Source organism: Hippocampus zosterae, chromosome 8 (genome assembly GCF_025434085.1).
Source record: "Hippocampus zosterae strain Florida chromosome 8, ASM2543408v3, whole genome shotgun sequence".
Lineage (NCBI taxonomy): Eukaryota > Metazoa > Chordata > Actinopteri > Syngnathiformes > Syngnathidae > Hippocampus > Hippocampus zosterae.
The window spans coordinates 9772741-10349456 of NC_067458.1; the positions used below are offsets into that span (position 1 = coordinate 9772741).

The window sequence follows — 576716 nt, forward strand, 5'->3', positions numbered from 1 at the left end:
TTTTTCTTTGATCTACTCTATGGTACGGGATTTAATGACCAAAAGCAAATTGGATATACATACAGTGCAGTGCATACACTTTCGAATACTAAAACCCTGTTGGATGATTTCCTTTGCGGAGGTATCAATAGACTCTAGTGCTCATCTCAGGAGAAGGAGTGTCTTCTCCTTCGTTTTTTTCAGAAGAAATTTGGCGTTAAATGCTGAAGAGCTGATGTTGAGTTGGATGCCAGTAGAAATGACTGTACTGTTAAACACATACCCTGGCACACCCTTTCCATCTGCTTAGGTATTAACCCGAATGAAAGTGCATTTCACTCCAGAGGCCTTCTTACTCTTTGGCTTTAGTGGTCGACTTCCCTTTTCATTTATTAGCCTGCTGTTGGGCCGTGACCTCTGTTGTGAGGTAGGTCCTGTCCTTCCCTCACACAAGTTCTTTCACCTTTTACCTAGAAACCAGCAAGCCAAGGGATGTGAGAAGACATGCTGATTTCCAATTAGGAGTTGCATGATTCACCTCAACCCTGATGAGGATGAGGATTACTGGATGTAAATGAAAATACTTTTTTCTTTTTTGCAGATACGATAGTTTTAAACACATTCCCTTTCAATATCTATATCAACCTGAACAGACTGATGCCAATAGACCCCCCCCCTCCCCCCCCCCACACACACAATTCAAATGAAGCCATGGATGGACTATATTGCATCTTCCAAGTCCGTTTGATCCTGTTTGTTGATGGTTGCTGTTTTACATTTGGCCTTATCTAAAAGTCCCGGGGATATCAATCAAACAATCTCTAAAAAAAAATTCAACTGCAGCTGACTTTACTCATCGTTATCTCAAGAGGTTAGTAAAAGTACAAAGCAACGTTGACTGAAAAACATAGAGACCACAAAAATCTACCGAAGTCCAGCCATGAAGTCATTGTGATATGTTGCTTCTGACCGCTGCTCAAAATGAATGCTTTTGAATGGTGGGAGGAAACCATAGTATCTGGGGGGAGAAAAAAGCCACAAAGAACATGCAAACTCTGCACAGAAAGCTGGATTCAAGATTTAAACCTTAGGCTGAACCTTAGAGCCGTAAGGCACACTTGTCAACCACTGTGCTGTCTTTAAATGACCCCACATACCGAGTCAATGGTTCACTTTTCAAGGCTTGAACAGTATGGAAAAAAAGACACTCCCGATTTGTTGGTTTTCACAATGAGCAAAAGTACTACATGAGCAAAATTTAAAACTTTACATCTTCATGAAAATCCGAGTTATTCGCAAAAGCTATTAGCTGATGAGTTTCATAAAATGCTGCTTTTGAGCAGTGTGTTGTTGTTTTTTTGGGGGTGTGGGGGAGGGAATGGTTCTTCCCTTTGTTGAAGTCCTTGAAACCGATATAAAGGTGTTTATGACTTCTTCCTGATTTGCCCACTGGACTCTTTCAAAGGAAAGCAAAAACATGTTTTGCTGCCAACGTACATGGACTTTGATGCACACTTGGAGGTGACAGTCTGGTATTGTGCTAACTTCATTCCGTTTACACATCGGCGGTGTCGCTCAGATGGGGGGGTGGTTTTATTGTTCTGATAAAGATCAGCTTGTGTTTTAGCCTGCTACTAGCAAGGTCGGACTGTGCAGTTTGCACAACGTGCCATGCATCGAGAAAGACATTACATTCTGCGTTTTGTGTGGTGGATCTGGGCTTTCAGTGGGAGTTTAGTGTTCTAATCTACCACTTAATAACGTCACAACATGTCCCTGCCCCCGCCCCCAAAAATTTAACTATGGTTACATTTACACTGCAGCGCATGTTAGTAAACTGTTCCAGAAGACACCATTGCAGATTCACAGCCAGTTGTCACTATTGTTTCCCTTCCAAGCACTCTCAATGTGTGGCATTCAAGAGCATTTCACGTTATTTAAGGATATTACCAAAACAAACACACAAAAAAATCCGGATTGAAAACAAGCCACTCTGCAAAGCAGTGTTGGTTGAAATAGCCTCATAAAGCTCAGTTTCCGTTGATAAGTATGCCTTGAAAGTGAAATTTCAGTCACATCGTCCTTCATCGTAAATCACGCTTTGGCCGCACACAATCAATCAGAAGGGGGGTAGCTGACCCAATGATAGAGAAAAACGGTCTCATCATGGGGCCTGCAGGATGGTGTTGGGCATGGGATTCTACAATCTGATTGGCTAAAAGAAGAACAAGTTATTTCAGTGGTGTGTGTATGGTCAGCGCCTTTAGCCGAGGTACTGAAGGTGTTGGACCAACTAATACGTGCATGGCAACACATTGAAGTGGAAATCTGATTGGACCCCCCCCCCCCGCCCACCCCCCCCCATATAAAAAAAAAATCCACAGGGCACTGGATGCCGCGCGACCAAAACATACACAATGCAATGAAGAGAAAAGACTGTTGGAAATAAATGTTGTCCACTGAATTAAAGTTATAAATGCAGGTCTGTGTTTCTGACAGTCTTCGTGCCTGCAGAAGAGGGCCTTTTAGGCCCTGACGGCACGCTACTCTGAGTAAATAAAACGAAAATAACTCTCGGCCAATGACCCTAAAATAGTGATGGATTTTGGCTACTCCTCAGTGTTTGTGTGTTGCGGTCAATCAGGGTCACTTCGAGTTTGAACATCTGGGCGAGAGGTCAACCTGACTGTGAGGAGGAAGAAGATAAAAACTTCCTCCATCTGTACGGCCCATTTAAAAAATGCTGCAAGCCGCTACAGGGAGACCAAAAGCTTGTTGGAAACTCTAAGCTTTATTGTTATCTGTGGGAAAGAGTGTCACAGGGCGTACAATTATCATTTTTAGATACACATCGAGAGGAGCCAGATGGGGTGGCTTGGGCATCTGATCCGAATGCCTCCTGAACGCCTCCCTGGTGAGGTGTTCCGGGCATGTCCCACCGTGAGGAGACCCCGAGGACGACCCAGGACACGCTGGAGAGACTATGTCACCCAGCTGGCCTGGGAACGCCTCGGGATCCCCCGGGGAGAGATGGAAGAAGTAGCTAGGGAGAGGGAAGTCTGGGCTTCCCTGCTAAAGCTGCTGCCCCCGCAACCCGGCCCCGGATAAGCGGTAGAAGATGGATGGATGGATGGATGGATGGATACAGTATGTGATGTGGTGTTCGGAAAAACCCGTGTTTTTTACCACCACCAAAACAGTACCAACAGAAAAATGCTCAACTTTTTGTGGTTTCCTGTGAATCACAATTTTTTTCTTCTTGCTATCAAGTGACAACATTTAGATATGCAACATAAATAGAAACAAGCTAAGAGATTTGGATAGCCGAACTGTAATCGGGTGGCCTCTTTCAAATGTTGATAACTTTACAATGTTATGTGTATTTGTCAATGTGACTACAGCAAAAAGGATCAGATCAGATACAGTATTCACTGTCATTGACAGTCTGATATCATGGAAATACACCGACTCGTAATACTGTAGCTATACAGTACTGTAGTAACACACCTGTATCTGCTTCAAGAAACACATTAAAAGATGTTACAAATCTCAACTAAAGCGGAAATATGAAAATTTGTACGACTATGCTTTACTACCTTAGCAGTGTCTCCATCATTAAAAATTTCCAATCATTTCCAAGGGAAGCTGACGAAGGAATGTTTAGGATACCCATAATATAAAACAATAAGCATCAATGAGTGTAATAGTGTAATATGTGTACCATTTATGTGTTAGATTCTAAATGTATACCATTGGGGGGAGGGGTTAAACTATTTCAGGCATTCATTTTCCTGTCATTTTTGGGGAGGGTATTCGTAACTGATTAATTTCTAGTATGTCCTCTTGTTTCTGCTAGGTCACAGTGACCTTGCCAAACTCTTCCTTAGCAGGTCACAGGAAAGCCAAGATTTCCTTTTGGATAAGTTTGCAGCCAAACTCAAGCACGCTCAGCGTTTGAGTCACTGCATGGAGACAAAACGCACTGATTTCGGATGACGGTGCTGTAGTGACTCCAAATTCGTTGGTTTTATCTGATCATTTTATATACTTGCAGCACATTTCAGTCTCATTGAATTCCATTATTATTATTATTATTAAGTGCCAAAACTATATCTCGAACGTATGGACCTTTAACTTTTCCTAGTCTATTTATAAGAAGGAATGTATATCATGTGTGTCACATCATGTGTTTGTCAAACAATTACAAATGAAAACAAGTTAAAAATACGGAATGGATTACGTTAAGCTAAACTGCTAAACAAAGTCAACTCAAAAAACATGCTCATATTTTTACATGAACGATGTCGGTTACCAGAACAACAGAGAGAAACCAGATGCTTCTCCGTCATTACACTTTCGTGTAATATCCACGTCACTAATTGCAACGAATTATCTTCAATTTGTTGTACCGCTTTTTTGTTAACGCTAATAAATCAATTGTGATTTTAACGTTTTTTTTAGTCTGTCGCAGAAATACAATTGGTAAATACAAATATTGTATTGTATGTCTAAAAAAATAGATGAAGTTAATGGGCACCGATTTTTGTAGTCAGGCTCAAAACTGTAAACACAACGCAGCAGCACCCCCTGCTGCATGGGTGACAGCAATACAGTATGCAGAGGAAAACGTTTAGTCTTGAAAAGGCACTTGTTGGGGATGCAAAGTATTTTCAATGACATTTTAGAAACGTTTGCTGATATAACAGCGTTTTTCCATCACTTGATTGGTTGCTCAGAGTGAAAGTTACAGTAGACTAACAAAACACATCTGCAATCAGCAAAATAATAATACATATATGTAATCAGCAGCTATTAAAGAGGATAATGTATTTATAATTTTTGTTTTGATAAAAAGTGTGATGTTATTTAGCTAAATAATTCAGATTTGCCTCAGATGATCAGTATACAGTATATGGCACACTTACATAAGATAAGATAAGATAAGATAAGATAAGATATCCTTTATTCGTCCCACAATGGGGAAATTTACAGCCTCCAGCAGCAAGAATGTATGTAGAAAGAAGAAAGGAGAAAGAGAAAAAAAAACAAAAAACATATTTCAATTAAATACAATATGAACACAAATGGATAAAAATTATTATTATTATTATGATTATGATGCTGATACATGCTATTATAATGACTTTTTTTTGCAGTAGGATATTGATGAGTTCCACAATTTCAACGTGTGATAGTGGAGGCATACATTCCCTATTTTGGTTCATGTTGCTCTTTGTCATTGCTTCTAAACATGAACAAGCTACATCAATCATCTTGTAAGCGGTTATGATAATTAGCCATCCATTTTCAACACCGCTAATTCTGAACAGGGTTGTCAGTTGCTGGAGCCTATCTCAGATGACTTCGGGCGGAAGGCCGACTACACCCGAAACTGGTCGCCAGTCAGTCGCAGTGCACATGTAGAGACAAACAACCATACACACCCACATCCACTCCGTCACTGAGTGGTAACGGACACAACGCTGCCCGCACACAAGTCAGCCGAGTGGACACCATTAGCAAGCATTAAAGTAACGGTGTACGTTGAATCATGTTTGGAAGTATATTTAATGCCGTCTTCAGAGCAGTTAGTCGAGCATATAACTAGGCTTGGAAGATGTCTCAACACAGGGGTGTAACAAGAATTTTTTTCAGCAGAGTGTCCAGGATGACTCAACACCCCACTGAGGATTTGCCATCAGCACGTGCACGTACGGTACATGTGCACACTGTAACATGTGTTGGTGTGAGCCGAGCAGGAAACCAGCCCTGGACATGTGCCGCTGGACAGCCAAAGGAGCAAAGACTTCTCGAATTTCCACAAACACCTCTTTATTCTCAACAAAATAAGTGTCTCCGAATGACAATTTCAAGCATCGGCCATCAACCTTTTTGAAACGCAATACTGCTACAGTTAACTGAGACTGAGACATTTGATAAATTGGGTGTAAATTATGTTATTATCCTAATAGCAAAAGCCTTGTCTACAAACGCTATGGTTTGGTCATATGTTACAATATCAACTTTAATTTGAATTATATTATTTCATATGATTACTGGTGTTGTTGTTTTAGATTATATCGTCATTAACAAATTTACACAAGTGATTGATTTACACTCTAAATTTTAAGAGACTTTTTTGAAAAACAATCTTTATTGAACAAGTCAGGATACAATTCTCAGTGAACAGAAATCAAATTCAGAGATTTTAATAAATGTAAAATGCATATTTTTGCAAACGACACACCAAGGAAGAGTTGAGCTGTTTCAAACCATCCATCCATCCATTTTCCGAACCGCTTAACCCTCACTGGGATCGCGGGGGGTGCTGGAGCCTATCCCAGTCGTCTCCGGGCAGAAGGCGGGGGACACCCTGAACCGGTTGCCAGCCAATCGCAGGACACGCAGAGACGAACAACCATGCGTGCTCACACCCAGGGAAAATTTAGTGTGTTCCATCAGCCTGCCATGCATGTTTTTGGAACGTGGGAGGAAACCGGAGTACCCGGAGAAAACCCACCCAGGCCCGGGGAGAACATGCAAGCTCCACACAGGGAGGCCAGAGCTGGAATTGAACCAGGTACCTATGGACTGTGAAGTCGACGTGCTGCTGTTTCAAACCCTGAAGCTCATAAATGTGAACCAGACTACTGACCAGTTGTCAATGTCACGTGTGTATCGCCAAATCAACTTTTTTTTGTGTGTATCATCAATAAAAAACATTTTATAGCAATAGAGAAAGTGACAGCAAAACAAGCAAGGTGAACATTGACTAAAAAAATAACGCAATGGCAACTGTTCACAATGTTTTAAAGTTGTGCGAATTAAGAAGGAAAGTTTTTTTTATGTGAAACCGGTCAATTGTCAACCTTATTATTATTATTATTTTGCTTCTAGCGTTCTGAATGTTTTATTTTGAAACTCCAAATCGGAAATGTGCCCCCTCTCTCTTCAATCGACACACTGTTGAACTTTTTAAAGGGAATGGGAGTTCTCCCCCCCGCCCCCCGACCCTCACCCCCAACCCTCCCTCCCGAAACGTTCCTTGCTTTCCGCGAGAGGCATGACCAGTCCCAGTGTGACGGCCCGGCCCAGGAGAAAAGTCAGGAGGTAAGCAAGAGTCCCGGGCATGATTAGCACACATTGATACACCATATTCGATTGGCTACCTGCTCTACGCGCTCGAATTACAAGTTCCACTTACGTGTTATGGTGAGTCGTGATTCCAGACTTGCAACTACTGGTAAAAAGTGTTTCTTGATTTCAACTATGTACGCTTATGTTTGGTGTTAATGTTTCACACTCGTGCTTGCAAAGTTATTCCGCTGCGTGACACCCACTGAACCTCGTGTTGTTTACTTGTTTGTTTGTTTGGTTTCAATATCATCTTGTCCCCGGTGAGGAACGTTGTTTTGTTTATCATCCTCGGCCAACCTCAACCCAACGTCAGCGCAATTATGTATTGAAATCATAAAACTTCAAATATCCCTTTTCTTTTTCTCACGAAAGTACTGTAAAGTACTGCTTGGAAACAAATTCTTTGGTTTTCTGGAAATTAAATTATCAGATGGTTTCACTCAGCAAAAATGTGACCCCGCCACCCCAAGCGCCTCACCTACTTCTATTGACTTAAGTGTTGGTTGCTGTCTTATGTGATGCGGAAATGCTGTTAATATGTCAAATAGTATGCAGTTTGTTACATGTTCAGCAATGGTATCATAAACATTCAATTTGGGTTACTCTGCAAACGCAAGCAGGTCTCACAACGCACGTCAACAGCTTTGATGATCTGGTGGCACTTTCCTGATTGCGGAATTCTGTAAATGAGAAGCAAATGTAAAAATATGTTTACCACCTAAACGGTAACATCCTGTTGCTGCAGACCTTTGCAAAGTACATTCAATCTCCATGTTTTTGTGGACTTCAATACCTGTACTGTATTGCAACTGGCACACTATTCATTATTTCTGGTTTTTGACTGTTTACACAGTAAGATGGGGAAAGGGTGTGACGCAAAAGAAACCACCATTGAGAGCATCTGTTTTGGTGACCTCGGGATTGTGTGTTGGTTTCATCAGGTCATCAGTGCAAACAGTGCAGGATTTTTACACCCTATTGCGGCACTTAGAAATAGAGAATTGGTGTGTTGTTTACAGTGCGATGCGTTCAGGTACCCTGAGTGACATTGGCACTGACAGACTTGAAATGACATTCAGATTAAAATGGACCAGTGGATTGGTGGTTCTGGTAAAAGGTCCTGAAGTTGTCATTGTTTGGATGTCGGTCCTCGCTGTAGTGTTTGAACACACTTTTCTTGATGTAATTATTGGTGTCTCTATAGTGACGAGTGGGGGTTTATACTGTATGTACAGGTACCATACAGTTTAACCTCTAAGGGCAAACACAATCTGTTCCTGGATGCTGGCCTGGTGGTTTGTTGGCATGTTCGAAGTTCAAATTTCAGCATCAGTCTTTCTGTGTGCAGTTTGCATGTTCTCCCTGTGCTTCCCTTCAGGATCTCACTTTCTTCCATTCCAAAATGTGCGTTGGGCTTAATTGAAGACTCTGAATCAGGGTTCACTAATGTGGTGCTAGCGGGCAGCCTTCGAGGACCACATGAGTAACCTTTGGGTCTGTTCTAAAAATAGCTGTTCACTGAGAGGACATTGTAATTTCCTAGGAATGTTGTACAAGTAACCAATTGAAAAAAGAAACACTTGCAGGGATTTATAGAAATAGGTCTCATTAAAAAAAAAACATGTATCCATACTTTCTATATGGTTGTGGCCCTCATTAAAGTGAGATACATTTGAGCTAACCTGCAACCATGATAAGGGCAAGTACCATCGAAAATGGAATGGACAATAAGAATCAAATTACCGGTATTTGTTCCGGAGTCCAACTCTTTCACCGTTATCAACCCTTTAATAATCGTATCAACAATCTTCGCTGTCATGCAAGTTAGTTGACAGATTTTATTGCTGTATAAGAACATTTAAATGCAATTAGAATCCGTTTTGGAACTCGGCTTTTTATTGTACTGAGGAGCGAGGACAATTAGACCATTAGAAGACCCACAAAAGTAAAGAAAAAAGCTAAAGAGATTTGTGGAGCTGTGTAATCCTTTACCTGCACTTTGTGCACCTTTCAAGGCGTATTTTTTTTTTTCAGTCAAAGCTTATTGGATATCGACTGTAATTGTACATCTTCATGGTCATTTGGCATTGGAGGTTCCACTATATGAAAGTGGGGGAAGCTTGTAAAGAGTGCTAAACATTGATTCTTCATCTACGTCTTGATTCGTGAAAAATTTGACTTTTAAGGCTTTCTAGATTTAGAAAAAGTTTTACTCTTCTCTGCACAAGCGTTACCATCAGCACATCTATTCCTAACTGTATTCCCCTGTAGCCAGAATCAACCCACCCTCCCCCCATCATTTATTTTACAACAGTACACAATGAAACACTTAACAGTGGTTTTCCCAAAAAGAAATTTTGTAAATGTAGAAGTTAAAGTTCCCACTAAACCTATCAACCAATATTTAATGATGTAATATAATCAAACATGAATCAAAATATGTGACCCCAGTGTTGGCCAAATCAAGTTTATGCGAGTTCCCCAGTGTGGGACAAATAAAGGATATCTTATCTTATCTTATCTTGACACATGCAGAAGTGTGCTGGAGTTGTCCTTTAAGTAGAGCAGCATGTGTGATGTTCCGAACAACATTGGGCCGTTTCCTCTGGCGTCTTTATGCAACCGTACCTTGAGCTTTAACTTACTGCTGCGGCGCCTCAAATAGACACGCTGTAAAGTTTTGTCAGACGTGTCGGGAGGCCAGAGGAAGTCCCTGGTTCTGCACAGACAAACAGCGCTCCATAAGCACGCTCCTCTTGTGTCTACAGGCGAGGAGGAAAAGTACATTGAATTAAATGCTCTTCAATTTAGCTCTGTGGTCATGCAGTGTCGTGATGCTTGAGCAAATGCATGCCGCTGATGTGCATTTTTAGCCCTATTATGAGTTAACGTTATCAGCCGCTTAGTGCAACTGCTGTCACGTGAGGTATGGAAGGCCAGACTCAACAACATTCGGTTACCACATTGATTGCCGGGAATAGCTGAAGACCTCCTGGAAGCCTGAACGACTACAGTATGCGCAGTGCAGTATTTGTCTTTGTTTGCCTGCATTTCTGAGTTAGCAGGTTATCCCATTGTTTAAAGGAGACATTTTGCATTCAAAACAGTTCCTAAGTGTCCAACTAAAATGAGATTTCAGTCAAAATACACTATGAATGAAGAATAACAAGACCCTGAGCTCCCACTTGTTGATATGCAATGTATGCAGTAAGATAAGCCATCGCGACGAAATGAGGTTTTCTACTTCTTCGCCAGAGTGTGAAGAAAAAGGGGGGAAAAAAACAATTGAATTTCAACTCACGCAGGCAGCACTTTGTCACCAAGCTACCGAAATACACTTCAATAAGTTTAATGCCGGGCGGCCCGTGGTGCAGTGATTAGTGCGTCGACGTCACAGTGCACACAGAGGTACCGGGTTCAATTCCAGCTGTGGCCTCCCTGTGTGGAGCTTGCATTTTCTCCCTGGGACTGGGTGGGTTTTCTCCGGGTACTCCGGTTTCCTCCCACGTTCCAAAAACATGCATGGCAGGCTGATCGAATGCACTAACTAAATTGTCCCTAGGTGTGAGTGTGGGCGTGGATGGTTGTTCGTCTCTGTGTGCCCTGCAATTGGCTGGCAACCGGTTCAGGGTGTCCCCCGCCTACAGCCCGATGACGGCTGGGTTAGGCTCAAGCACCCCCTGTGACTCTTTTGAGGATAAAGCAGAACAGAAAATGGATGGATGGATGGATGGATTTAAATGCCATAGATCTGTGCATGTGGCACATGCAGTGAACACATTGTCAAATGCATACATACCCCCTGCCCCAAATGTTTCTGATTTGGCATATGTGTTGGCTATCGGAAACAAATGCTAATAACGCCGTTGGCTCATGTCAATCTGTGCTAACATTGCAACTCTGCTTCCCTTTTGGCCTTGACATGATAGTGTTATATAGTCTATCCACCATACTTTTTTCGCCGAGCGTAGCTGCCTAGTCATGAGCAAAGAGTGTGGCGGATATTCAAGCTCGAACAAAACATCTGATGTGAAACCACCTTTGGCTTTTATACATAACCCAGAGAAGTTAGAATATGTCACAAGTGTATGTCCTTTTCCATCCAGTGGCAGGGTGGGACAAGTGAGCATCGAGCCTGTAACTTCATTCCCCTGTCCTGCCATTCCTGGCATTCGCTGTTCATGCAGACATCACGGCTCTGGTACTACCGGTACGTCACAACGTTGGCAGGCTCTTTGATGTATCGATTAATCACTTCATTTTCTTCAAACAATGGCTCCAGGAAGAGCTCGGCTCATGCATGCAGTCCGGGACAAACGGAGGCGCGGCATAAATATTCAACAGTGGAACTGGAGTGGTTGTCTAAGAATGGAGATTCTGCCCTAAGAGTGCTCAGGCTCGTGTCAATAAATGTCCAAGAAGTTCTACAAAAAACCCAAAACATTTCATTTCATCCTTCGTGTTCTTTGTTATCCAGTTAATGATGTTGATCCCGAAATTAAGTAGCCAAGTCCCAAAGGACCATTTCATCCATTCTGAGGCCAGTTCCCTTCAAATTGAGTTGTAATTTAGTGGTCTTAGAACAGTTTTGCAGTTTTACCACAGGCTCGGAATAAACGCAATGAATCTTTTGATTTTTCATTGGCATTCCATTTCTGTTACGATTTGAGCAAATGATATCGGTTTGGAGCTTTGTGGAATTCCAATTGTGTTAGCGGTAATGTGTTACACATTGGTGCTTGGTGAAAGCGATGGCTGGGCTTAACATTGATTTTCTTATTACCCCGAGTAAATTCTTGTTTGACCATTTGGACAGCTTCGCCTTGAGGAACAAATGGCAGCATCAAAGTGTGTGCTCATGCTTTTTTTGAAGCTGTTAAAATAGGGCTGCTCGTAATGTATTCCATGGTGAAATAGTGAACTTTAGAAAGCATCTTAAGCGCTTTATTATAATACCAAGAGGAAAAGGTCAAACGTCTGCTTGGCCAGATCATACTTTATATTTAGAGCGTTGTCGACAAGGCATGAGAAAAGATATTAGGTGACGATAATGATACAAAATGTAATTTACAATGTGTTCAACCTCATCTTCAGTATTTTACTCAAACCTTGAGTTTCCTTTCATTTCACATGTCATGCTCGGCTTCAAAATGCTGTCACAAATCCGGGCCATTTATTGTCAAGGAGATTTGACAACGTGAACGCAAAACGTTCACTTTTTAACAAATTCTTCTCAAGTTGCAAAAAATGAGATTTACAAACATGTATCAGAGCTAGCTGCATTTTGCGGTACAATTTAACCGTAGGTGACTCAAATAATCGAAATGACATTTATTATTTTTGCCTTACCAGACAAAATATCCACCAAAAAAACTTGAAGCTGGGGACTCTGTGGCAAAGGTCGTTTGCACAGGATAGTAAGAGTAAGCCAAGCTGTTGTTGTTGTTGAGAACCTGGGTTGTACTTTGAGGTACAACACACGACAGAATAATAATTTAACTGTCTGGCAGTTAAGTATGTTGGAGTGTATTAAAATAAACAGTGGTGCTGGGAATACAGGCGCATGTTTGGCTGATACACAAGGCTGACCGATGTGTGTGTAATATTCTTTGGACACATTTCAGGTGAGGAATTGAGCCACTGGAGTTATTATTTTAGCTTCATGCTAATTTTAGCTACATGATGTCGTCTGATATCTGAATGCGACAGTTGTACACATTTGATACTGTACGTCGGTTTGTTTCATGTGTCCCATTGTCTGTCTGCGTCTGTGTCCACTACATGTTAAAAGTACTAAATAGAAATTATGATCCAAATGTTGGGATTGGAAATGAGGTATTAATCTACTGCTTAGTGTCTTGACGGAGAAGACACACACACTAACCATATGGTGACACAAACGCACTTTCACGTGGTTACTGGTTGCAATGGTTGAGTCTGAATGGATTTTTGTGCAGTGAATCGTTTTCAGTTAACCAAAGCGTTGTCCTCAGATGACCAAAAAGGTCCAAATTCAAAGATACCGCTTTCTTGGTAGAGGAGCAAAAGCCATTTTAGAAACACAGTGATCTCACAAAACACACTTTTGTTCTTCAAATCAAATGAATAATGTTTGCATTTACAGAGACAATCATACTCTTAAAGCACTGACATATACACTGAATTTTAAGATGACTTTCTCCGTAATTGAAATCCTATTTGGCTAAGCACTGATTGCTTCTTGTCTCAATCACATATTGCCGAATAATGTTTTTTTTCCCCCACAGCGTAAATCTAGCATAAAGCGCATGAGTGGAGATTTTTTTCTTATGCTAGACTTTGCATCAGGAGAATTGGGCATTAGCAGGGCGTTTGTGCCGCGGTGTGCTGTTGTGGGATGGAACAAGCCGACTCCCAGCCAGTCGAAACGCGATGCCCTCATTCCCATGAAACTGGCGGCGAGTGCAAATGAAGCGGGCCTTAAATTTTTTGTTGTTAGCTGGCGTTGGCTCCAGCTTTCCGCAACCCTGAAGAGGACAAGCGGTCTGGAAAATAGAATGTAATTGCCTGAATGTTACTTAAACATCTGGACAGGATTTTTTTTTGCAAGGTGAACGAACACCAACATTGGGCATTTGCTTTTTCACAGCATTGTTCTCTGTTTCGCTTTTTATGGGTAGTTCGTGACGTAATTTCTCACACAAGTGAAGACAAGAGGACTGGAAACAAAAACATGCTTCCCGCGAAGGAGGAATTGCCAAATCGGATGTGATAGAGTTCCTCAAGGGAAATGTACTGCATATCGTTCACTCGGGATAGAATGTGGGGATGAAAAAAAACATTGAAACATATTCTGAAACATAACATTAGCATATTGGCTTTGGGTGATATCAGAGCAGTTTTCAACCTTGAAACTCTTCTATTCATTGGCTCCTAATGGAAATGTTGTCGCTTGTGGAAAAGCTTGCTTGCCTTATGAAGTCATTTCAGAAGGCCGGACTAGGTGTGAAGAGTGCTGTGCCAAAGAACCGAAAGCCAACTCAAGCATTCTCATTATATATTATTTGATTCGTTTTTTTTTAATCGTTTAATGTGATTGTGTCGGGGGGGGGGGGGGGGGTTGATTCTAGCAACTTCATTTAACATGAGTAAGAAAATATCAAAGATTAAAATAAGAACAGAATAGCACAGTCTGATGAGAATGTGTTACCTTCCTAAAAGGCTTTGCAATGAAACTAACACTCACATTTCAATTGTGACTTATTTTTAATTAACACAGTGTGGTCAGACTGGATTGATGTGACAAAGGAAAAGACAACATGGTGGTCAAACACAACGAGGGAATCCGAGAAGGTAACAGTTGCCTTTGCTTTCGTCTAGCTGCTTTTGTTTGAAGTCCGCCCCCAAACCTTGACGTTTGCAGCAAACCGTTGAGGGTCAACACTCTCGAGAGAAATCTCTCCCAGATTGTCGTCTGTTCAGATGAATGAAACGGGATATAAAGTTCAACTTGTTAAAAAGCCAAACAGGAATATAAGGGGTGATCATGTTATCTGATGTTAATGACGGAGAACACCAATTAGACGTTGACCGAATTCGTCCCTTCTGGGGATCAGAACCTTTTTGTTATGTTCCCTCAGCTGAGAGCATCTCCACAGTGACTGAGGTGTGTCCTCGGGATGTCTATCCAATGTACCTTATCATTATTCCAGCCCTTCCATCAAAGGCGCGCTAAAGTGCTATAATTGTCGCAAGAGAAAGAAATAGCATATTTCTGTTTAATTCTAAGCAGAAAATGCCGCCGCCACCTGGTCCGTTTCTGTGGGTGTAAGATGCAAACATCTGGAGGCGGAAGTCGTTAACCGTTGCGAAGAAGTCTTTAAACGCAGCTTTGTTGAGCACATGCCTGAGTCAACACAAGATGTTTGACTTTTGATGTGTGCTTGCGAGAAAACACCAAAAGCTGAGGTGAGGAGTGAAAACGAGAGAAAACAACCACCACCAGTATTTGTATTTCCATTTCAGTTGTTACGAAGATGACATTTGAGAACAAGCCCGTGAGCGTGTGAAGTTGGAAGAACCAGGTATGCTTGTTCCAAAATGCAGTGCAACATCACCGATGTTGTATTTGGGCAAAATCCGATTTTGTGAGGCCTGCTTTACCTCAGAGGGGCTCGGTGACTTGCAGCAGAGGGACTTCTTTAGCCGTCTGACGGATTGTTGCTTCTGAGACTGAAACTATGAGCTCTTTGTACCCTTTTTGGATGAAAAAGGATGCCAGGAATGCCATTGTTCTCAAAATGACAGACACAATCTTGCTATTCTGAGGAATTGTTTTTGTCTCGTCAGCGTTGGTTCCTGTGGTAATGTTTTTTTTTAATTTTTTTTTTTTTTGGGGATGTTCCCACAAAAGCCACATTGCTGCTTTGCCCACACACTGAGCTGCCACTGGAACCTTTTTCTTCATTCACACTAACACAAATAGTTACTTGAAATACATATTCTCATTTTTAGCACATTGGTAAACATTTTGGCAGAATCAAACAGCTTGTTAGGGTTGGGGAGGCTATGTATTACTTTTCTTGCCTGTCCGGAAATATTTGACTTTTTGTGCAAGAATCGGGGACAGAACGGGAACAACAACAACAAAAGATGCTGCAGTGATATCTTCTCATCCCTCAAATGAAGAATGCTTTAGCTGAAAGCTGCGAGTTTAGCCACTGTAAGCCCCGTCATTTCATCGGGTCTGAGTCAGTCTTGGGCCCTGAGAAGGATCATTTGTACTTCATTATTTTTTCCCCAGAGAGGGGTCTTTCATGTTAATTATTGATTGTCTCATAATTTGTATGCAATTTATGGCGTTCCAATTTTAAAAAAAATTTTGGACTCAATTTGAACTTCTGTGCTTGTTTCCAGTCATCCCCGTATAAGACAGAGAGAGAGAAATTCCAAGAGTAATTGACATATCATAGATCTACTGTGAACGGATGCCACAACCTGGTGGCAAAGCACCATTTTTGTCCAATACGTGAATGGACAAAATGACTATGTGTGCATGTAACTTGCTATCCACAGGTTAGCTGAGCTTTGCATTATAAACACCCGTAAGATAATAGAACTTGTGTCTAAGTGCTAAGCTGGTTCTCAAACACTCTCACCAAACACGAGTCAACTTTATTCGATTGACCGTGCGACATTTCTGAATCTGGACATAGTTAAGAGAGAATGAACAGGCCTTCCGCTGTGAAGGAAAACAACGAGGCCTCACAACACATGGGTGAGAGTGTCGCCACCAAAGAGGCATAAAGCTTCATTGTCAAAGCACAATGTGCTCGATTGTGCCTGCTGGACAATCTGGAAGGAAGAGGAAGGGCCTGCATGCCGTGTTTCAAGTCAACCTGACTCTGCTAGATGGACACATGAGCAAATGTGATGCCAGGGTGTGATGTATGCAGAAAGGACGGGAGGCAGGAAGGAGCTACTTGACTTCTCAAAATGTGTACCGTAAATAGACTGAGGTGACATTTTTTTACAGTGGAGTCGACATTCTGTACGTGATGATGAGCCACCAAAGCTTGGAGCTGACCTCTGTTTCATGATGGTGTGTCTGTGTGTTGTGGTCATGCTGACTATCTTTGTTTGGCGCGCACTCATTTGCTTGACTTTTCTGCAGTGGTTTCCTGCTGCCTGCAGGAAGCAGCTTTTCAGGATGGCCTGATGGGCTTCCTGCCCACTCCTCCACCTCCATCTCCTCCCCCAAACGCTCCAGCACTTCCACCCTGATTCTGATGGAGAAACAATGGCAGGTCTCCAGCAGTGACATAGAAAGGTGGGCGGGGGTATATGAGTGGGATTTATAAGGGGAAAAAGTGGGCTTCCTTTCAGGAAGCTGCACATTTCTGTCAAAGCAGCGTGAGGCCCCTCTACTCTTGCGCATTTACATGTATGGAGACAGAAATCAAATCTCCTTCGACTTAATTTCAGATTCTATGAGGGATTACAGTTGAGATAACATGGATTTAGGTTCAAATCGGATGTGAGTAATAAAAAAAAAATTTGAATCACTTTCATGGTGAATATCACTAGCCAACGTTGTTGCTGGCTAGATCTTAACTCTGTGGTTAGGAATGGTTTATTTTGGATTGAATGTGATTTGTGTGCAGATTAGTGTATGAGCGGTTTCCAATGTAAAACGTCCAAGAGGTAAAAGCGGTTGCCTGTCTAGAAGGAGAACATCAGCTTTAAGTCCCTTCGCCCCTTGCCAGGGTTGTTCTTTTGCCCTGACGTCTCTTTTTCGGGAAAAGGGGGCGGCGTTGGGAAATGAAGTCATTCTTACAAAACATGATCCTGAGACCCAAAGCAGTACATTTCCGCTTCTTCGCCGTTTGCCTGATTCCATCTCTGTCAGGACATGAGACTTTGCTGCTGATCACATGTTCCCACACCACCAAAGAGGGGAAAAATATTTGACTGCATCAACTGTGGAAGAGAACTTTCTGTTGCTATTGAGTACATTTGCTTGCTAAAAAGCTGTTTTTTTCCTAATCAGCTCTCCGTATTTCCTGGTACCAATGCAAGTTTGTAGTGTAAAGTGTGAAGACATTGGAGAAGGTTACTAAGCAAGCCATAATGGCAAGATCAACAAAATTGGACCTTGATTTAGGAGTGCCCATTAAGTAGATTGTGCACAAGAAGTAACTCGCAAAGGGAGTTTTGGTAGCGCATAGCATTAATTCAATCACTGCCAACCATCCCATTTTTATGCAAATGATATAGGTACCTGTCCAAGGTAGTGAATGAGTTCAAAAAATAAAAAAAGTATATTCCTACCTAGAATACGTTCCAAAATTTGGAAATTTGTCACTTAATTGAACTACAGGGGAGCCTGTCATACGCCAATCTATTTGTCTATCTATACCAAATATACCAAAATATAGTATACAGTACTTAGAATTCTCTCTCTATATTTTTTAAATAACTAAATAATAAATCTGCCATGCGATTGGCTGGCACCCAGTTCAGGGTCTCCCCCGCCTACTGCCCAAAGGCAGCTGGGATAGGCTCCAGCACACTCTGCAACCCTTGTGAGGGTGAAGCAGATCAGAAAATGGATGGATGGAAATGAATAAATCATTCCTCAACGTATGTTGGACTTTTATCATTTTTGATATATATTCTTATTTTAAGCAGCTTGCCTGCTTAAAAAGTGTGGGCACCAATGATCTTTATACACTTTGTGAGCTTCAATGTGACAAATATTGATATAAGACTCAAGGTCATATATTCCTGGTGTAATTTTTAACTTGAAAGAGAACCAATCTCAATAATAATAGGGATTACATTTCACAAGATTTCTCAGAATGCTCGTCAATACATTCCAATTCAAAAGCAGTTATTTGTGTGCGATTGGCTTTGGCCCAAAGTCAGCTAAATTGAGCGTTCATGTTGACATATTGCATGCTGTTTGCAAGAGATGTAAAGACCACCAATTTTACATGAGGGTTTTACGCTTCAAATCGCACTGATGCTTTTCACAGTGGGAAATATGAATGAGTGCCACAAGGGTAAATTTGATGTGATTGAATTTTAAGTGCTCGTGGAAGACAAATACATACAGTATATTACTGAATTCACAAAAATAAATCACTCTTTTGGTGAAGCAAGCAATAACATAATAGCCATATTATGTTGGATTTAGCTCATCCTGAGTGCCCATTCTGCATCAAAATAGGATTTAAAACTTGGGCGGACCTGAATAGCTGCTCTGAATGACGCCAGTAGCAACCAGTTTTCACTGTGCAAAAATAACCCAGATGGAAGCAAATATAGAGATGAAAGGAGTTTTATTTCAGCCACTGGCTTCAAGTAGATCAGTCAGGAGCTCAAAGATTGCATTTCTGAACAGACATGTTGCAATCATTTTTGTTTTTAGCATTTTAAAAAATGTTCGCAAGAGCGAAAAATGTCTTTCAGTCCCCTTTGCTTCATATTTTGCCCATGCCTCCTTGTCATGGTTGTATGCACAGTGTGCCGGTAGCCCCTGCCTTTTAGAAACTGTATTTAAAGATGGGCAGTCTGGTTTCTTCTGGTCGGTTTCGTAACAATTAATTTCTCCTGAGTGGGTTGTTGGCCCTCTGCAGGATAGTCGGATGATGGGGCTGCCATCTCAGCGGCGTACCGACACACCGTTGGGACTCCATGGAACACCTAACTCGTGCCATCTTCTCATTTGATCCAGCGACAGCCGGCTGGAAAAGCCCACGTGGCAGACCCCACACCAGATGGCTTGATGTCATCAGAGAGGATCTCAAACACCAGGGCCTTACCCTGGAGGATGCAGCGGACCTGGCCCATGACGGTGGTCATTGGCGGACCCTGGTGAAGCTGATCGGCTCTACGCACTGCGACGACCCAGCCGAATGAGACTGGGCCTCCGCGTGGCAAGAGCATTATTATTATTATTAATTAAAGATGCAAAATAAGCCACGACAATTCATCCCTACTTGCATATTCTCCTCCCAGAGTGCACAAAATTAGCTGTGGCAATATAGCGCATTTAGTAGATCAGCTTCCGCAGCAGTTGAGCCATCAAGTTTGTGACCATTTTTGCAGATGCAACCTTTTTAATAAATCAAGCCCTGCCATTTGTTGTCAGCAGCGCCTCTGCTGGTTGTAGCCCAGTACTGCACCCTCATACTTTTGCCTCAATTGCTTCAAGGAACCATTACAACAATAAATTTTTCCACAGTCAACATAATTCCGCAACAACAAAATAACCGACTAATCAGTCATTATGTCCATCCCCAATACATAACACAATAGGTACGGTAATCTCCGTAGATGAGCTAACTGAAAGTAGTGGTTCAAAAGACTGTGTTTTATTTTGTCTTATTTTTTTAATGCACATTTTTGTGTGTACTGCCTGTGTATTTAAAGATTTTTAGGGGTTTTCACTGGCTTAATTTGACCATCCAAAAAAAAAAGTACAATTGTGTGGGTTTCAGCTGCTCACAGCTCGGGGTGTCGAGGGAAAGAATGCAGCTTCAACATGTACTCTGTAATTTGCTGCCTCTCATCAAATCAGACAGGAGTGTATGTGTGTGTGCCTGTTTGTGAAGAGTAACAACAGTCATGTGAGATGATGAGGGTGAACAGTGTGCAGCGGTGAGAAAAGACATTTCTTAAGTGCAATGACTACCACTTAAAGAAGTTGATAATGTCAACCTGAATCGACAGGAAATGTTTCAAACTGAATTAAAAAAAACATTTCTTTGACATTGTTTAATAGCAGCAGTTTATTTACAGTCTATTCCTGCTCTGACTGACTCACACTTTACCAAATTGTGTCACCAATAAACACCTGAATCTGACCCCGCTAGAATGGTTACTGGCAGACAAATCAGTGGAAGTTGTCAAACATGATTGAAAAAAGCCAATTCATTCATTTTCCGATCCGCTTGATCCTCACAAGTAGGGTGCTAGAGCTGATCCCAGCTGTCTTCAGGCAGTAGGCGGGCGAAACCCTGAACTGGTTGCCAGCCAATCCAGGGCACACAGAGACAAACAACCATCCGCACTCACACTCACAGCGAGGGACAATTTGGAGTGTTCAATCAGCCTGCCATGCATGTTTTTGGAATGTGGGAGGAAACCGGAGTACCCGGAGAAAACCCACGCAGGCCCGGGGAGAACATGCAAAGTCCACACAGGGAGGCCGGAGCTGGAATCGAACCCGGTACCTCTGCACTGTGAGGTCGACGCCTAACCACTGGACCACCGGGCCACCCTTAAAAAAAGCTCTGGATGTGAAATGATTGGTACACTATGTGGGGAAAACAAGTAAAAAAAGCAAAAGCACGAGTTAAAAAAGAAAAAAGTAGCACAGTGAGTTGCTTCTGTCTGCTTTGGACCAAACCTTGCCTGAGGTCTTACCCTTGAAAACCATCTGTGTGTCTGCGTATGGGTCTTGTTCATTGTGCTCTGCACTGAGACAAGAAACAGACCACCACACTGAGTAGGAACAGTCAGTAGCTGATAAGACGATACTGTCCAGATACTGCCAGAATTTACGTGTTTTATTCTTTTCCCCGTCCCCTGGGGACTATTTATAAATCAATCCACCGTCAATCATTGCCCATTGAGACGTTTTGAGTGTGTTTAATGTTGTGGGCCTTGTGGTTTTTACTTTGGCAATAAACTGTCTGAGTTGACAAGTGTGTATGCTTGTTATCAGAAGTCAGTCAGATACAAGGACAGCTGGCGTGTTTCAACAGCAGGTTGTAGGAATGTGCCAAAGAGGCACACACTAGGAAGCACATCTGTGTTTGTTTGAAGCTAAATGAATGACTGCATGCACTTGAGGTTCTGTGTGGGAGATGTTTCTGAATGAGTAACTCCAAATGTAGTCATCATGGGGAATTTTGTCATTCAAATCTGTTGTTCTACTTCCTTGTCAAAGTGCTTGCGAGTGCACAACAATACCGTAGTTTGTTGTAACGCATGTGTCTTTGTCTTTGAAGCATATCGCAAACAACTACAGTTCAGCTGGTCACAGTACATTTTGGAACACCAGTCCTAAAATTGGGCTTGTGTTTCTGCCATTGGATGACAATTAGGGCGGTAGGCCAAAGCCAAGATTCTATCGTATCTCAATTTCTGACTCGGCTGGATTAAAAAAAAACTATATAGTGTCAGAAATTGAATTCAATATCACATAATATGGATTGATATATTAATATATGTATATGAATTCTTTGGAAGCATTTAAATCAAATGGTCTGAGTTGTGATTTCCATTTTCAGTGTCAACCAGGTCACCAAAAATGTTCCAGTAAAACTTACCTGAATGAGCTTGGAAGCAATTTCAGAGTTATTTATACTCACAAGCCATGTGTCGTCACGTCCCCTGTTTTGCTCCCCTCACTTGATGGAACAGAACTAGCATGACATGTCGTTCGAGGAAACCTGCTGAAAAAATGTATTTTCAGTCTAGGGTTACGTTTGTTTTTTTTTAACATAACATAATAATAATACTGTAGTAATGAAGATTGGTAGCACTGTGATCTCATCTGGTTGTATCTGGACTGGAAGGGGTGTGTTGTGTTTTCAGTTTTGATGCTGTGTCATTACAGACCTAGTGACAATAAAAGTGTCAATTGCAACACTGCAACTTACAACAAAGACGGATGCGACACAGTGCAGTGCTTTGAATGAAATGCAATTATTTTGTTATTCTTATTTCATCATTTCAGTTGAATGGAAGTATCAGACCATGGAATGAACAGAGATCAGCAGTATCTCTAGTTGCACCCCACGGGCCACCAAAAAAGTGGTAGTCCATGGTTTTCTATAGAGGTGATGGAGTCTGAATGTAAATTGAAATGTGCCACAATATATCACTAACCAACCCAAATGCTCTAGTTAAATACTATTCATTCATTCATTCATTCATCTTCCGAACCGCTTGATCCTCACTAGGGTCGCGGGGGGTGCTGGAGCCTATCCCAGCTGTCTCCGGGCAGTAGGCGGGGGACACCCTGAATCGGTTGCCAGCCAATCACAGGGCACACAGAGACGAACAACCACCCACGCTCACACTCACACCTAGGGACAATTTAGAGTGTTCAATCAGCCTGCCACGCATGTTTTTGGAATGTGGGAGGAAACCGGAGCACCCGGAGAAAACCCACGCAGGCCCGGGGAGAACATGCAAAGTCCACACAGGGAGGCCGGAGCTGGAATCGAACCCGGTACCTCTGCACTGTGAAGCCGACGTGCTAACCACTGGACTACCGGGCCGCCCTAGTTAAATACTAATACTATGTATTTGGATAAAAAACACTTATTGTCCATAAATATAAAATAGTCAAATTAAAAACTATGTATGGTGTTAATTTAGTGTGCCTTCTTGCCCTTCTTGTGAAATTCTTATGCTGATGTGCAAATTTGTTAATTGCACGGCGCTTAACCTCCAAGTGAGACACCCTTGTTTTATTTTGGAGCCCTTTCCGATATTTGACAATGGGAATATAAAACGATGAACTTCTACAGAGCTGAACAGAATTTCTTGGTGACAACTCGGCATGAGTGTGGCCATTGGTAATATAGTGGTTCACATAGCAGAATTCTATTCAGCTGTTGTGGGATAAAGGTCCCTCTTAATGGGCCAGCGAGTCCCCCTCGAAGAGTTTGTCTGTCAAGGTCTGTGGAGGACTGGGCATGATATTACTCTCATTTACGCCATCTATTTTCATGTTGTTTTTTTAACTCGCTTAGGCTAGGGTGACACTAGACACAGTGAAATGAGCCTTTTGGCAGTATTATGCTATCATTGACTCAGAGTTGGCCTTTCCCTCTTTTGTAGGGCTGAGTTCAGCAGTGCTGAGGGAACCAGCCTGGGCTTCAGCTGCATGAATTTTGCATTTAGCCTGAGCGAGGTAAGTCATAAAGCATCAACCATAAATCTGCATTTGACATTCAACAGCCATGCTCAGCAGCGTATATTCCAAGTCTCAAACTCAAGGCCCGGGGGCCAGATGCGGCCTGCCACGTCATTTTATGTGGCCCGCGAAATCAAATCATGTGTGTCAAACTGCATGGTCCTTGCTAAAATCGTTATCTAAATGTCAAATTGTCATGTGTACTAAATAACGTTGAGAATCTGTCATAATTTTTTTTACCCTGTTTACACCCACTCGAACAATAATTCAACAAACTGTTATAGTTGACTTGAAATCCAAAGTAGTAATGCATTAATTTGTTGTCTACTCGTAATGATACCATGAGAGGATTAAACATTTTTGTGGTTTCATATCGACCCTCTGACAGAAGACATAACACTAAAGTGGCCTGCAACAAAAATGAACAACAAAAATTGGACTTTGCTGAGCAGTTTGTTCTTATTTTACTGTACACCTTACCTGTATATTAAAATATGGATACATCAGGTAACGATTGATCGTCATAAAGACGTGTTGTACTTACTGTAAAATTTACAGTAAGTACCGGTAGGAAGAGAGCGTTGCTTCCCTTGGGGGCAACAATTTTTCTTTATCAGTCACAATAAGTAGGGGAGTGCTTTGGACATGACATCAGTTTTATTTCCTGTCACCGATGACAAATGTAAATATGTGATTGCATACTTTCCTAGCCAGGTGTCGTTTGAGGCTGTGCGTGCTGAAAGGCCCTCTACTTGAAAGATGACTCAGTCAGTGCAAGTTAACCCAAAGCTGCCTGGTAAGTTAATCAGGACAAAAATCTCTTCCAGGATGCAAACACGACCTGTTTAAGTTTAGAACAAATTATCCACCTGGAAATGGAAATAACCTATTCTCGGGTTAATTAATACATCACGTAACATGACAACATTCTCAACCGCCATGCAATTGTGAACAGATGTTAATTGCTGTTAGTCATAAGCTTGAAAATGTGGTTGTGTATGATAGTATAGAGAATTAATAACACAAGTGAAAGAAGCAATTTTCATTACAACTATTAATTTGGTGGCTATTAATGATACGATTTGATAAGAAGATGAAGCATACTTCCTGCAGATGGATAGCTGGAGAAACAAGTCGGCTCTCTGAGAACTTGAGAAGGGCATAACTACAATTCGAAATTGTACTAATTCACAGATCAGAATTAGTGAGACGACTTCTGTAGGAGTAGTAATAATTGGCTTAGTTTTGTTTTGGATCAGATTATGGTGTACCAATTTATTTATTTATTTATTTTGGGTGTGAGAGTTTCAGCGTCTGCCATTTAGTTCAGCCATGTGTCCAATTTTCCTTCCAGATTTGGCCTCTCCCTTTCTCTACTCCAGTCAAGAGCAAGTTGACCAGCCGTCATCTTACTCCGTACAAACGCCATATGGTTTCCAGCTTGATTTGGATTTCCTGAAATATGTGGAAGAGATAGAGAGTGGCCATAATCTTCGTAGGGCAGCTGTCACATCTCGTCGGTCCGGACGGGGGCTCAAAACCTCTCAGAGATATGTTGGGGGGCGTGCCAGCGGCTGGACTTCCACAGAGTCCCTTTCCTCTCCAGCTAGTGAGGATGGCAGGGTGCCCCCCTTGCCGCCGCCAAGAAACCGCCTTGGCTCCGCCCCTTGCGAAGTGCTTTCTCTCTCCCCTGTGACTCTCCTCAGTGTTCCCCCACTGACTGCCGGTGCCAAAGTTCCACCCCCTCCACCACAACGCAACGCAAGAGTTGAGCGAACTCTTCTTGAAACAAGCCGGCGGCTACAGCAGGAGCAAAGCCATCATGACGGTGGCCGATTCCAGCTCGCAGATCCTCCCAAGCACCTGTCCGCCTCTGCGTCAACTCAGCCTCTGCAGAGCAGCTGGACTAAACCTAGTCCTCAAACCTCTGGACTCAACACTCCTGCCGCTGGCACGGCAGTGCCCCCCAGCCAACTGCAGACAGTTAGAGAGCAGATGGCTACGGCCTTGAAACAACTGAAGGAGATGGAGGAACGAGTAAAGGGTGTTCCGGCTCTGGAAAAAGAGGTGGCTGAGCTTCGTGTCGAGAAAGACATGCTGTTGTTAGCACTTCAGGAGAAGAAAGCAACAAAGAAGCCACAGTTGGTCGACTGCTCTTCGCAGACCACACAGTCCTCCAAATCCAGCCCAAATATCCAGAGTCGATTAAGTAGCCCAGCCTCACCTGGTCACAAAGGTCACAAATCTGAGGAATTGAAAAAGCTTGCTGAGAAGTTTGAGGGGAAAGATGGTTGTGCAGCACAACTTTCATCCAAAGTTGTACCAAAGGCTCCTGGGAAGCCATCTGTTGACAAGAAATCCGTGGCTGTCGGAGATGATCAGCCCATAGACTCAATTGTTTTCTATTACAGCCACAGTGTGAAAGACGCCACTGTGGGAACTGAGCTCCATGTTCGTGAAAAGGGCACAGGAACTGAAAACCCTGTGCTTCGTCAGCAAGGAACACAGGTCAGAGCAGAGACGGCGGAGGTTGGGGTTTGGGTTATGGAGTCACTACTTGGGCTGACGTCTGAGGCGCAACGTGAGCTGGACACCTTACAGGACACCATTAAATTCCAGCAGGAGTCCATTACGAGTCTAGAGAGCCAGCTGAGCTCGGCAGACAAAGATCTGAGAACTCTCCGAGCGCAGATTGAAGAGATGGCGCTGAAAATCACGTTTGAGAAGGGAGTTCTTGCTAAACCCGTTGCTAAGGATGCCCAGATCGAGACCACACCCTCTACCCTAAAGGATGCTGGCGTTTTGTGCTGCCCAGCTGTGACGGATGTCTGTGTAGGTAACAGCTTTGCACCGGAGCTGACCGAGCAAAGTGCCCAAACTGATACTTTAACGACAGCAGAAGAACCAGTATTTGTTGTCATGGCCACCATTGGTTGCCAGTACGAAAACATGCTTGATGACAAGAGTGAAGACCAGAAAGTTACTGTGTTAAAGAAGAGACAGCTGACCATAAATGATTATAAGATCTTTCCAGAAGAGGCAGTGAGTGTGTCTGAGGAGCGAGAGCAAGGCCACGGGAACACGACGACACCCGACAATCTCAAATCAGGTACAGTACATTTGCATTGTTGTCATTATATTCTCTTTTAAGTCTCCAGTTCACTTTCGCTGGTCCAAATCAATTTGAAATGTGTTCTGTTTCCCAAATAGTTCTGTTTATTTTCAAATGGTAAAAAAAATGTAATGAAACTAAAATGCGTCACAACAAACCACGCGCGATTGTAATAATAATAATAATAATGCATTTTATTTAAAAGCGCCTTTCATGCCACCCAAGGACACTGATTTGTGATTGCGCCCTTCTCTTCTTGCTCACAAAACTGTAAACTGGAAGTTTGGGTGTATTGACTAGTAATTCAAATAGCCCGACTAAAAACCGCATGCAGTGAAGTCACGCTTTGTTGACAACTGGAATTTGTTTTATACATGCGCTATAATACTCCAGTAAATAACCAAGAGCACTTGAAGGGGACTCCCGGAGCAAATGATCCTCCTTCACGCAGTGAAAAGTCATCCTGCTACCAGGCGATATACGACTACACATGCTAAACCAAGTATACCAAAAAACATCCACAATTTCACTTTTCACATTTCAAATCTATTGTCAAACTAAACTACACCTCAACCCCAACCTGAACTCTGACCCTGATCAAATGAACCACCTACATTTTGAGTAAAGTGTACCAAAGTGTGTGAAATCACCCGTCATTGCAAATTCAAACCGGCCTGAGATCGCTATTCCTTGAAAGAACGCACTCGTCTTAAAGCGTTGAATTGTTATAACTCTTATGATATCTGATGCTTTTATATTTCATCCGTAATAGAAACAGGCATGCTGAAATCAATCATGAAGAGGAAAGATGGCGCAGTTGAAAATCGCACGACAGGCAAGAAGAACTTGCAGTTTGTTGGCATTTTAAATGGAGGGTGGGTGCTCCAGTTCATGAATTGTTTAAAATCTGTTTACAATATCTGATCCTATTGCATAACCAATGAAAATATTTGCAGCATTGCTTAAAATTCAGAAAAAGCCAGGCCAAGCGCAAATTTGAGAGGTTTCATTGTATTTATGTTAATTAGGTATGAATCGACATCCAGTGAAGAAGAGGAAGATGACGAGGAGGAAGGGGAGGAGGAGGAAGAGGGAAGCTCCTCTGAAGGAAGTGGAGAGGCTGACTGCTTGGATAGCACGGAGGAGGATGAAGTGGATCTGCAGGAAGAAACGTCGGAGGAGGAAAGAAACGTCAACCTGGATGAGAGCGACACTGATGAGGAAATTCTGAGAGCATCAAAGGGCTCATCTGATGGCGTCAAAGAGAAGTGTGTACTTCACTGTCGTCTCCATTTCGATTCATGCATCGCTCACAACAAATTTGTGAAAACAACAGCATGCTGTGTGTTTTCACGAGGTATTTAACTACTGTTTTGTTTGGAACAGGTTTGAACTGAGCTCCAAAATGCGTGAAGCTTGCCTAATTCTCAAGAATCACCTCAACGATGACATCCAAACACTGAAGAGTAAGGAAGTGGTGCGTCCCTGCATGCTTCTTTGAACCATTTCAGTTTCTTTCGAACGAAGGTTGATGGCGGCAGCGTGAGCGTTTTGGAGACAGTTTGCAGTGTTAGCAATTTAGACTTATTTTCTTGCATTCAGAAATGGGAAATGAACTGAGCCTGATGCCAACAATGACGAACTCTCTCAACAGTCTGTGGATTGTTTGATCATTCTGAACCATTCATTCACCCACACACACATACGCAAACAAACAATAATTCCAAGCGATCAAATAGCATTCCAATGGAAGTTGTGTTCCCAAATGTACTTGCAGCTCGCCAGCACTCACTTGGTCCAGCTCGAGTGGTTCCGTGTTTCCAGCGCAAAAATGGCTCAGCCTTCGCGGGTGTCCGACTACCTGATGGCCTTCTCCGAGGTGTCCGCGCTGCTGCTTGAGCATGTGGTCAACATGACCGATGGCAACGGCAACACCGCTCTGCACTACAGTGTCTCACACTCCAACTTTGGGGTCGTGGACCTGCTGCTGGACACAGGTCAGTGCTCACAGCTCTCCTTAGCGACCGTCCTGTTCTTCTTCAGGCTAAAGCTCCTTGATATTCCAAGCAAATATTGTACAGTGTGCTCGACGCTCACCAGACACTTTGTTAGGTGCTCAAGCAGTCTAATTAAATGCAATACAAGAGCAGTATCAAAAATTCTGCTTGAAAAGATAATTGGAATATCACTCAGATCATATGGAGCAGTGCTTTATATATGTATACACAATACAGTAATGTAGTGGTCCCGTGTTCACTGGAACACAGGCAATTTTAACATGAACACTGTGTTTATACATAGGAAAGCAAAACGACTATACTGAAACAATGATTCAATGTAAGCCGATTGCACAAGCAAAATAAAAATTGCGACTACAGTTGTAAAATATTAAATGAATCTATACTGTACTCAAAAGGTGGTTCCGGATGAATTGTACTGAGCCGTACTGTTTTCAAACGCATTTTAAGCATCTGTACAAATATGAACCGTTTCACCATTTAATTTGCAGACCAGTAGAGGGAGAACACGTCATCTACAATTTTGACCTTTATTGAGCCTAGGCACTCATTTTACACACAAAAAATCTTCCGGCACACTACCAAACAAAAATGTTCTAAAATAACAGTCATCATGTCTTGAAGAGTTTACTCCAAAAATGAACTTACTCAGGATGAAATATGAGATCCCATTATTTCAATACATGTATGTTTTGTGACATTTTCTTTGGTGGCGGAAATTACTGCTTTAGTTCAGTAAAGGCCAGTAAACACAGATCTTGACTTCCGGCAAGTCCTGCACCGCAGCTCCATCTCGTGCAAGGGTGGGCAAACTTTTGAACTCAAGAGCCACACTTCATCTTTAAAAGGTCATTTGTTGATTAGGTATTTTAAAGAAAATGTTAAACTATGTAGTTGAACAATAAATGTAATTTAAAAAATCACATTTAGTGGGTGAGGTGGAAGAAACTGTTAACTAAGTGTAACAAATGTTACACGAATGTCATTACTTGATGGGTCATGCAAAAGAACAAAGTAGGGAATATGTGTGGCACACCGGCCGGACTTGGCCCACCCTTTGTCTTGTGGATCTGGTCCACTGCACCACTTGGCCCCAATGCAAGCAAGAAGCAACATTTTCCCTCTTTGAAGCATTGCAGTTGCTCATCGCTGAAAATGGCTACTAGAATAATAAACATATATTACTGTTCAGTTAATAGCCGTCTGACAGCGTCAACACCGAGTGTTTCATTTGTACTGGCCGGGTTTTTACATTGAATCTGATGACCGGAGATAAGCTTGTTTGCCTTTGTTTTCTCAAAGGCTTCAATGAGACATCTGCTTATTACAGGCATGTGCTGCGTGGACAAGCAGAACAAGGCGGGCTACACGGCCATCATGTTGGCTGCTTTGTCCACGGTCAAGGAGGACGATGACATGTCTGTTGTTAAGAAGCTCTTCAGCAAGGGCAACGTCAACGCCAAAGCCAGCCAGGCATGTCACCAGCGACTTTAACTATCACACTTGATCTTTGACTTGTACCACACAACACCAACATGGTTCCGGGAGATGATGTGGGACCGAAATGTGACACCATGAATAGCGTTATTAGCGCTCATCAAGAGCCACGTACAAAGTAGTCTAGTTCAAGTTTCCAAGAATCGCTACTTATTATGGGAAGTCGTAAGCGACGTGATAAAAGTCAATACAAGACGCTGCAAAGGTCACACTAACGGTGAAGGAGTTGCATCATATTTTGTCGGTATGATTGAACATTATGAAATGGATTTTGAATAGTTCTGTTAGTACCATAAAAACGCAGCACTGCCGCATTCGGTATAATGTGAATGTGAATATAAACTTCCGGTCAGCATGTAAAATGCATTGCGATAACATGAGAAACTTCTTAATACAGTCAAACCTCTTTTTTTGTCCATAATCCGTTCCAGAAGGCTGTTCGAAAACCAAATTGTTCGAAAACCGAAACCACGCTCTTTAAAAAAAAAAGTTTATTGAACACGTCTGCTCACAATGGAAATCGACATGAGGAAGCATCACTTGTGTAAGGAAGGCGAGAGGAGTCAAGTGGTGCATTCAAGTGCGCTCAGTTTGTTCAACAACCGAAATTTGTTCGTCATCCGAGGCATAAAAAAAAGTCAATTTTTGGTCGAAAGCCAAATTGGTCGAGAACCGAGACGTTCGAAAACCAAGGTTTGACTGTACTTCAAACTGAGTTGACGCTGAACGTTGGACATGGGGCATTGATGACTTTGAAACGTATAAGCATTTGATACTGTTTCTACCTCAAAGTGCTCGCACCAAACTATTGTTTTCTGTATGAATATAGCTCTTAGACAACCCCAGGTTAGCACACATTTAACGGCAGAGATTATTTTTCAGTCAGATGACATTCCCGTGGCCTTTACCATATGGACAATATAACCTTTCCAAGGAAAATGCTAACCAGTGGGAATCAAACGGTCCATTGGTTCCACTGTAGATTCAAAGTGGTCAAGCTAATGCGTAGCCTCGTGTCACACATGAAGTGTTTATGGTCTTCTCTGTTCAGATGATTTCATCAGGTTGTGAACTGCATGCAACAGACACACGCACAGACATAATAGGAAGTCATGAGACTGGCTTCACAGTCTGGACTTGAAATGCGATGATCACTGATGCTTGTTGTTGCTCTGATGAGCACAAAGCATCGCATGCAGTGAAACTTTATGCTGACGGGCTATTTATACGTTGCTTGTAATTAGCCACACAAAGTTTTCCATTTGAGAGCAATTGCCATTTAGGAGTGGAATCGACCACTTCAGATGACTTTTTATAACACTGCGTGCTCTTTATGACATTTATAACACTTATCTCCATGCTAAATCATTAATTGGAGACCGAAGAAGCACGAAGACGAGAAGAGAGGCGTGCTTGTTTTTGGAAGGTCAGTTTTTGGGTTTGGTTATCCGGTCCTAGCAGAACAAATTGCCTCTTGGTGAATCACTGAATATAAACAGAAATTAAACATCGCTGCGAGCCTGACTAATATGATCTATTTTAGTTTGGGTTTTCATTTCATCCATTCCCGTCATTTGACACAGTAGTAATCGAGAACTATATAAACAAAGATGCGTTGTTTTATGTGATGGGGTTCGAGACCGAGCTTGACTTGACTGCTATGCGCAGGTCAATTGTCAACCCAGTGACAGCCGCTGTACGTTATTTTGGAAAGTCCCTGTACGAGCGTCAAATACTGGAAGTTTCTTATTATCCTCTACCTGTGCAGGCAGGTCAGACGGCGCTGATGCTAGCTGTGAGTCATGGCCGTCAGGAGATGGTGGAGGCGCTTCTGGAGTGTGGCGGTGATGTCAACGTGCAGGACGACGAGGGTTCCACGGCGCTGATGTGTGCCAGCGAACACGGCCGAGCTGAGATTGTCAAACTCCTTCTGGAGCAGCCTGGTTGTGACATCTCCATCGTTGATAATGTGAGAATGTGTTCTTCAGTCACACACAACCAAAGCCACATAACTGGACTTCACTCAATGATTGCGCTATCATGGAAAACTATTTCAGTACTGTTGTTCAATTCTTGGGGGGGATTGAAACACATTTATATAGATTGACTGTAGGCGGTGATAAATATTTCTTGATCTTATTTTATTTTTCTATAACTGATTATTGCCACTTAGAGCAAACTAAAACTCAAAATTCACAATCTCAAGAAATTAGAATGGAAGAAAATCAGGCCTGATAGAAGGTCCGTCAATTCATCACTGACAGACTCCTGCTTCGCCGGTGGACTGATGACTGATGGAAACTTTGAAACACTGATGGACTAAGCGCCCGATGGAAACGTTTTTTTCGTCGGTCAACCAAAAAGTCATTTAAAGTCATTATGGCCAGCACGTCAGTACCCACGGAAGGTCCGTCAGTCCGTTAGTGACAGACTCCCATTTCGTTGACAACTGATTGTCTTGTCTCGCATGTGTTTGATTTTCGTCAGTCAGAATTTCAGATTAATTGATACAAGTTAAATTGAGCCAAGGTAAGAAAATTGTTTCAATGTGCCACCTTCAGACAGTCAATTTTCAGTGTTAATGTGCTTTGATTTCATCCCAAAATGATTTTCTTGCTCTTTAAAAAAAAAAAAAGTTACATTATATATACAGTACATATTTAAAAAATGGGAGCATATGGAGAAACACTAATGAAATGTTTGGCTTCTACATCTGAAACTGTCCTAGAAAATGCTGAGAGCTACTTGGTTTGCACTTTTTTTTAAATACGGACTTGTGTTATTGTTCCATATTTAATAAATTTTCTTATATATTTCCTTATTGCAGTGCAGTATACATAAATCATTTACAACAAAGACAAACATATTGTGTTTGTGACAAATGCCTGCTTGTTCTGAGCATGCCGTCTGCCTGATCTGAGCTCAAGTCGCGTGACCGTGTTTACATCTGTGATTCAGCTTCATCTGTTCTCAGGAAACATCTTGTCGGCGTTTGTTTGCTTGCCTCGAGCTTTTTTTTGTTTTGTTTTTGGTTTAGACTTTTCTTTCCATCCTGGCAAGATAGAACAAGAATCTGATCATTATTGTCTGTCTTAGCCCAAACCCTAATTGTGCTGTTGGCGAGGTACACGGACAGAAAATGCCCCCCACCCTCTCCACTTCAAACGAATGCACATGGTGTCATTGGTGTGCATTCGTTGGCGATTGACGACAATTTAAGATATACCAACCTTTGCAACCAACCAATCAAGCCATAACCACTTTTATTTTATTTATTTTATTTGTTGTAAATCGTATGAGTCAGGATGCTTGGGGGGAAAAATGTCCGGACAAGCCGACGCTTCCGAACTGACGTTGAGCCAGAATGAGTTGGCCGCTGCTGGATTGTGCACAGCTGGACTGAATGTGTGTGTGTGTGTGTGGGGGGGGGGGGGGGGGGGGACTCCAAGCCCACACACCACAAATCAGGATTGAAAAGCAATTCTACCGTTTTGAGTAGCTGGGTATCAGTCAAGGCTGTGGTCGTATAGTGTTCCATACCTCACGTTGTGGCCAAAGCAATCCCAGTTCGGATCCTGGTCACTGCAAATCCAAAGACCATATTTGACTTCTGGTGGTCCATCCAGTGGTTAGCGCGTCGACCTCAGAGTGTAGAAGTCGTGGGTTCGATCATGTCTGGCCTTCCTGTGTGGAGTTTGCATGTTCTCCCCGTTCTTGCGCTGGTTTTCTCGGGGTACTCCAGCTTCATCCCACATTCCAAAAACATGCATGGCAGGCTGATTGAACATTCTAAATTGTCCCTAGGTGTGAGTGTGAATGCGGATGGTTTGTCTCTGTGTGCCCTGCGATTGGCTGACAACCTATTCAGGGTGTCCCCCGCCTACTGCCCGAAGATGTCTGGTCTAGGCTCCAGCACCCCCTGCGACCGTTGTGAGGATAAAGCGGATCGGAAAATGGATGGATGGATGGATGGATGGGTATCAGTCAAATTTATGTTATCTGTTGAAATGTTATATCAGGGATAGGGAACTCGATTCCTCAAGAGCCATGTCCTCCCTGTTTCCGATTTCTCTCCACTTCAACCCACCTGATTCAAACGATCAGCTCACCAGCTAGCTCTGTAGAAGCCTGAAACATTCATCATCAATTGAACCAACAAAAAATGGTTCCAGCGAGTGCGCAGTTTAGCGGTCATTGTTCATTGTCTCTATCCTACTCAGGATAGCAACACGGCTGGAGTCTATTCCAGCATTTGCTAATCTTTTCTTTTTGTTCTCCTCCCATTGGACTGCAGGATGGCAGCAACGCTCTCTCTATCGCCGTGGAAGCGTCTCACAATGACACTGCTGTACTGCTCTACGCCCATATGAACTATGCAAAAACTCAGTCTTCTGTGGTAAGCGCTTCTCCTCGTTTCTACGGTTTGTCCACATACAAACAAAGCTGTAACGGCAAGAAACACCAGGCTACCGTGAGATTTCAGGTTTTAGCACTAATGAACATTATTAATAACTACTTTTCAGGGTCTCATTACGACACACGTAAACTCTTGTGCAGGGGTTTGCTGCCCCCTAACGGAATAGTGCCGCTCTTACATAGCCTTTTCTTTTCAGTGGTACAGTACCACTGATGCTCAACAGTAGTGATTCCCATCCAGGTTGCCTTGCCATGAGAGGTCATCATGGGTTCCATGGCAAAGTTTCTAATTACACGCAATTTGTTCAAAAACGAATGGCATGAATTAAAAATATATCTGTGCTCACCTATCTATCTATGCCAGTGACATGAAAGTGACAGGAAGAACAATCAAAAGCTCTTCCAATCAGATGCCAGAAGCAACTGGCATGCCTTCCTGTCCGTAATTCAATTTCATCCCAGTAAATTGAGATGAGATCATCATTTCAGTATTCATACCTTTTGGGACATTTTTGGGGGATGTTGTAATGTAAGATCTTTGTAATGGAAAGAATTCTGCAGGGCTGTGAAATTTCCACGGCTTAGCGGAATTCTGCGGATTCTGTTTTGAAAAATATGTTTTTCACAAAACCTCTATCTTTACATTAAAAATTATTGGGGGTAAGGGTCTAGTTGGCCTTAAGAGCGACCATGCCTCCCGCACCTTGAAAAAATAAAAAATAAAAATCAATACCACAGTAGCAGGCCTGCTAGGCCCGAAGGCCAGTCCAGCCCAAGTTGAACACAAACTTGCAGGAATTTAACAGACACACAGGATCTTCAATCCCTCCTAGTCTGTTTTTTTTTGGGGGGGGGGGGTTGTTTTTATGGCAGCCATGCTTGTAAAGCTGTAAATAATTTTTATTTTCAGGATGATAAATGATGATTGTCTAATTGTTCAGTAATTTTTTTACATACAGTAACTTGTTGTATGAGCTGAGTGGCAAAATTCCCAAAAGGTGTTTGATACATGATTGGACCAATACATTTCCTCAGTCAGTATTTATCTGTTAGAGGAATCTATGAGCAAAATTGTATCATGTTGAAAGTTTCATATAATTTGGGCACGTCTAAACGTTTGGGTGCGTATCCAGCACCCCCAAATGCCTGTGCACAAAGGCGCCGGCCACCTGGCCGGAGGGCTGTTGAAGTCCACAATTAGCACGTCAATGCAGGTGGGCGATCAGAGGAGAGAGGGCTAGACTCGGTCACAAAAGACGATTTGAGAACACCCGTCGCGCCCTGGCGACTTTTGTCGTCCGCAAAGTCTGCAACATGCTGATTCAATGTAGACCAGACAATGTAGGTGCCAACGTACCGTTGGTTCAAAGCTTAAACCCAGGTAGCCAATCATTACCGAGGGGCCGGACCGGGGGTGCGGTATGCAAATATCAGGGGCAGTGTTTTTCGTGTATTTTGCATATGTTACAATAAAGGCTCAAACTGGCGGAGGGGCGGGCTCTGAGTGTGATCGCGGAGCAACTAAACCGCCGTTCGCTCTCAGAGATCCGCTTCCGTCGATATTGAAGATGATTTTCCCTGTGTGCCGAGTCATTTCTTTAACTTTGTCCAAGAAAAACTCTGATGTTATCATAAGATATTTAATGTGTCTTCATCACACTTTTTCATCATCCATTGTACATTATTTGTAGTCAATGAATAATTGTTTTTCAACCAATTTCTGTTTGTGACATGGGATTATTTCCCATGGCTCACAGTATACAAAAATGCAAACACAAATTGTGTATCGATTTTCATTAGATTGTTTAACTTTGTCATGTTGAATTGCTGTGATGATATTTATTTGTACGCAGCAGCTCTATAAATACTCAAGTAACAAATAAAGTACAGCACAGGACAGAATGACATGCTCAGTACATTTGTGAGTAAACTGAAACAAGATCATTGTTTCAGTGTATAGTGCAACACTTTTTTTGGTGCCAATTTTGTGAGGAGAAATGCCCTCAGTTTTTTATTTTTTTATTTTTTGTCCGTCATGTAAAATCCATGCCTTGGCACAATCAAGTTTTGGAAATCCTGTTTTGCATTTTGGGTTTCAGGGAAGCCCAAAGTCTCCGAGGAGCCCGACCAGCTGCCACAAGTCCTGGCCCGCAGAGTGACCCGGCAACAGTGGAAAAGCAACGCAAACTGGATCCGGGCTGTGAATGGCTCCACTGGAAGTCTCAATGTATTTATGTATTGTAATACGCCCTCTGTTTAAAGTATTGTTCATATGAGAATATTCATTTTCCATAAAGATGAATGAAAGTTATATCGTCCTTGACTAATGAGCTTTTTGCATGTCAGTTACAGGAGATGGGTTTTATTTGCACTCCACTAACATTTTCTACTCGATAGGCAACACGCACCGCAGCATAACGCTGCCGATTTCAAGTTGAAGACTGTACTGAAAAACTCAACTAACCGCAGTTTCTTGAGACAATTAACACCAATGCTGCAAGATTAGCTGCCGCCAAGCAGACATGCCAAAGAACACATCACAGTACATCATAGATGTGTGATACCTGATGAATGTACTGTATAGCTTCGTGATATATGTTCATCTCTAGCATGGGCCCAAAAAAGTTTCGACCATCTTGTTTTCTTCAATTGCTCGGTCATTTAATGCCTGGCAGCACGTAAGATGTATCATGTGACCAACACACAGATGAGAAAACAGGAAGTGTTTGTGTCAGTACAATGCCACAGCAATTGACGTACATTTCCGATTGTGTTTCATTTGCTCCGTGACCTCCACTGTCTTTCTCGGTTCAGTCCAGCGATACTGTTTTGCCCCGAGCTCGCCGAAACGTCTCTTTCTGTAAATCCAGGTCAGAGGTGTCCCGCTTTTTAGGACTTCAACATGCATAAAGCAGAAGCAGAAATATATATTTTTAAAAGTTAGCTTTTTTAAAAAAATGTACAATAGTTTTAAGTGTAAACATTTGTCTCAGCCTTTTACATAACTAACTCTATCCAGCTGGATCGTCTTGCTTTGACTTAAGTTTTAAATCAAGCTTGAGGCATTTGCTTACATTTTCCAGCAGAGTTGAGCTCAGTCTTTTTTTTTTTTTTTTTTAACTGCACATTAAAATTTTTATGAGAAAAAAGTCAACTATGGCTACACTTAACTCACCTAACTTCTGTGCAGATGGGAATGTGAGTGTAGTCTGTCTATATACTGGAATGTATGTGCGATGTGATTGACTGTCGACCAGTCGAGGGTGTCGTCTGCCTATTGCCAGAAATCATCTGGGATGGGCTCCAGCTCCCTGTGATGCTGGACAGGAAAACCGCTGTCGAAAAATGGGTTTCGTTGTCGTTTCAACGTCACGTAGTAGCGATGCGACAATTTTGCAAATGTCTCATCTAGGATCCAAATGATTATGGAAGTTCGATGAACTTCATTACTTGTGCTGGTTTCGAGTCAAATGCACGTTGTGTGACTCAAGACGACGAGTGAGTGTTGCCTTTCAGCCTCTCCCTCCTTCCCTAATCTGTGGACATTCTCAGCTTCACTTTCTGCACTAACTTTCTCCACATTTTAGGATTAAAAAAAACCAACATATCAACATACAGTATATGAACCTTGTGCATCTCTTTTGGAAATAAAGTTACCTAAAAGTTTCTGCAAATTGTTTCCCCCCCCCCCCCCCCCCTTCAAGTCAATATAATGTGTAGTACCCATTATCGGATCTATAATACTGAATGATCAAACGTTATACAGATTTATTTTGCAAAACACTACATCTACGGTAGTTACATTTGTTATCATGAGGACTTAAATGAATGAATCATCCATTCATCTTACAGCCTGTGTATTTCTGCCGACTCACACTTTAATTGCCGGAATGATACTACTGTTGTTTGAGCATCAAGGAGAAAATTTAAATATTTTCAATCAGTTGGCTTCATGTTTGCTTTAAAGCGGTTCCAAGTCAAAACGGGACAAGAATGTTCTTGGCTATATTTACTGATGAACCAATGCAATATATACCGGTAGTCACCATACCATATGCCTTGTCCACCCACATATAGTTGGGCCATAAGATCTGTCACTAATAGTTTGTTCTCATGTACGAGAGTGTAAAATCTTCAGTTCTCTCAGGATGATGTCGTTTGCAGCAGCGCGCCACGGCAAACCGCCTGTGTCAACACCGTTGTATTTCTATAGCTCTGAAATTGAAATTATTACTCTGTACCAGCATTCGTACTATATACACACTGATCAGTCAGAACATTAGGCAAAGTTGTGGTTGGTCTGTGTATATCATATAGTATTTGACAAGCTACAATTTACTCAAGTCATGGCTTTCCACTCAAAATGCAATATGATCCTTGCAAAATGAATTCTATTGAGAATTACGGATCAGAGGCGGCATTTGAATTCAATGGTATACACTAAATCAGGGATGTGCGACGCGACTGTGGCAGGGAGTTGTGACTTTTCCACAAAGGACCACACACTTCCTTATCAGATGTATAACAGAAATGTTTAAGATGGACACAATATCCATCCATTTTCGAATCCGTTTATGCTCACCAGGTCGCGGGCGTGCTGCATCCTATCCCAGCCGTCTTCAGGCAGTTGGCGGGCTCCAGCATGAACTGGTTGCCGGTCAATCACAGGGCACACATAGACGAACAACCATCCGCGCTCACATTCATAACTAGGGGCAATTTGGAGTGTTCCATTAACCTGTCAGGCGTGTTTTTTCAGGCACGGGGAGAACATGCAAACGCCACACAGGAATCCTGCACCTCTGCACTGTGAGGCAGACGTGCAAATAACTCCTGGCATTATTTCGGCTCATTGCGTACATCCCATCCGGCGTTATTGGTTTTAGCAAGCTTGCAATGTTTGATTTAATGAGACACAAACTGATGCACCGAAAGGTAGAAGGAATATGAATTTGGAATAATACATCACTTAGTAACGTCTTTACATATATGAACTAAAACAACCAGTTCATCCTGTAAATTGATCCAAAATATGATCATAATATAGAATCAACAAAATAAAAACTGAGGCCACCTTAAAAAAAACATAAATAAAAAAATTACAATTATCCATCCAAAGTATCGGGAAGATAAGCATATTGTGACATTAACAAGGAGATGTTGGAAAACTTTTAAGTCAGGATTGATGAAATCTACAGCAGGAGACTGGATTACTGAGGTATTTGAAATACGACATCCAAAGTGTTGTTTTCCATGCAGTTGAGGAATGTCGAACCAAACAGATTGCTTCAGCCATCCAAGAGGCGCCGGAGCCTGTTGGAGTGGCAGTGGCTGTGTGGGTAGAAGAACGCTTTTCGGTCTGCTTCCATTCAAATGGTGAAGGGATGGATTGACTTTCTAGAACGTGAAGGTAAATTTAACAATGTTCATTCATTTCAGTCGCACGTGTCTGCTGACGAGAGGTGGACAAAAGAACAACAATGCCCGTATGGTTACAAATATCATGTTGGGAGCATTTGCAGATGATCCGAAGATAGAAAGGATTTCCTCAGCCTCACCAAAAACGCATATTTCCCCCCTTGCCCCTTGTTTTGGTGCCGTCAACAGTTCATTAGAGATCACGATTTATAAAGCAGGATATACAGATGCTAATGTCCACTTTGTCCTCATGATGTTGATTTGCCCTCTCTCCCTCGAGGATTTTTTTGGTTTGTTTGTTTAAAATTTATTGGAATGCGAACATGTTTAATTCAGTGTAAACGAACACCGCTATGCTTTTTTTTCTCATCCTTGCTCATTATTACTTCATATGTTTGCTATCTAATTATCTGCTTACTTCTAAGCACTCAGACAAATAATTTGTGTTATTTTCAGATTCAGGCACAATACTAAATGCATGCTTATGCAGGTACATTGGCCATAGCCTATTGTGCAGAGGCGATTGCTCTCAGACTGCAAGGGAAGCTCAGCTTCTCCTGAAATGTCAAAAAGTAAGTGATCAAACAGATAGACAATTGTATGGATATATCATTGACTAAATATGCGCTACAACGCGCTCAACTTTTGTTCCGAATTGTCATGTTTGGGTTTGTGACCAACAGGTGGCACTGTAGGGCTCGCCCTGCAGCTGCACACCACTTGGTCGTTATGTCGTGATGTAATTGTTTAAAAGGACCTCCGGCACAACCACTCAGTGTCGGGTCATTGTTTGCTTGCAACTGTCATGTTTCTTTTCTGTCATGGTTCTGTTCCTGTTAGTTTTTTGCCACAGTCATGGTTTTGTTTTGCTAGTTAGGATTAGTTTTGGTTGTTAGCACATTGTTTTGGATTCAGTTTTCTCTGTTTTATTCAATATAATTCGTCAAGTTCACCCTGCTCCTCCCTCCTGCCTGCTTTTTGGGGTCCACCACCATCGTGCAACGTGACACGAATCAGCTTCTTATTACTGGTTACGACGCGACTCTCTTCTTATTCATTCCCACAGTTTCATTTTGCTTTAAACTGTGTGGACGCTGAGCGTCGACCGAGCGGACGCTGGGCCCAATGCATTGAAACGAGACAAGTCATTGGAGCAGAAGCTCAAGCAGAAGCTTTTCTTCATGATGATTGGATGATCTCGCTGAGGCTGAATCTCATTTTGATTGACAGCGAAATGAGCGAATGATCTTATGGTGCCTTCACCATAAGCTCATTTTCATTTTTTTGAAAAGGAATGGCGAGTAGGATTCACGTATAAATCAACGGACACATTTTATGATGTAGGCTGAAATTGAGCTTCCCCTCCTTGACAGACCAGCATCCACCCCTGAAAAATAAAAGAAAATATATACTGCATATATACTGTATGTGTGTATATATATATAATATATATATATATATATATATATATGTATATATATATACATATATATATATATATATATGTGTATATATATATATATATATATATATATATATATATATATATATATATATTTTAATATATTTATTTTGCAGGACACAATACTGTTGTGTCCTGCAATATTTTATTTTTTTCTAAGCATCATGAAGTGCGCTTTTACTTCGACGCTAAACAGTATACATAGTATATATAGTATAACAGTATATCGGCACAGTATAGCATTGGAACCAAGTGAGTTGCTTGTACAGTATTTATCTTCTGCAGATTTGACTACAAACCGGGAGAGCTTCATAGACAACTAAACAATCATTTAAACATAGTCACTGCAGCCTACTGCAGATATACTGTACGCAGCTTTCTCCAAAATAAGCTGCTTCGATCAACAATCGAAAATGAACAGCAGCGGCGGCAGCAGCAACATCCTCCTTTGGACGAGATGTGCTGGCTGGGACATCACCGCGAGGAAAAGAACTGCGGGAGCTGCGTCTCCTGTTTTGTCTACAATGACCTAACATTTTTTTTTTAACCACTTCCTTCCACACCACTTCTTTCATTATGTTGATCTGTGAAGTGGAACGTAATGCTGGCGGAGTAGAGAGGTCAGGGGCTCCCCACTGCCTAGATACATACAGTCTAATATTAGAACATTTCCTTGATTTGTTAGCAGCATCTCTGCTGATTCCTAAGCACATGGCAACAAGCCGGCCAATAGAATTTCAGGAGCCCGCTAAGCACCTCGCTCTGTATAGCAACAGTGGCATCCTTTATTTATTTATTTAGTTCTGAGCGGCTTCTTTTTCTTTTTTTTTCCCCCCTCTCCCACCGACTCATTCTCAGGCTTCTGACCCCCACTGAGCTGGCACACTCTGGGAAAAAGAGTTCCAGTGAGAAGAGAGCAGCACTTCTGCGTTTACCTTTGCCTTTCTTCGACTTCTAAAATGCTGACATTGTTTATTGTTAGAGTTCTCTAAAAAACGTTTTTTTTGGGGGATCAGACTTCCTGATATAATCTGAAATCTGCACTTTTATCTGGCAACCCCTCAAAAAGTTTAGTCTTCTTTATTTTCAGGCATTTCAAAGAATAAACCAAAATGGGCAAAGTACTGCAAACGGTTTCGGCATCATGAGGAGAGTAAGTGTCTCGCTGGAGAAAAAAGACATACCCAGGAGGAATGACATCGCGGGAAGAAGTTGTATTCAGACGGGATATACAAACATCGGGAGGAGGAGGAGGAGGAGGAGGAGGAGGAGGAGGAGGAGAGGATTTCCAAAGATGGAGGATGCAGGAGAAGAGGCGGTACGGGATAGGAGGAGCGGAAGGACATAAGATGGCGTGAGGACCGAAGCCAGTGGTTGGTTTGATCTGAGCCACGTGTGCGTCCAGCCACGTCTCTTCGCCGCTTCACGGATGTCGACGAAACGTTTGCTTCCTCTGATGGCCGGGCTCTTCGGTTCTGGACCAGGTAAGTGCGTACCCGCATACTGCTGGCATTCCCAACGACAGCTCCATTTCTAAGGCAATTGGGGTACCCACCCCAAAAAGTTGCCTGCGCAAAACTTCGATGTACGTTTCGGCTACATAGCATACATCCGAGGCAAAGTGGAGTGTGAAGGCTTCGTGCAAATATGGCGAATGTCAACCGTCCCATTCGCAGAACCGATTCGATCCTTCGTTTTTATGCAGTGAATATTAGCCACTCGGCTACCGGAGTTCTGAAAAACATGTCAAAGAAATATTTGCTCCACATTTTAACCTCACTTTGATATTATTGCAATTTTCATTGATCTCTTTTTTTAATGGATTTCCTAATTGATCGATTATGGAGCAAACGAGATTGCTTCGATGAGGTCATCATCATCAAAATCCATCCTAAATAGATCTCAAATCTTTGACTTGACAGCTGCTTTCAGAAAGTGGAATACCTGCGTATTCGTCGATCATAAAAACAAGATCATCGAGAAGTTACTTTGGGATACTCAAGTCTCAGATTACTCTCTTGAGACCAAGAAACTACATTTTAAAAACTGCGTCATATGCGCATTTCACTTGAAATATTTCTCGGCGGATTTTTTAGCCGACCGATGTACAATCTTCGTCGGTCTAGAGTTTTAGATTTAACCATGAGCTTCTTCAAAGGAACCAGAAAATATCCCCAGTAATGTTGTATATTTGACATAAATCGCAACAATAAATTAAGTCCTGAAAATCAGTCGCTGTGTTGACATGAATACAGAATCTGGACATCTTAATCAGTGACCTTGATAAAGGTTTTTAATGCTGGTTTGTTTTTTCCCGTTTCGTTTTTTCGTTTGGAAATTAAATCGTGTTTTTTTTCCTCCCCCCCATTTAATCCTATTTTGACAGTATGAGCATGATTGAGATCAATTTTTCGTGACTATGAAAACAATCCGCAAATACAATATATATAGTTTAGTGTGTGTGTGTGTGTGTGTGTGTGCGTGTGTGTGTGTGCGTGTGTGTAAGCAATGAGAAAACCCAACACCCCGTCTGTTTGACACCCATTGGCGCATCATAAATTGCTGACTAATTCCAGATGTTCGGGAAAGGATTTTGTGGCATTTCCCAGAATTTTATTGTTGCTCTATGGAGTGGGGCATGACTAGAGAGAGAGGGGGGGAGAAAAAAAAGCTAATATTTTAAACGTCCTGCTTTGTGAAGGCTCTAATGGTGATTGACGGGATGGCAAACCTTTTATTATTGTTGCATCACTTAGTGCAAGACCAGATGTCTGCGACAAACAAATGAAAGCTCCTGAAGGAAAATAAATCACCATTCCCGGTATACACGCAACAAAATGTTGATGGGCATTGAATACATAAACAACTGGTTTTATCACAATAAAACAAGTGTGTGTCCCCTCCCCAATGTTTGCAGGGAAAGACATTTCCAAAGATTTGACTTAGAAGATTAGACTCAAGGATAGCTTCTTTTTTTTTCAACCTAAGGACCGAAAACGGCAACTCTTTGAATGTAATTGAGACAGACGTGATTCAATAGTTAGCCCGATAGATTGATCGTTATTCATCCCATGTGGGAAATTCAATACCTGTTGTTTAAAAATAGAGGTTATGCAATGCTGACGGTGTACTTTCCCTCCTTTTCAGGCTGCTCACTTTCAGCAGGTTCGCAGCTCAGCAACTGATGTCAGGAACTAAATGAGCCAAATCATTGCATCAAGCAAAGTACAACAACATCGGCTGACAATGTCACTCTGCTTAAGGATGCGCTTCAATGAGGGATTCGGGCAGGGGAATGAGCACTTCCTCCTGAAAAAATGGCATCCATGAAATCTGCACCGTCTCCCTCGCTATCACTGGCCATGAGTGTGTCGGGAAGCTGATAGCATGTGATCGACAGCACCGAGGGACCCAGCATCCTGCTGCTATACCACCTCAATTAAACCTAGCCGTCCGTCTTTGCCGGGGAAAATGGCAGATGCCGGTTTGCGGATCCGGACGGCGGCCGAGTTCCAGCCTGCGGATTTTCTGACATCATCGATCGCATCACTCAATCTGGAGGACGACAAGACCAACCAAACAGCAGATGAGGCCGGACCCAATTCTGCAAGTCCTGCCATAACGTCATCGCCATCCAGCCAATCACAACAAGAGACTGGGATATGTTCGGCTTCGTGCTCTTATCCGTCACCAGCGGCTCAAGGTAAAAATGAAGATGCCGTGTCCTGACATGATATGCTTATAAATTGCGGTGCGGCAAAGCAATCATTTCCATTTCAAGAATACATCCGGCAGATGATGTATTAATTCTAACTGTATAAAATGGCTGGCATGTGCATTACAGCTCATAGGAAGGAATGACAACGCAGAGTTAAAAAAAATAATGAGTTGAAAAAAATGGTTGAACATAATTCATTTTCGGACGCTGGTCATCCTCCGATTCGCAAACTATGTTCTGCTTAGGATAAAGAAATACTGTTCGACCCCTCTGAAGACACTTTGCTAAATAAATCTGCTCCTTGATAGGGATGAAGCAATAAGAATCGTAAAAGATCCTTTGCTGCTTGCGAAAATGAGGTCCCTTGAGACCCGCTGAGGTCTTGCGTGATATGCCGATTTCATGCATGATGAACAATTTCAGCTGAGGTTTTTGTGCAAATTTAGAGAAGTATTTTAGCCCTACAATACCCGAGATAACAGTCTCTGCTTTGGCCAAGTATTTTGTGAAAACGCGGTATCAAGCATGTTAAGACAATACACGGGGAAACATCCAATGACTTCTTAAAAAATATTAATCAATTAATTAATTAATTAAAAATTGCTGGAGAAACAATAAAATCAGTCAAATCACAGTTAGGATCATTCACCATTTGGAAACTAATTCTCTTGACAAAATTTGACGCAACCAGAATTTAGGTTTGATGTGATGTTGTTTTGTGCTTTTTGGTTTTGATTCACTCCACGGCTCTTAATACTGCCACATGAGTGATTACGTAAGAGCTCAATTGTTACTTGTGTATAGATGGGAAATGCGAGGTTTTCTTTTTAAAACGTACGAGTTCGTTCTCTTCTGGTTGAATTACAGATGATGATAGACAGATGGTTCATCGGATCACCTGTCAAGTATTTCGTGTTTTTCATGGACAAGTTCACAGATGGTGTGTGAAATAAACCATCTGGCTAAAAAGTGTTTGTGCGTGTGAAATAAATCAGATCAGCGAGTGAGCACAAATATCATTTACAAATACAGAGGGAATCTAAGATATAGAACTCAAAGTGTACACCCAAACAGATTTGTGAAAAAAAAGTTGAAATTCCTTTTTGGGTAAATAACTGTAATTCCCTTAAATGTGGACCCTTCATTTCAAATTTGATTTTTCAAATGTTAGCCACAAAAATGAGGAGACATATTTTGGGTTGTTTTATTTTCAAAATGGAAACGTTATCGGGTGTCTTAAAGATATGTCCGTGGCAAGTAATGCCACGCTGTAATTGAATCGTTATACTGGTGGATCTGTCTTACGCAGAGCACCAGCCTTCGACTCGCCAGTTAAAAAGAAAGAAAGAAATAATGACAATAAAAACACCGGCAGGCAACTCCTTGGGCCAGTGGTTAGCGTATCGACCTCACAGTGCAGAGGGAACGGGTTATATTCCAGCTGTGGCCTCCCTGTGTGGAGTTTGCATGTTCTCCCTGGGCCTGGGTGGGGTTTCTCCAGGTACTCTGGTTTCCTCCCACATTCCAAAAACATGCATAGCAGGCAGATTGAACACTCCAAATTGTTCTTCGGTGTGAGTTTGAGTGCGGATGGTTGTTCGTCTCTGTGTGCCCTGCGATTGGCTGGCAACCGGTTCGGGGTGTCTCCCGCCTACTGCCCGAAGACAGCTGGGATAGGCTCCTTTCCCCAAAATTTTGGACTCTCCCATGCATCTAAATGAGACAAGTAAAATACGAGCATCACTTCTCATGTAATGTATTGTATCAAGTTGTGCAGTTATACACCGCAAAAAAAAAAAAACAGCTCTTGCATTGGATCTCATGAAAGTGCGCAGGTGGATGGATACACTGCTCTGTTTTTACTTTGAAAGTGCATACACTGAATTGCTGACACAAACAATGTGGACTTGATACAAAAACACACAGAAAAACTGTCTGGGGAACGGGAAATCGTCACTTATTGACTGGGCCCACTTGTATTTGCACTTCAATGTTATGTCAGAGGAGGTGCAACGAATATGTTGACACGAAAATAAAACATAAACGTCAAAATTGCTGTCTCGGATCAAGGCATCAAGTAGTCAAGGAGATTTTTAACAGCTGGCCTGATTTGATTTTAAATGCTCAATTGGGGTTCTTCAGAAATATCCATTATTATATATCCATATTTTCTGATCTGCTTATCCTCACAAGGATCGCGGGGGGTGCTGGAGCCTATCCCAGCTTTCTTCGGGCAGTCGGACACCCTGAACCGGTTGCCAGCCAATCGCAGGGCACAGACAGATGAACAGCCATCCATGCTCACATTCACATTTAGGGACAGTTTAGAGCAGAGGTGGGCAAACTCCGGCCCGGGGGCCAAATCCGGCCCATTGGTCTTTTTAATCTGGCCCGCGGAAGGTTGGTACACAATTAAGGTTCGATGTCAACGACAAGCAAATCCCGTTCGATACGACGGAATAATGTACTCTTAAAGTCTGTAAAATGTGCCCAAAAATGCATAATACTGCTTTTTAAATAAAGAAATCCAATAATGTCAATTTGTTGAGGAATGGGAGCTGTCAATTTGCTCTTGGCCCTCCTTGGTTACCGGTTCTTTTATCTCTCTATAAGGTGGAAGAAGACCCAACACCACATTGTCTTTTCTTCAGTTTATCACAACGCAACACAAATCGATTAGGGCTCCTGTGAGTCTCAGATTTCATCAGGAATCCCCGAACCACTACAGTCATTCGTGTATATATACAGTATATAGACATAATATGTAAATGAGGGACGGGCAGTCCTTCCCCTTATGGAAAAATCAGAGACAAAGAAGGTCAAGCAAAGTTCGATTTTGACATGATGACAAAGTACGGACCATATCTGCTGGCCACAAACCTCGTGATTAGGGTCCCTCTTCGAGGGCACATGACACCCTTCAGGGACTAATCACGAGGTGGTGGAGGCAAGAAAACCCTCGGGGGGCTGTTAATTCACCAAGGAGAAATAGGATCTAAACTTCACACCACATTTTTTGTTTTAAGTACTTCAGCAGATGTTCAGGACAGAGACTAGTATCAATAGTTCTCATAGCAAGGTGACATTCCTCAACAATGTTCTACTACTACTTCTAGCAGAATAATTCCTTAACACAAATTTAGTACACCCTTTTGATCCGGCCCTCCATAATATTTTCTGGTTCTCATGTGGCCCTATGCAAAAAATAATTGCCCACCCCTGATTTAGAGTGTTCAATCAGCCTGCCGTGCATGTTTTTAGAATGTGGGAGCAAACCGGAGTACCCGCAGAAAATCCACGCAGGCACGAGGAGAACATGCAAACTCCACACAGGGAGGCCGGAGCTGCAATTGAACCCCGTAACTCTGCATTATGAGGTCGACACACTAACCACTGGACCACCGGGCCGCCCTTCAGAAATAAATAAATAAATAAACAAATAAATATTTTATTAATTTAGGGCAAGGATTATTGTGTTCGGGCGTTTCTAATAATAACAGGTCACACATGTTCTTGGTGCGACATACTGCCCTGGCTATATACAGTGATTTAACGAATGTCTTTGCCTGCCATCATCAAGTGTCAAAGGTGTAAACTTTCATCAACTGCTAATGTCGTGCGGTGGACTCGGCACACATATAAAGGTCAGCCACGCCATGCCATGTAGCGGGGGATTAAATCGTTTCTTAAAGGGATGTTATACATATATATGAAGACACACCACTCAAAAGACCCAGACACAATAAACACAGAGCAGCGGCTCTCGGTCTCTCAGTGTAACATGAAATCTCTATGCGGACAGCTGTTGTTTGCGAGGCGAGGCGAGGCGAGGCTGAGCTCTCAGCAACATGGATTCTGGCCCACTGTGCCTAAGCATTGAGGAGTGTCAGTGCTGGTATTCTAGGAAGTCAGACAGTGTCACCTGTCAGTAGGCGAGTCTGGGCAGATTCTCAGCCGTGGTGTACGACTAAGCAACATAACTGTATCCCTTCCCGGAGTCCTGGTCAGAAGTACAGCAGTGTGTGAACAACAGACATTGTGCGGATTGTCATTTCTTGACTGCTCTGGTGGTTGAGCAGCATGACTAACACTAGACCGTTCTGCATCTGATGTCGCAGTGTTCTCGGAGCCAAGGATGAACGGGAATGACAGCGAGGCTCAGTCTCCGACGGCTTTTCTGCAGGACCTTCCCACCACGGTGGATGCTAATAACGATGCTTTTCAAGACTTGGGAGACGTCCCCAAGGAAGACGGTACTGTACTTGCTTCAACTTGTTTAGTCAAAGGGAATCTCAGTATGCATTTTGTACATCTCCAAATAGAAGTTTTCTTCATTTTAGAGAGTTTACGGCCATTAACATGATTCTCCTTCATTCGCGTGTCTCCAAATTTGTAACGTTAAAGATATCTAATCTTCTTTCGATCAACCAAATGCTTGGATACACAAGCATGCATTAACTCATTCACTCCCAAAGACGTTTTCAAACGTCTTTTCAGACTTGGTCCAGAATTGGCTGGTACTGAATGAGTTAATATCATGGGGAAATGGATTGAACAAAAATATTACATTGTGAAGCGTTGACTGTTTTATGGACAGGGATCCAACCCAATAACATCAACCCCAAAGCAATGGCCGCGTGCGATTCCTGCTCTGAGCAAAAGCAGCTGGCTGATGCAGAGTGGTACTGGGGCAACATCTCAAGGTGCGCAACAGGCTTCATCTCTCATGATGGACAATGGGAACTTGAACCGGTCAGATAGTCACTCTAAGTGAGACTTTTAAATACATGTCTCTAGACAACTATTGTTAGTTCATATTCTATGGTGCACGTAGCCCCCAGAAATGAGAATTTGTTGATGAAAATATGTTTGTGAAATAAAAGTCCATGTTAAATGTTGTTGACCAGAGATGAAGTGAATGGAATGATGAGAAACACACCCGATGGCACATTCTTGGTCCGTGACGCTTCCAGCAAGCTCAAGGGAGAATATACACTAACATTGAGGTAAAAAATCGGAGTCCTTTGTGTTGCACATTTCATTAATCATGCTTGGTGATGTCACGTTGCAAGGTGGTGGTGGACCCCAAAAAGCAGGCAGGAGAGAGGAGCAGGATGTATTTGAAGAATTGTATTTAAAACAAAGAAAACTAAATCCAAAACACACAAAGTCCAAAGTATCAAACAAAGACCATGACTAAAGCTAAAACATAATAATGAACTAAACATGACAGAAACCAAGAGCAAACAGCAACACACATGACAGTAGCAAGAAGCAACAATGACCCGACACTGAGTGTTTGGGCTGAGAGTCCTTAATTACCTACGACCAACAGGTGTGCAGTTGTAGTCCTTAATCATAAACAGTCTCAAAGGGCTTCACGTGCCCACAGTTGACAAATATTATTGGCATCCTCTGACCTTAACCCCCTGGAGGGCAAGGACCCCCCCCCAAAAAAAAACAAAAACAAACCCCTATGGGAAAAAATGAAAAACCTCGAGCAGGTGCCGCAGATGGGAGAATCCCCATTCCAGGATGACCAGGCTCTGCAATAGATGCTGAGCGGTGTGGTAATTTGAACCCCCCCACCCACCACCACCTCCATACATTTCATGTGCCTCCTTTAGCCTGGACTCTGGTGAAGGGTCTACCTTTGCTGTTATTCTCTCTCATACGGCTTCATGCAAGGATGGATGCTTTTTTGTGGTGGGGGACGGGGGAGACTGGTGAAATAACTGAACTCAACGCAACTATATTTATAGAGCACTTTAAAAACAAACATCACTGTATACAAAGTGCTGTACAAGGAGCAAATATATATATATATATATATATATATATATATGTATATTGCGCGTCGTCCCGCACGCGGTCTGTCCTTCCGTCTGTCCCTTTTCAAAACGTACCTACTTCACCGCGCCGCTGCGCGCCGCCACTGCGCCGCTCAGGCAGTGGCTCACTACGAACGCGCGGGCATCTTGGCGAAAAAATGTTGTCTACCCACAAGCATTGCAATGAAATTGTTAGTTATTTAGTAGAGCTAAACATCTCTTTATTTTCGCGATAAGCAATGAAGATGAACAAAAAGTTGAACCAAGCAACAACACTTTTGTGGGCCGAAGGCCCACCTTACCAGCCTTCCTAGCTGATGAGCCGCCCGGAGGGCGGCGAACCAGCTAGTCATATATAAAACAATAAAAACAGTTATTAATCACGAAGATGGAATAAGGACGGAAGTGCTTTAAAATGACGAGGACGGACGGGGACAGAGGAGGATAATTATATGAAAAAGGACGGAGGGACGATGACGGAAGGGTACCGAGGTCACAGACAGAGGACGGACCGGCAAATAGGGTAAAATTCCCATCTCTGTACTGTAGACCATGGACAGTATTTTGGGGAAAATTACAACTTTATTTGACAAACAACAAACTGACAACAATCCTTTGTATTCCCCAGCCGCAATCAGTTAGGTAGCACTTTCCATTACTACTACCGATACTGTAAGTGGGACTTTGTTTTAGAATTTCACAAAGGTAATGAAGATGAGGGGGTCAATGAAATTAGTAGTAATGCGCTGTGTTGTCAAAGCTTTTCTATCTTTTTTAAAAAATGACATGCACTTGAATCTTACAGGAAAAATGGCTCCAACAGACTGATAAAGATCTTTCATCACGGAGGGAGGTATGGCTTCTCCGAGCCGTTGACCTTCCCTTCTGTAGTGGACCTTATACAGTATTACCAGAACAAGTCACTGGCCCAGTACAATTCCAAACTGGACACGCGCCTGTTGTTTCCCATCTCTAAATATCTGCAGGTGAGTCCGTTGGTTTGTATTCTGTATCATAGAACATGTTTTATGATGTGATTTTCTTCAATTATTAATATTTTTTATTATACTGATGCCAGGCAGTATAAATAATGTCGAGCAGCAACAAATGCAAGTAAATTGCGAGACTTAAGTACAAATTTAAACTTTGATCAAGGATTTAAAATATATTTAGGAATTGGCAGAGTTTCTAACCTCAACCAATACCAGTAGCATTTTTACTCTCTTTTGTGCAGCAGGCTGTGATGGAGCTCGACATGGATGCAGTTGGAGAACGGCTCAAGGTATTTCAGGACCAATACGAAGAGAAGAGCAAAGAGTACGACCGTCTCTATAAGGAGCTGAACCAAATATCACAGGTACTGTTGGATCTACTGTATCTATCTATCTATCTATCTATCTATCTATCTATCTATCTATCTATCTATCTATCTATCTATCTATCTATCTATCTATCTATCTATCTATCTATCTATCTATCTATCTATCTATCTATCTATCTATCTATCTATCTATCTATCTATCTATCTATCTATCTATCCTGTATATACACACACATATGCAAACTAGACGCACAAAGTTAACACAAGTCAAAGCAAAAGACAATCAAATTTCCTGTTGAATAGTCAAGCGTCAAGCGCATTGTTTGTTGAATGGTCAGTCTGTTTTTCTCTCTCCAATGTAGGAACTACAGACGAAAAAGATGGCCATTGAGGCATTCAGCGAAATCATTCGCATTTTCGAGGAGGAGTGCGAAACGCAGGATCGGTACAGCAAGGAATACATCGACATGTTCCTCAAATTAGACAACAACACGGAGGCTGACAAGTATGGAGCCTGTTGAAGTTATTCAAAGCTACTTCCTCCAATATATACAGCACATCCCGTGTGTGTGTGTGTGTGTGTGTGTGTGTGTGTGTGTGTGTGTGTGTTTGTGTGTGTATTATGTTCAACAAAGCTTAAGAGTTGGTAGACAACCATTTTAAAAGAGAGCTCTTCATATACCATACAATGCCCTTCCGCTAATTGCACAGGAGTATTTGCAAAGGCTGGCTCTTAAACATGCTGACACATGACCAATAATGAAAAACAAAAGAATGTTAGATTGCATTGTGACGATCGATGATTAATGTGATGGTACACATTACATTGCCTTGTAATATTTATTATGCGGGGAATTCTTAATAAACAGACAATATGTAATACTCAGCAGAGTGGACAAGTAATTTCATCTAATCTTTATTGAGGTTGCTTTTGTCTTGCCCGCTTCCAGGATGCAGAGCAACCCTGATGAGCTGCAGTCGAGAGTGGAGGAAATATATAACAGCAAAATGAAGATGGAGGAGGAATTAAGGAGGAAAGTGCTGGCCCACACGGAGGTCGACAGGAAAATTAACCACATGAAGCCAGACCTTATGCACCTCCGGAGGATAAGAGATCAATATTTGTTGTAGGTTTCACTTTCTTTGTTTCAGAGCTGTTGTTTTTGCTTCATTAAAATCTTTGCATGCCAATGTGACCAGTCATATATTTTTTAAAGGACTGCCCGTAATTGCTAGAACATTAAACCTTCGCCGAGAAACTGTAGACTGCCTTCAAGCAAGCTACTATTTGTATTTTCTATTTAATCGACGATCGCGACAGTCATTTTGCTTTCCGTTACAGCTGGCTCTCTCAGCAAGGAACCAGGCAGAGCCAGATTGATGACTGGCTTGGTGTACGGAATGAAGAAGAGTGAGTGTTATCATTTATCCAGAACGGATGCCTGAAAAAAAAGGCATAAAACACTTGCAAATTGCCAAAGTGAAAATGTTGTAAAATTACCATCAGGATAGCAAGAGTGACATCAACCCGGTTAAATAACACTAAGCGAGACCGTGAATGAATGCAAGGCTGAAAGATGAATGTCACACAGCATAACGAGTGATATGCCTTCATAACAATGGAAGATTTGATACTTGAATCAAGATCACTATTTTCACACCATCCACTGTTATTGTTTCATGAAATAAAAAGCACATATATGGTGTATCAATCAGTTGTCCCCCAAAAAACTTGCACGTTGCACATTCACTGGGAAACATTGAGAGCAAGGTGAGCAGAACAGTGCTGAATTTGAAAATGACGAGGCGGACCACAGGTTGGCGTCTGTCAGCGTGCCCGCTAGACATTAAATCACATTGATTTGTTTAAAAAAAAAAAACAAGAGAATCAGCGTTGTATGCTTTACAATGTTTCATCCAACAAAAGTGACCCTTCTACATTTTGTCAGCCCGTACACGCTAGCCGATGACACGCACCATGAGGAGAGGACTTGGTATGTTGGAAGTATGACTCGGAGAAAGGCGGAGGAGCTTTTGGAAGGTAAACGAGATGGGACCTTCCTCATCAGAGATAGCCAAAGTCAAAAAGGATCCTTTGCCTGCTCTGTTGTGTGAGTACCTTCCCATTTCCCTACTTTGGCTTAGCATGACTTAGAAAGAGCAGAATTTCAGAAAGTGACTGGTGTCCTCCTGCACAGTGCGGACGGGCATGTGAAGCACTGTGTGATCAACAGGACATCCACAGGCTACGGCTTTGCTGAGCCCTACAACCTGTACTCCTCACTCAGAGAGCTGGTCCTCCACTATCAGCACACATCCCTGATCCAACACAACCAGCAGCTGAATGTAACCCTGGCCTGGCCTGCTCTCAGCCAGCAGCCCAGCTGAGAAACCACCAGCATGTCACACTGATAGCACTTTCTCAATGCTTCACTGTTTGAGCGTGTGTGCGTGCGCGCACGCACACACACACACACAAACACACACACACACGCACACGCACACACACACCCACACGCACACACACACACACACACACATGCACACGCACTCAAAAAGAACTAAGAAAAAAATGAGGGACACCTTTAACCAGCTCAAATTGAAAAAAAGTTAGTGTTTTTAGAATTTCAATGATATTTTTTTAATAGTGTGTATCCAGTGATCCTATAAATTTATGTCATGTCAAAATATTAAAAAATAACAATAATATGTTCTGTTATTGTGGGCGGAAACGATGGACAAAGAAAGAATCGAACACATTCAGGCCTAGATCAGCAGTGGGCAAAAACGGGCCACGTTAGATTTTTAAAAGGGACAGACGGGTCGGGTCATTCTTAGATGAGGTGCAAGAAGAAACAATTAAAATAAAAAAGTGGAAATGTGCATGAAAAACATGTAAAAGTGTTTATTTTAACATGTTTCAATTGGTTTAGTTAGAAATGTTGAATAAATTTGTGTTGGGGGGGTTAAAATTCAAATGTGATTTTTTTTAAATTTCATTACTTACAATGACTCAATTACAACAGTATTTCATTAAATAAATCAATACAACACAAAGACATACCGGTACATTGTAATTCAACCTATTTCAGGCTAAATAAATAAAAAATACTGGAACACATATTACAGGACTCTTGTTAAACACATGCATACATGCATATGTGTGTTTGATATGTTGAGTTTCCCTGTGTTGCAGTTGCATACTGGATCGTGATTTATTATTTTTTTAAAGATTAGATCATTTAATTGACCCCCTTCAAAAATGCGACATTTTCATACACCTTCAAAGATTCTACCTTTGGTTATGCCTGCGTGTGGTAAAAATTGATTTTCTTATACTATGATTGCATTATTAGATTTAGTGTATTAGATGAGAAGTCAGATATGAGCATCATTTTTTAAAAAGCACACCAAAAAAAAAAAAACCCACTGAAAAACCACTTTAAGGCTATGTCTGGTCCCTGTTGTATGTTTAGTCGCACAAGACGATGATGTCAAAGTATGCTCATTGTAGCAACACTACGAGACGTGAAGAGACAACAAATAGGCATTTTAAGCATTGACATGAAGAGATGAGATGAGATGTGACCTCCAAGCAGAAGAATAAAATACAAATAACAAAAGCAGAGCAAATGCAATTCGAAATAAAGCGATTGAAGCCTTTGACCAATTCCAACGCATCTGCATCGATCGATCCAGGTTAAAAAGATTTGAACTGGAGCAAGTAATCCGGGAAATTCCGGATTAAAAGTGCCTTTGGGTGGTTTTGTAATGATATTTCCATTTGCACAGAAAAAGCACAACTAAAGGTCCAGTAGGGTATTGGGAGGTTCGCTTTAAGCTCAGCCATGACTTCCGCTTTGAGGAAGCTTTTGGAATTTTCTGTTCCATTGACGAGCAGAATTGAAATGCAATTACATTCATCGGTGCAGGTTTGCCGTGCCAGGATGAGTTGTTTGAAGTATTTGTGAGGTACAATCAAAACAGCGGTCCGCGATAAGGATTCTTCGTCGCTTTAAATGTGTTTACATTTCATATCTGTCCGGGACCCGTAAGCCCTGGACAGGTTTGCTCAGCTTGATTGTGCTCTCAGAGTGGAGGCGGATTGGTGCTCCTCAAATAACACTTAATCGCTCAAAATTATTTTTCTAGTAAGAAACTAACACCGTCAAGTATTACGTATGAGCTAAATGGAAAAGGCTGTTTTAGGAAGATTGTACGTTACAGTATAATTCATGGTCTTTTGTCTGACACCCACATGTCATGTTCTCAAGTTGGAAGCTGTTTTCCGGTTGTTGTTTTGCTTGTTTTTCAACTCAGAACGTGTTTGATCTCAGTCACTGAGTGTTTAGGTTTAGGCTTAGCGATGTTCACGCCCGGTCCGGTCCGCTGTCCACTTGACACCCTGCAAGCGGCGCCACTGCACAGATGGCCGACCGAGTGACGTGTGCGGTAAAATGTGAAGTTTGTTCTGTTGACAGCAACGCTACCAGACAAACAGCACTTGTGCAAAAGAACTTACCTGTGGTTGTCTATCGCAGGGGTTCTCCAACTTTTGGGGTCCAGCGAACCAGGGGAGCAATTTTTCCAAGCACACCCCGAGAATCCTTATGGCCAGCATAACTACCATGTGTACCTGTAGATGCCATAAGACAGGGGTCACCAAACTTTTTCAAACTGAGAGCTACTTCTTGACTCTTGTGAAATTCTGAAGTTACCTTTATCAACCCTTTCAGGGACAACGATCTCTACAGTTCATCGGTGTTATCAGGTTCCAGGTTATCATTATTGGTGAATGAAAGGCTTAATTTACCGTTTTTTTAAACATTATTGCCATTTATCTACGTGATGACACTGATCATGTTGATAATTACCAAAAATTATTTATAAAGGCAGAGGAAAAATATATCAAGATGCAACGCTTTATTTTTTATTTTTTACTGTATACTGTATGATAAACCCGTTCAAGCGAAATAATCCCTTCAACAACATTCCTAGGAAATGATAAGAACCAGGCCATGGGCTACTCATGGGGTCCTTGGGGAATACCTGGTGCCTGTGAGCACGATGTTAGTGACCTCTATCATAAGAATAATGCTCCAAGAAATATGCCTTTTCTTCTTCAAAAAATAAAAAAAATGTTTATGTGATATGACCCAGTGGTATCTGAGCTTTTAATTGGGGACGAGTAATTCTATTATGTTTGTTTAATTGGCTTCTGTATGTCGTACACATTTTTGAAAATGATTCCACAATCAGAACTAATTTACAGCACACCAAGCCCCAACATGAGTCCCCTGACACCCCCCCACCCCTGATCCCAGTTTGAGAACACCTGGTCTACGTAATGTTGTGTGATACATATTCACACAAGTAAGTTGCGTGCTTGTATTTTCGTTGTACACATTCATCATAGAACCCAAGTTTTCGATAGACCACAGTGCGTGCTTGATTCAAGAAAATATCTGAAATTTGTCTGCACGGTACAGGACTTGCACAGCAGCTCTAAAATGGGGGCGATCTGAAGCAGAATTTGCACTAACGCATCTCAATGGATGCCTATGGCCGTGTTCATGCGATCGAGTCGTGTTATTGTCTGTAACGAAGCAAGACGATTTGCGATGGTGCTTAATGTGTGGACTGACAGAGGACTGACAGAGGACTCGGAGTGTTTGTGTGGCATCTTAACCATGTTCACGACAGTATTTTATTTTACGTAGACAACTTTGTATTTTTGAAGTCACTTTCTGTCGCTGTCATGATTGGTACCTTCAATTTTTCATGACAGTGTGAAAAAAAATAGCTGAGTGGAATGCACTTAAAATGATCACTGATCACACGAGCCCAGTGAAAGTTCACCGTACACGTCGTGCGCGTGACAAAACTTCATTTGAAAAGGGTAGCCATTGAAATGTTCTTTGAAATACCTCAGATTTTCTTGCAGGTTAAAAAAGATACTCAGGCCTCTAAATTGGGTTTCGACTGATTTGACATAATGGTGCAATATAATAAAAAGTGTGGTGCGGATGATTAAAATGAAATTTTTTTTCTAGAAAATGTCACATCAACGGTCATATTGACAAGGTTCCGTGAACTTTAAGGAATTCATTACAAGTCAAAGGATGGTTAAGATTGTTCGAGGGTGAACAGGAGGCTGGTGGATGTTATCGTTGGGGGCTGAAGAATGTGAGAATGTGGTTTGGAAAAATGTGAAACGCCAGGATGAGCCCTCCCATCTCGGGTAATGACCTGTAGGACACGTAGCGGTGTGATAAATGGAAGGGTTACAAAAAGAAATTTTATTTTTTGTGTTGTCAATTTGTCAAACAGAAAGCAGAGTTATCCAAATAACAACAAAAATCCATGACAAGGCAAATCACAAGACTTATTTGGCAAGAACGACACCCTATGTCTTTATTTGATGTTTGGAAAGATTTTGTTTCAGTTTGAACTGTGCTGCTGTGCATATGATCAAATACCTCTTCTTGTTTCTGTAGGACAGGCGACAAAGTGCGTCCTGTTTCCGTGACCTTGGCTTGTTGCTGTTGTGACCGTAGGAATTTGTCCTCCGCTTTGATCCAAATCAAATCATTTAGCTGCACTTACTAGTCTATTGCTGTGAAGAAATCTATGTTCATGGAAATGTTTGTTTACTATTTCAATTATGCAATAACACTGTGCGTTGTATCGCGGTAGCTTGTCTTTCTTTTTAGAAGTCAGTCATCTGAAGAATTGTGCTGGTTTCAAATGTTTTAGTTGCTGTAAAACTCCTGTCCTTCCTTACCTTCTTACAGAGTACCCTTTGTCCGTGTATGCACTTTAACTACCAAATAAAGTCAAGATTACAAAGACTTTGGCCTATGTTCATCTCATATGTGTTGGCCCATTAGGGGCAAAAATCCACCACTGACATTTGGGTGAAATAACTAAATTGTTTCAGATGCAGGTAATGCTGATGCTTTTCAAACAATTGTGCTTTCAAATGACATTCATGCTGAAGTTTCGATTTGAAGGTGATTACGTGCTATTGTTTTTGTGTGCAGTCGTAGATAACAGCACTTCAATCTGCTATTAAAATATTTTGACCAAAGTGTGCAATATACCAGAAGAAGCAATTTCACATATGTACAATGTTGTACGTCTGTGAGTGTTTGGGACACACAAGCAGCTGCTCTGGCCATTTTTGTTCTCTGGAGTTGCAACCAAAATTTTATGAACTCTTGCATCGAACGTCACAATAAGCAGCAAGTAGTGAAAAAACAAAGAGAACAAGTGCTTACTGTACTACCAGCTTATTTTTTTTACCACTCCTAATAGAAGTTTATGATAAAAGTAGACATAGAACATAGAAAATTATAGTTTTTCATTTAATCCATAGGCAAATTAAGGTGATAAATAAAACTTTTGAATTGTTCAAAAACAAAGATCTTACTCACCTGTGCTGTTTATTTCTTATTTCAAACGGTGGCCGAATTTTTACTTTATGTACCTGGATTTCACACCTCAAATATTTGGTGATAATGCATCAATTTGAAATTGGCAAAGACAATTTATTCTTCAGTATTTGTACATAGCATTAGCCACAAAGTCAGTCTATTCTCTGAGCAAAATCATGTCGTAATAATAATTGTTCAAAATCAAACCCATGAGTTCTGGCTAAACGACGAGTGAGTCTATCGCTCAGGGGGAGAAAAAGCAGCAACTTCACAGATGGCCGATCGTCGATGTACGGTTGAGCACTACGTATACTGTTACTGTAGCAAATGTGCCGAGGCGGATTCAAAATTTTCCGCACGTTCACCGTCGTAGTGAAACACACATTTCAAATTTATTCTTAGAGAATTGAACAAAAACTGTAGCAAAGGCTGTACATAAACATAAATTATGCGAATTCATACAATAGTAGTATTTGTCGCAGCTTTATTTGTGTCTCTAGTCAAGGTCTGCAGGTAATCTCGACATTATACAACTATTATACAATTGGTCACCGTGATTAAGCATTTAGTGTACGAGGGACATTGAACTCATCATCAGTCTTTTACACGTGGCTGTAGTCAGTGGAGTCATGAGCACTGAGTAGATACAGTAGTTAGTTTGGGTCTGCTCTCAGTTTGGAGCACACATTCGATACACCATGAAGCTCCCGGCTCTTGTTGCAGCTCTTTTGGTCGTCTTCCTCTGTTACGTTTGGAGCGCAGCCTCATCTCATCCTCAACCCTCTTGTCGATATCCTCCATCGCAGTGGTGTCGCTCCCTGGAGATTGCTGTTGAATGCAAGGTGAGTGCACAAAGTTCAGCATTGAGATAGAACACAGACATGGCTTTCCCCCCCATATACAGTATGACATAAAAACGTAATTTTAAATTTGGACAAAATCAGTGTTGTGTCCAAGGACCGGTAACCCGAGGCCAAGGCCAAGGACTTGACTCCGAGGCCAAGGCCAAGGACTTGACTCCGAGGCCAAGGCCAAGGACTTGACTCCGAGGCCAAGGCCAAGGACTTGCCTCCAAGGCCAGGGACCAGGGACTGATTTTGAAGCTGAGGCCTAGCCGAGGACATGTATAAAAACAATGCTATCATACCACTTGGCAGGTCTTCATGATTTGCAACACATCTCCATCATAACCCCTTGCACTCCCTAACGCTTGAATGAAGTGTTTTTATTCAAAGAGTAGAACAGTCAGGGTACGTGTTATTTATACTGAGAAAAACAAAAAAGCATATACCGTATTTTCACGACTATTCGACGCACCGTACGGTTGGGCGCCGTCTCATTAATGGGTGACATTTCTGTATTTTACACATACACAGGACGCACCGTACTAATGGCCGCAGTTTTACAGTGGTAAAACATACGCTTAAACATACGGCATGCATGCATGCTAACACGTTAGCTTGAAGCACACACTGAAGCTCGAAGCTAAAACACGTTTTTAGAAAGGCAACGAAAGCAGAACTGAGTTCGGGTGTATTTATTTTATTTACAAGGTACTCCGTTTTTTGCTCAATCATCACTCAGAAAGCCATCAAAGTCGTCATCTTCTGTGTCCGAATTAAACAATTGTGCAAGTATCGGTAATCCATCCAAACCGCCGGGTTCCCTCTCGCTGTCAGAGTCACTCTCGTCGTCATGTGGCTCCACAGAAATGATGCCGGCTTTGCCAAAAGCTCGAACAACTGTACTAGCAGATACGTTCGTCCAAGCAGCTACAATCCATTCACAGATTGTGGCGTAACTAGTCCGGCGCTGCCCCCCACTGTTCGTGAAGCTGTGTTCGCCATCGATCATCCATTTTTCCCATGCCGCTCGCAACTTCACTTTGAATGCCCGGTTGATGCTGATGTCCTGCGGTTGGAGTTCTTTAGTCAAGCCTTCGGGAATGACGGCAAGCTCGGAGTTCATTTGCTTGACTTTGTTTTTCACTGCTGGTGTGAGATGGGCACGCATGTGTGACGGGGGTCACAACTATGATGGTCTCGAGCTCCACGTCGCTGCCGCTTCAAGAATACCAGACACTAAGATGTGGCTTTTCCCTTTTTTTAATTGTCTGCAACACAGTATGGCAAGATAGGTGAAGTCACGGGGCTTTTCAGTCTAGAAAATAACTGCGCAACAAAAAAAACCCACCTGTTAACTCATTGGATAAAAACTTTCATTCGACAAAACTTAAATGAAATGACGACACAAAAAGCAATATGGACTCGGAACAAATCCGGGAACTAATTAAATACACAGCGCCGTAGAAAAAGGGAAAACAAAGTGAAATATTGCAATTAAACTAGAAATGAATCCGGACCGTCAATGAAACCTGACTTACCCTGTGACTTCCCTGGTAGCTCTGCCTGAACTACGGCGGGAAGTTGGTGCCATACCGTGCGCTGTTGCGTCACTTCCGTCATAATGTAATAAACGCAATATATCACTCCGTTACACATGGAGTCGCAAATCAAGAGTGACGGAAAAAAAGACCACGTATAGTAAGGTGTTTTTAGCCGAAAAAAACGAACATGTATAGCACGGCGTTTTTGGCCGAAAAAAAAAACGACCATGTATGGTAAAGCGTTTTGAGCCAAAAAAAAAAGGACCACGTATAGTAAGGTGTTTTTAGCCGAAAAAAATGACCATGTATACTAAGCCGTTTTTAGCCGATAAAAACGACCATGTATAGTAAGGCGTTTTTAGATGAAAAAGAAAGACCATGTATCGTAAGGCGTTTTTAGCCCCCCAAAAAACGACCATGTACAGTAAGGCATTTTTGGCCGAAAAAAAACCCGACCCGGTATAGTAAGGCATTTTTAGCCCCCCAAAAATGACCATGTATAGGAAGGAATTTTTTGAGTCAAAAACGACCATGTATAGTAAGCCATTGTAGGCCGAAAAAAATGAACATGTATATTAAGACAGTTTTAGACCAAAAAAAACGACCATGTACAGTCAGGCATTTTTAGCCCCAAAAAAACAACCATGTATAGTAAGGCGTTTTTGGCCGAAAAAAACCCGACCATGTATAGTAAGGCATTTTTAGCCCCCTAAAAACGACCATGTATAGAAAGGTATTTTTAACCCCAAAAAACGACCATGTGTAGTAAGGCGTTTTTGGCCTAAAAAAAACGACCATGTATAGTAAGGCGTTCTTAGCTGAAAATAACGACCATGTATAGTAAGACGTTTTTGCCCGAAAAAAACGACCATGTATACGAAGCCGTTTTTAGCCTAAAAAAACAACCATGTATAGTAAGGCGTTTTTAGACGAAAAAAAAGACTATGTACAGTAAGGCATTTTTAGCCCCCCAAAAATGACCATGTAAAGAAAGGAATTTTTTGCGTCAAAAATGACCATGTATAGTAAGCCATTATAGGCCGAAAAAAATGACCATGTATAGTAAGGCGATTTTGGCCGAAAAAAAAGACCATTAATAGTAAGCCGTTTTAACAAAAAAAAAAAAAAACGACAATGTATACTGCGGCGTTTTAAATCGGCTTCCTATAAATGGTCGTTTTTGACGCTAAAAATTCCTTACTCTACATGGTCGTTTTTTTTCGGCTAAAAACGCCTTACTATATATACATGGTCGTTTTTTTTGGCTAAAAATGCCTTATATACATGGTCGTTTTTTTTTTTTTAGGGCAAAAACGCCTTACTACACATGGTCGTTTTTTGGGGTTAAAAATACCTTTCTATACATGGTCATTTTTTTCGGCTAAAAACGCCTTACTATACATGGTCGTTTTTTTGGCTAAAAATGCCTTATATACATGGTGGTTTTTTGGGGTTAAAAATACCTTTCTATACATGGTCGTTTTTTGGGGGCTAAAAATGCCTGACTATACATGGTCGTTTTTTGGGGGCTAAAAATGCCTTACTATAAATGGTCGTTGTTTTTTTCGGCTAAGAACGCCGTGCTATACATGGTCGTTTTTTTTCGGCTAAAAACGGCTTACTATACATGGTCGTTTTTTTTCGGCCAAAAACGCCTTACTATATATGGTCGTTTTTGACGCAAAAAAATCCTTCCTATACATGGTCTTTTTTTTCGTCTAAAAACGCCTTACTATACATGGTCGTTTTTTTGGGCTAAAAACGGCTTCGTATACATGGTCGTTTTTTTCTGCCAAAAACGCCGTGGTATGCATGGTCGTTTTTTTTCCGGCTAAAAATGGCTTACTATACATGGTCGTTATTTTTAGGCCATAAACGCCTTACTATACATGGTCGTTTTTTTTTTGTGCCAAAAACGCCTTAATATATATATATATACGTGGTCGTTTTTTTCGGCTAAAAACACCTTACTATTCATGGTCGTTTTTTTGAGCTCAAAACACGTTACAACACATGGTCTTTTTTTTGTCTAAAAACGCCTTAATATACATGGTTGTTATTTGGGGTTAAAGCGCCTTACTATACATGGTCTTTTTTCGGCTAAAAACGCCTTACTATACATGGTCGTTTTTTTCGGGTTAAAACGCCTTACTATACATGGTCGTTATTTGGGGTTAAAGCGCCTTACTATACATGGTCATTTTTTTCGGGTTAAAACGCCTTACTATACATGGTCGTTTTTTTTCGGCCAAAAACGCCTTACTATATATGGTCGTTTTTGACGCAAAAAAATCCTTCCTATACATGGTCTTTTTTTTCGTCTAAAAACGCCTTACTATACATGGTCGTTTTTTTGGGCTAAAAACGGCTTCGTATACATGGTCGTTTTTTTCTGCCAAAAACGCCGTGCTATGCATGGTCGGTTTTTTTCCGGCTAAAAATGGCTTACTATACATGGTCGTTATTTTTAGGCCATAAACGCCTTACTATACATGGTCGTTTTTTTTTGTGCCAAAAACGCCTTAATATATATATATATACGTGGTCGTTTTTTTCGGCTAAAAACACCTTACTATTCATGGTCGTTTTTTTGAGCTCAAAACACCTTACAACACATGGTCTTTTTTTTGTCTAAAAACGCCTTACTATACATGGTTGTTATTTGGGGTTAAAGCGCCTTACTATACATGGTCATTTTTTTCGGGTTAAAACGCCTTACTATACATGGTCGTTTTTTTCGGCTAAAAACGCCTTACTATACATGGTCGTTATTTGGGGTTAAAGCGCCTTACTATACATGGTCATTTTTTTCGGGTTAAAACGCCTTACTACAGTATATACATGGTCGTTTTTTTTCGGCTAAAAACGCCTTACTATACATGTTAATTTTTTCCGGCTAAAAAAGCCTTACTGTACATGATCATTTTTTTCGGGTTAAAACGCCTTACTATACATGGGCGGGTTTTGTTCGGCCAAAAATGCCTGACTATACATGGTCGTTTTTTACGCTAAACATTCCTTACTATACATGGTCTTTTTTGGGGGGCTAAAAATGCCTTACTATTCATGGTCGTTTTTTTCAGCTCAAAAGACCTTACAACACATGGTCTTTTTTTGTCTAAAAACGCCTTACTATACATGGTTGTTATTTGGGGTTAAAGCGCCTTGCTATACATGGTCGTTTTTTTCGGCTAAAAACGCCTTACTATACATGGTCGTTATTTGGAGTTAAAGCGCCTTACTATACATGGTCATTTTTTTCGGGTTAAAACGCCTAACTATATACATGGTCGTTTTTTTCGGCTAAAACGCCTTACTATACATGGTCGTTTTTTTCGGTTAAAAACGCCATACATGTTTTTTTTCGTTGAAAAACGCCTTACTATACATGGTCGTTTTTTGGGGTTCAAACGCCTTACTATCACATGGTCGTTTTTTTCGGCTAAAAACGCCGTAGTATACATGGTCGTTTTTTAGGGGGCTAAAAACGCCTTACTATACATGGTCTTTTTTTCGGCTAAAAACGCCTTACTATATACATGGTCGTTATTTGTGGTTAAAACGCCTTAGTATCCATGGTGTTTTTTTTTTCGTCAAAAAACGCCTTAATAAACATGGTGGGGCGGCCCGGTAGTCCTGTGGTTAGCACGTCGGATTCACAGTGCAGAGGTACCGGGTTCGATTCCAGCTCCGGCCTCCCTGTGTGGAGTTTGCATGTTCTCCCCGGGCCTGCGTGGGTTTTCTCCGGGTGCTCCGGTTTCCTCCCACATTCCAAAAACATGCATGGCAGGCTGATTGGATGTTCTAAATTGTCCCTAGGTGTGAGTGTGAGCGTGGGTGGTTGTTTGTCTCTGTGTGCCCTGCGATTGGCTGGCAACCGATTCAGGGTGTCCCCTGCCTACTGCCCGGAGACAGCTGGGATAGGCTCCAGCACCCCCCGCGACCCTTGTGAGGATCAAGCGGTTCGGAAGATGAATGAATGAATGAATGAATAAACATGGTGTTTTTTTCGGCTAAAAACGCCTTTCTATACATGGTAATTTTTTTCGGGTTAAAACGCCTTACTATACATGGTCGTTATTTGGGGTTAAAGCGCCTTACTATACATGGTCATTTTTTTCAGGTTAAAACGACTTACTATACATGGTCGGTTTTTTCGGCTAAAAACGCCTTACTATCCATGGTCGTTTTTTTTACGGCTAAAAACGCCTTACTAAACATGGTCGTATTTTTTCGGCTAAAAAGCCTTACTATACAAGGTTGTTTTTTTCGGCTAAAAACGCCATACATGTTTTTTTTCGTTGAAAAACGCCTTACTATACATGGTCGTTTTTTGGGGTTCAAACGCCTTACTATCATATGGTCGTTTTTTTTCCGGCTAAAAAAGCCTTACTGTACATGGTCGTTTTTTTGGGCTAAAAATGCCCTACTAAACATGGTCGTTTTTTGGGGGCTAAAAACGCCTTACTACAAATGGTCATGTTTTTTGGAAAAAATGGGTGACTATACATTAAGGGTGTGGAAAATAATCGATATTAATCGATATTCGATGCGCACGTGCGCGATCCGAGTGCATCGGCTCATTCACTGGGTACGACGCGATTGACGGGTGAAATCGCGATTCATCACGATGCATTGATGGGTATCGGTAAAATCCGATTCAAGCGCCGTTTTATTCATGTTTAACGTCACATATCTGCCCTTTCCTAGGCGCAATGAATGCACCATCATTGCTTTGCGTTTTGTGTTGAATACGGACGGTAGCCGTGCGTCACATACAGTCCAGTACACAACTAGCGAAACATTATGGAAGTTAGCGCACGCAGCAGCAAGGAAACTACTATATTTAATGCAGCCGCAACATTCAAATCTTATGTTTGGAAATACTACGGCTTCGAAAAGAAAGACGGAAAGCTTGATAAAACCTCAGTAATTTGCAAGGAATGTCGCACTAAGAAGCCATACAACGGCAGCACCACAAATATGCAGACCCACTTAAACCGATGGCACCAGATCACCGACAAGTTTCCCTCCCGCTTCCCCGCCCAGTTCCTCGTCGGACACCGGAGAAACTCTTGGTAAACCAGGTCAGGATCAGAAAAAAATTGCCTCTTATTTTGGGAGTCCCCTTGCAACTCACTGTGACCGCGCAATGGCTAAAACTAAGGCCGCTGCTTATTTCATATGCAAAGACCTCCAGCCTTAGCGTGGTGGACAACGAGGGTTTCAGACAGCTCGTGCACGTTTTGGAACCCAGGTATAAAATACCAGACAGGTCTGTGTTCACTTACAAACATATTCCCGATGTGTACAACAAAGTGAGAAGTGAGATTACTGTGTCGCTGAACAGTGCGCAAAGAGTTGCACTTACAGTGGATGGGTGGACATCTTGCGCTATAGATTCATATACATATACATATTATTATTATATTTCATATAAGACACTCAGTGAGAATAGTGTGTTTGTGTTTACACTATAGCAACAGCTGTGAGTCTCAGGTGCCAAATTGTTTACATTTTCTTTGCACAAAACCCAATTGTGAAAGGGCTTAAATAAGTTGTTTTACAAGTTCTACTCTTTATAAGGAATAAAGTGGCATCCTTTTTGTAATACCATACTGAATTCCATCTTTTTAAAAGCTTTTTTTCTTTGCTTATTTGCATCATGTTTAATTGCACAATATCGCAACAAATTGCATTGTATCGTATCGGATCGCATTGATTTGAACTTAATGTGTATCGAATCGTATCGCATCGTGACGACGGTGAAACGTATCGCATCGTATCGCCAGAAAATTCCATGTATCGTTTAAGTATCGCATCGCTGGCAGTGGATCGTGATGTGTATCGAATCGTCCTCAGTGCTGAGATTCACATCCCTACTATACATATACATGGTAGTTGTTTTCGGCTAAAAACGCCTTACTAAACATGGTCGTTTTTTGTTTTTTTTTCGGGTTAAAACGCCTTACTGTACATATACGTGGTCATTTTTTTTCGGCTAAAAGCGCCTTACGATACGTGGTCCTTTTTTTTCGGCTAAAAACGCCTTCCTATACATGGTCGTTTTTTGGGGGGTTTTTTTCGGCTAAGAATGCCATGCTATTCATGGTCGTTTTTTTTTTTTTTTTCGGCTAAGAATGCCATGCTATTCATGGTCGTTTTTTTCGGCTAAAAACGCCGTAGTATACATGGTCGTTATTTTGGGGGGCTAAAAACGCCTTACTATACATGGTCTTTTTTGGGGGGGCTAAAAACGCCTTACTATACATGGTCATTTTTTGGGGGGCTAAAAATGCCTTACTATACGTGGTCGTTTTTTTCTGCCAAAAATGCCTTAATATACATGGTCGTTATTTTTGGGCTAAATACGCCTTACTATACATAGTCTTTTTTTTGGGCGAAAAACGCCTTAATATACATGGTCGTTTTTTTTCGGCTAAAAGCGCCTCACTGTACGTGGTCGTTTTTTTAGGCTCAAAAAACCTTACTACACATGGTCATTTTTTTTGTCTAAAAACGCCTTAATATACATGGTCGTTATTTGGGGTTAAAACGCCTTACTATCCATGGTCGTTTTTTTTCGGCAAAAAACGCCTTTCTATACATGGTCATTTTTTTTCCCGGCTAAAAACGCCTTACTGAACATGGTCGTATTTTTTCGGCTAAAAAAGCCTTCTATACATGGTCGTTTTTTTTCGGGGTAAAACGCCTTAATATACATGGTCGTTTTTTTCCGGCTAAAAACGCTCTACTAAACATGGTCGTTTTTTTTGGCTCAAAACGCCTTACTATACATGGTCGTTTTTTTTTTGGGGTTAAAACGCCTTGCACATGGTCGTTTTTTTCGGCTAAAAACACCTTACTATACATATACATGGTCATTTTTTTATGGCTAAAAACGCCTTACTATAAATGTCTTTGAGCCGGCTAAAAACGCCTTAATATACGTGGTCGTTTTTTTTTCCGGCTAAAAACACCTTACTATACATGGTCATTTTTTTCGGCTAAAGACGCCCTACTATACATGGTAGTTTTTTTGGTGCTAAAAATGCCTTACTATACATGGTCGTTTTTTGGGGCTAAAAATGCCTGACTATACATGGTCGTTTTTTTTTTCCGGCTCAAAATGCCTTACTATACATGGTCGTTTTTTGGGGGGCTAAAAATGGCTTACTATACATGGTCGTTTTTTTTTTTCCGGCTCAAAACGCCTTACTATACATGGTCGTTTTTTGGGGGGCTAAAAATGGCTTACTATACATGGTCGTTTTTTTCCACTCAAAACACCTTACTACACATGGTCATGTTTTTCGTCTAAAAACACCTTACTATTCATGGTCGTTTTTTTCCTCTAAAAACGCCTTACTATACACGGTCGTTTTTTTTGGGCTAAAAACACCTTACTCTACATGGTGTTTTTTTTCGTCTAAAAACGACTCATCTTTCACTTCAAAGAGCTGAAATCCTCAAGCCTGCTCCTGAATTATTTAAATTTTTGCAAAATTTGTTTATGATTGTATGTATATGTTGTTGTTTGTATTATTATCATATGCAATTGAATAAGTAGACCCTTTCAGAATTTGAAATTTGGGACTCTCTCAATGCATAATGGGACTCATACTTTTCTCTTCAGCGAGTCCCTGCGACTCACTGCCTGTAAACTGTAAAATGATCACTGCAAAGATTACTTTGCTTGCTGTTTTTGCACTCAGTGATTGACTTCTATGCAAAGTCATTTCTCAACTTGTCTTCCGTGCCATGTCATGCCTGTTGAGTGTTGATTTACTTCACATTAAGAAACTACTACACTAAAACATTTATTCATAAATGTATATCATATGCTTTTTTGTTTTTCTCAGTATAAATAACGCGTACCCTGACTGTTCTACTCTTTGAATAAAAACACTTCATTCAAGCGTTAGGGAGTGCAAGGGGTTAAAATGGAGGGGTGTTGCAAATCATGAAGACCTGCCACGTGGTATAATATTATTGTTTTATACATGTCCTCGGCTAGGCCTCAGTTTCAAAATCAGTCCTTGGTCCCTGGCCTTGGAGGCAAGTCCTTGGTCCTTTGCCTCGGAAAATTTCTCAAGTCCTTGGCCTTGACCTTGCCTCGGAAAATTTTCCAAGTCCTTGGCCTTGGCCACGGAGTCAAGTCGTTGGCCTTGGCCTCGGGTTGCTGGTCCTTGGACGCAACACTGATTGAGATAGAACACAGACATCCCCCCCCCCCCCCCCCATATATGACATAAAAACGTCATTTTAAATGTGGACAAAATACATACATATGTCTGTTTTATTATTGAAACATTTAACATCATAGTATCTTAGTATATTTTCCACAATACTTTAACATTGTACATCTCTCAATGAGGATACTGTAAAACAAAGATCCAGCCTTCAACAACAAAGGATTTGAACAATATAACCCCCCCCCCCCCCCACTCAAAAAAACCAACAACATAGCGTGTACCTCCACCCTTCCCCAGTACAATGGTCTCCCTTGCATAAAAAAGATCATTCAAAGGCAGCGCAACACCTCTGAACAGATCACCAACATTAAGTACAATTCATTTTGTGCAAAAATCAATAAATAGATAAATTGCAAATAATTTTGAAAAAGTGGAATTATCGGTGCCAAGCCGCAACTATGCGTAGGTCCACTGGAGAAGAAGAAACATGTTTGTTATTTCCCACTCTTGGGTGCTAATGCCATCCCATCCATCCCTAGTCAATGCAGAAATCGTTTCATGAAAACGGTATACCTGATTTGAGTTTAAATCCAATTGAATTGAATGGAGCTCTTGTGATCAGTTGTAAAATGAGAATCATGCTTCAGTTATTTAAGCCTTACGGTGTTTCTGCATGTGACTGCATGGGCTGTTCTGGTCCAAATGTAGTAAACAGACAAATTAGAATTCAAACTGAATATTTGAACATTTTGTGAGACCCTTTTTGTCTGCGTGCCGCACAGTGGCTGAGCGGTTGGCAGTAATCCAGTGTCTTAACACGTTCCAAAAACATTTTACGTTAATTGAAAACTCCAAGTTGTCCATTTGCTACTTTGGTTTGGCTTGTTTAAACTTGCCCTGATCCGGTTATATTCATTCATGTGACCATAATGAGGACAAGCGCTATAGAAGATGGATGGATTGCACAGTTTGCATCATTTTTAATATAAAAAGGTGATTTTCTAAATTTCACTTAAATGTATGGGCTCCTTGTGTTTTTATTTTTATTTTTTTAATCAAGAAAGTCTTTTTAGACTTCACCTAACATAAATACATTTGAAACTCAAAATAGGCACTTTTTGTTTTAACTTGAAATATTTAACTGTCAATGTTGTAATGGCAAAACTCAATATAATGTACATCGTTTAAAAATGTATCACTATTAAGTTTGGGGACCTCCTGCAGTCACAAAATCTGGTGGGATCTTCTATTTAAGCTTGAATGCATGCTGCGGGTTTCCTAAAGCTAGATAACACTCTGTAGACAGTACAGTGTATGCAACAAACGTGAATCTTTTTGTTTTAAGATGACACAAACTAAAATATAGTGTCTGGATTTCAAGCTTGGAAATGCTTTAGTGAGTCTGATGGATTTGGAATCTTGTGTCCGACTGTATTTTATTAATGTTTAACTATATTGTATGCGCAATATGTTTGATGGAGTCACAGTGGCCAAGAAGTATTTATTTTTGTAGGTGGTTAATAGCAGCTTGCTTTGGTGGCGAAAGTTATTACCGTATTGGCCCGAATATAAGATGGTGTTTTTTTGCATTGAAATAAGACTGAAAAAGTGGGTGTCGTCTTATATTCGGGGTCTTGACATTATACCCATTCACGACGCTAGATGGCGCCAGATATCATTGAAGCGAATGCTGAACTTGACTCCCCAGGCCAAAGTGAACCCCTGTCACGAAGAATGAAAATAAAAATAGCGGCAGCACGAAGAAGAAAAATAAAAAATAGCAGTAAGAAAGAAAAGAGAAGAAAATAATAGAAGAGATAACAGAAAATGGTGAAACGTAGCAACGATCTGCAGATTTTTTTTTCTGTATAAAAATTAATTTGGTGTTCAAAAGGTCTTTTTTCAAACTTGAGTCTTGAAAAAGAGGGGGTCGTCTTATAATCAGGGCCGTCTTATATTCAGGCCAATACGGTACTCTTTAAAATGCTGACATCATCTTCGAGTATAAGAAAATGTTCTTTGTGTAGTAAGGTTGTGTGATATTTTAAGAGGAATTAGTCCTATTACATGACTGGTGAAAGTAACGCATGAGATTAGGTGCAAGTGGAAAATGTGAACATTTAGAAGTTATGCGTTACCAACAGCACTGCAAGTGGGGCCATCTCATGTTTGTCGTCTTCCCCTGCCCCAGGTGCAGAAGCAGTGTATGGAACTAAGCGCCGTACGTCCAAAGGAGGCGGCTGCTCCGGTGTCTGTCGCTCTTTACTACGAGTGTCTGTGTCCAGGCTGCAGATCGTTCATCACTCAGCAGTTTTTCCCCACCTGGTCCATGCTGCAGGACATCATGAATGTGACGCTGGTGCCGTATGGCAACGCCAAGGTGGGGCGATCTGTTTGCTTGCGCTTCCTCGTCTTGTATATGAGGAAATCACTTTATTTTCAAAATGGTATTTCCTTGCAGGAACTGGTGTCGGACAATACTACCTTCACTTGCCAGCATGGGGAGCCAGAATGCCATGGGAACATGATTGAGGTGAGGCATGGTTTTATCCAAGGGTGGACAAACTTCGGTGCTCAAGGGACACCTTTGATTTGTTTTTGTTTTTTAAATGGACAGAGCAGGCCGCTCGTTCCAACTATTAAAGAATGTAAATAATAGTTTTTTATTCAAATTTATTTTTCACTTAAATTTGTTATGATTGATGTAATTGCAGTATAACTAACCTGTTATTTAATAAAAGTGAAATGTATGTTCAATAATTTAGTAATTATTTTTTTTTTTTACACGATTGCACATCCGTGAACCAGTTTAGGGACAAACGATTGAATCAAATACTTGTTTTGCATTTGTAATGACTATAATTTTGATTGAATAAAAGCTTACTATGTCAGTTTAATTTTTAAATGTTTTTGACACATCAATTAACTAATACACAAAAGAAAGAAGTAACACTTAAAATGGTGAAATCAGACAATTCACTTGTTTGCATTTAAACGGAATTGAATTATAATGATCATTTAATACCATCAAGACTTTGTTAAATTTGATTTGTTACAAGGAATAAATCAAGATATTTCATGTTTAATCGGGTACCTCATTATTTTGTTTTGCACTTATAATTGTTACATGTGTAAAAACAACAAACAAACAAAAAAGTCTGATCAATTGCTCCTCCCCTCAGGCCTGCATCCTCCATTTGTGCGGCCCTGCAGCTTTTCACATTATCTACTGCATGGAATCTGCTGCCGACGTTCTCGGTGCAGCCCAGCCGGTGAGTGTTTTCTTTTAGGGAGGGATAAACAGGCCAGTCTAGCCGCCGCATTTATGGATGTTGATATGAAGTATAACCAGGTGGTGCCGATTGATTACAGTGCACTCCGCTTAATAGAACACCATTGGGCCGAAGCGCTTCTGTTATACTAAGCGGGGTTTCTATTAACCGGAGACACTTTATTAGGTACACCTTCAGACACGTCGACGACCAAGTTATGCACGCAGAAAAACCCCTGCTGACGAGTTAGAAGAGATATTTCGACTGTGGACGTCCATATCTTTAATCAAACAACAAAACAACAACTTTAATCAACTTCAGTCAAACATCTCAAATCACGAGAAAAATTTCGTTACTTTTGTCTGGAAACAGGAGTCCGTAATTTTGCGGTTGACTTCCCTCTCAATGCGCTGGATAAGAGGGAAGTCCTGGAAACCGCGGGCGTACCTTCTGAGAATCCGGCAATGCATCGTATCGTCTGAGTATGTCCTTCTTATAGCCCTCGTCTCTTGAATGAAGTTGAAGCCATTGTGACGTGCGTGTGTCTATGTGTGGAGTGACGCGTGCTACCTGTTACTGTATACGGCTAGAACTACCGCGTTTTCTCGCGATAGTGGTACAGTATCGCGATAGCTACACTTCGAAAACCACTAGTTTACAATGTTCATTGCTTACGGCCTGTTCTATTAAGCGGAGATCTGTTCTACTAAGCGGAGTATCTTTATAGGAAATTGCATTAGGCAAATCCGTTCCAGAGCCTTTTGCTCTATTAAGCGGATTACTCTATTAACCGGTGTTCTATTAAGCGGAGTGCACTGTATTGCCATTTCACTGAATATACGTTTCCAGTGTCCAGCCGACCATAAAATAAATTGAAACTCCTCACCGTACAAACACAGAAGCGCTCTTTCACATCTATCGCTTTGAGAATGAATGAAGAGCTCGCTGGGGATTTCGACTTGAGTGATCCGTGTCCTATTTCAAGCCTCCTTCTGTGTTTTGCTGTTTGTAGTGTCTTCAGATGCACGCCCCCGCCGTCTCTTGGGTCAGTATCGACACTTGTGTCAAGGGAGATCTGGGCCGTAGATTGATGCACGCCAACGCGGTCATGACGAGAGCGCTGAGCCCTCCACACAAGCACGTACCCTGGGTTACATTCAATGGGGTAAGGAATCGTCTGAGCAAGTCAAGGTCAAGCCAGGTGATCAGAATGGTTTACAATATTTTCACGTGGAAGTCCAACATGAGAAAACATTACAAAATTTTACACACACACACAAACACACACAAATGAGTCATTATATGCAGCTTGATTAAAACCCTGGAGAACCCATGGAGTCAAATTTGGCCCCTATAAATTCTGCTACTCAAATGCTACCCTTAAATCCCAAAGGGTCAAATTTGGCCCTAATCCTAAATTAGGATTAAAGCATTAAATATTGATTTTATACATATGTTTTGGTGTTCAGTGAGCATATAGCAGCCATTTAATGTAAAATTCATCATTTTGCAAAGAAGAAAAGGGTTCTTGGGTTCTCCGGGGTTAACAAGAAAATGACATTGTGGGTCCCAAAAAGATGAAATATGAGTAAGTTAGTGTTGATGAATAATAAGTCATTTGATTTGCATTCATCTGCTCATACAGTGAACTGATGTGCAAGACTAACCATTGTGAATCAATGTCACAAAAGACTCCAAATTAACTATTTGTCAGGAATTCACAGAGGAGTATGAAGATAAGGCCATGTCCTCACTCTTCCATTTGGTTTGCCAACTTTACGAGGTGAGAAATGATGCCTAATTTTTGTTGTTGTGTGACGATTACAGTCGTATTAAAAATTGCACGACATCGTCCTATTAAAAGCAGCAAGTCTCAGCACTGTAAACTCCATAGACAATGATACTTTGTACCTGTGACTGCAGAGATTCATTTGGACGTTGCTGCCATGTGCTGTATGATTTCAGGGAGTGAAGCCTCCAGCCTGCACCGGAGCCCCGGTCAGACTTGACCGAGCCTTCTGCTGAAAACATCCGAATTTCCTTGACATACTGATTGTAGTTATATTAACACGCTGTGTGAATCAGACGGTCATGAAAAAGACAGGGACATAAATTTCCGTGTATTTTATTGGCATTTCCCCTCACAAAAAAGCCGGAACTCCAGAAAAAATAAAAGAACTAATTTGGTTCAAATGAACACATTTTTCTTTGACAAAAATCTCAGAGTGGCAGATCAAGCTGTATACATGTATATTTGATCTTGAGGCTCAACATATGATTAAACATACAATTAAATGTTTGTTGTTGTTTTTTTACAGTACTTTTCCCTCAACAGACATGTATGAAGAATAAATAGCATTGGAGAAGTTTGCACGACACAGAGGCTGAGCAACATGACTAAACATGAGGGCGACATGAGCTCAACACAAGAAGTGAGCAACAACACTCATGAACACGGTTACCGGTAATACTTTCTGGCGCTAGTGTTTTATATGTGAAGAACCACAGTGCTGAGTTTAACTCGCCACCCAACCTTTCAGCGCTTTCTTTCTCTTTGAGTTGACCAGACTGCTATGTTTTGTTTCATGACGATTAAAGGTCATTTATTCTGGTGACCGGCATAGTCATTTCTATTTCTCGGTTTCAGCGCGTCAAAATCAGCACATTGGTCCTTTTTAAGATCCACGGTCGCCACCCTAAGTCACATGCTCAATAAAAAAAGGCCGCTCGATAACACAGACATGACGTACTTCGAGACTAGTGTTTTCTCTCATCGCCTGGCCCGGAAGGCAATAAAATGTGTGTAGTGCTGGTTAGCTTCCTGCTTTCTTTCCACCTCCTCTCTCTGTTGGCCACAAATGCTCAGCTACAGAATGGACGCACACTTAGCACACACACACAGACAGACACAAGAAGGCTTCAAACTACACATTCTCAAGTCTCAACTATCAGAAATGCGGAGCACTGCTTCTAAATTGCACAAAACGAATCATCCGTTTTAAATACACTTGAGTTATCATTGGTAAAAACTATCACTATAAAGTCAACGACTGATACAATCATCCATTTAAAATCTTGTGTGTAAAAAGGTAGCATTGTAGGCTCCAGGAGTCTTTTTTTTCTTTTTTACACTAATGGAACAGTTATTACAGTTAAGCACTTCCAAAATGGTATCAGTAATTTCTTGAAACAATTTTCAAAACGGTGCTCCTTTTTATTCACGGCAAAAGTGTCGGCCATCTGTGGACTGGGCAAGAGAATGAAGAACCCAAATGTACGGGAATTACAGGGACATTCATTTTTTTTAATGAACGTTGGTCCAGCCATTTTTTTATTTTTTTTTATATGAAATGAAAATAAAGTGATGGGTTCATTTTTTAAATTAATCCTGCTGTCAAATCTCTGTGTAGGATCAGCAGTCAACAGGTCCCTTAAACACAAATATGATTTGATTTAGTCATGGCTCATGCTGACCAAAACAATAGTAAAGAAATGAATAAACAATGTGAGGTGTGACTTGATGCTTCATTGACAACCAGGCACTGTGGTTCCGATTACCATGAGTTAAGATGTGAAGGCTGAAACATACGAAGCTCTAAGCATCGATGGCGGAAGTCAAGTCCATTTTGAGAGAATGAAAGACAAAGGTCAGTGTTGCCAAATGTTTTGGCAGTGACTCATGCGCAAACGCAAACTCTGCTGCAGTAGTTCATCATGTGCATTGTTTGGAATAAGCACTTTAAATTGTTTCCAAACTTGCAAACGTCGTCGTATGCCTGAGCATTCTGCACAGGTTCTTAAAAAGTACATTGTATTTATTCTGCGATAAATATCGAGAAAAATGTATGCACAAGGCAATTGACGTGTTCAAGCGAGTGGAAGTTGTGAATCGAAATGATTTAAGCGGTCAACATGGATTGAAATGTATTCCCAACATAATTAAATGCCTTGAGATTTTGGTCCTCTCATGCGATGGACTGACAAGAGACATTATGTTTTATGAATTCATTAAGTCTGAGGTCCCTGGACTTCCCTCACATTCACTTTTGCGAAACTTCCAAGTGGTAGCGCGTGGTTCATATTCAATGAGTTCTCCCAATGGGCAATCAAGGAAGTGCTGTCAAATACCCATCCCTATTTCAAACACGTGCCTGTGGATATCGCGAAATAAAACCCAAGTGCTCGAAAACATTACCTCCCAATGCTTGGTGGAGGTCATCAAAGCTTGATTTTGGTTCAGAAGTTTGGCATCGTTGGGATTTCCCTTATGTGCACCTGAAAACCGTTCATTTTAACCTAGACCTCACTCAAGAGATGTTTCATCTAGTTTGTGATTCAACAAAATGTTAAATTTCCTGCCCACCTCCAGGTAACCTGTACTGCATTTCTGATGTGCAAGCCTACAGTGGGTGAAGCCCTTAGTAACACATTCGAAGAGCTCGAGCAACAGAAATGGTAAAGTGCTACTGCGGGCTGGAGGCACACTGATAAAATCAAAACAAAATGCTTTTCAACTACGTAAAGACACGACCAGCGAACGGAGAATCAACTGTTGTAAGTCTCAACAGCTTTGAAAAAGGGCACCATATAAAGTCATCTCAGGGGAAGCTTAGACTACAGTTGGTGTTGTAAGTGCTCAATCTGAGGTGCTACAAACTGGTTTCCTATATAGGTACACATAATTTTGTGACCACATGTATACATTCCTACACACACACACACACACACATTTTTGATTGCTCTAAGGTGCCCAATTTAAAGGGTTTCAACTGGTTAGACAATTCCCAGTTGTGTGAATAAGAGGTAAATTCTAAGAGGGAATGACTTTGGGCTTAAGGTCATGAACAACATCGATGCTACATTCGATTTGTGTTTCTCTTCATACCCTGAGGATTCGGTCCATCAATTCGGTCGCAGCTCCTCGCCAGTTCAAATATTACATCACCTCAAAATCCCTCAACAAAAATTCAAAGTACAAATCATTTTAACAAGATTCTGAAATGTGTATGTTAAAATGGTGCAAAATAATCTCCATGACCCTGTCATACCACTGCAACTCTCACTTGCTCACGTCCAAGAGTTGCAGATATTTTAGAGGAAGACATTTCTTTTACCTTTTGTTCTAGGAGAGAGTCGCTCTTTTTCCCAGTCCAGGTGGCGTTCCCAAAGCAGGGTGAGAAACAATAAAGACTTAAGAGGCCCCAAAGAGTGGCCAAGATAAATATGAAACTAAAAAGAGGGGGATCATCCCTCTGTCTACAGAGAGGCTGTCTCCAGTGTAAAGGGACTGTGGTGATGTTACAGACTTTATTGGTAGGTAAGGGCCCGCCCTGCCTCCTCTCAGTACTGTCGGTCTTTTTAGCAGGGCAGGTTGTGCTGGTTGTTATGTGGCTTCATGCAGGCAGGGGGCACTGTCATCTTTCTCACCGTCGGGTCCCTCCTGGCTCGGCGAGGTCGTGGTCCTGTGAGGGTGGGGGCTCTGCAACGTCAGACTGGTGGGCCGTGACAAATGTGGCGAAGGAGGGTGGTACCTCCCGCGCGGATCCGGAGATGTCGAGGGCGATGACGAGTCCTGGTGCCGCTCCATCCCCAACTGAGGGTCATCCTCGAGTGGACTCTCTAGGTCAGACTGTAATTCCTCATCCTCCTCTTCTTCTTCCTCCTCCAGTGTCAGTTCAAACTGGAACTTGTCTCCGCCGACCCCCGTTGAAGGGTTAGGCCCTCCCAGACCACCGCCCGATCTGAGCTCAGCGTGGGACTCGTCAGGACTAGAAGGTGAGGGACTCCGTGGGATCATGCTCTGGTACCACTCTCTGTTGTCCTCCAGGGTGTCCAGGATATCCTGAGCATCGGGGTGCACCAAGTCCGCCCAGGTCTCCCACAGAGGGTGAACAATGTAGTCGATGAAGCCCACCTAGAGATAAGAAACGCGATGAATGTCAGTGTTGAGAACATGAAAACTGACACTCAAAAGAAAGAGATCAAATGCAAAAGCTGAATCAAACATTATCAGAGAGCCCTACTCACAAAAAGTGGGGGCTAATTGGCTTTTGTTTGAGATTTTCGGATGAAACCAAAACACGCAATAACAGGTGACCCGCATTTGAGCATAAAACTTTTTGTGTTTGATGTTTTTTATTGTGGTTGCTATTAAATAGATCTTTATTGCATCAGGCTTTGAAATATTTGGTTTGCTTAAATTTGCTACATGGGAAGAAGACCATACAGTGGTGCCGTGAGATATGACTTCAATTCAGTCAGTCCCCGCGCTCTTTGCGCAAAACCGTGGTATCTCAAATCATCTTTTCCCATTGAAGTGAATGGAAATGCCATTAAGCCATTCCAGCCTTCTCAAAAAAATGTGCTGTGTATTTTACTGAGAAAAATCAGCCACATTCAAAGATCTTTACTTTATCCTCGCAATATATACGTAATATTGGAAATAGTAAATCTGGTGATTGATTTTACAGGTTCAACAAAATTTAATAAATTGACTCTCTCAAAGTGGGTCACAATCCAGAGCCCGGGGCACACCATTATTTAGATTCTAAACTCTTTACAACAACCCAGATGCGAATTAGCATTAGCTTTAGGCTAAGCGGGTCTTCAAGCAGTTGTTGGTATAACGCTCTTTGCTTTGTGTTGAGGTAACAACACAAAACTTCAACTGGGTGTGTCAACAAACAGCTTGAAGCATTTTTTGGATGAATTGTTCTATATTTGCCAAACTCAAATGTATTGAAAAGTGTGTTGAGTTGACAGCTAGTGACTCAAGTCTGTGCTCGCAACTCGAAGCAAAAATGAAAAAATTGGACGGCTTGTCTTTTGAAAAACTTTTAAATTAATTTGTTCTACAGCTCTAATGTTGGAATAAATTGTGCAAGTGGTTATGTTGTACTGTATGTACCACAGATTTTATTTTAAAATCCATGATTAACATATCCAAACATCTTTCGAGGCGCGAGGGGGGTGGGATCTAGCACACTCCTGCAACATTTTAAGTGTTACGTCCCAGGCACATTTGGAAGACAAAAGTTTGTCAGCAAGTATTTAAAAAAAAAAATTATGTCAGCTAAGCTCCCTCCTGAGTTTCTTTCAGTTACCTGGCTCTTTTCAATGGATGCATTGTGTTTGTCACACATGGGACTGATCTCCATGCCCTTATCGCGTTCCCGGTCTCCCTGTGTGAAGAATTCCACCATGATGCGGTCTGTCCACTGACGGTAAAGCTCGAGGGGCTTGGTTGGGTTGCTCAGATCGGCACAATGAACCATGTTCTGAAGAACCTGATGTAGACAAGCGTTTCAGATAGAATGATTGGGACATGGCAAGTTTGTAATCCTCCTCTCGCCCCATTCTAAAACATTAGCACTAGCAAAGAAATTACTTGACATAAACATGGCTACAACAAAATGCCCTGTCAGTAACGGTCTTTCATATACTGTATATATGCATTTTAAGATACTGGTAATGTTACACTCCGGTTAGATTTTGCCACGGGTATGAAAAACAGCCCTGCTCCAGTAACAATTGCAAACTTTCTACACTTTGTGTGAACGGAAGGCACTTTAACCTGGATTCGGTCTGAATAGTTGTCAAGCAGCAGAACTCCCAAGCTGGTCACTTTCTTGGTCTCCACCATTGTTTTCATGTCCGCCAAGAAGTTCATATGTTTGGACATGTCTGTGGCTAGCACCTAATGATAACAACAGAGGTGACACATCACAAGAGTATCCATTGTAAATAGTGTACAGTAAACAAAGAAAAGGGAATTTGAATATATTTTTATTCATTGACTACCCAAAATAAGCAGAACAATGGTAGCGCATCTGTCTCTGGGTCAGAGATTCTGGATTAAGTTTTCATAGTCTTCCCATCGGCTAATGACTAACGTTAAAGCTTTTCGTAAAGTTATCTGAACTAGAATCCCATGTTGCATTACAGCCCAAAATTTACAAGTCGCATTAATCCACGATTCGGGATTTTTGTTTAGCTAAATCGTTTTAGGATAAAAGGGAAAAACTATGATTCGCCGACGTTCCGTTGTCTTTATTCGCGGCTGGGGTGCAGTGCATGTTCCACACACAATGCAGCCCGTAATGACCAGCTCGGTATTTATTCTTCGTTTTGCATTTGAAAAGTTACCGGTACATTTCTGAAGTGCAACAAGTGCTTAAAATGTGGGAATCGAGTGGAGAGGTTTGTATTTGCTTAATACAGTTGTGTACCAATTACGAAAAAAGAAGGAACACTGCAATCATGAAATAATAGCTCATTTGTCAGGAACCAAAGGGCCAAGGTTCAAGCCTTGCTGCGGACAAAAAGTGAATTAAAATGGCAGTTGGAGAGATGCTAGTCAGTTTCCTGACGACTGTGACTGTATTGAGCAAGCGAGGGTATTGTTTGTTTTCTTTTGGGATAAATTGCTGTATAACCAATTTGCGTATTGACATGATGAAAAATATATGGAGAACAAGACATTGTTCTAGATTGTTTTTTCAACATGTAAACAGCGCTGTACAAAGACATCTACCGATGATCCTTTTTTTCAGTTTTTCATTTTTATATGTCAGTTATGTGTTTACCACTGTATGTTCAATAAATCAAATCGAATCATGAGTTTCAGCACAGTTTGCTCACAGGTTAGGTGATGAACCGATAAAAGTCTCACCATGTCTATCACCATCTTGCGAAGGGAATCTCGTTGTTTCTTGCTGAGGTTCTGGAAGATGTCACAGTTGTCTTCTTGGAGTAGTTTGAAGCCCACAGCGAGGTGATGGTTCTCTAGCACTGAGGCATCGTTGTACATTAATGCTAACTCGGAACCTGTGAAGGAAAAAGTGCATGCTGCTTCAAATATGTGAAGGCAAACTCATTCAAGAAAGGGACAGACTCTCAACGAAAACATGAGGAAACAGCTCTCAGTATGATGCAGTGCGGCTCAAGAGAACTCAAAACGAATACGGCTCAGTGTCAGTCAAAGCTGAGTGGCGAGAAGGCACATGGCCGGTGTGAGACCTTGCAAATCCACTTGGTTAGAATCCCATCCACACTTGCAGCGAATAACCAAAACGAGCTATTTCTCACACAACTTTGTCAGAATGCTCAAAAGCCTTTTCATGACTCGTGAATATGCTTATCTCGTCAATGTTTCTGAATGTAAATACAGACACAAAGAGCAGACGACCTACTTGTGTTTATTAGGAATTGGTTTGTGACGCCCGGGTGGTCGACATCGTGAATGGCGCTGGCAAACAAAACAGCCATGATTTCTAAATCTGTGAATACAGCCTGGAAAGTAATGAACAAACGCATAGTATTGGAAATGGCTTATTAGTATTCGTCACATTAGATTCCAAATCATTAAACAGCTCACCTCGAGAGCCGGGGTAGACAGGAGCACGTGTGTGGACTGCACAACATCAGCTGCATGGATGTTGTTGTGATAAGCTACATCGGCACGGTAATGGTCCTCTAAGGTCATCATGAAGGTGATGAAGGTGCTAATAGGGATCCTGAATGTTTTTAGAAGATCTCGTTCCTGGCAGGATACAAAGAGAAACATCAGGTGGACTTTATTGGACAATTGGAAGATCTGCAACATTGATATTTACTGGATGTAGATGCAACTTCATGAAGAGCAAGAAAAGAAAAATAGACAGAGAAGTCCCCAACAAAAATGCACCAATCGTAAATACTGCCACAGAGCAGAGAGACTATGTTTGAAAGTTTATACCGGAGCTACTTTAACATCAATGCTAATTTCTTTTAACCTGTCTTTGGTGTCTCGTAAAATATGTTAGCATTGTAGTAGACTAGTGTTAGCTAAAATTACATTGTTAAACATATTGGTGTTTTATAGCTACAATGTCTAATTCTATTTTTGGTTCAACTGGAAGGGACAAAAGGTTTGAAGCTGGCACATTTTGCCACATTTGGGGAACCATTTGTGCAACAGCATTTTCTTATTTTTTTCTTCCCAAAAATGTTATATAAGGTCTACTACCATCTCTCAGCGCGAGAGCAGCCTCTAAAGCAGCGTTTCCCAACCTTATTGAGCCAGGGCACCTATTTTATATTTGGGAAAATCTCACGGCACGCCGCCAAATGCAAATGGCACATAAGTGGATACCAAATTAATCATAAACCTTCTGCTATCGAGTGGAAGAGCAAAGTAATTGTTCGGGGGGGCTCTGCAACGTCAAGAGCGGTGGGCCTTGATTGATGGACAAAGATATGATTTATAAAAAAAATTTGGCCCACTCCAGGGAAATTGGAATTGCTGAATTTTCCGCAGCATACCTGATGATCTCTCAGGGCACAATGTTTGGGACTCATTGCGCAAAGAAATATTTTGAGGCATGAATTTAAATATGTTTAAAGTGTTTGGGAAGAGTAAAACGAGAATTTCTTTATTTTTTTTATATTTTGCCTGTAAATCCCAGCTCTTGACTTATTGCATGCGAGTCTGAAAGTCATCCGCCTGTGATAAATGCTGGTTCGCTGTAATTTTTATTTCTTCGGTAGATTCAACTCCCCCTCCCCTTGGTCTGTAACTTTCTTTGTGGTGTATTTGGTTGTTCCTACCTGGAAGATGGAGAACATGATGACCGTCAAAGGGCGGTTTCCAGAGTGTTCCGCAATCTTGAATACATCCAGTCCCCAACGGTTAAGGTCCTCAATCTCCTAAGGAAGGGAAACATGACATGCATAAGGGACGTTTTCTTTCTCCGTGTGTCAGCGTGTGAGTTTCTGCATGTCGACGCACGCTGGCCAACAGGTTCTCCTGTGGGGTGTTGACTCCAAAACGAGGGATGCAGGTAGATGCAAGGCTGGGGCTCTGTGTGACCTTTTTCACGCCACTGATCTGTGACATGGGCCTCTTCTTCTTCTCTTTCTCCTTAGGCGGCGGGGACAGGATCTCCACATCATGTTGTTTTTCTGCAATGGGAAAAGCATTGAAATTTAGAACTGTAAACAAAACAAAAAATAGACATATTTGTATGGGTAATACTCAGCGTTTTGTGCTGCTTTTGGAAATATAAACTGGCCACGTGTTTTATTAAAAACAATTTTCAAGGAAACCTTTCGCTTTGTATTTTTCAGATTTGGTCTCAGGACAAGCTTGGAGTATTTTGCATGAGGATTATTCAAGATTTGATAGGTGGGAGGTAAAATGTCCTTGAATTCTGGAACGACCCTTATGTCATCACGCTTCTCTGGTTGAAGAGATGAATGTCTCCTTGAGCGGTTCCAGAAAAAAAAATAGGTCACATATTCAGTCACTGTGTGAAATGTTGCATTGAGTTTGCTGGCTCCCAATATTTATTTTTTGGGGGTAACTTGAGCTCATTTTGGAGAGCAAAATTAAATTCTCACTTCTGTTTTTTCCAAAACAAATCAAAGAAAGAAAAAAAATGTTAAACCAGGATAGAACTGTTCAATCATTTGTAGCCAGCATTGGCCCTGCATTCGTATCCATGTTGAAAGCCGGCGCACATGATACACGTCATCTAATGCACATATCAGTCACTTGGTCATCCAGCTGTGTGTTTTGTTTTCGAGATGTATGAGGTGAATTGATGAAATGTTTTAGCAAGAGGAAAATAAAAGTTGATTCAAACTTCTTCCCCGACTGCAGACCCTCAAATACTCTTTCTGACACCACACTTCAAATGTGGGTTTAAAAAGCAATGCATTTCGCCAATGGAATTTTGCTCATGACCAAAACCTACCAGCCATAAACCTCAAGAAAGAAAAGAAAAGCCTATTTATCTGCGTATGGTGTAAACACCAGCAGAAAGTGATCTTGGGTCAACTGGGGAATAAGTTAGCATTTTTATTTTAACTTAGGGATTTTAAATACTTTACGTCATATTTCCTGTCTCTCTTGATGCAATAACGAAAAAGAAATGGCCACCAATTGATGACGTGTTGCCACAGAGGCGCTGTCTCCATAAGCACGTGCTTATTCAGAGTGACTCATCATGCTATTTAAATTGTTGTTTTTTTTACATCCAGCAAAATATTCCACGTGCCAATTTGGAGTATTAAGATCGAACAACAAGCTTTCGACTACATCCCCGTAAACTGCATTTAACTGTACGAATAAGATGCTGAACAATCTACCAGGTGGGGACAATCAAATAACATCCAAATCTGAGCCCCAAAACGCACACGGCACCATAAGGATGCACAGCGAGCAGAGACCTGGCATCACACAGCCTAGGAGCTGTGTGGCCCCGCTTACCTCCCTCATAGTGCCTTCTTTTTCTCACACCAGAAACCATGGTGGTCATCTCCGAGCACAGCCAGGCTGGACGTCAAGGCACCCATATCAAAACAGCGTGTGAAGGACAGCTACCTCCTTATTCGGTTCAACTACCATCCTCCCGGCACGGCGGATGTAGACTGATTCTTTTATTGATGCAACATGCCCTCTAATAATATTGCACCCTGTTGCTACGACAACGACACACAATGTGTCCGGGAATGCTGTCTCTTCGCCACCTTTTTTAGGGGAGGAAAAATCCTCGTATTCGCTGTCTGCATAAGAAGTAACCTTCTCCTCCTGGCTCTCATCGAGAAACAATCTCTATATTGCACTTCGGATGTGTTCAATGTACTATTTCTCATACAATTTTGCATTTAAAATCTTGACATTTGCTTTGATGTGAGTCACTTTAATTGAATAGCGATACTATTTTCTCCCTTGTCACTGATGTCGACTATTGTAATGTAAAAGTGCCCGTTGTTCTTTGGCAAAACCATCAAGAACCTCTCAACATTTCGAGCTACTTGCCAGTATTGTGCAAAAGTCTTAGGCCACCATTAGATTTGTTGTTCACCAAAGCTAAATTGTTAATGAAAATGTGAACAATTTATAGAATATTCTAGAGCATTTGTGTTTGTCTATTTGTTTTTTAGGCTGGGTACGCACAAGGATTTTTCAAATCTTATTAAAAAAAAAATGTCTTTGGCAGACGAACCCCCCACCCACCAAACTTCCTCCCTCACACACACATAAACACAAACCAAATAAAACATGTAAAAGATGTGGTCCTATTGTGAGTGGGATGTTCCAATAATTTCAACAAAAAGCACCACGCACAAAAAAATTCTATTCCACCATCGATGTCCGCAGAAAGTGCCGAACAGCAAACCCAAGTAAAGTGCATGAAGAACTCATTTTGTGCATGTTTGAAAAAAATAATAAACACTTAAAGTCTTATTAATACTCAATATTATGCTATATTTGTCCTTCAAAATCCCCAAATCAATAAACCTAATAACTTACCAGAATCACACAGTGCAGTTAAGTTCATCCCCTCGACATTGCGAGTTCACAATCTACCACAGCAGCCGTTCTTCAAGCTATGATACATGTTGGTAACACTATCAAGCTTTGAATATATCTCTTCCATGGACACAAATTTAATAACTCCTCATGCACTCTAAACAAACGGTCCACCTTTCTTGTGCACAAAAAAACCCCCCAAAAAAACAATTATTTGTGAAATCGGTTTTGTACCGGCAATGTCAAGTGAAATCTATACAGTTGGTAGCATCTGAAAGCAAAGTAGGCAGACAGGTTTGCATTTAAATTTAGTGAACATATAAGCTGCCTCCATTTTAACCTGTTAGTGGTCATTTTGTTCTTTTTGCTTTGGGCGAAAACTCACCAAGGAAGGTATTGGCGATGAACTCCGACACCTGATTCCCTGAGCGACTGGTCTCTGACAGTTGAGTCAGCTCTCGGTTTAGCATCCTCTTAAACTGTGTGGACACAAAAAATGTGATTAGTGTAACAACTGTTTCGACTTCAACATGTACAATGAAATAATTAATCACTTGAGGGATTCTTCTACAGGAAACCATTATTTTTTTTGTGTCATGCAATGAGGCCAGAAACTTAACCTGAGAATACTACTTGCGTCCCGAGCGCAAGTTCAGTGAAAAGCACAATATAACTGTGTGCATGGGTGGTGTTTTCTTTCTTTTGGTCAGTTGCTAGACTTTGCGCTGGTAGAATTGGGTGGAATGGGGAGTTTGTGCCTTTGTGCACCAATGTGGGATGGAACATCATGTTTTAAAAACAAGTCGGTGGTTTTATTCCCAAAATACCCGTTCTGCATATTTTCATGAGTCATTGCAACATTAAGCACATTCAAACATTACCACTGTGCTTGAATGTAGGAAAATAAAAATGGATGACATTAATGACTCCATTAGAAGGTGATGACAATGTTGCTTGATAAAAATCATACTTCAATAAATGTTTCAAGCCGAAGATTTCCTAAACAATCCTGTAAAATATTATAAAATGTGTTTTTTTCCCTTGAATACATTAAATATGGGGCAGCACAGTGACTGACTGGTTAGCGGTTGTGGGTTCGACCCCGGCTGCGGCTTAACTGTGTGGAGTTTGGATGTTCTCCCCGGGCCGAGGTGGGTTTTCCCTGGGTACTCCGGTTTCCTCCCACAATCCAAAAACATGCATGGCTGGTTAATGGAGCACTTGAAATTGTCCCTCGGTGTGAGTGTGAGTGTGGATGGTTGTTCGTCTGGGTGTGCACTGCGATTTGGCTGGCAACCGGTTCAGGGTGTAACCCGCCTACCGCCCAAAGACAGCTGGGATAGGCTGCGGCATCTTGTGTTATTTGGGCTACAATGCCTCTGCCTTGTGCTTGCATGAGCAGCACACATAGCAACATAGCGGCAAAACAAATAGCACCGCCGCCCTGCGCCAAGGGTTTAGTCACACAAACACAAGATAGTGTGGCTAACTACACTCAAATGTTGCTCAGAGATTTTTATACTGTTTAGCCACAGTGGCTGAAAGGTTTCATGTCCCAGTGCCAACCCTCATAATTCACAAAACGGTAGATGCATTTAGGCAATATTGGCGTGGAGCTGCATCCATCTCAAGTAGGTAAATACCGTTATCAGTCATTCATTTATAGATTTTTTTCGTTAATTGCTTTGTATGCTTACTTGTATTATGTCAGATGAAAAGACTACGTGGGCCATCATTTGGCTCACAGACTTAATGCCAGTTATGTATGTCCATTCCACAACACACTACAAAGTCATACTGAACGGGGCGAATGTTGCACAAACTTCCAAACTTCAGAAATGTTCCCCTTCAGATTCCCCCAAAATATAAGTATTCAACATTTATGTTGTATCACGTGTGACAAGACTGAGGATACTGGGTGAGAGTACTGTAATGGTGCACCTGTCACATACACAAATATGCATAGTGATACAACGCTTTGTCTGTTTAGTTGAGTCACTCTGTCATTTCTGGGATTACTCTTGCTTTTATTTATTTCCACACAATGCAAAAATGGAAGATGCGAACAAATGCAACATTCCCAATATAATGCCTGCTCTCGCTAACAGGCATGTCCCGTTCATGTGTGCGTGCCTCACTTGTCACACAGCCTTCGCAAAGCCTGCACTACCCACCACTACAAATCCCAATCCAGATGTAAACAAGGCGGGCTCACCTGTCTGAGTCTCCCGCACAGACAATTCCAGAGAACCAACAAGGGCATGCCATTCCATGCATGTTGATCTTTCTCTGCTTAAAATCCAAGCCAGTGGGCAGACAAATTAATGATTTGCTCAGTCCCGGGCTCTAACCGCTTCCCGCGCTGCTTTACACTCCGCATAAATGGATGAATAAAAACAAAAGCAGTGCCACTGAAAATAAAAGTTTGCCCAGTCCTGAAGGTAATGCAGAGGTTGGGTGCGTTGTCAGGGAGAGGATGGGGGGGGGGGGGGGGGGGTGATGACTGTAAATGTGGTGTGCTAAAGGGGGTGAAGAGAAGCGAATGCCGTCGCCCATTCAAGTACTTTCACACACTGTCAATGAGAAACATAAAAAGCGGAGACTATAAGAATCCTTTGCCCCTCCCCCAGCCTACAGCGCTGTCTCCCTGCTGTCCAATCAGATCGGCCTCCTTCAGAGGATGGGCAGTGGAGAAGAAGCTGACTCGCTGACTCAGAAACGGAGGAGCAAAGAAGCGGCGCAGGGATGGACGTGGGTTAACTCTTTCAGTGAAATCACTGTTCATGAGCCCGAGTGTTTATACACACTCACAATGCCTTAAATAAAAATGCACTGACTTGTACAAAGCCCAAATTCAATGTTGGGACATTGTCTAAAAAAATCAATAAGAACAAAATACAATTATTTGCACATCTGTTAACGGATTCTGTTAAATACACTGCAAGGACAACATATGTAATGTTCAAAATCATAACAGTCGTTTTTTTGTGTGTGTGTAAATATACACACATTTTATATTTGATGCCTGCGGACACTGTCCAAAAAAGCTGGCACAAGGCATGTTTACCACTGAATTACATTACACTCTCCTTTTAACAAGACTCAATAAGCGATTGGGAACTGAGGACAGGAATTGCTCACGCTTTCTCGGTGTAATTCTTTCCTATTCTTGCTTGATGTACAATTTCATTTGGGCATTTATGCGTGCCATCAGTAAAATCATTCCAGCAGACACTGCTAATGACCAGAATTTGTTGTTGTAGGCAGGTGGGAGTTAGTATTTAAATTGAGTGATATTCGGCAATAAAATGGAATGAGAGATGGCACTGATGGGTTACGTCATGAGCTACCCGAATGCAAGCCACAGTTTGTGCCACAGGGTGCCCAAATTTGAACAAAATGGAGAGGTCACACTCATGAGTGCCTTGTGCATTAGCATACAGCTCATAAGACCTGAGATGAGCGGACGCATCTTAACGGTCCATATTCTCACCTTATTAGACGCCATCTCGCTGACCGAGTTTCTCGTCTGAAGCGTCTCAAGCTGGTCGAGACACCAGTCCAGCTCCTCCAGAGTCTCCACTGCCAACTTCTGATAAGGCTCCTCTGAAAGAACAATGAATGACATCCAATAATCTCAGGGCACTGCACCTGCTTCACTTCACAATTCATAGGAAGAGTTTCTATATTTGCTCAACATGTTTGTATGGAAATGCGGACAGTTATGATAATAAACCACATGTAAACACGTATTAGGCTTTTGTAGCACAGGTGCCGTCCGTGACTGACCTGTGTGACATGGTTTACACAGGGGTGGTTGGTTACTGCTTGGCGGCCACCTGCAACAAGCACCAATTGGGAAGGTGAGGGATAGAAAAACATCTAGAAGGCATCAAATCAGCCTATTGGCTTGCTCTTACTTGTTTCCCACACGATCTTGCAAATGTGTGAGAACGGCAAAATTACTTCTCACTGTTCGTAGACTGGCAAGTATCTGAGGAGACAAATATACGGAGTGAGGATGCAGCCTTGAGCGTAGAACACAAGGATTTAGATGATGCCTTGACTTCCTTTTGTTTTTGTTTTGCTTTGACTCCGGATGTCGTAAACTGTTGTGTTTGTAAATTCTTTTAGGTGTCGTGTCTTTGCTTGTCTGAAGAACATTGAGTTGCCTATTGGATGAAATATATTATTAATAAAGCTGCCTTGCCTTCCCTTGACAGTTTGATTCAGATCATGCTGTAAAATCGCTCGGCTCAATCATGTCCTTTGGGGTCTTACTATTATTGCCTTCATCTTCATCATCATCATCCATGCAATATCCCCAGTGTTTGAAAACTATAATTTTGCAAATATCGCATTTGTCTGTGAACACAGCACAATATAAGTGAGCAAAACATGGCAAATTGGATAAGATACCTGCTTAATATTACTTATTGTACATGTAATATTTAAATAGTTGATGCGTATTTGGGGGACATTTGAAAACGGCATTGCGACAGCTACAGTTGTTAGGGATGCGCTATATAAATAAAGAGATATTTATTTGTACAGCCAGATGAGATCATGAAATCATTCTGAAGTTAAAGAAAATATTTATTGGTGTCGAGGTCTGGACAAAGTTACATTTAGATTCATAAAGGATTAGTTGAGATGAAAACAGTCTATAAAATGCAAACTTTCCGTACTTATCATCTTATTTTAAAAACTCACCGTTTAAATGTGTTGCAATTAAATCCAACATATTGCTGAATGCACTACGCAAAAAGAATCTTCAATTGCCTTCTTCTTTTAGGCAATAATTAGCATCCTTTATGTAAGAATAACAATAAAACTCCAGCTACTTATCCAGCAAGTATGCAAAAAAGGATTGAAATCAAACTTTTGTGATGAAAAATACTCGGAAGTCTAAACAGCATTTTTGTGGAGCTGAATATCTACAGCGGGGATGATGTTTAAATGCTACCAACCTGTGCAAATGGGGTAACTATCATGTCTTCTCCATGCCTGCAAATACAAACATGCACTTTGTAAGACTTTAATTGGATGTTCCATTTGACTGTTGCTAAAAAGAAAAGCCCTTTTCTTTTTAGCAACAGTCATCATCATGAGACTTACAGTGTGTTCTTTTGCAACATTTGAAATTCTCAGTGGGGAAAAAAAATGCCCTCGTTTGTACATGTGTACGTGTGTGTGTGTGTGTGTGTGTAACATGATATTAATAATGCAGAAATAAAACATGCGCATGCGTAACGTGTGCTTCCTTTTCCCCGCTTTGTTTGTGACATATCGAAAAACCATGGTTTATATTTCTCCAGACAAATCAACGCTGTGGTCTATCAGACACCGTAAAAGGATGAGAGAAGAGAGAAATGAAAGATGCCGGAAGTACAACAGAGCACGAAAGCGACGCATTCAATACCCATATGTAATCAACTCTTCTCATGCGTAGCAAGTCGACTCCTGTAGCGTTCACACGTTCCATTTTATATCGGTGCTGACTTGCAAACTAGCATTTACTCTGGAGTAAATTTTTAAACCACCTCCTGAGCCGGGTTAAATTTGCTCCGGTTTAAGCTGTCTCCAGGGGCTACACCGGTATAACTTTGTACGTGTGAACGCTCTATGGGGGGGCAGCCCCGGTGCTACACCGGAGTAAAAGTTGCCATGGGAACACCCCTATAAGTCTTCATGGCTTACTTATAAGACAATGAGGAAATGAAAACCTTACATGCCGTAATTGTTCAGAGTTTATTGTATATTAAATTTTAATCTATTAACCTAACTTAGGTTGATGTGGACAATGAGTTAACAATTGATCAGTATTTTCAGAAATTAGATAAAAGAATGTGAAGAAAAAAAGCCAGTAAACAATATTGTAACCCTTGCATACATTTTCAGATGAAAAGTCTGCAGATGTGATGGCTTAGCGCACAAATAAACCATCGACACTCAAACTTAAAAGTTCATAACAACATTCTTCGGTGGATGCACTTTCCACTTTATAATGGTAAATGTAAGTTTAACTTCACACCTACAGGTATGTGACAAAACATCATACCGTCACCTTCTTAAAATGATGGCCTATTTTGATTACATTTCGGGATGCTGGCCAACTCTGTTGAAATCGGCGACAGCCTTAGTTTCACAGATTATTCAATTCTACCGCTGAAATGAAATGATTTACAAATACATTATGTATTTGGTTCAGTTTTTCCATGTTTTCTGGAGAAAAAAAAGGCTCAGGCCATTATTTTAGGAATAAGACAATATAACAAATGCATGCTGGGACTGTTTGGGCTGTCCAACACCTTTGCAGTGGTGATGCTTTTAGAGGGTCAGTGCTCAAGGGGCAACAGGGAGACGCAATGATTTAAATCATGGGAATTAGATCACAGCAATCTTTACACCTTTTGCCTCACCGAGGGAGCCAACTGACTTCACATTGCTTCAATCCCTCCTCCCTTTAAGACAAAGACGCAACATACAGGTATATATTGGTGGACAAGGTGCCACTTGTGCCACAGATGGGACCACAGACGGGGATATGAAAGAGTCACAAAACAGCGAGTACAGCACATTTCATTATATTCATTTACTGCAAGAAAAAAAAAGTAATGAAGTACTCACAAGTCGCTGGCCGCGGATGAGTTTCGTGACATGGTTTTAGGAGACAGGTCATAATCGGAGTCGGAGCGGTAGAGGAAAGACTCACGCCGTTGACTGTGAGGGACATTGGATTGTAGGACCAGACCAGAACCCGGGCTGGTCTGGGTGTCCAGAGGACTGCGACCCACCGAAAGGCCATTCTCCACATCAAAACTAAAAAAAAGACAGAGACAGAGACAGAGACAGAGACAGAGACAACATTCAATACACACATTTCCCCAGTGTGGGACAAATAAAGGTTATCTCATCTTATTTTGTTTTTTTCTACCAGATAACTAAAACCTCGCTCAAAAAGCATAATGATGCATTGCAACTGAAGCTGAGCTTGTTCAATGGGTGCAAATAAACACACGAGATACCAAAAAAAAGCAACAAAGCATTGTTATTACAAACTGCTCTTGAACTGACTTTTCTTAGATAAAAATGGTCAAAATGTTGTGGAGGCTCTGTCTACTGTACAATCAATCTATTATTTCCACAAGGTATGGCTAAGTATGAAACATTGATGACTAAAGCATAAACCACATTCTTGATCCTTGCCAAATTTGCAAGCATCGTTTTGACCTTGAGATATGTTGATTTTCAGAGGCGCATAATATGCACACCTCCTCCACGCGAGCTCATTATATCAACGTGACATCATGAGTGACGTGAGCATGTTACGTCAGTCGCGCGACTCACACCCTTCCTTAACCAGTCACCGCATTTAAAGACTACCTGTGTACACGATGTAACTCTCATTACACTGCTAGTATTAATATAACAATTCAGGATAACATTGCCTTGCACAAGGGCACACTGAAGAGCACCATCACTCGTCTTCGGGTTATCCATTTTTGATACACTGGAAGCAACGCAATGCACAATGAGAAATAACCTTGTTGGAAGGTAATGTGACTTTGAGTGAAAAATGATGTGCTCAGAACTTTGGGTATTTTTCCTCATCTTCAAATAATCGGCCACCCTACCCCACCCCGCCTCTCTTGCCTGGTGGTAACAATCGAAAATCGTGCACTCACAGAGCAAATGAAGGTTACCAGAGTCTATTTTTAGCACCACCTGTCGACAGCACTCCACTTATAACTGTGGCTGATAAATGGAAGAAGGCTATTATGAAACTGATGCTGAATGAACCTGCCCGAGAGAGAATTGAAGAGAAGGGGGGCGGGGGTGGGGGGCTGCATCTAGCACAGTGATGCAGTGCTCCATCTCGCACATGATTGGCGTGACAGAGCGCAGATGGGCAGAGCTACAGCAGCCCTTACCTCAACGATGATTCCCTCTACCTTACCCGATTTCCCTCCCCGCCCCGTGCCAGCTCAGTGAAAGTGGCTGTGACGAGGCTCCATCAGAGGACACCAGTGACGTCAGAAGCTCGAAATAGATCTGCCTGGGGAACTGAGGCAGCTGTGAGGGAACTTACGTATGCAGCCCCCTCCCAAACCCTTCATCAATTCATTTGAGAGGAATTCTTGCTCTACATTTGTACGAGTGGATGTGTGAATACATGTTTAGTGCAGACACCAAGATTTTCAACGCTTGTCATGTTGAACCCATATCGTTGAGTAAGCGTAGGTGAATGTTCGTTCGAGCCTGCTGGTGTGTTCAAACCGAAAATAATGGAGATACCTCCCCCTATTGATGAAAACGTTGTACTACACAACAACTTCATCTTGAGCAAAAACAACTGCTTACAGCATGTGTTTAAAATAAAAGCAAACATCAACAATCCAACCCCCACAACGGATTACTGGACTCTTCCTGTCAATAAAGGACTTAATTAATGCAAGCAGTGTGATCACTGATCAGCGTATTTGTTGGTGTACAAGATTAAACTTAGATGAACCTTTCCCGTCATTGCAAACTGTCATATCTTTAGTGTTTAATGTCACAGAGCTGTTGGTGATGTTGACAATGTCAGCATAACATCAAGTGAAACTTTCCACTCAACGGGCAGAGAAAGAGGGCAAGAGAGAGAAAAAGAGACAGGCTGGCGTCTTGTTCCTTCGGTTACACTGCACTCGTAACACGATGACCTTGGTGGTCTTCTACCTTCGGCATTGTTCTCCAGTTATGTGACGCAAATGACAACCCCCCTTTTTGCTCTTTAACTCAATTCTGCTCAACTTTTCTCACACGCCCACATCCTAACCTCAGCTTTTGTTCCCAGGATGTGCAGCTTACATTTATTGCCAGGTCTTGCCTCAGTTTACTTGGGAGCAAACAAGTCTCAAGGATTGCGCAACAAGGTTAAAGGGATATTACTGTTCACTTTTTCATAGCTCAAATTCTTTGAAACATTAGAGGCAATATATTTGTGTATTTTAGTGTATTCATCGGTCTGATATTAAGCAGTGCGTAAATATGGTGTGGCCATCATGCGTTTACCAGAAGTATACACTGTTGTCAACATGTTGCTATACATGTTGATCCATCCATCCATTATCCGAACCGCTTATCCTCACGAGGGTCCAGGGCGCGCTCGAACGTATTCCACCCGTCTTCAGGAAGTAGGCAGGGTACACCCTGAACTGTTTGCCACACAGTCACAGGGCACACAAAGACAAACAACCATCCACACACACAATCACACTTAAGTACAATTTAGAGTATCCAATCAACGTATTATGCAGTTCTTTGGAATGCGGGAGGAAAACGGACTACCTGGAGAAAACCCACGCAGGCACGGGGAGAACATGCAAACTCCACACAAGGCCACAGCCCAGATTCGAACCTTGCAACTCTGCATTGTGAGAAGTGCTAACCATTTGACCTCGGGACAACGTGTAACATATTGTTTAAGTTCCTCTGCCGAAAAATGTGTTTGAAAGCCTTTCTTCTTTTGAGTATTTTAAGTCTTTTCATTTTTTTTCTCAAGGTGAATTAGGAACCAGCAAATGTCTATCGGTTTTTAGTAGGAAAAAAGGAACCTATATAGTGATAACTGCATAATTTGTAGACTGTTTGACCATCATTTTATTTTACTACTTCCTTATTTTAAAGGGAAAACATGATCTTCTTATTTTTTATTATTATTCAAACTTAAATGTGGACAAAGACAGTAAGACTCTTTGGTTTTCAAATGAAGGTTTTTCTCTGTAGAAACCATATTGTGTACACAATACCGAGAAGCCTTCATAATATTATGGAATTAATACATATCATTACCACTTCCCAATAGAATGAAATTTATCTGTCATTAATTACCGTCAAGTAAACTGGCAATGAATACAGATTTTGGCATCTAATTTACTTTAGCAATAGTCCAAACTCCCAGTAGATTTTTGAGAACGAAAAGGCCAATCCAAGGGAGACCTTTAATCAGTCATGGAGTATGTGCAACTATGCTAAGAGTCAGAATGTCATGATGGAAAATGACAGTGTCAGTAAATGTGTGTGTAATGTGCTCATGGGAACAGGGGCTATGGGATTAAAGTAAGATATGCATGCAAGAGCGATACATAAAAGAACACGGCCAGATGTTATTTGATGGGGAATGACACAGGACTCGTGTCAAAGGTCAACCCACACACATATCTAAACACATGCTACCTCCTGTTTTCATTTTTTGTGGCGTGGGAATTAGCTGGGAGGCCTCACACATCACACCAGGAAGGAGGCAAGAGGTGAGGAGGAGAAAGGCAAAACAAATGAGGGAACTCCGCGGCGTGGAGTGTGTGCGTGAGCGTGAGAGCTGTCAACGGCCACGTATTGAACATTGACGAGCCACAGTAAGATTGCAGGTGTGAGCAAAAAGGAACTAATGAGGATATGTTTTGTTTGGCCGGAAAATCAATTGTAAATTTGATCTGAAGAAGCAGAAAAAAACCCACAGCCCCCTTTGTCCTGCCATTTGCAACTGGTCTCCCCTGTGACTGTGTCCTCATGATGACACACAGGGAGCAATTGTTGGGCCGGAGAGTAGACAAACATCCCGTGTATATAACGAATAATAATCCTGTAGTGTACAGATTCTAAGAGCCAAGTATCAAAACAATCAAGCCAACGACGCCCCCTGCTGCCCATCAACAGTTAAATCCCAGCAGACGACAAAACCTCACGTCACCCGATCGATAAAGTTAGAATGTTCCTTTCTTTTTTTTTGCCTGTCGGATATTGCATTCTGCCCGTGCTTGCGTGTTTTATTTTAAATCTTAAATCGGGTACGAGGAAGTGTGAATCTGACTGGGAATGTTTTTGTCTAAATGCGCTCAACGATTGGCTGTCAACAAGTCCTTCACGTACCCCACCTCTCGCCACAAGTCTGAGACAGCCTCGAGCTCGTTGGCAACCCACTGAGGACGTATGGTCCAGAAAATGGATGGCTGAGTTCATTAAAATCTCCCCAAAAAGTAAACCTACGGTTGTCTTTTATAAAACACGATGACAGTATAATCGGACGCCTGTTGCTCTCCTGACCGACTACAGCGGACCACTGTCCAGAACACGGCAAACGTTCAGCGTCCAACATCAACATCTGATCTCAGAGCAGTACAGGTCTAAATATAGCTGAGAGAAGGACAAGATCACGTTCAAGGCAGGTCATCGGTTCTGTTTACTATGTACAGTATGCACATATACTGTACACATGTTCATGGCTTTTGCTTGAGATCAACACAGAGAAGAATATCGCGCCGCTGTCCCAACACGTGTAGACAAACAGTAAATAGAATGTGGCCAGAAATCATAGAATCATTTCAACACTTCAATAGTTCTTTATCATGCTAGGAAAGGCTGCAAAATAAAAAAACAGGATTATGAATGAGTGTAAATATATCTAGGAGCATGCTGCATTTTTTTAATCTCGCTTATTCACTTTGAGCCTACCTCAGGTAACTTTGAAAGGTGGACTACAAATGGCATCACCGATCAACCGCACTATACTTGTACAATCATACTCAGCAAACTAAAAACAATGTAATTTTTTGATACATACAGTCGTGAAAACAACACATCATCACAAAGTCGGACCTCTGACTGCTGTACCAGCTTTTCTTTTTACACAGAGCTCACTACCTCTCAAGATGGAATATGGGCAGAGCAACTTGGCCTTTCCTTGCCATTGGTAATGCTCATTGAAAAAAAAACAGTGGAGTAAAAGCACATTAAATCTGCTTAGCTGTTTACAAGGTCTCCTGTAACATGGTTGCTTTTCGATCCAGGATTTCAAGTCTAAATAACGCAATATGTCGGAACCCTGAATGTTACGGCAGAGAAATATCAGTCTGACCATTTATTTATAATCACGATTGATATTTGTGAACTACCACAAAGGTACATTCACTCCTCCATGCAGAGAAGTATTGATCAAGGAGTCCTACAGCCAGTGATTAGCTTTGTCCGTCCAGTCGCGGAGAATTCAATACAGTGGCTGATCAGTAATTAACAACATTAGAAGCTGGAAAGGACAGTCACCCACTGGGCCAGCGCAGACCAGAAACTCACACAAAAAACACACATTTCCACACACACAGTCACTGAGGGCAGTGATTACCCACCCCGTGGTCAAGGCCCAGTTTTGGCTCTGCTATCGATCCAAAAATCGAACAACCTGACATCACACTGATACGCAAACTGGATAGGCTAGTTCAAGCCACACGCACGCACGCAAACACACACACACACACACGCACACACACACACACACACACACACACAGATTCTACCTGCGCTACTAACAGGCCATGCTGCAGTCTGCTCTAATCATGTTCATATAAGACTAATTGGTGCCTTTTGCTATACAGTGATTGAGTCCGACAGAGAGTCACGATTGCGCCACTTCTTCCTCTAATTAGCTAAAGGCAACTAAGGGGCAGCCAGTCCTCAAGCTCACAGTGGGACGACGGAGACGGCAAAAACAAATTGAGGCTGTTTTCTTTCAGGCTTTCTCTACGATCTGACATTTTTATTTTGTTTAGAAATCGACAACCCAGTCATGAAAAAGTACGCCGTATTTTTTGGCATCTATTGTGAACATGTTCGAACCAAACAATTCCATTTGCTGTTTATTATTCTTATTTTATTCCATAATTAGAACTGAAAGAGAAGTGAATCAATGAGGAAAGATTACTATTTGTCGTGATGCAACATGTATGTTGACTTTCACTATTTAAACTCACAGGCATATTTTCTTTCATTGCCGTGCCCTCGCCATGAGGTCAGTTTCAAGAGCAAATTGGTTCCAAGAGCACTGTTGCTTGGTCTGTCGCATTTCAGCTCACTGCATCTTTTTGCATCTCATTTTAATTATCATGGGTAGGGCCTGAAGGGGCATTCTGGGGCCAAAATTCAGCCTGGCAAATTTCGCCGATGCTAAGGCGCGGGTGAGCGACTGAGATGCACCAAAACACAATTGTCAGTCTGTCAGCCGGGAGATTGAGTCGATTGGCCATTTGGGAATCTTCCCTATGGCCACCACAACCCTTGACATTTTTGCAGTCAACACATAACAAGATCCTCAAGGTCTTTGTATGTTTCACAACTATTCCAATTCGATCATGCACTAAAATGACAATAAAGGCTATTGTATTTTATTCCATCTGAAACATTGTTACCCTATTTCTTCAACCATTTAGAACAGAGGCTCTTTTTTCCCATAACTGATGATCATTTTGATTTCCAGTCCCAGCCCTATTTTCGCTCTTCTGGTCGACAAAGAGCAACACACACTGACAGCTACTTCCTGACGCCAGTTGTGGCTTTATGGCTGTCACGCAGAGAACAATTAACCGCCTCGCCGGTCTTTAATTTCTACTGGCCCAATAATTAGCGTGCATATTTTTCACCAAATATGAAAACACAAAGGGTGATTGAATTTGGCTAATCTTTCTTGCATTTCATGGCACGCAACTGCAACTGCAACAACTGTGCTGTTGTCAGTAGAGCAGTGAACAACCAACGAGTTCGAACTCAGCAGGTTCGATCCAAATGAAATACCTTCCAAATGGCTGCACAAAAACAACGAATTGTCATTTATAATCATGTCCGACTCGCTGAAAATGTGGCTGCTCGAGAAGAGCGATTCTTCATATTACGGTACACCAAGCAGCTATAACGTTACAGGGTGAACGGTACAGTATACTGACAAGAATGCCCTTGCATGTGGGAAACGCACAGTTCAGCCATTAATTGAACGCGAGGTGAAGCGTTAAACAGTAACAGCATACGCACACAGGAGCTGCTGGCAGCCACAGCTCACGCCTTAACACTCACACGCAGACGTCACAAACACCCCAACAAGCCTAAAGGCACACGTACAGTATGTACACTAACACTGCAATCAGCACAATAGTTGGTATATTTTCCACGCTTGCAATTTGTTTTTTGTGTTCACGTATGTTTGCAATGTTTTTAAAAAGCTTATTTTAAGTTTAAAGCAAAGGTGGGAAGGGTAAAACAAACCAAAAAAAAATATCGTCTGTATATTACGGATATTGGATTTTCACCAACTGCCGGTGGGTCGGAACAAATCCCCTAAACAAGAGTTGACTGAATTGTTATATTAGCGTGCTTACGGAGATCTCATGAGTGAACTACTCGTCATGACAATACTCGTCACATTGAGGTGATGACACAGGCCGAGACCCAAAGGGCTGGCTAACCTGCTGGGGTGCTGCCAGAGTTCACAGCGCATTGATAGACAAGACAAGACATGCGATACCTGCGTGTGTTGCATGTGGGATTTCAACGCCTACTGAATAAAACCATCAATGTCCAGATTTAATATGCTGACCACATAGTCACATTACTCACTAGAGCAATTTTTGAGTCAGCCAGATATATATATATATATATATATATATATATATATACACACACACACACACACACACACACACACACATATATTCTTTTTTCTCATCAATAAATTATAATGCCTGTGAAAAAGACAGTATAAACACAATTGTTTTAAGACAGTAAAGATGCCCAAAAGAGGTTCATTTATTTTGGGTTTTGTTTAAAAGTGAAGAATGCATTTTTAAAAATTATGCGTGATGTAATATGTAGTGCCAATCACATTTGCACCGTGCCTTCATCTTGTTTGTTTAAAACAATTTGTACAATTAATAAATGTGATGGCCAAATTTAAGTCTGGAACATTGAGCAAACTTCAAACAACAAACAAACTGTACAACAAAACTCAACCGTATTACTGATTTTAAGCTTACATCTATTTCTGGAACTTCAACTGGTCCATATTGTCCTCTTTCTCGAGTTTCCAAAATGGCTATTGTGTGCCCGTCGAAATGCATCGTGTTCAAAGTTATGTCACTTTCTCACTCACTCGCAATTCTTTTTCCAGTTGATTTGGAAATATCACAGCTCAAGTTAAAAGAATGTTGGCCGTTGTCCCAAATAAATCTCTTATAGCTGACAACTGAGGAACAGCTGAGATGACCATCGGTAAAAGAGTCAAGTGGACCTGGCTAAAGGACACCTAATTTGCATACACCAATGAAATATTGGCATTGATGTGCATGAACTATAAAACTTCCATGCTAACAATGTAAAGTCAAAATGAGTCTTTTTTTTCATGTTAAAAGGGCACATGGTGGCCAGCGAGAATCAGAAAAGCCAATTATTGAGAAAATCCTTCCTTTACTCTATGTTCAAACTGTTATTGTGCACATGTGGTTTATTCATTCGGCCCATATATGCGGTTGACTGCAATCATTAGCCGTGTCTCTGTGAAAGCGTTTTACCAGCGGGACAGCCTAAACACACTTTGATCCTCCACTTTCCCCACACAGGATAAAATAACTAAAAAGATGTGTCTGAAAAGAAGTCGTACTTGCTTTGGTGAATTGGAAGGCAGACACATATTCTGTCGATTTCTTGGCAACAATAAAAACTCAGGATTGAAAAAAAGTTCTTGATAAAATAATACATATTGACATGAAAACCTTTTAAATTAACCTTTCCCGTGAACACGGTCTTGCATCACCAAAAAGCACACAGATCATTTAATCCAAGCAAATACACTGCAATATTCCCCTATTTTCAATATTCCATATCACAAAGTTGCTATTTTTATACATGTATGCATTTTTATGTTAAAAAGAGTAAGAAGAGGCAGTGATTAAAATGATGGGGTGTAATGAGATGTCATGAACAGGAATGATGTCGTGAGAATGATTATTTATAGATGGTGTTTTCAGTCTAATTCATTCCAATTTGCAATACTTTTTTCTTCTTCAAGATGCTAGTGACTAGCGTATTGAAAAAAAAAAACCTGATCACGAAAACTTCTTAAATTGACGTCAAAATTCTGTGAGAGAATTATTTCAGCCTGAAAGAGTGGGAACTGCTGTTTTATCTGTGTATTACTTTTTTTTTGTATTCACAAACATTTTATAACCGTCTGCCTCCTGTTGTAGCGATGGCAAGAATTTGCTATAAACTTCAAATAGTAGTAAGCTGTGGCATATTATAGTTGTAACACACAATCTATGAACTGGGAAATTTTAAGTTCGAGGACAATCCTATCAGACAAGAGCACTCCAACGATTGCCATTCACACATCATGCATTCATTCATATCATTAGAATTCAAGGGTGACTCTGATTTCCTGCCTCTGACTTTTCTACAGCCCACTGTTTGAAATGCTGCCAAGATACACTTTTTTTTTTTTTTTTTTGCTCTGATTTAAAACAGACTGTAGGAGCTGCTGGGTCAGAAAAATCTTCGCGAAAGCTCAAGCATGTTCATCCCACGCTTTCATTTCTTTTCCTAACTGTTAATATTCCGAAAACATGCATGCTAGTTTAATTAATGCTTCCACATTGCCCATTAGTGTGAATGTGACTGTGAATAGTTTTGTCTATATGCGCGCTAAAGCACGGTGTGCCAACACCTGGCCCAATGTCACCTGAGATAGGCTCCAGCTGACTTGTGACTCTACACAGGATGTATGAGAAATATCATACTGTAAAAATGAAAACGTTTGAATTTCCCGAGCAAACAGGAAAGAAACATAAGACTTATATAAAGGGGAAGTAAACCCAAAAGTTTTTTTTTGCAATATGTTGAATGTGCCTCCACTAGACTAAACATGCCATTCTGACTAATATTACGTCAGTGGAATATTCATTATGCAGCAAAATCCACCCTCTCTAAAAAAAAAAAATCCATCTCAGGGAGATTTGCTGTTGACTGAAAATGACATCATAGTTCCTCAGGTCTCAAGTAACTACCAATCACGGCTCAACTTGCGAACGTCTCATGACTAAACTCAGAAAACAGGTGATTGATCAATACCCGAGCAACTGTGATGTCTTTTTCAGTTAACAGAAAGTGGCAAATGGCTGCCCGCTGAGATAGGTAAAAACGGTGGATTTTCAAGCTTGACTAATATTCCACAAATGCAATATTCATCAGAATGCTGTGTTTGGAGTCGAGGGGGCACATATAATCTAATTTTGGGGTGACTTCCCCTTTAAGAGAATCAAATAAGTTTTACTGAAAGGGCAATCTAGAATGCCTGTATAGGTTAAGACCACCATCACATTTGACAAAGTCACTAGAATTTTCATTCAAAACATGCAATTTGTGTTTTTAAAAGGAGCACTGAATAACATTTCATTTCAACTTTTGATCCGCAAAAGCTACTCCACAATGTCTCTCTGAAAGAAAAAAAGGTCTACTGTAATTATTTATTGAGATGAAAACTAAGATTTCAAAGTAAAATCACTGAGTGAAGGACTTGATCCTGTAAGGTGTTATTTACCGTGCAGGTTTTCAATGTGTGGTAGTGACGGATTAATGGGGCAGGACAGCAGCAAAAGAAATGGCGTGGGGGTGTCCAAGTTTCACGAAGGAGCATTTTTTAAAAAAGGAGAATTTGATACAAAGCATTGTAGTTTGTGCACCGACTCCACATATTGCCTACCGTCTTCGTTTCTGCACAATATCGATGGGTCTATTGACAGCACACGGTGAACCGCCGATATTCCCATTGCGCATTTTCAAGTACCGGTCCTGGAATGAGGGGGCCAGGAACACACAGTTAGTTGGCAAACTCATATTCTCAGTTGGTGGTCGGGGTGTCCTTCCTTTCTTTCTTCTCGCTCTCCGCTAATCGTCCCCTTCCTCCTCTCCCGGACACTCCGCTACTCCTCGACTCTTGTGTGCGCTTTCCTTTCCCCTCACACCACACCGGGTTTCCTTTGACGCACGGACAGATGGAGGAGATCCCTCCTCTGTATGTTTCAGATGCATGCCTCCAGTCCAAAGCATGAAGAAAGCCAAGGTAGTGCTGGCTTTAAAGAGCCATTCGCTCAGCTCAGCGTTTCATGTGGTTCCGAAGAGCTGGACAAGAAGGCGAGAGCGAGAGCTAGGCGGCTTGTTTCAAATCCAAAGTGAGCGGAACTCTCTGAGGATACACTCCTCCCTCTCTCTGCCCCTCTATGGCTCGTTCTACTTGTCTCCTCCTTCCAGGCACATGGCCAGAGTGTGCCTTTAAAAAAAAACATATGAACTATGCGCATGTGTATGTACAGAACGTGTGTGTGTGTGTGTGTGCGTGTGTGTGTGTGTGTGTGTGTGTGTGTGTGTGTGTGTGTGTGTGTGTGTGTGTGTTGCAGTGAAAGAGGAGGATCTGTAGTTGGGCAATCGAGTATGGTTGTTGGAGCTGCACCGCGTGTCTCTGAGTGTTGCAGTAAGAAACAACAGTATTGCATATGCACTTATGCAGCCGAAGTTTTGCAACTTATAAAACACTTCAAATGACGACTACAATGAATACGTTGAAAATGCTTTGAGCAGCACGTGGCCAACTGGTTAGTGCGTCTGATTTGCAGCTCTCGGATTCATGTTTTTTATCTCAGCTCTGGCCGTCCTGTGTGCAGTTTGCATGCTCTGCCCGTGCTTGAGCGTGTTCTCTAATTGTACTGCGGCCTCTTCCCACATCCCCAACCCTTACTCGCCGCGTGCATGTTAGCTTCACTGAAGACGAAAGTATCCAGACTGTAGGTGTGAATGTGAGACTTTAAGATAAGAACACCTCTATTAGTCTCACAATGGAAACATTCTCAATTTACAGAAGCAAAGTTATGAAAGGAAGAAGTAGAAGAACAAAATATAGGAGCTGCTGTAAAGGCACCCACTCTCTTTATTTGCCCACATGTGTCCTGTGATTGGCCAGCCTGAAGTCAGCTGAGACGGAATTCAGCTGACTTGTAACCCTAATGCGGCCAAGCGCCTGAGAAAACTGATGGATAAATCGTGAATGACTCGAGTAGAAATCCCTGAATACGTCTGTACATTCGCAAAGTAGCTGGAATACACAACACCTACTGCAACTTTAACAGACTTTAGACCAGGGGTCTCAAACCGCGATCACCTCGAATTTGAGCTAAAAGCCTTTGCACTGGCAGCTGGAAGTCACGCCTCAGCATCCTTGACCATCCAATCACCAAGTAATACAGTTGGTTTTGTGATTGATGTGGTAAAAAAAGTCCGAAAACTACTTTTTTTTTACTTTAAAAATACCTACAGTGAGTGTGTTATTTAATTTTAGCATGTCTTTAAGACTACGAATGTTGAATGTTGCCATGCTCCCACCAAAATAACCTTCATCACGAAGCAGCAGTTCTGTGGAACTGCTGTGTCCTGTGTCTTATTGCTTCACTGTGAAGAAGGCGACTCACATTCATGTAATGTTATAGAAGTCATCCACCATTGTTTATTCTCCATGATGTTCAGGACTGTACTGCGTACTTACTAACACAATACAATAAATCTTAATTTATACAGCTGTAATGATCAGTTGTTGTCAGTTTGTTAAATGATATGAGTCAACCTCCTTGTGTGGGCCACGAGACACAGGATAGCCTGTGAGTTACTGCACAGGGATGAATGGACTTGCTGGACCTGATATGTCATCAACTCATGGACAAATATTTGTCTTTTGAGACATAGGGCAAGGGGCTGACGCAGAAGTGTTGGCAGGCACATCATACAGAAAAATAGGTCAAGAGGGGAGGGACCCGCAGAAACCTCAATCAACCGTTGAAATGTTACTGGAAACCCTTATAACGGAAGTTACTGATGTTCAATGAACTTTGGTGCAGAACAGCTGTGAAACATGTAAGTATAATCAAATGTAGTTATAAATGTTTATCGTTATGGGGTCAGATTGCTTATATGTGATCATGGTTGGTTGCTATTGGCAGATTTTTACTCCATTTTTGCATATTTGGGACATCCTCCCCCTTTTTTCTTTTAGTTTTGCAAGTTGAGGCAGAGTACAAGGTACTAAACTTGGAACAATTCTGAAATATAGGAATGTGACAAATCTTGCCTCTCTCGATATTCACTTTCAATATCCAACCAAAGTGACTAACTTCACCACACAAATGAAATAAACTAGCTGTCACCTCTGGATCACAAACTATCCCTGACCTCCTTGTTAGTACAACTTGAGAAAAAAAAAGAACAACACAAGGCATCCTCAAATAAAAGTTAATGAGGTCCAATACAGAAAGTGCATTACATTCAATCAGTAATACCAAATATTTGTTCCCAACTGACCGAACAAATAAAATACTCAGTGATTTCATTAGCACTCATCATTAGGGTCGCGGGTGACTTATTCTGTAGCCTATGCCATCTGACTTCAGCGGAGAGGCAGGGTACATCTGACCCTATACTGGTTGCCAGCCTATGGCCAGGCACAGAGTAGAGAAAAACAATGTCTCACATCACACCTTTTGACAATTTAGGGTTTTCACTGAAGCAAACATTCCTGTTTGTTGGAATGTGTGTGGAAACCGGAATACCTGAAGAAAACTAATGGAAACACAGGGAGCACATGCAAACTCCACACAGGAAAGCTGGAGTCAAGATTCAAACTCTGAAACTCTGTAGTGTGAGAGGGACATGCTCAACACTAGCTAGCCATGTTGCCTGCCAAAATAAAAATGCCCTGTATAATATTTACTGTAGTTCAAAAACAGATTACACAAGAAAGCCCCGAAACAGATGCCGGGATGGATGCGAGATGAGAATGAGGTGTTTGTGAGGCCACCATGTAACTGAATCCAGCTGCCAAATGGCTGCTGCAGCCCAGCTGGCTGATGGCTCCTGTGACAACATTAACTGTGCTAATGAGAATAAGCTGTGACGGGCAAGTATGATTTATGTGCAAGTGTATGCTTTGTGTAGGTGTCAGCGTCTACTTCATAAAATTCCACTGTTATCAGTGAAAAGGTGATTTTTCTTATTTCCTGTATTTTCACTAAAGTATAAACCTTTGTCTATTTAGAATTCAGGACACCAGACGCATTTCCCAACATAAATATCTTTGAAAAATTGTCTACTGAAACCAGATTTGGTCTTCAAAAGTCCAGTGACTTTGTTTAAAGAACAAAAGATCATGTACATATCTTACCACAGGGTACTCATAGTCTGAGTATGTAGTATTTTGCTTTACATAGTATTTTCTGTTTTGTGATAACAAAAAATGCATTAGTGTTCATAAAACAAGACTGAATAATTTATAATGAATAGCTGTGAATCGAGTAAAGTCACTTAACTTTATGGTACATATGTTGTTCTTTAACAGGTATAATGACAACTCATCGCTTCAAAACATTATAAACGCGCAGAAATGAGTAGCAGTCTGAATTTAAGTAATGTGCATTTATTTTATGGTATTATTATTTTTCTCTGTATACTATTTCTAATTTTTTCGAATAAGTGCATTTAAATATAATGCAACTACACTTACAGAGCAGTGTTGTACAAGGTAGCGTGAGGTGAAAGTCACCGTTAAGATATCAACGGATTTAGTTTGCCACCTTGTGGAGAAACAGAGTTATGGCATATGGCATTGCACTGTTACCGGTGCTGTGCTGGACTATACTTATACTTGGACATCCAGACCGGACATCATGATATCCAACACAAGAGCAGAATCAAAAATCCCATAATCCTACTCTTACAGACATAATTATCTTCTTTCATGGAGCTATCAACAATATTATTATTTATTATTATGGTTGTAATTGTACAGCGGTATGGAACTACACTAAATTATAATGATTGCTATGTCTAATACAGAAGTAGTGAACTCCGGTTCCTCCAGAGCCATATTCTGCCTGTTTTAGAGCTTTATCTTCTTCAACACGCTCGATTCAAATGATCAGCTCATTGGCAAGCTCCGTGGAAGCCTTAAACAATCATGATCAATCGAATCAGGTGTGTTGGAGTAGGGAGAAATCTAAAATAGGCAGGACATTGCTCTCTACCCTTGGTCTAATAAATCCATCCATCCATTTTCCGATCCGCTTATCCTCACAAGGGTCACGGGGGGTGCTGAAGCCTATGCCAGCCGTCTTCAGACAGTAAGCCGGGGACACCCTGAACCGGTTGCCTACCAATCGCAGACCACACATAGACGAACAACAATCCATACTCACACATAGGGACAATTTAGAATGTTCAATCAGCCTGCCATGCATGTTTTTGGAATGTGGGAGGAAGGAAACCGGAGTACCCGGAGAAAACCCGCGCAAGACCGGGGAGAACATGCAAACTCCATACATGGAGGCCAGAGCCTGAATCAAACCCGATTCCTCTTCACTGTGAGGTCGATGCGCTAACCACAAGACCACCGGGCCACCCCTGGTCTAATGTATGTGAAACTTTAATTAGATACAAGAGACAGCTATACTGTATATTACAGAGATACAGGACAGTTCCACATACGCTACAAACTAGAACCACAATTTAAAAAACTGAGATTTGTGACATTAATACTGTACAGATTTCACAGCGTCAGTCAAAATTCGTCATCACTATGTAAGAGGTAGAATATTTGATACAGCTCATGCAACACATATTATTCTGTGCAAGTGGTCATTATAGTGTGGCTGGCCAACGTATTTTAAGTATTTGCCATTGCCCAAGCAAGACAAGACACATTAAAAAGAAAATGAAAGCCAATGAAATCTAACGTGCATCATCTTAAAAAGTGTACACATACCGTAATAATACGAATAATTTATATTCATCTGCTCTCAACAGGCGCACTGATAATTTCACACATTTGGGGAAATGAGGCTCTTTGAGGGCATCACATTTGAGTATCAATTCCAATCCAACATATAACACGACTCAACGTCAACCTTCAGTGTGAATGTAGCCATGAACTGTTGGTGTCCGAGGCTTATCACATACTTCCCTTAAAACAAACAACTTTTAAGTCAACTGTTGTCTGCTATCCTTTGACTGCGTCAACCTCGACACTGTATGGAACATTCTAATAAGAATGAACTGACTTACCAGCAGATGTCGCTCTAAGCAAAGAAAATTGTGAGCGAAATTTATGACACTCCACCGACAGCTAAACAGAACTAGTTTAGATTACAGGAGGCGAGACACATTGCAGTCTAACTCGAACTTTCACCTGATGAGCGATACTCATTGGAACCTGTCCTCTATTTGACAGAGTCGTTAAACACACAAAAGAGAAATATTGGGCATTGTGCAGGAACCATATATGGCACAATTCATACGGATTTGGGAAGGGTGACAGAGACCGTGCGTGTGTAAAACAAGAAACACATGTCACATTCACGTGTAATGAGCAGCCAGGCCGGCGGGGCTGAGGAACTATTCCAAGCATGGAAGGTTTATTTTGGGGGTCTGTTGTATTATTGTTTCCCCCTTTACCGCTCCTACTCTGGGTAGCGCTGGCTACAGCTGCTGGGTCGGAGTATCTTAGAGTGCACTGGATGAAATATTGAAGACAGGATAGGGTTCACCTTCCCAAGATTATAAGCACGTTTAAATGATTTGTGCTTCATAACCTCATAAAAATGTTGGTTAGTTTTTCAAAAACCTGAAATGAGACTCATCAGTTAGGTGCTTGCAGGGTGTTCAAGTTAGCCATCCATCTTCGACGTACACCCTGGACAAGTCGCCAGTCAATCGTAGGGCACGCGGAGACAAACAACCATTCACTCTCACGCTTCAGGACAAATTTGAGTCTTCTGTGATCTTGGCATGCTCGTTCTTGGAATGTGAAACGGTACTCAGAGAAAAACCTCATGTGGGCGTGGGAAGAACCTACAAATTCCACAGAGAAAGACCAGATTCAAACCCAGGGCATCAGAACTGTGATGTAGATGTCCTAACCACCTCCATATTTACTCTGGGTTCAGTAAAAAGGAGTCTACAAAAAGTACACTTCCTCATTTTTATTACGACGATGCTTGTACAGTATTTCATGTAACACATACCGAAACATGGATGCGCACGTCAAATTGTCATGCTTTGACATGAAATGGCAATTAAAATGCCATTGTATACAACTTATCTAATGCTAGCGGCCCATTGCTTGTAGCATATGTTTATGCTCAAGTTTGCATGTGTGCAGCAGCTGACCCAGCGGTCGAGCAGAAAGCCCAATAATCCCACCTTGACTGGGAATAGAACCCGGCATGAACTCGCAAGACAGACTTCAACGCATGTAAACACAGAGGCTATGGAGACATAAACAATAGCGCATGTGCTTATGTTACAAGAGCTTACATGGACGTCAACCATTCATCGATATTCTCCATACCAGCGTCTAATAAAACGTATGTGACATACTGAATGGCCACCATTCCGGTTACAATCTTAAACACATGCACACACTCTCTTACAGGAAAATGCTTGGTCGACAAATCCAACAGTCTTGCAAAGTAAACTGTGCTTAGTATTCATTCATCTTTGTTAAAGATGTTTGCGTGCAAATATTTCTACCACTTAAGCAGTGTACGTAATTAGTTTGGCAGTAACAGAGTATATTTCATGGCACCACATTTGTCAAAAGACTGCAAAACAGGAACACTGACTGAAACATTCGCAAACATAAAAGAGTGATGACACAACTTCACACATCTCAGGAACTAGTGCGTCTCACACGCCATATTAAACGATACTTATATTTTGAACTTTATTTTCAAAACATAACTCACAATCTATTCAGAAGAGAGCATGATGAAAGCCCCTGAGGCAAATGTTTGCCACACCCATCAATTAGAATACTTCAGTTTGACGACACAGCACTTAAACCTTCCTTCTTTAGGAATGCGAGTTATGTTCACGTTAACTCCCATGTGGAAATTTCAACAACACTCTAAAAGCCATTGGGTCGAAAATATTAAGATGTGTCGTCCCCTTTTTGACCCATGTTGGGTTATTTTTAAAATGAAGAGTCAATCAGTGAATGTTGAATCAAATCTGACGCACTTTAAAAAAAGGTGAAGAAATGTGGATTTCCATGTACCGGTGTTTCATGTAGGACAAGACCTCATCCACTGGCCAATGAATGCACGACTGGCAGTTTTGCTAAAATAGCTATCAAACATTGTTGCCCTTGTGTTTTACTATCAATCGGTGAATCATCTCACGAAGCAAACACTCACTGAATAAGACAACAAAACTGAAAACCTACCCCAAGCACGAATGCCGTCGACCGTGTCCAAAACCTGCTTGCGCCCCTTTCCTTGCCAATCTAGAGTCTTTGTTCATCGCCCCACTCGACCCTGAAATCACACTCTAGGCTGCAATGACAGTAAACTGTACATCTGAAGCAAGCCTCTGATGAAAATTCTTGTACTCGTCTTGTTATTTTCATTGATGAACCAGCGGATGGGTGTGGACTGACTCCATGACTTTTTTCCCTCTTGTTCCCCAACCCAAACAGGTGAGAAAGAAAAACAAAAGTAATGCAAGCAGATGCAAGCTCTGATTAATCCTCAGGGCCTCGGGAGGCAAAAGGAAAAAAAATTCTGAAGAATGCTTAACAGATGATCCAGGGAGACAAGCCAAGACAAGCCGGGCTGGAGTGTGAATGCCAATCTGTCGTTCCGAAGGGAAGTCACAGAGTATTTAGGAGCAGTGAAGGATTTTTCCCACCTTCACTCATAGTGAGTGAGTTCGTATTTAGCAGCCATTGCCATATCTAGTATATTGTGGTCAACAATGAGGAAAAAAAAACCCACAGACGAAAAAAAAAAGCTATGTCATGCAATTGCTCTCTAAGTCTCTTGTGAAAGAAGCTTTCAATTGTTGCTCTTGAAGGGAACGTAATGTCCAGAAAGGTTCACCTCTTCGTCTAGCAATGTGCTTGGACAGTCCCCACAGCTTGCTGTTGCGGACTGCCCGTGGAGTCATCAGGGGGGCTGTCAATAAGTCTGTACATTTACAGGGTATCCAGTACCACGGCAAACACGACAGCCCTCAATGACTTGGCATCAAGTTACAGAGGATTATCTTTTAAGCCGCACTTTGCAATGATGAAAATGCTAAAACACTATGAGAGTATAAGAGGCTATGAGAGTGGAGAACATTTGAAGACGTAGAACGCGTCGGCATTTTGATCGGAACACAGCAACTTTCAGAGTGTTTCACCGAGGCACATGGAGACTTGACTCAACTGTACATCCGGAGGGTGTTTTTATGTCAGGTAAACAAGAAGCAGAGAGCTGGCACAGCCCAGTTCTTGTTGAGACATGCAATCAAAACATTGAAATACTACTGCAAGTATTGATCACTACTGTTGCGTGGGACAAAGTGAGAAACGTAAGCATAAACAACAAAAGCTGTTTGATCAAATTAATCAACAAAACATATTTACACCACATATTTTTTGTGTAACTGAATAGTATGGACCAGAAATTGATGTAGGGAAAAAGTCATTTTGAGATTACCAGTCGTCTTGTTGTAGAAATATTTTGCAATTTATAGACAGCACTCAGTTCTGCAAAATGTTGTGACATTAACATGAAACATTTAAGATCTTCATCATTCTTCCTAAAATTTTAGATCAACATCATCGCTTTGTGTTTATCAATATGCTAAGACGTAAAAGCTCAAAGTCAATGTACTTTTTTTTTTTACAATCCTGTAAGAGTTAGGATAAGTTTTGATCATCAAACTCAACATTCATTCATTCATTCATCTTCCTAACCGCTTGATCCACACTAGGGTCGCGGGGGGTGCTGGAGCCTATCCCAGCTGCCTCCGGGCAGTAGGCGGGGGACACCCTGAATCGGGTGCCAGCCAATCGCAGGGCACACAGAGACGAACAACCATTCGCACTCACACTCACACCTAGGGACAATTTAGAGTGTTCAATCAGCCTGCCATGCATATTTTTGGAATGTGGGAGGAAACCGGAGCACCCGGAGAAAACCCACGCAGGCCCGGGGAGAACATGCAAACTCCACACAGGGAGGCCGGAGCCGGAATTGAACCCGGTACCTCTGCACTGTGAAGCCGACGTGCTAACCACTGGACTACCGGGCCGCCCCCAAACTCAACATTTAAAACCAAATATCTGTATATTATGCATACCTATGTGTTTATTGATTCAAATTGATACCAAAATATGAGCGTGGGACCAGTTAGTGAGCCATCGCTACTTCGCGGGTCGGTTATCGCAGCATCACTCTATAGCGGGGTTTCATTTGTTACTTGATATTTATGGGGTTCTTGGTATTTTTCTTCATTCTAAGTCAGAACAATCAAAACATTTTTGGTTTTTTGGAGGGGAAATTTTTTTTACAAAAACCAAAACGGTGAATGATTAGGGCCGTGTTGGCAAATGCACTACTCTGAGATTGATCGATATCACGCTACTGCGAAGCTTGATGACGAGCTGATCATTTGAATCAGCTGTGTTGGAGGAGGGAAATGTAAAACGGGCTGGATGGGGGTTCTCAAGGACCGGACACAGCTCGGATGTTAACCGTTTTCGTCTGGACTGCCTGCCACACTGGTACACTGTGGTCCGCAGTTAGAGCTCACAGCGCGCAACGTCATACTGTTGCGGTGCATGGAATAACCGAACATCATCTTTGAACAATGCTCTGAGTTTCCAAACGGTCGGCTCGCATAGTAATTCCTCATGCGCCCTCGAGCTCATCATGGACAAAATCCCCCTCCCCTCATCATAGGTATGCTCAGAAATACGCTCTCAACGCGCCGCTTCAAAGAAACTCAGAAAGTTGCTTAATTGTGCCATTTTGGAAAGAAAAAAAACCAACCAAACAAAAAACAAATAGAAAAGAAAGGAAAAAAACCCTGGGGCCAGTGCAGGCAGTACAAGGCAGGTAAACAACTGTGCACATAAATTCAAGCGAATGGATAGCATTCTGCACCGCAGCAGCGGACAAGGACTAGGATGACGAAACCTCAGCGGCTTGTGAATTGTTGTTGTGCGAACCGAAAGTTAGTTGCAATATAAATTGTTTAGTATTGTCATATCGCAAAATTGACGTTAACATTACATCCCAACTCCAAAGACACACATCACATCTTATTTCACATTTCACGCAATTCAAGATAACTTAAGTAACACTCTAAGCAGACAGCATTATAACAACCTAAATGAAAATTGACAAATGGATTGTCAACTAGAATTCAGACGACAAAACCGGCCACGCCAGAACAAAATCAAAAAGGTTCTTGCAGTGAGGAATAAAAAGAAAAATAATTGCCAGCCTATTTTCCATTCGGTTATCGACAGTATTTGTTGACGATGGAAAACTACAAGATTACAGCTGCCAAATGCTTGCCGTACATTAAGACAGAACTATTCGACCTGAGGAAAAGAGGTTGTGGGAAAGAAAAAGGACCAACAGCTGTTACCGCGTTCTGTCAAGAATCAGTCACATCTTTTCAACTAATGATTGGCATGCAAGCAAGTCATAAAGTTGAGTATAAATCATCATATACTGTTGTATTCGTAGAAAAATTGGAACAGTGTCAGGTTTATTTTTTCCCCCCACCATCTTAGCAGATCAGTCTGTAAAAACGTCTGCAAAAACGTCAGCGTCAAGATGGTGTTTACACGACAGGGATTTTATGAAAAGACAGGAATCTTTCTTCAGCTCCAATCTGCACACAAAATGTGTTACGAACTACATATGTAAAAACAATCAGATTATCAAGAACAGCACATTAAGGTGAGAGCAAATGTATTTTTTTTGTTGTTTGACTGCACGACATTTGCCAGACACATCGTGCTAATTTAAGAAAATGTCTAGAATGGTTTTCTACGATACTTTCTGGAGGTGCAAGAAATCATTGACCAACTATTTTGATCAGACACAGGAGGTGTACGATTAGAAAACAAGTGACATGTTAAGATTTGTGACAAACTTCGTGAGCTATCTAGAAATCTAGCTTCTAGATACTGTAACATCTTTGATACCAAATGATGTGACCTTCCCTATCAACAAAACACCAAGGTCTGCTGAGATGCCACTTCCAAAAGCACAATGCAATAATCCTCCTACAACAGCTCCGATTCAAACAATAGGTCTTTTTTTGTGCAGAGCACAAAGCAAAGACAATCACTTGGACGGTGTAATTTGGATATTTGATACTGTAGGATATTTGGCAAGATTAAAAGAATAAAAATTGATCACATTTTTATTTTATGACAGTACCTGGGAGTATGTGCCAATGTAAAGCGTCTTTGCAAGGCAATGCTGCGGTTCACCAGGAGCTTGCGGAAAAGCAGTGGAGAGTGGCGCGGAGAGTCACAGGGTGACATCCTTGGTGATCCACAAGGCGAGGCAGATGCTGAATGCGGCTTCAGTTTGCTGGACTGGGTGCTGCTGAGTGACAAAGAGCACGTCTCTCCGGAACTACCCCGGAGGGCCTCACTCATCTTGTTGCCGGCGATTTCAATTGCTCACATTGAGCTCTCGTACAACTTTTCTCTTGTTAACATACGGATCAGCAAAATGCAACTCTGGTTGAACGAAGAATGACTCGCATCATGCTTGCACGCTGTGTTATGGGACACAGAGAAGGAAGGAAGGAGGAGAAGAGAGGAAACGAGTCCCTCCTCAAGCTGCTATCTCTGTTGACAAGGCACCGAGCCCTGCCTAAATGTGGACACGCCTCAATTTTAGAGACTCATACCACAGGTACCACTTTTGCAGAAGTAAACTAGCAGCCGCTAGTTCACATCTGTTTCCTTCTTTAACGCATCGGGGCATCGACGTTAACCAGTGACTACAACTTTGGCTGTGGACCAGTGGCGGATGCTGGTCTGTCAACGAGGGGAAGCTCAATTTCGGCCTCCATCATAAAATGTGTCTGTTTTTTTTTATACATGAATTCTACTCTCCGTTCCTTTTCAAGAAAATAATCTGTGACCCTGTCATACCAACAAGGCGCCTATTCCAGGGTCTTAACTGTGGTAATATAAGTCAGTCTGCTAACACAAGCAACTACAATAAAACACACCAGAAATTAAACATTAATCTGTCGCTCGTCGTTTTTCAACAAAGAGAGTGTCGCTAAGATTATGAGAAGAAGTCTCCAGTTCAACTCAGAACAGAATGAGAATTGAAAAATGCTCCCACGGGCGGCAAGACCAAAAGATCAGTGATTGGTTCATTTCGCTGTCAATCAAAAAGAGATTCAGCCTCAGACAGATCATCCAATTATCATGCAGAAAAGCTGAGCGTCCGGGCCAGCCCATAAACACCCACCGTCCGTAGACTCCCAGAGACGCTGAGCATCCGATGGGCGGGACAAAACCAGCATTTATCCAATGACTCGTCTCGTTTCAATGCATTAGGACATCCTACACTGAACTCTCTCGACATCCAGCGTCCGCGCGGTCGACGCTCAGCGTCCACACAGTTTAAAGCACAGTGAAGCTGTGGGAATGAATGAGAAGAGAGTCGCGTCGTAACTAGTTATAAAAAGCTGATTCGGAACAAAAGTTGAGCTCGTTGGAGCATATATTTAGTCAATGACATGTACACACAATCACTTATTTTTGGACATTTTAGGGGAAGCTGAGCTTCACTTGCAGTCTTAGAGCAATCGCCTCTGCTGTGGACAGATACCAGCCGGAGCTGTTTTGTGTCAACAGACAGCAGTCGAGATTTGACATTTTCAATGTGACGGTCAGTGGGCACCACTGTCTAAAAACAGAGTCAGCTGTAAATAAAAGATAACAAGAAGCCTGATATTGTCATCTCAACTTCTACTTCTGTCTCACGGGAAAAGTGCTTTCTGGGCTGGTTTTGGGGTGATGGAAAATTAGATCAACATTAGTTCATCTTTGACCCACATCAGTCAGTGCTGAATGTCAGCCAAGATGAACTGAAATGTTAATACTGTACTGCCTACATAGAACCATAAATAAAAGCCAACCTAACAACCACACGCAGAATGGACCACAAAGTGCGCTACTTAATGTGTGGGTTTTTTTTTAATTCATGCTGCCATAATAACACTGTAGCAGTTTAGAAATATAAGACACTTTGTAATTGAAACGACAAGATTGAGTATTGAATTTCAAGGTTGTTCACATCCCTTAAAATCCACGTTTTTGTTTGTACCATACACATTTCTTCCCTTAGGCAAGATCAAATTAAATTCAAGCAAGTCAAATGTTCCAAATGCCCTGTGCACATTTACTTTTATCAGAAAGTGGTCAGTGCATGAGTTTACAAACAGAATGACTAGTAGACAGACAAACACACACACACACACACACACACACACACACACACACATTCCTGCACTTGCTGCACAGTGAGGACCGAGTAAAAAGGCCTACAAAGCGAGGACCACCCTTTCTGCTTGAAAAAGAAATGAAAAAGACACATTTCTAGACACAGGAGGGCGCCCTTAGGCAATACATTCCTTTAGATTAAATAAAACACCAAAGGTTAAGAAAAAGTTTTTAACTAGATAAGTGAGGACCGGGCACTGGCCATGCGTTCTTAATGATTTTGAAGTAGATTAGGTGCCGTTCACCTTACTAAACATTTATTGATGTAAATTTATAATCAGATATATTATTTTTAAACAGTTTATCACCATTAACAGGGTACTGTCATTTATTTAGTTTTATTTAGTTCTGATATTTGTGTGTTCAATACGCCACATGTTTGCACTGTGGCTGAGAGAGGAAAGTATTTTAATCTGTGCTGTACATTACACAGAGAGCATATTTGACAATAAAAGCTGACTTGACTTTATGATTTATTTTTGACAAACAAAAGTACTCTTATTCAAAACTTACAAGAACACCTGAAAAACTTCAACCTTCAAAACGCACACTAACACATGAACCCACATATACCCTACCAAATAACTGTGCTTTCAAACTCTATTCCTTTTCTCCCCTCTCTCTCATCCCATTCCCTCTCTCCCTTCATCTATCTCCCCCCTATGTCTCTCCCTCTCTCTATCTTTCATCTTCAAGCTTTTTTCCCCAATTACATATCTTTTAATAATTTCATTGTGGAATATCTCTCCATGTGCGGTCTTCAAGGTCTGGCGATGCTTGACTACAACACTTAACGCAGTCATCTTTCCTTGGAACTTTCTTTAATGCTACAAATTTTGAAAGGTGTCGATCAATTGCTGCTCTTTCCTTTGGAGTCCGGGTCTCTTCCTTTTTTTAGTTTCCAATTCTGGAGGGAAAAAAAGAGGGTTATTAGTGGTTTAGTTGAATATAAACAGACATTCTTGAAGTTGTATTAAAATCTGAACGCTGCCTTGACTGATAACGGCACCAGAATAAAAACTATCAAAAATGCATTGATTCAAAACATGTTTTAGGCATCTAGTTTAAAGCAACTTTGTTGACTTAAAAACACCTCAGCAGCAATTTCCCTCAAGGCATGATTCATGAGTGTTATGCTCTTTACATTATTCAATATTTTTCAATATCCTTAAAATTAATGTGGGGTTTTTTGCCTAGTCTCCGCCTTTAATGTCTTGTTTATCTATGTGGGCCCCCCAATTGGGTGGCAACCACTAAAGGTAACCACTCTGACTACAGCCCAATGACGGCTAGGATAGGCTCCAGCATGCCCCAAACTTTTGTTTTCTATTTCTGAAGCCTTCTATTGTGAAGTACAGAAAAAACAGTCTTTGCAAGTACAGTGATCCCTCGTTTATCGGGGTTAATGGGGACCGAAACCACCCGCGATAAACGAAAATCCGCTAAGTAGCAAAACCCCCCCACCCTCCATATAGGTATATGAACATGTGTATGAGTATAAATATTTATAAGGCCAAATGTACTGGTATACATGCATGTTTGTAGTAATTAACAGTACTTAATGCTATATACTAATATATTTAAACATGTATAAGTTAGGTTAGTGTATAAATAACGAAATACAGTAAACACAGTCCTGTATATGTTGCTCTATGTGACTCGCTGTTGTTTTGATTATTTTCACTGCCTCTTGAGGACCTTTTGCAGCATTTTCACTTTTTTTTAATGAATATGTTTGAAAAAATCCATGACACACAGAGGCCGCGATAAATGGTAATCTAGCGGCACTGTTGACATTCATGTTTCGAAGCTACAATCAAAGCCTGAACCACTGTGCCGATTTCAGAGCAACATATGTGGTGAATATTATCTAATACGGTATGCATTACCAGTTTTCCTTGTTTGCAGTGAAATGCATTATTTTACAATCCATTCAAATGTCAGATACCAAATATGTAACTTCTGGTTGCTGATGGTGTATTGCAGGAGTGACCAACTCATTTTTGGCACGGGCCACATTGTAGTTATGGTTTCCCTTGGAGGGCCATTATGAATTTTGGGAGACCATATACATATTTAATCACCTCCACATTACATACACCACTCATAACATATTGATGGATAACCACTTTTAAAATCAGAAGTAAAAAATAATGATTGTTCTTGTGGACTTCATATGACATTTTGAGATTTTGGTTCAGACTTTAGCAAGCCTCATGGAATTCGACATGCTTTATTTGCTTTTGCAGGCCACATAAAATGATGTAGCAGGCCAAATCCGGCCCCTGGGCCTTGACTTTGACACCTGTGGTGTAGTGGTATACTCGCATGACTTGTGTGGGATCAGTTCCTGCTCAGTGATGGTGTGAATGTGAATATTTCTGGCTGCAAACATTTTGTTGTCGAGAGGTTCGACTGTATCTCTCTTTGGTCAGATTTTTTTTTTAATTGGATTCAATTACAATCAGTGTGTTACTGTAACCAAATTATATCATAACCCTGTAAGAGAAATTGCTGTACAATAGAAATTGAAGACAATTTTACAACTGAGTAGACCACTTCAACGACTCGTCTTTCCATCTGCAAGTCACAGTGACTTGTGCTGTTTGAGTTTCTTAAATTGTTATACGGATCTATCCAACAGAAATTCATCTTACCAACTTCACTATGTTCTTTTCGAACTGCTGTCTTCTTCTTCCCAAGAGATCTGTGTCCAGTCTTTTTGTCCTCTTCATCTAAGAAAGTTGGCATGTTAGTATAATGGTAATGAAACTTTGAGTTGTGTTGACGATGCACTGACTCACCGCTGTCTTCAACATCATCGTCGTCATGTGTAAGTGTTGCAATCCTCTTTCGTTTGGTGGCGCTCCCTGATGTTGATGGTTGTTCTTGGCCATGTGTGAAAGATGCGTCATAGACTGTAAATAATAATAATAATATACTTTGGGTGAATATGCTTTGATGATACACATTTGTAATTCCTGATATATTGGAATGTACAAAAAACAATCAGGACTTGGAGCGGGGGTGTCAAACATACGGCCGGCGGGCCGTTACCGTCCAACAAGCAGGTTTGATCAGGCCCGCAGGATCATTTAAAAGTGAAAAAAATGCAGAAAAGACATGGAACGAAAATTTTGAATAACATGCAATTCATGGAGTATCCGCTAGGGGACACACCGTTTTGATCAGAGTAGAAAGACACATTGTTTTGAGAAGAAGACAACAGCAGTCTAAGTCTGTCACTGAGACGGACGGACCCAAAACAGCAGATGCTATCAAGGACATTTGAATTCATTGTTCTTTACACATTTAATGGCACTCTCTTTAGTTTGTAAGGTATAGGCAGGGATTAAATTTATAATTTATATGCACAAGGCTTAAAAATTCCTTCACAAATCTCCTTTAATCTAAAAGTGCATCACTGTATTTTTCAACACCAATTACTTGTTTAGTGCCCTTGTACAATCAGTTGCGATGCATATATGTGAATGATAAAAGTCAATCGCACATTTGTCTAAGGAAATCTAAGGTGCTTCATGAAATGTTTTGTAAAAAGATATGTTCATTAAATTTCTACATTTCCGAATGTTCTTGTGCTTCTTTATAGCAGAGTATGGTATAATTTTAATGGCTCGGCCCACTTAACATCTACCGAGGCCAATGTGGCCTGAGTTTGACAGAGTGAAATGAGTTTGACACCCCTGACTTAGAGCAAGAAAAAAAATCTTACTAATGCCAGGTCTGTAACATGTCACTTGTGCTAATGTTAGAGACTCACCCAATCCATGTCTTCCCAACATTGTCTTTTTTTTCTTGACAGTCTTCTTAACTGTCTTATGGCACACCCCTCCATCTATAAAATAATGTTTTGATAGAATCAAAGTTCTTTCCACATGCATCTCAGAAATATGCCAATAATACAGCAAAAGAGGATTCAAGTCGGACAAAAAAACATTACCGCCATATTCACTGCCAGAAACATCACTCATGTCGTCATCAGCGTCATCAGCATAATTTCTTTCTTTAATTGACTGCATCTTCGGTGGCCTTTTGTAGGTGCCTTGTAGCAAGATGATGTACTCAAATGAAATTCCTTACATCTCAGAAACATAGCAATGGTGCAGTGACAGATGGTCCAAGTCAAACTGAAAGCATTACCTGTGTTTTCAGTGTCCAAGTTGGTACCGTTACCGCCTCCATCATCTTCATCATCAGATCTCGTTGCTACAGCTGAATGTGGCACTTCTCATTCTGTGAAAGATGACATTTACACCATGTAAATATGGATGGAAGACATTCACTCTTGCTCTGAGAATGAAAGGGTTTTCTCATTTATGCAAATGGTCTGGACACAGAGAAAATGAGAGCTGTCAAGGTCAAGGAATTACTAAACATCCATCCATTTTCCAATCCGCTTTATCTTCACAAGAGTCGCAGGGCATGCTGGAGCCTATCCCAGCTGTCTTTGGGAGGTCAGCGGGGGACACCCTGAACAAGTTGCCAGCCAATTGCAGGGCACACAGAGACAACCATCTCAAACTCACACCTGGGGACAATTTAGAGTGTTCAATCGGCCATGCATGTTATGGGAATGTGGGAGGAAACCGAAGTACTTGGAGTAAGCCCACGCAGGTATGTGGTGGGAAAAATAAGCAAACGCCACATAGGAAGACTGGGACCGGAATTGAACCCTGCACCTTTGCACTGTGAGGTCGACATGCTAACCAGCTTTAATCAGTTGTAGTTTAACGGTATTAGAACGGTATCGATCGCATGTTATCACTAACTACCTTTTTGATTAAAAGTTCTGTCTTTGATCATTGTTCGTTACTTTTAATCCACAAGACAGATGTGTGTCAGAACAGCACACGTGTGAGGATAGTGAGAGGGAGCTGCCTGTCAAGTTGCTGCAACATCCCCCCAAATAACTCGACATACATATGTGTGTGCTTTTGTCTGCTTATTGTTATCATTGAAAAAAAGGTTCTGGTTAAAGGTGCCAGAGGCAGAGGCAACTGGGATCAATTGGTGTCTAACTAAAAATTGTTGTAACTTAGAAGTAGGTCATTTGGTCAACATTAGGTCTAACGTTTGAATGTGATTAATTTGAAATGATTCAAGGTTTCTATATTAATTTCAAGCATGAACTCTAGAGCATATATTGGCATCCCTCTTCCTGCTATGACTACTAATGTTATTTTTATTACATACCATCTTGAGCTTCCTGTCGTCTCCCTGGATCTGGTCTTCTCTTTTTGCCACCTTTCAGACCTTTGGTTGAGGTGGCTGCATGTGCTCTTCCTTTTGAAATATTCACAGTCAGAAATCAGAAAACATAATTTTACACTAAAATATGAAGGTAAAAGAAAATATGCCGATAAAGACATGCACACTGTCGTGGAAACAAAGACAGAGGGAGAAAAGAATAAATGGAAGGGGATGACTTTAAAAATATATTAATTTACATACCAGTGATATAACAGAGTCCAGGGTTTGCAGACTCTTTCCCTTCAAGCGACTCTGTCCCACGTTCCATCGCAAACAGTAGTTTGGCAATCTTGGCCACTTGGAAAGTTTTATCGAGAAGGTCGAGAAGCTGACATAAGGTAGCAACATGCTTCCTTAATTTTGTTGACCTCAACAGTTCTGGGTTTTTGGCCTTGCTCTCTTGTGCGTATTTTCTGAGGCACGTGTCACATCCACGAAGATTGGTGGTAGTTCCTTTTTTGGCCATCATTTAACTTCTCTGTTCCTTTCGATTTCATACCTTTTTGTTTTGATTTACATTTTGCCTTGAGGGCCTTAGCTTCATGCAAATCAATGTGGTCCTTTTCTGATCCACTGCTGTTGGACGACCGGGACCCCCTCCCTTCACTGAATGCTGGTTTGTGGTCATCTCCACTTTGGGCGGATGACACAGACTCCTCTGATGATGATGATGGTGTTGACCTTGTGGAGAAGGCTCCGGAATGAGTCTCAGCACCAGGCCTCTCTTTGAGAAGAGGTGTATGTTGCCCTGATGGTTGGGCTTTACGCATTTGAGCCTACACATCAGGGCAGAAGAGGGAAAAACAGGGAAAATTGTTAATTTTGTAGACAACTGAGATGGTGAAAAAGAGTTTTATGCTAGATCTCGGCAATTCTGTACAAAGTTTATCTGTCTTTGCCAATGTTTTCAACACTTGTCTTCCAACTTGCATTCATGAAAATACGACAATGTTTTGTCGTCACACATTTTCACAGGATGGAAAGTAGACCAGATGGAACTAAAACCGCCATTAATAAAACAAAGTATGAGTTAATCAGCATGCATTTTCTAGTCTCATGGAAAAGAGACAAATAATATAATTTATTAAATTAAAAACTGGGCAAAAATCTATGGACATTTTAGTTGACAGGCAGAAAAAAAGAGTAAAATGAATATGATTATGTAAATTAACTCAAAATATGATAGTAATAAATAAAATGGTACAGAGTAGTATTTGAACCTGTGATGATAAAACTCATGTCGGATACACGCTTCGGATGCTCTGTGAAATTAAGCAACTGGCATTTAAAAACACAGTAAAGCAGCTCGCGTTGGCCTGCAATCCCCTCATTCATTCGGTATTTAATTTAAAAAATAAAATTTTCTCGAGAAAAAAATGGTTTCTGGCTAGACTAAACAGGTCTAGTTTAATATAATACAGCGAGCCTTAGCACTGGTTCATTTCTCTACTTATTTCAATTCGGTATGAGTACAGAAACTAACAATTTCTGTCTCATTTTTGCCGAAATATAAACCACATAAATTCAACGCGACGCGGCCTTGCCGTAACCGCCTGAGCGCAAGCCATGTGCGTTGATCCTAAATTGCTGTGTTCGTAGTTTGCCATTGTTTCTTCGTGTAGAAAAAAAAACTACATAAAGCAGCTTTAAATTAAAATCGGCCTAGAGTTTACAGTACGCCGCGAGTAACAAGTCCTTCGGTGCTCAGTACGCAGATTGTTACGACGACACTCGTATTCGCGGGTACCCGTCGCTCGACAAAGAAAGGATGATTACTTACCTGAGCATTCTCATTCTGACGGTGGTGCTCCCGGTTAGGGGCGAGTCTTCTCCGTGTTTTCTCCATGTCGTCAAAAAGCCAAATGGTGTTGGTTGTCCCGGTATAGAAATATAAATGGCTTGAGTGCGCCGAAAAGTATCGCGGGAAGACAACGCTCCTCCAGCCTTTGAAGCCAACCGCTTCTTAATTGATGCGAGGGGGAGAGCGGGGGGATGGGCAGAGCAGCAACTACTTAAACATGATTAACCCTTTCATGGTCTTCTCACTTTAACGTTTCATATAACATAATCAAAAATTCACACAAATTCCTAAACTACATAAAGTATTGTAACAACATTTTAAAACACTTTAGTTATTAATTTATCAATCAAAGAAATTAAAACAAATAAAACACCTACACTGTGTATGCAATGCTCTGCTTCGGTTATTACAGTTTGGGATATTGTCAAAGGTGTTCCATATTTATGTTTGTCCATTTTTCCTACTTCCAAGACTACAACTTCACTTCAACAAGGTGACCGGCTCCCTTCCGCATCCAGCATTTAACAGTGCTGCCATTGAAACCAATATACCACGAAACTGTCAGAAGGGCTCAAGTTGTAGTTTATCAATGTAGTCATCCAATAATACTGAAATAACAACCTATATTTCCAACCTGCCTTTCCAAAAAGATGTGAAATGTTTCTTAATTTAATACAGGCGTCTCACACTCGCGGGCTACAAGACGCTAATTTCAGGCCCCTCACCTTGATGTGAAACTTTGCGTCAACGAAGCGAGTCTCCACTTTGTTCCCCCCCCCCCCCACCCCCCACAGAAACCAAATATGTGTCACACCCTAATTACTGTCCATTGCATTCTTAGGTACTCATCAACGAGTGGGTACTTAGCCACTGACAAAGACGCAGCTGTCCTGCACAATCTCTAATGTAGACATCTTTTTTTTTTCAAACCAAAAGTTCATTTTTACAGTGTAGCCATGTGAAAAGCTGTTCTAAAAGGACACGCATGGATGAGCAACCATCCATACTGACACTCACACCTAGGGACAATTTAGAGTGTTCCATTATTCTTTCATGCATGTTTTTGGAATGTGGGAGGAAACCGGAGTACCTGGAGAAAAGCCACACAGGCCCGGGGAGAACATGCAAACCTCATACAGGGAGGCCGGAGCCAAGATTGAAGGTTATCAGAACCTCGCAAGGGGCCGGTTGCGATTTGTTGTTGTAGGAACTGATTGACTAAAGGGCCGTTCACACGGCACACATTTGCGCCGGCGCTGCACCGATATATTTTGTTGCGATATATTTTGCACCGCAGCAAATTATGTGGAGCGTTCACACGTAAAAAGCCGCTTCACACGGCAGTTTCTGCAGCGGAGCAAAACGACAGAAAACAAACGAGCTGTCGTGTTGGTTCTTTTTAAAACGTACTGTATATACACAACTCAAGCGACTACTAGACCGGCACGTCCTTCTCCTTCTCGGTTTCCATGCCTTCTGCTCGAGAGTGACCACCCAAGAAAACGTAAATGAACGATGACTTCAATGACACTCAGAAAAGCAAACACTAATGCGCCAAACTGAAAATCAAGAGAGGAAATCACAAAATAAATTCTATGGGGGGCGGGGGGTTGTGAACAAACAACTCCGAGACAGGGGGTTCGGTACCCCATACCCACGAAGCACCCCCCACAGAACTCCCCGAGGGACACGGTCAAACGCCTTCTCCAAGTCCACAAAACACATGTAGACTGGTTGGGCGAATTCCCACATACCCTCGAGAACCCTGCTAAGGGTGTAGAGCTGGTCCACTGTTCCACGGCCGGGACGAAAACCACACTGCTCCTCCTCAATCTGAGGCTCGACTTCCTGACGGACCCTCCTCTCCAGCACCCCTGAATAGACCTTACCAGGGAGGCTGAGGAGTGTGATCCCTCTGTAGTTGGAACACACCCTCCGGTCCCCCTTTTTAAAAAGAGGGACTACCACCCCGGTCTGCCAATCCAGAGGCACTCTCCCTGTTGACCACGCGATGTTGCAGAGGCGTGTCAACCAGGACAGCCCCACAACATCCAGAGCCTTGAGGAACTCCGGGCCTTGCCACTGAGGAGCTTTTTAACCACATCGGTGACTGCAACCCTCTCGTCCACCGGTGTGAACCCCAATTTACAGGCACTGAGCCGGGGGGCAATGAGCATGCCCACACCTGCTCTGCGCCTCTCACCGTGAGCAACTCCAGAGTGAAAGAGAGTCCAACCCCTCTCGAGAGAACTGGTACCAGAACCCAGGTTGTGTGTGGAGGCAAGTCCGACTATATCCAGTCGGAAATTCTCTGCCTCACATACCAGCTCGGGCTCCTTCCCTGCCAGAGAGGTGACATTCCATGTCCCAAGAGCTAGCTTCTGCAGCCGAGGATCGGACCGCCAGGGTCCCCGCCTTTGGCTGCCGCCCAGCTCACATTGCACCCGACCCCTTTGGCCCCTCTCATGGGTGGTGAGCCCATGGGAAGGGGGACCCACATTGCCTCTTCGGGCTGTGCCCCATGGGTGTAGGCCCGGCCACCAGGCGCCTGCCAACGAGCCCCACCTCCAGGCTTGGCTCCAGAGGGGGGCCCCGGTGACCCGCGTCCGGGCAAGGGAAACCTAGATCCATTTATTGTATTCATCATTGGGGTCTTTGAGCCGTGCTTTGTCTGGCCCCTCACCTAGAACCTGTTTGCCATGGGTGACCCTGCCAGGGGCATAAAGCCCCAGACAACTTAGCTTCTAGGATCATTGGGACACACAAACCCCTCCACCACGGTAAGGTGACGACTCATGGAGGGCCCCAGAAAATCCAATTCATTTTATTCTGCTTTGGACATTGAAACTGGAAAATATGACTTGCATTCAATAAGTAAAGAATTCCAATTCCAAGAAACCAAGAAACGATTAAATTCCATATTAGAGTTTGGAATTATGTTGCTTTAAAAACAATTGTAAATTTTTAAGTCAGTTTAAATATACTGTGTGTGCGGTTGTGTTTGTGAACATATATATAATTTTATTTGCTGTAATTATTTTAGGAGTATGTGACATTGGTGATCCTCGTTACTCAAATACTGTATGTAGATGTTGCTCAAAATTTATCATGCTCTCCTTCACATCAGACCTCAAAGTTCACAAAGGCTGTGGGAACTTTGATAATTGACTTAATCATTGGCCATGAAGGGGAGCGGCTGTTACCTGCTCCAAAACGAAGTTTTTGCAGCACCCCTCCCCCCAGACATGAGTTTGTTTACATTTCATTTAGCAGAGCTGCGCAGAAGCCAGCCACAACGCTTTGCAAGAAAAAAATGAGTTAGGTACTGTATTGCAGAAGTGTCCCCAGCATATCCAATTTATTTCATTCAGCTTTGGACATTGAAACTGGAAAATATGACTTGCATTCAATAAGTAAATAATTGTTTCATCTAAATTCCATATTAGAGTTTGGAATTATGTTGCTTTAAAAACAATTGTAAAATTGTAAGTCAGTTTAAAAAAACGGTGTGTGCGCGGAGTATGTGACATTGGTGATCCTCGTTACTCAAATACTGTATGTAGATGTTGCTCAAAATTTATCATGCTCGTCTTCACAGCAGACCTCAAAGTTCAAAAAGGCTGTGGCAATTTTGATAATTGACTTAGTCATTGGCCATGAAGAGGAGCGGCTGTTACCTGCTCCAAAACGAAGTTTTTGCAGCACCCCTCCCCCCAGACATGAGTTTGTTTACATTTCAATTAGCAGAGCTGCGCAGAAGCCAGCCACAACGCTTTGCAAGAAAAAATGAGTTAGGTACTGTATTGCAGAAGTGTTCCCAGCATATCCAATTTGTTTCATTCTGATTTGGACATTTCAACTGGATCATTATGATTTGCTGGAATCCAGTAAGTAACAACAGTAAGTATTCTTTAGTAGAAATCATGGTTGCGTTGCTCAATCAGTCTTGATAACAATTTCCTTATGTGGGACATGACTATGGTACACGTCCTTTATGAACATGCAAGTATGTTAACAAAATACATGTGTAAGAACACATGCAGTCAAATGCAAAAATATATGCCCCAACAAAACAAATAACACAAAAACGGCAGTATACAGTACAGGTATATGAACAAAATACATTATAACAAGAGTAGTCACAAAATGAGGGCTCTTTGCGACCTTTGAGACCTATAACAGCTGGTGGCTTTTCTTTCCAATCACTCACTATCTCGAACTTGACCTCCCCTCGATCACCACCCAAGACAGCGTTGCTCAGCTGTCCAGAACCTAGGCTGTGTGTGGAGGCAAGTCCGACTATATCCAGTAGGAACTTCTCTGCCTCACACACCAGTTCAGGCTCCTTCCCTGCCAGGGAGGTGACATTCCATGTCCCAAGAGCTAGCTTCTGCAGCCGAGGATCGGACCGCCAGGGTCCCCGCCTTTGGCTGCCGCCCAGCTCGCATTGCACCCGACCCCTTTGACCCCTCCCACGGGTGGTGAGACCATGAGAAGAGCTTTAAGCTAGCATTTTCAAATTCTGATTAGAGTCGGCATACTTGAAACATGCAATATTCCACAGTATTTAAGTTTGAGTCATTCGTGTGGACATGCAGCAAGGTCATGAGCAATATTTCTTCTAATTTTCCATTTGTAATAGCATTCACACAAACTGCCTGAGTATTACTTGGACCACGGTGAGCAAAATCAAACAAGCGTTACACCTGTCTAAAACCTGAGATCACAAGTTACATGAAGCAGATATGTTACAAAACAAGCAAAAATCAAACCACTGAATAGAGAGTTGTAACATATATACCAGCCCTCATTCGTTACTTTTATTTTAGCATGGGTCTTTTCAAGAATAATCAAGTCTCAATACAACCTGTAGCAATATGGTCCCACACTGCCTACTCATTAATCATGGAAAGCATGTCATTTAGTTAAACACAAACATTTCTAGTCTCCTGTCCACCGAAAAGTGTGAAAGAGGTTTAAACAAACAAAGAGGCTCATTTAAGGGGCTCGTAAACTATGTCCACATATGGTTTTCGTGAATTAAGCGGTCTCAAGGGGCGTTCACACGGCAAAATTTGGTCCGGTGCTACACCGGGGCTGCCCCAGTAGAGCGTTCACGCGTGCAAATTAGCTCCGGCGTAGCCCCGGAAAACAGCTTACACCGGACCAAATTTGATCCACCACAGGGAGGTGGTTTAAAAATTTGCTCCGGAGCAAAAGCTCGTTTGCGCAGCAGCACCGATGTAAATTTGCACGTGTGAACGCAACTGGGTTAAATTTGCTCCAGAGCAAATGCTTGTGAAGAGTTTACGTACGGCGAGAATGCGTTGCTTTCACGCTCTGTCGGACTGCATGTGTTTGTTTAATAACGACACAAGACTTAGCTGGTAACATCTGGACTGTCTCTGAGTTGTTTGTGTAGTTTGTTCCTTTGTTGTGTGCTCACAACCCCCCACCCCCATATAATTTATTTTGTGATTTCCTCTCTGATTTTCTGTTTGGCGCATTACGTGTTTGCTTTTCTGAGTGTCATTGAAGTCATCGTTAATTTGCGTTTTTCGGGGGCGGTCACTCTCGAGTAGAAGGCACGGAGACCGAGAAGGAGAAGGACGTTCCTGTCCAGTAGTCCTTGAGTTGTGTATATGTTTAAAAAAAACAACAACACGACAGGTCATTTGTTTTCTGTCGTTTTGCTCCGCTGCAGAAACTGCCGTGTGAATGCAAGTGGGGCTGAACGACGCTGTGCCGGTGCTGACATGCTCAGCGGCTTTGTTCGTGTGAACGCTCCACACATTTTGCTGCGGTGCAAAATATATCGCAACAAAATACATCGGTGCAGGGCCGGAGCAAATGTGTGCCGTGTGAACACCCCTTCAATGTTGCCTGCAGCTGCGCGTTGTGCGCGCCAGCATCACCGTGTGCGGCTGGGAGCACGAGAGCTATGCAAAATTGCTCACGAGCACAATTTAGAGGGAACATTGGTCATGCGGACATTTGGCGACTGATTCACAGCCTCTTCTAAGGAAAACCATGCCTGCAAGCTGAATTCTCGCAGTATTTGTGAATTCACACCAACTCCAGAATCCATCCAATAAAATAAAAATATGTGCCATCCTATTGTCAATCCCCATGATAAGTTATTTTATGATAAGATATTTGATTAATTCGGCTTGATGCACTCAGCAGGAGTTGGCCACCATGTGCAAACACGATGCCGTCTCTCAACGGCTTTTAATTCTCGCACACATTTTATTCATAAACTCCTGTATGTAAGTGTTCTGCCCACAGTAAAAGTTTCGGGCCATTTCATTAATAGAAATCGTGTTTAGAATATTCATTTAGTTATCGCGGTGCATTGTGGGTAGCAGACGCCGTGTTGGTAGCAGACTAATCGTTCCAGAAAGCCCGATTGTGGTCGTTGCAACTGGTCCTCCTGAGTTATATTCCTTTCGTTTCACCTTCGAAAGCAATGGCTGTAAGTCTGCTTGTGCTTAGAATTATTTAGAAATGTGTTTCGGAAATCGTTTTTCTTCAATTGTTGTCATTGAAACTCGCCAGCTCAGAGTACAGTACTGCTAACGACATAGCGATGATGCTAAATGAATGCTAACAACATAGCGACGATGCTAGGTCGGTGCTAGCGAGCTAATTAGCATGCGAAAGAATCGCGAAAACGCCTTGTTTATCGTTGTTTGTCACACTTCGAGCTGCATTTATGTCTTTGTTTAGTACCAGATGATTTGTGTTGTATTTATGTACACGAGGTTAGTGTTTAAATCTGTTCATTTCAGTTTCACTCTACATTTCATTGAGCTGATGTCACAGTTGTTCACTGTATGTGTACACATTGAAGAGATATGTCAGATCGTTTTAAAGTGCTATTTTCTTTGTCCAATTGTAATGGTCAGACAGTTTAAAATTATGCTAAATGCAACGTTTATTTGTGCCTCAACAAAAACAACTGATGAAAAGTGGCTTTAACGAGCCTCGAACCTCTCTTTTTTGATGTAATACATTTTTCTACTTGTTTAAGTACAGTACTTTTGGATCTAGACAATGTAAAATGTAATGTAGACAAGAAAAAAATTCTATGTCCCTTCATTGCGTTCTATTGAATACAATTAAAGTTTTGCAAAAATGATGGTGGATTTTGGGTAGGACTGAGGCTTTACTTAATTTGGGTACTGTTATTATTAATTGCATTTCCAATTTTAATCGGATACATTTAACCAAATCACATGGAAATAATAGGAGTCCAACACAAACTCAGAACAAACACATTCAATAAAATACATTCCTCACAAAAAAATTGAATTCACATAACTTGTAAAGGTCTTTGAAAAACAAACAAAAAAAGCTTTGATGGCCAGTCCCTCCCACACCCTCCAGCCCGCCCTGACAGCACTTGGTAGCTCCTTCAGCCAGAGACTGTTACACCCGCGCTGCAAGAAGGAGAGATACCGACGCTCGTTCCTACCGACTGCTGTCAGGCTGATGAATAAAAAATAACAATCATAATAATAATAATAATTAAATGATGTGAAGGAAAATTGTAAATAGTACTGCGATTTATCCATTTAAGATAAGATAAGATATCCTTTATTCGTCCCACAATGGGGAAATTTACAGCCTCCAGCAGCAAGAATGTATGTAGAAAGAAGAAAGGAAAAAGAGAAAAAAACCCCAAACATCTTTCAATTAAATACAATATGAACACAAATGGATAAAAATTATTATTTTGTGTTCATATTGCATTTAATTGAAAGATGTTTGCTGTTTTTTTCTCTTTCTTCTTTCTACATACATTCTTGCTGCTGGAGGCTGTAAATTTCCCCAGTGTGGGACGAATAAAGGATATCTTATCTTAAATAACTATTTCTCAAGGTGGCTCTTCAAAGAGCAGCAAGGGGATTTGTCATTTATAATTTTGGTCCAGTACCAAATTTCGACACTAGTTGAAGTAGAGAGCAAAAAGTGTGAAATTGTTGCAGTACCAAATTTTGACACGAGCTGCAGTAGAGAGCAAAAAGTGTGAAGTTGGTGCAGTACTGAATTTCGACAGAAGCTGCAGTAGAGAGCAAAAAGGGTGTGAATTCCCGGCGAAAAATTCTCAACATGGACCCATTCTGGGGACCTTTGGGGAAAAGCACAGGGTACCCGTTTTGGACACTTTGGAGTTGATTTAGAGGGTGTCAAAGTGAGGACCGGCCAAAATGTCCTCACTTCGTCAAAATGTCCTCACTCCGTTGGTTAAAAACTCACGCCGGTCCTCACAATGTAGTGAGTACAAGAACACACACGCACACACACACACACAAACACACACACACACACACAGACCAGGCTGATCTAGTGACATTGAAGCTACTCATTTTAGCAAGGGTCCATATCACACACAGTGTACCTGAAACTGACAAAAAAGGATTGTCGAAAAGGGAACAAATAATTACAAACAACAATCTGAGAGAGAAAACCCAAGCACTGAATCCCATTACTGTGACTAATGCAGGGATTGGAACTATATATTGGAGTGAATCACATTGTGGTCCTCCTCCCACCATTGCACCAGATAAACAAAAAAAAAAGAAGCTATCACAAAGAGGCACAAATTCATCATTGAACACATCAGAAAATGTGTGTCACAACACCTGAAAGGCCTTAGACTTTAAGTGCAAATCTGTCATACAAAAGCAAGCAAAGCAAAACAGTCAGCCAAGCGGTTCCTATCTCAGTTGCCAAAGCTTTTACCTCTAAGTTCTGCTTCAATGAAAAAAAAATTAACTGAGAAACACAAGGGACATGATCAGTGAATTCAGCCGTCTTATAAAATGACAGATTTTTGGGGGGCTTTGTAATTTGAATTTGAATTTGAAATGTGTCAGCGGGGTCCAACATTTGGCAATGCATCAGATTTCATTTTCTGTATGAACCCACCTGGAAATGCTTACTCTAAATTGAAATCAGTGAAGAGCAGGCCTGGTCAACCCGTGGCTCGCAAGCTGCATTGGGGCTCTTTGCTCCGTTTCACACGGCTCTTTTTGCACTTTTCACACGGAAATTAGCAGAGTGCAGTGTGCCGCCTTCATCCCCATTCATTGTGTATAGAGCGAAGGACGGGAAGCACGGAATGGAGCGTTGATGGACGATGCTGCGCGGCGCAGCTGCAGGACGTCTGACGTAACATCAGAAAGCATTTCCACCAGGAAACGCGCGAGCGGAGCGATTTACTATTTTGGAGAAAGTATTTGCAGGTAATGGCATGAGGACATTGGAAGAAGCCTTGATAAATACAGTGCCTCAACAAAGACGCATCTTGTCTTCTGTTCCTCCTCAAAATGAGCAAAGACTGGTCTTTCGTTTGCAACAATGATATGCACAGTAGTCAGTCTACTTTGCGTAACAGTGGGAAAACTTCTTAATTTACCTTTTTTCACTTTTTACTTATTGGTAGTGTTTCGTTAGCAGTTGGAAATACGGGCACGCTGTGGTGCGGACCTTTCGCCATGAGCAAGTGCAGTGTGATACGGGCAATGGAACAGATACGTCAAGCAAGGTATGTGCAGACGCTTTGGCGCAAATGATTTGGAGGCAAAACCGTTTAGGTAGTGTTGGCCGACCGAGTTCGCTCTCAAGATGGCAGGTAAATACATTCAATATTTTGTGTTAAACTGCAGTTAAAATAGTGGCATCCTCATTGGACGAAAAGTCAACCAAATACTTTGTAAATCAAAGACTACCATAGGGGGAAAATTATATTATTAATTCTTAGATAATTATTAATTATTCACTTAATATTCCCTCCAAGATGTGTGTAATTGCACATGAGTGCACATGAGTGCTGCATTCACCCTCTCGACACACATGTATTCAGCGCATAACACACAAAAAAAAATAATAAACCTGGGCTTTATTTGGAACAATCCAGAATTATTTGGATAGGGGTGGATCCCACAAGCATAGACAAGGATAAGATGATGATCCAAAAAAGGTTGATTCACAAACGCAAAACCGACAAAGTACCGGTACAAATAATGACGCTGGTCAACACACCAGGATAGAATGAGAGAAACCAAAAGCGCTTGCAAAAATAAAAACGGAAATAGCTTGTCTCAAAAGGACAAGAGAATCTAATCACGACAAATACAAACTGAGAATGACTGACCAAAAACCAATGACTATGAACCAGAAAACTGAGAGCAACAAACAATGAGGCAGAAAAACGGAGCAAGATCAGGAACTTCTAGAAAAGTGCACAAGAACAATGGCTTGAGCAAGGCGAATTGTCCGACAGTCAGTTGTCGGTTTGGAAGTCTTTAAATAGTCCGCTGATCATGATGGGTAACAGGTGCGCAGCTGGGACGACCTGAACATCGCCCCCACCTGCTGGAGACTAACAGAAACTGAATCATGACAGTATTAGCATTTTGCATTTTCATATTCACCTGATACGAACAAATTTGAAAAGTTCATTTGGCACATGTGGTTGATGGTACGTGAAGAAAAATGTGTCAATAAAAGACAGAAAATGTTTGGGAGCATTTCAGACTATAAAATGCACACCGTCTCTTGTAATCATTTTCAAACAGACCTTGTTCCCTGCCGAAGGTACCTCCAAGGTTAATTTTACCTCGTCTCTTGTCCCATACGTGGCCTCTTGATAGTGATAATAACGTTGATTCACCTTACTAACATAACATTACCCCTTCGGAGGGATTGGTGTCCGCTAATTATATGACTACCTTCGAGTTGTGGCTTTTTTACTACCATTGTGACAAGTGCAGTATACACTAACAGTTATGCTAGTAACATTTATTGCTCAGGATAAAAATAAAATAAATTAAATCACAGGTGAAATTGCTCAGGCAGGTTGACAACAGATCATTTGAAAACACAGCATTTGGGCTGTTCACTCATCATCTCACCAATCCTCTCATAGTCGACCAGGGAAAATTGTGACGCCGAGTGAGAATCTCTCTGCACATTTGAAGTATATTATCATAGCGTATGTCGTGCAATTCAAATGAGTTCTTGCAGCTCAGCGCTGCCTCGCATCATCAATGCACAAGCTGCAAATGAGCCCATTTGCGTGGCTCAGTACAGGGCAGGAACTAACCGAGAGCCCCTCTGCCCCGCTGTACTATTGCGAAATGTGAGTTATGTATTATATGTTGTATGACTATGGCATGTAACTGAATGTCTATCAGTTGCCATGCAAGTCTGCGTACTTCTCAGCGTTGTTCAAACGTAGAGAACATCACTTTCTGGCGGCCCGGTGGTCCAGTGATTAGCGCGTTGACCTCACAGTGCAGACGTACCGGGTCCAAATCCTGCTCCAGCCTCTCTGTGTGGAGTTTGCATGTTCTTCCTGGGCCTGCGTGGGTTTTCTCCCGAGTACTCCGGTTTCCTCCCACATTCCAAAAACATGCATGGCAGGCTGATTGAACACCTTAAGCATATTTCAATTTTGAGTTGTCAATAAAACTCACAATTTGTTTTAGGAGCACGGGAGCAAGCTGGAGTGCACGGAGAGAAGTTACACGGAGTTCAATTGCAGGCAATTCCAGGATAGCTCCATCTAGTGGATGCATAACACAACCACAGCCACTATTGTTGCTTCTATTCTATGTGCCTTATAATACGGTGCGCCCTATATAGGAAAATAGTTTTAAAATAGACCATTCATGGACGGTGCGCCTAAAACCCCAACGCACCTTATAATGCGGAAAATAAGTCACCATTTCAGAGTAAGGAAGCCATTATCAAACCCAAAATGTTGTTTTGCTGATGCCAGAGGATCAGCTCCAGTCCAAAAGTATCTAGCCAGGTGAGAAGCAAGCAATATTTTCCTTCAGTGTGTAAAATACTAACCTTGACGCAAACCACAGTGATCACCTTTTCCACTGCTTCGACTGATTTCATACTTTGAGTGTGTTTGACAATGACTGTCTGAGACAGACTGTCACCTCGCCTCAGTCATACCATCTTTCATGGCACTCACATCTAAATGTCAGTCTGGCTCTGCTGCATCAACTTAGCAACACAGAGCTTTTCAATCAACTACTTCTATACTTTAAAAATCACCGTGTGCGTATGTGTGTGCTCGGCAGCAAACTTTCCAAAAATGGGGGAGCTTTTTGTTAAAAGTGGTGCAAATATTTTCCCTTGAAAGATGTTCGGAATGCTATGTAATTATTCCTTCCCAAAGGAACTGTACTGCTGTTTGTCAAATGTCATCGGTAGTCCTACTCAGTGGGGGCCAAGTCTTAGGTGACACCCAGTGGTGTATTTTGGTATAATTGTATCTTTTGCTGATGAATAATCAAACCATGAATCAAAACCCCTATTTTACAGCTGCTGCTGAAATGTAATTAAATAGACTCTTTTTGTATGAAAAACAGACCGATATTCAAGACACAGGGGAATATTTCTGGTTTTGTTTTGGAAAACGCTCAGAAAACCGGTCATTACAGATCACACAGGACCAATTTTGTGATTCAGAATAACTGAATAATTTTAGTTGCGACAGCTCTCGCAACATCCGTAGATTTTCTATAACGAGAAACTTCTGTTATTCACCATTTATTTATTTACATTTTTTAAACAGTAAGCAATATGCTTTGTGCTGTGTGTTTCTCAGAACACTCTCTAAAATATCAGGGGAAAAAATCTTAAGAATGGTGAGGAGGGTCTTTGACATTCTTCAGTGTTGGCAGCATGATACTGGAGAGCTTCTATCAGTCTGTAGTGGCAAGTTCCATTTACAACGCCTGCTGAGAGAGCTGCATCCGTGCCAAGAATGCCAGTAGGACTATTTAAGCGAACACAAAACACTGCTAGTTAATCTGGAGACATTCCAGCTAGTGAGAGATGAGATCTCTGAACGAACCTTTGTGACACAGAAATAGTGGAGTTCTTTCTCCATAACTCACAAGGTTGAGCTCATGCATGTTTGTATTTGGACGGTTCTCTTTTTCTTTTTGCGTGTCAACAAAGCTAATGTTGTCAAATTCAAAGAAGCATAGCACGATGGCGTTCATCTTGTTTGCTAATTTGTTCAATTAGGTTTAAAGTTTCTTTTTCTTTTTTTTTCCGGACAATAGCCTTTTTTTGGTGACGAGAAAAACTCTTACCTACCTGACAGTTTCGACAGTCACTTTAGCTTTCGTCGGAGCTGTCACTGCTTCCTTGTGATGCAGCTGACCAGGTCGGGAAACCTGACTCGGTCAAGGTTGCGCTTCAACACGTCACAAGGAAGCAGGTTGGTGGATAAATGAGCCAGTGCTAATATAACACTAAAATATTAAGAAGTGTGCGTATTGTTGGTCCCCCAGGCTGGGCAATGAGTAATACTTAATAAGTGAATGAAAACAAACTTAAAGCCAAAAATATGCCACAGCGTCTGAAACACTGTCTACATTGAAACGGAGTCTTTTCATCATCCCAGGGGTGAAAAGTGTTGATAATTCATTCAACTAGTAGGTCACACTTCTGCTTCTTTGAATGACATTTGCAATTACGCTGGTTGTATGGTGAAAGATCACACAGCATTTAATGAGTCCGTTTTATTCCCACCTGCAATTTGTCAATTCCTTAAAAGTTGAAAACTGTGTAATTATCAGGTTTGATCTTTCTTGGTGCTATTTGGAATACACATAGTCACAAATATTTCAGGTGCTATGTGGGTACAAGTTTGCAATTGCTGATTTTTCTTTTTTGGATCTTTTGTTAGCCTTCAAGACCCTGCAAGGTGACTTCAGAGAATTATTTGTATATAAATGATCATGTTGGAAAATAACTGCTGAAAATGTACAAAGACTGAAGTGTATTGGAACTGTATTGTTTAGATAAATCATTCAACTCTGGTTCACCTTTTCGGTTTGGATTTTTTGGGGCATGACCAAAACACCGCCCAGTACTCGTCCCTCCCCAACTCTGTAAGAACTATCCGCCTTTGTTTGATGACTGAGCAAATGTGATTTAGTCTCTTAAAACGACTTTGCCCATTTTACCACGATAGTGTGCAGTAAGCAAGCTAGCTATGCCTTCACCCAGAAAAATGCATCTTCCCTTGATGGAACAAATGCCCAAGTGTTTTGTATTATGTGACTTTCAGGTTAATGTCACATGTAAAAATGCAAAGCATTGTGGGTATTTACTGCACCTAGTGGGAAGTATGCGCTTATGTGTTGTGTTTATTATTTTACTTTATGTTAACTGTTTTGTAAAGCGCTTTGTTACAGCTGCCGCTGTTGTGAAAGCGCTATATAAATCAGCATGTATTGTATTGTATTGTATTATATGTCTGTCATGTAGTATGACAAACTGTTTAATGGACTGAATAGTGTGTGCCTTCTGTGTTTTTAAAAACGGTTGCCGGTAACTTTGCCTGAAGTGTCTCAGTTTTATAGACCCTCAACCGGCAAACACCAAGCAAGTTGGTGATGTTTTGGATAGTCTGCCGCCAGTCAATAGCTTCCGTAAACCTGTCGGCCCACGAGCTACCTGATGGCGACAGCACCTGTTGTCGCAACATTGATAAGTCCGCAACGGCTCGGTGGGTTATATTCCAGCCAACGCAGGCTTTAAGCCAGGGCGGTCCTCAAGAGCTGCTGTCTTCCATCCTTCCCTGTTGCAACACACCTCATTCAAATGATGAGGATCGTTCATGTGCCTTTAGAGCTTGCTCATGAGCTGATCATTTGAATTAGATGTGTTTCAGCAGGGAGCGATGGAAAAGAGGCAGGACAGCGGCCCGCGAGGACCGGTCTTGTACATGCCTGATTTAAGTGCATATTTTTTTGTGGCTTTAACATCCACAGCGTATGAGAGCTGAGAGATTTTTAATAACAGTTATTTAACAATAGTAATTTTAAGTATATTTAAACAAATGTTGGAGACATTTATAAAAACTAAACATTCATTCATTTTTTAATCCGCTTATCCTCACAAGGGTTGCGAGGGATGCTGAAGCCTATCCCACCCGTTTTCGAGCAGTATTCGGGGACACCCTGAACCGGTTGCCAGCCAATCGCAGGGCACGCAGAGACAAACAACCATCCACACTCACACCTAGGGCCAATTTGGAATGTTCAATCAGCCTGCAATGCATGTTTTTAGAATGTGGGTGGAAACCGGAGTACCCGGAGAAAACCCACACAGGCCCGGGGAGAACATGCAAACTCAACGTTGTGAGGTCGACGCGCTAACCATTGGACCAACGGGCCCCCCTAAAAGCTAAACAAGTGAGCAAATTAATACGATGCCCTAAGGAAAATGTAACTATGGTGGTACACACAACCGACTTTCCTGCAAGCTGCAAAGACAAAAGCATTCTAAAACTTCTGGCTGGATAGATGTGCACAATATTTATATCAATTTAAGAGCCACGTTGAAGATAATACAATAGAACATAATCTTAATCCATGATGAAGAAATGATATGCAAGTCTAAAATGGAGACTACAAACCTTCTCCACCGTGCTTTGGTTTGTTTCTGGTTATTAATGTATCACATGTTGTAAATAATCATAGTAAAATAAAGCTTTACGATGGCAGGAAAGCACTGACAGTTATACTGTTCTACAAATTGCTCTCTGTGCCATAAACGGAAGATGTCATCTATTTTGCCCGAATGAGCCACAATGTGATGAGTCTCATTCCTGATGCCCAAAAAAATATACTGCTCAAAAAAATTACACTTAAACAGCACAATGTCGCACCAAGTTTTTTGTTAGCAGTTTATAATGCCAATATATTTTCTGTGGTTGTCTTGTCTTATTATGTTAACTGTCAACCTAAATTGTGTTTTTGGTGATCATTTCAGGGAAGAAGCTTCTTTTGGTCATCCACGGTCGATTTTCATTCACTGTGGCACCAGTTGTTAAGAAGGTTGAGTATTTCCACCACCAGAATAAAATCCTCTAATCTCTTTAAAACCCATTCGAGAATAAATGCTACAGACAACTTTAAAAATGTCAATTCACAAAGCATAGGTCAGCGTTGAAAGAATTTTTCCTTTCACCCGGGAGTAATAAATAGGTTTGATTTATGTGACCTGTTCTAACTGGATTGAAATGGTTCTCGCTCTATACATGCCTATCACCTAGAAGGGCTATCTTCTGCGTGTGTGATATATCCCCAGAAGTGCTCCATCGGCAGGCAAGTGCTGTGCGGCTGACGAATGGCTCCGAATCTTTATTTGCCATCGTGATTGATTTGTTCTCAGCAATTCATGTGGCGTCGTTGAAGAAACCCCATGTAGCACAGTTGAGTTTGCTGATATTTATTTGATGATTTTCCTTTCTTAAAGCTCACTGTGACCATGTGATCAAAAGGGGTCATCGGCAGTGAGAGATTTTTGTGATTCCTCAAAATTTTCCGGCTCTTTTTTAATTATTAAAAAAAAAAAATACAGAGTAACCCTTCAGTTCGATTTCAAGCTATGCTGTTGAGCAATGCCCGGTCTGGTACTTGAATGAATGAAGGACTGACTTATTTGGTCCATTCATATGTGATGCAGCATTTCTAGCCTGTAGTTGTCTATATGAAGTGGGTTAAAATCAAGACACAACACCCGACTGACCAACCAGTAGTTTTACGAAACCCCGAGCCTTTGTCCTCTGCTTTGTTCTTTCAAGATTTAAGAAACATTTGTAAAGAAGTTGGACTTTGAGATTACAGCCGATTGCAATAGATGTACTGAATCTGGACCAATTTCTAGTTAAATCTCTTGCATCGTAGACGTTACAAGGAATCCATCACAACTGAACAACAATTCTAAGATATTTTGAGAGGTTTGCCTTTGCTGGATCTTTAAACTTTTACATTGCTCACACTGGTATGATCAATATAATCAAGACCCACACTGCAACAGAGAATCTTTTTAATTTGCTACTGCGAGGAGAACGACAATGACAAAAGGGTTTTATGAGGGAGCAAATGGGCATCAGACCGCCATTAAACACCGCATCCAAAGTAAATTGAACAAACGGGTTGATCAAGCGAGCACACGGCGGTTTCCTAGAAACGACTAAATCCTTTCTGCTATGGGTGAATGATCTGGCATGGAAATGAGTAAACAATGTTAACTCTCCACTTTCAGGCAGAGTGACAAAGCTTCATGGGGTTTTTTTTCTTCGAAAAACATTCATAGTTAAAGGTCTTCTTTTCCTATATATTAAGTATGTTACATTTTACGTCGTATAGTCAATAATGTCATGGCACACTAATTGTCTTGAAACAGACTAAGGAAAATTGCTACAAATTAAGCATTCAAGTCATTGTATTGTTACTGTAAGATGAATGGGTGGTATTGTTAAGATAATATAAATTTCCGACCTAAACAGAAAGTACAAAAATATATTGCATACTGTACTTACAAATCGTCAAAAACAATTGAATGTATTTCATGCTATCGTGTTTTGTTGAGAATAAAAGACCATGGTTCCACAGAATAAAGTTGTTCAACAGAGCTTGTATCCAAATCGAGTCTTCCAGCAGACTTTGTACAAGTGGGTACATCCTGCGTTGGTCCCTTGACAATCACAGTTGAGACTCTAAGCATATTTGTATAAGGCAGCGTGCTTAAGAAACACTGTCTCTCAATATAATTTGTCTTTCTCATGAGGGAGATGTGATATTCTTCGGACTGCATTCTGAGATTTCAAGCTCCTAATTCCTGAAATGTTTGATAACAGATTATGTAAAATCTCTAGTAAAGTCATGTTTAATGTCAACCAAGGTCAGCAAAACAACAGGAACAGTTATAGAGATGAGCTACAGGTATATGGCGTGGAAAACATCCACAACTTTGTGCAAGCAGAAGCACATTTTTGATGAACATGCACGGTAAGCAGTGCAGTACATGACAGATGGACATCTTACTTTTTGGTTATTGGATAATTCTGGACATACCACCTCTCAGACATGTTCGAGTGACTCCTTTTTGTTTTTTTGTTTTTTGTTTTTTTACATTGAAAGAACCACACAAACCGAAATGGGGAGATAATGTTTTTGGCCTACGCGGTGAATATAGGCAGTGTTATAAACAGAATATGTGAACATCCGTATACTACCAGCTATATACATTTAGCTGTTGCGTTCAGGAAACTCGGAGCTGTGACTCGCAGCCCATACTGTATTTTTACCTTTTGTATCGTGAAACTTCTTTCACAACAAGAGGCAATAGATTCCTGTTGAGTCGTCTCGTAACTTGAAAATTTCATATGAAGAGGCTTTCGTAAGTAGAGGTACCACTGTATCTGTGTCAAATTCAGAATCTTGAATTCACTGGCAAGTTACACATTTACTAAATTTTTCGGAATGCAATTCCATATTTTATCATGGTGTCACGTCGCGTGCTCGCCAGCAGGTGGCGGGTTCTCCCGCCACCTGTTCGGCACACCTGCCCGTTATTTCGGGCTGATTACGTGCCTTTATTAGGCGACTCCGGCAGTCATCTCACTGCCGGAGAATTCCTTACCGTGCCATTGTTCGCTATTTGCTATTCTCGTCGTTCGACCATTTCTCGCTGCCCTATTGCCTTACGGCCCCAATCTTCGCGTACTTCATATTGTTATCTAATTGTTATCCCGGTAGTTCCTCGCCCTTTATCGTTTCGCGAGCGTTTTCGGTTATCTTCCATATTTTTTCCTGGTTCTTATTTGACCAGCGCTTTCTGTTACCGTTTTCCCTGTTCGGGCTCCTTTTGTTATTTATTAAAATCCCTTTGTTCTCACAAGATCTTTTCGTTGTCTGCTTCTCCGGGGATCCACCTCGTCTTTTTTTTCTGTTGTGCACGAGGCGATTTCTCATCGCCTCGGGCTCAACGTGACAGAATTCTCCGGCCACCATGGATCCCGCAGACGCCGAAAAGATCTTGTCCGCTCTTGCTCGACAAGAGCGGCAAATGAGTCAGCACAGCCAAGCCCTTACGGAACTCAGCGGCGCGGTCTCCATGCTGGCTCATCGGTTCGATGATCTCGAACCTCGCCTTATTCGGGTGGAGGAACGAAGACCACCTTCCGGGCTTCGTCCTACCATCCCGGAGGCTCCCTCCTCGTACCCTACTATGTCGAGGGAGCCCTCGCTTCCACATCCCCCTCGTTACGGGGGTGAGCACGGGCAGTGTGGACACTTCTTACACAACTGCTCGCTAGTTTTTGACCAACAGCCGTCCTCCTATGCCACTGACGCCGCCAAGGTGGCTTATATCATGAGTCTCTTGACAGGTCCGGCGGCATCGTGGGCAATCGCGACCAGCGACGCTAAGCCGAATCTCCGCACCTCCTATCCGGATTTCGTGGCAGCCTTCCGTCGGGTGTTCCACCATCCCGTGCGGGGCAGAGAGGCGGAGGGGCGGCTGCTCGCCCTGCAGCAGGGAAGGCGTTCGGTCGCTGACTACTCCATCGAGTTCCGGATCCTGGCCGCGCAGAGCGGTTACGACGATCGGGCCCTGTGTGGACTGTTTCGCCGTGGCCTGAACTCATTACTCAAGGACGAGCTGGCGACCCGCGACCACAGCACCGATTTGGAGGAGCTGATCGACCTCGCCCTCCTTATGGACAATCGCCTGAGGGAGCGAGGCCGGGAGCGTGGAGGTGATCGGTATCCGTCCCGCCGCACCACGTACCGTGAGGAACATCGTGGGTTCGGCGATCACTCCCGGGACGAGCCGATGCAGCTGGGCGGCAAGGACGGTGGTGCGGAGGAAGAAAGGCGCCGTCATCGCGACCGTGCTACAACAAGCGGCGCCCAACCATCCCCCCGCGCCGCAACCAGCCATCCGGGATCGTCCTTCCACGCTCCTCCCGAGTACTGTGAGTCACGGCCCCGCGCGTCGCCCCCCGAGTCTAGGCGAGTCGATAAGCGACCAGGACATCCTAATAGACTCGAGCTCGAGGCGGAGGTATTCGGCGAGTCCCGGTCAAGACGGGTTCGGGCCCTGGTGGATTCGGGAGCCGATGATTGTTTAATGGACACTAATCTCGCGTCCGAACTGGGGTGCTTTTTAGAGGAGTTGGTTGTGGCGAAGCGGGTGCGTGATCTGGATGGGCGCCTCCTGGCGGTGGTAACGCACCGAACGGAGCCGTTAAAGCTTTCATTATCCGGGAATCATATTGAGCATCGTCGTTTTTATGTTATGCGGTCCCGGAACGCCCCGATCATCCTCGGTTTACCCTGGCTCCAGACGCATAACCCGGTGATCTCATGGGCGCGCCCCGCTATCGATAGCTGGAGCCCTTATTGTTACCAGCACTGCCTGCGGTCAGCCGTCGGGAGGCACGAACGCGTCACGCCCCCCGAGGAGATCTGCCTTGACGGAGTGCCGGAGTGCTATCGGGACCTTGGGGAGGTCTTTAGCGAGGATCGCGCGCGCTCCTTGCCCCCACACCGCCCCTACGATTGCGCGATAGACCTGCAGGCGGGCGCTCCGTTGCCAACCTCGCGTCTGTATCAGGTATCCCATCCCGAGCGTGAGGCGTTAACGGAGTATATTAACAGCTCGCTCGCTGCAGGTCTCATCAGACCATCACGCTCACCGTTAGGGGCGGGTTTCTTCTTCGTAGGGAAGAAGGATAAGTCCCTACGACCCTGCGTAGACTATCGTGGACTAAATGAAATTACAATTAAAAATAGATACCCGCTACCCTTGTTGGACTCCGCCTTCGCCCCATTGCAATCAGCCACCATCTTCTCAAAATTAGACTTACGCAGCGCGTACCACTTGGTTCGCATCCGAGAGGGCGACGAGTGGAAAACCGCGTTTAAGACTCCCCTGGGCCATTTCGAATATCTCGTCATGCCTTTTGGTCTCACAAACGCACCTGCCGTCTTCCAGAACCTCATTAATGACGTGCTCCGGGACATGATCAACATCTTCTGTTTTGTTTATCTTGACGACATTTTAATTTTTTCTCGTTCTCTGCATGAGCACCAGCAACATGTTCGGCTGGTGCTACAACGTTTGCTCGAGAACCGGCTCTTCGTCAAGGCAGAAAAGTGTGAGTTCCATGTTCCCGTCATCTCCTTCCTGGGGTTCATTATAGAACAGGGCAAGCTACGGGCGGACCCCATTAAGACGCGTGCGGTCACTGAATGGCCGGTCCCGTCCAACCGTAAGGAGCTGCAGCGCTTCTTGGGGTTCGCCAACTTCTATAGGCGTTTCATCCGTGGTTACAGCCAGATGGCGCTTCCCCTAACCCGCCTTACCTCGGTCAAAATCCCTTTTAAGTGGGACCCTGCCGCGGATGCGGCGTTCGCGCGTCTTAAGGCGGCGTTCACTAGTCCCCCGGTTCTGCAACATCCTGACCCTGACCGCCCTTTCGTCGTAGAGGTGGACGCCTCGGATTCAGGGGTGGGTGCGGTGCTGTCCCAACGCTCCCCAGTCGACCAGAAGCTGCACCCCTGCGCCTTCTTCTCCCGTCGACTCAGTGCCGCCGAGTCGAACTACGACGTGGGCAACCGGGAACTGTTGGCTGTGGTCACCGCATTACAGGAGTGGCGGCACTGGCTCGAGGGGGCTAAGGAACCGTTTACCGTATACACGGACCATAAGAACCTCGCCTATCTCCGCTCCGCGAAGAGACTTAACGCCCGTCAGGCCCGGTGGGCCCTCTTCCTCACCAGGTTCGACTTCGTTCTCACCTACTCCCCCGGTTCCAAGAACACTAAGCCTGACGCCCTTTCCCGGCTCCACGAACCTGCGGGGAGGGACCGTTCCCCGGAGACCATCCTCCCGACCCAGTGCATAGTGGGGGCCGTCCAGTGGGAGATTGAGCAGCGGATCCTGTCCGCCCTGGTGGGGGTGCAGGTGCCGGCGGGGTGCCCAGCAGGGAAGCTGTTCGTGCCTCCTGCCCTCCGTTCGGAGGTCCTGCAGTGGGGACACGCGTCCAAGGTGGCGTGTCATCCCGGGGTGAACCGGACTGTGCAGCTCGTCGCCCAGCGTTTCTGGTGGCCGGAGCTCCGCCGCGACACGACGGAGTTCGTCAAGGCCTGCACCTCCTGCGCCTGCGGCAAGTCGTCGCATCAGCCCCCGGCGGGACTGCTCCAACCGCTGCCCATTCCTCCTCGCCCGTGGTCTCACATCGCGGTGGACTTCGTCACGGGCCTACCGCCTTCCCGGGGCCGGACGGTCGTGCTCACGATCGTGGACCGCTTCTCCAAGGCCGCTCACTTTGTGCCCTTGTCCAGGTTGCCGTCGGCGCTGGAGACCGCCAACCTCCTCATCCAGCACGTCTTCCGTCTCCACGGCATTCCGGCGGACATCGTATCGGATCGGGGGCCCCAGTTTGTGTCCCGCGTCTGGAAGCGGTTCTGCCGGTCCCTCGGAGCTACGGCCAGCCTGACCTCGGGATACCACCCTCAGTCCAATGGGCAGGCTGAGCGCGCCAACCAGGATCTGGGGGCGGCCCTCCGCTGTGTTTGTCTCCACCGTCCGGCATCCTGGGCCGACCACCTGCCCTGGGTGGAATACGCCCACAACACTCTCGTCTCCTCCGCTACAGGCAGGTCGCCGTTCATGACGGCCTACGGCTACCAGCCACCGCTGTTCCCGTCCCAGGAGGGGCTGGTGGAGGTCCCTTCCGTGCAGCGCCACCTTAAGCGGGCCCATCACGTGTGGAGGGAGGCCCGGGCTGCGTTGTCCCGCACGGCGTCCCGGAACCAGCGGATCGCTGATCGTCGTCGGCGCCCGGCGCCCTCATATGCGGTGGGAGAGAAGGTGTGGCTGGCTACGAGGGATCTTCGCCTGGCCGGCTCGTCTGCCAAACTGGGGCCCCGATTCGCTGGCCCGTTCGAGGTCGAGGCCGTCATCAGCCCCGTCGCGGTCAGGCTCCGGCTGCCGGCCTCCATGAAGGTCCACCCCGTGTTCCACGTCTCCCTGCTCAAGCCTGTGTCTTCCAGCGCCTTGGCGCCCCCTCCCGCTCCGCCGCCGCCCCCGCGGGTGGTCGACGGGGACCCGGTGTACACGGTTCGTGCCATCCTGGACTCTCGGCGCAGGGGCAAGGGCTTCCAGTACCTGGTCGACTGGGAGGGCTACGGGCCGGAGGAGCGGCAATGGGTGCCTCGCTCCTGGATCCTTGACCCGTCCCTTCTGCGCGACTTCCACACTGCTCATCCGTCCAAACCGGGTAGTCCGCCGGGAGGCGTCCGTTGAGGGGGGGGTACTGTCACGTCGCGTGCTCGCCAGCAGGTGGCGGGTTCTCCCGCCACCTGTTCGGCACACCTGCCCGTTATTTCGGGCTGATTACGTGCCTTTATTAGGCGACTCCGGCAGTCATCTCACTGCCGGAGAATTCCTTACCGTGCCATTGTTCGCTATTTGCTATTCTCGTCGTTCGACCATTTCTCGCTGCCCTATTGCCTTACGGCCCCAATCTTCGCGTACTTCATATTGTTATCTAATTGTTATCCCGGTAGTTCCTCGCCCTTTATCGTTTCGCGAGCGTTTTCGGTTATCTTCCATATTTTTTCCTGGTTCTTATTTGACCAGCGCTTTCTGTTACCGTTTTCCCTGTTCGGGCTCCTTTTGTTATTTATTAAAATCCCTTTGTTCTCACAAGATCTTTTCGTTGTCTGCTTCTCCGGGGATCCACCTCGTCTTTTTTTTCTGTTGTGCACGAGGCGATTTCTCATCGCCTCGGGCTCAACGTGACACATGGTTTGCCTGGTCCTGACAAGAATTGTACCTTTGGCCACAGTGGTGTGTGTGTGTGGGTGTGTGTGTGCTTGCGCGTATGTGGGTGTGTGTATTTTCCAGTGGTTAGCGCGTTGACCTCACAGTGCAGAGGTACCGGGTTCGATTCCAGCTCCGGCCTCCCTGTGTGGAGTTTGCATGTTCTCCCTGGGCCTGCGTGGGTTTTCTCTGGGTACTCCGGTTTTTCCTCCCATATTCCAAAAACATGCATGGCAGGCTCATTGGACACTCTAAATTGTCCCTACGTGTGAGTGTGAGCGCGGATGGTTGTTCGTCTCTGTGTGCCCTGCATTTAGCTGGCAACCGGTTCGGGGTGTCCCCCGCCTACTGCCTGAAGACAGCTGGGATAGGCTCCAGCACCTCCCGCGACCCTGGTGTGGATAAAGCGGAACAGAAAATGGATGGATGGATATGGAGAGAGAGAGAGACACACACACACACACACGCACACAGATATTCATACAGTGGGGCAAATAAGTATGCAAGTTCTCCTACTTGAAAAGATTAGAGAGGCCTGTAATTGTCAACATGGGTAAAGCTCAACCATGAGAGACAGAATGTGGGGAAAAAAACTCGGAAAATTAAAAATCAAACAATGTAATTTTCTGATTTTTTCCCCCCACATTCTGTCTCTCATGGTTGAGCTTTACCCACGTTGACAATGACAGGCCTCTCTAATCTTTTCAAGTAGGAGAAATTGCACAATTAGTGGTTGACTAAATACTTATTTGCCCCACTGTATATATCCTGCCTTTACACCCTGAGCTGATAATGCAATCCTGTTAAATTGTAGTACATGTTGTTCAGTATTCCTGAAAAAAAGATGGCAACCACCTTATTTTCTCGAGTTTGACAGCAGTGTTTTTTCCTCCCCAAAATGATTCCCGTTTTCATTCTGATGTGTGATCGTAGTTAGAACTTTGTTGGAAAGTTTTTCCTCCGTCTGTTGCTATCTCTAGCATGGCAGCGCCACCAGAGAAGTGAAAACATTTAATGCTACGATTTAATTACCCGTCGGGGGATTAACAAAACAGTTTCTCTGTGTGGGAAATGGGCCGCAGCATCACTTGTTGACAGCAAATGTCATTGAGAGCTCCGCTAAGGCGACTGTCATAGCCCATCAACTTTGCAGCAGCCAGTCACACAATTTTAATTGAAGTCTTTTGTCTCTTGTGTCAAGCTGAACAAAAGCTACTGCACAGAAATACTGTTTCGGGGTAATGCGATGTAGGATGTGTGATAATGTGAGATATTTATTTAAAATGTGCTGTTATTCAAGCCTCTCATTTGTGAGGAGAAAATGATTGCGTACAAAAGTTTCAAGCTCCTTTTTAAGGCATTTTCAGTTCAATGTCTTGTTTCACCAGTCGGACTCTCAGCAAGATCAATGCAAATAACAAAAATCTCTCCTTTAAAAGATGACAAAATGCATTTGCTCCGTGCTTTAAGTAGCATATTGAGCACAACCTCATTTCTTGTGTAAGGTTGTTGTCGCACTTCAAAACTGAAAGATACAAGGAAACCCAGAGCTAGAACAACAGATGTCATCCCCCTCGCTCGTCGCTCTTGTGTAGAAAGTAGTGAGGAATGAACCACAGTGGAAAAAAAACAAGCAAAGCAGCACTTCCATCACTGTGAATGATGAGGTGCAAAAGGCAGTTTGTTCCCTGGTAGCTAAGCCATCAATCACACAACTTCTGCATCTTCTCTGTGAGCACGAAATATAAAACAGGGGAAAGCAATTGTTCGAAACTTCTCATCAATTACACTGCAAATTGTAAGCATCGATGGCTTTGTGTGTCCCTCAACATATTTTTGACACCGATTAAAAAAAAATGTGTTCACTTTTTGATAGCACACCGTGTTTTTGAGTCCATGAGTTATTTTTTTTAAACACACATATGCACACACATTTATATAATTCTGAAAACCAAAACTGAAAAATCTCGAATCACGACAAAAATTGCATGCATTTTTATGTTCAATTGTGTTTAAATTCATTTTTTCCCATTTATAGCTTTTAGCTATATGTATAGTCATGGTTTCTAGTTCTACATTTGTTTCACTCCCTGTGCACAAAATAAATGTAAAATTCTGAAGAACTAAAGTTTCAGCTTACAGCATACATATAAATCTTATTTACTGAATGATTGTTGATATTTATTTTAATTCTTTCACTTTATTCACCTTTTTCCACGACTGCTAGTTGTGAATATGCAGTACAATAGGAGACTGTGAAATTGTTGTATTTTAATACAGTTTGCTTTAATTGACTTTCAAAAAACTTATTTTAAGTGAGTTTTGATATTTGATTGCAATCCCCCCCCCCAAAAAAAAATAGCAGGTAAAGTATACCTCAATTTCTTTCTTTCCATATTTTTGAATGAGTTTTGGCATCATCTACTCTAAGTACGACCAGTCATTTGGGATGACTTTGAATCATCTTATGCAGTGCGGCAAAATCTGACAAATATGTAAAATCTGGGTGGGTTGGTTGCATAGTACACCGTGACTAAATGGCGCGCAAAAAATATGGACCCCTAGACATTATGCTGCTTGGGGCCCCCAAAGGACTGGGAGAACCCTAGAATGCAAGCGTCAGAATGGGAGAAAGATAGTCTTCCTCAAACCAGGTCAAACTCAGTGTTTGAGCCCACTTGACATCTTCAGTCCATCACATATGGGTCTTAAGTGTGAGTGCTCTGATGCATAAGAGGCAAGCCTTGGCCCAGTATAATTGAACTTGCATGCGCATCATAGACTTATACAATACACACAATTATTGTAATAGGATAATTAGTTATTAAAAATAATCAACAACTAACCAAACAGAAATACATAAACGGAAAAAATACAAAACGTCAAAGTCCACTGCACACATGCGCATGACATGATACGCAAAAGCACAAGTACACACATGCATACACACTAATGCCCACTGGAGTGAGACATGAAGCCTTGGATATTAATGAATCCATGAATGAACACTGAGAGTAATAATCAATGTCTCCCACAAGTATTTGATGGCCATTGTGGTCAGTGATGCAGAATATTGTCAAGCAATGATGTCATTAATCAATCAAAGCATAGTGAACCTCTTGGCACCAGAAAAATTAGGAGCTTATATATTTAAACACAGCATTGAGACAGTAGGCCACCAACTGAGGATCTACTGTAGTCTGGTAAGCCTCTTGTAATTGATACAGACTAGGGATGGGTACCAAGCCTTGGGACCAAAGTGACCCAAAGGCGGAATTATTAAAAAGTACAGTATCAATAAGTTCCACACTCAACAGTTCTGTTAAAGGTATTGGAGAAATTACTCTTGAACAAGACGCACCAATGACGATTTACGGTGCCCGTGTATTCTACAAAAATGTCCACAGTGCCGTTTAACTCGGTTTTTTTTTGTTAATCTTATTTTATAGGTTTGGTACTTGTGGCGATTCATAACTACTGTGTCTTTGAACCATTGCTGCCATCTCGTCACCGGCGTGGGAGGACTTGGACAGCCAAGTTTCAAGGAGTGAGGTTTTACTAACGTACACTGACGCAGCTCAAGGTGGGGTCAGTTACATTGGGTTGCTATGCTAACCTTGCATTTGAGCATATGACTTGTTGCTCTTCACAATTTCTCTCTTACATTCTTTCTATAATGTCTAACCTACGTATATAATCGTGACTTATTAAATACTTTATTCAAATTTTCTTTTTCTGTCAATTATTTTTGTTCATTTATTTGACATGAATGCCATTGTAGTTGTAAGACAAGTCAATGTATAATTTTAAAAAACTGTTAATTGTAATATATTTGTTTTGGTGATTTTCTAAACGAAAGAAATCGCTGAAACTTCTTGTCTGATGAACTGAGCAAAATATGCTTATCGCATACTTCTGGATGATATTTGTTTTTTGGGGGATTTTTTGTTTTTTTTTACTGGGAAAGGAGAATTATAAAGATTACAAAAAAAGACAACTTCAACATAAATAAAAGTTAAAAATTATAAACAGAATGGAAACATCATAACGATCATATGCCAAAGCTGCAGGGAGCAGCAAAGATGATGAAGAGGCCCCCTACCAAATGAGTCAAAGTTTCTACAAAGTGCGTATTCATAGTCATGACATTTCAACCTGTCCCATGCTCCCCGTAAAAGACACAAAGACAAAGCTGGCAGTTATTGTTCGGCATGTGAGCTATGACGTCAGCAATTAAAACAGGCAAAGAAACTCTAGAGCATTGGCGGATATTACAATGAACATAAAAAACAACAACAATGCTGAAATCAGAAGACATCCTAAAAAAACAAGATTTGAAGCTACATGGATGAGAAACTGCAAACATTATCTCCATGACTTGACACATTCAATGAAACACCGGCTGCCATGTTATACTGCCTAAACGATAAAAATGTGTGGATATTCCAGTGAATTTAATGTAGACTTGTTAAACCCAAATAGTCTTTAAAAAAATTTGACTTTGTCCATCCATCCATCCATCCATCCATCCATCACCTGATCCGCTTATGTTCACAAGGGTCAAAGGCATACTGGCGCCTATCTTCAAGCAGGAGGCGGGGTACACCCTGAACTGGTTGCCAGACAATTGCAGGGCAAACATAGATTAACAGCCATTTGCGTTCACAATCACGTCTAGGGACAATTTCGAGTGCTCCATTAACCTGCTTTGCATGATTTTGGAAAGCAAGCGGAAACCAGACTACCCGTACAAAACCTATGAAACCCAGGGAGAACATGTAAACTATACACAGGAAGTCCAGAGCCAGAATCGACTGCTCGACTCAAACTTGACATGCTTGATTTGCTTTCGCGGGCCACAAAAAATTATGTGGCGGGCCAGAACTGGCCCATGGGCCTTGGCTTTTACACCTGTGTGCTACAGCCACACCTTTGCTGCATTGCATTTTTGCACACACTCAAACAGTGAATAAGCATTCTAAGTTACTGGGCTAACCTGGGACCTTGGTTGTCGGATTTCATGCTATATCATGTGGAAATGTGTGTTGGTACTACAATAAAATTTCCTTGAATGCTTGAAAGCTCAACTTTAAATATAACTTTAATGACCAACCAGAAAATAAATCAGTAACAAAACATAATTACAACGCACTAAAATAAGCTAGTTAGTCATGATAATGCCCTGCGTGATTTGAATGACCTACACGCTGAAACGACTGAACGTGATATGATTGTTGTCGCCAAATGGCTGGTTTGGCATTTTGAGAAACTGTGGAATCACTGTGATTTTCACACACAATGCCTTACACAGAATTGTCCAGGAAAGGGAAATCATCCACGGAGTGGCAGTTATTTGTACAAAAAGTGAGGTTAAAGAACAGTCAGATGGTGTGAGCTGATAGGAAGGCAATTGTGACTCTAAAATCTTCTCTTTACCAAAGAGCTTTAAGGAAAATCTCTAATGCACACAATCTTTTGTACATCCTGGTGGCAGCCAACTTGTGTTCATTAAAAAATAATAATCTGCTTTGCTTGTATCAAAAGGTGCTGGTTGGTATAATGCGGGGTAAGAGATTTTTTCCACACTTTTATTAGCAATCAACCATTGTATAGACAATGGATGAGCCGAATCCATCCATCTATCCATCCATCCATTTTCCGATCCGCTTATCCTCACAAGGGTCGCGCGGGGTGCTGGAGCCTATCCCAGCCTTCTTCGGGCAATAGACGGGGGACACCCTGAATCGGTTGCCAGCCAATCGCAGGGCATACGGAGACGAACAACCATCCACGCTTACACTCACAACGAGGGATGTTCAATCAACCTGCCATGCATGTTTTTGGAATATGTGGGAGGAAACCCAGGGAAAACACACGCTGGCACGGGGAGAACATGCAAACGCCACACAGGGTTGCCCGAGCTGGAATTGAACCCGGTACCTCTGCACTGTGAAGTCGACGCGCTAACCACTGGGCTACCAGACCGCCTGGATGAGCCGAATAATCACTATTATAGTCAGCATTGTTTGAAATTCTCTCACTCCTAAAATAATTCAGGATAATGGATTGCACTAATTGGCTTGAATCTGCAGTTAAGTGATTCCATCCAATATTTTGGGAAAATTAGACATGAACAGAAATTCTGCAATAACTGAAAAAAATACAGACATGCAGTTACATGGTGCAGCAAAGCAATGGCCACGTAGTTGACCCACCAACTTTGAAAGGACATTGTAGAATGTGTGGACGAGTACTGACATGAATGACACAGCCGATGACATTTACTGATATGGAGGAGCTGTTAACAGGGCTGACCATGAAAAAGCACATTCGAGGAGAGTACATTTTTGTGGTATCCATCACCACGGAAGGAGCGCCCACAATGATTGGCCGCCTAAAAGGATTTATTGGTAAGGTGCAAAGAGAACGATGCTTTTTTAATTTATTTTTTGGTCTTTGTCACGGACCGCTGCATAATACATCAACAAGCATTGTGTGTTGATGTTGATGTAGCTCCAAAAATGCTCAACATGAGAGAGATAATGGATGGGGCGACAAAAGATAGTCTGTTTTATTCAGGTCAGAGCTTTTCAAAGTCAGCTGTTCTGTGCACAGCTGGAAAAGGACACTGTACAGTGACGTGAGTTGAGGCAAATATTTCGTGAGCTCAGTGTGGAGATTTAAGGAATGTTTCCATATTGCTAAACATGAAGAACACAACCAACTAAACGGTCCAGGGTGTCCCGAAGAACCGCCTGTGACCCTTGTTGGGGTAAGGGAATCGGAAAATTGATGGATGGATGGAGATTATACACACACACACACACACACAGGCTATGCTTGGTGCTTGTGCCACAACAACAGCTCGCTAGAAAACAAACTTCGGCTGGTTATCTAATGCGGCTAAATATGGAGCGGAGTACCTCTATAAGAGCGAATAAGCTACACATCTGACATGGATGATGAGGAAGTACTCAAGTATTCGATTAAATAACTGATACCATAACTGATTCCAAAGAGTTTGTTCGTGACAGCCCTAATGTCATTGGTTAAATACAAATGTTATTCTTTTATATTAAATACATATGTTGTGTCTCAAAAGTACTAGTGGGGTACTTGGTAAAAATAATGGTTTATTCAACTATTGTTTAAGTTATTGTAATGTGGGGTTTGGTAACAACCAAATTTTGGTACATATTTTAGCAAGCACTAACATATTTGATTTTCTTTCTCGGGCCACATAGAATGATGTGGCGGGCCAGATCTGTCCCCCATGGCTCGAGTTTGACACCAGTGTCCTAGATAGATAGAAGAATGTTTGATTTTAAATTGGAACGATTCAATTTGGTTTGACTCAATGGGATTATCATTTTACATGGTACAGCTCAGTTTGAGGGTATGATGCAATGGCTTTCTTGTTGTCATTTTACATATATTTGAATGAAGAACTGTAAAGGTGGCATTTCCTTTTAAGAGACAATATTCAGATTTAGACAGACAGACATAGATAGATAGATAGATAGATAGATAGATAGATAGATAGATAGATAGATAGATAGATAGATAGATAGATAGATAGATAGATAGATAGATAGATAGATAGATAGATAGATAGATAGATAGATAGATAGATAGATAGATAGATAGATAGATAGATAGATAGATAGATAGATAGATAGATAGATAGATAGATAGATAGATAGATAGATAGATAGATAGATAGATAGATAGATAGATAGATAGATAGATAGATAGATAGATAGATAGATAGATAGATAGATAGATAGATAGATAGATAGATAGATAGAAATGTGCGGTCAGAGATGAACATACTGGAAAACCTCGAAAGATTTAAGGTTCAATAAAATTGTTGGCGCAAACAGGTCGCAATTTCAGGTTTCTATTGATTTCATTTTTTATTCTTCCTCATACGTACATTTTGGAGCCACTTAACTCTGTACGCTGGCACAATGTAATGACACTCAAACAGTACAACCGTATAAAAATGACATCCAAATCATAATGCTCAACGTGGATTCGCAATGTCAGAGAACATTTACTTTAACAGAAGTGTTCTGTGTATTATTATGGATGTAGTTTTCAGTAGTACAGAACTGCAATGAATCACACTGATAGGTGTTACGATTTATTGTGTAATTAAATATGGCAACCTCTCACTATTACACAGTCCATTTCCACACCACAGCAAAATACAACAGCTCCATTGTAAAGTTAATTAAAACCTCTCTGGCGGTGTAAATGAAAATCATACAGCTAATATCTCTTTGGTCGTACTAGTTTATCACTTTATGGGAAGTTCTTAATTTAGAGAGTAATTTGCAAGAGAAAGTGGTTACCGTTTAAGCGAGGAGGGCCAGGACAATCGAGGTTTCTTCAGCACAGGTCGGAGCTTCTCCAGGGTCCTGTTACGGCACAGGTAGCGCTCGGTGTCCGAGTTGAAGCGCTGTTTGATCCGTATGTTTGTCCTGGGCTGCCGCCACAAATGCTTGGGTGGTTTGGCAAGCCCCGCTCCCTCTCTGCTCAGCGTCGCGCACTCCATGTTGTATTGTATTTGGTTGCTGGTTTGCTCCGCTCCTTTGAAAAGCTAATTTCTTCAGTCAACAGGAGCGGTGGGTTGAGGGTAGACTAAATTTGAAGTGGACGTTAAAGGATGTGAGAGCGTAACATGGCGCGCTGCTGTCCACGCGCCACACTGATGAGGAGACGGGCTGTGCACCAGTCGGTTTTGTGTCTCCTCCTCTCCTCTGTGTCTCTCATGGCCTTTATGCCACTCTCCGCCCTCCTGAGTCCGAGCTGTTAGCCATCTGTCCGTCCACTGTGTCAATTTTAAAACTGGTTTCCTAAGCGTTTAATGCACACTTGGGAGGAAGTGCCACCGTATGCACTTATGGCAAGGATTTGCTTCATCTGTGATTGCTTTTACATGAGATAAACATACGGTAGTAGAAACCACGAAACAAAATGTTACAAAAAGAACAAATAGAAAAACAATCTGAATTTAACCCAGAAAGGGACTTACTCTGGGTGAAATTCTTGTAGAAAAAAATGTATATTCAGGTCTAATCTCTGGCACTACGACACAGGCGTGCCCTGTAAACTGTGATCTCTCTTTTTCAATATGATCATGATTTAAATGATGGTAGCTGCAAAATGAATTGTGACATCGAGAAAAAACAAAACAAAAAACCCAAAAACATTTTGTCTGGCAATTAACAGCAAAATGCATCCAAACTAATAAGGAGAAGCTTCATTATGCAGCCAGACAATGACCCAATACAGATTGCCAACAAAACAAAGGACTTCCTTGGGGGGTAAAAGTGGTAGGTCTTGGACTGGCCAAGTCAACCACCTGACCTTAACCGAAAAGAGCCTTCATTTTACCACCTGAAGGGAGATACTCCCAGAAACAAAGTGAACGACCTAAAAACCAATAAAGACCTAGAAAAGCATTTGAAATGAAAATTTAAACAGTCTGGTCAACGGGTCAAGTCAACGGGTTGCAGGCTTGATGCAGTTATTGCAAGAAAGGGTTATGCCACCAAATATTAAATGTTATTCACTTTAAGTAACTTGAAAATTGGGTGGCTTCAACCAATGTGCTCTCTCCTAACTCTCAATGTAAATACCGTCCTATGAAATCATAGCTGGACCTCTGAACTTCTTCAGTATTTGCCAAAAACAAAGGAATTGAACTTGCCCTTCCAATACTTAAGAAGGGGAATATATATAATTACAGTATATCATTATTTGACCTGATTCACTTACATTACGAAATGTCCCTGCATACCTATTTGTCATGTCCTTGTTTACGATGATACTAATGCAGCGTGTTATACCGCAGACAAATTCCTTGTGTGTTCTACATACTTGGCCAATAAAGATGATTCTGATTCTGATTCTGATCATATACCACTCTTTTTTTCTGTTCTGTCTCTCAGTGAAGGCGGACGTCTTTTGCTCTGGAGAGACTTGAACGTATTCATTTCAGAGATTGTGACGAGCCCCCGCCTCCATTCCTCCCCTCCCTCCCCCACCTTGTTTATTACATGTTAAATCTCAATAATTATTGTACTGTCTTTTTAAATGTATGCCACATGTGCTGAGGTTTTTCTCCTGTTCAAAAACAATGGTTGGACTCTTATGTGGGGTTTTTTTCTCCCTCCTCTTCCTGACTGTTTTCCTTTCACATCTAAGATATCGGGGCGCTTAACAGCGACCCGCCAGGCTGCCCCATGTTGGTTCTTGCCCTCTTGTTTATTTTCCTCTTGGCAGGTTGTAACTAGGAAGAAAGTTCCTTTTTGCATACTTGGCCAATAAATCGGATCCTCATTCGCAAAGCAAAGATGAGAAATGCAAGGTTTTTAATTAGCACAATGTGTCCCACCAGACAACTCGTGCATTCATTTGAGCAAAGAGATAAACGCGAAAAAAAAAGGGTTAGTTGGTGATGCACAAAACCAGCTTCAGTAATTTGGAATCCAATTTCAGTCAGAATCTGATGAAAGTCTCAGACGGACATGAACGAGTGGAATGCGCTCTCTCTGTGATTTCCCTAGCCAACTTCACATTATCTGCCTATTGCGGTCTGCTTTCGGTTCCTTAAAAAATTTGCATGCTTCAACCTCCCGTTGGACTCCACTACATCAGTTTCTTCTTCTGCCATGTCAAGCACTATGAGTGCCCCCCTCGCGCGCCGCTTTTAAAGGGCACAAGAGTCAATTTGATTGGGGGCGAAACACGTTGGTTGTGTTGGGAACCACGAGGGCGCAGGCCACCCTTTTTAAAAGTCATCGACTTATGCTAAATGAACAAGACCCAGTCTGACCTGCTTTCATGCAGATTTATGACTTGTGCCAGTCCCAAAAATATAGCCATTAGACTTCATCTTTGACACTCTCACCTAAATTGGACAACACAAAATTTTGCAACACCTTCTAGTCTGATTTCATACTCTTTGCATCGGAATTTGGTATAAATAACATGAGAGCATCTGGCACTGCATAAAATAGGGGATTACTCGTGAGCAGCAAGTAACGCCCAAGGACATGAGTAGCTCAAAAAAAATAACTCACCAGAGATGGTAGGACATTGTAATTTCCTCGTAAAGTTACGTAAACACCACTTCAAGAAGTAGAGTGATGCATGTAGAAAATCATCTATTATCCCTTCTTGCTGAATCATTGTTGATACAAAAGGTAATTTTAGAAAACAGAGATTTCTATCAAACTGGTAGGCCTTCTTTTTTTCCATCCGATTCATCTCGATTAGTAAAAGCTCTATTTTTTAAGTGTTTTGTGTGGAGAATTTGGACGACAGGGGTCCACAGACTTTGCGCATGTGGGCAATCATTAGCCAAACAAACAGTTAAATGTAAATGACAGAAATTAACTGACCGGTGTTCATCATGAGTGGTCAATGCTCGACAGTAGAGAGCCTCGAGGCGATGCAGCGGTAACCCATGTGCAGCATAAAAGTGGCGGGTGTCAGAATGGTGATCCTGACACGAGTGTCTCCTCCGCAGAGGCGGGAGCAGTAACGGGCCTGAGTAGCGACGCCTGACCACCTGATGGACCACAGGAAGCGACTCCCTACGACCCTGGAGAGCAATAACAAGGAAAGAGGAAATGAGTGTTGCTGTTTGCATGTAAAGACCATCACAAAGACGGGTTTCTTTTTTTGAAAAATGGTGTGTAGGAATTATTTCAAGAACAAAGATAGTGCATTAAAGCAGTCACATTCATAACTCAATTCATGCCTGTAGCTCTTAAGTATTCCAGTGCATTTGGTCTTGTGTGCATGTGGATCAGCCTCTTATCCCACCCTCCACGCATCCATATTTATTATTATGCTAAGTGGTATACACCTCTCTCAGGCCCCCTTTTGTGCATGTGTACATAACAATAGGGGTTCACGGATGATACCCATACAATCAACATCACTGCCCACTAATAAAATATAACAGTTCATTCAAACAGCAGTGAGATTAAATTGCTGTTTGTCTACCCTATAATTGGACACTTTGTCTCTTTAATGTGGCCTCCCAAACGAAACTATATTTTCAATGTGTAAACAGGGAGGCTGGCAGTGATGGCTGAAGGTCAATAAAACATCAGACCTGCTCACAGCTATGAAACATCGATGTAATTGTATTACTTTCCAAACAGCAAGGGAGAGTGCATACCGACAAAAATAAACACTTTTAACGGATGAGCATTTGCCTGAAGCTAATTTAGTCTTTTGTCAGCCTAAATCTAACTTAAAGAAAAGGACTCTGGCCATGTACCAATAATTCCCCCAATGTTGTAAGAAATAATACATGACAGGAGAGCTCATGAACTTTTTGTTCAACTACATAATTCATGCTTTTGGGGCTGGGCCATCAATAGGGTGTATAATGGTGTTTTCACACAATCATAGCGATATCAACAATATATGGATATTTTTTAACAAAGAAGTAAGAAAGACCACAACAAAAAGAAGCGATGGGTGCTTGTACCCATGACTGAATCAGAGCCATGACACAACCTCGAGTGTGACATGGCTTTGACACAACAGTTCTAAAAGCATCTTTTATGAGTTAACAGCAATTTGTCTTAAGTTATTCAGCTAAGCTAACAGCTGTGATGAACAGACCCTCCCACCCCCTTCCAGGCCACCTGACAGCACTGGGCAGCTCCTTCAGCCAGACATCGATCCACCCATGCTGCAAGAAGGAGAGGTACCGCCACTCGTTCCTGCCGACTGCTGTCAGGCTATTGAATAGATGGTCCTGAAACCCTGAACTCACCCCCATTCACCCATTTTTAATATGCTTATATTTTATATTTATTTATATACTTTTTCCCTTTCATAATTTTGCTGCTGTAAAATGGGAATTTTTCCATTGTGAGAAAAATAAAGGTTTTCTTGTCTTATCTTTACCAACACAAATACCGGTACTTCTGCAAATACTTCCATTAATAGTACAACCAGTGAAAAAAAAAGGTCTGTCAACAGTCACTTTGGAGGCATGTGCGATTCTGATGAGCAAGCTTAGCATCGGCTATCTTGCTCGCTGTTGGATTGGATTGGATTGGATACAACTTTATTGTCAAATGTGCTGTATGTGTAACAAACAGCACAGATGAAATTTCTTCCCTCTCAAGACAACATAAAACAAGAATTCACTAGCTAGCTCCCGGCGACTCAAGGATAACTTAACGGCGTATTCTCGTTAGATTTTTTTTCATCAGTGGTGGGCATCGGCAGTCTGGTGAGGAGAGGATGGATTATAAATGTTCATTATAATCTCCCACTCCGACCTAAAATAGCCTGTGCAGTCTAGGATGCAACACTGATAAGTGGTAAAAATTTATCGTGTGGGTTTTTCTTGAAACATCAGAGATGATAAGAATAGACTGGCATGCGAAATGCACTGTTGACATGCAAAATGACATGCTACCATAGTCTGTACGTATTGCAGAGGAGGCACGTTTTACGTTATCCGTGAACAAGTGCACATCTACCTCTTTTTGTGTTGATGGCTGAGGTGAATGACAGCTTGAAGAGAATAGCATTGTCTTCTTGACAAATGACAGGACCATTCTTCCAATCGTTTGTGTGAACGGTACACCAAGTACCCTATTTTAAATGTGTCACGGTGATATAGAGGCAGCCAAGCGAACAGACCAAAAAAAAAAAAAATAATCAATACCCTCTTTGGTGAGGCTGCACTGTTTAAAGCAGTGATACGACAAATAAATCTTTAGTTAATTGGAAGGAATCAGAAAACATATACACATGGCGAATATTTATTTCGTCCTTTTTGCTTGACTCTTTAACGCCTTAGAAAAGGAACAGCATTCTGCCAAGGCTGCCATTTTGGAAATACGAACTTCGAACGCAGGGAATAAAGCATGTCCTGATCCAAAGGGCCTCCCACATGTTTATTAGTTGAATGCCACGTCGTCTTCCACCCAAGCAACAGCAGGAAGAAAGCAGCTGGTGAGCTTATCACCTGGCTGCTGTCCCAGCATTCAAAGTGTGAATGAGATGGAAGCAGGAAGGCCAGTGTGTAATCAGATGGAACAGAAGATGCTCAGCGGGGCTCTGCGTCAGGAAAACCAGCAAGACGATTGCGCTCTTATTCGCCACACTTCTGTATTAATCAAGAACCTGCTGCCGCTGTGCCGATGCGGATGGATAACTCACTCGCTTTACCCAAGTGATTTGATGGATTACACGCAACAACTTCAAGCCCAGCTTCACTTTTTGCAATTGGATCATTAACCAAGCGGTGCAATCAATGAGGATGGTTGAAGAATGGCTGTTGACTAAAACGTTTGAATGTACTGTATATTAAACTACGTCTTCACATTAAAGCAGGCCTTCACAAACAGTGGAGGAGGGGCGTGTATGACTACGGGAACATGCTTTCAAAGTTACGTGTACACGTTAATGTAATTTTTAAAAAAATGGATTCTTTGATGAATAAATCGATAGAATAATCAATTCTGCCACCAGTGATAACACGGAGGAAACGTGATGAACCAGAAATGAATCTCATTGCGACTTAGGAATGGGTCTGGCTGCTTGGTACAAAATGAGCAATACAATTCATGAAATATCAGTGACATACAGTGTATATCATATTCCTTCTCAATGTGCATTTGACAAGCGTGGTTTTTGCTTTATTTTAACTTCAGTAATAAAGATTTCAAAATTAAGCTTTCATGATGGAATCAGATGCGTGCCATCAAATCAGGATTGTAGTCAACGTCAAAGGTCCCCCCGTACCAGCTTTTGAATAGACAGTGATGATAAAGTGCATATTGTTGCATATAAATAAGTTGCATAACATGTTTTGATCAATACAACTGTAGGCTAATAGTAAGAAATCAGGTGGCTGCACCTTCACTGGAATCACGCTCTTGTCTAATTCAAGCTGTTGTTTGCATGCGGCACACACTTAAATGAAGTGACTCGTGTCACTCGAGAGATCTTTGGAATCAGGCTCTCGACACCAGCCATTAATCAGCATAATTTGCTTTCACCAATTGCCTTTTATGTTTATGCGACCGCCTTTTGTACTCTTGTTTGAGAAACAAAAGAAGGTGCCACTTGCTGTTTCCTGAACACATTTGCCATTCATAATCTGCCCGTTGTCTTTTGCGAACCGGAATGACCAACTGCATACCGGTAACGACACCGAGCCTAGCACCCATGGTGGAGTATGGATTTAGACATCTCGGATGAAAATGAGAAGAAGTTAGTGATAGACATGAAACAGAGGCAACATTCTGTGTGTGCGTGTGTGCGTGTGCGTGTGTGTGTGTGTGTGTGTGTGTGTCAAGTGTGCAAACAGGAGGATTTGGAAGTGCCAACACCTTTCCTTCAAAGTCATCATGATCAACGAGGCATGGGAAGCACATTTATTCTACACACTTTGGCAGCATTGGAAAACATTAAGAATGTTTGTGTCATATTTGTCCTCCTAAAGAAACCATATTAAAACATAAATATATTTCCCTCCCCCATTTTTTTTCCATTTTCAAACATTTTTGAAAAAGCTCCAGGGAGCCACAAGGACGTCGCTAAAGTGTCGCATGCGGCTCCAGAGCCGCGGGTTGCCGACCCCTGCATGACACCATCAGCGAGGCCCTACTGTAACAATCGTGAAAATTTCCTTTTTCGTCGTTGTTCGTGAATATTTTTTAGCTTTTGGGGTTAAGTTTAAATGTATGTGTTTTGGTATTGCTGCACCGAACAGTCGCTTGAGAATTTTAGTTTTTTTTTTTTTTAGTTTATTGCACAATATTTGTCCTTTTTTTTTTTTAATCTTGCACTGACAAATACAGTCATACCTGTTCGAAATACAAAACTATCTATTAGCCCATGATTCGGGCCTCATACACTAAGCAGAAATAACAAAAAATCTGTCAGATTTGCGTAAATCACAACAAACACGTCTGCTCACAATGAACACTACATGAGGAAGCGTCACTTCCTCGTGTAAGGAAACCGAGAGGAGTCGAGTGCCATCTTTGGATTTGCACAGTTTGGTCGCAAATTGGTTTTCGGTCGTAATCTGAGGCGTAAAAATCTCTAATTTTCTGGTCGAAATCTGACTTGGATGATAACATAGTCGTTCGAAAACCGAGGTTCGAACACTGTACTCCAAATAAATACAAACCTGCTCTTAAAAAACACACACACACAACAAAAACAACAATTACAACCCTGGCATAAACATCCTTGTGTGAGTTGAGTGTGGAAAGCTCAACTTCAAAACCAATCTTGATACTTACTCAGACTACATCTCGGCTTCTTCTAAATCTAATGCTGGCTTGAAACAAACACACGCACGTGCGAGCACATAGACACACGGCCCATCCCAGCGTGTAGCAGCATCATATAATCAGAGATGAGAGCATTTCATCAGGGCATGCTGTTGTTCTAAAAACGCTTGAGGAGGAATCAAAGCTGCTACTATTCCCCTAATTGAGAAAGTGAATATTAATTGATCACGATGATGTGAAGAGCAAGCATAATGACCTTAATGCTGCGAATCTGATGTTTGCAAGCATTTATCTCAACAGGCAGCCGCAGCCAGAAGCTAAGCTTTAAAACTTTCACCCATACTGGATGCGTAATCACACCCAGAGGTGCTTGGGGTGTGATCAGTCTCACCCGCAGAATAGAGCCCGATTCCACTTTCGCTGCACTTCCTACTCTTCCTCTACCTTTTGCGATAGGTATTCGTGCACCGTGAAATTACCACGCAGCTATACAGAAACAGAATATTTTCTGGAACCACAATGATGGCGTTGATGTTAAAATTATGGGAAAAGTAGGACTGCAATGAAACGTTGAACAGAATAAATTATCTTGTAGTTGGGTCGCAAAATGGGAAATTAGGGAATGTAATGACTTCGATATATCAGGAAACCGTTGGGTTGCTTTAACGTTAACATTTATCTTTCTTATGTTCCTCTAACTTGTCCGATCAATGGCAAATCATTTTTGAGTTTGTGGAATTCAAACATTTAGAGTTTGCCCTGAAGGCAATGAACAAGTAATAGCATTTTTAATTTAAAAGCATACAATAAACTGTACTGTATTGAAAAGGAAAGGGCTGTTCGTTTAGTGGCTTATTGCATTCATAAAGACGAAATAATTGTTGTTATCCACCGTGTGTGTGTGTGTGTGTGTGTGTGTGTGTGTGTGTGTGTGTGTGTGTGTGTGTGTCTTGCTTACCTCAAGCCAAGACATTGATGCGTGTTGTTGCAGCAGAGCAGTAACTGAGACAAAGACAAAAGAAAAAATAACTTGACATCACCAACGAATCCAGTTTAGATCATTTCTCATTTATTTTCTGATTCATTTTCAGCCATTCATCCATCCATTTTCTTATCTGTTTTTTTTTCCCTCACGAGGGTCACAGCCGTGCTAGACACTATCCCAGCTGTTTTCGGGCACTAGCCGGGGTACACCCTCAACTGGTTGGCAGCCAATTGCATGGTACACATAGATGAACAACCATCCACACTCACAACTAGGGACAATTCAATGTTCCATTAATCTGCCATGCACGTTTTTGGAATGTGGGAGGAAATTGGAGAACATGGAGATTTTAACCAAGAACAATGTGCTTTACTGTTCCTTCAGTTAGTTTTTTTTTTTCAAAATACATTAACAAATCAACAAAATAAGAATTCAATTTCAAAGTTAAAAATATTTTAGTTAAACAACTTCAGCATACAGGTGTAGTAACCATTACAAACATTTAGGGCAGCTGTGACCAACACAGTGGCTGACCCTCAGGGCCAGCAAGGCCTTCTCTGCTGGCCTAAACATTCATACAATAACATAAATTTAATTAATGTTATTTTATTTTCATAAATATGTAAAGAAAATTATTGTCTGTATTCTTTACGTCATATTATTTCCACTTAGTCGAGTGGCTTTCAATGTTATTTTAAATAACATTGAAAGATAAATAACTTATTTATTATGGTAGAGTTTTTGACCAATCATATTTCAGCTAGCTTGTGTTGTCAGGTAAATTAAAAGTGCCCGGGGCCTTTAGATTAAACAGAGCAGGCCCCTGTGCGCTGAAAATGAACGGGCACAGTCAGGTTGCAATAACCAATTAGATCACGAGTCTGTGCACCGGGGCCAGCGAGAATGCCTTGCGTCGAGACACGCGCGTTCGGTGATTGGATTAGCGCCTGCTAGAGGGAGCTATCACTGCATTTTAACACAAAATGGCCGAAGAAGAAGACGTTGATCTGGTTGCAGAACTACTGTCCACACAATTTTCAAGACGGACCTTCCACGAAAAGCTGGTTATTGTGCGAAGAGGTCACCTAACTCCTGCACTAGGTAGCCTGTCCCAGCAAGGAAAAGGGTTTGTCCATCATTTTTTATGAACGGGCAATTATGAACGGTACCCGCCTCCGAGAAACGCTGCAAATTGTCCTGCTGGGAATGCCGATTGCTTGCAATGGACCGATTTGGTGTTTGGAGCCACACTGGATTTACCCATTTAAGATGTTTTACCAAGGCAGCAAGGAAACATCAGAGCACGGCTGGGCACTTACAACCTACGGTACATTTAAAAACGTTTGGGGACACTCGCGTAGATGTGCAGCTCAGTGAACAAGCTGGTGAGTAAATAAATTTTATTTTACATTTCTTCGTCATTTTATTTCATTAGTATTAAATTAATGGTAACGAAATAAAATGACAAAGATACAAAAATGTATCTAATAAATCTGCTCACCTGCAATTCATAATGGCGCATTGTAGTCACCTTCGTGCACGAAAGTTCGTTCAATCTCAGCTGCTCAACATTTTCAGTTATTTGCTGTTGTATCGCCGATTTTCAAAATGCAAATGCTGTTTACTTTATTTTCAAGGAATAGTTTGTTTTGTTATTGTTTGGTTGGTCTCTTATATGAAACTGCGACATTGCACAATTTATTGGACAGACTTGTTTAAGATCACACAGCGTAATTTGGGTGGCATTTTATATAGTATTTTTAAATCATCTTTTTATTTTTGAAAATATCTACAAAATTTAGTTTCCTGCTCTTAATTGTGAATGCATACTTGATGGGTTTAATTGCTCCTGAAATTAAGTGCTGCTTGACGAGCCTATACTGTATTGTGTTAATGTTGACCTAAGGTTGAAATGCACGGCCCGTCACTGGACCAACCTTACATTTAAACTAATTTAAATCGTGTCAGAGAGTAAGCTATGTCATGATGTAAGCATTAAAATTTTTGAGCAAAAATAGAAATAGCTACAGTAGATGCAGCCCTAGGCGAGAGTCTGTTATGATTAACCAACAAGGAAGATGTCCTTGTCCTTGCAAACTTCAGTCAACCATCTTTAAGTGAAAACAAGACGTCTTACGACAGTATCGTCACAATGACGCAAAGCAGAGGGCACTGGTGAAAACATAAGCTGATAAGAGTCTGAGCAACGTTCAAGAGTTTAGTCAACAAGCTATTAAATTTGCAAAGGGGGAAAACGTGACTCACACAAGGCAAAACACTTGCGATAGATACAGGTCATAGATGCAGTAGTTTTCCAGAGTAAGAGGAAGGAGGTTTTAGCAACAAATTACAGAAAGATTAAATGATGTGGTACATGGAAAGGCTGAAGACTTCCCCCAAAAAATCGAATTACGTTACAATATTGTGATTCAATATGCAATTCTTTTTTTCCAACATCCTCTTCCCATGCACTTTTTAACCAGCAAGCTCTAAACTTGTCACGTCGCGTGCTCGCCGGCAGGTGGCGGGTTTTTCCCTCCGCCTGTTCGGTACACCTGTTCTCAATCACAGACTGATTGCCCTCCTATATTAAGAGACTCCGGCAGTCCTCTCACTGCCGGAGAATTCCTTACCGTGCCATTGCTCTCTATCGCTAATCACGTCGCTTGACTATTTCTCGCTGCCCTATTGCCTTACGGCCACTACCTTCGTGTATTTCGCGTTTTGACCAAATTGTTATCGTTGCGGTTTTCCTATTTCAGTAGTTCCTCGCCCTTTATCGTTTTCGCGAGCGTTTTCGGTTGTCTTCATTATTTTCCTGGTCCTTATTTGACCAGCGTTTTCTGTTACCGTTTTTCCCTGTTCGGGCTCTTTTTGTTCATTATTAAAACCCTTTTGTTTCTCACGAGATCTTTTCGTTGTCTGCTTTTCCTGGGATCCACCTCGTTTTTTCTGTTGTGCACGAGGCGATTTCTCATCGCCTCGGGCTCAACGTGACAAAACTATTACTATGGACACCCTCACATTTGTTGGACAGAAAGTTTTTGGGGGCGGTGGTCAGAAACTGACGCACACACGACTCAGGGTGCAAGGAAGTCTGCAATTACCCACGTCACATGCACGACGGACTGCATCATCTGCAAAGGGGGAGCTTGCAGTTTACTGATGTAAACGGACTTGCAGCGATTTCTGCTCAATCAATTTCTGCTTCTGCCACCCTGATTTTAAATGAGGTGAGCCACTTGGGTTGGCCACGAGCTGGCTGCCACATCGGCTGCCGCAAAAGTGCCCCCTTACACCTATTTATACCCGTCTACAAAAATATCGCTAGAAAGAAATCTCCACCAATGCGCAGAGTTAGACTGTGCTTGGCGCTAGACTTGCGCTGGACACAAAAGTGGGACCCTTTGACTTGAAGTCTTCTAACAGGGCAAGTCAAGTCAAACAAAATGTCTTCACAATGATACCGTATGTTCTATGCAGCTCTACTAGTCCAAACACGGCATTCAGATTAATATTGCATTGATGGAATCAACCAGCAAAATACACCCGTTTGTATCCAACTCAGGGGGTGGCCATTTTGCCACTTCATGTTGACTGATGATGACATCACAGTTGCTCAGGGAACGACCAATCCCGGCTTACTGTTTGCTGAATTTGGTCATGTGACGTTCACAATGTGTAGCTAGTGTCTACAGGAGTCATGAGTATGATATTGGCCCGAATATAAGACGGTGTTTTTTTGCATTGAAATAAGACTGAAAAAGTGGGGGTCGCCTTATATCCGGGGTCTAGACATTATACCCATTCCCGACGCTAGTGGGAGCCAGATATCATTGAAGCGAATGCTGAACTTGACTCCCCGGGCCAAAGTGAACCCTTGTCACGAAGAAGAAAAATAAAAAATAGCGGTAAGAAAGAAAGAGAAGAAAATGATAGAAGAGATAACAGAAAATGGAGAAACATAGCGACAATCTGGAGAAAAGGGGGTCGAAGATCGGCCAGGTTAACCGGTAGCTGAATTATGATGCAATTTCAAAAACCAGAAGCCATTCATTTACGAATGTGATTGCACTTTAGTTTACATATTTAAATGTTCAGATATTATGATTTTAATGAGGCAAAATAACATGTTTTTTCTCTCAAATATATTGTTATAATCATTCGTTTCAGATGTACTGTAATTATTTTCTGTATAAAAATTAATTTGGTGTTCAAAAAGTATTTTTCAAACTTGAGTCTTGAAAAAGAGGGCGTCATCTTAGAATCAGGGCCTTCTTATATTCGGGCCAATACGGTAATTTCCTGAAGAAGGCAAACCCTTGTGTGGACACACAGTCGCTCATCAAATTACAAATCTAATGCTAGGTTCCGATTGAACACAAAAAAAAATGTGTCACTCTCCTGTCTTGCATACTTTTGTTTGTGAGGGTACTACACGTGGGGTTGCTTCAAGCGGAGGGTAGGGGCTCCTCTTTCACCTCCACCACCCAAAAAAAAACAATTAGCAACACTAATCTATCTAGTGACCAGTGATTGTGATATTATATTGGCTGCTAAATGCTATCTTGGTTGATAGTCCAACAGCTGTCCAACAAGTCAACCTTCACTCAACATTCACCAGATATGCCGACTTCCTTGCGCCACATTCTCCAAGCCTGCTTGTTTTTGGGAGTATATTTGGTTTGGATAACTTTCGATCCCACAGACTGCAATGTCAGTGTCCCACTTTTTTTTTTGCGCTTGTGCTGCTACTACTGTTGCGTGACAGAGTAAAACCGATTGACTGTGAGTGATGTGACATCATGAAAGTTCACATTTGCAAACTCCAGCAAAATGAGCAAAGATGCAAATTTTTGACTTTTAAACCACTAAGTGGGCAAACTCAATTGACTATAGATGGGAACACAGTGTTTGAAATGCTCAGCTCAGGTTTGTTGTAACCAGAGCATGAAAGCAGCTGTTTTTGGATTTGCGATTGACAGTTTTGCCAAACTAAGTTGAAACACGGCATCAAAACCAGTGGGCCCTGATACAACATCGATTGACCCATCTACGATTGCCAGTTTGTGTTGTCAGCGCATGGATCCAGCGTTTTTGGGTCAGTAAACACTGAAGTGCTAACAACAGCAGCGGAGGCGGTGTCCTTGGAAGCAGCGGATGGAGCAGAGCACAGGCCGGCAGCGCAGCGGGAGAGGCCCGTGAACATCGGCAGCTCATCAGCAGCTCGGCAGAAGCCTGATGAGTGATCGTAATCATTCGAATCAGGTATCTTGGAGATGGGAGACATCTAAAACATGCAGGATTGAGGCACTAGAGGACTGGAGTTGCCCATCATTGCTGTAAGCTCTTGACTGTATTTTTACGGGTGCATCAATGTTTGAAGACTCGAATGGTTTTAAATGCTATTTAAGTGTTTTTGAATTGTCGTTTGTGGTATATTAATGGTTTAAACCAGTGTTTCCCAACCAAGAGTACGCGCATTGGTACATGGAAACATTGAAATCATATATTGTCAAGATGATGTGTAAAAAGTCGTTTTATAAGGCCGTCAATAAAATGGTACACGGGTATGGTTGACAAATCAAATCCCTTTGAGAAGGTTTTAAGCTGGGCGGCCCAGTGGTCGAGTGGTTAGTGCGTCGACCTCACAATGCAGAGGTACTGGGTTCAATTTCAGCTTCGGCCTCCATGTGTGGAGTTTGCATGTTCTCCCGAGGCCTGCGTGGGTTTTCTCCAGGTACTCCGGTTTCCTCCCACATTCCAAAAACATGCATGGCATGCTCTAAATTGTCAGTGTGGATGGTTGTTCGTCTCTGTGTGCCCTGCATTTAGCTGGCAACCGGTTCGGGGTGTCCCCCGCCTACTGCCTGAAGACGGCTGGGATAGGCTCCAGCACCTCCCACGACCCTTGTGTGGATAAAGTGGAACAGAAAATGGATGGGTGGATGGATGTTTTTAAGCTGATACCAAGCAACTCTATATATGCAAGCTAAACAAAAAAAAGAAATTATAATCTTGAACCTCTATTCTGTGTGTTGTCTTGTCAGACCTCAAAACTGAAAGCACCGCAAATGCAACGTGTGAGACAAGTGACATTTTCCCACTGGCATGTCATGAGACTGATGGCATTCTAAACTAGCAATTACAGAGGTGGAAAAAAACTGTATGAGAAAGGATACTGACATTTATGACTGTCACCTGTCATGGTGATGACAGGTTGACAAAGTTGACCTTTCCTAAAAATGAGTAAGTAAGCAGGCTCATGTATTTTGTCCACTTACTAACCCAGATGTAGAAAAAAGAGTAGGTTTGGCTTGCCTGTAAATGTTTACAGATCAGAGAAGTAGTGAGAGTATTGCAGCAGCAGCATGCCACCTATTGGACACGCACTGAACACTTGTTATCCAAGCCACGGCAAGAATTGAGGAATCCCCAGTCTCAGAGGATGTGCATTCATTTGGTTGTTTAAATTTGTACAAGAAAAAAACATATCACAGACATGACAGAAAAAAAAATATTTCAAAAAAAACAATGTTTGTTTTTTTCAACATTTTTTTGAAAAAAAAAAAACATTTCAACACACCACTCGTATTGCACCACCTCTGGCTTTTCTAACAGCTTTCCAGTTTGTCATTGACCATTTTTTCCAACTTGAAACAAAGATCTTCAGCTGGATTGAGCGCAACACTATTTGCAAACCACAAATTGACCTTGTGTGTCTTTCTTCAAGGACTGTTTTCACAGTTTTGGCTCGATAGCCAGGTCCATTATCATCCTGAAAAATCATTTCCTCATCCCCAAACGTCCTTTCAATAAGAAAAGTGCCCCAAACGTCAAAGCAAACCTGCGCATTTCTCGAAGATATAATGACAGCCATGTGCCTTGTCGCCTTCATAAATCTCATTGGAGCGGCACCAAACAAATGTTCCTGAATCTTCACCTTGCCCAACACAGATTTGCCATTATCACTGAATATGACATTCACCATTTGTGATTCCATTTTTTTTTCTCAGAATTAGTCGCTCCATATTTTTTTTCACTCTGCCTAGTCTAAAAATGTAACTGTTACTATTTATTTTCGCTGAATTTCTTTAAAAAAGTTTCTTAAAAGGCAGAAAATTGCCATTTCAAATAACTTGATTACCATGTCTGTGATCTGCTTTTTCCCCATCAGTCCATCATCCATCCATTTTCTGATCCGCTTTATCCTCACAAGGGTCGCGGAGTGTGCTGGAGCCTATGCCAGCTGTCTTCGGGCAGTAGGATGGGGACACCCGAAACTGAATAGGCCCCATCACGCCCGTGACAATCGTGAGGATAAGTAGATTAGAAGGTCGATGGATGGATGTAAACAACAAATGAACATCCTCTTAGACTGGTGATTCCATAATTGTTGCCACGGGTTGTAGAAGTGTGTGTGTGTGTGTGTAGGGGGGAGCCCCTTCTAATGTCTTGCAAAGCCTTCAGGGTCTATCATAGCTTCACTGCAAGCTTATCTGAAACTGCTCAAGGTTTTTTTTTAAACTTCACTACAACATAACAGTTCATTGTACTCGTCTTATGCAACAAAAACTCTAATATTAGTGCATGTCCTAAAATAGTGTTTCACTTTTATCACAGGGGATATATTCTGTCGTTTACCCATCCCACACACTTTTAATAACACTTTAACCTATTAAAACACACTAGAGTTGTTAAAAGACAAGTTTTTAAAAATACATTGTAAATGTCTTTGAATGCAAAAAAAATTAAAATGTTGATGGATAGAAAAACTATATATATTGTAGCGTTTGTGATAGATACTGGCTGGTAACTGGCTATGTCATTAGCCGCTGTGTATGAAGTGACTCAACGACAATCGTGGCAAACGTCAGGTCGTGGGTGAATATGTGCTCCTGTTTGTTTTGCTACCTTTGTTCAACAAAGTGAGAGAAAGTGGACTGATGTCTGTTTCTTTCCTGGACCAGTGGTGGAAGGACTAAAATTCTAAATCATGGTGGGAGGCTCTATTAAATTAGCCAATAAAAGCACAGTTGTGTAGCTTAAGACATTTGTGCTTTAAAATCGGTAAACTGCACTTTATCTTCTTTTATTATTATGCCAAACTTTGGAAATTCTGTCTGTTGTGCATGCTTTCCTCATGGCTTGCATTTATTGCACTGCGCTCACAGTTTGTGTGAAAAAATAATCAAAGCAAAATCTGAAAATCATTAAAAATCTGATATGTACAATGAAGTTGCAAAAATTGAAACGCAATACTGAACATGTGGCCAGCTTTGTGAAATCACTTATGAAACTTAATATGTATTTGAACACGTGGAAGGGATTTTGTTCAATAAATCTCTTGTTTGTTTGTTTTTCAACATAAAGCATAGGACACATGTACATATTTTAAATAATGTCAAATGTTTCGAAACACCCTGTAGTATCTTAGCATTATATTGTTGCTACTTTTTACAAATCGACTTTTTCCAATTATTTGGACAGTACCCGCCGCGCACACATACACACACGCACACATTAACGCCGGCGCGCGCGCTCACACCCACACACACACACACGAAGTGCCCTTTCACCCTCCTCTATTGTCTTTCATCAGTCATTGTCAAATTATTTTGAGTGTGCATGTCGGTCTTGAGATACATCCATTAGACTTATACAGTTGTATAATACTCAAGTGTTATTTCATGATTGCCTCGGCAGTGAATACATTTAATAATGGCAACAGTTGTGTCCGTTCTATTGCCATGAATTGCTAAGTGAAAAAAATGTTATGCGAGGAGCTCGTGTTGGACTTTGGAGCGTTTATTGTAATGATGAACATTCGAGACGGTTGTTCCCTCTTACCCTAAAATACAGGAAAATAATAATCCACGTCAAACCTGTGTCTGTCTGTCTGGGGGCTTAGCAGCTGAAGAAAGGAAGCAATTAAATGGTGGAAGGAAGGAGATTTACAAAAAAATACAAAACACTGGGGGAGGAAACAGATAAATAGTTGGTTCCCCATTGCACACAATGTAACACAATTTAAAACAATGGTGACGTTACACTAATCAAACCGACATGCAACAAGTTAAGTAGTATGCTGTGCAGAATGTGTGAGAAATTTGCAGTCAACTCAATGTGAGTGTGCGTGCATGTGCGTGACTACTAAGTAACCTGCAAAGGATGTACTGTACTACATTATTAGAAACGGTTTAATACATATGTAGTTCGCTGGAACAACTTTTAAGTTTCAACTTTAAGCGACGAACTTGAACTCACCGGTTAGACTCACACTCGCGTCGACGCCGCCTTTTGTCCCGCACTGGAAGCCAAAACGCCTCCTCTGTCCTTCAAGCCACTCAACCGGGCACCACGGTAGGTCTTATCGCCTCTTCCATTTTTATTGCTGCGCCTTGGTGGGACAGTTCGACTTCAAACTCGTCAGACTGTTCAAACTGTGCTACACGGGCGCCGTCACAGTGACGTCCTCGACAGATCACATGATAAGACGTAAGTTCACGACACTGAGCACGAGGAGAGCTCGACAATGCGAGATAAAAATATTCAACTGGCTTTTCCCACCAATTTTTCAAAATGTGACTGTCTTGTAACGTCACCTGGAAAAATCAGGAAATTAATTGTCATTTCGTTGACTCTTGGTATGTTAGACTCCTTTTTTTCTGAGGCCACATTGTACAGTACATTTATTAAGGCAATTATGACTGTAAAGTCAACATCATCAGCATTTTTTCGGTCCTCTGATTGGTTGGCAAGAGTAAGTCAAGTTTGACAATCAAAGCAGGGGCGGAGCTAGATGGTGGCCAGGGGTGGCCACGGTCACCCGTCAGAACAGAGAGTCTCTGTTACCCACCCACAGCTACACGTGAAAATTTTGATATATGTTCTGCCATTTTCACATGAATACAGTACTCTCAGACCCCTTGATACTCTGCTACACGTTATTTAAATGAACTACATATTTAAAGAATTCCATTCCATTATCTCAATATGCAATTCACCTGAATACAAATTTTAATAGATTCTGTCTTAAGTAAAGACCGTTGCATTATTGCAGTAAATGTTGATCAAAATAATATGTAAAATAAAATAATTTTCAAAGTCACCGCGATCCAGTCAATAGAGGAAAGACGTAGGTTGCAGACCCCTAATTCTAATAAATTAAGCTCAGCAAAACCTTTCTTCTTACCTAGACTTGTCCCTGCTTGATTAAGAGTGTGGTGGGCATTGTTCTGGAAATGTATGGATTTTCTTTCATGAAACCCTGACTATGGATGGTAAGTGATAATGTAAGAATGATGCAGGCACAATTCTACCGCCATCCCTGACTTGTCCCTTCTCCACCACGCTTGTGCTTGTTCCGGGCCAGTGCCCAGGTTAGCACCAGTTAATTTTTTTTTCTAGCACCGGAATTGGCTCTAGCTCGAGTGCCTGAAACTGGTGCTTAAGCTGACCCCAATCATTTGTTGGGCCAGACTCTGCCACCAACTACGTCAGGGGGCTGGGTTATCATTAACATCACAGGTGTAGAGGAATGACTCTCTGGACACACAGAAGTTTTGCACAAATTGTTGAGCGACGAACTCTGTCACATTTGTGTCCCACCAGAAAAGCGATCTCAGGTGTGCCCAGACAGATGCGATCTCTGACTCACAGCCAGCCTATATCATCTACAATGATGAAGAAAGATTATAAGTGTTTGCTGATTGCATGTCCCTGACTGTTATACAGAATACTACATACATGCAAGTATAATCGATGCGATGCTCGGTTGCCTAGCAGATGTTTAGAGCGCATTATTATTATCATGATTATGATTATTATTTATACTCCAGGCGCTCTTGGGTAAACATCGACATAAGCAGTTAGGTTTGGACTCTTTACAATGGAAACTTTGGGTGTGGGCCTGGTTGTGATGTCATCAAAGGTGAAAGGGCAAAGACACTACGGAACAGTTCAGGGACACTTAAACTTGAGGGACGGCTCAAGTCAGAGAGACTGCGTGTAGGAATCGGTGTGCCTATATTGGGACAATACAGTATGACAATAGGCTTATGTTTTGTGTTTACGTAAAACAGATATCCTAAACAGTTCTTACATCCATCCATTATCCAATCGCTCCTCACATGCATGCTGTAGCCGATCCTAGCTGTCTCCAGGCAGCAGGTGGGTTACACCCTGAACCGGTTGCCAGCCAATCGCAGGGCACACATAGACAACCATTCGCGCTCACAATCACATCTCTGGACAATTTTGAGTGTTCCATTAACCTACCGCATGTTTTTGGAATGTGGAAGGAAACCGGAGTACCTGGAAAAAACCTACACAGGTACGGAAAACAACATGGAAACTCCACATAGGAAGGCCGGGGCCGGAATCAAACCCCAGACCTCTGCACTGTGAGGCGGACGTGCTTTCCAGTTGATGAACGGGCCTCTGTTCTTGGAATAAAAAAATAGAAATTCAAAGCATTATATGGTGCCAGGAAATTCAAAAATCTTTATCTCAACTTCCATCCAACAATTTTTTTTCTGTTGTGCATGTCCTCATTTGCACAATAAGGGAGTTGGAGTCAATCTCAGCTGACTTCAGACAAGAGGCAGAAAAAACCCTTCACTGCAAATAAACTAGTGAAAAGCTCATGGACGGTGTAAAAACAGATTGACGGTTTTGCATTCACACCATTCACATAAATCACTGTAGTCTAAAATGGAACACTGATATGTAGTAAAAAGGGGTGTCACCGGGCCTCAACTCTGACTGGTGTTGAAATTGACTAGTGATTATTGAAGTTGACTGGGTAGAGTCGAAACTGTTTTCTTCAGCATCATTTTTCTCCTCTCTTGCAAGGCAGAATCAAACTTCCCTAAGTTAGGCAAAATTCTCGCGAGTGTATTTGATGAAAAATGCTTTTGCCTCATAACTTGGTTTCCACTTGAGTTTTCTGGTTCATATTGTTTAAAACAGATAACATTAGCCAGTAATAAAGATTCCATGTCATCTTTATTGTGTTTTAGAGGTATAGATGTTTACGAAATTGCTTTGTGTCCATATTCCTGTTTTGTAAGTCTGTTTTGCTGCCATGTAATTTTGAAGATGGCCCAAAGCCTCTGCAAGACCATGAGATCTCTATCTGTCCATCAATGGATGGGTGGGTGGATGGATGGATGGATGGATAGATTTGCCTGACAAGTGGCTCATGTCTTTTCTGTCTAAAAAATCAATAAAGTTCAATAGCATAAAAAATATACAGTATATATTTGATAAGAAATGTCTTTAAGAGCACAAAATAATATAGGTCATATTGCAGCAACCCCACCGTGTGTGTACAGTTGCTGCATGCTGCTGAGTCATTTATACGAAACGTGACGTGTGACATCACTTGACCTTGTATCAGTACAAATGATGAAAAAGAAAAAAAAAGGTTTTCCCACATGTAAGTGAAGTATCAAGACAAATGCTGAACTGCGTTGACAGGAAAGAGATGATTAAATGACAACATATTCTTTGACAGATCCCTCTTGTCTTGTATTATCAGAAAGACATTTCACCATTCGTTCAACTAGCCATCACAAAGCTTTGTGATGATAGCAGTCCATTCTGCAGTGCATTCTTCAGATTGCAAGCATGAATCGCTCTATTCTTGCAAAGACATTGTGACAATACAGGGCCGGTAAATGACCGATCACCTGTTTGAAAAAGAGAAGCATAGGCTGAATTATTAATCACTGACGGTGCAGTGTTCTACGTGGAGCAGGGGCGTTGACGACACCGCAATCCTGAAGTCCTAGATGTCATTTCGAGTAGCGAGCAAATGGAGATCCTTCGTTCATTTTGTCCTGTGAAGATTAAAAAATAAATAAAATAAAATACTAGATGATCTTATATGATAATATGCTAACATGCATTTCATATTTCTTCCATTCACTTAATTTCATGTCATTTGAAAAAGCGGACAATCGTCCTTCCACTGATAGGGCTCTATTGAACTACGATAGTTGGAAATGAAAATTTAAACAGTAAAAAATATATAGAAGCACAACAAGACTTTTGATTTTGCAATAAAATACACACGTGCATGAATTACTGCTACCTTTTCCCCGCTGACTTTCTGCAAGAAATGTGATTCCAATCCCTTACTAGGCTTTCTTTTTTGTAGAAATAACAATGTGTCACAGACTAAATAATAAATATTAATCTGAAACTAATTCAATTATAGTTTCCCCTGTGACTCACGTCAGTATTTCAATGACAAAATCAGTCGTGTTGCAACAATACGATGAGCAAACAGGAAATGTAAATTATGACACTTCGACCAAACTTGACAGCTTGTTTGGTAATATATTTTGAAGCAATCGAAACACAAAAGGTCACCTCCAACTAACCGACCTTCGGATACCCTTTAGATTCCTCAGGTTTTTCTCAACGTCCCTTCTGCTCTCATTTATGAAGCCTGCCTCTTATCGACCAGTCATCACCCTCTCACTTTGCACAGTTAGTATTTGGACCCGTATGACCAGGTTACAGCATGTGGGAATACAATGTGGGCTATTTTACTAGGCACACGACATAATGTGATCTAGCGCAAGAGACGAACCAACCGTCCTGCCTTTGCAAAGGTAATAATGCTCACTTCAGGGCTTTCCATATTTATAAAGGGAGTTTAAGAGTGTACATTAATGTAATGTACGTACTGTGACATTTACATGATGATGTAAACATCTGAATGATAGTACTTAGAGTTTTGACGTAATGTTAAAAAAAAGGAGAAAAAAATAACAATACAAACAGCCCTGCTTTCCTGAGACTCTGACTTTTTCAAGCATAATCTTTCTTGTTGACGTAAAAGAGTAAACAGAAAACTGTGGAGGGGGAAAGGAGAACAAGTGACACCAGTGTGTTTTCAATGCCAGCTTTCATTCCCCGCCATGGTTGAGTGTTCAATTCCCACGTGGAGCTCGTCGCTCGACAACAGTCACCATTCATTCACATTTGGCTACAGACGAGACTTATCACCCGCTGCTCCATGGTGGCCTCTGCACGGGGAACACCATGACTGAGTGGCAACACAATGGATATACATGATCTGAGCTCAACCTGTTTTTACTCAAATTTAGTTTGATGGGAAAAAAACTCCCACAAATTATTCACCAAACATGTTCAGATACTTTAAATGTGTGTGTGTGTGTGTGTGTGTGTGTGTGTGTGTGTGTGTGTGCGCGCGCGCGCGTCGGTGTGAACACACACAGTATATTTCAAATCAATTCCATAGCTAAAAATACATAATTGTTCATGTATGTACAGGCAATGTGTTCAGTTCAATTGTTCTACATTTTCAGCAGTTGACTTTGTAGGAAGAGGTGACTGTGAACTAGTCGACAGTCCAGGGGTGCTCAATACGTCGATTGTGATCGACCGGTAGCCCGCAGATTTATTCAAACTATGGAAGAAAACTTTGATTGACAGTCACAAATAACATCAGAGGACCGTAAAGCATTTAGGGAACAAAACCCTTGATGTATTGCTTTTCAAACTCACCATGCGCACATCTTCAAGCCTCTCAAAGTCGGACCTCGGTGACTGGATACATTTCACTGCGGCCACGATGAGCACAAGGGCAAGGATGATGCAGAAGATGGTGATGATGGCTACGAGGCCAGGATTGGTCCTCAGGTCTTCCTTACCAAAATCTTGAGGGGGAACTGAGAGGGTAATAAAATCAGAATGTGCATGATTCAGGGCTGTTTAAATGTAGTGAATATTAATGGTTTTAAATACATCACAAATAAACAATTTTTTTATTGGGGTTTTTTTGTCTGTGTTGTAGAAAATTAATGGATGGATAGATGCTTTTAACTGAAATATATTGTTGTGTACATTGCTATGAATCGCACAATTCTGGGGGAAAGGTTGACCTGGGCTGCCTCATTAGTTTATCATTCATGTCTTGGCGTAGCAGAGTGACCTCGGCTGATTGCTGTTTGGTGAGGTGTGACGACAGTTGAATCTCTTAAGATTGTCGATGGAAGAGGTGTCGTCTTCTTGGAAGGCTGCCTGGTAACCGTGGTGTCATGGTCCTCCTGTATCCTGTTGGTTGTTTGCGGAGTCCGCGCTGTCTCTTGTGATGTTCCTGAAGGAGTGACCGTTTGCTGCTGCGTGCTGTGCCTGCTCCAACCTTCATTGTTTGTTTCTGTTAACACGGCGATCGTTGTCACGGGCGTCGGTTTCGTGTTTGAAGAGAAGCTGATGCCTGCAAAATGAACGTATACATACACACACACACACACAAATTATTTGGTGGTAACAGTCGGACACAATTCCACTTGTTGTAATTGCAAGGAAGAAAACAGCCACTCAAGTGTTCACTTTTGATTTTCAAATTTCTATGTTTCTTATCGGTCAGCTGATCATACTCATTCTTCATTTGCGTAGTTTATGAAAGGAGTACCTTGAGGAAGTGAAAGCAAATACGGAGTTAGAACCAAGGGGTTTATCACGCCTGAGGTACAGTATGTCCTGGATGTATATGATCGATCTTACATACTCATAACATCATGAATAAGAAATTACAATGATCCAATAATACATTTGAGCCTCGACAACTTGGAATAAAAAAATGGCCCGACTGAAAGGACACTGCAGTAAAACTAGTGCGCGGTGTGTAAAACCAATGTAAATATTATCTCTCTTACAATTCCTTGCAAATGCCCCTTTTTCAGAAAGTGACATGTTGCTGTTCAGATTCAATGGAGTGATCCTAGCCTCGTGTTTGAAACAGATCACATTATTGCTTGAAGCATCTGGAACCAGCCAAAACCAAATCGTCACCGTCATTTATATTTTAACTTTGATCAGCATGAAGCTGCAAATGCTGCTCCAAATAACCGTTTTTTTTTTTCAGTCTGTCCAATGACCACACACACTCACACACACACACGTGTAACCAGGAGAAATGTGACTTACTCTGACTGATGGTCACAGTCAACATGGAGATGAGCACAGTCAGATGCATCACTGCTGTATGTTGAAAAAGGAAAAAGCTGGCAACACGTACTTGCGCACACACATCCTTAAGAGCAGGATGCGATGTTAGTGCAGCGTGTTTGACCAATGCATAATCTCCTAAAAGCTTTCTGGGCAATGTTTGAACAGTAGCCTTGCAGGCACGCCGCTCTCCATTTCTGATGCTGCAGGACTTCTACACTGAAGCTGGCTCCCTTCTATATGAGCAAAGTGATTTGATGATTCTCCTGTCCTTGCAAGACTTCATTTGAAAAACACAGTCAGGAGAACCAATAGAAATGTGAATGACAAATCTTCTCTTTAAGAAGACAACCCTACTCAATTTTGACAAGCACTTGTCAGACAGAGATGAAGACATATAAAAGAATATTTATTATTGTTTTGAATGTTTGTAATTGACAGCGGTGGAAAAACTCTACCTCATCGTAAATTCATCATCAATCAACAAGGTTATTAATTATATTATGTTCACCACATGTGACAGGCATAAACAAGATAGAAACATGATGGTCCACAAGACAGATAAGAAGCACTTTTCTCAACAGTCGAGTGTAGTCTCGACCAGTGAATCCCAACCATGGTGCCAGGAGATCGTCGGTCTTCAGGTGTGCCGCAGGAAATCATCCAATTTCACTTTTTTCACATTTCATTTTCACAAATCGTATTGGCATGTGATGTATCTTGATTCATTTGTCAATGTCAGCAATGTAAAGTGACAGATAGAACAATGAAATGGCAGAAGGTCAAATGTACCTTTGCCATTTGTGCAGCAGAACAAAAGATTTGTGTTCAAGTTCGACGAAACGGGCCCGGTTTTCACAAAGCAAGTCAGTTTGTGAGTAACGAGAGGTGAGGTCATCATCATCATTTCGGTGTACGCAGTACGCGTGGCGCCTTTTTCTGTTGGTGTTGTGTTGTGAAATGTTTCTGCGATATTGTTGTATAATTACGCTTTCATCGTTAAATGTGGTGTGACAGTGTTGATTAAAAATCTACAGCATCTCATTTCATTGCGCAAGTGCACCCAGCAAACTTAAGTGCAAAATGGATTGCATTGAAATGAAAAAAAGTGACATAACTGTGACTTTCCTGTCTTTTACATTTAAAAAATAAAAAAGCTTGATACCGAGAAAGAGTGAAATATGTTTCCAATTGTTTTTATTTATTTTTTTGTATTTCTAGATAGTTTCATAGTACAGTTGTGCACGGTATGTACTGTAGCTTTTGGTTCCATTTTATAATACCCGAAACATTCAGAGCTAAAAATGTTTAGGCCAAAGTAATCGCCTTTGATTGAAGTTGCAGCATCAATTATAACATGTCAGGAATGCTGGTCCCTGGTGCCAGGTTTCATCAAAGTTAAATGTCACCTTAACTGTCTTTAGTTTTAGTTTGCACATACCTTCAAGAAGTCGGACTGCATGCTAATGATAGTTATGTAAGAGCAGCTGCTGACAAGATGCCGTGCTTTACATCTGATCAGCTTAGTCGACTAACTGCAACTGCTATTGGTGTCTCGTTGAAATCATCGGTTTGTTGCAGCCCGAGTTGCAAAATGGTTTTGCATAGCCTACACGGACTGGTTTAGTGCTAAACATACACGACATGCTTACCATTTGCCAGGGAATGCAGAAACTGAAACCTGAATTACAAATGTGTGTGTGTGGGGGTGAGGGGGGGTGACAACTTGCATCCTCCCAACTAAACCTCCTACCACCCCAGGTAAAACTGTGTAAAACCGCCAAGGAAAATACGTTTGATGACATTTTGGCTCTTTATTTTACACAGTACGGCATTTACAGTATAAATGTATAAAACACAGAGCCAAGAGTTTTCTTATGGCACAAAAGATTTTTCAGGGGCAAACTATTACATCGAGAAGTTTATGAGATAAAGTCGTCTTGTGACACTTTGACGCAAGAGTGCATCATGATATCTTGCAATAGTCATAAACTGGCAGTTTCAAAATCAAGCTTTCCCATTTTTAACTTACATCTCAAATGAAGCATCACTAATATCCAATATCTTAATCTGATAATGAACGGAATTTTCTTTCACGGTTGACTAGTCTCTACATTATCGTGATCAAATTATCTTTTTTAAAAATTCAGTGATTGCTATCGAGTTGAAAGAGAGGCCATACTGATGGAAAATTAAGCACTGTTTTCCGACAACAATTACTGCACGTGCATGCACAATTTTTTTTTTTAATGGCGACCATGCGACATTGAAAACAATACAGCGCAGCAAAATTACGGGTAACACAATTTTTTAAAGTGATTTTACATATTTTTTAATGTAAACCTGCTTCACAGTTCAGCATAGAAGAGTTGAGCCTGTCTCAACAGACGTAGGCCAAGAGGCGGTTGCACCATCGTTGTCAACCAAACAGTGACCAATCAAATTTGGGATTTCTTACTTTGGAGTACATGCAGGAGTGCTTCTTAGGTGTCTTCTATATTTTTAATTTTGGAATGTTGGCACAAACATGGGACACCATCTCACTGTGCAAATACTCTGACATCATGAATGCAGTCACTTTAAAATGAATATGAAAAAAGGTGTCCCAACAAAACGTTTGACATCCACCTGCAGCAGTTTTGACAACGGCCATGAGTAGCCGTCCAACTTCACCATCCACTTTTCTGCTCCAGAGGTTTGGATGGTGGCAAAGCTTTCTGCTGCACTTCTGCCAAACTGTTATCTGACAGCAGCTCCGAGGGTTGACTGTCATCCTGCACACATGAGCATACGCACAAAAAGTCAGTAAAAGTACATTTTTCACGCACAAATCAAAAGGAACATGAGGAACAACGGCCCTTTAACCTCCTGCAAAGCTGACTTACTCTGTGTTTTAGGTAGGAGAGGTAGGTGTCCCAGCCCAAGGTGATGGTGTTGACATACACAACACGGAATTTGGGTGAGAGGAAATAAAAGTTGATCATCTGAGCCGCGGGCCAAACGCACCAGTCGGCCTGTCAGCAGGAGGAGGAACACGTCAGCACGTAAACAAATCCAGTGGATTAGGCGGCGCAAACATTGCATTACAAGGCAGATTTTGGTACACACAAACCCGCAGAAACATCAAGGCTCAGTTCGCTTCATCAGCCACTTTTCGCTTATCAGTTTTCAAAGTTGGAAACTTTCCATGGGAATTTAGCAGACTAAATGAGGGATTTACAATATTGAAGGGAATCGTCCAATATATCCTTGAGCACAGTCCTGACTAAAACAACCAGGTTTAATGCAAATAACAGGCACCTTCGTTTACGAGTTGGTTGTTAATTCTTGCTTTCTGTTGCGAGACAAAACTTTAAATGCGCTGGTGCCGGAGTGAAATGGAGATTATAAAGGAGCAACGAAGTAACTACAAAGTCATCACATGTGGGCAAGGAGAGCTAACCATTTTGCCCGGATGGCTGCTGATGACATATCAAAACAGTTTGATTTCTGTTTGAATATGATACCGTTTCATTGAATTAATTCCCAGTTAATTTCCAAAAATCAGCAAATTACATTTGCAGTCTGTCAGCATAATGCCTGTGAGCCATGTCCCAGGCATACAGTCAGTAAATGTGGGCGAGGCCTTCCTTGACTGTATCTTTTTATGGACTATACAATATAGTGTGTTTGCATCTTATACAGGGTTGGTGTTCAGGGCATTCATGTCGCTCAAGGTCTATGTCGCAATCTACTGGTGAATTCCCGACAAGGTCAGCACATGCTGAAATATCACCCTCTACCAATCAGAGGAAAGGGCCGTTTTCAATTTAAGGGGAGCAGCAATCCGACAAAAGACAGGTTCTCTCACATAACAAATATGAATGCAAAAATGGCCCATTGAACATGCTAAGCGTTTTGGACCAACGAAAATCGCATGAAATACGTTTCACAAAACCAAATGTAACTTTGACAATGAGCAATAGATGAGGAGACGACAATTACCTTTGAGGTGACTCCCCTCATTTAAATTGGAGTTACACGACATGGTTCAAGGACTGACAATTGTGATTTTTTTCCCCCCCACCCAAGTGGACTCTACCCTGATTACTTTCACCATTTGGTACTGGGCAGCCAGGATAGAGATGTGTGACCAGCGAACGCTTTCATACATCTATTTCCTGTACTATAGTGTTCATTGACCCCCTCCTCATTCAAGTATTCTAAATGAAATATTCCACTGTATTTACCAGTGCTGCAGTCACGTCAATATAGTTAGCGTGCCAGCATTTTTTCAGGCCGGCTCAATCCGTCCGAGTCATCGGTGACAGACAATCAGCGTTGAGGACGTATTTGCCATACTTTGTCACACACGGGCTCACACAAGCAATCAGCAAAAAAAGAAAAAAACGCCTTTGGTCCCACAGACTACAATGACATTGTCTCATTGTTTTTATTTCACGACTCACCACGCTATGTGTGTCTTTATTTTTTCTTTATTTGGCTGCATGTCTGATTATATGGTACCTGTACGTGACACAGTACGTTCTTGACGCGGATAGGCTGTCCCCGACGAGGGACTGACCGGGCCCATGTGGGGCGGCCTGAAATAATGACAGCGTGCTGCCCGATGGGAGTGATGTGCCCCCCACTGGTAGTTACTTTATTTATATGTGGTGTTTGATAGCTTTGTTTTTACTTATCCAAATGAGGACAATGCTGACTGGTTGAGTAGTACAAAGCACTGTTGGAAACAAGAGAACATTTCAAAAAGTGGCGTCCACGTTACACTGGAATGCTTGTGTTTAAATTACAAGCACACACAAAACGAAACCCACTTGTCGCCTCTCCATTGATCCCTGGTGTTCCTGCATGCATGTATACTTACTTTATAAAATTCCCAGAATTTATCTCTAAACTCCTCCCATCCATGGGATAAAGAGCGTCCTTCCATGACCCCCATACCTGCAATAAACGCAGTTGTGAGTCAGTCGTGCGTCAACAAGGTGCTTCAAGACAAGCTTGAGATAAATTGCACACTTGTGGTGAGCTCAACTGTTATAAAGCATTGAATTACTGCCACCGAACAAAGCGTCAGTCTCATTTATCCCATACAACCTTTGATCTACTTCTGATATGAAAACACACCGTCTTTTGTCTTACCTCACCCACATCAAGGCCTCCACCTTTGACACTTTTACTCACCTGTCTTACAGCTGAGAATGTTGTTGAGAAATATAATGTTTGTTCCATGACATTCATTCTACATTTTAAAAGAACACACAATGACATGACCAAATTTGGACAAGGATCAGAACCTTGCCAGTCCCTTTGGCCTTCAACAGGCAACGCAGACCTCTCGTCTAAATCAATGTTTCACAACCTTTATTAAGCCAAGTCACATATTTCACATCAGAAAAAAATTCACGGCACGCCACTTGGCAAAATGATGGATAAAAACTGGATACACAGGTTGATTATGCACCTTCTGTCATCTAGTGGAAACGCATGTACTTGTTTTGTCTGTTACTATACGTTCTTGACATAGATCAATAGAAACGCTTAATCAAAAATAAATACGTCACCGTAATGTGCCATGACACATTGGTAGGGAATCTTTGCTCTAAATTATGAAAAATGGCTGTGTGGGGTGAGAAAAAAAATGACGACAACAAACGACAGTTCTCACCTAAAAAGTACCACATGCCAAGTGTTGGTGATGCTATCATCTGATCCACCAGAACCTTCTTGACCACTGTGCCTATAGCATACCCCACAAATCTTTTGTCCAACCATGTGTACCAATAGTGCAGCACAGGACCCATGGAGCAGCCCACTACAAACATACGACCTTTTGGGATACAAGAAAGGACAAGAAAATTCATGAAAAATACTGATGACGTTTGTACACACAGTATAATAGAATAGCTCCTGTATTACAGCTCCCCTATTAAGACTTTCAGAAGACGTATATTTTGAGGGTCTTTAGTTTGTAGAGATTATTCTTAATTGATTTGATGTCATCCATTATTACAATGGCTAACTTTTTTTTTCACGAACGCCAAAGATATTGTAATAATGGTTTCTTGATCAAGCTAATAAAACAAGCTTTGTTTACTGATAATATTGCTGGATTTTCACACGATTTGCATAGAGAAGGCTCTCCGCAGTAATGATTGCCGTCTTTCATGATAGTGCATTAAAAATAAAAGAATATTGTATGGACATACTTGACAAGACAGATACAATGTCAAGGAAGCAGCATAAAGAGAATACCAATGTCAAAATATGTGTATTTGTCGTGCTTTCGTGAACCAAACATTTGGAATATCTCAAAAACTAGAGCCAATGCACCGAAAAAAGCAATGCCATTTTCGGATTGGGCAGCACCAAAATGCCCTATACAATCAGTGAAACTTGGTGGCACCAAATTGTGCATTGACCAGTGTTATCAGAGTGAATAATATGAATGAATAAAGATTCAAATTTTACCAATTAAGTGAAAAAAATTTTAAATCTGTTTTACGGAATTGCCTTGTGTATGAAATGTGCTAAATAATAATAATAACAATAATAAATGTTATTGCTAATGCACTCTACATGTGGAGGCAAATCTCACAAGTGTATAGTACAGACAACAGGAACCAGAATAGCAATAATAAACGTCAGACGACACATAAAAGGAACAAACATCAACAGATCACATAAAGACTGTGTAATGACACCATCTAGTGAACCTTAAAATATAATTACAGTTAGTGACGCTATGAAATGCTGTTAGCCACGCTTAGCTTGGGCCGGGCTTTGCAGCTAGCAGATCATGCTGGAAACAGGCGCCCCATAGAACACAATATAATTAAATACATTCATTCATTCATCTTCCAAGCCGCTTGATCCTCACTAGGGTCGCGGGGGGTGCTGGAGCCTATCCCAGCTGTCTTCGGGCAGTAGGCGGGGGACACCCTGAATCGGTTGCCAGCCAATTGCAGGGCACACAGAAACGAACAACCATTCACACTCACACTCACACCTAGGGACAATTTAGAGTGTTCAATCAGCCTGCCACGCATGTTTTTGGAATGTGGGAGGAAACCGGAGCACCCGGAGAAAACCCACGCAGGCCCGGGGAGAACATGCAAACTCCACACAGGGAGGCCGGAGCTGGAATCGAACCCGGTACCTCTGCACTGTGAAGCCGACGTGCTAACCACTGGACTACAATGCATCTTTATTTGAATGGCGTTTTTGCAACAACAGCACCAGTCACTGCATCTTGCTGACTTCCTTTATTACAATGGGTGACTTTTTTCCGCGAGTGCCAAAGATATTTAATGATTTCTGGATAATTGTGGTTTTTGATTATTCTTAATTAGTGACCGAACGTGACTTCAAGATTACATTGTGTTGATGTTGGTGGTAAGTCTGTGATAGTAAGATAAGCTTAAACCAGGTCCGATAAACAAACCTCTCCAGCCCGAAAGTCCTAACTCAGAAAACAAGTGGTCTTTACCTGAGCCCTAAAAAACCTTTGTCATTTTCAGTCGACAGCAAGTGGCAACATGCCCGCCCACTAAGATGGACAAAAACAGGTGAATTTTGTTGCTTAATTCAATTCCACAAACGCAATATTAAACAGAACACTGTTTTGAGATTAAGGGGCCGCATAGAACATATTATTGTCAAGATTTTTTTTCTGACTTCTCCTTCAACAACTGGAGAACAATGTTAGTGTAAAACACATCTACATATAAATCACCTTGAGGACTGATTGATACGTCAATGTCGCTCCCATAACGAATGTGGGCAAGTGGAATGATTCTTAAAGCTGCATCATTCATTTGCTGCTTGAAGGTGTAACAACTATTTCACAGTCAGACAGTTAGAGACAGATCTCTTTGGATTAAGACTGAACAATGCCCTTTGTTTCACCCGAATTAACCACTGCCCTCTGATTGTTAGTTTTGGCTTTCCCCTTGTGCTTTCACCTGTCCTGTTCCAGTCTCGGATTCTCGTCGGGTCCTTGTGCTTTTCACGGCTCTGCTGTAGCAAATCACCCAGCGCTAGCATGCCTCCTCCGCTCAAAGTGTTGGTGAGCAGGAGGTAACGACCCTGGAATAGCTGACGCCATGAGAACCGTATACGGACCACAAACTCTTTTCCGGCCCGGGGAAGCATATCGTCTGGACCGTACAATGACCACTGTCATCTAAAAAGTTCTTTTTTGGACGGGTTTGATGGATGGACAGAAGTGCGAATGGGCTCCTAAAATGAACCGTTCCCAATAACAGGACGAAACTTGATGACGTACTGGCTGACTGGTTCGAAACAAATAGAGGAAAGGATTCAAGAGAATTCACGAACGTTAAAAGAAGAAAGTAAATGTGGTCTCGCCACCTGCTGGTGTGGAAGGACTACACAAGTGCTGTATCCTCAACAACTCTCTCTCTCTCTCTCTCTCTCTCTCTCTCTCTCTCTCTCTCTCTCTCTCTCTCTCTCTCTCTCTCTCTCTCTCTCTCACTCTCTCTCTCTCTCTCGATAGATACTCTACTCTAAAATGGTTCAATAAAGATGATTCTGATTCTGATTCTGATAGATAGATAGATAGATAGATAGATAGATAGATAGATAGATAGATAGATAGATAGATAGATAGATAGATAGATAGATAGATAGATAGATAGATAGATAGATAGATAGATAGATAGATAGATAGATAGATAGATAGATAGATAAGGGAATTCAGTGCCCTACGCCACATGACCTTAATGCTTTTGCAGTCATTTTGCGCATAAGGCTTGACATGACAGTTGTGGTTACTGACCTCCTCAGCAGTAATTCAGTCCCTCCAGTAGCTCTCATCAATAAAAAAATGTCAGGTTTGGGTGTGTATTTCCAGTGTGGCTCTTGATTGGCCACACGGGCTGTCCATCTCTGGTGCACGGTGGGCCAGAAGTGAGTAGAGGTAGAAAAAATGACACACACAAATATTGCCTTCAAAATAAAATCAAAGGGAAGCAAGAGGACAGGGGTGAAGCCAGTTAAATCTATTTGTTTTGACTCCTAAGGAATGATTTTGTAACCATACCATATAGATTATTACTGTTGTATAAGACATTGACAACGAAAGTACACGTTTATTTTGGAAGTGTAAACGGAATCTAGGCCTTTCCACTTTCTAACTTAATCCTGGTGTTGTCTCTGCGGGTGCAGGACGCGGTGGACAGCAGCAGGACAGGAATCTACAAGGTGGGGGTCAGCCTTGTTTGTAATAAATATATAGCGTATGATGCTTTATCATAGAATATTCCTATTCAAATGAATATACTAAAGTATGATTAATATGTTACGATCAATTCTTAAAATACCTCGCAAGCAATTGTTAATTGTGAGCTGTTAAAAGCATTTGAACAGCTGTTTGTGAAATGCGAAACCAATAATAAGATGAGCGCATTTATTTGTTACGCTTTGGATGGGTGTTGAAGGCAAGTGCCGAGAGTATTTGGGGTGATGCAGGGCGTCCTATCCTTCGAGCATATGCGTTTCACTGTCGGATGTTGCTAATCGAGATAATGGATCCTAATTGATCTGAAGGCACAAAGAAACTGTGACTTCATTCAACCACATCCTCGGTCTGACGTGAAAACATGCATTATTTCAATTACTGTTTCAATATTTAGTGGTGCAAAAAGATGGACATGCTGTATGTAAACCACGAGGGCCGTTATTATTATCTGTGACAGGTTTAAAGATTTGATGTTAAACCAGTAACATTAATGAATGTCTTGGTGGAAAAACCGACCGTCACATTTGGATGTACATGATTAATGTATCATGGACCAAACACTGGTAACTTATAATGTATTAGATTCATACAGTTCACTGGGTGTGTGTCATCAGGTTGCCAACCATCCATTTTCTAGAGGCCTGTCTTCATTAAGGTCCGGGTAATTGGAGCCTCTCCAGAGTGGTCGCCAGCCGATAACAGGGCGCATAGAATTGAAACATGCATCCTCACATTTGCAATTCTGGAGAATTTAGAGTCTTCAGTGAACCTAATATGCATGTGCATTTGTGATGCTGGAGGAAGCTGTAACACCTGTAGAAAACCTACACAAGCATGGGGAACTCCCCAAAGAAAGTCGAGATTTGAACTCCAAACCTCAGAACTTTGAGGCAGACATTAAAACTATGGGTCAAAATGCACTCATGAATAAACATTCATTATATATGTACTGTATATGTTTATATATCAGGTACACTATGTATATGTATAAATAATATTGTACATTCACATAATGGTCTATTCTGTTCACATAATGGTCTATTCTCTCTCTCTCTCACACACACACACACGCACACACACGCACACACACACACACACACACACATGCACACCGATTTGTTTACAGTTTACCATCATGTCTTGAAATTAAAAAGATGACAAAACAGCCATTTTAGCATTGTTTTTGGATTCCTGTTTTCATCCAGAACTGCACCACCCTTTTATGTGCTCCGCTTTTCTGTTTGCTGTGCAGAAAAGGGAAAAAAAGCTGAAGCGGTGCTATTTATATCTTCCTCCTCCTCTCATCTGTATCCACACGCCTAGAAAAAGAGGCATGTGATTGGAGGGAAAAGTGGGGGAAATGCCATCTCAAACAACCTGTGAGGCCAGCTGCTGCATTACAAGGAATAATGTGATCTTCTGAATTACATCACTGGTAGTCACATGATAAGCCATGTTTAAATTTTTATTAAGGTTGTTGCAAGGTTACAGTATTGATGCAGGATGTACTCTGCCTTTCACCCAAAGTCTTCAGGGATGGACTACTGCTCAGTATTGACCATAATGAGGACAAGTTTAATCGAAAATGGATGGATGGTTGTTTACATGAGTGTAAAGGAGCATCTTAAAAACACTTGAGCATTCACACCCTTGCTTCTGGGCTCAGGTTGCGCCCAGGAGGTCACTGTCATGGGTTTCAACTGCTTTCTCAAGCAGGCGAGGTGTGCATGGTGCCAGCAGAGATTGAACTTGCAGTCTGCGGAGAGATGGCCAACACTGATTAATTAAATGTGCCTGACTGGCTGGCAGCAGCAATTAGGTCCATCTCAATCCTGCTCATTGCTTGTGAATCCGCTGTAGTTGACAGATTTAAGTTATCGCCTTGGGACATCATCATCCAGGACCGACAGTCCGATTCATGACTGAATTACTTAAAATATGGCCACATGGGTAGGTAGCACAGAGCTTCAGTGCTCCGTGGGGTACTCTGGTAGCCTGACACATTCCCCAAAACATTCTTAGTAGATTAACTGAACTTTTTTTTATGTATCTTGTATATTTTTTTAGATGTGTTGCATAATTTATGAACTACCATGATGTTTGCAAGGGTTTACTCTGAACACCCTAAAAAATCTATACTAAATTTATAGCCATATAAATACATCTTTTATTATTTAAAGGATTGTACGCTGATTTTGTGGCTATTGTGGATACGTATTGTAGCGAGAGTGCTGCCATTTTGGTTCATTTAAAGCACTAAGGGTGGATTTAGTGCCCACTTCTGATGTAAGGCCATATGATAGATGTTTTCAAACTGGCTATTTACACGTACATTTTAAGTCACACATCTGATCTTGGTGGGTTTACATTGACAGAGCACATGGGGAAAAAAACAGCATTATGCAATTTATAAAATTGTACATATATAACCCCACATGAGTCAACCCTGGGAGGTGAAAACACAGACATTAACAAAAATACATAAACAATACAAATATCACACATTGCATACTGTTTAGTTGGCCTTTGATGACAGCCAATAATGTCACTTTAGGTATTGTTTGTAGCATTAATAAAGCTTTTCAGATGTCAACAGGTTATTTCCTCTTGGAAAGTGTGCCTCTGAAAGGCAGTGACCCTTTGTGATGCTACTGGACCAAAAGCAGTCAACCTAAAAGCAGCAGTGACACCCATAATACGAGCCAATGAAATATCCAGTGGAAAACAGGTCTAAGAGATTGTTTTGGTAGGCAATAATATGTATTGTATTGGAAATGGTTTATTGTTGGTTGGAAATGGTTTTAAACATAAAAGTAAAATTCTAAAATTACAAATCTGTATAGTCAAAGGTACAAAGACAGATGACTGGTCAAAATACTTGTTTACTGAGTAAACATTATGTGTCACAGTGACACGAGAAGATACATTTTGAATAAAACTGGCCTTGGCGAGAACAAACACTGAATGTTGGCAGTGATAAATTATGAGCTGATGTCCTGCCGTGTGGTCTATTTTTTTTTCTTACCTATCCCATGTGGCCCAGTTCAGATACCTCACAGCATGAACCTGCTCTATCTCAAGGAGATTGTAATCCCCTCCAACTGCATAAAACATGCCATCTATGTGAACCACTACCCTACTGCTGATGAACCTTGAAGGTCCATTACTCTTAAACTTCTATGTTCTGTTGAAGGTTTTTATTTGTTTTTGTATTTTCACTGTTGTTTAACTATATGTTGTGCTTGTGTGCACATGGGTTGTTTCAGATAAATGTCAACACGGAATGAGATATGGGTCCCCAGAAAGGTTCAGGGAAAAGGTGAACAAACAAAAAAAAACTTTTTTAAATGGATGGATACAGGCATAGAACTGGAGCTGGGTATGAAGGCCTGCAGTGTCAATGCACATTGACCAAAACAGAAGAGGCGTTCTCACTTACAGGCACAGACAAAAGCGTCATTCATACCTTTTGGGGTTATGCAACGTCATTATTTATCCAGCATCTCTGTATCCCTTCGTGTAAAATGATAGTAGGTTGCAGTTGTTTTGCTTTGTGCTTTAGGCTCTCAGCAGTCTCATGTTGCACTGCAGCAAGTCAAGATAATGGTCTAAACATAGAACGGCGCATTGGGATTCTGAGGGTGTCTGACTGGGCTGAAGTCAACATCTTTTCTAAGGTCTCCAACTTTGCTCAGTCCTTGTAGTCACGAACTCATATGATTGGGATTTTCTTGCGTCATAGTTGCCTTTTAAATCTTTTACTCATCGTCTTTGTGTTTGTTTTTACAATTAAAAAATAAATGCATTTGAGATTACAATTAAAAAAGAAATGCATTAGAGAAGGCAGTTAAAAATTAATGAGAATGCCATATCATTTTATACTCGTATCATCTCTCAGTAAATCTGAATTACTATGGCAAAAAATAATGAAAGGAGCACATTACCTCTGCACAACACTGACAATACAGATATACTGTATTTTAAAAGGCATTCTATTACTATTAAATATATATATATATATATATATATATATATATTAGAGCTGTCAGTTTAGCGCGTTTTTATTGGCATTAATTTAAATGAATTTTAACGGGATTAAAAATTTTCTCGCGAGATTAACGTGGTACACGTCACAAGCGGATGTTACGTTGCTCTGTAAATACACCAGAAACAAAACAACAAGCGTGCTGCAGAAGTCCACACCCATGTCTGTTTTGCGAGCCACGGCAGCGCGAGACACCGAAAACGGATACTTAAAGAGTTTATGAATGGAAAGTTTACTTTTAAAAGGTGACAAGACCAAAGTTATCTGTTCTTCTCTCTCTCTCTGTATCATACAGGTATAAGATGTATGCCACTGACACGATTGTTAGTTGTTTGGAACTATTTTGTGTGGAAGGTTACAGTGTTCTGCGTCCATGTAAAAAGAGCGGGTGGAGCTTCTCTGTGTTTGTCTGACAGTGGTAGCGACCTAGCGAAAATAAAACGTCTCCAGTGTTGTCATCGAACCAAGTGTAGTCATTCGAAATGAGGTCTACACAAAAACTGTAGAGAGACTTCCGCACAAGAAGGACCAACACAATCAACATAGCCTGACTGTGTTAGGGGGAGTGACCCCCTCCCTGCCCCCCCCCCCCACACACACACACACCGTTCAGATTAGAATGGTTTGCCCCAGCCGCACAGGGGAAATGCGTGCGCTTTTTTGTACAGCGGGCAGTTTGGAATACAGCGGCACATAAAGAACGCCGGTGTCCGGTGTCTCGTTATTCTTCAACAAACATACAGAAACAGACTGCTGTGTTCAAAGTAAACTTGAGAAAAACGAAGTATGCAACCATGGTTTAAATCTACTATAGGCTGAGTACTAGTTTTCCTTAGATGTGCACTTTATAATGTTATATTGCTCTGTTTTGATTTTATTTAAAAAGCTGTTAAAGCAGCTGTTGTGTGACAAAACATTGTTTTCACTGTTGATGGATAGTAATATTGTGTGAGAGATTATGTGTGAATAACTGCTCCAAGTGAAAAATGTTCATGTAAAATTGAAAATCGAAATTGTTATTTCAGTAAATATTTGCATTTGGCACATAGAAAACTGATTCATGATTCCATGTTGATGAGAGCATTAAAATGGGTGAAAAATAGGACAAAGAATGTAAAAGGAAATTCAGAAACGATAAAAAATGTGTGAGTAATCACGATTAATTTGCAGACAGTTGCATTTTTAATTAGATTAAATATTTTAATCGTTTGACAGTTCTAATATATATAAGATAAGATTAGATATCTGTATACATATTACATTTTCCAAAACCGCTTTATCCTCACGAGGGTCGCGGGGGGTGCCCGAGCCTATTTCAGCTGTCTTTGGGCAGTAGGCAGGGGACACCCTGAACCGGTCACCAGCCAATCGCAGGGCACAGAGAGACAAACAACCATCCACGCCCACACCTAGGGACAATTTCGATTGTTCCATTAACCAGCCATGCATGTTTTTGGAATGTGGAAGAAAACCAGAGTACCTGGAGAAAACCCACGCAGGCATGGGGAGAACATGCTAACTCCAATGTGTTCAGATTTAGTCCACATTTTCAAATGAATCTGTAACCAAAGTCTAACCGGTTAAGTGGTGTGCATTCAGTTCAATATTTTTTTAACTGAAACACTCTAGATGTGTGTAACATTTTCACGAGTTTCGCTGACACTTTTCTGCGTTGGGATCACAAAAAAACACGCTTGTCGAGTTTGTCCTTTCAATGAGCGAAAAGGATTCTGCTGGTTGTGAACTAAATTTTATGAACAGGTTCCACAACTTTCATACTGTTAGGCATTGAGTCTTTTGTGTATCAGTTACCTCATCCATGTAATTTCAGTTGTCACACAATTTGACTTTCCCCTCCTCCATTTTTGTCTGCAGATGGCATCAGCCACAGCGACCTACGGTCAGAAGGAATCCTCAGACCAGAACTTTGACTATATGTTTAAGATCCTCATCATTGGCAACAGTAGTGTGGGTAAAACCTCTTTCCTGTTCCGTTACGCCGATGACTCCTTCACACCCGCCTTTGTCAGTACGGTGGGCATCGACTTCAAGGTGAAGACCATCTATAGGAATGATAAGAGGATTAAACTACAAATCTGGGTAAGTCCTTTGTTGACTTCAATGCAATTCAGGAAACCTTATTTATTTTAACAGTACAAAAAATGACAATATTCACTCTTGTAATATAAATTCACTGCACACAGTGAAATATTTCATGATGTGTTTTGATATAATGAAAATCCATCTAAAGGTGAATCCAAGAAATATTTTTAAGGTAGAAATTGGACTGGAATTGGTTGACCGATGACCGATAACGCCAAAAGTGGATAAGGCTTCTCATCGTGTTTTCCTTTTACGTTGGTGCTCTCGAATATGGCGCCGGAAACTAAGCACTGCAGGTAAAATTACATCAGTGGTAAGGGTCTAAAGATGGGTGAACTTTAATGTTGTCTGCCCTTTTGGATAAATATCTCAGGGTTATCTGTATGCCCTCCTGTTTTTTTAGAGGTAAACATACTGTGTGTCTATTTTAGTTTGTAGGTCTGTGCGTGCATATGTTTGCCTCCGATGTCAGCCTTTTTTCAGGTCTTGCCTGTAGGAAGGAAGACAATCAGAAAAAGAGCGTAGGGTGACTGATGCTGTGCTCCCCCTCCCCCATTACTCGACATCTCTGAGAAAATAGCCTCAGTTATCCAAACACACACGCGCAAAATTCCCATCCCCCATTTATGCAACGCTCTCAAACAAGTCACGTAAAGATGAGGGTGTTTTGAGCTCTAATTAGATGGAGCGCACTTATTTAAATGCAATAAGGCATTTCCATGATGTATTAAATGGATATAAGAAGTCAGCATCACGCATCCCCCTCGCACCCACTAAAATAGAATCATTCATTAGTAGCAGTAAAAAAAAAAAAGTGATACACATCAGCACGAATCTAGTACAGTATGCCTTTATGACCCTGCATCCTTGAAAATTATCTCATTTGAATGTAATTATTTACACAATCCGTTGACTATATATAGGGCACTCACCGTGTGTCTGTTACATAACAACACTCAGCGCTACCTACACTGACATTTTAGTCACAGAAATATTAACCCTGTCCTCTCCAAGCAAGTACATTGAGTGGATGAGCAGACGAGTATTTAAAATACATCGGCACTGCACTTTTCTAAATAGACGAATATTCTTGCCATCGTATAACAAGGAAAAGAGCCATAAGAAAACTCATACTATTCCTGCAACTGTGTGGACCATTTGGATCCTGTTTTGCCATTGGACAGCCTGTACCAATGTACTGTACTTGCAACAGTTACAGATTGCAGCTGTATAAAGAGAGGGGGATAATTAATCTGTTGCTCGGTCAAAATATTAACGTCATCGTTGATCAACATGCTCGATATATAGAACAATAGAGTGTTCACCTTTATTGACTTGCTGTTGTCTTGCAAGATGTGTTGCGATCTCACCTGGGCCATGCATTTTCAACATTAAGAGTAGGGTTGGGTTTTTTTTTTTTGTTTTTGATTTTTAATCCCACATTTAGGGTGCACTCCACTCAAGATTTTTGACTCAATGGTATACGAGTTAAAAGCAGCATGATAAACAAATGCCCTTCTCTGAATTGGCGATTCAATATTTACTTGTACACCCATCATTTTTCTGTGTGTCTTATCCTAACTTGAGTCGCAGGGGTGATTCAATGTACCGGTAGTCATTTAGTGCCAATGAATAACTTCAGTTAGGAGTCAATACACTGTAGTCTCACTGGCAATGGACAATGTAGTTAATATAAAATTCATATTTTCCAAACTTAGATCTCCTGTTCGTATTTCCTAATAGGTCGTAAACCATGAAACTGTTATTTTCTTTCCTGCATGTTAACGTAAAAGTGAACAGATGTTTCATTCAAATTTCTCTGATTTCAAGGACACGGCGGGTCAGGAGCGTTACCGTACCATTACTACAGCTTACTACCGGGGTGCCATGGGCTTCATCCTCATGTATGACATCACCAATGAGGAATCCTTCAACGCCGTCCAGGACTGGTATGTGAGAAGGGAAATATTGGGATATTTCAACCTGGGTGAGAAGGGAAATATTGGGATATTTCAACCTGGTCCAGTTCAAAATGAATGTGTAAATAATATTATTCATTAATAAGGAGGAATATTAGCTAACAACTCATGAATGAATGTTCTATTTCGATCGTATTGTTGTTGTTAGCCGACTTATACTTGTTGTCTACTTTGTCAGTTCAACTTTCATGTATTCCCTTACATCTGTTATTGTGTAAATGCCAAAATGTGAGTTGAATTACTTAATTCCATTTATATAATATACTGCTATGCATATTTGTTTGTGTTCTCATGTGTTTTTGCAAGCGTTGATGCTTTATGATCTTTTCTGTTTTGAGTGCTTTGCCCAATCACACACTTTTTATTTTGAGGGAGGGTGTCAGTTACTTACAGATTTCAACTATGCGGGTTTTTGTCCGCATCCTGAGTAAATAGAGGAATATCAAATAAATAACACTTTAAAAACAAACATTGCAGGGTTGAAAACGATGGCCCATGATGCAGCAGTTATTTTAATATATTGAGTTCACAAAAATTGCACAAAACTGTAAAGCATAAGTCAAGTCAAGTCATGTCAACAGTATTTATAGAGCACTTTCAAACAGCCATCGCTGCATACAAAGTGCTGTACATGGAGCGATTTAACATGCATAATAAACAGTAAGACAAATCGGTAATAAAGGCGGTAGAAGGCAAGTAATATAATATATATATATATATATTTATATATATATATATATATTATATGTGTGTGTGTGTGTGTGTGTGTCCCAGTCTTGTGCTACAGTTTATTTTGGCGTGACGTGTGTGTTTGCTTTCAGGTCTACCCAGATTAAGACATACTCATGGGATAATGCCCAGGTGCTGCTGGTTGGAAATAAGTGCGATATGGACGATGAGCGCATGGTGAGTGGAGACAGAGGCCGGCAGCTGTCTGAACATCTCGGTGAGTACACACATATACGCTGTGCAAATTTGTGATTCACAATTTGCATTCAGCCTCTCTCTGTCGTCTATTACTCTTTTCACAGCCCGGAACCGTGTTTGTGGTAACGCTTGGCTGGATTTAACATAGGCAACTGGTCTCAAACATGTCCTAAATACGAATGAATAAAGTTTCTTAGATTTAAAGGAATTATTATTTTGAGTCTTAACCGACATTGCAAAATGTGTAATCGTGATCATTTGGATCCCTTCTCACGCACTGAATATTATATTTTATTCCATTTTATTCCTGTACATGTGCAGAATTGATTTAGCAACTTTAATATTAGCAAAATAAACTTGATGGTGCACTGGTCGAGGAAAATGAACCAGCGTTATCCCAGTGGAGTGGAGAATAGAAAAAAGAATAAAACTAGCACTTCATAAAAAAAATATTTTTAAAACAATGAAAATTTTCAAGTAGACTTCACACCAATATGATCGACTGGATCGAAAATGTTTGATTTTTTTTTAAATTTGTGTAATCTATCAATGACGTCACAGATCAGATCTGCGAAATAATACATTACAGCAAACACAACCTCGTTCACTCCGGGGTTGTTCTGTGCTCCCATTGTGTGTATGTGTGCCCGAAAGCCAATCTTTTTATTTATTTTTTTGCCATGTTGCATGTTGTGAAGCCCTTTGGCAAAGTTCCGTCTCCGTGGGCTCGACCATCCTATCACAAAATAATAGTGTTCTTGCATTTTTTTCCTTTTTTTGACTGGTTAAAAAGTCTGAAATCCATTTTAGTTAGATAAAAAGAAAACGAACAACACCATGTTTGTTATCTCTTTAATTTTTAACATCTCTTTAATTCAAAATAGCTTTCATCACTCAGCGTAAGGTTACTTCCTCATAGCCACCGACATTCAGCCAGTCACAGATGCAAACAGATGGCAGACCTGTTGTTTGAATAAACACGGAAAGAGCTCCATTGCTGACAGACACACTAGACTTTTGCTTAGCGAGGATCTGAGCTATAAAGAGATCATACCAAACTTGAGATGAGCTATTCTCATGAGGCGATGAAATATAAATGTAAATCAATACAATTTGTGTAGATAAAGCTGAATCGGCACAGCTACGCCAGAGCCAAACAGCTTTGAAAATGGAAAACGGGCCAGGTTGAAACTGGACAAACGGAGAACAAAATAATCTTTGCAGTCTTTGGACACCGGGACTTGTACCACACAGCCAGCTTCTAAGATAAACCAAAAATTAGCACGCGTAGCTGAGGTTTAAATATTGTTTCAATAAATATATTGCTCCATCTTCTGATCGAATCTGTGATCGCCTATGGGTTTTTTTCCCCCCAAACTTGCTGATCGAACCCAAAATTGATGATTGTGTAAAGTCTAGTTTCAATGTTTTTTATGATGCCACCGAATGTGTGTAAAACAAGAGCCAGAAGCTCTTCCCCCTTTCAATAAGCACTGCTGTCAGTGTCAGCTGAGGAGGATGGGGTAGAGGTGAAGTGGAGAGTGACACAAGTAACACTCTTCATCATCCAACCATCCATTTTGTAATCTGGGTACCCTCACATCGTGTGAGCGTGCTGATGCCTATGCCAGCTGTCTTCGGGCAGTAGGCAGGGGACACCCTGAACTGGTTGCCAGCCAGTCGCAGGGCACACAGAGACGAACAACCATTCGCACTCACACTCACACCTAGGGACAATTTAGACTGATCCATTAACCTGCTATGCATGTTTTTGGAATGTTGGAGGAAACTGGAGTACCCAGAGAAAACCCACATAGTCACGGGGTGAACATACAAACTCCACACGGAGCCGGAATCAAACCCGGCACCTCTGCACTGTGAGGCTGACATGCTAACCAGTCGGATTGTTATAGTTGATGGTGATGATTAAATTAATATTGAAGTCTCTGAGTGGCCCTTGCATCCATCCTTTTTTCTGCTTGCGGGCCTCCAAAGAAAACGTTTGGACACCGCGGCTTTCGACATCTGATGGAGTTAATGCTATCCCATTAAGTCTGACAAGTGCTGACCGTTCTCTGGTGAACTGAACTAAACCATATTATGTTTTGCGAAATTAACAGAAGTCATTTGAAACATCACACCTGTCCTACACAGATGAGCCCCATGAGCGTTCAGCATTTTTGTCCTCTTTCCCCGTTCCAGGTTTCGAATTCTTCGAGACCAGTGCCAAAGACAACATCAACGTAAAGCAGACCTTTGAGCGTCTGGTCGACATTATATGTGAAAAGATGTCAGAGAGCCTGGATGCTGGTGATCCTGCCATCACGGGGGCCAAGCAGGGCCCCCAGCTAACAGAGCAGCCTGCTCCACCACACCAGGACTGTGCATGCTAAAGATCCCCATCTGCTCCCTTTTTCCATTGTCCATCAATCACCCTTTTCACCCATTTTCCAGCTTCCTTCTTCTGAGGGAGGACCATTGGCTGGTGGTCCCAGGAAGCATCTTGTAAAAGTGTTTGAAATTCTCTCAGAAAATCAGCTCTTGAGGTGCTTTTGTTTTTGTCTCCCCCCCCCTAAAAAAAGAGTTGTAATTTTTTTATTATTTATTATTATTTTTAAATCACCCCACCATGTTTCAGAGTCTATTCAAACTGAGGTTCTTCATGATTTTTTGATTGTTTGTTTGTTTTCGTGTGTTTAAAAGGATTTGATGGCATACATCCACCGTCAGAGAGCTATTTAAATCCTTTTGATGTTTACAGTACCTTTCTGTTTGTTGATCTGGTGAACAGGAAGTCAACGGTGGAGTCTTGTTTTGCGTACTCGGTAGGAAGTACCGTTCCACCTGGGGTCCATTTCACAAAGCAGGTTCAGTGAAAACTCTGTTAACCCTGAAATAGAGGGAACGCTGAGTTTTTGGTTTCAAAAAGAGAGGTAACTCAAACTAAAGAAAGAGGAGTAACACCAGTCTGTTTCAAAGAGAGCGGTAACTTGAGCTCTCAGTCTGTTACCATAGTAACAGACTCTGAAACTAAACTGGTCTCGGGACCAAGTTTTTCCCAATGAACCCACTCTTTCAAAGCCACACACTCCATTTAATTTCCTCATTCAATCATTCAGCAGATTGATTGAATGAATGATTGAATACGATTTTGGCGTAGCCTAGCCCTGCCGTCTGCCTTCCAAAAAAAAAAAAAAAAGAGTCACCATATGTGAAGTCCACTAAGCACAGCAGGTTTGGGACAAAGAGGCCATGTCCTCTTGAAAAGGATCCTGTGGATGAAGGTGCAGCATTACCGCAAAGAGAATTAACAATTCATCAAGAGATGGTTATCAGACCGCGCATAGATGTTTTAGTATTTGCAGACAATTATATTTTTGAGCGGTACCGTTGCATGTCACAGTCTTAACATCATGCACAACCTAATCTGCCCGTACATCTACAACATGATCCTTGTCGTGTTTTCACATCCCAGCAGATTGTGTATTGCGCTGCGTATCTTCGCAAATGGAGGGTTTTTTGTTTGTTTGTTTGTTTTTATATAGTTGCCTTAAACAAGGCAACTATATGCAGGGTGGTCAGAAAAGTGTGTTATGCCAAGGTCAGTTTGAGCAATGTTTTTATTTTTAATCTTTAGCTGTTGCCAAATGCGGATCTACCCCGTAAGGTCGCACCTAAATAAATGAATGGGCCTCCATTCAAGCAGTTTTCCTGTTATATTATTGTGAGTGCGAAGGACGATGTTGAATTTTAGACATTGACCCGGGCAGCTATGTTCTCCCTCAACTTTAGCAGTTGCAGCAATGTTGCACGTTTATCTGAAAATGTGTTCAAACTCGCCATTTGAGCACATTATTTCCAGTTCTAGTAGGGTGAATAACGCAACCCTCCTCTTCGCCCTTGCTCTAGCTGAGTAGATCAACTCACGAGTTCAGGATTAGACTCGGGGTTTGTTGAACCTGCTTTGTGAAACGGACCGCTTAAATACAGCCGTGTTCATTTTCTTATACATTCATGTATGAATATGTGCGTCTCACATTGTGTCTACATGTTATTTGTTTTGGTTTTTACATTTCTCAAACGTTTTTGTATTATTGTGTATTGTATTATTTTACTGCATCAAGAACTGGGTGGAAGAAGATATAGAGAAAAGGGAGTTGACAAAATAGCATTTTATTTAATTTTATGTATTTCAGGTGTTTATATAAGACTATTGTATAAAATATATAAATATATCAAACGTATACACATGCACACACACATTCTGTATATATATATAGGTTTCAGGAAGTAAATTTTTAAAAGATATGCAGTTCTATGAAGATAGTATTATATGCATCAATCAGGTCTTAGTTGTGAAGTTTGTATGGATGGTTTGTGTGTAATTGATTCCTTACCTCGTGTCCTGGTCAGTTTGATTCATGTGGCAAAATCACAAATTTAACACTTGAAATTTTACTTTATTCAATATAAATGTGTCAAATTATATTTATCATCCAATCTGAATGCAGCTGCTAATAAAACAAATTGAAAAAAACTAATATTAGGAACTATTGTATTTAATGCACAATGTACCAAAGCTTCAAATGATCTCGGAAATATTATGGATGTAACATATTTAATATGACGGTGCTGAACAGACTTTAAATTGCCTCATATTTACACAGAATAGTATTTATCATAGGGTAAAGCAATTCACGCCGATCATCTTGACTGGCTTGATTATTTCATTCCCGTCATCTGGTTAGATGCTCACGTGGTTTATCAAATATTAAAATGAAAACATGCCCTACAGTTCAAAAAAGTCAGAACTTTATGAAACAAACTCAGCAGTTGTTGGTTAAAATATAATGTTATGGTGGTTTCGCTCCACACAAGTTTGGGTCATTTTATTTCATTTCATTAAAGATTTTTCAAGTTTACCCCTGCTCCCTCGTGAGAATAAACTCAAAGAATTGAGGACAAAGCATGAAACTTTTTATTAAATTTAAATAAGGCATTTTTCCATCCTTTCTATTTTGAGGCATGTATTTTATCAGTTGTCAACATGTCAGGTTATAATGTACCAGTCAGAGAGCGAGCGATGATTTTATTTAAGCTGATAATCAAGACAAACTAATTTTGTCCTTCTGGTGGTGACTGTTTCTTTTCCGAACTGTTAAAATGAATCCTCCTATCTCGTGTCTTCCTCACTTTATGAAACAGAAGTGTAAAAATGGTACCTTTGACTCTTTGATGTCGTGTTCTATTGACTCAGGCTTGCAAAAAAGAAAAAAAAGAGGAGAGGGGAAAATAAACAAATCTTGGTAACAACAAAAGAGCCATGTTGCTGTTTGCATTTATATCACCAGGCCTGCTTGAGGATGAATGTTTCAGTTACAGTTACAAGCAATACAGTAACTACAACAAAATGCTATCCAGCTCAGCAGCACTTGTTGACTTTAGATCCTTATGTGCATTTGGTCTTGTCTCATTGCCTATTCCACCCACCCCCTCCTCACCTTCAGTTTGGTCCAGTAAGATTAAAGAATATGCTGTTGTGTTTTTATCTGTGCTTTGTGGTAAAACAATAAAAGCATTACTAACTGAAAGTGCACTGTTGTTTTTCTTTACGCATGACACTGATTGGCCAACTATCGCGCTGTGTCATTCATCGACTCATTTAATACATGGAATTCACAACATATCTCAAAGGTATTAGACATGACAACCAAAAATCTAAGCTTTATTCAGAATTTAGCTTATTCCAGAATTGGAGGGCATTTCACATGCCGCCCATCCATGCATTTTCCGAACCGCTTTATCCTCTCACGGGTCGCGGGGAATGCTGGAGCCTATCCCAGCCGTCTTCAGGCAGTAGGCGGGGGACACCCTGAACCGGTTGCCAGCCAACCGCAGGGCACATAGCGACGAACATCCACACTCACAATCATACCTGGGGACAATTTGGAGTGTTCAATCAGCCTGCCATACATGTCTTTGGAACGTGGAAGGAAACCGGAGTACCCAGACAAAACCCACGCAGGCATGGAGAGAAGGAAGGGCAGAGCCGAGATCGACCTCACAACCTCTGCACTGTGAGGTCGACACGCTAACCGCTGGACTGAGCCGCCATGCCACCCATCAAATTTGAAATATTACACATACAAAATAAAAAAAAATATGCAGTTTCTGAATCAAATTACTTACCTGAGATCAAATCTTTTTTTTAACTAAGAAAAAAATGCTTGAAAAGAGTTTTTAAAATACCAAATAAGTCTGGAGTACTCCCCTTAAGTGCAATTTCGCTCTTATCCTACACACATGACCAAAGTGAATCTCAGATAAAACAGTTACAATGAAATTTAAATATGTTTCTTTTTTATACATACCGGTAATATTTTAAATAAGAATTATTATTCCTGGGAAGTTGTGTCCCACCACATGCATAAATCCCTGTTGCCATGACCTTTTTAGCAAGATAGTCGAAGAAGAAAGCAGTGAATCACATGATACGCTGGACTTGACACCAACAGTTTTCCCAAAAAAATGATAGAGCAAAGCTATGTCCTCTCTTCTATTTTTCACATGGGGATGTCTTCCACACAATTCTGAATTAAAAGCCAGCTGGGATAGGATTTCCTGATTTTCACCCACGACCTTTATAAGGACAAGCGCGATAGAAAATGGATGAATAGGTTTTATTATTAATGGTATAAAATTAAGCTTATGCCAGTCCTTGTGAAGCAAAAATTGTACTGTTGACGAGCTAGCCTGCAGATGAAGGCAGAGATGTGCCGTGAACAAAAAACGTTACTGTCATTTGAAGAGAAAATAAAATATGACACAATTGAAAACAAACAAGTAAAAATAGAGACTAAAAAACTACTAACTATATTGTGCACATTTCTAAAGATGTCTGCCGATACGGCTTTGTTAATTTTTTTCCATTTTCAATTTTTTTAATGAATACAGAATTTAGGAAAAACCCACAAAGAAGTGGAATATCATGACTCAAAATATGGTGAAGGATTACTTATATGAAAGACTATAAACATCCATTAAAATTTTAATTATTTCATTGAAAACCAATCTTGTGTTGAAGTAAAATGTTTACAAAATGAAAGCAAACAGATTTTAATAGAGGACAATTTATTTCACAAGATAAACAGAATTAACTGCAGGCTTGATATGAGATTCCGAATGCTGAAATAGAAAACTTGAACACTGGATGACACAGCTAATTAATTGCATAATGTGACACTCAGCTGCTGGTTACATTCGAGTTTGTCAACAACATGCAATTTTTTTTTTAAAAACATCAGTATGTGCACCTGGGAAATGTAATACCATCCAAGCAATACATGTTTCTCTGTAAAGCTTGCAGTGGTGACCAACTGCATTGCAACATTATGGGTGGGGGTTCAAATGGATAAAATAGATATATTAGCTAATATATTATGGTGCAAAAATGCTAATATATGAGTTCATATATTAGCATTTTTACACCACCCTACACAACGATAAAAGTCATACCTTTGATGTAACATTGTTTCTAAAAGTAACAAATAATAATCAAGAGGATCCTTAACTTGTCAGTCATAGGCTAACAGAATAGCAGTCAAAATGACAGTAAATATTTGTCTGAAAAACACTTAAATAAATATTAAACAATCAAATTAAAAATATTAAATTTGGCGGTAAGTGAGCGTACCTTGAAATCCCCAACGGTGATGGTACTAAGCACCCCTTGTAACTGTACAGGTGCACCTTATGCTGTAATCATAGAGTACATTTGACGCATAACACTGCATATATGAATAAATGTAAGGTCCTCAGAGCAAGTCTCCTAAGTGCCCACCACATTACTTAATTGGACGTCTGACCATGAATGTTTGATTAGCGCTTTAGTTTGGAAACCCAGATTTGTTAATAAAAGCTGCCTTGTGATACATGAAGTTGAGTGACATCACTGTACAACACACTGTCCACTGATGAGTGTACTGTATGTAGAGCATTGGTCATTCAGGGTCCTCCTTGTCAAGAGCAGTGATTCCCAATTACTGTGCCATGGAAACAGCAAATTATCCAATTTCACCTAATTGGGTCCAAAATTAGTGACGATCTGAACAATTAAAGGGGTTTCTGTTAAATAATAAAGCACAATTATCTGTTGCCATTCATACAACAGAGTGCAGCAAAAGTTTTAGGAAGGCTCCCTCTAGTGGCATACGACAGAAACATTGAATTCAATATTTAAATGATACAAGTCTTCATTTGTAATACATGACAGTACTTGGTGTTCCACATGTCGAACTCATATAATATATACTCAATGATTAGACTTTTGGGGAATACAACTTCTGCCTTATCTTTTTGCTTTTTAGGACTTTGGAGTACTAGCTTTGTATATTTTAGTATAGGTCATTATTGTGGAGCTTGGAGATCCACAAAAATTGAAAACCACTCGATGCAAGCATTTGCTGTTTTTTTACAACCTAACTCTTGTGATCAATTGTCATGATTTCAGTTTGTATGGTTTTAGTGATTTTTGTTGTTGTTGTTCCGTGAGATTTGTCTCATGTAAAATTTGCCTCTCGTTGTGAAAAGCTGGTCTAGTGCACCTGAACCTCGTGTGGTAACAGCTGACAGCCACTGTTGACGTGAGTGAGGACTTTTTCCTTGAGTTGGGCCACTTGCTCTCTGAGGACGTTGGCCGTAGACGTCAAGTCGGTGTTTTGGTTCTTCAGCGTCGTCACCTTGTCCTCCAGCCTGGAGATCCGCTCCAGTTTGCGCCTGCGACACTTGGAAGCGGCGATCCGGTTCCGCAGCCGCTTCCTGTCGGCCTTGATCCGTTCTTGCGAGTCCATGTCGACGGGAGACATCGGCGGGCTGTCCCCGAAGCTCTGCACGTCCGGCACCGTCTGAGGCTCCTCCTTGGGCGGGTGCGCTCGACTGGAGAGCTCCGGCTCCGCCGAAGGCGCTCCGGCGAAAAGGTGAGGCGGCGGTGGGGGTGGGAAAGGCACCGTGTCCGTGGAATAGTTGACGGTGGTCTCAGAGGGCCCGCTGCCGTAGCTGCTGAGGTTCGTGTACACGGGCAGATCCAGCTGCGTCGTAACCGCGGCGATGTTGATGTTGTGGACCAGATCCAAAGTGCCGTTCGCCGGTCCCTGGTTCTGTTTGTGCAGATCCTCCAACGCCTTGACGAATCCCTCGGCGAACTCTTGCTCGTCCGTCACGGGCTTTGGGAACAGGAAGTGGGAGCCACTCGACGTGGTTGTGACCATCCCGTTAGACTGGATGATCAGCCTCTCCAATTCCGGCGAGGACAGTTTGAGCAGTCCCAAATCCGAGGGGCCCAAAATGCCGTCAACGTCGCGAAGGTGGGGCTTAATCTCTGCGTCGCTCAGAGTCAAATTAATATCCTTCTTCATCATTCTTTTGGAATCTTTCCCTTTCTTTGACACACCTTTAGCACTGTGGCAAGGCCATAAACTGTCAGACTAGTTTCGGGGTGAAAAGTTACACTATGCCACTTCTGCTGTTGGCAGCTGGATGCGAGCGCCGAGCAATGCTGGCGAGCTGACGCCGCCTGGAGCTTTTCTATGCGCATAAATTGGCTTATGTCACAACAGCGCATGCGCAGTAGCAGTCAAACGCGTCTTCGATTTCAATGAGTTCGTCCATAGATAGGAGAGAAGGCAATCGTCTCACTCTGCTTTGATTTTTAGTGCATGAAAAACAATATGCACAATATTCAAGGGATTTCTTATGTAAAATGCAAATACTGTATTGTTATAGACCTGCAAGAAGGAGAGTTACCGACGCTCGTTCCTACCGACTGCTGTCAGGCTGCTGAATAAAAATAACAACAATAATGATAATAATAATAATAATTAAATGATGTGAAAGACAATTGTAAATAGCACAGCGATTTATCCATTTTGTGTTTATACTGCACTTAATTGAACGGTGTTTGTTGTTTTTTTTTCTTCTTTCTTCTTTCTACCTACATTCTTGCTGCTGGAGGCTGTAAATTTCCCCAGTGTGGGACAAATAAAGGATATCTTAGTATTAATGTGTTAAACTCAAGGGCCAGATTCGGCCTGCCACATCATGTTATGTGTCCCAAAAAACCGAATAAAGTGACGGCTTTATGTTACTTGCAAAATAGATATGTTGTTTTTATTTGGGTGGAAAATGATTAATTTTGTCTCAAGTTACTCACAAATTAACCTATTCACCGTGAAATCTGGACCTGTTTTATGAAACAAAACAAAAAAATATGACTGTACTCCATTGTGTGCGTGCATGGTTATTTGTATCTTCTGCCAAGTGATGGAAGAGTATTTAACTGTTCTGTCTGTCGCTATGAGTGGCTGGATGGATGGATGATAAATGAGTAAATAAAGACTCATTTTAGGGCAAATTAAGTGGGAATCACTGACATGCGTCACTTGTATTGCTTGTCTATTTATGACACAATGGAGTTCAGTTCACACATAGTGGTAAGTTGTAGTACAAGACAGTGACAAAATATAGGAAAATGTTCCCAAACATCCCACCTCTTGGGCGGTTTTATACATTAGGGTTTTATTAAAACCAAAAGAAACACACTTGAATTCCCAACAATGATGTTCAAAACTAAATTGTGGCTACAGAACTATACTTGCAAAGCATTTCATAGCATTACCATCCTGATAACTGTTTTTTTCTAGTTTACTTAGCAAAAAGTATGCTATTTTCCTGCTCGGGGGAAGTGGAGACATTTTTTCTTTCATAAGATGCCGCTGGCCATTAAAGAGTTACCAGACTTTTGTGCGTCACAGGTTGGCACCATCCACAACTGCAAAGCAATGCGCGGGAGGATCATGTGACGGAGCCTGTGACGTCAGGTTTCTATAGAAATGTGGCGGAAATTGAAGGTGCTCATTTTCGAGTGCTGTTGGGGAAGCTTGTTGCGGCTTAAGCATTGTAAAAACACACTTTTGAGTTTTCAGCCTACAATAGACATTTGCACCTTTCACATGTTAAGACACATTCACGGTCATAGGTTTGCTCACTTGTGTATCTGTCCAAATTTGCAATTTTAATATCACATCAGAAGGTTTGTTCAAACCCTTGCAACAATCCACTCAGCTCTTCGGAGAAATGGATAGGTCAAGGATGAATACAGAAATAAAGATAGGAGGTATGAAATATGGAGAGAAAAATGAAATGTAATTCTATAACTGTGCTGTACATCTTGGTATACTTTGCACCCATTGATAAAAATAGGCCTTCGATGACGTGCGCAGCCTGTCTGCATCAGCAACTGCAAGTCGCCTTCATTCTCATACTGCAAGAGGCCTTGAGGAAAAACAGAGAGCGAGTGTGTATGTGTGTGTGTGTGTGTGTGTGTGTGTGTGTGTGTTTAGCGCATCGGTGGTTACCAAGGCAACACAAGTAGTGTGACGCAGGTAAGAAGAAAGGAAGGTGATGATTGGCTGACAACGACTGATATTGAGATGAACCTTCCTAAATGATAAATCATAAACACACACGCACACACACCTACACACAAATATTTAAATATAGTTTTCTAGCATCTTCTGACCTCAGAAACGAATGTGAACTGTGAACACATCCTAAGTAACATTAAAAATATATTTTCTTAGATTCAAATGCCACTCAACTACACTATGCTTATATTTCTGATGGCACAAATTACAAACACAAAATTTAGTTTCGAACATATTATGTTGGCATACTTCTCAGTAAGGGCACCTGGGCCCCCTTTGTTGATAGGATGGTGATAACTGTGTGATATTTATTCATTCATTTTCCGAAACGCCTGATCCTCACAAGGGTCGCTGGAGCCTATCCCAGCTGTCTCCGGACAGTAGGCGGGGGACACCCTGAACCGGTTGCCAGCCAATCGCAGGGCACACAGAAACAAACAACCATTCGCGCCCACACTCACACCTAGGGACAATTTGGAGTGTTCAATCAGCCTGCCATGCAAGTTTTTGGAATGTGGGAGGAAACCGGAAGACCCGGAGGAAAACCACGCAAGCACAGGGAGAACATGCAAACTCCACACAGAAAGGCCAGAGCTGGAATTGAACCCGGCACCTATGCACTGCAAAGTCAACATGCTAACCACTCGACTACCGGGCCGCCCGTGTGATATTTAACCAATTGAAAAATGTACAACACATGTGTCGATGGGGCGCCATGTTTGGGGCACCCCAGAAAGTCCCTGTTCATAGTAGATATGTGATATAGAGTATGTAAAAGTATGATACATTTTCCTCTTCTTGTTAGGTAGAGTAATTGATGGGGTTATGGAAAATCGGATGCAAGACGAATGCAACTTGTCTTTGCGTTTGCTCTATATAGCTCAGGGGCGTGCAACTGGTGGCTCACGGCCGCATATCAGAATCAGAATTAGAATTGTCTTTATTGACCCACTATGTAGAACATACAAGGAATTGGTCTCCATTACTACAGACTACACTAGTATTATCAATGACAAACAACTACGATAAACAAGGACATGACAAATAAGTATCCCCTGATTAAAAATAAATAATTAAAGAATCAAATGTATTACTATAAACGTTTTTTTCTCTCCTGCAGTGGACCCCCACATAGATGTGGCTCCGCACCCGGTTATTCGCCTTGGAATTCTTAACAATACTTTCTAACTTTTTTGGTTTATTTTTTTTTCCAAGTGGAGCAAATCAGCATTTACCAGTGTTGTTCAACATTTTTTTGTTTGAAAAGAAAGATAAAAACATGACCAATGCATTTTCAGTGGTTGTCAATAATACATGGATTTTTTTTCCATTTGTCCCTCTCGCTGTCCACTCTATAATTTTAAGTTGGACTGTTACTATTACCGGTAATCACTAAATGACCTAGCATAAATGACCCTGGCTTCACCGGTTCTTATATTGCCCGAAACTACAAAGTGAATATGCCAATTTTTTTTTCGGGGGGGGGGGGGGTGGGAATTTGGAATGACATGCCAGACAAACATAGTACGTGTATAATATGTAATTATATCTGAAAACAATTTTTATTTAATTAATTTTCAGGAAAAAATGCACAAGATGAGTTCTTGGACTTAATGTTTGTTTGCTGTTCAGCAATTTTGTGCCATCTTTGAATTACATTTTTATGCATGAGAGCCCTTTGCACTGGAAAACAAAAATCACATTATGTGCGTGTTTTTTTTTTTTTTTAGGGAGTGAATCTGTACTCAAATAGTGCCTCAGTTTGCCCTCGAACTTAATTACTCAATTTAACCAAACCATTTACTGGTAAGTTTCTACTGCAAGGTCCCTAAAGCTATAAGTAAGTTTATTTTTTAAAGAATGGAAACACCCTCGGCATAAAACAAGAGACTGTGAACAAGGTCACATTTAAGTTCCAACATCTATAATCTTCGGTCACACATTCCAGCATCCTATACAGTTTTCCCAGAGTGCTACTAAAATCGCAAAGATGGGACCAAGCCCACATTAACATTCTTTTTCACTTGGTGTAGGCACAACAATTGTTCCAATATTTTCTACCATACAGTTGATGCATTTTATTCTGATAATCTTCTGGATCAAAATGAGTGAAAACCTATAAACAAAACCGCTTTTATTTGCATGTTCATACATTACACTTCTTTTCGAGTGACAAATAAAAGAAATAACAACCATTGAAGCAACTACATTTTTCCCCTCCCATCACAAATCTTCACCCAAGTGCTTGAACTGAAGTTTTTCATGGCCGAGGGCAGCTAGGCAACTGCTCCACCTGTTGTGAAACTCCGGTAACAGGATAACACAGCAAATCAATGAAAACGGTGGTAAACACAGAATGTGGTATTAGCAGAAAGGAGAAACTAAAGAGCAAAATTGAGAGGGGAAAAAGAGAATATGCATGCAAATGAAGTTGCGACTTTGTGCTGGAAAACTACACTCGAAAAGAGAAGCTGATAACAAAACTAGAAATAAAATGTTTAATCCAGTGCATCACATGACAGAAAACTGTTATGTGTACTGTATAAAGAAACTAAACACATTGTCACTACATTTTAACAATAAGCATTCTGCCAGTTGCGAGTGATATACTGAGTTAAGGATACAATAAAATAAAATGGAATTTAAAAAAAGTAAATCACATCTTTCTGGCAGTAGAAAAAAAAAGTAACTCCAGGCATCATGTTTCAGCTTGACCATTTGAGTGTTGGTTTTATATTGGCGTGGTGAGGAAGAGGCTTGTGTGCTTTGCTGATGATGCATCATGTCAGTGTTGGTTCTTCATCCCTTGTGGTTTGCCTGCTTTCTTATCCGTCTGCTGCTGACCTCGTCCAGGGCCGCTCATTCCTCTGCCTCGACCGCCAAACAAACCTGGCGGGAAAAAGGAGAGAGAAGGCTAGAATACTAAAACAAACTAGGAAGAAATTCATTTCATTTACAAAACAATATATGTTGGATATTAAGACTACACTTCCCATAATTAGTTCTTATGCAATGTTCAGCACCAGGTTTTAAACACAATTATGTGACGTGATACAACTAAGTTCATTCTTATCCACTCGTGCCACTCTGGTTGAAATTATTTTTGGGGGAGCGGTAAAACGGAAAAGGAGCTGAAGAATATGCTCAGCTCTCAAAAAGTAAAAACACATGGGTCGTCCTCCCGCTTCCACTGTATTTAGTTAACAGTAGAGATTGTGTTGTATCACGTTGCACTATATACGAATAATATAGTACCTTTTTTTATTTTTGTTTTCAAAGCACCCCTAAAAACTAGGGGTGTGGAAAATAATCGATATTAATCGATACATCGATGCGCACGTCCGCGATCCGAGTGCATCGGCTCATTCACCGGGTCCGATGCGATTGACGGGTGAAATCGCGATTCATCACGATGCATTGATGTGTATCGGTGAAATCGTGATTCATCACGATGCATTGATGGGTATTAGGGGTGTGGAACATAATCGGTAAAATCCGATTCTAGCAACCGTTTTGACGGGTGAAATCGCGATTCATCACAATGCATTTGGTGGGTATCGGTAAAATCCGATTCTAGCAACCGTTTTATTCATGTTAAACGTCACCTATTTGCCCTTTCCTAGGCGCAATGAATGCACCATCATTGTTTTGCGTTTTGTGTTGAATACGGATGGTACACAACTAGCGAAACATGGAAGTTAGCGCAAGCAGCAGCGAGGAATCTATTATATTTAATGCACCCGCAACATTCAAATCCTATGTTTGGAAATACTTCGGCTTCGAAAGGAAAGACGGAAAGCTTGATAAAACCTCCGTAATTTGCAAGGAATGTCGCACTAAGAAGCCATACAACGGCAGCACCACAAATATGCAGACCCACTTAAACCGATGGCACCAGATCACCGACAAGTTTCCCTCCCGCTCCCCCGCTTCCACGCCCAGTTCCTCGTCGGACACCGGAGAAACTCTTGGTAAACCAGGTCAGGATCAGAAAAAAATTGCCTCTTATTTTGGGAGTCCCCTTGGAACTCACTGTGACCGCGCAATGGCTATAACTAAGATCAGTGCTTATTTCATATGCAAAGACCTCCAGCCTTAGCGTGGTGGACAACGAGGGTTTCAGACAGCTCGTGCACGTTTTGGAACCCAGGTATAAAATACCAGACAGGTCTGTGTTCACTTACAAACATATTCCCGATGTGTACAACAAAGTGAGAAGTGAGATTACTGTGTCGCTGAACAGTGCGCAAAGAGTTGCACTTACAGTGGATGGGTGGACATCTTGCGCTAGAGATTCATATACATACATATATATATATATATATATATATATATATATAATATTTCATATAAGACACTCAGTGAGAATAGTCTGTGTTTACACTATAGCAACAGCTGTGAGTCTCAGGTGCCAAATTGTTTACATTTTCTTTGCACAAAACCCAATTGTGAAAGGGCTTAAATAAGTTGTTTTACAAGTTCTACTCTTTATAAGGAATAAAGTGGTATCCTTTTTGTAATACCATACTGAATTCCATCTTTTTAAAAGCTTTTTTTCTTTCCTTATTTGCATCATGTTAATTGCACAATATCGCAACAAATTGCATTGTATCGTATCGGATCGCATTGATTTGAACTTAATGTGTATCGAATCGTATCGCATCGTGACGACGGTGAATCGTATCGCCAGAAAATTCCATGTATCGTTTAAGTATCGCATCGCTGGCAGTGGATCGTGATGTGTATCGAATCGTCTTCAGTGCTGAGATTCACATCCCTACTAAAAACGTGTTAAAAGGGAATGGCTGACGAATCAAGAGCACAGGTCTTGAGATCGCACACTACAGAAACAACCAAGTGTATTCTAGCAGGTGAAAGAGCGGGATATGTAAAATTCACCTCGACCCACTCCTCCTCTTCCTTTGCCCTGCTGTTTGTTCTGCTGGGCACCTCCCCGCCCACGACCCTTCGACACCACCTCCTCTTTCACCATATCGATGATTTCATCCGGGATTCGCAGATACTTGATGGTGCTTCCTCGGATGTAGCACTCGGGCATGCGCCAGAACTTGTCACCATCCTGGGATAGGCAAGTCAAGTGTCATACACAGTGTACAGTGCTTTGAAAAAGGATTCATATCTCTCCAAGTTTTTCACACATTTTGACCTTACAATTACAAACTTGCCCCAAAATACAATGTTGTGCAATTAACTGCCTTCAGAAGTTTTTTCCCCCTAAATTTCCAATTATAAATCAGCAAAACGGGCATCCATCAGTATAGTATTGACAAAATGCCCATCTCTGTAAAAAAAAAGTGTTGACAGCAGACAGGGGTTAGTTGTACCCGAGAGGTGCAAATGACTTCTCTTAAGTTGATGTTCATCCAGTTATCACAGCTGACCAGGTGGCCGTTGTACGTCTCGCCATTTTTCAGCTCCACCAGCTGTTGAGACAATGAAACAAAAAACAATGACACACCACATGATGCTGCTCTTTGTTTTCCTCGTTAAAATAAAAACTAACTAAATGCTCAATTGAAGCTTTCACAGGAAAGCAAAAAACGGTTAGAATTGCTGTGTTGTTGCTTCATTGCTGTGCTAATGCACAATAGTAAACACGGATCAATTCAAGCTCACCATTGGATGGTTCTGGGCAGTCTTCAGCAGAGACAATGGAAGCTGTAAAACGAAAAAAAAACTGACAAACTTTCCGACGCATGCGTGCGTGCATATGATAAGCATTACTTTTGACTGTAACAATATTTGAATTGAGTAACAAACAGCTCCTCTGGTCCACTCGACATTCAGTTTGGTTAACGGCTCCCCAAATAAGGCGTTCAAACAAGAAGATGATCTGCAGCTCCACTGAAAACCTTCCAGTATTTACTAATCAGAAGCCCTTAAACAAATGTTTTATCCTATTTCATGACTTTACTGCTAACCAGCTAGCCACCGATCACTTCCTGTCGCCATGTTTCTGCTACATTTAGCTCCATACACACGAATTAAGATTTTTTTGCCGTGAAGATTGGATGACATTTTAAATAACAGACCAATGGAGTACGTACCATAATGATGAGTCTATGGTTAAGATATTTTATCCGATTTAAGAGTCCACAGCGTCAGACGTACGAGCACGTGATTTGTCTTCGCCTTCTTCTCTGAAAGTGTTTAAAGGCGGATTATGACTATAATATCTGCTACTGCACTCTACAGACTCAAATGAGTAGTACAAGTAGACTTCAGGATACGGGTGGGCGAAAGGTTGTGCTCCAGGAATGCCACGTTTGACTAAAAATGGACAGATGGGCCAGGACATTCGAAGAGCAGGTTCTAAATAAGTAGGTATTTTGTGTTTACATTTTATTGATTTATAACTAATTAAATGAAAATTAATTAAGTGCCAATTAATTTGACAATTATTAAATAAAACGTTCATGTCTTTTTCTGGATGTATTTTTTTAGTGTTTAAAATTTTTTGACATGTAATTCTAATTAATAATTTGAATTACATGTAAATATCTGAATGAATGAATAAAATCAATGAACTCCCTTACATTCTCTTTGTTGTATTTTTAGAAAAAAATTTGAAGCGTTTTTTGGTCGGCACTCATGGCATTTCAATGGAGAGAACCGATATGATGAAGTGTTTCACCCTGTTTTTTTGTACTATCGGATCACGGATGAAGTAATAAAAAAGAACAGTCACGACTGTAATTTGCTAAATTAGTATATTGTTTCTTGACACGTTTCAGCTGCCGTAGTTGTATTTACGTATCTGGTGACGTCATCACGCCTCCTTCAAGCCCTGGGTGTTTGGTGGTCTGAGGTCTGTGTTGTTGTCCTTTTGCTTGCACAGAGAGGGGGTCAACGGGGCAGGCTTTATGGTCTTGCTGCACAACACAGACCGAATAGAACACCGAAACGCTCGACGTCTAGCGACGGGAAATGGACAACAGTAAACGGACTGTGGTCGTTACAGGTGTGTCTTTATTTCATTATTTTGCTCCCCCTTTTTCGAGTCTCTCGGCAAACTAGTCTTATGGTGGAAGTAGTGGAAAAGTTGTTTGGTTGATGACAGCTGCTCGAACGGCTAATGGCGTCGGCCTGCTTGTGCTCCACTCGGCTGCCTTTGCAGACAAGAGAAGTACTCAATCGACACCGCGCAACTGCATGCTTTTGGATTTAGCGATTTGGTTTTGCATGTCGTGCTACAATGCTAAATAACAACACACATTTGCAGGAGACTGGTCGAATTATTTAATCTGGTCTGTTTTAATGGAGAAGCGACAACAAAGTTTATTATATATATATATATATATATATATAATATATACACACATACATACATACATACATACATACATACATACATACATACATACATACATGCATACACACACAGTTGTAATGATACAATTATTCCGCGCTACGTACAAATAGTGCTGTGGTGTCAATGTTTAAACCGAATAGCACGTCATCCAAATGTTCATTGTTATAGTCAATCAACTCAATTACAACTTGGAGGACTTAAAAAAAACAACCGCGGCTGGAACAAAATGCTCGAACATAAAGCACAATCTTGTTTTACTTCTACAACTTGTACTAGAACACCAACTGCTGCTACGATCGTGCTACTACTTTTTACTATAAATACGGTGACCAAGCTTTTAATACAGGTCAGAGAAACATGATTTCAGGCTCCACTGACTGATGACCAGTTTGAGGGCGTGTATGACGTCACTCGCTCCCTGCGAACCGAAAATGTCAACAAAAAAACTGCGTTTTCAAACAGCTGTTGACTTGTACGTTGACGAGTAACACAGGTACAAAAGGAAGGGTTTAATCCCCGTTTCATTTAACCCTAGCGAACTGTTGTAACAGGATGGAGACTCACAGGGGCCTATTTGAACTTACCCTTTAAAAAGAAAAATATGTACTGTATTTTATATTAAATACCCCTTTTGACATGACAGGTTAATGCTTTCTTGTACTATTTTTAACGCTGTTGTTTGTTTATTTTTTGTGGTGATGTTTAGCTGGGCAAAGTGAATGTCACATTGACATATTTATTAGGGGTGTAATTATACAGTCTATTGAATTAATGTGTCTGCCCTACGATCCAGCTAAATCGATTGCGCTGTAGTAGTTTAACTCGATGCTGTCACACATCGACACATCATTTTTAAATTATTGATCAATGTAATCAATATAATTACCATCATTTTATACTCAAAATTCCTAATACCCTTTTATTTTTTTAAATTAAGTTGATGTATAAAAAACAGAACAAGCTTGTTCTGGTGTCAGTGCCGCAATTGGTTTCTTTTTTTTTTTTACATTTTGGAATCATTAAGTCTTTGTTGGTTTTAAATCTGTTGTCTAATCTATTGTTTATTTGGAGTTACCTTCGGGTAGTATAGATTTATGAACAGAAAAGCAATTGTTCCTATATCAAAATATCATATTGAACATAGCCTTTATTGTATCAAATTGTATCATTCAAAAAAGTGATATATCTTTTTATGTCAAATCGTCAGACCATATATCGAAATGTATCAGATCAGTCAAAAAGTGTTACACCCTGAACAACTACACATTATTGTTGGTTTCGTTACTTTTTTAAAGCAAATCGCAAATTTTACCGTGGAATTACACAAGACTCTTTTCCCCAATTGAGCGTCAAGCACACGTGATAGGACATCATAATGTTCCATGTAAAAAGAAGTACTGCGGGCAGTGACTCGGACTCGCTTTCCAGACACAAAGGTGTCCCAGCTGATGATCGATGTATAGGATGCCTGGGAACGGCCTCCTAACAATAGCTTGCCGGCTGGCAACTAGCGACCCCTCACTCTGCTCCTATTGAGTAGCCTGTCAGACAGACTGATCCTCCCTCTACCCAACCCCCAGGCACCCGCTGACCCTTGGAGTAATGGGTGGGGGGGTGAAGGGGGTGCTTGTCTGTAGTTCCCAATATAAACAAGTCTGTGTGAGGGAATAGCTCTCGCCTGTCGTCATTGATTTTGCGGGTCAAATCAAATTAAAAATACATAGCTAAATGGTTACTTTTTTTCCATCCTCTGAGTGTAATTTTATATGGATATTACTCAATGCGGGCAGCACGTGTTGATGCCCTTATTTTTTTGGTCATTTGAAAGGAGCAAAGAAAGCTACAATACCAAATTTAACCTATACCTGCATTCAAGCTGAAGATGACTTTTGAAAATACAGTAGATCCTCCAAAGTTGTTTGAAATTCCAAATTAAAGTTCCCATGAGAAATAATGGAAGTATTCCATGGGTCAATTGTAAATTTTAATCAGATATGGCTTTATGTGTTTCCCAAACATATTTTTGACACGGATTGAAAAAAAGTGACTGCACATTTTTTCTAGCACATCAGGTTTTTGAGATATTTTCATTTTTTGTTAGTTTGCCCTATAAAAGCTTGCACAACTCATGTTGTCATTTATAGCTATCACATCTCAGAGAACAAAGTCCACCTGTTGCTGACCCAACCCCTTCACTCAAAAATAAATATATTATTACACTACAAATTATAGGATTATGATATAATTTATTGAATGAAGACCTGCTCGTGAAACTGAGTGCAGGCCCGAAATCAGTGCCCAAAAAAATAAAATAAATAAAAAACATATACACAATATATCTGGAAAAGTTAACTTGCATCTCTGATTCACAAATTTAGTATAAAAAAATTGTTGACCAGTGTTATTAAGTTCCGTGCTAAAACCGACATCATCATGAAACCTTGATGAGTAGTTAGAAGTTAACCGCAGTACAACACAACCTAACTGCAAATAATTTACTACGACTGAGCCGTAACATGCTTTCCTATGTCACATTCATTCATTCATCTTCCGAACCGCTTGATCCTCACTAGGGTCGCGGGGGTGCTGGAGCCTATCCCAGCTGACTTTGGGCAGTAGGCGGGGGACACCCTGAATCGGTTGCCAGCGAATCACAGAGCACACAGAGACGAACAACCATCCACGCTCACACTCACACCTAGGGACAATTTAGTGCAGGGGTGCTCAAACTTTTTGGATTGAAGATCTACTTTTCGATCAACTAACCTCCCGGGAGCTACCCTTACCGACACACGCGCGCGCACACGCACATGCACACGCACGCGCACATGGACGCCCTGATAAGAAGCAGCCTGAAACTGAGGCATGTAACGCACTTTTGTACCTCACACGCCAATCACGCGCCACCGTAAATTCAAGATTTACCCGCTTCATTTAATTTTTAATTTTTTTTTTTTTGCTGAAAATGAGACTGATAAGATGATTAGGGTGCAGTGTACATTAACACAAAAAATATATATTATTAACATGTACAAAGACACACAAATGGTTGTTTGTTATTTTTCTCCTCGACACTCCTCGGATCTACTTGGGACCTGTCTTAGATCTACCGGTAGATCAGGATCTACCTAATGAGCACCCCTGATTTAGAGTGTTCAATCAGCCTGCCACGCATGTTTTTGGAATGTGGGAGGAAACCGGAGCACCCGGAGAAAACCCACGCAGGCCCGGGGAGAACATGCAAACTCCACACAGGGAGGCCGGAGATGGAATCAAACTCGGTACCTCTGCACTGTGAAGGCGACGTGCTAACCACTGGACTACCGGGCCGCCCTTCCTATGTCACAATAAGTTCAATTTCCAGTTCTATTGTGATCATTGACCACCATGAAGTCCTTTTGATGCTCACTGTGTCGAATGTGACTCCTCTACATTAGTGTAGGTGAGCGAGAGACTTCTTTATGTCGCCCTTAAAGGAATTGAACTCCTTCGTAAACCGAAGACCCCGTGTCAGAACAATTTTGAATGAATAAAACAGATTTTGTGTTTTGTGTTTCGTGATTGCACTTCAGGAAAAAAGCAGACTGATTCCAAATTGCGACACAATGAAAGGAGACAATATTTTGTATTCATATAGCTGAAGTAACAGTCACTATTTTGCAGGTTTTGGGCCATTTGGAGAGCATACGGTCAATGCCAGCTGGGTTGCGGTCCAGGTGAGTTTAACCACAGTTAATATACATCAGTGATTTACATGCGCAAAATGCACAGCAGCGTGTATATTTTTGCTGTAAAAAAAAAAAGAAGTGAAATTTGTCATTAGGCTTAGAGTCTTTGTTGGAGATATCATTACTGGTTTCATTTGTCACAATTGTGTGTAATATTCAAGGCAGAAGTTTGACCTTTTGAGAGATGATGGTTGTTCTGTACCTTCTACACAATGCGACAATTGCATGATGCCTTCTTCACACTATTCAGCAGTGCATCGCAGGTGTCCCGCTGTGGCTACTAACCGCGTGCGTGTGTGTGTGTGTTGAGGGAGATGTGGTAGGGTGGATGTTGGTTGTCAGGGTGTCTAGACAAACTTGATAAGGATATTAAAGGCAAACAAAAGGCAGCTTTGTGACAGGGTCACGGACGTGGTCAAACGAGCCTCCTTTCAGGGCAGCGGGGGTCAGTGTCCAGGGCTAGTTGTCCTGCAATGGGACGAGGGGAGGAGTTGGTGCGTTGCCTGTGAACTTGATGCTCATTTGTCTTGTTGTTTTTGCATGATTGCTTTTTATATTTTTATGTCTTGATTTTTTAACAATCATATTTCTGTCACACTGTTGTTTTCACCTTTACTTATTTATTTGTGTATTTAAATATTTTTTTCTACCAGTGGTGACTTCAGGCTGTGTAAAATAGTGCCATCAAGCCCAATTCCTCATTTCAACCGACAATGCAGTGAGCATTGCTCGTGAAAGTTATATATTGTATTACTAATTTCATTACAATCACAATTTAAAAGGAACAAAGTTGCAATTGCTGGAAAGGATTTGAGTACATACTTGTTCACCCCAAGTAGCCAATGAAAGTGATGGTCAGCAATAAAAGCCTTTGATTGGCGATCACGTCCTTCTACACGAAAATTCGCTGATCATAATCGGTGGTCAGTTGATTGGAGCCCAATAAAATTAATGTGATTATATGGTTCCCTTTTTTCCAGATTTGAAAATATACAGCTAATACATGCGATCAGTATTGGCAGATCTCATTCATATCTGATCGAAATGGAAAGCATAACACCCTGATGGGAGCACCCCTAATTGGAACCTTTTCAAAATTATTTTAATGAAGAACGTGAATTGTGAATTTACAAGTCGTAACTCCTGCAGGGCAGAATGAGGGACAGTGGGGTGCTAACGTTGTACAATAGTTCAAGGTCACATTTTATTTATATAGCACATTTAAACACGGTAAACACTGCTCAAAGTGCAGTGCATATTACAATACAACACTATGAAGTAACACAATAGCGAGAAAGAAAAATACATGTTAAAAATAATGGGAAAATACAAATTTTAAAACCATGTGCAGCTCATGCCCGTGTTGAACAAATAAACGTGTTTTTAAAAGTGATGTGAAATATTCAATGTATGAGGGAGAGCGAATGTCAAAGGAAGCTCATTTCAAAGTTAAGGTCTAGTGACAGCAAATTCCCTGTCTCCCCTGGTTTTCAACTTTGAACTCGGTGGGGCTGGTTAACAACAGCTGGTCACATGACTGCAGGGCTCTTACTGGGGCATACAAGCAATGCGTTTTAGATAAGTATATGACGGCCAGACCGTTGAAAGATTTAAACACAAACAATAGCATTTTAATCTAAAAGACGCAGGGAGCCAAAAAAGTGACTGCAGCGCTGGAGTAATGAGATAAAAGCCTCTTTCTCCCTTTTAGAAGGTGAGGAAGTGTATTCTGAACCAACTGTAGGTGACGAATGTATGAAGCATCCAGGCCATTGTACAAGGAATTGCAATAGTCAAGACATGCTGTGATAAATACATTAATTTGTTTTTCCAGCTGGTCACAAGGAGAGTAAAATTTTACTTTAGCTCTCAGTTGCAGCTGAAAGAAGCTGAGCTTTACCTCTGCACTGATTTGCTTAGTGGGTTTAAAAGAACTGTCAATCTTGACATCGACATTTTTTTTTACACAGGAACTAAGGAACACCAACATCAATGTCACGATCTGTCTGGTTCACCAAACACAATTACTTCAGTTTAGTTCACATTTCAGTTCATAAAATTCAATTTCAGACAATCGTTGATTTCTTTCAGAAAGATTTGAAAGGACTGGAATGAACCACCTTTCGACCTGGAGTGGTATATACCGTACATATCTGAATATCCGCAAAAGACTGAAAGGAGACTTTATATTTCTTGAAAATTGAACTGAGTGGTAACGTATTCAAGGAAAACAAAGCCGGGCCAAGTACAGAGCCTTGGGTTCCTATGGTCCACACGGAGTCCACCTTGGCGAAGACTGCAGGGAACTCATTGCCGAGCCACTGCAGTGTCATCAGCAGGCATAAGGGTATAGATCCCCCTCTTCTTGGGTTCAAAATGCCCCCAAATTTTGGGCTTAAACAGGACGGAAGCACGGAGGTAGGCTCTTGTCCGCATTTACGCTTTCCTCATTGACGGGAACGTCTCTGGAGAGCCACGAGATGTACACCACACAGGTCGTCCGGTATGGCAGAGAAAGGAGGAAGAGAATATGTGTAATCTCCATTCGGATATTTGTCTTTTAAACAATTCATGAGATACACGGATATCAATATGAGTCTGGCAATCATACATGAGAAGGGGTGAAACATTTTTGCAAATGAAAACCAAGACGGTAATCCCTTGTTTAAACCGCAACGTAGAATACAGTATGCGAGACAGTCAAGACGTGGACGAGACTCGCGAGAGAAAGCAAGGAAAGGTGCTGGGTGAGGCTGCGATGATGCGCTGCCATCTTGTTTGTCCCTCTACAGTACTGCCCCCCAATAATTGCATTGATTTGTAGCCCTATGACTTAATGTGATGGAATTCTGAAGTAGCAAGAGATTCCCACCAATTAGTAGCATTCATAAGCTGAGATTTGTCCCTTGGGGGTCATCCTTGTGAACCTGAGTGTCTTTTTGTGTCCTGACAGGAGCTGAAGAAGCTTGGGCTCGGCACTGAAGTGGACTTGCAGGTCTGCGAGGTTCCAGTGGAGTACCAAACAGTGCAGAGTTTAGTTCCGTCACTATGGAAGAAGTATCACCCAATGGTCAGTGAGCGACTGGTTGAAACCTTGAAATCAATTGCGGTTGTTATGTCCAAGATGAATTTGTCAAAGCAGATGAAGCAAAAAATGTCATCAGTTGTCTGGTCATTCAAGGTAGCAAGCATCATAATGGCTGACTTAACTTTGAATTTAGGAAGGCCTGAAATATTCTTGACGGACTTGAACTGGAGACAATATTCCATTTCCATTGTTGCTGAATGAGTTAAGTGAACCTAAACATGTTTTTTTCAAAACCGCCTCAATTTGTGTTCTTTCTTTCCCACTCCTATTGTGGCACAGATGTTACAATTCTTCGTTGACGAATCAATTCGCTAATCACAACGATGTCACGGTTGGACTTTGCCAGTTCATAACAAGCAAATGCAATCTTAACTGAAACGTACTGTTTGGTGGAAATGAGGATTTCCCCCATACAGTATTATCAAGCACAGTTGTATGATACCTGAAATAGACCGAAACACAATGCGATCTACTGATTCATTAACAGAAAATTGGCACAAACACAAATCGATACGAGATGGCACACATTGTTAGTTGTTGCTTGGGACGAGTATGCAGGCCATCCTGCAGAGCGTTAAGCAGCCTGCAAGCTGTAGACAGTTACTCCAATGTGTTTGTGGCTGGTATTAAACTGTAATCATCATGCCAGCTTTGCATTGTCACAGTGATTCCTGAAGGTTGAATTCTAGGCTCAATGTTGTCATCGTCATCTATATTGCTGCTTTGACAGTCTAATTTCCCTCACTGCATGAATAAAGTACCGGTATCTTATCTGACTAAGTAGCTGAAAAGGGTTTCCTCAGTGGATCTTAACACTCAGCACAAAAAGGAGGAGTTGGACAAAGTTGAGGAAATACTGTAGATTTCATTATTGCTTGCCTCATTCTGTCATGATCTCCTTCAAGTTGCTGAATATGCTTCTTTTAATGGCGTCCTTCTGACCCCACTTTTGTGGCACCTCGAGCCTCCTCATACTTCCTGAGTTGACTCAGTCATGATGTTATCTCCTTGATGTTAGAGGTTCATTTCCTGCCAGTTGGCTGACCTACTTTTAATAGAGTCAGGCCATCTTCAACTAGCTAAAGTTTTAAAGCAAGGCCTTGATTACAATGGGATCACAAATTGCCGGGACCTTTTTGTTTTGGTGTGGAGGGAGAGGGGGGGGGGTGAGGACAACAGACATTGTCATTGCAGATAAAAGAACATTCAATCCAAACAAAATCTGAAAAAGACATCACATTTAGCTCCCAAAGTGTTTGGGGGAAATTCTTTTTTTTTTACTCTCAAAAACTTGAAATTAAATCGCTTACTGGGGCTATGCTACTATATTTCACTTTTAGATACATCTGCAACTGAAAACGAATGACTTGCATCCACACATCCATCCATCCATTATCTGATCCGCTAATCCTCACAAAGGTCATGGGCAATTAGCCTCCCATGCATGTTTTTGAAATGTGGGAGGAAACCGGAGTATCCAGAGAAAACCCACGAGGGTACAGGGAGAACATGCAAACTCCACACAGGAAGGCCGGGCCCAGAAATCAAACACACAACATATGCACTGTGAGGCGGACGTGCTAACCAGTCTATTACTATACAGCCCTTGTCCCAAATATAACTGACCAATATTCTACACACACAAATACTATGTGGCGTAAAAGTTACTCATAAACAGCCCTAGTTTACATACTCCTGGATTTTGACTTAAAATCATAAAATCCAAATTGATCTAAGCATCTAATACACAATAAAACCAGTCAAACGTGCATGGTCCTTAAAATTACCGGTACATGAAATTATGCAACATATTACAAATTCAAACCTGCTGTGGATTATACTTTGTTGTTAAGGATTTTATATTTGACGTGGCATGTTATTTGTTAATTTGACACCATTATTTTCTGTACACCATCCAGTATAATACACCCTATTTGCTCTTCTTTTTGCTATTTTACAGCTGGTTGTTCATGTTGGAGTATCAGGCATGGCCACTACTGTCACATTAGAGAAGTGTGGCAGAAATCATGGCTACAAGGGCTTGGACAACAGCAGCTTCTGTCCTGATTCACAGTGTTGCATTGTGGGCGGCCCAGACTGTATCGACTCCGTTATTGACATGGAATCAGTCTGTAAGAGAGTGAATGCCTCTGGGCTGGGAGTTGCTGTGTCTGTCTCTAAAGATGCTGGAAGGTATTTTTCAGTTTATTTTTGTTGAAGTTAAACAGGAATTTGTCATGGGTGCAGGTTTTAGTGGCTGGCTTTAATTTCTGTGGGAAAGCAACATGTACAGAGTAACGCCCAGTATTGTTTGGAGAGAGACATATAATTTTGCCAATAAACACCTCCATGATGATTTTGGACTCAAACAATCTTAGGTGGTTTCAGAAAAACATGACATTTACAGTTAAAGCACTGTGGCCATTTCTATACAGAGTGCCAATTCCCAAGAGTTCCAATTTTTTGGGATATTAAAAAAAAATTCTCTGCGTATTTAAAGGCAAAATGATGAAAAGCCAACATCCTAACCTGTATGTACATTCACCTGTTTAAGTAGAAACTGCTTTCAAATATTTACATTACTTGAGGAAAGGGAGTATTTATCAGAATTGAACACGTAGCCCCTCCGTGAGCCGTCACCTTACCGTGGTGGAGGGGTTTGCGTGTCCCAATGATCCTAGAAGCTAAGTTGTCTGGGGCTTTATGCCCCTGGCAGGGTCACCCATGGCAAACAGGTTCTAGGTGAGGGGCCAGACAAAGCATGGCTCATAGACCCTTATGATGACTACAATATATGGACCAAGGTTTCCCTTGCCCGGACGCGGGTCACCGGGGCCCCACTCTGGAGCCAGGCCTGGAGGTGGGGCTCGTTGGCAAGCGCCTGGTGGCCGGGCCTACACCCATGGGGCCCGGCCGGGCACAGCCCGAAGAGGCAACGTGGGTCCCCCTTCCCATGGGCTCACCACCCATGAGAGGGGCCAAAGGGGTCGGGTGCAATGTGAGCTGGGCGGCAGCCAAAGGCGGGGACCCTGGCGGTCCGATCCTCGGCTGCAGAAGCTAGCTCTTGGGACATGGAAGGGACCTTCTTGGGACCTCTCTGGTAGGGAAGGAGCCCAAGCTGGTGTGTGAGGCAGAGAATTTCCGACTGGATATAGTCGGACTTGCCTCCACACACAGCTTGGGTTCTGGTACCAGTTCTCTCGAGAGGGGTTGGACTCTCTTCCACTCTGGAGTTGCTCACGGTGAGAGGCGCAGAGCAGGTGTGGGCATACTCATTGCCCCCCGGCTCAGTGCCTGTACATTGGGGTTCACACCGGTAGACGAGAGGGTTGCCTCCCTCCGCCTTCGGGTGGGTGGACGGGTACTGACTGTTGTTTGTGCATATGCACCAAACAGCAGCTCAGCATACCCACCCTTTTTGGAGTCCTTGGAGGGTGTGCTGGAGAGTACTCCTGCTGGGGACTCCCTTGTTCTGCTGGGGGACTTCAATGCTCACGTGGGCAATGACAGTGAGACTTGGAGGGGCGTGATTGGGAGGAACGGCCCCCCCCGATCAGAACTCGAGTGGTGTTTTGTTATTGGACTTCTGTGCTGGCCACGGATTGTCCATAACGAACACCTTGTTCAAACATAAGGGTGTCCATATGTGCACTTGGCACCAGGACACCCTAGGCCGCAGTTCGATGATCGACTTTGTAGTTGTATCATCGGATTTGCGGCCGCATGTTCTGGACACTCGGGTGAAGAGAGGGGCGGAGCTGTCAACTGATCACCACCTGGTGGTGAGTAGGCTCCGATGGTGGGGGAAGATGCCAGTCCGTCCTAGCAGACCCAAACGTATCGTGAGGGTTTGTTGGGAGCGTCTGGCGGAATCCCCTGTCAGAAGGAGTTTCAACTCCCACCTTCGACAGAGCTTTTCCCATGTTCCGGGGGAGGCGGGGGACATTGAGCCCGAGTGGACCATGTTCCGTGCCTCTATTGCTGAGGCGGCCAATCTGAGTTGTGGCCGTAAGGTGGTTGGTGCCTGTCGTGGCGGCAATCCCCGTACTCGCTGGTGGACACCAGCAGTAAGGGATGCCGTCAAGCTGAAGAAGGAGTCCTATCGAGCCTTTATGGCCTGTGGGACCCCAGAGGCAGCTGACGGGTATCGACTGGCCAAGCGGACCACGGCTTCGGTGGTCGCCGAGGCAAAAACCCAAGCGTGGGAAGAGTTCGGTGAGGCCATGGAAGCCGACTTCCGGAGGGCTTCGAGGAAATTCTGGTCCACCATCCGACGTCTCGGAGGGGGAAGCAGTACACCACTAACACTGTGTACAGTGGAGATGGGGCGCTGCTGACTTCGACTCGGGACGTTGTGAACCGGTGGGCAGAGTACTTCGAAGACCTCCTCAACTCCACCAACACGCCTTCCTTGGAGGAAGCAGAGCCCGAGGACTCTGAGGTGGGCTCTCCTATCTCTGTGGTTGAAGTCACCGATGTGGTTAAAAAGCTCCTCGGTGGCAAGGCCCCAGGGGTGGATGAGATCCGCCCGGAGTTCCTCAAGGCTCTGGATGTTGTGGGGCTGTCCTGGTTGACACGCCTCTGCAACATCGCGTGGTCAACAGGGAGAGTGCCTCTGGATTGGCAGACCGGGGTGGTAGTCCCTCTTTTTAAAAAGGGGGACCGGAGGGTGTGTTCCAACTACAGAGGGATCACACTCCTCAGCCTCCCTGGTAAGGTCTATTCAGGGGTGCTGGAGAGGAGGGTCCGTCAGGAAGTCGAGCCTCAGATTGAGGAGGATCAGTGTGGTTTTCGTCCCGGCCGTGGAACAGTGGACCAGCTCTACACCCTTAGCAGGGTCCTTGAGGGTATGTGGGAATTCGCCCAACCAGTCTACATGTGTTTTGTGGACTTGGAGAAGGCGTTTGACCCTGTCCCTCGGGGAGTTCTGTGGGGGGTGCTTCGTGGGTATGGGGTACCGAATCCCCTGATACGGGCTGTTCGGTCACTATACCACCGATGTCAGAGTTTGGTTCGCATTGCCGGCAGTAAGTCGGAATCGTTTCCAGTGGGGGTAGGACTCCGCCAAGGCTGCCCTTTGTCGCCGATTCTATTCATAACCTTTATGGACAGAATTTCTAGGCGCAGCCGAAGCGTTGAGGGAGTCCGTTTTGGGGGCCTCAGTATTACATCCCTGCTTTTTGCAGATGATGTGGTGCTGTTGGCTCCTTCAAACGGGGCTCTACAACTCTCACTGGAGCGTTTCGCAGCCGAGTGTGAAGCGGTTGGGATGAAAATCAGCACCTCCAAATCTGAAACCATGGTCCTCAGTCTGAAAAGGGTGGAGTGCCCCCTCCGGGTCGGGGGGGAGATCTTGCCCCAAGTGGAGGAGTTTAAGTATCTTGGGGTCTTGTTCACGAGTGAGGGCAGGAGGGAGCGAGAGATCGACAGGCGGATCGGTGCATCGTCTGCTGTGATGCGGACGTTGTATCGGTCTGTCGTGGTGAAGAAGGAGCTGAGCCAAAGGGCGAAGCTCTCAATTTACCGGTCGATCTACGTCCCAACCCTCATCTATGGCCACGAGCTATGGGTCGTGACCGAAAGAACGAGATCCCGGATACAAGCGGCCGAAATGAGTTTTCTCCGCAGGGTGTCCGGGGTCTCCCTTAGAGATAAGGTGAGGAGCTCGGTCATCCGGGAGGGGCTCAGAGTCGATCCGCTTCTCCTCCACATCGAGAGGAGCCAGATGAGGTGGCTTGGGCATCTGATTCGGATGCCTCCTGAGCGCCTCCCTGGTGAGGTGTTCCGGGCATGTCCCACCGGGAGGAGACCCCGAGGAAGACCCAGGACACGCTGGAGAGACTACGTCACCCAGCTGGCCTGGGAACGCCTCAGGATCCCCCGGGGAGAGCTGGAAGAAGTAGCTAGGGAGAGGGAAGTCTGGGCTTCCCTGCTAAAGCTGTTGCCCCCGCGACCCGGCCCCGGATAAGCGGTAGATGATGGATGGATGGATGGATGAACACGTAGCGAATGTTGTACTGAATAAAGCCTGAAATGAACCGAGGCTGTTCAATAAAGTCTGTGCACTGTATGTGGTGGGAGAGAGGCGCGGAAAGAAAAAGATATCAACACACTATTATGAGATATAGTGACCAACTGTGTAATCTGATTGTCTGTGTCGTGTACAACACAAAAACCACACAGCAGCGTAAATCCAATTCCCCTTGATGGATTATAATCAGTTTTATAAAAACGAAATGGAAAAACACTCCACATTTGCAAATATTTACCTCCACAAAGGCAGTCTACATCCATTTAATTATTTTAGGGATGAGCAACTTAAATGAGGGGCAGAATTTCCAGAATCGGCAAGATTTGGGGGCCGCATAGGACCTGACACTTCCCATGGTATCTTCATTTTTTACAGTGCATGTAAATAAGATCCATCCTTGAACAGTAAAGGTTTTCAACTGTGAAAAAATTTTTTACTACAAACTGTTTTTTTTCCCAGCGCAAAGGGCCCTCATGCATACAAATTACCATTGAAGGACAGAACTGCTGAAAAAAATTGCATGCAAGAACTCATTTTATGCATTTTTTCCACAAAAATCAACATACTAAAAATTGTAATATTACACAGGTACTGTGTTTATCCTGCATGCAAATCCAAACGCGCAAAAAAATATTAGGCCTACTCATGCTGTATACAGTGGAACTCCGTGATTTGAAGTGGATAGGAACTGGGCCGGCCTTCGAATTGCAAAAATCTGCATAAGATTGAAAATGCATTGCGATACCGTTACAAATGATTTTTGAAACCCCTCCAAAACTAAGCCCCACCCCCAAAATATGCTGATAAACCTCTCATTTACATTTTTTCATGACGAACGGGGGTTTGAGCCTCAATCCGATCCAATACAATGCAGTCAGTCTCAATTACAACTAGTGTAGGGTTGAGTGATTTTTTTTCTATTGCCAGTGTTTGCTTTTGGAATACAATTAAGACTTGGCAGTCACAGAACACAGGCTTCCGCCGAGGTAAAACAAGTCTCAACATGTCAGTCTGACTTGTTTAATTGAAAAATCACCATCTTCTCGCCCCTTTGTCTTTCAGAGTCACGGGCTTTGCTCACTTGCCTTTTCTTGCAGGTATCTGTGTGACTTCACCTATTACACCTCCCTGTACATGAGCCACGGTCGCTCGGCCTTCATTCACGTGCCCCCCCTTGGCAAGCCGTACAGCGGTGAAGATCTGGGCCGCGCGCTGCAAGCCATTGTCCAGGAGATGCTGGAACTCCTGGGTAACGCCAAGGAGCAGATTCACTGCCAGCAACACTTCCACTAAGTGACCTCTCGATGCCAGCCAGCCTCTCCAGCCACGCAAGACAAATTGCACTCAACCACAAGTAGCCAAGTTCTGTCTTTTTCTTATCTTTTCTTATATAATGAAAGCTTCAGTGTGTTTCACTCTCCTTGCTTTGATTTGACTATTTTGTCCCTCAATAATCAAGAAATGTTCTGAGATTGTCCCACTTTAAGGTGATTTAGATGTGTGAATATGTTTAGATTTACCTCCAAAGCACAGGAAGCTTTGTTGTTCACAAAAACTGCAGTTGCTACAGAGTGTAGCAGATTCAACACAGCATGACTCCAAATGTGGCTACTCGTATTGCACCTTATAGTGTTAGGGTTATTGACATGGTTACAGAAGTCACATTTGGCAACCTTAAATGAGCTGAAAAGGACTTTTTCAGCCATTCATTGCTGAATTTTTGCCTTATTCATATTACCAAAGCTTCCAGGTTACTTCTGATATTTCTTTTTCTCAATACATCACTCGCCACAAGTCGGCAGATTATCAGTGTGTGAACACTTATATGTGATTCAATATATTCATGTAGAAATCTTTAGCATAAACCATGCAGTTCCTTTCATATATTCTCTCGATCTTCTCCTAATTCTATCTGTGCTATTTCACATTTGATGTTGAATTGTTTCTGGACTCGTTTTCTTTATAAGAAGTTGTGAATTTACGGTACCTTCTTTTACAAAGGTGATTTGAAAGTGGGAACGGGTTGGTTCCGGCTCACATTCCCTCAGTTTTGTTGCCCATTTCTGACCAGTAGCCAAGAATTCAGCCCCCGGAGATCTGATCAAAGGTTGTGCAATATGATGTTAACACATCTCCTCCAGTTCTTTTGGTTTACTAGGCTGCACGATTATTCGAAAAGAAAAAAAAAAATCATTGTGTCTGATGTCTAACCAATAAAATTGGACAGACTGTCGTTTGAGGCATGTCCGTCTTACAGTTCTGAGGTCGGGGATTTGAATCCAGACACCGGCCCTCCTGTTTGTGGATTTTTCATGGTTGATAGAAGACTCTCAATTGCGGATGTTAATGTAAATGGTTGCCTGTCTATATGTGCCCTGTGATTGGCCGGCGACCAGTTAAGGGTTCAGTTTTAAACTCAGCCATGACCGTGGATGAGTGATGAAGCAAATGAATGGATGTAGAAAAAAAATCCCACCAGTACGCTGTTTTTCCCTACCCCAAATTGTGCAGCCTGTAACCATTTTCATTTTTTAAAGGTTCCAAAGGTCATTTACAGCTGCTCAAGTAACACAACAAACCATGCGACATCCATGGGACATTGTGTCAAGTCAGATTTGGGCCGGAAATTATGGTTTCTATAGCACTTTCTTGTTTTTCCACTTTTAGTTGATTGCTCTTACAATACGGTGCTGAACATAGAGGCTTGCACCCCAACATACTCGCGTATACATACTCGTATCCTTGGAGTTCTTCTCAATGTTTTCTATGGCATAGTGTACTACAAAATGCTGCCATGAATGTGGGCCATCGATTGAAGATGAGATTTGTCAGTGTGCACACATGAGAATGGCATTTTTCTAACTGATTCAATTATGGTTGCAAAAATACACACCAATAAAAGACACTCCTTAGATTTTTTTTTTAATGTAACAGTTTTACCAAGGATTTGTCCTATCAAAATTCTGAAAATGTTTCATGTCTACTGATAGATAAAAAGCTTCTTTTTCAAGGTGGTGTCCGCCTTTATATTGAGTAGTGTATGTTACCTAATAGACAAACATCCATTGTAGAAAGTAATTGCCGTCAATGTTGTACCTTTGAGTTATTTTGCTCAATAATATTAACGAATGTAGCAAATCCCCCGAGTCCATGTTGGTGCCACTTCCAGGTTTGAATGTGATTCTACTTCTATGGCTTTTTTTTGTCTTCTGTTTGACCATGTACAACAAGGGTGTCAAACTCAGGTCCGGGAGGGCCGCTGTCCTGCATGTTTTCCAAGTCGCCCTGTTGCAACACACCTGATTGAAATGATCAGATCATCAGCAAACACTGTGGAAACCTGACATTGAACCTGTTCATTTGAATCAGGTGTGTTGTAACAGGGAGATTTGGAAAACATGCAGGACAGCGGCCTTCCAGGACCTGAGTTTGACACCTATGATGTACAACATTGGTGGTTCATCACCATGACATTGAAATCTGATTTTCGAACAGAGTTGTGTATAGTTTCTACAACCTGAATGCCTCAAATGGTTATTATGTATGTGGAAAAGCTGAAACTTTGGAGTAAATAGTTTTGGCTAGAAAACTGACCCAACACTGTCTTGTGTTGCAGCTTATACAGTGTCTTGAGAAATTATTCATCCCCAGTTACTCCAGCCCATCACAAACTGGAGTGTATTTTATTTGATAGACCAACACAAAGTTGCACATAATTGTGAAGTAGAACGAAAGTGATATATGGTTTTCAAAATTTTAAGCGCATATAAATCTGAAATGTGTGGTGTGCATTTTTATTCAGCACCCTGTACGCTGATACCCTTTAATAGAATCCACTGCAAACAGTTGCCATCATAAATCGGGTTATTAGTAAATACAGAAGTTCATTTAGATGTAATTTACTATTGAGTATCAATGCACATGTTCTGTGAACTGCCTCAGCGGGTTGTTAGAGAACACAAGTGAACAAAGGCATCATGAAGACCAAGAAACTCTCTAGACAAGTCAGCGATAAACTTGTGGGGAAGTTTAAAACACTGTTTGATTACGCACACTCACACAAACTTATATTGCAGATCCCCGGCCCAAGCACATAGACAAGGCATTGTTACAAAATAATGCTCACAACCCTGAGGCTGGTCAGAGTTGATGGAAGCATAGATGGAGCAAAATAAAGGCCAATCCTAGAAGAAAACCTGTAGCAGACTGCAGAAGATTTAAGATTGGGGAAAGTCATTAATCTCCCAGCAAAACAATGACCCTAAAGCCAGAGGTATAATAGAAAGGTTAAAACAAAGTGTTTGATTGGTCCAGTCAATCTCCAGACCTAAATCCCACTGAGCACCCGTGACAAGACTTTGAAAAATGTTGGGTGTTAGAGACTCCCCAAAAGACTTGCAGCTGTACAAAGTATTGATGCCCGGGTGCTGAGTACTAATGCATAACACATTTCTTTTTCAGATTTTTAATTGTCTAATATTTTGCAAACTATCAGAATTATTCCTTTCACAGTGATGTGCTACTTTTTTTGTTTGCGACATTCATACAAAATCATTAACGAATAGTGTGAGGGTTGTAGTTGTAAGGTGAAAAAATGCCAGGGGTATGAACACTTTTTCAACGCACTATAGGGTTGTCTGATGCCTTTCGGTTCTAGTTTGGCTTAATCCATGAGTAAGGCCACTCAATTCATTTTCTTTTTTTTTTGTCATTAAGTAGCAATCAGTAACCTGTAATCAGTAACTTGTACAGTACTTGGCACATTTATTAAACCACAACACAGTGTATGGTTTATGGCAAATCTGCCCTAAATTAATATCACTCGTAATTACCGGTAATGTAATTCTAATGGTAAAAAACAAAACACAAAGCATGTATTTTTTGTTGATTAGGATGTGAAACGATCGCTATTCCTGAAGGCAAACAAAAAATGTTTTGTTTTGGTTGTGCAATATTCTGGTTGACTCATTTCTAATTTCTCAGAGATGCTGAATGAGTCAGCCCAAATCTGGGTACAAAAAGGTGAATCCATTTTCAATTTCATATTTCAAATTCCTCATTGCTCTTCAGAGTAGTAAAATGTTAAGAACTCACCTAAACAGAAAAAGTCTACATTAAAGCACTATATCACTATGGTGCTGGATGTTCTGTTCTCGATTGTTATGACAGGTGGTGTAATACATATGTTAAGCACTGTACACAGCCTTAGTCTGTCAAAGGGTTAATTGCTGATTGGGCAAGTTTTCAGAGTTGCTAGGCGCTAATGTTTAATGGGGTGTGGCATTGTGAGTGCAAGTATGTGAATGGGTCGTGCTGCACCTCATAGCTGCTCACAATTGTATAGCTAGTTTGTTTCAAGTGACTTCGAGCCCTTTTAACTCCTGTGCCTTGCCTTTTATTTATTTTTCTTTGGATAAGGCCTTAATTCAGAGGTAGGGAACTCCGGTTCTTCGAGAATCATATCCTGTCTGTTTTAGATCTCTCCCGACTCCCAGCACACCTGATTCAATTGAGGATGATTGTTTCAGGCTTCTACAGAGCGAGCTGATGACCTGATCGTTTCAGGTGTGTTGAAGTGGAGAGAGATCCAAAATTGGCAGGATATGGCTCGTAAGGAACGGGAGTTCCCTTCTGCTGCCTTAAATGTCGGGTAGCCGGTCAGTTCAAAGATATATTTGGATATATTCCAGGCAAATGTGTGGCTACCTCAAACATATTTTTTAATCTCAATGTGGGCGCAACATTATGACTGTGAGATTCTAAGTACTGTACCTCTGTAAGGGAACATCCCATGAAAGGCCTGTTCTCTGCTTCTGACATTATCAAAGCACTGTTACAATAATTGGCTTTATAAGAGGAAAAGGCTTTTAAATAAAGATAATTGAAATGTTGAAAACTAATTGATGTGTCACATTTTATTTACAAAAAACATTTTGCAACTGTTATTGTGTGAAACTGCTGTTATAATTGTACACAAGGAAATATTCATTCTATTATATATCAATTGAGTATGATGAATTTATACATATACTACAATAATTCTATTATTGTGAAGAAAATGGACATACAGATGGTATTAAGGTCATCATATAATATAAGATTAGGTATTCAAGTCCATTGACTGCCCAAGTTTGGTACAAATACCATTAGTGGTATGCAAAAGAATCACCGGCCAAGTTCACTTCTGATGTATTTAAACTACCGGTAATTCATTTGTATTTAGTCTTATATGCTGTTTTTAAACATTTATTTAGGTACAATTAAACATTTTATGATTAATACATACATACAAATAAACATATATATATAGTTAATGCTCCTTTAATTAAGTGTGGCATTTATGTTCAAATCTTTGCCTTTTGACTAGTGGGGCAACATAGAACATATTCTTGTAAAGATATTTTTAGGGTTGACTTCCCCTTTAAGAGTGGAAGTTTAAGATGCAGTACATTTATACATAACAAGACAATCTTAGCTGCAGAGATGTCCAAACATTTTCATCTGAGGGCCACATACAGAAAGCGAGAAAAAAGGGCCAGTTTGAAAGTTGTTGTTTTTTTTACTTACTAAATACACTAAAACCCGAAAAACAAACAATTACACATGTTTTATATGCAATAATGTTATTTGTAAAAAATGCTACATCAGGGCTTTCTGTTCAAGGTGACAGGGCAAGTACTTGAGGACCTAGAGTAGATCTGTATTTCTGCTGAATAGCAGTTGAATCCCATTTCCACATTCAGAACCATAACCAAGAGCAATCTTAACTAAATTGACCATACTTGAGGATCATTAATATAACATCTACACAAATTGCACTAAACTGAAAGTGGAGGAAACCATTTTTGTTTCCAAAACTGGATTATCTTTATTCTCTACAGAAATTCTATTGCTATTGTAGCTGTCATTTATTTATGCCTTTGCATATCTATCCATCCATCCATATTGTAATCCACTTATCCTCATAAGGGTTGTGGGCATACTGGATCCCATCCTACAGACAAACAACCATCTATGCTCTCACTCTCACCTCGGGATAGTTTAGAGCATGGGTGCCCATTAGGTAGATCCTGATCTAGCGGTAGATCTAAGACAGGTCCCAAGTAGATCCGAGGATTGTCGAGGAGAAAAAAAAAACATTTGTGTGTCTTTGTACAATTAGTAATATATTTTTGTGTTAATGTAGGCTGCACCCTAATCATCATATCAGTCTCATTTTCACAAAAAAATAAATAAAACCAAAAAAATAAAATAAAGTATGTAAATCTTAAATTTACGGTGGCGCGTGATTACATCACCGGAAGTTGTTAGCGCTCAGCAGTCTGCAATTGCAGCTTGTGATCAGAGCTGTTGCGCTTTATCTTTTATCGTCATGATTCTCATTCGGAGTTTGCTTCGTGTACAATTCACCGAGGGCACGAGCAAAGAACGCAGGCCTCCGTTTCAGGCTGTTTCTCACCATGGCGTGCGTGCGTGTGTGTGTGTGTGCGGGTGCGCGCGTCGGTAAGGGTAGATCCCGGGAGGTTAGTTGATTGAAAAGTAGATCTTCAATCCAAAAAGTTTGGGCACCCCTGGTTTAGAGTGTTCCATTAACCTGCTACACATGATTTTGGAATGTAGGAAGAAACCAGAGTACCTGGAGAAAACCCACGCAGGCACGAGGAGAACATGCAAACACCACATAGGAAGGTCGCAGCCGGAATCGAACCCTGCACCGCTAAATTGTGAGCTCGACGTACTCATCAGTCGACCACCAGGCCGCCCCTTTGCATATCTAGAAAAGCTGTGGTAGAAGTAGTAGTCGTGGAAGTCCCAATCAGAGGTGGACATTCAGTCAGACTGACGGAATGTCTGTCAATCCATCACAGTTTCTGAGAGTATTTCAGGCCAACCCACGTGGGCACAGTCATATGTGCACAGCGTGGTGATTGGTGAAATCAAGATAATATGGAATACATCTCATTGAGGTCTGAGGGACTGAAAGGTATCCACATTTAATTTTTCTTATATTTGACTGTTTGTCAGGTGTGTGGCATCTGTATGTGATGTAGTACTGGTAAGTCCAGTTTTGACGCCGTTTGGCTGTCGATGACCACTCAGACGGACTGACGTAGGCTCACTGGCGGACACACCGGACTGCTGATGCAGACCTCTGGTCCCCATCACTCACATCACCCTAATTTTTTCAACAGCTACACTTCTAACAATGCCCACAACCTTTTCTTTAAATAGCATTGCAGGCCATGTAAAATGTTATTTTTACTGTATGCTGTGGACCACATTAAATAAACAAACACAAAAGAATGAACGGGCCATAGTTTGGATGGATATCTTGACCTGGTGCAAGTAATCACATTTGATCTTTGTGGTAAGTTACCGCTTCTCTATTACAATAATTATGATCCAGCAAGCGCTAATTCAATTTATTTAGTTGTATTGTAATATGTAACATTGGGTCACAAAAAGGTTGGATCACTTGCATGGCTTTGATGTTTGCCTCGCAAAGCTTTTTTACTTTGCGAACACCCGGAAACGAGCCCTGAGTGAGAGCTCTTCATGTGATCGACTCTCTCTGCTGCTCACTGTAAACGTAAGGAACGTCACGCGTCGAGCGCCACACAGAAATACGTCGCTACTGGACCTCCATCAAGGTTCTGTTCGGTACCATTTTACCTGCTGCGGCTTTACCAACGGACTTTTCGTGTCGAGTTCACGTTCCTTCAGCGTCAAGCACATAAGGCGCGGAGTGTATTACTATTTGGACAAACGCCCGAGAACACTTGACTGCACCGAAAGTTGAGTCGAGATGAGTGTGGAGGCGTACGGGCCAAGCTCCCAGACCCTCACCTTCTTGGACACCGAGGAAACGGAGTTGCTCGGAGCGGACACCCAGGGGTCCGAATACGACTTCACCGATTTCACCCTCCCGAGCCAGACTCAAACCCAAGGCCAGACTCAGAGTCAGCTGGACGGCCAGGTTTGCATCTGTGTTTGCTCGGAAGAAACATCCTCGCGCGGTGTACTGACGTTAGCCGAAGCTAGTTAGCTGCTAAACGTTGCTATGCTAACCCGCTATTATTGGACGTGTGCGACTGTTAGCTTGTTGCTAAGCTACCCTTCCGTCTACCCTCCAAAGATTTCATGTGTGCCTTCCTTTTTAGTATATTTTGATAGAGCTCACTGCGCATACTTGTTACCTAATTGAATGTAATAGGAAAACGTGCTTTGACAATATGGCGACCTTAACGAAACTTTGTTCAAGCGTCTTTTCCGCAATGTGATTTCTCGCTGCTAATGTTAGCTTCGAGTTGTTAGCATAACACGTTATCGCTATGCTATTCTGGAGGTAAAGCTTGAGTTGCGCCGCAGGTTAACGGTCCCGATGAGGGTCTCCACAACGGTGGAGTGGAAGATTCTGTGGCCAAAGCGAGCCAGCTGTTGGCGGAACTCAATTTTGAGGAGGATGAAGAAGACGCCTACTACACGAAGGACCTGCCCGTGCATGCTTGCAGGTACACTTGACAGCAACACGTTGCCTATACCGAGGGATACATGCATATTAAACGCACTGGGTGGGATACAACATTGGATTGAAAGCAAATGCAGAAACAATCACCGTCGTTAAATTATTAAATGTCGTTAGACTCTGTTTCTAGGGGGAAAAATATGAAGTAGCGCTTGAACGTACAATAGGTCCCCCAAGTATAATAACACGCTTCACATGGGTTCATGTTTCTATCACAATACTGTAAATGGCCAATGGGTGTCTTTGCAAACAACCACATTAAACCGTGTTGACTTGTGGCTACCAGACAAGCTTCTTCTAATGTTGTTTTAACTTCATATATGGAAATACTGTATCCATACAAATATAATGACTGGACCCCCACCCACTTTAATATAATCTCTGGCACCACGGCATAAATTAGCCAGACAAACTTCTCTTGCATAGCAGTAGGTTAATTAATACCCTATTCAAGAACATTAAACATGTGTGTTTCTTTGTTTTATGTGGCTTAACTACATCCATGAAAATCTACATGTTGTCCACCACTTTTTTTCAGCTATTGTGGCATTCATGATCCAGCCTGTGTGGTGTACTGCAACACTAGCAAAAAGTGGTTCTGCAATGGACGTGGAAATACATCTGGCAGGTATGTAGGCATTCCATCTGCATTTTAGTGGAACCTAACCTGTAAATGTCCCCAGTGTGGGACAAATAAAGGATATCTTAAAATGGCAAACACAATCTGCTCAAGGATTCTGGTCAACCTCTGACTTTGATTTTATGTAAGCCAGACTGTCTGCGCCATAAAACCTTTATTAACACACTTCGAGGCAAGCAAGTAATGAGGGCCAAACCAATTAATAGGCCGGCAGAATAAATTAGCCGATTATGGTCCTTAAAACATCGGTCAAAATAATTGGTTAAATGGCTTAGGTTTGCCGATTGTTTTTACCCTTATGTAGTCTAACCATTTACGGCACTTGTAAATGAGTAACACAAGTCTCATTCATTCATTCATTATACATAAATCTTTTCCACAATCGTGCATCTTTAGGGTAAGATGAAGTTTATTGATAATATCATTCTATGGACCTAACAGTCAAGTCAACAGCATTTTTTTATTTTTGCAAGCAATGCTTAGGTGATCAATGCAAGTTGCTCAAGGAATTGACCTGGATGTCCCCATTTTAGACACGATGTGAAGTCACAGTTTGTCTCCAAAAATAATAAATGGTAAAGTTAAAACGTAAATCAAAACATAAATATATGATACACATTCAACTACTGGTAACACAAACGCACATGACAAGGATTATTGTCTTTATATTTTCATTAATTTTACTGCATGGCGCACTTTATATAATTACTCACCCTTCCAATACGTGTGACATGGCCCTAGCATTTAAGGAAGTTATAAGACGGCTTACTCAACACAAATTTACTTTACACTGGCTTTCTTAATGTTGACAATGATATGAATGTAACAAAAAAAAGGTTGAACGCTGTATATCAAAACTTATAAAACTGTCAATGCTTGAAGGATGTGATGCATTTTCAACTTAATAGGGGGAGGATTACTGCGTTAATCTAGCACGTGAGTATCTTCACGAGAACTCTATTCAGAGCTGACTTTCCAATTCACCATTCCATTCTTTCATATGGGTGATGAAAGTTGCTTTCGCCCAGGTGCCTCAAACTCGCGGCCTGGAAGCCATTTGAGGGCAGCAAGAAGATATTTTGAGGCCCCCTATTTGACATTAAAGTTATTTTTTTCATCATTTATGGGATACCATAGCTCAGGTTCATGACATCTTTAGGTGAAATACAATTTTAAAACTATACCAAGTGGAAGGAAAAGATCCCGTTACCCAGTCATGTCTTTTTAATAAACTGCTAAGAAGAGAAATGTAGGCAACAACAACAGCCAATTTCAAGAAAAGCGAGAGATGGAATGTTTTTTTTTTTTTTTTTTTAAAGGCTGAAATGTCATCACCTAGCAGACAATTTGCACTTCTTAATTACTGTAGTGGAGTGGTGCATAATATTGTCTAGTTCTGTTATCAGCACGCCTCTCCTCTTTGCCATTACCTTAACTCTGCTGTCAAGTCAAGTCAACAGTATTTATAGAGCACTTTCAAACAGCCATCGCTGCATACAAAGTGCTGTGCATGGAGCAATTTAACATGCACAATAAACAGTAAGACAAATGCTGTGGTACCCTCACACAAAAGCTAGGAAAAGGCAGACGCGTATAAACCTTGAAACTCTGCTTTTCATATTTTGTTTCCTGAAACTGCTGTTTGGTTTGCAGTTTGTCAACATGACTTATAAAGTGTTTGAACTCAGAGATTCTGTTGTATGACAGAAATCTTGAAATACACCCTTTGTAACCATTCTTAACTTCTGACTTGTAGCCACATAGTAAACCATTTGGTGAGAGCCAAATGCAAAGAGGTGACACTTCACAAAGATGGACCCTTAGGTGAGACTGTCCTGGAGTGTTACAACTGTGGGTGCCGCAATGTCTTCCTCTTGGGTTTCATCCCTGCCAAGGCTGATTCTGTCGTCGTGCTGCTCTGTAGGTAAGACATGTACTGAAACACAACGTCCTATAAATCTTGACTCTTCACACCAAACTGGTTTTTAGTGTCTTGATGCGGAGATAGTCGATGGTGTCCAATTCATGACTAAATGGATAATCAAGTTGAAGAGTAGCCAGCACTTTGTCATCATTTGACAGTCTTGTAGGTTTATTTTCAAAGCAAAGCTGTTGGCAATATTTGACTGTCAAACGCATACAGTATTTTCGCTGGATAATTTAAGATAATATGTTGAAACTACTTGGTGTGTATGACAAATACAGGAGCAAAAAAAAATATTTTACTACGTTTTATATTGGCTGTATACAACTCTGGTCTGCTGGTCACAAACAAGGCAATGTGGTCCCGTCTGTATGAACAACAACACATCTCCCCACAGACAGCCTTGTGCTAGCCAGAGTAGCCTGAAAGACATCAACTGGGATAGCTCCCAGTGGCAGCCGCTGATCCAAGACCGCTGTTTTCTCTCATGGCTGGTGAAAATCCCGTCAGAGCAGGAGCAGCTGCGCGCCCGGCAGATCACCGCCCAGCAGATCAACAAGCTGGAGGAACTCTGGAAGGTAGCCATCGCACACGCTGCAAGTCTATTTGCTAAGATGCCAGTGTCGAATGATGCAAGATACCCTAGGCCTAGAAGCTGAAATTGGTTGCTTCTTCGGCGAAGACTAGTGTTAATCAGTGACACAACAATTTTAATGTTGTTTCCTTTTGCCTCTCCTTCAGGACAACCCCACTGCCACCTTGGAGGACCTGGAGAAGCCAGGTGTGGATGAGGAGCCCCAGCATGTGTTGCTGCGCTATGAGGATGCCTACCAGTACCAAAACATTTTTGGTCCTTTGGTCAAACTGGAGGCTGACTATGATAAGAAGCTCAAAGAGTCTCAGGTATTGGTGCTGTGATTCTCATTTAAAGCACCCTCACAAATTATTTCCAGCAGAGCATAGGAAAGTGTGCACTATTTCAAATTGACAGTGTACCGAGCACAATCCACTTTATTTATTTATTTAGTACCTGCCACTGTTGCGTTCGTTAGTTGCTAGCCCCCGGACCCCCTTCAATCTGTACAGTTCAGTCTTTACTTTTGTATGTATTTGATTAAAGATTTATCTCTCCGTTTTCATGTTTTCCTTTTGCAGACCCAAGATAATATAACAGTAAGATGGGACTTGGGACTGAATAAGAAGCGGATTGCATATTTCACTCTGCCGAAGACCGATTCAGGTGGTAATTCCTGAGATTTACTTCTTCGCAGTCATGCAGAAAGATCCTCATCTTATCTCATCCCACTGACTGTGGACAACTTCCTCCAACCATCATCATATAGTAGCATGCATTCATGATTAGTTTTGTTCTTGACTGGATTCTAGTCTTGTTTTTTTTTTTAATTCTTTTTTTTAACAATTTGTGTCAGTTGATTCATTAGCAAACCATTTTTTTAGTTTAAGTGAATCACTCTAACACAATTTCTCTTCTGTTCTCCTTTGCCAATATCAGATATGCGCTTGATGCAAGGTGATGAGATCTGCCTGCGCTACAAAGGTGACCTGGCCCCGCTGTGGAAAGGGATTGGCCATGTCATCAAGGTTCCGGACAGTATCCTTTTCATGATTGGCAGTTCCAGTGTCAGTTCATCCTCTTACTTCAGAACAATGTGTCTGAAAAAGGTCAAAATGTTACATTTACATTGTCACGAGATTTCAAGACATTCACAGAACATCTATTTGGATGTACGTTTTCAAAACGTTGTCTTGTACCATAACCTGCGACTTTCGAGCATTATACAGACGGAGCAATTACTGCCTCCTTGTGATTTTACAGCTGAGATTGGACACTCTGTGTTGCGGCTGTAACAGGCAAACGTTACTTTCTCAGACCCCTGAGTTCCTTAACAGCTTCCTTTTACAGACTATGGGGATGAAATTGCTATTGAACTGCGAAGCAGTGTTGGAGCCCCTGTGGAAATTCCCCATAACTTCCAGGTGGACTTTGTGTGGAAGGCTACTTCCTTTGATAGGTAGGCTAGCCTTAAATTTTAGGTATGACTGGTTGAGCAGCTCTTTCATAACCTGACTGTTGGTATTACTCAACGTGATGTGGTGGTGATGTAATTTGTGAACACTGAAAGAATTTTTTAGTACATACAAATGGTGTTTCAAAAGAGCTCATAAAAATCATCAAATATCTTAACAATGGGGCATGAGAACCTGTTCCAATGAGATGGTAGGTTATCGTGGATAATGTAATTCCCACCAAAGAACTAAAAATTGGAAGTCCGCCCCGAAACTCCAGTAGGGGGATATTCAGAAAACTGACAAGATTCCCATTGTTTTCTGAAAAAAAATTTCGGACTACCTTGACTTGGTTGACAAAGCATGTATCATACTCCCTTGTCACGAGTAATCCCAAACCATCTGTGCCTTATCATTTCTAATTATTAATAGATGGTTGTCACCCTTGTCAGGACAGTGTTGCTACCTGTTCATGCTTGTTCTACTGCAGAATGCAGAGTGCTCTGAAGACCTTTGCTGTGGATGAGACCTCAGTGTCGGGCTATATTTACCACAAGCTTTTGGGTCACGAAGTGGAAGATGTTACCATTAAGTGTCAGCTACCCAAGCGCTTCACTGCCCAGGGCCTACCTGATCTTAATCATTCACAGGTCAGTCACTTGTCAATCTTTGCTTTTCATTAGCCTTCAGTGGACATGGCCTCATGTGGTTTGTTGCTAATTTATGGTGAAACACAGTTTAGGAAGATGAGATTCTGTGTTTTCATTAATTCAGTTTCCCATGATTATTCAAGACATTTTGGTGTTCTTATGTGCAATATGTACTTTTGTGCATAGGTGTATGCTGTGAAGACGGTGCTGCAAAGGCCTCTCAGCCTGATCCAGGGTCCTCCTGGCACTGGCAAGACTGTTACTTCTGCCACGATTGTCTATCACCTCTCACGTCAGGGCAACGGGTAACGACCTTTTGAAGTGTTTTGTTTCATATTAGTTTTCGATTGTGTAATTCACGTTTATCAGTCTCCATGTCTGTGAATCTCTTGTCTGATTCTGTATCACTCTGCCTGTTACTCTTTCTTTCTTTCCTGTCTTGTCTGTCTGTTTCTCTCTCTCTGTAGACCAGTCCTGGTATGCGCTCCCAGTAACATTGCAGTGGACCAGTTAACTGAGAAGATTGACAAGACTGGGCTTAAGGTGGTCAGGCTGTGTGCTAAGAGTCGTGAGGCGATTGAGTCACCAGTGTCTTTCCTGGCATTGCATAACCAGATCAGCAATATGGACAGGTCAGTGGAAATGGAGAAATTCTTTGTTCTCTGCTGGATGGTTTGGGTCACATAATTACTCCGCTTCAGGTTCGAGTTACCCAGCAGTTTTCTTTATCTCCGTGTTTATTGTAACATCTTCAGATCTTGCATTCAGTAAAAAACGGATCCAGTAGGCCTGTCATTGGTTATTTATGTTTACCTCAGAGAATAAGAAAACAAAACCTTGCAGACACAAGCACATATTCATTGTTTATTTTTTTAATTTTGTCCACTTTTACCTAGCATGTATGCTGTACAGATTCAGCACTATAAACGTGAACTGTCATGACTTCACAGTCATACCTCGGTTTTCGACCATAATCCGTTCCAGAAGGCTGTTCTAAAACCGAAACCACACTCTTTTTTTAAAAAACAAAACAAACAATCTTTATTGAACACGTCTGTTCCCAATGGAACGCTCCACGAGGAAGCGTCACTTTCTCGTCTACCCGAGGAAGCGTCACTTCCTCGTATAAGGAAGACAAGAGGAGTCAAGTGACGCATTCAAGTGCGCTCAGTTTGTTCAAGAACCGAAATTTGGTCATCATCCAAGGCATAAAAAACTCGAAATTTGGTCGAGAAAAGAGACGTTCGAAAACCGAGGTTTGACTGCATTTGTAATCACATCACGAGAATAGCTCAGGACAACAGTTGGTATGACCATGGTATATCTCATATCCTCATTTAGCAAAAAGTAATTTCATTCATGGCCAACGCTGCAGCTATCTTTTGTGTGAATTCAAACAAACATCATCCCTTGCCTGCGACTGGCATCTGAATGTGTTTGGACAGGGGTCATGTAACTTGGGCTAAGTGATGAAATAAATGGAGGCTTTCTTATTTTGAATTAAATAGATGGTAAATAGAACACACATACTGTAGCTAGTTCGCTAGTTGTTTTATTTTTATTTTTTTTTATGTAATTGAAATGGTTTTCAGAGTTCAGTTTAAAAAAAAAAAAGACGTGATTGGATGGTCAAGGGCACGAACGTGCAACTTCTGCCGGCCAGCGCATGTCTTTCCGCTCACAAAAAGCACAACAAGGCTGAAAATAGAATAGCTTTGGGGCTCACACATATCCACTATGGCAGCACAGAACGACTCCGGACTGAACGAGCTTGTGTTTGCTGGAATGTCTTACTTCACAGAGGTGATCGATAATGTCATTGATAGACTGCGCAAATGATGATGAAACAGTCAATCACCGATTTTGGCGTAAAATGCTGAAGATCACCAATTTCAATAGTAGCCTATGTTGTAAAGGCATTTTTACAGTAATTGTTTGAAAAACGCTCCCAAGCCATAAACAGCAACTACTTTAAAAAAAACGGCATCGACTGAACATTGCTTCTTGTGTTCCACGTCAATGAATTCTTGCGGTGCTCGCCATTTGTAACCTTGAAATGTCAAAAGGCAGTATCATCTTAAAACAAGGAGCCCCTGTATTTGAATTGGCAGTGTCATATGTTGTTTGTGTAGTCATCCTGTCGTGTTTTCATTTTTAGTATGCCAGAACTTCAGAAACTTCAGCAGCTTAAGGATGAGACTGGCGAGCTATCTTCTGCTGATGAGAAGCGCTATAGAGCCTTGAAACGCACCGCTGAGAGGGAGCTGCTAATGGTGAGTCCACCCAAAATGGCCAACGTTTAAGTTTGGTCTTATCCTGGCCTTTTAATTTGACGCTAATATTTTTAAGTTGACTTTGAGTCGGGTTGAGGTTTGTAATTTTTGTCATCCCTTGCTGCAGAACGCAGATGTGATCTGTTGCACCTGTGTTGGTGCCGGGGACCCACGCCTGGCCAAGATGCAGTTTCGCTCCATCCTGATTGACGAGAGCACCCAGGCCACTGAGCCTGAATGCATGGTGCCTGTTGTGCTTGGAGCAAAGCAGGTATGATACCCAACAACAGAAGGTGTTGTGAATGTAAAGGATATGTGGCTCAAGGTCAGGTGGTGGATGGCGGGAAGGGGTGCTTAAAGTCCGGTCTTGAGTGAGCTCCTATCCAGTTTGTTTTAGATGTTTCCCTCTTCCAACACACCTAATTCAAATGATCGTCTCATCGGTAACTTTTGTAGAAGATTGATAAAGATTCTGATCATTTGAATGGGCTGTGTTGGATGGAGACATCTAGAACAAACTAGGGCTCTCGAAGATTGGACTTGGGCACCCTGGTGTGTAGGTGGTACTCGGTTTATGACGGTCCCGACTTGAGGCAATTCACATTTATGAACGACGCAGGATGAACTTTTTTTAATCTCACATGGAGAAATCCACTCACCTTTTGCTGAAGTTTTTTCCCCCACACCACACAGATAAATCGCACAAATACTGTGGGAATGGAACTCAAACCCAAACCAAGCATTCTCTGTACATGTTAATTTGACCCCTTATCACAATTCAAACTTGACTTTACATAATCAGGATTTTTTTTAGGGACGATCACTTACCAGGGAGTTACGAGAATGATAACCGATCACAAAATGAAGCACATAGTCTAAATTACTTACTGAATCTACTTGTGTACTGTTTACAAAATATTCTCAAACACCTTCGTTTATATATTTGCCATGACCCAAGGAAGGAAAAGGGGCTAAAAGGAATCTGACTTAATACTTTCCAAACAAGTTTAACAAGTTTTTATACAACTTTGCAGTTGTATAAATGTGGATAATGAAATGGAGTTATGCTTTCTGAAATGTGCGTTGAGTCAATCGCTGTGCATCGTCTGGAGCTGCATATTTGGTTTTATTCCTCAATACGTCTGCACAGTGTATTGATGAACTATCTTGACGACCGTACAAAATCGTTAGCCAGCATGGAGTGTTGTTTCCAAGCGAAAAGATACAAAAAGCATGACCACAGAGTGTGTTGTGAGCAGACGGACATTATGCCCAATGCAGTGACGTTGGGATTGATACTGTTGAAGCTTTCGGTCCCTCCGAGATCACGCAATATGATCACTTCTCAAACTTAAACATTGATACATTTGTTACATTACTCATTTGAGACATAGTATTTGCAGAATTATGACAGAAAGCAAAGCAGTACGGGTATCGATTAGCAAAACGGTCAAATAGGAACATTAGTGTCTGAACCTGACTATAATTGGATCACCCCCTAGGCCCCCAATGTTCACCATCTACAAATAAACAAGTAAAACTGGTGAAAATGTAGTTTGTTAGTAAGCGGTTTGCAAACTCTGTTACATGTCATTAAATTGACCAATTTTGTAGCTCATCCTGGTGGGTGACCACTGCCAACTTGGTCCTGTGGTGATGTGTAAGAAGGCCGCCAAGGCAGGGTTGTCACAGTCCCTGTTTGAGCGCTTGGTGGTTCTGGGGATCCGACCAATTCGCCTTCAGGTCCAGTACCGAATGCATCCAGCTCTCAGCGCCTTCCCGTCGAACATCTTCTACGAGGGCTCCTTGCAGAATGGAGTGACAGCAGGTTTGCTCCTGTCAATGTTGTTGTGGGAACGGAACCGAGGAGAATAAAATTTCGCCGGGAGATGAAAAAGAAGCTCTTTTTACTCTTTTCAGCTGACCGCATCAAGAAGGGCTTTGACTTCCAGTGGCCACAGCCAGACAAGCCCATGTTCTTTTATGTGACTCAAGGTCAGGAGGAAATTGCGAGCTCTGGAACCTCCTACCTGAACAGGTAACATCCCACAGTGCATACAGTGGCAGGAAAAACTCTGAACCATTTGAATGTTTTTACATTTCTGCCTACATTGGTCATAAAATGGGTTCTGATCTTCATCAAAATCAGTCTGCTTAAATTTGTATACCAAAGGATTCGCATACTTTTTTCCCCCCAACTGTATCTGCTCTACTCTGGCAGTTTTGCTTATTCCAGGCACTTCAGAATTTTCACTCAACCCTTTCTTGCCCCTTTGTTGGATTCAGTGCACGGTGTGTTTTTCTGTTCAGGACCGAGGCTGCAAATGTCGAGAAAATCACCACCAGGCTGTTGAAGGCGGGTGCCAAACCTGACCAGATTGGGATCATCACCCCATATGAGGGTCAGCGTTCCTACCTGGTCCAATACATGCAGTTCAGTGGCTCTCTGCACACTAAACTCTATCAGGTACCTCACCCAGCTCCAAGGAACACCCTTTTTTCTTAGTCCTTTAAGTACTTTTTTTTCTGCGACAAAAGGTTGCACATACAATTAATACTATTGTATTATCCCCTCCCATAACAGCAAGTGGAAATCGCAAGTGTGGATGCCTTCCAAGGCAGAGAGAAAGACTTCATCATCCTGTCTTGTGTTCGTGCCAACGAGCACCAGGGCATTGGCTTCTTGAATGATCCACGTCGACTTAATGTGGCTTTGACCAGAGCCAAGTAAGGAAGCACTGTCCAGTTACAAATGATGAAACACGACAGATTTTTGGATGGATTTATTGACACTGGTGCAAAATGTAATATATTTTCTCACTCTTGGTAAAGATATGGAGTGATCATTGTCGGGAACCCCAAGGCGCTTTCTAGGCAGCCTCTGTGGAACAACCTGCTGAACAACTACAAAGAGCAGAAGGTCCTCGTGGAGGGACCGCTCAACAACCTGAGGGAGAGCCTCATGCAGTTCAGCAAGCCACGCAAGCTGGTCAACACCATCAATCCTGTGAGTTGCTGTGAAGACACCAGTGGGACAACTCCATGTGCTAGAAACACTGTCAGATTTGTTCACTTAGCTGCTGCTACAAAACAAAATCCTTTACCTTAACTGGAATCCCACCTCACGTTGTGGCTAAAGGTAGAATCTTGGTTGGTTGTACATTTTATTCTTGTAAATGGTTAATCCTTGTGGCAGATTCTGCATTCTAGTGTTATGTTACACAATAGCCGCCATGAATACAGTTCTTGCTCATCTTTGAGTACTTATGCTGTCATTTCTTCCACTCTCTCTTGGCATATACTTTTGGTGCAATGCCACCACCGTCTTTAGTATGCTATAAAGAAGGTGGCCACGAGCAGTAATGCATCATCGACAGTGGAAGGAAGGTGGCGATAATGCACAGAAATTCACCATTATTAGAGAAAGGGGACTTTAGATGACAGTGGCGCTCGAATTTTAACATAACCAATTGTACTGAAGTATAAATTGTCGGACCAGCCACATTCTAAAAAAAAAAGTGAGTTACCATCAGGAGGATATCGTCATTCTTTTTTCTGTGGTGTTATAGGGCGGACGTTTCATGAGTACTGCGATGTATGATGCCCGTGAAGCTCTTATTCCTGGTTCTGCCTACGACCGCAGCAACGCTGGTGCTTATTTTACATAAAAATCTCCACAAAAGGTGTTTATTCCCCCACCCCCCCATCACTGAATTTAATTCTTAAATCTTTTTTTCTCCTTTTAAGTCGGTCGCCCATCCAACATGTACTTCCAAACCCACGACCAGATTGGGATGATCGGTGCGGGTCCTGGTCACATTGCTGCGATGAATCTCCCTATTCCCTTCAACCTGGTCATGCCCCCCATGCCTCCGCCCAGTTACTTAGGCCAGACTAACGGCCCCGCCACAGGTACGCTACTGCAAAGAGAAAAACTTTGAGTCACATCATAAGGTGGAAAAAAAAAAAGAGTACGTGGGTGAGTAAACTGATCCCGTATTAAAACCTTTCTACATGACCCATGTGATCTATTCAGGCCGTGGAGCTATAAAGGGCAATAAGGCAGGACGTGGCGGGCGCCAGAGGCCCCGTGGCTCGGCAGCCCAAGGTGCCGGTCACGGCCCAAACAGCCAGGCCAGCCAGGACGGGGCCTCCCAGTCCTTCTCGCAGGGCCCACTGACACAAGGCTACATCTCAATGAGTCAGCCTTCCCAGATGAGCCAGCCCGGTCTTTCCCAGCCAGAACTGTCCCAGGTAACGCAACGCATCACTCTCATTCTCAAAGACACTGCATCAAGGGCTTTATTTGAATTGGAATTTGAATGCATCGGTTTGAAAACAAAACATGTTTAAAAATCCTTAGCAGTGAGAATAATGTTAGCTGTCACACAAGCGAACAGTGAGCAGCACCTTAGGATCTATGGTGTTTTCTAACCTTTATTGAGACAACACCCATTTTTCATTTGGAACAAAAAAGCTCATGACACACCACCACATAGATAAGCCACCAAACAAAAATGCCACTCAAAGTAGATATAGACAAACTACTGGACCATTTGCAGGAGAGGCGCAGAGCCAGGCCGCGAGTGACGAATTTCCGCAAATAATTGGCACCGCTCCCATAGGTGATCTAATTTATGATAAGAGATGATGGAATAATGTCTATATTAATAGTTTAGACCACAAATTATGATCATTAAACATTTTAATAATGCATCACACAAATTTGAACATTGCTCATCTCTTATAAATGTAGTAGTGCAGAGTACAGGAAACTCTTTATGGCAAATCACACATCTTTCTCCAGCCTCTGCTTTCCTTGCTCTCTGTAGTCAAGTCACTGCCCCCATCCTCCACTTCGGTATATCCAATCACATGTTCCAAAAAGCAGAACATTTAAAAGCGTACTTTGTCCTCAGGCTCATTAAGCACCAGGCCACCGGTCTGGTCTACGCATAAACAAAATGGCATGCTGTGAGAGGAGAACTGGGCTGTTTTGAGATAAGAAAAAAATCCACATACGGGTGGATTTGCGATTGCTGAAGTGCGACTGTGCGTTGGGTTGACTGGCCATTTTCTGACCCGTTAAGTCAATCTTTTCCTGCAGTTAATTTGTCTCGCAGCACCCCGTGTGCCGTGGCACAGAGGTTGACAATCACAGCCTTCGATGGATCAACCAATGATTAATTCAGAAACATTTTTTGGGGGGGGCGTCTCATTATTTCACAGGACAGTTACTTGGGTGATGAGTTCAAGTCCCAAATCGACGTGGCTTTGTCCCAGGACTCGACTTACCAGGGCGAACGTGCATACCAACATGGTGGGGTGACCGGCCTGTCACAGTACTAGAGTGTAAGTGCTTCAACTCGGACATTTGCTTCGATTCCATTGCACACACACACACATTCTAATTCTTATATTATTGAAAGCAATTACAAGTGCATTCATTGCAAAACAAATCACGGAAAACGGAATCTGAACAGTGAAAAGTTGTTAACCCAAAAACTTTTTTATACTGTACAAAAATATTTTATACTATAAATATACCTTAAACTATTATCCCAAAGTAGTTAGACATTTCAAACATTGCCCTAATAAATGACTTCAAAGATGATTTGATTGGAAAAAACGCATTGCAAGTGCGCATCAACATACACACGTAGTGAAGGCTCTCCAAACTTCCACCAATAACCCGAGCTAAACTTGACCCCTCTTCAATATTTAAAGCTTCTATATCACTTCAACCTCCTCCATGAAGGCACATTTTTATTTCGATGGGTTTTGGTGGCAATATTTGACTTTTTTGTTATGCAAATAATGTTTGACAGTTTTGCATATAGTGAACTACAACTAGGTTGGTTGATTCCTGTAGTTCAGTAAAAATGAAAGATTCATTTTGATTCACTGCATACACACAGGGAAAAAGTTTGTGTGTTAATTAAGTTAAGCAAATTATGGCTGACAGTTGAATGTCACATGGCAAGCACTAGAAAACAAAGCAACAAGATTCATTAAATTAGGTGGGAATTCGCTTTCTGAAATATGTTTTCCATGAATCTACGATGCATGTTCTGAGTCACTTTTTCAAATGAACTACGGAAATCAACAATCTGTCTTTCACATTGTAATTTACTATGATGAACCTGTTTGTTGTGCGTTCATTTTAGTTCGAACAACTTTGTGTGTTCTCATCTTTGCAGGTTGCTTGAAGAAGTGAGCTAGGCTTGAGCTGAGCTTAGTTCACTAGCTTTTTAATCTGGGAAATAATAAAATCATAAAATGGATACCTGTTTTCCTCTGCTACAACCGAAGCACCACCGAGTGAAAGCGACGGAATAGCAAACCATGACCAGCGAGAGAAATAAGAGGGTAGAAGACGAGGGCACGGAGAGACGGGCGAGGAGGAGGCAAAAGGCCGGTGGACGGGCAGGAAGCGGGCACCGACGGCGGTGCGAGGAGGGAAGTCGACAAGATGGCCACGTGTTGTCAGGCTGCCGAGGGAACACGCCGATGGTCTCGAGGCTCAAACGCCAACCCAAATGTCCAACAAACATCTTTCACCTCGCAGATGCCAAGAAAGACGGCAGGTGATGCTCCGGGGTTTCCGGATGAATTTCAAGAATTGGTTCTCCAGACTTGCATGAGGCAGGATCGCACAAAGTGATCCGACGAGGCAATGCAAAAAAAAAATTCTTCATCCTTAAAAAATTTCCAACTCACGAGAAGTCCTGGACTGATCCAAATTAGGTTGATCTTGGGAGGAGGGTCCCAAATTCCTCAGCGGCCTCTGAAGGAAAAGCGGCAGTTGACACATATTCGTTCGCTCCCTCCCTTTCGGAGAGAAAAGGAAACACTTTCTGTGCTTGACGCTGACGACCTGGAGACTGGAACTAAGAAACCTACCATTTGCCTTGGGAACCACTGGCTCTTTTACAAGGTCTTCTAATGGAGTGGTTTTGCGCCACGCATCAGTGGTGGACTGGCTGAGGGGATTTCAGACTTTTTCCAAGGCGTGGCACACAAATCCCAGCCATGCCACACTCTTGAGACCATTTTCTTCTCTGAAGTAGCTTTCTAATCACTGAGCACAAAATTGGGAAAAAAAGTGACTGATTTAATCTAACCTGACCAGCATTGAAGAGAGTCTGTTTCAGTAAAGGCTATTGCTTTCTATAATCTTTTGAACACAGCATCGGTGACTCGTCCACACCGGAAATCTTTGCGAAGGCTCAAATTGGAAAACTTTGTGAATTCATGGAAGAGTCAACACAAACCCCTGCTTTAGGTGAAGGAGTAAACTTGTTCATCAGTAGACACACACACACACACAGGCGATGGGAAGAAAAGGAAGGTGGCTTGGGAAGAAATGGACAAGAAGGGCTACTTGTCTGCAAATTACACGGTTGCCGTAGTGACTCGTGCGAGGTTGATGGTTGTTAGAAAACGTACAAACTTTGAGACCAAATCTCCAAATGTAGAACTTTTTACATTCGGACTTGTAGCCATCAATCTCCTCCTCCTAACCTGAAAGGGACCGTTATTGAGTGAATTCAAATGCACTCAACACAAGACCATCAGCGCTGGCTGGATGTCGACGGCGGTTTTTGACCTTGTTTCAGTGCCTATACATTTGTATGAAGAAATGGCTGCAGCACAAGAACGAATGTACTGTAGTTGTCAAGTCCAAAAGAAAAACCAGCAGTGAAGCCCTCTCACAGACATCACAGGGATCAACTTTTATTTTTATACATACAGTATAGGATGAGGTCAGGTGATGAGTGAAGAAGCCACCTTCCTTCTCTGGGGTGAAATCAATGGAGTGTGGCAGACTTTCTTTTGCTTCAGTGGACTTTTGATGAATGCAATGCGGACATGCCTATGTTGTGGTAGTTCTTGTGGAGTTCCTTTGCTTCTTGATTTCTATTTGCTTTTGTTGTTAATTTTACAAAGTCAGGTGTCTGCTTTTACTAGTTTGTAGCGACGTATTGCCAACAGGAATGTTTTCATTAGATTCTCAGACTCTGCTTGTGGTTCTAGTTTGATATAGGCTTAGTTTTTACCTTTCGCAGCTACTTTGTGATTGATCCGTTTCTAACATGTAATAGCTTAAAATGATATATACACCGCTTACATTCTGTCATCAGAGCCAATGTGTTTGCATTGTGTAAAGTGCAGTGATTATCCGTTACGTTTTTGTGATCTTTCTCATCAGTTGTCAACATCGAAAGGCAGTGCTTGGTCATCCAACAGCCGGATGTAAATATGAAGTGCAGTCTCATTTCTTGTGAAGTGATAGAATAGAATGCTGCCAAAAAAACAACTTTCATTTATAGTATAAAATGTCATGTTGATTTGCAGACAGTCACAAATATTTGGTATTGCACAGTAATAAAAGATCAAAACACACAAGTGTCAATCTGTTCCTTGTTTTTTCTTTTTCTTCGTATTTTTGCTCTTGAATTTCCTCTTGAGCTCTCCTCGTTTCTGTCCCTCTATGTTCTTCTGAATCCGCTCTTTGAACTTCCTCTTCTGGCTCCTGATCTTCTCCAGTTCTGCTTTCCTCTTTGCCTCCATGTCTGGATCCTGGAATCAGACAAATGATAACCTCACAAAGTACAGGCGACATATTCCATGTATCGGTCACTCTCAAAACGTGTCTTGTTCCACAATGCCAAGAACATTTTTTCTAATTCTACACCCAAGGTGCTAAAAACAAACATTTCAATTTCAGAAACATGAAAGAAGTCTCCAAACCATTTTTAAATTCACAAAAAGAACTTCAAAACAATACAAATGTACATTGCATGAATCGGTGCAACTGTCAATCTTAACATACGGGTGAGTCTAAAACAAAGCTATTAATTTCCAGAGAGGGAAAAAAAGACTTGCCTTTCCTTCCAAGATCATCTGCTTCCTCTTGTTGATTTCCTTTTTCTCATCAAAGTCTGTAGACTCCAGTCTCTTAAAAAACATTATATTTCATTGAGACAGACCACGGCAGTGAAATAAGTGCATTCAATCCCAGTGAAATCTGCGCATTCAGTGGAGCGAATGAAGGAAAGAGCATACTATTTCACACTCTCGCTTGGTCACGTTGACCTGCGTGAGGATCTTCAGCACTTCTTTCTCGTCCACTGCAAACTCTTTCATTTTAGTCTCTGAAGAACAATCAAAATAACTATTGGAAGATCTCCTTGGACTGACACAATGTAATGTAAAGGATGGCATCAACTGACCAGTTATCCCCACATTTTATTAAAGACTAACAAGAGTTTGTGAAGATTGTTCATTAGCCACTTACGACTTTGTTCTTCGATGGCATGGACAAGATGGATGTCGTACTGTGTAACCAGGGTGATGGACACCCCGTTCCTGCCTGTGGAGGAAGAACACGGCATGAAAGTCAAACAACGTGAGGAACCGGTAAGCATTCATCCAGGCATTGAACTGATGACTACCTGCTCTGGCTGTTCGGCCCACCCTGTGGATGTATGTTTTTGGCAGGCCAGGGGTGTTGTGATTGATGACAACCTGCACAGTTGGAATATCCAAGCCCCTGTTGCAAAGACAAAGGTGAGTGAGTACCGTAATTTCCGGACTATAAGTCTTTTTTTTTTTTTTTGGCATAGTATAGCCGGCCGGGTGTGGGACTCTGGAGCGACTTGTGTGTCGAACACATTATTGTATCATTTCACGTTTTTACATGAAACCGCAAGAGGGCGCTCTAGGCCTGTGTTGATGATCGCATAAAAAAACTCAGAAGGGCTGAACAAAAATGGCACAGAAAAGAAAATCATATTCTGCAGCTTACAAGCTGCAAGCAGTGAAATATGCGAAAATTAAACTTGCTAGCTGCCCTTAAGACAAACAGTTAATTGTTTTTTTTAGCACTGTGCTTTCGGACACTCTCCTCTGTTTGCAGCCATATTGTCACATCAGTGGGGAAGCAATTTGAACTACAGATGTTGCAAAAAAAAACAAACCCAAATCAAAACAATTAAAGGAGCCTGACAAATAAACTAGAATGAATCAATAAGTGATTTCTTACCTGGCAGCTATGTCTGTGGCAATCAGGATTTTATAGACGCTGGCCTTGAACATGGAAAGATTGGCAAATCGTTGCTTCTGGGAGAGCAAAGAGAAGTGTTTACCTCACAGCTCCAACCATGCAATTTTTAACACGCTACATTTAGGGTTGTTCCAGTGAGTGGCTTACCTGCTTCATCATTGAGTGGAGGGAGATTGTGGGGAAGTCAAATTGCCGAAGCATCATGGTGAGGATTTGACAGCTCCTGCGGCAAATAAAAACCATATCTTTTTGTACCAACCACAGAGAAAAATCCATCCATCCATCATCTACCGCTTATCCGGGGCCGGGCCGCGGGGGCAACAGCTTTAGCAGGGAAGCCCAGACTTCCCTCTCCCTAGCTACTTCTTCCAGCTCTCCCCGGGGGATCCCGAGTCGTTCCCAGGCAAGCTGGGTGACATAGTCTCTCCAGCGTGTCCTGGGCCTTCCTCGGGGTCTCCTCCCGGTGGGAGATGACCGGAACAGCTCACCGGGGAGGCGTTCAGGAGGCATCCGAATCAGATGCCCAAGCCACCTCATCCGGCTCCTCTCGATGTGGAGGAGAAGCGGATCGACTCTGAGCCCCTCCCGGATGACCGAGCTCCTCACCTTATCTCTAAGGGAGAGCCCGGACACCCTGCGGAGAAAACTAATTTCAGCCGCTTGTATCCGTGATCTCGTTCTTTCGGTCACGACCCATAGCTCGTGACCATAGGTGAGGGTTGGGACGTAGATCGACCGGTAAATTGAGAGCTTCGCCCTTTGGCTCAGCTCCTTCACCACGACAGACCGATACAACGTCCGCATCACAGCAGACGCTGCACCGATCCGCCTGTCGATCTCCCGCTCCCTCCTACCCCCACTCGTGAACAAGACCCCAAGATACTTGAACTCCTCCACTTGGGGTAAGATCTCCTCCCCGACCTGGAGGGGGCACTCCACCCTTTTCCGACTGAGGACCATGGTTTCAGATTTGGAGGTGCTGATTTTCATCCCAACCGCTTCACACTCGGCTGCGAAACGCTCCAGTGAGAGTTGGACAGCCCCGTTTGAAGGAGCCAACAGCACCACATCATCTGCAAAAAGCAGGGATGCAATACTGAGGCCCCCAAAACGGACCCCCTCAACGCTTCGGCTGCGCCTAGAAATTCTGTCCATAAAGGTTATGAACAGAATCGGTGACAAAGGGCAGCCTTGGCGGAGTCCTACCCTCACTGGAAACGATTCCGACTTACTGCCGGCAATGCGAACCAAACTCTGACATCGGTGGTATAGTGACCGAACAGCCCGTATCAGGGGGTTCGGTACTCCATACCCACGAAGCACCCCCCACAGAACTCCCCGAGGGACACGGTCAAACGCCTTCTCCAAGTCCACAAAACACATGTAGACTGGTTGGGCGAATTCCCACATACCCTCAAGGACCCTGCTAAGGGTGTAGAGCTGGTCCACTGTTCCACGGCCGGGACGAAAACCACACTGATCCTCCTCAATCTGAGGCTCGACTTCCTGACGGACCCTCCTCTCCAGCACCCCTGAATAGACCTTACCAGGGAGGCTGAGGAGTGTGATCCCTCTGTAGTTGGAACACACCCTCCGGTCCCCCCTTTTAAAAAGAGGGACTACCACCCCGGTCTGCCAATCCAGAGGCACTCTCCCTGTTGACCATGCGATGTTGCAGAGGCGTGTCAACCAGGACAGCCCCACAACATCCAGAGCCTTGAGGAACTCCGGGCGGATCTCATCCACCCCTGGGGCCTTGCCACCGAGGAGCTTTTTAACCACATCGGTGACTTCAACCACAGAGATAGGAGAGCCCACCTAGGAGTCCCCGGGCTCTGCTTCCTCCAAGGAAGACGTGTTGGTGGAGTTGAGGAGGTCTTCGAAGTACTCTGCCCACAGGTTCACAACGTCCCGAATCGAAGTCAGCAGCGCCCCATCCCCACTGTACACAGTGTTAGTGGTGCACTGCTTCCCCCTCCTGAGACGTCGGATGGTGGACCAGAATTTCCTCGAAGCCGTCCGGAAGTCGGCTTCCATGGCCTCACCGAACTCTTCCCACGCTTGGGTTTTTGCCTCGGCGACCACCGAAGCCGCGGTCCGCTTGGCCAGTCGATACCCGTCAGCTGCCTCTGGGGTCCCACAGGCCATAAAGGCTCGATAGGACTCCTTCTTCAGCTTGACGGCATCCCTTACTGCTGGTGTCCACCAGCGAGTACGGGGATTGCCGCCACGACAGGCACGAACCACCTTACGGCCACAACTCAGATTGGCCGCCTCAACAATAGAGGCACGGAACATGGTCCACTCGGGCTCAATGTCCCCCGCCTCCCCCGGAACATGGGAAAAGCTCTGTCGGAGGTGGGAGTTGAAACTCATTCTGACAGGAGATTCCGCCAGACGCTCCCAACAAACCCTCACTATACGTTTGGGTCTGCCAGGACGGACCGGCATCTTCCCCCACCATCGGAGCCTACTCACCACCAGGTTGTGATCAGTTGACAGCTCCGCCCCTCTCTTCACCCGAGTGTCCAGAACATGCGGCCGCAAATCCGATGATACAACTACAAAGTCGATCATCGAACTGCGGCCTAGGGTGTCCTGGTGCCAAGTGCACATATGGACACCCTTATGTTTGAACAAGGTGTTCGTTATGGACAATCCGTGACGAGCACAGAAGTCCAATAACAAAACACCACTCGGGTTCTGATCGGGGGGGCCGTTCCTCCCAATCATGCCCCTCCAGGTATCACTGTCATTGCCCACGTGAGCATTGAAGTCCCCCAGCAGAACAAGGGAGTCCCTAGCAGGAGTACTCTCCAGCACACCCTCCACGGACTCCAAAAAGGGTGGGTATGCTGAGCTGCTGTTTGGTGCATATGCACAAACAACAGTCAGGACCCGTCCACCCACCCGAAGGCGGAGGGAGGCAACCCTCTCGTCTACCGGTGTGAACCCCAATGTACAGGCACTGAGCCGGGGGGCAAGGAGTATGCCCACACCTGCTCTGCGCCTCTCACCGTGAGCAACTCCAGAGTGGAAGAGAGTCCAACCCCTCTCGAGAGAACTGGTACCAGAACCCAGGCTGTGTGTGGAGGCAAGTCCGACTATATCCAGTCGGAAATTCTCTGCCTCACACACCAGCTCGGGCTCCTTCCCTGCCAGAGAGGTCCCAAGAAGGTCCCTTCCATGTCCCAAGAGCTAGCTTCTGCAGCCGAGGATCGGACCGCCAGGGTCCCCGCCTTTGGCTGCCGCCCAGCTCACATTGCACCCGACCCCTTTGGCCCCTCTCATGGGTGGTGAGCCCATGGGAAGGGGGACCCACGTTCCCTCTTCGGGCTGTGCCCGGCCGGGCCCCATGGGTGTAGGCCCGGCCACCAGGCGCTTGCCAACGAGCCCCACCTCCAGGCCTGGCTCCAGAGGGGGGCCCCGGTGACCCGCGTCCGGGCAGGGGAAACCTAGATCCATTTATTGCAGTCATCATTGGGGTCTTTGAGCCGTGCTTTGTCTGGCCCCTCACCTAGAACCTGTTTGCCATGGGTGACCCTGCCAGGGGCATAAAGCCCCAGACAACTTAGCTTCTAGGATCATTGGGACACACAAACCCCTCCACCACGTTAAGGTGACGACTCACGGAGGGGCAGAGAAAAATCATCCATCCAAAAGTATTGTAAGGGCGCAAATCAAATCTATTTCAGGGTCAAACCAATCATCAAATAACTCAAACCTTTGAAAGCTAACTGGACAGGATCATTAAAGGACACTTGTATCTCGTTAACTGTCATACAAATGTAACTCTAATGAAGATAAGATGCAAAGGTAAGTTCTACTTGTGATCTGAACCGAAAACTGAATGTGATTTGTTTTTTACTTTGTGTTTGATGAAAAAAAAAGAATGCCCCTCCCCACGCATTGGATTTTCTATTGCTAATTGAAAATGGAAATCACCCAGGACACACATTTTAGAAGCTTCACAAGCACAGACGCATAACATTTTATTCTATCTTGCCAAAGTACCCCGACACCCCGGCCCCCCGATCAGGTCGGAGGTCTTACTTGCACGTGTTGGTGAAGATAATGATGGACCAGTCGTCATGCTCATCTGTGAAGGTCTGGATCAGGTGGACCAGGTAAGCGTCCTTCACCTTCTCCGGAGTCAGGATGTACCTCTGGTCCAACTCTTCCACCGTACGAGTCCTGTGAACAACGGCGACACGTAGAGTAGCGGGCTACCACGGGCGTGGTCACGTACCGCCATGCCGCGTGATGTGCCGGCCGGACGCTCACTCGGACGTGCTCTCCCAAAAGAAGGGCTTGTTCATGGCGAGCCTCTTCAAGTCCTGTAGCGTGTCGGTGAGTGTGGCGCTGAACAGAAGAGTCTGCCGTTTGGTTGGCAGCACCCCGAGGATCACCTCCAGGTCTTTGGTGAAGTCTGTGCAGCCCTGCTCCAGCAGCCGATCTGCCTCATCCAAGATCTGTCAGACAAAATGTCACAAAGCAGGACAAACACGGCAATATGAAGCATCCAACCATCCATTCTTTTTTTTTTCTCGTAAGGTTGTGGCTGAGCTGGAGCCAATACCAGCTGACTCAAGGCAAGGACTGGTATCTTTTTTCAGTCAACCCACCAGGAACTGGATCTTCCTCATGCTAAAGGTGTTGGAGCTCCGGATGTGATCTGCGAGCCTGCCTGGCGTGGCGACGACCACGTGAGGCTGGTTGGAAAGCTGCAGGGCCTGACTCACCATGTCTGTTAGTGAACCAAGTGCACCATGAATTTCTTGTTTGGAGGCCAGATTGCTCGCGCTCAGCGCACGTACCCATTCCACCTACGACGATGCAGTCGCGCAGACCCAGCGGCTTCCCCAGGACTCGAAATTGCTCTGCGATCTGGTATGCCAATTCCCTGCATCACCACACAGTGACACTCGTGAGATTAGCAGACTAATGAGCACAATTATTTGGTGTCAGGTGGCATGTGCATGGTGACAACATGCTAAACGTGGTGAAACTAGGGCTGAACGTTCTAGTATTTCATTTGAAGAAACACAACCAATTATAATTCATTGCACTTGAATAAACTTATTTACATCAAGGTTTTGGACTTATAGGTTAGTCTTAAACTGAAATCAAGGCAAATAAACCGTGAATTAAGATAAAAGACAGTTTATCTATTTCGAGACTCCCGACTTAAACAGTTCATTCTGACAAACCTCAAAAAAATTCTACCAAACAAGTGTGCTGCAAAGATGCATCAATAATTCATGAACTGTATTACAAGAACAATGCAAAAAAATCTGTGGCTGTCTTTCACTTCTAATGTTTCATGAAACAATATGGAAACATACAAACTGCATGTTAAGCACTGAATTTATCTCCACACTAAAATAAGTCAGTCAATAAGTGGGTGGTGGGACCAGAATAAATAAACAATTAATCAAGCAAACTGACTGATCGAATTGAAGCGGACGTTGTCGCCTTTAAAATGTTTTTTTTAACATAATTCCCTGAAACGACACGAAAGTGAAGCAGCAAGAGTGATCCAGCAGCACCAACCTGGTGGGCGTCAGCACCAGGCAGAAGATGCCATAAGGGTCACCCGACAGTTTCTGTAGCACTGGAAGCACAAATGCTGCCGTCTTCCCGCTTCCAGTTTTGGCACAGCCCATACAGTCACGACCTTGGTGGCAGAATCACAAAATACTGTTCGGGGTTCCTCTGCCTACTGACATTATAACATGCAACATTTTAAGAATATCTTGTCAGGCACCCCAACAAGGCACCCACAGTTTCTGCCGAACTTACCGTTTTCATTTGACTGTACTTATGTACATGAATAGTTATTCTTATTACGATCTTACCAGCGGGTTAGAGTAGGTTAGTGAAAGATAAAAGGTGACTTTTTATGGCGTAAAAAGCTCATTCCCATCACCATGTTCCTACTCGGCCAACTGGTGGCCTCAAGTAGGGGGTCCTAAATGGTAATTTTGTGCCTATTTGGAACCATCAAACTACGGATTTCATTTGACACCATAAGGCACTGTTAGAATAAACATGAGGGCAAATTAAAGAGGTGTTATTGTGGAGGTTCTGGGGATTTGTGTGAATTGACATGGAATGAGTTAAGGGTTTACACTTCAGGGCGACTATTTTGAAGGGAAAAACTTTGAGTTTGTGGTTTGAAAAGTAAATATATAGAAATATGCGTGGGTTTTCTTCGGGTCCTACGGTTTCCTCCCACATTCCAAAAATATGCACCGTAGGTTAATGGAACACTCTAAATTGTCCCTAGGTGTGAGTGCGTGTGCGGATGGTTGTTTGTCTCTGTGTGCCCTGCAATTGGCGAGCAACCGGTTCAGGGTGTCCCCCACCTACAGCCCGAAGACGGCTGGGATCGGCTCCAGCACCCCCCCCCCCCCCCAAGACCCTTGTGAGCATAAGCGGATCGGAAATGGATGAATGGATAGATTTATATTTGCAGACACCAATTCTGGGATTTTTCTGATATTAAAGAAACAGTGCTTAATTATTTGGTGTCCAATTAACAGTAAATGTCGAGTGTGTATAAAATAAATACACTGATCAATTTTCCTGTCTTTCTTCTGAACTGATTGTACTGTACTGTTGATGCTCCATCAATCATCTTGAAAGATACCGTTGCATTTCATAAGGGCTTCACTGGTTGGCGTTATAAAATATGGTTTGTCGTTAATTAAGCGTATAAACATGCAAAAATTCCCGAAATAAATGTACATGTGCGTTTGTTAGTATTTATAGTTGTCTTACCTTCTAGAATAGCTGGCATGCAGTTTTCCTGCACAGGGGTCGGTTTGTTGATGCCCAACTGCTTACACTGTTTAATGAGCCAGTCAGAGAGGCCGAGCGACGAAAAGTCACTCATTTTGAAATTATCTCACGTGAAATACGCGTGAGTACCGAACAAATACGAAATGTTGCTCGAGATATGACAGCCTCTCGTGCTTTTCGCACGTTCACAACATGGATGACATTCTTCCTCGCCGTAAAATCGAAACAGATGGTAAATTGAGTATGCTCATAGGTTCCCCTTGTGGTAAAATAAGGTATCACGGGGTCTTGTTTGTGCAACTACTGTATAGGAAAACGGGACTGCAGGAAACACAATGACATATTTCTACATTACATCAGAGATGCTGTGGTATGTAGTTTTTTTTTGTCGTGGATGGCTTTGTGTATCCCAGTGATCCTAGAAGTTGTTGTGGGCTTTATGCCCTGGTAGGGTCACCCAAGGCAAATAGGTGCAAAGTGTGGGACCAGGGCAAATGCCCCAAAAGACTATGTGCCCTTCCCCAGCTCCCTTTCTTATTTGCTCAGAATTGATTCCACTCAAGTATTTATTCAAAATATACAGTACAGTGACAAATGGCTACACCTCTTCTTGGTCCCGACATATTTGATTTTTGGTGGGGTTCTGTGGTTAGAAAATGAGGTTGTGCGACACATACATACACTAAAGGCAAATAAGACAATGATTGAAAACCTCTGGAGCTAATGAACATTATATCAGTGTGAAAACAAAAAGTCACTTATTCAGCAATTTAACACTAGTCCGTGTTCATATCAAAGACCAATCTGTTTCTGTAGAGCAGCAAGGCAAGCATCTGTTCTTCTTCCTGATCTGGCATTTCCTCCTCTTTGGAGCCCCTCAGTTCTTGCTGAATAGAAGAAGGGCTCAGAGCATTGCCCCTCCTCCTATCAGACACTCTTGGTCTCTCAATATCAATGTTTAACTGCGTGGTGGTCTCCACTGCATCCTTTGGGTGCAATTGCTGCAGGGTCACCACCATCTCCTTCTCCTCCAGCATGTCCTGTTATGGGTCAGGATATAAGAGGATCATACGTTGGATGCATCAAGTTTTGCCTCATCGCTTTTCCCATGAGTAATGTTCATTGAGAGTGTGTTCAGTGTTCAGCTTCATAAGTCAAAACCATAACTGACAGTTGTCTCACATCATCTTCCAGCAACGGAAGGGACTTTTTTACCTTTGTCCGCCTTCCTGAAATACATAAAAACAATTTCTGGCTTCTCCCTTCTCACTTTTGAAATTAGTCGTCTTAAAATGTCACACACAGTCACATGCACATAAGTGGTTTTCAAATTCCCCTTCTGTTTTATACACACTGTCACTGCAAAGTTGATTCAGTTGGTTAAGGTCATAAAATAAATCAAAATAAAATAACACAAATAAAATAAACATTTCCATAAATAGAAACAGATTTACCCGATTCTTTGTTTGTTGAGAGGCAAACTCCAAAATAGGAAGCGTTGGTAGTGGAGGAAGTATCTTCTTTTTCATTCTGAACATAAGGATCAAACTTATGTTAGCTGATTGATGCTGAATCATTTTTTTAAGATACAGCAGAACGTTCAAAGTTGAACACAATCTGTTCACGTATGAAGTTAGATGACTTTAAAATGTACTTTGTGTAAAGCATGGCTCACCCACCTTTTCCACATACACTTGCACACCAATAAAAGAAAGATAAACAGGAATGCCACAATCAAGCCAAATGTCAACCGTTCTATTGGTGAGAAAAAAAAAATATTAGAAAACCAACTCCATTGAGTTGCATATCACGGTATGTGAATGCATGGTCGATACCTGTTATTGGATTAATTAGCTGCGTGTTGAGAGTTACTGTGGCCTTTGGACCTTCTCCAGCGCTTGTCACTCCAGCTACAGTGATGTTGTATTTTGTTACTGGCATCAAATTTTCCAGACGGTATACGGCCACTGAAGCTGGAACATGGTGACATTCTTCTGAAATCAAAGGAGGTTAGAAAGTATATGTATACTGTATATATACAGTACACTGGCACAATTAGAAAATCTTGAAACAAGAGAATGTGCAGTGAACTTATGGGTCATGTCAGTCAAGTACTTACGTTTCTGCTCGTCATCAGAACTTAATTGCACACTGCACACATTGTAGTGTGTGAGGACACCTCGCCTGTCCTCTGTGGGAATGGCATTCCAAGACAGTGTGATGGAACTATGTGTTTCATTGAAGGTGAAATCTTGGGGAGCTATTTTTGGAACTGAAGGGATGAAGACAGGTTGAGTTTAAAACAATCCAGAATATTATTGTGAGGATGACAAATAAGCAATTAACCTCAAAAGGGACAACAATGGAGGAAAGCCGGAAATGTGTTTTTTCCTTCCTGGCATAAAGCAGGGTACACAAAGAAAGGTAAATATTCTTGGGGCATTGATCAGTTACAACAGAACTACTGTAGATGTCTTAGAAGATGGCTTCATCATTTCAAACAAATAAAGGTTGGTTGGGACCACACCAGACTAAGTTAATGTGGAAACCCCAACTATTTAAACTCCAAGTTGGAGGCACGCCCCAAACCACGAACGCTATCATTCTTTGGGGATGCAAAAAAAACAGTCCAAATGATTACATACCCGAAAAATGAAATGACCCAGGTGATTGCAAATACAGTATTCACAAGCATTTGGTAAGCCATAATTGCAGCAATCAAGCTCAAATCAACCTACCATTTTCTTTTTTATAATAGAGGCACATTTGAACTGTCTTTGGCCTCTCGTTAATGCACAGGTGCTCAAAGTAAATGTAACCCACATAGTCCATGATACCTATAGAATAGAAATACAAACAGTCAAACAGATGTATTAGACATAACTACCAGGTACCGTAAATAAGATAACGACACACAGTGTAATGAGTTGACAAAAAGCATTGAATCATTTGCTGCTGACCTCGTTTAGTTTATAGCCAATGCTGTTTGTGGGAAATGTTAGTCATGAAATACAGCAACATCCTACCAACAGTATCACATATAGGAACTATGTATGTCCTTTTTTTTGTTTTTAGCCCTGTGTGAAACACAGTGTTGTGTCTTTAACCAAAACTTACCTTTTCTAAAGGCGTTCATGTCTCTTTTAGTCTTCCTTGCCACTAGCCTCAAGTCTCCATCTTGAAGCCTGTACCATTCGAGGCAGTTGGTCTTGTTCAGTTTTTCATCCAGTAATGTTTTATTACAAGCTGAAAAATAGGAACAACAACATTTAGACTATTTTCTGCATACTGTCTAATATGAACAAAATATTGGGGCACACCTCTAAATTAATTAGTTAGTTAATTAATTAATTAGTCGGAGTTGGGCAAATGCCCCTTCTGCACATATTCAGAATCAGAATCATATTTATTGGCCACGTATACAGAACACACAAGAAATTTGTCTCTGGTAGCACAGTGTAGGAGACTGTTTATGTTATTCACTTGATCTTCTGTTTTGTTGCATTATTATCGCTTTTCTGAGTGTCAGTGGAGTAATCATTAATTCACGTTTTTTCCAGACGTTCCCTTAAACGTCTCTCGAGTTGGACGACAGTTAAAAAAAGGCACGTAGTCCAACAGACACGTGTCTGTATTCTCTTGGGTGTTTCACAAATTAATAAAGTGCATATTTTAAAAACCAAAACGACAGCTCTGCTTCGGAGCTGCAACAACAGGCTACCCTAGTATCATCAATAACAAGCAACTACGATAAACAAGGACATGACAACTAAGTATGGAAATACATTCCGTAATGTAAGGGTACCGTTGTGAGGGAGTACCACCTAATGACAGCTGTGAGACAATGTGCAAAGTATCAACCGGGGCTAACGTGATCAGTGGTAGAATATAATGCTATAACACTTGTGCAGTTGGTGCAGATAACAATTGCACCATTTTAAACTGACCATTAACAGTACTATTTGTAGAGCAAGTTTAAGTGTGCAATTTTACAGAAGTCCTTGAGCGCTTTGAAGTGTCTGGTGCTGTGCAATAGTGATCGGTGAGAATGGTTCAAGTAAGTACAGAGCTGCAGCTACAATGATTATTGCGGTAATGCTGTTCCACATGAGTGTGCAAAATTGCAAAGAGCCACTATACAGTTAGATTCCCAACAGTGTCCCAGTGCACGATGGAAAAAGTCACAGAACCTTGACCTCAAACTTCACCTCTGGGATGAACTAGAACAGAGATGGTGAGCTAAGACATCTTTCAGAACATACATGTTCTTCTGGATGAATGACAAAATTGTCTTGATTTTCACTTCCTGTAGGTATATTTGCTACGTTCCAACACATTTGTCCCTCCAGTATACAGTATATGCGGCGCTCAATTCCAAGCCGACTTTGTAAATAGTACCTTTTAAATTGGGAGCGGGTTCGGCTGGTACATGTTTGATGGCTGTGGGAGAGGAGCCTGCTTTGTTTGTGGCAATCACGGAGAAGTTGACCGGAGAGTAGGAAATATAGCCTGTATATTCAGTCCTGTTGGTGAGATTGGTTGTCTTCTTCTTACACGGGCATCCTCCGGAATATTGCGTGTCCCTCAGGATGTATGTCACTCCGGTTACGGCTGCCGCGTGATGAACTGGCTAGAAACAGAGTGCAGCTCAGTTACACTTACCTTGTAAGATCCAACTTGTAAGATTACAACATCACCATCAGCACATTTAAAATAGGATATGCAAATGTTTGTTTTTTTTTCTCCAAACCACATTCACACAGGTGACTGGGTCCCGCTATTTGTCCTCACAATGCTGTTGGTTGGAAGAAGTGTTAGTAAATTCGTTTGTAGGTCATCTGGCCGTAAAAGTCATACTGTAAGCAATTCTCCAGAGGTGCTCATCTCCTTCTTTTAAACAACTGGGTTGTTCAAGATTCCAGTGAGTAAAATTTCTTGACAATATTTGTTTGACTGTAACGTCCAGAACATGTAGACATTAAGACATTTTGGAAAACATTAATCAAATTTCAATTAGAGTTTTTTGTGTCTATGTTGCGTGGCTGCAATGTTGGGACAGAGTAGTAGCCAAAAGAGTGTGTACACCTGATACAATCCCAAAGGCGGGGGTGTCAAACTCATTTTTGTCGCGAGCCATATTATCGTTACGGTTTGCCTTGGAGGGCCATTATGAATTTTGGGAAAGCATATAAATGTTCAATCAACTCTACATATTACATACACGATGCACAACAAATTCATGAATAATAAGTTTTAAAATCAAGAATAATGACTAATATTGTGGATTACATATGACAATTTGAAAATTTGGTTCAGACTTCAGCAAGCATCATGGAACTTTTTTTCTTGAGTGTTTACCTAATTAGGAGACAGAAAAACAAGATCTGAATGTTGGGGGGGAGGGGTGGTGGGTCATTTGTGTCATCCTTTGCCAGACCAGACCGTGTGCAGAAAATTCAGAGCTGGGACAAAGTCACCAGAGAAACAATTGAGGTAGAAAGGCCGTACATTGTTGGTTGCTACAACAAGTACACGGACATTGTGGATTTACTGGATTTGCAGCCAATTATAAGTTCCCAATGAAATCCCGCTACTCAATCTACTTCACATGATGCTCTGTTATTAATCAGTACATTGGTTTGGTCAGTTCTAAGTGGATTTTGGCAGTTTTTGGCAGATTTGTCTGGCTGTGGGTTGCTCCACTCGTCCCGGACCAAGTATGCCGGTTGCACTCTTATGACACTTTAGCCCTACAGAGATGGTCCTTGATATGACTTTATCTGAAAAAAACTGTTTGCTCTTCTGAGTCTTAGAACGCAAATGATTTAACAGTAAAATAATTATCTCGAAATGTCAAGTGTTGTCATTCTTCGCATGGTTCAGTCACTCCAGCAGACAGATCAGTACCGGTAATTCAAAACTTTGAATGTTTGGTGGTTTAAATCAATTCCTACAAACATAACAACAAACAAACATAATATTTTGGAAAATAGTGTCTTTAGAAGATTTTTTTGGGGGGGGAACATTGGCCACATAAGACTCCAGCCCATATCCACACTTACTACCTGTCTTCGTCAATTTTTGTTTTCATCAAAACTTTGGCTTACCTTCCACATGAGTGTAACCTTCCGTGCACCTTCTAAGTGTTCCAACGTCACATTAACCTCCAGCTTATCTTCAAGCGCTGCAGTGGAAAACCAAATGACGGTGAGCGGCCTGTGCCTCTTTGAAAGGAACAAAATAATGCTTCAATGTCTGATTTAGTGAACCACACTCAGCTAAACTATCGACGGTATAAAGAGATACAGTGTTGTCACCTGCAGGAACTATCACGAGTGGAGACCATTTGCTCCACAGCGGGTTGCGAGTCACTTTGGTCCGATGTCTGAGCTTAACCTGGTAGGATGTATTCTTCTGCAGGTTCCCAACAGCTAACTGGTCTTTTGAGGGAATACAATAAAGCCATGGGGAAATCAACTTTATCTTTTCAAATATCTTTGTCTGAGTATCTCTAGTCACCGCTAATGGTCATTTCTTGTCAATCCTCATTCATCCGACAAACTACCAAAAATGAATCCCTGGGGAGGGACTAAAGATGAAAATATTGTACTGATCTTGCAGGTATACCTTCCCAAACCTGTGATGACAAATCTTGACATCCATATTTTTGCAAAATGACAAATAATATTGATTTTGTACAAGAAAGGAAAAAGAAATGATTCACTAGCTAAAATATAGAAGAAACTACACAAGGAATACTCACATGCCATCTTACTGTGACTGAACTCTGTGGTGTTCAGTCTCTGTGCAGGAAAAAAAGAATAAAATGGGTATTACAATTAGAAAACATGTAAATTGGACATACATGATTTGACAAAAACAAGAACCTTTTCCCATGGTTTGGTTTCATCTATTCGAAACCAGACCTCAGCAAAGGCCGGGTATTTCTCTGCAGCTTTCCAGGTCACGTTGAGCTGCTTTTGAAACCAGGCTACTGAAATGTCTTGTGGTGCTTCAAATTTAACTGTTGATGAGGAGCAAAATTCAGTTGTATGCTAAGAGAATTGTAATCAAGGAAACATGGCTTCACTGCAACATTTTTTTGTGCACTTACCTGTTTTTTTGTTTGTTGTTGTTGCAAATACTGTACCGATTTGTTTTTGGTATGCCCTTGTATTTTGCTTTCCTCTCAGTCCGGTGACATTTTTTAAAACACACTCCAGTGAATGGAAGCCCCGGGATGCCATAAAGTATTGTCGTAGCCATCCCAAGTTTTGTCTACCCCCAAATACTATATTGGATTTCATACCAACCTGAAATAGACTCTTCTCACCTGTTTCATTGAGTACAACAGAGGTTTTGGTTGACTTGCATACAGAGTCTCCTTTGTCTGCTTCCACCCAAATGTCAATACGTCGATATTTGATGAGCTCTTCTTCATTGATCTGAGCGTGGGTCTCTCGAATGCCCTCATGTTTTATGTCACTATAAATTCAAGTATACAGACAAGCAACCCACTCATGTTCTTGGGATAGGAGGACATGGATGACCACACAACAACAATTAAAAAAACTACTGGGTTGACAATTTCACTGAGCCATGCTGCTTAGCAGAAGCTAACATTAATCTGTGTGTCCACTGTCCAACTCAATAGTTTCACACAGTATAGGCTGCCATTTGAAAGTACGTAGCTCTGGATCTTTGCCCATCCTAGACTAGAGAAACTCGGAATTAGTCATTACCGTCTCTAAATTAGCCTCGCAACAATGGCATAGAAGTTCTCATGTCCAGAAAGGGGCTGATGACAAACAATTTATGTGGCCATTTCGCACATGTAGGGTAACTATTTATATGCAAGCAATGCAAAATTCAATTTTCCAGCAAATCATAATTTCTGGCAAAATGGCATGTACTTCTTGGCTGCAACCAGCATAGCTGCTTGATTCTGCATTGAACATACAGTAATACCTGCGTGTCCCAACTTGTGCAATTTTACAGTCGATAAGCCGCCACTCAAGTGGAAAAAAAATGCACTTCTAGCTGTTTATTGAATGGAACAAATTGTGAAACACACAAATCAAAAATTAAAAAAGACCCTCATGTTGAATTAAACACATGGTGGAGTCAACATTCAGTCATTCACTTGGCCACGCCCCTTTGAAGGCACTCCCAAATATGGCAGTGTGTTGTATGCACACTTTGTTAAATTACATGAAAATCAGATCCTTTCTTTCGATTCTTTTTTTAAAAACATTTTTTACATTCACATTTTACAATGCAGTAGTCCTAGTTTTCATTATACTTGTGGCAACATATTGTTTTGTTGGGGTCGGAACAGATTAATGACATGTCAATTCATTTGATAAATGGGAAAATGCAGTTATGAACTCTGTCACGGTGCAAAATAAACTTGTATGTCAAGGTACCACTGTACAGTACACTCGTGGTGCCTCCAAGCAGTATTATACAGGATGCAGTACCAAACTACACTGACAGGAATCATAACATTTAGAGCTCCTGCTATTCCTCTAAAAAAAAATTCAACAAATACTATTTGAATGATTGATAGCATATTATTTTTCAATTGTTTTTATTTTAGTCAAATGACCATCCCTAACATTAACATTTACTCATAAATGACTTGAAAAAAAATGAAATGAAATTAAATTCTTACCCGAAGTAGAGGTCAAATGTCACATTTCTATGTGTTGTTTTCATGCTCCATTCACAGTCGTAAACAGTTGACTCGTTGTTTCTTCTGTAGCACTGAGGACTTGACGGAGCCTCGCATTCTGACCGTTTTTGGCAAAACATGTCAGAAATGATTTCAGGATCAGTCATAAAGTTTCCAGAAGAATAAATGAATAGCGTTTACACTCATGTTCATTTACCTTTGCTGGAACCTGCAGCGAACATATGCAACGCAGCAATGTATCGGAGGAGTAAAATCAAGTGCAAAGTTTCCATCAGTTCCAATTAGCTTCAGGAAACATTTCTCGTGTGTGTGTGTGTGTGTGTCTGCGGGTGTATGAAAGAGGTGTTCCATCTAACCTGCTTTCACATAACCCAGATCTATTTCTCAGAAATGTCACAGGTTTCAGGTCTGTGAGGTTCAGTGAGGTGCAGACGAAACCCACACGTGTCAGCAGACCAATACCTTCTCAAAAAGGCACGGTTTGTGTGCTATGCTGGCAACTTCCATATGTGTTTGTGACACCACCCACACAGACATGCAGGTAGACACACTTTCACTAAGAAAGTGGACACTTTTTTTCAGTATTTTGAACAACTTTTGTTTGCTCACCTTCAAAGCTTTCCTCAACAACCGGAAATATTGGTTAATGTAACAGTCAATGTCGAATGGTAAATCAGTCAGGACAAGAGAGAAAACGTTTTAGTCATTAAAAGGAGTTATTTTAATGAAGACATCTTGTTGGTTTGAAGCTCGATAAGATAGATGAGTGACTTTGCGTACCTGTGTTCTCGAGGATAATGCAGTATTTCATTTGCGTATGACTTTCAATGCTGTCACTTTGGCAGGCATCCATGTGGTATGTGTTCCATCACAGGAATGTACTTGACAACCACAAGAGAGCAGTGTATGTTAAATTGATCAATGCTCTCTGATCTCACCTCATGTTGCAAAATCCCCTCTCAGCCATACCAACAATTAAGACAGTGGGTTGTATTCCAAGATGACCCGTGAGGGGATGAGTACACCATGACTTGTTTACTTTTCCGTCAGAGTAAACTTGATATAACAAGACAGGTTAAGTTGGGTACACATAGTGTAGCAATAATCAGGCCAATTTGAGCTCAATTCCCCACTTTCTACCAAAGTCATCAAGAGCCTGATTGTCAAATGCTCTGTGGGTGAGTAAAGAGAGATTTTTTTCTCCCTCCCTGACAAAAGTAAACATTTTGGGGTGACAATCAGACATGTTAAAGCTGTTCATTATTAGGATGGAATATTTATCATCTTAAATCCTTATGCGTGTGTGTGTGTGTGTGTGTGTGTGTGTGTGTGTGTGTGTGTGTGTGTGTGTGTGTGTGTGTGTGTGGACCTCACTGGTCAACACCGAGGCTGACAAACCCACTGACTCATGGAAAGATAGCTTATAAGTAGCGACATAGAGCCGGTTGAAAGTTTGCAACTGCAACGTAGTTACCAAATAACCTTATAGTTGGCCCAGCTTCTGTTTTGTTTTCTTCTACAACTTCCATCCATTTTCCAATCCACTTTTTCCTCGCAAGGGTCGCGGGGTAGTAGGCGGGGGACACCCTGAACCGGTTGCCAGCCAAATCGCAGGGCACACAGGGACAACAACCATTCATGCTCACACTCACACCTAGAGACAATTTAGAGCAGGGGTGTCAAACTCATTTTTGTCGCAAGCCACACTGTCGTTACGGTTTCCCTTGGAGGGCCGTTATGAATTTTGGGAAACCATATAAATATTTAATCCCCACCACATATTACATACACAGCGCACAACAAATTGATGGATAACTAATTTTAAAATCAGAAGTCAAGAATAATTGCTGTTATTGTGGATTACATATGACAATTTGAAATTTTGCTTCAGACTTTAGCAAACATCATGCAATTTGACATGCTTGATTTGCTTTTGCGGGCGACATAAAATGATGTGGCGGTCTAGATCTGACCCCCGGGCCTTGACTTTGACACCTGTGATTTAGAGCATTCAATCAGCCTGCCATGAATGTTTTTTGAACCTGAGTACCCGGAGAAAACCCACGCAGGATCAGGGAGAACATGCAAACTCCACACAAGAAGGCCAGCGTCCCATGTCCTCTGCACTGTGATGTTGACACACTAACCATTGGACCACCGGGCCACCTCTTCTTCAACTTACTTTTTAAATTATTATTTTTGAAATGTTCTCATTCCTTCATGCACCCTGTAATATGATAACACGATGAGCTGTCCACTGCAGTGACCGCTGTCCCTGAAACGGTTAAATATATTTTAAAACGCATAGCTGTACTTTCCATTCTTTAATTTGTCAACCCATAGGCTGGGTTTTTTTCCCCAATCTTCACCTGGATGATGATATGTTGTAAGAAGGATGGAAATAGTAGATAGTGGTAAGGTAAACCACATTTGATTGAGATTTTGTGGTTTTATAATGAGGGAAAGTTATAATATTCCTGCCCACCATTTGCAACCCTCAGTGAAACTTTCTGGAGCCGCCCTTGGTTGCCAGTAAATCACACGGTCTTAAAAGACAAACAACTATTCACATTTATTCAACTTCAAATAACCTAAGAAGCATGCTCCTGAGATGTGGCAGGAAACTATCGAAAACTCACGTCCGCGCAGAGAGAATATATGAAATTCACGCAGTGATGTTGCAAAGGTGTGACGGTGAGTTAAGACATGCTAACCACTATGCGGACACCATAACAGAAAATAAAAGTACAACTTTGTTAACACTCCCCGCCTCCTCACAACTTATCATGGACTGTATTACACTTGGAAAAAAAACGGTGTGTTATATTTACTCAAATTCATTTCTTCAGGTGGTTGCACACAATAAAATCCAATCCACTATTTTTTTCAGTGTCGTTGTACAAACAGTGCTGTATAGATTGTAAATTTAAACAAGGTAAAATCCCAAACGATCATAGCTTTCTTTAAAGAGAACACATTTCTTCTTTTATAAAGATTTTTAACAGAGTAAAGCATTTATCTATTCAAATATTAATTTACTATCGACATTTACTGTACTGTATTTAGGTGCAGTACGTTTTCCCAACTTTTGCTTACGATCATAGACCTGTACTTAAACCATGACATGAACATGGACATATTCTCTATCATTTGGCTTGCTGTCCGGCAGCGTAGCCTCTGTTTTAGGGAAGTCCAGGACACTGTAGGTTAAATCAGCTTCTATCATGATATTAGTCACCACACTTGTTGCCTAAGAAAACAAAAGTGAAACTTGAGCATTTGCTTGAAATGTTTCCGACAACAGAATGTGTTCTCACCTGTGTCGAGGGTGAGGGTTTTTTTCGCGCTTTATTGGCTGAAATAGAACAAAAGTTGAGCAAATCAGTAAACTTTCATCACGAAAGTAATTGTATATATGCATATATGCGCAGACAAGAATTATACAGGTGCATCTTCATAAATTTGTGTAATGGAGAAAAAGAAAAATCATTTAGGTTAAAAAAATCAAACTTTTATTTTGTTTACTTTTTATTGTGAATATTTCACTTGGGATGTACTGAATCTATATAATATACAATTTGTACTTTTTGAATTGACCCACTGGAAAAAAAAAAGCTTTCCACAATATTCCAATTTACTGAGATGCACTGATATATGGATAAAGAAAATTTGGGGGTTGACTTCCTATTGAAAAGATGATTTCTATCATTAAGCTAAGCCGCTATGTGTTTTATTTTTAATTTGCACCAAAACTAAAATATAAGAGCCTAAAAGCAGTCTGTTGATGATCTACTGCATAAAGTATTTATTTTGTTTGTTTGTTTATTGTTATTGAACATATTTATGATGCATTGCAGGTCATCTCTTCTTCCTTGATTACAAATTGAAGAGTAACCGCCAGAAATCAAATTTATGGTTGCTGTTTGTCAAAAATATTTGTTTTATTCTTCTCTTCAAGATTCTATATTTTGGAGGGGACAAATCATATCTTTAATTTATCCCGGTTGAAAAAGAAAATCTTCCTCCATATTGCAACCATAATCCATCACGGGATTATTGACATTTTTTTAGAAAAGATTATTGGAAAATATAGACAGAAACTTCACTATATTGTTGCCGCAAACTCCTGACAAATGCTATCAATGGAATTACTTTGATATCATTTCTGAACTGTCTATATTATATTTACATGATATTTGCATATTACAATGATATAATAAAAAAATAAATAAAAATAACAACAATAATCATAATAAAAATAATAATTAAATGATGTGAAAAACACAGCACTGCGATTTATCCATTTTGTATTTATATTGCACTTAATTGAACTGTGTTTGTTTGTTTTTTCTTCTTTCTTCTTTCTTCTTTCTACCCACATTCTTGCTGCTGGAGGCTGTAAATTTCCCCAGTGTGGGACAAATAAATATTATATTATATTCTGTGATTTGAGATGATTTTTTAATTACTTTGTAATTTTGGAGTTAATTCTGTCAATTGCTGATGAATTTTATCTTGGGGAGCTAAACGCACGTGATATGATCGAGGTAAAGAATGTATTGTTTACATCTTTTTGTGAGGTTTTAAATTCCTCTGGTAATGAGGACATGTGGTTTGCCATTTACATGTTTATACTCTCTGAGTATAAATTGTTTTTCAGGTCACAGAGCCGGTATGGAGAGCCAAGTATAGCAGAAACACTGATCATCATTCATCCCATAATTTGCTTTGCATTTTTGAGTCTTTTATCATGTAGTTTAATCATTTTTTGACATAGATACTGCCCATCACACCCGTGGGCTATAGGGGGCGGTGCCCCCCCCAACAAAAATGTATATGAAAAATAGTAAAAATAATAATTATTATTATTAATACCGTATTGGCCCGAATATGAGACGGTGTTATTTGCATTGAAATAAGACATATAATGGAGGTCGTCTTATATTTGGACATTATACCCTTTCACGACGCGAGATGGCGCCATTGAAGCGAATGCTGAATTTGACTCCCCAGGCCAAAGCGAACCCATGTCACGAAGAATAAAAATAAAAATAGCGGTAAGAAAGAAAAGAGAAGAAAATAATAGAAGAGATAACAGAAAATGAAGAAATGAAGCGACCATCTGGAGAAAAGTCGGTCGAAGATCAGCCAGGTTAACTGGCAGCTGAGGAGAAGTTATGATAAACAGTAATTTACATTTCAAAAACCAGAAGCCATTCATTTACGAATGTGACTGCACTTTCGTTTACATATTTAAATGTTCAGATATGTTAAGATTTGAATGAGGGAAAATAACATGCTTTTTCTCTCAAATATATTGTTATAATCATTTGTTTCAGATGTACTGTAATTATTTTCTGTATAAAAATTAATTTGGTGTTCAAAACGTCTTTTTTAAAACTTGAGTCTTGAAAAAGAGAGGGTCGTCTTATAATCAGGGCTGTCTTATATTCAGGCCAATATGGTATTATTTTTATCTTATTTGATCCCGGTAGCTATTTTTGTTTTTTTAATTAATGTTGTTACCACGAGGACTTTAAAAGCACAAAAAAACAATGGCGTGATTGATGGCCAGTTTTATCTGCACCAGCCTGTCACGGCCTTACTGAAAATAATTTTACATGTGCAGGCCATAAATAAAATAAGTGACTGCTTAGGGCCCCCGGCCACTTTTTTTTATTCTGTTGTCTGGGGGGACGGGCGGCATTCTTGCGTGTGATATGGCATTTGCAATCACGTATGTTTAGGCATCAAAAGGTTAAAGTTCTTGGCAGTCATCTTTTTGTTTTCGACCAATCACTGTATATTGTTTAGAGTCGTGATGAGCTGGACCCCATTCCTGCTAACTTCAATCAAAAAAAAAAATCATTCGACCTACTCACATATACTGTAAATATACAACCATTTGCATTCGCCTTCATATTCACAATATCCCTTGATCGGAACTGAAGCCACAAAATTCACTCACCCCATTGTAGTCTTTTCCATTTGAAAACTAACAATAAAGTTGGTTGAAGAAATGAAGTGAATCAAATCCATACCTCTAGCTCGGACAAAACAGCAGAAGAACCAGGGCAATGTTGCAGCGAATGAGATGACTGGTAAAACCACAAGTGAAGTGTTGGTTACGCTGGAAAAAAAACTTGGTGGATATTTGGTTGAATTTCTGTTCTCCTGTGCACGTAAAACTGTGGGAGTTGGAAAGGAAATGGTGAAACTGATGTGGAATAAATTATCTCTCTTTTTTTAAATGTCTACTGTACTCGACTTGGTGGGATATTTCGGAAGCAGGTATGTAGAAAATGACTTTTTGCATGGAAAAAGGAAAATAATATTCCCTCATTTTATGAAACATATCAAGCTTTGGGTGGAAAGGCTTACCGGTGTTGTTGCTCTTCTCCTCTTGAACGATAAGGTGAACTTCATTACTTTCTTTCGTTGGTCCACTTTGTGGGAACAGTATGGCCCTATATGTTCCACTGTGACCTTGTGTGAGGTTTGTAATTTGGCAAAATACCGAAGACTTTTCAGAGTAAATTTCAAAACCACGTTCTCTTGAGCAACCTATCCAAGGACAGTGCTCTGCCTTCTTTTTGTCACCCTCAACATAAACTGCAAAATGGTTGCTGTTAGTGATGTTGATGTTAAATATGAACTCAAGGGTGACGTTGTGGCCTCGGATCACTGTGACCTGTGCTCGGCTGCGGCCTGGGTATGAGACAGAATACACAAAATGTGGATTCCAGTTGTTGAACAAAAATTATATTTTTTATGACCCCACCTACCCATAAGTAATTTAAATAAGGTCCGTTTTCTTTACTTTGCTTCCAATGTCTTTCATTCTGTTGTTTATAAATGCTTTAAAATGTTGTCAATGTAATTGTTTGAAGCAAGTTGAGTTACCTTGTGTATGAAATGTGCCATAGCTATATAAAGCTGCCCTGCCTTTTGCCAAGACATCAACACGACGTGAATGCTTAACATATTTGGATTGTTATGGTTAAGTTAAGATTGTACAATTAATAATAGATAATGGAAACCTCTGTATAATATGTGTATGCTAGTTTCTCTATATGTGCCCCGTGCCTGACTGCTGATGAGTCACACGTATTCCCCGATTGTTTACAAAAAAGTCAATATTTTTAGGAATCATAGATGACCTTTACTCTGTAACTAAAGAGACAACAGTGAAATTCAATTATTTTTGTCTAAAAACACAACATGAAATAGTATACTTATCGTTCATTGATTGGACTAGAAATTAAATGAAGGAACATGAAATCTCGAAATCAAAGCAGTTGAGTGCAACAGAAGCATAGTTCATGCAAAATGACTTCAACTGTAAAAGCAAGAGTAGGATAGAGGCAACTTTGCTAGCAGTATCAAACAGTTAATTCACAACTGAATCTCACATACACACCTAACGTGCGCAGTTCTGGAATGTGGGAGGAATACCTGGAGAAAACCCACACGGGCAATTGGGAGAGCGTACAAACTACACACACAAGAAGGCTGGAGCCCAGCATCCATTTTCTATACCACAGATCTTGTTCAGGGTGACGTGGAGCCAGAACCTATCCCACAAGCCTTTGGGTGAAAAGCAGACTGCACACTGGAGTGGTCGTCAGTCACTCACATCTCCTCTTTCAAATCCGAGTGATTTATGATAAAGTGTTGATGAAACCGTAATTTTTTTTAAGAGCCGCATGCTATTTGTGCATCCACACAATTCAAAGTACAACCATATTTATTTGAATTTTATTTTTTTCTGTAATTAATGACATGGATAAACCATTCATTATAGTTACAGTATTTACCACTATTTAATTGAAAACTATAACAAGCACTCCTCAGTACCACATGTTTTGGCAAGCCGACATTCAACAAATAATCAATCTGAGGACATGCATTTTTACTGTGATCCATTTGTAAAGTGTGAAATAATGAAGTAAAAATAGAGTGATTGAACATAACACTTTATTAAAATCAAAAAAAGACTTACCATTGATGATCAATTGCATTGTTGTCATAAAAACTAACCAAAGAGGTTTTGGCACCATCTCCTTGAGTATCACCTTATATTGAAGGCTGGTAATATCAACCTGCTGTCTTTTGGGTGTAAATGGCTAGATAAGGCTGACAGGAAGAGTCAAATGTCAAGAGAATGTAGAACTTCAATGCATATTTGTGCGGTGCAAGCACCTCCTGTCATCTGCGGAAAGATAACGATTTACGTGCCTATTGCATATTCAGTGGATGCTTATTATTTGGACTATGAGATATTAGCTCAGCCAGAATCCAAAGGATTAACTTTATGAGTGCGCTTTTTTTTCCTTTCTGAACTCTGACTGTAAATTTCCCCATTGCGGGACAAATAAAGGATATCCTACCTTTTCTAGTAGCCTTTTTTTTTGTGATGTCACCCCAGAATGGTAAAGGAATAGGGTGATGTTAATCATACGAAAAGAAATGCAATTTCTTCTTTACTAAGAAGTGTAGCTGAAACAAAAGGAACCCGTATATTTTTTTCTGTTTCACAATCAACAACGTAATACAGGAGGTCTAAAGTTTAGACAAATGTATACAGGTGACCATCTTTTTACCCTACATTCAATTATAATGAACACAAACGTTACCGGTAAGTATGTCTAAAAGAGGGACTGGTGAAGTCAAACTGTGCCTTTAATTAACAAGATTCCCTCTCATGCATCTGACAATTAAGAATGTCCGTTTTAATTGTTTGAACTAGAATCTCTTCATAAAACTATTTTGAATATGTCATTAGAATCCATGTGGAAAAAAAATACTTGAATATGCTAAGAACTCTAGAGCAGGGGTCTCCAACGTGGTGGAGACCCCTGCTCTAGTCTCCACCACATTGGAGACCCCTGCTCCTCATGGGTACCAGGTAGCCCTTGAGGACCACACCAGTAGCCCGCCAGTGCTAGGATTGTGATTTGCTAGTAAAAATAATGATTGAAATATGCAAACACGGGCATTATTGTAGATTCTATAGAGACCTATTTAGCTATCTATTGAGCTAGCTACAGTAACTATGTATACCTCCCTAATATATATTATAAGATATATAATAATATATTCATTCATTCATTCATCTTCCGAACCACTTTATTCTCACTAGGGTCGCGGGGGGTGCTGGAGCCTATCCCAGCTGTCTTCGGGCAGTAGGCGGGGGACACCCCGAACCGGTTGCCAGCCAATCGCAGGGCACACAGAGGCAAACAACCATGCAGACCCTCACTCACACCTAGGGACAATTTAGGTGTTTGTCAGGCAATCAGCCTGCCATACATGTTTTTGGAATGTGGGAGGTAACCAGAGTACCCAGAGAAAACCCACGCAGGCCCGAGAAAACATGCAAACTCCACACTGGAATTCAACCTGGTACCTCTGCACTGTGAAGTCGACGTGCTAACCACTGGACTACCGGGCCGAGTAAAAAAAAAATATATATATATATATATATATATATATATATATATACTTTCAATATATATTGAATATATATATATATATATATATATATATATATATATATATATATATATATATACACACTACCGGGCCGAGTAAAATATATATATATATATATATATATATATATATATATATATATATATATATATATATATATATATATATAAAATTTAATTTGTGACCCCTGCTCTAGAGCCTGTTCATCATCTAGCACCAGTATTTTTTTCCTTTGTCAGTAAATCAGCTTGCGTACCCATATTTGTTTTGATTATGTTTGAGATGGCAACAGGAACTGCGTTATGTTTAAAAACAGTTTTCAGTCTCGTCTTGGTCCAATTGTGCCCCCATGTGGACTTAATCGAATCATGCAAGGGAACGGAGCTTGTTGTTCTGTGGCTTTGTAGTTCATAGAAGTGAGGCGCCCTCGTACTCACTAACGTTGATTACGTCACTGATATTCATTTTGCTCATTGTTTCGTGTTAAATAATGCGCAATATACGTTACACGTCACTGCTCTAGTATAACGGTGTGTTGCTGGAAGATTAAATGTGTGTAGAGTTCAAATCGCAAGTAAAGAAAAAGATGTAAATTTAGGTAACACAGTATTAATCCATGCGTTTGACCAAATTTCCTGTTTAAAAATCTCTCTCTCTCTTTCTCTCTCTCTCTCTCTCTCTCTCTCCCTTATAAATAGAACAGCATATTACTGAAAAGAGACTAAAATACAATTTTCTAGACTCAACCTAAACCTAGACTAAAATGTAATCACTTTCCGCCAATTAAATCTAAACTAAAATAGTCATGTACAATACTGAATAAAAGATATTAATATATTAAATATTAAAAATATTTAAAACGCTCAGACTTTTAGTCGACTTAAACTTCACTCGGGTAAAAAGAATACAAGGCTAAAACCAATAAAAACAAAATAAAACTAAACAAACAAAAAAAGACGAGACCAAAACTAAAAGTGAAACAAATCACCAAAAACAACGCTTACCATTCTGCTGACCTTTTGCGATCTGCCTCACCCTTCTTAAGTATTTGACCGTGGCGCTGCCTCATGGTTGCCAATGCCTTTCTGTGTTCTGCTCATGTATTGATCCTTTCCCATACATCCATCGTTTTGGTTGCTATGGTTTCCGATCGGTCCTTCCATGTGGTGCTGAGGCAGTTTGATGGAGTTGTTCCCTTCTGGGAGTCCTTCATGATAAGGACTGTCTGACCTTGGTTTACCTATTTTGTGTGGATCCCCGATGTTAGCAGCTGGTTCCTCTGTACAACCAAGCATTCATGGAGAGCGGTTAGCTTTTTTAACCATCCATCCATTTTCCAAACTGCTTTACCCTCGCAAGGGTCGCGGGGGGTGCTGGAGCCCATCCTAGCTGTCTTCGGGCAGTAGGCGGGGGACACCCCGAACCGGTTGCCAGCCAATCGCAAGGCACACAGAGACAAACAACCATCCGCACTCACACTCACACATTGGGGACAATTTGGAGTGTGCAATCAGCCTGCCATGTTTTTTTTGGAATGCAGGAGGAAACCAGAGTATCCAGAGAAAACCCATGCAGGCACGGGGAGAACATGCAAACTCCACACAGGAAGGCTGGAGCTGGACTTGAACCAGGTACCTCTGCACTGTGAGGTCGACGCACTCACCACTGGCCCATCAGGCCGCTCCCTTTTTTAGCCAGCAGGCATCAATTACGGTATGTTTCGGCTTGAGACTGAATCAACAGCGCCTCTGCTGTTGCAGAGGAGTAGTGCATGTTCACCTCAATCGCTTCAATCTGTGATTACTCAATCAATGAATCCACAATTGACTTCATTGACTGTTCAATTAATCAGTTTCTATACGTAGCCCTTTTTCAGCTAAGTATAATACATTAATCAGCCTTGTTGACCAGTTGTGCCATTACTCTTACTACTGCAAAGTACTTTGTCTAAAAAGAATGAATTACTGTATATAGTCTTTCAGGAAATATTGTCCGCTCAAATTCAGCCAAATGCTTCAGAGCTCAATGGATGGAGGTTCTCATGGTAGATGGGCAATGACCCAAAGTATTCTTCAAAAGCAACCAAGCGTTTTGTTCTTGAAGACAAAGAAGTAGAATGTATTGCGATGGACAAGTCAATAACCTGAACTAATTCCAATTGAACATCCATTTTACTTGCTGAAGATAAAAGTGAAAGGGAAATACCCCAAGAAGAAGGAGGGATTGAAGACAGGCATCGCAAGGGATGGAATCCAGCCCCTGGTGATGTGTTTCAAAATTCAGGCTGTAACTGACTGATTTGCAAACGAGTATTAAAAAGTGAACATTTGATTTATGATTGTTAATTTGTCCCATTACTTTCAGTCCCTTGAAAATTGGGTGGTACGTATACAAACTGTTGTAATTTCTCCACCGTTCAAATTATTCAAATGTACTGTCAATACCATCATATCAAAGCTGAAAGTCTGCAATTAAAACATAACTGTTTTGTTTCATTTTAAACCCATTGTGGTGTAAATTGTGTCAATGTCCCAATATTTATGTTCCTGACTGTTAAATGACCAAATGATGTTGCAGACAGTCTAGTTCTCTGATTTCCTGACTGATCGAAGTACGTGAGTCATAATATGACATTAAGGAACAAGTGCTGAGATTGCTAAGCGTCGTGTCATACCACAAAGATGGGCTTGCCGTGCAGGGCGATGAGAGGAACAGGAAAGCCCTAGTTGCCATGGTAACTGAAACAGACTCTTATTAAGAGCTCTTCTGACAAACAATTACCTAGCGGGAATGGGAACCCCTTCACCACCACTCACTGAGCAACATACACTGGGTGGAATAATTATCTATTTTATACTTAGGACTTAATACTTCTACAACTCTTTTCGTCAGCTGTGTTTCAGAAGATTTCACCAAATCGAGAGCGCTTAAGGCTCCCGACATTAATCTCATCAGTAATGAGAGAGCTCACAATAATACGAGTAGCGTGCTGGGGACACCGTCTCCTCTCTCTCTGTGTTACCGTTAGTGGAGCAAGGGAATCCTTTTTCTTGATTAATCCTTGAACACAGCATGGCAACAAGCAGCGAATGTAAAAATGTAACACGGTCCCAAAATGCGACTACAATTTCTAAAACACAGCAAATTATGTTTATGTGTCAATGCTATTTCGTGAGTACAGTAAGTGTGTAATTTAAGTGAGCTTGTCAGAAACATGCACATTTATTACAGTTTTAAACAATTCCTATAAGGTCTTCAGTCAAAATACACGAAGGATTAAGTATTACACTACACTTAATGTCCACAAGTCACATTTTGGTATGTGACAAATGGGCTTCCTGCATTGAATGCGACAACCACATTGAATGCCAACCAACAAAGCGAGGCTCGAAGTAACGTGAGTGACTGTGAGTGTCAGAGAGTGTGTTTTCACTCCGGCACATGACCTAACAACCAGGCAAACCATCACCAGCTCCCTAGCAACCACCGAGACACTGCAGTCATCTCTGCCACCGGTTGCCGTTGGAGACATTCTCATCCCACTATCCCCATCGAGATCAAATTCTGTACTGTAAATATATCACACTTGAAAGAAACACAGCCAGTTGGCATTTACGCATCAGCACACGAGCAGACACTAAGCTGTAATGAATTCTGGTATGGAAATGTTGTTTAATTGCATGAAAAATACTCATTTTATGTGCGGAAAAGTAGCAGTGGGTGCGCAGGATGAAGTGACACATTCGATCCTGAAGGCAGGACAGATTTTCTCACTTTCCAATATTAATTTAAATGTACTTAAGAACAATCAATAATTTATGTGTATAAACCTGTCTCAGTCAACAATAGTGTTGTTTGGGGAATATTTCCTTCGTGTGGGTCCGGACGATTAAAAGCTTTGTCCCAAAACCAGATATCTGGCATGGTTCCAGAATTGACCTCTGAGAGGCAGTATGTTGTACGCAGACTGTTGGTGAATACAAAGAAGAAAAAAAAAAGAGTGGCAGTAGGAAAAGAAAAATAATAAGCTAAGGTAAAGGTGGAAAAGTCACAGCTCAGGGGCCAGATCTGGCCTGCCACATCATTTTATGGAACGTGCGAAATCATCTGGGCATTGAATTCATGTTTCTTGCTAAAATCCAAAATTGCAAATTGTCTTTACTTTCAAAAATGTTCAGATATTGCCAGCATTTTTCGTTCACAGAGATGAACAACCATGCGCACTCACACTCACACCTAGGGACAATTTAGCGTGTTCAATCAGCCTGCCATGCATGTGTTTGGAACGTGGGAGGAAACCGGAGTACCCGGAGAAAACCCACGCAGGCCCGGGGAGAACATGCAAACTCCACACAGGGAGGCCGGAGCTGGAATCGAACCCGGTACCTCTGCACTGTGAAGTCGACGTGCTAACCACTGGACTACCGGGCCGCCAATCGCCTGTGATTTAAACAATTATTATTCATCAATTTGCTGGGTATGTATAATATGAGGCAATCATACATTTATTTGGGTTCACACTCATTCTGGCCCTCTGAAGGAAACCAAAACTCCGATGTGGCCCAAAACAAACATTTGTTTGACACCCTTGAGCTAGGGTACCTGATAGCTTATTTGGTCATTCCATTTAGTCATGAAATCTTATTTTTACGGTTGTGAAAAAAAATAAGTGGTTGCCCAAACACCGAATTCAGATGATCCGGATTCAACTGAATGAACATCCTCCAAGCCAATCTGGTAATTTCATTATTTTTGCCAGTGGTTGTAGTTGGCAGCAACATTTTTACTTTTGAGTGAGCTTCAGACACTCCACCGCTAGATAGTGGTAGTGAACTTTACATGTTTACATCCTATTTACTACTATGTTAATCAGATCAGCCGTGTTGCAGCCATGTGACACGTGGAGATCGAGACACGTCATCATAAACATCACGTGATTTGTTATGATGGAGTTTATTTGTTTATTTAGCACAGTAGTTGTTATTGTTTTAACACTTGTATTAAAGCCACATCTTGATAAAAATAAGTTAAGTACTTTAAGAAAAGATCTTGTAGTTGCATCAATTTTAAGAGCTTATACAACAATGTAGTAAACATTTACGCAGAGTAGACAGAGCTTGGCTAGCCCATTGCGATTGAAACGTTTACATGACACTTGTTCAGATTGGCAAAAAGGAATAAAATACCCATATTTTTTATACTGAGTGAGGTGTTTATATGCCACATTTTCATTTTTCACTAATCGGAATGCATGACATCATTAAAACCCGGCACTTAACATTTCATCAGTCATGCTCTGATGAAATGCATGACATCATTTCATCAGAAACAATCAGTCTGTTGTTTTTCCTCGAGTGCGGTGGTTCCTTTAAAATCAAATTAAATGGATGAGATGGCACCAAAGAGGGCCACCCACATACTGTTTAATAATGTACTATTGTTAGCTATTGACAGTTTTAACAAAAAAATATTTTTTTGCATTTATGTGGAAATGGTTTGCAAAAAATACTGGTGTATTTAGGGGCTGGAGTGGGAGAGGAATAATCGGGCATTCGCATCATATGGGAATTTGATTTGAGTTCGGACCTTGGTCAAACAACAAAATAAAAGAGTTACAATCTGTATTGAGCACACTTCATGTTTCACAGCGGTTGTGTTGTGTTGTGTTGTGTTGTGTTGTAAAAATGTTCTGCATCGTGATATCCTTTTGATTGTCGCTCAGGTCATTTACTTCAAGTGTGGAAGACCACTGACCGTTTGCGGAAACCACAGCCAGCTGCGAATTACATCATTTCGCCTAAGGGCTTCGTTCCCACTTCTGACTGACACCCACCGCCCAAATTGATTTTGTCTCCGCCAATAGACTGCGAAGCTTCCTCCTTTCCTCTGCTGCCCTCCCACCAGTCACATGGAGGTGAACGGTGACCCGTCTCTCTCGCTTTCTGCTGGTTGAGCCGCTCCATACTAATCGCTCTCGGTTACTCCCGAAACACGCGCGTGTGTCACACCCGCGCGCGAGAGAATCCCTTTTGAGCTTGAACTGCATTTTAGGTGGAAACTGGCTGCCAAACGACACGCTTTTGTCTAAATTGCTATATTTAGACCGGCGGAGAATGTAGCGATGAGTGTTTGGAACTTGAGCCCGGGAGAGAGCGCGAGTCGTGCCGCACTGCCCTGAGAGAGGAGCCGCCTCTTTTGGCGTGTCCGGCAAATATGAAGTCCAGAAGGGATAAACTCAAGATTCCCTCGTTGACTCTGGAGTAAGTAACCTTTTGATATCTTTTCCCAACCGCTTTGCAGAAGTTTTAGACGCCAACAAATATTGTCGTGTTCTTGGCAGATAATATTGTCACGCAACTGTTTGGGGGAAGTCACATGAAGTGAAACTACAACTACGGTTGCCTTAATTACAAGAAGTGATAACACACACACACACACACACACGCACACAAAAGCACAATACTGTGTACACTATAGTATAGGGACAATACATACAATCAAGTGAAAGCGCAAAATTAAACTCGAAAATTAAAGATCAGAAATCATCAATGACGTCATGAAGTGGAATGCAAACAAAGGCTTCCAATGAGTGACCACAATTTTTAAGCCATTATGTTTAAAATGCACGGGGATATTGGAAGAAGAGGATTGTGGATTTTTAAAATTGTTTTTCCAGTCTTACGCTTACTATTTTAACCTAAATTTGATATAGTGTGAATTTTTCCACTATATGAGCTCTTGTCTTTCTCATTGTCCCACTCTCAAGTGCCATTGTTTGTTTTCTCACTCTAACATTCCTGCACAACATAACCTTAGCACAGGACTTCATGTACTATCTATCTATCGATACAGGCATAGAACTGCTGTGATTGTTGTCTACATAACAAAGTACATAACAGTGTTATTTGCCCACTCTTCCAGCACATTAATTGTAGCAGCTCCAGTATTTAGTCCGAATGCTGCCTACTCGATGCTGATCCATAAGACGTAGGAGCGTAGGAATCAATCTGCCGCCGAGTCCCCAGTGGATGATCTCAGCTAAGCATGCGGCATTTGTTTTCATTGTCTTTTTAAGGCACTTTGCAGGTGCTCGCACAGATACAGGGAAGGTATCACACTCATTGAATAGAGAGGGAGTGGCCGAATGAACACAGATGCCCAATAAGATATGATTGTGTTTCGTATGTTTTACAGGATATGGAACATTGTCTGAGAATTGGATCGTACTTTGTGTATATGTTTTCTAGTGCTTCACGAGTCAAACAAAACTGCTATACTTGTAAATAATGTTGCCATCACTACTTTAAATAAATGTGCAAATTTGTGCCATTCTGATAGAATGTCACTAGTGAGTCAGCGAAGGATTTTCTCCTCACTTTACACAAGCACAGAAGTGCTGACAAAAATGAAAATGATATGATCGTCAGTGAGACACTTTGAAATTTTTGCTTTTGGGATCTTAGGGAAAATTATGTGTGAATGAAACTGTGTAATTATACCGAGCCTATAGAATGTCAAACGTGTTTGCAAGTGCCACAGAGCCCACAAGGCACTGCTTACATCTGAGCAGGCAATTCGTTAAAGTAAAACAGTGCAGGGTCAGTGTCAGGGTGATGCATGCCTTTGGGTGGCTGAGCTGGCACATTTCAAGGCGAAAATAATGCACTCTTGATCGGATGTATGGTGTGATGCCAGTTGAATGTCATAAAGTACATCTTACACCATCAAAGGTTGCATCAGAAGGTTGCTTTAGTTTTGGCCAATAACATTTAGTGTTGGGTGTGTTGCCATATCGATGACTGGTGACACCTGTGATTTAAAAAAAAAAGACAAAGAAGAAATGTGGTGGCCTGTAACCTTCACAGAGAAAGAAACAAAAGGTAAACAGAGCTGCATTTAGTTTTGTTAAATGGACATATTAATGTTGGGTTATACTTTACATGTGTGAGACAAAGATTACAACACTGCATATATTTACTGAAATCTGTCATTTAAAAGCCCTTATGCAGTTATTAACATTCATCAACATTGGCTTCTAAGAGAGGAAAAGAGGCTTGTGTGGCTGGCGTAGAAGGCGGGTCTCACGTGCCTCGTAGGCTTTTGGTTTACTCAGAGACTCGTCTGCGGGAGGCGCTCATGGTGAAGCTGATGGTTTGGAGAAAAACACGGCGATGGATAGCGGTATGACATCCATCTTGTCTTCTTATTAGTTGAAATATGTTTAAGGTTTCCTTTTTATCACACATTATTTTTTGTGTGTGTGTGTGAAGGAAAAAAAACCTCTCACCGAGCTGACAGTTTTGGCTGTCACTTCCGCCTGCGTCTGAACTGTCACTGTTTCCTTGTCATGTGTCTAAAAAAAACAGCTGACCGAGTCGGGAAACCTTCAAAATAAGGTTCCGTGACCCAGTTAAGGCTGTAAACCAATCCGCCGCCGTTGAAGCAATGTGTCCCTGTTGATGGTGCCATCTCCGGGGACGCATTGCTTCAACCGCAGCAAGGGTTTGTAGCTCAGTTTAACTAATCACAAAAAGTTATCGGGAACACAACACAAGCAACAAAGAGACAGGGATCGCGCTGCAGAGATGGCTGCATTTATGGCACTTGTTCCCAATGCTCATTACATTCAACTCAAGATGCTAAATTTCGCTCTAATTCGCTCCTAACAGCCCTGCACTGCTACAGGGTGGACTTGGCAGATTCATTAGTCCACTGTGACATGTTGGGTAATTTCATCGGTCAGATGTGACGAAATTATGAGTAAAGCGATGATGTCGGCTCGAAGATCGTCAGTAAAAATTAATAAGTAAGCTATGTCACAATAAAAGCACCAGGGGTCAAAGAGTGGGTAAAAAAGTAATGGCTTGTAGTACGGAAAATATGGTAATGTATACCAGTGGTGACCAAATTATGGCCCCCGGGGCAGGCATTTGTGCCCCACTGTCCATTTTCTAGTGGGCAGTGGCAGGGGCTCTGTTCCAGTGGGATAGAGGGCTGCAGGCCACCCAGACATGGGTACAAGTATGTATGGCCAAGTCCAAATTAAGTCTCAAGATTTTTGAATCCAAGTCCAAGTGAAGTCTCAAATCCCTGACCATAAGTCCAAGTTAAGTCCTAGTCCCTGACAATGAGTCCAAGTCAAAGTCTATAGCAAACGGCAGTGCTGCAACAGCCCGTTGCTGCAAGATTGTTTGTGTGTTGTCGCATTTGTCTACTCTGCGTTATTAACATTGGACATTGCTTGGGCGCACAGAAAATTAGGGGGACCAGATCCGCATGACCAACACCTCTGCTTTATACAACATGGGTTTTGCAGTTTTTTTTAAACATTTGGGGCTCAAGATGCAGCCACCTCTAGCTCCTCCCAGAGTTGTCAGGGAAATTAAATTGTCATTAGTCCAACAATGTGTTGGATTGGTGACTGATGGGCCACTTTCATTGGACAGAGGCACCCTCTCACACAGGCCAATTTCAGCAAGAAATTATTGATAAAGTGTATAAAAGTGTGCTATGGTTTTTGGTCCTTGGAGTATTTTGTCAGACACCTGGGAACATTTCTAAGTGACATCAATTCATCATATACCTCATTTTCATTGCACAGTTCATTCTTTTTGGCAATGGATGTAGATCATGGATTTCTAAATTGGATTTAGCCCTGGGTTCTGGGTGTGCTTCAATTTTCTATGTCACAAAGTGGGTCAAGTGTTTATGTCTACTTTTTTACCAATTTTTTTGCAAATAGAGCCTTCTAATCATGACTACATTTTTTTGATTAAAAAATGAACGTGTCACATATTTACAAGAAAATGGGAAAATGGCTTAGTGTCATTTCAATGTGCCGTACGTCTTTAAGTGAACTCATAAGCATTAACAAATTCTGTGATGAACAACATGTACTGTTCAGGCAGGGCTAGTATCACACGGCGCACAATGTCGAGTGGCTTCCTTATACCATCATATGAAGTTTTGCCGTTCACTGATTTTGATTTGAAAGCCAGTACACTAATCTATGCAACCATTTCTTGCCTTTCAGTTTATCACCCACTTATCAGAGCCCCACTCTCCTGAGTCCGTGCAGCCCCTGCAGCCCTTGCAGCCCCTTGCAAACCCTTCACCCCTGGAGGTAAGATGACCAGGTCACATACTGCTGTTTGTGAGAGTGAACTACGATGCATGACAGGCTGCTTCTACTTAAAGGAGTTTTGTCTAAAAGTGTCTTCCCTTCCAGTGAGTTGGTAAAAAGGTTAACCCCCGTGCCATACTTTGCCCAGGTCTACTTCAGTGTCATGTTGCTTTTCTGTGATTGCAAACTATAAAAACTAAAAGAGGGTAACTAAATGACATGTTCTGCCATTTGAAGAAAGCCTTTCTCGTGTACAGTATAGCACCTAATAATGTGGTTGTCTCTGTATTTTAAGAAGCCCATGTTTTACCAGTTAAGCCCCACCAGTTATTAGTTGCCTAAGTCTGTGGGTTGCTTGGCAACGCTGATGGGTGCTCTGGAGGAAGACAACACTGCAAACACAGACGTTTGCATCCAGCATTTTTCTGGATGTGTCAGCGGCGCTTGGCTATCACGCCACACTATAAGTAATACAGAATTGTGTATGTGTGTGTGTGTGTGTGCTTGTGTTTTAACCATAAAACAATTGACTAAAGCCGTATTTGCATGATTTTATGACACGGTAACAGTATGACGCATTGCTCATTTGTTAACATCATCTTTCAAGACGTTTCACATCCAACCTGCTATGGTCTCCATTTTAAATGTTGCTCGTTTTCTTGTGTGAAGTTTAAATCGGAATGTAGGGAATCCCTTTGTTAGATAAGTGTTGTACCACATTCCATAAACCAGTACAAAGGCGTTTAATGTTTTGCACATCTGCCTCACGCTTAAGAGGTACCGGTTTTGATTCCTAGGTGAGGCCTTCCTGCGTGTAGTTTTCATCAAGTTGTACAAAACGCTTCAATCCAAATTGTTACTGTCACTGTAATAGATAAACTCCATATTAATTCATGCTTGGGTTACCTTTATGTTGTCGTAAGGGTAACCTACAAGACCAAAACATGTATAATAAATGGTAACATTGTTTATTGTATTTATAGCTTGTTTGTTAAAAAATACATGGGGAGACGACCTTGAAAATGATTGTTTCTTAAATCACAACTGCAGTTTGGATTACTTTTCCCAAATCGTCCCGCCGTAATTGAGGTTCCTACACGTATAGTGCGGGTGGGGTGGTTCTCTATTCTATTCGCGGCAGGGCTGGCGAGGTCACTATCCCCCGAGATAGCCTTACCACATTAGATATATTTTAGACTACCACCCCTTTGAGACATACTTTTAAACTATAAACGGGGTATTCACACTTGTAAACCCTGTGTCGCACCGTTCACCGAAAAAAATATACACATCTTTTGATGTCAAACTCATTGATTTTGCTATCGATGGCCGGTCGATGCTTTCAAACAGAGGCAAAGCTGGAACCAAAGTAACCGAGCGGCACTTGAACGCAGCATCAGACTCCAGGTTCCTCACACGGACACACACAACCAGCAGCGTGTGTTTGCGACTCGCTGCTCGGTGGTCTGCGTTGTCCAGCAAATATACCGTCATGCTCTTGATGTTTCGGGCACAATACCGCAGTTCGACAGCGACCCAGAACATGTAAGGAGCGTCGAAACCGCTTTGATTCGTACTGCACGCGGCAGACGTAATCGGCGTTGAAAACAAAAGGAGTTGGCGAAAGAGAAAGACGATGGTGGAAAGACCAGAAGAGGACCTGCGATCCAGTCTATTGAAATTCGCACGAAACTTTTTAAGGTTATGAAAGCGAATCGTTTAGTATGTCGGACCCAAGTCAACCGAGCCGGAACAAGTCCCATTTTGTTCCTGAAGCCTTGCTGAAGCGCTCAAAAAGGTTAGTTCACAGGAATTGGAAATGTACTCTACGCGTTAAACTCAAGACATAATAGTTATTCGCTTTTGGGTCGTTGGCTGTAATTCGGGTTGTTTTGAATGACGTGATGACTTGTAGCCAACATAGGAAAACATGCAAATTGTTTTATTTCGTTATCTCCACCGCAGTGATATGAAAGAGTTGTTGAGCTAAATGCTAGAACGTTAACCCCACATTTGGGGAAGGATTTTGTCTGGGTTGGAGCTGTTAAACTGGTGTACTGCATCATAATTTGACTATATAGCATCAATTTGACACTGTAATATCCGTTGTGTTGGGTGAGGTTTAACTTTACAACAGCCCAACAATACAGCCCTCTAATTCAGGCCAACTACAGTCGTAGGATGCACTGTGGACGTCGTATAATAAAAAATAACCCCCATAGCGGTGGCTGTAGGACTGGAGTTTGTTGTTTTGTTTGGCTTTAAAAACACAAAACTTCCAGGCCACGATAACGAGCTCATCGAATGTGGTTTGGTCGTTGTGTATGTTTTAAATTGCATCACTTTGTTGTCCCTGAAAACACAAACAATGGTGATAAAAAGACATGCTATGTGGGGCGGGGTGGGGTGCATATTTTATTAATTGTAATGACCATAGATGGCATTGCCATTACTACAAATAAATGTACTGTATAGTAAAAGTGTACTGGGTGCCCGTTACTGCTCTTGACTATTTCAGGGCCAAGCTGTTAGAAGTCAAGTATCGGGCTGTATGAATGCAATGAAGTAATTATTCCTGCAAGCATGGTCCAAAGAGGAATGTTTACTCAAGTTCGACACGTCAACACATTGTTTAGCTGTCTTATTTATTTGAGGTAAATGTATGTAGGAATGCATTTCATTTGTTTGAAATATTTTTGCACAACAATCATCGTTCATCCCAATGAAACATCTGCTCAAGGTGGCGTTTATGGTCCCAAGTTTGGCCCCTTCTTTTTAGGCTTGGGGGATTATATCCTCCCCACCCTGTACACACACACACACACACACACACACACAAAATCAGGCTTGGACATCTGCAACTCAAGATGGGCCTTCTGCTGTCGTTGCACCCACTCCCATCAGACGTGAGTCTATTGACAGGAGGTTCCGTCTTTGTATTTTGGCTCTCAATAGTTCTCCCTCCCACTCTCTAAGGCCATAGTAGTTTGTCATGAATTTGCCTGCAGATTAGAGTTGGAGTTACATAAATGTTCCTTCAAGCAGATCTGTTCGGAGGGTGGAAATAATCTCATGGATTGGTTTAAATCTCCCTGGATGGCACAAAAAAATCCCCAAAGTTATTGGAAATTGGACAGAGTTGAAGTGTTACATATTCTTGTGGTATAAACTCAAAAGTGGTCCTCTGAATATAATATAGTCACATTGTGTCCCCTTTAATTTAAAAAGCCATCAATTACTATGTGATGGAACAACAAAATGTGTCCCTTGTCATGGTTTACACACAATTTTGATGATAAAAACAAGACCATTCTACCATCATCATCATCCACTGTTCTGCATCTGTTTACAATGTTATTTGAGGTTATTACGATTCACTCGGTGTATTGCCAAAGGTCAGAGCTTAGTGGATTGCGGCTACTTCCGAGGTCAGATCTCATTAATCCATGCAGTGTCATTACCCTCATTCAGCTTTAAACTACAGCTGTATATGCGCACAAATACACAAGTCAACACAAGCATTGCATACGAATAGTGTTTGCAGCGGATAACCAAGGTCAAGATGATTACAAAAAGCTTTTGGAAATGCAATGTTGTTTTTACATGGAGCGCTTTAACAGAAACTTACGGTAACTGTTCCGATCAGATCGGCCATGTGTTCTGCTAACGTAGTGGCAGATATAGTCCAGGCTGTCCACAAAAACACTCCCCAATATTAAACACATGTAACGTTATTCAAATAATCTTTTACACTTAGTAGCTACAGATGCCTGATTTCATCCAGTTTCATATGGGCTCATGGTTGCTCTGCAAACAATCAATGCAAAAGTCTGTCCTCTCATGACATCATTTCCAGAAACTGCTACAGTGGTACACATTTTCAACTGATCTAGTGCTGCAGGAATGAGGTACATAATCATTGCTCTCGAAAGAAAGACGTAGTTGTTTGGTCCCATGACGCTGCAGGCCACTTGCAGAACACCTGATTCATCTTATCTAGCATGGCGCATCAATCTGTTTGGCAGGTGCTCGTTGAAGGATCTCCTGACAGTGAAATAACTGTCGAGCTAGTGCAACCGTACTGTTGATTAATATCTTTGGGTGACTTTGATCAGCAACAGTTCAATCCTAGAAGAAGAGGCCATATAATGTGTTAAGGTATGATGGGCTGACGGACTGAAAGCAAAATAACACATCATTGTTACGGAATCTATGGATTCCATCTTCATCATCCATCCATTTTCTAAGCCGCTTATCCTCACAAGGGTTGCGGGCATGCTGTCTTTGGGCAGTAGGTGGGGTGCACCTCGAACTGATTGCCAGCCAGGGTACACATAGACGAACAACCGTTTGCACTCACAATCACACCTATTGACCGTTTAGAGCAGTGGTGGGCAAACTACGGCCCACAGGCCGGATCTGGCCCTTTGGTCTTTTTAATCCGGCCCGCCGAAGATTGGTGCACAATTATGGTTTGATTGTATTCATTTCGTTTGGACTTGTAATGACAGGTATTTCAACACCAGGTGGCGCAGTTACTTCAAGTTGCAGAGCACAGGGAGGGAGGGGAAGATGAAGAAAGAGGGAGAGAGGAAGGGAAAGTGATATGTATCTGATTAAACGAAACGGGTAACAAAGTACGAAACATTCAGGAGACGCCTGGAGTCGGAAAGACTCAAATCTACGAGACTTTGAAAAACAAGGAAGCGATTCTTACTCGGTCCGATTCTGGCAATTTCCATGCTCAGAGTGAATTGCTTGTGGCTCGAGTAAATGAACATTTCCTAGAATGGTTTGATTGTTATCATGTTAAAAACTTTCCTCAAACTGGACCGCTAATAAGAGTCGGAGAGCAGTCAAATGTGTAGAGCGTGAACAACAGGGGGCTCAGTACACATCCTTGGAAATCCCCCGGGAAAATAATTGCCCACCCCTGGTTTAGAGTGTTCCATTGACCTGCCACGCATGTTTATTTTTTGGAGGACTGTGAGGTCGGCATGTGAACCCGTCAACCACCATGTCAACCCAATCTATATCAATGTGATTGAATTGGATTTGGTATCATTATGTCGTGTAATCAGAGTGTTTTATGGACCCTGTACTTACATAACCATTTTTCATTTTGCTGCCATTAATTACAAAGTAGAAGAGGGGATTTGTAGGCAGTTATCTGAAGACGTAGCAATGAGACAAAACACCTGTCCCAACATTATCAACTGTACGTAGAAGTAGGTTTCCATTTTAAGCCTTGTTTATATCAGCATTGAGTGTTGTGACTTAAGAGAAATGGCTTGTTAATTTTTGTCATGTTGTGTTTGTGCGCCAGCTGCCGCAGCAACAACAGGAAGAGTCTCTGTGTCGGATCGCCATCACCCACTTTGTCCCGACCCCTCTCTCCCCTCTCAGTCCATACAGGTAAGATCCATGCTCTGACTTGCAACAGCAGCCCAAACACAGACATTGTAAAAATTAGCACCAGTTAATTGAGCACAAATAAAGGTGTGCTAATTTTTACATCACAAATCATTAGGTAGCCTGTGAATTTTTTTGCCCCCCCGCCCCCAACAATTTACGTTTCCCTGCACAAAACTGTGACTCAAAATTAGTGTTTGCTCACCAAGCAGTCCTGTTCTATTTACCACAGTTCAGTGCAGGTCGGTATATTCTATGGAGGGTCACATATTTCATTGCATTGGAAGGTGGAACCCCATTAAGAGTGTGACATCATAGTGTGACATCAGTATGATGAGAAAGCTTTTGTTGTCCACCTTTGTTTTATTGCAGTGTACTTATTTCAATGACAGAGCAGTTACATGTGGTTGCAGCAGCAGGTGCTTTCTTGTTGAACCGGTTCAATGCCATTTTTCTAAAATTGAGTGCAGAAGGACTGTTCTCTGCTGCACAGCATGTTGGCAGCCAAACTATTCAAGAGCATTTTGATACACGCGCTAGAAATGAGAGCCGGCTCCAGTTTCACACTGTTGAGATCTCGTTTACTCTCTTCAGCGTGAGGAAGGCCTAGTCCTGCCATGTTGCCTTGGATCCTCATAGTGGCTCCCCAATAACTTTCAGGTCAAATGTCGTCCCAAGAATAAATGCTATGACAAACCGGGGAAGCAAATTACGAGACTTAGCTCAAACCATCATCTGAATTGACCTTATACAGCTTTGAATTACCGTATTTTCACGACTATTCGACGCACCGTACGGTTGGGCGTAGTCTCATTAATGGCTGACATTTCTGTATTTTACACACAGACAGACCGCACTGTACCAATGGGCGCAGTTTTACAGTGGTAAAACATACGCCAGCTTAAACATACGGCATGCATGCGCGCATGCTAACACGTTAGCTTGAAGCATACGGTAGCATGCCAAGACATACAGATACAAGCTAAAAACACGTTTTTAAAAAGGCAACGAAAGCAGAACTGAGTTCGGGTGTATTTTATTTAGCCATCGTACAATGTTCTCACGTTTTTCGATCAATCATCACCCAGAAATCCATCAAAGTCCTCATCCTCTGTATCAGAAGCAGAGGACTGCACATCCCAGTTGTCATTGAACACATCACATGCTAGTGTGAGTTGCTACGCATTGCCGAGCGGAAAGAAGGAGCAGCAACAGCAAAGTCAACATTTCTCTCGTGTGAAGCTTTCCCACATTTGAAAGTAAAGAACAGAGCGAAACATGGTGGCAGCGCGTGTGTGTGTAGAAAGAATTGAACAATTGTGCAAGTACCGTAATCCATCAAAAACGCAGCGTTCCCTCTCGTTGTTGCGCATTGTGGCGTAACTCGCCCAGCGCTGCCTCTCACTCTTTGTAAAGTTGTGTTTGCCATCGATCATCCATTGTTCTCATGCCGTTCACAACTTTACTTTGAACGCTCGGTTGATGCCGATGTCCAGCGGTTGGAGTTCTTTAATCAAGTCTCCGGGAATAACGGCAAGCTCAGAGTTCATTTGCTTAACTTGGTTTTTCACCGCTGCTGTGAGATGGGCACGCATGCCAAAAGTATAGCTTTAAGTTTGAACTGGGCTTCGTAGGCGTGTCTCTTTGTCGAATTTATTTTCAGGGGTTCTTAGAAACCAAAACCGGAGTTGTTTTGCAACAGTGCACATTGCCACACTCTATACAGGTGTTGGTACCTGCTTGCGGCGTCCCTTTAGCGTCCACTTACATGCCCACCCTTCACCATTGGCGGACTGCTCCCCAGCTTGCCTGTCCTCTCTCTCTCTCTCTCTCTCTCTCTCTCTCTCTCTCTCTCTCTCTCCCTCTCCATATATGTATATATACACGCCCACCCTTCCCTGATTGGCCGACTTCTTTCCCGCATGCCTGGCCACAGTCACTTCCGCCTTTTCTCTATATAAACAGCGTGTCGGCTCTCAGTCAGATTTTGGAACTCAGTGCATATAAAGGACGCTCCGCACCATAAGGCGTCCTGTCCATTTTGGAGAAAATTTAAGACTTTTAATGGCGCCTTATAGTCGTGAAAATACGGTACCATTTTTAGGTGTCGGGCGATTCCACGAAACCTTAACTGTTTTTTGCTGTTATTTACAAAACACAAACAATTCACCCTGCATCAGCTCATTAATTAATTCGTTTAATTGTTCAAATTGCACAGAGGCGCGTACCTCGTCTGTGTTTCCTATTTAAAAACAGCGGCAGCTGAGAAACAAAAAGTTGTCCCTCTTTATTAGTCAGTCTCAAGCATCCTCCTGTTGAGCATTTATGACTTGGCGTGTCTGCTGCCCAACTTACCTCAGAAAGTAGCAGACTGTTTTTTGAGACCACACAAAAATATCTACTCTGGCAGATTTCTGCAACTGGCACTTCACTGTGCTACCATGTTTTATTTGCTTTTGTACTTGACAATTCAAGTTTCGCATCGCATGTTAACAAGACAGCCTCTTGTAAGAACTTGTCTTTTGGCTTCTAGGCTGCCAATTAGCACTCTGGGAAGGCTTACGACAAAGCAAGAGACTTTTAGCCGTATGAAGTCGGAAATACATTTAAAAAGGGTCACAAATGCAGTAGCCCTTCTTAAAATGCATATAAAAATCCTTTATCTGAACTCACTGTTCTGTGTAAATGATAGATATTTAAAAGGGAAGTCAACCCCCAAATTTTAACATGTTCTGTTGGGTCTCAGCTCGTCCAAGCACAACATTCTGATTCATATTGCGTTTGTGAAATATGAGTTAAGCAGCAAAATCCACCTGTTTCTACCTCAGAGGGTGGCCATCTTGCCGCTTTCTGACATTACGGTTGCTCAGCGCTCGGGGAAGCACCAATCATGTCTCACCTGTTCTCTGAAACTGAGCCATGATTGTTTGTTCCCTGAGCTTCGAGCAACTATGACGTCATTTTCAGTTGACAGCAAGTGCCAAAAATGGTCACACCCTGACATGGACAAAATTGGGTGAGTTTTGCTGCATAACTTATATTCCACAAACGCAATTAAGACGAGAGGGGCTGCATGAAACACATTCTTTTCAAAAACATTTTGTTGTGGGGTGACTTTTCTTTGAAGCAGATCCCAAGCAAGCGCAGTAATTTTCTGTCTTTTGGACGAGATAGTAACGAAAGTGGGAAGGCACTTGTGTGTGTTGGAATGCCAAAAGGCTTGCCACAAAAATCACTTCTCCTGTCCTATTGTTTTGAAAGCCGTTTCGTCAGTCATTTGGAATTGGTTTGGGTTTGTAGAATCAGATTGAAGCCCAGTTTTTTTGCTCAAAACATTTACAAGGGCTGCTGCAACTGAGGAGACACGCTGAGCCACTTCAATGGCAGTAGCAGCTGTTTTGCTTAACTAGGTACGATCTGTATAGTTTATCCAAATGAATTTCACACTTAAATAAATTAATTTCATGTCAAAATACATTAGCTTCCAGCTCCGGCCTCCCTGTGTGGAGTTTGCATGTTCTCCCCGGGCCTGCGTGGATTTTCTCTGCGTACTCCGGTTTCCTCCCACATTCCAAAAACATGCATGGCAGGCTGATTGAACACTCTAAATTGTCCCTAGGTGTGAGTGTGAGCATGGATGGTTGTTCGTCTCTGTGTGCCCTGCGACTGGCCGGTAACCGGCTCAGGGTGTCCCCCGCCTACTGCTCAAAGACTGCTGGAATAGGCTCCAGCACCCCCCGCCACCCTTGTGAGGATAGGCGGATCGGAAAATGAACGGATGCATTTTTCTTTGATTTTTATTTTTTATTGTAAAGCTATATTGCTCGGCCCATGAACTATGTCCAGTAAACACCCTCCAACCATAGAGATGCTGCCGTATCATCGACTCTTACTTTATTTTGCTCGTTTATTCCTTCTTTATCCATCCATCCAGTTTCTAATCTGCTTATCATGGCGTGCTGGAGCCTATCTTTGGGCAGTAGACAGGATACACCCTGAACGGGTTGCCAGCTGGTTGCAGGGCACACATAGACAAACAACCATTCGCGCTCACAATCATACCTCGGGACAATTTGGTGTGCACACTCAACCTGCAATGCATGTTTTTGGAATGTGGGAGGAAACCGGAGTACCCGCAGAAAACACACAGAGGAATGCCTGAGAATCAAACCCTGCACCTCTGCACTTTGGGGGCAACGTGCTAACAAGATGACCACTGTGCTGCTCGTTCCTTATTTATTCCTCTCTTAATTTTCACATAACCCGTGACGACATAATAGTAGCTGGTCTGATAACGTGCGGGTAACACTCGCAGTTGACATTAGCTGTTGGCTTTGCCGTCAGAGGTTTGGGACACACTGGAGTGATCCTTTTCGAAACAATGGTCAGTTGAGGCCTCACATGATGCCATGCACAAGGACCATTTCTGTGGGCAATGCAGGCACATTTTTCCAAATTAGTTTTGGGTCAAATTCCCGAATGTACGACGTTGGGGTACATTCAAATTCAGAACTTCGACCATACCGATTTGAAAGTCATCTCAATGACATTTCATGTGTTTCCCATCATGGCACAAGAGCCTGTGTGATGATAATTTGGAGCGGTTGGTTTCTGAATCAACAATTTTGTTGACATTCCACTTAATGCTCCGAAGCAGCTGCACTCTCCGGAAAGTGTTGGTAGACAAGGCTCCTCGTGCCAGCAGTGTGCGGATGTGCAATCTCCCGAGGATTATCCCATGAGAGCGTGCAATCAGTCTCTAATCGCCTCCATCTCTCTGTATTTCAAAATGATGCTCAACCCTCTCAGTCTGGTCTGTCTGACCCCAGCTCATAATTTACAGCTATCCATGAATAGATAGTGGAATGTTTGGCAAAGTCATATCAAGATGATGTATCTTATTCAGAAGAGCTCGTTGTCGGAGTGATTGAGGGTCCGTTTATAAACATGAATGCCGTGTGGTTATTTACAGTGTCATTAAATTTCCTTTAATTATTCCCCCTTGTCACTTAAAGGTGTGAATACAACTTAGAGTATGTTTAAATCTTTCCTCATTTAGCCGCAAGCAGCCCACTGGACAGCCCACGAAATGTGTCGACCAGTGCCTGCGTCAACTTTCCGTTTGCCCGAAGGTATGTCTGCATTGCTTATTTGGTGTTGTAAATGTCCGCCAAATATTTTTCAGCAATTAGTCTTGAACTGTTAAAAGAAAAAAAGGTGATATTTTTTTTCCCCCAATTGTGCCCATGGTCAACAAGTTTGATGATTTTAACAGCAGCAAATGACGTTACTTGACGATCCAAAACTGCTTTCCTACAGGGCTGCAATGTGTTGTCTTGTGATTTTGCTACATTATTTTCAAAACAATCACTGCAGAAATTGCCCATTTCAACTCCAGAGGCTGTGCTTACAAGCCCTGGAGTCTTTTCATTTCACAGTTTGAACTCCAGTGAACCTATTAACATGATTGATTAAGAGTCGATGATTAAAAAGGTAATAAGTGTGATCACACTGTGGATCTCCCCGTGAGTCTTGGTGTCTGCAAAGTGATGGTTGGCCACGTAGCCTGGAACACGCAATACCTGTCTGTCTGCCAGATCTTCCAGGCGAGGATGAATGTGTTGCCATGTGTTAGTTGGTACCCTTAAACCCACACACAAAGCATTCAACCCAGTTCCTATGGCAACATGCTTCTCCTACGAGCACGTGTAGCCTACAAGTGAAGCTAAAAATTAGATGGCTTCTTGAAGCCATTTAACAACAACCTAATAAAAACACAGGATTTGTTCAGATTTTTCATTTTGAAACTAGATGAGTTTGAACAAAGAAAACATTCTAAATGAAGTGCTCGCATCTGTCCAACGCAAATCACAGGTCAGAATCAGGCTCTTGCACATGGGAGGAACGGGGCAAAATATTGTACAGGCACCTTATTTATTTATTTGGTCAGGTTACTGTACATAGATGCTTGCTCAATTTTTTTGAAGTAAGAGATGATATTCATGCTTATGCCCTGTGGGAATTTCCACTTCGCGGAGACTGATGGTGCTTAAATTGAAGCCAATCGTTTCCGGGGGTGAAAAAAATACTGCCAGACATTGTCAAGCTCTGTGAAGCTGAAGACAGAATATGACAACTGAAACACACGGCTTACTGATATTATGGTCTGCTGTGAATGAACTTCTGTCTTAGACAGTTTCCGCCTCAATAGGTTCAAGCTATTTCAATACATTACAATGTTTTTTCGATTAAAAAAAATCACTTTGGCCTGACATGTAATAAAATAGAAATAATTGTCAAGGAATATGATTAGATAAGAGAATTTTTATTTGTCCCACACTGGGGAAATCTGCAGTCTACAGCAGTAAAATTGGCGGTGGGAACAGTGTTTCATGCACAAAATAAATATTTCAGAAAAGAACTGTACACAGTTCAATATAAGTGTGATATAAAATATAGCATTAGCAATATATTTGTAAAATAAATTAGCAATAGCATAGAAAACACAGCATAAGGTGGCTGTGCTATTTACAATGATTACAGGTTTTCACGTATGTTTATTCGGCAGCCTGACTGTCCTGAATGTCGCTCATTTAACCTGGAATGCTATTTCTTGTTGTGTTGTGTTCAATCGTGTGTTTAGTACTGTACATGCCAAACCGTTGTGACAGTCACTCCTATTTGTCACTCCTTAACGTAAACCAAAAAGTTGCAGTGACATAACCTCTGGGCTTGGTGTTTCGCAGTCACAATTTGTTCCTGTTACGTAAAATGCTTCCTGAGAAGAATTTTAGTATGTGGACAAATGCAAAGTGGCAAGGATGGCAACATTGTCAAGATGAATTTCCTCAGATAAATGCCAGAGGTCACAGGATTTTTTGTACTGGTCCACACTGAACTCATTGCTTTTTTTCCTTCTCTTTTCTCCTCTGCTTTCTCAGTCACTTGGCTCGTGCAGACAGGTACCTTATTTTTCTTGTGGGATAGCAACTCTCTATGTACGAAGTAATGTACATAGATATATGCTATAATCATCCTGGGAGGACATTGTAAACAATGGAAACCTAACATTTGCGTCATTACGTTCTCCAGGTGTACCCAATAAAGTGGCTGGGTTTGTTGTCGAGGTTATTGTTTGATTTTTGTAGGTATAATCCAAAAGAAAAATGGAGCGCTATAACAAACAACCTATTGCATGCAACATGTGACAGGAAATGATAAAAACGTGCACCCGTACTAACAGAGCACGGTGTGTTGTGCAATGTGTTTCGCATATGAAATGCTTAACAATACCGAATGTGATGTTTCAGAGCTGAGGGCCGTAGATGGTCTCTGGCATCCCTCCCTTCGTCAGGCTATGGAACCAACCCACCAAGCTCAACTGTTTCAGTAAGTACCGTAACTCCCCTACGAAAAAAAAAATGGCACCATCCTTCTCAGTTGATATTTGCTAACACCTCATTTAAGCCCAATGGCACATTCATTTATGCTGCTAGGGACAGCAAATGTCAAGTCTGAGTTGACAAACATTTCATTGTTTTCGAGCATCATCTGCTTGAATGAGTCATTGGGCTAGTTTGTTGAACACGGCGTTAGAGATAATGGGCACAATTTGGACAGTGTGTGTGCATATTCGCGAAAGGATTATGTTGAGAGCGATGCATGGTTTGTTTTTTCGATCGTAGGGGTGATTTTCCACTGATGATGGCTCTTAAAACATATTTTTAAAATAAATGTGAGAGTCCGACCTGATTTCAAAGTAATTTAGACACGAGAACTCCTTTTATTGACATTATTTCAACGACCACAAATAATAATAAGGCCCTAATGATTGGCCCAATAATACCTTTATCTGTATGGACCAACAATTTCACCGTCTGTGCATCCTTAAAACTTGCTTTTATTATAAGAAAGTTTATTGTCAGACCTGAGCACAGACCTTAAGGTCATTGTTGGACAATATAATTTATCAGTGTGCCTCAGCTTCTCTTTGTAGCACGGCATGAGAAAGAGACTACATAGGTACCGCTTCCCTGGGCACGTCTGTCAAGGGTACGTCGCCACATTCTGTGCAGTGTCCAATGGGTTTTCTAGAAGGTTTATTTAAACTGTCCCTGACGCCTTTGCATCCTTTAGGTGCCTTTTCTGATGGCATGGTTTGTGTTTTCAATTTCTATGAATATTCTACACAGTTGGGTTTTCTGACGTTTGGGTGCTTACCTGGAGTTCCCCGCAATATTGTTTGAACTAGATATTTTGTTTAACTTGTTTGAACACATGCTTGTGGTTTTCAGTACCTTTGGCACGTTTTCAACTCCCAGAGAGGGAGAAACATTTGCAGTACTGTATTACTTTTCACTTCCGAGTCAACATGAGATTCATTTCTTGACCGCTAACTCTTTGGTATGTCTGCAGTCCTCATCCTCCTCCCAGGAGCGCCTTCATCAGCTTCCCTACCAGCCAACCCAAGATGAGCTGCACTTCCTTTTCAAACACTTCCGTAGCACGGACAGTATAACTGACGAGGATGGCCGGCCCACGACCGTCATGCGACCTCGCTCCCGGAGTCTGAGGTAGCTCATCCACACTAAGCATTGGCTTTACATGTTCAGGAATATCAGAATTGATTACCGGTTTAAAAAAAACATGCAGTAGAAAAAAAATCCTACTAAATATTTTAGTTGGAACCTTTGCAGAGCTATTTTAATAAATAACATGGATTTTTGAGTCATAACAGAGGTATGCTCTTTGAAATATTAAGACAACAAAAGGAGCTCCAAGTGTGCAGTGAAAGGAACACGAAAGCCTCTATTCCTCCTAGAAAGAATACTGAGGGGGACCTATACTGTTTGACCTAGTGCCACTAAGATTGATTTTCTCAAATTTTAAACATCAATATGATTGATACTTCAGTTATTTGAGGCAGTGTATTTGCAGTAGCGTATCACAAAAGATATTGGTACTGATTTGATGAGCAGACTCACACAAGGACCACACAGCAGAGCGGCTTTCGGTGCAGCAATGAAAGTTACATATTGACAAGTAATATGATTTTTAGTAGCGGCCAAAATTCATTTGTGCTGCTTTGCCACAGGTAAATGTGTATGTGGGTAACACTAGCTGTAATGTTTTAGTTCACAGATCCGATCAATGACGTCATTGATTATTCTGCAATTGAAAGACATGACGGACGATCAAAAAAAAAAATTGTGCATAAAATGCAAACTATAGCTCAGTCCGATGCGGCCGATCAGTTATGTACAAAGTTTAATTACTAACGGAGGTTCTGAATGCAAGGGCTTGCTATTAATACACTACTGTATTACCAGCTGAGTCAACGTTTGTCTTAAGAAATCCACTGGGATATACCCGACAGGAGCACTTTGGCTGCCACATCCACTACGAACCAATCAGAACAACTAAACGTGTGCTAGCGTGTAGTAGGCAAGCCTCAAACCGATTTATACATTTCAGATGCCAGACAAAGGTTGATATGGAAGCAGAGCATTTTTGTTGGCCTTTGAATGAAAAATGTTCATTTACAATAAAATCGTATCTGTTGGCAAGTTTGCAGTCACTTTCTCTCATTGGCTTGTCTAAAACATGACCTGTATCTCAGTGAATGATGATAAGAATGAGTGATTTATTATTTTTTGACTGTATCAGACAGTGGCAATGGATGGTTGCGAGGTCAGAAATCTTCAGGGATTTTCATCATCTACGGGCCATAATATCATCAAAACAATTGATCGAAACTGGAAAAATCTTTTAAGCATCAAGGCCAAAAACTAACATTGAATCCCTGTGACCTTTGAGCTGACACTCCACAGTTTTATTAGTTTGAACATTAAATTTCTTGTCTTTGTGGGACATTCAAATCATTATAGGTTTAAAAGGATTTCCAAATCATGTCTTGTTTTTATTTCACGACCACCCCCCCTCCCCACCCACCAGCCCCCCCCCTTTCCCCGTATTAAAAGGCATTATGCCAGTTACGAGTGCCATTTCTGTATTTAACATATACACAAGGCGCATTGCATTATTGGACAGTGGAATTGTAAAATGTACGCTAGTTTAAAAAAATACAGTAACATGAGTGCACGCTAGTGTATGTTTTTATAAAGACAGCAGGAGCAAAACTGAGTTCAGGTGTACTTTATTGAAGCATTTACCAATGTACTTGTTTTTTTTTTTTCAATCCTCATCCACAAATCCATGAAAGTCCTCATTTTCGAAAAAAAAAATGTCGGGCAAGTTCTCCGTCAAACACGCCACGTAACCCTCGCGCCATTGTCAGAGTCAGTCTCATTGCTGTGCAGTTCCTCAGCTAATGGCTTTTGCTAAACTCTAACAACAGTGCAAGCAGTCACATGAGCCCAAGCATCCACAATCAATTCCCAAATTGTGGGGGAACTGCCCGGCGCTGCCTCCCAATCTTTGTAAAGCTGTGTTGCCATCACTCCCACGCCGCTCGCAACTTCACTTTGATTCCGGCTGGAAACTTTTGGCTTAAAAATCACAGACGGTGGCCATTTCTGTCCGTTACCATGGCAACAAAGCACAACAGTGAAAAAAGACTTCTCACGCCACTGTTGTGCATATCACGACCATGCTTGACACCTTCTCAACAGTGTGGATCACCGCAATGTCTAAAGTGAGCGGCGTTTTGTCCATGTTGTGAATATGGTTGGGCTGGACGTGTTTGTTGGCAGTCTTTTGTTGTATTTCAAAATGCAACGTATGCTTGTCTCTCATCACTTGCCATAACCCATGCGTCTACGCTATAAATGTGGTAATGGAAACCAAGTGAGGCCAGCAAAGTGGCAGAATAAAGGATTTCCATCTCCAAGAAAGCGTCTTTATTTAACGTAACTTCACTGTAGTAAGAGTGGACGATGGCCATCTTTTCCTTATAATCCGCCGGATGTTGCTTCACCCCGGTAGTCTTTGCCCGGATGGATAGCTGGCACCTTTTCATAAAACAAAAAAAGTACCAGGTACCATGGATTAGTTGATAATTTATGATTAGTTGATAACTGATAGCTCACAGTTTAAAGCGTGCTTCGTAAGTGTGTCTCCTCGTAGGTGCCGTTTTTGGGATGCTCTATTGCACAATGCACATACCGTCACTATTTACACCTACTGGGGATGTGCCTTTAGCATCCTCTGTCGAGCCCACCAGTCCCACTTAATGTCCGTGTGCCGTCCTCAGTTACACCCACTTTTCCTCTTACAAGCAACATGTCGGCACAACATCAGTCAGTCAAGCGGACCCCTCATCGAAGTCACAGCATTCACCGATTTTGAACTCGGTGCATACACAAGGCGAATCGCATTAATAGGCGCCCTGTCCATTTTGCAGAAAATGTAAGACTTTTATGTGCGTCGTATGGTCATGGAGTTATGTTACATTAGAATTGGGCTTTATCGATGAACCACAAAACAAAACTCTTGTGAACATCTGAGCTTGTCATCACACAAAAATGTCCTGAAATGTGGTTTTCACCAAGATTAAATGCAACAAATAGCATTTTTGCATGAAAAGTTGGGACATTCATTGCATGTCTGATGAGGCAGACTGTTCACTTTAGGACAAAAAGAATGTGTTGAGGACGATAAGATGTTTCTTGACCAAGATGGTTGTTTCTCACTGATTACACATTCAGGCAGGTCGAGAGTCAGATCCGACAGTTATGATGTGTGATTTTTGGTAACTTTTGTGTGTTGGCGCCGCTTTGCAGTTTGCATGTTTGTATGCCTGAGTGCTTTTGTGTTCTGGCACCATGGCGTACCGTGCGTAGGCGTGCTGGCTTACAGAGTGCCGCAGGGATCCCGCTGCTGAACCGCAGTCGATAGCGGGGGTGGTTTAGGATTGGGATGAGGGCTTCAGCGCCACTGTGAGTTGCAGCAGCGTGCTGGGCATCCACATAAAGTCTGAGGCGGCTTTCATGACAACAAAAAGGCTTGGGGACGCATGCGTGCATGTGATAGGTTTACTTTGCATCTTTTCTGCTGAAAGCTTTGACCAGCCACAGTTTTCTGTCAAATTGGAGCAACTTTTTCACGAATCCACTGTGATGTGGCTGTCAATGAATAACTAAGAGCTGCGAGTGATTCACTGTTTGGCTAAAAGCAAACCTCTGCTTAAATATAAACACGAGTACAACAGATGCATCAAAACCGGACTGTGAAATTGAACAGCTTGAAACGGTTTCCATCGCGTGCAGCTGAATACCAAATGCTGCTTTTCGGCAGTTAATGAATCACTACATCACTGACCTAAAGACATGTGTCAAAATATGGGATTAGATTAGAATGTTTAGTTTGATAGAAGTGGATAGACTCGAGGCCAGGCTAATGGGAGTTTGGCATGGACGTGCTATTATGTAATCCTGATAGTGATGAAGTCGATATGAGGTCAGGATGTTGCATCAAGCTTGTTTTAATTTGCATCTGAGGGATGAAAACATACCGGTACATTTGTTACATGTTGAAAAACATTGTATTACTGAAAGTAATATTTTTGTGTTTAAGGTTCAAGGGTAGTCAGAGTTTGTCTTTGTATATGATATTTAACCCTTTAATGTTGGACGGCCCACCGTCCAGATGACGATCTGTCAAAACAAATCTCGTCGTTATGTGAGAACATGTTCTACATCTTTTAAAAGCTGAGTTTCTGGAGATTTGAATGGTGCCCAATGTTGCCGCGTAGTGTTTTCCAGTCCTAATCAACATTCTAAATTCATTTTCAAGGCAGATTGTGTGAAAAGAAATGAGACGAATATACGATTCGCCTTTTGTTTCTGTTTTCAAACATCCATAGTTCAGTGACAGGAGCTCTTACACAGATTCTGACTGTTGGAGGGGGATATTCAAAATGATAACATTTTGAATATTTCATGAAGAGACCAAAACTATGCTGATACTCCAAATGATTCAAGAACGGCTACACATTTACTTTGGGCGCACATTTTTTTCAGCCGTTTTTGGCAAAGTTGCCCTCAGCCTAAGGGGTTTTAACGATATCATTCTCAAATTCTCAGTAAAAATTCTTCCTAAAACTGTTGTGCGAAAGGATGAAAGCCAGAAATATTGTTTGTATATGTATGTATATTTTTGGTGTGTTTTTCTTAATTTTCTTAACAACCGTCTTTTACAGATTGTAAGTCGCAGGTGTTTTTCATAGTTTCGCCGGGGGTGCGATTTATACTCTGGAGCGATTTATGTGTGAAATGATTAACACATGAGATCATTTCACATGTTATTTTCATATTAAACCACCAGAGGGTGCTCTCGAGCATGTGTTGATACTTTCCACATTGGCGGTGACTGATAAAAACAACTCGCAATGACACTGATGAAGATTTCATTGCATTTAGTGATTTGGAGTGACACTGATAGTTTGGTACATTTGTGAGCATGTTCTTTATGCTATAGTTATCTGAATAACGCTTAATATGTTACGTGAACATACCAGGTACGTTCTCGGTACGTTGTTTGTGTCATGTAACGTTAGCTTTATCGTACACTGATTCAGTCTGTTGTTCTCTTTTTATTTGCCTTTCAAGATGACATGTCTGTTCTTGGTGTTGGATTTTTATCAAATACCGTATTTTCACAACCATTTGGCGCACCGTGTTGTTGGGCGCAATCTCAGTAAGGGGTGCTATTTTTGTATTTGACACATACACAAAACGCACTGTATTATTGGGCGCAGCCAGGCATGGTAAAACGTGCGCCAGCTTAAACATAAGGCATGCATGCACACACGCTAAAAACACGTTTTTAAAAAGGCAACGGAAGCAAAACTGAGTTCGGTTGTACTTTATTTCGCCATTTTACAATGTACTCACGTGACTGATACCTGCTAGGGGCGTGCCTTTAGCATCCTCTTACACGCCCACCCTTCACTCATTGGCGAATGGTACCTGCGAGGGGCGTGCCTTTTGCGTCCTCTTACACGCCCACCCTTCACTCATTGGCGACTGGTACCTGCTAGGGACGTGCCTTTAGCGTCCTCTTACACGCCCACCCTTCACCCATTGGCGACTGGTACCTGCTAGGGACGTGCCTTTAGCGTCCTCTTACACGCCCACCCTTCACTCATTGGCGACTGGTACCTGCTAGGGACGTGCCTTCAGCGTCCTCTTACACGCCCACCCTTCACTCATTGGCGGACTCGTCACTCACTCCGCCTTTTCTCTATACAAACAGCGTGTCGGCCAGAGTTGCTCTTAGTCAGGCTTTGGAACTCGGCACATATGCTAGATGCTATGCATTATAAGGCGTCCTGTCCATTTTGGAGAAAATTTAAGACTTTTAATGGCGCCTTATAGTCGTGAAAATACGGTACATTCCCCCAAAAATGCAACTTTGAGACTCCAGTGCCACTTGCATGTTTTTTTCCCCCTTTGTCATTCATTTTATGGCTGGTGCGACTTATACTCAGGAGTGACTTATAGTCCGAAAAATAACGGTATGAACGAGTCTAATTTTTCTTATTTAGCCTATCAACTGAAAGATGGCAGGCATTTTATATTATTTGTTTGTTGTGATACCCGACTGGTCTCTTCACTATAATTACAGGCACCAGTTACCTTGATTTTGAAACAATGAGGGCTGAGAGCAAAGAATTGTGAAAACAGGAAGTGGTAGTTTTGTCTCTTGTTTGCAAAATATAGAGACTGCTAAACCAGTCAACTTTGACACATGGCGAGTCTCAATATTGTATCCTTCATGTTTTGAGGGAATGAATGGACAATGTGTCACTTCACATACTTCTTTTGTCGACTTTGTTCTTGTTGACATCATCCCCCTTTCCCAAACAAGTGTTGCAGTTCAAAGCAACTTTATATTCGATTGTTGGCAAATGTCCGTGCATCTATTAAGCTGTTTAAATGTAATAATCACCTGTTTGGTTCATGTTGTAGCCCTGGGCGATCAAGCGTCTCCTTTGACAATGAGATAGTCATGATGAACCATGTTTACAGAGAACGCTTTCCAAAGGTGAGCTCGAAAACCCTGTTCAGATTTGAACAGAAAATATATGTATTTGTCTTGCAGTTAACCGACCAAATCATGTCTACATTATAAAGATTTAGACCGGCGAATAGCAAAAATTGGCTCATTGAAAACCTTCCCGAAAAGGACGTTTTATATGCATACAAATGCCACAAGGCACTTAAAATGGGCAGGATCATAAAGGCCCAATGTCATGCATGTATCCGGTACACAATCATGAACCCATATTAACATAAATAACTATTCAGTAGTTAAATTATTCAACACAAACAAACCCAACATGAGGTTCAACAGGTATTTATTTGAGCTAGAATTCTAGCCTAGATGACAAGCAAGCACAAACTGACCGAAATTCACTCCTGGGCAAACAATTATGCGCACAATTACTTCATACAAATTACTTTAAACAGTATGAGGTCATTAAGCTTGCTTTTTTAATTGAGACACATTAATAAACGGTGTGAATACAGTGCAGGCAAATTTGAACAGCAAATCAGACTTCACTCGCATTGGGAGAGAAGCAGAATCATACGTTGTTTTACACTCAACAGTGCACGAGGTGCATTTAATGACTGCCAGCAAAACAAGACCTCTCAAATGGAGATGATGGGAAAAAAAGATCTAATAATTGGATTAAATCTAATAACCACACCAAGATTTTTATGTCAGATTTTCGGCAAATAGTGGTTACCAAAAAATATGATGTGCAATTCCATGAATGCCAAACCACAAAATGTGGTGGCGGTTCAATGTATTGTCAGTCATTGTTATGTGATCAACAACCAGAGTAAGCAACGCAAAGTAATTCTGTTGCAGTATGTGACAACCTCAACTACCTTAACTTGCAAATTTTCCCAGTGTGGGACAAATAAAGGTTTTGTTATCTTTCTTATCTTATCTTCTTGATTTCAAACTGTAGTAAAGGATTATATGTACTTTTTCTTGCTTGTAGGCCACAGCCCAGATGGAGGAGAGATTGTTGGAAATTGTTACCCACTGTTCTCCAGAAAGCTCACTCCCGTTGGCTGATGGGGTGTTGGGTTTCATCCAGCACCAGTTGGTCGAGTTGGTCCGTGACTGTTTGGAGAAGTCCCAGAAAGGTCTGGTTACATCTCGCTACTTTGCTGAGCTTCAGGAGAAGTTGGAAAAGCTCCTTCATGAGGTGAGGATGCTGTGTGTGTGATCTGAGCAGGGGACAAATAAATGAAGTAGTGATCTTTACAAAAATGTGGACAATACAGTATATTTGATGACGAACACTGCGGGAGCCATTTGGAGAAAAAAAATGTCGAGTTATATTTTTATGCAGATGAACGCTTTGGCATGCTGATTCCAAAATTGCAGTCATTTTGTTCCGAGCCTGTCAAGTTTTCCCACAGCTTCCACTCCAGACAAGCAAAATTCCGCTGATTAGCTGTGGTAAGAAGAGCTTATTATGATTGGGCTCATCTACAGTTATTTGACAACTTGTTTGTGCCGTCACAAATGAGACATTGCGCTGAGATGTGTGTGTAGCTCCCAACAGGTCAGTAATATCAATAACTGCAAACAGAAAGCTAGCATCGTATGAATTAAGAGGATTAGTGCTATCTTTTCTCTTAACATTGTAACCATGGGCAGACCGGTGTAAGTTCTAATTTGTTTTGAGCTGTTTTTACTTTCACACACACAATTCAACTGTTTATTTACATTGGGACTTTTTTTAACTATAAAGGGTGTCCCAACACAAAAATTAAAAATGACTGTTTACAATAAAGGGTGGCCCGGTAGTCCAGTGGTTAGCACGTCGGCTTCACAGTGCAGAGGTACCGGGTTCGATTCCAGCTCTGGCCTCCCTGTGTGGAGTTTGCATGTTCTCCCCGGGCCTGCGTGGGTTTTCTCCGGGTGCTCCGGTTTCCTCCCACATTCCAAAAAAAAACATGCGTGGCAGGCTGATTGAACACTCTAAATTGTCCCTAGGTGTGAGTGTGAGCGTGGATGGTTGTTCATCTCTGTGTGCCCTGCAATTAGCTGGCAACTGGTTCAGGGTGTCCCTCACCTACTGCCCGAAGATGGCTGGGATAGGCTCCAGCACCCCCGCGACCCTAGTGAGGATCAAGCGGCTCGGAGGATGAATATGAATGAATGAATGAATTATGTGCCCTATGATTGACAGGCCACCAGTCTGGGATGTAGTCTTTCACTTTTCAAGACAGATAGAATCGGCTCTTTAGCTCCCTAAACAGTATAGAAAATGGATAATTCTCCTCAATGTAGATGGATGGATGATGATGTATTGCATTACGACTGCCATGATCAATTTGCAGGAATTGTTGTTTTAAGTTAAATCATAGTAATGTTTTAGATAATCCATTACTTACTTATTTTTAAGTTTTTTTCTTGAAATTATTGTAGTATTTAGATGCAGTGCTTTTCAGCTTGTTTAGTCATTCAGTGCAAAGCGCGATATAAATAAACGTGACATTTTTCTATCCTTGCTATTTTCCAGGCCTACGAGCGCTCGGAAAGTGAGGAGGTGACTGTCATCATCCAGCTGGTGAGGAAAATCCTGATCATCATCTCTCGGCCGGCTCGCCTCCTCGAGTGTCTGGTAAGCAGACTCTGAGAATGTTTTTTCATCAATTAAAATAATGCGACTTTGACTGAAACCGGGTGACGTGAACTCAAACTAAAACAAGTACCAAAATTAATTCTCTCTTCGAAAAGGCTTATTTATTTGACCAGAAATGGAAGCTCATCATTCAATTGGTGAAATGTGCCAAAAAAGAAAACTATTTGTCCATGATAGTGTTGACACATTTTTCAGAAACACTGTTATTGCATTTAAAAAAACAAATTCCCCTATGCATAAAGCACAAACATTACACACATTCTTGCTATAACTTAATGAAATCTTTATTCTTTGTGCAGGAGTTTGATCCGGAAGAGTTCTACCATTTGCTTGAGGCAGCAGAAGGTCACGCCAAAGTCGGCCAGGGGATCAAATCGGACATCCCTCGATACATCATCAGCCAGTTGGGTTTAGCACGAAACCCTTTGGAGGGTAAAGAATTTCTCCTTCGCCAATGGTTAAACCTCATTCATGAGCAGAGCAATGTGTCCCTGGTTTCTTAGATTTACGCTTTGGATCTAAACTTTCTACAAAGCCGCTTCCAATGAAGTTGGGATACAATGATTTACAAATCATCATCCACCTATATTTAATTGAATACACTAAAAAGACAATATTTTTCATGTTCAAACGGATAACTATGGGTGTGACACATTCTAAAAAGTGACCCAAAAAGACTAAGAAAGTTGAGGAATGCTCATCAAACACCTGTTTTGAACATCCCACAGGTGAATAGGCTAACTGGGAACAGGTGGGTGCCATGAATGGGTATAAAAGCAGCTTCCCTGAATTGCTCAGTCATTCGCAAGCAAAGATTGCGTGATGTTCACCGTTTTGTGAATATATGTGTGAGAAAACAATTTAAGACAATGTTCCTCAAAGTGCACTGGCAAGAAATTGAGGGATTTTATCATCTACAGTTCATAATATAGTCTGTTTTTGACCATAATCCGTTCCAGAAGGCTGTTCGAAAAGCGACTTGTTCGAAAGCCGAAACTATTTTATTAGCCCATGATTAGGGCCAATACGCTATGCCGAAATAACAAAAAAGACACAGTCAGCTTTGCATAAATCACAAGAAACACGTCTGCTTACAATGAACGTTACACATGAGGAAAGTGTCACTTCCTCGTGTAAGGAAGCCGAGAGGAGTCGAATGGCGCATTCGGGTTAGCTCAGTTTTTGTCGAAAACCGGTTTTCGGTCGTAAACCGAGGCGTAAAAATCTTTTTCTGGTCGAAATCCGATTTGGTCGATAACAGAGATGTTGGAAAACTGAGGTCTGACTGTTATCATCAAAATGTTTAGAGACTCTGGAGAAATCACGGCATGGAAGCAGCAAGGCCGAAAACCAACCTTGAATGCCCATGACCATTAACCCCTCAGGTGGCACTGCATTAAAAACTGACATTAATGTTTAAAGGATAGCACCAATGGGCTCAGCAACATTTCAGAAAACCAATTGCAGTAAATACAGTTTGGCAGTAAATCCCAAAGTGCGACCTAAATGTCGACTAATCAAAGTCAAAGCCATTCATCAACAACACCCAGAATTGCTGTCAGCTTGTTTGGATATGCGCTCATCTAAGATAGACTGACGCAAAGTGGAAAAGTGTTCTGTGGTCTGATGAGTCCACATTTCAAATTGTTTTTGGAAAGCGTGGCAATCTTGTCCTTCAGACCAAAGAGAAAAAGAACTGTCCCGGCTGTTATGGATGCAAAGTTCAAAAGCAAAAGCATCTGGAAAGGAAAATGTGAGTGCCACTGGCGCCGATTACTTCCACATCTGTGAAGGCACCTTTCATGCTGAAAGGTGCATTCAGATTTTGGAGAAACATGCTGCCATCCAAGCAACATCGTTCTTGTGTACGCCCCTGCCTCGTTCAGCAAGACAATGTCAAACAACATTCTGCACATGTTACAACAGTGTAGCTTTGCAGCAAAAGTGTGCGAGAACTCGACTGGCATGCAGACCTGTCTCCCTGGACTTTTGATTTTCATGTATCCAGTTTTTATGTTGAACACAACTTTCCAACTTCATTGCAATTGGGCTTGCAGACATTGTCTCCAGTGGCAACTTTTAACACGTGAATAGTTCATTGAAAACGTGACCAGTGTTGCTATGGCGGTAAGAACATCATGGATGTCATTAATTAAATCATTGGTACAACATTGGTCTGAAGGACATCATAAGTATGACTCGTGCACGACAGGGACTTAATTTTTCAATTTCTTTTTTTTTTTTTTTTAATAGACATGGTGCAGCTTCAACAGTGTGATTGCAGTCCCTCAGTGTCGATTGAGCCAGATGGGGAGGTGACATTTCATTCCAATTCTTTCTATAATGTATCATGCATAAGCATCTCTCTGTCACTAATTATGGTTTTGGATTGAAAATTATGGAATACAGCTGTGTGTACATTTATAATCTAATAAATTTGCCATAAGCAAATCCATTTGCTGGTAAAACCATAACATGAGTTTAAATTGTGTAGCCTAAATGTCAACATGTTACAGTGACGTGTTTCCTTTGTAGGTCAAATTTGCATTACAGTTTGTTAGATGCTGGGAAGTGTAGTCAGAAGTCTTTCGTTGGTGTGCTTCAACGTGCTTCACTTGCTCATTTTTTTGCTTTCACTGTAGAATAAAACCCCGCAGGCTGTGACCCCAACTCGCCGGAAACCTCTTGAGAGCGATTTTGAGACCATTAAACTCATCAGTAACGGGGCTTATGGGTAAGCGAAAATTTCTATTGTTTCCTATTTATTCCCTTAAAGATCTGTACCATCTCTCTTTTCCGTTTAGAACTGAAAGACTTGGCATTGCCATTGTCAACTGGCCTTAGAGTGCATCCACGCGTTCATTATATAAATGTCTGAGTGTTTCACAGTTTTTACTGAGCCAAGACAGCCATTTGACATAGAAATCTCCAAACACAAATGTCACACGAAGTATGAATAATACTGAAATAATTCACAAATGTACTTACTCGATGTGAAAGCAAAGACGTGCTCTAATCATTGTGGGGGGGCGGAAAGCCTAATGTGGAACATGTGGTGTTTTGTAGGGCTGTTTATCTGGTCCGCCACAAGGAGACTCGTCAACGGTTTGCCATGAAAAAGATCAATCGTCAAAACCTCGTCTTAAGGAACCAGATTCAGCAAGCGTTTGTGGAGAGAGACATCTTGACTTTTGCAGAGAATCCCTTCGTTGTGTCCATGTTTTGTTCTTTCGAGACGAGACGCCATCTCTGCATGGTCATGGAGTACGTGGAGGGTAAGAGGAAAGGAGACAAGTTAGGCCTTCTTTTCGCAATGTTCAGTGTCATCTTCCAACAGTTCATGTCAAATATTGAAGATTGATGTATCGTTTTGAAAATATCATATTTTGTTTGTTCCTAGAGAAGTACATGGTGTTTTGTTCAGAGTATTCCCATTTTTAACATTTTTTTCATGAGATGGAAGCACAAATTATGTAACTATAAACCCGAGGCGCCCATTAGGTCAATCGCGATCGACCGGTAGATCGCGGACTGGTCCCAAGTCATTCGCGAGGGGTGTAGAGGAGGGAAAAAAACCACATTTGTCTGTCTTTGTGCATGCTAGCAATATATTTTTTGGTGTTCGTGTCCACTGCACCCTAATCCTATCAGTCTCATTTCAACAAAAAGTTTTACTATTGGTCTTGGCTGTACAGTGTCCTTGAGTGTTGTGAAAGGCGCTTACAAATGTGAAGTATTATTATTATTATTAAAAAATACAATTTAAATTACCGGAGGGTGTTTAGCGCTCAGCAGTCTGCAATTGCAGCTTGTGATCAGAGCTTTTGCTCTTCGGTCCAAAAAGTCTGGGCACCCCTGATATAAGCAATTTAATACTTGAAATAGCTTAACTTTAAAACGCGCCATATAAATAAAGATGTATTGTACATAACTTATGAATCTATTGATGAAAGTGTTCACTCTTTGAATGGAATTAGTTATTTTTGTTGTTTTTTTGAAAAGGATCGATATAATTTAGTTTTGATCTGTATTTTCAATTTTGTTTAAGGTGGCGATTGCGCCAACTTGCTGAAGAACATGGGTCCACTACCTGTAGAAATGACAAGGATGTACTTTGCCGAAACCGTCCTGGCCCTGGAGTACCTTCACAATTATGGGATAGTGCACAGAGACCTCAAACCTGACAAGTGAGAACCAAAAACACATTTGGAGCGCACTGAGCATAATATTTTCCCTTAAAATCTCTGAGCTGTTTTCCAACCTTGACATCAAAAATGGTTTTACTCATAACACATTGAAATGACCCTTTTTGTATGAATGAAGACATTCCAACATCCACCATTTAAAACAATTATGTAATTTTGCTACAAAATAACAAATCGAAATCATTGTGATGCTACACTGGCCTGTAATGTGGTTGAACAGTGTCATCCCCATGGCGACCAAATCACCTACTTTAGTGGTTAATAATATTGTTGGATCAGCTCTAGTCTAAAACTTAGACAGACGAGGCACCTGAGCCGAGTACTTGTACTTAGACTCGAAGTACTCGTCGCGATCGTCTTATGATTTCTGTTGGTGTCGAATGAAATTTTGGGGGGGCTGCTCGTTTGTTGTTGGGTTTTTATTTTATTTTATTTTTTTTGACTACGCCTTTTTGTTTTTGTTTTTGACTACGCCTTTTGCTGCTACGGCTGCTTTAGCTAGAACATGATTCTCTATATAATATTCAACAACAATTGGAGCTTATCAAATTATTCATGTTTGATGGGACATTAATATGGTTGTGGCGTCTGGAGTGAGCATTATGTATTCCAGAAATTCGTTTGAATCCATTGACTGCAGTGTTGCATTTGATTCAACGCGGTGTTTGTATTCTCCCCCCGAACAGTTTGCTGATCACATCCATGGGCCACATTAAGTTAACAGACTTTGGCCTGTCAAAAATTGGCCTGATGAACATGACCACAAACCTCTACGAGGGTCACATGGAGAAAGATACAAGGGAATTTGTTGATAAACAGGTGAGACTGTCAGATTTGAGACACCTTTAAAAAAATTGAATGTTCTCAACCTTTGTTGTTGATTTACTTGTGCAGGTGTGTGGTACTCCAGAGTACATTGCCCCAGAGGTGATTCTCAGGCAAGGATACGGGAAACCAGTAGACTGGTGGGCAATGGGAATCATCCTTTATGAGTTCCTAGTTGGTTGTGTTCCATTCTTTGGCGATACTCCCGAGGAACTTTTTGGCCAAGTTGTCAGTGGTGAGAAGATCGTATTTACCTTCGCCTTTTTCCCGCAACATGCAGCGGTTTCGACAACGGTGATTCCCAACCACTAATGTGCCAAGATCATTGGGTATACCAACGAAAATGATCCAATTTCACTTGATTGATCTCAAAATATATTTCTGTCTACTTCAAATAATACAACTTTGTCAATCTATGATGAGCAATTTACAGGGTGTCTCATATGATGTATAGTATTACGAATCAAAACTACAAACGAAATGTTCCCTTTTAAGTGGTCCTGCAGTAGTCTAACATACTTTCTCAGCCTTCTTTGCCCAAATTTTCTGGACCTCCGGAAGCATTCTTCCAGGAAGAGCTCAATTGGGTAAGTTGGGAGGTTGCTCCAGCATGTCGAAGTTCTTCTCAGCCTGGAGCTGTCGGATGCTCAGGGCATTGCAAGCAAATGTGGCGTCTGCTTGAGCGTGACACCAGAGTTTTCCTGAAAACTCTTGTCACTCACTGAACGAAGCAAATGTCACAGGATCTCTTTGTCGAGGTGCTGGTTGATTTTCTGGTCCCCAATGAAGGACAAAAGTCAGAGTTTGGATTTGACCTGTATGTAATATGACCGCAGTCCTGGAAATGTTTTTGACACAATATGTGTAGGCGGAACAATTGTATGCGCTTCCACTAGACAAGTGAACGATCCACTTAAAACTGTGTCTTCGATTGCCCTTATAACAGAGTAATAGCTAGGTGTTTAACTAAACAGGGCCCAGGTCTGTGAATAAATTGAGATTTTTGTTTATTAGTGTGCTGTTGGATTTGGGCAACTTGAAATATATGGCTTGGCTCACTAAAGGTTGGGGGAACACTATTATGTTTTTTGTGGCAAAATGAATCATTTATAAAGAAAAGTAAATCAACCTCTTTAAATATTTTGCTTTTGAGATCACGAGACTAACAAAATAAATGCTTGAAATGTATTATTCTTGGTCCTGTAATTTGCAGATGACATCATTTGGCCTGAAGGAGACGACGCTTTGCCAATGGACGCACAGGACATGATTACCCATCTCTTGAGGCAGAGCCCCCTAGAAAGACTGGGAACTGGTACTACTTGGTTTAATGCTCATCGTTATGTAAAACACTGCGCCTGCATGTTTTTTTGTTGTTGCTCAAAACCACAGAAATGTTGATATCACCCCGTGGTTGTAGGTGGGGCCTCAGAGGTCAAACAGCACGCCTTCTTCGTGGGTTTGGACTGGAATGGACTATTACGACAAAAAGCAGAATTCATCCCTCAGCTTGATTCAGAAGATGATACAAGCTACTTTGACAGTACGCCACATTTGAGATTATATTAAACATTTTTTTGAATGCAAAAAAATAATCATGCCAGTTGAGTGCGAGACGTGTGATTATCATCATGTTGTTTTGTATCTGTTTTCAGCACGATCCGAGCGCTATCATCACATGGCGTCTGATGAAGATGAGGAAACCAATGACGAAGAGTCTTCGCTGGAAATCAGGCAGTTTTCCTCGTGGTCGCATCGTTTCAGCAAGGTAATGAAGCCGAAGCAGGCGCATTGAAAAGATGGGGAAAAAGTCCACATGAATACAAAGTTTACTGCTTTGGCCTTCAGCAACGGTCAAACTTGATCGATATCGATATGTGTGTCTTGACTGTTTTTTTCCAGGTGTACAGCAGCACAGAACATTTGGCTACGCCATCCAATTTGAGCTTTTCATCTGATCGCAGTCACAGCGAGGACAAAGAGGACCGCGTCGATGTTGGAGGGCGTAGTCCCTCCACAGGTCCAGCAGATGGCGCTCTGGAGCCCAGACTCCCAGGACGCATGGCCAGGTACACACACAATCTTGGATGTCTAATATTGTATGCTTTGAGGAAAAATATTTTATTATTATTTTGAAGTTGTTTGATTTGAATTGGTCGGAACAAAAAGATACATTTCATGTGTGGCGCTGAAAAGCGCACAATCATTAAAAAGTTAAACTGATTATGTTAAAAAATGTCAGCGTTTGCAGCCTTGTAATGGTCAGTCTACCTTAAAAAAAAGGGGGTCCAAATCTGCAGGCGTTTTTACTGAAGATTCAAGTTCACTCTGTTCACTTTCCGCCTGTCACCCTTGTTGATGAATAATTTTGCCGTGTTTGCATGGACGGGTTTCTGACTAGTTTTAAAAATGTATTCCCTTGCGTTGACCTACAGGAAACAAGATGACCTTGTGGAATTTTAGACAGAGCCAATCACACCTCGTCGTCCAAATTTTAAACTATTGGGCAAATCGATCCCTTCCCATGACATTTTAGCAAAACCAATCCAAAACACTACACGGTTGGGTTCAGCACTCTTTCTTTGCGATAACCTGTCTGGTCTTTCGGGTTTTGTAGCCTCTGCCCTCGGGCATCACCCAGGTCCTCCCAGTCTGAGAGGAGCACCAGTCCCCTGGTGATGAGCAGCACACACAGCCTAGAGATGACACCTCGCTTTGCTGTCTCAACAGATGACGAGGGTAATTACAAACTAACATCTCGAGGACGAGTCGAGTTTTGTCGTATTTAATCGTCTCTCCGCATAACTTACTCTATTGTTTGCAGCTGAAGTCGTCGTTTCCAAACTTCGAAGGATCCGGATCCGCAGCAACAGCACAGGGGCCAAACACTCATCCCCCAAAGAGCCAGCTGGCCCACGGCGATTTGGTAACCAACTTGAGACACCGGACAGACAGAGGCTTCCGTGTGGAGGCAAAGTTCCCAAGTCCGCCTCTGTTTCAGCTCTGTCGCTCATCATAACCACAGGTAAAAGGAAATAGCACCTTGGTCCAGTAGGTGGGAAAAGGACACTGATTTAAAAAAAAAGAATTTTTGCAAGTCTGTAATCTTATTTTTATGACAGATGACGGCCTCCAGCCCAGTCCCATCTCCCCAAGGTCACTGTCCTCAAACCCTTCCTCTCGTGACTCCTCCCCCAGCCGGGACCTGTCCCTCAGTCCCGGTAGCATAAAGCCGCCAATCATCATTCACACTTCGGGCAAGAAGTATGGCTTCACAATGCAGGCTATCCGCGTCTACATGGGTGACAGCGATGTCTACACGGTCCATCACATGGTGTCGGTGGGTGCGCTCTCAAGACTCACAACTTATCAGCGACCCCTTAGGAGAGCTGGAGATTCAAACCTATCCATTGTCACCCATTCGCCATGCGTTTGTAACAGAGTGTGGATGAGGGCAGTCCCGCCTACCAGGCAGGGTTACGCACTGGAGATCTCGTCACTCACGTGAATGGAGAGTCCGTCCAAGGCCTGGTTCACACCGAGATGATTGAACTACTCTTGAAGGTATAATACACCTCAAATAATGCCTGATTTGGTGTTTTTCCTTAAAATTACATGAAATGATTGGCAATTTCCTGGAGCTTTACAAAATATGCATTTTACATAGGCCTCACAATGCTTGTTTAAACTTAGGTTTAAAACACACATCTCTAGTGGCCAAATAAATGCCATTGAAAATATGTGGTAGTGGTTTGTCCACTTTTCAAAGAATTTGATCAAGCGCAAATATTCAAATAAATACAACACAACACAGTGCTTCAAGACCGGTTAGTCTTTAGAAATGCTAATCAATGAACTGTTTCGGAGGTCAGTTCTGACATAAGATTTTCAGCTTGTTCTGAAGGCCTAACTGACACGTTTCAGTCTGCAGATAAGGACGCCATGAAAAAGAAGTGTAGATTAGAGATGGAGATACAATGAAGAAGAATAGAGTCGTGTGGACAGATACCGTTTACAAGTAGATGGGTGGCACGTTGGCTCTGTGTGCTGAACGGTAAAGAATGCAGCGAGGGAATGCTGTAGGAACAACGAGGGAAATGTAATAATAGATGGACTACTGATGAAAATGATCTTTCTGCCACATCTGTTGAAAGCATCTCTTCATGTCTTTTAATATTGTTTAAAGTATGCACACATTACCCATTAACTAATTAAAAAAAAAACCACAATACAGATGACATACATTGATTCCTTGTTTATCGCGGTGGTTACGTTCCAAAAATAACCCGTGATTGTTGAAATCCACAAAGTAGGACACTTCTTTTTTTTAACAATTATTTTGCTTCATGTTTTGAGGCTGTAAACATCGCCATTATTGTCTCACATTTTTCTCTTGTTTAAACACTGTCAAAGTTCAGACTTTTGCAAGAAAAATAAGTATACAATATTTTTATGATGATGATTAGTATTTTTGTTGTTGTTGTTAATTATTATTTTATAATGAAACAAAGGTTGAAACCTGTTTTAACCCTTCTGTTATATTGTGGGTCAAATTGAACCATTCAGAAAATCTAGGGAAGAAAAAAAGGATTAAATATCATCTGCTGGCTAGTACCTTTGCCAATCAAGACACAGAATAAATTGCGCGTTTGTACGCTGTAAAAAACAAAACAGCTTGCTGAATTCCACAGTAAACAATACAGGAAGTCAATTCGGACACAATGCGGGTCGTAGTCTGGAAAGCATAAACAGCATGCAAAGTTGCGCTTGGCAGAAATTCTGCAGTTGCGTACAGGGAATGCGTGAAAGATGAACCACAATATAACGAGGGACGAATGTGCCATTCTATCATATGATAGACATTTCTATATTGTCTCAACCATCCACTGGGGTGGGGGGTGCAAAGGCTGGTATACAGTTGTGGAAAAGAAAACACATGCAATACTTAATGTGCTTAGTAAACAGACCAACGAATCACACACAACCCTATTATACACTATGCATACACTTTGTGTACTAGATCTCTACCGACTTTTCACCCCCCTGTATATCGTTATGTCATCCAACTCTAATTATATTACTGTACTGGACTGGTGTTGAATTCAAACACATACGCATTTGATGCCTTACTATTTCTATGATCTACTTAGGCTCACACTTTAAATCTGTCATGTGATGACATTTACAGAGTGGCAGCAAGGTGGCGCTCCAGACCATAGCCCTTGAGAACACATCCATCAAAGTTGGTCCAGCCCGAAAAACCAAACACAAAGGAAAGATGGCCCGTCGTAGCAAGCGGAGCAAGAGGAGAGATAACTATGATAGGTGAGATACCTGTTCGAGTTCACTATGGTTTGCACATCTGTACCCTTCACCATTATTGGTACCTTTGTTCTTCTAGTTATGTCAGATGGCCGTTAATGTGGCAAAATACACACCCACACTTGAATACTTAATTGTTTAATTCATAAAGGAACGACTTAACATGACGTGGCAAACACGGGCTTCCTTCCACTTGGTGCGCTTAGTCGTGCAAATGGGTAAAAATTGTCTTTTTTTTTTTAAACAACACATATTTGTAAAAATGGGAGCATAGAGTCCTATGATTAAGGATTGTTGACATACATAAATCTGCAAAGGGTTACCAAAGTATCACTAAAAGTCTAAACTTGTACCCTTAATTTTTAAATATATACTGCATATATCCTGTAGACCAGGGGTGCCCATTAGGTAGATCCTGATCTACCGGTAGATCTAAGACAGGTCCCAAGTAGATCCGAGGAGTGTCGAGAAGAAAAAAAAACTAACAACCATTTGTGTGTCTTTGTACATGTTAGTAATATATTTTTTGTGTTAATATACACTGCACCCTAATCATCTTATCAGTCTCATTTTCACTATTTTTAAAAAATAAAATAAAGCAGGTCAATCTTAAATTTACGGTGGCGCGTGATTACCTCACCGGAAGTTGTTAGCGCTCAGCAGTTTGCAATTGCAGCGTTTGATCAGAGCTGTTGCGCTCTATCGTTTATCGTCATGATTCTCATTCAGAGTTTGCATCTTGTACAATTCACCGAGGGCACGAGCAAAGAATAGGAATCTAGGAGGGCCCAGGGAAGCACTTTAAAACGGTACGTGTGAGCTATGATAGTTAACAGGCTGAAAAAGTGCGTGGCATGCCTCTGTTTCAGGCTGTTTCTCATCATTGCGTGCGTGCGTGCGTGCGTGCGTGCGTGTGTGTGTGCGTGCGCGTGTGTGCGTGTGTGTGTGTGTGTGTGTGTGTGTGCGCGCGTGTGTGCGCGCGTGCGTGCGCGTGCGCGCCGGTAAGGGTAGATCCCGGGAGGTTAATTGATCGAAAAGTAGATCTTCGATCCAAAAAGTTTGGGCACCCCTGCTGTAGACTCTAGAGTAGGGATATCAAACTCATTTTTGTCGCGGCTACATTATAATTACCGTTTCCCTTGGAGGGCCATGATGACTGAAACTGTATAAAAAAGTCAAGAATAATGTTTTATTCAATTATTAAGTAACTGTAATGGGGGGGTTTGGTAACAAGAAATGCTTACACTATGTCACTGATTTATTACATGCGAAAAATTTTGGTACAGCAATCATTATCATAGTAGATCACAATCATCGTAGAAGTTGACATGTTGGATATGCTTTCGTGGGCCACATAAAATGATGTGACGGGCCAGATTTGGCCCCCGGGCCTTCAGTTTGACACCTGTGCTGTAGAGGCTCATTTTTTTTAATCATCTTCTATCGAATATAGGAACGATGCGGGAGGTGATGGAATTATGGGTAAAAGAGGTGACGCTTTTCTTGCATAACGTAGACGTCGACTAAAATACATTCAAATATAAAACAGGAAATTTAAAACGCTAACTTGAAGACATTAAACGGCTTTGCGTGTTGAACTCTCCTTACTGTGCTGGACTCCTGGTGGTCATGCAGGAGACGCAGCATCCTGAAGAAGTTATCCAAGCAGAGCACAGTGATGCACAGCAGTCGCAGCTTCTCGTCAGGTCTCCACCACTCCGTTTCCTCGAGTGAGAGTCTTCCAGGTTCGCCGACACACAGCCTCTCTCCAGGCCCCTCCACGCCCTGCCGAAGCCCTGCGCCTGACCATCAGGCCTTTGGTAAGTTTGCTGTGCATTTACAAAAGCGTAAAAATGCTGCCAAAAACAAAGGATGCCACACGTCATCATGTAATTGCTTCGGCATATTGCTAAATATGGCGTTTGAGGATATCTGCAAGGAATAAATAATAAGGACACTTGGTGGACAAAATGGATGAATGAATATGAAGGTTAGATTTAGTGGTTGTTTTCATTTTTGTTCTGTTTTATAAATCTGAAAAACAGGTGTAAGAGTAAGTAAGGTTGCCGTTTTCAAGCAGTTCAAACTGGTTTGTGGCTTGGAACGATATTGGGAAGATTTTTAACGTCAGGATTTCCGGATGCGTTTTCTGTCCCACTTTCCAGATAACTCTCCTCAGAGCACTTCTCCATGTTCCAGTTCTCCCAATTCCCCTGCCGCACACATCCGACCAAGTTCTCTCCACGGTTTGGGCTCCAAGCTCAGCACACAGCGTTACACCAAGGTGGGCCGCCGGAAGTCAACCAGCAACATCCCGCCTTCACCCCTCGCCTGCTCCTCTTCTTCGGCACAGCCGCTTTCTCCACAGCGCTCTCCCTCACCGTTGCCGGGATTCGGCAAAACACTTCACCCCTTCCATGGCAAAACCCTGTCACCGCCCACCATCGTTAGGCACATCGTGCGGCCCCGCAGTGCAGAACCACCTCGATCTCCCCTCCTCAAGAGGGTCCAGTCAGCTGAGAAACTATCTGGAATGTATCACGCCGATAAGAAGTCATACACCCCCCGCAGGCACACCCTGGAAGTGCCCTTTTACAGTGAAGGGGAGCTGCTTGTTGACTCAGAAGCAGATGGGAGCTTCTCTGGCTCTCACCAGGGGGTCGACCACTCCAGACTCTGCAGCTACTTGGGCGGCCAGAGGATGTGGGACTCGGGGCCCGAGCGATCAGAGCAACTGGTTGTCATGCGAAAGCTCAACCTCTCGGAGCGCCGCGACTCCTTCAAAAAGCAGGAGGCGGTCCAGGAGGTGAGCTTTGACGAGCCCGAGGAGAAAACGAGCGCTACGGCCACCTCTGGGGTTCAACAAAAGCAAGCCCAGAAACAGCTGCAACACAGGACCACTTGGCTGGCTAAGACTGGATCGCAAAACAGCCAGGAGGTGGAGCTGCAGGTGCCTACGATACGGAGGTTCACCCTCGTGCCCCAAATCGCCGTGCAGGGCTCGACAGAGAGCGAGGAACAGGATGAGTGGGAGCCATGTTCAGACGGCGAGGAGGCCCAGCAGGAGCTCACCGTCACTTCGTCTCAGCCACAGCAGCTGGTGGACCTGCTTCGCGATCAGAGCTGCAGCCATGAAGAGGACACGTCCAGTTCCACTCAAGTCGGACAATCGGCTGCAAAGTCCGAGTGCGGACAGGAGACGCCACATAAGGCACATGTCAAAAAGTGATAGCTGGCCCTGCACTGAGGGTGATGAGAAAGTGGCAGATTTTACTTGAATTTTTGTACTGTACATATTTGCTTGGTGGACCTGCCGGTCTTATTTATTACAATTGTAAAGCACGGTGCATTAAGTGCAAGGGAGGGAAGGTCTTAATGGTTCAACAGCCACGGCTCAACTTTTTGTATCCGTGAGATGTGTTTTTTGCCTCTGTGACTGGATGTCATTCAGTTTTATTTTTTATAAATGTCTATATTTTTAAATAAATTGCTGTGGTACCAAGTAAGTTGAAAACGCTGGGAATTGTTATTGGACCAAAATGTGCTAGAAGTTGTTTTTAGAATGTTATGTTGTTCATGTTACACCTTCCCCGCCTTTCACATTGTTTTGACCTTCAGCTTCCACTCGTAACACCAGTCGAAAATCCCCAGGACCTTTGGCCTTGTGTCCCACACTGTGAGCAACATGGTGGATATGTTTTTTCTTGTGCATACATAAGGCATGGAAATCATCCCTGCATCACATACCCGTCCCTTTTGCTGCCTGCTTAGGACTCCTTACGCACAACACGACAACATAACTTGCCCTCATTAGACTGCAAAATCAAATTTAGACGAACTGGAAAACTGCTTACAATGTTTCACTTGTTAAAAAAACAAACATATTAGTGGAGCGGTAATGAATGTAACATTAGTCATCTGAATATTTCATCTTTGTGTTGTAGTTTAAAAAAAATACTGAATACTGACCAGGTTTTCTGCCGTTTGCAATTCATGGTCAGAGCATTGTTTTGTGTATGCACGCACGCTTGTGTAAAACTCATCTGATGAAATCCTGTGCTCAAAGTAATATCTTTAGATTTGGATCACGTGCGCCGTTTGCGATCCAAACAGGTTGTTCCTGTTGTTTGACTGTGTTCAATGCAAAGTGTCGTGTCTGTGACACGAACAACCTTCAGCAGCCAAATCGAAGTCCATGTCTTCTTTGCAACCGTGAGTTAAGAGGGGCTTTTGTAAGCGTACAACATGATATTGTATTTCGCCTTTTGTTCAAAAACTAATGCTAAATGTGTTGCTTTTGTATCTTTATTCACATCAGCAAAGAGACACCTTGCTTTCCTACCTATCTCTATTAAAAGTGTGTTCAAGTTTACAGCATGCTTGGGGAGTGCACTCATGTATTCAGACGTTCATTTTGTACTTTTGGCTGAATGTGCGAGGTAAACAGAAATGTTAAATCTGAAACCAGGGCTTGTTGAAACATGTGTTTTTGTACTTGTATTTTGTGTATAAATGTCTATTTTCATAAGGTTGTGAACATGTTAAAGGACATGAGACACACAAGGACAATGATGACAAGTTGCACAAGTTCACAAAATCTGCCGTGAGGGATGTGGCCTGTAATTCAGCGCGGTGTTTTCATGATCTGTTCCGAATAGTAACCCTCCCACTCCCAATCCCTTCCCCACCCCTCAAGCACAGTGGTGTACTTCAGTCCGAATAGATTGGTTTACTTTCCACTTCTGCAAAGATTCACAACTTTTTTGTCCTCACCACAAGCATTTTGTGATTTGTGCGAGTGTGCGACGGAATTGTTTACAACAAAATTCAATGGTACTGTACAGATCTTCAAGATGAAACTTCCCTTTTTCATACCTTAAATGAATGTTACAAAAGTAGACGTTTTTCAGTTGTTTCTGCAATTCGTTTTGAATACATTAAGCTAAGTGCAAAAATCAGCAAGCAAAATGACTTGTGATCTGTTTACAGGCACTTATAGAACAGGATTAATGTCGTGTTTGGAACAACATTGGTGGATTTCTTGTCTCAATTGTTTTTTTTGTGTGTGTGTTTTCAAGTTATGGTATTTATGGGCAATGCGTGAATATTGACAACTTTAAAAATAATACAATTCGGTGATCAAGACTTCCGATAGACGGGAAAAGTAATAAACTGCACAGTACACATGTATTTTGAAAAAGTATTGGGATGCTATCGTGAATGGTGATGGTTGAGGTTAAGTTGTGCTAAACTAAATTTACCCAAGCAGGCCTCTTTGGACATGCTCTATGCTCATTCTGCAACAGTGTTCACTATGATTCGCAAGGTATTTTTGATATGACAAAAAAGTCTAGATGTTAATTTTCCAGTCCCGCATGAAAAATGTGTTCTCCCAAAATCTTTGTTCTTCAAGTGTGTCTTGTGGTAAAGAGGAAGTCAAGTCAAAAACCCTATTCTAAACACGGTATTCTGATTAATTATTGAGTTTGTGGATTCTGAATTAAGATGAAAATCTCACCTGCTTTTATCCATCTGAAGGGTCTGACAACAGTAATGGCACCAGTTACCCCAACCTAAGTGATGTAATGAAAGCAAGCGGTCAGGAACACATGATCATTTTCTCAAGAAAAACGGCACACTGTTGTAAATGTGCACGTTTTCTCCTGTGGACGCTTCTGTTCAATGCATGCTGCATGAAACAAGCACACATCTGTAATACTTGATTGCATGGTATATTGGCGCTGTCGCCCAGTACTGTGTATTCTTGTGGGAAAATAAAATTTGTATTGCTCTTCGACCAAATTGTGTGTTGGACCTATTGTTTATTTTTACATTTGGAAACTTTATCGGGGTCCACACTCTCATTTTGATCTTATTTATTTTTTCAAATCTCAAACGGAGACGTCAGGCCAAGACTTTACACAGCTCGTTGCACCTCTTTGCGTCACGTCAATGATCGCTGTTCTGTTTCACGCCACTTTCACGCGTCCGTGACTCAACCGAAATTTACTGAAGTCGTTGCTTCTGTTTGTGTTACGTCTCCTATTGTCGTTTGTTCTGTTTCACGCCACAGTCACGTGTCCATAGTTCAACCGAAATATTTGACCACACAAAATGATTTGCGATAACGGCTTTAACAATTATGATTGTCAGACCGGATCCTTTTTCTACCAGAAATCGACAGTGAACAGAAATAATCACTGGAGATTAGAAAGTGCAAAGTGCAGCAGTGTACTATCCAGGCCACAGGGTGTCAGTAGTGAGCCGAGAAATATAGTTACTGAACAGAACAAGCTGCGTGTCCTTCATAACAGCAAACATGGCGACTGCCACAAAAATAATTCAAAGGCTTCGAAATTTTCTATCAGGGGTAAGTAATTGAAACACGGTCTTATGATAAATAAAAGGCAGGAGTGCCCAGAACAGCAGATATTTAAAATAAAATGATGTATGTTACTGGACAGCGTTAATTTGTCTGCAAATGAAGGCGTCTGTGTCAGCTACCTTGAGAGCAAAATTATGACGAGACAACAAAACAAGCTCTTTTAACGGTGTTGATGTGGTGCTGTTTTATATATTTACAGCGTGACCTTCAAGGTAAACTCCAGCTGCGCTATGAAGAGATCGCAAAGAGGTTTGTTTTGTAAATCTGTTGAAATTACGAGGCAATGTTGCATTAAACTTGTATGCAAACAACCCCCCATTGTTTTCTGTCTGATTTGACATTTCAAGTTTATGAATGGTGCGGAATGAACTAATGTGCACTGCGGTATAAAATTACTGTACGTTGTCATGGGGCACAACAGATGCGGTTGCGCTTACTAGTTTACATTTGTTTTCCGTTTATGGCCAAGAAATGCTTTCTATACAAATATTAACTGGAAATGACTTTACTACTGCGTTAGTGGTAGTTAAGGGCATTATTGTCTGCATTATATTGAGTTTTTTTTTCTTTTGTAGAACGCAGCCTCCACCCAATTTGGCCGAAGGGCCGAGTCATAAGTTTGCAGACAACTACTATTTCACCAGAGATGGACGCAGAGAATCCATGCCCCCTACTGTTGTCATGTCCTCACAGAAGGCACTCACTGCCGGCAGGTAAAGACTTTTTTTTCCTCGAAAAGGAATAAATACAAATTGAAATAATTACTCCCAGAGGGAAACAGTTACCACAATAAAACCATTATTTATGTATTATTCATTCTCCCCGAAAATGCTTTTACTCGTAATTCCTCAAAAGGAAATTCAGTTTCCCCAAAGAGTGGAAGGGGCGCACAAACAGGGATGTGCCTCTTGAATTTTTTCTTGAATCTTGAATTCAACAGGGTGGGGTCAGCGTCCTGCTCAACGGCCTTTAAGGGTGTTTAGAAAAGCTGAAGTAGTTGACTTCATGCAAGCAAGCTTTTTAACATTACTTCCACACAACAAAAACAGAAATGAACCACTCTATAATGACTTAGAAATAATACATTGTTGTCACATCTCTTCAAAGCAACTGTTGACACTGATTTTTTTTTGTTTGTTTTTCAATATAATTGATGTGGATTTCATTACCATGTAGATATACTCAACAGATGTCTGTCGCACTTTCCTACATTTCAGTATGGTCTGTTTCTGGTTGGATACATATCTAGGCATATATTGTTGCAATTAGAACACAAAGATGTTAAAATGAAACGGAATGCATGTTCAAATTATATGAACAGTGGCTATATAACACACATGTTCATCCGCCAGGTTTTTGTGATGTAAAAAAATGAAACAGAATAATATTTTCAAAACCTTTTCCACCCTTTAACATGACATACTGTATTTCCTGTACAACTCAATTCAGCGCCTGTGGATCGGTTAGATTATTCCTAGGTCAAGTCATTGTATGTCTCTGCTTGTTATATTCCAGCCAAGCTGTTGCATCAGCAAAGACTCCAGTGACTCCCGGTGCAGTGTACAAGCAACTAGAACTCTCCACTGACCAACCATACCTCTGAGCTTGAATAAAATAAAAAAAACTTTCAAGCATTAGTGACTTATCAACCCTCAGAACCCATTCCTGCAGAGATCTAATCACTCTTGTGGTTGTATATTACAAATGTCATTAATAAAACTGATTCAGTGTCTATTTTTGTCCCCATTAGTCATTCATTGTTTTGTTGCATTTGTAGGTGTCATCCACTATTTCCACTGCACTTTTCTGGAGGCACAACACAGTCACGCTGTTAGGCTGAATGAAATCTAAACTGTACCTATACTTTTCCAGGTGGAGCTGGTTTACCCAGATATGACTTCATTCACTTAAATGTATACTGTATACGATATATTTGAAGACATAGGAGAACACAAATGTCATCTATCACATATTGTATTGTAATGACCTGAACAAAATACATTCATGACACTCAGTGAATTATACGCAAGGTGAAGAACACACATCCTGAAAAAAGAAAAACCCACCTGGATTCAGGTGATTACCTTATACACAGGAAGTCAGAGAGATGAAAAGCCAAATAGACATTGAACATACGAATTCAAAGTCAATTTATTGACACCGTACTTTGAGAGCATATACAGTAGTGCCCTATCGAAAGTTCAGAAGAAAATTATTGCAAGTTAATGATTTAACTGTAAATATAAACAGAAGATGCAATGATATAGAAAGAATAATAAAACGGAAATTGCCATTTGTCGTTGTATCTGCAGATACAATGAAATTGAGGCAACTCCACGTTTATACGTTTTACAGAGAATAAGAAAATAAATAATATTACTACCTGAGACTAAATCATGCAAAGCATATCGCATTAAAGCACAATAGGATAACGTTACACAAAGTAGCAACGGAGTCAGATATATTTTAGACGTAAAAAGTAGGAGCAACTGAACGAGTTATGTGACTGCAGTGCATCATGGATAATACTTCATGTATCGACACAAAAAGCTGATGCTTGAAGGATGGTCTCTTTATCGATCCATCCACCTTGTATCAGCGATATAATCGCGTTTTGTATTAAGTTAAAGATAGCAACAGAAATGTTTAATTTCCGGTTGCATGGATGTCTTCAGTATAGTTTAGCAAACAATTTTCCCATAAAGAGTTCCGAGATGTGCTTCTTACGTCATCTTTCAGCGACGACTACCAAGACTGTCGGACATAATCGAGCATGGGACACCTTGGAGGTTTATTACTCTTGATATCTTGCATTAGCCAGCATCGCATTTTAGGTAAGTTCGTTGCTATTTTAGGCACACTTCCTTGTTCGTGCAATGTGCATTTTTTTGTGTCTGTGTGTTTGTTTGCTCATTAAGAACTGAAACTCGGGAAACTCACCTCAGTTTGAATGAATATGGCACTTTAACTGTCCCAAATATGCTTTGGATTTCATCGTTTTCTCTGGTTCTGTTATCTACCAAAACATTGACACACATTAAGGTTTATTTTGCATTTAATGCAGAATGATGACATGTGAACTTGACGTAAACGTAATTACTGACGTCACAACGCTACGACGACATACAATGATATATTTATCGAAACCACTGGCAATGTCCGTATATCACCAACTTTTGGTAGAAGATATATACCAATTTTTTACTGATTATGTTGACTCTCACTGTCTTCTTTACTGGAAAAATATACTGTTTGGCTTCTTCAATAACCACGATTAAAAAAAAACAACTAAACACGTCTTTATGATAAATGTTGTAATTATACACGCAAAATTCAATTTCCACAAATCCAAATTTAGTTATTCAAAACCTCTTTTCTTTATCTTTGAAACAGAAACCAAACCGTATATGAATGCTATTATGGATTCCAAAAACAAGAAAGCAGTTAAGACTCTGGCTTTATGTTCTTTATTTAGAATTTTCGTTTAAAATCCCCTGGCTCGTCTATTTGTTTATCGCTCCTTAAATTGTACATGTATTAATAACTTGTTCGTTTTGTTTTCTGTGATTTGTATTCTGATTCGTTCAGTAAAGATTGTCGTTTAAGAAAAAAAACATTGTAAATGGCAAAAAATACATAAAAAAACAAATAGATGTAAACTTAATACTCAACCTAATGGTGAAGTATCTTGACAGAATTTGTAAGGGGTACAATTCTTTAAAAATACGTGAATGATCAGGCAAACACAACAAATTTATTTAAATTTTACTTTACCTAGATTAAAAGAGTCAAAGTGCTAGGATGAGTCTTTCTCGATGCCCCAGATGCCAGATGAGTTAATATGATTGAAAATCCCAATTTATAAACCTCATTGTCTCTGTTTTTTGAATCCTTTTGTCCCACCACCGACAGGATTCATTGTTGCGCTCGCGTCGATAATCAACATCCATAATGTAGACAAACGGACTGAGGGTTTACCTGGTGAGATCATGCACAGGTAATACAAATTGTTTTTGTTTGAGGTGCTGTAGGTCACATTCTCCCTGCTTGCCACAACCAACTCGAGTTCAGTTGCAAAGATGGCTCGTGCATTCCAAGCGAGAAGCATTGTGACCGATACAACGACTGTGACGACGGATCAGATGAACAGCATTGTGGTGAGGGTGATACTGCCTGGATGACACCAGAAACACACAAACTGATGTTGAGAGTTTTGAGTGCTCAGATGCAAATTCATCCAGCAAAACTAACATTCCCTTGTGCACCACCCTCTATCCCTCCCCCATAATGGTACAAAGTTTAATAATCCTCTTAAATGAATTCCAAAGGCACTTGTTGAACCCATATTATTGATTCTTTTGGCGCCAATTCTACCTCACAGTTCGGAAGACAGGGGTTCAAATCTCGGCTGCGGCCCCCTGGTACACATCATAGAATCTTTCTTTCAAATTCATATTTTAGAATTCATACAGTATATAATATGTATATTTATTTGGACTAATGGTGCGTGAAACGGGTGAAATGGTGCATCATTGGGGGCAGACGTGAGCTGGAGTCTATTCCAGCTGATTTTGGGAGAAGGCTGAGTACATCCTCGACTGGTTGCCAGCCAATCACAGGATAACTGGAAATACAACAGAAATACTCAAATTATCTGGTTGCTACATCCAATAATACGATATCAGCAATACAATTGAATAAATGTCGCAGTGCCTTAATTTCATTAGTGTCTCTAAAATAATGATTCCGCCCATGCATTCAATTTTGTCATCCTTATCTTCATTTTTTTTATTTTATTTATTTATTTATTTATTTTTAAAATATTGGGCCACTTTGGAGTTACTTATTCCCTTGGAGGGCTGTAATGGTAATGATAATGTTTTATCGTTTCTTTGCATTATGAATTGTACAAAACAAATTGAGAGATAACTAGTTTTGAAATCAGTCAACTCGAATAGTTTGTTCAATTATTGTTCAAGTAAGTGTAAACGTAGTAACAAAATTATTGCATAATCTCAACATTATTTATCACTCATTCATTCATTCATCTTCCGAGCCGCTTGATCCTCACTAGGGTCGCGGGGGGTGCTGGAGCCTATCCCAGCTGTCTTCGGGCAGTAGGCGGGGGACACCCTGATTCGGTTGCCAGCCAATCGCAGGGCACACAGAAACGAACAACCATTCACACTCACACTCACACCTAGGGACAATTTAGAGTGTTCAATCAGCCTGCGACGCATGTTTTTGGAATGTGGGAGGAAACCGGAGCACCCGGAGAAAACCCACGCAGGCCCGGGGAGAACATGCAAACTCCACACAGGGAGGCCGGAGCTGGAATCGAACCCGGTAACTCTGCACTGTGAAGCCGACGTGCTAACCACTGGACTACCATGCCGCCCCCATTATTTATTACACATGGCAATTTGATTTCAGTACAAATTTTAATGACGATCATCCAAATTGACACAGATTGACACATAAAATGATGTGGCTGACGAGCCTTGAGTTTGACACATTTGGGCTAGGGCCTTTCCAAGATAATTTCCACCTGGACTGGATGGCAACCAATTGCAAGGGCATACGTGGGCAATCATTCACACCTACGGACAGTAAAGTCATCAGTGGATCAAACCTAACATACATATTTTTGGAATGTTAGAGAAAGCCTCGACAAACACTCCATATTAAAAAAAAGAAAGAAAAAGCCCCAGAAAACAAAAACAAAAAGGAAGCATTTTCGAACGACCAAGCTTGTTTTAAAAACTAAAACTAACTGAATATATCACAAACACTTGCAACAGGATTCAAAGGGAATTGTATGCTTTTATGACTTTGACCGATCAGATGCAACCTTAAATGTACGGTACATCTCCATTCACGAGGTGAAGATAAGACTTGTATACATACACACACACAACTTTGTTCAGTTACTCAGCGAAGAATACTGTGAGCCTGCTTAGTATGCCACATGAAAACAATGTATTTATTTCATTATAAAATAAAAATGTCAATACTTTTCATACATGTTAAATATTAACAATACCATCAATTTTGCAAGATTCAACACTCACATCACATATGACATGTTTTTTTCCAATATCGTGCAGCTCTACTAACTATAATGAAAGCTCCAGAACATGTACAATGCTGGTACTCAGAGTAAACCCACGCAAGTACGGGGAGATTAAGCAACCTCCACACAGGAAAGTCAGAGTTGAAATTCAAACCCAGAATCTTACAACTGTGAGGCAGATTTGTTAACATCTCATTCTGCCTTTTCGTTTTGTTCCATTTGTAATTTAGATGCATTTAATTTTAATTAGGAACGTGACAAAATTTCGAAAATATGACAGTCTGTCAGTCTGGTTTGAAAGGTCATTTTGACCTTAGAGCAGCACACCAAGAATTTTCAAAATCGGTCGATGGGGTCTGGAGAATTTGATTTTTTTTTTTTAATTTTTCTTTCTTTATTTTTTGATATTGGTGGAAATTTGCCTTTTGGGGGAATGTTTGTGTGGTAATTCATTTAGAAAGTATGGTCAAAAAACACCTTCAGATTAGAGTAAGATGGTGTGACATCATTATTTCTCCCCATTTGATTCAAAGATGTAAGATCTTGGGGTTTAGCTGTATTGATCGGGATTTCTTACAGGTCAGCTAGGATGCAAGAAGGACGAGTTCTCCTGCCTCAGCAGCAGACGATGCCTACCCTCACGCTTGTCGTGTAACGGCGTGGATGACTGCGGCGATGGCAGCGACGAGCACTCTTGTCCGAGCTGCGCCGCCGGCCTCTTCTCCTGCGGGCCATCCGACCGCTGCCTGCACAAACGCCGGTTGTGTGACGGACACATGGACTGCAAAGATGGGCGGGATGAGATCCAGGAGTTATGTGGTTTGAGGCCAGCCAGCCGACTGAGCGCTCCCTCTTGTGAGGTGTCCGAATTTGATTGTGGTGACGGCCAGTGCGTCCCTCACGCTTGGAGGTGTGACAACAAAGCAGACTGTTCAGATGCCAGTGACGAGGACAACTGTGGTAAGGGAAGACCTGTAACTAGCGCCGCTTCTATTTTAGCCATACGTCAACTGCTTTAGGACAATAAAAGGTACTTTTAGTCAACTCTCATTTTCCCTAAGGGAACTGTCAATGCTGCACAGTAATTGTCTTTTTCAAGGTCATAACAAAACCACGTCTATCCATATTTAACACACCCAAAAAAACGTTTCTAGACATTCGGATCTATGAATCGATAGGTTCAACACCACCGTTTGAAAAACATCAATGTTCGGATCGTTGCAGATTACACGGCAGCCTGCAGAGGGCAGCACAGTCCTGCTGTTAGGTGCATTTGTGAATAGCTCTCGTTGTACGAATTGAACTAAATATATGTATATCACTCTGAGGGTTTACCAATATTTTCTTTGTAATGTGCAACATGACTAGGTTAAAAAACGTGTGAACATGGCATTCATTCATAATATTCTTCTTTAAATCACCAGGAGCACCAGCAGTATTGGACACTACTGATAATTTTCTTGTCCATATTTGTTCTCCAGCTCTGTCTTGCGCTCTCTTTTTCAGTTTTGTTACCTAAAGCACAGTGTAACACATCCATTCGGTCACACATTTTACTGACGACCTTGCATTGTTCCCTTATCTTACTATTAGCGTCAAAGTCCAATTTCATGCACACCTTTTATTACGGCAAATACAATTTGACGCGCCCAATTTGACCTTTGCGAAAGGTACAAAGTGCTGTTTTATTTGTTTATTGTTCTTTTAAACCCGCTTCATTCATCATTCTGACAATACAGTAACTTCCTGCAAGTGCTGATGATGTAACTTCTCCATTTGCTTGCTCCATGTACAGCACGTTGTGTGCAGCGATGGCTGTTTGAAAGTGCTCTATAAATACATTTGAGTTGAGTTGAGTCGAGTAACATCTGTCCTTGCAGAGCAGAACGAGTGTCTGGTCAATAATGGAGGCTGTTCCCATCATTGCATGGACACGGCGATGGGCTTCCACTGTGAATGTCCTGACCACATGAGACTTGTCGGGAATAGTCACTGTGAAGGTATCTTCGTCACTTGTCGCTTAATGGCCAGCGTTCCGATATATTTGGCAATGCACTACTGGGAAGTTAGAAAAGTCCTATATGTACTCACCAAGAGCAGACATTTATGGGCCCTAGTCAAAAGTAATCATAACGTGTGAATTTCGTCTTCTTCTACTAATTTCGGCTTGTCCCTTTTCAGGGGTTGTCCACAGCGAGTCATTAATTTCCATCTTTCCCTGTTCTCTGCATTCTCTACTCTGACTCCAACTACCTGCATGTCTTCCCTCACGGCATCCATGAATCTCCTCTTTGGCTTTCCTCTCCGTCTCCTTAATTTGTGAAAATTCCTAGTAGGGAGAGATCATATTAGAAGCATTTATTATTATTATTTTAATATAAATAGTTTTACCCCCCACCTGTTACACATTTAAACTCATTAAAACAAAGTGCCTGTTGTCACACTTGCTTTCAGTTCAAATAAAATGCAAAGTGTAAAGCTGAAATAAACTAAGCGTATTAAGCATTGTGTACTTGAACACCAAAATGTTCACCCAAACCATATACAATTGTCGAGGGAAAGTCTGTTTGTGTTAATGTGAAGCACCATAGATTGTATGCTCACGGAAATTAGCATAGGTATCACTGTGATTATAAATTGCTACGTGAACAAACATAGAGCTGCAATACAGACAAACTCTAAAAAGCAGTTTTTGTAAAACCGTACAATCGTGGGAGGTGGAAGTCCACCTTCCATCTATCCTGACACAATGTTTCCATTTTGTCACACAGAGGAGGATATGTGCCTGGAGAGCGACCTTTGTGATCAAATGTGCGTTCACACTAATGGCACCCTCTCCTGTGGCTGCCTCGACGGATATCATTTGAGCCCAACGAGCGGAGACTGCAAGGCAAAAGGTGAGCAGCGCGTATCGCTAGCCCATCCCCTTGTCAAATCCATTGGGATGTTAAGTCATTTTTACAGCATCTCACAAAAGTGCGCACCCTCGTCACATTTTTGGAAACATTTTATTACGCTCTACCTTTCCATGGGATAACACTGAATAAATGGTGGGTTGCTACAATGCAAATTGCCTCACAATTTAAGTTTCGATGTTCAAGTCTGGGTTTGCCCGTTCTCTACATGCTTGCATGTGTGTGCGCTCCACCCATCCATCCAACCATTTTCCAATCTGCTTATCCTCAAGAGGGTTGCGGACATGCTGGAGCCTATCACAGCCGTCCTGAGGGAGTACGCGGGGTACACCTTGAACAGGTTGCCAGCCAATCACAAGGCACACAAAGACAAACAACCATCCACGCTCTCCCTCACACATAGGGACAATTTAGAGTGTTCAATCAGCCTGCCATGCATGTTATTGGAATATGGGAGGAAACTGGAGTACCCGGAGAAAACCCATGCAGGCACGGGGAGAACATGCAAACTCCACACAGGAAAGCCGGAGCTGGAATCGAACCCAGAACCTCTGTACTGTGAGGTTGACGCGCTAACCACTCGTCCATCGGGCCGCGCCGCCTGCTCTCCACCCATACTCCCAAAATATGTTGGAATCACCCAAGGCTGCTTTGTATGTGCCCTGCTATTGACTGGTGGCGGGTCCAAGGTGCAGCCTAGTTCTTGTCCAAAATCAGCAGGGATAAGCTTTAGCACACCCATGACCTTGATCAGGATAACCGGTCAAAAAAGGAGGGAGCAGTGTCATATTAAAGTTAAGTCATTCATAAAATTCTGTCGAGTTCAGTGATACTGTATAGCGTTTGTGAACCATCAGAACATGGTTACTGAGGTGTAACTTGTTAGGCAATAGAAGTGCAATCTGTCTCAAACAGAAACCCAGGGGTCCAGGTGTTTGAACAAGATTTAACCATTGGCAATGTTGTTTGCAGAGTATGTTTAGTCAGTCATTGACTGGAGCAGGTTGGTTCAAGCCCATTTGAATTGTGCAAAGAGTGGCTCCACCTTTTGCGTCTTGTAAAGGGTACTTTCCCGTACCAATCCATGAATAAAAAAATTAATCATTCACCTTCAGCTGAGTCATTCTCATGACAATCAAACAACCCTTTCCTTTACGTGCACTTATAGAGGGACTATGCTCCTAATCTCGGAAGATGTCTGTTACGCATCCATCTATTTCGTCCATCACTTCTCCTCATTCGATGGGGTACACCCTGCACTGGTCGCCAGTTAACTGCAAGGCACATATCGATAAACAAACATTCACTCTTTCAATCTAAGGGCAATTTGTTGAGCCTTTACGAAACCCAAGATGCATGTTTTTGGAGTGTGGGCGGAAACCACTGTACCTGGAGAGAACCACACGCAAGCATGCAAACTCCACACATGAAGGCCGAAGTTCAGATTCGAAACCAAAAATCTCAGAACTGGAGGTGTATGTACAGGGGTGTCAAACTCATTTTTTGTCGCAGACCACATTATAGTTCCCAGTTCCCTTGGAGGGCTGTTATGACATAAGGAAGTCAAGAATAATGGTCTATTGAACTATAGTTTAAGTTACTGTAATGAGGATTTTTGGTAACAAGAACATTTACTAATGGCTCTCTTGTATGTTACATATGAGAATTTGAAATTGTGTTTTGCAAGCATCATCGAAGTCAACATGTTTGAATTGCTTTCACGGACCAAATCAAATAATGTGGTGGGCGAGATCTGGCCCGCGGGCCTTGGGTTTGACACATTATGTATTGCAAGACCACTAGCCTACCATCCCACTCAGCCTCAGGTATGCTATCTGAAGTTTTGAGAAGATCAGGCTTTACTTGAAGAAACATTCCATCTAAAAAAATATAAAAATAATAAATAAATAAAAAAGTCCAGAGACGGCTTGAAAGGTCGAGATAATTCTTTCCCTCTGAGATGAAACACCAAGGACCTACAACTAATATAGTGTTGGATTTTGGCATTGCAAAATGCACAAATTATTTTTCCGTCTTTGTCCGTCGTCACGCTAGATTCACTGCTAATGTTGGTGCCATCTTTTATAGCTGGAAGTATTATTATTATTCTATCAAATGTCCATAATGTATTTTGTCGCTCCAGGGGTTGATGCCCAGCTGCTTGTGTCCACATCTGACGGAGTTATTGACGTGGACTTTGGTGGTGCAACCTCTAGGACTTTGGCAGTACATGTACCCGGACCGGGGCCTCTGGCAGCCTTGGAAGTTAAAAACATCCTGTACATGGCTCAGCAAGGACAGGGGTCCATTTACAGGTAACATAGAGTAGAGTCTGCCTGTCCAACATTCCAAAATGTTACCGCTCAAGGACAAGAAGTCAGATCCAATTGTCAACACACATGGGAGTTCTCTTAATCCGTTTTCTCGTGTAGATCCTGGGTGGCCATACAGCAAAGCAAATATACGAGGTCAGCCACACTTGGGACTTTTATACAACACTTTGTTCTGTGCGTTTATGTCGCACAAAGTGGCTGATGTCATTCAAAACTGACAGAGGATGATTGCAGTTTTATGACGTTTTATCCTTCTCACACTCTTTCAACATCTTTACAGGTATACACTTTTATAAGATAAGATAAGATAAGATATCCTTTATTCGTCCCACACTGGGGAAATTTACAGCCTCCAGCAGCAAGAATGTATGTAGAAAGAAGAAAGAGAAAAAAAAACAACAAACATCTTTCAATTAAATGCAATATGAACACAAAATGGATAAATCGCAGTACTATTTACAATTTTCCTTCACATCATTTAATTACTATTATTATTATGTTTGTTATTTTTTATTCTTCAGCCTGACAGCAGTTATTTGAACTTGAAAAAATAAATTGCATCAAATCAAAATCCTGAACATATTGTAGTTTCTGCATAGAGTATTTTGGCGGTTGCACGACGTTTAAGCTGACGCCAACATGATGAATGTCGAGTCAAAGCTGATTGGTGGCTGATGATGTCATTGATAGTTTTTCACTGATCAACTAAAAATCATACGAGGAATGCTTTGCCAATAATCTAAATTTGCCGGCGCTGGACAACTCGCACACTGAATTGACGGCGAGCACACACAGTAAAACACAAGAAAGAGCATTGATGTGATCAGGAAGAGCACTTGTGCGCTGTGGCGTTCCAGCTGTGATCTAAAAAGATACCGTAAGTCTTAATCTTCACAGAAAGCATGATAGAAAGTGTGATGTAATTTTAATGTGTTTAACTTAACTACCAAACAAATGTAACTAACAGCTATAATCCAAGTTCGCCCTTTCATGCATAAATAATGATAAACTAACATGATAGGGCGGCCCGGTAGTCGAGTGGTTAGCACTTCGGCTTCACAGTGCAGAGGTACCAGGTTCGATTCCAGCTCCGGCCTCCCTGTGTGGAGTTTGCATGTTCTCCCCGGGCCTGCGTGGGTTTTCTCCGGGTGCTCCGGTTTCCTCCCACATTCCAAAAATATGCATGGCAGGCTGATTGAACACTCTAAATTGTCCCTAGGTGTGAGTGTGAGCGTGGATGGTTGTTCGTCTATGTGTGCCCTGCGATTGGCTGGCAACCGATTCAGGGTGTCCCCCGCCTACTGCCCGGAGACAGCTGGGATAGGCTCCAGCACCCCCCGCGACCCTAGTGAGGATCAAGCGGTACGGAAGATGAATGAATGAATAACATGATAAACGCTCCACTAAAGTAACCGCTGTCCCTGAAAGGCTTAACATAAAATGCTTTTTTTAAAATGGTGATTTTATTTATTAAGGGGGTGGGGGTAATATACCTGACTCCATGTGGAAAAACAACTGAGTCATCTGCCAAAAAGTGGTTGATTTGATATGAATTTCAGGGGTCACCTAAATCGAGAAGCCCAGGATGCTACATTGGCACTGAATGTTCCCAGTCCGATCTCAGGCCTGACCCTGGATTGGATCCATCGTCTTCTGTTCTGGACCTCTTTGGAGAGTGATTCCATCCATGTCAGTTGGCTTGATGGCTCCCAGCAGCGCCAACTCCTCAAAGGACTGGACAAGCCTTGTGCGCTTACGGTGGACCCTCTGCATGGGTAGGAAGGCTAGTTGTTAAGATTTGTGGATTTCTTTTTTCTTTTTCCATTTCCATTTTTATTTATATATATATATTTGTCCCTCTGGCTGTTAATACTTTGTACAGTGGATATAAAAAAAATGTACACAGCCCTGGTGAAATGTCAATAATTTGTGAGTGAAAAAATGACAAGAAGAAATCATTGGCAAACCCTTTTCACCATTCATGTGACCTTGCACCTCATTATAATTGGGGGTGTGGCTGTGTTCAGACTCAAGCTATCACATTCACTCCCATTTTGAATTGGAGTCGGCACATACTGGCCACAATTTCAAGTGCCTCGATTCACTCCAAATAAAGTTCGGAGCTTCTAGAAAGTTTTTCCCTGACATTTTCTCTGGTTTTTTTTTTTTTTTTTGTGTGCGAGCTTCAACAGCATCACAAGGATATCACTCTTCTGAGGTGTCCGTCAGAAGAATGGTACAAAAGAATTTCCAAGGCATTGAATTTACCTTGAAGCACAGCGATGACGGTTATCAAGTGTAAAAATATGGCACAGCGGTGACATGAAGAACTGGGCGGCCCTCCAAAATTGATAAAAAGATGAGAAGAAAAACTCATCTGTGAGGCTGTTAATTGGCCAACACATTGAAGGGCGCAACAGAGATTTCTGGAATGTGTTGTCAGTTTTCCTGTGACAACAATCTCTTTTCCTGTGGACAACAATCTCTTATCTTAACCATGGAGGAAGCCTTATCTTGCAAGGCGTATGTTCCCTTCATGTTCCCTTCTTTTTTTTTAAATCCCAAACAAATTTTTTTCACATCTTTCTCTACTCTGAGGACCTAACGGCGTTTGATACTAGTTGAATTAGATTTGGTTTTTAAACAATCCTGATCATGCCGCTCGCATGTTGACATCATGAAACCGAGGCGATATTCTACAAATAATCCCCATTTGTGAATTTTGCAGCTAATCTGGCTCTGAGTTTCGATTCACTAAATGTCCCTATTGTAGAGCGTTTGAGGTTTATCCAAAAATATCACCCCAATGCTAAATAGCGCTAACTTTTTGTGTGCAGCATACATCATAATTCATGCCAACCAAAGAACAAAACCTCAACCACTTGTGTTTTTCAGACTGCTCTTCTGGGCCCAATGTGGCAGCCCACCCAAAATTGTCAGGGTGAATTTAGATGGTCAGGACACAATGACTTTGGTCACCTCTCTCCTATACCACCCGGTTGCTCTTACTCTGGGTAAGTTTCTATCTATCTATCTATCTATCTATCTATCTATCTATCTATCTATCTATCTATCTATCTATCTATCTATCGTCATCAAGTGAGGGAGATGACATGAAATGGCAATTGCGCAACGCAATGTTGGATCTTTATTCCTTTAACCCTTTTTGGGGAAACAATGTCTTTGCATGCCTTTCGATACATATTATATTAAAATGGTAACAATTCTCAGTTTTGCTTGCAACTGTCAGAGCGGTAGTAATTCAATTATTTTATTAACTCTAATATGGTTACTGCACTGCATTATAACAGGAGGAATTATGGTAATATGCAGCTCTTCATGAAAGGTCTTGCATTTCACTTGAGTGTCCTTGAAGTTCCTCATAGTTTCCACGTGATTTGGTGCTCCACCCCTAGATGTGCCTCGTCAGTTGGTGTACTGGCTTGATAGCGGCATGAGAAGCATCTCCCGAGTAAAACTAGACGGGAGTCACCGCAAAACAGTGGTTGAGTCAAATGGCTATCTGGATCAGCCTTTTGGTCTCGCGGTGTTTGAGGTAAACAAATCATACTGGAGTCTTCACCAAAAAAAAGAGAGAAAAAAAAGATTCATCCTTTTGAAACATGAAACCTTAATGACAAAACGGCTCACTAAACCAAAATGCTTCTGTCTTTGCCGTAATTGCTCAAAGTCCTGTCGTCGTGCTGTCTGCAATGTCTTTTATGTTGAACGCAGGCCATTGATTCTATTGGGAAAACAATTGGTGTACATCATGCCGTTTTGGAGTTATTGATCGTGTATGTCTGTTATTGTTTGGTTGTCATACAAGTCGTCCTAGTGCACTAAAAAACTAATTTTTCTCATATCTTATGGCTTCTGCTTTAGGGTTTTGTGTACTGGAGTGACCAAGACACGCGCTCCATCTGCAGAGCCAACAAGCACAGCGGCAGCGACTTCCAACGACTTCTGACAAACGTCACCTCCCCAGGCGGCATCGCCATCATTCAGCCTGCTCTTCAACCTCACAGTATGAGCAATTACGAAAAGCTGCCATTATGCTGATTTCCATCCATCAGGCCCTACAGCTGGCACTACTTTCAAAAACGAACAGTGTGCTCCACTTGTCCGTAGGCCACGCTGCATGCGGCAGCCCCAGGAGGGTGTGCGCGCACAGATGCGTAGTTGATCTCCTTTCGGAGACTCCCAGATTCCACTGTGTTGGAATCGGCCACAATGGATCGCAGGGCATTCCTGCTATCACCCGCGCCATTCCTGCGTCGCGTTTGTCTGATCCTCAATTCGCAGGAATCCTCTCGCTAATTGGTAAGCAAGGCTTATCTTTCTTTAGCTTAAACTGTACTCTGGGTAAGATTCAGAAACACCGGAAAGATGCCAAGACGCCTGCTAAAGTGTTTTCGTGTTGAAGCCAAACAGTCTGTCAAACAGACGGCAGCAAGGATGTACCCCCCCAGCCCCCACATCATTTTACAGAAAGCCAGTGGATCAGAGTGCTAAACATTAGCGCAGCTTGAAATATTCACCCCATCAAAAGAAATGCTAGCATGCTAATGCAACATGAGAGGTTTCCTGGCTGGTCCACCAATGCTGTCCTCCACTAAAGCAGGGGATCCAGTGTTGCCACGGTAACTCGAGCAGTACTTTTCTCCTAATAACAAGCTGGTGTACCGTTTTAAAAAGTTCTTTTAAGGCAACATTTTTAACATATTGTCAGTCGTTTCCTGCATTCCGTTGAGCTTCCCCAAGAACCCTCTCATAATGGCCGATTTATTTAAAGCGTGGCCCGTTGCTCTCGCTGTCCGATTGATCTGCTAGGGGTTTGATGCTGTGACAACACTGTTGCCTTGGTAGCCAAGCTGAGTCCTAAACATTCACCGTGCAAATGTAATGGTGCATTCAAGCAGCTGTCGCGCAACTGATTACACAGCACACAAGACACTAAATATAGCAATGGAAAGGAGAAGCCGCCTTCTCCCTTCTGCCTCTGCTGTGTTTTTTGACACGTGGACAGCTTTTTGATCTTCATTCTTAACCCTTTGTTATCAATCTAAATGTTTGCCCACTTAAATGAGAAATTGTTGGGTGAGTCATACATGTCAAGTATGCCACCCAAACCTCTCTCAGAGTAACGCGGGTGCATGTGATTCTCCCAGTGTTCCTCAGTGTGCTGCTGGTGGGAACGGTTCTGTGGTGGTGGAGAGAGCCCGACAGGAATCTGACAATGCAAAGTTTCTCTCTTGAAGAGTCCCAGGACCCGCTCATCCAGGATCCACGTGCATGTCTCAGCAAGGCAAGACAACACATGCACACGCAGTATGGGAAGAATAGCATTTCACAAAAGCTCGCGAGATATTTGAAAGTATGACACTAAAGTGTTGATTGACACCATGTCACTGCAGTGGTACCTTGACCTACAAGTTTAATTTGATCTTTCAGCAAGCTCATAACTCAATTTACTCTGGAGATCAGTTCTCCCCTTTGAAATGAATTGAAATGCCGCTGGAATGTTACAGCCTCCTAAAAAAAAAAGTGATGGTTTTAAAGAAAAAATATGGCACTGCATTGTAAAATATGAATACAGGTATACAAATATAGTAAATTGTCATAAAGTGAATTTAACAGTGGTTTTATAAAGTGTTATTAAGCCGGCAGACACGCACCCACACACAATTTGTGCTTTTCGGAGTCGTGGCCTAGATAGTGACTCCTCAGGTTGGCTTTTGATTGTTTTCCATTTTTATTTGTGTTTTTGACCGTCACATTCAATAAGCATCTGAAAGTCGGCTATGATGGCCTTTGTTTTTTGTTTTTTTTTTCTTCACGTGAGCGGCAGCGTATTTGAAGCTCGCTCATAATTAAAAATTTAGCTCACAACAAAAAGCTACATCATAAATCAAAGTAACATTGAATTTTGGCGTGACCAATTAGTTGAAAAGCAAGGACGCTGCAGTACATTGTCATCGCTGGCTGTAGCTTTTTATATTGACCATAAAAATATTGAGAGATGATCTCAGAATTGGTCGGACAGCAATAACTTTGCGTGAACAGCCGACATCCAAGACATGAATTCCATCAAATAAAAATCCAATCGCACAAATAAAGATCTTAAATTACCGTAATTTCCGCACAATAAGGCGCACCTAAAAGCATTCAATTTTCTCAAAAGCAAATCTGCGCCTTTGATATGGCTCAATATTCAGATTTCTTGGATGTAGTATTTTAAAATGTTCTGTAAAGCCTTTTGTTACAGCTGCAGCTGTTGTGAAAGCTCTATATTAAGAAAACTGTATTGTATTGTATTCCCTTTAGCGTAGCTTCATTGAGTGGATGCATAAGCAACTGCAGCCACAATTGTGGCTTCTATTCTGTGCACATTATAAGGCGGTGTGCCCGATATATGCAAATTGTTTTACAATAGGCCATTTACTGACGCTTTCTACCCCGAAGCGCCTTATAGTGCGGAAAATACAGTAGTACCTTTCATGACATGTCAAAACTGAGCATTGTTGTATTCGTGAAGGCCCAATTTTCGAAGAAGCTGATGTAAACGTAACCATAAAGTACCCTGCAGTATCCATTGCGTTTCAATGGAGCCCTTGATGCACTGTGGTCCAAATGCCCTGGATAGAAATTGGGAGAAAGGCTTTTGGGTACACACTCAACCTGGAATCTCCTGCAGAGTTAATTGAAGCTCAAGGAACTGGTGTCTCTAAATCAGTGTTTTTAAATCGAATTTGACATGGAAAGACGCGTAAACGGCTTCCATAGATTGTCAATGTTTTGGCTTGGTTGTTTGAACCATTTATTCTTAGCCATCAGTGAAAGTCTTAAATGGTCCAAATTGGGATATTTTGTAAATTTGTCTGTAACTTTGTGTTTTGGCTGCTGCCCGCTTTGGCCAGGTCTGTCCCATTGTCCTTTATAAAATGCATACAATCATATCATATCATCCTTTGTTAGCGCAGCCATTGTTTTCTCGAGCAGCTTCCAGATGTTTCCTGGAAGGTTTTTTTTTGTTTTGTTTTTTTTCCTCTTCATCTGGGGGCGGTGGGGCAGGGTAAGGTTTGTGAACCAATACCTTGAAGGGAACTGATACTGACAAAACAAAACACGGGGAATTGAGAAGTAATCGGTCCAGGTTTGGGCAGAACAGAAGACGTCTTTTGGCGGTGTTAAGGTAACTTTCTACATAACCCTAAGGAGATAACTGCACTACTGCACATTAGAGTCATCCAACATATTTTGGTTTCCTGTCCGTTAGCTTCTTCTTACATCAGTGTAACATTAAATTCTTCATTGGAAAAAAAACATTTGACCCTGGAATCGATTAAATCAAGTTCCCTTTTTTATCATTAGGATTTGGGGTGGGGGGGTGCAAACAAATCTAATGTCAACCACCATCCCAAAACAAATCTAAATTCAAATTTTCACTGTATTGTCTGTTGTAAAGTGAGTCAAGCGTTTTCTTTAACAAAGTGTCTCATAAATGCAGCTTGACTCCTCCATGCCTGCCTTAAAGGCTTAATGTGGTTCACTATGCCAACTAAGCCATGCACTCTCTTCGGCCAGGAAACTCCTAAGCTGAACTTGGACAGTGAATGAAGACGCTGGCTGTGACGCAGACGGCCGGACACCTACGCCCCACTTTGTTACAAACCCCCGGTGAGCTGCTGGGACTAGCAACCAATCACTCGAATGCGGCCCAGTTCTTGTTGCGGGTTCCAAAAAGACCTGACTTTAAGTTTCGATCTGAGTTTTGATGAGCCAAAAGGTTATTCGCACATCGCCTTTGATTATTTTCACTTCCTGCGACTCCAAATGCCGAGAGTAGTCAACTTTGTTCACTCCCAATAGCGCTATGCTTTTAGGAGTAACTTGTCCTTGTACTTAGAATAGGAGTAGTAATGACCTCAAGGCCTCCTTGTTCTTTGAGTCCTTCAGAACTTACCAGCAGTACTTTAGCTGTCGATCTGTTGCAGGCAAAGCCGAAATCAGTTTAGGTTGGTTTGATACTTGAAAATGTTAAATTCTGACACTAGGAATTCAAGTTCTCACTTACGAGATTTGTTTCAGTTGTTGCTTTGTTTTTGAATATGTAGCGGCAGTTGCAAAACCTGAGCTTAAACTTAGTGGAAAAACTGGAGACGTATGTTTGTTTTTGTTTTTTAAATTATTTTGTGCAAAAATGAGTGCCTTCACTCCAAAATATAGACATTGTCTTTAAACGTTACATTTTTCCATGTTTCCTTTGGCAAAATAGGATAGGACATCTGCCTCTGATTTGTCACCATGTCGTCTAGAAGATGTTTTAACGAGCATCTTTTGTCTCCCAAGTTGTGATTGGAGTTTTCAGTTTATTTGGTCTTAGGTTGATACCTTTGTGTGAGGAAAGCCTTGCTTTGTTTCTCTATACGAGCTTTGTTCTTTGAAAGTTGTGAGTTTGGTTGACATTTGTTTTAAGTGCATAGAACATAAAAATAAGTCTATGCAAAAAAAAAAAAGAAAGTTGAAGGATCAACAAAAGCATGGCACAAACTGCTGTTTTGTTATGAAAATGGAGGCTTTGATTAACATATGTCCTGTTGCACTTTTTTATTTTCACCATAAATGAAACTGACTGTAAAGAATGAATCTATTAAAGTTTTTTTTTCCCCTTGGGTATTTCTGTCTTCACTTCCTTGTATAGAAATGCCTCCCTGGCATCACACGACTTCCTGTTCCCTGTGAAACAAGGCCTTCTGTTTTTGATCATAATCTGGAATTGCGTTAGTCAATCTACCAATTGTTAGTGGTGCCCTAGATTTCTGATGTTTGTTTGTAGAGGTCCTTTGCCAGCCACCCTACCTTGTGGTGTGCCCCAGAGTTCCGTTTTGGGACCACCAGTCATGTTATATTCCTGTTTACCCGTACCTGTAGATTCATCAACAAATTGAAAGTACCGGTATTTCAAAATCATTGTCCCATTGACTTTGTCTCTATAGCCACTCTATTCAAAAAAATAAAACTTTAAAGTTTCCACGAGGATCATTTAAAGGCTTTTGATTACCGCGACCAGTCCACAGCCCTGCATGTTGCTAAAAGTCATCTGTGCTATCCTACAGCTCACCCACTGCCTATGGAATATGGATGTTTGGAAACGTGTACTTCTTTTTCCACAATAGCCACATTGCTATACTCGGGTGTGATTCCTCCATTGAACGTTGAATGATTACACATTCATTATTACCTTGTAACTGGACTCTTGAATTTGACTTACTGGTTCTCAATGATGATAAACGGTTCAGAAGATGGATGGCTCGATGGAACTGGTCCAGAAAGTAACATTGCTTGTAAATAAAATTAATATTGCAAAATTATATTGCATAATATTAAATTTTAAATATTGCTTCTATTGACGCTGTCAGAGAGGCAGCCTTTTTTTCTCAGTAGTTTCAACATGTCCATGTGAATCAAGCTTGTAGCAGTACCATTTAATGGTAAAATGACAGATTTAGTGTGAAATACTGTATTTCCCTCTGCAGCTGTGTATATATTTTATTATATCATAATGGATATAGTTCTGGACAAAACTGGGAACGTGTGATGCTAAAGAGGAACAACCAAACTCACAGGCCCTCAACTGACCCTTTGAGTTTGTTATCCCTCGAAAATCCTTCAATCAACTTTGTTGGCTAATCCCCGCCAGCCCCACTTCATTTAGTTCTTAAGGAAACTTGGAGACTCACCAATAAGATTAAGTGGCTCAAACATTTACTCTAAGTGACTGTTCTACTAACACATCAAACGCCTTTCTGTCCTCAGCAAAGTGACTGTGCAGGAGGATCGTCACCACTCAACAGGAAAGACTTTTGACTGGATACCACAGCAACCAACCGGGACCACATGGATTCTTTGTGACAACTCAGCAAGTTTGCATGGGCCGGGACACTCACTTTCCTGTTGTGCTTTTCTCTTTTTTTTTTGGTGCCGTGTCGTCAAGGTTGACTTCCTGCTTTTAACCGCAGGTGCAATGGCTGTAGACGGTGCTCAGCCGCAGAGACGTTTGCAAAGTCGCCGTAGCACAATCAGCTGCCTGTCAAAAGGTGCAGGAGACAAGAAGACGTTTCCGTTTTCTCAAAAGAATGCAGTGAAAGCGTGGAGCTCTCTGGAGAACCTGGACTCTCCGCAGTGCCCCGCGGGGGAAGAGAAACCCAACCAGCATCACAGCATCAAGGTTAATGTTGGCGGCAAACTTTTCCACATCCCCAAAAAGTGTGCCATGAAATATCCTCACACTCGCATCGGCTCCCTCGCGACCAGCGCAGACATAGCCCGACTCATCACCCTCTGCGACGACTACTCCGTTAAAAACAATGAATTCTTCTTTGACCACGATCCTGCTTTTTTCCACCACATCTGCCATTTTTATGCCAGCGGAGAGCTGTGGGTCATCAGAGAAATGTGTCCAATCAACTTTGAGGAGGAGATAGCATACTGGGGTTTGAGCCTCGAGGACACCACGCGCTGCTGCTGCATGGTGTTCGAGGAGAAGGTGGATGAAATGAAGGACAACCTGAAGGTGGAAAGGGAACTCATGTCTGAGATCGAGGTCAAGTACGACGATGAGTCATTCGAGGACATGCTGTTTGGGAAGATTCGAAAAAGCCTGTGGAACATCGTGGAGAATCCTTACTCTTCGATTCCGGCCAAAGCGTTCAGTGTGGTCTCCAACCTCTTTGTCCTCTTTTCTATTGTGGCAATGTCTCTCAACACGGTGGAGGAGCTTCAAAACTTTCGAGTTGGCGGAAAACCCCACATGGAGTGGGTGGAGATCGTCACCATTGTGTACTTTGCCTTGGAGTATTTCACTCGCCTTGCCAGCACGCCAAACCGGCAAATCTTTTTGAGGAGTGGGCTCAACTTTGTAGACATGGTGGCAGTCATGCCTTATTTCGCCCAGATCATCTTGGAAGCCGCTTTTGGCTCGGGGGACGGGAACGCACACGAAGACCTCAGGACCCTGGCGAGCGTCAGCAAGCTCAGTCATGTCCTAAAAGTGGTCAAGCTGCTGAGGATCTTTCGCATTTTAAAACTCGCCCGCCACTCAACCGGCATGAGGGCTTTTGGGTTCACGCTGCGCCAATGCTACCAGCAGGCCTCGTGCTTATTGCTCTTCATTGCCATGGGAATTTTTACTTTCTCTGCTCTCATGCATTCGGCCGAGAGGGAGACGGAGGGTTCGCCCATCAGCAGTATTCCGCATGCTTGGTGGTGGGCTGCTGTGAGTATAGATACTGTAGACACACGCTGGTAATCATCTAATTCTACCTTCTGGGAGGTCATCGGATGAAGAGGTGAAGTGCTTACTACGACACATCTCCATCTGGGAAAAAGTGAATAAGAAACTGCTTTGACAAATACTCAACAGGTGATTGAGGGACTGCCCTGCGGAGCATCAAGTTCACGTGCAGCCTCTACTGCTGAATTCATGACCTGAGCACGGTACAATCTGCTACGCCTTGCCTCAATCAGCTGTTGTCGACTCAAACAAATAAGCACGTCTCTCTGAAGACCGTAGTCACCTTTCCCACTCAACGCGCAAATGACAGGTGTCCCATTTGTTAGCTGGAATTTGCAGTCGGCTCTTTTCAGTTTAGCGGTCAAATTTGGTTTGGTCCGTCACGTCCTTATTTGGTTTGCATCGCGACAGCTTCTGGTGGATTATCCGAGGGCTTCATATAGTGTACTCCATAAAATGTACGTCAACATACCAGCGCCGCAGCTTGTAACGCGCCACCACGATCAACAGAGACAAACTGTATACAACAAGTAGGAATGTCTTCAAATCCTTCATCGATCCACTTTTTATATAGCACTGTTTTGCCTCGCTTTCTGTTGCTGCCCAAATGAAATTTGTTGACTGTTTTACTGGCGTATTCTTGAGCTGGCAGCATGCGGCCTTCTGGTGAGCACACATTCTGGTGCTTGCATGGTTTTTTGGGGGTTTTTTTCCGGGTACTCCCGCTTTCCCCTACATTCCGAAAACATACACGCGAACTAATTACCCAGCAAGGATAAATAACATTTTGGGGATTCTAAAAGGTAGCTTTATCAAAAACTCTAAATTCTGCATACTGTTGATTTGAATATGATCGCGAATGGCTGTTTGTCAACATCCAGTATAGGTGGCCTGCATTTGTCTGGCAACCAGTGCAGGATATACCCTTCCAGCATCGCCCACGACCCTAATGAGGATAAATATTACAGAAAATGACCTCCCACTGAACATTTCAGCAAGCCCCCTCGCTGCCCATCTTCAAAACCCACCTCAAAATCACTTGTATTCTTTGGCATTTGACTCCGCATGACTCAGACTTGATCTTAGTTTTCCTGTTTGGTGCTTCCTACCGTCTTTGTTATTTGTATTTATTGCTTTATTGTTGTATATATGATAGTTGCTCCATATACAGCACTTTGTATGCAGCAATGGCTGTATGAAAGGACTCTATAAACACAATTGAGTTGAGTTGAAGTGAGAAAAAAATGGAAGGGTGGATGTATTCTTAAACCTAGCATTTCAAATGAATCATTTTCATGCGAAGGAAATAACTCGTCATTTCTGTTTTTTTTTTTTGGGGGGGGGGGGGGTTCTGTTTTAGGTCAGCATCTCCACCGTGGGCTATGGGGATGTGGTCCCTGTGACGATTCTGGGCCGCATCGTGGCCTTTGGCTGCATCTCCTTCGGAATCATCCTGAACGGAATGCCTATCTCCTTCCTTTTCAATAAATTCTCAGATTACTACGCCAAGCTAAAGGCCCAAGAGTACAACACAATCTCAGTCCAACGCCGCTTGCAGCTGCGGCGACGCCTTCGACAAAGGATGGACACGTGTTTTCAGCCCACGGAGGGAGTGGAGAGTGGTTCCGAAATATCCAGTGACATTCCTCATTCAACCGACGGTTGAGAAGCAAAATTCAAACTTGAGTTTCAAATCATTTGTGCCTGTACATGAAAGTGATGATGACAAAAGTGTAGACAGTACATTAAACAATACGTTGATCGTCCAAATACATAATGAGGACCAACTATTCATGACTTGTTAGAAGTGTGGGAGTTTCCCACAAAATCATTTTTGTGTGATACTCTAACACTTGATAATACCACTCAGCACTTTCGATTGGTTAATAATTTGTAAAAATGTCACCCACCTACCCTACACTTGTTTTTGTTTTTTCATAAAATGACTGAGCTTACTTTTTGAAATCCATACCGCTGTTATTTGAACAAAGCACTTAGAATTAATTCTTCAATTAAATACACTGAATAAGATAAGATATCCTTGATTTGTCCCACACTGGGGAAATTTACAGTCTACAGCAGCAAGATTGTGGGTAGAAAAAAGAAAAAACAAAGTTTTTGCATTCACAGATAAAGATAAGGTGGCTGTGCTATTTACCAATGTTTGTCACATCATTTCATTTTTTATTCAGCAGCCTGACAGCAGTCGGTAGGAACGAGCGTCGGAATCTCTCCTTCTTGCAGCGCGGGTGTAACAGTCTCTGGCTGCAGGAGCTACCTAGTGCTGCCAGGGCGGGCTGGAGGGCGTGGGAGGGACTGGCCATCATAGCTTTTAGCTTAGTTAGCATCCTCCTGTTGCCCACCTCCTCCAGAGTGTCTGGAGAGCAGCCCAGGACAGAACTGGCCTTCCCGACCAGTCGCTCCAATCTCTTTCTGTCCCGGGCCGAGATGCTACCTGACCAGCGGACAATGCCATAACGGATGGCCGAAGCCACCACCGAGTTATAGAAAGTATTAAGGAGTGACCCCTGAACCCCTTTAAGACCTGAGTTTCCTTAGTAGGAAGGCTCTGTCCTTTCCTAATCAGGGTGTCCGTGTTAGTAGACCAGTCCAGTTTATTGTTTAGAAGAACACCCAGGTACTTGTAGGAAGTCACCCTCTCTATGTCCATACCCTGGATGTTTGTCGGTGCAGGTGAAGACTGTTTCCTGCAGAAATCCACAACCAACTCCTTAGTTTTCCTAGGGTTGATCTGGAGGTGATTATGCTGGCACCAGTCCACAAAGTCCTTTGTCAGTCCCTTGTACTCCCGATCGTCTCCCTCTGGGTCTCTTGGTGTTCTATGAGTTTACAATAGCTACTGATGTATATACTGTGTGTGTGTGTGTGTGTGTGTGTGTGTGTGTGTGTGTGTGTGTGTGTGCGTATATATATATATTAATATATATATATACACACACCCACACACACACAGTATATATACATTCATTCATTCATCTTCCGAGCCGCTTTATCCTTACCAGGGTCGCGGGGGGTGCTGGAGCCTATCCCAGCTGTCTTTGGGCAGCAGGCGGGGGACACACTGAATCGGTTGCCAACCAATCACAGCATATATATATATATATATATATATATATATATATATATATATATGACTGTTCAGCAGCTTGTGAAAATCCCTCATTAAGTTTGCTGAAGCAAATATGTTGCCCCAATGAATACAGATTTACAAACGATGCAGTCAAATGCGGGTGTGAAGACGAAGAATCTGTCAGGCAACAGTACATCAAAGATAACTGTAAAAACCACATCAATTTGAAGACACAAAACTGTGGACTGTTCCTAAATTCAAAGTATCCACATTTGGGAGCTAAGCCGGACGGTTTAATAGAATGTGACTGATGTGGCAAAGGGTGCTTGGAAGTTAAGTGCCTATACTGTATGCGTGACAAGAAGATCGGGTCTGACAAGGGCTCATGTATGGAGGACACTGATTCAGGACTGAAACTTAAGAGGAATCATGCCTACTACTCCCAAGTACTGACTCAACTTTTCCTTTGTGATGTCGACTATTCTATTGTGACTTCATCGTTTGGACTCCAAAGGACATGTTTGTGGAAAGAGACCAGACCAGCAAAGAAGACAGCTCGGTCATCAAAGTTTCATTATCCAAGTGAGGCTTTCCTGAAATGCAAATATAAATAATAACTGTTTATAGCAAAAGAGATTGCTTTAGTTTACTCACAGTGGAATACCATTTAATTAGAATGTATACCTTACACTAAGCTAGTTAGATTTTTCTTCTCATGTAGTGCATTATACAGTACCAGTGCTAAACTCTAAAAATCATATTAATTTATAAATACACATTTATAATATAAACATAATTTATACTACTATTACAAATTAGACAGACTGTGTGTGTGGGCAGAGTGCTTATTTTACAAGAGCCAGGCACGTGTGTGTGTGTGTGTGTGTGTGTGTGTGTATGTCTGTCTGTCTGTATAGCAACAACAACTGCTAATTATTTTAACACAAATATTTCAGCTTTACCAGGATCAAACTTTAGTGTCTTCTGTATGATTAATAGTTTGTTTTTAATGACAGATTTGGTCAGAATTTTGGCCACATGGTACAAATGCACTGCAGACAGATTGATGTGTCTGAGGAGTCAAATAACTAACTGTGAAAACCTATTGTTTTTCCCCAAACAATTTTCGTAGTCATCTAAAAAAAACAACCAAAAAGATGTCACACTGATTCTACCACTGCTCAACTGTATCAACATTGTAGCCCAGCACACACGCCGAGGAAGTTGCCAAATGGATTGAGTAATAGTGTCATATTGTGCAGTAAGGTCTTGTGCTGTTTACCTACAATGACTCACAGTTTCCCGAATGTGCCCTAAACTCAGACATGAACCTACTGGATCCTATGATTGTGGTCTATAATAATCATTTTCAGGTTTAAATCTTATTGTGCTGATGTGCCTTTCCTCTCCAGGCTACAGTCATCATTAGGTATGGTTGGTTGATCCAAATCCATTCCGTGACCAAGCCTAAAGAGTACAGTATACTGAAATACAGTGAAATGCCATTAATTCGTCCCAACCCGGCCCGCGGGTATTAAAGCCCGACCTGGCCCAAGCCCGACCAATTAACTTGATTTGCAGGCCCGAGCTACTCGTTCAGAGTGTCCGCCGTCAACTGCCACAATACAGCGGATACTGTATAGAGGTTCCGTCCTTTTTGCTAAAAATAGTAACAGTATCTATCACACAATTCCGTGCGGCGCGCCATATTGGAGGGCTCGCGCTGATCGCCAAGCATTTTTCACTACGCAGACTTCGACACGAAAGAGTTGTTTACTGACTAATTTGGTGATTTGTGAATGCACACGACATGGAGAAGTATGTTCAAACATTGGATAAGCAAGCACATAGCCAGTATTTAGAAAAAAATGCTGTTGTTGGCAAGGATCCTTATCAGATTGAGAAATCTGAATGGAGTGAAGATTACCATTTTTTTCCCCGAAATCACCTATCCAGATCTTGTGAACTATTTAATCTCTCGGCCAAGCCCTTTTTTCAAAATGAAGGACTTTCAGAATTACAAGAGTTTGGAAAGCTACGACCGTTTTGTTTGTGGATTGGTACGAGATATTCGTGTTTACCGCAAGACTTAGAGTGGTCATCGGATTGTAAGCGTTAGAGTTATGCACTTTCAGAAGTTATCGGATCTAAACCCATGGATTATCACAGACGGTTAGTCGAAAGTGACTTCAGCACATTGTGATTGCAAGGCTGGACTTGGAGAGAGTTGTTAACAAGTAGTATCAGTCTTGTTTTATGTGGAAGCCACAGTCAGACTGAGGGAAGCCAGTACAGTTACTCAGGTACCTGCTTACTGGATGCTGCCTGCTTCTAAAACATCTGTGAGTTATGCCCCATTGCACAAGATTGACTTGACTTCGTCAAAGACACTTAAAAGAGAGTTAGATGAATAAATCAACAGTGTTTCCAATACACAGGATTCAGATAGTAAACTAACTGATGAAACACCTGTGAAAAAGATGGCTAGAACTGTGTCCCAGTCAAGGTACGACACTTTCTTCAAGCAGTTAAAGGCTGATAAACCAGTATGTTTTTCAGCCAACAGACATTATAATGAATATTATATCACGAGCAGAACAAATACGCAGGAGTACTTAGTGAGCTGTTTGATGAAAGCTGTGTAGGAATGTCCCGTGAAGATCTCTTAGAACACTGTAACTCTTTGCCTCCTTTAATCTGCAGGAAACAGTCCTCACCAGCACCGCTGAACATCCAGGGTATGGACATAGAGAGGGTGACCTGTGTTGACACTAGTTCGACTAGTGAAGTCAAAATGTCGCACTAGTGGAACTAGTGGATATTTGGGGCATCACTGGTGGGCAAGTAACATTTTTGGACTCACTAGTTGGATATCAAGGCTTTAACGGTCTTAAACTAGTGCACTAGTCAATGTTTAATCCTCCACTAGTTAACTAGTGGATATTTCAGCTCCCACTAGTTAACTAGTGCTGGAAATCATAGGCCACTAGTTAACATGTTAGAACAATCCACGTTTCACTAGTTAACATGTTAACACTTTTTAAATCTTACTAATAAACTAGTAAGACTTTGAACCTCACTAGTTTGGTCTAGTGGGCCACTAGGGCATAAAAATCTGACAAGCTGGAAAGTTCCCTCTGCTTGTGTGCTTCCAGGTGTCATTAGTTAGAATTTTGTCAGCACTAGTTGGACAAAAGTGGCACTAGTTGCCAAAAATTAGTGGCTAGTGTAGATTTCTGTGCAACTAGTTCGACAAAGTGTGTCACTAGTGCTGAAAGAGATCGAACTAGTGTAACACACTCATGTCTGATATCAGGGATTTGGAATAAATGCTCAAATGGCTTGCCTATAGACTTCATTGTTTGGACACCAATGAAGCATCAAGAATAATAATACAGTCGGCGTAAAATATATCCAGTAAACAATGCAAGCACTGTCGACATATAAGTAGCCTACAGTCGAAAGCGTATTTTGTATCTGAAAAATAAAATTTCAATCTAATACACGATGAGAATGGATGGTGTGTTTGACAGTTATTTGGCCCCGCCCGTTCACTGGGCAACAGTTTTACTCGGCAGTGAATCCGCACACTCACACCATACGCGTTCGCTCAAAAAAAAAAAAGCTGAAGAAGGTCTCTGACAAAGTAAGTACTTTCATCCATTTATTTCTAACATCTTACTATTTAGTATGGACCCCCGTTAAAATTGTTTGAAAAGCGAAAGACATTGGTCACACTTCGGTTTTTTTTTTTTTTTTTTACAAAAACTGCGACATATCGAAAGGTTTATTTCAACTGCAGTTGTGGAAAGAAACACTTTTTGTTCTTCCAATTTCAAAGAAAAGCAAAAATGAACTAACAAAAATACGGGAGCTTCTATAGTAATATGAAAAATACAATATTTTTATATCGTGAGTTGACTCTTTTTAATGGGAGTTCAGCAGCCTTTTTGAGCGTCCGCGGTTTAGTTGACAGGAATAATTTCACGTTTGGACGTATTCCAAGATAAATTCCGTTCAAAAGGAGGGGAGGGGGCCTTATAGCGTCGTTTGACATTACATGAACATTACATGCCTGGCCAATTTCTTTTGCGGTTGATAGAATACCATAAAAGTTGACACATTTGACAACCAAATATCAATTAAGTCCATTTACCTATAAAAAGCGTCACAAAATGTGCAAGTCTACTCAAAAATCAATCATTGAATCGGTCACACGTGGACTCAGACGCAATATAATAAACAGTTTTTATTTTAGTTTTGCCTGTGTGTGCGCGTGGTCCAAAGGGATGTTTGTGTCTTAAACTCGATGGAGGTTTGTGTGTGTGTGTGTGTGGGTGGGGGGGGGGGGGGCATCACGTGTTTATTTGAAGGATAGAAAAGGAAGCTAAATCACAATGATTTTCCATTACAACAGCCATTGAAAAGCAAGTTGTTGTAGTTCTTGCCCCCCGCCGGCCCCAGTGCAGTCAGTTGCAGAACAGTGACCGTCACATTCTCAAATTTCTTAACAGATCTACACATTGACTATTCATTGCCATTTGTTAGCAACTACCGTAAGTATCACAGCAAGTACAGCATGATATATTGCCTGAAAAAAGGTGAATGATCGCATCTGATATAGGCCTATCGTTAAATGTGACCAAGAGCTGCCAACAGGACAGAAAGAGAGAATTAAGGAAAATGTACTTTTTTTTAACCGTCATGGCATGCATTTGTTTTTGCAACACAACCCATCTCAGGTGTACATGATGTGTACCTGCAGGCCACGAGGGTTTTAAACAAATGATCAGGCAAATCCAAGTTGTAAAAGAAGTGTCGGTCATTTGATGAGATAGAAAGAATGAGAACAGTACACAAACGTCTGACTTTAGAAAACTATCAATGCTCAGTTTTGATGGATACATTCAAAGGGGTATTTTTTTTCACAAAAATACTTTTATGAATTTGCTAAAATTTAGTCCACTGAACTCAAATGTTTCTACGTAACTCATTATTTCCATCCATCTATCCATTTTCTGATCCGCTTCTCCTCATGAGGGTCGCGGGCACGCAGGAGCCTATCTCAGCTGTTTTTTTGGGTACACCCTGAAGTGGTTGTCAGCCAATCGCAGGGCACACATAGACAATAATCATACATGCTCACAATCGCACCTGGGGACAATTTAAAGTGATCCATTAAGTTGCCACGCATAATTTTGAAATGTGGGAGGAAATTAGAGTACCCGGAGAAAACACATGCGGGCACGAGGAGCGCAAGCAAAATCCACGCAGGAAGGTCGTAGCCGTACCGAAACTATGGCGCGGCATCGGGACCTAAACCAGTTCTTCGTATTCCGATGCGCTGTGCGTCTCCAGGAAGTACTGTATCAACGTTAACTGATTAGTGCTTCAAGGACACAAAGTTTCACTGCGGGCATGAGGAAGTTATACAGGCATGACTAAATATGGGCATAAGTCACACTTCGCTACCTACCAACTGACAAATTTAGCTACCTAGCTACTGACCGACCGACCTACCTATTTACCTGTCAAAGTTTTTATCGTGAGATCGTTTCCTGTTTTTGTCTTATTTTAAAGTTATATAAAATAGCTGACCTGATTTATCAGCTGGTGCTTGTTGCAAAGAAAGTTCTTTTTACAGTGAAATATTTTTCAAACATAACTTCAGTGACTATCGATCTTTACATCATACGAGACGACGGAATGGCAGTTGAGACGACTACACATCAGCAAAGATGCTCATGCTGGCCCGTGCCAAAAAAGGCTGCGACCAAATTTGTGCCGGTGCAAAAAGTTGGTGACACCAGTGAGAAAATTCACAAAGTTTTAGACTTTTAACTCAATTAACTTTCCTAAACTCAGCCCTGTTTTTGAGTAAAGCATAATCATGGGCGTTTTTGTACGCCGTTGTGGGTTCGACCGTTTGTGTTTTATTGTGACGTCAGAAATGCGTGTGTGAGTTTATATCTGCTCATTTGTGTTTTTATTGGCTGTTAACAGGATTTTGTGATGTTGGGAAAAAGGGTGAGGTCAGTATCATGTCTTCAAGGCGTTGAAATTTTACAGTCGTTTCAAAAGCCTCCGTCTTGTAAAATCAGAGGTGAAAAGTCTACTTCCAGTGAAGCTAGGACATTGTGCACAATGGTAGGTAACCACAAATCCTTTTCGAGGTCTATTCAATCAGAATACACAACAAATGCAAGTTCACTGTTTGTTTGTTTTTTGTCATAGGTGCAAATATATATTCATTTTAGGCAGTCCAGCGCACCAGTGTTGCGCACGTCTGCCTCGCAGGTCTCAGATTTGGGTTTAGAATCATGGCAACAACCTTCCGATGATGAGTTTGCATTTTCTCCCCATGTTCAGATTGGTTTAGGTACTCTCCCTTTCTCCTATATTCCGAAATCATGCATGTAAGTTCATCAAACAGGTTGAAAATGATTTTCAAAGCATAGTACTCTATTGTATTCTGCCTTTATGAATGTTTTACGCAACGTCCAAACTTCATTAGAATTGGTGTTTGCAAAACGATTCAAAATACTCTCCACCACGTGTGCAACTTATTCCACCTATAAGACGGAAACATGGCAACGAGTATTCACTTTCCATCCCACACCCAACTGCAGCAGCTGCGAGCATTTTCGCCAGGCCACCTCATGTGTGTTTTTGAGCTCACGTCAGCACCTCGAATGTAAAAATATGGCTGAGAGCAGACAGCCGCAACTCTTCTTTTTTTTTTTCGAGTGGAGCATTTAGTCAAATCTTCTAGAGTGGGCTCAAAATTGCTTTCTGTGGGGTTGACACAAAACGGTATGATGGAAATCTCACAATTCGACTGCCTAACATTGTGCAACTAAAAAGTGAAAACAAGTTATCCTACATATTAAAAAGCATTTTTTTAAATGGCAAAAAGGCTTCTTAGTTGTATATATACCGTAATAAAGTGTTGTTAACGAGTCACTTTTTAATTCCTGCCACAGGATAAAACCACAGGATGTGGCTTGTAGCGTGCCACGGGGCTTCTTCGCTCCAGGCGTGGCTGGCTCACATCCAGGAGGACTTTGTCATCTTTTTTTTTTTCCAAGATGGCGCCCGAGTAGGCAGCCTTCGGCAAGTGCTCTTCAAGAGCCTTGCTTTTTTGTTCTTTTTTGCTGTTTTTGTCTTTTATTTTGTCACATGTTGTTTGTTGTTTCATTGTGTGGACCTGATATGGACTGTTTTCAGCGCTTTTTGGCCACGACGTTCGTCAAAGGAGCAGTATCTGTGCTTGGTGGTTGCGCCTTCTCGGCAGCACGCCTGTACCAGCACAGATTTTGATTGGGAGGAATGTCGGCGCCATTGACTGTCGGTGCTGGACAGACCTGGGGCGCTTGTGTTTTTTGCGCCAGTAATGGGCAGCATTTTTCACAACCCCGATTTGTTCAGTGGCTATGTCAGCGCTGTTGGACAGTTGGCGTTGGTGCGGCTGGATGGATGGCCGCTGAAGTTGAGGATGAGGAGAGAGGAGCGTTGGCGAAGAGCGCCGATGCGTATTTGGAACCGTGAGTCGCCGCTTGGAATTGAAATGGATTTCCATGGGACAGGACAAGTGAACCAATCTCTTTTTTCGTCAATGGATGCTACAGCTTCTTGTTGACTTTGAAACTTGGCTTGTAGTCGACGTGTGCACATTTTGAGCATGACGTCTCTGATCCACTGGTTAAAGGACACTTTGATTCTCTCCTCTTTCATCTCAAACTGCTTCAAACAACAAAGCGTGTGACGGAAAAGTGGTTAGGACTGCACGACTGTCCGTGTTTTATGTTATGTGTTGTGTTTATTGTTTTACTTGATGTTAACTGTTTTGTTAAGCGCTTTGTTACAGCTGCCGCTGTTGTGAAAGCGCTATATAAATCAGCATGTATTGTATTGTATTGTATTGTATAAAACACATGACCGTGTTGAAGTTTTATTGGAACAAACACAACAAGCAGTGATTTTCTTTTTGGGATGGGCTTTGGGGGGTGGTGGAGGGAGGGAGGTGGAAACTCTCCCACTCAATACAAATGTGAATAAAACGGTTAACTTTTTCTGCAATTTTGTGTTTGTTTCTATTAATATAAATAATAATATTAAAAATACCTAATTATAAAAATATCCAGTGGTAGGTCAGTAGCCCCTCAGCTGTTTGTGATTGCGTTTTACCAAGGTAGTGGTACAAAAAGGAGAGGTTGCGGTACTACAGCGACTGATTTGACCAAATGACCGCAATCTTTACAGTAAACTCTGTTTCATTAATTCCTCATGTCAAATCCATCATGTACTAAATTGCGCATTTGCACTCAGTATTATGTTTATAAATAAATAATGTATTGTGATTTGGTTTTGTTTTTTTTCTCTCAGCACAGTTCCGAGGATGATACACTTGAGATTTCGGACGTACTTACTGCTTGGAGTTCTCTGCGCGTTCATCATCATCCATCTCCTTGTGGATGTTATTGACCAAAAGAGCATTCGCCTCCAAGCAAGCATGAAAAAGGATCGAAATAGCGTTATGGAGCCGACCAATCAGACCGATACCTTCTTTTGGCCGAGCCCAGTTTGTCATCGAAACATGTCTGTAGCCAACATGACAGGCTTCGCGGCTCTTCCTGGTCATATTCAGGACTTTCTGTACTACCGCCACTGTCGCCGCTTCCCTCTGCTACTGGACCTGCCTGATAAATGTGGCGGAGTTGAACGGTCAGGGGACGTCTTCCTCCTATTGGTCATTAAAAGCTCTCCTGCGAATTACGAGCGCCGAGAGGTGCTGCGCAAGACCTGGGCGAAGGAGCGATTGCACAATGGTGTTTGGATCAGAAGGCTCTTCCTCTCGGGTACGACGAATCAAGGCTTTGAGAAGATGAGGCTGAATAAGCTGCTCCAAGCAGAGCAACGCGAGTACAACGACATTATTCAGTGGGACTTCACTGACTCCTTCTACAACCTCACCTTGAAGCAACTACTTTTCCTGGAATGGATGGAAAGAAACTGTCCGAACGCTCGTTTTTTGTTCAATGGTGACGATGACGTTTTTGCCAACACGGACAACATAGTGGAGTTCCTCCAGAGCCTTAAAGACAACGACGGGCGCAAACACCTCTACATCGGGCATCTTATCCAGAATGTTGGGCCCATTAGATCACCTAGGAGCAAGTATTACATCCCAGTCCAGGTGCAAGAGTCAAACTCTTATCCGCCCTACTGCGGGGGTGGGGGCTTCTTGCTGTCGGGCTACACAGCTTTAGTCATACACAACATGTCCCGTTCCATTACCATTCTTCCCATCGATGACGTTTACATGGGGATGTGTCTGGCTAAAGCAGCGCTTGCGCCAAGCTCGCACATTGGGGTGAAGACAGCGGGACTGTACATCCCCGCCAGCAATGTCGACACGTACGACCCTTGCTACTATAAAGATATGCTGCTGGTCCACCGATTCCTCCCAGCTCAGATGTACCTCATGTGGCAAAGAATACACGCCCGTGCTCTCAAATGTGGTTCCTCTGGGTAGAGATGTAAGGCAACTGTGATTCTCAGGTGAAGTCAAATGACTCTTGTTTCCTGGATTCCAGGCATGGTTGCCAGCGTCTGCATTGCTTGAACAGAGTTTTGCACTTTGGTAAGGCTGACTGTCAATAACAAGGTCAGGCAGTCGGTCACACCCTCTACGCAAAACATGTTTTTCTGGATGAGTGGCTATTACCAAAAAGACTTTGGTCAACTTATTCTCATGAAAAATGTTTCAGGCACTCATATGTCCATCAACATAAATTTTAATCATTGCTCAATTAAAAACTTAAGATAGTTTATTTTTTTAAATCTTGAGACTGTATGTTTTTTTAAAAATTATACTCATATTTTTTTTATTTATGATAATGCGCATATTAAATGGATTAAAAAAAAAATCAAACATTTGACTCAACTAAATTTAGGTGGAAAATTTGACAAAATAATGTAAAAAAAAGCTGGATTATTGATGATGTAAATGCTTTGCGGGGCACATTAAAAAAACCAAAGTATATATGTAGCCCATTGGCCATACTTCCCCACCTATGTTCAAGGCAGGGTACAAGCGGGACTGGTCAGCCATCATTCATGGCCACATTAATTAGCGTTTCACTTTTTGTGTATTCCAAAAGAGAAACATCATTTTGTCTGAAGCAAAAACAAAAAACAAAAAAACAGCATGAGATCCTGTAAAGTCCTCAGATGGAGCCTATCTGCAGTTTTTTTTCCTGCAGCTTTGTGACACATGTTTCCGGTACAGGTTTCAGTGCCCTTCTTTGCTGCTTCTCCCGGTGAAAAAATAATTTTGTCTCCAGTTTACTGTACACTTCGTCATCCCTGTATTGGATATTAGTTGCTGTTCTTCTGAGTGGTTTTGCTTCTGGCTGGAACTGTGAAATAAGATAAGATATCCTTTATTCGTCCCACACTGGGGAAATTTACATTCGACAACTTCTCTACATTTCCGTACAATTAAAATGCATTGAAGTGTGTGCAACAGCAAGCAAAGAAAACCCAATTGCTATTTCCTTGTTTGACATAGCAAGTCGTGCACTGTCACGATGACAACAAAAGGTTCCTGAAATTACAGGGGGGAACGGGTTGTAATATTTTGACCGATCAGATAACCAGTAAATGACAACTAGGATTAATGTAATGTGGTTTCATAATTTTCCTGCACATCTAATCTGATATGGACTACGATGGTTGTATGATAAACATTGTAGCAAATTATTATTCTTGTCACTGCACACCAGAAGATTGCTGTTGAATTTCTTCTTTCTTGTTCACAATATATTTTTTGGTTTTGTGTGTGTGTCATTGTTACAGGGCGGCCCGGTAGTCCAGTGGTTAGCACGTCGGCTTCACAGTGCAGAGGTACCGGGTTCGATTCCAGCTCCGGCCTCTCTGTGTGGAGTTTGCATGTTCTCCCCGGGTCTATGTGGGTTTTCCCCGGGTGCTCCGGTTTCCTCCCACGTTCCAAAACCATGTGTGGCAGGCTGATTGGACACTCTAAATTGTCCCTAGGTGTGAGTGTGAGCGTGGATGGTTGTTCGTCTCTGTGTGCCCTGCGATTGGCTGGCAACCGATTCAGGGTGTCCCCCGCCTACTGCCCGGAGACAGCTGGGATAGGCTCCAGCGGTTCCGAAGTTATTGTTACACACTGAATGCCCATGTGCTGACAAGGTATCATCATTTGATCTTCGAATGTGTTGATATTTAAATGAATATTAGAGAACTTCTATGTATACTGTATTTTGAAAATGTATGTACTGGTACTGACATGATATTTTAAATTAAGACAATGTATGTTTTTGTAAAACGTTGGTTTTAATAATCTCCGGTTGTATGATCTACTGTGACTGAAGAAGATTTGGTTCATAAAGTTCCCCATTGCGATTTCCTTTGCGTTCATTTTTTTCTTCCATTTTCGTTTTCCTCTAATAAGGACTCTGCAGGCAGAAGTCACACTTGCACTTCGTCCACCATTGCTTTTGTTCCGCAGAGTTGGATCTAAATATTCAAGTCTGTTGATGAATAAATAGAAATGTTCTTGTCATGGCTTTGCTCTGTCTGTTTTTTTTTATTTTTTGTATCAACACCAGCTGGAGTGGAGGGCGTGGGTCTTCAGTGGTGCACCTGTGTCTGGGTTTCCAATCAAGCCTTGCCAAGTACTTAAGGACTGCCGAGTTACCAAGTCGCTGTTGGATCCTTGAGTTTGTTTGCTGTTTTTAGCACAAGTGTTGTTTTCTAGGCCTCTTCCATTTCTTTCATCGTCGTTTTGGTGTATTCGTTCCTTGTTTTGTAAGTATTTGTCATTTTTTATCTTGTTTGTCATGTAAACATTTTTAGGCCTTGTTTTACCTGGTTACTTGTGACCAGTGCTTCCTGTTTAGATTGGTTTTGCATATTTGATTTAAAAGAAAATTTGTGTATTTTGGGGATCCAAAATATTTTTTCGATTTGTTCTTGAACCCGACCGAATAATCCGACCATCACGCATCCTGTAGAGTCATCGAGCAGAGATACTGTGATGGCTGCCCAGTTGGTGCAGATAATCGTTGCACTTTTTTTTAAGTGACCAGTAGCAGTAATTGTAGTACAACTTTAGGTGTGCAATTATACAGAAAGTCCTTGAGCGCTTTGAAATGTCTGGTGCTGTGGAATATAGATCAATTGTACAAGTATGTACAGAGCTGGCGCTACAATGACAACAATTCAGACTTGGAGATGATGACTTTTTAAAATGACTTTATTGTGACAGTATTCAACATCTAAACACTCGGTACAAAAAATTGGAAAAACGTACAAGGTTACTGACACATTTTGTGTCCGTGCGTGTATGTTATAACCATTTTCCACAGAGGTGTTACACTCAAGGCTCCGGGGCCAGATGGGGCCTGCCACTTCATTTTATGTGGCCCGTGGAAGCAAAATAAATCTTGTATGGCGATTTCCAGGATTCTTGCTAAAATCTCTTCCAAAATTTCTAATGTCATATGTATATATAATATTGTTTCCAAGTCCCGTTCTACGGTAACTTGAACAACAGTTTAATGATCTATTAACCTTGATGTTTGATTTCAAAACTAGCAGTGTGTATATCGCTGGCGTTGAGCTGAATGAAACCTATGTGACAATTTTCATTTTTTTCCATAAATCTATAATTGTGGTCAGTCCACTCATAAAGATTTGCGGTGTTATTTCTACAAATTATTGACCAATCTAGCGTGTTGAAATCGTCATGCTCTTTAACGAAGTAATGTAAATGGCTGAAGAAAAATGCTGTTTTTGGTGTCTTGAAAGCTGATGGAATTTTACCTATGCCAGTAAATAAAATAAGGATGAACATTTGTATGGTTTCACAATCATAATGGCTCTCTGTGGGAAACTAACTAATATGGCTTGTGACAAAAAATGAATTTGATACCCCTGGTTTAGATCCCTCCGATTGGCTGATAACCAGTTCAGGGGGTACCCTGCCTACTGCCCGAAGACAGCTGGGATAGGCTCCAGCACGTCCCACGACCCTCGTCAGGATAAGCGAATTAGAAAATGGTTTAGTTCCTGCTACAAACCGCATGTGCAGATTATTTTAACGGGAGTTCAGCACTTGCAAACATGGCGTGGTGCCATTTTTGGGTCTCCCAGGCAGCCTCTCAGCCTCTTCTTGCATGATGATTTCAATTTGATCCTCCAGGCTGGAGAAACACGGTCTCTCCTCAAAGTGGTAAACCCAACACTGCTTCATCAAACTGTACACCTGGTGTGACGGTGACAAGATTTTCAGTGACATTGTATGCGGATACATTACTTAGAAATAAGCAATTCATTATCAAGTAAACACTTAGTTGATCGTTTGGTTAGTGCATTAATGGAGTATTGAAAATGGCGTTCATCAAAGATAATGAGCTCTATTTTCGTAGAGCCGCTTCCATTGGCCAGAACGAAGCTGCCTTCGGGGTTTGCAGGTTAATCTCAGGGAACAGAAGCAAGAGATTTAATAAACAATAAAAATATGACAATATCACGAATGAACAATTGGTTTTCTTTTATGGAATAAATAGTGTTTATTCAATAAACATTGTATATAGCAGCAAACTTTATTTTCTTGTCTAGAAGCAAACCTAAATTCATTAAAAAAGATCTGCTGTGATGTATTTTATACTATAGTTTACAAAATAATCATTCCTTTTAATCTGTTGGTTCCAAGAAACGCTACAAAAAGAGTACAAGCAAAACTTTTCTGTTTTAAATTTTTAACCTTTTTTCCCCCATCTTAACTAATTATAAAGTGAACAAAACTCCAACACAATATAAATGTGTATTTAAACAAAAAGTGGGTGGGCTTGAACAGATGAATGGCAAGTCGGGTACAAATTGTGTAATTGACGACTGCAATTTTTTCCCGACATACAGTACATGTAAAGAATGTGTCATGACAACATGAGGTTATCAATAAGATGGTGCCTATTTTACCTAATGATTTTAATTTATAGCAGGAGTTACCTTGGGTGGACAGTTTGGTGGGGGAGGCAACCTCCAGTTGTCCTTGAGGATATTTAGCAGATGCATTGAAATGGAAAGTCCGTGGGCGTTGGTTCCGATCTCCTGCATACATAGCTGAAACATGCACGAAGGATCAATAAATCATGCAAGGTTTGATATCAATTAGGCCAACAATGAGGAGAGTGTCCCACCTTTTTAGGGCTGGAGTTCATATCACAGTAGGAAAAGAGCTCATGAAGAACAACTCCAAAACTCCACACATCTGACTTTTGGGAGAATCTCAACTCATTGATGGATTCTGGGGCATACCTGCATTGAACACAGATGCATAACACTGATCAACATTTTTTGACAAACACACACACACACACACACATAAATACAATAAATACACTGTGTTATATACATATATATATTTGTGACTCTGAGCAAAAGTATTGAAAATGGTTCGTCATACTGTCAAACATAAATAACACTATATTTGAAAGTGATTTGCTAGATGAAAGTAAATAAGACTTGATATTTATTTGAAAGTCACATGAAATTTTTCACTCTTCTGTATTGTTTCCAGGCCTTCACCAAATCTTTTTTTGGGGGGCGAAGGGGGGGGGGGGTTGATCCCTTTAATCTTGATTGTACTGTGTGCAATGCATGCTCCATAGGGTCTAAATCTGGAAAATAACTTGGCCAGTCTAAAACCGTTCACTTTGTTCTTTTGACTGTGTGATTTAGATCATGGCGGCCCGGTGTCGATCGGTTAGAGCGTCGACCTCAAAGTACAGAGGTCGTGGGTTCGATCCTGGCTCTGGCCTTCCTGTGTGGGGTTTGCATGTTCTCCCTGTGCCTGCGTGGGTTTTCTCTGGGTACTCTGGTTTCCTCCGACATTCCAAAAACATGCGTGGCAGGCTGATTGAACTCAAAACTCAAAATTGTCCCTAAGTGTAAGTGTGTGCGAATGGTTGTTCGTTTCTGTGTACCCTGCGATTGGCTGGCAACCGGTTCAGGGTGTCCCCCGCCTACTGCCCGAATACAGCCGGAATAGGCTCCAGCACCCCCTGCGACCTTCGTGAGGATAAAGCGGATCAGAAAATGGGTGTATTTAGATCATCGAGCCCTGGTTCGGTTAAGAGTTAAAAAAACAAAAAAAAACCCAGCATAAACATGCAAGGGTCGGGGCAATTTCATAGACTGACGAATATTTTCGCAGTTAGAAGCTGTCTGCGCCAGTTGGGCACCAACACAACCGACTGCAACCGTGTCCAATCAATCGATTGGCTTCTTTCCATCCCTTCATACGTGGCATACCTGACTCTCATAGAAAGTCCAGACATATAGCGGAAGGTGGAATAAAACCTAACTTCAGCAAGGAGGAGATTAATTTTCTCATTCAGGTGGTCGAAGGATGCAAAGTATAGATTTACGAAACTGCAAGCAGATCTTCCCACGCAGATGATGTTAAATTGGACAGAGCAAGTCGCTACTTCTGGGAATTATTGCCCCAACTTAGTTTTGTTTCTGACATTGCTCAAATTTGTTTTGCGGCCTTTTTGACAGTTTTGTCATTAACTGCTGCTGTTATTCATCATCTATTGCTTTCTCCTTCTTCCCTTCTTAGGACATGATTGTAATTGATTTTCTACTATAGGCATCACAAGTTTGTTTTCCCTCATATACAACCCTTAACAATTTTTTGTTGGTTGTACCGCCCTCTGACTAAAGTAAATATACAGTAGTCTCTTCACAAGTTAAAATTCACATCTGAAACTGAACATGGACATTTGGCACTATTTAATGTTTGAATCACCAATATTATAGATACTCTATATGTACATGGGTGACAAAACATACCAGATTCAAACATGTTCCAATACTTTTGCTCACATGAAAATATGATAAAAAATGGATGGATTTGAAAAATTGTAGCTATCTTCTAAGGTGGGTATCAGGTGAAAATGTCGCTATGAGTACCGTACCTGGCAGTTAGCTGAAATGTTAAACTCTACTCTCATTTTCATATTTTAATGTGCAACTCAAACATTTTCAGTATTCGGCAAAAGTAACGGACGTATCCTCACTTCACGTTTCCAAAAATGAAGAGACCTACCAGAAGATGGGGCTCTCTCCAGGCTGTTTGACTCTGTAGTACTCTTTGTCCAAAGGAACTATCTTGGTCAGTCCAAAATCAGCAATTTTCACCAGTGACTCACTCGCCACAAGTATATTTCTGGCAGCTAGGTCTCGGTGCACATAACGTAATGTCTGCAGGTATGCCATGCCCTGGAAGAAAAATAAAATCCTCTGTCCATCATGTAATCCCAACATTTAGGTCGGTTACCCCTTGAATACTTACTGTATGTGCTTACATTACTGCCCCATAAAGCTGCAAAACTCAGTTGAACCAATTTATTTCTTGTATGTCTACACATAAGAGTTACTCATCTTTGTAATAATAAATACTTAGTAAATAAATAAATCCACACTGCGTCACACTGCCAGGATGTCACACTATTTACACAGCTGACACAACCATCACCATCCTGCCTACACATCCTGCGTCAAAAGAATCAAGCATGAGGTTTCCTGTCCCATACTGTAGGCATTTCTGTCTCACTGATACTCAGTGACACATGAATTTAATCGAGGAATAATAAGAGTAATTCATTAATCCGGAATTGGACCTGATCGTTAAACTCTTGACGCGATTGAGTCAAAATGAAGTACCAGTACACTATTTGGCTCCATCTAGCAGAGGTGCTGTTATTTTAGTCTTAACTAGTTCTGGGACTACGGCCCGGTGTAGAGTGGTTAGCGCTAGAACCTCCCAGTGCAGAGGTCAATGCCAGCACCGGCCTTCGTGTGTAGAGTTTGCATGTTCTCCCCATACCTGCATGGGTTTTCTCCGGGTACTCCGGTTTCCTCCCACATTCCAAAAACATGCGTGGCAGGCTGATTGAACACTCCAAATTGTCCCTAGGTGTGAGTGTGAGCGCGGAGGGTTGTTCGTCTCTGTGTGCCCTGTGATTAGCTGGCAACCGGTTCAAGGTGTCCCCCGCCTACTGCCCGAAGACAGCTGGGATAGGCTTAAGCACGCCCCGCGACCCTTGTGAGGATAAAGTGGTTCATAAAACGGATGGATGGACGGATATATAGTTCTGGGACAGGCGGCATGGTGGACAGCTGGTTAGTACGTCTGCTTCCCAATACTGGCTCCGGCCTTTCTGTGTGGAGTTTACATGTTCTCCCCATGCCTGCGTGGGTTTTCTGTGGGTACTTCCGTTTCCTCCCACATTCCTAAAACATGCATGGTAAGTTAATGGAACACTCTATATTGTCCTGTAGGGTGATTGTGAGTGTGAATGGCTGTTTGTCTCTGTGTGCCCTGCGATTGGCTGGCAACCAGTTCAGGGTGTACCCCGCCGGTTGGCCGAAGACATCTGGGATAGGCTCCAGCTCACCCACAACCCTCGTGAATAACAACAACATGAAACATCCGCTATGGCACAACACCTCCTGGAGGCAATAGCAGGAGTTATTTTCTCATTCCATAGTTTATGGAATTTATCAATGTCGCTGCCCGACTGAGAATTTTGAATTCATTCACTGATCGTAGTCAGTCAACATTATAATCACACGTCAGTTTATATATTCAAGTCTTACTTTACAGATCTGTGAAGCAAAGAGCAGCATCCGCCTGGTATTGATGTTGTGTCTGTTGGTTTCTGAATACACAATCAGGCTTCCATGTGGTAAATACTCCATCACCAAACTCATGTTGAGCCGCCCTAAAAAAACAACGCAATCCAGGATTATCATTTTTATATATTGCTTGAAGCATTCTAAATAACAATCAAGTTCAGAACCAAATCATATCATACTGCAAAGAAAAGAAACGCGTCAAGAGTTGCTATCAAAACGAGACCTTTCGCAGTTTGCAAGCTCGTAATAAGCCAAACATAAACATGATAGACATTTGCATTACCCATGCTGTAGCAGACACCTTTGTACTTGACGATGTAGTCGCAGCACATCATGCTGAGGGTTTTGATCTCCTTACGAAAGTCCTCCAGGGTTGACTGCTTATTGGGCTGGAGCTTCTTCACAGCAACCATCTCGCCTGTGTCATCTCCCAGTGGGTCATAACGACACAGTTCAACGCTTCCAAAATTTCCCTGGGGGGGGGGGGGGGGGGGGGGGGGGGGAAAGACATCCGACTAACCTCATCAGTTGTTAAATCTAATAAACATGTAGAGTTAAGCCCGGAATAACTCGTATCAAAAACTGTTTATACCGTGACATTTTTTCTTTAAAAAAATGCATTCATATACGAGGTTTTTTTGGGCTGAAAATGAACAAAAAAGGGGTCCAATGGTTATGATCAAGATTTTAAGATATTTTTATGAATTTTAATTTTTGTAAATTATTCATATTGATGACAAATTTGTGAATATTAAGCATTTTCCCACTACCGGTATGCTAAAGGAAATTGGTAAATTTGAGTATACCGGTAATCTAGAGAATCCTTATTTACAAATTCTAATTCCAAACCATAAATGTTGAACAGTGATTTAATCTTTCAGTATTGTAAAGAAAAACAATGAAGAGAAATAGCAAGTCGGTTGTAGCCCTCAGCGCAACATATTGGGGCAAAAGACAATTTCAAAAGGAGAAAATCAAGCATGCTCTGCACTCCAGTACACCCCCCCCCTTGCAGTCCTTGTCTGTCACAGCAGTAAGCAGCTAAGAGGCCTCTGAGCTCTGCACTGAACTATGAGCTTGTTTTCTAGCACTAACATTACTGCCATTGTGCATATATGTAAATGTTTTGTGACAGAGGTGTTGGACAGGGCAACTTTTTTCCCCCATCTATAGCACCAGGAACTACAGCAACACGAAACAGACATGGCAAATATTTAACCAATCAAGAACATTTTCTTTGACTTGATTGTGTTTGGGGTCACTAGAAGGTAAACCTATCCCTCCTCCAATCTCTCACCCTCCCACCCAAACCAAAGGCTTATCCTCACAAGGATCGCGGGGGGTGCTGGAGCCTATCCCAGCCATCTTCAGGCAGTAGGTGAGGGACACCCTGAACCAGTTGCCAGCTAATTGCAGGGCACACAGAGACGAACAACCCTCCACGCTCGCACTCACACCTAGGGACAATTTAGAGTGTTTAATCAGCCTGCCATGCATGTTTTTGGAATGTGGGAGGAAACCCGAGTACCCGGAGAAAACCCACGCAGGCCCGGGGAGAACATGCAATCTCCACACAGGGAGGCTGGAGCTGGAAAACCCAGGTACATCTGCACTTTGAGGTCGATGTGCTAACCACTGGCCCGCCGGGCCGCCCAAAGGCTTCTGGAACTTGAAAATGTCAATTTAGGGGCCTGTGGTCACTGCGCTCGGAGTGAAATAGGTTCATCTGGAACTCTGCCTTGAAGTCATATATTTCTGTGGTACGGGGCCTACTTAAGTTGCTTCATATGTACCTTTCCCAGCAGGGAGATGTACCGTAGGTGTCTCTCCTCAAGCAATGTCTGGTCCTGTTGAGCAGGACTCGATGCTTGACACACTGGGTTGAGTGTGACGGGCTCAGTTGTGTGAAGTATAACATAGTCTGTCAAGAAAACAGAAAAAAAACCCAGAGTCATGGTAGTTCGTGGTCATAAGAGTTTGGTTTGTGCTACGGGATCAGAATCTGTAGACACCTACACCTGAAGTAGAATAAATACTACACTAGCACCTGATGTGATGAGACTGTTGAGTTCTCGGATGAGGCTGCGACATGAAGGTCTAAAGGCCGGCTTGTAGTTCATACACTGGCTGATCAGCTCGGCCAGCTCTGTCCACTGAGACGGCGGCAGCTGATGGATACTCTCGTAGAACTGCTGCTTCTACAAACAAGACTGTTTCAAAGATTGATACTAGTCTCTCCCACTTAACTGGCATCATATTTTATAGTCAGGAATCAAAAGTGTTTCTTCTCATGTCAGAGGAAGTGCGAATTGTTTCCCCCTGGGCATTGAAATACTTACTTTACCTTACCATGGATACTGATGCCAAAGGTACTAAAAAAAAATACATGTTAAAAAGATAATAATGTTACGACTATTGTACAAGTTTCAAGCTACTCCATTAGGACAAAGTAGGCTCCTTTTTATTTCCAGTCTTCTTCCACCAGGACCAGAGGTGAGATCAACTCCCACTGTGGAGACTCTCAATTCAAATATGAAGCCTCGGGTGTATGCACTTTTAAATATTATGAAAATCTTGCATATGTGTTTTATCTTTCGTGTTTATGTCTAATTCTTTGCCCTGCATTTTGTAGATTAGTTTGTTTTCGTGTAGATGAGACACAATTTTGAATTACAAAATGTGGTTTTCCTTCAGACACATTTGTGGTTGGACTGAATGAATATTTGTTGGTTTTCAAATATTTACTACATGCAAACTATAATTTGAAGATATATTCCCAAAGGTGGGGCACTTGTAGTTAACTTCACATTTTTTTCAGATTTCTCTTTTTGGCTGGAAAGTTTTGAATGCGTAAATCTCCCCCTCCGATCTCCCAGATGCACCCTGAGACTGTGAAAGTGGCCCGATTTGGAGTTTGGCAGAATATAAATGCCTTTGTTTCTCTTCCCCCTTCCTCTTTTCTTGGCACTCCAAGTGTAAGCAGGACACGCGACCCCTATGTCCACTCCTCTCTTTATTCCTGCCTCTGCTCAGCGAGACGAGAGTTAGGACGAACTCCCCACAGCTCATCACAACATGAGACGATTTGTGAGTGTAACATTTGCAGACAAGATTGGGTACAAATTGATGCTTTAAATTAGGTTTAAGGGGTGAAATAAGCTTCATTGAGTCCCACATTTATTTTGGCATATGTGACGATCATTCACGTTTATTTTATCCTTTTATTTCAGTTTAACCTATTGTAGGAGCCCAACAATTTGCTTATTTTAACTTCAACCCCTCTACAGTATCTTAGACAGTGTCTTTATTGTTTACTGACATGAGCCGAATGGGAGCGGGTGGCCAGATATGTTAAAGTTTGGGTGTTCTCAAGTGGACAGATGTCACTGATTAGGGGAAGCAAATAATTTTTGATGAGTGTTTTTTTTTTTTTTGGTTGTTGATTTGGCTTGTGGGTAAATAACAAGAAATTCAATGTCAGTCATTATTTCAATCCAAAGAGTATTGTTTTTTTTTTTTTTTTTTAATGCTGAGTACAAGAAGTCAAAATTAAACAATCGTTAAGCAAAAGTTGAACATGCGAAGTTCACACAGGAAGGCCTGGGCCTGGAATCAAATCCCGCACCTCCGGACTGTGATCCAGACGTGCTAGCCAGCTGAACGCTGTGCCACCATTCTTCTTCTTCTTTTTTTAATTATTCCTCCAATACTTTTCATTATCTCAGATGATTTTGGTCGAGGACCAAGAGACACCCTACACTGATCACTATTCAGTCACAGTGTTATTATATTATGATCCATTCATTTTTTGATCCGCTCATCCTCATAATGGTCGCAGGAGGTGCTGGAGCCTATCCCAGCTCTTGTCACGCAGTAGGCGGGGGACACCCTGAACCGGTTGCCAGCCAATCGCAGGGTACACAGAAACGAGCAACCGTCTGTGCTTACATTCACACCTCGGGACAATTTAGAGTGTTCCATTAACCTACCACGCATGTTTTTGGAATGCAGGAGGAAACCAGAGTAGCCAGAGAAAACCCACACACGGGGAAATCATGTAAAGTCCACACAGGAATTGAACCCTGCACCTCTGCACCGTCAGGCCGACATGCTAACCAGTCGACCACCAGCCCGCCCTATTATTATTATTCATTCATTCATTCATCTTCCGAGCCGCTTGATCCTCACTAGGGTCGCGGGGGGTACTGGAGCTTATCCCACCTGTCTTCGGGCAGTAGGCGGGGGACACCCTGAATCGGTTGCCAGCCAATCGCAGGGCACACAGAAACGAACAACCATTCGCACTCACACTCACACCTAGGGACAATTTCGAGTGTTCAATCAGCCTGCCACGCATGTTTTTGGAATGTGGGAGGAAACCGGAGCACCCGGAGAAAACGCATGCAGGCCCGGGAAGAACATGCAAACTCCACACAGGGAGGCCGGAGCTGGAATCGAACCCGGTACCTCTGCACTGTGAAGCCGACGTGCTAACCACTGGACTACCGGGCCGCCCATTATTATTATTATTATTATTATTAATTTATCCTGGGTATGAAGTGTACTGTATGTACCTGTTGAAGATCCCAGTCTTGTAATGGAGGATTGCCATTGTTAAAGATCTCCCACACTGTGGCACCAAAGCTCCATTTATCACACTCCAATGTCAGCTTGTCTGGAGCCTCCAACACTTCAGGAGCCACCCAAGGAATTCTGTCCAGGATAACTGAAATGATCATAAATAGTTTGTGTCACTACAAAATCGTAAAACATGTTGGCAACTGTAGTGCAAAATACAAAGAGTATTTCCTCTATAATATGTATTACTTCCTGAATTATAATGTGGGTATCAATAAAGGATGTCTCATACCAATGATGGCATTTGACGTATAATTCTACTTTTTCATAACAAGGACCTGATAGCAATTTCTCACCATCTCTGCCGACCATTGCGATACTGATACCAGGGTCACTTAGCTTGATAAAAGGAGAGGTGCCCTGAGACCTGTCCCCTTCTCTGGCCAGTAGAAGATTTTTTGCACAGATATTTCCATGGACAATGTTCTTTTCTTCCTGTAAGACCATAATTTTTCATGAAAACTGTCACGTTTTTAAATGTCACGGTCCACGTTGAAAATCTTATCACCAGAAAGTTGAGGGCGCATGCAAGCTGTTTGACTATGTCAAGTTTCCAGCTCACTGACATGGACTGTCCCCTCTTCAGGTAAAGGTCAAGGGCCCCATACTTTACCAACTCTTGGACCATTATGTCTGCAAAGAGCAGGAAAGTTTGCTTTAACAGCCGCAAGAAGTCAGAAATGCTCATTCAAAGCATCAGGACACAGCTTCAGTAATGTGCAGTGAAGCTCGGAGAACCAAACTCATCTATTATTGTGTGCATTTTTGAAGATGTTAAAAGGCAATAAGATCACATTGTGAACCTCTTCTGAAGACATTTAGAAAAATCTTGCTTATACAAGTCACACATTTGTTTTACCATGGAGTAAATGTAACAACTGACACAAATCTGCATTTAAGTTACAACTTACTTTTTGTTCCATGGACACTGATGCCATAAACCAAGATGAGGTGTTTGTGTGAGATTTGACTCATTACGCTGGCTGCTTCAAAAAATGACTGAATGGCAGAAAAATGTCACGTTTAATAATGATGCGACAGGATCAAGAAGAGCTCGATAAATTAAACATTTCTTTTTTTTTTTTTAATTCTGCCTGTGTTAAACTCACTTCCCAGCAGTTCTTGTGACCACCATCAAGTTCTTTCAAGAGAACATCCGTCACATGTTTCTCACCATCACGAATGGCCGTTTTGGTGCCTTTAAAAACTCGTGTAAAGGATCCCTGTCCAAGGCTCTCCCCCTAGTAAGGGAAGCATCAAGAAACTAGAGTCAAGTGACGAGAGTATAGAAATGCAGAACCTGAAAATCTAGAGTCTGGCAGTAAAACTGTTTCCATCTCCAAAATTTTGGAGATCTAGTCATCCACTAGGCTGACAAAAAATAGATAATCATAGCATGCCATGCTAATGCCATTCTGGAAGACAGTTTTGTAGCTATCAACTGCTGCAATAGCATACCCATTTTAGGTCCTCGTATCTGATCATATGGAACTGGATATGACCAAACTTTTTCCTCTCAGGTGTTTGGGACCCTTCAGCCTCAACAGAAATGCCGTTTCGTATGATGATGAGATTTGTGAGCTCTACAGAGGATCCAGGGAAAATATCTATTGTTAGATCACACAAAAAGGCTGAAAATTGAAAGGTACATATCTGGAAATGTTGTTTTGAAGTCTTCAGGTTTTGAATATTGATAGATTTTCTGTTCTTCATATCCTTAGTATAGCATATAAGGTTCAGAAGGAGGTGACCTTTGGGTTGGGGTGGACAGCAATGGCCGAGCTTGGCAGGCACGTTATCCAGCAGTAGTTTGTGTTGCTGGTAAAAGCTGGTGAGCTCGATCAAAGTGGAAAAGGACTTCGGGACACCAGGAAGACGATAGTGCTTATTCTTAACGATGAGACAATCTTTATAATCAAGTCCAAGTGGAGTCTTAACAAGAATAAACACAATGTAGTCAGTCATTTGGTTGGTTCGTACGTAAGTATGTCATCGAAGCACAATTTACCTGAATACAAACAGTGAGGAAAAAGTTATCAAAATCTTTGGGACTCTGCCGAAGTAGGAATTTTCCACCTTTTAACCCGGACTTTTTCAACTTGTCAACAGCAAACTCTGACCTGATTGGAGATGTCATAAAAAAAAAATTCTTCATAGGTTGGAGTACAATTGGCAAATTCTCTGTCGAAAGGACTCACGTGATTGGGCCATGGAAATGGTTTTTGATCCCCTCCAGAATACTTTCAGGCACAGTGTCGCGGCAGAAGTAGTGGCTGGAGTCTGTGGTCAGTCTGAAGTAGCCGTCAACAAGCGACACAAATGAGAGTGCTTCTTTCAGGCTCTGGAAATTGATTTCCTTTCCAAAGGGGAATGTATGGAAATGTGATTCTTTTTTTTTTTTTTTTTTGGGCACATCCCACATGAAAAATGGACTTACCATGTATCTGTCATCATGGCGAAACACGGTCACCAACCTGCTGTTTTCTTGCTCGTGAGATACTCGTTTCATACTGATAGCAATGATGTCCTGGAAATCACAGAAAGTCTGCCAAACCTACAGAGGATTATAGATTATTTTTGTTAGTCATCTTATTTTATTCCATACTTGCTCATCCTTCAATACGTTTTTTTCTCACACTTGTGCTTAAGGGGGCACGAGTGAGCTTGAACATAGACCAGCTGACTTTGGAGCCGGAGCCCATGGCACATTTAGCTGAATATAGAACCACACCTGTCAACTTGTACGTTTTCCCCGTAGGTTTTTTAATCATTTCAAATCATGGACGGCGTATTATAACTTTTATACAGGGAAAAAAACAACAATTGTGAACCGATCTCACAAAGACCATTTTGGCTCAAATCCAGATCGTCTCACCTGCTGCTGGTAGCCAACGACAATGCCGTTGTCGATCGCTGCTATTGTCACGGCAAACCAGCAAAAGTATTCCTCAATCGTATATTTTTTTTCATCGCTGCGTACGGTCGGATTGAGAAAGCATGATGTGCGCATGCGCGGTAAACCGTTGTACAGGTTTTTGTTGCTTTGTAAGGGGAATCGTAATCATTTATAAGGGTAGCTCTTAGCCGAGGTTGATGGGTATGTAGAACCCTTAACCATCCAAATCTGGAATAGAGTTGTGGAGCCACCTTATCCCTGTGCTCCCACAACCAAATCAAATCTTCATGAATGCAAAGCTGTGGCACAGATCACAAAACAATAATGTAGCTTGAGCTCACCAAGGAACCATCAGGATAACGACTTCCACTAGTTTGAATTCCGATTTCCCCGGTAACCTTCACATGGGTAAACGTTCCATTGGATTGGGAGGAACCAGCGCTGATGTGGTACACTTCACTTCCTAAGGTGGGAACGATGCCAGCCATTTCAACCAAATACTTCAGTTTCAGGATGTACTCATCCACAGAGCTGTTTCCAAGCTTCTTCAGGAAACGCTTGAGAGTATTTCTGATTCGATAGCGATCCAGGCGATTGCGTTTCTGGATGTTGTGGCGGTGTGATACAGGAAGGCAAGATTTGTAGCTGAGGGTAAAGAGTACATGCAATTCTTGCTTACTTGGACTGAAACCAGTCAGGTGTTTGACCAGTGATGTATTTTGGTTAAAAAGTGCTAGTAGAATGTATTGAGCGTCATAACAAAGGCTTGTCATACGAAGTGCTGGACAATGAGAAGAATAACCTTTGTAGCTGAAAAAAAAAAAAATAACTTTTCAAAGGTTATCACAGTCACACAAACATGATTGTGTGTAGTACCATTTAAGCAAGTTATTCAACAACACAAATCATACAAATGGTGTTTCATCGACGGTACTATGGAGGGCAAACAATGAATCAATGAAACAACAAAGGTACTGTAAATACCTGATGATCTTGCAAAGCTCCCTTATGCTCAAATAGCGCTCCTTTGCTATTCTCCACAAGTCCAGCACTGCCAGGCCAAGGCATTCTTCTTGAACACTCAAAGGGGGAGCCACTCCGGCTTCACCTGTGATGAAGTCACTTCGTACCTACAGTACATAACCAAAGGAATCAGTAATAGACAAATGAACAATACAGTACTTGTGTTAGAGCCATAAGGAAAATGTGGTTTCCTTATGGAAAATTCCTGTATATATTTAGCTATTTTAATAATTTGAATTGAATAGGTGCAATCAGTTTGGCTTATATTTGATATTGGATTGCTATTTTACAAATTTATTAAGAATATCAAAGTATCTGGGCTCCATTAGTTGTCATGTCCTTAGCCTGTTAAAAGGCCAGGTTTATGTAAGCTGCATTAGGAAGACGGTAGGGCATGGAGAAACACCTTTTTCTGACCGTGTTAATATCGTGATACATGTTTTGAGCATCTGAAAACGTGTTGCGTGTTTTGTTTAAGTGTATTGTACAAGTTATGCTTTTCATTTTTTGGTAAAGCTTTAATTTGTGTTCAAGAGGAAATAAAGCGAATCCTTTTTTTTTTTTTTTGATCAACGATGGGGGCGGGGGCCTCGTGTTTTCGTTGTCGTCGTTGCTAAAAGGATAGGCCCATCGAGGAAAGGCATGAGTCGGGAACCTACATGCCCTGCTGACGTAGCGACGAAAGGACATTAAGTTGCCGCTACAACTTGCAAGCCATTTCAAACGTGAAACCTTGGAGCACAACACAATTTGGGGGATCTCTCTCTCAATATATCCGATTTCCCCTGAAAGAATACCAAAGATTGATTTATTTTATGACATTAGACCTCTCTGATTCTTGAAGTAATCTTGGTAAGGGATTTTCTTTTTTACATTGTGAAAAGCATTGTATCAGGCAATGGTATACTGTAGTTGGGAAATATGAGGAATTACATCCCCTTATGTAGGGTTTAGAAAAGCTATATCTCACTATTATATATACAGCAAATACCCTGAGAGATCAGTGACAGCCAGGAAAGACTGGATGACAACCATGAAGAGCGTGGTGACGACTGGAGAGTCAGTGACAGCCCAGAGAGACGGCAACCGGGGCAGAACGGGTCAGCAACCCAATCTGCATCCTCTGAGAGGAGGGACCCAACCAAGCTACGATGAACTCAATGGAAAAATACCCCCAGGGGTGCCCGAGAGGGGGGGAGGATGAGCACCCCAGTCGGACGGACACAACGGCTACAGACCCAGGCAACGGACAATCGACTTTGAGTAAAACGTGTACATGCGGCAAAGTCTGCAAGAACATCCATGGCTTGAAGATCCACCGAGCGAGGATGAAGTGCGCGTTGGGAGCAGAAACAACACAACGCACAGGTGTTACACCTGGTGAGACGCAGGAGGTGCCAGGCCCGGAGTCACCCCACAGTGCCCAGAACCTCCACGTGTTGCAAACTAATCCCTCGAGCATCAAGTCTGAAACGAGGCGGATCAAATGGCCTGCAGCTAGCATGACCTCTCTCTGGAAGCAATTCGACGACGATGTCGACCAAATTCTGGAGGCTATGGCGAAGGGACACGCCGACGGGAAGCTACAAGCTATGACAGCAGTCATTGTCAGCTTCGCAGCAGAAAGGTTTGGCGAGGAGGAGAAGAAAAGCCCGGGAACAACGTACGCAAAGAATCAAAGAGCGGTAAGGATCCACAACATCAGGCAGGAGATGAAAACGCTGAAGTCCCAGTACAAGGCGGCAGGACAAGAGGAACGCACTGGCCTGGCCCAGCTAATGTGCATCCTACGGAAAAAGATTAGAGTTCTCCGCCGTGCAGAGTGGCACCGGAGGCGGCGACGCGAGAGGGCACGGAAGCGTGCTGCTTTCATCGCTAACCCCTTCAAGTTCACGAAGGATTTGCTGGGGCAGAAGCGGAGTGGCAATCTGGTCTCCTCGCAGGAAATCATAAACCAACATCTGAAGCAGACGTACAGCGACCCCGCAAGAGAGCAGGAGCTGGGAGAATGCAACATCCTCATAGACCCCCCTGAACCTGAAGAGCAGTTCGACATGTCGGAGCTGCAGCTAAAGGAAGTCAGGGAGGTTGTCTGCAGAGCAAGGGTCTTGAAAAGCTGGTGGCGTGGGCCCGGATGCGTTTCAAACCCGCCAAAACAAGATCTATGGTGCTAAGGAAAGGGAAGGTGGAAAACAAGTTCCGGTTCACCATCTCAGGCACAGCCATTCCATCAATCTCAGAGAAGCCGGTCAAGAGCCTAGGGAAGGTTTTCGACTGCTCTCTGAGAGACACAAAATCTATCCAGTCGACATGCACGGAGTTGGATGGCTGGCTGAAATCAGTGGACAAGTCAGGCCTACCGGGGAAGTTTAAAGCCTGGGTATACCAGCACGGCATTCTTCCCAGGATCCTGTGGCCCCTCCTGGTCTACTCCGTCCCCATCTCGACAGTTGAGACCTTAGAGAGGAAGGTCAGCAGCCACCTCTGGAGATGGCTAGGACTTCCAAAGAGCCTGAGCAGCATCGCTCTCTACGGAAACAGCAACAAACTGCAACTGCCCTTCAAATCCTTGGAGGAGGAATTTAAGGTCACCAGAGCCAGAGAAGTAGTTCAATACAGGGACTCAAGAGATCCGAAGGTGGCTAAGGCTGGGATCCAAGTGAGGACTGGCAGGAAATGGAGGGCAGAGGAAGCGGTTGAAGAGGCAGATGCAAGGCTCCGGCACAGGTGCTTGACTGGAGTGGTCACACGAGGTCGAGCTGGGCTAGGATCCTTTCCATCTCCCCAGCTGAACACCAAGGGGAAGGAGGGGCGACGTCTTGTCCAGGACGAGGTGAGAGCAGCAGTGGAGGACACAAGAACCTGCAAGGCTGTGGGAATGAAACAACAGGGTGCTTGGACAAGATGGGAGAACGCAGTTGAGAGGAAAGTGACATGGGCAGAGCTTTGGAAAGCAGAGCCTCAACGCATTAAATTCCTCATCCAGGCAGTTTATGATGTGCTCCCAAGCCCGTCAAATCTGCACACATGGGGCATAGCAGAGACACCGGCGTGCCCACTGTGCTCCAAGCGAGGAACCCTGGAACACATCCTCAGTGGCTGCACAAGGGCACTTGGAGATGGACGGTACAGGTGGAGGCATGATCAAGTCCTTAAGACTATCGCGGAAGCCATTACCGCAGGGCTGGCATGGGCTAAACAGTTCCGCCCCTCCAATAAAACCATCGCCTTTGTCAGAGCTGGGGACAAGCCTACCGCGGCCAGCAGAACATCATCTGCAGGCATCCTGACATCTGCAAGAGACTGGCAGTTGTTGGTGGATCTTGAAAAAAAGCTGAAGTTCCCCAGCCATATTGCAGTTACCACCCTACGACCTGACATTGTCCTCGTATCGGAGTCCACCAAACAAGCAGTGCTGCTGGAGCTGACAGTGCCGTGGGAAGATCGCTTGGAAGAAGCCTTTGAGAGGAAGCTCTCCAAGTACGCAGGACTGGTCAGCGACTGCCAGCTGGCTGGTTGGAGAGCAAGGTGTTTCCCTGTGGAGGTTGGTTGCAGAGGATTTGCAGCCCGTTCCTTGGCCAGAGCCTACTGTAGTTTAGGCATCGATGGAGAGAGGAAAAGGAGAGCCATCCGCAATACCACTGAAGCGGCAGAAAGAGCCTCAAGATGGCTGTGGCTCAAAAGAGGAGATCCATGGAGTCATGGTAGCTAGCTAGCTGTCTGGACACAAGCCGGGACTTGATCAACCCCGGCTGGGTCACCTGGAGGAGGGCGTCTGATAGTTGAAAGACCCGAAACGTCCAGTGAATCCAGGAACATCACTGATGATGTGTCCAGACTAGGCATCAGTAGATGTATGTACACAGTTACAGCATATGTGAGCGGAGGTGATAATGATAAACAATAATGTTCTACCAGCATGAATGACAACTTTTAAATCGTCTAGTTCAACCAGTCGATTGCGATTGACCGGTAGCACGTGGACTGGTACCAAGTCGATCGCGAGGGGTGTAGAGGGAAATGGGTAATGCATATAAACGCCTGTGCATGGGTGGGTGCGCGCACGTGCATGCATGTGTGTGTGTGTGAATGCGTGCACGTGCGGTAACAAGTCAATTGCGGTAGGTCGGTTACTTGAAAAGTAGATCTTTGATAAACACAGGTTGAGCACCCCTGGTCTCGTGCGACTTGTATGTCATTAATAGTGCACAGAGATGTCAGGCACATGCCTTCTCAACCAATGTGCTGATTTAATCATTGAACTACTACTGGCTATAGGGCATGGTTCTACTACACAGACCCACAAACATGGTGAAAACAAAACAAAAACAACAGGTACATATATTACTGAGGGAAAAGGAAAACAATGTCCCAACATTACAAATGAGTTTCACACCATTCAAGCTAGAACTGGAACAAGGCTCAAGCATTGTCATTTTCATGAAAAATCAAATAGCATATCTTAAGCATACTGTTAACATCCATTTCTTTACCTGGGCGAAGAGATAGTCAATGACAGAGTAGTCAAGCACAGGGCTAATTCTGTCTCTGGTTAGACTGTAGCGGTATGACATTCTTGGTCCCTGCCCATACCAATTCCCAAAGAAAAACCTGGAGAGGAATCACAAATTGTCCTTCAGCTCATATTGAACCCCCCCCAAAAAACAAGTTGAACCGAGTTACTTTTGATGCAAACACTGTTGAATCATGTCAATATCATTATACCATTCTTTTATATATCAACGGACCTAGCAGAGAGGCGGAAAGGCAGCACAGAATGCATACACTGCAAAGTGCCATTTGAAATAGTTGTGACTGGCTTTTTTTTTTTTTTCTCAGTCAGTATTTTTGATGAATGGCGCAATGGTGGTAGTGGATCTTTCTAAGGCAAAAAAATATATTAAAAATAGATTTATTTGAGTGGTGCTAGAACATGCCTTATCAAACAGTATCACATGATGGGGTTTTAAACGTCACCAAAGCGCATGATGACATTTTGTGGAAAATAGGTGGCACTCTTTATCTTAACTCGGAAAATGTACTGGCTGAAACCTCAGAGAAGCAAACTAACATTTCCAAAGCAGAAGAAAGTATCAGAAAATAAACCATTAAGCAGTTGGTGCAGCACAGCTGACTCGTAGTTGAAAGGTTTTGAGATGGGGACTTCTATATTCATGTCCAGTACAAGTGAGGCGCAGAGCCTGCAGTGCACATACAGTAGGTGGAGTTTTCTCTGGAATTTCTGGAGACACGCGCAGTTGGAAACGGGCGGTTTATACCGTTTTGGGGCGTGAACCCAGCCGACCACCCTAACGGCGAAGGGAGACAGATCCTCACATTCCCTTCAAATTTGGTGCACGAGAAGCTACAGCTGTTGACATGGCGGCACTGGAGTCTATGGAGGAGGTTGAAGCATGCAAACTACATTTACGAGGACTTGCAGGCAGACCTCCATGGGTGTATGTTGTGAAGTTAGCCAGGGCGATCACAGATCACAACTGTGAAGTGAGCCCTTGGAAACCATCTTCCAAACAGATCGTTCGTGTCCGTCTCCCTGCCTTTCGCCGAAAGTCGGTTAGTATAGACAGATGAGGACAAGCGCTAAATGACATCTATGGATGGATAACAACAGAAGCTACAGCCTGTACACTGTTGACTTCCAGTGTGTATAACTAAGTTATAACCCATCTCAGAAATGCTCATGAATTTATATTAGGGTATACATCATTCTTTGGAGAATGTTAACCAATGAGTTTTTGTTGTTGTTGATTTCTGTAGCCGTGGTGTGATCATTGGGCAAGTGAATACACAAACCTGACTCTGTAGTGGACGTGTATGTTTTCTTCTGTGTTGAACATGTGTGATGGAGGGTACCAGAATGAGAGATCACCAGATGCCAAACCAAAGAGACTTTGGTAAACCGGTAAGATTCCTTGAGAAAGAAAACACATGCATCCTCATACACTGTAGCATGGCTGTAAGAGAGTGGGGGTACATTTTACCTGAATATATTATCCTCTTACCGCATGATTTTGCAGCTTGGATGCAAACATTTTCAGCAGAGACTTGCCCACTTGATATGTGTATTGTCATTGCATCTTTAGTGGGAGGGAAGAAGTACAGGTGTACTTGCAGACTGGTACCAGTGCTCGAACTGGACCTCTGGCTGCCTCCACGGTCTCTGATCATGAGAGGAGTAAATTCCTCTTCGCTGACATCCATGGATGCTTCTGAGGTTGAAATCAACTCACTGAAGATCTACAGGTAGGGGGACATTTTGTGGATAGAGGAGTGGATACACAAAGACCTCGCTACATTTCAAAAACTCCTTCATATACAGCACGCGCTGCCTTCTTTTCCCCTTTAACGTACATACTTACCTTGCAGGGAAAAACATTGAAATATGATGCAAATAAATGCAGGTAGCACAGGAATATGGTGGTGAGAATCATCTCACAGTTCTAAGACATGGGGTGATCATGTTCTGAAAATATGCATGTTAGGTTAAATCAGAGGTGCTAAGCAAACCATGCATAGCAGTCATGGGCCATGACTGCTATGCTTGGGGGTTGAAATTGGCACACGGGATATATATATATGAGAGAGAAGGAGATATATATATATATAGTGAGAGAGAAGGATCTCCCAGAATGCCTTGCTCTTGGGTTCGTGCAAGCGGTTGACTCCTGATTAGTGATTGAAAACCAATGGGATGGGCACAAGTCAAGAAAGAAGAGGGAGTGAAGGGAGATGAAAAGGTTGAGCAGACAGCTAAGGTTCTGTAAGACATTGTTGAAGGACTACCTCCTTGTTATTGTTTCAATGCCTGGTCACATGTTACAATGTATGACAAACATTAGTTGTGCACGAGGTGGTTTGTAGCAGCAAGTATGACCATTTGGTTCATCCCACAATGCCAGTTCTCCCTACAGTTCTGCGAAAATGAATCATTGCTGCGGTAAAATGCAATTCAATCTTGGTGAACAGCTTGTTCAACCAAATGAGTTTGGTTTGGTTGAGTCTTTTTGCAATGCTTTAAACATTGACTGTTGATTTATCTTTAATATATAAAGTAGACATTTACAGGGCATGTGATGTACAACATTTTAAATAGTTTTCACATTATTTTGTAAATTTCAGGGGTCAAGGTAGGTTTTGAGAAGGACGATGATATATGATGAGTATGGAGGAAATGTCTATCAATCGTCACTTGACAGCATACATTTCAAATGCCAAACAAATATCTTAGATCTCGTTCGATCTGATGAAATCGGTGTCTTTGTTTGAATTAAACCACCATATGGTAATAAGAGCAATAAATAATACAAATAAGGCATCATACGATACCATAAATATTTCACATGCATAAAACACGACAGATGTTTTATTTCACATGAAAATCGATGAAACTAATACACATGTGAAACATGTACGCATTACTATATTTCAAATGGTGTAAAGCAAATTCCAAAACGCTTTGATGAATATGTAAAATCTCAGTCTCAAAAACGTCTGTCACACTGTCACTGTTTCACACTGTCACACTGTTTCAAACAAAATTAAATGAAAGCACAGATACACTTTGAGGATCAAATATCAACAAAGCCTTTTTTACCTTTACATTTGTATGGCAGAAGTCCTAAGGTTGATAATTTGTTCGAGGATTTCTTCTCTTTATTTGCCCTTGGGTGTCTGCAGTAAGTTTTTGACAGGTTTTCCTGTTTTAGATGAGCAGATGTCACGCGGTCAGTTGCTCTTTTTCCTTTCTCTGACTGTGAACTGAATTGTAACGTTCTTCAAAAGGTAATTCTTACTTCCTTATGTGTGAAATAATCGTAATCGCCACTTGTTTAAAAAAGTGTGACGATGAGATTATTCATGCATTCGTGTAAGTAAATTCACTTGCATGCAAAAATGAACTTACTGTCGCCGATCTTACAGGAAAACAGAAGCAACCGACGACTGTGGTTTCCCTGTTCAGTGCAGAGGTTCTCAGCAGTTTCCTGTCATAGCCAACGTGGTTTGAACTGCAAACATTTCAGTGGCTGCATCTAAAATGTCATTTCTAGACATTTTTCTCCTCCGTTTTGTTCCTAATTGCTGTCCGACACTGTATCTGTCAATTTAGTTTTCCCTCAAAAAATGAAATTTGAAAATGTCTTTTTTTTGGGTCACAGGTTGAGTGTTTAGTAGGGGAACTCACAAGTTCCTAGTTCAATACCATTGGGTAAAACAAAAAGAAGCTACATTTCAAAAAGAGCAATTTCGAAAAATGGATGGATGGGTGGATACACAATTTTCCCTGAAAATACTACCACAAAAAGTGTTAGCTCTTCAACGTTGGCATATTAATAACTGGTAACAACTAACATATTAATAACTGAAAAGGTCTTTTTTTTTAGTTTACCATTTAGTTTACCAGAGGGTGCCTTATTTCTTTTGTTTTTGTTTTTGTTTTTAGTATTGCGCCTCCATTAGATTTATTTTACAGGATTTAAGATAAGATATCCTTTATTCGTCCCACAATGGGGAAATTTAAGTTGCAGCAAGAGTTTTTGGATGGATTTGTTCAATCATGTCGCTAGCTGCCCACTTTTTCTGTATTTGTGCTTTTCTTCACTGGAGCTTGGCTTCGTTGGGGGGGTTAATTTTGTCACCGAGTGACGTACTCTATTTATATTGTAGTGATGACTTTCTGTATACAATTGGACTCAGTTTGTCTCGGGGAGAAGGAACCAGGTGATAATAAAAAAATGATACAAATAAACTGAACAAAATACGGAGCCACTCACCCCTCCCGATGCACACACTTTAGAGGATAAAAAGATGGGAGCGATGCTACTTCAGCAGAGTCCGCTATGGGTTACCGTACGAACGCCTAGCTCGTATTGAAGCTCACTCTGCTGAGGGTGTTGGCTCTCCACCCTACTGGCACACGGTAAGAGATCTTTAGCTTCATACAACTTGTTGGAACTGTGTTATCATTTCTGTGTGGGACCAATAAAGTGCCTATTGTTGGTAGCCAGAAGTGTCTTGTCGTTATTTCTGAGTGCCTATCTCCGACGATCCTTTATAAAACTTGATATTCATTCAAATTGAGTATCAGAAGTGTTTCAAAACAGTCACGTTTGTCTTTCTTGTTTCTGTGATGTTCTCGGTCATGTTTCGGTGAAGAAACCAACATTCACCGAAACATGACCGAGAACATCACAGAAACAAGAAAGACAAACATGACAGAAACAACACTGACCCGACACTGAGTGGTCGGGCCGGGAGTCCTTTTAAACAACTAATGACGTAATGACCAACAGATGTGGTGCTGCAGGTGGAGCCCTACATTGCCACCTGTTGGTCACAAAAAGAACCGTGACACATTGTTGTTCGTATCAGCAACAAAATAGAAAAATAACTGTCTTCATTTAGTTTATAAAACACTTTTGTCCATTCATACTACTACTACTACTACTACTACTTCTAATAATAATAATAAACTCAAAATGATGTCAAATATGGCTGTTTAGATATAACAAACGCAACTTTATGTGTAACAAAAAGCAGGATACCAACTTATTATATACTTGAACCATGAATGAAAAACATGAAAAAATAAGTTGAGAGAATTACAAAGCAGCCCACGCCCACATCATTGAAAGAGAAGAAAAGAAAGAAAGCAAAGCAACGCAGTAGTCGTCGAACTACCTTGGAAAGTAGTTGAATGGCTGTTGCGAGGTGGGCACTCGCTGCTAGCAACTAGCTAGCAGCTGATGCTGGAGACTTGTGCCGTATCATAAAATGATGGCGTAATTTGTTTCTGAGTGTCCTTAATTCACAAGTGGATATGATTTTGTGGTGGCTATGAGTTGATGTTGGTATCAACTACAATGATATAATAGCAATAAAACGTGTTTAATGCTGTCACGTCGCGTGCCCGCCAGCAGGTGGCGGGTTTTTTCCTCCGCCTGTTCTGCACACTTGTTCGTAATTTCGGACTGATTACCCTCCTTTATTAAGTGACTCCGGCAGTCCTCTCACTGCCGGAGAATTCCTTACCGTGCCATTGCTCTCTCTCGCTATTTCGTCGTTCAATATACTCGCTGCCCTTTTTGCCTTACGGCCACTACCATCGTTTATTCGCGTTGCGACCAAATTGTTATTACTCTAGTTTTCCGATCTCTGGACTTCCTCGCTCTTTGTTTTTTCGCGAGCGTTTTCGGTTGTCTTCCTTATTTCCTGGTCCTTATTTGACCAGCGTTTTCTGTTACCGTTTTCCCTGTCGGGCTCTTTCTGTTCATTATTAAAACCCTTTTTGTTTCTTACAAGATCCTTTCGTGTCTGCCTTTTCCTGGGATCCACCTCGTTTTTTCTGTTGTGCACGAGGCGATTTCTCATCGCCTCGGGCGCAACGTGTCAGAATTCTCCGGCCACCATGGATCCCGCAGACATCGAAAAGATATTGTCCGCTCTTTCCCGACAAGAGCAACAAATGAGTCAGCACGGCCAAGCCCTTACGGAACTCCGCGGCGCGGTCTCCATGCTGGCTCATCGGTTCGATGATTTCGAACCTCGCTTAGTTCGGGTGGAGGAACGGAGACCACCACCCTCCAGGTTTCGTCCTACCACCCCGGAAGCGCCCTCCTCATATCCCACTATGTCGAGGGAGCCCTCGCTTCCACATCCCCCTCGTTACGGGGGTGAGCACGGGCAGTGTGGACACTTCCTACACCAGTGCTCTCTCATATTTGACCAACAGCCGTCTGCCTACGCTAATGACGCCGCCAAGGTGGCTTATGTCATGAGTCTGTTAACAGGTCCGGCGGCGTCGTGGGCGATTGCGACCAGTGACGCTAAGCCGAATCTCCGTTCATCATTCCCTGACTTTGTGGCAGCCTTTCGTTGGGTGTTCCACCATCCCGTGCGGGGCAGAGAGGCGGAGGGTCGGCTACTCGCCCTTCATCAGGGAAGGCGGTCGGTCGCTGACTACTCCATTGAGTTCCGGATCCTGGCCGCACAGAGTGGATACGACGATCGAGCCCTGTGTGGACTGTTTCGCCGTGGCCTAAACTCACAACTCAAGGACGAGCTGGCGACCCGCGACCACAGCACCGACTTGGAGGAGCTGATCGACCTCTCCCTCCTCATGGACAATCGCCTGAGGGAGCGAGGCCGGGAGCGTGGAGGTGATCGGTATCCTTCTCGACGCTTCATGTACCGTGAGGAATATCGTGGGTTCGGTGAGCACTCCCGGGGCCGGGAGGCAGCATCCACGGAGGAACCGATGCAGCTGGGCGGCAAGGACGTTGGTGCGGAGGAAGGAAGGCGCTGTCTCTGCGACCGTGCTACGACAGACAGCGCCCAACCACCCCCTCACGCCGCAGCCAGCTATCCGGGGTCGTCTTTCCATGCTCCCCCCGATTACTGTGAGTTACGACCTCGCGTGTCACCCCCCGAGTCTAGGCGAGTCGACAAGCGCCCGGGACACCCCAACAGACTTGAGCTCGAGGGGGAGGTATTCGGTGGGTCCCGGTCAAGACGGGTTCGGGCCCTGGTAGATTCAGGAGCGGATGACTGTTTGATGGACACCAATCTCGCGTCCGAACTGGGTTGCTTTTTAGAGGAGTTGGTTGAAAAGAAGCGGTTGCGTGATCTTGATGGGCGTCTCCTGGCGGTAGTAACGCATCGAACGGAGCCGCTAAAGCTTCTAATATCCGGAAATCATATTGAGCATCGCCGTTTTTATGTGATGCGGTCCCGCAACGCTCCGATCATCCTCGGATTACCCTGACTTCAGACGCATAACCCCGTGATTTCGTGGGCGCGCCCAGCAATCGATAGCTGGAGCCAATATTGTTATCAGCACTGCTTACAATCAGCCGTCGGGAAGCACGAACGCGTCGCGCCCCCCGAGGAAATCTGCCTTGACGGAGTGCCGGAGTGCTATCGGGATCTTAGGGAGGTATTTAGCGAGGATCGCGCGCGCTCCTTGCCCCCACACCGCCCCTACGATTGCGCTATAGACCTGCAGGCGGGCGCCCCGTTGCCAACCTCGCGGCTGTATCAGGTATCCCAACCCGAGCGTGAGGCGTTAACGGAATACATCAACAGCTCGCTCGCTGCAGGTCTCATCAGACCATCACGCTCACCATTAGGGGCGGGTTTTTTCTTCGTGGGGAAGAAGGATAAGACCCTGCGACCCTGCGTGGACTATCGGGGATTGAACGAGATCACTATCAAGAATAAATACCCCTTACCCTTGATAGACTCCGCCTTCGCCCCACTGCAATCTGCCACGGTCTTCTCGAAACTAGACTTGCGCAGCGCTTACCATTTGGTTCGCATCCGAGAGGGCGACGAATGGAAAACCGCGTTTAAGACCCCCCTGGGCCATTTCGAATATTTAGTTATGCCTTTTGGTCTCACAAACGCCCCTGCCGTATTCCAGAATCTGATTAATGACGTGTTACGGGACATGATTAACCTTTTCTGTTTCGTTTATCTTGACGACATTTTGATTTTTTCCCGTTCATTACATGAGCACCGGCAACATGTTAGGCTGGTGCTACAACGTTTACTGGAGAACCGGCTCTTCGTCAAGGCAGAGAAGTGTGAGTTCCATGTCCCCGTCATCTCCTTCCTGGGGTTCATTATAGAACAGGGCAGGCTACGAGCGGACCCCATTAAGACGCGTGCGGTCACTAACTGGCCGGTTCCTACCAGTCGCAAGGAACTGCAGCGCTTCTTGGGGTTCGCCAACTTCTACAGGCGTTTTATCCGCGGATACAGCCAGATGGCGCTTCCCTTAACCCGCCTTACTTCTGTTAAGATCCCTTTTAAGTGGGACCCTACCGCGGATGCGGCGTTTGCCAACCTTAAGGCGGCGTTTACTAGTCCCCCTGTACTGCAACATCCTGACCCTGACTACCCTTTCATCGTAGAGGTGGACGCCTCGGATTCAGGGGTGGGTGCGGTGCTGTCCCAACGCTCTCCAGTCGACCAGAAGCTGCATCCCTGCGCCTTCTTCTCCCGTCGACTCAGTGCCGCCGAGTCCAACTACGACGTGGGCAACCGGGAACTGTTGGCAGTTGTGACCGCCTTACAGGAGTGGCGGCACTGGCTCGAGGGGGCAAAGGAGCCTTTTACCGTTTACACTGATCATAAAAACCTTGCTTATCTCCGCTCCGCCAAAAGACTAAACGCCCGTCAGGCCCGGTGGGCCCTCTTCCTCACCAGGTTCGACTTCGTCCTCACCTACTCCCCCGGGTCTAAGAACACTAAGCCTGACGCCCTTTCCCGTCTCCACGAACCTGCGGGGAGGGACCGATCCCCGGAGACCATCCTCCCGACCCAGTGCATCGTGGGGGCCGTCCAGTGGGAGATTGAGCAGCGGATCCAGACAGCCCTGGAGGGGGTTCAGGTGCCGGCGGGGTGCCCAGCGGGGAGGCTGTTCGTACCTCCTGCCCTCCGATCGGAGGTCCTGCAGTGGGGACATGGATCCAAGGTGGCGTGTCATCCCGGGGTGAACCGGACTGTGCAACTCGTCGCCCAGCGTTTCTGGTGGCCGGAGCTCCGCCGCGACGTGACGGAGTTCATCAAGGCCTGCACCTCCTGCGCCTGCGGCAAGTCGTCCCATCAACCTCCGGCGGGACTGCTCCAGCCGTTGCCCATTCCTCCTCGCCCGTGGTCCCACATCGCCCTGGACTTCGTCACGGGCCTCCCGCCTTCCCGGGGTCGGACGGTCGTGCTCACGATCGTGGACCGCTTCTCCAAGGCTGCTCACTTTGTGCCTTTGTCCAGGTTGCCGTCGGCGCTGGAGACCGACAACCTCCTCATCAGACACGTCTCCACGGCATTCCGGCGGACATTGTGTCGGATCGGGGGCCCCAGTTTGTGTCTCGCGTCTGGAAGCGGTTCTGCCGGTCCCTCGGAGCTACGGCCAGCCTGACCTCGGGATACCACCCCCAGTCCAATGGACAGGCTGAGCGCGCCAATCAGGATCTGGGGGCGGCCCTCCGCTGTGTGTGCCTCCACCGTCCCACATCCTGGGTCGACCACTTACCCTGGGTAGAATATGCCCACAACACCCTCGTCTCCTCCGCCACAGGCAGATCACCGTTCATGACGGCTTACGGGTACCAGCCACCGTTGTTTCCGTCCGAGGAGGGGCAGGTGGAGGTCCCTTCTGTACAGCACCACCTTAAGCGGGCCCATCACGTGTGGAAAGAGGCCCGGGCTGTGTTGTCCCGCACTGCGTCCCGGAACCGGCAGATCGCAGATCGTCGTCGGCGCCCGGCACCCTCATATGTGGTGGGACAGAAGGTGTGGCTGGCAACGAGGGATCTTCGCCTGGCCGGCACGTCTGCCAAACTGGGACCCCGATTCACTGGACCATTCGAGGTCGAGGCCGTCATCAGCCCCGTCGCGGTCAGGCTCCGGCTACCGGCCTCCATGAAAGTTCACCCCGTGTTCCACGTCTCCCTGCTCAAGCCTGTGTCTTCCAGCGCCTTGGCGCCTCCTCCCGCTCCACCGCCGCCTCCGCGGATGGTCGATGGTGGTCCGGTGTACGCGGTGCGTGCCATCCTGGACTCTCGGCGCAGGGGCAGGGGTTTCCAGTACCTGGTCGACTGGGAGGGCTACGGGCCGGAGGAGCGGCAATGGGTGCCACGCTCCTGGATCCTTGATCCGTCCCTTTTGCGCGACTTCCACACTGCTCATCCATCCAAACCGGGTGGTCCGCCGGGAGGCGTCCATTGAGGGGGGGGGGGTACTGTCACGTCGCGTGCCCGCCAGCAGGTGGCGGGTTTTTTCCTCTGCCTGTTCTGCACACCTGTTCGTAATTTCGGACTGATTACCCTCCTTTATTAAGTGACTCCGGCAGTCCTCTCACTGCCGGAGAATTCCTTACCGTGCCATTGCTCTCTCTCGCTATTTCGTCGTTCAATATACTCGCTGCCCTTTTTGCCTTACGGCCACTACCATCGTTTATTCGCGTTGCGACCAAATTGTTATTACTCTAGTTTTCCGATCTCTGGACTTCCTCGCTCTTTGTTTTTTCGCGAGCGTTTTCGGTTGTCTTCCTTATTTCCTGGTCCTTATTTGACCAGCGTTTTCTGTTACCGTTTTCTCTGTCGGGCTCTTTCTGTTCATTATTAAAACCCTTTTTGTTTCTTACAAGATCCTTTCGTGTCTGCCTTTTCCTGGGATCCACCTAGTTTTTTCTGTTGTGCACGAGGCGATTACTCATCGCCTCGGGCGCAACGGGACAAATGCAAGCCAAAATGTCAAAAAGGCATCACGTGCTATGAAAGTCAACTTCAAAATGAAATAAAACTTCAAAATAAAAGGTACTCAGGCAACTGCATTGCCAATAATTTATTATAAGGTCGACTTTTATTTTGAAGTCAACCACTGATGAATGCATGTAAAAAAAAAAATAAAGGTTAATGTTGGGTGACGATGTATGCCACTGGCATTATTGCTTAATGTTTGGTGCTATTTTGTGTGGAGGGATACCGTGTTATGGGGTGTATATAAATAAAGGGGGTGGAGCTTCCCTGCAGTTCGCTTCTGGCAGTGACGATGCATTGAGGCACGTTGGGTGTTCAGCGACTCAGTGGTAGCGACCACAGAAAAATACGAAACGTCTCCAGTCTTGTGCCTAGAACATAGTGTAGTCACCAGCAATGATGCCTACACATGAACAGCGAGAGACTTCCGCAGTAGTAGGTTCAACAGTTAATTTTATGAAATTCAAAAATGAAATCCAGAAAGCAGGAAGCAAGTTAGGAGGGTCACATTGACAATATCAACCAAAAGTCATTATAAGTCACTTGGTGAGAACGAACTAACAGACCAGAAAACTAAATACTGTAATACTGTGAATTCATTTATGTTAATCATGAACAGACTTTTTTTTTTTGATAAAACATCGCCAGGGTAAGGGTGCTATGACTCAGGGAGAGGGTAGGTCAATTTGATTATCAAATGGTCCGCTGTTTGACTCCTGCTCTGTCGGAGTCATGTGTTGTTGTGTCCTTGGGCAAGACACTTCAGCTCCAGTTCCACTCAGACCGGTGTACATTTTGGGGTGAATGTTTTGGCGGCGGTTGGAAGGGATATAGTCGCACACTAGCAGCACTTCTGTCAGCCTAGCCCAGGGCTTCTGTGGCTACGTATGTGCTGGTAGCTTTCAATCACCAGAGCGTGAATATGCGAGTGCACGAGTAATGTGTACGAATTGTGTGCCCTTTGAGTATGTTATCGAAAAGTGCTGTATAAATCTGATGCATTATTATTATTATTACACAGCTTTTTCATGTACCATACTGTATATCATTTAAAATTTTCAATGTCATTTCTGAATGTTCTGCGCTTGACACATTCAGGAATAGCATGTGTTGAGATACCGTGGGTTTCGCATTTGTTTTATGGTGTTATGGGCAAGCCACAAAATTCTGTCGCTCCATCCTCAGCTTGGTTATACAAGGAGTTAATCAGCCTCTCACCTTCGAGTCATAGTACAGTACAGTGCAAACATTACACAGACATTAGATGAGAGCACACCTAAAGTGTGTCTGCTTCAGAAGAGCTGCTGTTCAGACTATCGCGCATTCCAAATGAGACTCCATTATCTGTCACCCACGAATGGTGAGTCTTTGGAATGATCTTTGATTTATTTATTTTTCATTTCTTACATGGGAGCCTATCAAAGTATACAATGATATGGAAAAAAAATATTGGCCCTGGAGTCTGTAGCTCAATAGGAATCAATATTAGATGGAGCAATTTTTTTGGATCGTGTTACACTTCTGTTTCAATGTCACTGACTTTTGGTGCAATTTACCTGAAACGGTAACCTCTCAATCATTTTAACAGTTCATAATAACTTGATTTCTGTGATAAAAATAACGGTAGAAAAAAAATTGCAGAGTACAAAAAGGTCTGGTTACAGTATTATGACACAGATGTACACCTTCAAGTTTTATTACAACTAATTGCAGTACTTGTATTTAAAATCTGAAAAAAAGATCTAAAAATGATTCAGCTCTCACACAAGGTATTAAAATGGTTTGCAAAACGAATGAATAAATGAACAGTCAAATTCACTCTAGGACAGGGGTGTCAAACTCATTTTATTTCAGGGGCCTCATTCACCACCATTTCATCTGGGCCGGTCCACCATATATAATCTTGACAACCTCAATAACTCATCACAAAATACAAACGCAAGCGGAAACTTCTGAATGGGTGTGCACTTGTCGCCAAATGTATACATCAAAAATATTTTTAAAAAGCTTTAGTGCTTCATGGGAAAAAAACAGAGGGGTTGCATCGAACCAAAACTCTTTTGAACTGAAGCAGAAGACAGATATTTAGCAATATCCAGATGCTAAAAATATTTACAGAAATAGTTTGAATAATAATAATTGTAGTAAATGTGTTACATCACTGTCTGGTCTTTGCGAGAAAATTGGTGCTTAGTGGAAACGGCACCTACACTCATAGTTGCAGCTTTAACGAAGTCTTGACATAGACAGATTGAAAGTGTGAAACTAAAAAAATGTAGGCAAACAAATCTACTATGGATGTCTAATAATGACATATGACATGTTCACGGTAAGTGCAAAATAAAAATTAATTGTCACCCGACAGTAGCTTGCCATTAAAAGCTTGCATATTTTTAGCGAAAACACAATCAATGAAATATGACATGCCAGATTTATCAATTTGACACTTAGATATAAAACACAAGGGGGAGACAGGAGAGTCAATTCTGGTACCAGGGGGGAACGAGGAGAAGTGTTCTCTGCTTGTCACCCAAGGATCTCCCTGCTTGCCCTCTCATTTATTGGGAATCTAATACATGGGTGTTTCCAACCTAAAGGATGAGGGCTGTTGAAGACGCACTGAACTTGTTTGACTATGTGTGTGTATGTGAGTGAAAATTACGTACATGTGTGCAATCATTACAAAAACACCCAAGTTGCAGCTGGTGTTGATAGTTCCGTCCATGTCCGACCTTGCTCCTGTTTAGTCTGAATACTTATCAATTCCCAACCACATCCTTGGAAAGGTGGTTGCGTCCTTAAACTGCCACACAGTGCACTGACCATTCTTGATTATAAATGTGTGTATAGAATGATTAAAAGCATTCTATCTTTATTAAAAGCACAAGCGTTCTTCATTGCAGGCATAATCACTTAATGATTGCAGGCATAAGCGTTCTTCATTGCAAGCATAATCAATTGATCAATAATAATATGCTAATGTATGATCACTAAAAAAACAATCAACCTAACATGATACGTAAGCATTAGTCTGCAAAAACAATTAGCTAACCATCTCCAACAATAAGAATGCATCAAATTAGCTTGTACACTAAAGCATTTTATTAAACATGCGCCAAGTAACTTTGCATATTCAACTTTGAATAATTCCAGGTGTTACACAAAATTTCTGACAACAAACATGGATGGAAAGTGATCATTTATCTCTCTCAGGCATTCCTATCTGTGTGCTCGCCCTTCTCAGCTACAGAATATGCATGTCCCAACAAAAGTCCATACACTTCTAAATTAAGCGTCTGTATTTTGTAAACGACTCACACGTGTCTATAAGGCAGCACAATTAGACACCCTGACGGGCCGATTCTAGCCTGTGGGCCATGTGTTTGACACCCTTGCTCTGGGCGATCAACCTTATGTAAATGCTGATCATTAATATCCCTGATGCAATGTTAAAGGTAGGAGCAAAAGAGGAAGGAGACAAGTCCACACGCCACTTTAGGTTCTACGGTGAGAGTCCTTTGTCCCATAGAACGATGGAGGATCAGTCAACCAGCGAGCCGTCCACACAGACCTTTGTCGTCGCCGACTATGCAGTCTTTGCTGGAATGCTCCTGCTCTCCATGGCCATAGGACTCTATCAGGCCCTGAAGAAGCAGCCACAGGATGCCAGCACCGATGACTTCTTCACAGGCGGTCGCGGAATGTCAGCAGTACCCGTCGGGCTCTCCCTCTGTGCCAGCTTTATGTCAGCTGTCCAGGTTTTGGGAGTTCCGTCTGAAGCTTATCGCTTTGGATTCAAATTTCTCTACATGTGCCTTGGACAAACCATCAACTCTCTGCTGACTGCTTACTTGTTCCTGCCAGTTTTCTTTCGACTTGGCATCACAAGCATCAATCAGGTTGGAATTGACTTCTCTCTGACTGACATTTAATTGAGTAAACCTTGCGTAGCACCCAAAGTAAAGAAACTGAGCTTTTTCAGTGTCACAAATTAAATGTGTGATTTTATACCTTTTCATATGCTAATTCTGTACCGTGCCCCGTTTTTGTGTCCGTACTTTGAACAGTGCAATGCAAATGTAAACTGCTCAAAAAAATTAATGGAACACTTGGATTTACATTGTGCCATTTAAGTATTCCCTCGCAGTACTATTTGGGGTGCCTGCGTGGACTTTCTCCGGGTACTCTGGTTTTCTCCCAACATTCCAAAAACGTGCATGGCAGGTTAATGGCAAACTCTAAATTGTCCCCAGGCGTGTGAGCGTGAATGGTTGTTTGCCCATGTGTGCCTTGCGACTGGCTGGCAGCCAGTTTAGGGTGTACCCAGGCTACTGCACAAAGACAGCTGGGCTCTATAGCACACCTGCGACCCTTGTGAGGATAAGCAGATTCAAAAATGGATGAATGGATGATTATCATTATTATTGTTGTTGTTATAAACATGTTTGTCTGATGTGCAACGTTTTGGGGGGTTTTCTGAATATGTTAGTCTCTGCTCCATTTTGGCCTCAATTGTTGTTGACTGTAACAGCGTAAAACAAAAAACGTGTGGCACATTGTTTATATTACATTACATTACAGTACTGCTCTAGCTCAGCTCACAGAGTATAAAACTTCAAAATAAAATTGTCATTTTTGCGCAACAGACATTTGAAGAAATGAGAATCAAAACAACAGCTCTCAGCATCGTAGTTTTGCTCTTGCCAGAGATCATATCGCGTCATGCTTGACTTTCACATGAGTGACGACATGCACGTGAGCACTTTTCAGGCCAAGTAGCCGGATCAGGGTGCTTGAGTAATTGTTCCACAATAAATCCCACAAGGATTCATCAAGACATACCTGTAGGTCAAGCCCCGGCAACTAGGCTAACTTGTGATAAGCATGAATGACACATGTCAGAGTGACCCTTCAGCTCTAAGCGCTTGCTTTTGGTCGAGAAAGGTAACTCGCAAACCCTTTCACAACAGAACTTGTTTCATAACATGGTCCTTGTTGGATGTAATCCAGGTATAGGCCACCTATTGCCCACACCCTGACAACATCTGTCATTGTGTTGCTATGATGCAGTTGAATCTTCGAGTAGCACTCGACTATTAAGTGGACATTTATAATCGTATTTTTATCGATTAAATGTTCGTTTTGCGTTTCTCACAGAATTTATGGTACAACTGTACGCCACACACTCAGGAATTTTTGCTGTAGAGACGGAAAAAAATATGAAAAAGCCATAGAGAAATCAACGTATCCAAGTTAGGTAAGCCTAGCCCTTAGCGGCAACGTATAATAATACTGCCAGTGGCTTCATTTCTCGCAAGTAAGAGACCACGACCTCACAGTTGCCAGACTGATACCTGTGTGGTTGTGTCTCTATGTCCTTTAAAACCCAGAAATGTATTTGCAGTGTGCGGGAAAGCTTTGGTTGCCAAACACAGCACAATTCTTTCCCGCTGAATTGCAACAGAACAAACACAATGAAGAAAGGCGGCCATAAGATGCCCAAGTATCGAAACTTAATCGATCAGAGCAAAGCTGTTGTTGACATTAATCGATTAAATAATGTATTTTTGTCTTGATATAAAATCTTAATCACAGATGGCTCGATACGTATTGAGGTGTGTATTCCCCCCATGTTTGAACATGCTGTAGAACACTATCCCATGTCAGCATGGGAACACACACACACTCTGCCTCCTTTCCTCATGCTTGCAAGTAGACCTTTGCACCCTTGAATCATCAATCACTTGATTGAATCATCAATAACTTGATGATATAAGTTCTTCCTTGGTGGAGACAATGCGGAGACACGCAGACCTTTGAAAAGCACCAGTTGATACAAGATGATTAGTTTAGGAGAAAGAGAGTCCGATGCCACGTCATAAGTTTCGGTACCGTCCCTCTGACGATGTACCGTAAATGTGTTGTGAATCTCTTACACTTTGGCACTCGTGATCCGCAGTCATTTTAAACCGCGGGTGCCCGGAATATTCTGCAAATAAAACCTTCGAAGTTATTTTCCATCGGCTCCAGCCTGTATTTGGATAACTAATATCCTCATCGTCCGAAATGAACGAACACGCGGAGGAAGAGTCAGGCCGACTCGCTCCCCCAACAGTACCTAAACATATATTTGACGCTGATTTCAGAAATTTATTTGGTAGCTCATCGGGTTTTTGTAATTTTTGTTTTTAAATTTGACATATACAGGCAGTGCGGATTTTACCTCACATTGTAAATTCTTGCTTTGATGGCTCAAAAAAAAATCACCTGTTGTTGAACCTAACCCTTACGGTGATGAATAAATATTGCGAAATGTACTGCTATATTACATATTAGGTGCTAATGCATATTATGATTATTTTAATTACCGGTATTGCTATTTAAAAAAACAATTGAAGATTTGGGATCAGTGAAAAGAATAATCACTTTGGTAAGTTTTCACTTAGGAAAGTTTCTATGTTAAAAAGAAATACTGTAATTAAAACATTTGTTGACCAGTGTTGTTGTCTTATGCCAAATTTGAACTACAAAGTGCCTCAAGGGAGACCAATTCTAGTCTAACTGTGTGTCAAGTATTTGTCAGGCAAAATGTTGAAAAGACTATTGGTGATGATCAAACCAAATGAATATGAAGTGAAGATGTATCAGGAATGTTATAAGTGTGGCCTGTCTGCCCGTCACAGTATCTGAGGATGAGGTTTGGCAGAGGGATGCAGCTGCTAGGGAGCGTACAGTTTCTTGTGGCGACGGTAAGACAAGCACACACCTGATCTTATTCCTTGCCGTACTTCAGTGATGTTCAAAACTTGTGTTTACCTCCCAGCAAATTAAACGTTAGACATCATCTCATGCACAAATATTGACAGTAGCATATTCACGATGCTGGATAATTATTCCAACATAAAAAAAAAGTTCAAATTGTCTTGAATTAAGATAAGAAAACCTTTATTAGTCGAATTAGTTTAAACAATTGGTAGTTGAATTAACAAATTCGCAGAAAAGCAGTTTTTTTTCCAGCAGGCGGAGCTGTAAGTCTTCAGTGATTTCCCTGAAGTTTCCCCCGAAATCCCTTCAGTGATTTAAAAAAAAAACAAACTGTTAAACTAAGAAGTTATCACGAGAACAGGTAATATCTGATTCTGAGTGTAGTATTTCAGTACTGCGGTGTGTTAGAAAAAAGGATGTCTTAGTCGTACAAAATTAATATTCACTGAAGTCATATTAACACTAAATGTTTAACTTTCACTGAAGAAACGTAGAAAATGATCATACCATAAAAATACAGTGGAAGAGAATATATCAAATAATAAAATTTGTCTTTCTGTGTTTCTGTATTGTTTATTTGCTTTGTCAAGCTGCTGTACACGGGGGTGGTCATTTATGCACCAGCATTGATCCTCAACCAAGGTGGGTGAGATGACCTGCTCACATGACTCCAAACCCTTTCACGGAATTTTGCTATTCATACTTTGAAAAGACAGTTGATCTGGTTAACACCAAAGAACTTTGTTGTAGGTCCAAAAAAATACAAAAATAAACCCAACAAACTAGCAACTTAAAATGACACGAGTTTCATCTGTTTGAGTGACCGTAATCAATTAGTGGCTTCCACCTAACGTTCCTCCTCTGTATTTTCCTTCACAGCAACTGGGCTCAATATGTGGCTGTCTCTGTTCTCTTCCGGAATCATCTGCACACTGTACACAACTCTGGTAAAGTCATGAAGCATGTCCACTAATCTAGTCATTCCCATCAATGCCCACTAAAGGTTGAGAAATACTGCACTCATGTAGTCACTCATTACACATGTCTCAAGATATCCCGATGTGTCTAAGTATCTCCTGTATAATTGGTCTGTTGCAGGGAGGCATAAAAGCCGTGATCTGGACAGATGTTTTCCAGATTGTTGTCATGTTTTCAGGCTTTGTGGCAATTTATATCCACGGTACAGTTCTGGTGGGTGGTCCCGCGGCAGTGCTGGAAATTGCCAACAATGGATCGCGGCTTAATTTTGACGAGTACGTGAGAACAACCTCATTCGTCAAAGAGTGTTCCTTTGTATGTAATAGAGCCAGCTGATCTTTTGCTCAGAACCACGGCAACTGCTGCTGCGAAAAGCAATTTGGATGGGCAATGCAGAATCGAGTTATTCTACGGCTCGACATCATCGCTTTTTCTGCTTTCGTTTCAAATTTGGGAAATAGAACACGTGCCAGTTGTGCTTTATCCTTTCAAAAGAACTGATACGTTGAAAACTGAAAAATAAGTCTAAATTTCGCGGGTTAATTTTATCGATTAATCGACAACTAATTGATTATCACGTCAATCAACAATTATGTAAATTATTGAGTGATATCTTGGAGTCTTTTTTTTAAACTTAGAATTGCCCAAATTTCATTGATTTCAGCCTCTCGCGTACATTCTCTGATTCCTCTAGTCCTTAATCTTTATAAAGGACTACAGACTGATTATCTCTTGTGTTGAATCAAAAATGAGGCATTTGCAAACATCTGCCTTTACTTGACCGAACCAGGAACTGAATCGGTATCAAAGAGCTCAGTGAGTAGAACATCACTTTTTCACATGTGATATTGCTTAATTGTTGTTTAGGTGTTTTTGTAATCACTCAAGATGAAGTCACTAACGTGGTACCCGCGGACAACAGTTAACCGCCAACGACGGTTATGAATAGCCCACCAGTGATGGGAGATTCTTTTCTCAGAATGTTGTTGCAGTGATAATTTGAAAATGTAAACACTGGCAAAGATGCAAGAAAATAATAATAATAATAATAATAATACATTTTATTTATAAGCGCCTTTCAAGACACCCAAGGACACTTGTGTGTTGCATCTGATATTTCCCTGTTTGCAAATTAATGAGAAATCATTAAGATGATCCTCGTCTTCACATAAATAATAAATCATTAGTTATTAATGATAACAGTTCAAGCTTATTTGAGCAAGCTTGTTATTTTCTCAACTCAACTCAATTGTATTTATAGAGCACTTTCAAACAGCCATCGCTGTATACAAAGTGCTGTACATGGAGTAATTTAACATATACAATAAACAGTAAACCAAAAATATGTATCAACCTGCTAGCCCTTCGCATTAATCAGTACAAAGCAAAAGATCAGTTGGGTAATATTAGATGTGGTATTTTACACGGAGCTGTACAACTTGAAATAATTGCAGTTGAATGGACTATCTTTGGATGTTTGTACAGTTTTGACTTTGACCCACGACGACGTTACACCTTCTGGAGCTTGACTTTTGGAGCTTCACTTTTGTGGCTATCCATGTATGGAATAAACCAAGCTCAAGTCCAACGCTACATCTCCTGCAGAACCGAGAGGGAGGCCCAGTGGTGAGTCGTTCCGTTAATGCCGATGCTAATTCCAACCATTTCCAGGCTCAATCATCCATTTGTTAACCAGCAGTGTTAATGGGAGCAATGTTACAAAAAGCCGACACAAGTGTGTGAAGTATCTGAGATATTAAGTACCGGTACCTCATATGTAAGATTAAAGCAATTGTGGCGCACGTTGTGGAAAATAACAAGCTTACTTTTTCTCAATCCTTAAAAAAAAATCACATGTTCAGCACAATATTTTCTTAACGTTGATTCATACTGTTTCATTGTACCAATACACACACACACACACACACACACACACACACACACACACACACGCACGCACAAGGTTTACAGAGGTATGATATGCCCCATTTCTATCTCGTAATCTAAGGATTTATGTTTGTGTTTGTATAAAGAAGACAGACATGCAGTACTATGAGAAATGATTTCTTCTCAGTAGTTGCATATTTTTCCTATTTCATTGTTAAAGATAATCAAACAAATGTAAATATCAGACAATAACCCAAGTCCACATAAAATGCAGTTTTTAAATGGGGGGGGGGGGGGGGGGGGGTCAAAACTAAGTGAGGCAGGTCCAAACATTTTATATTAAAAGAGTATAGTGCTGTTCTGAAAATTCAGTGTGGTATCCCATGGCAATTTATCCTGGCTTGGCAGAATTTTTCCTGGACTTTTTCAAGCATAGCTCAATACTCCTTGTTCTCCTTCTCTCTCGGTGTGTGATAATTCTTAGTTCTTTGAGAATGAAAAACAAGCTCTTTGTTGTAGACAATTTCTCCATGTCGTGTTTGAAAGCCTTCAAATTGGTCAACAATGACATCACTTGATGCCAGGACAGTGCATTTGGAGATAGCGCGCAGCCTGATAATATTTCAATTGACGTTTAGATGGAGAAAATGTATTTTAGATCGGATTGCTAAAAGAAATATTCCACCCCTGTAAATCTGAATAAAATTCCATTTGGTTTAGGCCCATTTATTTCGACTGTGCTGTTTATACAGTACAGTGAAATTTGTGGGCTTCTAACCAGTCTCTAATCAGAATACAAAGCTCCGTGTAAACCTGGTGAATGTGAACGTTGCCATAATGACTTTTTCTTGCAGGGCAATATTTGTCAACCAAGTAGGTTTGTGCCTAATTGTGGGAAGCGCAGTTGTCTGCGGCATCGTCATGTTTGCTTATTATAGCAAGTGTGATCCACTGAAGTCTGGCAAAGTGTCTTCCCCCGATCTTGTAAGTTGAATGCTGCTTTTCGCTGTGCTCTTGGTCATAGCATTTGTTTTTCTTTCTGGCCCTGTTAAATTGACAGTAAAGTGTGATGGAAAGACAAATAGACATGTCATTAAGTGGTTCCTTGGTGGTTACCAAGTGCTTCAGGTTGTTTGAAGTCACTCCATACTATGAAAATACAGTAAAAGTTAGTTACATGACATGAACACTTTTTCTCTCTTCTTGTTTTTATAATGCAGTATATGCCCTACTTTGTGCTGGATATATTCAAAAACTATAATGGCTTTCCGGGTCTTTTTCTGGCCTGTGCATACAGCGGCACTCTGAGGTATTGAAAAGAATCTCATATCATTTATGAAAAATTTGATATAAAAGGAGATTATGCATTGTTTTCATAATTTAAAGCATGATTTTGTCAATATATCCCAATACACCCAGACTGCAAATGAATGGCCACTGAGGCCACCACTGCAGAACATGAACTGAAGGTATCATAAAAGATTGACAGCAAGTAAAACACATACACAACTACTAGCTACAGAGACAAACAAACATTTCCCCATGTCGCGGGTGGAGGCTTGTGTGCTTCCGTGGCTTTGAAAGCTCTACCGCAGCGAGTCACCTGGCCCACCAGGTAGGTGGTCAAATGGGGGATAACAACTCTTAATTTGGAAACCAAATTTTGACAGTCACACATGAAAATGTCAGCTAGTTAAGAGATTTTATGTTCAGCCCCCCACCCCCGCCCCCAAAAAAATCTTTTTAAAAAATGTTGTTACTAGAAATTAAACATATGTGTCCATGATGGCTCAAACATGTTCTCAGAATCTACCAGAATTGTCATCTAAAGTAGCTTTCAGATGGACCCCAGCTTGGAGAGAGGAAACCAGTTAGACCAAAAACATCCTGGCAGAGAACTGTGACCTCAATACTGAAGTCAGCAAACCTTACTTGGTGCTGGGCACAACATACTAGACTGGATAGGACTAGTTTGAAGCAAACAAATGCAGCTTTATGTTGTTTGTTTTTACTTATGACTTTTGAAGTCATAAGTAAAAACAAACAGCTCTGTTAGTGATACAACACGTAATTAGCAACAAGTATTTACAAAAGGTGGATAAACAGATTGATTTGAGCTTCTGACATCTGATGGAAGAGCATGTCATTGTACTGCCTGACACTATTAGTAATTTTCATTTCATTCATGGAGGAGCAAATATATGCAGGATATAAACAGGTTGAGAATTAATGGTCGAACGCAGCAGTCCACCTCAACCGGTTCAGAGTACCGGTAATTCCACTCAGAAATGCTTTTCAACTTTATCAGTAATGATAAAAAAAAAGAAAAGAATGAAATGAAGAAAGACTTTCCCTCCCTTCTCTACAACATCTCCTATGCAGCACAGTTTCCACAAGTATCAATGCAATGGCTGCAGTAACAATGGAGGACCTCTTTCAACAATACCTGCACCACATGAGCCAGAAGAAACAGATCTTTATTTCCAAAGGACTGTGTAAGGTTAAATATGACGCATCATTCATTCATTTACGATTTATCAAGTAACATATTTGTTGAAAATGTACAAGGCTGATGATGCATAGGCCGAGTGAGCCTAGCAGACTGCTCGAAGGCCATTCAGTAAGGCCAAAATAATGAGGCTTCTTTCTTTTTTTTTCCTTTTCAAGCCTTCCTGTATGGAGTTGCTTGTATAATCGTAGCCGTTTTAGCATCATTCCTGGACTGGGGAGTTCTTCAGGTAAGAAAAAATAAATAAAATCAAGTAAACAATTTTGGGCATAGCATCTTCACCCTCCAAATTCGACACAATCCATTCTGTGGTGCTGGTTGACTTCCTGCTCATTGTAATTCCAAAATATTTTTTATTTTTAATAGAGGCGTTAATCCCCCCAAAATAACAATTAAAAAAAGTCAACCTCTTCGTGGAAATTCATCTATCATAGCGGGGTAGGAATACCTGTGAAAAGTGAAACAACACTCCATTGATTTCCACTGTGTAAAGAATTAGCACATGAGCAAAGGCAGAATTTGAGAGAATTGCTTTTTTCATTTTTGTTTACCGATATGCACTTTTGTTGTCTTCTGTTGTTATTTGCATTGAAATGTATTTTTATATCCGTCCATATTGCAAATTGAGTCACTCCTATTTGATTTCATTTTATTATCATATTGAACAATCACAGTGTTATTTTATGAGAGATTTAAAGCGGAAACCTGAGACTATTTGTCTCAAATTTCACATGTTCACTTCAGCGTTTTGTCCACAGTGATTGTGCTCTCTCCTCAGGGGTCCTTCACAGTCATGGCTGTGGTCAGTGGTCCATTACTAGGTGTATTCATTTTGGGGATGTTTTTTCCTGCCTCAAATAGACTGGTGAGGTTTTTGTACAATATTAAGGAGGTTCAGAAAATATTTGCACAATCGTTCACCTTTTAGGACTTTTATTTCGACACTATAGTTCAACTGATAAGGATATATATGTGTGTGCGTGCGTGCGTGCGTGCGTGCGTGCGTGCGTGCGTGTGTGTGCAGAACTGATCCCTCACATTGTAGTGACTCCAAACAGCCTTGTCACTTCTGAGAGAAAGAGTCCACTACGATACAGTACATGTCAGACGCACCGCTCGTCATTATGACAGCTTGACAATAGAAGTACACTGAGTTGATTGAATAAAACAGTGTCTTTCATGGTTACACACATTCTGGGTGAATTCGTGTATATTGTATGGCACATGGAGCGTAGCACAGGATATGATGGCATTGCACAGTGAAGCGAAGCCGTCAACAAAAAAAAATATGGCTACCTAGCTCCACTCTCTCTCTCCTTACTGCTGATAAGTGCACCTATTTAAATTATCGTCTTATGTCATGTGACTCAAGCACCTATGAGCGCAGCAAAAAACATCAATCAAACCTGCGTGAAGAATGCATTCGGTATAAACGTAGCATTAGTCAGCAAGCAGAAAAGATAAGGGCAGGGAGGGTTGGGGAGCAGACTGAAAAGTGTCCTCCTTTGTCAGACCCCAAAGAATCATTTATAATATGTCAAAATCATACTTTCCACAACATGTTTTTGTTGAATTTCAAATTAGACAAACTCTGATTCGAAAGGTACAAATGCACATTTTGACATTTCAGGGGACACTCTTAGGAATAGCAGCCGGATACTGTGTCTCTCTGTGGCTGGCTGTTGGTTCCACTCTTTACCCGCCCAGTTCAAGGACCATGGGCGTGCTGCCTAATTATGCAGCCGAGTGTGAACCTGCAAACAACACACAGCCGCAACACGACACCTCAGCCCCACCTCAACCCGACAACCCACAGTGAGTGATCCTCGACAATTATGTTTTTTGTCATGAAGTTTTTCTTGCAATGTCAGTGCGTCCAAGACATTCTGAAAGCAAAGATATTTATGGCTATCTTTTCCAAAATCTAGGGGCCTGCATAACTTGTACTCCATCTCTTACCTCTACTTTGGTGCCCTGGCAACAAGCTCGGTTGTCATAGTTGGGCTCCTCATGAGCTATGCTACGGGTAAGCATACCGTTTAAAGACAATGTGATTATTTCTAACATTTGCTTGGTCACACACATCAGACTTCTGTCACTCATGTCTTGTGTGTCTTTGGGCAAAAGTGAGTGTAAATATGGTGCCCGTTTATGGAAGCTAAATACAGTTTTATAGTGAATTTTTACATCACATTATTGTGGAAATGGGCACATTTCTCCCAACGTGCAGGACCAACGAAGAGAGCTGATCTTCAAGAGGGTTTGTTATGGTGGGACTTGGGTAAGAAACAAACAGTCTTCCACTCACAGTGCGGGGTAAGTGATGATGTTCGAAATATAATTACCGTATTGGCCCGAATATAAGACGGCCCTAATTATAAGACGATCCCCTCTTTTTCAAGACTCAAGTTTGGAAAAATACTTTTTGAACACCAATGAATTTATATACAGAAAATAATTACAGTACATCTGAAACAAATGATTATAATATATTTGAGAGAAAAAGCATGTTATTTTGCTAATTAATATCTGAACATTTAAATATGTAAACTAAAGTGCGATCACATTCGGAAATGAATGTTTTTGAAATGTAAATTACATCATAATTTCTCCTCGGCTGCTGGTTAACCTGCCCAATCTTCGACCCACTTTTCTCCAGATTGTCGCTACGTTTCTCCATTTTCAGTTGTCTCTTCTATTATTTGCTTCCCTTTTCTTTCTTACTGTTATTTTTTATTTTTCTTCTTCGTGCTACCGCTATCTTCATTTTTATTCTTCGTGACTGGTTCACTTTGGCCTGGGGAGTCAAGTTAAGCATTCGCTTCAATGATTTTTTGGCGCCATCTAGCGGCGCAAAACGGTATAATGTCTAAACCCGAATATAAGACGACCCCCACTTTTTCAGTCTTATTTCAATGCAAAAAACACTGTGTTATATTCGGGCCAATACGGTGTAACTACTGCCACAATCATGGATGGATGCATGGATGGATGGTAGATAAATTGGCAGGTGGGTAGTTTTTAAGTAATTATTTTTTTTCCTTTTTCAGGGCTTGTGTACAAAACAACAGTGCGTCCCTATGATGGAGCTGCAACAAAATGATGAAAACCAGGCACAAGAAATAGAAAACGTTCACACTACTTGCATATAAAGGATATGTTATACTTATTAAGTCGATTGTGCGAGTGTAATCAGAAGTTTTTATTCGAAGAACCTAATGTATAGCTGGTCGCTGGACTAATCTTCTTTCTCCTGCAGATCTTAATTTCCCTCAAAGGATTAATAAAGTATCTATTGACCAAATTCTTGTTCAGTCAAATTCTGTAACGGTTGGTAAATGGCTGGATGACAGAGCAGACTTCACAAACGATGAGCAAGCAAATATTTATTTCACTAAAGGTCATCACAAATGTAAAGTGAAATTAACAATAGGCTCGAGCACTCCCTCCCCCGCGACCCTGAGGATAAAGGGGTTCCGAAAATGAATGAATGGTGATGACAGATGTTTCATGACATTCTGCCAAAGTGTTTAAATGGTAGGGATGCAGCGTTTGAAAGTAGCAGCAAAAGAGGAACAGGTGCACAAGCCAATACGCTATATACTGAGATTTCTTTATCCCATAGAATGGTCGAGCATCAGTCAGCCAGCGAGCCATCCACACAAACCTTTGCCGTAGCGAGCCATCCACACAAACCTTTGCCGTGACCGGCTATGCAGTCTTTGCTGTCATGCTACCGCAGTCTTTGCTGTCCATGGCCATCAGACTCTATCTGGCCCTGAAGAAGCAGCCACAGGATGCGAGCACTGCTGACTTCTTCACAGGTGCTCACGGTATGTCAGTGGTGCCTGTCTTCCTCTATGTCAGCTGCCCACGTTTTGGGAGTTTCGCCTGAAGCTTATTGCTTTGGATTCCAATTTATCCACACATGCCTCAGACAAAGCATCCACTCTCTGCTCATCGCCTTCTTCTTCCTGCCAGTTTTCTTTCGACTCAGAAGTACCAATCAGATTGTCATTAACTTTCCACTAAATGTAATGGAAATTTACCATAACTCGAACAGCACCAATCATATACATGTCTAATGCGCAACACAGCTATTGCTACTGCTTCATCTGGTTTGTCACCGCACCCAATTGGCCCCAATTTATGTAGACTGCAATGGCAAAAAAACGAAAAAGAAATCTTTAATCGTCACAATTATTATATAACCATACTGTATTCCTATTGGGCAGAAACACGTAAAATCCCTCTACAAAGTTTTAAAGGATAAAATTGTCCTTTTTGAAGAGGGATGAATGAAACTTATGTCTCATATGATAACAAAACCAAATAGACTATTCTCTTGTAGTCTACTCGTATAACAGTCAATACAAATTGCCAAATTTGAAACATGTCCATTATTTGTCTGACAAAATGCTACAAGAATGTTGGTGATGATCAAGCCAAATGAAAGAGGTGAAGAATGATCAGGAATGTGTGTGGAGTTTTTGAGCCAAGTTTGGCCTGTCTGCCCTTCACAGTATCTGAAAATGAAGTTTTGCAGAGGGATGCAGCTGATGGGCAGTGTTTATGTGGGTTTTTAGATGAATTTTCTGAATTTATACTAATTATGGGTGACTTTAATATTCATATACATTTCCGGTCTGAACCATCTATCGTGGGGTTTCAGACAACAACTGATTCTTCTGGTTCTACACAAATAAACCAAGTGACACAAAAATTGGTAATACTGGTACTTTACATTTGGTACTAACCTGAGCGTTAGCCAGCTCAAATGGCATGGTATTAATATATCTAATTGCTATCTTTGACTATTATAAAATGTGAAGTCTTGGCTCATTCCCGTGGTCCTGGTGACAATCAAAGCTATAGCAGCCACAATATTAGTTCTTCAACCAATACTGCGCTCTCCGAGTTACTGCCTCTGGCAATTGCTTCCTTTCCGTCTCATATTGGTTGGATGGATAATCTCCCAAACTATTTCAATGCTGTTTTGTTAAATGCCCTCGACTCCCTGGCACTCTCAAGACTTAAACCTCGTCCTGAGAGGCCTATGTGCTTTCCAGATGAAACCCGCACATTGCTACAATTATGTGGGAAGCTTGAGTGCAAATTGCATGCGACTAAATTTGAGCTCGTCCTTTAGGCATGATGCAATAGCCTGCTGAAATACAAAGAAGCTCTCATTTTAGTTAAAACAACTTATTTCACCAGAATAACTGTTCTCAATAAAAACAACCTTAAATAATTCTTTGATACAGTGATAGATAGATATCCGAGTCCCAGGGAAATATGGTATTTCCTTCCACTGCTATGCAAATGACTGTCAGATCTATGTCGCGCACAGCAAAAAAGACACTTTCTCATTGAGGCCACTTTTGTCCTATTTAGAGGAAATCAAGACCTGGATGGGACTGAATTTCTTGAATTTCAATGAAAACAGAAGTGATGGTGTTTGGTCCCATCCTGCAGACCTGGGCGCTCTGGCTCCTGATCTAACGCGAACAGTCTTGCACTTGGGTCTTAAACTGGACAGTGACTTTTAGGTTGGACTGGCAAACTGGTGCAGTTGTTAAATCTAGCTTCTTTCATCTTAGGGTCAGCTAGCCCTCCAGTAAGCGTCTCCAGTTAGTCCAAAATGCTGATGCTCTCCTCTTGAGAGGTACTCTCAAGAGGGAGCATAACTCCCACTCTTGCATCCCCTCACTGGCTCCCGATACATGTTAAGAGTTCTTTTTTAAGATTCTTTGTTTACAGTGGTGGTTCTTTTAAAGTGCTCTGTAAATAAAATTAATTCTGCCTCCACTAAGTCTAGGAAAATACCAAAAGAAACAAAACTCCACCCATATGCACACTCATGTCTTGTGTGGCCTTGGGGAATGCAGGTAAATGCAGTATGTAAACATGGAAACTATTTATTTAAGTTGAGAATCATGTTTGGGGAATTTTTACATCACATTATTGCCGGAATTAGCACATATTTCTCAACGCTTGGGGGGAAAAAACATTTCCAGGAGTTGTAAAATATGACAAATATTGACACAATTATTATTGAGTGCCCTAATTTATTAATCAAAATAGTTCTAAAACTGGAATAGTGTCTTCAACATTGTTTTTCACTAGCCACCATCCATTTTATGTACTGCTTGACGCTTGTCCTCAATTAAGGTCATGCGTGAGCTCAGCTGATTTGGACAAGAGGTTGGGTCCACCCTAGGTTGGGCGCCAGTCAATCACAGCCCACATCTAGACAACAACCATTAGCACTCACATTCAACCTATAAAGTCTTTAATTAACAAGCATGTTTTGGAAATGTGGGAAAAAGCTCGAGTACCTGAAAAAAAACATGGGAAGAACTCCACATAAGAGGAGAGAAACTTGAACCGTGAGCCCATGCTTACGCTGGATGACAGGGGCAAATGAGCTGCAAACGGCCAAATGCTGCAAACACAGGGATGTTGCAAACAAACAACTAAGGATCCAAACAAAAAAAGAAACACACACATGCAAACTAAAAACCACACACAACAACTGCAAAGCAAAAACACTGCAAGTGAGAAATGCTGCAAACTGCCAAAGATTACAAGCACAGGATTGACACAAACAAAAAAACATGAACACATAGATGAAAAAAACACAATGAAAGAAGTGCTGCAATGACAGTGAAAACGTGAAAGCAGACATAATAAACCAAAAAACAAAAGCAAATAACCCATTCAATCCATCCATTTTCCGAACAGCCAGCCAATCGCAGGGCACACATAGACGAACAACCATTCGCACTCAGTCACACCAAGGAACAATTTTGAGTGTTCCATTAACCTGGAATGCATGTTTTTGGAATGTGCGAGGAAACCGGAGTACCCGGAGAACACCCACAGGCACGGGGAGAACATGCAAACTCAACAAAGAAAATGTGGATGATCTGGTCTCACAGGACTGGTCCGGTGGTGCCTCCTCTTGGCCTCGTGAACATCCATTTACAATACAATACAATACAATACATGCTGATTTATATAGCGCTTGCACAACAGCGGCAGCTGTAACAAAGCACTTAACAAAAAGGTTCACATAAAGTAAAACGATAAGCACAACACAAATGCTTGTCTTGTGAACTTGCAATATTTGTTTTTGAATCGTTTTTGAGCCGATTTGTTTTGGACCCCACGTTTCATTTTTGTGTGTTTGTCTTCCATTTGTGTAGTGCTTTGTGATGTTTGCTTCAACTTACTTGCTGTGACTACAGCATTTCTTTCTTGCCTTTTTGTGTTTTCCACAATGTTTGTTTTTTTTCATCAATCCTGTTCTTGTGGTGTTTGCTTGTTTGCATTTCTTCCTTTCAGTGTTTTTGTGGTGTTTTTGGTTTGCATCTCTTTTCCCCAGCATTTAGATTTTCTAGCGTCCGGCCGTGAGCAGCATACTTGCCCCTGCCGGCCACCATAGAGGACATTGATTGTAAATAATTTTATCAACAGCACTAAGTGGAGAAATATAATGACAATTCTGTGAGTCCATAACAGAAGGGCCCTAGAAAATATCTTCCATTTGTATTTGTGATGTTTCATGGGGCTCAAATTAATTTACACAAGCTTAACTTTTTCTACGGCACATTGTGAAGAGAACGACAGCGTGTACCTTGAATAAGGCCACACAAATGGGATGAAAACGACATCCACCAAATGTAAAACTAAGCTCACTGTCTACATATAAACATTTTTTAAATCACAAACATTCTGTATTTGTTTTCTTGTTTTCGGACTCATTTTGTGCTGGACTGCAGAATCTATCTACTAAAATTCCCTCAAAGAATTACAGTATCTCTTGAATTGTTTTAAATCAACTTCTTGTTCCAATAATGTTTCATTTCCTTCACTGACCCAATGTAGACCCTGGCAGGTTAATTGGCCTGATCATCCTGATGACAGGACAAAAAAGATTGATGTTGAAGAATGCAGACGTTCAAAAGTGGTACATGTAAAAAAAAAAAATCACACATCGTTTAAAATCTTTATGTGGTCACACTGTGCGGCTGCACTTTAACTCGTGCAGTTTTCCTCCTGAAACAATATTCAACAACAAACTGTTCACTGTGGTACTTCAATTTATTTTGAATGTTTCTCAAAACTTTTAACTCAAGTTGGGAGTGTGTACTTCTTTAAAACGTATATTGCTCAATGGCTGAAAACCTACACATCAAACAAGATGAAACAAATGGGGAAATTGTGTAGCAAATGAGAATTTACAACCGTCCTGATTAAAACGATAGCATAACATTTGAACTTTGTCACTACTCAACTTTTGTCAGTGTAGAAATTAAAACGTAAAGCAATGCAATGGTTGCCGGTTTAGCTGATTCAGAGGATGTGAGCTTTGAAGCATAGCACAAAGTTCTTGGGTGAACTACGAGGCCACTTGTGCGCAGACAAGGGTCCGGGTGAGTCACCACTCTTCTGCGGCCCTGTTCGAGTCTTCGTCAGCTACGGCGCAGTCAAGCCGCTCCACACCGGGAAGCGCTAAGTCATTTTTGTTAAGCTTCTCCAGGAAAGACGACAGCAGTCGTTTGTTCAAATGGTCCGTCAGGGTCCTGTCCTGTTCGACGCACACCGTCTCCACATTTCTAGCCGACAGCGTTGCTTCCGCATCGGCGTCTGAGCCGAGCGTGCAGTGGCTCAAGCGCAAGCCGTTCAGCTGCTCTTCCTCGGCGGGCAGATGCTCAATCGGCCTCACGGCGTCCGTCATCGACTCCGATTCCATTCGTGACGTTAGGGTGGTTTGCAAAGCGGCGTTTTCTATCTCTTTCAGTCGCTTACTGTCAAAGCCACGGACAGGGGAATGGTTTGCTGTTGCAGAGCCGTTTGGAAGAGGTTCACCGCTTTGCTCCATGGTGCTAAGCTGTAGCAATACTGCTCGAAGAAAGAACGCTCGGTTCTGGTAAACGCGTGAAGGTGTCGCCTCCCTGTGGCCGACAAGACACTTGAACAACTTCCTTGTCCGTCCAGTACAGAACTCAACTTTCCACATCGACACTCTGGGTTCAAATGTTGGCTTCTAGATTTTCTAAGACTTTCAAAAATTAAGTTGTGGGTAAAAAATCTCAACTCAACTTCATACAGGTTCAGTTTCAAGACACCTCCTGTATGGAGAAACTAGTTGCATGCATTGCTCCAGTGTGATTTTGGCCAATTGGTCCAGACAAGCAGTCTCAAACTCTTGATGGTTCCATCGGGCTATTTGACCTGGGGTTTGTTGTTTACACAAATTACATTAAAAAAAGAAGATTGAATTCAAGTCAGGGCGGCCCGGGTGCCCAGTGGTTAGGACGTCAGCTTCACAGTGCAGATGTACCGGGTTCGATTCCAGCTCCGGCCTCCCTGTGTGGAATTTGCATGTTCTCCCCGGGCCTGCGTGGGTTTTCTCCGGGTGCTCTGGTTTCCTCCCAAATTCCAAAAACATGCGTGGCAGGCTGATTGGACGCTCTAAATTGTCCCTAGGTGTGAGTGTGAGTGCGAATGGTTGTTCGTCTCTGTGTGCCCTGCGATTGGCTGGCAACCGATTCAGGGTGTCCCCCGCCTACTGCCCGATGACAGCTGGGATAGGCTCCAGCACCCCCCGCGACCCTCGTGAGGATCAAGCGGCTCGGAAGATGAATGAATGAATTCAAGTCAGGTGTTTGGCTGGGTCATACAGTAATTTGCATGACGTCATGTGTCAGTTGTGAACAAAAGGGCGCCTCGCTCTTACTCTTACTCTTTTCAAGAGCCCACACACGATTGTCAACTCTTGTGTGACTGCACTGAGCTAAAGTGGTGGCAGTTAGGGCACTCAGAGGAGGGAGAGATAGCAGAACAAGGACAAACAACAGAAACATGCTTTCAAGCAATATTTAAGAAAATAAGGGAGGGCAGGAAATGAGTTACACCTAAACAGCTCTAAAGTTTGATAATACAAAGGCAGACTCCAATACTAATGACGGTGCCAGTCTTTAATACGACTGTTGCTGCTTGGACATCTCACAGACACAAAAAGTTAATAAGACACCTGGGAACTGCTTTAAATTGAGCAAAATTAACAAAACCTCATTAATGTGGCCTCCTTCTGTAAGAGCGAGTGCACTTTTGAAATCAGTTTTATTTGGTGCCAATTTATTAACACTAATTAATACTCAGGGCGAAGATTGAATTCAAGTCAGGGCGGCCCGGTAGGCCAGTGGTTAGCACGTGGGCTTCACAGTGCAGAGGTACCGGGTTCGATTCCAGCTCCGGCCTCCCTGTGTGGAGTTTGCATGTTCTCCCCGGGCCTGCATGCGTTTTCTCCGGGTGCTCCGGTTTCCTCCCACATTCCAAAAACATGCTTGGCAGGCTGATTGAACACTCTAAATTGTCCCTAGTTGTGAGAGTGAGTGCGAATGGTTGTTCGTCTCTGTGTGCCCTGCGATTGGTTGGCAACCGATTCAGGGTGTCCCCCGCCTACTGCCCAGAGACAGCTGGGATAGGCTCCAGCACCCCCCGCGACCCTAGTGAGGATCAAGTGGTTAGGAAGATGAATAAATTAATACTCATATAAAGAGTAATAACAACGGTGTGATAGACTCAAAGCAAATGATTCAGAATGTTTATTTTTTGTACCGCAAAGACAGAATATGGCGCCCGACCCAACATCGTCGCCTCCCATTGGACTGGACTCGAGCAAAGCAATTCATGATTGGACAGGCAGCATTGGCTCTTCCTTGTAGAACATCTCCGAGGACGACTGTCCGAATTGCAGGCCAACAGGTAACCATTGGTGACTCTCTGTAGACACAAAAACTGATCTATTTAGTCATTTTAACAACGTAGGTGATTAAATGATATACCGTAGGTTGTATCCAATGCAGCGACTACGCGTTCATTTAGGGTTTTCCACCAACAGCATCGTCTGCTGAAAGGCACGAACGCTTCCAATTTCAACGGAAATGTGCATGAAATAATAAAAATGTATTTAGCCACAAAATTGTCTCAATTATCGATATCTAGTTATCTCGGGTTAAACGTGGTAACGAGCGATGTTAACACGTTCTCTTTCCAAACGTTCTATACTTTGTATTTTTGCTAGATATATTAAATCTGCAGTCTGCTTGAATTAACACCTAAATTCATTCATCGTTACTTCCTCTTGTGTCTCTCTCCCCCCCCCGCCACACACACTTTCCAAACCAGTGAGGACAACACGAGTCACAATGTCTTTCAGAGATTTGAGAAGTAAGCTGTCCTCGTCACCTGCTACTTAACACACCAGACTCAAGAAATGTATATGTACTATTTTTGCACCCGTGAATGGGTTGTCACATTTGTTCATTTTCAACGCCTTTTCAACGACAGATTTCACCGAAATGATGAGAGCTTTGGGCTATCCTCGCTTGATTTCGTTGGAGAATTTCAGAACACCTAACTTCAATCTGGTGGCAGAAATCATGATATGGCTCGTTAAAAGGTACATTTTTGTCTATCAGTTCCGTCAGGCCTATCCAAGTACCCGTCCACTGACCCATACATTCTCCTCTTTTTTAGAATCAATGCATCTCTAACTGAAGCAGAAATTAACAAGCGCCTTTAGAAATAATAATGTTCTACTTAATTCTTTTGTTCATCTGTGTATTTTTACTGCAAATGATGCGCGGAGTGAGTCATTGTTGAGATAAGATGGTAACACAGTCCATGTAATTTAAAACAGTCATTATCTAACAGAAGATTTGCAGTGCTTGGTTGTTTGCATTCACATTTGATGTGTGGACGGTACTCATGAACTGTGTTAGCAAACAATTAGGAAGTAAGATTTTTGTAATACTGTACATCCCCTTCAAGAAACATTTTGCGACCCCCCCCACCCACCCCCAAATCCCAATTGTGTAGATATGAACCTCAGATGGATATTCCTACAGATGTGGACACAGAGTCAGACCGAGTATTCTTCATAAAAGCTGTGGCTCAGTTCATGGTAATGTGTTGTCTTAAGCAAATAAAACAATATAGTTGTACTAATTGTTTTCACACAATGCAATGTAGGACCTACTGCTCAGCTCATGTCTGTCCTTGATGTAGGCAACCAAAGCGCACGTCAAGCTGAACACCAAGCGCCTCTACCAGGCTGATGGCTACGCAGTGAAAGAGATGTTAAAGATCACGTCAGTGCTGTACAGTGCAATGAAGACCAAGCAGATGGGCCTGGAAGATAGAGTCGAGGAGGACAGCATCAAGTTTAAGTTTGACATTGGTTCACGGGTAAGATGATCATTCACATATATGAGGTTATTGTTTATATTGGACCTACTGAGAGGAAACCGTCAGCACATAGGTCCTGCTCCAGCAGAAAAAAAACAGGTGACTTTGGACTACTGTATTTTAACAAGATGTAAAAAATAAATATAAAGAAATAGCGCAACACCGGTTTTTGTGAAGAATAAACACCAATTGAGGCACAGTCATGAAGGGGAACAAAATAGATGAAAACGGTACTTTAAACTTTTTTTTTTAATTAAAAAATAAAGTGTCTCATGCAAAATTATTCACCACTTTGAGTTAATACTCAATGACAAAAAAGGGGCCGAATAATATTGCACGCCCCGCTTTTCAGTGTTTTAATTCTAAAAGAAGTTTAAAATATTGCATGGATTTCGTTGCACTTCACAATGGTGTCCCACTTGGTGTCGATTCTTCCACTCCAAAAAATCAAATTTCCTATCTTTGAAGCGTGGAATGTGACAAAATGTCCAACATCTCAAGGGGCTGAATACTTTCGCGAGCCACTGTACTTATAGTGCAGCACAGTATTCTCATATTCTAAGATTTTTAACTTTGTATTTTTTGCATAGCTTCACACCTCTGAAAGCTACAACCACGATAAAAAAAATCTAATCATTTTAAAATGAATACATTTGGATATAGCTAAGATGTTTGCATTGATGCACTGATGTACATTCTCTTCGGTTGTTATCGTTTTACCAAGTCTCCTTGTGTTTTCCTGTTAGATTTCTGACCTCAAGGCAGCTCGGCAGCTAGCGTCGGAAGTCACGTCGAAAGGAGCATCTTTGTTTGATTTACTGGGCAAGGAGCTGGAACTTAGGGTGACTAGAAACATCAGTAATTGAATGATTTTGAGTCGTTATTATCTTCAAGAATGTGAATGTGAGTGTATATGCATTATGTTTAGGAAAAAAGAACTGCAGCCATTGCAAGACCTCTGGAGATCGATGTGACTGAAAAGGCCCTGAGAGTAGCCATCAGGGAGGCCCTAGTCAGTATTACTTTTTATTTACTATATTTTTAGATTCATCAATCAGAATCAGAATCATGATGATTCTGATCAATTGACATTTATTGTGTTTGTTCTCAAGGAAACAGTGGAGAAAACCAAAGAGATGCTGAATAGCATTGTTTCTGATGAGGCCAGCCTGGATGCCAAGATAGAAAAAAAGAAACAGGAGCTGGAGAGGAGTCGGAAAAGACTTCAGACACTGCAAAGTGTGCGGTCAGTTAACACTGTTGCCAAAAATTAATCAGACAGAAGACCCCTCTGTCACGGAGCATATGTGCCAATGTTTTTCAATGGTGTTGGGACACAAAGTCCTCACACTCAGGTGTGTGGCCTCACACACATTTGAGATGACTAATAAAAAGGTACTAATCAATTCTGTTAATATATCATATGTTGATGAACCTGTCAGCTAAAATATTCTTTTCATTGTGGGGTTTCATCATGAATGATGTAGCTGATTCCTTGAATGTGTCCTCTGTAACATTTGTCACTGTAAGAGATCAAATTCAAGATAACACTTTTTGTTCTGCATTTTCTAAATTCATTGTTCAACCAAAGTTTTCATGCTCATGGCAACAGAAGGTAACTGAAACATTTCTCTTTCATGTTGTGTTAGACCTGCGTTCATGGACGAATATGAAAAGATTGAAGAAGACCTGCAGAAGCAGTATGAGATCTACGTGGCAAAGTTCAAAAACCTTTGTTTTCTGGAGTCTCAGCTAGAAGATTACCATAAACTGGAGCAAGAGCGGTTTGAGGTGAGTGATTGTATTTTGCTGGTATGATAACCGTGAGCAAAAATATGGCAGAATCACGGCATTTAAATACAGCACAAAAAAACTAACAATTATATGGACCAAATATGGAATATTTGGTACATAAAGACACATGTATCAAGTTGACTTGAAATAAATTGATATTAACATTCATCTTCAGTTTAGATTCTTCATCCATCCATTATCTGAATCTCTTTATCCTCACGAGCATCATGGGTGTGCTGGAGCCTATCCTAGCTGACTTCAGGTATGAGGCGAGGTACACACCGAACTGTTGCCTGCCAATCGCAGCACACACACAAAAACAATTGGAATGATCAATCAACCTAATGTGCATATTTTTGGAATGTGGGACAAAACCAGAGTTCCCGAAGAAAACCACCGCAGGTATGGGGAGAACATTTAAATTCCACACGTGGCCAGGGCATGGAATCAAACCCCGGACCTCTGCACTGTGAGGCGGATGTGCTAAGCAGTCCACTTCTGTGTCACTCGCTCCAGTTTAGATTGATAAGAATAAATTAATATGAACATTCTTCTTTAGATTCTCGCCATCAGTGGTGAGCTATTGTTAGAACAGACCTGCTGACTACCACAGCTTGGCTCCGACCAGTCTATGGCTCCGGAATGTTAGTCTAAAATGTTATTTATCTGCAACCTCCGATGAGGCCTGTATGATTTTAGATGCATTCACAAAACATACCGGAATTCTAAACGTCATGTAAAATCCATGTGTTTCCTTATTTCGTTTTAAAATGTGCAGCATACTGTAGTAGTGGTTAGGAGATGGCACCAAGTCAAAAGATTCAAATCTCGGCTCAGGACCTCCTGTGTGTGTTTTACATGTTCCCCTTTTATTTGATGGCTTACCACGGCTTCCTCCAACATTCCAGAAACATGCACATTGGAGTAATTGCAAACTCGAATCTGTCCATTGATGTAATGTGAGTGAGTTGTCAGAACGGTTGGCTCTGTGTGCCCTGCAAATGACATGCGACCAGGCTCGGGTGTACCCTACCTCTTCACGCAAAGTCAGCTGGGAAAGGCAGCAGCTCATTTGCGACCTTAATGAGGACAAGCATTACAGACAATGCATAGAAGGATTTAGTTTAAAATTACTCGCCTGCTAAAAAGTCTGTGTGCCTTACCTTTCTTACTCGCTCCTTGTATGTTGTCCATTTTTTCCCCTCACAGGAGGCCGAAAACACCCTGAGGATGATGCAGCAAAATCTGAAGGAGGAGGACAGGGATCTAATGAGGAGTTCACGTGAGAACTGAAAATAATGTTAAAATGAATGACATCCAAGCTGCTGCCACTAATGTAGGATAAAGCTGACAACCACTCAAGTGGCCTGTTGCGTTTGTTCTATGAAATTTGTTTCAGTGAAAGATGTGGACTCTGACATGGATGTTCTTGAGGATGAAGGTGACATGGACAGTGAATTGGAAGAGTCACGGCCCTCCAATCCGCGACCCACTCGAAATGGCTTGATGGCTGCTAAACAAATGGGCGATTTGTTCAGTATGTCAACATGACCTATTTATTTGTTGAGCATTGATTTAACTTGCGCTATACTCTGGGCCTGTATCTGATGCTTGTTGTTTGATCATCCCAGATGCAAGTTGCAACAGTCAGAGTATACATACTTTATAATATGTCCAAACTATTACTTAAAATATGTATACCAGCATTTTCTTTTCTTTCAGGAAGAGGAACAAGATTCATTGGGAACATGCAGGGTGGTGACAGTGATGAGGTAAACGTTTTCACAAAGACATATACGTTACATACAGCTATTATTTCTGTCCAAAGAGCAGTCTTTATTTCTTTTGTCTTTAGTATCTCACCCACCTCTTTGCACTCACCTTTGTATTTAAAGCCAGCAATAGGCATTTCCAGAAGGCCAAAACAAACGAAAAGACAGGTTTGTATTTTGTACAGGGTCATTGCCTAGTTGATTCTTAGCTTTTTGTGTATTAAAATTAGATCACCCACTCTGATATTTTCCATCACTGGATCATCCAGTTTTTATAGCCTAAGAGTTGCCATATAAGATTTTCCTTTGAAATTAGTATACAGCTTAATTTCCACTTGTAGTTCAAGGATATTAGCAGGAATCTTAATCTTTAATAGTATATTCTATCGGGATTTAGTGTGTTCACTGTCAAGATACAACTATGAATACTATGTGGAGCTTTTGTTATGCCTTTTCTGTCTTTTCTCTATTTTAGTCAGACGACAGCGAGATAGAGGTAGATGAAGACGACGAAGAGGAAGACGGCGAGGATGAGAGCAAATTAGACGATGACAGCTTGGAAGACCATGTGGCTAGAGCAACACACACGTCTAGTGGACGCACGAGACCTCCTCTTTTCGATGAAAGCGACAATGACTTCTGAATTATAAACATGCCTATTTTTACTCAAATACAGAGGCGGTCTGTCATATATTCAATTTTATATTGTAGCTCATTTTAAAATGATAAACATTGTATTGACTTGAAACACGAGGAATTTGTTGGGGATGCAACAGAACATCAATGTACAATAGCTCTTGATAATTGTTATTTATCTCAATAAATTGTTTAGTTCTCTCTACCTTTAACTCCAATTTTGATGCTCTTTATTATACACAGGTTTAACAAAAACAAACCAAATGTGCTACTTTCATCCATTTTCTATTCCAGCAATCCAGATTTGGATAGCTCTGAAGCAGATAAAAGTTGACCTGAATGATCATGGCTTACTTACTGAAGTATAACCTTCAACTTTACTTTTCTATGGTCTCGGTCAGATATTATTTGATAGCAAATACACTCAATTAAAAACTTCCGAAATTTCTAATTGGGCATGCTTGCATCAGATATTTTCTGGGGGTTGCTATTATCTATCTATGAGCTACAGCACAGCGTGAAATATCTTTAAATAATATTTTATGCACATAACTTAGAACCATACCTTGACTCGTTGATTCAGTGGTAAAGGTCTGAGGTTTACCATTCTTGATGGTACTCTTTATACAACATTGGCACACGAGTCTTTGTGACGTTTTTTTTTTATTTGACGTAGACTAGGTCGTGTTTGTCTCCTCGTTAAATGTTAATGTACTCGCATTATTGTAATTGGTATTGGTTGTTCATTTAGCGTTACATTTAAATGAGGGAGGAGATACCCGGAGCATCGCATGTTGCTGTTAAGAAATGACACCCCCTCAATCTTCACTGGGTTTTTTTGTGAGATTGCTGCAGACTGCAGCATTACTCTCACCTCTTCTACAAAGCACAAGGGAACACAGAATTTGGTTCGCCTTAACCGGTGATCAAAATATTAATAACCCTTTGTGATTAGTTGTAAGGAAAAATAAGGGAGGTTTTCTTTCAAACATGACGCTTTGCGATTGTATTTGCGTTCCAGAAACTATAACGGTTTCACTTCTAAAATGTGTGATTGGGTCACAGGATATGACGTTGGAGTAACCTCGTTGAATATAAATGCGTCATCAGAGTGCGTCGACAGGATATGGCATATAACCAAACGAAAACAAGGTCTGCTGTCTAGTTAAAACCTGAATTTCGCCGGATACTGGTATGATATATTATGTGTCTGTACATTTTCATTGTACACGAAAGAAGAGTGACAACAACAACAAGCTTGACGTGTTTTTTTCAGTTTACATCCGTCAGCACTACCACGTTACTAACGTTCCTTATCGACACTTATGAAATGAACTTTTGTCCCAATTTGTAATATAACGAAAGCATATACTATCGGCCAGTCCGACTGTTTCGTGGGCTATATCTTGAGAAAAATTGTTCGATACTATTTTGTCATAATGCCATTCCCACTTTCGCTTTTTAACCTGTAACATTGATCGACTTCATTCAATAGGGATGCTTCTACATGATGAAATATATAAACAACTGTACGATGTAATTGCTTAATTTACTAATATTTTAAAGATAATTTTTAAATGATAGCGTGGTCTCATTTCATGTCAGCTGAACGGCGGCTGCTGGGATGCCGAAGAAATTCCAGGGTGAGAACTCCAAGGCGGCCACAGCCAGGGCCCGCAAGGCTGAGGCAAAGGCAGTGGCAGATGCGCGCAAGAAGCAGGAAGAGGATGATGCCATGTGGCAGGAAACCGACAAACATGTACTAAAAAAAGAGCAGAGAAAGGTAGGCACCGACCCTAATCTAATGTGTATGCCATCCTGTCCACACTTCATGACGAGTTTCTCAACAGTTCTGCAAGAATCAGATGATGTGCAACTGTAAAATTATTTACCGGTACTGCCTTTGCAGGACGATAAGGAGAAAAAGAGGATTGAGATATTGGAGAGGAAAAAGGAATCCCAGCGCCTCCTTGATGAGGAAAATGCCAGAATAAAAGGCAAAACCCAGAAAGAGGGTGGAAGTAGTGGAAAGGTGACCCGAGCCCAGATAGAGGAGGCTATTCAGAATGTCCCGCAGCCTCAGCAGCTCAAGCCAAAAGGTTAAATTGAATATGATGTGCTAGTTCACACAAAGACAAAAAAAATTTGCCCCTGAAAAACCGCTACATCTAACACAACCTAACATTTTGAAATAACAAATCCCATTTTGAATCCACAGACAAGAGTCATCTGGAGGTTCCACTGGAAGAAAATGTAAACAGAATTATTCAGGAGGAAGGAACAGTGGAAGCTAGAACAGTAGAAGATGCCATTGCTGTGCTGAGGTAACGTTTCGATGCATATTGTACAGTAAAATCAATATTGACAGCATCCTTTTAGGCTGCTTTCATACCTTACTTGTTTATTCTGATTCAAACAGTTAATAGTTTTGTAAAAGTTTGTATCTTTCCCCCTATTTTGCCTAATTCTCACATGGTTAAAAAGTAATTGATAATTTAAACCAAAATGAATATGAGGAAACCATGTTGCAGTGCCTCTCTTGTCTCATTGGTCTGTTGTGGACTATAAACAGGAAGTATTTTGCAATAGTGAAGGTAACATGGACTTAAGTTGTCCTTTACAGTTACGTCTAATACTTCTTACAATCTCATGTAAGACTCATGATCAAACAATTCCTACTATGATTTTAAGATGTGCTACAAACAATTGAAAGGCTATCGGCATACAGTAGAGGTTGAACACAACCTGTGGTGTGACACTTGTTGACCACCAACTTTGCATTACACATGAAGGGAATTACATGAAGGGGTTCCCACATTAAGAAAAAAATATTTTACATCAAATCATGTATGCCACAATTATTAGCACCCCTGATGTTAATTAATACTTTGTACAATCCCCTTTCGCCAACAAAACTGAAACAAATAATCTCCTATCATGTTTCAAAAGATTGGAGACTGCAGAAAGAAATGAGTGTTGTTCCATCATTACTCTTAACGCAATCTCTCTAAATCATCCAACCACGCATGGGAGGAGCTTGATTCTGTTTCGTTCGACCATTTCTCCAATTTTCAGTATGACAGTATGCCTCAGCAATAAAAATGTCCTTTATGTAAAGACTTCAGATCTTCGGGGTTCCCAATAATCATGGAAGGACGCTGTACGTGCAAAACTGTAGATGCCTTTCGTCACTCAAAGCGGATGAAAGTCTGTTTGCAGTGTTAACACAACCAAATTCCGATTATGTGGGGCAGTACCGAGACCGCCTCTTGTAGATGGTGTTAGACCTGAGTTCGATTTTTATATAACACCATACCAAACAAAATGCACCAAGCAGGCAACAAACTAGAGTTTGATGAAAGTGGACCTAAGGGTGCTAGCATACACCCACATATCAAATTTTAATGTAAATACACATGAGTTTGCGCGTGCGTGTGCGTACGCATATGCGCGTGCGTGTGCGTGTGTGTTCTGCATTGCCTGACGTTCGCCAGGCATTCACAAACAAATTTCTTGTCCCCATCCAATTTTGGACAATTTCAAATTTTTTTGGGGGGGGGGACAAGAAAAACTGTTTGAGAAAGTCTTTGGAACATTTTGCAACCTTGGATGAACCCTCATGAAAAACTGATATTCGGACCATACTCGCCACCTTTACCGCTCAGTGAAATAAGGGCTTTAGGAGTCACAGTCAAAGCATGTTTCATGTTGCCAACGCTACTGTTTCAGCATTGCGCCTGAGGACCTGGACCGCCACCCGGAGCGCCGGATGAAAGCCGCTTTCACGTCGTTCGAGGAAGCCAACCTCCCTCGCTTGAAGATGGAAAACCCCAACATGAGATTGTCTCAGCTGAAGCAGCTTTTGAAGAAGGAATGGATGAAGTCTCCCGAGAACCCCCTCAATCAAAAGTGTGCTGCGTACAACTCGAAGTGAAGGCAATGACTGTGCCCCTTTTCCATCGGCGCTCATCACCCATCGGAAAGTGTGTTATGCACCTTGGAGACTTTTAGTTCAAGATCATATTCACATCCATTAAAAATTGAGTGTTGCTTTCAGGAACGTCATTGGTCACGATCTGACTTTAGCCCTTTTCACACTGCCTTTCCATAAAATGGACATGTCAGATGCGGAGGACATTTATCCGCATATGCCTTCGATTCATAATACACCGAAGCCGGACATTTCCGACAATTAATGCTTACAAAAAATTTTATGCGCATCAACGTCAGTGCCTGCCTCTGGTGCGACGTCCAAAATGCTTGTTGAACAGTCCCATTGACTTGTCAATGTGAAACTGGAAAATTTGTGGGTTAATTTCAATCCCCTCCTGCCTATTTGAAAAATGAGAAATAGCCGAAGTTGACGGGCAGTGCGAAAGGTGCTTCACTGACCAAGCAGAATTCAATTAGCTACTGTTTCTGTGTAAGACTAACCATGACATTACTTTCACATTAACACTATGAGAGGAATTAGAGGCTTGACTTCATATGCTTTCACACTAATGTGTGAAAACAGAACCTCACAATGATAACTCTCTCTTCTTTCAGTGTAAAGGTGAGGGCATGTTAATATTATGCGTGATTCTTATTTACAAAAGAATGTCCCGATTCAGCCGGCAAATTGTTTTTAAGTTCAGTCATCGGCTTTTGTTGCTTGCCCTTGATTGACACCTTGTGTTTGAGTGGCTGAATGGGCGTCCCTTATCTGCTCCACCAAACTGTGGTCATTACTTTGCTGTGATTTTGAAGTCTCATTTTCTCTGAGATTAAAGTGGATGATGATATCTGAGCTAATTCTGCTATATGAATCAACTATTTACCAGTCATTTCATTTATAAAATCTGCAATGGAACATCTTGGTTTAAAAGACTGCGTGCTCGCATCTAATGCCACCAAATTTGCCTGTAAAAAATACTTTGCGTGTGTCTTTGTATTCAAACGTTGTCGGAAACAATGTTTTTCTGAAGAACAAAGCAATTCGGAATGTTTTATTTTTTTTATTTAGTCAGCTACTACAGTGTTACTGTCACTGACAAAAGGATTTCTGTGTTGTTTTGACAACACTGCGACGTTCACACTAAAAGCTGATGAGGCAGCAGGCTTTGTAGCTCTGCCTCACGCCGAGTGTCTTGAGAATGAATAGCAATTTTTGAGTTTAAGGAGTGTTTTCGTGGTTTAATTTTGGTGCTAAGAAAGAAGGACATTAAAGTTGTTTGCTGAAAATAACACTGAAAATGTTGTATTAATTGGAAAACAACGGAGATAAACTTTTGGGTCTCTGAAATTAATTAAAGTATCATTTTGGGCGAAGAAACCCAACCAAACCACAAAATGAAAACATTTTATGCGCCCGTATATCTGGTGTTGTAGTTTGGGATTTATCCCTCAGTGCAAATAGCTGTGTTTGTGGTAACATTTGCTCATAGCAAGCCCGCCTTGCTCTCACCCATCTGATGGATTCACAAGGTGATTTAATAACAGGACACTTTTGTCCAGCCTTACGCTTGTGCCGGGGCAGATAAGAGAATCTGGCAAAGGCCTTTGAACCGCTGAGAACCAATGACGAACGCAACTGATCTTTTATTTGCTGCTTCCCTTTGAAAGCAAGGTGGTTCTGCTGATCAGTGGAAGCGCTGATGTCTTTGAGGTTGGACTTGTGATCTTACACTTTCAGAGTCTGTCCACTCGGATGGACGCTGCAGTTTGCATCATAACCACCCACTCCCATGCATTTGCATGTACAACCCTTTACCAGGCCAGCTGCCCTTTTCCTTTCTTCACACTGAATTCTAATCATTACTTTCAAAGGAGACCGACTCCAAAGTACCATCCACAAGTGTGCACATCGGAGGAAGCGCTCCCTCCCTCGCCTCCTCTTAACATTTTGGTTCTGGAGCACTTCCAAGCAGGAACCCTCCAGTACTCTGCAGAAAAAAATAACTAGACGGTAAGGATTCTTTTTCTTCTTGGGGCAGTGACATATATTGGTGTATTAAATGTCAATTTCAAAATTTTACTTAAACTAAGAGGAACTGCACCACCTTGAGTAGATTTTATTGATATCACAGCTACTGTCATTTTGTGTCATTGTTCATACAGACAATGCATGTGTATGCATATAGTAGAAGGAAAAATTGTGGGATTTATATGCATTATAAATTGTGGGATTTATATGCATTATATATATATATATATATATATATATATATATATATATATATATATATATATATATAGGCGGCCCGGTGTTCCAGTGGTTAGCACGTCGGCTTCACAGTGCAGAGGTATCGGGTTCAATTCCAGCTCCGGCCTCCCTGTGTGGAGTTTGCATGTTCTCCCCGGGCCTGCGTGGGTTTTCTCCGGGTGCTCCGGTTTCCTCCCACATTCCAAAAATATGCATGACAGGCTGATTGAACACTCTAAATTGTCCCTAGGTGTGAGTGTGAGTGCGAATGGTTGTTCGTTTGTGTGTGCCCTGCGATTGGCTGGCAACCGATTCAGGGTGTCCCCCGCCTACTGCCCGAAGACAGCTGGGATAGGCTCCAGCACCCCCCGCGACCCTAGTGAGGATCAAGCGGTACGGAAGAAGATATATATGTATACAGTATGTATCATATGTTGTTTTGCATGATGTGATGGTTAAAAGTAGAACTTGGTGTGCGTATAGTAAATGCAATAGGTCCTTTACTTCCACTGTGTTATCATTTCTTCTGCACAGGGATAGCATGAGGCTGATTCTGGTTAAACCCACCAATGCAACCCGACGCCTCGACACAACAGGTCAAGTATTCCGTGATGACCGTGAGGGTTGCACCTCAGGAGGTCAGTCACACCCGACGAAAAATCCTGAGGGGATGCCTGAGCAATACTCTGAAACACTCAAGGAGGTGACTTCACCAACACAGGAGACAAATCTCTGTTGTGCTGCTTCAGTGCCGCTTGAAACTTCCAATGGAGTCATTCCATCCCCAAAAGTTTCCGCTCAGATGTCTTCGCAGCAAACTGAAAGCGTGACCATTTCTCAGATAAAGAATCAGGACTGGCTGCTGCTTTGTGGCCAGGTTAGTGGTGAAGGAGCCGATTCAACCTCAGTCCAGAGACCAGGCACGGGTATGGATCATCCAAAGAATGACACACGTGCTTCTTCCTGTCCAAGTGCAGATCAGCAACATTCAGAAGCGTCTATCTTTCAACCTCAGTCCAATCACATTTCACTTCAAGATTGTCTCTTGCACAAAATAAGCCATTCATCCTCACCCCACTCACAGTTTTTCTCTCCCAGCACCCACATTTCTGACGATCACCAGGTTTTTCCACACGGAAAAATACAAAGGGACCTCCTGAAACCTGCAAATAAGAATTTGCATGGTAGTTTCATGCCTCAGGGCAGCAACCAACAAGCACAAAAGACTCTTTCGCAACAACAAACTTGCAGTCATTTCAAAGATGCCAATTCAAACTTCAACATCCCTCTGTACGCCAATTATTGTGCCGAGAAAAACAAGAAACTCTTCCAATATTCTCTGCCTGCCGGGGGTGGCGAGCCCAACTGGAGGGAGATGTTTCAGGATTGTGAAAAGCAACAAGCGCGTTTCTCTGTCGGCGCTGGCGAAACCTGGAAGCCCCACAAAGATCCTCCCATCATCCTCCAGTGTCACCATCTGTCATCCAACCCTATGATCAGGACAGCTCGCCTCAAGGGGTCCTCTATGCCAGCCATGAACCAAAGCGTGCAGTCCTTCTCCACCAGTTTGTATAGTTCACTTGACCATCAAGACTTGGCAGAGGAGGCAACGAGAACCTCTAGTCAGGTGCACAATTATTTTCAATCGCATGAACTTATTATCCTTTTTAGCTTTGAACTATTTCAGGGGCCACTCACCTTTGTGAAACTGAGAGCCACTTCTTGATTCTGATTAATTCAAAGGGCTACCAATTTCATACATACATTAATTTGCATACATTTGCTTTTAATTATGTTTTTATTGATCATAGCATTATTCTCCGTGAGAATGTAAATCATTTTAATGATTTCTCACAATAATTTTCAAGTCAAGACAGCTTTGTTGCCAAATATGCTCTCTGTACAACTTATGGCACAGATGACATTTCTTTCCTCTCAACCACAATCCAAGCATCCAGAGCAATGAAAACACACACGGCTAAAAATAAGGGCAGCAAAACTTATCAAGGATTTAACAGCATAGAAAACACTCAGCTTACACCACTTTATTCCTAGACACAGAATCTCTGCAAGTGTGTACATTTTTAAATAATCACTTTGACAACATTCCGAGGAAATTACAATGTCCCACCACTGATAACTAACTTTTAGTTAACTCGCAAGTTACCCATGTACAAACAATTGAGCTCATTAAATAATTATGCGATTTATTGTGGAGGCATGGTCGCCAACTTGTTCGCACGCCGACCTCACGGTGTAGAGGTCCAGGGGTTCGATCCCGTGTGGAGTTTGCATGTTCTCCCCATGGATGCGTGGGTTTTCTCAGGGTATTCCGGTTTCCTCCGACATTCCAAAAACATGCATGGCAGGTTAATGAAACGCTCGAAATTATCCCGAGGTATGATTGTGAGCCCGAATGCTTGTTCATCGATGTGTGCCCTGCGACTGGCTGACAAACGGTTCAGGGTATACCACGCCAGTGCCGTCAATTAGATATGAATACATCAATATGATGTAAATAACCTGTATATATTTATTGTACATAATATTTACAATCTTACATTCATTCATTCATTCATTTTCCTAACCGCTTGATCCTCACTCGCAAAAAAGCTAGGGATATTTGGCTTGTTGAAATATTGTTTAATGACCTGCACATAAATGACCAGAGAAGTTGGCCGACAAAATGTTTACTGATTCTTCTCAGCAATATATATGTCTGCCGTGCATTTTCAATGGTGGGTTCTTCCACATTAAGTTCTATTTTGATTGGGGCGTCATATTAAAGTAGAACTTCTCAGCCAAAATGGGTCTGAGACAGTCAACGTCAAACTACACAAAATAATCCCACCTCCCATTCTGTACCGGCTGTTCTTTCTTTCGCAGAAAAACACCAAGCAACTCAGTGGATCCCAAATTTCGCTTCCAAAGCATGTCACTCCCCCTGAAGTCGGGGGAAGCGCCGTCCTTGGCAATGGCAATGCTGTGGGTTCACTGGTCAGCCATGAAACCGTGACATCCAATTTGAATGAAATCCAATCAGGCCAGCAGCTTTTTCACAGCACCCTCTTGGAGGAAGCCTTCTCCAAAGTCATCAGAGAGGATTCAAGTAAGGCCATTTGTGACAACGCCACCAGAGAAGAAGGTAGCATACCCCAAAGGAAGGACTTCAGCTTCAGACTCGGTCAGCGCAGAGCTCTTTTTGGCAAGCGCAAACAGCTGAGTGACTGCTCTTTGGTCTGTGGGATGTTTGGCATTCTTGTCATGGTGATTGAGACTGAACTGTCTAGAGGATTTTACAACAAGGTATTTCAATCCCCCACCACCCAATAAATAGCAAATTTAATCTGTGAAAAATTTAGTGTGAACTACTCGCACTGTGTTAATGCATCTGTCCTCTTTCGCAGGAGTCCATCTATTCATATGTACTGAAAGGTCTGATCAGTATTTCTACTGCTATTTTACTTGGTCTTATTCTCATATACCATGCAAGGGAAATCCAGGTAATTAGATGAACCTACTGTATTGTGAGTTTATCTGTGGGCTTTTTTTCTAACTGTTGCGAATTTCATTTTATTAACTTTATTCAAGTGGTTCATGTTTGTTTTTCCAAAGACCCCAAAGTTCCCTGATGCTCAAGTACAGGTATATATAGTTTTTGGGAGGGGGTGGTGCAAAGGCAGCTTGTATAGGCTCTATGTTACCCATGACCTGAATGGGGACCAGTGCTACAGAAAATTGATGATGGATTTACTTCTGTAGTATAGTAGTAAATCCATCATCAATTTTCTATGTGGTTTGTATAGTAACTATGTAAACCACACTTAAAACCACAGTGCGGCAACTCTTCATTCAGTGCAGTGGACCCCCAGATGATGTTGGTGTTCTTTCTCCATTGTCATTATTTTATATTCAATACAGCTCCAGAATTCTGTTGTAAAATTCGGGTATATGTAACTTAATTGCTGTGTTGTGTTAATTCTGTCTGATATACTGTTCCAAATAACCAAGTAGATATATTTTTTTCCATTGGCCAGTAGGACGGCAATTCCACCCTGAAATGAATATGAGAACATATGTATAACTATGTGTGGAATGACTGGAAACATATCATTTTCAAATCTAAAGTCTTAGTTTTACAATACCGGTACATTATTTTGTATTAAATGCCAAAATTCACCACATGCTACTGCTACTGTTGTAACTCTGGAAATGTAAGTGCCGTATATGAGTAAAACAGTCACCTCTTTCCTTCAGCTCTTCATGGTGGACAATGGTGCAGATGACTGGAGGATCGCCATGACCTTTGAGCGAATTCTCTTCATTGTGTTGGAGCTTCTCGTGTGTGCCATCCATCCCATCCCGGGTCAATACGTGTTCAGCTGGACTACTCGACTGGCATTCAACTACAACACATTGGTGGCGGACGCTGATGTTGACATTATCCTGTCTGTACCCATGTTTCTGCGCCTCTACCTGATTGGCCGGGTCATGCTCCTCCACAGCAAGCTCTTCACAGATGCTTCTTCACGTAGCATCGGGGCGCTAAACAAGATCAGCTTTGACACTCGTTTTGTCATGAAAACTCTGATGACAATCTGCCCTGGCACTGTTCTACTCGTGTTCAGCGTATCCTGTTGGATTATTGCAGCATGGACTGTGCGTGTCTGTGAGAGGTAAACCTATATTTCCTACTTTCTCTCCTACGCATTGTACATGGTGCTAAATTCAGTTGTATTCTTAAAAGGTTTAATTATGTTCCAAAAGGTATCACGACACACAGGAGGTGACCAGCACCTTTCTAGGAGCAATGTGGCTGATCTCCATCACCTTTTTGTCCATCGGCTATGGTGATATGGTGCCTCACACTTACTGCGGAAAAGGAGTCTGCCTCTTAACAGGCATCATGGTAGGATTCATGACCATCATTCACCAGAAGCAGGAATTGTTGTTACCCTTCCATTCAAGACAGAAAAGGCCACAAAGGCCACTGAAAACGGTCATAAGCAAAAGTAACAACAAAAACTTAGTGAAAACTAAGCAATTGAAATCTCATCAGCTGCAACTGATGCCAGCTTTCTGACAAGTGGCAGCACATTTCTGTCTAGAACGCCTTAATGGTTTTGAGAGTTCATTGTATCGCTGCACAAATTTAAGACACCATCTCATGTAGCAAAGCAGCCCCATAACACAAACAAGCCTTTTTGATGTTTCACCATACTTTGTACATGCCGACCATAAATTCACACTGAATGCGGAGGTGGTGTGCCCAGAGGGTCCATTGTACGATGGGCTCCACAATAAAGTGTTGACTCTTTCTCAATTTTAGGAATCAAATCCGCACACACTAAAGTATTCACATCGTTATTTGGATCTGCTCTGCGCACATGCTCACAATGCTGAAAATGTACGGTGTAATTCTTGTTGTGTGCATATTTATTTGCAGTGAGACTTTATTATATTTATTTTTGCTTCTGTCCTTTCTGCCGTTTCCACTTACTTTCTTCAGAAAGATTGGCATTGTTTGTTTGAATGCATTCTGCCCTTGTTGAACATGCAGCGTTCGTTTAGTTTGAAATATCGGTGATAGTTCTCCAAATGAGACAATGTTGTTGCTTTAAGCTCTTTATTTGTCATTAATTTTCTCTTCAAAGTGTCTTCATCAACACCGCATCACTGCAATGTAAACAATCAAACAATTGCTACTTAAAAACGTAAAAATACAGAGACAACACGCATATAGAACATCTAACAATACTAACAAGCATATATTTGCTCTGTGGAAACAATTGGAACTTAAGTTTAGTTTCAGATTTTGTTACGCTTGTTTAATGTCAACTTGACATCATCAATCGAGTCTACCTGTGTCACACTACTGCCACCGACAGGTTGTGCACAGCAGAGGGGGCAGCACAGTATGTTATAGCAATGTTTTTCAATCTTTTTCGAGCCAAGTCACATTTTATTTCATTGAAAAAAATTAGCTGAAAATGTGAAAAAAAGCTTATTTTAACAATTAAAGTGTTACACTGTTATTATAAGCGTTTTTGAACATTGAAGAATAACTGTCAGGTTGGTCCAAATTGACACTCAGGAATAACCAAAAGGAGGAGACAGGAGACTCGATTCTGGTACCAGGAGGGAACGAGGAGAAGCGTTCGGTTTCAGTTCTCGGCACGTAACCCTAACGATCTCCCCCTTCACCTCCTCATTTATTGGGAAAGCTACTACATAGGTGTGTCCAACCTAAAGGGTGGGGGCTGTTGAACACACACTGAACTTGTTTGACTATGTGTGTGTATGTGAGTGCAATTTACGTACATGTGTGCAAATGTCACATAAACATCCCGTTGCAGCTGGTGTTGATGTCTCCATTCACGGTTCACCCTTGATCACTGTTTAGTCTTAACACTTATCTCTTCCCAACCACGTCCTCGGAAAGGTGGTTGCGACCCTAACCTTTCACACAGTACAGCAAGCAAAAGTGAGCACAATAAATAATAAAGGATATATCTTTATTGAAAGCATAAGCGTTCTTCATTGCAGGCAAAGCCAACTAATGATTGCAAGCATAAGCGTTCTTCTTTGCAAGCAAAATCAAACTATACTGACAGGCAGAAGCATTCTTCATTGCGAGCATAAAATGACGATCGAATAATACGCGAATGTATGATTACTAAAAAATAATAAATCCAATAATAACGTTACATTTCTGGTAAAAGTAAATCCAAATGATAGAAAGCTTTCGTTGTATTACCTCGCACCAGAAACTTCGCTCGTCTCTAAGCACAAGGCAATTAGCTAGCTGCTGCTGCCACCTACCGGTATGGAAGAGTACTACATGATTACTCTGCCAGGCGATAGACCGCACAGGCATACAAGTTGGATCATTTCCCACGGCACACCTGACAATATCTCTCGGAACACTGTGCCGCGGCACGGTGTTTGAAAAACACTGTGTTATAAGATGTTTATTATCTGATGCAGTGTTACTGTACTGTGTGTGGGGGGGGGGGGCGGGGGGGGGGTAGTTGTTTTCAAATGAATAAAAAGGTTACATACTGGTGTGCTAAACCAGATTGTATGGTTGTCTAAAATATTTTGGGGTCTAAAATAAATGAAAACTATGTCAGCTATGGGAAGTTGTGCTTCATCCTCCTGGACCTCCAATGTGACACATCTCCACGCTCCAATAACTGAAGTACAGCTTCAAAACTTTCACACAGGTTCAAACCTATTGTTTGACTTTTGGCTTAGTCCCGATTAGTCAGTGGTAGCAACAGTAAGTTACTTGTGTGTTATGTTCGGCAGAGTTTTTACATTGGATGCCCTTCAGGATGCACCCCACCCACGAAAATGGCTGGGAAAGATTCAAACTGATTAAATATATTTCAAATAAAATCTTTATTTTATATCCCCGCCAGTCGATTATTTGTGGAACTACCCATGCTGTGAACAGTGAGTCACAGTCCAATTATGCACTTCTCCTCTTTCAGGGGGCAGGCTGTACAGCTTTGGTGGTCGCTGTGGTTGCAAGGAAGTCAGAACTCACCAGAGCAGAGAAACACGTCCACAACTTCATGATGGATACTCAGCTCTATAAAAAGGTCTGATGTGTTTTATTTCCCAAAGTAAATATCACCTATAATTATCTTAAAAACAATGAATTTTAGTCCTGTTTTGTCCTCAGGTAAAAAACACTGCAGCCAATGTGTTGCGGGAGACCTGGTTGATTTACAAACACACCAAGTTGGTGAAGAAAGTTGATCGAGCGAGGGTACGCCACCATCAGCGTAAATTCCTGCAAGCTATCCACCAGTGAGTAAAAATGTGTCGCATCACAGATTCTAAGGTTCAGTCCTTGAAACTTGTACATGAAATACAGTAGGTAAATTGGTTGTCACTGAGTTTATCAAATGTTAATTTGACAAAATTTTAGTCTCGCTGAAACATTCATAAAGTTGTAGGTGTACAAGTGTTCACACTACAGTGTATTACAGTAAGTCTCAAGTATGAAAACAATATTTATTTTTAATGTTTAAGACTGCGAAAAGTTAAAATGGAGCAAAGGAAACTAACTGACCAGGCCAACACCATCGGCGATCTTGCCAAGGTACTCACACCAACAATAATTTTACTTTTCTCAATACATTTAAAGGGGACATGTGAGGTATTTTTTTAATCACAATTCAAAGCAGTATTGTAGCCATGTGAATGTCTGTATTTAGCTCTTCCACCAAATTCAAACAATCTTGTTGCAAACTATGTTTGGATTCAACTTGTTTGAGCAATCTGATCCATGATTTTTTTAAAATATCTGTAACAGACAGTATTTCAGAAATCATGAGGGAGAGTTGAGTGATTTCCAAAACAAAATACGAACACGCTCTAACAGTTGGCAGCTCTGCTGACCACAACGAGAATTGCACCGGGTAATCAATTAAGTGATGCTTATTATCAGAAGCTAGTGCTAGCCAATGTTACTCTCTGTATCCAACAAGCAGCCCGGCTTTCATTTTGGTTTTGATGTAGTTTTTCACCCTCTGCTTCCAAGCTGCACATGAATGTCACATGCACTTTGCCACATCTGGCTAATTCACCACTTTAACTACCGACTACTTGAACACAAACAATACAAATTTAATTTTCCATAACATGTCCCCTTTTAAAGCGGCTGTAAGTTTGCTTGTATGGCTTCATGATCAGTAAAGGGTTTCGTGTCCACATTTTCCACTCTCTCAAGACTCAGAACATGATGTACGATCTGGTGTCGGACCTGCAGCATCGAAGTGAGGAGTTGGACAGGAGGATTATGGCTATGGAGGACAAACTGGACTTGATGCTTCTCAACATGCACTCACTGCCCGACGTGCTCTCTCAAGCAATAACAAAGATACAAAAAGATTTTCTAGATGACTTCGCCTGCCGTGTCCATTTTCTGTCATCCTCCTTAAGCTCCGAGTGCTGCTCTGCTCCAGCCAGGCCGCTCTGTCAAGGCCCCGCCTCATCAGAGATGCCATATAGCTGATACGCCTCACCCTTTGGACAAAAAAAAAAAAAAAAAAAAACAACAGAAAAAACAAACAAACAAAATATAATCAGAATTACCTCTTAATTTAAAATACAGAATGCACATTGCTTGTGACCTCTTTGAGTTGCAGTATCACCTTCACATTTCTCAATCATCCTGAATGCAGAACTGCAGAACCTGTAAATAGACAAACTGATATTTACCAGTATGTCCATTGATTCTTTTTTAACCAAAAGTTTAGGGTGAGAAGAAATGTCTACAACATTTCACCTGCTTGTGTTCATTGGCTATTGGGGTGAACAAATGAACATACAGTGCTCAACATGAATGAGTAAACAATAAGATTTCTATATATTTCTCAATGAATGTAAGAACAATCTTTATAATTTGGATGAGACTCACATGGAATTTTGTAATCTAAGATAAAGGGGTAGTTTTGCAACATTAATTGAATTTGTTCCAAAGTCCACATTTGTGGGCGTGTTTTGGTAATGGTAATTTGATATAGAAAATATGTATTCTGAAAGGCATTCTGCCACAGTGTACTCAGTTACATTGAGAACTGTGTACTGTATTTACCATAACAATAACTTCATAAACATTGTGATTATTCATTTTGATGATCAATTTTGCCTTACCATCAGGCATCTCGTTTTTTTTCCCCATTGAGCAAGCAACCCAAATGTGGACAAGCAGGTCAGAAAACAGATTGATGAATGGAATATATGAATGGAAAATAAAAAGATTCCAAAAGCTATGAAAACAATTTTATTTTGCTTTCTTGTTTTTTCAGTCTTCATTGTCTGAATTTGCAATTATGTTATGTATAATAAAAGTTTAAATTTGAATACAGCGTACCTTTATTTTGAATGTTGTATTTGAAACTTTTATGAAGTTATTAAAAGGTCAATTTCGAATGGCGATTCATCTCTTTGTAGACCATTTTAATGCATTAAACCCAGAGTAAGGGCTGGACTGAATGCATATACTGTTACGATACTGTACATGGACAGTAACTGAACAATGTGGTTATTAACTTAAGGACATTGGTTATTTGTGGTCACTATTTTACGTTGTTATGTGGTCACTAAAATGAAAGTTTACCTCGTGTGATTCGACATTACACAAAAAGAAGGAACGATTTAGGCGATTTCAAACAATCAGGCATCCGTCCACCTGACATAACGTTATACCACAGAAATGACACTCTGTACTGACCGATAAGTACAGTCTTGCGAATTTTTTGTTTTTAGCTCAACTGTGAAGCGACACAGATGTGACGCTGAACTTAAAGTGACGGTTAACGTTGTCTTTGGACGCCGCACGAAGCAAGCCGCCATGATGTTGTTTACCACAACCAGAGCAAACCATTTCTCATGGCAGATTGAGGGCACCGCATCATCTCGCGATAAATGCTTAGAAGCGAGCTGCGCCCACGAGAATTACGTTTCGCGCGCTGAAACTGAGCGCCATTTACTCTGGAGATCGACTGAGCTTTTGACCAATAAAATGGAGAGAGCGTGAGCAAAGCAGCCAATAGTGAACAACAATCGTGAAATCAGGCGGGATATCAAAGTCTTGAAGAATTACTCATTGAAAGGAAGCCAACAAGCATAAGAGTTAGACTTGTTGGAGCTGTTAAGAAGTTACGGGACTTAAACAACCAAGTTCACCCGTTTCTCTTTTTACACGTGGACAAACAGGTATGCTCTTGTTCCTTGTAGGTTACTACTTTTCAATTTGTTGTTAATATTTAAAGCCAGTGCCGAGCATACAAACGTTAGCTAACTTGTCATACCTCGTTACTTGAGCGTTTATCACAATGACTTACTACGGCGGACCAACCTGACACTCCGGACTAGTTTTCACTCCCATACTGCGGCTTTTTGTCTAGCCGTAAAACGAAAGTGGCTGTCTATGCATGGTACGATGCCCTAAAAACTTCGTGCTCTTGACTTTGTTGTAAGGTTAAGCCTTGAAATTAGTGCGGTCGAATATACTCTGCTGTTGCGAGTTACTTTATTGTGATGCTTACGGTTACTAATGATTAAGAATGCTGTAATGTAATGTACTGGATTCATTGTATCCATGCTTGTAGTCAAAGCGAAACAAATAGGCCACTCTAACACGCAAGAGTGGATGCCAAGTGCACTACAAACATCCTGCGATGGTTTTTACCCCAACAGCGGTCACTTGATTATTGTACTAAAAAGTTTTCATCGGTATACTGTACTGCAGAAGGTAATCTTTTAAGTACGTTTCATTGTCAGGGCGACGCCACATTGTTTGCGAGCGCTCCCTCGCGTCCGGATGTGCTTGCTTTTAAAAGAACTGGGCGTGGTCTCAGCAGTTTCCCGCACTGTATTTAAATTGGGTTGTTCCCTCCCTTTGTGATGTGCACGAGTGATGACAGTCCAGTTTTTCAGAGCATCACTGTCGTGTACTGTACATTGCTCGAGCAATGTAAAGCGCACCTTATGATTGGAGATAGGGAGACAACATTTCAATGACGGTCTTAAGGAGGGGACGTGACAGCAAAATTTAAATCTTTTCCCCCAGCAAGACTATTGTCTATGGAAATAGCTGGAATAAAGGGACCCAAGGATGTTCACATTTTGTCACTATGTTAAGGATTAAGGAAGTTCTGATATTTTAAAAATACTTCAAAAAGTGTGTGAAAAATCGTGTTGTTACAAATTCAAATTAATGGAATGGTTAGTGATGTTTTTTTTTTGAAAAAGAATGAAACAGATCTTGAGGCCTCACACTTTCCTTAAATGTGAACCGAATTGTAAAGATGATACACCACGATGAAGTATTTGATTTCACAAGATGAGCAGTCATAATTACAGTGAATTAATGGAATTAAAATCCTGCACCTGTACTAACCAGTCCTGCACCGTGCAGCCCAGTTGAACCCTTTCATACACCAGGATAATATGATAACCTGTCTACTCTAGTAACCGCTGTCCCTCAAAGAGTTAAACTTGGTCCGTAACATATTTACATTAAATATTTCAAATATTCTATTTGGGATTATTAACAAGTAACATCAAACTGCCGCTGATTACAATTAAACAGAAGTTGCTATGTCCTTATCGTGTCCCAACCCTGTCCCTGAAAATGATACCATTGCATGATGCATACTTTTGGAAACCAAAAAAAAAAAGCATTTCCTGTTAAATGTTACAATGCTACTCTCTATTTTTAAAACTCTAATGCATAACTTGTAGCAAGTATTAGCGATGTTACATTTGGTATTTCTTGACTTTTCAGCTGCAGGAAGTTTTGATCTTGTTTTCATTTCAAATGTAAAAATAATTTGGTGGCGTCGCTCACTCCCTGTGGTTACAACAGCCTCTGAACATACTATGCAGCAATTTTATTTTATTTTTTTACTTAGCATCTGATCCTGCAAACTCCAACCATTTCCACATGACTGACAAAACTGGCTCTCATAAACTCTACCCCTTGACTGCCATGCCATCCATGTGAACACTGCACGTCAGAGGGGACAGCTGTACTATCAATGTAGTTTAGTTGGGGACCTTCTCAACCTCTTCATTTTGATGCAAATTTTATTGTATCTCTTCCAACAGACCTCATTGCTGCTCGACATGTTACAACACGTTTGCTACACTGAAGCTGCACAACCCTAAATTTGAACTTGACATTGTACTATTGATGACCTGCGACCAATTTTTTTCTTAGACCGAGTCAGAGTGCAAGTACTTACCGTACATTTGAGTACTCCCCAATACCAAGCGCTGATACTTGATAATGCCATTACAGCTTAGTTTTAATCAAAGTGTTTTATTTAAATGAAATATTGTTCAAACACACAAAACGACTGTGTGTTTTTCTGACAGTGTTGCCACACATTTAATGGAAACCTAGCTTGTAACACTCAGGGCATTTATATGGTGCCTCAAATTAACACAGGTGCACTTTGTAAAATGAGAGCATCCAAAAGAGACGAAGAAGAAGATAGGGTCGGGTGGATATACAGATACCATGTTCGCTCTCTTTTTTACTTCAAAATAAAGCGAGTTAAAAACAGATTGCGATTACAGGCATTAACGTGTATAAATCTGTATCGGTGCATCCTTACTGTGTGGTGCAGAGTTGGACAATTTAAGATGTAAGAATGTCAATTGCATGTTTAGCAGTGTTTTTTTTTTAAGAATTTGAGGCGTTTGTGCGGGGATTAATTCAGGGCGCACTCACAGTTTGGCATCCTTCGTGTAGTGCAAACCCCCATTAAAAAGTTGCATAAAAATCCACAACGTAGTGAGGTGGGCAGCAACCGATTTACCCCAATATAGCAGAGGTTCACTGTTGTGGATGCTGTACATTGTGTTGAAGCTAATTGAATATCTATTATTTTGACTCGTGTTTCGATAAATGGTCTGAGGTGTTTTGTGGGAAATTCTGTTTTTGAGCTCATCTATAGTCAATCTCAATGCAGGGCAGCTGCAATGTGGATTCAAGTGCGAACAATGGATGGCAAAGTGACCCACAGGGTCGATTCGCTCTCCAAACTCACCAAAGTGGACGAGCTGCGCCTGAAGATTTCGGAGCTATTTAAGGTGGAGCCGGAGAGACAGAGGTTGTTCTACCGTGGCAAGCAGGTAAGGCGGAATAACCTTTTGAGTGAAGGAATGTTTTTGACACCTGCATGCATTGTAAATCTGTACTGGATTATCATTTGTGAGCAATGTGTCACCATGTACTGAATTATTTTCATTAGATGGAGGATGGACACACAATATTTGACTACAACGTGGGCCTTAATGACATTGTGCAGTTGCTAATTAGACAGAACATGCCCCGTGTTGAAATGACCAAAAACAAAGACAAAGAAGCAGAGCTTTCTGACTCTGATTCTGGCTGCGGCTCAACCCAGAGTGAGTCTGACAAGAGTTCGACTCATGGTGAGATGGAAGTTCAGACCGCTGGTACCTCTGTCCAAGTAAGCCCCTCACAGGTCTTGGAACCCGGATTCGGATTTTACAAGGTAGGTTAAAACCTCAAATGAAACTTTTATTTGTATTTGGCCTGTCTCAATAATTGCTATATTGATTTATTGTTTGATATGGAAAAAATTGGCATGATAGTTTTTTTCCCCCCAGACTCTGTAAATAGCCATTTGTATGTGTGTTTGTTACACACATCAACTCGCACCGCTTCTCTCCAGTCTCTCAACTTGTTTGCTGGTGTCTGGGTTGGCACACGCGTGCGTGAATCGCTTTTGAAAAATGGTTTGGTTTGATTGTTCCAGTTCGGTTCACGTGTCTTTTAGAATCATAGGCACGCGCATCTATATCAGTTTTTTTTTTTTTTTTATTTTGTAACGAGGCGCAGCAGTGAAAATTTTATTATTGCCAAACAGTGCTAATGCTAACCACGGTTCGGCTAACAGTTATTTGTATGGCACCCCTTTTGTACTGTTTCATTGCTTTTGTTTATAATTTCTGCAAACATTCGCTGCACCTGCCACAACCACCAAGAACTTGTAGACTGTCGAAGTGTACCAGATACCCCTTTCGTGAGCCAGAATTGATAACAAAATTAACACAGTCTGAAAAGCTCCAATGCAAAATCTCTGAAGCATTGAGAGAGATTATAGCTCGCTTGAAATTGCTATACGTTAATACAGACACATCAGTCTATGTGCAGCGCGCATATATAATATATATTACGCATCAAATGCTTTCTATTGAAATAAGAGACACCCCAATTAAGCCTCTTCACCTAAAATGTACACACCACAAGTGAAAAAAAACATCTGCAACGTCCTGATTCTGTGTCACTCCATCTTGCTTCCATTACTTCAAGACACAAATTCATTATTTTACAACTCCCTCGGGCAATGTACCGTATTTTCACGAATATAAGGCGCCATTAAAAGTCTTAAATTTTCTCAAATGGACAGGACGCCTTATGGTGCGGAGCGTCCTTTATATGCGCCGAGTTCCAAAATCTGACTGACAGCCGACACGCTGTTTATATAGAGAAAAGGCGGAAGTGACGGTGGCCAGGCATGAAAGAAGTCGGCCAATCAGGGAAAGGTGGGCGTGTATATATACATATATGGAGAGGGAGAGAGAGAGAGGACAGACAAGCTAGTCCGCCAATGGTGAAGGGTGGGCGTGTAAGTGGACGCCTCAAGCCAGTACCAACACTTGTATAGAGTGTGGCAATGTGCATTGTTGCAAAACAACTCCGGTTTTGGTTTCTAAGAACCCCTGAAAATAAATTCGACAAAAAGACACGCCTACGAAGCTCAGTTCAAACTTAAAGCCACCGGTTATGCTTTTGGCATGCGTGCCCATCTCACAGCAGCGGTGAAAAAACAAGTCAAGCAAACGAACTCTGAGCTTGCCGTTATTCCCGGAGGCTTGACTAAAGAACTCCAACCGCTGGACATTGGCATCAACCGGGCGTTCAAAGTAAAGTTGCAAACGGCATGGGAACAATGGATGATCGGTGGCAAACACAACTTTACAAAGAGTGAGAGGCAGCGCTTGGCGAGTTACGCCACAATACGCAACAACGAGAGGGAACGCGGCGTTTTTGATGGATTACGGTACTTGCACAATTGTTCAATTCTTTCTACACACACACACGCTGCCACCATGTTTCGCTCTGTTCTTTACTTTCAAATGTGGGAAAGCTTCACACGAGAGAAATGTTGACTTTGCTGTTGCTACTCCTTCTTTCCGCTCGGCAATGCGTAGCAACTCACACTAGCATGTGATGCATTCAATGACAACTGAGATGTGCAGTCCTCTGCTTCTGATACAGAGGATGAGGACTTTGATGGATTTCTGGGTGATGATTGATCGAAAAACGTGAGAACATTGTACGATGGCTAAATAAAATACACCCGAACTCAGTTCTGCTTTCGTTGCCTTTTTAAAAACGTGTTTTTATCTTATCTGTATGTCTTGGCATGTTACCGTATGCTTCAAGCTAACGTGTTGGAGTGCGTGCATGCATGCCGTATGTTTAAGGTGGCGTATGTTTTACCACTGTAAAACTGCGGCCATTAGTACGATGCGTCCTGTGTATGTGTAAAATACAGAAATGTCACCCATTAATGAGACTGCGGCCATTAGTACGATGCGTCGAATAGTCGTGAAAATACGGTAATACAATACGTATTTTATTTTTGTATTGAGTTCACAACCGCTGCAGCTGTGACAAAGCGCTTTACCCCTACAGGTCATTGAAATCCCAACTCTTGGTTTGGACTTTATTCCTAAATCTCTTTGTTCATTTTGTGCATATTTATTCAGGTCAATGAAATGGTGGATGCGAGGGACTTGAATATGGGGGCTTGGTTTGAGGCCCAGATCGTGAATGTCACCAGGAGCCCCAAGACTCCCAAAGTGGCTGTTGTTGATGTTGAGCATGAAGAAGAGGAGATACTGTACCACGTGAAATATGAAGAGTAAGCTTAAACATGAAAAGTGAAACCAATTGCTTAAAATTTGATCTTGAGCTCTTGGTTGGACAAAATATAAATAGAGACCCCTTTTCATCCCTAAAATGTATTGTTGTATTGAGCATTTAAACGCACTTCACCACACTCCTTTGATTCTACTGCACTAAATTATGGCCACATTTTGTATTTTGTGATATGAATGCTGACATTTTGTATCTAGCAATAAACCCCATGTCCCCTTCCCTGAAAGACCATCATGTGTGGATGATTTATAAATGTGTTAATCTGAGAGGAACACCTATGAATTGTTAGGATGACAAATTCATATTTTTCATCACAGTTATCCAGAGAATGGCGTGATCCCTCTTCTGGCTAAGGATGTTCGCCCGAGGGCCCGGACTGTGTACCAGTGGCACCAGTTGGAGCCTGGTATGATTGTTATGCTCAACTACAACCCAGATGATCCCAAGGAGCGTGGCTACTGGTATGATGCTGAGATCCAGAGGAAAAGGGAAACACGCACCCTGCGGGAGATTTACGCAAAGATTATTCTTGGGTGAGTTAATTGTTGTGAAATTTGAGGTTTTATATACGTGTTTTTTAGTCATAGATTGTTGTTCGTGTTTCATCTGATCAATGGTGAACAGATACATTCGGTATATGTACTTTATTAATCGCAGGGAAAATCTGTGGATTTATTGAAATCCTAAAATGTGTTGCTCGTCTTTCAAATTACTAAGTTTATTTGTTGTGCTGCTTTATTGCAGAAAATTGAGACAATATTAAAAATCGTTACCTTTTTTGTAGAGATGCAGGGGACTCTCTCAACGATTGCCGGATTATGTTTGTGACCGAAATTTATAAAATTGAGGAGCCTGGTTCACAAAGTGATATGCCGGCTGGATCTGAGAGCCCACTGAAAAGTAAGACTCACTTTTGTTTTAATTTGAAGCATGTACCTCATTAATTATTAGTATTGTGACATAAGCAAGTACTTTTTTATTTGGTGATTGAGGCTGCAGTGTATGATTTGGATGACATTTGTGCCTTCAAGGATCAAATGGACCTGAGTGCAAGCAGTGCAAGGATGACCCCGATAAAATCTGCCGCTGGTGTAACTGTAACATTTGCGGCATCAAGCAAGATCCTGACAAACAGCTTCTGTGTGACGAATGTGACCTGGCCTATCACACATACTGCCTGAACCCACCGCTCACTGCCATCCCAGAGGATGAAGATTGGTCAGTATGATTCAATGTTCTGTCAGTTATTGAATTTAAAGCATTTTGTAACATTTCCTGTTTGGCTCGACCAGGTATTGCCCAAATTGCCGCAATGACTCCAATGAGGTTGTCCGTGCTGGAGAGAAGCTGAAAGAGAGTAAGAAGAAAGCTAAAATGGCTTCTGCCAGCTCTTCAAGCCAGAGGGATTGGGGCAAGGTGAGTCAGTTACTTCAATCTGTGTTTCTAATCCTTGAAACATAAACGTTTACGGACTCGGCTAGGCGACACTTAACAAAGGCAGTTAGTGGATTAATCGTCAGACGCATTTTGACCTAAACAATTGAAAGCAATGAGTGGTTAGGCCAAGCAGTTAACTGGCAACGGTTCCATGAACTTGTGGAAATATGTAATGAACAATGAGTCTGGTCATTTGCAAAAATATGGATGTCCGTCCTTAAATGTAATCAAAGCAGCCCTTTCTGGAAATTCTCAAGATGACCAACATTCTAAATCCTCATGTCATCTGTCAATTAGTGTCTTCACTAAACATCCTCCAGTAACACAAACTACAACTGATTGTACTCAAGCGTCTGCTTCGACAATAAACAAGGATGAGTGGTGCTTAATTCGTTTTTCAAACAATGGTGCGCAGCGAGATAGTCAGGTGTGCCGTGGGAAATGATCCAATTTGTACTCCTGTGCAGTCTATCACCTGGCAGGGTAATCGTGTAATACTCTTCCATAACGGTAGGTAGCAGCAGCAGCTAGCTAATTGCCTTGCTTCGAGACAAGCGAAGTTTTTTGCATGAGGCAATACAGCGAAAGCTATCTTTCATTTGGATTTACTTTTACCTGAGACGCAACGGTACCGACTCAGTTGTGCTTGGTATGTGGTGAAAAGCTCGATGGCCCCATCTTAGCTTAAACTACATCTCCAAACAAAACACCCTTCACTTCAAAACAAAAATGTGGAGTACCGTATTTTCACGATTATAAGGCGCCATTAAAAGTCTTACATTTTCTCCAAAATGGACAGGACGCCTTATGGTGCGGAGCGTCCTTTATATGCACTGAGTTCCAAAATCTGACTGACTGCCGACATGCTGTTTATATAGAGAAAAGGCGGAAGTGACTGTGAAAGAAGTCGGCCAATCAGGGAAGGGTGGGCGTGTATATATACATATATGGAGAGGGAGAGAGAGGACAGAGAGGACAGACAAGCTAGTCCGCCAATGGTGGAGGGTGGGCGTGTAAGTGGACGCCTCAAGCCAGTACCAACACTTGTATATCGTGTGGCAATGTGCATTGTTGCAAAACAACTCCGGTTTTGGTTTCTAAGAACCCCTGAAAATAAATTCGACAAAAAGACACGCCTACGAAGCTCAGTTCAAACTTAAAGCCACCGGTTATGCTTTTGGCATGCGTGCCCATCTCACAGCAGCGGTGAAAAAACAAGTCAAGCAAATGAGCTTGCCGTTATTCCCGGAGGCTTGACTAAAGAACTCCAACCGCCGGACATTGGCATCAACCGGGCGTTCAAAGTAAAGTTGCAAACGGCATGGGAACAATGGATGATCGGTGGCAAACACAACTTTACAAAGAGTGAGCGGCAGCACTTGGCGAGTTACGCCACAATACGCAACAACGAGAGGGAACGCGGCGTTTTTGACGGATTACGGTACTTGCACAATTGTTCAATTCTTTCTACACACACGCGCTGCCACCATGTTTCGCTCTGTTCTTTACTTTCAAATGTGGGAAAGCTTCACACGAGAGAAATGTTGACTTTGCTGTTGCTACTCCTTCTTTCCGCTCGGCAATGCGTAGCAACTCACACTAGCATGTGATGCATTCAATGACAACTGAGATGTGCAGTCCTCTGCTTCTGATACAGAGGATGAGGACTTTGATGGATTTCTGGGTGATGATTGATCGAAAAACGTGAGAACATTGTACGATGGCTAAATAAAATACACCCGAACTCAGTTCTGCTTTCGTTGCCTTTTTAAAAACGTGTGTTTATCTTATCTGTATGTCTTGGCATACTACCGTATGCTTCAAGCTAACGTGTTAGAGTGCGCGCATGCATGCCGTATGTTTAAGCTGGCGTATGTTTTACCACTGTAAAACTGCGGCCATTAGTACGATGCGTCCTGTGTATGTGTAAAATACAGAAATGTCACCCATTAATGAGACTGCGGCCATTAGTACGATGCGTCGAATAGTCGTGAAAATACGGTATTTTGTTCGCCTGCGTGAACACACGGAGTAACAAGCAACTTGATAGAAGTTTATTTGATTCCAATACAAGGTGTTATAATATAACGTTATTCTTCAATGTTAAAAATGCTCATAAAAAGAATATAACACTTTAATTGTTAAAATACAGTGATCCCTCGCTACTTCGCAGTTCCTTTATCGCGGGTTCAGTGCATCGCAGATTTTTTCCAACATATTTTTTAAAAAAGTATTATTGTATTTATTTTTACATATACATGGAGTACAGTACTGGTATATGTTTCTCTATGTGACTCGCTGTTTTGCAGCTTCTCGCGGACTGTTTGCGGACTTTTAAAAAACTGTTTATGCTAATTGGACGCTACTTCGCGAATTTTCATTTATTGTGGGTGGTTTTGGTCCCCATTAACCGTGATAAACGAAGGATTACTGTAAGCTTTTCCCCCCACATTTTCAGCTAGTGCTGTGCTGCGGGATGTTTTAAAATTTTTTCAAGAAATTTGCCTTGTCTCAAAAGATTCAAAAACACTGCAGTAAACGATGCCAAGTAAACAACAATAATTTGTTGTTGTATGGATATGTGTGTGTATATATATATATATATACATACATACATATATATACACATATATATCTTAATTATATATATATATTGCGCGTCGTCCCGCACGCGGTCTGTCCTTCCGTCTGTCCCTTTTCAAAACGTACCCACTTCACCGCGCCACTGCGCCGCTCAGGCAGTGGCTTTCTACGATCGCGCGGGCATCTTGGCGAAAAAATGTTGTCTACCCACAAGCATTGCAATGAAATTGTTAGTTATTTAGTAGAGCTAAACATCTCTTTATTTTCGCGATAAGCAATGAAGATGAACAAAAAGTTGAACCAAGCAACAACACTTTTGTGGGCCAAAGGCCCACCTTACCAGCCTTCCGCAGGAACTAGCTGATGAGCCGCCCGGAGAGCGGCGAACCAGCTAGTATAATATATATACACACACACACACACACACACACACACACACACACACACACACACACACACACACAGGTAAACTGACAAAAAAAACCCAATATGTTCAGTATTATCTTCATTTTGGATGTCAAAAGGGCTTTGTTGCTCCTGTTGATTTGTATTTGTATATTCTCTCTCTCTGTCTTTGTCTCTCTCTGTCTGTGTGTGTCTCTCTCTGTCACTGTGGTAGCTAACGTGTAAAATGGCTTTCTGAGTATTTCAGGTTGCCGTTTCCTCAACAATTAGTGTGAAGTAGTAAGTTGGAATACAAAGATTTGTCTTGACACATTGTTGATTGTGTCGGCTTCATAGGGAATGGCCTGCGTTGGGCGAACCAAGCAGTGTACCATTGTCCCATCAAACCACTATGGCCCTATCCCTGGTGTTCCTGTTGGCTCATTGTGGAAGTTTAGAGTGCAGGTAAGTCAATCAACCCAGCATCCTTGGGTGTGCTTGAGTAATATAAATATGGCCTTGTTTCAATTAGTCAGACACCCTCGATGTTGAAGGTTTTTGCGGTCTTTACAATGTTTGTCAGTGTAGAGTTTTGTTGATTCCAGGTGAGCGAGTCTGGCGTCCACAGGCCACACGTAGCTGGGATCCACGGCAGAAACAATGATGGGGCCTACTCTCTGGTCTTGGCAGGAGGCTATGAAGATGATGTGGTATGTTGGTATTTTCTTTTGACAGATGTGATTCTAAAAAGTAGCGATTACTACTGACGGCTGTATAGGTCAAAGAACCATTTTTAATGGGCTGGCAGTGAATGTGACTTGTTAAGTGGGCACTCACACTGTATATTTTATTGTATTGTAGGATGATGGGAATGAGTTTACTTACACCGGTTCTGGAGGTCGAGATCTGTCTGGGAATAAGAGGACTGCTGAGCAATCATGTGATCAGACACTTACTCACATGAACCGGTACGTTTGATTTATGCTCAACCTTATTCAAGTGAAATCTCAGTCGGCTACATTTCTATTTTTATTCAACAAATTGTTATTCGCTGTGGTCTTCTCCAGTGCACTTGCTCTTAACTGCAATGTTCCTGTGAACGACAAAAATGGTGCTCAGGCAAAGAACTGGAAGGATGGGAAGCCAGTTCGAGTGGTTCGCAGCTGGAAAGGACGAAAGCACAGTAAATACTGCCCTGAGGAAGGAAACAGATATGATGGGATATACAAAGTAAGATTGGAATTTATAACCCGTCTTGCAGTTATTTCACAGATTTGTATTGTAGTGATTTGTCTTTCACTTTAGATCGTGAAGTACTGGCCCGCTAAAGGCAAATCTGGCTTCTTGGTTTGGCGCTACCTCCTTAAGCGGGATGATGATGAGCCAGCACCATGGACCAGAGATGGCAAGGAACGTATCAAGAAACTTGGTCTTGCATTGCAGGTAATGATCCTCGCACAAAATATCCTATCAATCTCAGCCATATATATATATATATATATATATGTATGTGTGTGTGTGTGTGTGTGTGTGTGTGTGTGTGTGTGTATATGTATGTATGTATGTTATGTATGTATATGTGAGTGTGTGCATGCGTGTATGTACAGGTCTATCTATCTATCATATATATATATATATATATATATATATATATATATATATATGTCTTTGAAAAGACTGGACTGAACACAAAATAATTTTTATGTGGGCTTTATTCCCGACTGAACAATTAAAAATTGTACAGCGTTAAGATGAAAGACTGAGATGTTAACTGAATTTTAAGAGTTTGAAAAAGGATCTAAGAGATCAAAGAAAATCATCTAACGGAGTAAAGACAATCATACCATAATAAACAACAGCAGTGGCTTGCTTGATAGGGAAAGAGAAATAAAAATACATTATTTTCAAGCCACAACATTCCATGAAACTTAGAAACGCGACCGACTAATCATTACAATCCAATGTGTTGAGAGGACACACTTACTCGACACTTTCTGGCATGTTGGGTGCATACAAAACACAAATGATCTCCCCTCTAAAGAACAGAGACCACAGTTCATATAATTCCACAGTAAAAAAAAAAACATTTACATCTGGTCATGTTGCGAACAGGGCGGCCCGGTAGTCCAGTGGTTAGCACGTCGGCTTCACAGTGCAGAGGTACCGGGTTCGATTCCAGCTGCGGCCTCCCTGTGTGGAGTTTGCATGTTCTCCCCGGGCTTGCGTGGGTTTTCTCCGGGTGCTCCGGTTTCCTGCCACATTCCAAAAACATGCGTGGCAGGCTGATTGAACACTCTAAATTGTCCCTAGGTGTGAGTGTGAGTGCGAATGGTTGTTCGTTTCTGTGTGCCCTGCGATTGGCTGGCAACCGATTCAGGGTGTCCCCCGCCTACTGCCCGAAGACAGCTGGGATAGGCTCCAGCACCCCCCGCGACCCTAGTGAGGATCAAGCGGTACGGAAGATGAATGAATGAATGAATGTTGCGAACACTGACGCTGTGCAGCTGTTGCCACGATTCACCAGCGGCAGATTTCAAACTCCAAAATTTCCCCAGTGTGGGACAAATAAAGGATATCTTATCTTATCAAATCACGATATTTTGCTCTGAATATCACCAGGGTTACAACGACGATAATGGGTCTATCAAGTTTGTACGAGTGGCATACACAGTTCAGTAATCTTCATCTTCTTTCACATGCAGGTCATCATCCCCTCACTTCCTGGTCTAATTCTCGCTTGTGCTATAGGTTCACGTGTGTTTTTATCAAGCGTGCTCACTGTCACTTGTTTTTACCAAGTGACAGTGCTACATTTCTTAAACAAGGAAACTTTCACTACAAAAGTCTTAAGTACGGTTCACCTGGTTACTTATATATATATATATATATATATATATATATATATATATATATATATATATATATATATATATATATATATATATTTAAAAAAATCCTCATCTCACCCCTCGGGTGGTGTCCGTCCCTCATTCAGCTCGGGTCCTCTACCAGAGGCCAGGAAGCTTGAGGGTTCTGCGCAGTATCCTTGCTGTTCCCAGCACTGCACATTTCTGGACTGAGATGTCCGATGTTGTTCCTGGGATCTGTTGCAACCACTCATCTAGTTTGGGGGTCACTGCCCCGAGTGCTCCGACCACCACAGGCACGACTGTCACCTTTACCTTCCAGGCTCTCTCCAGCTCCTCTCTGAGCCCTTGGTATTTCTCGAGTTTCTCATGTTCCTTCTTCATGATGTTTCCATCACTTGGGACCGCTACATCCACTACAACGGCTTTCCTCTGCCCTTTATCTATGATCACGATATCTGGTTGGTTCGCCATTACCATCTTATCAGTCTGGATCTGGAAGTTCCACAGGATCTTCGCTCTGTCATTCTCCACCACCTTCGGAGGTGTTTCCCATTTTGACCTTGAGGTCTCCAGTCCATACTCCGCACAGATGTTTCGGTAGACTATGCCAGCCACCTGGTTATGGCGTTCCATGAAGGCTTTCCCTGCCAGCATCTTACACCCTGCAGTTATGTGTTGGATTGTCTCAGGTGCCTCTTTGCACAACCTACACCTTGGGTCTTGTCTGGTGTGGTATATCTGGGCCTCGATGGCTCTGGTGCTCAAGGCCTGCTCCTGAGCAGCCAGGATGAGTGCCTCTGTGCTGTCCTTCAGGCCAGCCCTCTCTAGCCACTGATAGGACTTCTTGGGATCAGCCACTTCAGTTATGGTCCGGTGGTACATCCCGTGTAGGGGCTTGTCCTCCCATGACGGTCCCTCTTCCAACGCCTCATCTTCTGTTCCCCATTGTCTGAGACATTCTCTGAGTACGTCATCCGTTGGAGCCTTCTCCTTGATGTATTCATGGAGCTTGGATGTTTCATCCTGGACAGTGGCTCTCACACTCACTAGTCCCCGGCCTCCTTCCTTTCAGCTTGCGTACAGTCTCAGGGTGCTGGATTTGGGATGGAACCCTCCATGCATGGTTAGGAGCTTTCGGGTCTTAACGTCCGTGGTCTGAATCTCTTCCTTTGGCCACCTTATTATTCCTGCAGGGTATCTGATCACTGGCAGGGCATAGCTGTTTATTGCCCGGGTCTTATTCTTGCCATTGAGCTGGCTTCTTAGGACTTGCCTCACTCGCTGGAGGTATTTGGCCGTAGCCGCTTTCCTTGTTGCCAGTTCGAGGTTGCCATTGGCTTGTGGTATACCAAGGTACTTGTAGCTGTCCTCAATGTCTGCTATTGTTCCTTCAGGGAGTGAGGCCCCTTCAGTGCGGACTACCCTTCCTCTCTTAGTCACCATCCGACTACATTTCTCAAGCCCGAATGACATCCCGATGTCGCTGCTGTAGATCCTGGTTGTGTGGATCAGGGAATCTATGTCCCTTTCGCTCTTAGCATACAGCTTTATGTCATCCATGTAGAGGAGGTGACTGATTGTAGCTCCATTTCTGAGGCGGTATCCATAGCCTGTCTTGGTGATTACTTGGCTTAGGGGGTTCAGTCCTATGCAGAACAGCAGTGGGGAGAATGCATCACCTTGGTATATGCCACATTTGATGGACACTTGGGTAAATGGCTTGCCATTGGCTTCAAGTGTGGTTTTCCACATCCTCATCGAGTTCGCAACGAGGGTCCTGTTCACCTTATACAACTCCAAGCATTCAGTGATCCACGTATGTGGCATCGAGTCATAGGCTTTCTTGTAATCAATCCAAGCTGTGCACAGGTTGGTACGTCGGGACCTGCAGTCTTGTGCGACTGTTCTGTCAACCAGGAGCTGATGTTTGGCTCCTCTGGTATCTCTACCAATGCCCTTCTGTGCTTCGTTCATGTATTGATCCATGTGTCCACTTATCTTAGCCACAATGATGCCTGACATGAGCTTCCATGTTGTGGAGAGACAGGTTATTGGCCGATAGTTGGATGGGGCTGCACCCTTCGAGGGATCCTTCATGATCAGGATCGTTCGTCCTTCGGTTAGCCATTCAGGGTGAGTCCCATCCCTCAGCAGCTGGTTCATTTGTACTGCTAGGCGCTCATGGAGTGCTGTGAGTTTCTTTAGCCAGTAGGTGTGGACCATGTCCGGGCCTGGTGCAGTCCAGTTCTTCATATCTGAGACTCTTTCCTGTATGTCTGCCACTGTTATGGTAACCGGGTTCTGTTCAGGGAGGTTGCTGTGCTCCTCTCTCAGGGTCACCAGCCATTGTGCACTGCTGTTATGTGCAACCTCCTTCTCCCATATGCCTTTCCAGTACCTTTCAGTTTCCAGTCTTGGTGGGTCAGCTCTGTTGTTAAGACCCTGCCACTGAGCGTACACTTTCGCAGGTTGTGTTGCGAACAGCCTGTTTATTCGTCTGGCCTCATTCTCTTTCGTGTACCGCTTTAGGCGACTGGACAAGGCTTGGAGCCTTTGTTTGGCAGTTTCGAGTGCTTCAGGTATGGTCATCTGGATGTACCTCTCGGGTATCGGCCTTTTCATCACACCTCTCTGGGCCTCCGTCAATTGACTCACATCTTTCCGGGCCGCCTTGATCTTAGCCTCCAACCGTCTTTTCCATGGTGGGTAACGTATCTCATGGCTTCCATGGTTGCTCTTAAAGCCCAGAGTCTCCAGGATCACTGATGCTGAAGCGTATATCAGCTCATTGGTTTCTGTGATTGTTACGGTAGGGATCTCCCTCAGTGCTGCATTCACACTTTCTATGAGACTTTCAGATGGTACTTCACATAGCCGTTGTAATCGGTTTCTAGGTTGCCCAGCTTTCATTCTCGCCATGATCTTAGCTTTCAGGTCAGTTGCTGCCTCGCTCAGCATTTCATTCATTAGGGCTGGCCACCCAATCTCATCATCTGCATTCAATGGGGCTTGACTCCCAATCTCTTGTATGACCTCCTCCTCTGATCTGGCAGCCTGGGGCCCTTCACCATGGAACCTCCGTTGTACCTCATCAATCGCAAGTTGTGACAGCAGTTTCCGTTTGTGGATGTTGGAACACTGAGCTACTAGTTGTTTCGCGGTCAACCGTGACTGTGGGTTTCGAAGTAACCATTTAGCCCACATTCTCTGCATGTAACCCCTCTGACTAGGGTTGCTTGAGTAGTAGCATTCCAACAGAGCCATGTTATCGCATCTCGCCCATCTCCGCTTTGTTCCAGTAGCCCATTTTTCATCAAGGTGCTCTGGTTCCCCAGCACCTGACGCAGACCTAGTTTGGCCGGGCGACGTCTGAGCCGGCATGTCATTCGTTTTTTTATTGTCTCTCATCATTGTATGAGGTAGGCATTAGCGTGAAGGATCTTGCCCAAGGACCCACACTGGATGGTGTTATGTGCTCATTTTTGCCCCAAGCGGGATTCGAACCACCGTCTCCCGTATGCCAAACCTTACCAACTGAGCTATCCAGCCGCTATAAATATATATATATATATATATAATATATATAATATATATATATATGGGCAACCCAGTGGTTAGCGCGTCGACCTCACAGTGCAGGGGTTATGAGTTCGATCCCGGCTACGGCCTCCCTGTGTGGAGTTTGCATGTTCTCCCCGTGCCTGCGTGGGTTTTTCTCTGGGTACTCCAATTTTCTCTCACATTCCAAAAACATGCATGGCAGGCTCATTGAAAACTCTCAATTGTCACTAGGTGTGAGTGTGAGCGCGTTTGGTTGTTCGTCTCTGTGTGCCCTGCGATTGGTTGGCAACCGGTTCAGGGTGTCCACGCCTACTGCCGGAAGACGGCTGTGATAGGCTCCAGCACCCCACCGTGACCCTTGTGAGGATAAAGCGGATCGGAAAAGGGATTAAGAAAACCTTTATTAGTCTCGCAATGGAGAAATTCCAGATTCACAGCAGCAAAGTTATGAAAGGAAGAAGTAGAACAACATGGGGGAGATAGAGATAGGATAACCTTATATCTATCTCATTGTACTGTATCCGTTGAGTTGGAAAAAGTGCATGCAATATTTGAGTTTTATGACACTGCTGTCTTCCTTGCCTCAATGTTGAATCCACTTTATCTTGTGACAGTATCCTGCCGGTTATCAGAAGGAGAAAGAGAACAAAAATGAAGTGGAAGAGGAGGAAACACCCAGCAAGGCAAAGAGAAAGAGAGAGTCCCAGAGCATTGGTAAGATGACTTTCTCCCTTTGGGTGGTACAATTGATATTTTTTTAACATAATATTGACTGCAATTGTGAAATGTCAGCACCCCATTTGAATTCCACCTTTTTATTTTATTTATTTTTTAAATTAATCAATGAATTATGGTGCCAAGGGAAAACTGCAAGCAAAACGTTGGAATATTACTGTATTTTACAATACAATACTTACGGTCTAAAAGCTGCTACTTTTTTTCTACTCTGAATCCTGTAGCTTTTAATGTGATGCAGTTTATTCATTAGTTTTTACTGACGATCTTGAAGAGGTTTACCCACCGTCTCATCACAGATAAGCTATGAAATTATCAAACATGTCACAGTGGACCACTAAACTGTCTGCCCTCCTAGTGTGTGGACCCCCCCCCCAAAAAAAAAAATATATATATATAATTTTATGGGTCAATTTAGTTGTTGCGATTTTTAATTAGGTGCGTTTAATTATTTGTCCAAATATTTATACAAAGGCATTAAGTTGAAAAATGTATTTGACTGATCAGTAGGCCAGGGAAAAAAAATCTTTTTTTTTCTGACCTCAATAACAGTTTTGAAGAAAATTCCAGTACCTTTTTTACCATTTCATTTATTAGTATATTTACTATTTAGCATTCTCCTATTCACATGACAGAATCCACCAAGAATTCACCAGCCAAGAGTCCCAAGAAGGTGAAAGTGGAAGTATATAAGCTGTCTGGAGAGCAGAAGGCACTCATTAAGGATGACACGCAAAACAAGAAAGTGTGGGATGAAGCCATGGAGTCACTGTCACTCGGCCCGGTGAGCATTGCTGTCGGTTCCTGCTAAAATCACATCTGTCAAAAACATGAATCAATTGACCTTAAGGTAAGAATGTAGTTGGTTCTGACTGGTCAAGATTTGTGAAGATTCTGGTGTTTCTTTGACAATATTAGAGCAAGAAATACAAACAAAAATTGAAAAAAAAGTGTTCTCACACATCTAATATTTTGCCTCTGCAGAAATTTCTGAACAAAGTTGAAGAAGTTTTCCTCTGCATTTGCTGCCAAGAAGTAGTCTATCGGCCCATCACCACTGAGTGCCATCACAATGTCTGCAAGGTAAAATAAAATGCCTATGTTAAAAATGCGTGTGCGTGCATGTGTTATAAACTTATAGCTGACCTGACAATATATTTATTCTGAACATTCAGGAATGCCTTCAGCGATCCTTCAGGGCAGATGTGTACACCTGCCCGGCCTGCAGACATGACTTGGGCAAAAACTACTCCATGACTGTCAACAAGTCTCTGCAAGAGATCCTGAATCAATTTTTCCCAGGTTATAGCAATGGCCGATGATTAAGAGCTTCTGCAACTCAGCCATGGTAGAAACAATGCAAAGTGTAAGGGCAATTGTCGTTTAGAGGCTATAAAGAATTCGTTTCTCCTAATATATTCTCATGAATTATAAATCTACCGTTCTTGTGGACTTCAGTGCTCATCTGTCTTCCATGATGGTTCTTCAATGATGTGTTAGTTATGATAAATTGTTTTTTTTTTGTTTCTTACTGCCTGTATTCTTTATGACGTTGCAACCATGAAATGTGATTTTTACAGTTTTTGGTCTATTTACTAATACTTGTTAACTCCACCGAGAAAGAAGTGTCAAACATTTGTTTTGTGTGGTTTTGATTGATTGCTCCTGAAGAGGATGTTCAACATCTTAAGCTATGTCCCCAAATCAGCTTTTTTTTGTTTCAATTACAACAAGAGTAATTTTACAGTCATGAAATTCAACTAGATGGTGCACATTAAACCATCAGTTAGACATCGTTTGACTTGGCAGTTTTTAAATTTTGCTTTCTTTACCTTGATCTTCTTTATTCTTATTTTTTAGAGAAACCAAGGCCCAATTAGAGCGGCTGCTCTGTCAGCCTGTTAAACATGTTTTTTTGCCCTGATAGAATCACATAATTGGAATTAATTCCGAAGAAACATGCTTTAAGAGTGTCGTGTAAAATCTCCATTTAGCTATTATTTTGTTGAATCCAGAAGTCTCATGTATTATTTTCTCTTTTTACATTTTATTAATTGTATTGCTATTCAGTCATTTGTCCCCTTTTAGGGACAGGACCTTGTTTGAAACTACTAAGAATAATCACAATGCGGAAGTGCTGAAATGTATTAAATTACATCGCTCTTGAGCTGGATTTTGAATATACTTGTGTAATTCATATGACTTGCTTGCCTTCTTTGATAATTTACCATTAACTGCAGACGTTTGAATAGCCACCACCTGGCAGCTGGTCTCTGTTGTTGAGGCTAACGTTTACAAAATGGGAAATGTATATTTTCTGAAATTGTATAATGTCCATTTTAGTTTTGATATGGTTTTAGAACTGCTTGCACAATTTGCGAATTTTATCGTTTCGTTGTTATTCAATAAAAAAATAAAAAATCTTTGTGTAGTTTGTTTGGCTGAACGTGAACGCGTATTCTTTGACGTTAACTTTTCTCCCAGGATTTGCACGTATCGACTGTGTACGTGCCTGGCATAAACGGCAACTAACATGTATACGTTATAAATGTTAAACGGCTGTCATTGGCTGCTTTATCTGTCTGTGATCTAACGAGCCAATCGCACCATTGAGTTTGTGATAAACCCCCTATTATTGGTGTCATTCGGCCAATCGTAATGTGCAATTTCAGAGGTGGGCGTGACACGAATAGCTTTAGCTCGGTAAATACTAGAGGAAGCTCGGGCCATCAAATTTGTAGAAAACGACACTTCATCGACTGAAAAATACAAAGAGAGGAGACACTCCGCTGCAGGAGGTAACGATTTCCTAACGCGGATCGCCGTGTTCACATGCATAGATGTTTTTCTTATTTAATCGACGTGTGGTCGTCGTGGTGTTTTTATTCCCCCTTCGTTTAATTACCCATACGGCATAGCTAAATGGGAGCTAACCTCTGTTGGAGTCGGATACAGCAACGTAAATTCACATATATCCGCACCAGTTCGGACCTAAATGCAGGATACTTTTTTAAAGCGGAAACTTTCATCAGTGAGATAGTTTTCTGTTTTCCCGGACACTATGTTAGCGCTCATAGTAGATCCTCCCTGCTAATCTCTTCGTTAGCAACTGGTTTTTAGTAACATGACCAGAGTGATCAAAATCGAAATCAAATATTTTCATCATCTCTCCCACTGTAAAATGTCTCACCGCTGACTGAATGATTCGTCCTGCGGAATGATCGCGAACCAGTTCGTATGGATAGGGTCGGCATAGGCCCTCATTTGTTTTGGTTCTGAAGAACGGGGGTCACCATTCCTTTACATAGCAGTTGAGTTACCGTAATACTGTAGTCCTGTCTGATCCTGACAATATGGTTGGCATACGGTATATACTTAAAACGACATTGTATCACGCGTACAAGGAAATTAGAAGCACACCCAACACTTAAATATATGTTCTGATATTATATGCGGGTTGCTCATTGTATGCTTCTTTTATTATTGGATGAAACAAACTTCATTTGTGATCAGTTGGCTGAAAGGGAAATCTCAGCAAAAAAATCACTGTATCAGCATGCTAACATGTAATGTTGGCATATGGGGCTGAGAATATTCACTTAGCTGACATGATAGTGTGGAGTGTTGTCCACCTTTGCTCTTGTGCAGCAGTAGTTCTCCATCTTTTTCATTGATGGTTTAGTTTGGTGTTGGATTTCTATCCTGTTCTGATGTTCACAATGCTATGAACTTGGCCAGGGTATCAAGTCAAGTACAACTTTATTGTCAAATGCGCTGTATGTGCAATTTACAGCACAGATGAAATGTATTCCCTCTCAACCAGACAACAAGACAAGAGGAGCCTATGCGGGCGCCCAAGCCACCATCAAAAGAACAGTTAATATAAAATGACAAAATAATCCGACAAAACACATAAGACAGTCGTGCAATCTTAACCACTTTTTCTGCTACACTTTGTTGTTTGATGAAAGAGGAGAGAATCAGTGTCCTTTTCACCAGTGGTTCAAAGACATAATGCAATACAATACAATACAATATAATACAATACATGCTGATTTATATAGCGCTTTCACAACGACGACAGCTGTAACAAAGCACTTAACAAAACGGTTCACATAAAGTAAAATAATAAACACAACACATAACATAAAACACGGAGTGTCGTGCAGTCCTAACCACTTTTCCCTCACACGCTTTGTTGTTTAAAGCAGTTTGAGATGACAGAGGAGAGAATCAAAGTGTCCTTTCACCATTGGATGAGAGACGTCATGCTCAAAATGTGCATAGGTCGGCTACAAGCCAAGTTTCAAAGCCAACAAGAAGCTGCAGCATCCATTGAAAAAAAAAGAGACAGGTTCGCTTCTCCTGTCCCATGTCAATCCATTAGAGATTGGTTCGCGTCTCCTGTCCCATGTCAATCCATTTCAATTCCAAGCGGCGACTCTCAGTTCCAAATACGCATCCGCGTTCCATGCCGACGCTCCTCTCTCCTCATCCTCAACTTCAGCAGCCATCCATCCAGCCCCACCCACGCCGACTGTCCAACAGCGCCGACATCTCCACTGAGCAAAACACAATCGCCTCATTCCTCCCAATCAAAAAATCAGTGCTGGTACATGTGTGCTGCCGAGAAGGCGCAACCACCAAGCACAGATTCTTCTTCTTTGACGATGTCGTGGCCAAAAATGCTGAAAACAAACCACATCAGGTCCACATGACGTAACAACAACACCATGTGACAAAAGACAAAAACAACAAAAAACACATGTTAACTGTTCTTTTGATGGCGGCGCGGGCACCCGCAGCGGCTCCTCTTGTTGTCTGGTTGAGAAGGAGGAAATTTCACCTGTGCTGTATGTTGTACATACAGCGCATTTGAGAATAAATTTGTACTTGACTTGACTCACCTGGTGACTTGCCTTGTGTCTCCATTTGTCCGGTTGCACTTCTTTTATATAACACTTTCTAAAGAGAGTGTCTTTGATTGTCAGGTGCCTGTATTTCTGTTTTTTGCTCGCTCTCGAGACTTCCACTCAACTTTGCGTTCTCCATACCGCACTACCTGACTGGGTCGTCACAGTGTGCAGAGCCGATCAGCTTCACCAGGGCCCGCCAATGACCACTGTCATGAACCAGGTGAACCGCTGCGTCCTCCAGGGTAAGGCCCTGGTGCTTGAGATGCTCCCTAATGACATCAGGCCATCTGGTGTGGGGTCTGCGCGTGGCCTTTTCCAGACGGCTGTAGCTGGATCGAATGAAAAGATGGCGCGAGTGGGGTGTTCCAAGGGTAATCGAAAGAGATGTCCAAGCCAACGGATGCGACTCTGAGTGGCCAGTGGAGATGCGGGTGGCTGAAGAGTAAGTTTTCGGAGGTCTGAATTGGTAACATGGCGGTGCCAGCTGATGTTCATGATGGTTCTGAGTGACCTGCTGTCAAAGCCTCTTGGCCGGGGTCTTGTTTAAAGGCCAGGATTCTGCACCATGCAAGAGGATGGGAAGAATTGCTGGATTATCGATGTGCATCTTGGTCTTTTGGGACACTGAGTAGTGGCGCCAGAGGGGCCGCCATAGCGATTGCGTAGCTGCGGCCACGAGGCCACGTCTGCGGTCGATCTCTGGCTTGAGATCGCCACTGCTTGTAATGGTGGAGCCCAGGTAGATGACGGAATTGACCAATTGCACTTCATCTGTGCCAAAAAACGGGGAAGCGTGGAATCCGTCACCAATATACAGTACATATTTTTTTTTTTGTTTTCTGCCAGCTTACTTGGAGGCCCAGCTTTTCTGCTTCTTTTTGGTCTATGGAGAGAGAACTGCTGAGGTGTTGGAGGGAGTTGCTGAGCATGGGGGTGTCATCAGCATATTCAAGGTCGGTCAGGTGGAGGTTGCTAAATGACACACCTGAGACTTGCTCCTGGACTCGGATCATAAGGTGGTCAGAGACACAGTTAAAAAGGTCAGGAGCGGCCCTGTCTGACCCCTCTGTTAATGGGGGACCACTCTAAGTACCTCCGATTCACACGAAAACACCTCTCTGCGTTGTCGTCAAGTCTCTGGAACAATGAGGTTATATAGGATGGCTCCTGGCAATTGGAATACGTATTAAAAATGATTAATATTGTGGATGGCTTTAAATGAGTGGAATCTTCGTGAGGTTTTTATACTGAAAAAACAACATGCAAAATAAGTAACTAAACAGATTATTTTTCTAAAGGCTTAATAATGCAGTATAAGGACCCAAAATATGAACTCGTCGTTGGAACTTAAAATATTATATCATGCATATACAGGGCCAGTGCTGGTTCTAGTGGAGCCGGCCACCTTGTTTGTGCATTAGCAGATGCTGTTATTGTGAGCGCATGGGCTGTGCATTCTGGATTCGGCATGGCGATGGTGGATACAAGTGCTGCAGCAGTTGACTGAAATGGACTCCTTACATCGGAGATTTTAGATGCAGTCTGATATATTTCGATGCATGTTCTTTTACTGAGGTCGGACCAACAATATCCCAACATTACTCTCCGATCGTGACACCCCTGATTCCCAAATGCATCAAATTGCTCGCTTGTGATTGCCTATATAAATATTTGCATTCGTGGTTAGTTGAAAACTTTTACAGCAATGACTATCACAAAAATATCATTCTGTTTCGCTGTTTAGCTACATTGGCTAACACTCAGACTCCACAAATGTAGCCCGATTTTGACCCGACAGATGCTTCGCAGGCAAGTTTTCACTGTCATGCTGATCTTTCGTCACTTTATGCCAATTTAACAGTAGGAACAGTGAAAATTATAGCTCTAAATGACTGGATTTTCACTTGCAGTGCTTTGTCATCAAATTCTGGACCATCTTATAATGTGGCATACAACGCACACACACATGCACCTACTCAGTTCTTACTGTATTTTTATACTTATTTCCCTATCACGACAGTCAGTAACCTTATTTCAAGCCTCTCCATAGTCATGTGGTTTACAGAGCTAATTGGCTCTGCATTGTGACAAAGGGGACCGGTTAGCTTTAGCCTCAAGGCAAGGCAGTTTACTGCGGCGAGCTTTTCATATGATATTCATGAATGCTCAAAGTAATCTTACAAGTATTATTACAATTTCGCCAAAGTCTGTAGCCTTACCTCCCCCTATGCGTATAACTCTGAAGAAGCAGCGAACATGCAGTTTTCACTAGTAGGATTGTTACAAACTGCACAAGCAACCAATCAGATGGTGCTAAGGGTGGGCCAATGCTGGATGGGAGTCACAGCAAACAGAGAAGTGCGCTGCAACCATCAGATCCAATGTAACACAGTTTGAATTTATCTTCTGTCTTCAAAAAACGGAGAAAATCTCAGTTTTTTGAAAAACCAATCAAAAATGTTTGGTTTATAATCTCCCAGTTTTGAACGTTTTGATAAAAAGTGAATGAAACTACCATGACCTAGTCATGACGTCGCCACTAATCATCTAGGATTCCTTTAAGACTGACAAATACTGAATGTCCACATTTTCCTCTAGGTTTACCTGCACCCTTTAAAGGTGTCCCCAATGGCGACCAACATAGTCATGGATACAATGGTGCCTCCTCATCCTGTTCCAGCATCGTTGGCTACAGCTCAAAATGGGATTCCCATCCAGGAGCCAGTGCTGGCTGAAATACCTGAGACAGTGGTGACCTCGCAGCCCATTCCTGCCCTAGCTGCCAGTCAGGCTCAGCCTTCACAGCCATATATCGCTGGTGGCCTTGCGCCTGGTTCTGAGCTGCCCCAGGCTCCTCTGCCTCCACCACCACCACCACCACCACCGTCCTGCACTAAGAACCCCAACTGCAAGATCATGACCTTTCGTCCAACTATGGAGGAATTTAAAGACTTTGCCAAATACATTGTCTACATGGAGAGTGAAGGAGCTCATCGTGCTGGGCTAGCCAAGGTGAGCACAACACATGAATAAATATTTAATTGTTCCTGTGTATTTGGTGAGGTTACAGCTCAAACTACTGAGTGTTAAAACAAAAAGACACAAAAGATATGTGTTGTGTAATCATTGAATAAATATCCAGATAAAATCAATGTACGGATGAAGGAATCTCAAGTGGAGAAGCTGCACATATTTGCAGTAACTTGACAACAAACTCTGAATGGGAAACAGCTGACATAGATAAAAATTGAAAGCAATGCCCAATTTATATGACTATAAATTAAAATATACAAATCATTCACTTGTGTGACATTGCGGTGACGTCACGGTTCCATTATTGCGGATCCACTCTAGTTTGACCATAATTTAAGCTATTGCTGCTAGGGGTGCAACAGTACTCCAGTAAAATCTGTAAACCGTTCAGTACAGAAACCTTTTGGACCGAGGCTTGCAATTCGATGAAATCATCAGAATTTGAATTACTGATTTATTTTACCGTACCATAAAATTATTCTGTGTAAACTATTCAGCTTAAAAAAATTCGATGTGAAATATTCAATATATTCAACTGCTACTTGAAGACACAGCTGCACCTAAAATGTTTGTTGACTGCTCAATGTTTAAACTCTTAAAGGGATTCTGATAACATACAGGTACTTGGAAATTTTCACTCCACTATTTATTTTATATTCTCTGATGTCTTATGTTGGAATTGCTAGATACGTTTGGTTTGCACTGAGTGATGCCTTTTTAAAAGCTATTTCTGTTGGTCACAAAGGTCAGATTTTGAACGAGTGGTTTTCTCTTGAATATTCCAAAGTAGATTCTGGGTGACTGTTCTCCTGAATGCAATGTAATGTTGGGGTTACTTTTTGAAATAAAATGCTTCTCCGTTAATGTTTTTCTTCTTACAATAACAAAAAAAAAATGCTTGAGAGTGCTAAACATCGTGTCTCCGACTAGGTGATTCCACCGGAAGGTTGGAAACCTCGGAAATCCTATGAAGCCATTGAGGATATGGTGATCCCAGCTCCCATCATGCAAGTGGTGACTGGTCAGTCTGGTCTGTTTACCCAGTACAACATCCAGAAGAAGTCTATGACAGTGGGGGAGTACCGGAAACTGGCCAACAGTAAAAAGTAAGTCAACGTTCTCACAACAGGGACTCAAAGCCAACTTGATATTCTTGTTATGTACCTATGTTGATGTGTTCATGTGGATGGGGGGGTTAAGGACGCGAGAGGTTTTTGCTGGTGATGAAACAATCTCATGATGGATGTGTACACATGGCAGCCTTAAAACGTACTTTTAAATATTTGGATACTGACACGATTTTTAGTATTCCAGCTCTGAATTACACCACAATGGATTTGACATAAAACAAGTCCAGACTCTAAGCTTTAGTTTAAGGGTAGTTGCATCCAAATCAGGTAAACGGTGTCGTAATTACAGCACAGTTTTACGTGCCTCCCACCTTTTTAAGAGACCAAAAGTAATTAGACAATTGGCAAATCAGCTCTTCCATGGCCAGGCATGGCAAATCAGCTCTTCCATGGCCCGCCATGTGTCATTCCCTCATTATTTCATTTACAAAGATCAGATAAAAAGCCAAGAGTTCATTTCAAGCGTAGTGTATTCATTTGGAATCTGGTGAGGTCATCTCTCAAAATGAAGCCCAAAGAACTGTCACTATTAGTGAAGCAAGCCATCATTACGCTGAAAAATCAAAACATTTAGTGTGGCCTAATCAACTGTTTGGTACATTCTTAGAAAGAGAGAAGGAAGCGATGAGTTTAGCAACACCAAAAGACCTTGAACAACACAGAGAACAAGTGTAGTGAATGACAGATAAATCCTTTCCCTGCTTCAAAATTCATTGGTCAATGCTTCACGATACAGATGGACAGCGACCCAAAGTATACTGCGAAAGCAACCAAAGACTTAGAAGTGTAATAATGTTCTGCAATAAAAATTTGTTTGGGCCAACTGACCGTTCAGCTTCCCCCGGGCCTACCCTGAGCTGGTTGCTGGGGAATCCGCCTGCCCGGTGCCCCGTGCCATGGGGCGGCCATCACTGCGAAGGGACATCCTGCGCACCCCGGTTAGCCGCCTCACACGCCGGGTTGAATCCCTCGCGTGGACTGCACAGGCCACCCACTTACCACTCAATCGAATCACGACCTGGTGTGAGTCTCGCAAGAATTACGAGATCTCGTAAGACATGATGTTTCAAGAATTATACCTCTGAAGCCAAACACTCACCGATTTATTTATTTATTTCTGTGGAATCCGGCAATTGAAAGGATTTGCAAAAAAAAAAAATACTGACAAGTGACAAAATGATTTTTGATATTTTGTCCAATGTTGGTTCCTTAAAAAGGCGGAAAGTGCATAAAAATGTGCTGTAATTCCAACACGTTCACCTGATTTGGATGTAAATACCTTCCTCGGCACTTAAAGGACATCTTGATTGTTTCAATTGATGCTACAAATTGCATCAATGTCCAGATATTCATGGACCCGTTTGTAGGTGAGCTGTCACCCTTTGTTAAATTGCAATATCAAGATATCAAGCTCTAGTACTGAGTTTGTCGTTTTAATTTTGGTCACGATAAGTTGACAGTTCAGTTTTAAATTGGTATGCAGTGTTGGTCCCATATCCCCAGTTTTGGTCAGAGAACAAATTAAAAGAAAAAAAGTTAAAAGCAGGGCTGCAACTAACAAGTATTTTAATAATCAATGACTGTTGATTATGCTGGCGATTAATCAGTTAATTGCATAAAGTAAAAACCTGTTTTAATTTCTATCCCTTTGTTCCAAAAAAGGATCTGATTTCAAATTGAGTGCTGAAAGTACACAGTTATGATTGAGTTATTGGTTTTGTCCGTTGCACGATAGATAATAGGCGTCAAGATTGATCGTTGATCAAAGTAAAAAATATGTTTGCTATTATTTCATTTTAATTCAACACAAAAATAAGCAGTATTCATTCATGGAGGACTACAGAAATCTATGAATTTATTATAAGGAGTCTGAAATTCCAAGGTTTAAATTCAGCACAGTCTCTGAATGATGAGTAAATTATCCCCCAAAATTATCGATGATTTGCAGGAGCTGCTTTCCACATTCCGCTAAAGCAATGAAAGTGTCAGGATTGCAGATTGAAGTTTAAAACACACATGCTTGGCATTATTGGTTTGTTACTGTTACTTTCTCATTGCAGGTTCATTGTCAGCTCTGTTTTTAACTCAACTCGCGTGTGTTACCCTGTTTTAGGTACTGCACGCCACGGCATAAAGACTTTGATGACCTTGAGAGGAAATACTGGAAGAACCTGACTTTTGTGTCACCCATCTACGGGGCGGATGTTAGTGGATCCATCTATGATGAAGTATGTGTTGGAGGCGTGTCACCATTTATTCCTACACCATTTTAAAGCATAGTAAATTAAATAGAATTGCCACACCAGTTCATCTGGGCTTCTGTATGTCAAGTTTTAGAAAGTGGACATACAGGTTGGTCATGCACCTTCAACTTGTGAATGTCACATGACCCAACTCAGAAGTAGGTAAACTGTTATTGGTCGTTACCTGACCCCTAAGGGACTGTGATGTCATTTTCAGTCGACAGCAAGTGGCAAACTACATGCCTGTCAATTTTCCTGCTGATTTGAAAAGCAGGAGGTCAACCATAAATTTGCTTGATCATGAACAAAATCAGATGTCAGTGCAGACACAGCTGGTCCACAGGTTGAGAAAGAGCAGATCTTTCAAGACGAAAATATACATTGAATAATTCAGTAAGTGGGTAGACTTGAGAAATCCAACATTTTTGTCACATGCTTTTATGGAGGGTCACTGGCTTACAAAGATGTAGTTTGCACAAAGGCGAAAGAATGTTACCTGGCACAAGGCCTGCTCGCCATGCAAAAAAAAAAAAAAAGATCTTCAAAGCTGTTGCACCATCTGGTGGTGTAACCACAAATGTACAGCGTGGGCCATAAAATTCCATACAAAGTGCTTTGGAACCAATGATATGGGGCAGGGGTGCCCAAGTCTCTCCTTGAGAGCCCCTATCCAGCCTTTTATACATGTTTCCATCCTCAAACACAACTGATTCATTTGAAACTGAAATATGTATGAAAAAATATGTATATATATAGTATACATGTTCCCTATCAATGGAAACTTGTGGCCCACTCTTTAGACTATAAAGGTAATTATATTACTTCAAGCTTGTGTTGTTTGACTTTGTCTAAAGTGCATTCTGTACCTAATCAGGACATTCACGAATGGAACATTGGCCACCTGAATACACTGCTCGATATGGTGGAGCAAGAGTGTGGAATCGTCATAGACGGTGTGAACACTCCCTACCTGTACTTCGGCATGTGGAAGACCACCTTTGCCTGGCACACTGAGGACATGGATCTCTACAGCATCAACTACTTGCATTTTGGCCAGTCCAAGTCATGGTCAGTCCGTTTTCCAGTTTATTTGTGAACACACAACAATATGCTATATGGGTGTATGTAAGTTTGTTCATATGTATGTTTACAGTTAAATCTCAAGTTAACAATTTAGTTACCGTTTGTAACTTTCACACATCAACACATTAAACACATTCACAAATCATGGTAATATTTCCCATTGAAATAAATGGATATGTTTATTCCATTTGTTCCAGCGACCAACTTACAGTAAATTGGATTTTTTTTAAAAACCGGTGTGGTTAACAATAAATACAACTAAAAGAAAAACATATTAGCTATTTAACTATTCATTTCTATTTAACTTTATCAGACGAGGGACACAAGTATAGCAACGACGGTCCAAAGGATTACCAATAGTTTGGGTTTATGGGTTTTTCCCCCTCCATTTTTCTAATTGTCTCTATTGACACTGTGTACATACATCTACTGATGCCTAGTCTGGACACATCATCAGTGATGTTCCTGGATTCACTGGACGTTTCGGGTCTTTCAACTATCAGACGCCCTCCTCCAGGTGACCCAGCCGGGGTTGATCAAGTCCCGGCTTGTGTCCAGACAGCTAGCTAGCTACCATGACTCCATGGATCTCCTCTTTTGAGCCACAGCCATCTTGAGGCTCTTTCTGCCGCTTCAGTGGTATTCCGGATGGCTCTCCTTTTCCTCTCTCCCTTGATGCCTAAGCTACAGTAGGCTCTGGCCAAGGAACGGGCTTCGAATCCTCTGCAACCAACCTCCACAGGGAAACACCTTGCTCTCCAACCAGCCAGCTGGCAGTCGCTGACCAGTCCTGCGTACTTGGAGAGCTTCCTCTCAAAGGCTTCTTCCAAGCGATCTTCCCACGGCACTGTCAGCTCCAGCAGCACTGCTTGTTTGGTGGACTCCGATACGAGGACAATGTCAGGTCGTAGGGTGGTAACTGCAATATGGCTGGGGAACTTCAGCTTTTTTTTCAAGATCCACCAACAACTGCCAGTCTCTTGCAGATGTCAGGATGCCTGCAGATGATGTTCTGCTGGCCGCGGTAGGCTTGTCCCCAGCTCTGACAAAGGCGATGGTTTTGTTGGAGGGGCGGAACTGTTTAGCCCATGCCAGCCCTGCGGTAATGGCTTCCGCGATAGTCTTAAGGACTTGATCATGCCTCCACCTGTACCGTCCATCTCCAAGTGCCCTTGTGCAGCCACTGAGGATGTGTTCCAGGGTTCCTCGCTTGGAGCACAGTGGGCATGCCGGTGTCTCTGCTATGCCCCATGTGTGCAGATTTGATGGGCTTGGGAGCACATCATAAACTGCCTGGATGAGGAATTTAATGCGTTGCGGCTCTGCTTTCCAAAGCTCTGCCCAGGTCACTTTCCTCTCAACTGCGTTCTCCCATCTTGTCCAAGCACCCTGTTGTTTCATTCCCACAGCCTTGCAGGTTCTTGAGTCCTCCACTGCTGCTCTCACCTCATCCTGGACAAGACGTCGCCCCTCCTTCCCCTTGGTGTTCAGCTTGGGAGATGGAAAGGATCCTAGCCCAGCTCGACCTCGTGTGACCACTCCAGTCAAGCACCTGTGCCGGAGCCTTAAATCTGCCTCTTCAACCGCTTCCTCTGCCCTCCATTTCCTGCCAGTCCTCACTTGGATCCCAGCCTTAGCTACCTTCGGATCTCTTGAGTCCCTGTATTGAACCACTTCTCTGGCTCTGGTGACCTTAAATTCCTCCTCCAAGGATTTGAAGGGCAGTTGCAGTTTGTTGCTGTTTCCGTAGAGAGCGATGCTGCTCAGGCTCTTTGGAAGACCTAGCCATCTCCGGAGGTGGCTGCTGACCTTCCTCTCTAAGGTCTCAACTGTCGAGATGGGGACGGAGTAGACCAGGAGGGGCCACAGGATCCTGGGAAGAATGCCGTGCTGGTATACCCAGGCTTTAAACTTCCCCGGTAGGCCTGACTTGTCCACTGATTTCAGCCAGCCATCCAACTCCGTGCATGTCGACTGGATAGATTTTGTGTCTCTCAGAGAGCAGTCGAAAACCTTCCCTAGGCTCTTGACCGGCTTCTCTGAGATTGATGGAATGGCTGTGCCTGAGATGGTGAACCGGAACTTGTTTTCCACCTTCCCTTTCTTTAGCACCAAAGATCTTGATTTGGCGGGTTTGAAACGCATCCGGGCCCACGCCACCAGTTTTTCAAGACCCTTCAGAATCCACCGGCAGCCTGGGACTGATTCTGTCGTGACTGTGAGGTCATCCATGAATGCCCTGATGGGTGGTTGCCGTTGTCCGGAGTTCGTGCGGGGCCCTCTGCACTCTGGCTCAGCAGATTTTGTGAGCATGTTCATGGCTAGCGAGAACAGTGTCACAGAGATAGTACACCCTGTGATGATGCCGATCTCCACCTTGTGCCAACTGGATGTCATTGCTCCTGAAGAGATCCTCATCCTGAAATTGCTGTAATAATCAGCGATGAGATCTCTGCATCTGCTGGGTACATGATGCTTTATCAGAGTGAGCTGGACGAGCTTGTGTGGAATGGAGCCGAATGCGTTTGCCAGGTCAAGCCACAGCACTGATAGGTTGCCTTTGTTCTCTTTGGCCTCCCGAATAAGCTGTGTGACCACACCGGTATGTTCCAAACATCCTGAAATTCCTGAGATGCCACCTTTCTGGACAGATGTATCGATGTAGGAGTTCTTTGCCAGGTAGGTACATAGCCGCTTGGAAACAACACTGAAGAAAACCTTTGCCTCAACACACAGCAGGGAGATGATGCGGAACTGGTCTAGCTGAGTGGAGTTTTCCTCCTTCGGGATCCATACCCCTTCAACCATTCTCCATTGTTCAGGGATCCTTCCCCTTCTCCAGAAGACTCGCAGGATTGTCCACAGACGCAGCAGGAGTTTGGGACAGTTCTTGTACACTTTGTATGAAGTGCCACTCGGTCCTGGAGCAGAGCTCGCCCTTGCTCTGCGGACAACCTCCCTGACTTCCTTTAGCTGCAGCTCCGACATGTCGAACTGCTCTTCAGGTTCAGGGGGGTCTATGAGGATGTTGCATTCTCCCAGCTCCTGCTCTCTTGCGGGGTCGCTGTACGTCTGCTTCAGATGTTGGTTTATGATTTCCTGCGAGGAGACCAGATTGCCACTCCGCTTCTGCCCCAGCAAATCCTTCGTGAACTTGAAGGGGTTAGCGATGAAAGCAGCACGCTTCCGTGCCCTCTCGCGTCGCCGCCTCCGGTGCCACTCTGCACGTCGGAGAACTCTAATCTTTTTCCGTAGGATGCACATTAGCTGGGCCAGGCCAGTGCATTCCTCTTGTCCTGCCGCCTTGTACTGGGACTTCAGCGTTTTCATCTCCTGCCTGATGTTGTGGATCCTTACCGCTCTTTGATTCTTTGCGTACGTTGTTCCCGGGCTTTTCTTCTCCTCCTCGCCAAACCTTTCTGCTGCGAAGCTGACAATGACTGCTGTCATAGCTTGTAGCTTCCCGTCGGCGTGTCCCTTCGCCATAGCCTCCAGAATTTGGTCGACATCGTCGTCGAATTGCTTCCAGAGAGAGGTCATGCTAGCTGCAGGCCATTTGATCCGCCTCGTTTCAGACTTGATGCTCGAGGGATTAGTTTGCAACACGTGGAGGTTCTGGGCACTGTGGGGTGACTCCGGGCCTGGCACCTCCTGCGTCTCACCAGGTGTAACACCTGTGCGTTGTGTTGTTTCTGCTCCCAACGGGCACTTCATCCTCGCTCGGTGGATCTTCAAGCCATGGATGTTCTTGCAGACTTTGCCGCATGTACACGTTTTACTCAAAGTCAATTGTCCGTTGCCTGGGTCTGTAGCCGTTGTGTCCGTCCGACTGGGGTGCTCATCCTCCCCCCCTCTCGGGCACCCCTGGGGGTATTTTTCCATTGAGTTCATCGTAGCTTGGTTGGGTCCCTCCTCTCAGAGGATGCAGATTGGGTTGCTGACCCGTTCTGCCCCGGTTGCCGTCTCTCCGGGCTGTCACTGACTCTCCAGTCGTCACCACGCTCTTCATGGTTGTCATCCAGTCTTTCCTGGCTGTCACTGATCTCTCAGGGTATTCGCTGTGTACATACATCTACTGATGCCTAGTCTGGGCACATCATCAGTGATGTTCCTGGATTCACTGGACGTTTCGGGTCTTTCAACTATCAGACGCCCTCCTCCAGGTGACCCAGCCGGGGTTGATCAAGTCCCGGCTTGTGTCCAGACAGCTAGCTAGCTACCATGACTCCATGGATCTCCTCTTTTGAGCCACAGCCATCTTGAGGCTCTTTCTGCCGCTTCAGTGGTATTCCGGATGGCTCTCCTTTTCCTCTCTCCCTTGATGCCTAAGCTACAGTAGGCTCTGGCCAAGGAACGGGCTGCGAATCCTCTGCAACCAACCTCCACAGGGAAACACCTTGCTCTCCAACCAGCCAGCTGGCAGTCGCTGACCAGTCCTGCGTACTTGGAGAGCTTCCTCTCAAAGGTTCTTCCAAGCGATCTTCCCACGGCACTGTCAGCTCCAGCAGCACTGCTTGTTTGGTGGACTCCGATACGAGGACAATGTCAGGTCGTAGGGTGGTAACTGCAATATGGCTGGGGAACTTCAGCTTTTTTTCAAGATCCACCAACAACTGCCAGTCTCTTGCAGATGTCAGGATGCCTGCAGATGATGTTCTGCTGGCCGCGGTAGGCTTGTCCCCAGCTCTGACAAAGGCGATGGTTTTGTTGGAGGGGCGGAACTGTTTAGCCCATGCCAGCCCTGCGGTAATGGCTTCCGCGATAGTCTTAAGGACTTGATCATGCCTCCACCTGTACCGTCCATCTCCAAGTGCCCTTGTGCAGCCACTGAGGATGTGTTCCAGGGTTCCTCGCTTGGAGCACAGTGGGCATGCCGGTGTCTCTGCTATGCCCCATGTGTGCAGAAATGAAATTTGATGTGTAGCTGATGAAATGAAAATCTACTGTATTTGGAGAACAATACACTTCACCGCCACCATAATTTCCTGGTAGAAATTTCACATGCATTTTTTTTCTTTAAAAGTATTAACTCCTGGTATGTGGAGGTGGTGTTGTGGGAAAGGTTTTCAGACATGTGGTGTTAGAACCACGAATCTGCACGTAAAGTAGCTATTTTGTCTGAGGTAGCAAGAGGGGGTTGTGCCGAGACTTTACCACACAACTGCAGAAATTGGGGCAAGATCATACATGGGTCTTCATCTATAAAATGTATTCATGTTGTGTTTGTGATGAACTAATGTATTTATATTTTAGTTGTGCCAAATGAGACCAAGGTTTGCCTGAGGAACACAACCCAGATGAGAATAAATGGACAAGTCATGTAAACAGAGGGACATCAACACGTTATCTTGCCTGTCAATGCTGTCTGGATCTGATTGAAACTCCCCAATGCTTTTTAGACCTCTGGGTATATCAAACCCACAGTTTTACATTTAGTGCACCAAAGTTGACATACATGTGTAGACAATGACCAAATAGAAATTTTAATTGTCCCAAGCTTTGGACAGGATGCTTTTGATTTGGTGTGGTTAAATGCTAGATACATCCAGCATTGTTAAACAAAACTAGTCAAAAGTTAGAAATCTGAAGATGTATGTTTGGCCTACAGATGGCAGTGTGACGCCTTATCTTGCTATCTCTGACCAATTTACCATTTTGCCCATATAGTTTTGATTCACCTGCCATACCCCATTTTCCTGATTCATTACACTTTTCTGTCAGCGCTGTTATGCTCACTGTCATCTTTGTTTTCTCTACCTTATTTTACAGCATGTCACTTTCCCCTTTACACCAAATGGCTATTGTGTTTAATCTTGACCTAAAAAATGGTTATTCTTTATTTTCGTTGTTGCTCATACTGCCGTATAGGGGAAACATGTGTATGTCACTCTTATTGTTAAAAAGATGCATCATAATAACTTATAATAAGTCATGTCAGCTTTCTTAAAATAACAGGTTGCTCAACATTCTGCTCCTTTTGGTTTTAAACATGTCCCAAAATTCCTATATTGTTCATGTTCCTCTGCTTGACCAGCTGATGATTTCTGTTGCTTTTCTCTGCAGGTATTGTATCCCACCAGAGCATGGCAAAAGGCTGGAGAGACTGGCCCAAGGTGATACACCATTTGTAGAATTTGTTTTTATTGTATTATATTGTAAGTTGCTCAGGTGTTCTCGAATGCCCAGGAAGAAACGGTGAAGGTAAAGATCACAAATATAACACAAAATGCCAACGACTTAAGAGTTTAAGTCACATGGCGCTAGTGTGCTCCAAAGCTCATAGTTGAATGAGTTAGCTTCTAGTTACTAGATAGCACTCTCAAACACCTTACCATCATTGCACAATTCTTGACAACTTGTTAACCATTTCTAAACGGTGGCCCAAGTTAAACCAGGTGGCCTCAATAATTTACTAAATATGAAATAAGCACCGCAAACACGGGTCTTTCCAATTATGCCCTCGGTCCAGTTTGTGCATTTAATAGCTTGTAGCCATAGGCTCCTCTGGTGTTTCCTCTTGGAACTGAGAATTCCTTTCTACTTAGGTTGGCACAACCATACACATGACATCAGACATGTTGATGTTCTTTGAAACTATAAAAACTCTACACACAAAAAAAACAAATCTTCACAGCCACACACCCATGCCTTCCGTTGTTTTGGGCAGAAAACGGGCTGGAGTGTAGTATCACTTCTCATGCAAGCAATTTTTTATTGTGACTATGACCGTTGCATTAAGACGACGATCAGAGTGACACATGACCGACAGTAAATTCAGACGGTGTCATATATAGGGATGTCTCAATCAAGTTTTTTTGCACTAAAATCTGATTCATTTGATGTTGAGTATCTGGTGATACAGTCATGATGCATGAACAAAAAAAAAGAGCATGCTACTGTACTTAACTACATTTGTATGAAATGTAATTTGTGGCTCTTGCCACTTTTTGGGGAACTCATCGTAATGGAATTTCACCTGTTTGATAGAATAATTGCCCCCCTTTAAAGATGATTAACAGAAGTCTGATTAGATAAATTCACTAACCGAAATAACTTTTTAAAGATACAATTCAGCATTATTGTAAATAACATCTGCTGTTATGTAAGGTTTTCTCTTTCCATCACATGGAGCAGATTTAAAATAAAACAAACGCAGTGCACTGAATATAACCTCAATATTAGAAACAATGCAACTTTCTATTCAGTTTAGGTTTTTGGAAGTGAGCTTTGAGGTAGATGCCAATTACAACCTTCCTCTTTATTTGAAAGCAGCTGGCAACATGTGTAAAGTGGGAGGAAAGGAACACGAACATTGTTTAACAAGCACCCATTGACCTATTAAACCCCGTATCCGCTCTGGCTGTTTGACGTTTTATGAGGTCCTAAAAAAGACAGTTATGAGTGTCATAGGATTGCCTAATGGGTCCCTGACAATGGTCTTGTTACTTTCAACCGCCTTCTGACATTTGCCACCATGACAGTTGTTGCTCTTATCTCTTCCTCTTTACATCTGCTCTTCCTTCACGTACATTTGATCAGTCGGCAGACATGGCGAACTGGTATATGGGACAAATTTTTAAGTTTTAAGTTAATGGTGTTCTACAGATAACTAACTGGTGGAGCTAATACTTTTTTAATTGGGTTAAATTATCTGGCTCTGACAGCACATTTTTCACCTTTACCATCTCCAACAAGTCAGCTCATGAGACAATTAGTGGCCCTTTTCTGTGTCTTGTTTTATAAGGTGGAACCAAGAATGAAATGTGTGTTGATTACTACAGCCATATCAAAGGGGGAATGGGTGATAATTTGGGACAAACTTCCAACCTCCCTTATCCAAAAACAAGTAGAACTCATTCAGTGCCAAAAGGGTTTTCCCATTTTAGTCAAGTCAACAGTATTTATAGAGCACTTTCAAACAGCCATCGCTGCATACAAAGTGGTGTACATGGAGCAATTTAACATGCACAATAAACAGTAAGACAAATCTGTAATAAAGGCGGTAGAAAGCACCAAACAGTAAAACCAAGAACAAATCTAAGTCATGCTGAGTCGAATGCCAAAGTATACAAGTGAGTTTTGAGGAGGGCTTTGAAGATGGGCAGTGAGGAGGTTTGCCGAATGTTCAGTGGGAGGTCATTCCAGAGAGAGGGACCAGCAACAGAAAAGGCTCGAATCCCCTCTGAGCCTCAGTTTAGTTCTTGGTACTTCTAATAATGTCTGGGCCACAGACCTGAGGCGCCGGGCAGGTGTGTAGGGTGTGTAGGGCGGATGAGCTCAGAGAGGTAGGGTGGCGTGAGATTATTCAGAGATTTGAAAACAAAGAGGATGATCTTGAAAATAACTCTAAAATGAGTGGGGAGCCAGTGAAGGGATGACAGAGTAGGAGTTATTTGCTCCCTCTTACGAGTACCAGTCAAGAGGCGATCAGCGGCATTCTGGACCAGCTGAAGGTGCTTAATGGAGGACTGGCTGACTCCAAAGTAAAGGGCATTGTGAGTAATCGAGCCGGGATGTGACAAAGGCATGAATTACCGTCTCACAGTGTTCATGTGAGAGGAGAGGTTTTATTTTGGCCAGCTGTCTAAGGTGAAAGAAGCTGGATTTAACAACGACACCAATTTGCCGATCGAGTTTGAAATCACTGTCCAGTTTGAGGCCCAAGTTTGATACTGTTGACTTAAGATAAGGAGACAGGGGCCCCACACACAAGGCTGACACAAAAGGTTCTGTCAGCTAGATAGGACCTAAACCACTCAAGAGCACTGCCGCCAGTGCCCCTCTAACTGCTGCAAACGAGTCAGCAGAATACTGTGATCCACTGTATCAAATACTGCAGTTAAGTCCAATAAAACTAGACACGGTGGTCTCCAGAGTTATTTGCCAGGAGGATGTCATTAGAAACACGTAACAGGGCTGACTCCGTGCTATGCATCATCTTGAAACCTGACTGGAAGACCTCCAAGATCTTATGTTCATCCAAGAAAAGTTTCAACTGCATGTGCACCACTTTTTCCAGAATTTTGGAAATGAAAGGCAGTTTGGAAATGGGCCTGAAACTTCACAACACATCTGGATCAAGACCAGGTTTCTTGATGAAGGGTTGGACCACAGTATGTTTAAACTGTTGGGGAACTACACCAGAAGAGAGACTGCTGTTGATGATATCCAAGACCGATGCGCCAACACTCGGGAGAACCTCCTGAAAGAAGTGCGGGGGAAGAGAGTTGCAAGGGGAGCCAGATGGCTTCGTCTGGCGAACTACATCCTCCAAAAGCGCCAGGGACACAAGTTTCAAAAGAATTTAGTACAGCTGAACATGGAACATGGACACGGGGGAACCCTCCCCCCACCGTCCCTTTTTAATTTTTTTTTAAACCTTCACATGCAATTAACACTTGTATAAATTATGAAAATGATATGACTTGTAGGATTTGATTAAGATGACCACGGTCATATATATATTCATTCATTCATTAATTCATCTTCCATACCGCTTGATCCTCACTAGGGTCGCGTGGGGTGCTGGAGCCCATCCCAGCCGTCTCCGGGCAGTAGGCGGGGGACACCCTGAATCGGTTGCCAGCCAATCGCAGGGCACACATAGACGAACAACCATCCACGCTCACACTCACACTCACACCTAGGGACAATTTAGAGTGTTCAATCAGCCTGCCATGCATATTTTTGGAATGTGGGAGGAAACCGGAGCACCCGGAGAAAACCCACGCAGGCCCGGGGAGAACATGCAAACTCCACACAGGGAAGCCGGAGCTGGAATCGAACCTGGTACCTCTGCACTGTGAAGCCGACGTGCTAACCACTGGACTACCGGGCCGCCCTATATATATATATATATATATATATATATATATATATATATGAGGCACCTAAGACGATCCGACATAACTGCAAAGTGTAAGATGCTGGCAGGGAAAGCCTACATGGAACGCCATAACCAGGTGGCTGGCATAGTCTACCGAAACATCTGTGCGGAGTATGGACTGGAAACCCCAAGGTCAAAATGGGAAACGCCTCCGAAGGTGGTGGAGAATGACAGAGCAAAGATCCTGTGGGAGCATCCAGACTGACAAGATGGTAATGGCGAACCAACCAAATTTTGTGATCATAGATAAAGGGCAGAGGAAAGCCGTTGTAGTGGATGTAGCGGTCCCAAGGGCTCAGAGAGGAGCTGGAGAGAGTCTGGAAGGTAAAGGTGACAGTCGTGCCTGTGGTGGTCGGAGCACTCCTGGCAGTGACCCCCAAACTAGATGAGTGGTTGCCACAGATCCCGAGAACAACATCAGACATCTCAGTCCAGAAATGTGCAGTAATAGGAACAGCAAGGATACTGCGCAGAACCCTCAAGCTTCCTGGCATCTGGTCGAGGACCCGAGCTGAATGAGGGACGGACACCACCCGATGGGTGAGACGAGGATTTAAAAAATATATATATATAATTGGGGGGGTTGTTGTAGGTCTGCACGTTATGAAAGAAAATGCAATATGGCATCACAATAGCCATAATATTGCAATATCTATCATATTCCTAAAAAATTCTTGCCAAATGCGAACAAGCAAACCAATGATTCAAAGCTCTCAACTGGCTTTTCTGATTGACTTTTGGGCACTGGATGTGTTCAGGTTTCTTTGTTTCATTCTTGTTCAATCATTTCAGTTGACGGTGGTGGGCATCGGCGTCTTTTTCGGGGGCACAAACACCTTATATATAGCATGTCATTTAAGCGTGGTACGTCTGTCTGGTGGCTGCTTTTAAAATTCAGTACGAAATCTTTGTTGAACTCATTTCTGTGACTCGTTCATATCAACCGCTTAAGACACAAAACACCTTATGTTTTCCAAACCTTATTCTGTACGCAAGAAGTGAAAACATTGATTGTGACGTGCCAAAAGCCTGACAGCAAAAAACTTAAGAGTTCACCTTTTAAGCTAAACCGGTTTTGTCTTGATACCCTTGCCATATATGAGTTTTTGTAAAGTCATCTAGAATTATGAAACACCTTGCATTATTTGTGCTCCCTTGCAGGTTTCTTCCCTGGTAGTTCCCAAGGGTGTGATGCTTTTCTTCGTCACAAGATGACTTTAATATCTCCGTCTATCCTGAAGAAATACGGCATTCCCTTTGACAGGGTGAGCACCAACTTTCAAAATTGGAGATGGACATTTGTCATTTTTATCACATTCTTTGTTGATGTCCTCAAAGCTCATAGTCTGTACGTATCTATATATTTTTGTCAAAATTATTGTGTACTTCTTCTAAATACATGTTTGTGTAAACAGGTAACTCAGAATGAAGGAGAATTCATGATAACTTTTCCTTATGGCTACCACGCTGGCTTCAATCATGGCTTCAACTGTGCTGAATCCACAAACTTTGCCACTCTGCGTTGGGTTGACTATGGCAAAACGGCTTCTCAGGTAAGGATATACAGATGATATTTTAGTATTTAGGCCCGCACGCCTGTGACCCTTGTGAGGACAAGTGGCTCGGAGAATGGACGGAAATACCACCTGTGAATACACACACACACACATATGGGGCAAACGTGTGTGTGTGTGTGTGTGTGTGTGTGTGTGTGTCGCACTGGAAATTAGAATAGAACAAAATCTATTACAATACATTATTTGTTCAATAAAGTTTTCACAGTTTAGCAGTACTAAGACACCCAGATCTTCATCAAACTCGTGACTTTTCTTCACTCGCATTCTTGGAAAGGTGGAAATGGAAATTAGTAATAATCAGAATTGCACTGTGGCGGCTCGTAAACCGTGTTACAGGCCAAAGGCTGCCTTTGTCACATAAAACTCTATATTGTAAATCTGACTTGAAGCTATTTTAATTTGCAATTTGCATAATTTTGCAGTTTCCCCGAGATCACCTCATTTGAACCATATGGTCTTGAGGGAACCCTGCTCTTGCTGAGTCTTGTGGCTTTGTCACTCGAAAAGTTGAAAGGTTATTTTGTCCTTCAGCTTGCGGTATACATTTGAGGTGATATTGTTTGGTCCCAGTGGCCCTTGTACACTCCATCCTGTAGACTTGGCCCCCCTGTCTCCTTATCTGAAATCAACGGTCTCAAACCTGGGCCTTAAACTGGACAGTGATTTCAAACTCGATCGGCAAATTGGTGCCGTTGTTAAATCCAGCTTCTTTCACCTTAGACAGCTGGCCAAAATAAACCCTCTCCTCTCACTTGAACACTTTGAGACAGTAATTCATGCCGTTGTCACATCCCGGCTGGATTACTGCAATGCCCTGTACTTTGGAGTCAGCCAGTCCTCCATTAAGTACCTTCAGCTGGTCAAGAATGCCGCTGCTCGCCTCTTGACTGGTACTCGTAAGAGGGAGCATATAATTCCTACTCTGGCATCCCTTCACTGGCTCCCCATTCATTTTAGAGTTATTTTCAAGATCCTCCTCTTTGTTTTTAAATCTCTGAAAAATCTCGCGCCACCTTACCTCTCTGAGCTCATCAGCCCCTACACACCTGCCCGGCGCCTCAGGTCTGTGGACCAGACATTATTAGAAGTACCAAGAACTAAAGTGAGGCTCAGAGGGGATCGAGCCTTTTCTGTTGCTGGTCCCTCTCTCTGGAATGACCTCCCACTGAACATTCGGCAAGCCTCCTCGCTGCCCATCTTTAAAGCCCTCCTCAAAACTCACTTGTATTCTTTGGCGTTCGACTCAGCATGACTTGGATTTGATCTTGATTTTACTGCTTGGTTCTTTCTACCGCCTTTATTACCGATTCGTCTTACTGTTTATTGTGTATGTTAAATCGCTCCATGTACAGCACTTTGTATACAGCGATGGCTGTTTGAAAGTGCTCTATAAATACTGTTGACTTGACTTGACATTTCATTATCTCCGGCGTTGGTCAGATGGGTGTGGCGAGCTGACAGGTCATGAAATTGATTTAGATATAGATTTATCATTTAATTTATCCCAAGTGGGAAACTAAATAATTTAAAATCCCGTCTGTTCAGACTGATGTATACCCAATTCACACTCAAGTAGACCATGTCTGAAATGGAGGCAAATTGTATGGGATGCTCCAGTTTTTCTGAAGCCAGTGATAGATACCAATTTCAGAATATTGTAAGACTATTTTTGTGTTGGGAGCAGAGAGGGAGGCATTTAATAGTCTTACTTGAAGTTTCAACTAAATGAGGGAAACAACGTTCATTTGCCTCTGCCTCCCTCACATATAGTGTTCATCATCATCCACATGACAATGTATATTAATGTTTGTGCCAGTCAAGTGGCGCAGAAATGCAATGTAGGTTGGATATTGTTTCCCTGGTCCAAGCATCCCATTTTGTTGTTTGATAATGTAACACAAGTTCCCTGCATGGCTCAGGAAATGATACAACTTGAATATAATACAGCTAGCCGGGTTACCAAAATATTTTCATCCACATCTCGTCTGCCATCTTGTTTTAATCCGGCCCATTTCTCTCCCAATCATATTTCTCATTTGGTGTTTTTCCCCGATCTTAGAATTCCCCCTTTTGATATTACACTCTCAGACTGGAGCACTACTGTCTCGTGCTTCTCTTTAACAGCAGACACATGGATGTGTTGTCCTCGATACTCTGAACTGTGGCCCGGGCTCTTATAGCCCGCTGCTCCTGTGTGTTCCACTCACAGTATGTTTTTGCTGTGTTCACCACTCTGATGCGTTAAATGCAGAGGTCAAATAGGAATTAAAAGTCGTCGTCTTCTTGAAGGCGTCAAGTGCATGTCGCAAAAACAACGTTGATGATTGACAGTCATTTTTGTTCAAATTTAGAAGACTTTTTTTTAAATCTTTACAGCGACTCAAACACGTTGAGTGCAAATGGCGTGCTGTGTCATAACCCCACGGTGACTTGTTTCTGAAATGGTTAATTCATTTTTTCCCCCTTAAGTGCACCTGCCGTAAGGATATGGTCAAGATCTCCATGGATGTTTTTGTTCGCTGCCTCCAACCGGATCGTTATGACTTGTGGAAGCAGGGAAAAGACATCATAGCGTTGGACCACAGTCGGATCACAGAGCTTAGCAGCCCAGAATTGGAGCGCTGGAGACAGCATCGTGTCACATATAGAGCAAACCTCCTGCGCAGGTGAGACATATATTTCCATTTTGAAAGGGTGTTGCTGCATGGACAAGTCAAGTGGTCTGCATATGTGGTTTGACCTTCTCCCCACATTCCCAGGGCCATGCAGAAAATGAAACAGTTCCGCCGTCTTAAACTGGAGGAGGTGAAGGTGCTAGCAGAAGAGGGCATTGAGTTAAATGCTGCTGAATACCAGCGTCAAGTAGAAGAGCGGGAAGCCCAGCGGAAGCAGGAGAGAGAGGAGCGTCTTGCCAGAGAGGCCATGATGACCCTCGAAGCCATGGAGCGGAGGGACCTGGAGGCTGCAGAAGTTGCCTCAAAAGCAAGTGAAAATGCCGCTCAAGAGGGTAAGGAGTTGGAGAGCTATTCAGAGATTAAATTTAGAGATAACATTTTTCCTTTACAAAGATTTAAATGAGAAGTGTTTTTTCCCCCCCAATTTAATCTTGGCCAGATCTAGACTCCCAACAGCAGAGGATGACTGACAATATGACAGACGATGTTGGAATAAAGCCGAAAAATGCCGCCATCACTGGATTTCAAGAAGCATTTGAACAGTTTGCTGCGTCACGGTCTGTCATCACAGATGACACAGAGGAAATAAGTTGCGACCAGGTACTTTACAACTTGAAAATAGATTGTTCCTTCAATTTATCATATAATTTGTTACACACAAGCACAATTTTAAATGTGATAGCTTATGGTTTGTCACATATGAATCAGAAAACAGTTTGTCAGGCAAGCTACTCCAGCATGAAGGTGACAACCGAGGTTAAGAAGAGCCGACGCCACCCCCTCACCAAACCACCCATGCGATCTCCGTTGTCAGTTGTCAAGCAAGAGCCAACTGGTTCCGAAGGTATCATCATGCCATTTAATTTTTGTTTATTTTCTTGTAACTCCTCTCGGGTGTCAAAAAGCAGGTTTGCCCGATTACTGATTACCGATTACATCAATCCATTTACTTAGTTCTTGCATCTTTGAATTTTCCCTCCGGCCATTGTTCATCCATTTAAATACAGCATTTAAAATTAACCGGATGGTTTTCTCCCATAATTGATGTAGAGCGAGGAAACAAGCAAAAAGGAGCTGCATCCTTTTAGTGATAAGAAATTCAAGACTAGCGCCGAGCAAAATTTTGGCCCGTGGGCCACATTTGGCCCGCCCACAGTTTCTGACTTACAAGTCAAAGTAGTGCTTTTATTTTATGTGAATGTGTGGACCCTAGAAGAACCAAGGTAGCGAGCAAGAGCTACAACTTGTGTCCGCAGCATTGGCAACTTAGCGACGTTTTCACTATATTTACAGACTTTTCCGACCTATCTCGTTAACCCCGCCCCCCCGCCCCAAATTTTTTTTAAATGGCAACGGTTAATGTTAGCAATATTCTTATTTTCTGCATGGTGGATAGAATATATCCAATTCAGTATGCGAATCTATAGTTTCATCTACTATACGTACTGGATTTCAAGTCATCACGGCGTCATTATAAATCACAGTCAATAATCTTCCTCTATCGATATATTTGGAATTCCTGATGAGGAAATACTAATATGATTTGGCAGTTAATGTAAAAAAAATAATGTTAAAATTTTCAAAATGAAAGATGTAATTTTGATGACTGATTATTATTTTGTGTCAATAGTGTATGTCCCAATTATAAAAAGACACACAAAGATACTATGCATGTTCAAAATACAGAGAAATAATGCAAAGTTGAGGTTGGCATGTTTGCTTTGCCCTCGACAAAAGTTCCTGTTTCTCGTGTGGCCTTTTTGCAAAATGAATTGCCCACCCTTGTTCAATGCACTAAGGCCTTGCCTTATCATTTTCTTGTTTTGGTGTCCAGAAGGGTGGATGGATGGCAAGGAAAAAGAGAAAATGACAGGTGTAAGAAAAGTGTTATTAAATGGAAACCCGAGAGATCTTTTTGTGTCCTGTTCAGAGCTGACAAATTGTCTGGATCAGTAACTTCAAGGGGATTCACCGAAAAATTGATTCTCAACCTATGGGAGCATGTTGGTGAAGCCACTATTTGCGGCCATTGGCCAATTATATTTCAAGTGCTGTCCCATACTCCCAAACAGAACAATTTTCTTTGTGAATACTTGCTGTTCAACGATATTTTCTGGCATCTGAAAAATGCTTATATACCGGTACTTTCTATCAATGGAAATGCAATTATTTCTTTTATTGTTGGCCTGACTGACAGATTTCAAATTCTAAACTTTGTCACATTCATTTATCGTCAGAACTTTCCTCACCCGTGCCACAGAAAAGCAGCACAGAGGAAGAGGAGGACCTCTGGCAAAATCGCTTCCGCAACTTCTTGGCCGAGAAAGCTTTCAATTCTGCTGTGTCAGTACTCCAGCCACACTGTGCGGTCTGCTCCCTCTTCTGTCCATATAAAAAGGTACCTACATACACACCGCAGAATTCTACAGATTAAGGTGCCAAACTCTCGTACTAGCTTATACTGTGGTTACAGAAGTTATTGGAGCATAGAAAATTTTGATTTTTATCTAGCCTAGGTATGTAGGTATGAGTGATCGAAGAACTAAACTACTGGTTGTCATTTTTTTGATTGACCGACTAAAAAGAATACCGAAGTAACAGACATACGGAATTTAAAAACTGATCCTTGAAATTGCAGCCTTGGAACTACAAATTGTCTTTGTCTCTATTGCTTCTGCAATTCTTTTTCACACTTTGGGAGTATAATGCCCCAGGATTTGCTGGTGCATTATACTTTCTCTTTGTGCTCCTATCAATCACTCCAAAGACAAGAAGACAGCACGATGTTGCCATAGCAATAGCGTTTTAGTGGGAAATGAGACCTGGAAATAGGAAGAGGAAGTGGTCACATTTTTGTGTCCATCTTAAGTAGCAACTTGACAAGTGGTTGGCATCTTTGTGGAATTTTCTATAAAAAAAAACAAGGAAGGAGCACTTGAATGCCCCTTGAATCATAACAAGTCAATGTAGGAAAACTCTCAGCCTTCTCACGAAATTCTCCAGAAATTTCATTCTCCCGTTTGAGCAAAAATGATTCATTATTAGACTATGAAATGACCCTTGTATTTCCACAAATGTTAGTCTTTCAGTGACGCCAGAGGTTGAGGAATTGTGATATTTGAGCAAGTAATAGCATCATTGTGATAAATCGAGTTTACATGATCTTTCTGTTTGTCGTTTTAGCCAAACCACGAGCCCAGCAATGTCAACGGCTCCCAGCGCACCCAAATCCCATGCCATGGAAGTCGAACTCGCCCAATCGTCCCCGAGATGTGCTTTAGTGTTGGGACCGGCAGCACTGAGCCTCCCCCCACTAGCAACTACATTGGGGAGGATGGAACCAGCGTCTTGATATGTTGCTCCTCATGCAACATGCAGGTTCATGCCAGTAAGTATTAACGCATTCCACACAACCCGAAGGACCACCGGTGATTCATCCTCATCCGTACTAAGTGGTTTAGATTTATTTGGTAGATTTAGTTCTAGTTTTTACCATCTTTGCCATGTAGCTGGTTATTTCTTACGTTTGTAAAAGATTTTGGCAGACACGTGATGTCAACTTGAGTCGTACTGTACGTACCTTGGTACACAGCAAATAAAGCTCGTATGACCAAACACACCTGGGCTCAGTCAGTATCACAAGTACACAACAATGCTCAGCTTTTATCATCTCTGAAGGTGCAGGAAGGCGTTCAAAAAGGCACGTTCATTACATTAGCCCTTGAGGGCCGAGCTGGACTTAGCTCTGGAGGGAGGCAGGACTTATATTGTTATGAGAACAAGAAATCAGAATAACCTTGGAAAGCATTACTTTTGTTCTCAGTTGTTGTCTGAAGTGGCCGTTCAGCAAAATCACATTACCTTTCTCTTTTACAGGTTGTTTTGGCGTTAACCCAGACATAGTCCAAAATAAGTGGACATGTTCCAGATGTGCAGCAGGCGCCTGGGCAGTGGTAGGTGCTACAATTCTGCTTAATTCCTGAAACAAATTTCCACAAACCCGTGTTACGCTTTCTTCATGAAGCCAAAGTATGAAACTTTCACTGATCTGGATTAATCCATATTTCTGTCCTGTCGTTGTATTATAATTTTCAGGAGTGTTGCCTCTGCAACTTGCGGGGAGGAGCTTTGAAGGTTACCGTAGATAACAGGTACGTTGTGGTCAGCCACCTTGCGAAAACACGTATCTAAAAAAGAAAAGAAACCACGATTTTCACACACAAAACACTTAACAAATGAAAGCCTAAGGTCACAGAAATGAGTCCATTCGGGGACAGTAATAAAAGTCCAATTATGTTTGCATTTTATAGGAAATCATAGAAATGGGAATAATCAGTTTCAAGGTCAAACTGGCTCACCTTTCAAAATGTAAACATATCATTCGTCAGACATCAAATTACTGGCACATCTTAGCATTGGTTACTGGAGAGCCTCGCTATTGTATGACCAGAGGTAGTTGTTAAAGCTTTATTGGTGTGTCTCCTCTTGAAACAGGTGGGTCCACATCATCTGTGCCATTGCTGTGGCCGAAGCTCGTTTCATCAATGCCATTGAGAGGGAGCCAGTAGACGTCAGTGCTGTTCCAGAATCACGGAAAAATCTGGTAAGTAAATGCACAAACATAGAAAACATTATTGAGCAAGATGATATCGAACAGGCAGGGAAGAGTTGACTCTCCCTATATACTGTAAAAATGCTCCCCACATTTAATGTTCAACGCAGCTGTCTGATTTCCTTTTTTTCGCTGTTCTGGGGTCTCCTTTCTTACTCAGGTTCACATTTGTGCACTATTGTATACCATAGCATTGTATTGAAAACAATTCGGTGTGACCTGATGCGTGACCTGCTTGCATAGCTGCCATTTCGTTTTTCTGCATTGCTCTCTGGTTAAATGTGGATAGAGGTACAAGTAAAGTTGTATATCTGTTCAGCTGAAGTGAGGCAGGTAAAGAGCATTGAAGGCGCTGAAGGATTTCTGGAGATTGGAAAATGTTTTTGCCTGGAATAAGGACTCATTACAGGTAGACACGAGTTGCTGCTAAAGCCAGAATTGTGGCAGACCTGGGGTGGGTTTAACACTCACAAATTTGGGAGGAAATTAATCAATTTGGAGAATGGATGCTCTCTAAGGGGTGTTTGCTAACGTGTGCAAGAGCTGTGATGGGGCAAGCAATGAAAGTCTGAAAGTATGTCAAGATGGAAAAACTTATCCCTATTGTGAATTCACATGTTGGCAGTTAGAGATTCTCCCAAAACGTTGAATAGATATTGTTCCTCTTATCTTTGTCTTTTGTCCTCATCACAGGTATGTGTTTTCTGCCATGGCAAGAGTGACAGTAAGAACCGTGGTGCATGCATCCAGTGTTCAGAGGAGAACTGTGCAACATCTTTCCACGTTACATGCGCCCAAATTGCTGGAGTTATCATGACACCAGCCGACTGGCCCTACATTGTGTCTGTCACCTGTCACAGGCATAAAAAAATGACTCTGAAGGTAAGCGTAATCACCAGCAGCAATTTACCATTTCATTCAGTGTAAATTGTGACCTTTGTGGAGCAAGTGGGAATTTACATTGTGTACAACAAAATCAACACCTGCCTCATGTTCAAATGGCAGATTTTTGTGATGTAAAAATTTTACCAAGATGAATCATTTCTAAACAGTTTCCACGATTAATGTGACATAACCCATACAACTCAGTTGACAAAAACATTAACAATTACACAATTGAGATAACGTGGTTGTGTAAGTGTGCAAACTACACACCCTCTTGTAACTGGCTTTGTTCAAAATTAACCAGTCATATTCAAACTTACGTTAAATAGGACCCAGCATACATGTGCCGCCATTTAAAATGCCTCTGGTAAATGCCGAATAAAGTTCAGATGTTCTTGTAAGCTTTTCCTGACAATATCGTAATCACATCTTATATATTTTTGGGATGATGATACCATAGACACATAGTGGGGGCGTGCCTTTAGTGTCCTCTTTCGAACCCACCCTTTCCTCTTTAATGTCCACATACTGTTCTCAGCCGTTCCTCCATAAGTGCAGCGTATCAGTCAGTCAAGCGGACCCCTGATCGAAGTTAGACAACAGCATTTACGGATTTTGGAATTTGGTGCATACACAAGGCGACCCATATTGTTCGGCGCCAGGCGTCCAGTTTGGAGAAAATTTAAGACTTTCAAGTGCACCTATTGGTCGTGAAAATACAGTACACCAAAAATTTCGACCGAATCACATTCCCAGAGCTGCCATCATACAAATTCACTTCCTGAACAATTTATCTGAATGTTCATATTTTATAAGTCTTGTCAAGAACATTACAGCGGCAGCGCACACGGGAGAGGTTTTCATATATACTGTATTTTTATCTATTGATTGTTCGGCCATTAAAAGGGAATGTTAGGCCATTGTGAAAAGGGATTAGTCTTGCCCTGCTGAATGAGACCAAACTACTGAGAGTCCCCCTTGAGAAGGAGGAGTTCATTCCTCTGCATTCAGATTGCAAATGATTGGTATGCCACCATATCCCCGTCGTTCACAATGTGAGACGTACAGACAAACTCGGGAGAAGCTGTGATTCAAATTAGCCTAATTGTGACATCACTCGCTCAGAGACATTTTCAGAAATGGGTGGATAAAGGTTGACCTGGTTCTTCTCATTTCACACATGATGGGTGGGCATATACTCTAGAGACCAAATTATATGTATACATATAAAATAAAAAAATAAATGTTATGTTCCATGTCCCTGTTATAATCTTGTACAGTACTATAAAGTGATAAAATAATGTAGGTCATTCATTCAGAAATGCATACAGTCAAGAATATCACACAAAATAAAAGTTTAGTTAAACACCACAACAAAACTACTGTATAATCAATGCAATAATGGTGTGAGTCTATTTTTAATGTATTGTATGGTTTTGTTTTGTTTTCCAGCCACGAACACCAGCCAAAACGCCCCTGCGTCCGACCCTGGGTCAAAGGGTAATTGGCCGCAACACTGACAGCTGGTATTACCATTGTACCATCATTGGCATGGCAACGCAAACCTTCTACGAGGTCAACTTTGACGACGGCTCATATTGTGACAACATATACCCGGAAAATATAACAGTGAGTGCCTTACAGACACCATAGATCAGGGGTGTCCAAACTTTTTGCCAAGGGGGCCAGATTTTATGTGGTAAAATGTCGGGGGGCCGACCTTGGCTGACATTCTTTACATTGAACAACAATATTGTTCAACAAATTTTAGTATTTTAATTTCAACAATCTTAAGAATTTCTTTTGGTTCATTTGAAACAGGTATATCACATGCAGCTGCTTATTCACTTGACTTTTTCTTAAACGGAAGTCTCCTGAGTGCAATTTGATTGATTTGAAACATAAAATGTATCACCATGACTTTTCAATAGTCACAAAACCTTTGACTCGAACAACAGGGAAATGAACAAGCAATACACATATCCACAACTGCAAGGACCATTTGAAATATGACATAATATAAACACGGAGTGATGTCTTGTTAACTCGTGAGTGATGCCCTCTAGTGTCTAAATGCTATTACTCATTTAGTGAATGATATTACTCATTTAGCCACTAGAGGGAAGCAGTACTCTATGAAACATCACTCACCAGTCTACGAGACCTCAGTCAATGCAACACGTGTTCCATTGCGCCCAACCTGCGGGCCAAACGGCACTGATTTTATGACAGGGGCCGAGGGCCGGATGAAATTCGACCGCGGGCCGGATTTGGCCCCCGGGCCGGACTTTGGACGTGCCTGCCATAGATCCTTAGGGACAAGCTGAAGTTTCCTAAAATATAAAACGTGTTGTTTTAATTCTTGGCAAATAAATAAATACATACATAAATAAATAAAGCAAACATTGGACCTAAAAAGCAGAACATTGCACTGCATCAAACTTGTACTGAGTTCAGTGCACTCAGTGAATCAAGGTCCTCTGGAAGATGACCCCTAATCTATCTACTTTCTTCCTCAGAGTCATGACTGCCTGCGTAGTGGTCCTCCTGATGTGGGGGAGTTGATTGTGGTCAGCACGACTGACGGTCAACACCTCAATGCTTCCTTTGTCAAACAACACACCCACAAGCTCTACCAGGTGAATATAAATGAGCATGCTATCTTGGCTATGCTGAATTTGTCATTGAAAATGTAAAGTTGCCAGCAACATTTACTGCATGTGTGTCAAACATACGGCCTGCAGGCTGGAACCGGCCCCTGAGGAGGTTCGATCAGGCCCACAGGATCATTTAAAAATGAAAAAAATGCATAAATGACACAGAATTAATATTTTTAATAAGGTCAAATTCGTGGATTATCCGCTAGGGGGCATACTGTTTTCCCTTTACATTTGTAAAGTGTAGGCAGGGATTAAATTTAGATTTTATATGGACATGTGTAAATGGTTATAAATCTCAGTTAATCATGACATTCATGACTATATTTTTCCATACCAATTACAATGCAAATATGTGATTGATAAAAGTAAATTGCACGAGTCGCCGCTTGGAATTGAAATGGATTTCCATGAGACAGGAGAAGTGAACCAATCTCTTTTTTCGTCAATGGACGCAACAGCTTCTCGTTGACTTTGAAACTGAGCTTGTAGCCGACGTGTGCGCATTTTGACCATGTCATGTCTCCGATCCACCGGATCCAGGTGAACCAGTGATTTTTCAGATGTCATCAGATTAACTCCCTTCAACTGTGATCTGCAGGTGGAGTTCCAGGACAAAAGTCAGCTCTTGCTGAAGCATTCAGAGATCCATCTGCCGGACCAGGAACTGCCCAAGAGGGTCCGAACTCGCCTTGTGAGTATTCTCTGGGGGCAGTTGTTGTCTTTGAACTAAAGAGGATTTAATCTGTAAAATGTACTTTTGTTAGAATACAAATAGGTTATTTGAGCAATGCTCACCCATCAACTATGAAAGAGGGAGATACGTTAGCCAGTGGTGGCTTAAAACGAGTGATTTCAACCAGTGGCTATCAAGTGTGCTGTAATTCTCTATCGTTACTGTATTTTGAGGGCAAAATGTCAGAGAGCTTTGATGATGTCACCTGGAATCTGTGAAAAAGAATTGCCCAATATGTCTCCATTATTCAGCAAATTGTAGGAACCTTAGAAAATATTTGAGTTATTCCTACTTTATTAGGTATTCCGACTTCCTCCCACAATCCTACGGTTTGTAGTTCACAGTCCTGTGATTGAAAGTTTCACTTATGATAGGGTGCATCTGCCTCTCTCTGAAAAAATAACATTACCTTCGATGAAAGCTCTCACGGACTGGGCAAAATTTACTGCTCAAGGACCACATTTGATAGGCTGGGTCATGTAAAGAGGGGGAAAAAAGGTACAGTATGTAAAAGTTGATTTAATGAAATGAAACGGTTGTTTTTAATTTTACTATTATTTCTAACTGTGTGACCCATTCAGTGTTTGATTAATGAAGGGGTGTGGTCCCTGGCCATAGTTTGCTCACTGTACTTTGCCCCCCCTCTGCTCTAATTTCTTCATGAGCGTAAACGTATACAAAAAGGATAAGGAACGCCGTGTGTCATAAATTTTGTGTGGGTGTGTGTGTTTTAGGCCATACCTACATCCCAGGAGGAGACTCCCTTAGCCGACGAAGCCGGAGCAGCCAAGCGTCGTTGCCTGCCCACCACCTCGACCCCATGCACTAATGCCCTGCCCTCCGCGTGTACCCCATGCACCAATGCCCCCATGGCAACGATATCCTCACCCCAGCCGACCACCCCTGTAGCAGCACCGGCGTCAGTGCAATTTAGCAGCACGAGTAAACTTCCAGCCTCACAATTTCTCTCCTCCATGAGTGCGAGATCATCTGCGGTGTCCGCGTCCCCCAGTGCTACTCCGATGCTCCCGGAAACACCAATGGACACAGGCGGTGTCCTATCCCACGTTTTGACAGACTTAAACTTGGCCTCGGACCCAACCCTAATGACCCAGTCCGCCCCTTTCCAGTGCCAGCTGAACTCCGATCCCCTTTTGTCAGCGCAATCCCCTGCGCCACCCTCACATAACATTTCAGACAGTTACATGCCGAGCAGCGGCTACGTCTCCTATATGGAGACCCTCCTGCATTCACATTTCCCTGAGGACGAGGGGCCGGCAACTCTGTTTTAGACAACAGCTCCACAGCGCCATAACTAGACACCAAATGGGATGGATGCTAAAAGAGGGAAAGTGTGGAGAGTGCTGCAATTGCAATTGGACACAAATATGTTGCACCAGCGCTCAAAGACATGAAAGCACTCTTTTAATGCATGGAACTTTTTTGACGTGATTTAATTGCAGTGGCGCTTATGCAGCAGCTAGATAGGACGGGAATTTTTTTCTCTCATTTTGTTTCTGCTATTATTATTATTATTATTATTGTTGTGGTGGTGGCAGTTTTTTTTATTTTTGTATTATTATTTTGGACTCTGTGCTTTTGCGTTGTCTCTGGGTGGGATCAACTCTGTACCTCGTTGCAAGGTTCACTATTGGAAGGCTCACATTATTGGTGTTAGGAAGCCAGTACTGATAGTTTCAAGTATGTCCTGAACAAAAAAGTTTCTTTTCTTCATGTCAAAGTAACCAGCAACAAATGGATCTATTTTTCCTTCGAGCCAAGTGTGGCTTTAACAGCTGCACACATACAATATTCTTCAACAGGAATTTTCACTCAAGTGTTTTTTCATGTAAATGCAGCAATGGGTTTAAAATGTATTATTGGTAAAGTCAGTATTTAAATGTCTTAGATATTGAATCAAATAACAACAAAACATTCAGAATCAGTCCACAGAATACGTTCTGAATATGTAACACGGTAGTTAACAAAAAATACCTTGTATGTATTATTACCATTGTTCAACGGTCTTTGAGTGACTCCCAGTTTTCACTTGTAAAACATGTCTCAGGGTTCCTACCCTCACAAAATAAATGTAGTTGAGGGCTTTGTACTGCTAAAAAAATTAAGTTGAACATTCTTGAGTGATGTGATCTACTCACTAAAATTTCATTTGAAAAATTCATTAAAATGATTCACTTTTAGTAAATTTGTTGTATAAACATAGGAACCCGAGGGTATGATGCAATGTATAAACTCTATGTTGTGATTACAGTGTGTGTCTTTTCTAGTTCATCTTTTGGATCGACGTTGAAAACTTGGCTATTTTCAAACATTTTTATAGGATTTCCTGGGCAGATCACTCTCAAGTGGCACCTACATGTTTTCTCCAGCCGTTTTTGCTGCAGAGCTCTTAAACTACTGATACTTTTTTTTCCACTTTCATCTTGTACATAGCAAAGGTCTTACATATTGTGATTGAAATCTGTAAACGTCAAACATGAACACCCCCCCACCCTTCCATCATAACCGAGAAAATGTTTGGCTTTGTCTTCAAAGTAATTCAAACCAAGAAAGAAACCTTATTTCTTAGGTATTAAAGTGGCTTGCTCGTCACCAGATCGTCTCTGTCTGTCAATGCAGTGGAACCTTGGCTGTCAAATTGGTTATGTGTCCTTATGCTGCATTTGAAGATGGTGGGAAAATCGAAAAATCACACTCGGATTTGTCCTGACTGCATGAAGTTATTTTGAATAACCAAATTCATCTAATGACAAGCAAGTAAAACTACTAAATATATGATTGTAATCTTGTAAATTCTATTTTGCCATATTCATGGTCTGTGTCATCATGGGATTGTCAAGTGACGTCTCTCCAAAGTCAGTCGTTTCGTTGAACTCGGGGGGGCTGGAAGTGGCATTTTTTAAAATAATTTTTATTTTGCAATTGTTACCATCCCCTTACGTAAGTAATAATGTTATTAAGACCAGTACTTCCCCTCAGAGATGGTAGGTGTTGCCAGTCAGTGACGGTGCAAATGCTAATATTACTGTTTATAACCTCACCACACTCCCTTTAATTTAGTTGTGTGTGGTGATGTGAACTTAAAAATACAGTGCCCCCCCCCCCCCCCCCCACACACACACACTGCAAACTGGGGGGCCTCACAAAAAGCAAAAATCCATGTATCATTGACTGTCATGGAAGTGTGTTGGATTTTTTTAAAGCCCCAAAGTAGTAAACCCCCAAAATAATTCTAAAAACATTGATAAACCTCTAATATGTATCTTCCACCCAAAAAACAAGGGTTGCCTTAAAATGTATGGGTCACGGCCATTGGACCACCCGTTGCCCTTTTTGTGAAGCTTAATGATAAACTATTGTGCCACTTTTGCTGGTTCAAAAATTGCCAGACAACCTTATGATGAAGCACTTTTTGTACTACACTACTGTATCAAACAATAAACATATCAATGAATAAAAATTACATCATTCACTTCACCAGACCAAAAAAAAGTAAATACAGCTGTTCACAGAGGAAGCAGATTGGGCTCATGACAATCTTTTTTTCCTGCCTCAATGTTTAGATTTTAGGATTCACTTTGACAAGTTGGTGTTAAGAGCTCCCACATTTGAAGACGAAAAAGGACAACATGGAAATGGAGAGAGGGAGAAGGTCATGGATTCAAAAAGCACACACACCCAAACGCATCCACACTTCCTCTTCCTGCTTGTCTGTGCATATGCCAAGACAGCTTTGCCCTCTCCGACTCAGGGTGCCCATTAACATTCTGAGGGGCCTACAGTGTCTATCCTGAGTAGCTGGGGATGTGCCAGCTTGGCCATTACTTTAAGCGCTCCAACAGTTTGATTTCTCTATCAGCTGCACCCAGGCTTGGGCAACACTAAAGAGATGCACATGCAAAAGGAGGACATAAAGGACAAAAGTTTACGCTGTCCCAGCTGGACTTTTGAGCAACTGCAATGAGAACATCAATTACCTCCAGAAGATGGGAGACAGCGTTCGTCTTCTAAAGCCAAATTTTAAAAGCCTGCTTCCACTTCAACATTCAGATAGAGTTGGCTTGCCCCTTCGACTCAATACCATCCATTTTCCGATCCGCTTATCTTCACAAGGGTGACGGGGGGTGCTGGAGCCTATCCCAGCTGTCTTTGGGCAGTAGGCGGGGGACACCCTGAACCGGTTGCCAGCCATCCTCAGGGCACATAGAGACGAACAACCATCCACGCTCACACTCACACCTAAGGACAATTCTGAGTGTTCAATCAGCCTGCCATGCATGTTTTTGGAATGTGGGAGGAAACCCGAGTACCCGGAGAAAACCCACGTAGGCCCGGGGAGAACATGCAAACTCCACACAGGGAGGCCGGAGCTGGAATTGATCCCGGTACATCTGCACTGTGAGGTGTACGCGCTAACCACTGGAACACCGGGCCGCTGTAATAAATAAGGGTGACACTGTAAGCATTTTCTTGTGACCAAATTCCTTATTAGATTAACTTCAGCAGTAGGTGAATAAACTGTTATTCTTGAATTCTTTATATGCTTTCAGTCAAACCGGCCCTCCAAGTGAAACTGTAATTAAAATCTGGCCCCTGACAATAATGAGTTTGACACCCCTGCACTAAGATAATATCCGTTATTTACTCATCTTCTGTGTGTTAACCTTTAAAAGTCTGTTCGAAGCGACTGAGCATGTCTTAAATAGAGTGCAATGCACCTGCGAGGTCCGTGGTGTGATTTTGTCTTTGACGTACCGAATGGCTCGTCAAGAAAAGCTGTGGAATATAATTACAGCTGGAAGGGGCAATTATCTTGACACGCTGCTTGATATGACAGGCTCCAGTATAACTTAAAGATCTTATTATATCTCTGTCGAGTAAATCGCATCACTGTAACAGTATTACCTCGTCAATCTGTCAACAACATCCCTCCAATGAAGGGAAAAAGGACTGATGTGCTCCACCCATTGAATGTTGCATTTAAAGATCCAGTTGGTCACCATATGTGGAAAATCAGCGGCTGAACAAGTTAATCAGCCTGCTGTCTCTTGACTTGGATGAATGACATTATTCAATGTGTCCACATAGACCTTGGATACAAAATGTTCATCTGGCCAACGACTTTAGCTATGTATCTAGAAATGTCTCACATTATTAAATGTTTGGAAAAGGCCATTTTGGAAAAATGGACGCTTCATCATTAAGACACGTTTCCTTTTTTTTTTTTTTAATAATAAAAATGATGAAAGAGGGGGATGAGTGTTTCACTAAATCCAGCAGACGAGACTGTTTTTCCTCAATTATGTATTATGTAGTATTGAGTAGTTATTTTGATACAAAGGTGTTAGAAGAATCTATGAGCAAAAATGTATCGTGTTTAAAGTTTCATTTATTTGGGCGCATCGAAGCGTTTGGGTGCATATCCAGCACCCCCAAATGCCTACACACAAAGGCGCCGGCCACCTGGCCGGAGGGCTGTTGAAGTCCACAATTAGCACGTCAATACAGGTGGGCGACCACAGGGGAGAAGGCGAAACTCGGTCACAAAAGGGGAATGAATAATTCGGGAACAGCGGTTGAGCAACAAAAGACGAGTTGAGAACACCCGTCGCGCCCAGACGACATTGACCATCCGCAAAGTCTACAACATGCTAATTCGATGTAGACCAGAAAGAAAAGGCGCCAATGTACTGGTGGTTCGAGGTTGAAAAACAGGTAACCAATCACTACTGAGGGGCCCGACCGGGGGTGCGGCATGCAAATATTGGGGGCAGTGTTTTTCTTGTATTTTGCATATGTTACAATAAAATGTGGAACTCGCGGAGACGGGACTTGGAGTGTGATCGCGGAGCAACAACCGTCGTTCGCTCTCAGAGGTCCGCTCCCGCCGATATTGAAGACAATTTTCCTGCGTGCCGAGTCGTTTCTTTAACTTTGTCCGAGAAAATCTCTGACAAAAGGTAATATTCATCTATCCATGCGACAGCAGCTTAAACGTAGATCGACCGGTAAATTGAGAGCTTTGCCTGTCGACTCAGCTGCTTCTTTTTTATTTTTTAATTTTTTTTTGCCACAACAGACTGATGCAGAGTCCGTGTCTCTGCAGACGCTGTAGCAATCTGCTTGTTGATCTCCCGTTCAGTTCTTCTCTCATTTGTGAATATATCCCCCATGGTGGTCAGACTCTTCCATTTGGGGCCGGTTTTCATCCCCGAAAGGTAGAGGGCACTCCAACGTTTTCTGACTAAGAACCCTAGGCTCAGATTTGAACGTACTATTGCACAACCCAGCTGCTTCACACTCGGCAGCAAACTGCTCCATGGAGAGTTGAAAATTGTGGCTTGATGAAGCCAACAGAACTACATCATTTACAAGAAGCTGATGTGAGACGGAGTCCCACGCCTCAACGTAGAGCTCAGATGAAAACCATCATTGCTTCTGAGCCATTCCAAAAAGTTGCAACTGACATACTTCGACTCCCTCCATCACAAGTATGTGCTTGTAATTGAATATTACTTCTCCAAATGTGTCCACCTTTATGCCATTCCAGACCAACGCTCCACAGAAGTTGCAAAATGTTGGTTGATGGTTGATAAGTTGATCTGCGAACATGGCATTCCGGAAATGTGCACTGATCAAGGTCACCAATTGTATTGACACACACACACATTTTAATGGCAGTTTATTCCTCCTCAACTTGAAAGTACAGCTACTTTTATAGCTAACAGTCACAATGGAGCATCCCAATTCAGCTTTTTCTCAGTTGCTGTGCCTCATCACTTTCCTCTCTTCATTAATTAATCAGAAAGAAAAGAGAGTTTATAGAGAGCAAACGATGAAAACAAGCAAAGCTGGAAAGTGCCAGGCCTTATTAATGAAGTGAATCTCTATTCAGTCACACATGACAAATAAACGACCGCCCCCTTGAAGCTCTTAATCGGCCCATTAGTCTTTGAGCGACCGCAGCCTGTTTCTTTTTAATCTGCCAGGCGCCTTCTTTCAAAAGAGTCCACTTTCATCCATCACCTCGTGTTTACATGGTGTCCACACCTGCTGACAGCACAGCCAGAGATAGAACATCATAATCACTACTTGTGCATTCGTACATTCGTCACTTGAGTCACACACATGCACTTCCAAATGGAACGCAAACAAAATGATATCCAGTATGTTTCTTTGTCAAGTTATTTACATTGAATTGAATACAACTTTATTGTCAAATGTGCTGTACGTATGTGTAACATACAGCGCAGTCGAAATTTCTTCCCTCTCAACATAAAACAAGAGGATCTTAAATACAGTATTTGTTGTTATGAATCGTAGGTTGTTCTTCTGCATACTCACAATTAAATGTGACCACTTTTTGGTGCCATCTCTGTTGAAGTGAGTGGAGGGGTTTGATTTAGTCATGCTATATAGCCCTGGTTTTAATATATAAAAATAGTCATGTTTTGTTGCCATATTGTTGCATCTATAGGCAATTACAAACCTTTTTGGGGGAGTCACTGGGGTGGGTGACATTTACGTGTTGATTTTTGTTATTGGGGGAGGGACTTGGGGCCCTTTCATTCATTCATTCATCTTCCAAGCCGCTTCATCCTCACTAGGGTCGCGGGGGGTTGCTGGAGCCTATCCCAGCTGTCTTCGGGCAGTAGGCGGGGGACACCCTGAATCGGTTGCCAGCCAATCGCAGGGCACACAGAAACGAACAACCATTCACACTCACACTCACACCTAGGGACAATTTAGAGTGTTCAATCAGCCTGCCACGCATGTTTTTGGAATGTGGGAGGAAACCGGAGCACCCGGAGAACACCCACGCAGTCCCGGGGAGAACATGCAAACTCCACACAGGGAGGCCGGAGCTGGAATCGAACCCGGTACCTCTGCACTGTGAAGCCCACGTGCTAACCACTGGACTACCGGGGACTTGGGGCCCTGTCCCCCTCAAATAGTGAGGGAATGCGATAAATTGGTTTCTTCTAATATACCAATGATCAACCAATCCCTAAATCGTCATCCTATGGCAGTTATTGGAAAAATAATGGACCACGAGTGACTATGCGAATGCAAACTCCATTTTAATGGATTGCAAGTCAACACAACCAGTGTCTCATTTGTTACCTGGATGTGACCTGTGCTTATTTGCACGGGTTTCTGCCATTCCCTCGCTCAGCTTGCACTTTGCTGCAGCCTCTGCTAATTCAGAGGCTTCAAATCTCATTTCAGACGCAATTAGCCTTTAGCTCATCCGAGTGCCGTCGCCTGTGGCGTTTCCCCTCCTTTTCAGCCTTTAGTGAACATTTTCTTTTATTCTGTGATAAAGATCATTATTGAGGTCGCAGAAAAGGAGTTTTGATCATTTACAAGAGAAAACAAATTAAGGAGGCTTTTAGCGAAGCCATCAGGAGACCGTTAAAATCTTTGCTTGTTGCAACGCCAGGGTTACCAATGTTACTGCACTGCGGGCCTTTTATTCATTCCGTTGCCAGAAGTTTTTTAATTACATAAGAAGGAAGACTTTGGCCAATTTCCACTGAGCATGGTGAAGCATTCCTTTGACAAATCCATTAAATTCTGTATGTTTGTATGCACCATAGAATGCAGCGTTACTGGGCAGCACGGCGTGCCAAGAAGACATCTGCTGTCAGGAGCCCCTTACTGTATACATGGTCGTATTTTGGGGCTAAAAACGTCTTACTATACATGTTCTTTCTTGTGGAGCTAAAAAATGCTTACTTAAACGTGGTCTTTTTTTCCCTGGAAAAAATATCTTACTATTCATGGTCCTTTTTTTCAGCGAAAAACGCCTTGCTATACATGGGTGATTTTTTTTTTATTAAAAAAAAACGCCTCACTATAATGGTCGGTTTATTTTAGCTACAAATGCCTTACTATTAATGGTAATTTTTTTTCTGCCAAAAACGCCTCACGATACATGGTGTTTTTTTTCGGCTAGAAACACTGTAGTATTCATGTTCGGTTTTTTTCAGCTAAAAAGGCCTTACTGTATATGGTCGTTTTCGTTGTGAAAAACGCCTTCCTATCCCTGGTGTTGTTTTTTGTTTTTTTTAAGGTAAAAACCCCTTACAATACATGGTCGTTTTGTTTTAGCAAAAAATCCCTTGCTATACCTGGGTGATTTACTTTTGATTAAAAAAATGCCTCACTATAATGGTTGGTTTATTTTGGCTAGAAATGCCTTAATTTTCATGATCTTTTTTTTCTGCCAAAAAACGCCTTACTATACATGGTCGTTTTTTTTCGGCTAGAAACACTGTTCTATTCATGTTCGTTTTTTTCAGCTAAAAAGGCCTTACTGTATATGGTCGTTTTCGTTGTGAAAAACGCCTTCGTATACATGGTCGTTTTTTTCAGCTAAAAACACCTAGCTATCCATGGGTGATTTTTTTTGGATTAAAAAAAAGACGCCTCACTATAATGGTCGGTTTATTTTGGCTAGAAATGCCTTACTTTTCAAGATCTTTTATTTATGGTTGTTTTTTTCTGCTAAAAAAGCCTGACTATAAATGGTCCTTTTTTTCGGCTAGAAATGCCTTACTATTCATGGTAAAAAAAAATTCTGCCAAAAAAGCATTACTATTCATGGGTGTTTTTTTCGGCTAAAAAAGCCTTACTATATACAGTATACATGGTCGATTTTTTCGGCTAGAAATGCCTTACTATACAGGTCATATTTTTTTTCTGCCAAAAATGCCTTGCTACACATGGGTGATTTTTTGGGATAAAAAAAAAGTATAACGTTGTAAACGACCATGTATAGTAAGGCATTTTGGGCCGAAAGAAACAACCGCGTATAGTAAGGCGTTTTGAGCCGAAAAAAACGACCATGTACATTAAGGCGTTTTTAGCTGAAAAAAACGACCATGTATAGTAAGTTTTTTTTTGGCCGAGAAAAACGACCATGTAGAGTCTGGCATTTTTAGCCGAAAAAAAATGTCCATGTATAGGAAGGCGTTTTTAGCCGGAAAAAAACGACCACGTATAGTAAGGTGTTTTTAGCCGAAAAAACGACCACAAAGAGTATAAGGCGTTTTGGCCCGGAAAAAATGACCACATATCGTAAGGCGTTTTGGGCTGGAAAAAAGACCACGTATAGTAAGGCGTTTTTAACCGAAAAAAATGTCCATGTATAGTAAGGCGTTTTGGGCCGAAAAAAAACAACCATGTGTAATAAGGCATTTTTAGCCGAAAAAAACGAGCATGTATAGTGAGGTGTTTTGAGCCAAAAAAAACAACCATGTATAGTAAGCCGTTTTTTACAGCCAAAAAAGGCAACCATGTCAAGGATACTGACGTCACATGGCTTGAACATGGCTTACAAATGTTACTATCATATATCGAAAATAGCAAAACGTATCCCATGTTCAACTTGCCAACTCATCAATTGCAGAGAAACAACATGGTACTCATTCCTTCATTCATTCAGTTTTTATCAGCTGACTGGGGCACTGGGCGGAGTCCACCCCATTCAATCAGGGTAAAACCATTATTCTGTAACCTCATTTACAGCTTCAGCATTTTCTGGTTGGTTGATGTAACTGCCACCATGCCTTATCACTCTTGCGTATGTTAGAACTGCAGGCAAAAAGTCTTGGAACATCCACAGTAAGTCAATCCAATCAAGACGTCTGAAAGCCTTTGACAAATGTTAAATCTGACCTTTGCCCTAAGGTTACACCCATCAGGAGTGTGAAGCGCTTGATCAATAAATCCTTATGACATTCATTTGGAATATGGATTTCATGAAGGAAATGTTCCTGCTGAAGTAGTGCTAATGCTTGACGACATAATTGAACTGCAGATGAATGTCGAAGCAGAAAATACAACATGATTTAGAGGTCAGTGTCCACATTACCCTCTTAATTTGCGGCATGTTCGAAATGCCAAACCAGTCTGGGTGATTGTGAAGGGTGGGGGGAAAAAACAAAATGAAGCAACATGAGAAGCAAGGAAGCAAGGATGTGCTACCTAGTCGGCCACCGGGCCGGTCCATAAAAAATATATTTCAATATCTATTGTTGTACTTGTGTACACTGGGGGAAGAATTTGAGCGAACTCAAAATTTCAAGGCAACAAACAATAAAATTTTAACTTGGGGTAACTCAACAAAATATAGGATAACGGTAGTTTTGTTTTTGTCAAAAGTGTTATTCAATGTCAATCATTTATATTTTAAAGTTGTTCCAATTTAAACGGCTGTTTTAGCCCCAAAATATACACGTCGCGTTCTTCCACAGTGAAAGCGTCTCCCTTTAATAGTTCAAACATTTTTCCTCACGATTTGCAGAGACGTGTTGGTGAAGATGTTTGAGAATGAGACATAATGAGAGCACTATAACAAACACTGGATGACAGAAGCAGTGTTGAATTAACGATGGTGTTTGCACCCAATAAACTTTGGTCCTGTAGTGCTTTTATGACATCCTTTTTGACCAACTACTCTCAGGGCACTTTGCTTGATTTAAAAAAAACAACAAAAAACTAAAATGTTTACATTTTGGGCGGCCTGGTGGTCCAATGGTTAGAGTGTCGACCTCACCTCGGGTTCAATTGCAGCTCTGGCCACCCTGTGTGGAGTTTGCCTGTTCTCCCCAGGCCCGCATGAGTTTTCTCCGGGTACTCAGGTTTCCTCCCATATCCCCCCCCCCCCCAAAAAAACCCATGCATGGCAGGCTGATTTTGAACACTCAAAATTCTCCCTTGGTGTGAATGTGAGCGTGGATGGTTGTTTGTCTATGTGTGCCCTGGGATTGGCTGGCAACCGGTTCAGGGTGTTCTTCACCTACTGCGCGAAAACGGCTGGGATAGGCTCCAGCACCCCCACCCATACCCCCCGCGACCCTTGTGAGGATAAAGTGGCTCAGCAAATGGATGGATGTATGGATGTTTGCATTTAATTCTATAATCTATATTGTATTTTCATCTCCTTGATATGAGTATACCATCTATTTTCCGTCGCCCTTCCCCTCAACAGGGTTGCAGCGAGGTGAGCTGGAGCTAATTTTCAGGCCAATTGCAGGACACATTGCTAATTATTCATACTCAAATTTGTACCAATGGACAATTTACACTGGAGTCTTCAATGAAGAAGAATCTTTTTGGAATGAAGGAAGAAGCCGGACTACCCAGAGAAAACCCACGCAAGCCCAGGGAAATATGTCACTTTGTTTCTTGCATGTCACCGGAGAAGTTTGCAAAGTTGGAAGAAGTTAACTTTCCTCCCACCAGGTTCATTGTGAATACTTTATTTTTGTTGTGACTCCAGACATATTGATGTGATGACGAGAAGGGAGCAATTGTAATTTCGGAGACTGTGATGCTGCTTAGTTCCTTTTTTTTTTTTTTTTCAAACAGTGTCAAGAATGTATATCTCAACACTTTATTCCTGTAATCTGACATGTGCCACACACTTCACACCTACTTCTTGCTTTTTGAAGTGACTTCCCAATGATACGCTCTTGCCTCGAAGCTCTTGCTTCCATTCCATCATCATTAAGCTAAATTCATTACTGCCACAAAAGGCCACAGTCTGTTTTCACTTAGTGTCCTCCCTGCCGTGCATGTCACCACAAAGCGACTTCACACAATCGCAGGGCATTCGGATAATTCAAATTGAAATTCTGGGACATATTTCTTAATTAAGCACTAATCTAATGAAGTGTGATAGCAAGACGGAGGTTTCCTTGAAGCAAAGGGAGGCCTTTTGTCTTGAGGTGATTAATGGACTCCAGAGGGAAAGAAAATATAATTGGCTGCCCGTCCCTCGTAGCTGTCGAACATTGCAGGTTGTTTGCCTGTAGGAGCGAAAGTGTTGATATGTGACTGAAAGCCACGTCTTGTTCAGTCACATTTACATTACGTCAACACTCTCAGGCCATCATGTTTAATACACGCAACAACTTCGCTTTAAGACAGATGGTTACTTGACACACCAATCTCAGTTGCAGTGCAGTAGATGAAATTACTCATTCACTCCCAAAGACGTTTTTGAACGTCTTTCCAGACTTGGTTCAGAATTGGCTGGTACTGAATGAGTTAAACTCCGTACGCTCCTCTTGGTTTTGTTCAGTTTACTGACAATTAAATCAATGATACACATAGTTAATGCAAAAATGACACAAGCAAGAATGCGGCTAATAAAATAACAAAAGTAGTGAGAGATAACAGAGAAAGCGAGCAAGAGAGAGGTAAAAAAAAAAAACTGTCTCTACCCCTTGTTGCCTGACAGCATTACATCTGTGCACCACGCGGTCAAGGTATTTATGTGCTTTGTAAATAATAAAACCATAAGGTCATCGCCAATAGGATGAAAGCTATAGGAAATGTTACATCCTATAAAATACCCACACGCGTTTTAAATGCGATCATTCCAAACTCTCGATGCAACTTTCCGATATACGGCTCATATAACAAGACATGTGAAGAAAAACGCTGTATCTCTTTATTGTCCTTCTCCCCTTCTTGCTTAGACTGATCCGGAATAATCAATGCAGACTCTCGTGATAGACGTATGGTCAGGTAGGCCGTTTGGCAGATCTGCCATGTAGTTTTTTTTTTTTTTTTTACCAGTGACACATTTGTACAGAACTTTCTGAACAGCTCCTGCGATCCAAAATCTTTGACAAATATTAGCCATCATGTGATTCCTTCCGACGTGAACTGGAATGTCATAAACGTATCTCAGCACAAACTTTGTGATGTGTGAGTCCTTGGGCTTGCTGTCTGGAATTCTCAGGCATGGCTGTACGACTCAACCTTCCACCAACCCTCATAACACCATCTTCAAGTACTGGATTCAACTTGTAAGGTGACCTACTTTTCTTTGCTCTTTGATATTCTTCTGGCATAGCTAAATCTTTGAAACTTTGCTTTTGACAGGACTTCACAATTTCGATGTCTGCTTTTTAGCCAAGTTGTCACAAGTTTGATACTTTCTCTTGACTGTTTTATTGAATATATAAACATCTTGCCTTCTTCACCTTATGTGATTCATTCCGTTCTTTTTCCCTTCAGTTTGTTCAGCAACTCTCTGAGTTGTAAAAACCGGGCTCCAGCTTGATTCAATGGCATCGTTGGGCTCTTGTGCCTGAATGACGTGAAATCGAGTCACTCTTTTGACCTCCTGGTCATTTATTATCCACCAGTCCAGGACCTGGATTTTTAGGCCAGTGGTCCTGTGATCTGAGTAAGAAGTTTGGTCCTGAGAGCCAACTGTCGTTTTTCAAAAGTGTTTCCACTGTTTGTCCTCTTGAGAAGTGATCAGCGGGGTTAAGAGCAGTGTTGATATATCTCCACTGAGATGTCTGTGAATGTTCCAGGATTGCTCCAACCCTGTTTGCAATGAACCGCTTGAATCTAGCACTCTCACTGTTCAAGTACTTAAGGACAGCACAGTCTAACTCTAAAATATAGACTCCTGAAGCTCCATCTCAAATTCTTTCCTCAGAAGCTGGTCCATCTTTATTGCAACTGTAGGTACAGGTAATAGCATTTTTGGAATAGTTGGAGACTTAAAGGATGCAACCCTTGCCTTTGCCAGGACCAAAATGGATTGAGCTTCACCAGTTGAAAAGTGCAGCAGTAAGTAGCTGATGGTTACAGAAGCATATCCGCTCGCATCAGTAAAGGGTTGGAGCTGTGCAAAGAATGCTATGTCACACTGGTTCAACTCGGCATATTTGTCAACTCCAAATCTTTCCAGTTGTGGCGACTTTTTCCATCCGTCAGCTAGAGTGTCAGGCAGGTGTTCATCTGAGCCATATTCCTGCCGACGTCATTCCTGCAGGATCCTTTTAGCCGGCAATATTCCTCCATTGGATCAAAAATGGAACCCAGTTGAGAAAGCAGGCCCGTTGTTGCCAGTGGTCGATCTTTGTGGGTGATCTTGAACTTGAAGTGTCCCCTGTCCAAACTCAGGAGGAAAAATCTGCTGCACATTTTTGTGTAAAGGCAATACCTGGGGACAATGCTGCATCCAAGATGTGGACCATCATTTCGGGTTTGACGAGTTCCAGCTCGTGATGTCCGTCAGGCCACCGGAGAAATGTGAGGAGACCTCTGTTCACTCTAAGATGATGAAACAGCCTACCCGTCTGCCATGACGACCACAGACTCCTGGCGGAACCTTAATCGGACTCCCAATAATGAGGTTGTGAGCTCAGACCCTTGCAGACGCTGTTTGTTCAAAGAAGTACGGTACCTGGAAAGCTTGTGCCACAATCAAAGATGATGCACGACCTATGTTTGGTTAAATGTCTGACTTCATGGAGTGGCAGATACTGTACCATGTTCGTCTTTTAGCAGGTTTGCGTTCATTACCATCAAGCCTCACTGCATATCCTTTCCTGAGGTTAGTGCTTGTTGTTCTGAAACTGCCCTGTTGTTTGGCACACACAGTCTTTTTCCTCACTGGAAGGCAACCATTGTAGTGTCTGTCCTTAAGTACTGTCGATTGAGACACCATGCTGATAAACTGATGGTGATCCTTCAAAATCTCAATGTCTTCATTTTGTTCAGCATCAGGAAAGTCCTGCCTGAACAGCAACTGCCAAATCTCCCCTCACTTCACCACTGAGATTCTGTTAGCTGTAATTCCTGTCAATCTTTCTTTTACTTAATTCCTTTTACTTCCACATTTGAGTTATCCATTGACAGTCCACCCTATTTTTGTCCTCACGGCATATGTCCATTATTCACGCTGTTGACCACTTGCAGCAAGTCCATTGCCTTGGGAACATTTACTCCTATGAATGATTCAGCCGTTGATTGGATAATGGGGATTCTCACCTCCTTTAGGTGGTGCCAGCTGTCAATATCCTCTTGCCTTTAGCGACGGGAATCAAACTCGTTGCTGTCCACGTTGCTGATTTCTAGAACAGTCACAAAGCGTGTGTTCACAAATGAGTCATTCTCCATTCATGTTTCGGTTGATGATCAGTGTCTTGGGAGCAAAAGTAGTTGAACTGCTCAAAAATGTGTAAGTTGCCAGTTATCTTAGTTCCCTTTTGCACCATACACTGGAATTATTGAAGTAAAGTAAGTATTAAATAACAAAACCACAGAATAATCTTCAATTTTAGGAACACTACATTAAATGTTACATCCTACAAAATATGCACACACATTTTACATGTGATCTATTGACTAATAATAATTACTTTACACATGAACTATCAGCATTTCAACTTGTAAATAATGTCAAAAGTCTTCTTTGATGAGAGCGAACATGAATCGCCTTCAATAATGAACTTAAATCACATTTAGGCTCCTACAATCGAGGTGTTTTAAATCAACTGAAGTCAGCCTAATTATTTAATGATGAATTTACTCCTTGGATTTAGACACAACCGGCTTTATTTTTGACAGTTATGAGTCCTCAGTTTTTGTCACAGTGAAATGAACATTGGTGAGTAAAAGAAAAACTTGTCATGATATTTGCAACTACAACGTACTGTATTTGTTAATCTATCCTTCAGTGTTCGTCTATGCCAAATATCCTCATAAACCACACGCATGTCTGCAAATCCGCAGTGTCCTTTTACAAACCCCAATAATACATGTTCAAAGGCCCACAATATCCCCGTGTACCGCGTCGCAAAGCTCACAGTATCGAGCTTGTATTTACTGTGAGCCCGCAGTACGGCCATAAAAAAAACATCTGAAGCCACACTGTCCCTGGATAACTTGTATTTAAAATCAGTATGCCCATATACAACATCCTTAATCTTGCAATATACGGTATCCTTCTTTGTAGGTCCACGGTCATCCATCATTTTAGGAGAACTATAAATTAATTTGAGTGCTCATTAAAAACAAACACACAAAGACAGCTTGAGTTTCACAGCTGGTGATTTGACTTAACCTTGAAGAACCACATCGACTGGTGCTGCTTTGGTGTCCTTGAATTCCAACATGGAAGAGCAGCTTTGTCACATGGGGAGGATTTTATTTATTTATTTATTTTAGTGCTGTGCTGCACCGCGGTCTGTAAACAAAGGCACATAATAAGGCTGAGTCGCAACAGTTCGGCGGTAGCTGTCGCAACAGGCAGAACGGCGATTAACTGCTCAACACCGTATTCGAAATCACTACCCATCCACTACAGTATATCACAGGTGTCCAAATCAAGGCCCGGGGGCCAGATCTGGCCCGCCACATCATTTTATGTGGCCTGCGAGAGCAAATGAAGTTCCATGATTCTTGCTAAAGTCTGAACCAAAATTTCAAATTGTCATATGTAATCCACAATAACAGTGATTCTTTTTGACTTCTGATTTTAAAACTAGTATCAATCAATCTGTTGTGCGCTGTGTATGTAATATCTGGAGGTGATTAAACATTTATATGGTTTTGCAAATTTCACAAGGGCCCGCAAAGGGAAACCGTAATTACAATGTGCCCCGTGAGTTTGACACCCCTGCACTATATAGTGCCCTATGCATTTGAGTGAGTTCGTTCTGTTCCGTGGTGCTGATCAAATGGCCGATTTACACTCGAAAAGCAATGATCTCCCGTATCAGCATGTGACACATTCACAAATTGTGCTGTGAACCTATCTTTAATGTACTGGAAATCGAGCCACACATCACAACGCGAATGGACAGAAAGTGCTTTGCTTGTATTCATTTTGGAAAACCTTTGTAACTACATCTTAAAATGATGTAATGTTACGTTTTATTGTGTCAGCAAGGATCCACAGTAGATGGGAAAACTGCTGCTAACTCTGCGACACAGTAGGATACTTTATATCAATACTCTAGAGTCCAGAGCAATTCCATTTATTGCGTTACAGACTGATGCATTGGTTTTAAGCACACATGACAGTGATTGGTCAACTATGAAGCGAATTTCAAAACAACTGCAGAATATCTTTGTTCTGGTTTGCCTACTAAACTCTGCTGTCGCAAACATGACTCGCATATAATCTCAAGATATTAGCAGCTGGAGGCTCAAAATGTACTTTGCGTGGATGCATCTTTGCTGCATTTCAGCCCCCCTCCCTTGTTTCTTTTAATTGTTTTCTTCCCTCAGACACGCTTTCTCTTTTCCTCCTCCTCGCACAATGACTGCACAATTTGGAGTAAGCTTCAGGCTAACACCAGAGGGCAGTATAACTCCACTTGTCCATGCAAGCCGTTGCGTTTACAACCTCACCGCCAGCATCTTATTTTATGTCAAATCTTTTCTGCGTTAAAACATTCTTCATAAACGTCTGTCAAAGAAACAGCCCAGTAAAACATGGGAAAAGGTATCTGATCATAGACAAATTTATAAGGGACACATAAAAACAAAAAATACTCAACACACTAACTCGGACACCTCTGCTGTTCCCATGGAAACCTGCGATCACATCATTTAGTTATCCTGGACACTTCTCCTGTTGTGTTAGCTAGTATTTAACCAGGGGTCACGTACCTTTTTGAAATTGACAGCTAATTCTTTGATACATGCTTTTGAAACAACACATTTGCTCAAAACTAAATGGGGGTAAATCACCTGATTGTGAACAATACCAACCTTTAAACTATACTCTTTGGTTTAATACAATTTTGTCAGCCCCCAATCAATAGACGCAGATCCCCGGGGACCATATGAGGGCACCATGTTAGCAAAGCCTGACTTATATCTATGTTACTTGAATGCAGTGATTTTATACATTAGAATGTTCTGCTCGGGTGGTTGATTTCAACATGATATATATACATTTTTAAAAATACACACACCTGATGACACGTGTGAGTGCGTGTGCTAGGAGCTCGAGGAGACCTTGCTTTGGCGGCATCATGGCTGTCATCACATGAGTTGGAATTAAAGCCGGCTGAGACTTAATCCCCAAGTAATACCCCATCGTCTCCCAGCCCCATTTTATGAGGCTGGGAAAGGTAGTGGAGGAGCTTGAGAGAAATTAAAAAAACAGGAGTTGATGGAGGGGTCAGAAGGTCTTATGGCTGAGAAACAACAAGGAGAGAGATGAGGAAAAGGGAACTGATGAAGGATATACGTGGTTCCTACGGGATTTGTGAACTACTGTCGTTTTGGGGGCCAATACGTATTGCGACACAGGTGAAACAAGCCATTTTAGAAACAAGGGCCGTACTTTTAAAAAATGACATTTCAGCCAAGTGCGCTATGATTATACAATCTTCCAGCTTGTTTGAAAAAGAACAATCAGTGGAAAAAAAAATCAAAATCTCCCATATTTTATGATCGCTGGGATTCAATTTAGGGGTGGTTTAGCATCCCCAAAAAAGGGGCTTGGAAACAGATATGGTTTGGTCACTTGGTTGAGCCCTCATCTTTTTTGGCTTTTAGAGCTGAGATCAAGTCATATAGTTAGCTCCAAATCAGTTTTCCTCAAATCCTCATGGCATGATATCCCACCGTAAACTTGCTTGTATCACAGCGGCTCTCCAACTGGCCGTAATCAGCTTAGTTTAGCCCAACTGTAAATATGCAAATAGTATTTGATGATTAATTGACCCCAATTGGACAGAGAGGGAGTTTGGTGGAAGAAGAATATGTAAAGTATTAGGAAGGGAATGTCAGAGGAAGTGACTGGAGTTAATTGGTTGTATTGAATGTGTGTGTGTGTGTGTGTGTGTGTATGTGTGTGTGTGTGTGTGTGTGTGTGTGTGTGTGTGTGTGTGTGTGTGTGTGTGTGTGTGTGTGTGTGCGCGTGTGTGTGAGCCTGTGCTCAAAGCAATATTCTCTTTTTTCACCAGAAGCCATTTGTTGGTTCTTGGCTGATTAAAATTAATTTAGACCCTTTAACAGCATTACTGATGTAGTTAAGAATGATTATCTTTGCTAGATTAGGAGATTGCTGAGTGACGATCGCCGTTTACTCCTAATATAGACTACAGTTCATCTAACTGTGTGTGTGTGTGTGTGTGTGTGTGTGTGCGTGTGTACATTTTTTGTCAGTTTGTCCATCTAAAAATCATGATCAATCAATCATGGCGGACATTTACCTGCACGCAAGTCACAAGGAGGCAATATATCTTTTTCTGATACCTAAAGTGGAGAACACTTTGATTAATTTGCAATTAGTCTGAGTGCTGAGGGCAACTGAATACTTTCTGTGCTTCTCATTTAAGTACTTTCTTGAATATGAACAATTTATTCTTCCCCAAAAAGCAACGTTTACCAGACGTTCTTTGTTGTAAAGTTTTGGATTTATGATGCTGATTATTTATGTCGTGTTTGCCAAACATGGCTCCCGGCTATATTTGAAGTTGTGTCATTCGGAGCGGAAGTGTTGCCTCTCCAACCCTCTAATTTGTTGTTTTAGTCGCCTTGATTCTCATTCTGTCAATAAACTGCATATTCCGAGAGAATGAAATCAAGTGAGCGAGACGAGGGAGTGATTATTCAATATTAACATGCTGGTGCCGTCTGAGACGTTCCCGTGGATGATTGTATTCATAATGTAGTTCACTATGTGTATGACTTTGAGTGTGGAGGCTGCCTCAGATGAGAATGAAGGAAAGCAAATCGATTGGGCGTCTCTACAAGCCTCTGAAATTGTCTGGGTGCTGTTTGTGTGTTTGTTTGATTGTCCAATTTTCCATTCTCTCATTTTCTGTTGTGTTTCTATACATCCAATGCGCCAGCTTACCCAGAGCACATGATCAATTCGCTCTGTTATTCCTCCTCCTCCTCCCTTTGGCTTCTCGTTCTCTGCCTTCCGCCTCGCTCCTCGAGCCTCTAGAGAATCAGTATATCATGAAGAACTTGGAAGCTTTTTGCTCGGTGGATAGCCAAAATTGGTTGGCAAAAATAACTTGAAATTGCAGTTTCTCCGGCCGCTGAAATAATAACACGCGGCCAGATTTTGTCTAGACTCCTCTCATGTATAATTTGCTGCAACTTTAATGACCAGGGTTTTGGTCAAACTTTGATCATGAACATTGTTAAGGTTTAGGAACGTTTTGGAATCGAATGCAGGACTTCAGGTTCAGGCTAACACGTCAAGGTTTTGGGAAGTGAAAAAGTCGTCCATCTTTTGTTTGAAAACGAAGTGGATGTACAAAAACTGGGGCAACATTTTTGAAAGCCAAATCATACTAAAACAGAGGGTCCACTGTATTATTTTTATTTATCAATTGTTCTGGTGTAGTGTACTCAGCAGACAATTTATCAGAGAGAATAGAGATGACAAAGCATATGTTGTGCTTCACTATTTCGATACAAACTAGCTAATTGTGATCAAATATTAAAGTTGCGAATCAACCAAAACTCGACCTTGAGCTAAACATAAAGTTTGTGACATCAAAGAATCACCCGAAAATAATCAGTTTTTTTCTGTGAATGTCAAGACGAGTTAACATGATCTAAACCAGAGACGTTTTGCAATACAGTCAGTTTAAACGTGTTGAAACATTCATTCATTCATTCATTCATTCATTCATTCATCTTCCGAGCCGCTTGATCCTCACTAGGGTCGCGGGGGGTGCTGGAGCCTATCCCAGCTGTCTTCGGGCAGTAGGCGGGGGACACCCTGAATCGGTTGCCAGCCAATTGCAGGGCACACAGAAACGAACAACCATTCGCACTCACACTCACACCTAGGGACAATTCAGAGTGTTCAATCAGCCTGCCAAGCATGTTTTTGGAATGTGGGAGGAAACCGGAGCACCCGGAGAAAACGCATGCAGGCCAGGGGAGAACATGCAAACTCCACACTGGGAGGCCGGAGCTGGAATCGAACCCGGTACCTCTGCACTGTGAAGGCGACGTGCTAACCACTGGTCTACCGGGCCGCCGTGTTGAAACATGCAAGTCAAATTTACATCCAGATGAATATTCAATTCAACCATTTATTTTCCGGCTCATTTAATTAGAAAAGCACAAAATGAAATCGTCAGTATACAGTATCCATCCAACCACTTCATTAGAGCCATGGGTTAGCTGGACCCTAACCCATTCCAGTTGACTTGTGTGAGAGTTGAAACTTTCGACTGTTAGCCAGCCAAGGGGCCACAAACATTTTGACCCCCCAGCCCCCCCAAAAAAGTAGATGACCAGGAACAATCCAATAAATGAGAGCAAAAGAAGAGAATGTGAGTCAATGCTGCAACTGGCTGCTGCAACTGTGCCACACACTGTACATCATCTGGAGCGGTTCAGAATCAATATTTATCGGATAACATGACAAAAACATTAAGTTGTAAATAAAATAGCATCTCTGGCGAATATGATGTAATTATTGAATGTGTGCAGATCATTCGAGATGTGTTTCGCTTGTCGAACTTGGCTTGCAATCTGAGGACGATACTGACGTCAGTGGTGGCCAGCTAGCTTCCAGAGTTCACATCACACCAGAGATCACAACGGTTGAAGGCCCTGAGCAGATTACATTGAGATGGAAGCACATAGAAACTGAAATTCGATATTCCATACTGGGATGACAATAAATTTGTCATGTAATCCATGCGTTATTTAATCCACAGGATTTAGATTTGAAACGGACTTTACATAATCAATGCTAATTGTATTATTTCCTCGTATGATTTAAATGAATTGAACAAAAGAGTATGATACTAAGGGGCCCTGAGGACCAGTGGTTAGCGCGCCGACCTCACAGTGCAGAGGTACCGGGTTCGATTCCAGCTCTGGCCTCCCTGTGTGGAGTTTGCATGTTCTCCCCGGGCCTGCGTGGGTTTTCTCCGGGTACTCTGGTTTCCTCCCACGTTCCAAAAACATGCATGGCAGGCTGATTGAACACTCTAAATTGTCCCTAGGTGTGAGTGTGAGTGCGATTGGTTGTTCGTCTCTGTGTGCCCTGCGATTGGCTGGCAACCAGTTCAGGGTGTCCCCCGCCTACTGCCTGAAGACAGCTGGGATAGGCTCCAGTACCGTCCGTGACCCTTATGAGGTATAAAGCAGATTGGACAATGGATAGATGGATGGAGCATGAAACTGAGAGACCACACACACACACATGCACACAATGCACACACAGCATATAAACACTCTCTTGACATCCTACTCTCTCCATAAACCCTTTCCCAGATAGTGACAGGGTCGAATTTGGAGCTAAAACATTATCTTTCTGCTCATTAACCTTCGACAGGGTTTCCATTCCGCCCGGCTGAGTCCCTCCTGAGCCACCTCTGACTTTCACCTCCATCTCCTTCCCCTTGTCGCCCTATTTGTCGAGGCGCTCACCCAGATAAGACAGGGCCCCTTTAAAATGTCTGCTGATGCTTCACGGTGCCTCCACTCGGCGTTGGGGGATCGACTTATCTGGACAATTTGTTCCACAAAGTTGTCGCGACACTAATGAGATCATCCACAACTGTTTGGGCGGTGGTTGAAGTTGACCATAGAACTGGGTGGGAGGGCGGGGAGAACATTTGATGCCTCAGCCATCCGTGGCACTGACATCAATATACTGTACGTATATATTTTTTTCAATCTTACATTCTACTTTTCCTTTTCTTTTCTTTTCCCTTTGCAGCAACTGTTTTGATGTAATTTTATTGTATGTGACCACGCATCAAAAATAATCTCTGCAAACCACTCATGTGTTCATCCAATTACCAAATACCCAATACCAGATTTACATTCCCGTACTTCTATCCACACAATTTGATGTTTAACATGGTCACTGATTAGAATTTCTAATATGTATCAAAATGTAATCCATATTCAGACAGTGATATACAATACCAGCATCACTTCCCATTTACACCGTGTAACGTCACCACCATGGTTTCTTCTTTTTGTCTACCACGACTACTATTTATGTTCCTGCACCAAGAGCATCTTTTATGTTTCTCTGTTGCGAGAAAACCAGCTTGATCTTATGCTATGGGCGCCTCACAGGGTTCAGTTTAGTCAGGGATGACTTTCATGTTTTTATTTTACATACTAATATTTTGGCACCGTGACCACTTCTTCCGTGAAACTGTAAATTGAGACTGCGTGAAGGTAATTAAAACAGCGCAACATCGAATCCTCGTCTCATGAATCACAAATGGCACTTGAAGCAATCTCGCATTTTCCCCCAAACGATCTCAAATTTGGATGCGTTTTATTCCAATTGAAACGAGGATTGAAAGTCAAATATTCATGTTAAACTTGGCATGTACAATCACACCCCGAGTCCCCTTTTCAGTCTCCCAAAATTGTGATGAAATTTTTTTTTTTTTGGATCATGAATGAATCAATGTATCTCAGACGCAGGCGATTGACATTCGGGAGAATACAGTATTGATACAATCGTTCTTGCTGATTATGGTGAACCAGTCGAGTGAGGCGAGGAATAATCGGTGTCACTGCCAGGCACTCTACACCAAAAATTTCCACCAGAAGGATTTCTGGATCTCAGAGACTCATTTCTGCCTATGCAAGATGTAAGAACACAAAACAGTAATATTTTATCCTCTGACCACAGAGGTTGAAGGTTTTCATAAATCAAGTTTAAGATTGTGGCAGGGAAATTGGAAATCAGGTTTGCATTGACATGGCGCTGTAGGTTTTGAATACAAAAGGAAGAATGCAGTGCCCTCTCTCTGCTTGTCATTTGTTTGACTTGCAGAAAAACGCACGTCACAAAAATGAAGATTATTTGTTTCAGTGTACCGTATGAGCACACCACAATCAAAATAAAGAATATAAAAGCGCTAATCGTTCAAGGATGCACAATTTTCTTTAAATTCATTCAAGTTGTGCTTAAAAGGAAAATTTAGCCAAACGTTTTGGGTTGTGGTGCTGCGAAAATCGCATTGGAAATGGCAATTTTGGTCCAAATAAAAAAAAAAGCCTCAAAATTAATCATTACAATGATGTATTGAGCACTTTATTGAACAATATACTGAGGGAATATGAAAACGCAATGCCAAGCACTGCATCAATTGAGAACAAGGTGAGTCGTTTGTCTATTTAAGAAGTGTTTGGAAATTGCACAACATTTCCAAAAGCTATTTGTGACGAAATCCTATTATGTCACTTGACAACCAAGCTTTTAACTGGGTTAGCGACAAAGGATTTTTGCAAAGGATGAGCGAATTTGGAAGCCAGTTGTACCATGCAAACTTTGCTGATATTTCCCTCTCTGCTAAGCATGATGTCATGGCTGCAGACATTTCTCATGTGATTGACCGAGTGATGTGTACTGGACCATGCAAGTATGGACAGACATTAGTTTTACAGCTCACTTGGCTGGATTACCGTTTTAACATGAAAAAAAAGCCTTACTGTACGCGTTATTACTCTAAGGAAGCGCTGTTCATGCATCATGAATTCATTGAAGGACTTGATTGGTGGTATCCTGCCACAATGGGATATTTTATTTTGGTGTACTTGGTGATCCTTAATGCAATAAAGACCAGTTATTTGTTTTGTTGTGTAATTTATATTGATTACATATTTGCTTATGAAAGTTCTGAAATATTAGCTGTTATAAGCAGTGTTGGATGTGTCAGTAAATGTCGTTGGTTTGTCGCTTTCGGCCGCCCTCCGAGTTCATTATCATCGGTCTGAAATTATTTCAGGCTGGACTTGTCTGTCAGTCATCAGTCCATCACACTTTTTTATTTCAATCGTGCTTCCATCGTCACTGAATTAAAGTTTGTCGCCACTATTTTAGGACCGTCAGTAGAATACTGTTATACAAGTGTCACAGCACACAATTTTTTTTTCATTCACTATGCACATACGCAAGTCAATACCCTGTGGCATTGTGGGAGAAAATGCCAAATGGAAATCATACACTGCAAACATATGAATAAAAACATTGAAAGTAGTCATCAACAACATTTATTTAATTTTCGTGTTGTTGTAATCTAAGCAACAAACATATAATTTTATTATTGACGCATTCGGAAGTAAATAGCATGTGGCGTTATGGGAAAAATGTTTTTAGCTATGAGTCTACAAGGACAGTTGAACATATTTTTAATATGTTCAAACGAGTTTGCCACTCAAAAATGATTTGCAGTTACCCGTCTCCATACAAGTGCACCAACTTGTGCCCCAAAACATGATTTGCCCTAGGTGCTTTTCGGATTAGTGGTTCGGGTGATACCTGAAAATCGCTTTTGTTGGCACTTATTCTGTCAGTGTTTCCAAATTTTTGTCAGTCGTCAGTGCACCCGCGAAATGGAAGTCCTTCAGTGGTGGACTGATGGACTGCCCACCACTGGTTGTCACCATCCGCCATGAAAGGGCAGGAAGTGATGAGTCTGAAAAAAAAAAATCGCACACCACAACAATGACGTGCTATTGTGAAACATTTTTTACTGCACCTATCATTGGTAACATTAAGTAAATTGCCACCCAAAAGAAACAAACGGTGTGTCTGTCAAATACGACAATCAGTTAGGAGTGGCACAATTCCGGTTATTTCTTTCCTTTTCATTATCGTTGTGACCTTGACATTTGATTTGTTCTCTGAAGATGAATGTGTAAAAGGTGCCTTCGCAAAGAAGTTGAGCAATGGATTTTTATGCTTATTTGCCTGTGTGACAATAATTGAAAATCAAAACGGCGATCACAAATCTTGCCCCAGTCAAAATATGCATGCTGCCTTTTGCGCAGGTGGATGATCCAAAGTTGCTGGCCTCCTTTTGCCACATCACTTCTGATTGAAATGTCCTATTTTTTTTTATGAAACAATTCTACGGTTTTTTTGCCCACTTCAGTCACATTTCTTGGAAGCAACCCGAGTGATGTATGCCAAGCAGCGCTGCTCATCTGCTCTAATGTGTTCGCTCACTCATGCACACAAATGAGGGCTTCTTCAAATTGCATGTTTAGATAATCGGAGAGTCTTTCGCTTGAGCAAAATACATTTTTAATTTCAAGCTGGAGCGGACATCTTTCCTTCTTTCTTAATTTCTAAAGTTGCAAAATTATTTTTTTTAATCACATTTCGAGGCAGTCATTAGGTTGTTTGTGCATATGATTAAGCCTATTTTGTATTTCACCTATTGTATTTTGAGAAAATACATTATTATTTTCTACTACCACTATTCCAATTCTTTATTTTCATAAATGGACAGTGTATGTCAACATTTTAATAAATACGGATGCACTTGAGTTAGAAAGGGTAATTTTCATCGGCATTCCCTTTACATAATGTTACTCGTCATCCGAGTTTGTATAAAATAATATAGGAAAAATGAAAATAGTAAGTTGAAAGATTCTCATTTTTCGGAGAAATGGTTGTGATCGCATTCATAAATGTATGTGAGACTGGAGTATGGGAATAAGCTTCCATGCTTGGCCTGCATTGATTCACAATTTACAATAATACACTCTGTTGTTGCGATAATCTGACGAATCAATTTCTACTCCTTGAATCACCAAACCAAACCGAGTTCCTCCACCGATATTCCTGGAATTTGCTGATGCCTGCCTTCTCTCAATCCACCAGAAGGAGGACTTTGGTGGCAGAGCTTTCAGTGCCCTTGCCCGCTCCTTTTGGAACTTTCTCTGATGAAATCTGCGATGGTCATTATTGGGACAGTTTGGGGGAAAGAAACCCTGAAAACACCATTCACCAACCAAGGTCTAGCACCAATAACCAATTGACAACAGTTCCCAAATATTTCTACTTTGACAAACGTCCCACGAGAAATATCAGGAAAGTATTTAAGCATTAATTTTTTTTAAACCAGTCCATTAATAAGAGACAAAGTAGTAGTTCAGTCAGTGTTTGGTTCCTGTAAGTGTGGAGCCGAGTTGAACTGAGAGGGCCAAAACTTCACAAAAGACTTCCATCTTTATTTTAACATCTATTCTCTGGCCAGTGGTGCTCAGAGAATTAGCCAGTCAGCAGAAAGCAAGCCGATGGATTGCTTTGTGGCATTGCTCTCTGTGATATGGGAAAAGGAGGGGTGTGCGGGCATTTTGTCGGATAGCTTGCCGTTCCTTCATTCTGGTGACAGATAGCAGCAAGACACAGAACAAATGACTCTCTTTTCTGGAAAATACTAGAAATGCCCCACCATCATACATAGTTTAGAAAACACACATCCAGTACTTCACGAGCTAAGTGGATATATATATAAACTCTCTCTTTACATATATAACCAAAATTTTACTATATAGATTACAGTACATATATTTTGGACTATATGAACACATATTCATGCTAAATATTCATGGTGAAATGGAAAGTGCCCATTTTTAGGATATTTTGCAATATATTACAACATTTTACATGAATGTATAATATCTTGTGTAATATATGCATTAATGTATGATTACCGTTTTTTTATCCTGGACTTAAATTATCCTCAGAAGAGGATAGTTCGAGCGTGTTTTTTTCCCCCCTCTCCCTACCCAGTGTTTTTCCTTTCTGAATTCTGACTGTAATTTCCCCATTGCGGGACAAATAAAGGATATCTTAATCTTAATCTTAATGTATTTACACCGTACACTACATATTGTAGTATGTATTGGAAAAATAATACATGAGAATATGTTGCACTCTATTTCAAATTACTGTATATACAGGTACATGTATTGGTAACTATATTTTTCTTTTGTAGTGGTCCTAATCATGTCAGATGCAGTCTCGGTTCCAAGTCACACGACAATTCATATTTACCAAACAGAACAATTAAAGTCAAACAATGAAATCCTTCTACAGACACCAGACAGGTGGATGCAATAATGAGAACGCAGAGGACACGCTTGTTTTGTTCTTGAGGCTTTTCTGCTTTTTAGGATGAGTATTAGTCTGTATAGTCGTCCGATCCACTTAGAGGTAGGAAACAAATGCCAGCAATATATTTAATACCCCCTGAGATCCTGTAGCTGCTGGCCGGAGGCGGCTAATCGTTCACGGGGACTTACGGACTGCCGTGAAAATAAATAAATAATGCAATATCAAAGGGGAGTGGAACATTATGCTTTAGTGGGCAATAAAACATGTGGTGTGTCAGACGTGGCGCCTACTCCTGAAAAAAAATGAGGAATACTCACAATGCTATTTGATCGCTGGAGAAGAACAGAGAGCACCAACCAACGAGGGAAAAAGGGGAGACGTCATGCAGAAGGTGAGAAGCTCCAGCTGTCGTCAAAATTATGAGGACACATCTGTAAATGGCATTGCAAAGAGAAACATGAATGCAAATGACAGGTGAAGTTCAATATGACTAAACAATTCCCTAAGACAGCCTGTAACAGGCTCTTTTGGTCAGTGCTTTTGTTTCTTTTTGTGCGAGATGCCCGAGTGCGTTTAGTTTTATAGCTCATTAAGAACACTAGATGGTGACGCGATTAAAGAAAAAAAAGGCACTCCAGTGAGATCCAAAGGCGTTGCAATGCACTTGGCATATTCTGTGATGTAAAGCTGCTTTCATGCTGGAAAGGGGGAAATCCAAAGACATCCAATAATAGAACACAGCAGCTTGACCTCGGGAAAGATTGAGCGTTTTCTTGGTGGGGGAGGAGGGGGGGGGGTGAACTATTCTTTCATTTCATCGCTACAAAGTATAATCAATGACCACAATGTCTAGTGGGTCTTGAGAATGTCAAAATACTCTTAAATGGCTGGCAGTGAATACGTTTTAAGAGCCAAATCTTTCCACCTAATAAAATAAATGTATGTAAATGTGTGCTGTTGGGTGAAGAGTGGCCTCATCTTCCCCGCGTGTTCGTTGAATTTCGGACGAGGAGACTGTTGGTAAACCAAATAAAGGCTGGAGGCGATGAACAGTTCCTTCAAAGGGTTTACTTTAATTTTCTGCAGTTTACGAATCGATTCGGGCTCCTGAGGGGTCCAGATTTGAATCAGGACGCGTAAAAGAAACACATTCATGAGATTATATAGAGACAATATGATAATGAGAGGCGGGGAGGTACGCCTGTCATGCAAATCCCAGAAACAAAGAAAGTAACATGTCATCTGACCCGGTGTGGGTGGAAGAAGTTTGGAGCGGTGATGTGAGACCAGACCACCACTACCCACCATTTGGTGCGAAGGCAGGAACACAGACACTTGAGATAACAGCCCCTCTTTTGACGGTAAACATGTCCTGTGGAGGGGGGCCCTAAAAGTGGTGGGGTCGAGGGCACTAAAGGTGATTGTAAAAACAGTGAGCAGGAATACCTTCAACCGCATTGTACATTGTTTCTTTCAGTGTCTGAACAAACACAACTAACAGAGAGGAATAACACCTTAACCATCAAACCTAACTAAGAAGAGAGGAATAATACAAGAGTATTCCAATTCTAGGAGATGATTGTTACAAGGACGCCAAGCTATGCTGTGGGCATGGGAAGGTTATTCAGCATGACTAAATATGAGCAGAATACAGACTTCATTGTACATTTGAAATAAACATTTGTTTAATTTTTTTATTTTGGAGAAGGTGGCAGTATAGGTGCTGCTTCAGTCAACACCTTCTGTTTTTCTCCAGCGTTGAAATTAGAATTGGAGCCTCAGTTCTGTGCCCAATGTCCAGATGAGGACCCCCGCTGAGCAAATGTGCTGTTTTTAGCACCAATCTTCAACCAACTGCTGGGGTGTAAAAAAACAAGTAAAGCTCATCGCAGCTGTGTTTAGGCAGTAGGTGGCGCACAGCCTGAATTGGTTGCCAGCCAATCGCAGGGCACACATAGAAAAGCAACCATTGATGCTCACAATCACACCTAGAGAGTCCAGTGAACCTACCATGCATGGTTTTGGAACGGTCGAAGAATCCGGAGTACCCGGAGAAAACCCACGCAAGCACGGGGAAAACATGCAAACTCCATGCAGGAAAACCGTAGTTCATGTTGGACCCCTTAAACCTCTGTCTCTATTCTGAGGCGGGTGTACTAGCAGTTGACCACTGTGCCACCCGTTTAAAATCACTCCATGTTTTCTTCATGTGAGGGAATAGAGATATTACTGAATGGGGGAAGAAGAAAACAGAAGGCACAAGTGTTTCAAGAGTTGATGTTTAACCATAGTACTACTCTTTGGACTGTTTGTTAAGCAAGCGTACCATGAAGAGACCATTTTTGTCCAACCTCAAAACAAGTTTATATCAGAAATACAAGGAATCGGCAAATTCTTTTGCTCCAACCATGCATACCGTTTGCTTTCCATTTCCTTTTCTGCAAACCGTTTTTGTTTGTGCTGCATCAGTGCGTTATGTCACATTCACTTTTGTCATTCCGCTGAAGTCGTTCCTTTCTACGAGTCAAGTTGCATTGAAGAGAGGAAACAGATGCTTGTGAAGTCCTCCAGGACTCCTCGTTTAACATAATAAAGATGCCATCTGACAGCTCCTGCTGTCAAACTGCAGTTGTACGCAGTCTCTCAACTCTCCTCTCAACTGGGCCCCTCATGTTGTCTTTGGCTACTCATCGAAAGGGCTCATTCTCTGAACAGAAATGACCGAGTCACGTGGTGAGAGCGAGACGGTCGGCGTTTAAAACCTATATGCTTTTCTTTCATGCGCAAGGGTACGATACAACGTTCTGGGGCGCACCTATGCTACACGCTGTATGATATTCGACATCCGTTTCCCTAGAGACCAATGCTCCAGGTGTGCCATAGCAGTCGTTGAAGGTTGCTGCTGCGAACAGCAGGGAACAAATAGAGTGGCAGCATTGAGAGCATGCATCTGCAGCCGCCACACCTCCAACACCTTGAAGAATACTCCGGGGTTGCACACTAATGAGGTGATAAAGTAAAGGAATGGAAGTGGATGCCAGGGCAGATGAAAAATCACCAGGGTTTCCGTGTGTTATTTTCCTGTAAATCCGTGTCAAAGACAAGGTTGCACCCCAGGGTACCTCTTACTGAAAAAAAATAAAAAATAAAATAAGGGCGGCAGAAGGCTAATCAAACCCTACATTTATCCATATTTCATCCAGAGATCCCTTTAAAGCACAGGTGTCAAAGTCAAGACCCGGGGGCCACACCATTTTATGTGGCCCGCAAAAGCAAAACAAACATGGTAAATTCCATGAGGCTTGCGAAAATATATACCCAAATTTCAAATTCTCACATGGAATAAATAAGAAAGACATTGTAAACATTTTCTGGTTGTCAAACACCCCATTACAGTAACTCAAACAATAGTTCAATAAACCGTTGTTCTTGACCTCCAAATATGATTCCAGTCATAATGGCCCTGCAACGGAAATGGTCACTAAAATGTGGCCTGCGATGAAAATGGGTTTGACACCCCTGCTTTAAAGTATAACGTGTGACACCATAGGAATATGTAGGCCATTTTAGGAGGTGCTCAAGCATCTCTAAGATAGAATCCAAGGAACCCCTAAACTTGAGAGATCGTCAGAATTTATTTTGCCCTTTATTCGCAAGCTAGAAAAGTGTTAAAACCACGCACTTGGTTTAAATGTAATATTTGAACAGCAAAAATACAGAACCACCTCCCTCCCAACCTCTGGTTCTAAGCAACAAGCACAGTTTGAGCAGAAGCGCTGTATACCTTCGAATCATATGGATCGGTGGTGTCAGTACTGTACAGATTTACTTAAACCAGCGTTTGCTGCAAATGTCAACTTCTCCTAATCCCCACAGCACATCATGATCATTACCAGGCCTCGTTTTGCAGTATTTATACCATAGGTCACTGTTTGTGTCATTTGGTAGGAGTTAGTTGACATTTTACTCTCGCTCGGAAACATTAAGCTACAGGTGAGGAGACGGTGCCACTGTCCTTTTTTAATTGGAATGAGAGAATATAGTGAAAACTGCTTGCCTGGTTTTTGAGGGATGAGTCCCAAAAATGCACAAGTGAAAAGACGAAAAGAAAAAAGTTGCCTTATACCTGCCATGGCACACCTCTTCTCTTATATTTATTGCACGATACTTGTGTGTGTGTGTGTGTGTGTGTGTGTGTGTGTACATCAAGGTTATTATCATTGATGAATTAAATAACTGAAACAAAAACTGAAAACACGTTTTGTTAATGACCCCCCCCCCCCCCCGCCCCTCACCCCACTCACTGAAACTACAGTTTAGGTTGATGAATTCCACTAAAACCAACTAGAATTATTGCATGCATGTCATTCGTTTTCATTCATTAATTTTTCGATCCGCTTATCTTCGCGAGGGTCGCGGGGGGTGCTGGAGTCTGTCCAGCTGTCTTTGGTCAGTAGGCGGGGGACACCCTGAACCGATTGCCAGCCAATCGCAGGGCACACAGATGAACAACCATTCATGCTCACACTCACACCTAGGGACAATTTCAAGTGTTCAATCAGCCGGCCATGCACATTTTTTGGAATGTGGGAGGAAACCGAAGTACCCAGAGAAAACCCACGCAGGCCGGGGGAGAACATGCAAACCCCACACAGGGCGGCCGGAGCTGGAATTGAACCTGAAGTGAGGTCGACCCGCTAACCACTGGCCTACTGGGTCGCCCTCATTCGTTTTCATTTGTGTTACTTGTTTTCATGTCTGAGCTTTCAGGGTTTCTTTGAAATGTATTCATTTTGGTATTAATGTTCAGCGGTACACAAGAGAGGTCAAACAAATTTTGGTGAAAATTGATACAAAAAAATTGATGGAAAATAAATTCAAATGAAGAATTTTCCAAAAATAAAAAGTAATAAAACTACTCGAAAAACAAATGAACATAAACTGAATTTAAAAAAAAGTCAAAAGAAAAAATAATTAATATTAAAAAAAAATATAACCTGATGAGTGTGTGTGTGTGTGTGTGTGTGTGTGTGTGGCAGTTTTAGCAATTCTGTCTTGTCATTATTTTTTTGTTTTTTCTTTCAGCACAACGTCGACTTGGACAATCGACTAGCAACAAAACCCAAAAATGCCGCCCAAACGAGGACAAGATATTAAACAGGACGAAGAATTCATGACCCTTACGCAAGTCAACGAACTACTCATGCAACAAAAAACTGTTCACAGCACTTATTCAGCAACAACAGGATCACTTCAAAGGATTTGTAAAGATGATACTGGATTCAACAAACACACGACTCGACAATTTTTCCAGGGAAGTTCAAGAACTGAAAACAAGTCTTAATTATACCCAAAAGGAGGTTGATGACATTAAAAAACAACAAACGAATGGAACTGACCATTGCAAAGCCATGCAAACTGAAATCTATAAAGTATGTGACAGTATGCTTGTTTTAACTGACAAGATGGACTACTTAGAGGGACAATCCAAAAGAAATAACTTGATAATCGATGTAATTGAAGAAAGGCAAGGAGAAACGTGGACCGAAACGGAGGAAAAAGTGCAGAAAATCTTCAAGGACCAACTGCAATTAAAGGAGACAATCGAGGTGGAAAGAGTCCACCGTACGGGGAGATACGAATCGGGAAGACCTCGACCAAGACCAGTCGTGGTGAAGTTTGAAAAATATAAGGACAAAACAATGATACAACAGAGAGCAAAATACCTAAAAGGCACCAAAATTTACATTAATGAAGATTATACAGATACTGTATGTCAAAAAAGAAAAGAATTGCTTCCAAAACTAAAAGCGGCACGTGAAAGAGGGGAAATTGCCTACTTGAGGCACGACAAACTCATCGTCCACCCCGCACCAGTACTACAATTCAAAGGGCTCCACTTCAACATGCTGAGAGCTGATTACCACCAGACGAAACTTAATGACTAAATACATATAGGAAACAAACAACACAAACATGGACTTTAAAATCTTTGATTACGCTGAACATAAGACATTCGATCCAGAGAACAACTTGGATCCAGACAATAATTTCTTCAATCATAATCACAGCATCACAAACTCAAAGTATTATACTGATGAACAATTCAACTCAAATGTAGAACTGAAAAATACATTTTCAGTGATACATATAAATAGTAGAAGTCTATACAAAAATTTCACCAAAATCGAAGAATATTTAACTACATGTAATAAATTTACAATTATTGCCATATCAGAAACTTGGCTTGATGATGAAAAAACAAGTGAAATGAAAATTGATGGATATGAAATGTATGCAACTCATAGGGAAGACAAAAAAGGAGGGGGAGTTGCAATATATGTAGATAAAACACTGAAATGCTGAAAAATTGAGAGCTTGACAAACACAACTGAGTATCTAATGGAATGTCTAACTTTGGAAATACACATGAAAAATGCATCAAATGTTATTTTAAGTTGCGTTTATAGGAGACCAGGATCTTGTCTAGACACATTTAATAAAAAACTGACAGATATGCTGAGTTGTTCTAATGACAAGAAAACACGAATAATATGTGGCGATTTTAACATCAACTTATTAAACCCAAATGGCCGGAGCTGGAATCGAACCCGTGCTAACCACTGGACTACCGGGCTGCCCGGTAGTCCAGTGGTTAGCACGTGGGCTTCACAGTGCAGAGGTACCGGGTTCGATTCCAGCTCCGGCCTCCCTGTGTGGAGTTTGCATGTTCTCCCCGGGCCTGCGTGGGTTTTCTCCGGGTGCTCCGGTTTCCTCCCACATTCCAAAAATATGCATGGCAAGCTGATTGAACACTCTAAATTGTCCCTAGGTGTGAGTGTGAGCGTGGATGGTTGTTCGTCTATGTGTGCCCTGCGATTGGCTGGCAACCGATTCAGGGTGTCCCCCGCCTACTGCCCGGAGACGGCTGGGATGGGCTCCAGCACCCCCCGCGACCCTAGTGAGGATCAAGCGGTACGGAAGATGAATGAATGAATGAATGAATGAATGAATGTTTTTTTCTCTTTTAACTATTTCTAATTTTCCTTTTATAATTTTGTTTGACCTTTGTCAACCTGTTACTGCGTGTACTATATATGCTCAATAAAACAAACAAACAAACAAACAAACGTAAAAGTAAAACCACCATCCGAATGCCCCCAATACAGATGTGTTCTCTTGCTCTGAAAATTCTCAGCACCCCTCAACTTCTGACAGTAGAATCGCCCCCGTTTCGACACTACGAATGGCAGAGTGCAGGTTAAAATAAAAATCTGAAACCCATCACCCTGCTGTTTGGGATTAACAATTTGTGAACTGGACACATTGACAGTTTTTTTTCCCCCCCAGAAATGCAAAGTAATCCACTAATGTCTAACTTGCCGCAGTATTAGTTCTTCCCTCCCTCTCTTCACTTCATTTTGTGCTCCGTGGCTTAGCGGCAGCAGCGAGGTCTTTATCTCTTTAGATTTTTCAATTAATCAAGTGTGCTTCATGGCTCATTGGCCAGCTGCACAGCATTTGTCTGAGCTGAAGGGAAGGGAAGACAACCCAAAAGCAACAAACGATAAGATATAATCAGCGGAGAAGCACCATGATCAGTGTTGTGCTCCAATGACTCTATTATGATCGCTGCAAAGACATTACAAACAATGACTTGGTATTAACTAGTGCGAACGTGTACACGAGTGTCTGCCAACTTCAGTCCTGATGATTTTGTTGTTGTAAATGCTCATAATCATGGATTATGAGCACTTGACCCGCTTGATCTTCAACCACAAAACCAGGAGCGGGCACTGAGCAATGGACAAAGCGATCAAAACACATCCATGGCAGGCTCAAATGGTTTGTCCCATAAAAGGATGCGACGTCTGAATTCAAACAGCCCACAGTGGTGCGCAGTTTGGAGTTGCACTTAAAATGGAAACCATTCATCAGAACGACTTCATTGTCCCACTGTTGTGCCCATCGACCTTTTTGTATTGATGCTTTCCGAAGTAGGGCTTCATTGCGGCCTAAAAAGACATTTAGAGAGTCAGTGGACAAGACAATTAATGGAAATGAAGTCAGTGAAAAATCATGTTGTCTGTTGCTCTATGGAAGTGGCGTGCACCAGCTTGCTTCTTGTTCAGACAATTGGACGTGACTTCAAGGATTAGACTTGATTTTCTGTCTGACAGTCACGGCGGCACGGTGGGTTGGTTGCGATGTCATTTAATGTGTTTACTGTCGCAAGCCTATTTGGACATTTGTCATGAAAGATGTAGCTGGAGAGTTCATTCTTTGACTGCCAGTCATGTTTCAAGTTGCTCATCAGTGTAAACATTTTGAATAGAGGGCTTAAAAGCACACCAGAGGAATAATCAAAGCACAGATGTCTTTAAAATGCCATCCCTGTGTATGTGTGTGTGTGTTTTAATGTGAAAACCTTTTTCTTCGAAGGGACTTTGTGGGAGTGGTGGGATACATCCTGGACTGGTGGCTAACCAATCATTCATTCATTCATTCATCTTCCGAAACGCTTGACCCCCCCGACTAGGGTCGCGGGGGGTGCTGGAGCCTATCCCAGCTGTCTTCGGGCAGTAGGCGGGCGACACCCTGAATCGGTTGCCAGCCAATCGCAGGGCACACAGAAACGAACAACCATCCGCACTCAAACTCACACCTAGGGACAATTTAGAGTGTTCAATCAGCCTGCCACGCATGTTTTTGGAATGTGGGAGGAAACCGGAGCACCCGGAGAAAACCCACGCAGGCCCGGGGAGAACATGCAAACTCCACACAGGAAGGCCGGAGCTGGAATCGAACCCGGTACCTCTGCCCTGTGAAGCCGACGTGCTAACCACTGGACTACCGGGCCGCCGGCTAACCAATCACCGGATTTAAAAACATTCAGACACACATCCACACCAACAGACAATTTATTATCAGAGGAAACTTGCTGTTGTATTGTTTTTTTATTTGACCTTGCAGTGGTTTAAAACATTTAACCTCCAATCATGACATTAACTATCGAAGCGACAGTATATAATAAATATTTTGAAAAAGCGTTCCTTTTTATATTACCGGTAACTTTATGTTGTGACAAAACCCATTATTATCACATGGAAGGTAATTAGAAAATACCATGATCGTTCTTGAAATCTATTATAATTTGATTTTAATATGATTTAATATTGAATTGTGTGGCTTTCCAGTGACAGTTAGCAACATTTTAATATTTTTTTCTCTCAATTTAAATAGCTTTATTTGAAGGGATATACAGTAAATGTTATATCTGTGTCATTTATTACACACACTTTTTCTCGAGTTTAGACAGATCTGATCATCTGAATTGTCTTGATATTTTGTTTTTAATGTCAAAATTTGCTTATTGATTAATGCTGTCATTGATCTGATCTGCAAAAGAAGACATTACAGCAAACACAATCTAAATTTTTTTCCTGTGTAGTGGATGTTGAATCATTTTGGCTATCCGTAAACCAATCCCCCACCAATAGTCAAGTACGCTAAATAAACAAGTTGTATAAATTAATTGGATACATTGGGCCATCTTCTGATTGGATCAGTGATTGGTTATTGTTTTGTTTTGTTTTGTTTTTATTTTAATCTTGGTGAACCTGGAGAAAATATGATCATAATCTGATGCACAAATGATGTTGCGCCATTGAACACCATTGCCCTCCCCCCACAGATGGGGTGTGGGGGCAGTCAATCTCTGGGTGAACAAACCACGACACGAGCAGCGGTCCATCGCTCCAACAGTTGGCTGCAATTTTTATCGTAACCCTCCAGTTCTAATGCCAGCATCCTTACGGATGAGCTACTGCCCCCACAATCTTGCTTGATTTATTTTCAAACAAAGAACATATACAGCAAGCAACAATATGCATGCTCAACCCATGTGTTGTTCAATGTACAAATCAAGGACGAGCTTCTACAAGGGACCTTCTGGGAACCTGATTTGTGTGTCAAAAACACTGTCAAAGCCAGCAAGATGGTACCGATGGAATCATGTCAGAAGGATGTTGTAAAAAAAAAAAAAACCCTCGGTCTTAATTAGGGTTTAACAGAAGAACTCGACCGCTCTAATTTGAATCAATGCATTCTCCTCTGAGAGAATTGATCAAAGTAAGGGAACTACTGCTCAGTGAAGCAGAAGGAGAGTTCTCACTGCCTTTTCCTCAAACCACGACTTGCCCAGAGAACGAGACGGAGAGCCATCTGTGTATATTATCAAAACCGTTTCAAGTGCAACATTGCACTCAACACGTTCAAGTGACTCAGCAAGTGTGTACCACCAGTATCCTGCACACTTGACAGACACCCTCACAAGATGATACCCCTGACTTTTTATCCTTTGTTAGAACTTTGCAAATGCATGCCATCTTTGCGGCAAGGAAAACTTTTTACGAAGTGCCGGAACGTCATCCCTCAAGGAATGGAGGTGAACAATAAAGCGCCAAAGAATTGCTGTGCGTGAGCAAAAGAGCCGATGGAGCGCAGACTAAGAATAGACACTAACGATCAACCTTCACCTCAACCTTCAGGAAAGAAAGAGATCAAGAGAAAATAGCTCATTTGATCAGATTAGATTCCCGATTCTGCCAATAAAACTGAGAATATGAATGAAATATTGCAAAGTGAGCGGCAGTGCTACCGTGGAACATATGCCCATGGCTGTGAAATAAATTGCTCAATTATAGTCTTCCACAAAACGAAGCAGAAATGTGACAAATTGTAAATCTTGTGATGCAAAGTAATAACCGTGTTTTAAAGACTTCTAAAATACATTTAACAGTGGTACAATTTATTGACGTACTTAACGTCTAATAAAATACCTCATCATTTATATCGAAAAAAAAAGACATCTCAGACTGCAAGAGCAAGTTAACTCATGTTAACAAATATCATTCACAGTAAAAAAGTGATGATATATTACAAATAAAATTCTGGGCAACATTGTCTTGCAATTTAGAGTTCATAAATTAATCTTGGGGAGGAAAAAAAAATTCACAAGAGGGTGTGAAATAAATAAGACAAGAGAGACGCTGAAACTTTACACCTTTTAAATTTGAAAGAAAATGCTTTCCTTGTGCCGGCCCGGTGGAACAGTGGTTAGCGCGTTGACCTCACAGTGCAGAGGTGGATTCAATTCCAAGCTCCGGCCACCTGTATGGAGTTTGCATGTTCTCCCCAGGCGTGCGTGGGTTTTCTCCGGGTACTCCGGTTTCCTCCCACATTCCAAAAACGTGCATGGCAGGCTGATTGAACACTCAAAATTGTCCCCAAGTGGTAGTGTGAGCGCGGATGCTTGTTCGTCTCTGTGTGCCCTGCGATTGGCTGGCAGCCGGCTCAGGGTGTCCCCCGCCCACTGCCAGAAGACGGCTGGGACAGGCTCCAGCTCCAGCAAACCCCCCCCCCCCCCCCCCTCCTCACGACCCTTGTGAGGATAGAGCGGATCGGAAAATGGATGGATGGATGTTTTCCTTGTTGAGTGGAGTACAAAGTGCAAGTTTTGAACAAGGCATTCAAGCCTGTCACTGTCAGCTTTGTGGTGATGTTTGTGCCTCAAGGTGGTGAACCTAAATGCGGTCAAGTTGAGAGGCAAAGCAGGGGGAAACTAAAAGAATGAATTAATAAATCAAAAACCAAAAGTGTGCCTTGGCCACGGGCACCCATCTGGGTGGGGCATCCATAACCCCCCCCCCCACCCCCCCCCCCCCCCCCCCCCCCGCCTTCCATCTTTGTCGATGAAAATGTTTTGGTGGCATGTACCTGTACATGTCACCAATTGATAATTATATGAACACCCACGTTGAAGGGCCATCTTTTGCTGGGATAGAACGTGGCATAAACTATAAAAGAATGGTCAGCCCCCCCCCTACACACAGTTTGAGGTGTTTATATACAGTACAATACAACCCATCTTTATGGATATATGAGGCATTTTACATTCTGTTTGGTCATTCATTCCATTCTCATCGTGGCTCCATGTAAACTCGGCTGAAGACAGAACTAAACCAAGGAACCATGCATCCATCCATTCGTTATCTGAACCGCTTTATCCTCATGAGGTTGTGCGTGTGTGCTTGAGCCTACCCTGGCTGACTTTTGGCAGTAGGCGGAGTGAACCCTGAATTACCTGGAGAAAACACATGCAGGCACGGGGAGAACATGCACACTCCACACAGGAAGGCCGGGGCCCAGAATTAAACCCTGCACCTCTGAACTGTGAGGCGGTCGTGCCAACCGGTCGAACAACGTCCTGCCCTACCAGGGAACTAATTAAAAGCAAACTGACAAGACACCTGGAAAGGCAAGTGGCCCAAGGGGAGACAGAAGAACAGAAACGAAAATCGAATGAGTAAGACATGCCATGAACATGGAACACAATCAAACAGAACTAATAATAATCTCCACAATAACAACACAGATCATGACACAAGCATTACATTTGCCAAACATGATGAAAAATGTACCCCTTAATAACCCATCTGCGCTTGGGAAGAAGAGAAGTTTGGAGTTTGTTCTGTTTTTTGAATAATTGATACCGTCAAGCTCTATTAAAACAGAAATATGTCAATCAAGGCATCTATACCCCATAATCATCTCGTGATGGAATAAAAAGACAAATAGAACTCAAATACAGCGACAATATGTCAGATACGGACCACCTTATTGAACTTCTTTGCGACTTGACTGATGAGGACGACGAGTCGCATTTGTCAAAGTGACAAAAAAGGGTTGGGGAGGGGGAGGGGGCGAAATAAAGAGTCGCAATGGCAGTAGCTCATTGGCAGTGCCGCGCTGTCACAACAAAATCATACCGCAACTCCCAAGCTTGCCATAGCCCAAGAGTGGAAGCCTGACGTTTCACTTATGGCACATCAAACTCCATTAAAAGGAATTCCCGATATCTCTTTGATGCTGTGACAAATGTGAGTGCGCCATTGAAGATGCACTGACATCTCGCTGACAATTCCTAGTGCTTTACATCAAATATTGCAAGCATTACAGAAAGAGAAACAAAATATGAAGACATTTGAAAAATGGTGAAATGGTGTATGTGGAACATCCTCTCCTGAATTTCATAGTGTCATGGAGTCAACAATTAATGACGATGTGACGTCATTTACACATCACAAATCAATTGTCTCCGTGACTGAAATAACACCATCACAACACATGTCCATTTTGTGCTTTATGCTTCAAATGGCAGTAAAATTAAGACGAATATGATCAACACTCTTGCTCTTCAAAACCAGGACCTGGAATTAACCATTCATTGTTTTTTTTTTAATCTTCTCGATGTGGCCAAATGCATTTGACAAATTGACATCCTAATTATTTCAGCCTTTATTGTGTCTCACCATGAGACAGTGTCTGTAATTAAGTAATTTCAGAGTGAAATACGGTCCCTCAAACAACAGAGGCACTGCAAAATATGTAATTTAATTTAAACTAGGATGATCAAGTCATGCAAAAAATAAATAAATCTAAAGATTAACTATTGAATTCCTGCTGTGTTTACAATCCAGCTGTTACACACCTATTATTGTATACGTCACTGTCAGGAAGACATTCTGGAAAGGAATTATCCATCCAGCCATTATGTGAACCGCTTATCCTCACGAGGGTCGCGGGCATGTTACAGCCTATCCCTGCTGTCGTCGAGCAGTAGGCGGGGTCATTTAGAGTGATCAATTGACCTGCCATGCATATTTTGGGAATCTGGGAGGAAACCAGAGTATCCGGAGAAAGCACAAATGGAACACATCAGGGCATGGTGGAACGGACAAACAACAGGAGGAGCGCAACGCAGGGCCAGAGCAAGATGCCAACAAACATAGGAGGTGGAAAACAAAATGCAAAACCAGATAAAATCCGAGATAGGCATTCATGCAAACATGACTTAGTCAAGCCATATATTTGAACAAAAGCCCCTATATGAAACTCACGGCATTAACATCATAAATCATTCATACCCTTATGGCCATATAAAACTTAATTTGTCTGTTTCATTTGATAATATTGACCATCATATGCTCATAGATGGAGTCGGCTCTGGGGCTGGGGAGGCAATTCGGGACCAATTCTTTTTGATTCACATCGTACACATGGGGGAGGTTTGCGTTTTTACTATTTTGGACTGTAATGAAACAAAGAAAACAACCTGGAGTTGTTGTTTTAAAAAGTTATATAACATGATTTTACTGGTCCGGCCTGCTCGGGATGAAACAGTTGCGCATGTATATTCAAAAGTTGAAATAAAGTTTGAAAGGGTCACCAGTAAGGGTTCAAGTGCATTTAGGATCATTTTCAAATTAAGGCCCAAATCCAAAACGTGCTACTTATATGGGTGTTTTATGTTTAAAGATGTTTTGCGCCAAACTGAAGAAAAACATTCCAGGAAACATTTCCCCTGAAGTGCACATTTGCCTTTCACTTTAATGATGGCAAATTTAAAACTCACACCGGATGCGTCCTTGTAGCACAAAAAGACGGAATGTTACCTGAGCAACGCTGGACCTTTTCGCTCTGATTAAATGAGTTCAGAACACCATGCACGTTAGTTAATTGGCTATTAGCTCAACTTTATACATTTGAATTAAGTAGAAATTGACCTTGCAAGCTCCAAAGGGAGTTAGTTGTAGAATTACATCCACTATTACGGAAATAGAAACAAGACAGTCCACATTGATGCTTGTATCAGCTTTTTCACTTGTACCCATCAAAAACAACACTTGGAGAACGCCGAGCGTTATTATTCTGCGCGGTATCCGTGTGTTTTTTATAGTCACAGCTATTTAGGTAATTAAAGAAAGAATTGTGACAGGAGAGGGCAAGATCCAGTTCATCAATGCAGAACCCTGCAAAAGCTAATGATATAAATTCATAAATCTTTGCGGAAAGGCCCTCAGCAGTTTTTAATAAGCAGGCTTTTCGTTTCTCATTTACCTGTAAAGGTTTCTGCAGCCTGAGCATAGATATTCTCTCCATTAAATCACATTGTCACTGACCATCAGGCCACTAACTTTCTCGCTGTATCAACAATACAACATGCAACACCAACACCGTTAAAAAAAAAAGGTAAAGGCATTGTGTTTGTTTTTTAGTTGTTGTGAAGAATGCCTTCCATAAATGATCATAAATGATAATAATGTCTATAGATCAGTGGTTTGCTGCATATTAGGAGACAATGACTTGTGATAAGCAAGGAAATAGCTTTAAAAGTAATAATAGTCAATGTAAATAAGGATTTCCGTGGCCGAATATCAGTTACGCCATAACGTCATCTAAGTTCAATGTGAAAATGTCCATTTGCATGTTACAAAGTCCAGAGAAGGCTATTAGGAGTTCGAACAGCAAAAATGAGAGAACGAAAAGTTCCTTTGACTGTTTTCTGCTTCCCCGGCGTTCCACCAGCAGTACAACTAAAAATATTTCAGCCATGGTGGTATTTCTGCTTGAGGTCTCTATCATCTTTAAGAATAAGTTGGAATGTGACAAATGAATTTCATCCCCAGGCCCCAAAAATAACTGAAAAAAAAACATGGACTTCAAACACCTATAAAATCTTCCACAAGTAAATTGTTTTTAAGGAGAATTTTGATTCTGACAAATGAAATTTATCACACAATTGGAGAAGGGGTTCATCAGGTTGTGGACAAAACAAAAGGGGTGAGAAAATAAAGTGAAAAAAAACAATCAAGTTACATTGTTTTCCTCTAATAGGAAGGCTATTTTTGACCAGATTTTCTATAGATAATATCACACAAAAATGCTCCCCTAAAAGGTCACGTATTCAGGACGCACACACACATGAAAAAAACCTAATCTTTCCTTAATCAATCATCCAATTTTTTTTTAATTCTTGGTGCATTTTACTCCGGTGGAAGAAGCCCTTGTAACCAGACTCAGCATTTATACAGGCTGTCATTTTTGGGGACAAATCATGTCACGTTGCTGTAACATAATTAAACAAATTCTGGACACATTATACAGGATCATTTTATTTGGACCATAGAATCATTATGATGGAGCGATGTTGATGGATGCCTTGTCAAACAAACTCGACTGCTAATTGCTGTTTTAGGTCATGTATCACCACAGATGCAAGTCCAGTTCCTGACAAAGTCTCCGCCTTAATGGAGTCTTGCTTGAAGAAAGAACCGGATGATTCATGTTGTTTATTTGATGAAAGCCTGAATTATGCAAACCAGTACCACCCTTTATTTATAGTTAAATACACTCCCCTTTAAAATGATTGGTAATTTTGTGATTTGGCTTTCAAAGTGGTTTATTTGACTGACCTTTGTTTATATTGAGGTGCGCAACGGCTGCAACATTTTTAATAGTGTGACGACCTGAATTTTAGCATTGTGTGTGCGGTGAACGTGGTTACTTTCTTGGTCTTTCTTGAATTTGAAGGCGTATTTTATAACCTTTTTCTGTCGTTGAGTGAGGTGGATAGGGATTAGTTTGTTTACCTGTGGAGCGCTGTAGGTGGAGGTATTAAAAGAGATAATCCCACCAGACTGTGTTGTAACCTCGTAATTGATTCGAAGATGTTTACCCGATGATGGAGCACTCTTTGATGTATCACGTAGTTTGTGATCTACAGATTGGTGGTTGAAGCAGCGCAGCACAAATACTAAAAGGAGATGCGTTAGGCAAAGTAGAATGTGTGGAGTGGATATTGCCTTAGGCAGCAAATATATAAATAAATATCCACTGTATTTGGATCTGTGTAATGCCTGCAGGATTTGCAGACAGATTTTTTCAGATTACAGTTAAGTGTACATTGTTTTACATCAAACTCAGTGGCATCCGAAGAAAAATAATCATGATTTGAATTTCGTGTGATATGCCGGGAAGAATGAACGACTGTACGTACATGTAAATGAAATCAACAGAAATGACTCGTGGCCATTCCTCCAACACTAATGTACTTTGTTGACTACCGGTACATTATTCCCTGAAGCAGAACATGCAGCATCACAGGCCCGGTTCATGAAACAATGAACCCCAAAATACACGGCGACTTTATTCTGGCACCTACCTCCAAGATAAAGGCGATACAATCTCACTATCATTCAAGGTGATGACCGTACCTTTGTTGTGGCTTTGTAAGGCTCTGTGCGAGAAGGAAATATCTTTCAGTTTCCAGCGGTGATACATACAGTATACTTGTGGGCTTTCACAGTGAGGATAATAGGACCCATTTTGTCCTGTTGTGTGAAGTGTGAGGACCTGAGTAAAATACTTCTCCACTGTCCTAAGCGCATATACTACACGCACACCCTCAGACATTAAAGCGCAAACAACCGTTGCAATTGTTTTCTACACTGGCTATTGTTTGTATAGCTGACTAAAATTGTAACTGAATGGACTGTTTATTGAGCCACGACAGCAGTGACATATTTTAACTTATTGGTTGCAAAACTGAATACCATACCCAGTTTTCGAGAAACATTTTTGCTCCTTCATATTGTCCTCATGAGCTGACAGTTCGCTTTTGTGCTGCTGTATCTGATCTGTATGCATTTTGTTGGTGTTAGATTTGATTTTCAATTGCTTTTGCATTATTCTCTTGTGGGCCACACGGTGGGCAACTGGTTAGCACCTCTGCCTAACATTGCAGAGATGCAGGGTTCGATTCCAGCTCCGGCCTTCCTGTGTGGAGGTTGCATGTTCTCCCGGTGCCCGCATGGGTTTTCTCTGGGTACTCCAATTTCCTCCTACACCCAAAAACATGCGTAGCAGGTTAATTTTTCTTATTTTTTTTTTTTAAACATGATTCCCCTCCCCTTGGACCCCCCCCCCCCCCACAATATGTGTTTATTTTGTTGTTTATTTCAAACCATTTGTTGTTGTGTTAGAATAGTGTATTTTTTTTATACATGCGTTGCGCAATATATTGGGAAAAATTACATATTTTACGAGCATATAATTTACACATATGCATGTATTTTTTCCATTGCTAAAATAGTACATCGCGTTTTGTGGTCCAATGTGGGCCCTGAGTAACACTAATGAAAAACTGTGGCCCCTCCAGCATTTAAGTTGCACTTCCCCAGTCAATAATAATAATAATAATAAATAATAATGCATTTTATTTAAAAGCGCCTTTCATGTCACCCAAGGACACTGTGCAGACAATAAGAAAATACAATGTAAAAATTAGTAAGCAAGATATTATATAGAAACAGGACATAAAATCATTAAAAAACATAGGAAATGGAATTGCTATGTGTTGTAGGCAATCCTGAACAGGTGTGTTTTTAGACGGGACTTGAAAGTGGAAAGAGGTGTGCAGTTTTGGAGGTTATTCCAAAGCTTTGGAGCAGCGTGACTGAAGGCTCTGGCTCCCATGGTGCTCAGGCGGGCAGGGGAGACTGACAGGCGGAGGGAGGACGAGGATCAGAAGGAGCGAGAGGGGATATGCACCTGGAGAAGGTCGGACAGGTAAGGAGGGGCCAGGTTGTGGATGGCCATATATGTATATAGAAGCAGTGTGTAATTGATGCAATGTTGAACAGGGAGCCAGTGGAGCTATTGGAAAGCAGGGGTGATGTGCTGCTGGGAAGATGATTTTGTGATGATGCGAGCAGAGGCGTTTCGAACCAGCTGGAATATCGTCTTGAGTTTCAAATAATGCACCTCAACATTTTCAAACATTTTTGCGAAGCTATTTCATGCATCTTAGCCACTGAATACCTGAAATTTGGGACTTTGGTGACACATGGGTGCGTGCTACTGGACTATGACAGTTTGTTGCACCTGGATAAATAATGGTTTATGTTACCACACTCATCTCCCCACACCTGCTGATATATAAGGTTACACAGGTTATTTGCCAGCTTCCACATCAGCAGAACTGCGTAAGCAGAGTCCTGACTGACCTCTCTTCCTTTTTTATCAGCTGCGTATTATCCATGAAAAATGCTGAAAAGCATCGGAGCCCAACCCAGTAGTCATTCATCAATCCGTCAACTACTCCATTCTAAAAACATCACACCGATAACACATGCACCAAATCCTCTTTCGCAGTTCTTTCGACCAATGTTTAAAAGTCATAAGCAGTCATGTGTCAAACACACGATTGGACACATCACTTGCTATTTTATGCTATCTGAGCATAATCTTTTTATGTGAGAAAATGCTGGAAAATCTAGGAAATGGAAAATGTTGGGCATCAATCAAACAATGAGGTTCCATTTGACTACATTTCAATTGAAGAAGTATTTCTTTCCAGCATTTGAAAAAGCAGTGGCAACTGGCCTCTTGTGCTTCGTCTGTCCTTCTTCAAGCCATAAAAAGAGGCAGCATATTGCACAAACATGCATACTGCATGCCGCAACGCAAAGCATTAACTTGTCAAGATTGGCTTGAATAATTTGACCAATTAAAATCATTCTTTATCGGTATACACCAATGTCCCCACGTTTCATGAATATTTGATCATCACAAACAAAACTTTGCTTTCCTGAGGAAATTGTTCATTCTAATCCAATGTGTTTACATAAACACAAGGATAGTGATTGTCCTTGTGCTGAAATGTGCATTACAGTGGGGGACAGTTTAAAAAAAAAAAAAAATTCTATGTTGTATTAAAGAATATAATAGCCACGTCGCAATGAATGGATTTCTGAATTGATACACCTAAAATTTATGTTTCATGAATGTAGCATGACGCTTTGAAAATCGTCCATGGGGGCAGCGCCACGACGAAATTGGGAAGAAGGCGGATATGATGTCATCGAGCCACATCTTTGATTTTCTTCTGATTCATTTCGTTTTTTGATTCATTTGGGTGATGCTGCTTTGTAGCATTGCTGGCTTTTGTTTGAACCGGTGGGAGGATGGCGTGAGCCTTTTTCAGTTACATGAAAAAGATGGAAACACGTTTCCAGCACCTGCTGGAAAAAAAGCGCCCATTGAAAGCTATTCAGAAAACAACTCAAATCTGGTAACATGCACAATGCAGTCATCCACATCCAAAATAGTGGTAGTCTTGATTTAATCTAAAGGACATAGTAAGGGTAACACTAATGAATTTTATTTTCTGGACTGTGATACTAACGAGTTGTTGTTTTTATTTCAGAGCCACATATGCCAATGTAATCATTTACTTCTTTTCATAATTTGATTACATGGTATATCAGTTGCCATCATCTCAAACAATATACTGGGCATGATAAATAGTTTTCCTGTAATCATATTTCCAGGAGAGGTCTCAGACCGATGGGCGTGTAGTGATGGCGGCCTGGTTGACGAAGAGTACGTGCCCTCAGGTGGACTGTTTGACTTGGACTCAGTGAATGAGGACGCTGAGATGCTGTCACTGGAACAGAGCTGCGTGAAAAGTCTAATCACAGCATATGAATTAAAGACTAAATTATGAGTACTAAATTCCATTGATGTACAACACATCATTTTTATTTGTGGGCATAACATGATGTTAAATGTTCTGTGAAGCCCTTTGTTATCGTTTCATAGCAACAATGGCAATCGAAATGTGTTGGCATTCCAGGAATAAGAAATCCTCTTCACTTTTTCCTGTGTTGCAAATTTACAGACCTATCCAAGTTGTTCGCAACAGTTCAAGCTGTGGTGACAGAGTGGAGCTCTCACACATTGTATGAAACTTATAACTGTGTCAGTGAATGAAAAAGGTAAGAATATCCACAGACGTATGCTGTGCAATAAAAACTGGACTCGCGCCTCAGCCCATTACTGTTAAAAGGGAACATGCGGGAAGATGGGCACGCTCATGCATATTAAGCACAGCAGTACTGTTGGCAACGGCCATCGGTGGTCTTTATGTGAAAGAAGCTTTAATGGATAATTGATTAAACCATAAATTAGCACTCGACAAATAAGCAAATCAAAAGACTGAGAGACAGGCGAGCACAAGAGGCATCCATGGAGAGACTTGATGTGTGACAATTCTGACTTACCGGTATTTAGTTCTTCTAGCACACAACCGTCTTCACCATCTATCGTTGCATTGACCATCAGACAAATGGGCGCATCCACGTCTAATATTTTGCATATTAGGGTTTATCTATTTTCTTTTTTGATATGCAGGCTTTTATCTGCAAAATCTATGACAAAGCTAATGAGCACATTCTCATTTACATACAGCAATATCAACCAATTTACCACAATCTCTCTCCATCACAACCCAACTGTCCATTAATCAAGGGCCCTGTCATTTATCCAGCCTTGATCTATTCATCTATCTTCCATGCATCAATCCGTGAGCGTTTCTATCAATTAATCGCTGCACTGTGTGTCACATATTGCCATCAGCCCGTGTACACATCTGCACACACTACACATAGGAAACCAGCCACCATCATCGTTGTACTTGTGAACTGACAGATCTCTCCAGACTGCCCTTGAGTGATCACATTTTGACCGTAAAATACGAGATAATGCATGCAAATGTTTCATTCACTGTGCAAGTGGCACTAGTAAAACTATCCCTCTAAAAATATATATATATACATATTATATCTATCTATCTATCTATATCTATATATCTATATATAGATATATATATATACACACACAAAACCAGGATCTATAGCAGCGACATCGGGATGTCATTCGGGCTTAAGAAATGTAGTCGGATGGTGACTAAGAGAGGAAAGGTAATCCATCCCAAATCCAGCACCCTGAGACTGTACGCAAGCCGAAAGGAAGGAGGCCGTGGACTAGTGAGTGTGAGAGCCACTGTCCAGGATGAAACATCCAAGCTCCATGAATACATCAAGGAGGAGGCTCCAACGGATGACTTCCTCAGAGAATGTCTCAGACAATGGGGAACAGAAGATGAGGCGCTGGAAGAGGGACCATCATGGGAGGACAAACCCCTACACGGGATGTACCACCGGACCATAACTGAAGTGGCCGATCTCAAGAAGTCCTATCAGTGGCTCGAGAGGGCTGGCCTGAAGGACAGCACAGAGGCACTCATCCAGGCTGCTCAGGAGCAGGCCCTGAGCACCAGAGCCATTGAGGCCCAGATATACCACACCAGTCAAGACCCAAGGTGTAGGTTGTGCAAAGAGGCACCTGAGACGATCCAACACATAACTGCAGGGTGTAAGATGCTGGCAGGGAAAGCCTAGATGGAACGCCATAGCCAGGTGGCTGGCATAGTCTACCGAAACATCTGTGCGGAGTATGGACTGGAAACGCCAAGGTTAAAATGGGAAACACGTCCGAAGGTGGTGGAGAATGACAGAGCGAAGATCCTGTGGGACTTCCAAATCCAGACTGACAAGATGGTAATGGCGAACCAACCAGATATCATGATCATAGATAAAGGGCAGAGGAAAGCCGTTGTAGGGGATGTAGCGGTCCCAAGTGATGGAAACATCAGAAAGAAGGAACACGAGAAATACCAAGAGCTCAGAGAGGAGCTGGAGAGAGCCTGGAAGGTAAAGGTGACAGTCGTGCCTGTGGTGGTCGGAGCACTCGGGGCAGTGACCCCCAAACTAGATGAGTGGTTGCAACAGATCCCGGGAACAACATCGGACATCTCAGTCCAGAAATGTGCAGTGCTGGGAACAGCAAGGATACTGCGCAGAACCCTCAAGCTTCCAGGCCTCTGGTAGAGGACCCGAGCTGAATGAGGGACGGACACCACCCGAGGGGTGGTGAGACGAGGAAAAATTAAAAATTATCTACGTGTATACATAATACATATATATTACATACATACATAATATAATACATATACAAGTCAAGTCAACTGTATTATATATAATAATATTATATATAATACTGTATTATATTATTATCAACGGTATTATATATAATAATACAGTTGACTTGACTTGATATATATTTTTGCAGACACACTTGTACAGAAAGAAAATTTACCGTATTTTTCGGATTATACATCACTCCGGATTATAAATCACACCAGCCCAAAAAAATGCAGAATTAAGAAGGAGAAAAACAACTCCGGAGGTAGAAGATGCAGCGCTTCCTCTTCTACATCGCTTACGTCAGAGTCATCGTCAGTTGTTTATCTCAGTTACCGTCGAGGTGGAAAGTATCACCACAGGCCAAGAGCACCCTCTTTGCAGTTTCATGTGAAAATAACATGTGATGTGAATAATGTATTAACCATTTCACACATAAGTCGCTCCAAGGTATAAGTCACAACCCCCGCCCAAACTATGAAGAAAAACTGCGAGTTATACTCCGGAAAATACGGTAACCACAACAACGCCAAGACACTTTATGGCACTGCATCATTACTGATGAAACTCTTCATTCAGAATACGGCATACAACCGGTCACCTTGAAGCTTCACTGTTGGGGAGTGATATTTTTCATCCATGCCGGACGGACTTTCAAATGATCTCTTTACAGATTCAGTGGCACTAAAATGTCCAAAAGAGCTAGCGGGGGGCATCTATACAGTATTCTGCTTGTGCATTGTTCGAATGTTGGTGCAAAGTAAATATTTTTATAATTTACTAATCGATTTATTCTTTGAAGCGTAAATGTCTCCAATTGTAGCGCCTTGATTTTAGTGAGGTTCGTACACAGTCATAGCCATGAAGCAACTGTACAGCATAAAGATACAAAATATGTAATAATCACTAAAATTTAAGTGTTATTTATGAACAGGTGGGGCAAAAAGGCTTGCATGTCAGACCCTGCATAACTAACAAGGAAGAATTGCAGAGGATGATCAGTGCCGACTTTCTCCCCAATAATCCTTGTGTGTCAGAGGAGACCAATCCTGGATCGGGTGCCAGTCAGTTGTAGACCATATATCAAGAGAGACAACTATTCAGTCTCGCCTTTACACCGTCTTGGAGTGAGTACGGAACCAACATTGCCTGCAACTCAGTCAAGCAAAAACATTCAAGTGCAGATTCTGTTGTTGGTACGCACAACTTTGGCAATAAAATGTGAATTGAAAACTTTGTTATTCTGCAAGGTTTTTTTCTAAAATAAATAAAACTGTATAAAATGGAGGGAAATGTGAATATTCACTTTACAAGTCGATTTACCATGTACGCCTCTATATTTTCTTCCAGCGCCCCTAAAATTTTACGTCAGTGGTGATTGTGTTTCTAGTAAAAATGATCATCTGGAGCCCTTACTTCAGGGGTGCCCAAACTGTTTGGACCGAAGATCTACTTTTCGATCAACTAACCTCCCAGGATCTACCCTTACCAGCGCGCGAACACGAACACACGCACACACACACACACACACACACACACACACACACACACACACACACACACACACACACACACACACACACGCACGCCATGATGAGCAACAGCCTGAAACTGAGGCATCCGATGCTCTTTGGCAACCTGTTAACTATCGTAGCTCACAAGTACCGTTTTAAAGTGCTTCCCTGGGCCCTCCCTAGTTAGTTAGTTAGTTAGTTCCGCCAATTCCTATTTGGAACATTGGGCGACGAGTTTCCTCCATTTGGTCCGGTCACTGGCGACCCTTCTTGCTCCATGCCAGCTGACACCCATCTCACTGAGGTCTTCTTTGGCAGTCTGTCTCCACATCTTCTTTGGCCTACCTCTCTGCCTCTTTCCACCCTCTGGCATCCAGTCCATGGCCACACTTGCCGGTCTCTCTCTTGGCAGTCGGAGTACGCCCTCCTAGATTCCTATTTTTTGCCCGTGCCCTCTGTGAATTGTACACGAAGCAAACTCTGAATGAGAAAAATGACGATAAAAGATAGGGTGCAACAGCTGCAATCGCAGACTGCTGAGCGCTAACAACTTCCGGTGATGTAATCACGTGCCACCGTAAATTCAAGATTTACCTGCTTTATTGTTATTATTTTTTTTGTGAAAATGAGACTGATAGGATGATTAGAGTGTAGCGTATATCAACATAAAAAATATATTACTAACATGTACAAAGACACACAAATGGTTGTTTTTTTTTTCTCCTCGACACTCCTCAGATCTACTTGGGACCTGTCTTAGATCTACCAGAAGATCAGGATCGACGTAATGTGCACCCCTGCCTTCCTCGATATGCATTCTGCATATATGTAATATATGCAGTATATTGTATATGTAATATTACAGTATATTGTGATGACTATAGTCATATCCATCTACAATAAAGCACATTTGGTGACCATTCACCGTGTCTACACACTCCATTCTTTTAACTTTAGTCTCAGTTCAGCCCTTGGGATTTATTCAGCAGATGGCTGAAATAGAGAACACTTTATTTATTGCTTATAATTTATTCATAGCACATTAGCACTAGCCTTGTTCAAAGCCTCAACAAGCTTGACCTCAATGCACAACAGTCACCCTGGCTGGGACCTTCCTCCCTGGAGAGAACATTTCAGTTGGAGCAATACAACGGACAGACCCAGCGGGCATTTGACATTTTTCTGACATTTTCCGTCTCCTCTCTACATTTTTTTTGTACATACACCTCGTTCTAAACTGTGTGATAGCTTTACAAAAAGGTTTTTTTGTTGTTCTTGTAACAATGGCTTGACTGGGAAGCACATGACCTTTTACAGCTCACCATGTGCAAAATGCAAGCTATTATGGTGTTTTTAGATAGCTATCATTCCTGATTTCCCCGCATTGCCTGTACCATACAATTATATTTTAACATTTGTATGTTGAAAGGAAAAACACAGGATTATATTGACTCTAGAAATACATATTATACGTGCATGTACAGTACAGATGCACAAAACACCATGAAATTGTGTTAGTGATTTTTTTTTCGTTATTGCCGAAAAATTTATAGAATGTCAGACAAAGACACACGTGCTTATTGACACAAAGATACACTTGCTTATTGAAGAAAAAAATACTGGTACATGCAGCAAACATTCACCACAGAATGCAGTTGGATTGTACCGTAAATTAATCCAAGAGCAGCGGTGCCTCGGCAACATTCAAATTATGTGTCTTCTTTAGCCCTTAAAAGGTCAATGCTGTCTTCCGCAGTGACTTAACATGGGAGGGAACTATATACTACATAGATGTTTGGCCTAATGCTGAAAAAAAAAGCCGCCTTGCATTCCAGACATGTGCTCTACTACGAGACGATGCACGATCTGGATCGCTGTATATTCATTATGATAACATAATACACAGGGCAGGAAAAGGTTGGGGCATAGTATCAAAGAAGTAAGCATAATGATAAGGTGTATTTTGTACACTTAAGCAGACAATACATTAACCTCATCAATAAAATCAACACCCCCGCCTCTCTCCATATGTAGACACCAGTGTACCAGTGGCACAAAAATGGGGAGAGATGATGGAGGCCTCCTGGATCGCAAACAAAACTAGCTTGTTATCAAAGGCAACAAACAAGTGATCCTCAAACCAGTTGATAAACTATGAGTTGGGAACATGAGTGAATGAGGTGGGCCTGGTAAACTCACACTCGAAGAAGAAGGTTTATGTGGTGAAGGAGAAACTCTCAGAAAATCTGGTACAAAGACCAAAATGCAAGAAACAGACCCATGAACAGGAATCTGCTGCTCTTTGACAAAAACTTGCCCGTTGAGAGCCCAGCACAGTAAAAAGAGACCATCGCACCTCCTCAGAGGGAAAAGCAACCTCAATGAAGGACAAACCTGCCGCCAAGGATGAGACACCACACAGCAATGACAATGATGATGATGAGTGGACCTGTGGTCAGGAGGGAAAACGATGAAAGTGGAAATGGTCGATCAACTGCTTCAAATACAGTTCTCAAATCCTACTTCTCCGACAACAATGCATTTTCAGATCTGAAAGAAAAGGACCAAGACCCACCAAAAAACCCCCCCAAAATATATTACTGGAAGCATAAATGATGAGACAAACATGTTATGAAACAAACTTACCTGACAGGGACAACAATGAGAACATTCTTTGACAAGAGGATAAAGAAAACCCAAATGGAAGAGAATTGGGATTTAGAAGATGGATCACAGACAACTGAACAACATGATGTCATTTAGCAAGCTCAATCTGAAGACGATGATCAACAAGGCCATGCTGTTGTTCAGCAGATGGGAAGAACATGTTCTCCCCCAATAATAACTGGGCCAGTAGAAGATACACAAAGATGTTAGGAGATCAACTACTAGACTGAGGAGACCAATGCCAATATTTGCCTACGAGTCAGTGTTACACATATGCCATTTTCTGTACTCCAGAATTGTATTCACACTAATTTACACTTGTTCTTATTGCACACCTCCAATCTATTTCTTTTGATCATTTATTTAATGGTTTTAGCTTCAGCATACACTGCTATCTCTAACTCCAATTTTACATAATTTATATGCCCAGTACATGCGAGTACTGACAATAGATATTATATTATAGGCAGCATACGTACTATAGGCATAAGACATGGGTTTGATGGGACTGTGGAAGGAGTAATCAAGTTAGGCAGTTTGCATGGCAGCAAGATAGCACTTACCATGCGACCCAAAAGGGGAAATATTCCTCATTAGAGTGGCTCATCATCAACAAAACAAAACTAAACTAAACAATCTGAGTCCCTATATATGTGTCCTTGGTTCAAAAGCACGGTGACGTAGTCGCCACTTGGGTGCTTTCTCTCAACGGTGCCGCCACCCACGACGCAGAGAGGATTAGGAGGAGAGCACCATAGGTACACACATGCTCTCAACGTCGTCGTCGTTTTGATCAGCTGATGACATCCTCGCTGTTGCTTTTAACTCTGAAGACTGTCATCCAGTGTCAATTGCTTGGATGTTTTCATTTTGCGATCGACTGTATACTTCCTCTTTCTTTTCTTCTGGTTTGGCACGGTAGTTCCTTCTCTTTAGGGGTTGTTCTACCCTAAAAACACTAGATATCTGCTGGCGATTTATGACAATCTTTCCCAAGCCTAATGCTTTCTGGTAAAGTGCTGCAGAAACTTGTGCGTTAAATGCATCCCAAAACCACGTTTCTTGAGTTAACCTGTGGGTGGCGCCAAACGGAGGGATGATGATTTAACACAAGCGTCTAGGTCAAACATACGGCCCGCGGGTCGGAACCGGCCCCCAAGAGGTTTGATCAGGCCCGCATGATAATTTAAAAATGAAAAAAATGGATAAAAGACACGGAATGAATATTTTTAATAAGATCAATTTCTTGGATTATCCACTAAGGGGCACACTGTTTTCTCTTTAGTTTGTAAAGTGTAGGCAGGGATTAAAATTTGACTTTATATGCACATGTGTAAATGGTTTAAAAAATCCTTTCTTTATAAATCTCGTTTAATCTTAAAATGCATGACTATATTTTTCAACGCTGATTAGTTGTTAAAATTTTGTGCCTTTGTACAATCAGTGGGATCAGTTGCAATGCATATACAGGTATGTGCATGATGAAAGTAAATTGCACATTTTTCTAAGGAAATCTAAATGTTTCATGAAATGTTTGGTAAAAGATATGTTTATTAAATTTCAACATTTTCCTCATGTTCTTGTGCTTCGCTATACCAAAAACAAAGGAAATATATGATCTGTTGGTTATTTATCGCAGAGTATGGTATAATTTTGATGGTCCGGCCCACTTCACATCGACCGAGGCCTTATGCGGCCCGCAATGTGAAATGAGTTTGACACCCCTGATTTAACATGAAGTAAGCATTAAATTAGTTAAATCCAAGTATAGAATAAGCTTCAATTTTGTGTTCATATTTTATGTACGATTTCACCAGAGGCAAGGGCTCACCAGTCATCAGCCTCACGACACGTCACTGAAGGCCAGAGCCCAAATTTGAACACCCAACCTCAGAACTGTGAGGTGGATGTTCTAACCACTAAATAAGAAATGTCTAGTAAAATACATACCTGTAGTGTTGTAAGTTTATCTCCAATGATCTTGATCTTGGAAAAAAAGAAAAAATTATGAAAAATGCGTACCGTATCCGCGTTTGATCCTGTGCTTGGTGTTCCTCTGATTTCATGACTTAAAAATGTGACCTAATTTCACACTAGCATTTCTCCCAAATTGCATAGTTTTTATATTAAATGTTTCAGAAGTTGAGCTTGTGATTTCTTGTCTGGCTGCTGTTTCACCATTCATGTGAGCCTTCCAACCTAGTTCTTTTTTCATATCATTTACATATTGCCTATTTGACACGTCTGCTAGAAATGTCAAAATTGCTGTGTTCAACATCCATTTCCTCTTTCCTTATCTTTTTGCTCGACACTTCTTTCCTCTAACGACTTTGCTGCTGCAACACGACTTTCCCCGCAGGGATCATTAAAGCCGCACGACTTCTCAAATTGGCAGCTTATAATACGAGTCAAAGTCAAACACGATTGAAAAGTTTTGATTTCAAGCATTTTCCAGGATTCTGACTGTAGGATGCATCCAGGACAAGCATTGAGATGGTGCAACAAGGATTTACTGCAGGTGTAAGGTACATGACCCCACATACAAGTACCTCACACAGTTTAGTCAGTTTAATGACTAAAAATAAAAATATACAGTGTGTGCCATTACACAGTTTCCTAAAAGTGAGCTGAATTGCATTTGTCAGGTATTTTTGCTTCAAAGCCAAAGGCAGTGTGTATCTGTGTGGTATTGTGAGAACATGTTGGGGCAGCCGACCAGCCTGGCCATCTGTTGTGAGATTCACTGGAAGAGTCAGATTTAACTAGCACAGCCTAACACTGAATTTTCAGAACAGCACTGTACTCATTTAATATAAAATGTTTGGACCTGCCTCACTTAGTTTTGTGTGATATCCGAGCATTGCGAGGGTTTAATCAATATGTCTCAAATGGTTGCCGGTAATGAAATGGTAAATGCGTATTCGTTGTTGCAGTTAATATGTATTTGTGTATATATCTCAGTGCTTTATACGCTAAACTGATTCAAAAGCAATTAAGTGGATATATGATGTACTGTATGTATGCGATTACAATGAGCACTGCGACGAGGAGCAAGCTGCTCACGAAAGCAAAGTTAATTGCCTTCACACGCTCGACATGGAGAGCAAACCCAGGAACAATTCCATTGCAATATAACACACTAACGGCCATTTGCTTCAAAGTGGAAGGCAGGAGGCTGTTTCGGCTGCTGCTAAATAGGACTGTCTGTGTAGTGCTGGTAAGTGGAAGAGAACGACTGAAGTGAGGATAGACAGAGAGTGTGGGATAGCCGGAAAAGCAGTACACCAAAGAAGAGAAAGAGAGGGGGTTGCCAGATGGAGTGAATGGGTGAGAGTAAGACACAGAACAAGTGACAGTAGCTCAAATGGAGAGTGGGTGGGGAAAAAAAGAAAAGTAATGAAAAAGAGGTAAGCAATAAGATAGCAAAGCACTGTCCCGGCATAATGATAATTACATGACCAAAATAAAAGGTGCATATTTGTGATTCTTATCCTTGCGAAATGTATGAATACACAGTAAATGACAAAGTCAGTTTGAAAAATGTTTGTGTTGCGGTCCAAAACAATCCCGATAGGGGTAGATCCCACAAACCCAGAGAAGGATAAGATATTGACACAAAAAGGTTTATTTCCAGGCAGGCCAATCTCCCTGTGTGGAGATTGCATGTGCTCCCCGTGCCTGCGTGGGTTTTCTCCGGCTACTCCGGTTTCCTCTCATATTCCAAAAAGACGCATGGCAGGCTGAGTGAACACTCTAAATTGTCCCGAGGTGTGAGTGTGGGCGTGGATGGTTGATCGTCTCTGTGTGCCCTGCGATTGGCTGGCAACTGGTTCAGGATGTCCCCCGCCTACTGCCGGAAAATGGCTGGGATAAGCTCAAAAACCCCCCACCCCCTGCGACCCTTGTGAGGATAAAGCGGATCAGAAAATGGATGGATGGATGGTTGGTTTATCCATCCCCGCACAAACACACAAAAACAGAAGGTCGACAAAGTACAACAAATGACACTGGTTACTATACCCAGGAAAACAAGACAAGCCAAAAATGCTTGCAAAAGGCAAGGATAAATATAATAATGACGGAAATCAAGAAAACACAAAAAATGTTCAAAATGGTAGCCACGCTGAAACAGTATAAACTAATAGTTAACGGTAAGATGACCGAAATCTTACCGATACCATGCTGCAAATGTCTTGGTTAAGGCACAGAGAAGATGAAGGAGGAATAAACGTAGCGGGAGGAAAAGTGAGAAGCTGCACACGAATTGAGTGGAAAAAGAAAAGGAGACAGACAACACGACAATGCCAAATAATCTTGCAGCAGTCATGCAGTGTTCACTCTGTCCTGCCAGCTCCAACTAAAATAACATTGAGAACATGGTGAAATGAGCACCGGTCACAAACACAGCAGCAACAGCACCATTCACCGCCTGTACGAACACTTGTGCCGTGGACACAGGTATACACGCACACAGACACGTTTTAGTCACGTACAAGTATATATATGACTTGAACGTTTTTCATATCCTAGCCTTTGCTGTAAAGGATAAAGGTGTTCTGCCCACCTACTTTTCTTTTTTTGCAATCACGCTACTGAAAAGCTGCAGTAGGAGAAACTCACTGTACATGTGCAAACCCACACAGACTTAAAACAAGGGAGAAATCATGACTTACGTCATTTTATTCACATCATTTTACAACAACAAGAGTCTTAGGACATCACAGCACAAGATCAGCATCAGGGAGTTGACGAGTAAGGATAACTGCCTTTCTATCATGTTCGCCGATACCCTAACCAACAATAAAGCTACATCAATGGTGATACGACTCGTATTAAGTACAGTATTAAAGAACCGAAGCAAAGGCACAACTGTTAAAGGTATCACAAGTGGATTTTCCCTTGTAGGGACGAGCATTTGTCTACATTTCCTTAATCAATAATTTTTCATTCCAGTATTCAATTACCTATCTCTTATTCCTTTGTGGTAGTGATGGTGTGGGTTTTCTCCAGGTATTCGAGCTACTGCCCACATTACGAAAATAAGCATACTCAGTTAATTGAAGACTCTGCATTGTTCATAGGTGTGGGTGGGAGTGTGACTACAGTAAATGCCGACCAGTCCAGGATGGACTCCCACCTCTTGACTAAAGTCTGCTGGAATCGGTTCCAGCTCATCAGTGCCCCTCATGAAGACAAGTGCTAATTGGAATGAATAATTGATTTACACCTTCACAACAGTGATTCGTCACTTGAGAAAGTAATTAAAAACTTTCATGTATGTCAAAGGATGGATGTATGTCAAAGAAGAATCCAGATTTTTGAGCGGGTTTTCCTAGTCGGTTTCAGATAGTAGGACAACATTGTACGACTAATACTTGAATTAACTTAACATTTATTTGACAAAGGCGGCCCAGTGAGCAAGTGGTTAGCGCATCAACCTCACAGTGCATAGGTACTGGGTTCAATTCCAGCTCGGGCCTCCCTGAGTGGAGTTTGCATGTTCTCCCCGGGCCTGCGTGGGTTTTCTCCGGGTACTCCAGTTTCCTCCCACATTTCAAAAACATGCATGGCAGGCTAATTGAACACTCAAAATTGTCCCAAGGTGTGAATGTGAGTGCGAATGGTTGTTCGTCTCTGTTTGCTCTGCAATTGGCTGGCCACCGGTTCAGGGTGTCCCCCGCCTACCGCTGGAAAAAAGCTGGGAAGGGCTCCAGCACGCCCGTGACCCCAGTGAAGATAAGCGGTTCAGACAATGGATGGATGGCACTTATTAAATTGAGAGTGGATAGTACGCATTTCGTGCATCTTTATGTGTGAGTGTGGATTTTTGCTACGATGCGCCAAATTGTACCGGTGTCTGTCAGTCAAGTCCAAAATAAGTCAAAAGTGTCCAAGTCCCAGTAGAAGAACTTGCAGATTGCCCATGTGCTGTGTGTCAATACACCAGTCATTTACCAGCATCCATCTTGCCGGTTCCTCCGTTTCGAGGCTATTTTTATCACTAGCCCTCTGATGCAACAGCTCTACATCCGTCTCATTAGACATAACCAGCAGAAGTTGCACATGAATTGAAATCAATGCACTTGCAATTCTTACTTTGATGTATTATTTCTAGCCTTATGTCAAGCTAAAGTTGCTAATGCTTATTTGAGAATGTTCCATGTTTGGATAATCTTAACATATATGGGTAAAAAAAAAAGGTTCTTGGCATGGATATTTAGAATTTTAAGGGCTACATATTAGAATGCATCCCAGTCTTAAGACTTTATTTCTCATTGCTTAAAGTTGGTTTTAATTTTCAAATACAATAATATGAGTCATGCTATGTTTTCCACATTTCTTCTTTTTTGGTTCCCCCTTCACTCCATCACTTTGAACGTGCAATCATAGCAAAACCTGGAAACCATACTGCCTCGCAGGCATAGTGGAAGCTATCTGACACGCTCCATTACATTGTGCTTGTTCCAATTAAATCTGACACCATTTGCTGTCAAGTGCATGATGATAGCCTGCAGAAAGGTAACTCACCACTGCTGTACCCGCTGCCCAAGGGTTTAAGTGTTTCTGGATGCATATTATGTGGTTACAAAAGATCTCTAGAGTCAGATTGCCGTCCAAAGCTCTGTTGGCAAGAAATAATCCACTTGATATTTGACAAGTAATACGTTTTACCCTATGTTTGTACACAGTGCTATAACCCCAGACAATTTTTCTTTTTCTTTCTTCTTGTTCTATTTTAGATGCATCAATTTTGTTGTACTTTGAGGATCACATGGAAAACAAGATGAGATTTAGTGTGTGTGTGTGTGGGGGGGGGGGGGGGGGTGTTGTAAAAATTCAATGAAAAGAATATCAGGCCTTGAGTTTGTGCTCTCGTGGTAGGTAAAAAGAATCAATGGATTACTTAATGATGGAGTTGCTTATAATTAGGGGAAATAACCCATCATTTTAAAGTGCAATTGTATTTGAAGTTTAAATACAATTCAGTACATTTGCATCTAATTGATTAAAAAAATGTTTTTTAAACATTTATAGAGGTACAATTTCTATTAATTTTTGTGTGCAATAATTTTTCAATTAAAAAATATTTAAATGTACTGTATTTAAGTGCAGTGACATGTTCCAATTGTTCATTTACTTACAGTGATTGATGATACAGTAATATTAAATCTACTTTTCAGGAGTACGTCTTTTGCATAATTTTTGACAAAGAGAGAAATAGAAAAAATGCTCATTATATATAAGTTTGCCAGAATTACTGTGTACATCGATCAATTTACTTTGACGAAAGGTAGAATGCTTTCATTTATTGATTTTTTTTATCTCTTCAATGTAGCTTCAAGCAGAATCAAATTAACGTTTGGAATTGGGGGACAGTTGAGCCCCCATGAAAATCATCCTTTGGGTACTCCAAGCAATGAGCCTGGCAGAAAGTTAATCAAAAGGGCCCCTCTTATGATGAAATGACCAAAAGTAAAGTTCTAGAGAAGCTCAATATGCTTTTTCTGCAGCGAGGTACTGGTTCACCAGCCAACCAGAACCAATCTGAGGCTTATGATGGCGTGGGGGAGAAGATACATCAGGCCTCCCTCCAGTGTGTAATGAATGGAACTAATGGGAATAGGCAATTCGCATCTACACCATTAATACAGTATATGTAGAAAATTACTTGCTGCATCCACTCCTATTTGTGTGTGTGTGTGTGTGTGTGTGCGCGTGTGTGTGCGTCCGCATTCATATTTTTTCAATTGCGAAATGCGACTTTAATGAAATGTGTTAATTGCTACAAAAACCATGGCACAACTAGAAAAATGAATTAATATAAAAAGTAGAGTATAGTTGTAAGCAATGAGAGTGTAAACGATACTGTTTTCAGGAGGGAACTGCTGACTAGGGTCTAAAATGTTACACAAGCCCCTCTGTCCATCTTTAAAACTCATCTTAAGGCACATGTGTACTCTTCGTCTTGCAAGTCAGCATGAGACTCGGCACTGGTTTAGTATTTTATTGCGTTTACTGTTTTTATATTCATAATTTATTGTTTGAAATGTCTAATATGTCTGTGTTTTACTTTATGCACAGTCCTTTGTATGCAGCTGTGCTGTTTTTTTTAAGCGCTCCGTAAATTAAGTTGCGTTAAATTAAGTTGAGGGTCACAGGCGTGCTGGAGCCTATCCCAGCTGTCTTTGGGCAGGAGGCGGGATAGACCCTGTAGTGGTCGCTCGTCAATCGCAGTATTGGTAACCAGGATTAGAATATACTAAAACAGCCCCCAAAAGGTTTAAAAACAAACTGTACAGTGATTTACAGTGGAAACTGGGTTCATACATGATCCCTTCAAAGAAACTGGTCATCCATCAGTTTGTTCATATACTGTATAAAATACGTTTTTGCAGAGGACAAAATCAATATGCACGCACGCCCGCATGCTGCGATCAGCAACGACCCCTAACATGAACGAAACCGAAACACAGAGACACACCAATCTTTTTTTTCACCCCCACTTCCTCCTCCCACCCCTCGCAGTCGACTTGGGACCAGTCTGCTGGCTCCTGGTTGATCACAATCGACATATTGGACACCCCTGGTATAGAGTCTGAAAATATATACTACCTTGAGCAATACATTCTGCAGTTAATTTCCTTTGGATTGCTATAATTTTTTGGATCAATCCATAAAATAAGACAATACAATGAGACATTTTACATATGCTTGAGTACTTTCTTGTATCCACCCAGATCATGAATGCAGGTCAATATCGGGCACACCAGTGGCCTTCCAGTGAGGGGTGGATGTGGTGTGATGGTGGACAAGGGGATGGGCGAGATAAAATACTTTACCCAAAGTCATCAGTACACTCTGATGTTATGAGGATTTAATGGAGCCCATTGTAAGAGACATGACCAGAACAACAAATGGATTGTCAAAACACAGAGTTCCTCATCATGTTCAAAGTTAAATGTTTAATATTTTGCATGGATGTTTTAATATCCAACAACAGAGAGGGAAATCATATTTGACAAATTAAATAAATAACAAATACATCAATGCCTTTTGTCGACTGTTTGCAAACAGCAATAAAAGGTGAAAGAATTGCAAAACAAGCAGGTGAGATTTTGCTGTCGTCATAGTCACTCCTCATGATTGCTACATGCCTACTCATCTCAGGAAAATGGCTCAACGACTAGGCACCTCCTAAAAAATTGGAACACCTGCCAACCTCAGAGGAGTTGATGACTGGATCGTTTCAATTTAATTTTGGAAAAAGTAATGTCCTGGGTACGGGCCCATTTCATGGAGGATGACTGTTGGCACGCTAAAAATACAAGCTGACACCCCATCTCCAAACAGCACAAATACGATAAATCTATTTTGTATACAGGGTGAGAATCATGGTCAGAGTAGAGCTACGGCACCTTCACTTTGAAAAAATCCAGATTAGGTGACCTGGGCATCACAAAAGTAGTCAAGGTATGGACTGAAATAGGCTGCACGCACATACAGTACAGTATTCATTTGCTACATTTGTGTTTATTTGGAGCTATGGTTACAAGCGAACAAGACGGCTGTTCCAATTGATTATGCTGTATTATCTTGGCTACGGCAATGTTGTGTCAGCTCGTGGCTTTTTAACTCTCAGAGCCCTCACTCATTGAAACTGTAACAAAAGCAAAAATTGAGGGTTATCAGTTTTTGTATAACCATCAGATCAGTATTGTACGAGTCATGTTTATTCATTTTGCCCTCAAGGGAGAAGAGGAAAAGGGAGATGATTAAATTCTAATTCAACCTCTATCATAATTTAACTGAAGCCATTATGATGTCAATCACTTCAAGTCCATACTGGAGTGAAGAGAGAGTGGCTGTGGAAAGAGGATTAGAGTCAGTGTGGGGGACCACACTGTCACCGTATCAAATTGTTTTTTATCGAGCCATGCGTGACCCAAGAGAGAGCACAGTTTGTGACAAGATTGGGCCTTAAAGTTGTGATGAACACATATGACCTAATTTTTCTGTGAAATTGTGCTACATTTGCTGAAAATGGTGGTCTAAGTGAAATGAAATAATTTTATCTGGACATTTTAAAACATATTAAAGCAGCAACACTTACTTTTTACACCGGGTTTATGTGTGTGGCAACAGAATAGCTGTTTAGAAACTGAATTAACCTGTAATTTATTTAATGTTCATTTGGTTCTAATATTTTCAAGCTCAGCCAGGACAGATGTGGATGGAGGGTGATTATTATCTGAATAAGGACGATGACAGAAGGGTATCGAGGTCGGAGGACGGACCGGCAAAATAGGGCACATTGAATAGAAGCCGCAGTGGCTTCAGTTGCACTACACATCCACTAGATGGAGCTACGCTAAAGGAATACAATGCTACAGTGAAACACCTCTACAACGAAATCATGTTTGCAGCAAGAAATTTTTCACAACAGGGGGTTTTTCACTGTAGCAAATTTGATCTCAGATGTAAACACACACACGCGCACACACACACACACACACACACACACACACACACAAACGAATGTGTACTCTTTATTTTTCTTCCAATACTGCATAAGTACAGTGTAAGCATACACTTATTTGACACTTCATATAGTCAGTGCAGAAAAAAAGGGAACGAAATTGCAAAATTTACGATCAGATTCACTTTATTTTGCTTCCTGCGTCTTTCATTTTGATCACTTTTACCCTCTCTACCAGCATCAGCTCTTCTTGTCTTAACTGCTTGATATCCAAAAGTTCGTTTTGTAGCCATTTTAGCAATGCAACATTCTTGCTGCGTCTGAAACTAACAAGAACAAACACTTCCTGCGCATGTGTAAACCAGTGTGGTTGTTGCTGTTGCCTTTTCTGAACGAAGCAGTAGCGGTCGCTGTTGGATTAGACTTCGTTGTAGTGAATCTCGTCGCGAGGCAAGAGCAGAGAAAAAGATTTCACATAATGCAACAGGGTTTTTTTCGTTGTATGGGGGGGGGGGGCTGGAAAGTGGGAATGGTGTTAATGCAAGATTTTTTCACACTAGATGGTATTTTCGTGCATATAGGTTTGTTGTAGAGGAGTTTCACTGTATACAGCTTTATTTATGTAGACCCTTCACAACAGCTGCAGCTGTAACAAAGCCATGAGAACTGGTCACAAACATGGACATGAAACATAGTATAAATACAAATGGCATTACAAAAGAACCAATGAAAGGCAAAAGTTACAAATACACTTGATTAAACTAAAAAGGCCCACAAACCTCATGGGCTCACATCCACAAAGGGCTAAATATCCTTAGAAGTCTTACTTGTCTCCTTCTTCCTTCGTTTAGTCAGTAGTTCACTATGCTTTTGGTATTATCATCGTTTTGTAACGGCTACGCAGAGTTCACCAAGTATTTTCTCTGTTTGAGCATGTGTCAGGCAGAACCCTTTTAGGTTACAGTTGGTTCCTACAAATAATCACCACTAGATGGCGAAGGAACACTAACAGGGACAAAACTCAATGGAGAATATAAAGAGACACCACACGAGGCCAATCGGATTATAGGGCCCGCTCTCGGCTTTCGGGAAGATGGAATGCTTTTAGGTGCGCTTTATAGTGTGGAAAATACGGTACTTGAATCAGGCCATGAGGCTTCTGTATATGGATTGATACAATGGAATCAGGTACACTTCATCAAGTATAAAATGTACAACATGCCGACTGCACAGGAGTTGCAACATCAATCTAATTCAGCCATTCCATGAATCTTATTGTCCCGTTTTTTTTTTTCATAAATGGCATGCATATAGATTGCTTTTTTTTCTTGTTTTATGCAAATGTGCAGGCATCGGGCTCACTTGTTATTTTCTTCAAATAAAAAAAGTAACCAGCAGGTGAATTATTCAAAGACGCCAGCAATGTGGGCTGCGCAGGCACCATCTCACATCGCCATCATCTCTCCACATTCTTCCCTCCCATGTTTTTTTTTCTTCCCTTCACTGATCCACCACCTTCCATGGCATCCCTATGATTGATGGCTTGTCAGAAACAAGTATGAGTGCAGCACTGTACTGTAAGTCTCTCATTAGATTTCAGTCTACCTTTTAATGGGGGGGGGGGCTGCATTTTCATCATGAAGCAGAAAACATTTAAGCAATCACTGAAAGAATCCAAAATGAATGGCAGACCTAGCATAATGAGGGATTTTGACATTAACTGGTAAAGGTCTGAGGTTGTCTGAGGGCTTGGATACACACCATGTCGACTTTAGTTGGTGGTGGTCACTGTGTGTTGAGGTGGATGGAAAATAAAACCAGAACAAAATGTTCGTAATTTATGTTTGATTGAGATTGTTGCACACTTTTGGTGTGTGTGTGTGTGTGTGATTCATTTTACACATTTTCATCATCAACATCCACCATATCTATCATTCTTGGATTGCTACTTTGGCACCCGGTGTTACCGTGGATACTGCTTCCATGAGGAGAATGATAGACAAGGGAGGAGGGCAAAGAGCGAAGCTGGTCCTGTAAGAGGCTTAAAAACCTCCTGGAAGCTGTCGTTTGGCTTGGGACCTAGCAATGTGTTAGAATTGAGTTGCTGCTTTATCTTCTCTCAGCTTCGTGATTCCAAGCGAATGTCTGACCACTGCGGCTTTGGTTGGTCGCCTGTGGCTCATACACACAACTTTGCACATACACACAACGATCAGCTTAACTCGTTCTATAATTTCTCATTTTGACCTTTGAGGAAGCAGTAACTGCAGTCGGGACCATCAAGAAGTAAATATGTTTTTTTTTTCCCTAGTTGAAAAAGAGTGTGCAAAGCACAGATGTAAACACTCCTCCAAAACAGTGAAGCAGCTTATTTTTTACTGTGGACTGAAATGATACTGGTTTGATAAAAGACATCAGAAAACATCAGCATTTTAGCTTTTATTTCCAGGTATCTCTATCAGGATCTAATTCACAAATCAAAAGATCGTAACAAAACACCATGTTTTTGGTCATCAAATTATTGGAACAAACCAACTGTGTAACATGTTTTGTAATAGCTTCATCATGCAGCAATTTGTGGTTGTTATTTTGGGGATGGGCGGAATTTATTATTGGTATTTGCTATCATTTCGATAGCATAACAATGATTTGAGATGTGGGTGATTTTAGTTTCATGCATGATCACAAAAGCAAAAACTTTGGCCATTCATTTTTTTGGTCAACAGTAATTGGTCTCACTGAATTTTTGGAATTTTTGGAGGGGGCATTGAGTCAAACTGTATCCTTGTGAAAGATGATAAGTAGGCTAGTTTGAGGAAACCAGTCTTCATTTGTGATTGAAGCTTGTATTTTTAATTAGAATTGTAAACTCAAAAGTCAGCTGTGCCTGCTAAATGGTTTATGTAAGAGGTGCACATTATTCTCCCTATTAAAAACACAGCGAGCATCTGTGAATTGAAGGACACCTTGATTATGGATGCTTCAAACGTGCTTAGCAGCGTTGCAATCGAGACGGGTCCCGCATGCTGGCATATGTGGCCATGCTGTCATCTGGCCATGAACGGTGGCCATATCGTTTCATACGACTTTCCCCCTCCCCATTGTCCTGCCGCTGAAGTGCGCAAATTATTTAAAAGAAAAAGTTATAGTTTTTATTCATTTTCCCTGAAACATTCAATTAGTAAGTGGCTAAATTGCTCCTTCATTCATGAAATAAGTTACTGGGAACATACCGTAATTATTGTATGGTTACTTTTTTGCATGTGCTTAAATTGAAAGCCATACTCCTCCAGATCCTCACCGATAATGACGGTGTAGTTTTTCTAAGATCAAGCTGTTTGTACAGCTTTTCGAGATGAATGTCAACCTGTGACCTTTTTCCAAGTAATTGACAAGCAGTACAGAAAATGGATGGATTTCCACTCTTCCAAAACAAAGCAATGGATGCCTTTGTAGTGGTGTGTTTGCTAGTACTTTCATTTATGTCACCTCTCTTCACTCCTATCTTAAAATGCAAATGGTGGCAAACAAAGACCCGTCTGCTTTAATATACACCACGGATGTGAAAGAAGACTGCTGTCTAAAAGAAGCATGTGTCATGGTTGATTTGGCGTTAATGGGCTGATAACACCTGCTATCGGTGCCATTCTTTACAGTCTACCTCATCGATGTCAGAACGCACACTGCTGATTGTAGAATCTGGCTGTATGGTTGGACAAACACAAACATTGCACTTCCCATTTTTTCTTCACTATTGTCAACTTGCTATTGTAGATTTAGTTTACAAATATCTTCAAAATCATTTGGATTGCACACTCTGTGGCTTTAAAAACAGTTTCTCATGGCCTTGGCGACACCAGATCACCGACTATCGGTTAAGCACTTTGAAGCAATGTGCGTTTGGTCCTGTGCCGTGCTGTAAACAGACGATGAGATTACCTACTTGGTCCATTTATTCCCGCTCCGAGTAAAAGCACAAGTCATAGCGGGTTGGTGTTCTACATTGTGATTGCTAAGGTAGTTCTGTTGCCTTGTCGGCCACTCCGCACATTATATCGGCAGCATTGTTAGTTGCAAATCATTCAAGATGATTCCATCCATGCACTCGTAGAGTTTCAAATGTCTTCGTACAGGATTGCATCCATGTTCATGTTTAATAGTTTAAATCAAATGTTTCCATAAACAACAGCCAGAGTTATTTATTGATTATCACACCGACCTTTTTTTTGCAAATCCGGTTGAGAAAAAAACAGAGGTCTTGTAAGTGCTTGTAACAAAGAATACTCGTCGACAGCGTGGTGAAATTCACTCGCTTTGCAGGAACGAAATTGTATCGTTCCAATTTTCTGGTCCATTTACGCGCTATATTCTTTTCTTTTGGCCACTCAAACAACTGTTTGCCTCAATGTGAAAGAGACTTAGTTGTTCCTCTAGGTTCAGCGGCCCTGTGTCTGGCTGGTCTCACAACAGTCAAGATGTTTTTAAGAGTCGCTGGAGTTGGGCAAAAGGTGCTGGTTGGGTCCTTGCTATAGCAACTGGTGAAGGTTTGTGCAAATGGGAGAACATCATGGGTAACTCTAATGATCAACCTCCATTTCCCATTGTTTTCTATTATTTTCTATTATACTCTCCTTGTGCAGCCAGATGATGCCTGCTTCTACGCACTGCCATGATTTTGTGAAATCAGCTCAGTTGCAAGTCTTTGAAGTAAGATTTTACAAGAGAGGTGATGCATTATGCAACATGGAAAACGAAGGATTTACAGAGGAGGTTGTGGGGAATGAGCTCAAGGTATTGGCCAGGTCAAGGAGGATGACACGACGGTCTCCTTTGTCCTTCACTGCTTTGATCTGGTGCGAGGCCATATCGTTATGCTCTGAGCCATCAGAGAACCCAGAAAGGTCTTATTTTTTCGACGGTACTGCCATTCGGCCACATTATCCAAATCCTCCAAACATAATGTAGAACATCCAGTATGTTTTGGGAGAACAGGGTTCGGGAATTCCGGTTCCTCGAGCCATTTCCTACCTGTTTCAGATGTCTGCCGACCAACACACCCGATTTAAATGATCACCTCATCAGTTCGCTCTGTAGAAGCCTGAAACGATCATGATCAATTCGATCAGGTGTGTTGGAACAGGGAAATCTCTAAAACAGTTGGGACATGGCTCTTGACTGACCGGAGTTCCCTACCCATGTTGTAGAACTTCAATGTTAGTCCATTCATCTGAGGGGATGATACTGACGGCGGGTGCTGTGGGCTAACGTAGTCGCTAATTCTTTCCATTTTGGAGGCCCAGTATACAGGCTAATGTAGGACGTTAAATCAGTGGGATATCACATGGGGTAACTAGCTCTTCATGATTTTTCATGTTCTGATGTACCTTTTACAGATTTTATTCCAATTCCTGCTTTGTGTTTTTTAGGATTATGCTTTTTTCCTTAGCAAAGAGGTCTTTGGCAAATTTGAAGGGATTTCTATAGACCCGTGTTCCCGTGTGTTCCTTTCTCCTGGGAAGATTTCTCAAGTACATTGAAAGGGGTGATTTTTTTGCTAGGTTGCCAACCGGCATTTGAGAGTAACATGAGAGTCTCCCTTTACATCGTCTTAATGGACAGTATAACCTCGCCTTGTTTCGATAAATGCATGGTGGGATTCCTCAGTCGATGGCTACAAGGTTGGTTTGAGTCTTGATGTCGCCACCTGTTCAGGCAGCCAAGTGTTGCCTCAAATGAATCTCCGAGTGAGCTGAGTGGTGGAAATGAGCAGTATTTGACTGAAGCACCCTTCACGCTTCAATCACACCGCAGGTGAGTAGCACTCAGACACACACTCACTTGTGTCGGCACTTGTGGATGTACTTATAGACTCTTTAGGGGTGGGCAATTATTTTTTGCATAGGGCCACATGAGAACCAGAAAATATTATGGAGGGCCGGATCAAAAGGGTGAACTAAATTCGACATAATATTAATTGGATTTCTTTATTTAAAAGCAGTATTTTGCATTTTTGGCCCATTTTTCAGACTTTAAGAGTACATTATTCCGTCGTAATGAACGGGATTTGCTTGATTTAGCGCTACTGCGGGCTTCCGTATCGTCTCCCCCTTCCTCCCTCTGCTCTGCAACTTCAAGTAACTGTGCCAGCTGGTGTTGAAATGCCTGTCATTGCAAGTCCAAATGAAATGAATGCAGTTGTTGACATTGAACCTTAATTGTGTACCAACCTTAGGTGGGCCGGATTAAAAAGACAAACGGGACGGATTTGGCCCGCGAGCCGCAGTTTGTGCACCTCTGTTATAGAGGAATGCCTGATTGCCTGTTCACTTGGGTATTGATAATTAATGGAAATAACTCATGTACAGTTAATTCTAAAATGTCATCAATGTTATGTTGGAGCACAATGTAAAAATTATTTTACTAACTTATCCCCCTCTCACTCTACACTTTGCACCCCATGAATCAAAGTTCACCTCCTTTCATTTCGGTTGAGTGTCTTTGTGATGATTGACCATCTTCATTTGAGTGCAGTGTTCAAATGACTGAACATGACCTCACTTTCACATCTGAGAATCCCAATCATAGCAAATAAAACAAACAAACAAACAAAAAACAAGCCACGTGGACAAAGGGACTCTGCAGATCTTGCCGATCTGGACAAGGCTAAAAAGATTGTGGAATAAATCAATTCAAGTGCAGGTAGTAAAAAAAGACAAATACACTTTTAGACAGCTTCTTTGAAGCATGGCTATGCCTTGAATATTTGTTCATGTCCTTATTATATCTGCATCAATTTAAGAGTGTCTGGCACCATCATTTTGTGTAGTTTCAACATACTCATCACCATCACAGATTCAATAAAGTGTGTTAGAAATACAATGCACACATATTTGAGGAACATACAGACTTTTAGATGTGAGAAGACTAATAGGATGTAAATAAAATAAGTATATATGTAATAATTTGAACAAATGAACCAATGGGACACTTGCCAGTAACAATTATGATTGTATAGATTGTGAGATTGTTACGCAATTGCTGATCAAATCAGTTAATACAATAAGTACAATCGTACAATAATTTGGTACTTGTTAAAGTCACTATCAACAATGTCAATTGATTCATTCATGCATGCATATTCTTGGGACATTCTTGACCTCCAACACACGTTTTTTTTTAACCGACTCAACAGTTTGTCTTTGATTTACCACTCTGGAAGTCATTATCATGGATAATAAAGCTGAGTTATGATGAGGTGGTCTTACCAGCAACATCCTGGGTCGCTGGTAGAACGATCAGAGTTGTCTGTCAATGTCTGCATTGAAGAGAGCCATTTTGACTTTCCCTCTTTGTGGTATGGTCAAGTGTTTCTTTCTCATTTGCAAAGCTGAAGAAACTTTTGCTACTCCTTCACCATTTGTGCAAACAACTGCCACACAATGAATGAACCAGTGTTTCAGTCCTTAAGCAAGTGGAGAGCAACTAAACACTAGGAGCACACAACTGCATGCCACAGGAGCCACAAATTTTTTTTCTGTGATATCAGAGCTGCGGAAATACCTGAAGACGAGGGGGTGGGGTTGTGGGGTTCAAACCGCAGACGACACATTCTGAATTGTATTTATTGATTAAACTGTTGTCTACCAATGATATACAAATCTAACACCACTGATGTTAGATTTGTGATTGGAACCAGTCGTGGACTGGGAGCAGAGCAAGGGAGAGAATAAACATAGCAAATAGCATTCTGCCATCAAAACAAGGAAATATATATATATATATATATATATCTTTTTGCCATGTAACGTCACATACCATTGTAAACAGGTGAATTTTCCTATGTACAATGGAAGATCCCCGAGGAAGACCGAGGACACGCTGGAGAGACTATGTCACCCAGCTTGCCTGGGAACGACTCGGAATCCCCCGGGGAGAGCTGGAAGAAGTAGCTAGGGAGAGGGAAGTCTGGGCTTCCCTGCTAAAGCTGTTCCCCCCGCGACCCGACCCCGGATAAGCGGTAGATGATAGATGGATGGATGGATGGACAATGGAAGATCTGTAACAGTAACAGTAACTATATGCGCGGTTCCACTGTACATGCATCTCATGTATGCAGACACAGAACGTATGAGTAGAAAGGCTATCATGCATATTATTTTATTTAAATGCTCAGCTGTAAAGGGTTTACTATGACTGTCAAGTAGTGATGTGTCGTTCGCGAACGAGCCAGCTCCGGGAGCCGGCTCTTTGAAGTGAACGATGGGTGCCGGCTCCCACCTCATTGGGAGCCGGCACCCATCGTTGGGAGCCGGAAGGGGAGGGTTACGCGCACGCGCATACGCATACGCATACGCACACGCACACGCACCCGCACACGCACACACGCACACACACCCAAGCGCTGCAGTTTAGAGAAGGGGGAGGGGTTAGAGAAGAGACGCACACAGCAGCACACTGAGCAGCACGCGAACAAGACAGACGAGGAGACGAGAGAGCTAGTTAGTGAAAAAAAACAACACGGTGGAAAGTGGAAAGGTGAGAAAATGGATAGGAAACACAGTGAAATATAGACTCATTTCAACTTAATTGATAGTTCAATGGCAGCGTGTAGACTGTGCAAGGTTAAAATATCCCATAGATCAGGCTCCACAAATAACCTGCACAGGCAAATCAGAAATATCCACCCATCAGTACAATTTGAAGAGAAAAGACAAGCAAGGGAACCAGCTATTAATGAAGGTGCTAGTGTGTCTGCAACTGTTGCTGCTGCTGCAATGTCACAACTGCCTAGATGTACAACCCAGAGCTCTATGAGCCACTTTATGCAAAAAGCTATAAAACCAGCAAAACAGAACACAATTGATGAGGAACTGGGTAAAATGATTGCAAGGGATTTTCACCCATTTTGTGTTGGCTGTGTTGGCTGTCCCCTCAGAGAGAATCTTCTCCAAAACAGGGCAAATATTAACAGAGAGGAGAAAGAGGATCAACCCCTCAATGCTGAGGCACTTGGTTTTTCTTCATGCCAATCTTCGCTAAAGACAAGCTAAAATCTTTACCGGGATGCTGCTTATTTTCTTTTTGTTTTAAAATTTTTAATTTATAATTTGTTGTGTGGTTATTCAAAGTTTACTTATGTTGTTTTACTGTAAATAGTTAAAAGCTTATTAATATACACATTCAGAGATTGGAACTTTTTGACGACCTTGTTTTGAGATGGGTCTTTGTACTTTGTTTTTATTTTTGTAGCACTCCATGTTGAGTATGTTCAGAAGAATATAAATAAAGCCATATAAATAATATATATTTGATATAATGTCAATTTTTTGCATTAGTACTTCATTTTACACATAATATTACGTTATTTTTGGTATTAAATTAATTTAAGCAACAAAAAAACTGAGGAGCCATTTGGGAGCCGAAAGAGCCGGCTTTTTTTAGGGAGCCGATCCAAAAGATCTAAAAGGAGCCGGAATTCCCATCACTACTGTCAAGTCCACGATGATTGTGAAAAGACATGACTACTTGAGCGCAACATAGTCTCATGTTGCTGTTTGATTGCAGTATACTTGAAATTATTTAAAGGTCAAAGTATACATTTTACAGATATTTTATACTTCATTAAATGAGACAGATACATGTTACATGAAATTATACAAATTAAAATTATCTTGGAAGGTTACGTCAAAGATGTAGCCCTATTATCTGACTTGATAAGATAGAGAGGGGATGGGGGGGGGGGGGGCAAGGAAGGGAAGGGGGGGGCCCAAGATCAATTTACGATCAGTCATCAACAGAGGGTGCTGTGAGCTTTTTGAACTTTTTACCCGGGCCACCTTCGACCAGTCTCACACCATCCTGCAAACGTGCTGCTTGGCGCATGCTCTGCTGGCCCAGGAGATTAAACAAAAATGGTTAATATCAATCAGTGTGTAAACACCCTCATAACTCACTTGAGTAATGAAGCTGTAGTGAGTCAGCCTTTTTCCTGCATTGCTCTGCGCGTCTGTGTGCGTGGGGAGGGAAAATGCCTACATTCAAAGTGTGGGCATGCTTTATGTTGCATAAAAGAACAGGGTGTCATCGAATGGCCTCACTTAAACTTACAGTCAGCAGCAATTTGATGTTTAAAGAGGAATTTGGTTGACAACTAAGGAGAAAGCATGAAGTCCAAATTGTTATCATTTAGAATTTAGCAAACAATAAATTCAAGAAAAAACATTTAAGATTGTGTCGAGCTTACTGGTGGTTTTACTGTTGGTTTCTTCCAGCACCCCATTTAGAGAAAAAGAAATCAATAAATGAATCCTCGGGCGGCCCGGTGATTGAGTGGTTAGCGCGTCAACCTCATGGTGCAGAGGTACCAGGTTCAATCCCAGCTGTGGAGTTTGCATGTTCTCCCCGGGCCTGCGTGGGTTTTCTCCGGGTACTCCGGTTTCCTCCCACATTCCAAAAACATACATGGCAGGCTGATTGAACACTCAACATTGTAAGGTGTGAGTGTGGATGGTTGTGAATCCTCTTTCCCTTCGACTAAGCCAGCCCGCCTGAAAAACCTTCCTAAGAGCATTTGTATGTCAGTAAACTACTCTATACATGGAAATACTGCTATTAAAGCTTAATGATACAGGACCATTAGCAGCACCAGACATAATCTATCATCTTGTGTAACAAATATACAAAACATTTTCCTGTGGAAGCCATTAGTCAACTGAAATTGAGCTTGTTTTATTCATGAATTCACTGATGATACAGAACACTATCCGAGTGGAGCAAATGTTGTTTGTTACTCCATCAAAATGGAACTGAGGGTTGTATGGAGGAACCTCTAAGATCTTCCTCTCCACTTCCACATACAGTGTACATGTCAATCGTCTTCATCATTAAGATGGAAAGCATATTTTGGTAAATGCTTATTTTCACTACAATAACAATTATGACATTGTATGATGATTAATAGTGGACA

At 41.9% G+C, this 576716-nt stretch overlaps 24 protein-coding genes and 3 long non-coding RNA genes across 59 annotated transcripts; 19 read left to right on the forward strand and 8 right to left on the reverse strand.

Moving 5' to 3' along the window:
- The first annotated feature begins 6997 nt into the window (after positions 1-6997).
- kank3 (KN motif and ankyrin repeat domains 3) lies at positions 6998-37680 on the forward strand. Of its 5 annotated transcripts, XM_052072720.1 has the most exons (14): positions 7004-7089; positions 11223-11326; positions 14375-14448; positions 23458-23530; positions 24244-24329; positions 24888-26642; positions 27418-27520; positions 27674-27913; positions 28032-28122; positions 28423-28642; positions 29994-30140; positions 31933-32129; positions 34455-34556; positions 36676-37680. In XM_052072720.1, exons 5-14 carry the CDS (start codon positions 24293-24295, stop codon positions 36733-36735), a joined length of 2952 nt encoding a protein of 983 aa, XP_051928680.1. In that variant the 5' UTR covers positions 7004-7089; positions 11223-11326; positions 14375-14448; positions 23458-23530; positions 24244-24292; the 3' UTR covers positions 36736-37680. The 5 variants fall into 5 exon arrangements, with proteins under 5 accessions (XP_051928678.1, XP_051928680.1, XP_051928679.1 ...); XM_052072719.1 differs by lacking the exon at positions 14375-14448; XM_052072721.1 differs by lacking the exon at positions 11223-11326 and having other exon boundaries at positions 7037-7089.
- Positions 37681-42308: 4628 nt separating this feature from the next.
- On the forward strand, positions 42309-54837 carry LOC127605913 (phosphatidylinositol 3-kinase regulatory subunit gamma-like). Of its 3 annotated transcripts, none has more exons than XM_052073794.1 (12): positions 42309-42940; positions 44604-45159; positions 49293-49427; positions 49772-49877; positions 50082-50180; positions 51811-51991; positions 52240-52362; positions 52689-52831; positions 53277-53453; positions 53669-53737; positions 54276-54437; positions 54561-54837. In XM_052073794.1, the coding sequence occupies exons 2-12, from the start codon at positions 44928-44930 to the stop codon at positions 54712-54714; spliced, it is 1581 nt and encodes a 526-aa protein (XP_051929754.1). In that variant the 5' UTR covers positions 42309-42940; positions 44604-44927; the 3' UTR covers positions 54715-54837. The 3 variants fall into 3 exon arrangements, with proteins under 3 accessions (XP_051929754.1, XP_051929752.1, XP_051929751.1); XM_052073792.1 differs by having other exon boundaries at positions 42310-42940; positions 52243-52362; positions 54525-54837; XM_052073791.1 differs by having other exon boundaries at positions 42312-42940; positions 54525-54837.
- A 5514-nt stretch (positions 54838-60351) lies between these two features.
- Positions 60352-75914, forward strand: LOC127605916 (gamma-interferon-inducible lysosomal thiol reductase-like). The gene is made up of 7 exons (XM_052073797.1): positions 60352-60604; positions 72535-72723; positions 72805-72876; positions 73526-73615; positions 74628-74780; positions 75330-75398; positions 75581-75914. Exons 1-7 carry the CDS (start codon positions 60461-60463, stop codon positions 75638-75640), a joined length of 777 nt encoding a protein of 258 aa, XP_051929757.1. The 5' UTR covers positions 60352-60460; the 3' UTR covers positions 75641-75914.
- LOC127605911 (cAMP-specific 3',5'-cyclic phosphodiesterase 4C-like) lies at positions 75727-175818 on the reverse strand. Of its 8 annotated transcripts, XM_052073781.1 has the most exons (17): positions 175418-175818; positions 166124-166167; positions 160282-160484; positions 93543-93734; positions 91883-91919; positions 90833-90906; positions 90702-90751; positions 90406-90518; positions 87298-87391; positions 84384-84556; positions 84203-84301; positions 82992-83156; positions 82807-82906; positions 82287-82441; positions 81189-81311; positions 80719-80901; positions 75727-79529 (listed from the first exon to the last, which is right to left on the reverse strand). In XM_052073781.1, the coding sequence occupies exons 2-17, from the start codon at positions 166136-166138 to the stop codon at positions 78999-79001; spliced, it is 2307 nt and encodes a 768-aa protein (XP_051929741.1). In that variant the 5' UTR covers positions 166139-166167; positions 175418-175818; the 3' UTR covers positions 75727-78998. The 8 variants fall into 8 exon arrangements, with proteins under 8 accessions (XP_051929741.1, XP_051929739.1, XP_051929742.1 ...); XM_052073779.1 differs by lacking the exons at positions 166124-166167; positions 175418-175818 and having other exon boundaries at positions 160282-160866; XM_052073782.1 differs by lacking the exons at positions 160282-160484; positions 166124-166167; positions 175418-175818 and adding an exon at positions 157225-157814.
- Positions 169870-279800, forward strand: LOC127605921 (uncharacterized). The gene is made up of 2 exons (XR_007963687.1): positions 169870-169922; positions 279659-279800. It is a non-coding gene; the product is annotated as an uncharacterized LOC127605921 (long non-coding RNA).
- mpv17l2 (MPV17 mitochondrial inner membrane protein like 2) lies at positions 183935-190416 on the reverse strand. Its single transcript, XM_052073798.1, has 5 exons — positions 190105-190416; positions 187809-187970; positions 187008-187084; positions 185026-185154; positions 183935-184914 (listed from the first exon to the last, which is right to left on the reverse strand). Exons 1-5 carry the CDS (start codon positions 190292-190294, stop codon positions 184810-184812), a joined length of 663 nt encoding a protein of 220 aa, XP_051929758.1. The 5' UTR covers positions 190295-190416; the 3' UTR covers positions 183935-184809.
- On the forward strand, positions 191258-206047 carry LOC127605918 (ras-related protein Rab-3A). The gene is made up of 5 exons (XM_052073799.1): positions 191258-191365; positions 197323-197547; positions 199381-199499; positions 200351-200475; positions 202659-206047. The coding sequence occupies exons 2-5, from the start codon at positions 197323-197325 to the stop codon at positions 202847-202849; spliced, it is 660 nt and encodes a 219-aa protein (XP_051929759.1). The 5' UTR covers positions 191258-191365; the 3' UTR covers positions 202850-206047.
- On the reverse strand, positions 207571-210059 carry LOC127605915 (transcription factor JunD-like). Its single transcript, XM_052073796.1, has one exon. The coding sequence runs from the start codon at positions 209870-209872 to the stop codon at positions 209051-209053; it is 822 nt and encodes a 273-aa protein (XP_051929756.1). The 5' UTR covers positions 209873-210059; the 3' UTR covers positions 207571-209050.
- lsm4 (LSM4 homolog, U6 small nuclear RNA and mRNA degradation associated) lies at positions 214056-218115 on the reverse strand. The gene is made up of 5 exons (XM_052073803.1): positions 218005-218115; positions 217574-217615; positions 217282-217380; positions 216836-217016; positions 214056-214825 (listed from the first exon to the last, which is right to left on the reverse strand). The coding sequence occupies exons 1-5, from the start codon at positions 218005-218007 to the stop codon at positions 214722-214724; spliced, it is 429 nt and encodes a 142-aa protein (XP_051929763.1). The 5' UTR covers positions 218008-218115; the 3' UTR covers positions 214056-214721.
- pgpep1 (pyroglutamyl-peptidase I) lies at positions 218699-236986 on the forward strand. 2 transcript variants are annotated; one of them, XM_052073802.1, is made up of 5 exons: positions 218699-218918; positions 222933-222985; positions 225951-226067; positions 228046-228278; positions 233179-233399. In XM_052073802.1, the coding sequence occupies exons 1-5, from the start codon at positions 218885-218887 to the stop codon at positions 233252-233254; spliced, it is 513 nt and encodes a 170-aa protein (XP_051929762.1). In that variant the 5' UTR covers positions 218699-218884; the 3' UTR covers positions 233255-233399. The 2 variants fall into 2 exon arrangements, with proteins under 2 accessions (XP_051929762.1, XP_051929760.1); XM_052073800.1 differs by having other exon boundaries at positions 218700-218918; positions 233214-236986.
- Positions 240675-257566, forward strand: upf1 (UPF1 RNA helicase and ATPase). 2 transcript variants are annotated; one of them, XM_052073777.1, is made up of 24 exons: positions 240675-241093; positions 241486-241628; positions 242181-242270; positions 244039-244206; positions 244604-244784; positions 244948-245109; positions 245362-245449; positions 245720-245818; positions 246131-246239; positions 246725-246884; positions 247071-247189; positions 247352-247516; positions 249043-249157; positions 249285-249428; positions 250772-250985; positions 251078-251195; positions 251468-251624; positions 251742-251884; positions 251990-252164; positions 252727-252808; positions 252905-253069; positions 253194-253411; positions 254387-254509; positions 255358-257566. In XM_052073777.1, the coding sequence occupies exons 1-23, from the start codon at positions 240923-240925 to the stop codon at positions 254504-254506; spliced, it is 3306 nt and encodes a 1101-aa protein (XP_051929737.1). In that variant the 5' UTR covers positions 240675-240922; the 3' UTR covers positions 254507-254509; positions 255358-257566. The 2 variants fall into 2 exon arrangements, with proteins under 2 accessions (XP_051929737.1, XP_051929738.1); XM_052073778.1 differs by having other exon boundaries at positions 245362-245446.
- Positions 256850-266236, reverse strand: ddx49 (DEAD (Asp-Glu-Ala-Asp) box polypeptide 49). Its single transcript, XM_052073795.1, has 13 exons — positions 266010-266236; positions 264780-264903; positions 264044-264129; positions 263852-263973; positions 263511-263698; positions 263280-263420; positions 259374-259449; positions 259206-259282; positions 258616-258713; positions 258459-258533; positions 258227-258315; positions 258047-258118; positions 256850-257740 (listed from the first exon to the last, which is right to left on the reverse strand). The coding sequence occupies exons 1-13, from the start codon at positions 266122-266124 to the stop codon at positions 257570-257572; spliced, it is 1434 nt and encodes a 477-aa protein (XP_051929755.1). The 5' UTR covers positions 266125-266236; the 3' UTR covers positions 256850-257569.
- Positions 266579-282950, reverse strand: il12rb1 (interleukin 12 receptor subunit beta 1). Of its 3 annotated transcripts, XM_052073789.1 has the most exons (19): positions 282728-282950; positions 281107-281433; positions 280694-280913; positions 278043-278080; positions 275506-277975; positions 274705-274822; positions 273364-273515; positions 272918-273054; positions 272794-272833; positions 272348-272470; positions 272138-272214; positions 270429-270660; positions 269148-269276; positions 268769-268867; positions 268150-268302; positions 267866-268024; positions 267710-267785; positions 267485-267560; positions 266579-267070 (listed from the first exon to the last, which is right to left on the reverse strand). In XM_052073789.1, the coding sequence occupies exons 5-19, from the start codon at positions 275576-275578 to the stop codon at positions 266807-266809; spliced, it is 1908 nt and encodes a 635-aa protein (XP_051929749.1). In that variant the 5' UTR covers positions 275579-277975; positions 278043-278080; positions 280694-280913; positions 281107-281433; positions 282728-282950; the 3' UTR covers positions 266579-266806. The 3 variants fall into 3 exon arrangements, with proteins under 3 accessions (XP_051929749.1, XP_051929750.1, XP_051929748.1); XM_052073790.1 differs by lacking the exons at positions 275506-277975; positions 278043-278080; positions 280694-280913; positions 281107-281433; positions 282728-282950 and adding an exon at positions 274922-275470 and having other exon boundaries at positions 267866-268021; XM_052073788.1 differs by lacking the exons at positions 275506-277975; positions 278043-278080; positions 280694-280913; positions 281107-281433; positions 282728-282950 and adding an exon at positions 274922-275469.
- A 7169-nt stretch (positions 282951-290119) lies between these two features.
- mast3b (microtubule associated serine/threonine kinase 3b) lies at positions 290120-333541 on the forward strand. Of its 6 annotated transcripts, XM_052074400.1 has the most exons (28): positions 290120-290480; positions 294254-294343; positions 299670-299758; positions 304815-304887; positions 306697-306717; positions 307066-307144; positions 308171-308328; positions 314686-314761; positions 315729-315938; positions 317265-317366; positions 317687-317819; positions 319641-319702; positions 320030-320121; positions 320454-320662; positions 321436-321574; positions 322279-322411; positions 322487-322652; positions 323631-323732; positions 323838-323960; positions 324073-324185; positions 324320-324486; positions 325035-325156; positions 325242-325442; positions 325540-325757; positions 325859-325981; positions 327606-327742; positions 329375-329559; positions 329905-333541. In XM_052074400.1, exons 1-28 carry the CDS (start codon positions 290434-290436, stop codon positions 330966-330968), a joined length of 4434 nt encoding a protein of 1477 aa, XP_051930360.1. In that variant the 5' UTR covers positions 290120-290433; the 3' UTR covers positions 330969-333541. The 6 variants fall into 6 exon arrangements, with proteins under 6 accessions (XP_051930360.1, XP_051930361.1, XP_051930358.1 ...); XM_052074401.1 differs by lacking the exon at positions 306697-306717; XM_052074398.1 differs by lacking the exons at positions 290120-290480; positions 294254-294343 and adding an exon at positions 295678-295888.
- A 412-nt stretch (positions 333542-333953) lies between these two features.
- Positions 333954-335856, forward strand: ndufa7 (NADH:ubiquinone oxidoreductase subunit A7). The gene is made up of 4 exons (XM_052074405.1): positions 333954-334109; positions 334324-334373; positions 334700-334837; positions 335640-335856. The coding sequence occupies exons 1-4, from the start codon at positions 334059-334061 to the stop codon at positions 335725-335727; spliced, it is 327 nt and encodes a 108-aa protein (XP_051930365.1). The 5' UTR covers positions 333954-334058; the 3' UTR covers positions 335728-335856.
- A 963-nt stretch (positions 335857-336819) lies between these two features.
- LOC127606312 (low-density lipoprotein receptor-related protein 8-like) lies at positions 336820-358243 on the forward strand. Of its 7 annotated transcripts, none has more exons than XR_007963765.1 (15): positions 336877-336958; positions 338147-338281; positions 340777-341157; positions 342078-342197; positions 342969-343094; positions 345256-345427; positions 345545-345580; positions 347005-347220; positions 348341-348459; positions 348862-349001; positions 349331-349472; positions 349577-349768; positions 350617-350753; positions 353033-353125; positions 358102-358243. XR_007963765.1 is itself a non-coding variant. In XM_052074549.1 (14 exons), exons 1-14 carry the CDS (start codon positions 336898-336900, stop codon positions 353063-353065), a joined length of 2001 nt encoding a protein of 666 aa, XP_051930509.1. In that variant the 5' UTR covers positions 336820-336897; the 3' UTR covers positions 353066-354120. The 7 variants fall into 7 exon arrangements, 5 of the variants coding, with proteins under 5 accessions (XP_051930509.1, XP_051930508.1, XP_051930511.1 ...); XR_007963764.1 differs by lacking the exon at positions 358102-358243 and adding an exon at positions 355265-355477; XM_052074549.1 differs by lacking the exon at positions 358102-358243 and having other exon boundaries at positions 336820-336958; positions 338156-338281; positions 353033-354120.
- On the forward strand, positions 355473-358407 carry LOC127606166 (potassium voltage-gated channel subfamily V member 2-like). The gene is made up of 2 exons (XM_052074248.1): positions 355473-356723; positions 358102-358407. The coding sequence occupies exons 1-2, from the start codon at positions 355473-355475 to the stop codon at positions 358405-358407; spliced, it is 1557 nt and encodes a 518-aa protein (XP_051930208.1).
- A 4954-nt stretch (positions 358408-363361) lies between these two features.
- On the forward strand, positions 363362-371422 carry LOC127606339 (N-acetyllactosaminide beta-1,3-N-acetylglucosaminyltransferase 3-like). Its single transcript, XM_052074612.1, has 2 exons — positions 363362-363478; positions 368218-371422. Exon 2 carries the CDS (start codon positions 368231-368233, stop codon positions 369365-369367), a length of 1137 nt encoding a protein of 378 aa, XP_051930572.1. The 5' UTR covers positions 363362-363478; positions 368218-368230; the 3' UTR covers positions 369368-371422.
- A 523-nt stretch (positions 371423-371945) lies between these two features.
- On the reverse strand, positions 371946-394171 carry jak3 (Janus kinase 3 (a protein tyrosine kinase, leukocyte)). Of its 2 annotated transcripts, none has more exons than XM_052074488.1 (24): positions 394046-394171; positions 392149-392383; positions 391940-392057; positions 390619-390736; positions 386087-386232; positions 385444-385747; positions 384644-384760; positions 384405-384562; positions 384215-384326; positions 383958-384138; positions 383665-383789; positions 383316-383447; positions 383118-383205; positions 382715-382839; positions 382503-382641; positions 382143-382294; positions 379616-379766; positions 379362-379489; positions 377852-378041; positions 377530-377654; positions 375977-376149; positions 374064-374181; positions 373873-373986; positions 371946-373126 (listed from the first exon to the last, which is right to left on the reverse strand). In XM_052074488.1, the coding sequence occupies exons 2-24, from the start codon at positions 392345-392347 to the stop codon at positions 372959-372961; spliced, it is 3381 nt and encodes a 1126-aa protein (XP_051930448.1). In that variant the 5' UTR covers positions 392348-392383; positions 394046-394171; the 3' UTR covers positions 371946-372958. The 2 variants fall into 2 exon arrangements, with proteins under 2 accessions (XP_051930448.1, XP_051930447.1); XM_052074487.1 differs by lacking the exon at positions 394046-394171 and adding an exon at positions 393741-393891.
- LOC127606374 (uncharacterized) lies at positions 393844-394367 on the forward strand. Its single transcript, XR_007963772.1, has 2 exons — positions 393844-393928; positions 394067-394367. It is a non-coding gene; the product is annotated as an uncharacterized LOC127606374 (long non-coding RNA).
- Positions 394368-404751: 10384 nt separating this feature from the next.
- Positions 404752-418109, forward strand: slc5a5 (solute carrier family 5 member 5). The gene is made up of 15 exons (XM_052074553.1): positions 404752-405305; positions 408090-408155; positions 408762-408813; positions 409051-409118; positions 409270-409424; positions 410635-410775; positions 411891-412020; positions 412257-412345; positions 413419-413531; positions 413704-413774; positions 414324-414410; positions 415176-415360; positions 415474-415571; positions 415776-415861; positions 416596-418109. The coding sequence occupies exons 1-15, from the start codon at positions 404826-404828 to the stop codon at positions 416695-416697; spliced, it is 1923 nt and encodes a 640-aa protein (XP_051930513.1). The 5' UTR covers positions 404752-404825; the 3' UTR covers positions 416698-418109.
- A 6072-nt stretch (positions 418110-424181) lies between these two features.
- cluap1 (clusterin associated protein 1) lies at positions 424182-430220 on the forward strand. 3 transcript variants are annotated; one of them, XM_052074594.1, is made up of 13 exons: positions 424182-424321; positions 424745-424786; positions 424907-425018; positions 425438-425522; positions 425627-425806; positions 426553-426648; positions 426735-426818; positions 426919-427052; positions 427456-427597; positions 428810-428882; positions 429000-429137; positions 429323-429372; positions 429848-430220. In XM_052074594.1, exons 2-13 carry the CDS (start codon positions 424765-424767, stop codon positions 430013-430015), a joined length of 1284 nt encoding a protein of 427 aa, XP_051930554.1. In that variant the 5' UTR covers positions 424182-424321; positions 424745-424764; the 3' UTR covers positions 430016-430220. The 3 variants fall into 3 exon arrangements, with proteins under 3 accessions (XP_051930554.1, XP_051930555.1, XP_051930556.1); XM_052074595.1 differs by lacking the exon at positions 429848-430220 and adding an exon at positions 429496-429839; XM_052074596.1 differs by lacking the exon at positions 424182-424321 and having other exon boundaries at positions 424770-424786; positions 425467-425522.
- Positions 428449-428847, reverse strand: LOC127606373 (uncharacterized). The gene is made up of 2 exons (XR_007963771.1): positions 428764-428847; positions 428449-428679 (listed from the first exon to the last, which is right to left on the reverse strand). It is a non-coding gene; the product is annotated as an uncharacterized LOC127606373 (long non-coding RNA).
- An 843-nt stretch (positions 430221-431063) lies between the features above and the next one.
- Positions 431064-434797, forward strand: ccdc124 (coiled-coil domain containing 124). Its single transcript, XM_052074651.1, has 5 exons — positions 431064-431200; positions 431614-431791; positions 431918-432107; positions 432227-432332; positions 433738-434797. Exons 2-5 carry the CDS (start codon positions 431633-431635, stop codon positions 433940-433942), a joined length of 660 nt encoding a protein of 219 aa, XP_051930611.1. The 5' UTR covers positions 431064-431200; positions 431614-431632; the 3' UTR covers positions 433943-434797.
- A 1020-nt stretch (positions 434798-435817) lies between these two features.
- On the forward strand, positions 435818-446071 carry kcnn1b (potassium intermediate/small conductance calcium-activated channel, subfamily N, member 1b). Its single transcript, XM_052074672.1, has 10 exons — positions 435818-435955; positions 436727-437829; positions 439098-439498; positions 439600-439695; positions 440450-440868; positions 440960-441101; positions 443689-443799; positions 443883-444010; positions 444236-444305; positions 444936-446071. Exons 2-10 carry the CDS (start codon positions 436734-436736, stop codon positions 445218-445220), a joined length of 2748 nt encoding a protein of 915 aa, XP_051930632.1. The 5' UTR covers positions 435818-435955; positions 436727-436733; the 3' UTR covers positions 445221-446071.
- Positions 446072-446768: 697 nt separating this feature from the next.
- On the forward strand, positions 446769-466064 carry uhrf1 (ubiquitin-like with PHD and ring finger domains 1). The gene is made up of 17 exons (XM_052074542.1): positions 446769-446926; positions 449692-449854; positions 449974-450240; positions 452525-452679; positions 453014-453229; positions 453481-453596; positions 453728-453914; positions 453989-454112; positions 457458-457565; positions 457706-457810; positions 457962-458068; positions 458168-458330; positions 458406-458543; positions 464146-464245; positions 464902-465050; positions 465251-465349; positions 465442-466064. The coding sequence occupies exons 2-17, from the start codon at positions 449702-449704 to the stop codon at positions 465586-465588; spliced, it is 2334 nt and encodes a 777-aa protein (XP_051930502.1). The 5' UTR covers positions 446769-446926; positions 449692-449701; the 3' UTR covers positions 465589-466064.
- Positions 466065-466912: 848 nt separating this feature from the next.
- Positions 466913-502312, forward strand: kdm4b (lysine (K)-specific demethylase 4B). 2 transcript variants are annotated; one of them, XM_052074483.1, is made up of 22 exons: positions 466913-467064; positions 471781-472194; positions 473146-473321; positions 475459-475573; positions 476463-476656; positions 482735-482784; positions 487719-487822; positions 487973-488110; positions 490604-490800; positions 490894-491141; positions 491249-491409; positions 491518-491653; positions 493047-493207; positions 493993-494197; positions 494686-494762; positions 494905-494960; positions 495304-495412; positions 496115-496303; positions 497759-497935; positions 498826-498945; positions 499565-499657; positions 500434-502312. In XM_052074483.1, the coding sequence occupies exons 2-22, from the start codon at positions 471811-471813 to the stop codon at positions 500989-500991; spliced, it is 3648 nt and encodes a 1215-aa protein (XP_051930443.1). In that variant the 5' UTR covers positions 466913-467064; positions 471781-471810; the 3' UTR covers positions 500992-502312. The 2 variants fall into 2 exon arrangements, with proteins under 2 accessions (XP_051930443.1, XP_051930444.1); XM_052074484.1 differs by lacking the exons at positions 498826-498945; positions 499565-499657; positions 500434-502312 and adding an exon at positions 498623-498686 and having other exon boundaries at positions 497759-497966.
- Positions 502313-576716: the final 74404 nt, after the last annotated feature.

What these genes read in the sequence shown, in the direction of transcription:
- kank3 (XM_052072718.1), top strand. Translation starts at nt 24,293, where the DNA reads ATGACTCAGTCAGTGCAAGTTAACCCAAAGCTGCCTG. An exon ending in ACCCGACAATCTCAAATCAG is followed by an intron (nt 26,643 to 27,417) that starts GTACAGTACATT and finishes CATCCGTAATAG; the next exon opens with AAACAGGCATGCTGAAATCA. An exon ending in GTTGGCATTTTAAATGGAGG is followed by an intron (nt 27,521 to 27,673) that starts GTGGGTGCTCCA and finishes TATGTTAATTAG; the next exon opens with GTATGAATCGACATCCAGTG.
- LOC127605913 (XM_052073791.1), top strand. Translation starts at nt 44,928, where the DNA reads ATGGCAGATGCCGGTTTGCGGATCCGGACGGCGGCCGAGTTCCAGCCT. An exon ending in TCCGTCACCAGCGGCTCAAG is followed by an intron (nt 45,160 to 49,292) that starts GTAAAAATGAAG and finishes CTGATGTCGCAG; the next exon opens with TGTTCTCGGAGCCAAGGATG. An exon ending in ATAAGAGATCAATATTTGTT is followed by an intron (nt 53,454 to 53,668) that starts GTAGGTTTCACT and finishes TTTCCGTTACAG; the next exon opens with CTGGCTCTCTCAGCAAGGAA.
- LOC127605916 (XM_052073797.1), top strand. Translation starts at nt 60,461, where the DNA reads ATGAAGCTCCCGGCTCTTGTTGCAGCTCTTTTGGTCGTCTTCCTCTGT. An exon ending in CCTGGGTTACATTCAATGGG is followed by an intron (nt 74,781 to 75,329) that starts GTAAGGAATCGT and finishes ACTATTTGTCAG; the next exon opens with GAATTCACAGAGGAGTATGA. An exon ending in TGGTTTGCCAACTTTACGAG is followed by an intron (nt 75,399 to 75,580) that starts GTGAGAAATGAT and finishes GTATGATTTCAG; the next exon opens with GGAGTGAAGCCTCCAGCCTG.
- LOC127605911 (XM_052073779.1), bottom strand. Translation starts at nt 160,532, where the DNA reads ATGCAAACAGCAACACTCATTTCCTCTTTCCTTGTTATTGCTCTCCAG. An exon ending in GTGTAAACCATGTCACACAG is followed by an intron (nt 90,519 to 90,701) that starts GTCAGTCACGGA and finishes TTGTTCTTTCAG; the next exon opens with AGGAGCCTTATCAGAAGTTG. An exon ending in ACTATTCAGACCGAATCCAG is followed by an intron (nt 80,902 to 81,188) that starts GTTAAAGTGCCT and finishes TGTCTACATCAG; the next exon opens with GTTCTTCAGAACATGGTTCA.
- mpv17l2 (XM_052073798.1), bottom strand. Translation starts at nt 190,294, where the DNA reads ATGCTTCCCCGGGCCGGAAAAGAGTTTGTGGTCCGTATACGGTTCTCA. An exon ending in TGGCATGTGGTACTTTTTAG is followed by an intron (nt 187,085 to 187,808) that starts GTGAGAACTGTC and finishes CGTTTATTGCAG; the next exon opens with GTATGGGGGTCATGGAAGGA. An exon ending in AATTCTGGGAATTTTATAAA is followed by an intron (nt 185,155 to 187,007) that starts GTAAGTATACAT and finishes TCCTGCTGACAG; the next exon opens with GCCGACTGGTGCGTTTGGCC.
- LOC127605918 (XM_052073799.1), top strand. Translation starts at nt 197,323, where the DNA reads ATGGCATCAGCCACAGCGACCTACGGTCAGAAGGAATCCTCAGACCAG. An exon ending in GGATTAAACTACAAATCTGG is followed by an intron (nt 197,548 to 199,380) that starts GTAAGTCCTTTG and finishes TCTGATTTCAAG; the next exon opens with GACACGGCGGGTCAGGAGCG. An exon ending in TTCAACGCCGTCCAGGACTG is followed by an intron (nt 199,500 to 200,350) that starts GTATGTGAGAAG and finishes GTTTGCTTTCAG; the next exon opens with GTCTACCCAGATTAAGACAT.
- LOC127605915 (XM_052073796.1), bottom strand. Translation starts at nt 209,872, where the DNA reads ATGATGAAGAAGGATATTAATTTGACTCTGAGCGACGCAGAGATTAAG.
- lsm4 (XM_052073803.1), bottom strand. An exon ending in AAGTCATTTGCACCTCTCGG is followed by an intron (nt 217,017 to 217,281) that starts GTACAACTAACC and finishes TGCCTATCCCAG; the next exon opens with GATGGTGACAAGTTCTGGCG. An exon ending in AAGAGGAGGAGTGGGTCGAG is followed by an intron (nt 214,826 to 216,835) that starts GTGAATTTTACA and finishes TTTTCCCGCCAG; the next exon opens with GTTTGTTTGGCGGTCGAGGC.
- pgpep1 (XM_052073800.1), top strand. Translation starts at nt 218,885, where the DNA reads ATGGACAACAGTAAACGGACTGTGGTCGTTACAG. An exon ending in CCAGCTGGGTTGCGGTCCAG is followed by an intron (nt 222,986 to 225,950) that starts GTGAGTTTAACC and finishes GTGTCCTGACAG; the next exon opens with GAGCTGAAGAAGCTTGGGCT. An exon ending in GTCTCTAAAGATGCTGGAAG is followed by an intron (nt 228,279 to 233,213) that starts GTATTTTTCAGT and finishes CTTTTCTTGCAG; the next exon opens with GTATCTGTGTGACTTCACCT.
- upf1 (XM_052073777.1), top strand. Translation starts at nt 240,923, where the DNA reads ATGAGTGTGGAGGCGTACGGGCCAAGCTCCCAGACCCTCACCTTCTTG. An exon ending in AGAAGCTCAAAGAGTCTCAG is followed by an intron (nt 245,110 to 245,361) that starts GTATTGGTGCTG and finishes TTCCTTTTGCAG; the next exon opens with ACCCAAGATAATATAACAGT. An exon ending in GTGGCTTTGACCAGAGCCAA is followed by an intron (nt 251,885 to 251,989) that starts GTAAGGAAGCAC and finishes CTCTTGGTAAAG; the next exon opens with ATATGGAGTGATCATTGTCG.
- ddx49 (XM_052073795.1), bottom strand. Translation starts at nt 266,124, where the DNA reads ATGAGTGACTTTTCGTCGCTCGGCCTCTCTGACTGGCTCATTAAACAG. An exon ending in ATCTTCACCAACACGTGCAA is followed by an intron (nt 259,450 to 263,279) that starts GTAAGACCTCCG and finishes TATTTGCCGCAG; the next exon opens with GAGCTGTCAAATCCTCACCA. An exon ending in GGGCCGAACAGCCAGAGCAG is followed by an intron (nt 258,534 to 258,615) that starts GTAGTCATCAGT and finishes CTTCCTCCACAG; the next exon opens with GCAGGAACGGGGTGTCCATC.
- il12rb1 (XM_052073788.1), bottom strand. Translation starts at nt 274,997, where the DNA reads ATGGAAACTTTGCACTTGATTTTACTCCTCCGATACATTGCTGCGTTG. An exon ending in CAGTCACAGTAAGATGGCAT is followed by an intron (nt 272,471 to 272,793) that starts GTGAGTATTCCT and finishes TTCCCTCAAAAG; the next exon opens with ACCAGTTAGCTGTTGGGAAC. An exon ending in GCTAATTAATCCAATAACAG is followed by an intron (nt 267,786 to 267,865) that starts GTATCGACCATG and finishes TCTCACCAATAG; the next exon opens with AACGGTTGACATTTGGCTTG.
- mast3b (XM_052074398.1), top strand. Translation starts at nt 295,680, where the DNA reads ATGCTTTCAAACAGAGGCAAAGCTGGAACCAAAGTAACCGAGCGGCAC. An exon ending in TCCCCTCTCAGTCCATACAG is followed by an intron (nt 299,759 to 304,814) that starts GTAAGATCCATG and finishes TTCCTCATTTAG; the next exon opens with CCGCAAGCAGCCCACTGGAC. An exon ending in CACTTGGCTCGTGCAGACAG is followed by an intron (nt 306,718 to 307,065) that starts GTACCTTATTTT and finishes GTGATGTTTCAG; the next exon opens with AGCTGAGGGCCGTAGATGGT.
- ndufa7 (XM_052074405.1), top strand. Translation starts at nt 334,059, where the DNA reads ATGGCGACTGCCACAAAAATAATTCAAAGGCTTCGAAATTTTCTATCA. An exon ending in TTCGAAATTTTCTATCAGGG is followed by an intron (nt 334,110 to 334,323) that starts GTAAGTAATTGA and finishes ATATATTTACAG; the next exon opens with CGTGACCTTCAAGGTAAACT. An exon ending in AAGGCACTCACTGCCGGCAG is followed by an intron (nt 334,838 to 335,639) that starts GTAAAGACTTTT and finishes GTTATATTCCAG; the next exon opens with CCAAGCTGTTGCATCAGCAA.
- LOC127606312 (XM_052074548.1), top strand. Translation starts at nt 336,898, where the DNA reads ATGGGACACCTTGGAGGTTTATTACTCTTGATATCTTGCATTAGCCAG. An exon ending in CGGGAATAGTCACTGTGAAG is followed by an intron (nt 342,198 to 342,968) that starts GTATCTTCGTCA and finishes TTTGTCACACAG; the next exon opens with AGGAGGATATGTGCCTGGAG. An exon ending in CCCGGTTGCTCTTACTCTGG is followed by an intron (nt 348,460 to 348,861) that starts GTAAGTTTCTAT and finishes CTCCACCCCTAG; the next exon opens with ATGTGCCTCGTCAGTTGGTG.
- LOC127606166 (XM_052074248.1), top strand. Translation starts at nt 355,473, where the DNA reads ATGGCTGTAGACGGTGCTCAGCCGCAGAGACGTTTGCAAAGTCGCCGT. An exon ending in ATGCTTGGTGGTGGGCTGCT is followed by an intron (nt 356,724 to 358,101) that starts GTGAGTATAGAT and finishes GTTCTGTTTTAG; the next exon opens with GTCAGCATCTCCACCGTGGG.
- LOC127606339 (XM_052074612.1), top strand. Translation starts at nt 368,231, where the DNA reads ATGATACACTTGAGATTTCGGACGTACTTACTGCTTGGAGTTCTCTGC.
- jak3 (XM_052074488.1), bottom strand. Translation starts at nt 392,347, where the DNA reads ATGGATGTCAGCGAAGAGGAATTTACTCCTCTCATGATCAGAGACCGT. An exon ending in CACGTCCACTACAGAGTCAG is followed by an intron (nt 390,737 to 391,939) that starts GTTTGTGTATTC and finishes ATTCCTCTCCAG; the next exon opens with GTTTTTCTTTGGGAATTGGT. An exon ending in GATACGAGGACCTAAAATGG is followed by an intron (nt 383,448 to 383,664) that starts GTATGCTATTGC and finishes TTCCCTTACTAG; the next exon opens with GGGGAGAGCCTTGGACAGGG.
- slc5a5 (XM_052074553.1), top strand. Translation starts at nt 404,826, where the DNA reads ATGCTGATCATTAATATCCCTGATGCAATGTTAAAGGTAGGAGCAAAA. An exon ending in AGCATTGATCCTCAACCAAG is followed by an intron (nt 408,814 to 409,050) that starts GTGGGTGAGATG and finishes TTTCCTTCACAG; the next exon opens with CAACTGGGCTCAATATGTGG. An exon ending in TCTTCCACTCACAGTGCGGG is followed by an intron (nt 415,862 to 416,595) that starts GTAAGTGATGAT and finishes TTCCTTTTTCAG; the next exon opens with GGCTTGTGTACAAAACAACA.
- cluap1 (XM_052074594.1), top strand. Translation starts at nt 424,765, where the DNA reads ATGTCTTTCAGAGATTTGAGAA. An exon ending in AGTTTGACATTGGTTCACGG is followed by an intron (nt 425,807 to 426,552) that starts GTAAGATGATCA and finishes TTTTCCTGTTAG; the next exon opens with ATTTCTGACCTCAAGGCAGC. An exon ending in TAGCCATCAGGGAGGCCCTA is followed by an intron (nt 426,819 to 426,918) that starts GTCAGTATTACT and finishes TTTGTTCTCAAG; the next exon opens with GAAACAGTGGAGAAAACCAA.
- ccdc124 (XM_052074651.1), top strand. Translation starts at nt 431,633, where the DNA reads ATGCCGAAGAAATTCCAGGGTGAGAACTCCAAGGCGGCCACAGCCAGG. An exon ending in TAAAAAAAGAGCAGAGAAAG is followed by an intron (nt 431,792 to 431,917) that starts GTAGGCACCGAC and finishes CTGCCTTTGCAG; the next exon opens with GACGATAAGGAGAAAAAGAG. An exon ending in TCAGCAGCTCAAGCCAAAAG is followed by an intron (nt 432,108 to 432,226) that starts GTTAAATTGAAT and finishes TTGAATCCACAG; the next exon opens with ACAAGAGTCATCTGGAGGTT.
- kcnn1b (XM_052074672.1), top strand. Translation starts at nt 436,734, where the DNA reads ATGAGGCTGATTCTGGTTAAACCCACCAATGCAACCCGACGCCTCGAC. An exon ending in ACCATGCAAGGGAAATCCAG is followed by an intron (nt 439,696 to 440,449) that starts GTAATTAGATGA and finishes TCTTTCCTTCAG; the next exon opens with CTCTTCATGGTGGACAATGG. An exon ending in ATACTCAGCTCTATAAAAAG is followed by an intron (nt 443,800 to 443,882) that starts GTCTGATGTGTT and finishes TTTTGTCCTCAG; the next exon opens with GTAAAAAACACTGCAGCCAA.
- uhrf1 (XM_052074542.1), top strand. Translation starts at nt 449,702, where the DNA reads ATGTGGATTCAAGTGCGAACAATGGATGGCAAAGTGACCCACAGGGTC. An exon ending in ATCCCAGAGGATGAAGATTG is followed by an intron (nt 453,915 to 453,988) that starts GTCAGTATGATT and finishes TGGCTCGACCAG; the next exon opens with GTATTGCCCAAATTGCCGCA. An exon ending in AGTCACTGTCACTCGGCCCG is followed by an intron (nt 465,051 to 465,250) that starts GTGAGCATTGCT and finishes TTGCCTCTGCAG; the next exon opens with AAATTTCTGAACAAAGTTGA.
- kdm4b (XM_052074483.1), top strand. Translation starts at nt 471,811, where the DNA reads ATGGCGACCAACATAGTCATGGATACAATGGTGCCTCCTCATCCTGTT. An exon ending in GTGGATCCATCTATGATGAA is followed by an intron (nt 475,574 to 476,462) that starts GTATGTGTTGGA and finishes GTACCTAATCAG; the next exon opens with GACATTCACGAATGGAACAT. An exon ending in CAGAATCACGGAAAAATCTG is followed by an intron (nt 495,413 to 496,114) that starts GTAAGTAAATGC and finishes TCCTCATCACAG; the next exon opens with GTATGTGTTTTCTGCCATGG.